Source organism: Oncorhynchus mykiss, chromosome 12, assembly GCF_057628025.1.
Source record: "Oncorhynchus mykiss isolate SJ-2025 chromosome 12, ASM5762802v1, whole genome shotgun sequence".
Classification (NCBI taxonomy): domain Eukaryota; kingdom Metazoa; phylum Chordata; class Actinopteri; order Salmoniformes; family Salmonidae; genus Oncorhynchus; species Oncorhynchus mykiss.
The window spans coordinates 48,243,194-48,819,909 of record NC_143033.1 but is presented as its reverse complement, the minus strand read 5'-3'; the positions used below and the strand labels follow the sequence as shown (position 1 = coordinate 48,819,909).

General features: G+C 42.1%; 9 protein-coding genes, 1 long non-coding RNA gene and 2 pseudogenes across 66 annotated transcripts; 7 read left to right on the top strand and 5 right to left on the bottom strand.

Moving 5' to 3' along the window:
- Positions 1 to 46,077: 46,077 nt before the first annotated feature.
- On the bottom strand, positions 46,078 to 51,902 carry LOC110537708 (ATP-sensitive inward rectifier potassium channel 1-like). 2 transcript variants are annotated; one of them, XM_021623975.3, is made up of 2 exons: positions 49,011 to 51,902; positions 46,078 to 48,240 (listed from the first exon to the last, which is right to left on the bottom strand). In XM_021623975.3, exons 1-2 carry the CDS (start codon positions 49,025 to 49,027, stop codon positions 47,094 to 47,096), a joined length of 1,164 nt encoding a protein of 387 aa, XP_021479650.2. In that variant the 5' UTR covers positions 49,028 to 51,902; the 3' UTR covers positions 46,078 to 47,093. The 2 variants fall into 2 exon arrangements, with proteins under 2 accessions (XP_021479650.2, XP_090047611.1); XM_090191485.1 differs by lacking the exon at positions 49,011 to 51,902 and adding an exon at positions 48,450 to 48,993.
- A 9,775-nt stretch (positions 51,903 to 61,677) lies between these two features.
- Positions 61,678 to 63,479, bottom strand: LOC149979201 (uncharacterized). The gene is made up of 2 exons (XM_090191383.1): positions 63,461 to 63,479; positions 61,678 to 63,086 (listed from the first exon to the last, which is right to left on the bottom strand). Exons 1-2 carry the CDS (start codon positions 63,477 to 63,479, stop codon positions 62,236 to 62,238), a joined length of 870 nt encoding a protein of 289 aa, XP_090047509.1. The 3' UTR covers positions 61,678 to 62,235.
- Positions 63,480 to 71,878: 8,399 nt separating this feature from the next.
- LOC110537707 (uncharacterized) lies at positions 71,879 to 84,670 on the bottom strand. 2 transcript variants are annotated; one of them, XR_016484802.1, is made up of 3 exons: positions 84,382 to 84,521; positions 73,297 to 79,417; positions 73,039 to 73,176 (listed from the first exon to the last, which is right to left on the bottom strand). XR_016484802.1 is itself a non-coding variant. In XM_021623974.3 (2 exons), exons 1-2 carry the CDS (start codon positions 84,572 to 84,574, stop codon positions 72,422 to 72,424), a joined length of 948 nt encoding a protein of 315 aa, XP_021479649.2. In that variant the 5' UTR covers positions 84,575 to 84,670; the 3' UTR covers positions 71,879 to 72,421. The 2 variants fall into 2 exon arrangements, 1 of the variants encoding a protein (XP_021479649.2); XM_021623974.3 differs by lacking the exon at positions 73,297 to 79,417 and having other exon boundaries at positions 71,879 to 73,176; positions 84,382 to 84,670.
- Positions 84,671 to 94,318: 9,648 nt separating this feature from the next.
- Positions 94,319 to 125,820, top strand: LOC110537706 (BRCA2-interacting transcriptional repressor EMSY). Of its 11 annotated transcripts, none has more exons than XM_021623970.3 (21): positions 94,319 to 95,759; positions 96,544 to 96,618; positions 97,921 to 98,014; positions 98,158 to 98,257; positions 98,394 to 98,468; positions 98,596 to 98,771; positions 98,984 to 99,139; positions 99,362 to 99,621; positions 100,036 to 100,279; positions 106,185 to 106,403; positions 106,595 to 106,744; positions 106,940 to 107,113; positions 110,815 to 110,951; positions 113,881 to 114,054; positions 114,580 to 114,784; positions 115,145 to 115,318; positions 121,748 to 121,906; positions 122,427 to 122,590; positions 122,865 to 123,443; positions 124,140 to 124,574; positions 124,701 to 125,820. In XM_021623970.3, exons 3-21 carry the CDS (start codon positions 97,945 to 97,947, stop codon positions 124,899 to 124,901), a joined length of 3,852 nt encoding a protein of 1,283 aa, XP_021479645.2. In that variant the 5' UTR covers positions 94,319 to 95,759; positions 96,544 to 96,618; positions 97,921 to 97,944; the 3' UTR covers positions 124,902 to 125,820. The 11 variants fall into 11 exon arrangements, with proteins under 11 accessions (XP_021479645.2, XP_021479644.2, XP_021479641.2 ...); XM_021623969.3 differs by having other exon boundaries at positions 97,918 to 98,014; XM_021623965.3 differs by having other exon boundaries at positions 95,504 to 95,759; positions 97,906 to 98,014.
- Positions 112,238 to 112,984, top strand: LOC149979200 (uncharacterized; annotated as a pseudogene).
- Positions 113,011 to 113,612, top strand: LOC149979199 (uncharacterized; annotated as a pseudogene).
- Positions 125,821 to 154,387: 28,567 nt separating the features above from the next.
- On the bottom strand, positions 154,388 to 167,896 carry LOC110537705 (transforming growth factor beta activator LRRC32). 3 transcript variants are annotated; one of them, XM_090192629.1, is made up of 3 exons: positions 166,689 to 166,724; positions 165,098 to 165,194; positions 154,388 to 159,815 (listed from the first exon to the last, which is right to left on the bottom strand). In XM_090192629.1, exons 2-3 carry the CDS (start codon positions 165,188 to 165,190, stop codon positions 157,893 to 157,895), a joined length of 2,016 nt encoding a protein of 671 aa, XP_090048755.1. In that variant the 5' UTR covers positions 165,191 to 165,194; positions 166,689 to 166,724; the 3' UTR covers positions 154,388 to 157,892. The 3 variants fall into 3 exon arrangements, with proteins under 3 accessions (XP_090048755.1, XP_021479635.1, XP_021479634.1); XM_021623960.3 differs by lacking the exon at positions 166,689 to 166,724 and adding an exon at positions 167,420 to 167,896 and having other exon boundaries at positions 155,231 to 159,815; XM_021623959.3 differs by having other exon boundaries at positions 155,231 to 159,815; positions 166,590 to 166,724.
- A 37,764-nt stretch (positions 167,897 to 205,660) lies between these two features.
- Positions 205,661 to 221,686, bottom strand: LOC110537704 (myelin protein zero-like protein 1). Of its 5 annotated transcripts, none has more exons than XM_036937669.2 (7): positions 221,222 to 221,643; positions 218,055 to 218,227; positions 216,759 to 216,972; positions 216,143 to 216,272; positions 215,017 to 215,137; positions 210,115 to 210,234; positions 205,661 to 207,325 (listed from the first exon to the last, which is right to left on the bottom strand). In XM_036937669.2, exons 1-6 carry the CDS (start codon positions 221,292 to 221,294, stop codon positions 210,154 to 210,156), a joined length of 792 nt encoding a protein of 263 aa, XP_036793564.1. In that variant the 5' UTR covers positions 221,295 to 221,643; the 3' UTR covers positions 205,661 to 207,325; positions 210,115 to 210,153. The 5 variants fall into 5 exon arrangements, with proteins under 5 accessions (XP_036793564.1, XP_036793565.1, XP_021479633.1 ...); XM_036937670.2 differs by having other exon boundaries at positions 215,029 to 215,137; XM_021623958.3 differs by lacking the exon at positions 210,115 to 210,234 and having other exon boundaries at positions 215,029 to 215,137; positions 221,222 to 221,686.
- A 24,710-nt stretch (positions 221,687 to 246,396) lies between these two features.
- On the top strand, positions 246,397 to 325,648 carry LOC110537702 (CAP-Gly domain-containing linker protein 2). Of its 11 annotated transcripts, none has more exons than XM_021623953.3 (18): positions 246,449 to 247,323; positions 253,071 to 253,290; positions 267,480 to 268,021; positions 280,422 to 280,546; positions 289,025 to 289,238; positions 300,591 to 300,788; positions 307,408 to 307,511; positions 308,990 to 309,050; positions 310,930 to 310,980; positions 311,780 to 312,145; positions 312,251 to 312,832; positions 313,145 to 313,202; positions 314,402 to 314,485; positions 319,098 to 319,254; positions 320,063 to 320,222; positions 320,776 to 320,967; positions 322,074 to 322,136; positions 322,483 to 325,648. In XM_021623953.3, the coding sequence occupies exons 2-18, from the start codon at positions 253,167 to 253,169 to the stop codon at positions 322,492 to 322,494; spliced, it is 3,093 nt and encodes a 1,030-aa protein (XP_021479628.2). In that variant the 5' UTR covers positions 246,449 to 247,323; positions 253,071 to 253,166; the 3' UTR covers positions 322,495 to 325,648. The 11 variants fall into 11 exon arrangements, with proteins under 11 accessions (XP_021479629.2, XP_090048747.1, XP_021479628.2 ...); XM_021623952.3 differs by lacking the exon at positions 310,930 to 310,980 and adding an exon at positions 309,628 to 309,723; XM_090192626.1 differs by lacking the exon at positions 322,483 to 325,648 and adding an exon at positions 309,628 to 309,732 and having other exon boundaries at positions 246,538 to 247,323; positions 322,074 to 322,157.
- A 486-nt stretch (positions 325,649 to 326,134) lies between these two features.
- Positions 326,135 to 374,491, top strand: LOC110537701 (general transcription factor II-I repeat domain-containing protein 1). Of its 28 annotated transcripts, none has more exons than XM_090192602.1 (27): positions 326,135 to 326,269; positions 337,982 to 338,114; positions 344,729 to 344,870; positions 346,993 to 347,169; positions 348,626 to 348,812; positions 348,960 to 349,282; positions 349,651 to 349,734; positions 351,082 to 351,165; positions 351,472 to 351,655; positions 352,512 to 352,537; positions 352,711 to 352,837; positions 353,152 to 353,195; positions 353,587 to 353,667; positions 359,000 to 359,119; positions 364,610 to 364,663; positions 365,024 to 365,101; positions 366,841 to 367,024; positions 367,553 to 367,614; positions 368,020 to 368,085; positions 368,320 to 368,587; positions 368,748 to 368,776; positions 371,951 to 371,998; positions 372,209 to 372,286; positions 372,477 to 372,669; positions 372,880 to 372,917; positions 373,030 to 373,139; positions 373,423 to 374,491. In XM_090192602.1, the coding sequence occupies exons 2-27, from the start codon at positions 337,989 to 337,991 to the stop codon at positions 373,489 to 373,491; spliced, it is 2,982 nt and encodes a 993-aa protein (XP_090048728.1). In that variant the 5' UTR covers positions 326,135 to 326,269; positions 337,982 to 337,988; the 3' UTR covers positions 373,492 to 374,491. The 28 variants fall into 28 exon arrangements, with proteins under 28 accessions (XP_090048728.1, XP_021479620.2, XP_090048742.1 ...); XM_021623945.3 differs by having other exon boundaries at positions 368,005 to 368,085; XM_021623942.3 differs by lacking the exon at positions 326,135 to 326,269 and adding an exon at positions 326,531 to 326,943.
- A 4,255-nt stretch (positions 374,492 to 378,746) lies between these two features.
- Positions 378,747 to 410,626, top strand: LOC110537700 (putative E3 ubiquitin-protein ligase DTX2). Of its 2 annotated transcripts, XM_036937662.2 has the most exons (9): positions 378,747 to 380,073; positions 381,447 to 382,032; positions 395,643 to 395,701; positions 398,768 to 398,917; positions 400,432 to 400,499; positions 401,183 to 401,341; positions 407,761 to 407,922; positions 407,995 to 408,084; positions 410,251 to 410,626. In XM_036937662.2, the coding sequence occupies exons 1-9, from the start codon at positions 379,761 to 379,763 to the stop codon at positions 410,515 to 410,517; spliced, it is 1,854 nt and encodes a 617-aa protein (XP_036793557.1). In that variant the 5' UTR covers positions 378,747 to 379,760; the 3' UTR covers positions 410,518 to 410,626. The 2 variants fall into 2 exon arrangements, with proteins under 2 accessions (XP_036793557.1, XP_021479615.2); XM_021623940.3 differs by lacking the exon at positions 398,768 to 398,917.
- A 9,144-nt stretch (positions 410,627 to 419,770) lies between these two features.
- LOC149979198 (uncharacterized) lies at positions 419,771 to 568,458 on the top strand. The gene is made up of 2 exons (XR_016485099.1): positions 419,771 to 419,990; positions 567,814 to 568,458. It is a non-coding gene; the product is annotated as an uncharacterized LOC149979198 (long non-coding RNA).
- The last annotated feature ends 8,258 nt before the right edge of the window (positions 568,459 to 576,716 follow it).

Here is a 576,716-nt window from a genome sequence, read left to right as displayed (position 1 = left end):
CTATTTATCCCCCCCAAAAGTCAATACTTTGTAGAGCCACTTTTTGCAGCAATTCCAGCTGCAAGTCTCTTGGGGTATGTCTCTATAAGCTTGGCACATCTAGCCACTGGGATTTTGCCCATTCTTCAAGGCAAAACTGCTCCAGCTACTTTAAGTTGAATGGGTTCCGCTGGTGTACAGCAATCTTTAAGTCATACCACAGATTCTCAATTGGATTGAGGTCTGGGCTTTGACTAGGCCATTCCAAGACATTTAAATGTTTCCCCTTAAACCACTCAAGTGCTGCTTTAGCAGTATGCTTAGGTCATTATCGTGCTGGAAGGTGAACCTCCGTCCCAGTCTCAAATCTCTGGAAGACTGAAACAGGTTTCCCTCAAGAATTTCCCTGTATTTAGTGCCATCCATCATTCCTTCAATTCTGACCAGTGTCCTCGTCCCTGCCGATGAAAAACATCTCCACAGCATGATGTTGCCGTCATGCTTCACTGTGGGGATGGTGTTCTCGGGGTGATGAGAGATGTTGGGTTTGCACCAGACATAGCGTTTTCTTTGATTTACAAAAATATACATTTTAGTCTCATCTGACCAGAGAACCTTCTTCCATATGTTTGGGGAGTCTCCCACATGCCTTTTGGCGAACACCAAATGTGTTTTCTTATTTTTTTTCATTAAGCAAGGGATTTTTTCTGGCCACTTTTCCATAAAGCCCAGCTCTGTGGAGTGTACAGTTTAAAATGGTCCTATGGACAGATACTCCAATCTCTGCTGTGGAGCTAGCTTTGCAGCTCCTTCAGGGTTACCTCTGGTCTCTTTGTTGCCTCTGATTAATGTCCTCCTTGCCTGGTCCATGAGTTTTGGCCGGTGGCCCTCTCTTGACAGGTTTGTTGTGGTGCCATATTCTTAAAAACGTTTCATGATGGATTTAATGGTGCTCCGTGGGATGTTCAAAGTTTCGGATATTTTGTTATAACACAACCCTGCTCTGTACTTCTACACAACTTTGTTCCTTAGCTGTTTGGAAAGCTCCTTGGTCTTCATGGTGTCGCTTCTTTGGTGGTGTTCCTTGCTAAATGGTGTTGCAGACTCTGGGGCCTTTCAGAACAGGTTTATATGTTGAGATCATGTGACAGATCATGTGACACTTAGATTGCACACAGGTGGACTTTGTTTAATCAACTAATTATGTGACTTCTGAGGGTAATTGGTTGCATCAGATCTGATTTAGGGGCTTCATAGCAATGTGTTTGAATACATATGCACGCAACACTTTTCAGTTTTGAATTTTTTTGAATTTTTTTAAACAAGATATATTTTTCATTTCACTTTACCAATTTGGACTATTTTGTGTATGTCCATTACATGAAATCCAAATGAAAATCCATTTAAATTACAGGTTGTAATGCGAAAAAAATAGGAAAAATGAAAAGGGTGGGGATGAATACTTTTGTAAGGCACTGTATCCATCTCTACCTTTTTTGTTGGTGTAGTGTTGGAGATGATGAATATGAAGTTTCCCTTTAAGGTTAGGGCTAAGGATTTGGTAAAGCTAAGGACCAGTTTTAGATTTTGGTTAGTCGTTTTACACATCAGGAGTGTTGTTATAGTCCTTCCCATTTCACGGGCTTAAATAAGTAATTAAAATATGTTGTGAATACTGCATTTTGTTCATAAAGTGTGTTTTGTGATTGTGCTACAAATCAGTGATGCCAAACTGATTTTAATTAACCAATATGTACCCGGACTAACTATTTAGCAGTCTAACATGCTGACTACACCGCCTGCGTTGTGTGCGCGAGCGTTGCAAAATACATTTACACATGTTATTCAATCATTGCGTGCGTAGCCTGACACTAAAATAGAACTTGGTTCTATTTGTGACTCTTGACGCGCTGCAAGTCCCGCCTCTCCCATCTCCTCATTGGTTTTAAGGATATACCCATGTGGGTGATTGAAAGATGAACTGAGGTCCACACTCCAGTCGAGTTGCTGGTGGTAATGCACCTTTAAGTTAGTTGCCAACTGCCATATAAAGTCCAAAGAAGAAGAAGCCTGAAGGAAGAGAGATTACTAGAAACAAACTCGGTTTACCCTTTTATCTGAGGATTAATTGTCGGAGTAGAGGACTCCGTAGAGGACATTTCAGGTAAAATAACAATCCAATGTTTATATCCCAGGACAAATTAGCTAGCAACAGCAAGCTAGCTAGCTAAATTGCCATAAATGTTTAATGCTTTTCAACCTGTCCCCACATGAATATAGTTGATTCAGAGTTTGTTTTGATATTTCAACCTGCGTTTCCTAATCGCGTCTGGTGTGGGTGGACAAAATCAACATGCGAGTGAGCGGTCTGGTCAGCACGTAATGGCTTGGGGGTAGAAGCTGTTCAGGGTCTTGTTGGTTCCAGACTTTGTGCATTGATACCGCTTGCCGTGTGGTAGCAGAGAGAAAAGTCTATGACTTGGGTGGCTGGAGACTGACCATTTTTGGGGCCTTCCTCTGACACTGCCTGGTATAGAGGTCCTGGATAGCAGGGAGCTCTGCCCTAGTGATGTACTGGGCTGTACGCACTACCCTCTGTTGTGCCTCACAGTTAGATGCCGAGCAGTTGCCATGCCAGGCGGTGATGCAACCTGTGAGGATGCTCTCGATGGTACAGCTGTATAACTTTTTGAGGATCTGGGGATCCATGCCAAATATCTTTTCAGTCTCCTGAGGGGGAAAAGGTTATGTCGTGCCCTCTTCACGGCTGTCTTGCTGTGTTTGGACCATGATAGTTTGTTGGTGATGTGGACACCAAGGAACTTTAAATTCTTGACCCGCTCCACTGCAGCCCCATTTATGTTAATGGTGGGGTCTTGTTCGGCCCGCCTTTTCCTGTAGTCCACGACCACGTGTATGGCGTTATGGGCAAACGTTTTGCTGATGTCAATGTTTTGAACAGAATGCCCCATGGTGGCGGTGAGGTAATGGAACGGGCAGTCCTAAACTATGGAAAAATAACACAATTGCATTTTCTCTATGGCGATATGAATGCACATACTGTAGATACCATGATGAGATCCTGGTGCCCATTGTCATTCCATTCACCCCCTTCATCACCACATGTTTCAGCATGATAATGCACTGCCCCTTGTCACAAGGATCTGTACACAATTCCTGGAAGCTGAAAATGTCCCAGTTCTTCCATGGCCTGCATACTCACCAGACATGTCACCCATTGAGCTTATTTTGGATGCTCTGGATCAACATGTACGACAGCGTGTTCCAGTTCCCGCCAATATTCAGCAGCTTCACACAGACATTGAAGAGGAGTAAGACAACATTCCACAGTCCACAATCAATAGCCTGATCAACTCTATGCGACGGAGATGTGTTGCATTGCACACCAGATACTGACTGGTTATCTGATTCACAACCCTAAAAATTTCTTACGGTACCTGTGACCAATAGATGCATATCTGTATTCCCAGTCATGTGAAATCCATAGATTAGGGCGTAATGAATTTATTTAAATTGACTGATTACCTTATATGAACTGTAACTCAGTAAAATATTTGAAATTACTGCATGTTGCATTTATATTTTGGTTCAGGATATATAGAATGTACTTTTTAGTAAAAAAATGTGAAATAAGCAACAAATATCATACTACTCATCCATACTGAAAAGGTGCCATCAAATGAATAATTGCGCTTGTTCCCCGCCATCCGTTCATTTTTGTAGACCGCGTCCCCTACTCTGATTATCAGTTGTTTTCAAACACACGTGGGTAAGAAAATACAATTCTCACTCTCAATAGCATGCAGCGAATTCTGTTAGATGAAAAGTTAAACTGAGTATGACATCTTGGCATTTAAAGCATACTACATTTCACATACTATAAAACGATCTATTTTCGTATACGCAAAAAGTATTATTTTTAGAACGCAAGTATGGGTATTCAGACACTATCGTCCGCAAAAAAAAACTTGGAATGGTGACATTTGTGTGATTGGATTTCTATCGCTCATTTGCAAGGCACATCAATTTTATCATGTGACCGTGTGGGACTGTGGGTCAATTAACCTTGTCAGAGTGGGCGCCCTGAATCTAGTTTGTGAGCTATGCAGGCTACTGCCTGGGAAGTTCTCTCACTCAGAAGTATGAGATGGGGGTGCTGAAGGAGGGAGTCGCCCAGGGAGACATACAAGCTAGAACCGCCACTGCATTGAGGAGTTGCAGCGATGAGATCTATTTTCTTAACTTCACAAACTTACATTTGAAGTGCTAGGCTCCTACTTACTGCGAGTTTAAAATTAAATCTCTGCTACAGAAGAGACAGGCTAGCGGTTGTTTCATCCGTGGCCTTTGTCAACTGAGACAGCTCGTGATAATGGAGAAATGCCAATCTCAATTAGCACCATGTCGTCTCAATTACATGCTCATTAAAAAAGCAGCCAGAACAGGAGCGAGAGCTGCCTTTTTTGATACGGTAAGAGAAAGGAGATAAGAACAGCAGACTGACATTTTTGTACTGAGGAGGAGGTATGACTCATCACAATCCTCCTCTTTCATGTTAGAATTTAATAATATAAAATTAGTTTGACAAGCAGGTTGGATATTAAACGATGATTGCAGGTTATCATAAGAAGATTGTAGGGGGTCATGATTGAGGAATACGGAAAGGAATGATTCAACTTCTGGTTTATTATTTTAGAGTTTAGTTGTCTAATTCTGTTGCTTGTTTGTTACCTCTGCGCAATGATATTCCCAGCAGTGAGACAATTTAAAAGTGTTCAGGAATGTCTTTACACTATTTATACAAAATTATGTGAACACCCCTTCAAATTAGTGGATTCGGCTATTTCAGCCACACCCGTTGCTGAATAGTTTATAAAATTGAGCACACAGCTCTGCAATCTCCATCAAAAAAACATTGGCAGTAGAACAGCCTTACTGAAGAGCACAGTGATTTTCAACATGGCACCCTCATAGGATGTCACTTTTCCAACAAGTCAGTTTGTCAAATTTCTGCCCTGCTAGAGCTGCCCCGGTCAACTGTTAGAGCTGTTATTGTGAAGTCTAGGAGAAACAACGGCTCAGCCGCAGTGGTAGGCCACACCTACTGAGCGGTGTGAAGCTCATTGCCATTGGACTCTAGAGCAGTGGAAATGCATTCTCTGTAGTGATGAATCATGCTTCACCATCTGGCAGGCCTACGACAAATCTGGGTTTGGCGGATGCCAGGAGAACGCTACCTGCTCGAATGCATAGTGACAACGGTTAAGTTTGGCGGAGGAGGAATAATGGTCTGGGGCTGTTTTTCATAGTTTGGGCTACGACCCCTTAGTTCCAATGAAGGGAAATCTTAACGCTACAGCATACAATGACATATCTAGAGGATTCTGTGCTTCCAACTTTGTGGCAACAGTTTCCTGTTTCAGCATAACAATTCCCCAGTGCACAAGGTGAGGTCCATACAGAAATGGTTTGTTGAGATCGGTGTGGAATAACTTGATTGGCCTGCACAGAGCTCAGACCCCAACCCAATTGAACACCTTTAGGATTGATGGGTTCTGACCTCAACCCTATCGAACACCTTTGGGATTATTGTTAATCATCAGGTATCCTATGGAAAGGAGAAGGGCCACAGTCTGGTTTCTACACCAGAAGTTAATGGTTATCTGTAGGAGGAATGTATATGGTGGGGTCAATTAAGGTTAGATATGAGCCAGGGGCTTGGAATGTTACTGAGTAAGGGAAAGGCAATCACGCAGTTGCAGTCACTGATAAGCTTGGAAGTCTGTGGATTAGTGAGGAATGGGGGCCGAAGTTAGATCAGGTCAGGTCACAGTAAGGGAAAAGGAACTGTTTATCACCCACATCACTTAACTTCCTGCCTAGCAATACAGATGTTTAGAGGGAAAGAGGAGATTTCACATAAATTGGTGTATATATACACTTGTGCTGGTGGGAACAATGTGAATAAACATGGTTTGAGCTTTAACTTCTTGGATATAGGGGGCGCTATTTAAATTTTTGGATGAAAAACGTTCCTGTTTTAAACAAGACATTTTGTCACGAAAAGATGCTCGACTATGCATATAATTGACAGCTTTGGAAAGAAAACACTCTGACATTTCCAAAACTGCAAAGATATTGTCTGTGAGTGCCACAGAACTGATGTTACAGAAAAAACCCAGATAAAAATATAATCAAGAAGTGCCGCATTTTTTGAAACCGCCTCATGGCAATGACTCCTTATATGGCTGTGGAGGAGCTAGGAGTCAGCTTACCTTTTCCACGTTTTCCCCAAGGTGTCTGCAGCATTGTGACGTATTTGTAGGCATATCATTGGAAGATTGACCATAAGAGACTACATCTACCAGGTGGTCGCTTGGTGTCCTCCGTCGCAATTATTGCGTAATCTCCAGCTGCAGTATTTTTCCTTTTGCCTCGGATGAGAAACCGACTGCAAGGAATGATTTTTAATCGAATAGAATTGTGAAAAACACCTTGAGGATTGATTCTAAACAACGTTTGCCATGTTTCTGTCGATATTATGGCGCTAATTTGGAAAAGGTTCGGCGTTGTAAGTGACTGCATTTTCGTTTTTTTTCCTAGCCAAACGTGATGAACAAAACGGAGCTATTTCTCTTACACAAATAATATTTTTGGAAAAAATGAACATTTGCTATCTAACTGAGAGTCTCGTCATTGAAAACATCCAAAGTTCTTCAAAGGTAAATTATTTTATTTGAATGCTTTTCTTGTTTTTGTGAAAATGTTGCCTGCTGAATGCTAGGCTTAATGCTATGCTAGGCTATCAATACTCTTACACAAATGCTTGTGTAGCTTTGGTTAAAGCATATTTTGAAAATCTGAGATGACAGTGTTGTTAACAAAAGGCTAAGCTTGTGTTTCAATATATTTATTTAATTTCATTTGCGATTTTCATGAATAGGAAACGTTGCGTTATGGTAATGAGCTTGAGGCTATGATTACGCTCCCGGATACGGGATTGCTCGACGCTAGAGGTTAATAATCATCTGAGTTTCTACTCGGTTAATTTAGAACCTAACAGAATGACTTGGAACACCGACTGCAAGCCAGGCCTAATCGCCCAACATCAGTGCCCGAGCTCGCTAATGTTATTGTGGCTGAATAGAAGCAAGTCCCCACCGAAACATTCCAACATCTAGTGGCAAGCCTTACCAGAAAAGTGGAGGATGTTATAGCAGCAAAGGGGGACTCCATATTAATGCCAATAATTTTGGAATGAGATGGTGACGAGCAGGTGTCCACATACTTTTAATGAAGAGGCAGTGAAGAGGCGTGAAGAGGTGACTCCGGGATTCTGGCCTAGAAGTCTCGAAGTCGCCTCTTCACTGTTGACGTTGAGACTGGTGTTTTGCGGGTACCATTTAATAAAGCTGCCAGTTGAGGACTTGTGAGGCGTCTGTTTCTCAAACTAGACACTCTAATGTTCTTGTTCTCTTGCAAAGTTGTGCACCGGGGCCTCTCACTCCTCTTTCTATTCTGGCTAGTGCCAGTTTGCGCTGTGAAGGGAGTAGTACACAGCGTTGTACCATAATTTGCCGTTTCCAGCTACAATAGTCATTTACAACATTAACAATGTCTACACTGCATTTCTGATCAATTTGATGTTATTTTAATGGAAACATTTTTTTGCTTTTCTTTCAAAAACAAGGACATGTATGTTACGTAGTCTGTCCACGAGAGATTAGAGTAATACTTTTAGCTAATGTAGCTATTCTGTGAGGATCGATGCTGGAGATGAGAAGCAGGTACAGGGAGTTAACATTTAATTAACAACGAGCGCCAGAGAGGAGCGCTCGAGCGCCAGAGAGGAAGAGCGGGAGCAGGAATGGCAGTATCCCCCCTCTAGGGGCAGCACCCGGCATCCCACCTGGGTGAGCCTGACGGGCCGGCTGAGGCATGGGCACTGCACAAGCTGACTGAGGCATAGAAGCCTGACAAGCTGGCATAGAAGCCCGGCAAGCAGAGCCATAGAAGCCTGGTTAGCCGGCTGAGGCGTGGTAGCCTGACAGTCCGGCTGAGGCGTGAAAGCCTGAAGGGCCAGCTGAAGCATTATGTGGGGTGGGTGCCTGCCTAGCCCACAGAGGCAAGAAGGCCTCTTGAGCCAGCTAAGGCGTGGAAGCCCAATGAGCAAGCTGAGGCACCCCCAGTTCCATCGGCGACAACACCGGGACCCGACGTCACCAACCAAAACAAAAATAAAAAACTCCCTGATGCTTCCTTTAGGGGTGTCAGCATTATGTGATGCTCGACACCGGAGACAAGAAACAGGAACAGAGAGTAACATTTAATAAACAACGGACATGAAAAAGAACAGAAACAGAGTCTGGACAGGGGAAAAATAACAACATCCATGCTGACAATGGGAACAAAGTGAGGAGCAGACAGATAGAGGGTTAATCAACAAAGTAATGGAGTCCAGGTGAGTCAAAAATTGTGCAGCTGCGCGTAATGATGGTGACAGGTCTGAAGGGCAGCCTGGTTTCCTCGAGAGCCAGAGAGGGAGAGCGGGAGCAGGCATGACATATTCTCAAATAAGTCCAGCCAGTATTGTCTTCATTTGAATCATCCACTGTCAATCAACATCACTGACTGGGCAACAGCCAATATTGTATGTGTATGGCATGCTGATGCTGACATTACTGCCACCTTGTGAAAAAGGCAAGCCTAATCAAAGTGCGAAGTCTGCACGTTGATGTACAACTGAACAAATTGAACAAAACTGTGCCCTGTGGTAGCAAAACATATCCAGAAAGCAACCTATAGTCTGCTAACTGTAAACCACACATTACATACATTTTTGGTCATTTAGTAGACACTCTAATCCAGAGTGATTTACCGTCATTGTATTCAAGTAAGGTAGATAAGCAAACCACATCTCAGTCATTGCAAGTGAAACCTTCCTCAGAAAATTAGCTATCAACCACACCAAGAACTCTGTATCAATGCTTCACCACACAGTCACATACAGTGCCTTGCGAAAGTATTCAACCCCCCGAAAACTTTGCGACCTATTGCCACATTTCAGGCTTCAAACATAAAGATATAAAACTGTATTATTTTGTGAAAAATCAACACCAAGTGGGACACAATCATGAAGTGGAACGACATTTATTGGATATTTCAAACTTTTTTAACAAATCAAAAACTGAAAAATTGGGCATGCAAAATTATTCAGCTCCTTTACTTTCAGTGCAGCAAACTCTCTCCAGAAGTTCAGTGAGGATCTCTGAATGATCCAATGTTGACCTAAATGACTAATGAGGATAAATACAATCCACCTGTGTGTAATCAAGTCTCTGTATAAATGCACCTGCACTGTGATAGTCTCAGAGGTCCGTTAAAAGCGCAGAGAGCATCATGAAGAACAAGGAACACACCAGGCAGGTCCGAGATACTGTTGTGAAGAAGTTTAAAGCCGGATTTGGATACAAAAAGATTTCCCAAGCTTTAAACATCCCAAGGAGCACTGTGCAAGCAATAATATTGAAATGGAAGGAGTATCAGACCACTGCAAATCTACCAAGACCTGGCCGTCCCTCTAAACTTTCAGCTCATACAAGGAGAAGACTGATCAGAGATGCAGCCAAGAGGCCCATGATCACTCTGGATGAACTGCAGAGATCTACAGCTGAGGTGGGAGACTCTGTCCATAGGACAACAATCAGACGTATATTGCACAAATCTGGCCTTTATGGAAGAGTGGCAAGAAGAAAGCCATTTCTTAAAGATATCCATAAAAAGTGTTGTTTAAAGTTTGCCACAAGCCACCTGGGAGACACACCAAACATGTGAAAGAAGGTGCTCTGGTCAGATGAAACCAAAATTGAACTTTTTGGCAACAATGCAAAACGTTATGTTTGGCGTAAAAGCAACACAGCTCATCACACTGAACACACCATCCCCACTGTCAAACATGGTGGTGGCAGCATCATGGTTTGGGCCTGCTTTTCTTCAGCAGGGACAGGGAAGATGGTTAAAATTGATGGGAAGATGGATGGAGCCAAATACAGGACCATTCTGGAAGAAAACCTGATGGAGTCTGCAAAAGACCTGAGACTGGGACGGAGATTTGTCTTCCAACAAGACAATGATCCAAAACATAAAGCAAAATCTACAATGGAATGGTTCAACAATAAACATATCCAGGTGTTAGAATGGCCAAGTCAAAGTCCAGACCTGAATCCAATCGAGAATCTGTGGAAAGAACTGAAAACTGCTGTTCACAAATGCTCTCCATCCAACCTCACTGAGCTCGAGCTGTTTTGCAAGGAGGAATGGGAAAAAATGTCAGTCTCTCGATGTGCAAAACTGATAGCTCAAGCGACTTACAGCTGTAATCGCAGCAAAAGGTGGCGCTACAAAGTATTAACTTAAGGGGGCTGAATAATTTTGCACGCCCAATTTTTCAGTTTTTGATTTGTTAAAAAAGTTTGATATATCCAATAAATGTCGTTCCACTTCATGATTGTGTCCCACTTGTTGTTGATTCTTCACACAAAAAAATACAGTTTTATATCTTTATGTTTGAAGCCTGAAATGTGGCAAAAGGTCGCAAAGTTCAAGGGGGCCGAATACTTTCGCAAGGCACTGTACCTGTATTTCAACTGCTACTTTGATGAGAGACAATATGTCAAGATGTCTTCTTTTCAGATGATTCCCCATTAAAAAAACAACATGTGTGGAGTTACAAAGAAAGGGCACACAGTTGAAGTTGGAAGTTTACATACACTAAGGTTGGAGTCATTAAATCTTGTTCTTCAACCACTCCACACATTTCTTGTTAACAAACTATAGTTTTGAAAAGTCGGTTAGGACATCTACTTTGTGCATGACATAAGTCATTTTTCCAACAATTGTTTCCTGACAGATTATTTCAGTTATAATTCACTGTATCACAATTCCAGTGGGTCAGAAGTTCACATACACTAAGTTGACTGCCTTTAAACAGCTTGAAAAATGCCAGAAAATTATGTGATGGTTTTAGGAGCTTCTGATGGGTCAATTGGAGGTGTACCTGTGGATGACAAGACCTACCTTCAAACTCAGTGCTTCTTTGCTTGACATCATGGGAAAATCAAAAGAAATCAGCAAAGACCTCAGAAAACAAATTTGTAGACCTCCAAAAATCTGGTTTATCCTTGGGAGCAATTTCTAAACACCTGAAGGTACCACGTTCAACTGTACAAGCAATAGTACGCAAGTATAAACACTATGGGACCACGCAGCCGTCATACCGCTCAGGAAGGAGAAGCGTTCTGTCTCCTAGAGATGAAAGTACTTTGTTGCAAAAAGTGCAAATCAATCCCAGAACAAAAGCAAAGGACCTTGTGAAGATATTGGAGGAAAAAGGTGCAAAAGTATCTATATCCACAGTAAAAAGAGTCCTATATCGTCATAACCTGAAAGGCCGCTCAGCAAGGTAGAAGCCACTGCTCCAAAGCCGCCATAAAAAAGCCAGACTACGGTTTTCAACTGCACATGGGGACAAAGATTCTACTTTTTGGAGAAATGTCATCTGGTCTGATGAAACAAAAATAGAACTGCTTGGCCATAATGACAATCGTTATGTTTGGAAGAAAAGGGGGAGGCTTGCATGCCAAAAAACACCATCCCAACCATGAAGCCCTGGGAGGGCAGCATCATGTTGTGGGGGTGAATCACTGCAGGAGGAACTGGTGCACTTCACAAAATAGATGGCATCATGAGACGGGGAAATTATGGATATATTGAAGCAACAACTAAAGACGTCAGTCAGAAAGTTAAAGCTTGGTCGCAAATGGGGCTTCCAAATGCACAATGACCCAAAGCATACTTCCAAAGTTGTGGCAAAATGGCTTAAGTAAGGACAACAAAGTCAAGGTGTTGGACTGGCCAATACAAAGAGCTGACCTCAATTCTATAGAAAATATGTTGGCAGAACTGAAAAAGTGTGTGCGAGCAAGGAGGACTACAAACCTGACTCAGTTACACCAGCTCTGTCAGGAGGAATGGGCCCGAATTCACCCAACTTATTGTGGGAAGCTTGTGGAAGGCTACCAAATACTAATTGAGTGTATGTAAACTTCTTACTCACTGGGAATGAGGCGGAGGTGTTGCTAACATTTACAATAGCAAATTTGAATTTACAAAAAAAAAGGACGTTTTCGTCTTTTGAGCATCTAGTCATGAAATCTATGCAGCCTACTCAATCACTTTTTATAGCTAATGTTTACAGGCCACCTGGGTCGTATACAGCGTTCCTCATTGAGTTCCCTGAATTCCCTTCGGACCTTGTTGTCATAGCAGATAATATTCCAATTTTTGGTGAATTTAATATTCACATGGAAAAGTCCACAGACACAACTTACCGTCCTGAGACAAGGCCGAGTATAGCCCACAAAGATCTCCGCTACGGCACAACCCAAGGGGGGGCGCCAACCCAGACAGGAAGATCACATCAGTGACTCAACCCACTCAAGTGACGCACCCCTCCTAGGGGAAGTATGAAAGAGCCCTAGTAAGCCAGTGACTCAGCCCCTGTAATAGGGTTAGAGGCAGAGAATCCCAGTGGAAAGAGGGGAACCGGCCAGGCAGAGACAGCAAGGGCGGTTCGTTGCTCCATTTGTGGGCTATACTCGGCCTTGTCTCAGGATGGTAAGTTGGTGGTTGAAGATATCCCTCTAGTGGTGTGGGGGCTGTGGTTTGGCAAGGTGGGTGGGGTTATATCCTTCCTGTTTTGCCCTGTCCGGGTGTATCATCGGATGGGGCCATAGTGTCTCCTGACCCCTCCTGTCTCAGCCTCCAGTATTTATGCTGCAGTAGTTTGTGTCGGGGGACAGGGTCAGTTTGTTATATCTGGAGTACTTCTCCTGTCCTATTCGGTGTCCTGTGTGAATTTAAGTGTGCTCTCTCTAATTCTCTCTTTCTCTCATTCTTTCTCTCTCTCGGAGGACCTGAGCCCTAGAACCATGCCTCAAGACTACCTGACATGATGACTCCTTGCTGTCCCCAGTCCACCTGGCCATGCTGCTGTTTTCAACTCTCTTGAGACAGCAGGAGTGGTAGAGATACTCTTAATGATCTATATAAATACATTTGATTTGATTTGATTTGACAAAATAAATAAAACCTGAAATAAATCACTCTCTACTATTATTCTGACATTTCACATTCTTAAAATAAAGTTGTGATCCTAACTGACCTAAGACAGGGAATTTTTACTAGGATTAAATGTCAGGAATTGTGCAAAACTGAGTTTAAATGTATTTGGCTAATGTGTACGTAAACTTCCGACAGCCTTCTAAACTTACTGGTAATTGAGGACATTTTTAGGAGTTTGGGGATTTTTATTTACATGTAAAACATATAGAATCATAAAAGAAGAATGTGTGAGATGTATTACATCTGCATAGGCTAGATTTGTTTTGCACATTGCACCACAGATGCCTCCAGCCAATTCCTCCACACCTCCTTTCTCACTAAATCTCTGATCTCGCCCTGCAGTTAGAATCCTGCTAATAAATGATAAGAGAACAGTGATTATGGGCCTAATGATAAAATGTAGTTTACTAAAGTTCAATCAGGAAGGCTGGTCTGAATGCTCATTTAACTTCATCATAACATAATTCACTCTGTTTACTATTACACAGGCATAGTGGGAATTAATATAAATATATAATCATCAACATAGCGTCTCGCTCTTCTCCTCTTCCTATTAGCCATGTGGGAAATGTCATTAATCTGTTTACCTTTAGCCTATTAATAAAATGGGCTTACTCTTGCAATTATCACTTTCCCACCTGTATCAATAGGTGTAAATCTTGGGATGTATTTAAACAACCACTTATCCATGTTCGCTCACTTGCTGTTTTTCAGCAAAAGTCTTCGACAACCATCCATCTCCCCAGCACCCCTAATTATAATAACCTTAAGGCCCGTCATTGGAACTCCTTTCGATGCCAGCTGCCCAGCAAAGGACTGCCTGTCATCAGCTTCTGGCTCTAAGGAGCATACCCCAAACTATTTAATAAAATTCCATATTGCATCCTGTCTCTGTTGTTCATTCAGTTAACCTCTCTGAGCACGGAACCCGGTAGCGGGCTGAAATTCCACAACATACGGTGATTGCTACATAAATAGTCACATTAAACATTCATGAAAAGCCTAGAATCATGCTAATCCAACTGCGTTGTCAGATTTAAAGAAGGATTTTCTGTGAAAGAATACGATAAGATTATCTGAGGATAGAGCCCCATAAAAAAAAATTCAACCAGCACAGGTGTAACATAATCACAAACTGCATTAAAATAAATTGTTTAACTTTGTCGATCTTCGTCTGTTTGCAATCCCAATGCTCATTGCTACACAATGAATGATCTTTTGTTTGATAAAATCAGTTTTTATAGCCTAACACGAAACATTTTGTGAACCGCTTGTGTTGTGAACTCCGTCTCATTCCATTTTTGACGACAAATTCGAGGGTAAATACCCACACAAAACGTGACTTTTCCAGTCATGTTTGGTTTCATTGCAATCAACTGGTTTGTTTGTAACACAACCAAACCTGATGGGCCATTTCGCGGGACGTATTGACTGAAAGAAACCGATTTGAAGACAACAAGTAACAAGTGTGCACCAATTATATGACCACTGTTGATTGACTGTATTTTAACCCAATGACCACTGATCGTCTTTAAATCTAGCTGGGTAGATAGCCAATGAGCTGAGGTAAACGGAAATATGCAATGGTTATGTGTTGGAAGACCAACCCATGTAGTATACTCCGACGTAACGAGAGTCATTCCCTATTGAAGTTTTATACCGGAAGGAGCTACGCAGATTACGCACAGCATTGTTTGGTAAACGCGCAGATTCAGCTGTTTATATATCAATCAGTATGGCGACTAAGTCAGGGAAAGCTAAATCGAAGTCTAGATATACAGGTGTATACACAATTTTAGAAGAAATTGATCGGAAAAGTGAGACAGAGATTGTTGTAGGACGATTCATTTAGCGATTCCCAAGTGGATGAATATTTTCTGAAAGGAGAGGGCATGTTTTGGATTGGTAAATTCTTCTCGTGCTAATCCCTTGTTTGAAATTAATAATATAAAATATTATTTGTGATTTTTTTAAATTTTAGAGGCAATATATTAAAATGTAATGAAGTGTGAGATGCTTGTTTCTGCCGCCCCACCCCAACCCACATGAAATAGACTATTTGAGGCTGTTGAGGGGAGGGCATGCCCACAACAATGGCCAAAGTGAAATCGAGACAGTAGATACAGCTGGTCTGTTGTAATATAATAAAGACAGTAGATCTAGCTGGTCTGTCATAATATAAAAGAGACAGTAGATCTTGCAGGTCTATAATAATATATTCAACCTTATGTTCCCTGTACTCTATATATCTGTTTATTATACCTGTTGATACTCACTTTACAGCAGAAAGAGACTGCTATGGCACTTGGCATCAGCAGCACAATATTGTGTAGAACTTTGGCAAAGTGGGTGGGGTTATATCCTTCCTGTTTGGCCCTGTCCGAGGGTCTCATCGGATGGGGCCACAGTGTCTCCTGACCGCTCCTGTCTCAGTCTCCAGTATTTATGCTGCAGTAGTTTATGTGTCGGGCTAGGGATAGGGTCAGTTTGTTATATCTGGAGTACTTCTTCTGTCTTATCCGGTGTCCTGTGTGAATTTAAGTATGCTCTCTCTAATTCTCTCTTTCTCTCTCTCGGAGGACCTGAGCCCTAGGACCATGCGTCAGGACTACCTGGCATGATGACTCCTTGCTGTCCCCAGTCCACCTGTCCTTGCTGCTGTTCCAGTTTCAACTGTTCTGCCTGCGGCTATGGGACCCTAAACTGTTCATATTTACTCTTGAGGTGCTGTCCTGTTGCATCGTCTACAACTACTGTGATTATTATTATTTGACCCTGCTGGTCATCTATGAACTTTTGAAAATCTCGGCCATGTTCTGTTATAATCTCCACCCGGCACAGCCAGAAGAGAACTGGCCACCCCTCATATCATGGTTCCTCTCTAGGTTTCTTCCTAGGTTTTGGCCTTTCTAGGGAGTTTTTCCTAGCCACCGTGCTTCTACACCTGCATTGCTTGCTGTTTGGGGTTTTAGGCTGGGTTTCTGTACAGCACTTTGAGATATTAGCTGATGTACGAAGGGCTATATAAATACATTTGATTTTATAGAGGACTGAGGGTCTTCCAAATATTGAAAGTGTGTAAATTAGTTACCCATGTTATTTTGTAAATGTATATATTTTTTTCTTCATATTTTTTTTCTCCATATTTTTTTCTCCATTTTTTGGGGGTGTGTGTTAGAATACCAGTTTGTCATTTTGTATATAGTTATTTGTTTGAAAATGTATACCTTCACCCATTTGGCCACTTGGGTACATTTGGGCTACTTGTGTGAGACACCTGGGTGACTTCATGATAAATGTCATGTAGCACACTCATTTTGGAAGTTATCATTCTGACTTTGCACAAGTACTGTTGCCCTCTTATGTTTTTAACTGAAATTGCCCCCATCATCCTATCTGAATGTTTGTTTTATCTTGTTCATTTTGATTATACAACAACAAAAATAAAAAACGTATATTTTTTTTCATTGTATTATCTGAACCAGATCTATTGTGTTATATTCTCCTCCATTCAATTCACATTTACACAAACCTCAGAGTGTTTTCTTTCAAATGGTACCAATAATATGCATATCCTTGGTTCTGTGCCTAAGCTACAGTCAGTTAGATTTGGTTATGTCTTCAGGCGGAAATTGAAAAAAGTAGGGGGGTAGTAGCTCTAAGAGGATCGCACACACACACAGCTGCATCTCACTGTGTGGTCTGTGGCAGTACCTCAAGTGTATGTCTGGGCCTGGGTCTGAACCTCTGTGTGTGTGTGTGTGTGTGTGTGTGTGTGTGTGTGTGTGTGTGTGTGTGTGTGTGTGTGTGTGTGTGTGTGTGTGTGTGTGTGTGTGGAGTACTCAGACTGTGTCTGGGAATTGAGAGTATGGCTCATTGCTGTCACAAAAACCAACCGTTCTTTCGTATTTTTTTGTAACAAGAATTTAAGCTTTCTGCCAATATCAGATATGTCTATGTCCTGGGAAATTTTCTTGTTACTTACAACCTCATGTTAATCGCATTAGCCTACGTTAGATCAACCGTCCCGTGGAAGGGACACCGATCCAGGTGTTAATGCATTTAAGCCAATCAGTTGTTTTTTGGCAAGTTAGGGGGGTAAACAGAAGATAGTCCTATTTGGTAAAAGACCAAGTCCATATTATGGCAAGAACAGCTCAAATAATTATATTGAAACGACAGTCCATCATTACTTTAACACAAGATTGTCAGTCAATATGGAACATTTCAAGACCTTTGAAAGTTTCTTCAAGTGCAGTCGCAAAAACCATCAAGCGATATGATGAAACTGGCTCGCATGAGGACCACCACAGGAATGGAAGACCCAGAGTTTCCTCTGCTGTAGAGGATAAGTTCATTAGAGTTACCAGCCTCAGAAATTGCAGCCCAAATAAATGCTTCACAGAGTTCAAGTAATAGACACATCTCAATATCAACTGTTCAGAGGAGACTGTATGAATCAGGCCTTCATGGTCAAATTGAGGCAAAGAAACCACTACTAAAGGACATCAATAAGAAGAAGAGACTTGCTTAGGCCAATAAACACGAGCAATGGACATTAGACCAGTGGAAATTTGTCCTTTGGTCTGGAGTCCAAATTGGAGATTTTTGGTTCTAACTGCCGTGTCTTTGTGAGACACGGTGTGGGTGAACGGATGATCTCTGCATGTGTATTTCCCACCGTAAAGCATGGAGGAGGAGGTGTTACGGTGTGAGTGTGCTTTGCTGGTGACACTGTCTGTGATTTATTTATATTTCAATGCACACTTAACCAGCATGGCTACCACAGCATTCTGCTAGATTTTGTGTCATTGGCCTTCACACTATACCCTATAATGTCAAAGTGGAATTGTGTTTTCAGAAATGTTTACAACTGAATTTACAATAAACCCCTTTGTTATGATAAGCCTAAATAAGTTCAGGAGAAAAAATGTGCTTAACAAGTCACTCAATACATTGCATGGACTGTGTACAATAATAGTATTTAACATTTTTGAAAGACTACCTCATCTCTTTACCCCACACATACAATTATCTGTAAGTTCCCTCAGTCGAGCAGTGAATTTCAAACAAAGATTCTACCACAAAGGTGAGGGAGGTTTTCTAATGCCTCGCAAAGAAAGGCAACTACTGTTAGATTGCCATTTTTTTAAACAGACATTGAATATCCTTTTGAGCATGGTGTTATTAATTACACTTTGGATGTTGTATCAATACACCCAGTCACTACAAAGATACAGGCATCCTTCCTAACTCAGTTGCCAGAGAGGAAGGAAACCACTCAAGGATTTCACCATGAGGCCAATTTAATGGCTGTGATAGAAAAAAAACCTTGGATCAACAACATTGTAGTTACTCCACAATACTAACCTAAATGACAGAGTGAAAATAAGGAAGCCTGTACAGAATAAATATATTCTGTACAGGCACTAAAGTAAAACTGCAAAGAAATTGACAAAGAAATGTACCTGTGTCCTGAACACAAAGCGCTGTGTTGGATTTGCCCCAAACATAACACAACACATCATTGAGTACCACTCTTAATACTTTCAAGCATGGTGGTGGCTGCATCATGTTATGGGTATGCTTGTCCTTGGCAAGGACTAAGGTGTTTTTTTAGGATAAAAAGAAACAGAATAGAGCTAAGCACAGGGAAAATCCTAGAGGAAAATCTTGTTCAGTCTGCTTTCCAACAGACACTGGGAGACAAATTCACCTTTCATCAGGACCAAAAACTAAAACAAGGCCAAGAATTCACTGGAATTGCTTACCAAGATGACATTGAATGTTGCTGAGTGGCCTAGTTACAGTTTTGACTTAAATCGGCTTGAAAATCTATGGCAATCAGGGCTGTCCATGACAACAACAAAAAACGGCTATGGGATGAGGTCCTCCACGTTGTTCAACGCCTTGACATTACCCAAGTGGCGTCACCTCCAACTAGCGGAGGATTCTCTAACACGAGTTGACCCAGCACCCTAGCTCATCCAGCAGTCCACCCAGGTCAGCGATGCCCTGTTGTCCCTCCCGGACAAATATGACGGGACTCTATCTAAATGCCGTGGTTTCCTACTCCACTGCTCCCTCTATTTCACCAATCAGATGGAAGCCCCCACCCCCAAGAGGTCCATGGTTATTTCCCTGCTGACGGATGGGCGTTGGAGTGGGCCACGGCTGTCTGGGAGAGAGGAGAGCTGGGTTCCACCGGAGGGCAGAGAGGGGGGTGAGCGCCTACTCCGATTACAGTAGGTAGGCCAGACCGCTGCAGAGTACGCCCTCACCTTCCGGATAGTGGCAGTGGTTCTATATCTGCATTGCTTGCTGTTTGGGGATTTAGGCTGGGTTTCTGTCCAGCACTTTGTGACATCAGATGATTTAAGAAGGGCTTTATAAATACATTTGATTGATTAATTGATTGATTGATTGATACATCAAGAAAGCCTTCCTCATAATTAGTGCATCCGTACACAAGATCATCCTCGGCCTCCCATGGCTCCAATGTCATGACACCCCCATCTAATGGCCGAGGATGACAATCACGGACTGGGCACCTGAATGCCGGAGGACCTGCTTTCCCTTCCCCTGTGGTTCCATGTCGGTTGAGATTCCTGTGGTTGCTCTTCAGGCTAACATCCCGGAGTTATACCAAGAACTGCGAGAGGTTTTCTCCAAGACCAGCATCACTTGTCTCCCTCCTCATCGTGCTCTGGGACATAGGTGTGAACATTCTCCATGGCCTCAAGAGGGAACCCGCGCCTGCTACCTGTCCTCCTGAGCGGACCTACGTTGCTACAGGGACAAGGGATCAGCTGTTGACCTGGGCGCACACAGCTGTCGTTGCTGGACATCCAGGTTTCACCCGCACTGTGAGTGAAGAGAAGGGGGAGAGAAAGAGAGAGGGTCAAATGATCTTGTTCCACCCCATTCCCAGTCTCCTATGGCAATATCAGGAAAACATACTTTTAACTTATTTGTCTCTTCCATCAGGTCTTGTCAATGCGAATTAGGAGCTGGATAAAGATTGAAGTGATGATCAAATCAAGTGTTGCGTTGTGTCAATTTAGACGTACCTGAGGGGGTCCTCCCTGGTTGTCTCAGTGGAAGGGACTTTCTCACTTTATCAGGATCCGTGAATTTGAATTCCCAGCTGTCTCCCATCCAGCTGATGAGTGACTGACAGGACGTGTCGTTGAGGAGTTCCAACAGAAACTGCCACAACTGGATAGGACCCTCTTCTGTTGAAGCACAACCAAGGACATATACTGTTTATTACTTGAATTTGTTGTGGTTTGTTTCTTTGGGATTCACTCCAGTTACCATAGTCACCTTTTGACTACCAGGTATTGTGTTGAATTTTTAGGTAACACACACACATACATACACACCTGTGTATCCCTCAAAAGCTACTGCTGATATGATCGACTTGGCTTTGGTCAGGTCCGTGCGCTGATGTAGTCTTTGAAGGTGCCCTTGACCTCTTGACCATGCAGCATGGCAGGGTAGTCCTCCAAGTCAAAGCTGTTGTAGGAGGGCACGCGCTGCAGGCTGCAGAAGGGGGAGTGGCTGCTCAGGACTGGGTTACAAGCTTCAAGCCTCTAGACACAAGCATCTAGGCTCTCTACACTCTCAAAGGATTCTTAGCCTCTAAGGCTTACCTGGAAGGAAAGTGTGGGATACCAGCCCCAATCCCCACATACACACACTGTACTTTATGTTTGTTAGCTAGCTAGCCAGCCAGTTTTAGTGGAATAATTCTCCCCGTCCCGCCAATGATACCAGGGATACCAGTGAGAACATTTTTTGAAACAAATTGAAGCGGCAGGCACTACCTGAACATAGAACCGTTTTTTTTTCTGCTGCAAAATATTTGTTACTGTGGGCCCTACTGAATACCAACCAGATATTTATAATGAGGATTATTAACTTGAATATGTTGATTTTAAACATCAAAGAATATCCCTCCACGCAATGTCCTTCATGTTACACTTGTTTGCTAAATCTGACTCGACCGGGTTAAAATGTCAAATACATTCAATGTCAATGATAATATTATAGATAGCACAGAAACATTCTCATGATGTCTTCTATAGCGTTTAAGGTGGAGTAAAATGTGACGTGGTGTTATGTGGCTGAGTTGGTAGAGCATGGCTCTTGCAACATCAAGGCTATGGGTTCAAATTCGATGCAGTCGAAGTCAGAAGTTTACATACACTTATTTTGGAGTCAACTTGTTTTTCAACCACTCCACAAATTTCTTGGTAAGAAACTATAGTTTTGGCATGTCAGTTAGGACATCTACTTTGACAATGACAAGTCATTTTTCCAACAAATGTTTAAAGAAAGATTATTTCACTTAAAATTCACTGTATCACAATTCCAGTGGGCCAGAAGTTTACATGCACTAAATTGACTGTGCCTTTAAACAGCTTGGAAAATTCCAGAAAATGATGTCATGGCTTTAGAAGCTTCTGTTAGGCTAATTTACATAATTTGAGTCAATTGGAGGTGTACCTGTGGATGTACTTCAAGGCCAACCTTCAAACTCATTGCCTCTTTGCTTGACATCATGGGAAAATCAAAAGAAATCAGCAAAGAACTCAGAAAACAAATTTGTAGACCTCCAAAATTCTGGTTTATCCTTGGGAGCAATTTCCAAACACCTGAAGGTACCACGTTCATCTGTACAAACAATAGTACGCAACCATAAACACCATGGGACCACACAACCGTCATACTGCTCAGGAAGGAGACGCGTCTCCTAGAGATGAATGTACTTTGGTGCGAAAAGTGCAAATCAATCCCAGAACAACAGCAAATGACCTTGTGAAGATGTTGGAGGAAACAAGAGTATCTATGTATCTATGTCCACAGAAAACAAGTATCTATGTCCACAGAAAACAAGTCCTATATCAACATAATCTGAAAGGCCGCTCAGCAAGGAAGAAGCCACTGGGTTGACTATGGTTTGCAACTGCAGATGGGGACAAATATCGTGCTTTTTGGAGAAATGTCCTCTGGTCTGATTAAACAAAAATAGAACTGTTTCGCCATAATGACCATTGTTATGTTTGGAGGAAAAGGGGGGTGGTTTGCAAGCCGAAAAACACCATCCCAACCGTGAAGCACGAGGTTGGCAGCATCATGTTGTGGGGGTTCTTTGCTGCAGGAGGGACTGGTGCACTTCACAAAATAGATGGCATCTTAAGATAGGAAAATTATGTAGGGTTTTTCTTAATTATTACATTTTCTACATTGTAGAATAATAGTGAAGACATCCAAACTATGAAATAACACATATGGAATCATGTAATAACCAAAAACATGTTAAACAAATTAATCAAAATAGCCCTTTGCCTTGATGCTACTTTGAAGAATCTCAAATATAAAATATATTTTGATTTGTTTAACACTTTTTTGGTTACTACATGATTCCATGTGTGTTATTTCATAGTTTTGATTTCTTCACTAATATTCCACAATGTCGAAAATTGTAAAAATAAAGAAGAACCCTTGAATGAGTCTGTGTGTTCAAACTTTTGACTGGTACTGTATATATATATATATATATATATATCATATTGTCTCTGTATCTCAATCATTGTAATGTGGTTAACCTTAAAAATAAAAATAAATAAAAAATATTAAAAGATCAAATTCAACCAGAGAGTGCCCTTAGATATGGGAAAAGGCCTCACTTGACCGTTGCAATTTAGTCATCCCCACGGTGAATGGCTAGGCCGCTACGTTGTGAAAGCACACACCATTGCAGAGACTTTGATATTACCGGCCGTAATTGATATGATGAAAATATTGCGTGAGGAGACAAAGGCACAGAAACTCACAATACCTTTGTCAGATAATACTGTTAAACAAATAATGTATGCTATTGCTAGCAATCAAGAGGAGCTCTGACTGAATGACTCAAAAACTCCCCAGCTTATGCTCTCCAAAATTGACGTTAGCTGTGAGGGCCAAGATACCTATGCATTTACTTCTGTTCGCTATACATGTCGGGGGATGCTATCACAAGGACATATTGTTCTTTCTCACGATTCCTGAGCATGAAACGGCACAGAGTATGTTCAGTGTGCTGTGTGGCTATATTGACGAAAAACTGATTCCCTAGGATCGAATTGTGGGCTCCATCTATGGTGGGATGGTGGGCAGGCCTCTGCACTCTAGTTAAAGAATGTGTCTCCCTCTGCTATGTGGATGTTTTGTATGAAACAACGAGATCTGGCAGAAAAAGAGCTGAGCACAGAACTCTGAGATATACTGCAGCAAGTAAATTCGAATGTAAACTACATTAAACCACATCCAATGCATGCAAGCCTGTTTGCAAAACAATGTGGACATATGGAATCAGAGCAGGACAATGTTTTATTTGATGGTTATCGAGGGGGAAAGATGTTGGTAAGACTTTTTGCACTGAGAGAGGAACTGTTGTCATTAACAATAGATGTAAAAAAAATAAAGACTTTTTGTGTAATGAAAGGAAAATGTGTCTCTTTGCCTATATACTGTAATAATTCAGGCCCTTTCCTTTGAGACTTGAAATTGTCACGCCCTGACCTTAGAGATCCTTTTATTCTCTATCTTTGTTTGGTCAGGGTGTGACTTGGGTGGGAAAGTCTATGCTTTCTGGTTCTTTGTTTTTTGGTATGATTCTAAATCAGGGACAGCTGTCTATCGTTGTCTCTGATTGGGAATCATACTTAGTCAGCCTTTTTTCCTTTTCTCATTTGTGGGTTGTTGTCTTTGTTAGTGGGCATGTATAGGTTTACAGAGCTTCACGTTCGTTTTGTTGTTTATTGTTTTGTTGGAGACATTTAAAATTAAAGAATGTACGCTTACCACGCTGCGTGAATCAATAAGGTAGAAACTGATCCGCTCCCTAAGACCCCTCCTGCGTTACCATGTCCAGCAGAATCGTGGCCTCCCTGACCAGCCCTGAACCTAACGGTCGGCTATCTAAGGAGTGCACGGGGAAAGGTGTGTCTATCTGCACCAACGGAATACCCAACTTACGGGCGAGTCCGTGATCCATAAAACTCCCAGCTGCGCCTGTCTCGACTAGCGCCTTATGCTGGAGAGAGGGAAAAAACGCAGGGAAAAAATCTAATAAAAACATGTGACCAACAGGGAGCTCTGGGTGAGTTTGGTGCCTACTCACCTGGGGTGGCCGAGAAGTGTTCTGCCTGCCATCTCGACTCCCAGACGGACTCCTCCAGCACCGGTCCGAAGTGTGTCCTCTCCGGCCGCAGTAGGTGCAGGAGGAGCCTCCTCCTCCGGTCCCCCTAGATGCAACTCCATCGGAGTTGGAGCGGGAGGGCTTGGAGGTGGAACTGACAGGACCCCCTCTGAACACCCGCGGGCAGCTAGCAGGTTGTCCAGTCGGATCGACATGTCTATAAGCTCGTCGAGGGAGAGTGTGGTGTCCCGACAAGCTAGCTCCCTGCGGACGTCCTCCCGGAGGCTACATCGGTAATGGTCCATCAGGGCCCTGTCATTCCACCCTGCACCAGCAGCCAAGGTCCGGAACTCCAAGGCGAAGTCCTGTGCGCTCCTCGTCTCCTGTCTGAGGTGGAACAGTCGCTCACCCGCCGCTCTGGCCCTCCGGAGGGTGGTCGAACACGGCCCGAAAACGGCGGGTGAACTCCGGGTAATGGTCCAGAGCTGAGTCTGGGCCGTTCCAGACAGCATTGGCCTATTCCAGGGCTCTACCCGTCAAACAGGAGACGAGAAGGCTCACACTCTCCTCACCCGAGGGAGTTGGACGAACGGTAGCCAGGTAGAGCTCAAGCTGGAGCAAAAAACCCTGGCACCCAGCCGCCGCTCCATCGTACTCCCTTGAGGGCGCAAGACGCAACGTGCCGGAACCAGACGATGACGTTGGAGGAGTGGGTTGCGTCGTCTGTGGGGGAGCTGGGGTGGATGTCGGGAGACCATTCCTCTCGCATCGCTCCCATCCTCAGGTCCATCGCCAAACCGATCCGATGGAGGACAGTTGTGTGATGGAGGACGCACTCCTCCATCGATGGAAGAGTAGTAGTCGCTGCTCCTGCTGCCTCCATTGCTGGTGTGGGCTTCTGTCACGGCTTCTATAAGTAGTGGGTGGAGGAGTCAGGCGCAGAGAGCAGGGTAGTTCAAAAGATGTGGATCTTTATTTTCCAAAAAACCAGAGACGGTCACGCCAGACACACAAGGGCACTTAAAGACCCAGTCCAAACAAACAGGACAAAACTGATCGGAAAAATGAATTCCACAACACCACAAAATAATCACACACCATAAACAGAAAAACAAGCCCGCACAAAAGCCGGCGGGCCTACTGGGTTTAAATAGCCCACAACCTAAACCTAAACATGAAACTAATGCAACTAATCAGACACAACTAAATGAAACAGAAAAGGGAGTGGCAGCTAGTAGGCCGGCGACGACGAGCGCCGAGCGCCGCCCGAACAGGAAGAGGCACAATCTTCGGAGGGATTTGTGACAGGTATGGTGGCTGCGTGGTTCCATGGTGTTTATACTTGCGTACTACTGTTTGTACAGATGAACGTGGTACCTTCAGGCATTTGGAAATTGCTCCCAAGGATGAACCATACTTGTGGAGGTCTACAATTTTTTCTGAGGTCTTGGCTGATTTTTGAAAATGATGTCAAGCAAAGAAGCACTGAGTTTGAAGGTAGGCCTTGAAATACATCCACAAGTACACCTCCAATTGACTCAAATGATGTCAATTAGAACCTTCTAAAGACATGACCTCATTTTCTGGAATTTCCCAAGCTGTTAAAAGGCACAGTCAACTTAGTGTATGTAAACTTCTGACCAACTGGAATTGTGATACATTGAATTATAAGTTAAATAATCTGTCTGTAAACAATTGTTGGAATTACTTGTGTCATGCACAAAGTAGATGTCCTAACCGACTTGCAGAAACTATAGTTTGTTAACAATAAATTGGTGGAGTGGTTGAAAAATTTGTTTTAATGACTCCAACCTAAGTGTATGTAAACTTCCGACTTCAACTGTATGTACATGTAAAGTGGCAAAGCAGACGGCACCATTTTCTTGTTTTTTAAATGTATGGATAGCCAGGGGCACATTTCAACACTCCGACATTACTTAAAAAATATGCATTTGTGTTTTGTGTCTCCGCCAGAGGCAGTAGGGATGACCACATGTTCTCTTGATAAGGGCATGAATTTGACAATTTTCCTGTCCTGCTAAGTATTCAAAATGTAACCAGTACTTTTAATTGTCAGAGAAAATGCATGGAGTAAAAAGTACAATATTTTCTTTAGGAATGTGGTGGAGTAATGTTAAGGGAATTTTTATCAACAATGACTAATTATGTATACATTTCAATCAGGACTGACTAATCAGAATACTATTATGTTACTGTATATGTACTAATCAGAATACTATTATGTTACTGTATATGTATGAATTTTCTTTTTAATCCTAGTACTGAATATAATGTGTGTAAATATAATCAAGAATTAGAACAATGACTGTCTGTTCCTTGGTAGAAATTAATGAACTATATCGCCAGACTGGGTAGAATGCTTATCTACACTGGCTAACCTTGGCTCTAGGCGAGGTGGGAAGGCTTGAGAACTATAGAGCCTTTCTACCAGTGTCAAGAAGAGACGAAACATTTAGAAAACGCTGACGTCATTTTCAGTTTATAACCTGTGGTAAAATGTGTAAGGAGCAGTACTCTCGTGAATAAAAGCTGCTGTTTGACTTTAAGACTGGGCTCTGTCCATTTCTATAAAATAAGGGTCATACAAATCCTTATGAATTGACAGTGTTTAATTTTAATTGGGTGTTAAAACATAGAGGAATTAAATTCCTACAACAAGTAAATGTAAAAGTTGTCAAAAATATAAATAGTAAAGTACAGATACCACAAAAGACAACTTAAGTAGTACTCTAAAGTATTTTTACTTTACACCACTGCATTTACATACGTATTGACTCTTTTCTCAGAACTTTGTTGGCGCACCTTCAGCAGCGATTACAGCCTCAAGTCTTCTTGGGTATGACACTACAAGCTTGGCACACCTGGGGAGTTTCTCCCATTGTTCTCTGCAGAAAGCTCTGTTAGGTTGGATGGGGAGCATCGCTGTCTCTCCAGAAATGGTATTTGTCAAATGCACTGAATACATGTGTAGACCGTGAAAGGCTTACTTACAAGGCTTATACCAACAATGCAGTTCAAGAAATAGAGTTAAGAAACGATTTGCTTAATTAACTAAAGTAAAAAATTAAATTAAAAGTAACACAATCAAATTAAAATAACGAGGCTATATACAGGGGTTACCGGTACCAAGTCAACATGCAGGTAGGGGTAAAGTGACTATGCATAGATAATGCCGTAGCAGAGAGAACAGTCTATGACTTGCGTGACAGGAGTCTTTGGAAATGTGGGCCTTCCTCTGACATCGCCTAGTATATAGTTCCTGGATGGCAGGAAGCTTGGCCCCAGTGATGTACTGGGATGTACGCAATACCCTTTGTAGCGCTGAGCAGTTGCCATACCAGGCGGTGATGCGATCTGGGGACCCAGATTGGGTTCAAGTCCGAGCTCAAGGACAAGGACATTCAGAAACTTGTCCCGAAGCTATTCCTGCGTTGTCTTCGCTGTGTGTTTAGGGTCGTTGACCTTTTGGAAGGTGGGCGGAAGCCCAGTCGGAGGTCATGAGAGCATTGGAGCAGGATCTTTTCATCAACGTTCTCTATATACTTTGCTCCGTTCGCCTTTCTCTTGATCCTGACTAGTCTCCCAGTCCCTGCCGCTGATGAACATCCCCACAGCATGATGTTGCCACCACCATGCTTCACTGTAGGGATGGTGCCAGGTTTCCTCCAGACGTGACGCTTGGTGTTCAGGCTAAAGAGTTCAATATTGGTTTCATCAGACCAGAGAATGATATTTCTCATGGTCTGAGTCCTTTAGGTGCCTTTTTGGCAAACTTCAAATGGGCTGTCGTGCCTTTTATTGAGGAGAGGCTTCCGTCTGGCCACTACCATAAAAGCCTGATTGGTGTAGGGCTTGGTGGTTCCAAACTTCTTCCATTTAAGAATGATTGAGACCACTTCTTGGGGACCTTTAATGTTGCAGAAATGTTTTGGTACCCTTCCCCAGATCTGTGCCTCGACACAATCCTGTCTCAAAGCTCTACGGACAATTCATTCAACCTCATGGCTTGGTTTTTGCTCTGACATGCCCTGTCAATTGACAGGTGTGTACCTTTCCAAATCAACTCCAATCAATTGAATTTACCACAGACTCCAATCAAGTTGAAGAAACATCCCAAGGATGATCAATGGAAACAGGATGCACCTGAGCTCAATTCTCATAGCATAGGTTCTGAATACTTATGTAAATAAGGTATATCTAATTTTTATTTTGAATACATTTGCAAAAAAATCTAAACCAGTTTTTGCTTTGTCATTATGGGGTTTTGTGTTTAAATTGATGATGAAAAAATGTAGTTAATACATTTTAGAATAAGGTATGTAACATAACAAAATGTGGAAAAAGTCAAAGGGTCTGAATACTTTCCGAATGCGCTGTAGCTCCTAATAATGACTTAAAACCTCAAACCAACTAAATTGTAGATATTCATATACAAATATTGAAAGCATTTAATGAGAGAACTAAAAGGTGTGCAACATTAAAATATTGTCTCAATTACATTGTGTAATTTGTTGACGGTTCCTAACTAGCTCCGGAGATACATAAAGTCAATGTCAGGTCGCACACCAGCCGTCTGAAGCTAACTGGGCAAATAATTTCACTAACTCTTCCCACCCGCTAACACACATGCGACACCCACATCAAACCACACCCCGGAACCAGGAAAGATGAGAGCAGCAGGCCAGTGGAGCACTTAGAGCAGCAGCAGCCAGGGAAAAATGGTAGGGAAGAGGATGATTTAGGTGACCCAGACACAGGCCCAAAACAAGTTACGTAAGCTAGTTCAGTATCCCCTTGACTGTTTTGGATTTCAAAACTAAAGACAAGACTCAGAGACAGAGTCAGACACAAGAGTAGATGATGGAGAGAGACACCAGACAAGACAGAGACGGAAACAGAAGAATAGGATATCAAATCAAATTGTCTTAGTCACATGTGCCGAATACAACATAAAAAATATAGATAAGAATAAGAAATAAAAGTAACAAATAATTAAAGATCAGCAATAAAATAGCAATAGCGAGACTATATACAGGGGGGTACTGGTACATAGTCAATGTGAAGGGGCACCGGTTAGTTGGGGTAGTATGTACATGTGGGTAGAGTTATTAAAGTGACTATGCATAGATGATAATAACAGAGAGTAGCAGCGGTGTAAAAGGAGGGCGATGCAAATATTCTGGGTAGCCATGATTAGGTGTTCAGGAGTCTTATGGATTGGGGGTAGAAGCTGTTTAGAAGCCTCTTGGACCTAGACTTGACGCTCCGGTACCGCTTGCCGTGTGGTAGCAGAGAAAACAGACTATGACGAGGGTGGCTGGTGTCTTTGACAAATTTTAGGGCCTTCCTCTGACACCGCCTGATAAAGAGGTCCTGGATGGCAGGAAGCTTGGCCCCAGTGATGAACAGAGCTGTTTGCACTACCCTCTGTAGTGCCTTGCAGTCGGAGGCCGAGCAGTTGCCATACCAGGCAGTGATGAAACCAGTCAGGATGCTCTCGTTGGTGCAACTGTTGAACCTTTTGAGGATCTGAGGACCCATGCCAAATCTTTTCAGTCTCCTAAGGGGGAATAGGTTATGTCGTGACCTCTTCACGACTGTCTTGGTATGCTTGGACCATGTTAGTATGTTGGTGATGTGGACACCAAGGATCTTGAAGCTCTTAACCTGCTCCACTGCAGCTCCGTCGATGAGAATGGGGGCGTGCTCGGTCCTCTTTTTCCTGTAGTCTACAATCTTCTCCTTTGTCTTGATCACATTGAGGGAGAGGTTGTTCTTCTGGCACCACATGGTCAGGTCTCTGACCTCCTCCCTATAGGCTCTCTCATTGTTGTCGGTGATCAAGCCTACCACTGTTGTGTCATCGGCAAACTTAATGATGGTGTTGGAGTTGTGCCTGGCCATGCAGTCATGAGTGAACAGGAAGTACAGGAGGGGGCTGAGCACGCACCCCTTAGAGACACCTGGGTTGAGGATCAGCGTGGCGGATGTGTTGTTACCTACCCTTACCATCTGGTGGCGGCCAGATGGTGTTGAACACTGAGCTGTAGTCAATGAAAAGCATTCTCACATAGGTGTTCCGTTTGTCCAGGTGAGAAAGGGCAGTGTGGAGTGAAATAGAGATTGCATCATCTGTGGATCTGTTGTGTCGGTATGCAAATTGGAATGGGTCTAGGCTTTCTGGGATAATGGTGTTGATGTGAGCAATGACCAGCCTTTTAAAGCACTTCATGACTACAGACATGAGTGCTACGGGTCGGTAGTCATTTAGGCAGGTTACTTTAGTGTTCTTGGGCACAGGCTCTATTATGGTCTGCTTTAAACATATTGGTATTACGGACTCGGACAGGGAGAGGTTGAAAATGTCAGTGAAGACACTTGCCAGTTGGTCAGCGCATGCACGCAGTACACGTCCTGGTAATCCATCTGGCCCTGCGGCCTTGTGAATGTTGACATGTTTAAAGGTCTTACTTACATTGGCTGCAGAGTTCGTGATCACACAGTCTTCCGGAACAGCTGGTGCTCTCATGCATGTTTCACTGTTATTTGCTTACTAGGGCGTATAGATGTAGTTTAGCTCGTCTGGTAAGCTCGTGTCACTGGGTAGCTCTTGGCTGTGCTTCCCTTTGTAGTCTGTAATGGTTGGCAAGCCCTGCCACATCCGACGAGCGTCAGAGACGGTGCAGTACAATTCGATCTTAGTCCCGTATTGACGCTTTGCCTGTTTGATGGTTAGTCGGAGGGCATAGCGGGATTTCTTATAAGCTTCCAGGTTAGAGTCCCGCTCCTTGAAAGAGGCAGCTCTAGCCTTTAGCTCAGTGCAGATGTTGCCTGTAATCCATGGCTGTTGGGTGTGGTATGTACATACGGTCAATGTGGGGGGGCGACTTCATCGATGCATTTATTGATGAAGCCAATGATTGATGTGGTGTACTCCTCAATGACATTGAAGGAATCCTGGAATATATTCCAGTCTGTGCTAGCAAAACAGTCCTGGCTTGGCATCTGCTTCATCTGAGCACTTTTTTATTGATCTAGTCACTGCTTTAATTTTTGCTTGTAAGCATGTATCAGGAGGATAGAATTATGGTCAGATTTGCCAAATGAAGGGCGAGGGAGAGGTTTGTATGCGTCTCTGTGTGTGGAGTAAAAGTAGTTCAGAGTTCTTTTTCCCTCTGGTTGCACATTTAACATGCTGATAGAAATTTGGGTAAACGGATTTAAGTTTCCTTGCATTAAAGTCTATTGCTACTAGGAGCGCCGCCTCTGGTTGAGCGTTTTCTTGTTTGCTTTTGGTGGAATACAGCTCATTCAATTCTGTCTTAGTGCCGGCCTCTGACTGTGATGGTATGTAAGCAGCTACGAAAAATACAGATAAAATCTTTCTAGGTAGATCATGTGGTCTACAGCTTATCATGAGATACTCTACCTCAGGCGAGCAATAGCTCGAGACTTCCTTAGATATCGTGCACCAGCTATTATTTACAAAAATACATAGCCTGCCTCCCCTTGTCTTACCAGAGGCAGCTGTTCTATCATGCCGGTAGAGCGCATAACCAGCCAGCTGTATGGTGATAGTGTCGTCGTTCAGCCACAACTCCGTGAAGCTTAAGATATTTCAGTTTTGATTGCACATTTGCTAGCAGAATGGAAGCAAGTTGGTGTTTATTCGATCGCCTACGAATTCTCAGATGGCAGCACACCCTTTGGCCCCTTTTTCTCCGCCTCCTCTTCACACAAATGAGGGGGATCTGGGCCTGTTCCCAAGAAAGCAGTATATATTTCGAGTCGGGCTCGTCAGACTCGTTAAAGGAAAAAAAGGATTCTGCCAGTCCGTTGTGAGTAATCGCAGTCCTGATGTCCAGAACTTATTTTTGGTCATACGAGATGGTAGCGGCAACATTATGTACAAAATAAGTTTAAAAAACTAGTTACAAAAAATGCAAATAAACTAACAAAAAAACACAATCGGTTGGGGACACCTAAAATGTCTGCCTTCTTCTCCGGTGCCATATGATGGAGAGAGACACCAGTAGAACAGAACAGGCCATAACAGAAGACGATAGACAAAGAAGATAGTAACAAACAAGAGCCTGAGACAGCAACAAGCAAGACACAGAGAAAGTGACAGAAGAGGGCAGATGGAGAGAGAACAGAGGTGGGTTGAGCACACAGTAGACTAACACTTCAAGCTCTATAGATTCTAATTTATTTATTTGCACATATTACAGGTGAAATACAGACAGTGAAAAAGTAAAACATGGTTTACAAATAATTTGCAGGTGATGTGAAAAAGCCAGTGAAATTGCTATTAAAACAATTGTTCACTTTGACACTTTTTACAACCGGCACAGGATGAGGGTAGACGAGAGACAGCAACATAGAATACTAAGATACAGCAACAGAAGAAGACAGACAAGAGACGGCATCAGACGACACAGAGAAAGCTATGGAGAGGAGGGGTGAGCACATAGTCTACTATCACTTAAAGCGCCGGGCCATGCAAAACGAACTCGCCCAATGTTGCAAATGATAGGGAATAAGCAATCACGATGAGGCATCGCCAGCTGTGAACTCTATAGTGCACTTCAGACAACCACAGTGAATGTGACTGTACATCAAATGTTGCAATGTTAAAACATTTGATATACTTTTTTCCTACACGATCACTTTGCTAACTCTTAATTATTGTCTACTATGTTGTTATGCATAACCTTTTCATTTTATCAACACACTCGTCACTCCCATTTTACAACTTAAATCGCTTTGGCACAGTAAGCATCCAGTCACTCATTGATAATGTGGCATTGCATACAATGTTGCATACAATGTTTTGAGGTCTATCATTTTCATCGAATACAATCAAAGTTAACATAAGCCCTAGAAATGTATAGACATGCTCAATTTAGGCATATTTTCTTAACAACGAGATGTTGCACTCCAAAGAGAACTTGAAATAACATGATAAATTAATAATCGAAAGAAAACCGTGTTTATTAGGCTTGTGGTTTTAAGTATTTACGCACATCATGTGAAATAGGCCTCGTGAAATCATTGTCAAAAGTGCAAGAGATACTGTTGCATGTAGGTCTAGATTATTTCTGGATTGATCATATAGAAATATCAAAACATTCTACTCCAAAGCCATTGTATGTGGCACAGGAAACACTGACTTGCTGCTTTTTTCTATTATTAAGACACTGGTCTGGTTCGGACAGTTCATGAGGTCTCCTAAATATCTATCGACTAGGTGGGACTCTTGTGACTAAAGAGGCGTCATGTATTGCTTGTATTTGAGTAGGAGTAAAATGTCTCTATTCTCAACATTTATGACCAATTTGCTGCTCTGAGACACTTTGTGGATACAGGTCCTGTCCTTGGACTGAATGGTGTTTAACAATGATATTTCCACAAGAGGGCAATGTTGACTGTTACATTTTTATCCTGAATGCCCTTGACTCTTATGCCAGGTAGTGGGATAGATAACATTTAAAAATTCAAACTATTCAATAAATGATTTATATTTATTTTGGCAGGTTTCTATGAGACCAGATTTATCAAAGTTAACTTCCTGTGAATCACTACTGTGTCTATAGAAAAAATATTGTCAAGCCAGGTGTGAGAGCCGTCACCGATCCAGAGAACTGGGTGATCTCGCTCTCCGAAGCCGATGTGAGAAGGGTCTTTTATCAGGTCAACACCCGCAAGGCCACAGGCCCAGACGGTATTCCAGGGTGCATTCTCAGAGCATGTGCAGAACAGGTGGCAGGCATATTCACGGCAATTTTCAACCTCTCCTTGTCCCAGTATGTAATCTCCATGTTTTAAGATGACCACAATCATTCCTGTTCCTAAGAACTAAGGCTTCATGCCGACAATGATTACCGCCCTGTAGGATTCACTTCTGTAATCATGAAGTGCTTTGAGAGGATGGTTATGGCACACATTGACTCCACAATCCCAGCCACCCTAGACCCACTCCAATTTGCATAGCACCCTAATAGAGCCATAGATGACGCAATCGCATTGCTCTCCACACTGCCCTCACCCAACAAGATAAGAGGAATACCTATGTGAGAATGCTGTTCATTGAGTACAGCTCAGTATTCAACACCATTATCCCCTCCAAGCTCGTCACTAAGCTTAGGACTCTGGGTCTGAACACCTCACTCTGCAACTGGATCCTGGACTTCCTGACGGGCCGACCGCAGGTGGTGAGGGTAGGCAACATCATCTCCACCACGCTGACACTTAACACAGGGGCCCCACAGGGGTGTGTGCTTAGTCCCATCTTTTACTCCCTGTTCACCCACGACTGTGTGGCCACGCACAACTCCAACACCATTATCAAGTTTGCTGACTGTGGTAGGCAGGATCACTGTCGACGCTGAGTCAGCCTACAGGGAGGAGGGCAGTGACCTATGTTATGACCTGGCTCATAGTTCATAACAACAAAGGGAGACATTTTGAGAAGTGTAACTTGGAAAAACTTGATGTCATAATGGGTACATGTTCATTGTCATAAAAAGCATGTTTTCCCACCTATAGTAAGTGCCTATTAAGTGCCAAATGAAGTAGTATGGTTAACGATTTCATCCTAAATCAGCCAAAAATCCCCTTGTGACAGGGGGAATGGAAGATTGTTGTATGCAACAGGGAGGATCAACTGAATGTGAGCTTAATGATAAAAAAAAATGTGTTTAATAAAACATCTCTAGCTTGTCTATCTATGGGTAATAGGGTTGTCATGCTTGACCCGCTCAGTTATCCACCACAAAACACCAGAAAAGAGTAGAACCAGCTCACCTGCTTTTACACTATGATTTGACGATACGATTTATAATGTTTCTTTAAAATGAAAAAATGAATAGTTTTACCATATTAGTAAAACAAGAGTTCAGTTCACATAACAGGGTTGACCTTAAAATGAGGGACAGATGTAAATGAATCACAAATCGCATGAAATAAATGATAATATTCAACAAAATAACTTGGGCTTTACAATGATGGCACATTTTTGGGGGAAATGTTGTGGTTAAGTGTGTTCAAATCTTTCTAGAAATAACAGACGGTGCATTACTACCGGAGGTTTATCCGGGGTTTTGGCCAAGTGGTGGCGCCTATTACCTCACTGCTGAAGGGGGGGCGTTTACGGTGGTCGGCCGAGGCAGATGGAGCTTTCAACCATTTGAAGGCGCAGTTTACTGATGCGCCCGTGTTGGTGCATCCGGACCCTTCGTTAGCACTTATAGTGGAGGTGGATGCGTCCGAGGCTGGGGTTGGAGCCGTGCTGTCTCAGAGCTTGGGCACGCCACCGAAGCTCCGTCCCTGCTCTTTCTTTTCTAAGAAGCTAGGTCCGGCGGAGCGGAACTATGATGTGGGGGACCGGGAGTTGCTAGCTATGGTAAAAGCCCTGAAGGTGTGGAGACACTGGCTTGAGGGGGCTAAGCACGCTTTCCTCATCTGGACTGACCACCGCAATCTGGAGTATATCCGGGCGGCAAGGACACTGAATCCGCGTCAGGCTAGGTGGGCCATGTTCTTTATCCAATTTAGATTTACGATCTCTTATAGACCAGGTTCCCGCAACACTAAGGCCGACGCGCTGTCCCGTCTCTATGACACTGAGGACCGGTCCATCGATCCTACTCCCATCCTTCCAGCTTCTAGGCTGGTGGCTCCGGTGGCATGGGAATGGACGCGGACATCGAGCGGGCGTTGAGGTTGGAACCTGCGCCTTCACAGTGTCCGACCGGTCTCAGGTACGTGCCGCTTGGTGTCCGTGATCAATTCTTACTGATCTTCCCCCATCTCAGGGGAACACTACCATTCTGGTCGTTGTGGATCGGTTCTCTAAGTCCTGCCGTCTCTTCCCATTGCCTCGTCTCCCTACGGCCCTACAGACTGCGGAGTCTATTTACCCATGTCTTCTGGCACTACCGGGTGTCGGAGGACATCGTATCTGATCGAGGTCCCCAGTTCACGTCCCCTGTTTGGAGGGCGTTTATGGAGCGCCTGGTGTCTCGGTCAGCCTGACCTCTGGTTATCACCCCGAGAGTAATGGGCAGGTGGAGAGTGTGAACCAGGAAGTGGGTAGGTTTCTGTGGTCGTATTGCCAGGACCGGCCAGTAGAATGGGTGAGGTACGTCCCATGGGCGGAGTTGGCCCAGAACTCACTCCGTCACTCCTCCACGAACATGTCGCCATTCCAATGTGTGCTGGGCTACCAGCCGGTCCTGGCTCTGTGGCATCAGAGTCAGACCGAAGCTCCTGCGGTGGAGGAGTGGGTACAGCGCTCTAGGGAGACCTGGCGGGCAGTCCAAGACACTCTCAAGCAGGCCGGTGGATGGCAGAAGAAGAGCGCTGACCGCCACCGCAGTGAGGCCCCTGTGTTCGCACCAGGGGACAGGGTCTGGCTCTCAACCCGAAACCTGCCACTCCGCCTGCCCTGCCGGAACTGGGGCCGCAGTGTGTGGGGCCATTTAAAGTCCTGAGGAGGATAAACGAGGTGTGTTATAGATTGCAACTTCCCTCTTACTATCGCATTAACCCCTCGTTTCATGTGTCTCTCCTCAGGCCGGTGGTAGCTGGTCCCCTACAAGAAGGAGAGGTGCCGGAGGTCCCTCCGCCCCCTCTGAGGGGCCTGCAGTACCTCGTGGACTGGGAGGGGTACGGTCCGGAGGAGAGGTGCTGGGTACCGATGGGGGACATTTTGGATCCTTCACTCTTGAATGACTTCCACCGCCTCCACCCGGATCGCCCTGCGCCTCGCCCTCCGGGTCGCCCTCGAGGCCGGGTCGGCGCACTGCGGGACCCGCGCGTCAGGGTGGGTTCTGTCACGAATCCCGCCGAAGATGGTGCCTCTTCCTGTTCGGGCGGCGCTCAGCGTTCGTCGTCACTGGCCTACTAGCTGCCACCGATCCCCTTTTCTGTTTAATTTAGTTGTGTCAGATTAGTTGCACCTGTATCGTGTTTATGTTTTGGTTGTGGGCTATTTAAACCCAGTAGGCCCGCCGGCTTTTGTGCGGGCTTGTTTTTCTGTTTATGGTGTGTGATTATTTTGTGGTATTCAGTTTTGTCCTGTTTGTTTGGACTGGGTCTTTACGCGCCCTTGTGTGTGTGGCGTGACCATCTCTGGTTTTTTTGGAAAATAAAGATCCACATCTTTTGAACTACCCTGCTGTTTGCGCCTGACTCCTCCATCCACTACTTATAGTAGCCGTGACAATACCGCTCAGGAAGGAGGCGCGATCTGTCTCCTAGAGATGAACGTATTTTGGTGCGAATAGTGCAAATCAATCCCAGAACAACAGCGAAGGACCTCCAGATATACAATGGAATGGTTCAAAAATAAACATATCCAGGTGTTAGAATGGCCAAGTCAAAGTCCAGACCTGAATCCAATCGAGAATCTGTGGAAAGAACTGAAAACTGCTGTTCACAAATGCTCTCCATCCAACCTCACTGAGCTCGGGCTGTTTTGCAAGGAGGAATGGGATAAAATGTCAGTCTCGATGTGCAAAACTGATAGAGACATACCCCAAGCGTCTTACAGCTGTAATCGCAGCAAAAGGTGGCGCTACAAAGTATTAACTTAAGGGGGCTGAATAATTTTGCACGCCCAATTTTTCAGTTTTTGATTTGTTAAAAAAGTTTGAAATATCCAATAAATGTCGATCCACTTTATGATTGTGTCCCACTTGTTGTTGATTCTTCACAAAAAAATACAGTTTTATATCTTTATGTTTGAAGCCTGAAATGTGGCAAAAGGTCGCAAAGTTCAAGGGGGCCGAATACTTTCGCAAGGCACTGTACATCACAAAATAATTGATGAGTGTGTTACAAAGACCAATTTCTTTGCTGTAAATATCATATTGAGGTGCTTATAAAGACAGCATGCCTACACGTACCTAGTAAATACAAATAAGTTGTCTGTAGAGTATAACTTCAGCTGTCTAACCAGAACTGGAATGCATTCTATTTGTCTATTTTGCCAAATCTAAGGACTTGGCTGTCTAAGCACACACTGACATGCACAGCCCTCTGAGTGAGGTTCTGTCTTCAAGTTTCGAGTGGGTGATGAAGTCCCTTCCATCTATGTAATGGTTTACAGGTTGTGGACAGGTGCAGTCAGGTTGCAGGAAGGGTGGAGTGAATGACACTTCATCCTGGATATGACAGAGTTTGCCTCATGGCTCCAGCAGGCAGTGTTCAATAACTACAGGCAGATGTGAGATGCAGTTGGCTGGCACTCTTATCATACCACTCTGTAGGTTACTGAAAAATGGAAAGCTTCCTCCAGGAGTCAGTAGCATACAGAGTAATATTGCCATTGCATGTAATTGCTGAACTTATTAGGAATAGTTGATGTGTGACATATATTGAAAGGGTGATATTACTAAACACTTGTAGTGTCTTATTAGTAATCACCTTTCGTCCCTTCTGAGGTGTTTACCAATGCCTGATTGCATTGCAGCATAGATCAGCGCCTATATTGGACCCAGCTCCAATACCACAGAGAAGGACTGTTACCATACAGCCATGGAAGCCAACAATAAATACATGGTTGAACAGCCAATCAGAGATCCTGATTTACAGCTAATCACAAGGGATACATGCCAGCAGAGTACTGACTGGCTGACACTACTCAATTGGGCCCATGAGTAGTCCATTGGCACAGTGGAAGGGGGCACCTCCTTACAACATACAAGACATACATCACAGATTACATTATCAATGGTGCTTAGGTGAATTCCAGGACATAAAGTAGTTTGACCGTTGAGCAGATCAAATGTGACCAAGCTGATTCAAGTGTCTTCCATTACTCTGAAGCAGGACTGGGGTCTGGCCTCAGCCTTCTGTAACAGCACCTGATATGGTAGTCAGTGGCATATACTCATGGATGCCAAGGGAAGCCAGGCTTCTCCAAAAATGTTATCAATAAAAAAAGATTCATGTATCTTTCGTCTCTCTGTGTTTCATAATTTTCCTTCAATTCGCAAGAGCCTGAACGTACACCACATGACCAAAAGTATGTGGATTGCTCCTCGAACATCTTATTCCAAAATCATGGGCATTAATATGGAGTTGGTCCCCCCATTGATGCTCTAACAGCCTTCAATCTTCTGGGAAGGCTTTCCACTAGATGTTGGAACATTGCTACAGGGACTTGCTTCCATTCAGCCACGAGAATTAGTGAGGTCGGGCACTGATGTTGGGCAATTAGGCCTGAGTTCCAATTCATCCCAAAGGTGTCCGATTGGGTTGAGGTCAGGCCAGTCAAGTTCTTCCACAACGATCTCGACAAACCATTTCTGTATGGACCTCGCTTTGTGCACGGGGGAATTGTCATGCTGAAACAGAAAAGGGCCTTCCACAAACTGTTTGCATAAAGATGGAAGTACAGAATTGTCTAGAATGTCATTGCATGCTATAGGGTTAAGATGTCCCTTCACTGGAACTAAGAGGCCCAGCCCGAACTATGAAACAGCCCCAGACTATTATTCCTCCTCCACCAAACTTTACAGTTGGCACTATTTATTCGGGCAGGTAGTGTTCTCCTGGCATCCGCCAAACCCAGATTCGGCTGTCAGACGGTGAAGCGTGATTCATCACTCCAGAGGACGCTCCAACGGCGGCAAGCTTTACACCACTCCAGCTGACGCTCGGCATGCGCATGCTGATCTTAGGCTTGTGTGCAGCTAATTGGTTATGGAAACCCATTTCATGAAGCTCCTGACGAACAGTTCTTGTACTGACATTGCTTCGAGAAGCACTTCAGAATTTGGTAGGGAGTGTTGCAATCAAGGACAGATGATTTTTACGTGCCATATGCTCCAGCACTCGGCCATCCCATATTGTGAGCTTGTGTGGCCTACCACTTTGCGGCTGAGATTTTGTTGCTTCTAGACGTTTCCAATTCACAATAACAGCACAAAGAGTTGACTGGACAGCTCTAGCAGTGCTGAAATGTTGTGAACTGAATTGTAGGCATTCTTTGTTTAAAGTCACTAAGCTCCACAGTAAGGCCATTCTACTGCCAATGTTTGTCTATGGAGATTGCATGGCTGTGTCCTCGATTTCATACACCTGTTAGCAACAGGTGTGGCTGAAATAGCCAAATCCACTCATTTGAATGGATGTCCACATACATTGTATATACAAAAGTATCTCACCGGAGAAAGCATCAGAGCAAGTGAAACAGCGCCCCTCTTTCTCAGGATGAGTAGACCATCTATCTGACGCTGTCTGGCCAAAAATAATATTACTTTGTTGCCGCCCAAAGATTTAATGCAACGGAAGCCAGCGAGCATTTGGCCTCCCTTGATAAACATAAATAAATAAAATAATAGAAAATCAGCTGATGGCTAGTTAGTTAACTTATATCATCCCTTTCCTAAATTAGCCATGGATGGAAATAGGGATTTGGACTGGTTTTACTTAATTCTCCGTACTGGCCAGTAATTATAATGGTGATTCTGATCCAACCATAAATACATACATTATGCCTCTGGCTTGAGAGGATGGAAGTTCAATATTTAGCTAGATATAGTAGGCTAATGTTAACTAGCTGGCTTGGAGCATTGTTGCCCATGAAAGGAAGTTAGGCTAGTGTGCAAGCATTTTAGCTAGGTAGCCTAGGACAATAAAAACTAAAAGCATGTACTGTGTGACAGAGTCATAGACCGTTTTGGCTATATGAAAGCGAGGAGGATGTCATTGGCGTTTCTCTACAAGTAGGGTGAGTCAATATGTTTTTTCTACTTGCACGCAAGCAGACAGACACGCACACACAAATCAGTACCATGGACAGCCACATCATATTTAGCTTACGTTGACTGGTTGTTTTTTGTATCTTTTAGTTTCTTAAGCTACTTTATTAAACTAAGCATATGTGATTTGACGACATTGAAATATTGACGTTGAAATGATTGGCATTCTATGTTGGAATAGTGGAATAGTGGAGTCAGAACCTTTTTTAAATCAATGGTTGTTTAGTAGTCAGAAAATGTCATTAACAATGCTGAAGGATATGTAACTGTTTGTTACATGCAAAATGCTTTGTGGACTTCACTGGGCAGATTTTGCTTTCCCCGGTTTTGTGATGAAACAAAGGCGTGGTTGAATTTATTCTGCCAATGTGTCTTCTTATTGTCTCGTCCTTAGGCCTATACAGTGGGGCAAAAAAGTATTTAGTCAGCCACCAATTGTGCAAGTTCCCCCACTTAAAAAGATGAGAGAGGCCTGTAATTTTCACCATAGGTACACTTCAACTATGACAGACAAAATGAGAAAAAAAAATCAGGAAAATCACATTGTAGGATTTTTAAATAAATGTATTTGCAAATTATGGTGGAAAATAAGTATTTGGTCAATAACAAAAGTTTATCTCAATACTTTGTTATATACCCTTTGTTGGCAATGACAGAGGTCAAACGTTTTCTGTAAGTCTTCACAAGGTTTTCACACACAGTTGCTGGTATTTTGGCTAGGCCACTCCAGGACCTTGAAATGCTTCTTACGAAGCCACTCCTTCATTGCCCGGGCGGTGTGTTTGGGATCATTGTCATGCTGAAAGACCCAGCCACGTTTCATCTTCAATGCCCTTGCTGATGGAAGTAGGTTTTCACTTGAAATCTCACTAAACATGGCCCCATTTATTCTTTCCTTTACACGGATCAGTCGTCCTGGTCACTTTGCAGAAAAACAGCCCCAAAGCATGATGTTTCCACCCCCATGCTTCACAGTAGGTATGGTGTTCTTTGGATGCAACTCAGCATTCTTTGTCCTCCAAACACGACGAGTTGAGTTTTTACCAAAAAGTTATATTTTGGTTTCATCTGACCATATGACATTCTCCCAATCTTCTTCTGGATCATCCAAATGCTCTCTAGCAAACTTCAGACGGGCCTGGACATGTACTGGCTTAAGCAGGGGGACACATCTGGCACTGCAGGATTTGAGTCCCTGGCGGCGTAGTGTGTTACTGATAGTAGGCTTTGTTACTTTGGTCCCAGCTCTCTGCAGGTCATTCACTAGGTCCCCCCGTGTGGTTCTGGGTGAGATCTTGCGTGGAGCCCCAGATCGAGGGAGATTATCAGTGGTCTTGTATGTCTTCCATTTCCTAATAATTGCTCCCACAGTTGATTTCTTCAAACCAAGCTGCTTACCTATTGCAGATTCAGTCTTCCCAGCCTGGTGCAGGTCTACAATTTTGTTTCTGGTGTCCTTTGACAGCTCTTTGGTCTTGGCCATAGTGGAGTTTAGAGTGTGACTGTTTGAGGTTGTGGACAGGTGTCTTTTATACTGATAACAAGTTCAAACAGGTGCCATTAATACAGGTAACGAGTGGAGGACAGAGGAGCCTCTTAAAGAAGAAGTTACAGGTCTGTGAGAGCCAGAAATCTTGCTTGTTTGTAGGTGACCAAATACTTATTTTCCACCATAATTTGCAAATAAATTAATTAAAAATCCTACAATGTGATTTTCTGGATTTCTTTTCTCATTTTGTCTGTCATAGTTGAATTGTACCTATGATGAAAATTACGGGCCTCTCTCATCTTTTTAAGTGGGAGAACTTGCACAATTGGTGGCTGACTAAATACTTTTTTGCCCCACTGTATATCACGGTGGCAAGGCATATGAACAAACACGTTATCGAGCCAGCAACGCAATTATCACAACACATAGGTTGTATGGCTTCTTTTTTTTTTTTACCTGGCTTGGCTTCCCCAGTGATTTTACCCACTCACCGCTACTGATGGTAGGGGGGTTCCCACAACACTGCTGATCAACAAATCCACCAGGTTTTGTAGCCTGTGAATTAAATTCAATTTCATAGCTCAATAAACACATAGTGAGAAAAATAACTTCCTCTAGTTTATAAGTGATTTATTTGCTAATAGAGGGACTGTAACTACAGAATACATTCAGGCCGGTGACGCTGACACCGTTACTATGCAACCAGTTGTGTACGTTGCTGAATGCTTGCTCATAACGTTTGGCTATTTGTTGCCAGAGCCATAGCTATATTTGTAGTAGACAAGTACCATCCTTCATTTATACACAAACTTTTATGAAAACAGGCATGTTGTTTTGGGTTAGCAGACGAAGCCCCTGATACTTGGAAATCCAGGTTAGTTATCACAGCTTTATCCGTGTTGAAATGAGTTGTCAAACATTTCAAACATGGTTACCTGCAAGGAAACACATGCCATCATCATTGCTTTGCACAAAAAGGGCTTCACAGGCAAGGATATTGCTGCCAGCAAGATTGCACTTAATCAACCATTTATCGGATCATCAAGAACTTCAAGGAGAGCGGTTCAATTGTTGTGAAGAAGGCTTCAGGGCGCCCAAGAAAGTCCAGCAAGCGCCAGGACCGTCTCCTAAAGTTGATTCAGCTGCGGGATCGGGGCACCACCAGTATAGAGCTTGCTCAGGAATGGCAGCAAGCAGGTGTGAGTGCATCTGCACGCACAGTGAGGCGGAGACTTTTGGAGGATGGCCTGGTGTCAAGAAGGGCAGCAAAGAAGCCACTTCTCTCCAGGAAAAACATCGGGGACAGACTGATATTCCGCAAAAGGTACAGGGATTGGACTGCTGAGGACTGGGGTAAAGTTATATTCTCTGAGGAATCGCCTTTCCGATTGTTTGGGGCACCCGGAAAAAAGCTTGTCCGGAGAAGACAAAGGTGAGCGCTACCATCAGTCCTTTGTCATGCCAACAGTAAAGCATCCTGAGACCGTTCATGTGTGGGGTTGCTTCTCAGCCAAGGGAGTGGGCTAACTCACAATTTTGCCTAAGAACACAGCCATGAATAAAGAATGGTATCAACACATCCTCCGAGAGCATCTTCTCCCAATCATCTAGGAACAGTTTGGTGATGAACAATGCCTTTTCCAGCATGATGGAGCACCTTGCCATAAGGCAAAAGTGATAACTAAGTGGCTCGGGGAACAAAACATTGATATTTTGGGTCCATGGCCAGGAAACTCCCCAGACCTTAATCCCATTGAGAACTTGTGGTCAATCCTCAAGAGGCAGGTGGACAAACAAAAACCCACAAATTCTGACAAACTCCAAGCATTGATTATGCAAGAATGGGCTGCCATCAGTCAGGATGTGGCCCAGAAGTTAATTGACAGCATGCCAGGGCAGATTGCAGAGATCTTTAAAAAGAAGGGTCAACACTGCAAATATTGACTCTTTGCTTCAACTTCATGTAATTGTCAATAAAAGCCTTTGACACTTATGAAATGCTTGTAATTCTACTTCAGTATTCCATAGTAACATCTGACAAAAATATCTAAAGACACTGAAGCAGCAAACCTTGTGAAAATAAATATTTGTGTCATCCTCAAAACTTTTGGCCACGACTGTAGTCTTTGTTAGAAGGTGGCGTTTAGTTGTTGGTCTGAGCTTTCCTGGGCACGCAAGTCGCCTGATATTTGGAGTAGAGAGAACATGTTGGCCTCATTAGAAAGCTAGGATTCATTACTATAAAACTCAAAATGTGTTTTGGGGGTCAATGTGACTGATTATGTTAGAGCTAGTCACAAATAAATAACCCATACCCAACCCAACAAAGTCGTGATGAACTCACTTACAAAACTCAATTTTGGACGAGACTGACTTTATGAACAAAATTATCTTCATTTTACACTATGTAGTACATTTTGACACTAGAATGAATGTTTCTGACTCATATCAACGCCACAAAGGCCACTTAAACACAGATAAATTGGTTCTAAGGGGCAGTTACCTTTTTAAATGGCACATGGTTGCATCTGTGTCTTTGTTTTAAGTCCAGTGCCTCAGGCTATTGTTACATTTGTATCATTTGAGGGGTGTGCATCAAGAGCAAAGTAATTTGTATCATTTTACTTTTTCTGTGAAAACCATTAGCACAGACAAGTCTGATTAGGCTAAGCCAGAGTCATTTATTTCTTAATATATGTCTCTGGTAGGGCTTACCTATGCCACAGCCTCTGTCATAGAAACAAACAGAGCATGGCTTTGTGTCTGCGGTTTCACTTTTAGAAAACGCTCGTCTGTAGCCCAATCATTCAAAACTAAAGACCTATTTTACCTGACCTACATGTATCTACTTTCTGGCTCAGACTCCCGGGACGCTCTTAATGGGTACACACAAATTAATCATCATAAGTAAGGAACTATCAAAACTATGAAAACATTTAAAATAATCCCTATTTAATCTATAAATAACGTGTCTCACAGAAAATACTTGATTAGCATTACTGATCAGATGGAGGTCATTACAACTAAATTAATTAATTTTAGGTGTGCCGAAGAATTTTCTATCCCATCATGGTGTGCCACGGTTTGGAAACCACTGTTTTAGTCCATTCCATTGGTCCTTAAGTGAAATCTACACTCAATCGGGGCCCTGTGCCATGCAAAACGAACTCGCCCATGGTCAATGAGCGTCATCACTATCTTTCCTTTGTGGTACATCAAACAATTATTATTACCAGCTGAGATAAATGTTGATGAGTTGATTTTACTCCTGGCTCAGAGTTTGTCTGGGCATTGTTTTAACATCATTTTAAAATCTACTCTGAGCTGTGTTTTTTTGTTGTCTTAAAACAGGATTCATAGGACCTTTTCTGAGATGCTTTGTGGGATACAGGCCCATGTAGCAGAAAGGATAATACTCAAGGCATTGTCAAAAAAACATTTATTTATTCTAACCAGGAAAGCTGCTTTCCCTGAGAACAAGTAACTCAATATTACAAAATAAGACATCTACACAATGTAGATTAGTCACATTAATATTCCCAGTCAGTGCAATTAGCAGCTATTCACAGTCTTCTAAAGGAATTAAGGCATACATGATGAATCTGTTATGGCACATAATATGTACTTTGTCATTCCAGTTAAGAAAAATACTATGTAATGACTCTAGGGAAGCAAGTTCTACCCTATTGTTATTCCCCCCATCCCTGACATATTTCATTAAAACAGGCTCAGGTCATAAGCTTCTCATGAATACCCCCTGTGCTTTACTCTCTCTCCGACTCTCTCCTTCAGGTCATGACCAAAGCCCTTTTTAATAGTTACTGTACCTAGTACAATAGTTACTGTTTGTATGTCACAAAGGTGCTTTGAGTGTAATGAGCTGTTCTTACCAAGAGTTTAGCTCCTACCAGAGCTTGAAAACACCAGTTCAACATTGACAAGAGCGAACCTCTCAACACATAGCAATGTCATTTTTCAGCTTTGCTGTAAAATGTATTTCCAGGGATCATTGATTTCTTCAGTCTTTTGTATTGTATGTCATTTTTTAAAACAACACATAAAGGCTGATATTTTGTCTTTTAAAGGCATAGACATAAATAATACTGAGTTGTTCAGTCTTAACTCAAGTGTAATACCCAATGCTCACATGAAGCAAAGTAAAGATTTGCACCACATCCAAGGTGTACATTATTCTTTGGCTCACTGGTTATTAGAACTGGGGCTACCTGCTCATTCTCTATGACTCACTATGAGCCCATGACCCCAATATGAGCTTTCTGTCATCCACATCGGACTATAGAGAGGACATGAATACTCTCATAAACAAGTGCTTAATCCACCTCTCTCTCGGCGAGCCACGTCCCACATCCTGGGGGCTGCTGTCTGTTAGTCTGTGGTTTACAGCGGAAAATTTCAATTTCACCCTCTTTCCTCTGGCTCACATTTCTGTGATATCCATTGTGTCTTGAATGTCAATCACCTCGAATCCGGGGTTGTCAATACCTAGCTTCCTGTGGTGGTTGTTTTGGTTATTGTTGTGATTGGTTTGGTCTGGATCACTCTGAAAGCATTGGACACAGTGTGGGGTCGTCACCGGCACGGTTCTGGAGAAGTTGGAGAAGTCCACATGGTACTTGCCTGTCTTGGTGCGGGAGATGATGGGCAGGAAGCTGTATCCCCATTGGACCTCCTGGGGGATGAAGGAGGTCCGTACCTGGCAGGCGGAGCTGGTGGACTCGGCCATCCCGTCCAGGAAGACCACCAGCTCAAAGTCCTGCTGCTGGAGGGTGTCCGCTGACATGTCGTAAAATGGACTGGCCTTGTCGATGATGTGGTACAATGTCAGCGGGCAGACAAAAAACAGGTTGTCCTTGCCAGCGTCCACTGCAAAGTCAATGCCTACCTGGTCGAGAATTATAGTCTCACCTTCCGGCGTGACAGTTGTCCTAAGCAGCTTGCCGTAGATTTGGCTCCCGATTAGCAAGGTCTTGCGGAGGTTGGCAACTCGGATAAGCAGGCACAGGCTGCCCTTCTTCAGGCAGATGACTGCTGTGCTACTGAAGGTCACTGTCTTTGCCCTCTTCTTGGGAAGGGAGATCTTGGCCAGGATCACTCCACACATGAAGCAGTTGACAAAGACCCCAATGAGGGATTGGACGACAATGAGGGCCACGGTGCCAGGGCAGTGCCCAGTGAGTGCCCGTCCACCATAACCAATTGTTGTCTGGGTCTCCAAGGAGTACAGGAAAGCCGTGGTGAGTCCATTGACATTGTCTATACAACGAACGTGGCTGTCTGTGCGGTTCTGTCCAATCAGATCACCATTGCTCTTGGCAATCCAGTACCACAGAAGGCTGAAGACGAACCAGCTGCCTGTGAAGGAGGCGACGAAGAGGAGGAGGACGAAACGCCAGCGGATCTCCACAACCGTCGTCCAGAAATCCCCCAGGTAGGCAAATTGGTTGTGGTACTCGATGTTGCCAAACTCAATGTTGCAGCGGCCATCTTTGGTCACCAGACGAGTCCGGCGGATTATGCGCTCCATCACGTGGTCGTGGATGTGCCTCTGGACGAACTGGAACATCCTGGAGCATTGGGAAAAAGTGTATAAGACCGGGATAAACCACAATGGAGAAACCACAACTAGCAAACACTAATTTAAGTTGGTTATAGAAAATGAACATCAATAAAATGAATATATATATATATATATATATATATATATATATATATATATATATATTATTATTATTATTATTATCTCAGTCGAAGTTTTGGGAACGAGTTTACTAACCTTCTTTTTGTTTCATAAAACACCTCGTCAGCAATAGATTTGAAAATGTATCTTTGGTATTCCACTCATTTATATTCCTAACAACACATATTACATTGGTCTTAGATATATTAGATAAAAACACAACATTTTGAGTGTCTCAGGAGATTAAATAATTTATTTCACAGTTACTCGCCCTACAAAGTGGTGAGGGTAGATTTGTGGTTCTAATTGTTCCACAAAACTAATCCCTGGCAGCAGTTCCACTGAAGGGAAACCAGACAATAGTAAGGACCTTGCACTTTAAAACTTGCTGGCCTACATGACTATGGCAACACAATTAAATGTTTAACATAGGTCACTCATCCTCTAATAAAACTCAATGAGGCAACACTATTCCTGCCATTAAAAGACCATAGCCTTTTTTCAGAATTAGAAAAGTGAAAACATTCACCCTCCTCTCCTATTCAGCAAACAAAAACGTCTCACTTTATGAAAAATCCCATAACAATACTTAAGAAATAGATCACTGTCACACTGTCGGTCTGTCTATCTGAACAGCAGAAAATAAATTTCACGTACCTGCTAAGTGAAACCATGGGCCAAACTGCAGAGACGGGATCGGTCTGGGACCTCACACTCCTCAGAGTGAGTTGCAATGTAGGCGTTGCAAAGGTTTTAATCCACAGGGAAATTTCCTAATCCCAGCCACATGCCACGGTGTACAGCCCTCATACAGACAGACAAGAGAGGCAAGTCGGAATGTTACGACAGTGCGTCACTATTTTAGCTCTTAGACCCAAGTCAACATCCCACCACACTCTCCTCCAGAGTCCCCAGTATAGCCACTCATCCCCAGTCAGGGTGTTGTGGTTGGCTGTGGCTCCCTCCCCCTGACCTGGTGGCTCATTGTACATGGTATCCACCACCACCACCACCACCACAAGTGAAGGCTCAACTCCAAAAATGTAGTATTCTGGATTCCATGGCCGCACAGTTTGCCAGAAGGCACACAATAACTATGGCAGACAGACGGTGCACCTATTGGAGAGGGGGCAATGCAACCAGTGCAGCACTCATGCTGTTGTTGTTTTCAACTCCACTGAGAACATTAGAGCTTTGCGTTGAGGCCCACACATTTTTTTTCCACTAGTCCCCAACCACCCCTCCTCCTCAAAACTTTAGCCCTCTTAGTATTTGCATCAGAATGAAGTATGCTGGAGTGGCAGGGAGCAGTGGGCGATATTCCAGTGGCAGAATGAGTTTGGAAAAAAAAACATTTCTCTCAACTGTGGAACACATAGTCGGATTGGCCATCTGGCAATTCTGGCAAATGCCAGAAAGGCCGGATCATCTTTTATTGGGGTGGGCTGGTCAAATCGTTTTAATAAATAAATAAGACAGATTTTTAGGATGTCTCATGGTCACCACAGATGCAAAAGAGCGACATAAGCGGATGCATCCAATGAAAAAAAACGGATTCATCAAATTGTATTAGTCACATGCGCCGAATATAACAGAATATAACAACTTACAGTGAAATGCTTACTTACGAGCCCCTAACCAACAATGCAGTTAAGAAAATATATAAAAATATGAATAAGAAAAATAAATACATTTTGAAGTAACAAGTAATTAAAGAGCAGCAGCAAAATAACAATAGCGAGACCATATACAGGGGGGTACCGATACAAAGTAAATGTGTGGGGGCACCGGTTAGTCGAGGTAATATGTACATGTAGGTAAAGTTATTAAAGTGAATATGCATAGATGATAACAACAGAGAGTAGCAGCGGTGTAAAATAGAGAGGGGGGGGGGGTGTAAATAGTCTGGGTAGCCATTTGATTAGATGTTCCACCTGGAATAGAGGTCCTGGATGGCAGGAAGCTTTGCCCCAGTGATGTACTGGGCCTGTACGCACTACCCTCTGTAGTGCCTTGCAGTCGGAGGCCGAGCAGTTGCCATACCAAGCAGTGATGCAACCAGTCAGGATGCTCTCGATGATGCAGCTGTAGAACCTTTTGAGGATCTGAGAACCCATGCCAAATCTTTTCAGTCACATGAGGGGCAATAGGTTTTGTCGTGCCCTCTTCACGACTGTCTTGGTATGCTTGGACCATGTTAGTTTGTTGGTGATATGGACCCCAAGAAACTTGGAGCTCTCAACCTGCTCCACTGCAGCCCCGTTGATGAGAATGGGGGCGTGCTCGGTCCTCTTTCCTGTAGTCCACAATCATCTCCTGTGTCTTGATCACGTTGAGGGAGAGGTTGTTGTCCTGGCACCACATGGCCAGGTCTCTGACCTCCTCCCCGTAGGCTGTCTTGTCGGTGATCAGACCTACTGTTGTGTCATCTGCAAACTTAATGATGGTGTTGAAGTCGTGCCTGGCCGTGCAGTCATGAGTGAACAGGGAGTACAGGAGGGGACTGAGCATGCACCCCTGAGGGGCCCCTGTGTTGAGGATCAGCATGGCGGATGTGTTGTTACCTACCCTTACCATCTAGGGACACCCAATCAGGAAGTCCAGGATCCAGTTGCAGGGGGAGGTGTTTAGTCCGAGGGTCCTTAGCTTATTGATGAGCTTTGAGGGCACGATGGTGTTGAACACTAAGCTGTAGTCAATGAATAGCATTCTCACATAGGTGTTCCGTTTGTCCAGGTGGGAAAGGGCAGTGTGGAGTGCAATAGAGATTGTATCATCTGTGGATCTGTTAGGGCAGTATGAAAATTGGAGTGGGTCTAAGGTTTCTGGGATAATGGTGTTGATGTGAGCCATGACCAGCCTTTCAAAGCACTTCATGGCTACAGACATGAGTGCTACGGGTCGGTAGTAATTTATGCAGGCTACCTTGGTGGTCTGCTTAAAACATTTTGGTATTACAGACTTGGACAGGGAGAGGTTGAAAATGTCAGTGAAGACACTTGTCATTTGGTGAGTGCATGTTCGCAGGACACGTCATGGTAATCCGTCTTGGCTTGCGGCCTTGTGAATGTTGACATGTCTTACTCACATTAGCAGCAGAGAGTGTGATCACACAGTCTTCCGGAACAGCTGGTGCTCTCATGCATGTTTCAGTGTTATTTTTGCTTACTAGGGCGTATAGATGTAGTTTAGCTCGTGTCACTGGGCAGCTCTCGGCTGTGCTTCCCTTTGTAGCCTGTAATGGTTTGCAAGCCCTGCCACATCCGACGAGGGTCGGAGATGGTGTAGTACGATTAGATCTTAGTCCTGTATTGATGCTTTGCCTGTTTGATGGTTCGTCGGAGGAAATAGTGGGATTTCTTATTAGCTTCCGGGTTAGAGTCCGGCTCCTTGAAAGCCGCAGCTCTAGCCTTTAGCTCAATGCGGATGTTGCCTGTAATCCATAGCTTCTGGTTGTGGTGTGTACGTACGGTCACTGTGGGGACGACGTCATCAATGCACTTATTGATTAAGCCAATGACTGAAGTGGTGTACTCCTCAATGCCATCGGAGGAATCCCGGAACATATTCCAGTCTGTGCTAGCAAAACAGTCCTGTAGCTTAGCATCTGCTTCATCTGACCACTTTTTTATTGATCTAGTCACTGGTGCTTCCTGCTTTACTTTTTGCTTGTAAGCGGGAATCAGGAGGATAGAATTATGGTCAGATTTGCCAAATGTAGGGTGAGGGAGAGTCTGTATGCGTCTCTGTGTGTGGAGTAAAGGTGGTCCAGAGTTTTTTCCCTCTGGTTGCACATTTAACATGCTGATAGAAATTTGGTGAGACCGATTTAAGTTTCCCTACATTAAAGTCCCTGGCCCCTAGGAGTGCCACCTCTGGTTGAGCGTTTTCCTGTTTGCTTATGGTGGAATTACAGCTCATTTAGTGTGATCTTAGGGCCAGCATCAGTCTGTGGTGGTATGTTAACAGCTACAAAAAATACAGATGAAAACTCTCTAGGTAGATAGTGTGGTCTACAGCTTATCATGAGATTCTCAACCTCAGGCAAGCAAAACCTCAAGACTTCCTTAGATATCGTGAAAAAGCTGTTATTTACAAAAATACAAAGTCCCCCACCCTTGTCTTAACAGACGCCGCTGTTTTATCCTGCCGATATAGCGTATAACCAGTCAGCTGTATGTTGATAATGTCATCGTTCAGCCATGACTCCGTGAAGCATAAGATATTACAGTTTTGAATGTCCCGTTGGTAGTTTAACCTTCGCGTAGGTCATCGATTTTATTTTCCAAAAATTGCACGTTTGCTGGGCAGAATGGAAGGCAGTGTGGGTTTATTCGATCTTCTACGAACTCTCAGAAGGCAGCCCGCAATCCGGCCCCTTTTTCTCCGCCTTCTCTTCACGCAAATGAGGGGGATCTGGGCCTGTTCCCGGGAAAGCAGTATGTCATTCACGTCGGGCTCGTCAGATTCGTTAACGTAAAAAAGGATTCTTCCAGTTCGTGGTAAGTAATCACAGTTCTGATTTCAATAAGTTATTTTTGGTCATAATAGACAGTAGCAGCAACATTATGTACATTATGCAGCAACATTATGTACAAAATAATTTTAAAAATAAATTACAAACAACGCAAAGAAACAATCTAAAAACACAATTGGACAGAATCACGTAAAACATCAGCTTGAAAGATTGTGGATTTTTTTATTATGCTAATTATATTTCTGCGACGGCGCGGACTTCAACCTTAATAGAAAAACAACAGCATTTGGTTTTCTGTGTTCACAACAATGCTTAAACCACATCAGAGGATGACTTTTGAGATCTGGGAAAAATGTAAGAGACTTGATTCTTGATTCTTGAGTGTCGTTGCCCTTTAATTCAGTGTGCATGCCCTACACTCATCACAGTTTGCAAATCAAATGCCCACTTGTAGTGCCACTGGACAGAAAAAAACAAGTAAGTTAACCTTTATTTATAGTAGTTAAGTGTTGCGTTAGATTACATAGCTAACTCAATCTTTATTTCAAATAATTTTGGTGACTTATAGAAATTGCTAGCTAGCACGCTCAGCAAAATAAAATCTATATAAATATACAGCCTTGTGTCATATACAGCCTCGTGTCATAGTCACATCATGATATTTGTAAATGAAAGAGGAATATAATAATATGAATCTAATGTAGTTTCCCCATCTCCCCGTTTAGAGTATTTCTGGGCAGCTGTCGTGGAAATTTCCTGTATTTACCAAATCATGAGAGCAAACCACGCATAATTTATCGTTCAGCTTTGTCTCCTAAACGATGTTCTTTTCTCAAACTCAGAACCATAAACCAATCCTCCATATCAAAAGGCATATATCAAATCCATCCTATCTTGACAAGATCACAGAGACACACTGACTGGCACACAGACATTGTGGAGCCAAGAGATACACGCTTGACCTCTCCCCTCTCTCCGGCCCAAATAACTTAGTCTTGACAGAGAACAGATACTGCAACCCGGCCACAGTATCATACAAACACATTCTGATGAGAAGTAACTTACAAACATGTGATGAATATAAAACATCTTACCTATGTTACCAACTAATTCTGATTATTCCCCAACACAGCACAAAAATGTCCTTATCCAGATGGTGTGACAAAGGCATTTCCTAACAGACCTGCTAACTTTCTTTGTTGTTACTTTTAGGGTTGGAACCAACATGCAGTACCTCCAGCAGGCAGAGAGGCAAGAACATTCGTCCGCCAGCTCAGGGAAAAATTACACTATTCACAGCCCTGTGTAATGTTCAATGTAATTACATTGCTGAACTTTTTGAAACTTAATGTATTTGTATTGTTGTGAAAATGTAAAAATCAAAGGAAATGTATGGTTTAAACATGTATTTAATGTTTATTCGTATTAGCTCTTAGTGATAATTCCAAGTGTTAATACATTTGTGTTTACATCATAATGACCAAAGATGTCTGACTTTATATGATATAAGGCATTTATGTATGTGTTTTGTCATTCATAAGGGGTCTGATTTTAAAGTAAGTACAGCATCATGCGATATAGTGTCTTTATGGATGTGTTATAAATGACCGAAGGTGTCTCACTTCAAACAAAGTATTACAGGAGATTATATAGGTTACTAACATCTGCTGATTTATTAAGGACAGGCCACAAAGTCCTAAATAGTGTGACGTGTTGGTGCACCAGATCTTCCATGCATTTGGGCGGAATTGTCTGGGAATGAGATTAGGTTTAATGTGACTAACATGACCTCACTTTAGTGTGTGTGCCATCCTTCATCACAACATGTCACCCTTTATAAAGCACATGTTTGTCATATTTAACATAAGTGGGTTATGTCACTTTTGACATTGGTGATTATGTCACACAGTTATGCCACATTTATGAACCCTTTATAAAGCATGACATACAGTTATAGATGCTTTGTAATATATTAATGTAGTGCTTATGAAGGCTTTATAAAGTGAACGTCATTTAAAGCTGGACTGAATGTGCCACTATAAACAATAACATGATAATTAAAACATTATAAATTACTCATAAAATGTAGTTAGGTAACACTAAATGGCTTCACTGAATTATCGGCTGATGTTGAAGAAATACAACAAAAAAAAAAGAGAATGGAAGTAATTGTAACTCAATTAGGACAACCAAATGATGAACTTGCCTTTTTTTACTAAGAGCTTGTGAAAACAAGTATGGTAATTATCAGTTGATGTACAAAAGTATATGGACACCGCTTCAAATTAGTGGCTTTGGCTATTTCAGCCACACCCTTTGCTGACAGGTGTATAAATCGAGCACACAGCCATGCAATCGCCAGAGTCAAACATTGGCAGTACTGAAGGGCTCAGTGACTTTCAACGTAGCATCGTCATAGGATGCCACCTTTCCAACAAGTCAGTTTGTCATATTTCTGCGCCGCTAGAGCTGCCTTTTTTTGTTGTCCTTGAATGCACTGAATTCAGAAGTCAGATATTTCCCAGCTCCGAATTCCCAGTTGTTTTTAACACGCATTACAAAAGATTATGCCAAAGTCTCCAGCCGTAAAATGACGTGGAATTGCATGAAATCCGTTTATAAAAGGCCAAAAAAAGTGCCTCTACTCAACTGCTCAATGCCACTACGCAAATGATATGATATGCATGCAATGCTTTATTATAAAGGTGTTTTGTTTTATCTCTTGCGTTCCGGTACCTCAGAACTCCCCAGGTCACCCCCCTCTCGTGCTCACTTTTTGTTCGGGCACATCCCGACTGACAAATTAAACACTGAGAGTATACCATTAAAAGTGAAAGAAGTGAGTGAGGGAAAATAGTTTTCACAGACTAGACAGTATTGAGTTTGTGGTTGAACTGTTAAGAAGAAGGTCAGGTGGAGATATTCAAATGGGTGTGACAGCATAGTACAGTTGGAAGTTTACATACACTTAGGTTGGAGTCATTAAAAAATAAAAATTAAACAACTCCACAAATGTATATGTTAACAAACTATAGTTTTGGCAAGTCAGTTAGGACATCTACTTTGAGCATGACACAAGTAATTTTTCCAACAATTGTTTACAGACAGATTATTTCACTTATAATTCACTGTAGAAATGTACATACACTAAGTTGACTGCGCCTTTAAACAGCTTGGGAAATTCCAGAAAATGATCTCATGGCTTTAGAAGCTTCTCATAGGCTATTTGACATAATTTGATACATTTGGAGGTGTACCTGTGGATGTAATTCAAGGCCTACCTTCCAAACCATTGCCTCAAGACCTCAAAAGAAAAATCAAAAGAAATCAGCCAAGACCTCAGAAAATAATTGTAGACCTCCACAAGTCTGGTCCATCCTTGGGAGCAATTTCCAAATGCCTGAAGGTACCACGTTCATCTGTACAAACAATAGTACGCAAGTATAAAAACCATGGGACCACGCAGCTGTCATACCGCTCAGGAAGGAGAACCATTCTGTCTCCTAGAAATGAATGTACTTTGGTGCAAAAAGTGCAAATCAATCCCAGAATAACAGCAAAGGACCTTGTGAAGATGCTGGAGGAAACAGGTACAAAAGTATCTATATCCACAGTAAAACAAGACCTATATCGACATAACTTGAAAGGACGCTCAGCAAGGAAGACACTGCTCCAAAACTGCCATAAAGAAGCCAGACTACGGTTTGCAACTGCACATGGGGAAAAATATTGTACTTTTTGGAGAAATGTCCTCTGGTCTGATGAAACAAAAATAGAACTGTTTGGCCATAATGACCATCCTTATGTTTGGAGAAAAAAGGGTGAGGCTTGCAAGCCAAAGACAACCATCCCAACCGTGAAGCATGTGGTGGCAGCATCATGTTGTGGGGATGCTTCGCTGCAGGAGGGACTGGTGCACTTCACAAAATAGATGGCATCATGAGACAGGATAATTATGTGGATATATTGAAGCAACATCTCAAGACATCAGTCAGGAAGTTAAAGCTTGGTCGCAAATGGGTCCTCCAAATGAACAATGACCCCAAGCATACTTCCAAAGTTGTGGCAAAATGACTTAAAGACAACAAAGTCAAGATATTGGAGTGGCCATCACAAAGCCGTGACCTCAATCCTATAGAAAATGTGTGGGCAGAACTGAAAAAACATGTGCGAGCAAGGAGGCCTTACAAACCTGACTCAGTTACACCAGCTCTGTCAGGAGGAATGGGCCAAAATTCTCCCACCTTATTATGGAAAGCTTGTGGAAGGCTACCCGAAACGTTTGACCCCAAGTTAAACAATTTAAAGGCAATGCCATCAAATACGTATTGAATGTATGTAAACTTCTGACCCACTGGGAATGTGATGAAAGAAATAAAAGCTGAAATAATTCATTCTCTCTAATATTATTCTGACATTTCACATTCTTAAAATAAAGTGGTGATCCTAACTGACCTAAGACAGGGATTTTTTACTGGGATTAAATGTCAAGAATTGTGAAAAAGTGTGAAAAACTGAGTTTAAATGTATTTGGCTAAGGTGTATGTAAACTTCTGACTTCAACTGTATGTGTTAACACCTGCTATGGATGTGTGAGACAGTGGATAGGCTCTTGGCCCCAGGAAGTGGTGTGGGGTGAAGTTGCCTGTAGATGCAGAAGCACAGATTTTTACCCTGTCAGCTTGGGGATTCAATCTAGCAACTTTTCGGTTACTGGCCCAACACTCTAACCACTAGGCTACCTGAGCTCAAACCTTACTGTTGGGATGTCATAAGAATGCCCCTGCCTCGTTTCCAATGGGAAAAATTCAGAGGAAAAGCTAATTGAAGTTTCCTCGCCTGTCTGTGTGTTATTTTAAAAAACAAGGGTAATTTTAAGATGTCAGGCCTGAAATTCCATTTAGCCAATTTCGCACAGTAAGTCACTACCCAAACCAGATCAAACCAGACGCATCTGGTTTCAAGGGGCCAAGATGCATCATGTGATCTTCTACTGCAATCTAGTGGACGAACTGGGAAATTGCATGAGCTCTGATTACATCAGTGAAAAGGTTATGACTTCAGCTTTCTCCTCATATGTATATCAATCCTGTAAATTGAAAAATTAAAGCCATGCACAAGTGTGTACATGTGACCGTGTGTGTACGTGCGTCCCTGCATGTTTGTGTGTGTCTAATCCTGGAACACCCCAAATGTTGTGAACTCCATCTACACAGTGGGTATACCAATGTAGGATTAATTTAAATCACCCGATTGTTGCAGGAAATATCCTGCACAGAAGTTAATACAAACATGTAGTGTATTTGAGGAATAAAGGCTTCTAAAGTACGTAATTTCCACTTTAACATTCAGACTTGATTTGCCCTAGCAACATTTTTTATCAACCCCCACAAAAATGTTCATTAATTATAATCCACACAATAATTCACATTTCCTGTGGCTGCATGGTTATTTTCCTGCTGTGAGAAAATGCTCAAATTAAGATCCTACATCAGTAGATAGACCTCCTATATAGCAAATGTGTAATCCTTTTCCCGGTCTGCAGCAGATACACCCACCTAGAATATGATTGCCAATACAGTGCCTTGCAAAAGTACTCACCACCATTGGAATTTTTCCTATTTTGTTGCATTATAACCTGTAATTTAAATCGATTTTTATTTGGATTTCATGTAATGGACATACAAAAAAAATAATAATAATAAAAACAGAAAAGTGGTGCGTGCATATGTATTCAACCCCTTTGCTATGAAGCCCCTAAATAAGATCTGGTGCCACCATTTACCTTCAGAAGTCATATAATTAGTTCAATAAAGTCCACCTGTGTGCAATCTAAGTGTCACATGATCTCAGTAGCAATACACCTGTTCTGAAAGGTCCCAGAGTCTGCAACACCACTAAGCAACACCAAGATTGGCAAATTTGCCACTGGCGCTATGTGCTCTTTACAGATGAAAGCAGGTTCACACTGAGCACGTGACAGACGTGACAATCTGGAGATGCCGTGGAGAAGGTTCTACTGCCTGCAGCATCCTCCAGCATGACCGGTTTGGCGGTGGGTCAGTCATGGTGTGGGGTGGCATTTCTTTGGGGGGCCGCACAGCCCTCCATGTGCTCGCCAGAGGTAGCCTGACTGCCATTAGGTACCGAGATGAGATCCTCAGACCCCTTGCGAGACCATATGCTGGTGCGGTTGGCCCTGGGTTCCTCCTAATGCAAGACAATACTAGACCTCATGTGGCTGGAGTGTGTCAGCAGTTCCTGCAAGAGGAAGGCATTGATGCTATGGACTTGCCCGCCCGTTCCCCAGACCTGAATTCAATTGAACACATCTGAGACATCATGTCTCACTCCATCCACCAACAAACTGTCCAGGAGTTGGCGGATGCTTTAGTCCAGGTCTGGGAGAAGATCACTCAGGAGACCATCCGCCACCTCATCAGGAACATGCCCAGGCGTTGTAGGGAGGTCATAAAGGCACGTGGAGGCCACACACACTACTGAGCCTCATTTTGACTTGTTTTAAGGACATTACATCAAAGTTGGATCAGCCTGTAGTGTGGTTTTCCACTTTCATTTTGAGTGTGACTCCAAATCCTGACCTCCATGGGTTGAAAAATTTGATTTCCATTGATCATTTTTGTGTGATTTTGTTGTCAGCACATTCAACTATGTAAAGAAAAAAGTATTTAATAATAATATTTCATTCATTCAGATCTTTATTTTTTTGAGCAGTGTATTTGCAGTCAGTATATTCAGCTGGTAGAACATTATGGCACGATTGAATATTGTTACAGATCTATCCAGAAAGATGCTTGTTTGGATCTGGTACTAACTGCATTATAGTTACACCCACTTATCAGAAATGTCTTCGTTCACTTTTCGTATCACAGATGTGCACTTTCCCAATTGCTGAAACTTAGAAGAAGACGATTGCTCAAGACCAGACAAATTAGCATTTGTTTTGCCATTCAAAAAGGACAGCTGTCATGGAAGAAGCTAACGCAAGATTAGGGCACAATGTAAATCAAATACAGATTGCAAATGCTGATGAGACCAATTGTCAATGTCAACCAACTGAGGCTCATGAACATTTGCTCCATATTGATGGGAAAAGTACACTGAATTGCACTAGACAACACTGCCTTATCTGTCAGAATTAAAAAGTGTTGGAATAAACATGAATGCAGGTATGAATGCATACAGTGCATTCGGAAAGTATTCACACCCCTTGACTTTTTCCACATTTTGTTACGTTACAGCTTTGATCTAAAAATTGATTAAATACAAATTTTTCCTCCTCAATCTACACACAATGCCCTATAATGACGCAGTGGTCTAAGACACTGCATCCCAGTGCAAGAGGCGTTACTGGCCGTGATTGGGAGTCCCGTAGGGCAGCGCACAATTTGGCCCAGCATCGTCCAGGTTTGGCCGGGGTAGGCCATCATTATAAATAGGAATTTGTTCTTAACTGACTTGCCTAGTTAAATAAAGGTTAAATAAAAAATGACAAAGTGAAAATATATATATATTTTTTTTAAGCAATTGTTAAAAATAAAAAAAACGAAATACCTTATTTACATAGGTATTCAGACCCTTGCTATGAGACACAAAATTGAGCTCAGATGCATCCTGTTTCCATTACTCATTCTTGAGATGTTTCTACAACTTAGGTACAAAGGTACAAACCTGTCAATTGCAGGTTTGCAAGCCTCCCCCTTTTCCTCCAAATATAACAATGGTCATTATGGCCAAACAGTTATAGTTTTGTTTCATCAGACCAGAAGACATTTCTCCAAAAAGTACAATATTTGTCCCCATGTGCAGTTGCAAACTGTAGTCAGGCTTTTTTATGGCGGTTTTGGAGCAGTGGCTTCTTCCTTGCTGAGCAGCCTTTCCAGTTATGCCGATATGGGACTTGTTTTACTGTGGATATAGATACTTCTGTACCCATTTCCTCCAGCATCTTCACAAGGTCCTTTGCTGTTGTTCTGGGATTGATTTGCACCTTTAGCAACCAAAGTACATTCATCTCTAGGAGACAGAACACGTCTCCTTCCTGAGCGATATGACAGCTGCGTGGTCCCATGGTGTTTATACTTGCCTACTATTGTTTGTGCAGATGAACATGGTACCTTCAGGCATTTGGAAATTGCTCCCAAGGATGGACCAGACTTGTGGAGGTCTTGGCTGAGTTCTTATGATTTTCCTGTGATGTCAAGCAAATAGGCACTTAGTTTGAAGTTAGGCCTTGAAATACATCCACAGGTACACCTCCAATTGACTCAAAATATGTCAATCAGCCTATCAAAAGCTTCAAAAGCCATGACATAATTTTCTGGAATTTTCCAAACTGTTTTAAGGCATAGTCATCTTAGTGTATGTAAACTTCTGACCCACTGGAATTGTGATACAGTGAATTATAAGTGAAATAATCTGTCTGTAAACAATTGTTGGAAAACTGACTTCTGTCATGCACAAAGTAGACGTCCTAACCGACTTGCCAAAACTATAGTTTGTTAACAAGAAATGTGTGGAGTGGTTGAAAAACAAGTTTTAATGACTCCAACCTAAGTAAGTGTATGTAAACCTCCGAAAGTATGACAATCCGGTTGGAGAAGGTATACAGCCAACAGTATCCTGCATAGTAAACTAGATTGATCAGTGTCAATAAAATGACACACTAATATTATATGATGACTTCATGGAATTTTATGATGATTCATGCAGGAAAGTTAGGGGTGATACCTCTAGTTTTGGACTAACTCTAACTGTTTTGGATCTTTGTTAGGATATAGATTGTCATTTGTTTAGAAATGTATGAATAAAACTCAAGACATTAAATATATTGTGTTATTTATTATGTGCATATTTGCTCAATTCAACATATCAAACATTTGAATTGTAATAAAGGAAATTCATCCAAATATACATTCTGAGTACAGATGTGAACAAAAATTGCCAAGAAGAACCATTAGACATAAGGTCCAGTCAATACCAAACAAATAAAATGTTGTTGGGGCGGCAGGTAGGTATTTACACTGCCAATATGAAAAGAGTAGGAGAGAGAGTACCACTAGCAGACACACACATCAGCAGAAGAGACTGCCTAGAGTGTAGCATGTTTGCCAGATAGCCAGTAGAGAGGATGGATAAGACACACCAATGTGAACACAGCACAGGGGGTAACCCAAATAACATTATCTCATGCAATAACGGTTAGAGCAACTCCGAGACAACTTCATAGAGGCAGTAAAATAACCTGTGTGTGTGTGTGTGTGTGTGTTTGTCCCAAAGTATTTTAGGCCATACACATTAGTCCCACAATAAATCCATTAATTCAGTTCAAACTATATCCCACATTCATAGCCACAGTGCAAACATTATGGCTTAGGCCTAGATTCAAATCAGACCATTATGAGCAAAACCACACGATCTGGTTTTGTTTTTATGTTGTTTTAACTGGAATGATGTGGTAAAGCCTTTTTTGCACAAAGAACATCTATATGGTCTTTCCCCTGTGTGATTCCTCATATGCACTCGCAGATGTCCAATATGACCGTAGCATTTCCCACATACAGTGCAGAAATAAGGTTTCTCTCCTGTATGGGTCCTCATATGCCTTTTCAAAGAAGATTCCCAATTGAACCATTTGCCACAAACATGACACCTGTATGGTTTCTCCCGGTTGGGAGAAACCATATGCACCTTCCTCATATGCCGCTTTAGATGTCCGATCTGACGATAGAATTTGTCGCAGTCATTACAGCGAAAAGGTTTCTCCCATGTATGGGTCTTTATATGCCTTTTATAATCCCAGTTACATTTGAAACATTTGCCACAAATATGACAAGTAAGTGTTTTATCTTTTACACTGTAGCAGTCTACATCAGGTTCTGTTTTCATCACTTCAGTTATGTTGGTGGGTGAATCCACAATTTGGATTTGGAAAAAATGTGAGGGCTGAGATGGTTCCTGATTTTCCACAGTGGTAGGAGTAAATATGAACTCTTTGGTATCAGACTTCAGCTCTTTAAGCTGCTCTCCCCTCTGACCTGTCCAGACATCCTCATGTTCCTCTTTAATCTGTTTGGTCTCTGGGTCCTCTTGCCCCAGACTGGGGCTCCGCTCCTGCCCACATTGCTGCTTAGGGGGACCCTCTTCAGAGACCAGGAGAGAAAGCTGCTGGTGGTCTGGAGAGAAGGATAGCAAATAAAAATAACTTTTATATATATTTTCAGAAGAATTGGGACCTTATGGCCTATGGGGTGGTTTTACTTTTAATTTTAATGAAACGTTCCATACTTTCCCATGGTAGAAGTGGTCAGAAAGTGGGCATAGTTTTTCTGAAGTTATCTATCGGGATTTCGTCTTTTGGATAGGATTAAATGCATAGAAATAGAGTGGCAAATCATTGACTTAAATGGGGACTTGTTCTTTTCATTCTATTTGTATGCATTTAATCGCATCTGAAAGGTGAAATCCTGTTAACTTGAAAAACTGGGCCCAGGAGATATTGGTGCTCAAAGTTCCCCAATTTTGCATACCTCAACCTAACATGAGACATCCATGTCTTCATCACTGATAAAATATAAACGGTTGAGTCTGATATCATTTGAAAGCTTACAAACAGGGTTGTCAAACATTTTTATGATTTCTTGAATGATTATTTTTAAATTTTTTATTAAAATTACTTTAACCTTTGAAGGCAATGATCTAAAAATGGGTAAACTCATTTTCATAAATGTTGTAGTTTGACCCTATTTCACATCATCAGAGGTGTTTTTGCTGTGCCTGTCATCGTTGAATACAGGTTGGGCGTCATTACAATCATAGAAATATAATAAATAGAATGGATCTATCCCTTTGACCACTGCAATTTAGCTGGTAGACCATTGAAATGTACATTGAATTGAAACTTTAACTTCCAATTATTCTACTACCAGAAAGATGCTCACCAGGCCTCCCAACATCTAATGTCAACTTTAATGGCAATGTATATTCTATCATCTATATTTCTATGATTTCCTATTGAAGGTTAACAGTTTAATTTATAACTATGGATATTCCCTCACATGTGCAGAGCTCAAACCATCTTTGTGGGACCATTTGAAAGTGAAAATGTATAATTGTAATTATTATTATTTTTTTCACCTTTATTTAACCAAGTAGGCCAGTTGAGAACAAGTTCTCATTTACAACTGCGACCTGGCCAAGATAAAGCAAAGCAGTGCGACAAAAACAATAACACAGTTACACATAAACAAACGTATAGTCAATAACACAATAGAAAGATCTATGTACAGTGTTTGCAAATGTAGAAGAAGGGAGGTAAAAGCAATAAATAGGCCATAGAGGCAAAATAATTACAATTTAGCATTAACACTGGAGTGATAGATGTGCAGATGATGATGTGCAAATAGAGATACTGGGGTGCAAAAGGGCAAGAGGATAAATAATATGGGGATGAGGTAGTTGGGTGAGCTATTTAAAGATTGGCTGTGTACAGTAAGCTGCTCTGACAGCTGATGCTTAAAGTTAGAGAGGGAGATTTAAGACTCCAGCTTCAGTGATTTTTGCAATTCTTTCCAGTCATTGGCAGCAGAGAACTGGAATGAAAGGCAGCCAAAGGAAGTGTTGGCTTTGGGGATGACCAGTGAAATATACCTGCTGGAGCGCGTGCTACGGGTGGGTGCTGCTATGGTGACCAGTGAGCTGAGATAAGGCGAGGCTTTACCTAGCAAAGACTTACAGATGACCTGGAGCCAGTGGGTTTGGCGACAAATATGTAGTGAGGGCCAGCCAACGAGCATACAGGTCGCAGTGCTGGGTAGTATATGGGGCTTTGATGACAAAACAGATGGCACTGTGATAGACTAAATCCAGTTTGCTGAGTAGAGCATTGGAGGCTATTTTGTAAATGACATCGGCGAAGTTGAGGATCGGTAGGATAGTCAGTTTTACGAGGGTGTTTGGTAGCATGAGTGAAGGAGGCGTTGTTGCGAAATAGGAAGCCGATTCTAGATTTAATTTTGGATTGGAGATGTTTAATGTGAGCCTGGAAGGAGAGTTTACAGTCTAATCAGACGCCTAGGTATTTGCATTTGTCCACATATTCTAAGTCAGAAGCGTCCAGAGTAGTGATGCTAGTCGGGTGGGCGGGTAACAATCGGTTGAAGAGCATGCATTTGGTTTTACTAGCATTTAAAAGCAGTTGGAGGCCACGGAAGGACTGTTGTATGGCATTGAAGCTCATTTGGAGGTTTGTTAACACAGTGTCCAAAGAAGGGCCAGATGTATACAGAATGGTGTCGTCTGTGTAGAGGTGGATCAGAGAATCACCAGCAGCAAGAGCAACATCATTGATATATACAGAGAAAGAGTTGGCCCGAGAATTGAACCCTGTGGCACCCCCAAAGAGACTGCCAGAGGACAACAGGCCCTCCGATTTGACACACTGAACTCTATCTGAGAAGTAGTTAGTGAACCAGGCGAGGCAGTCATTTGAGAAACCAAGGCTATCGAGTCTGCCAATAAGAGCCTTGTCCCGATCGATGAAGACGGCTGCACAGTACTGTCTTATCGATGGCGGTTATGATATCATTTAGGACCTTGAGCGTGGCTCAAGTGCAACCATGACCAGCTCGAAAACCAGATTAATAATCTGTAATAATTAGTAATCACATTTTAGTATATTTATCAGTCAAAACATGACACACAAACACCTCAAATAATGTAAAAAAAAGTTAGGGGCGTGGATCAGAAAACAAGTCACTATCTGGTGTAACCACCATTTCAAATCAAAGTTTATTTGTCACGTGCACCGAATACAACCTTACAGTGAAATGCTTACTTACAGGCTCTAACCAATAGTGCAAAAAAGGTATTAGGTGAACAATAGGTAGGTAAAGAAATAAAACAACAGTAAAGAGACAGGCTATATACAGCAGCGAGGCTATAAACGTAGTGAGGCTACATACAGACACCGGTTAATCAGGCTGATTGAGGTATTATGTACATGTAGATATGGTTAAAGTGACTATGCATTTATGATGAACAGAGAGTAGCGTAAAAGAGGGGTTGGCGGGTGGTGGGTGGGACACAATGCAGATAGCCTCATGCAGCACGACACCTCTCCTTCACATAGAGTTGATCAGGCTGTTGATGTTGTCCCACTCCTCTTCAATGCTTGTGCAAAGTTGAGAGATATTGGCAGGAACTGAAACGCGCTGTTGTACACATTACCCAGAGTACACCAAAAATGCTCAATGGGTGACATGTCTGGTGAGTATGCAGGCCATGCAAGAACTGGAACATTTCCAGCTTCCAGGAATTGTGTACAGATTCTTGCGACATGGGGCCATGCATTACTATGCTGAAACATGAGGAGATGGCGGTGGATGAATGGCATGACAATAGGCCTCACGATCTCTTCATGGTATCTCTGTGCATTCAAATTGCCATCGATAAATTGCAATTGTGTTCGTTTTCTGCAGCTTATGCCTGCCCATACAATAACCCCATTACCAATGGGGAACTCTGTTTACAACTTTGGACATTCCTGCAGTCAGCATGCCAATTGCACGCTCCTTCAAAACTTAAGACATCTGTGGCACTGTGTTGTATGACAAAACTGCCCGTTTTAGAGTGGCCTTTTATTGTCCCCAGCACAAGGTGCACCTATGTAATGATCATGCTGTTTAATCAGTTTCTTGATATACCATACCTGTCAGGTGGATGGCGTATCTTGGCAAAACAAAAATGCTCTCTGACAGGGATTTAAACAAATTTGTGCACAAATTCAAATCAAAATCAAATCAAATGTATTTATATAGCCCTTTGTACATCAGCTGATATCTCAAAGTGCTGTACAGAAACCCAGCCTAAAACCCCAAACAGCAAGCAATGCAGGTGTAGAGGCATGGTGGCTAGGAAAAAATCCCTAGAAAGGCCAAAACCTAGGAAGAAACCTAGAGAGGAACCAGGCTATGTGGGATGGCCAGTCCTCTTCTGGCTGTGCCGGGTAGAGATTATAACAGAACATGGCCAAGATGTTCAAATGTTCATAAATGACCAGCATGGTCAAATAATGATTAGGCAGAACAGTTGAAACTGGAGCAGCAGCACGGCCAGGTGGACTGGGGACAGCAAGAGTCATGTCAGGTAGTCCTGAGGCATGGTCCTAGGGCTCAGGTCCTCCGAGAGAAAGAAAGAAAGAGAGAAAGAGAGAATTAGAGAGAGCACACTTAAATTCACACAGGACACCGAATAGGACAGGAGAAGTACTCCAGATATAACAAACTGACCCTAGCCCCCCGACACAAACTACTGCAGCATAAATACTGGAGGCTGAGACAGGAGGGGTCAGGAGATACTGTGGCCCCATCCGAGGACACCCCTGGATAGGGCCAAACAGGAAGGATATAACCCCACCCACTTTGCCAAAGCACAGCCCCCACACCACTAGAGGGATATCTTCAACCACCAACTTACCATCCTGAGACAAGGCTGAGTATAGCCCACAAAGATCTCCGCCACGGCACAACCCAAGGGACACATGGAACATTTCTTGGATCTTTATTTCAGCTTATGAAACATGGGACCAACACTTTACATGTTGCGTTTATATTTGTGTTCAGTGTGCGTACAGTATGCATTTATTTTTGCTCGTCGAACATCTCATTCCAAAATCTTGTGCATTAATATGGAGTTGGTCTCGCCTTTTTTGGAAAGGTTTTCCACTTGATTTTGGAACATTGCTGCAGGGTCTTGCTTCCATTCAGCCACAAGCATCCGTGAGGTCGTGCACTGATGTTGGGCGATTAGGCCTGGCTCTCAGTCACCGTTCCAATTCATCCCAAAGGTGTTCGATCGGGTTGAGATCAGGGATCTGTGCAGGCCAGTCGAGTTCTTCCACACCGATCTTGACAAACCATTTCTGTATGGACCTTGCTTTGTGAAATGCTTTGTGCATTTCCCTTCACTGAAACTAAGGGGCCTAGCCCGAACCATGAAAACCCCAGACCATTATTCCTCCTCCACCAAACTTTACAGTTGGCACTATGCATTGGGGCCGGTAACGTTCTCCTGGCATCCACCAAATCCAGATTAGTCTGCCGGACTGCCAGATGGTGAAGTGTGATTTATCACTTCCACTGCTCCAGAGTCCAATGGTGGCGATCTTAGGCTTGTGTATGGCTGATCGGCCACGGAAACGCATTTCATGAAGTTCCTGACTAACAGTTATTGTGCTAACGCTGCTTCCAGAGGCAGTTTGGAAGTTGGTAGTAAGTGTTGCAACCAAGGTCAGAAGTCCCATTCTGTCTGTGAGCTTGTGTGGTCCACCACTTCACGTCTGAGCCGTTGTTGCTCCTAGACGTTTCCACTTCACAATAACAGCACTTACAGTTGACAGCTCTAGTAGGGCATAAATTTGACAAACTGACTTGTTGGAAAGGTGGCATCCTATTAAGGTACCACATTGAAAGTCATTGAGCTCTTTAGTAAGGGCATTCTACTGCCAATGTTTGTCTATGGAGATTGCATGGCTGTGTGCTTGATTTTATACACCTGTCAACAACGGGTGTTGTTGAAATAGCCAAATCCAATAATTTGAAGGGGTGTCCACATTCTTTTTATATATACACACTACCGTTGAAAAGTTTGGGGTCACGTAGAAAGGTCCTTGTTTTTGAATGATAAAATATTTTTTTGTCCATTAAAATAACATCAAATTGATAAGAAAGACATTGTTAATGTTGTAAATGACTCAAATGGCAGCTTCATTAAATAGTACCCACAAAACACCAGTCTCAACGTCAACAGCGAAGAGGCGACTCCGGGATGCTGATCTTTTAGGCAGAGTTCCTCTGTCCAGTGTCTGTGTTCTTTTGCCCATCTTAATCTTTTCTTTTTATTGGCCAGTCTGAGATATTGCTTTTTCTTTGCAACTCTGACTAGAAGGCCAGCATCCCGTAGTTGCTTCTTCACGGTTGCTGTTGAGACTGATGTTTGCGGGTACTATTTAATGAAGCTGTCAGTTGAGTCATTTACAACATTAACATTGTCTTTCTGATCAATTTGATGTTATTTTAAATGGACAAAAAAGTATTTTATCATTCAAAAACAAGGACCTTACTACGTGACCTCAAACTTTTCAACGGTAGTGTATATATAAAAAGTATGTGAACACCCCTTCAAATTAGTGGATTTGGCTATTTCAACAACACCCGTAGACAAAAATTGACAGTTGAGGACTCGTGAGGCGTCTGTCTGTTTCTCAAACTAGACACTAATGTACTTGTCCTCTTGCTCAGTTGTGCAACGAGGCCTCCCACTCTTTCTATTCTGGTTAGAGCCAGTTTGCTCTGTTCTGTGAAGGGAGTCGTACACAGCGTTGTAAGAGATCTTCAGCCTTTAATTTTTTTTTTTTTTTTAAACCAGGTAGGCCAGTTGAGAACAAGTTAAAAATATATATTAACTTGGATAAGCTAACACAACGCGCCATTGGAACACAAGAGTGATGGTTGCTGATAATGGACCTCTGTACGCCTATGTAGATATTCCATTTTAAAAAATCTGCTGGTTCCAGCTACAATAGTAATTTACAACATTAACAATGTCTACAGTATATATTTCTAATCAGTTTGATGTTATTTTAATTGACTTTTTTTTTTGCTTATCTTTCAAAAACATGGACATTTCGAAGAGACCACAAACTTTTGAACGGTAGTATATACAGTTGTACAGATTCAGAAGTTTACATACACTTAGGTTGGAGTCATTAAAACTTTTCAACCACTCCACAAATTTCTTGCTAACAAACTATAGTCTTGGCAAGTCGGTTAGGACAACTACTTTGTGCATGACAAGTAATTTTTGAAACAATTGTTTACAGACAGATTATTTCACTTGTATCACAATTCCAGTGGGTCAGAAGTTTACATACACTAAGTTGACTGTGCCTTTAAACAGCTTGGAAAACTCCAGAAAATGATGTCATGGCTTTAGAAGCTTCTGATTGGCTAATTGACATAATTTTAGTCAATTGGAGGTGTACCTGTGGATGTATTTCAAGGCCTACTTTCAAACTCAGTGCCTTTTGCTTGACATCATAGGAAAATCAAAAGAAATCAGCCAAGACCTCAGAAAATAATTGTAGACCTCCACAAGTCTGGTTCATCCTTGAGCAATTTCCAAATGCCTGGAGGTACCACGTTCATCTGTACAAAACAATAGTACACAAGTATAAACACCATGGGACCACGCAGCTGTCATACCGCTCAGGAAGGAGACGTGTTCTGTTTCCTAGAGATGAATGTACTTTGGTGCGAAAAGTGCAAATCAATCCCAGAACAACAGCAAAGGACCTTGTGAAGATGCTGGAGGAAACAGGTGCAAAAGTATCTATATCCACAGTAAAACAAGTCCTATATCGACATAACCTGAAAGGCCACTCAGCAAGGAAGAAGCCACTGCTCCAAAACCGCCATAAAAAAGCCAGACAACGGTTTGCAACTGCACATGGTTACAAAGATCGTACTGTTTGGAGAAATGTCCTCTGGTCTGATGAAACAAAAATAGAACTGTTTGGCCATAATGACCATCCTTATGTTTGGAGGAAAAAGGGGGAGGCTTGCAAGCCGAAGAAAACCATCCCAACCGTGAAGCACGGGGTAGCAGCATCATGTTGTGGGGGTGCTTTGCTGCAGGAGGGACTGGTGCACTTCACAAAATAGAGGGCATCATGAGGCAGGAAAATTATGTGGATATATTGAAGCAACATCTCAAGACATCAGTTAAAGTTAAAGCTTGGTCGAAAATGGGTCTTCCAAATGGACAATGACCCCAAGCACACTTTCAAAGTAGGGGCCAAATGGCTTAAGAACAACAAAGTCAAGGCATTGGAGTGGCCATCACAAAGCCCTGACCTCAATCCTATAGAAGATTTGTGAGCAGAACTGAAAAAGTGTGTGCGAGCAAGGAGGCCTACAATCCTGACTCCGTTACACCAGCTCTGTCAGGAGGAATGGGCCAAAATTCAACCAACTTATTGCGAGAAGCTTTTGGAACGCTACCTGAAACGTTTTAACCAAGTGAAACAATTTAAAGGCAATGCAACCAAATACTAATTGAGTGTATGTACATTTCTGGCCCACTGGGAATGTGATAAAAGAAATAAAAGCTGAAATAAATCCCTCTACTATTATTCTGAAATTTCACATTCTTCAAATAAAGTGGTGATCCTAACTGACCTAAGACAATTTTTACTAGGATTAAATGTCAGGAATTGTGAAAAACTGAGTTTAAATGTATTTGGCTAAGGTGTATGTAAACTTCTGACTTCAACTGTATGTATGTATGTAATATATATTTAAAAAAATACAATTTATTCAAAACTTTTTTAATAGATCATTAAATAGTTTGAAAACCCTGTTTGTAATCTTTCAAATTATATAAAACTCAAACGTTTATCTTTATAGTGTTAAAGACATGGATGTCTTAAGCCAACTTTGAATGGCAGGTAGCTTAGTGGTTAGAGCATTGGGCTAGTAACCGAAAGGTTGCAAGATCAAATCCCCGAGCTGACAAGGTAAAAATGTGCCGCTCTGCCCCTGAACAAGGCAGTTAACCCACTGTTCCTAGGCCGTCACTGGAAAATTAGAATTTGTTCTAAACTGACTTGCCTGGTAAATAAAAATAAATTGTTTTGGGATTCAGGTCCAAAAAATAATAATAATAATAATTCACTCTGACCATTGGCAAACATGTTTGAAAGGTTTTGTTCAAATCTACTGCAAAGGGGTGCAGCCATAACGTTTTTGAAGTCATATGGAACGACTCTTTGGTAATGCTAAGACAACTAAATATAGAGTAGATATTAAGTATTTGAGTAGGGAAACTAAAGACACAAACATTGTCTTGGTGAATTGACTACAGCCAAGGTATTTGTAGTAAGTAGAAGGTATTGTGAGATTAAACTAGTAAATGGAAAACAGACTGTAGGCATATACATAAGCAAAATAAAATGTTCTTTAAAATTAGATCCATTTAAAACACATCTTTATTAAAATATACATTTGTTTTTAACACAGTAATGTAATGTAATGCCGGTCATGTTTAAGAGCATCTGTAAAAACATCTGCCTCGCAACCTGCAGAGGATAATAGAGTTTGCAGAAACGCATTATCAATTTAGATGGGGAGGATCACATTCCCAGTCAATCCCCAGGTTCAAAATGTTAGATTCAATGGTCAATTTTAACACCATATTCTAGAATACAGCTGTACAACTTTTATTAATAAAAGTTTGAGACTGCTTACAAATCCTAAATATCTTTGCCAAAAACAACAAATGTGATAATGTAATTAAATAATTTGATGTTCTACAAGTCCATTAGTCAACTCCTACTGATCCAATTGACACGTTCATGTTTTCTCCCATGTTTCCTTCTCCTTTAATTTTCAAGATATCCGAATCCAAACTTTCTAAACCATTTTCTGAAGTCCTTGCACTGATGTGGATTTCACTTGTTTGAATTCGTTGCTGGAGCATTAGGACACAAAATACATTTTCTCCTTTGTGTAAATCACGTAATAAAAAAATGTTCCACTCCAGTTGAAGCATTAATTGATCCTGTGTGATTTCTCATATGCCGTAACAGGTTCCTCTTCTGCCTGAAGGATTTAACACATTCCTTGCACTGATACGGTCCCTCCCTAGTCTCATGACTGTTACCAGCATACAAACGAGATTTGCTTTTGGATGTCCCCGGGATTATATTACTCCCCTGCGTGTGAGTGATTTTATGTGATTTTAATTGGGATGCTGTGATGAAGTATTCTCCACACAAAAAGCATCTGTATGATCTCTCCCCTGTGTGCCCCCTCATATGCATGTTCAGATTTCCTATCTGACTATAGCATTTGCCACATTCACTGCAGCAATAAGGTTTTTCACCAGTATGAGCCCTCATATGCCTTTCCAGACCAGATTTACAGTCAAAACATTTACCACAAACATGACAAGAAGAGTTTTCACCAATGTGACATGGTTTCATCTTGATCTCATTAGTTGTACTGGTGGGTGAGACCACAATTTGCATTTGGAAAAGATGTGAGGTCTGATGTGGTTCCAAATTTTCCACAGAGGGAGTGAATATTAACTCCTTGGTATCAGACTCTAGCTCTTTAAGCTGTTCTCCCCCCTGACTAGTCCAGACTTCATGTTCCTCTTTAATCTGTGAGGGCTCTGGGTCCTCTTGCTTCAGACTGGGGCTCCACTCCTGCTCACAGTGCTGCTGCTCAGGAGAAACCTCATCTGGGAGATAGAGCTGATGTAGGTCTGGAGAAAAGGAAAGAATAATCTTTCAAAAACTATTAACTCCTTAACCATTGTCTTACATGGTTAGTTGGTACACTTATGTTCAATTTACACAGTGAACAAAACATTAAGAACACCTACCTAATATTGAGTTGCACCCCCTCCCCCCCTTTTGCCCTCAGAAGACTCAATTGGTTTGGGCATGGACTCTACAAGGTGTCGAAAGCGTTCCACAGGGATGTTGGCTCATGTTGACGCCAATGCGTCCCAGTTGTGTCAAGTTGGCTGGATGTCCTTTGGGCGGTGGACCATTCTTGGTACACACAGGAAACTGTTGAGCGTGAAAAACTCAGCAGTGTTACAGTTTGAAACAAACCGGTGCGCCTGGCACCTACTACCATACCCCGTTCAAAGGCACTTAAATATTTTGTCTTGCCCACTCACCCTCTGAATGGCACACATACACAATCCATGTCTCAATTGTCTCAAGGCATCTCTAACCAGTGTCCTCCACTTCATCTACACTGATTGATGTCACTTGTTAAATCCACTTCAATAAGGGATCATAGCTTTCACCTGGATTCACCTGGTCAGTCTACAGTGCATTTGGAAAGTATTCAGACACCTTGACTTTCATCACATTTTGTTACATTACAGACTTACTCTAAAATGGATAAACAAAACGTTTTCCCTCAATCCACACACAATACCCCATAATGACAAACGAAAACTGGTTTTGATTTTTCTGCCAATTTAAAAAATAAAAACTGAAATATCTTATTTACATAAGAATTCAGACCCTTTGCTCTGAGACTCGATTGGAGTCCACCTGTGGTAAAGTCAACTGATTGAACATAATTTGGACCTGTCTATTTATAGGTCCCACAGTTGTCAGTGCATGTTAGAGCAAAAACCAAAGACTTGAGGTTGACGGAAATGTCTGTAGAGCTCCGAGACAGGATTGTGTCAAGGGACAGATCATGGGGAGGGTACCAAAACATTTCTGCAGCATTGAAGGTCCCCAAGAACACAGTGGCTTCCATTTTTAAATTGATGAAGTTTGGAACCACTAAGACTTCCTAGAGCTGGCTGCCCGACCAAACTGAGCAATCATGGAAGGGCTTTGGTCATGCAGGTGACCAAGAACCCAATGGTCACTCAGAGCTCCTCTGTGGAGATGGGAAAAGCTTCCAGAAGGACAACCATCTGCAGCACTCCACCAATCAGGCCTTTATGGTAGAGTGGCCAGACGGAAGCCACTCCTCAGTAAAAGGCATGTGACCGCCCGCTGGAGTAGGCAAAAAGGCACCTAAAGTACTCAGACCATGAGAAACAAGATTCTCTGGTCTGATGAAACCAAGATAGAATGCTTTGGGCTGAATGACAAGCATCACATCTGGAGGAAACCTGGCAACATCCCGACGGTAAAGCATGGTGGTGGCAGCATCATGCTGTGGGGTTGTTTTTCAGCAGCAGGGACTGGGAGACTCGTCAGGATCGAGGGAAAGATGAACGGAGCAAAGTACAGAGATCTTCAAACTGGGGTGAAGGTTCACCTTCCAACAGGACAATGAACCTAAGCGCACAGCCAAGCCAAGACAACGCAGGAGTGGCTTCAGGACAATTCTCTATGTCCTTGAGTGTACCAGCCACAGCCCGACTTGAACCCGATCTAGCATCTCTGGAGAGACCTGAAAATAGCTGTGCAGCGACACTCTCCATCTAACCTGACAGAGCTTGAGAGCATCTGCAGAGAAGAATGGGAATAACTCACCAAATACAGGTGTGCCAAGCTTGTAGCATCATACCCAAAAATAATTGAGGCTGTAATTGCTGCCAAAGGTGCTTCAACAAAGTACTGAGTAAAGGCTCTGAATGCTAAAGTATTTAATCAAATTTCAAATAAGGCTGTAATGTAACAAAATGTGGAAAAAGTCAAGGGGTCTGAATACTTTCCGAATGCACTGTATGTCATGGAAAGAGCAGGTGGACTTAACGTTCTGTAAACTCAGTGTATATTGGATAAACGCTTGGCAGTGTAGTACTGTCGCTTATGTGAATTTGAGTTTGGAGCAGTCTAACCGGGTGCCTATTTATCAGATTCTCCCAAAGAATCTTAACGCCTCAGACGCCTGACCTGCTATCATGCTACACTAAAAAAGTCAAATTCCTATGATTTACGATGTTAAATAACACTAATATGTGAATGAACATTGTGAACTAATATGTTTCATTTTGTCGCTAGGAAGGAACGTGAAAATAGCTTAGAATATCTGTTGGGGATCAAGTCTACCTCAAAACCCACAAAATAGGCCATATGGTCTTTCTAAGGCAGGGCCACAGGCCAGCTGTCACCAGCCAAGATGGTAGCTGAAAGATGGCTAGCTAACATTACGGTCAGCATCCAAATGTTAAACAAACTAAACAAACTAAAAAAGTAGTGTCATTTTTTTATGTTCCCGGATGCAGGCACCCACAAGTTCTATTTTATAATTAGGTAGCTAGGTTGCCTAGAGTTAGCCAGACAGCTAAACTAGCCATGTCTCTTGATCAACCCGTCTAAATTACACCAATACAGTTGAAGTCGGAAGTTTACATACACCTTACCCAAAAACATTTTAAAATTCAGTTTCACAATTCCTGACATTTAATCCTAGTAAAAATTCCCTGTATTAGGTCAGTTATGATCACCACTTTATTAGAAGAATGTGTAATGTCAGAATAATTGTGGAGTGATTTATTTAAGCTTATATTTTTTTCTTCACATTCCCAGTGGTCAGAAGTTTACATACACGCAATTAGTATTTGGTAGCATTTCCTTTAAATTGTTTAAACTTGGGTCAAACGTTTCAGGTAGCCTTCCACAAGCTCCCCCCAATAAGTTGGGTGAATTTTGGCCCATTCCTCCTGACAGAGCTGGTGTAACTGAGTCAGGATTGTAGGCCTCCTTGCTCGCACACACACCTTTAAATTCTGCCCACAAAAATGTTCTATAGGATTGAGGTCAGGGCTTTGTGATGGCCAATCCAATACCTTGACTTATTTGTCCTTATGCCATTTTGCAACAACTTCGGAAGTATGCTTGGGGTCACTGTCCATTTGGAAGACCCATTTGTGACCAAGCTTTAACTTCCTGACTGATGTCTTGAGATGTTGCCACATCATTTTCCTGTCTCATGATGCCCTCTATTTTGGGAAGTGCACCAGTCCCTCCTGCAGCAAAGCATCCCCCACAACATGATGCTGTTCTTCACGGATGGGATGGTTTTCTTCGGCTTGCAAGCCTCCCCCTTTTCCTCCAAACATAACAATGGTCATTATGGCCAAACAGTTCTATTTTTGTTTAATCAGACCAGAGGACATTTTCCCAAAAAGTACAATCTTTGTCCCCATGTGCAGTTACAAACAGTAGTCTGGCATTTTTATGGGGAGTTTGGAGCAGTGGCTTCTTCCTTGCTGAGTGGCCTTTCAGGTTATGTCGATATAGGACTCATTTTACTGCGGATATAGATACTTTCGTACCGGTTTCCTCCAGCATCTTCACAAGGTTTTTTGGTGTTGTGCAAATCAATCCCATAACTTTTCGCAACAAAGTACATTAATCTCTAGGAGACAGAACATGTGTCCTTCCTGAGCGGTATGACGGCTGCGTGGTCCCATGGTGTTTATACTTGCGTACTATCGTTTGAACAGATGAACGTGGTACCTTCAGGCGCTTGGAAATTGCTCTCAAGGATGAACCAGACTTGGAGGTCTACAATTTTTTCTGAGGTCTTGACTGAATTCTTTTGATTTTCCCATGATGTCAAGCAAATAGGCACTGAGTTTGAAGGTAGGTCTACATCCAGGTACACCTCCAAATGACTAAAATGATGTCAATTAGCATATCAGAAGCTTCGAAAGCCATGATATCATTTTCTGGAATTTTCCAAGCTGTTTAAAGGCACAGTCAGTATGTAAACTTCTGACCCACTGGAATTGTGATACAGTGAATTATAAGTGAAATAATCTGTCTGTAAACAATTGTTGGAAAAATGACTTGTGTCATGTCATGCACAAAGTAGATGTCCTAACCGACTTGCCAAAAATATAGTTTGTTAACAAGAAATTTGTGGAGTGGATGAAAAACGAGTTTAATGCCTCCAACCTAAATGTATGTAAACTTCCGACTTGAACTGTTGCTACCTACTTATTATTATTTTCTGACAATTTGGAACACTGTAAACACCAAATAAATGATAAGCAATACCAGAGGCTGTCCTTACAAACAAAAAAGTGTTAAACCTTTATTACACCACAGCAAAGATTAAAAACAGCCAAATTTGTTTACCAGACATTGTGGTTGCTTGAGGCTTGGTGCTCACGGAATCAGTAGCCAATTAAACAAACACTCAAACAGGCAACACAAGCAGGATCTGTCTTATTTGTGTAGCTATATAAACAGTGCATTCGCTAAGAATTCAGACCCCTTGACTTTTACCACATTGTTCCATTACAGCATTATTCTAAAATTGAGTAAATAGCCCCCCCACAATCAATCTACACACAATACCCGATTATGACAAAGCAAAAACAGGTTTTTAGAAATGTTTGCAAATGACTAGTATCAATCAACTCAAGAGACAAACAAAACCATTTTGCAATGACAAAACATAGCTAGTCCAATAACTTTTCACATACTTCCTTTGGGAGACCCAGAATTACTGAGGCTTTGGCTAGTTGTTATGCAAAGACAAATAAACACTCCCATCCACAGAATTTATGCGTTGGCCCTACTTGTTTGTAGCGAGCCCTTCTCTGATGACAACTTCTGTAAACCACCAACAAGAAAAATTGGTAAAAACACACTAAGAAAACAGCTATACCAACCATTGAAGGATGTCGCTGGACCAGCAGAAATTTAGATGAGATATGCTATAAAGTTAGCTAGCAACTAAAGTAGCATCACTGACGAAAGGGGGAACACTGAATCTGTTTAGTTTGTCAGCTAAAAGTTTGCTTTATACCTAGCCAGCCTCACAAGTGTGTTTTTATATAAAGTAAACATCTAGCTATTTTCATGTTGTGCTTCGCTAATATTGTTATATCATTCTGCAAAACACAATTTGCCAACGTTAGATTACTTAGGCAGTTTTCACATATCCCCTGTAGGATTCAGATCCTGTAGCTTTTGTTTGATTGGCTAGGTCTACAAAGCATGAGTGAAACGCAATATCATACCCAGGTGAGTCACGTGGAACTTTTTGTCTGATGTAAACAAGCTAGCGATCTAGCTAGCCTACATGTAGAATGTGCGTCTCACATCACATCCTGAAACAGTTATGTATAGGTCTTGTGAAAGCACAACATTTTCTGTATAAAATGTCACCAATGCTCCCTGGAACAGAATTTCAAATGTGAAAACACCCCTAAATTGAACATGAGCTGGAGGTAGACACGAAGCCACTGTAATGAGTAATGCAATGGTTCTATTATTGGGTAGGCTAATGTGTAGAATACATAGTATGGGATCCTGGCTAGGGTGGATCCAGTTCTATTTATCCATGATATGCAGGCTCATGTCAGTGGCAGCACAGAAATTAGTGGGTTGCCCATGGCTGCTGAGATATCCAGCTTACCAAAATCAACAACTCACCTAGCAAAAGCCAAACCTGGAACAACTGCATCAGAATCTGTAGATATCACAGAACTGAGATTGCTGCTCTCCAGTCCACAGCAGGCAAACCCACGCACAACGCGTTCCACCTCAGGGATCTACCATGCGTTACACCCTTACCACCCGGGCAAGTGCAATGACAAATATTTTTTATATATAGTTAACAGAAATAATACTGCTTATCAAAACAGTTACCAACAATGCTTTCACTTATATGTATAAATTACTGATTTGGCATAGTCTTTTTTTTCTCACAAGAAACCTCAAGTGGGGATTTTTCAAGGCTATGTTACATGTATTGTAAGAACTATTTGATTTTCTACACATTTGCAGCGTAAAGTAGAATTGCAGAAGAAACTAAAAAATAATTACTGCAAAAAGGAGAATAGAAAGGGGAGGAAAAGGTAATGAGCCATCAGTGGAAGGTTGTTCAAAAGGATAATGAAAGCACTTATCTGCCTCCTTGAATCCAGTGTAGACACCGGTGGGTGAGGTGTACTTGTTGCGGATGGTGACAACACAACTGGGTAACACTCGTCTCTAACCACATCCAAGTCGTTCGCTTTTCAATTCCCATTCCAAGACCACTCTGTAAGTCTATATTGCCTAAAAACAATTTTAAACATCAGCTCGCTGTGCGGAAGCAGAATAACACTAGGTTGATCTACTGATAACCATATGGGTGACTCATGACATACAGTGCCTTGCGAAAGTATTCGGCCCCCTTGAACTTTGCGACCTTTTGCCACATTTCAGGCTTCAAACATAAAGATATAAAACTGTATTTTTTTGTGAAGAATCAACAACAAGTGGGACACAATCATGAAGTGGAACGACATTTATTGGATATTTCAAACTTTTTTAACAAATCAAAAACTGAAAAATTGGCCGTGCAAAATTATTCAGCCACCTTAAGTTAATACTTTGTAGCGCCACCTTTTGCTGCGATTACAGCTGTAAGTTGCTTGGGGTATGTCTCTATCAGTTTTGCACATCGACAGACTGAATTTTTTTCCCATTCCTCCTTGCAAAACAGCTCGAGCTCAGTGAGGTTGGATGGAGAGCATTTGTGAACAGCAGTTTTCAGTTCTTTCCACAGATTCTCGATTGGATTCAGGTCTGGACTTTGACTTGGCCTTTCTAACACCTGGATATGTTTATTTTTGAACCATTCTATTGTAGATTTTGCTTTATGTTTTGGATCATTGTCTTGTTGGAAGACAAATCTCCGTCCCAGTCTCAGGTCTTTTGCAGACTCCATCAGGTTTTCTTCCAGAATGGTCCTGTATTTGGCTCCATCCATCTTCCCATCAATTTTAACCATCTTCCTTGTCCCTGCTGAAGAAAAGCAGGCCCAAACCATGATGCTGCCACCACCATGTTTGACAGTGGGGATGGTGTGTTCAGCTGTGTTGCTTTTACGCCAAACATAACGTTTTGCATTGTTGCCAAAAAGTTCAATTTTGGTTTCATCTGACCAGAGCACCTTCTTCCACATGTTGTGTGTCTCCCAGGTGGCTTGTGGCAAACTTTAAACAACACTTTTTATGGTTATCTTTAAGAAATGGCTTTCTTCTTGCCACTCTTCCATAAAGGCCAGATTTGTGCAATATACGACTGATTGTTGTCCTATGGACAGAGTCTCCCACCTCAGCTGTAGATCTCTGCAGTTCATCCAGAGTGATCATGGGCCTCTTGGCTGCATCTATGATCAGTCTTCTCCTTGTATGAGCTGAAAGTTTAGAGGGACGGCCAGGTCTTGGTAGATTTGCAGTGGTCTGATACTCCTTCCTTTTCAATATTATCGCTTGCACAGTGCTCCTTGGGATGTTTAAAGCTTGGGAAATCTTTTTGTATCCAAATCCGGCTTTAAACTTCTTCACAACAGTATCTCGGACCTGCCTGGTGTGTTCCTTGTTCTTCATGATGCTCTCTGCGCTTTTAACGGACCTCTGAGACTATCACAGTGCAGGTGCATTTATACGGAGACTTGATTACACACAGGTGGATTGTATTTATCATCATTAGTCATTTAGGTCAACATTGGATCATTCAGAGATCCTCACTGAACTTATGGAGAGAGTTTGCTGCACTGAAAGTAAAGGGGCTGAATAATTTTGCACACCCAATTTTTCAGTTTTTGATTTGTTAAAAAAGTTTGAAATTACCAATAAATGTCATTCCACTTCATGATTGTGTCCCACTTGTTGTTGATTCTTCACAAAAAATACAGTTTTATATCTTTATGTTTGAAGCCTGAAATGTGGCAAAAGGTCGCAAAGTTCAAGGGGGCCGAATACTTTCGCAAGGCACTGTATAGCCTATAATACTGTAATGCTGTGAAGTCTATTCATCACATACAAACTACCTGTACTTACTTCATTGACAGCTGACCATTAGGTCCCTATGGCCAAGATCTCTTCTTCCAGTTCATTTTCAGTACACAGAAAAACATTTCTACAACTGCTCGGTTTATAAGGTTTGGAAAAGTGATTGTCAATGATTACACAGTATGGTGGGCTCACGGGACGTTTTCTCGTCGCCGGACAATTCTAGATTTTCCAAGGCTGGCATAAGCAGGTCCCAATCCGCACAGGAAAGACACTCGTCTTCAGTGGGCTTCACTTAGCATTGCAGGTACACCACCAGTTCCCAGATGGTGAGTTGAGCCTAAGCTGCTAGTTGAATATCTGCCTGAGCCTCTCTGCTCCGTCTCTCTCCCTCATCCTCGATCTGTTAAAGATCCTCGTCTGTGTAATCTGATTCAAATAAATAAGCCTTGCCTCCTTGTATTCATAGTCAGACAAGTTGGTAGCGTAGTAGTTTGAAATAAAAAAAATATTTGCTTGCTTGGTAGATTAGAAGCTCTGTAATTACAGTAGGGCTGGGCGATATATCAAATTAATTTGAATGTATGTTTTTCGTGTATTAATCTAAATATGTGTAACCCAATTTTTTTATTCGTTTTAAATTAGCGTTCCGTCTCCTCCTATGCTGTGTGCACTTTCCCACTTGCACAGACATCAAGACCCCCCCCCCCCTGCCACTCACAGCAAAGATGAAAGATCCACTGCTCTGACACGAAGCAGTTTAACTCACTATTGGCATTTGAGGTTTGATTCAACAGAATCAGTCAAATGGACACTGAAACACTTAAGAGACATTATTTTACTGTAATTGATGAGAACTTACCCTTTTTATGTCCCAACTCAGAAAATGTAGAACAAAGCAGACCCAACTAAAACGAGAATATCAATGAACATGTAGAAAATGTATGCTCAGTTTGTCAGAGTGGGAGGGTGAACGGAAAGGCTCTGGAGCAACGAACCACCCTTGCTGTCTCTGCCTGGCCGGTTCCCCTCTTTCCACTGGGATTCTCTGCCTCTAACCCTATTACAGGGGCTGAGTCACTGGCTTTACTGGGGCTCTCTCATGCCGTCCCTGGAGGAGGTGCGTCACCTGAGTGGGTTGAGTCACTGATGTGGTCATCCTGTCTGGGTTGGCGCCCCCCCCCCCTTAAGTTGTGCCGTGGCGGAGGTCTTTGTGGGCTATACTCAGCCTTGTCTCAGGATGGTAAGTTGGTGGTTGAAGATATCCCTCTAGTGGTGTGGGGGCTGTGCTTTGGCAAAGTGGGTGGGGTTATATCCTTCCTGTTTGGCCCTGTCCGGGGGTGTCCTCGGAGTGGGCCACAGTGTCTCCTGACCCCTCCTGTCTCAGCCTCCAGTATTTATGCTGCAGTAGTTTATGTGTCGGGGGGCTAGGGTCAGTTTGTTATATCTGGAGTACTTCTCCTGTCCTATTCGGTGTCCTGTGTGAATCTAAGTGTGCGTTCTCTAATTCTCTCCTTCTCTCTCTCGGAGGACCTGAGCCCTAGGACCATGCCCCAGGACTACCTGACATGATGACTCCTTGCTGTCCCCAGTCCACCTGGCTGTGCTGCTGCTCCAGTTTCAACTGTTCTGCCTTATTATTATTCGACCATGCTGGTCATTTATGAACATTTGAACATCTTGACCATGTTTTGTTATAATCTCCACCCGGCACAGCCAGAAGAGGACTGGCCACCCCACATAGCCTGGTTCCTCTCTAGGTTTCTTCCTAGGTTTTGGCCTTTCTAGGGAGTTTTTCCTAGCCACCGTGCTTCTTCACCTGCATTGCTTGCTGTTTGGGGTTTTAGGCTGGGTTTCTGTACAGCACTTTGAGATATCAGCTGATGTACGAAGGGCTATATAAAATAAATTTGATTGATTGATTGGTCATGCTCTGAATTGTGATACCGCAATAACTATTTTAGCCACAGACTTATGTGCAAGCTGTCTGTTTTATAAAATGTGCAATGATCATAAAAATATACATTTATATAAGGAATTGGCAAACTCGATCCCATTCTGAGAAATAAGCATGTTCTTATCCACATATAAACAAAGTGAACAGGCTGCTTTTCAAAGAGTTGGAGATGGACAGGAGGGTCTATTCATAACAGTTCAACTGTTTTACCTTGTTAGCAAGCAAATAGATCCAAGATGGCTAGACTTGATATGTAAAGATTAGCTGGCTATTCACTAGCACGTGGCCTTGTACTTGAGAGATTGTGTATGAGACCCAGTTTCTATAATGCCTGCTACACGAAGTCGGTTATTAGCAGTGAATGTGCATGGTTCTGGTAACATTTGTAACAAAAAAAGGGCATTTTCATAGACAGACTTGAAAGCCAGATTAGTGATTATTGTAAAAAAAGCAGGTTAAACTACTTTGATAAAATAATTAAATTATTAGTGGGTCTTATGGTTGTCAAATGCTTATATTTAGCCTAGGTATAATTCTCCATTCCCTGAATTAATTTGATTATTCCTGACTGTTTGAAATGCAGTGTATTGAACTTTATTTGAACAACAAAGCTTTTTGATATCATGAATCGGCCATAAATCTGAAAGAAATCAAGTTAAGTTTTAGTCCTTATTGCCCAGCCCTAGTTTACATTGGACACATTGAACCTGGCTAGTACGATTCTGATCAAACTTACACGCTGGAAAATATTGTTAGAGTTTAACAAAATGGATTATAACCTTGCAGCTCAAGTAAGGTATGACACAATTTCATGTGTACAACATGAAAGACCTGCAGAATGAGACTAATTAAGTACATTTCTTCAGTTTGAGACCTTCTATAACCGGGCTTTCCAAACCTGTTCCTGGAGTGCTAGCATCTTGTAGGTTCACTACAAACCTAATATAGTACACCTGATTCTAATAATTAGCTGGTTGATAAGCTGAACCGGGCTAATTACAACTGGAGGGTAAACTCTCCAGTTACAGGGTTGGAGACCCTTGTTCTACAACATTTGATTTACATAATATATACAGATTAGGGTCCTAAATAGTGAAATTCTCCTTTAAGGTGTTTGTAATAGAATAAACGTATTTAGCTTGAAAAACTCAGTGACGCCTTGCCCCCCATAGAAGAAGCTGTGGGCCGTGGCCTAAAACATAGATCCTATTAAATTACCGTTAGTATTCTAATTCAATGTTACACGTTTCAAATCGTGACTCTGCACAGTAGTTGCTACAAACCTGCTCGATGTAATTTTATCTCAGGATTGAAAACCAAATCCAGTAGCCGCCGTAAACGCTTGATCTCCTCCTTCGAACTGGAAATTTCGTTCTCGTATTCTGTTATGGTTTTTTCCACTTCCACATATATCTCCACAGCAGCCGCGGTTAGTCGCTTGGTAAGAAACACATTCAACAACTGTAGTTTGGACATTTTGCAGGAGGTAAAGTAAAAGTCGGACAGCCCGAAAAGACTAGCTAACGTTACTCAGCAAGATATGATGGAACCCAAATGTATCCACGTGACCTCAAAATGTGCCGCAAACATCGTCATGTGATCAAAATAGGAGGTGTGGTTGTCACTAGTTACCACAGCCACAATGTCAAAATTGGCTATGTAAAACATGAATGAAAAAAAAAATAATATATATATATATATATATATATATATTTGGTCTTAATTTAAGGCTGGACATAAGGTTAACAGTATGGTTAGGGTTAGGTTTAAAATATGATTTTATGAAGATAAATTCCAGAAAGCCAGGTTGAATGGCAGGGCCTGAGATATTTGATTATTAACCTTCAAGGTTCCCCATGAAAAGACAAAATCATTTGTGTTTGATAGTGACAACAATGGGGACACTTTTTCTGCTTATGGTGGTATTATATGGTACCATCAATTCAGTATGTATCTCCTTTCGTTATCTTTCATGCATTTACATTCACATCTAAGTGCTTTAACCCATGCAAGGCTGCCGGCCCAGAAGGCACCCCTAGCCGTGTCCTCTGAGCATGTGTAAATCAGCTTGCTGGAGTGTTTAGAGACATATTCAATCTCTCCCTATCCCAGTCTGTTGACCCACTCGCTTCAAGATGTTAACACGGGGCCCCAAAAGGGTGGTTGCTCAGCCCCTTCCTGTACTCCCTGTTCACCCATGACTGCGTGGCCACACACACATCTCCAACTCAATCATCAAGTTTGCAGACGACGCAACAGTAGTGAGCCTGATTACCAACAATGACGAGACCGCCTACAGGGAAGCAGTGAAGGCCATGGCGGAGTGGTGCCATCCATGAAACTAAATTTGATCAAATTATTGGCATGTAGACGCAGTTTGGACATTTTAACGGTAAACATGCAGAATTATCATTCACGACTGACTGTGATGATGGCCTATTTTGAAATGAGTTATGCTTAACTTGGAATTAAAAATAAAAACATTTATTGAGACTATGTGGGCATAGGCAGAAGTTGCAATTGGAGCATGCATTTTATTCATATTCTATAATAATATTCAATAGGCTACATCTATTGGTACAAACTTTGATTGAGAATTGATTACCTCTTTTTTTTTTAAATAGCGCTACTCCACTGCCCCTAAGACCCTCATGAACTTCTACAGATGCACTATTGAGAGCATCCTGCCGGGTAGGGCTGCACAAATAATTAGAAATCAGATCGAAAAAATAAAGAAGGGCACATCTTCAGTAGAATGGCAGTATTTAGGCAACAGGCTAACCAAATGCAAGTGTTGAGCAGAAAAGTGCCTGATTCAGGGGCGCAACTCCCCCCCCCCCCCCCCCCCCCCCCAATTGTGATACCAAAGCAGCAGAGGTGTGCTTTACGCCTCAGAACGGTCGGGTAGGGTGTTTGGTGGTTCAGCCAGCTGGGTTTAGAACCTGGTGGACACCACAGAGCATGCGGACAGGCTTAAGAAATCCTCAGTAATCTAAATCAGAGTACAATTTTCATCAGTACGAAACCAATTATTATGTTGATACTGAGAATTCTCCCCTTGGTCAGCATAGTGGAAATAACTATTTCCATCCCAGAAACTAAAATTAGCATATCTTATTGGACAAGTCCAGGTGGTAACTCCCGCTTTAAGTAAAATGTATTGCGTTGGTGCCTAATGAACATGACCCAGGACAAGCATCATGATTCCACTATTTATAAGGCAACGCCTATGGACTCTGTGTGCCATTAGCACCATACCTGCTACTATTCCAGAGTTTTATCATTATCATCGAAAATATACTTTGATAATGGATATAAGTCAAATAAATTAGGATCAGTTTCGTTCTTAGGATCAGAGTTCACCCTCTCCATTCACCAGGGCATGCTGAGAATAGTGTCAATGTCTTTAGTTCACACAATTTCTTTACCCATGTCACAATTAGTACATCAACAATAAAAAAATCAATCAATCCCTAATACATTAATTGCTTCACTCATAGTTATTAACATACTAAAAATCATTCAGTTTCCAAATCATAATCAAAAACCCAATTAATTATCCAACCAAAATTGAGAATGACATTCTTCAGTGATTCACATTGGTTCTCTCACTCAATGTTAAAAACCACAATTTAACACATCGACAATGATAGAACATACAATTATATTAACATACAGTACAGTATAAATATCCTATAATTCTAGTATTAACTTTCTTATCACGATTTTAGTTGAAGATCAGGGGCTGCAGGTAGCCTAGTGGTTAGAGCGTTGGGCCAGTAACCAAAAGTGTTGCTGGATCGAATCCCCGAAGGCAGTTAACCCACTGTTCCCCAGTAAGCCGTCATTGAAAGTAAGAATTTGTTCTTAACTGACTTGCCTAGTTTAAAAAAACAACATAATCTTAATGTATTCTTAATCTAAATTACTATACATTTAGCAGTGTATAGACATCAACAATCATACCCTAAAGTAAACAATTTTAGACAAGTATAAATCAATTATGGGCACAGTTGACCAAGTCCCCCTTCAGGCACTCAATCTTCTGGCGTCTCTTCACTGGTTCTTCTTCAGATAGCTTCATAGTTCAAAGTGGATGGCCCATGATAATGTCCCAATTTCAATGTCTCACCTAGGCCGCCACCACCTTTACCACCCATTATATCTTGACCATTTGCCAACTAGCATACCAGCAACATGAGAGAAGTTTGGAACAGATCTCTCTCCATGCTCACTCCACGTGGACGCCTTTGTCCTTCTTCAGCCGCTTAGAGGGCTTTTGAGGTTCACACCATTCTCAGCCGAATTATCATTGCCATGCATCAAGACGCCATCTGACGTCACCTTTCATGATAACCTCGAGAGAGGACAAATCAGAACAACAGTTTAGTTCAGTTCTTCTGATTCAGGAAATCCAGACAAGCATTGACCATATGACAAATGATTACTTTTAATAATTATTCTTAATACCAATTTCTAAACATATGTCAAAGAGAATAACAACACATTCTGTTAAAAAAAAAAAATCTAATTGGCTTATACTCCCCATGACACTGTCAACTTCATCGCAGAGCCACAGGATCAGGAAATTAGACCTCTAACCATCGGGAGAAATCCCAACAATCCAGTAGAAACAATCTGGGAGATTTGTTTCAAAACAGAACAAACAACACAACAATAAACTCCTTCATATATCACTCAATACACTCCTACATTAGTGTTGGGCCGGTAACAGAAAGGTTGCTGGATCGAATCCCCGAACTGACAAGGTACAAATCTGTCGATATGCCCCTGAGCAAGGCTGTTCCCACTGTTCCCCGGGCACCAAAGACTTGGATGTCGAATAAGGCAGCCCCCCGCACCTCTCTGATTCAGAGGTGTTGGGTTAAATGCCGAAGACACATTTCAGTTAAAGTCATTCAGTTGTACAACTGACAAGGTATCCCCTTTCCCTTTCCCTTACATATCACTTGAGGTGTGTAAACTTCAATCCAAAACCTCAGAGGACTGGTAATGCCCCCATTTTGACACGACTCACAATGTGAGTAATGTGTAAAAAAAGAAACACTACTACTGGTTAAAAAATAAAGCAAAACAATTTCAAATAACTAAATGGAATTACAATCACGACCCATAATAACTCCATAAAGAAAAAATTGTACACATACTTTCATAGGAAAATAGTCAAAAGCAACTCCCTCTCCTTTTTTCCATTGGTCCGAATCACAAATATGGCTATGAACTATAAACTTCATCATAATTATCAGTATTATCAGTACTCTGGTGTGCAAGGTACTTGGGCGACTGTTGGAGCATGACCTGTACGTAAAGGCTGAGAAATGCTTGTTCTTCAAACAGGCCGTCTCCTTCCTAGGATATCGCTCCACATCAGGTTTGGTGATGGAGTGTGACCGCATTGCAGTCGTTTACCCGGATCCCTCTTTGGCATTCATGGTGGAGGTGGACGCGGCCGAGGCTGGGATTGGAGCCGTGCTCTCACAGCGCTCGGGTAAGCCACCGAAGCTCCGCGCCTGTGCTTTCTTTTCGAGGAAGCTCAGCCCGGCGGAGCGAAACTATGACGTGGGGGATCGGAAGTTGTTGGCTGTCGTCAAAGCTCTGAAGGTGTGGAGAAATTGGCTTGAGGGGGTTCAACACCCTTTTCTCATCTGGACTGACCACCGTAATCTGGAGTACATCCGGGCGACGAGGAGACTGAACCCTCGCCAGGCTAGGTGGGCTATGTTTTTCACCCGATTTAGGTTTACTATATCATATAGACCAGGTTCCCAGAAAACCAAGGCATACGCACTGTCCAGACTGTAAGATACGGAGGAGCGGTCCATCGATCCCACTCCCATACTTCCGGCCTTTTGTCTGGTGGCACCGGTGGTGTGGGAGTTGGACGCAGACATCGAGCAGGAATCGTGTTTAGAGCCTACTCCACCACAGTGTCCAGCTGGACGGGTGTACGTTCCGCTTGAAGTTCGCGACAGGTTGATCTGGTGGGCTCACACATCACCCTCCTCTGGTCATCCGAGCATCGATAAGACGGTGCGATGTCTAGGTGGGAAGTACTGGTGGTCCACTTTAGCCAAGGACGTGAGGGTTTAAGTGTCCTCCTGCTCGGTGTGTGCTCAGTGCAAGGCTCCTAGGCACCTGCCCAGAGGGAAGTTACAATCCCTTCCCGTTCCACAGGGGCCTTGGTCACACCTGTTGGTGGACTTCCTGACCGATCTGCCACCATCACAGGGCAACACCACAATCCTTGTCGTTGTGGATCTGTTTTCTAAGTCATGTCGTCTCCTCCCTTTGCCCGGTCTCCATACGGCCGTGCAGACTGTGGAAGCCCTGTTTACACACGTCTTCTGGTACTACGGGGTGCCTGAGGACATCGTTTCTGTTCAGGGTCCCCAGTTCACGTCCAGGGTTTGGAAGGCGTTCATGGAATGTCTGGGGGTCTCGGTCAGCCTTACCTCGGGTTTTCACCCTGAGAGTAATGGGCAGGTGGAGAGAGTAAACCAGGATGTGGGTAGGTTTCTGCGGTCGTATTGCCAGGACTGGCCAGGGGAGTGGGCGAAGTTCCTCCCATGGGCAGAGATGGCCCAGAACTCACTCCGCCACTCCTCTACAAACCTATCACCCGTCCAGTGTGTGTTGGGGTATCAGCCGGTCCTGGTACCGTGGCATCAGAGCCAGACCAAGGCTCCTGTAGTGGACGAATAGGTGAGGCGCTCGAGGGAGACCTGGAAGGCCGCCCACGGGTACCTTAAACGTGCCGAAGTGCGGCAGAAGGCAAGCACTTACCGCAACCGCAGTGAGGCACCGGGGGACCAGGTCTGGCTCTCGACCCAAAACCCGCCCCTCCGCCTGCCCTGCCGGGAGCTGGGTCTGCGGTTTGTGGGTCCATTTAAAGTCCTGAGGAGAATAAACATGACTTCCATCGAAGGTGGTTCCTCTCCCTGTTCAGGCGGTGCTCGTCGGTCGGTGTCGCCGGCCTACTAGCCTTCACCGATCCATTTTTCCATTTGTTTTGTCTTGGGTTCTTTCACACCTGGTTTCATTTGCTTTAATTTCTGTGTGTATAATTACCCCTGTTGCCTGCTCAGGTTTGTGCGGGATTATTTGTGTCATGTTGCTCGTTGAGGTTGTGCCACAGTTATTTTCACGTATATACCAATTGTGTATAAGTTTAAGGAGCGTTGTTTTTCCTCCTTCCGTGAGTAACTGTGTTCTCTTTTGTCGTGGGTGTTTATTTGGTATTGTACTTGACCCTATTGTTGTGGACTTGCCTATTAAAAAACGCTACTTGGACATATCTGCTCTCCTGCGTTTGACTCCTTCACCTACCTCTAAATACAATATCGCAACACTCTTTTTGTTTTCTTGAGTAAGGTGTCTCCATAATGCAGGTATTTCATCCTAGCTCAGTGGTGGTGGTGGGGCAAGCCAGCAGACAATACGGAGCGTTGAACAGTGATTGGCTCAGTGTTCTGTCACTCATGGGGACACTACGTCACCACCAAGTCTTAACCATATGGTTACATTAGAAGTGCCCATCCAAGAAGGCTCAAGGTCATTTGCCACAGATAAAATGATGTCACATCACATTTTATATACAGTGGGGCAAAAAAGTATTTAGTCAGTCACCAATTGTGCAAGTTCTCCCACTTAAAAAGGTGAGAGAGGCCTGTAATTTTCATCATAGGTACACTGCAACTATGACAGACAAAATGAGGGGAAGAAATCCAGAAAATCACATTGTAGGATTTTGAATGAATTTATTTGCAAATTATGGTGGACTACAGGAAAAGGATGACCGAGCACTCCCCCGTTGTCATTGACGGGGTTGTAGTGGAGCAGGTTGAAAAAGTAAGGAACTTGTATGTCGGCCATGTATTAAAGAACATAAATGGTTAAAGAAAAGTGAGATAAATAAAAACATATACCAATTATTTTCAGAGTTCCCAGTTGTTTTGAAAGCACCATAAATCCAGAGAATGTCAGACTTTGATGAAAAAATTTGCCCACGAAGGACCGCCGTGCAACCTTTCTGGTGAAGTGAGTACAGCACAACAAGGTGAGTACAAAAATGTATTGTATGCTGCTGCATAAATTATGTAATATGCCAGGGAGATATGTATACTGTAGCTAAGAAAGTAATTCTAAGTGTACTGTATGTTGTGTAGTAAGATGTTAGTAGCCCATGTGCCTCACCCTAATAATTTGGTCTATTTGCCCCTCTTAATTTAGTCTACTGTTCGGACTTGGTGGTGTACATGCAGCCTATAACCTGTTATTAGAGAAATATAATCATTGAATATTGTAAGAACTTTCATTGTCTGCTTATATACCCCCTTTATTTATCCTACGGTTCTGACTTGGTGTACAGTGAGAACACTGTAAGAACCGCCGATGTTCTGAATTCTGTCGCTGTACATTTTCAAAAGTGCTAAACAAATAGTTATATTGACTACGTCCGTCCTAGCTCGCTCGTTAATGTCTTAATCAAAATTAGAAAACATTAGAAACCACATTTCTTTAAGCAAGTCAGCCATATCAGCTGTGTTTTTTTAAAAGCAGTAAATGAGGCTAAATGAACTGTTTTGCTGCCAGACATGGCTTCGGTTATAGTCAGGTGTAGCAGTGGTAAGATGTTGGGACTGCTGTTGGGACAGCTTTATGTAGGCCCTTACAATTTGTTGGGACAGCTTTATGTAGGCCCTTACAATTTGTGGGAAATTGTTGCATGTTGCTTTTATATTTTCATTCAGTATAATTTGCTAGCAGAGAGGGTTGCATGATGTAATCTCTTTCCGGGCTATGGAAGATGCACTCTCTTGAGACGTTTCTACTCCGAGGCTGTTCATTCACACTGGCATATGAGATATTGCGTCTGCTTAAACAAAAATACACACATTTAGTGTAGTGTGAGGTTAGCGCATCTGAACAGTAATAATTTGGACGGGGTTCTCAATAACTGCTATATTTTTTTTTTTTGCGCTCTCAAAAGCAACACAGGCCTAATAAGGTAGATATATAGATGCATGCTATTTTATGTCAATCATATTGCTGTTTGAAGCCTATAACTAACTTAAAGATAATCTTCTGAAAATGGTCTTATGGTTTGTGGTCTTATGCTACCATCTATTGGAAATATATTTAGCAATTTCAGTATATTTGACCTTTTTGTAAAGTCCCTAGAGTCGATGTCTTCGCCTGCGTGGAAATCAAATTAGCATAATTAAAAAAATACCTATGAAAATCTGTCAGTTTTTGATGGAGCTATCAGTTTTTAGCGTGGGGTTTGTCTCAATCCACTGCATCTACCGATGTTGCCCTTCTGCATCTGTAGTTAAAGGTGGCAGAGCTAGAGCAGTGTTTGTCAGACCATGAGACATAGCCGGTTTGGCCTACAGAAATCTCACGAACACAACACTAGTCTGAAGGTAGCCAGGCACCAGTTTAGAAAACAACATTATCTGTTTCAGTAGCTATAGTTAGCTAGCTAACAATATAGCTAGGTGTCATCATCTCAAACAACCCTACTTTTTATTTGATTAAGTCTCTGCTAGGTAAAGCCCCGCCTTATCTCAGCTTACTGGTCACCATAGCAGCACCCACCCGTAGCACGTGCTCCAGCAGGTATATCTCTCTGCTGCCAATGACTGGAAGGAACTGCAAAAATCTCTGAAGCTGGAGACTTTTACCTCCCTCACTAGCTTTAAGCACCAGCTGTCAGAGCAGCTCACAGATCACTGCACCTGTACATAGCTCATCTGTAAATAGCTCATCCAATCTACCTCATCCCCATACTGTATTTATTTATCTTGCTCCTTTGCACCACAGTATCTCTACTTGCACATTCATCTTCTGCACACCCTACCATTCCAGTGTTTAATTGCTATTTTGTAATTTCTTCGCCACCATGGCCTATTTATTGCCTTACCTTTCTTATCCTTCCTCATTTGCACATGCTGTTTTATAGATTTTTCTACTGTATTATTGATTGTATGTTTGTTTTTTCCATGTGTAACTCTGTGTTGTTGTATGTGTCAAACTGCTTTGCTTTATCTTGGCCAGGTCGCAGTTGCAAATGAGAACTTGTTCTTCATTAACCTACCTGGTTAAATAAAGGTGAAATAAATGGAGGTCGAACCCATCTATGTGAAGCTAGCCACAATAACGATTAGCTACAGTAGTGGACTTTACTGTTAGCCTTCAAAATAAAAGTATGTCATTGACAGTGATGCAAATGAATGCAAATAGTAGAATTCTGCCATAATTGAATAGATCACACTAGAAGTGGTTGGAATGTTATATAAAACCAACAAAAGACAATTAATTTGTTAATTTGATAAAACTTTGTTCAAATCACAATGGATGTATTAGACTTTAGAATTGCAGTGGGGGCATACTTATTTCACTGTACAGCCTTACTTATGGAGTGTGGATCAATGACGTGGGGTATCAGTCTACTCAGTGACACCCAGAGAACATTAGCATCGTACACTGTCGTGAATGCAAGGTCCGATCACTTCTGACACCAATGAAACAGCAGGGAGCAGGTCTCGAACCCTCGACCTTCTAGCCCGAAGACCAGCGCGCTATCGGCTGTGCTGCAAAAACATGCTCAAGCAGCAGTAAGTGATGCAGAAGTTTACAATTCGTGGAATAATGCCATATTTAGACTAGATAATGTTAAACAAGGCTGGAATTTGAAGCAATGAAATGGGGTATCAATCTACTTGGTGACACCCACAGAACAAAACTGTGAAGAGTTTACACAAATATTAGAGTTATAGCTCTTATCGTGGGACTGAGTGAAATCCCCCCCCCCCCCCCCCTCCTCATATGACATCCATATTGCACTGTACAGCTTTACCTAAGGATTGGGGATCAATGAAATGGGGTATCAGTCTACTCAATACCCAATATATTTTTTTCCCCAACGTCCTCCTCAAAATTATCAGACTCAAAAACATCCACGTGGTATTGTTTTCCCTCTGGAGTAGTGTTCAATACACATTGGTTGACAAATGTGGCTCAATTCATAGTTGTTTCAGTGTCCCACAATAAGAGCTGCTCAGTGTGTGTGCTTGGCCAGTGATCACGTTCCTATAAGACGTAGAGTCGCAAGCTAGCGCGAGGACACACTCTTTGAAAGGAGGGAGTAGTGTAACGACCCTGGGTTTATAAGCGCGGATATCAACTCTGCCGCTCGAGCATGCTTTTACGACACAGTGGATAGCGCGCTGGACTTCGGGCGAGGGTTGGAGACCTGCTCCCTTCCGTTTCATTTACAGTACTTTTATTTTGAAAGCAACCCGAAATTCCATTATTGTGCCTAATCCTTATTGTGGCTAGCGTCACAACACATAACCCGGTCCGGTCGAGCCTCATGAAGCTAACGCTGCTTATAACGTTAGCTTTGGGCAACAGGGTTTAGTAGCTGGCTAGCTATTTATTTTCAAGAACTGAAGTTGAATTTCAATAGGCGAACAAGTGGTTACCTAGATAATACTTACTCACACAAGGATTCCTAAATTATTGTTAAGAATAATGAAAATGACTGCAGTTTCTACTGGTCATTGTTTTCAGGCTGGTTGTTTTGTGCTAGCTAGGTACCAAGTTAAATCTAGCTACCCAACACAACATTCTATTAAACTGTGTTATTTGACGTGTATCTTTTTGACACCCAAAGACCCAAAACGGCATTCCATAAAAAGATACGTCAAATAACACTATTTGATATGTTACATAAGCTTTTAATTTTACTTGATTTATATTATTTGACACCCAAAGACCAAACGACGTTTCATAGGAAAGTCGGAGCTCTATGCCGAGTTCAAAGCAACTTCGAGCCTGGGAACTCTGTTTCCGACTTCAGTTGTTCAGGACAACTGGGAACTTGGACCAAAACGAGCTCGGAATTCCAAGCCGGGAATCGGTTTTTCCGATCATAAGATCATTGACGTCAATTTTTGACCTAGTTTCTTTCCCCGAGTTCCCAGTTGTCTTGAACCCATCAATTGGAATTCCGAGTTGGATGACCGTTTTCCCAGTCAGAGCTAGTTTTTTTTGTTTTGTTTCCAGTTGTTTGAACGCATTGAAGTCAGCGATTTCTCAATTCCAGTTGTTTTGAACGCGGCAATTATACCCGAAGATGGTGGTACGAAGAACGTCAACAGTGACGTAAATGGTCCTAAAACTAGGGGTAGAAAAATCGCCTATTTGGATTGATGTCTGTGCATAACTTTATGAGTTTATTTTAGAGGTGTTTAAATTATTATGTGTGTAATAAAAAATATTGGCGATGGCGATTCCTAACTGGATCCATATTTGTTCGAAACAATGGTGATAATATCCAAGTTATGTGTCAATCAAATCCAGGCTTATATTTAGACAGCATTACTTCAGGCCCAAGTGTTTTGGCGTCGTTCAATCATGGCGGAATGGAAGGTCTATTGAACTGAGGTGGATCCTCAGTAAAGAAAAACATGTATCTGCCATGTTTTGGCGGGTGCAACTGATTTTGGATTAATATGTAGCGAATCGCTTGATCCTGTAATTCAGGACTGTCATAACGACGTTGTACTTGTCTCAACACTGCATGGTAAATTGGAAGACGGGGAGTTCACACCAAGCTAGCTGAATAACTTCGGTAACGAATCTAGCTAGCTTACTTGCTAGATTTTTTTCTGAGGGATGCTTGGACAATTTTAAATCGTTCATAACAGCAGATATGCAAACACAGTTTAACAAGATATTATACGAATATATACTGAGTTACACCCTTTAAAAATCCTTTAACCTGTAACTTTTCGTTATTCTGCACTGATTGAAGTGAATTTAATAAGTGACATCAGTAAGGGATAATAGACTGACCAGGTGAAATCTGTCATGGAAAGAGCAGGTGTTCCTAATATTTTGTACACCGTGTATATTTGCTGTAATGTTTAAAGTTGGTAAATTATATATGGCACCCTTTGGCTTCGGACCGCAACTTGGATCTAGACTAGGTAGATAGCTACAGTCGTATCGGGATGTGTGAGTCTCCATATTGCAATTACAGCTTCGCTAGTGTAAAGTTTAGCAAGGAATGTTTCAACTAATCTATTCTTGGCGATATTTATTTCGTTGATTTGGCAGAAAGGTGTATTTTTATAAATTTTTGTCCAGTTGCATGTGGTTCTAAAAAAAAACAAATTCAGAAATATTTTAAATCCAAGTGAGGAATGCCTCATGCATGTGTGTCGGTCTTTGTTTTGGTTGCACTGTGACACGCTGTCACTTCTACGTGTGGCCGTGACTCATAGAAACTAATAATTTCGGCAAAGATGTTGAGAAATGCGAGATGTCTGGCAGCCAAAATGACGAGGGAACCCTTGTCAGTGCAAAAGGTGGATTTAATATCTTTCTATATTATTATTGTTTTATTTTTTTAGAGCCACCTGCAACTGGACACCTACATTTATGGTAACATTTTCTTCAGACTCGAGATACGACAAAAGCGTTGCCAAGTAAGTTTCAAGTTAATGTCACATGCACAAGTACAGTGAAATGCCTATCTTGCAAACTCAAAACCCAACAATTCAATAATCAATAACAATGCATTACTAGAAAAAAAGTATCTCCTTATTGCAGCCAAACAGCAGCCTATGTACAACCTTATATTTCTCACAGGCTTCTCCTTCAATAACAAACAATGGCTCCCTTGACAGAGGTCACTTTTAAAATGATACTTTTATCAAAAACTACAGATTTTAGCACCCAAAGTAAAGCTTGCAGTTACACAGGACAAACCATAGGTACAATGAAAGCATGAAATAATGGACATCGACTGGTAGACTCGATGTAGTCAGTGGTACACTCCACTGACACTCATCACAACTAAACTCTGTTGGAAGGAGTTTAGTTAACTAAGCTAAGAGATCCTGAACCCAATGTTCTGTCGATCCTATTTGTAGTCCGAATCTAGGCACCCGTAAGCTAGACCCATAGGCAAAGTTGAACCATAAATCTATGCACAAGGATGACATTTAACAATTTCCATTGAACATTTTACAAAACACATTTCCTTGCATGTTAACTTTGCAATCCTTGGATTTTGTTTGGCATACATTTTAAAGGGGGAAATCAGGAGCTCACCATCATTCTGTTTCTGTGTAATTGCCTCTAGGCTACTGAAAGAGCTAGCCAACTAGCTATGTCATTGATGTCTAGATGGTAACATTATAGCTAACCCTAATTTTTGGCTTATTTAAGCCTCTTACTGAAAGCATGGTCAGCAGGTTCCAACTCAGGGAATAAGCGTACTCATAACAGACCTTTAGGTTAGTTGGCTTGTTTCAATCTAGCTTCGGACAGCAACTAGGGTTTCATGTATGTTGATTTGTTTGCTTATTCTGCTAATACATACCCATAGTACATTACTAGGACCTTCATTATGTGCCCAATATCCTGTCAAGATGCTAGTTGCAGTCCGAAGCTAGTATCAATCCTGATTTGGAAGCCGCTGGCCCTGCTTGTTTATAGTAACATCCAGAATTGAAGAAACTCATTCATATTTCAAATTAAGGATTTGTATTGTATGGAAAATCTGGAACACATTTTTATTGTAACCCTGGACAAGCACACCTGATTCAACTTGTCAACTAATCGTCAAGCCCTGAATGAGATGGGTTTTTCCAGGGCTACAACAAAAATGTGTACCTTTTGGGATACTTGAGGACGAGGGTTGGGAAACACTGATCTAGAAGATGACATATGTGCCATGTCCTCTCCTCTTCTGCTCACTCTAAATGTAGTTGATGATTCAGCAGGTGAAACCGCATCTGACCGGCACCATGCCTGTGGTGTGGCCCACCCTCCTTGACCTGGGCAGGGATGAGTGTAAGAGAATTCTCCGTAAACTTGGTAAGACCCTTTCAACTTCTCCGGCCTCTCTGGCCTGCCTCATGCATTAAGTGACTTGTCACTTTCAAAGGACCCAAAATGTTACTGATGTTTCAGAGTGAAAGCAAAGTTGTTTTTAATGATAGCCTGTATTGCTTCAACAGAGCTGGAGGCGTACGCCGGCGTAATCAGTGCTTTGCGAGCCCAAGGCGACCTCACCAAGGACAAGAAGGACCTCCTCGGAGAACTCACTAAAGTCCTCAGGTAAACCCGCAAAGTCACTATTTTCTTTCCATTGCTAGAGGAACCTAGTAAATATGGGTCTCTTTGTAAAAACAAACTTTGCCTGTGACTTAATTGCTCATTCTTACTTAGCTAATTGTATGGTTGTCTCCCACAGCATTTCAACAGAGCGTCATCGTGCCGAGGTCCGTAGGGCCGTCAACGATGAGCGCCTTACCACCATTGCCTATCAGTAGGTCATCTTACCCCCCCCCCCAAGATGATCAATACTAAAACTACATACACATTATGACTTACTACCAAATACTAGTACACTCATCAGTCCATCAATTTACCATGACAATTCTCTTTTGTCACAGCATGTCGGGTCCCAACAGCTCCTCAGAGTGGTCAATCGAGGGACGTCGGCTGGTCCCCTTGATGCCCAGGCTGGTCCCCCAGACAGCGTTCACCGTGACTGCCAACTCAGTGGCCAGCGCCACAGCCAATCAGAATGCTTCTCTCTTGCTGCCTGCGGAAACAGGAAATAAAGAAGGTAAGATCACCGACAGCTCAAGGTGGAAATTGCCCTTATCCACAGGTTTAGGATCAGATTACTTTACTCCTAATCATAACTGGAGGGATATTGGAGATAAAGAAATATACCTGAAGGATCAACAGAAGGGGGAGGAAGACTATAAATGATCAATGACTTATCTCTCCTTATAGTGTATTTTTATATGAAGTATGGTTGTTTTTTGTTTGCAGTGGTTGTTTGCTACTCCTACACAACCACCACGTCCACCCCCACCAGTGCCACGGCGCCCAGCGGCAGTGCAACAGCCACGGTGAAATCGCCCCGTCCGGCCAGCCCTGCCTCCAACGTGGTGGTGCTGCCCAGCGGGAGCACTGTCTATGTGAAAAGTGAGTGTCAGAACAGAGATTCCATGTTTGTTTATTCCTTATAACTGTTTAAGAGCATTGCATTGGTTAAGGGTTCTCCAGTGTAACACTCCTTAAACATAACCTGCAAATCAGAACAATGCAGAACCTCAATGTATCAATACATTTTTTTGGTCTCAAATTCCATTTGTCTCTGTCTGTATGTTTAGTTTTTCTCTCCCTCTGTCAAACTCTCACTCCCAGGCGTTAGCTGCTCTGACGAGGACGAGAAGCCACGCAAGCGGAGGCGGACCAACTCCTCGAGCTCTTCCCCTGTGGTGCTGAAGGAGCTGGCCAAGGTTGCCCCTCCCTTGTCCAAGACCATCACCGTGCCAGTAAGCGGCAGCCCCAAGATGAGCAACATCATGCAGAGCATCGCCAACTCGCTGCCACCGCACATGTCCCCCGTCAAGATCACCTTCACCAAGCCCACCACCCAGACTACCAACACCACCACGCAGAAGGTGAGCAGGAGAGAACTGTCCGTAATTCGTAAGAAAGCTTCTTGTTCTATAATCAGAGTCAATATAGTGAGTTGTGAGACAAATACTATAGGAATGTTTGAATATGTTTTGTATGATCGTAATTATTGCATAATGTCTGCGAACTTGATGTGCAAGTGATTTTGTACATACACTGAACAAAAATATAAAGCAACAATTTTCAAAGATTTTACTACGTTACTGTTCATATAAGGAAATCGGTCAATTGAAATTAATTCATTAGGCCCTATGTATTTTAATTGACTGAGCCCCCCCCAGACAATCCCATTTTTTATTTCAGTCTACACTTTACATGATGCGTTACTATTTTTGTTCAGTATATGAACTTGATTGTACGTGGCTGTATAACTTACTGTATAATATATGATTTGTCAGGTAATCATTGTGACAACCTCTCCAAGCTCCAACTTCGTTCCCAACATCCTGTCCAAGTCTCATTCGCACAACTACGCGGCCGCCATGTCAAAGCTGGTTTCCACCTCCATGCTGACCTCGGCCAGCCAGAAACAGACGGTGTTCATCCCGGCCAGCTCAAGTCCCTCCTTGGCCCCCAACACGATCGCTGTGACCACCGTGGTCTCCTCCAGCCCGTCTGTGCTCATGTCGACCATAGCGCAGAGTAGGTTTGAGTATCCCGCAATATCAAATTTTACTAGTCACATACACATTTAGCAGATGTTATTGCGGGTGCAGAGAAATGCTTGTGCTCCAACAGTGCAGTAGTATCTGAGTGCCTTAGTATCTAAAAAAGATTCACAACAATACATCTAAAAGTAAAAGAATGGAATATATACAGTTGAAGTCGAAAGTTTACATACACTTAGGTTGGAGTCATTAAAACTCGTTTTTCAACCACTCTACAAATGTCTTGTTAACAAACTATAGTTTTGGCATGTCAGTTAGGACATCTACTTTGTGCATGACACAAGTCATTTTTCCAACAATTGTTTACAGACAGATTATTTCACTTATAATTCACTGTATCACAATTCCTGTGCGTCAGAAGTTTACATACACTAAGTTGACTGTGCCTTTAAACGGCTTGGGAAATTCCAGAAAATGATTTCATGGCTTTAGAAGCTTCTGATAGGCTAATTGACATCATTTTAGTCAATTGGAGGTGTACCTGTGGATGTATTTCAAGGCCTACCTTCACTCGGTGCCTCTTTGCTTGACATAATGGGAAAATCCAAACTAATCAGCCAAGACCTCAGAAAGAACATTTTAGACCACCACAAGTCCGGTTCATCCTTGGGAGCAATTTCCAAACACCTGAAGGTACCACGTTCATCTGTACAAACAATAGTATGCAAGTATAAACACCATGGGACCACACAGCCGTCATACCGCTCAGGAAGGAGACGTGTTCTGTCTCCTAGAGATGAACGTACTTTGGTGCGGAAAGTGCAAATCAATCCCAGAACAACATCAAAGGACCTTGTGAAGATGCTGGAGGAAACGGGTACAAAAGTATTTATATCCACAGTAAAACAAGTCCTATATCCACATAACCTGAAAGGCCGCTCAGCAAGGAAGAAGCCACTGCTCCAAACCCGCCATAAAAAGCCAGACTACGGTTTGTAACTGCACATGGGGACAAAGTCCGTACTTTTTGTAGAAATGTCCTCTGGTCTGATGAAACAAAAATAGAACTGTTTGGCCATATTGACCATGCTTATGTTTGGAGGAAAGAGGGGGAGGCTTGCAAGCTGAAGAACCTTATCCAAACTGAAGCATGGGGGTGGCAGCATCATGTTGTGGGGGTGCTTTGCTGCAGGAGGGACTTATGTACTTCACAAAATAGATGGCATCATGCGGTGGGAAAATTACGTGATTAAATTGAAGCAACATCTCAAGACATCAGACAGGAAGTTAAAGCTTGGTTGCAAATGGGTCTTCCAAATGGACAATGACCCCAAGCATACTTCCAAAGTTGTGGCAAAATGTCTTAAGGACAACAAAGTCAAGGTATTGGAGTGGCCATCACAAAGCCCTGACCTCAATCTTATAGAACATTTGTGGACAGAACTGAAAAAGCGTGTGCGAGCAAGGAGGCCTACAAAGCTGACTCAGTTACACCAGCTCTGTCAGGAGGAATGGGACAAATTTCAACTTATTGTGAGAAGCTTGTGGAATGCTTCCCGAAACGCTTGACCCAAGTTAAACAATTTAAAGGAAATGCTACCAAATACTAATTGAGTGTATGTAAACTTCTGACCAACTGGGAATGTGATGAAAGTAATAAAAGCTGAAAGAAATCACTCTCTACTATTATTCTGACATTTCACATTCTTAAAATAAAGTGGTGATCATAACTGACCTAAGACGGATTTTTTACTAGGATTTAATGTCAGGAGTTGTGAAACTGAGTTTAAATATATTTGGCTAATGTGTATGTAAACTTCCGACTTCATATATATATATATATATATATTAGATTGAGCAAAATACAGTAGAATGGAATACATTAAATATGAGGTGAGTAAACCAGTATGTAAACATTAACGTGGCCAGTAATTCAATTTATATTTTAATTTAACCTTTATTTAACAAGGCAAGTCAGTTAAGAACAAATTATTATTTACAAACCCTAACCCGGATGACGCTGGGCCAATTGTGCGCTGCTCTATGGGACTCCCAATCACGGCTGGTTGTGATACAGCCTGGAATCGAATCAGGGTCTGTAGTGACTCCTCTAGCAATAAGATGCAGTGCCTTCACCATTCGGCAGCAGCCTCTAAGATGCAGAGTTGCTTAACTGGGTGGAAGCTGGCGAGTGATGGCTATTTAACCATCTGATAGCCTTAAGATATAAGCTGTTTTTCAGTCTCTTGTCGCAGCTTTGATGTACCTGTACTGACCTCGCCTTCTGAATGATAGCGGGGTGAACAGGCCGTGGCTCAGGTGGTTGATGTCTTTGATATCGGATGCTGTAGGTTTCTTGGTGGGCAGGTGGTTTGTCCCCGGTGATGCGTTGGGCAGACCAAACCACCTTCTGGAAAGCTCTGCGTTGCATGCGGTGCAGTTGCCGTACCAGGCTACGCTCTCAGTTGTGCATCTGTAAAAGTTTGAGGGTTTTATGGGCCAAGCCAAATTTCTTCAGCCTCCTGAGGTTGAAGAGGCGCTGTTGATTTCAATACACAAATGGGACTTCTCAAACATATATATTGATTTAAAAAGAGCGGTCCTATAAACACACCTACCCACTAACACATTTTGTTTTTGTAAATGGCAAGTTAAATGGTCAAAGACTGTCCAAATATGTCTGGACCATTTCAGATCGTCAGTGATGTGTATGCCGAGGAACTTAAAAGGTTTCCACCTTCTCCACTGTGGTCCTTTCAACGTTTCTGCTGTTTCCTGAAGTCCACGATCAGCTCTTTTGTTGACGTTGAGTGAGAGGTTCTATTCCTGGCACCACTCTCCCAGGGCCCTCACCTCCTCCCTGTAGGCTGTCTCGTCATTGTTGGTAATCAGCCCTACTACTGTTGTGTCGTCTGCAAACTTGCTTGATGATTGAGTTGGAGGCCTGCGTGGCCATGCAGTCATGGGTGAACAGGAAGTACAGGAGGGGGCTGAGCACCCACCCTCGTGGGGCCCCAGTATTGAGGATCAGCGAAGTGGAGGTGTTGTTTCCTACCTTCACCACCTAGCGGTGGCATGTCAGGAAGTCCAGGATCCAGTTACACAGGGCAGGGTTCAGACCCAGGGCCCCTGGCTGATGAGCTTGGAGGGTACTATGGTGTTGAATGCTGAGCTGTAGTCAATGAACAGCATTCTTACATAGGTATTCCTCTTGTCCAGATGGGATAGGGCAGTGCGATGGTAATTGCATCGTCTGTGGCTTTATTGGGGCGGGAAGCAAATTGAGGTGGTTCTAGTGTCAGGTAAGGTAGATGTGATATGATCCTTAACTAGCCTCACAAAGCACTTCGTGATGACAGAAGTGAGTGCTACGGGGCGATATTCCAATAGATGTTAAATGTGTTCCTTCCAGCAGTGTACAACAGATGTCAGTTGAATTGAAGAGTTTTACTCAGGATGTATTAACAGCCTTCGCCAAATTAGGGAAAGCGTTTGTTGTTGTAGCTACCAAGACCGTTTTATATACAGTACCATTCAAGGGTTGGTCAAATAGCCCTTACACAGCCTCGAGGTGTGTTGGGTCATTGTCCTGATGAAGTACAAATTGTAGTCCCACTAAGCCCAAACCAGATGGGATGGCATATCGCTGCAGAATGCTGTGGTAGCCATGCTGGATAGGTGTGCCTTGTATTTTAAATAAATCACTGACAGTGTCACCAGCAAAGGACCATCACACCTCCCCTCCATGCTTCATGGTGGGAACCACACATGTGGAGATCATCCGTTCACCTACTCTGTATCTCACAAAGACACGGTGTTTGGAACCAAAAATCTCACATTTGGCCTTATCAGAGCAAAGGACAGATGTCTACCGGTATAATGTCCATTGCTCATGTTTCGTTTCCTGGACCAAGCCACTCTCTTCTTCTTGTTGGCGTCCTTTAGTAGTGGTTTATTTGCAGCAATTTGACCATGAAGGCCTGATTCACGCAGTCTCCTCTGAACAGTTGATGTTGAGATGTTTTTTACTTGATCTTTGAATCATTTATTTGGGCTGCAATTTCTGAGGCTGGTAAATCTAATGAACTTAGCCTCTGCATCAGACGTAACTCTGGGTCTTGCTTTCCTTTGGCGGTCCTCATGAGAGCCAGTTTCATCATAGCGCTTAATGGTTTTTGCGACTGCACTTGAAGAAACGTTCAAAGTTCTGAATTGACTGACCATGTCTTAAAGTAATGATGGATTGTCATTTCCTTTTGCATATTTGAGCTGTCCTTGCAATAATATGTTCTTGGTCTTTAACCTTGTGGTAATCTTCTGTATGCCACCCCAACCTTGTCACAAAACATCTGATATTCTCAAACACATTAAGAAGGAAAGAAATTCCACAAATTAACTTTTATCAAGGCACACCGGTTAATTGAAATGCTTTCAAGGTGACTACCTCATGAAGCTGATTGAGAGATTGCCAAGTGTGTGCAAAGCTGCTCAAGGCAAAGGGTGGCTACTTTGAAGAATCTCAAATATAAAATATATTTTGATTTTACACTTTTGGTTACTACATGATTCCATGTGTGTTATTTCATAGCTTGGATGTCTTTACTATTATTCTACAATGTAGAAAATAATTTAAAAAATAATGGAAAAACCCTGGAATGAGTTGGTGTCCAAACTTTGGACTGGTGCTCGTTGAACATCTAATTCCAAAATCATAGGCATTAATATGGAATTGGGCCCCCCTTTGCTGCCGTAACAGCCTCCACTCTTCTGGGAAGGCTTTTCACTAGATGTTGGAACGTTTCTGCAGGGTCTTGCTTCCATTCAGCCACAAGCATTAATGAGGTTGGGCAATTAGGCTTGGCTCGTGGTTATTGTTCCAATTCATCCGAAATGTTTTTGATGGGGTTGAGGTCAGGGCTCTGTGCAGGCCAATCAAGTTCTTCCACACTGATCTCAACAAACCATTTCTGTATGGACCTCGCTTTGTGCTCGGGGGCATTGTCATGCTAAAACAAGAGAGGGCCTTCCCCAAACTTGCCACAAAGTTGAAGCACAGAATTGTCTAGAATGTCATTGTGCGCTGTAGCGTTAAGATTTCCTTCCACTGGAACTAAGGGGCCTAGCCTGAACCATGGAAAAACAGCCCCAGACCATTATTCCTCTTCCACCAAACTGTACAGTTGGCACTAAGCATTAACGTAGGTGGTGTTCTCCTGGCATTAGCCAAACCCAAATTTGTCTGTCTGACTGCCAGACGGTGAAGCATAATTCATCACTTCAGAGATCACGTATCCACTGCTCCAGAGTCCAATGGCGGTGAGCTTTACGCCACTCCATCCGATGCTTTGCATTGCGCATGGTGATCTTATGCTTGTGTGCGGCTGCTCGGCCACTGAAACCCATTTCCTGAAGCTCCTGACGAACAGTTCTTGTGCTGACTTTGCTTCCAGAGGCAGTTTGGAACTCAGTAGTGAGTGTTGCAACCAAGGACAGGCGATTTTGACGTGCTTCAGCACTCAGCGGTCCTGTTCTGTGAGCTTGTGTGTCCTACTACTTTGCAGCTGAGCCGTTGTTACTTCTAGACATTTCCACATACTACACAATAACTACACTTACAGTTGACCGGGGCAGTTCTAGCACTGCAGAAATGTAACAAACTGAATTGTTGAAAAGGTGGCATCCTATGACTTTGCCACTTTGAAAGTTGCTGAGCTCTTCAGTAAAGGTATTCTACTGCCAATGTTTGTCTTTGGAGATTGCATGATTGTGCTCGATTTTATACACCTGTCAGCAACGGTGTGTGGCTGATATAGCTGATTCCACAAATTTGAGGAGATGTCCACATACTTTTGTATCCATCTATCTATTAAATACACATTTTAAACTGGAATTGTGCATCTCTGATTGGGACACTATTTCCTTTCCTCTCCCTGTACCAGGTGGCTCATCGGCAGGCGTGAAGGTGGCCTCTGCCAGGCTCCCCTCTCCTAAGACCATGGTGAGCTCTCCCACCCAGATTCTGTCCCAGTTCCCCAAGCAGCACCCGCAGTCCCCCAAGCAGCTGCAGCAGGGCTCCCCCATGGGGGCTGGCGCCATGGGCCAGGTCTCCAACACTCCCCCCAGCTCCAAGCCCATCATCCAGATCAAGCAGGAGTCAGGCGAGTACAGGGCGTAAATCCCAAACCCACTGGCGTTAGTACTCTACACTGAGTTTCCCATCGTCTTTCTAATGAGTGTGCAATGTTTCATTTTCTGGACCTTCTCGCCTGAACTTGAAGTGTACAGAAAATCTGGGGTGAGGACAAATATGTGACCTATGTAATTACTTACTTGTCTAATTGTCCTATAGGTGTAAAAATCATCACCCAGCAAATGCAGCCCAGTAAAATCCTGCCCAAGCCCTCCTCTGCAGGCATGCCCAGCAACAGCTCCTCCCCCATCATGGTCGTCAGTAGCAACGGGGCCATCATGACCACCAAGCTGGTGTCCCAGCCCACAGGTGTAATTTCTCATAGAAAACTCACTAAACAGACAGAACTCTCGTCCAAGCATGTATATAATACTCGATTAAGTTAATTGGTTAGGTGCTGTTCTGTGTGCTTTTATATTCTATCTATAGATATTGATGTGGTGAAAGAAGACTGTGCTAAGCAAGGCCCTACTTAAATTGAGGAAAAACTTTGTTTTTGTTCAGGCACCCAGGCCTCTTACTCAAGGCCCGCCATGAGCTCCACGATTGGAGCCAGGATGGCGACGTCGGCCAGTGGTGCCACCTATGTCAAGACCACCAGTGGCAGTATCATCACGGTGGTCCCGAAGACTCTAGCCACACTGGGCGGCAAGATCATCAGCAGCAACATTGTGTCTGGTGAGACTGGTATTATTATTTTTATACAGTTTAGGGGTGTGAAAGTTTAAGCATTTAAACATAATTGTCATCTTTAATTTAAAGACAAAATCCCAACTGAAAAACATATCAAATTCTATTCACAGTGCAGTTATCACAAAACTATCATAAAACGGGTCCCGATCAACATCATAGGAAAGAAAGTCAAATAAACAAATACTTAAAACTAGTTAGGGATAGGCGGGACGCAAATGTCTCAACTGGCCAATTGCCAGGGAAAATGCAGAGCGCCAGATTCCAATAAAATACTATAAAATTCAAACTTTCATTAAATCACACATGTAGATACTCAATTAAAGCTACACTCGTTGTGAATCCAGCCAACATGTCAGATTTTTAAAATGCTTTTCGGCGAAAGCATAAGAAGCTATTATCTGATAGCCTGCACCATCTGCACCAGCAGTAAACAAAGCAGTTAGCATATTTCAACCCTGTAGGCGCTACACAAACGCTGAAATAAAATATAAAACATGCATTACCTTTGACGAGCTTCTTTTGTTGGCACTCCAATATGTCCCATAAACATCACAATTGGTCCTTTTGTTTGATTAATTCCGTCCATATATATCCAAAATATCCATTTATAAAGTGCATTTGATCCAGAAAAAAACGACTTACAAAAAAAGCAAAGTCAATGCAGATTATTTTAGAAGTTGCCTATAAACTTTGCCAAAATATTTCAAAATACTTTTGTAACACAACTTTAGGTATTTTTAAACGTTAATAATCGATCAAATTGTAGACGGGGCAATCTGTGTTCAATACAGGAATGAAAACAAACCAGCGCCACTTTTCACGTCTTGCGCAACTCACAAAAGTGTACCCAGTTCCTAGTTGGCCTACTTCTTCATTGCACAAAGGAATAACCTCAACCAAATTCCAAAGACTGTGGAAGTGGTAGGAACTGAAAACAGGTTCCTAAGAAATATCCCTTGGCAATAACAAGTCAGGGAACAGAGAGAGGCCCCCAAAAAATATGAACAGTTAGTCCTCAGGGTTTTGCCTGCTACATTAAGTTCTGTTATACTCACAGACATGATTCAAACAGTTTTAGAAACTTTGGAGTGTTTTCTATCCAAATCTTATATTCTTGGCATGAGTAACAGGAAGTTGAAATTGGGCACGATTTTTATCCAAAAGTGAAAATTCTGCCCCTAGCCCCGAGGTTAAATTAACCCAACAAAGCTGTAACTTTAGGAGGATAATATATATTTTTTTCTACTTTATTAACCGGAGCTATAATGCACGAGGGAGAGAAGCAGCAGAGTTACTCACACCATGTGGTGAGTAACGAGGGGTGCCGGGAGGGGCAACTAAGCCGACTCGTGCTGGCAGACTAACTTATTGCTTGTTAGTTATCATCTCATCTGATTACATAGTGTCTGTCTTGACTGCATCAAACCGAGAGAATTTAGCTAGCTTGCACTAGCTAGGCTTATTTAGACAGTACCAGTCAAAAGTTTGGACACACCGACTCATTCCAGGGTTTTTATGGAATCATGTAGTAACCAAAAAATTGTTCAATCAAAATATATTTGAGGTTATTCAAAGTAGCCACCCTTTGCCTTGATGACAGCTTTGCACACTCTTGGCATTGTCTCAACCAGCTTCATGAGGTAATGTAATGCATTTCAATTAACCTGTCTAAGACTGAACCCCGTTTCGCTAGCGGAACCCCTCGCCAACAGCCAATGAAATTGCAGGGCGCCAAATATAAATCAACAGAAATCTCATAAATCAAATTTCTCAAACATACAAGAATTAGACACCATTTTAAAGATACAATTCTTGTTAATTAGTCTGATTTCAAAAATGCTTTACAGCGAAAGCTCCACAAACAATTATGTTAGGTCACCACCAACTCACAGAAAAACCCAGCCATTTTATCCAGCCAAAGAGAGGAGTCACAAAAAGCACAAATAGAGAGAAAATGAATCACAAAGCTTTGATCTTCATCAGATGACACTCATAGGACTTCATGTTACCCAATACATGTATGTTTTGTTCGGTAAAGTTCATATTTATATCCAAAAATCTTAATTTACATTGGCGTGTTACGTTCAGTAGTTCCAAAACATGCAGTGATATTGCAGAGAGCCACATGAATTCACAGAAATACTCATAATAAATGTTGATGAAAATACAACTATTATACATGGAATTTTATATACACTTCTCCTTAATGCAACCGCTGTGTCAGATTTTAAATAAACTTTACGGAAAAAGCATAATCTGAGAACGGCGCTCAGAGCCTAAACCAGCCAGAGAAATATCCGCCATGTTGGGTAGTCAACATTAGTCATAAATAGCATTATAAATATTCACTTACCTTTGATGATCTTCATCAGAATGCACTCCCATGAATCGCAGTTCTACAATAAATGCTTGTTTTGTTCGCTAATGTCCATTTATGTTCAAATAACTTATTTTGTTAGGGCGTTTGGTAAACAAATCCAAAAGCGTGTTCTGGTCCAGCCTGACAAAAAATTCAAAACGTTATATTATAGGTTGAACAAACTTGTCAAAAAAGTATAGTATCAATCTTTAGGATGTTTTTATCATAAATGTTCAATAATGTTCCAACCGGAGAATTCCATTGTCTGTAGAAAAGCAATGGAACGAGAGATACCTCGTGAAAGCGCGTGACTGAGAATGAGGCTGCAGGCAGACCCCTTAGTCAAACAGCTCTCATCCGGCCCCCCTTCACAGGAGCAGCCTGAAACTACGTTCTAAAGACGGTTGACATCTAGTGGAAGCCTTAGGAAGTGCAAAATAACCCATATCCCACTGTGTATTTGATAGGGGTGAGTTCAAAAACTACAAACCTCAGATTTCCCACTTCCTGTTTGGATTTTTTCTCAGGTATTTGCCTGCCATATGAGTTCTGTTATACTCAGACATCATTCAAACAGTTTTAGAAACTTCAGAGTGTTTTCTATCCAAAAATATACATATATTAGCATCTGGGACTGAGTAGGAGGCAGTTCACTCTGGACACGCTATTCATCCAAAAGTGAAAATGCTGCCCCCTATCCCAAAGAAGTTTTAACAGGTGTGCCTGTTAAAAGTTAATTTGTGGAATTTCTTTCCTTCTTATCTTAGAACTACCCATCCCGGATCCGGTATATTTGTTATCAGCAACCGCTGAATAGCATAGCGCAACAGTCAAAAAATATTACTAGAAAATATTCATATTCATGAAATCACAAGTGAAATATAGCGAAACACAGCTTAGCCTTTTGTTAATCACCCTGTCGTCTCAGATTTTGAAATTATGCGTTACAGCGAAAGCAATACAAACGTTTGTAAGTTTATCAATAGCCTAGCATAGCATTATGTACACTTAGCATCAGGAAGCTTGGTCACGAAAATCAGAAAAGCAATCAAATTAACCGTTTACCCTTGATCTTCGGATGTTTTCACTCACGAGACTCACAGTTAGACAGCAAATGTTCCTTTTGTTCCATAAAGATTATTTTTATACCCAAATCACTAAAAAATAATTTAAATTCTGATAATATTGATAAATTACCGGGTGTTTTGCAACCCTAAGTGTTACCAATTCTGACAGACAATTCTGCAACTGAATGTTCAAATTATAGTGACCTTAAAAAGTTGTGTTTTGGCAAACCTTTTAGATCTTCTTTGCCCCTCCATTGCAGGTACAACAACTAAGATCACCACCATTCCCATGACGTCCAAGCCCAATGTTATCGTGGTGCAGAAGACTACTGGCAAAGGAACGACCATCCAGGGTCTGCCTGGCAAGAATGTGGTCACCACATTATTGAACACAGGGGTCAGTTCAACATATTTTCTATTATTAATTAAGCCATTTTGTGATGTTACATTTTTATCTAGATTGTAATGATTTATTTCAGAATCTTTCAAATGTATTGACCCGACAACTTATTTTAGGTTTACAGGTAGTTCTAGTTTAGCCTTTCCGTCTGATCAGTCTATTGCTTTAAGCTTCATATTGTACGTGAAGGTTTTTCATTTTAGTCATTTAGCATACACTATTATTAATAGCGACTTAGATTAAGACCACCACATCACAGTTCAAGTAAATCAGTGCTATTAAGAAAAGACCAGTGAAAGTGTTGGTGCAAGAAAGGCAAATGACTGGTAGCGTCAAATGTCACCCTATTCCTGAAATAGTGCACTACTTTTGACCAAGGCCCATAGGGCTCTGGTCAAAAGTAGTCCACTATATAGGGAAAAGGGTGCCATTTGGTACGTATGCTAATTATGGCTGTCAAAGTTAATGCTAGCTTTAATGCATTACAATTTTAATGTCTTTCATTTTGTTGACGCCATTAACGCATTTTTCTTAGTTTGAACCCCTGAACCATCCTTATTTCAAATTCAAGCCCCGGCAGTCGATGCGCTAGTTTGACAACTAGTTTACTAGCTAGCTACTTGTTTGACTGAATGATGGATAATGCTAGTAAATGGAATATTCTATTTTAAAACCCTCCCAGATGGCTCTCTGGATAAAAAACAAATTAATTTGTATCTACTGCAAGGCTGAATTTGTTTAGCACCGAAGTACATTGAGTCTTTGTTATAATTTACAACCGAAACAGACGCCAGAAATACAAGTAACGTGACTAGTAGCAATGTAGGACATCTTCGGCAGGCTAAGCTAGAAGAGTATGCACGCAGGAGGCCTGTGGACAAGTCGACGAGCAGCACATAAGCAATAGCCAAGTGGATAGCTACAGCTTGCAGGCCAGTCGACATTGTGGAGGATGAAGGCTTGAGGGATATTATTCGGATCTCATCGAATGACTCAACATATGAGTTACTCTCGAGCCACAAGAATTCACAAGCTGTATGAAAGCGAGAGGGCTATGAAAGGAGTTGAAACATGCAGCGGCTACTGTTCTCACTTGAGACCAATGGACTTTTTATTTATTTTTATTCTACCTTTATTTAACTAGTCAGTCAAGAATACATTCTTATTTTCAATGGCAGCCTAGGAACAATGCCTTGTACAGGGGCAAAACAACATAATTTTACCATGTCAGCTCAGGGATTCGATCTTGCAACCTTTCGGTTACAAGTCCAACGCTCTAATCACTAGGCTACCTGCCACCTACTTTGGTGAGTAACCACAACTACCTTGGGGTTACTGCCCATCACATCAGTGAAAACTGGACGCTGCATTCACACCCTCTGGCCATAATGAAGACAGAAGAGGCACAATGCTGAAACGTACGCCAAGTATTTCATGGATGTGGGAATCAGTGGGAACATTGAAAACAAAGTTACCACACTTTGCACAGACAGTGCATGGAACATGATTGCAGCTGCGAGACATCTTCCTTTTGAACACCTGCCCTGCACCATGCACAGTCTCCAAAGGGCCATCAGTGTCCCTACAGAACAGCGGGTTTGACAATGCCCTAGCCAAATGCTGAATTATTTTTGGGCATTTCAAACACAACCCACCAAACGTTGCAGAACTAGGACAACAGCAAGTTGCAAATGAGCAAAAGGAGTCGTCACTTGCACAAGATGTCACAACAAGATGGAATTCCACTTTGCAAATGGTAAAGCGTGTCCACAGAAACCAACAACCACTGAGAGATGCTCTGGCCGAACAGAAAACGAACGTCACCATGCCAACCACAGCTGAACTGGACAAACTGCAGAAGCTGGATCCGCTACTGGAGCCCTGCCGGTTATCTTTATCTCACTGTTAGTGTTATAATAATATTTTGTGTGTGAGAGAGCTAGTGTGTAAATTGTGTATGCGAGAAAGTGAGTGGTGTGCCTGTATTAGTCTCACAATTGACTGAAGTGATTTTGAATGATTTTCCATTTCAGGCATTTGACTGAACTACATTTCCTGCTCAGTGGTGTTGCCTGCTTTGTGCCATCTCCTTCGGGTGATGGAGAGCTCTGATGATGGCTCTGCCTAAGTGGTAAGATTCATGCTGACATTCACAACAGACCTGGAGAAATGCAAGGAAAACACCAACCTCACATGGATGAAGATCACCACAGCACTCGACCCAAGGTTTAAGGACCTGAAGTGCCTTCCCAGCCTGACAGGGGTGAGGTGTGGGCTTTGGTCAGCAACTTGCTGGAGGAAGAGAGGCCTGCACAGCAACCTGATAAAGCAACAGAGTCAGAGCCTCCAAAGAATAAAGCTGCCATTTTCTTGAGTTCTTCTGAGCCTGATGAAGAGGAGTCAATTGAGAAATATATGGGGTGTTTCAAAGCAGAGCCCAGCATCAACATGGAGGAATGTCCACTACAGTGGTGGTCATAGTATGCAGGTGCACACACCAGGCTGGCCTGCATTGCACCCAGGTACCTGGCAATGCCTGCCACATCAGTGTCTTGCTGTTTTCACTCTCTGGACATATCGTACAAAAGAAGAGAGCAGCTTTATCATCATGTCAACAGGCTTGTTTGACTTTGTAACTGGCTCAGTCAAAATAAATAGGAGGACGTCCGAAATGTATAGTCACAGGTTTATGTTCTGTGGAATTCATGACGTTCTTGGACAGGTTTTTGCTCTTTGTGTCCATAGAGACAGGTTTTTTTCTTAGAGCCAACCCACAATGTTTTGTGTTCGTCCCTTACATACCTATAACTTTTTTTTTAATGGAAAAATCTTTATTTAGCACCAAATATGAGCAGAATTTAATCGCGATTCATTATTTTAATCGTTTGACAGCCCTAATCCTAAAATGAATTCTTCTGTGCCTTAGGGTGAGAAGACCCTACAGGGTGTTCCGGGGTCCAAGCCAGCCATCATCACAGCCTCCAGACCCATCACCAAGATGATTGTGACACAGCCCAAAGGCATGGGTTCTGGGGTGCAGCCTACCACCACCAAGATCATCCCCACCAAGATAGTGTACGGCCAGCAGGGCAAGACCCAGGTCAGTACCAGACCAGCGACGTCTCAGCCGGTGTAGGGGGAAGTTGCCCCTTGACGCTGGGTCTTGGGTCTGTTTTGTCTTTCCCCCGACTAATGGTTAGGACTGGGGGAGGGGAAACTGACCTTATATCTGTTTGTACCCAGGGGAAACTTCACCCTGTAGAGTTTCAGCCACCCAACAAGTAGTGTCAACAAGTGTGGAGTTTGCACTCAAAGCTCCTTTGTCTTGGATATATTTAAATATCTCTGTCTTGAATTACCAATACATCAAGTCAGTGGAGCTATAATTCAACAAATCATTGCTGTAGCTTTAAGATATTAAGTCCCAACTACTCTATATAGGCACATTAATTAACTGTATGATGTAAAAAAGGAACTCCAGCCAGGACACACGATGTTCTCATCTCTGCTTTAAATTACGGAAAAAGTACAATAAAAAAAAAACAATTTCCCTGGTGCCATTCTCTGAGACTATTCTACGTGTGTAATATTGAATGATGTTTATTAACCTTTTATGCCTCTCCAGGTGCTGATCAAGCCCAAGCCCATCTTCCAAACAGCGGTTGTGAGCGAGCAGACCAGGCAGCTGGTGAGCGAGAACCTGCAGCAAGCGTCCCGAGTGGCCGATGCTGGTCCTGCTTACGCACAGGAGAGGGCACTCAAGGATGAGTCGGGTGCCATCGCTGAGGGCAGGTCCCCGCCTGCCGAGGACTCCCACGGAAGCGGTCACGGTACGTTGCGTCACTCTACATCACAGAGCAAGAAATCCGTAATATAGTCTGCAGGCTAATTACGGGAACATAAGTCATGGTCAAGTTAACTGCTGTGTATAGCTCTTGCATTGTGGTCTCACACAGCGGTTACTACTTCAGCCGTAGTATGAATGTGTATCTATTCTCACTAGTATTCAGCTAAGTTCAATATTTCCCTTCACTTTCAAGTTTTAAATGGTAAAAGGTCCACTCACATAATATAATTGTTTCAGTTCTTTCCTTCTACTTGATTGCCATGTCCAAATCGTCTGGAATCTAAAGGGAATGAACCCAATTTGATATAAAACATGAATTGTAATGGTTGTCATATTCGATCAGACTCCCAGTCCGTAGTGCACATCATCTCCTCCAGGGGGCAGGATTGGGCTGAGCAGCACGAGGTGTCGGTGGAGTCCAGCCCAAACATCATCTACCAGGACGTGTCTACGGGTGACATGTCCCAGTCGGCCACCTCGACCATCAAGGCCCTGCTGGAACTGCAGCAGACCACAGGTGACTGACCGTCGTCATCATGGCAACTATCACGCCACTTACCAGGGTTGGGGTCAATTTCATTTAAATTCAGAAACTTAATTCATTGAATTGGAATTGGCCCTGCCTCTAACTCTTCTCTCTCTCATGTGAACATTACATTTTAGTCATTAAGCATACACTCTACAGGGCTCAAAATTATGTCTTGTCCGGGGCAAGTAAATAAAATAATTGAAGGAGATCCAGAATATAGATTTTTTTTTAAAGAATCACCCCAAAATCACTATCAAACAATTATTCCGATCAGAATTGGATCAGGTAGCGCACAGCAGGGGAGTGCATGTTTGACATTCTGAGTAAATTGCTTATATTCCTATTTGCTATAGCCTATTTTAATAAATACGTTATAATTAACACAAAGCAAAATAACAATTTAGACAGAGGTAAGAGTCTTACCAAAGCAGTGCAAAATATCCAGTCTGAGAATTGTTTGTTGAGACATTTTATTGGCTAAATTAAATTAGATCTGCATTTTTAATTTTAATTTTATGTGCTCCATATTTAGTTTAAGATGGGTTATAAGGGTTTGTTGTAAAATAAATAACATCAGTCTATTTCAGTTATTTGTAGGGTAGGCACAAACTTTAAGGTTTAAAATATTTCATTCTGTTGAGACATTTTCTTTGGCCAAATTAAGTTCCATCTGTCATGCTGTGTTTGCGCAATATTATAGCCTGTTCCTATATTCGTCATAAACAATGGATTAACTTACTTTTGATATTACCCTAATAAAGTTCAGAAACATTTTGTAAACGTTTGGTATGGCTATTAAGCTTTAGCTACTGCAAACCTGTGATATGAAGGCAGTGCGCACCAGCAATCCAATTGACTACCACACTTGAGGTGACGAAGAATGTTTCAGGCCTACCAGAGTTACTCCTATAATCGAACAATATAATACTTATCTTTATACAAAATATTCTGATTGAAAATGTACGAATTAACCTCCTGTAAGTTTATATATGTATCGCAGACACAGTAGCCGTCTAACATAAAGAAATGCATGTCGGTGTCATAGCATGCCGCTGGCATATCTCTATCTCACTGGGGATAGGCCTAACCTTATCTTCCTATTCTTTATTTCACCTTTATTTAACCAGGTAGGCTAGTTGAGAACAAGTTCTCATTTGCAACTGCGACCTGGCCAAGATAAAGCATAGCAGTGTGAACAGACAACACAGAGTTACCCATGGAGTAAACAATTAACAAGTCAATAACACAGTAGAAAAAAGGAGAGTCTATATACATTGTGTGCAAATGGCATGAGGAGGTAGGCGAATAATTTAAATTTTGCAGATTAACACTGGAGTGATAAATGATCAGATGGTCATGTACAGGTAGAGATATTGGTGTGCAAAAGAGCAGAAAATAAAATAAATAAAAACAGTATGGGGATGAGGTAGGTAAAAATGGGTGGGCTATTTACCGATAGACTATGTACAGCTGCAGCGATCGGTTAGCTGCTCAGATAGCAGATGTTTGAAGTTGGTGAGGGAGATAAGTCTCCAACTTCAGCGATTTTTGCAATTCGTTCCAGTCACAGGCAGCAGAGAACTGGAACGAAAGGCGGCCAAATGAGGTGTTGGCTTTAGGGATGATCATTGAGATACACCTGCTGGAGCGCGTGTTACGGGTGGGTGTTGCCATCGTGACCAGTGAACTGGGAAAGGCGGAGCTTTTTTGTGTGTGTGTGTGTGTGTTATTTATATATATATATATATATACATACATACATACATACATACATACACACACACACACACACACACACACACACACACACACACACACACACACACACACATAGCAAAAAAAAGAAACGTCCCTTTTTCAGGACCCTGTCTTTCAAATATATTTAGTAAAAATCCAAATAACTTCACAGATCTTCATTGTAAAGGGTTTTAACACTGTTTCCCATGCTTGTTCAATGAATCATAAACAATTAATGGACATGCACCTGTGGAACGGTCGTTAGTGTCTTAACAGCTTACAGACGGTAGGCAATTATTACAGTTACTTGGTAGAAAGGCCTCTTTAGTGTCCTAACTCTGAAAAACACCAAAAGAAAGATGCCCAGGGTCCCTGCTCATCTGTGTGAATGTGCCTTAGGCATGCTGCAAGGAGGCATGAGGACCGCAGATGTGGCCAGGGAAATAAATTGCAATGTCCGTACTGTGAGACGCCTAAGCGCTACAGGGAGACAGGACGGACAGCTGATCGTCCTCGCAGTGGCAGACCACGTGTAACAACACCTGCACAGGATTGGTACATCCGAACATCACACCTGCGGGACAGGTACAGGATGGCAACAACTGCCAGAGTTACACCAGGAACGCACAATCCCTCCATCAGTGTTCAGACTGTCCGCAATGGGCTGAGAGAGACTGGACGGAGGGCTTGTAGGCCTGTTGTAAAGGCAGGTCCTCAACAGACAACAACGTCAACTATGGGCACAAACCCACCATCGCTGGACCAGACGGGACTGGCAAAAAGTGCTCTTCACTGACGAGTCACGTTTTTTGTCTCACCAGGGGTGATGGTCGGATTCGCCTTTATCGTCGAAGGACTGAGTGTTACACCGAGGCCTGTACTCTGGAGCGGAATCGATTTGGAGGTGGAGGGTCCGTCATGGTCTGGGGCAGTGTGTCACAGCATCATTGGACTGAGCTTGTTGTCATTGCAGACAATCTCAACTCTGTGCATTACAGGGAAGACATCCTCCTCACTCATGTGGTACCCTTCCTGCAGGCTCATCCTGACATGACCCTCCAGCATGACAATGCCACCAGCCATACTGCTCGTTCTGTGTGTGATTTCCTGCAAGACAGGAATGTCCGTGTTCTGCCATGGCCAGCGAGAGCCCAGATCTCAATTCCATTTAGCACGTCTGGGACCTGTTGGATTTTTTAAATGTCACATTTATATTGTTATTCAGACCCTTTACTCAGTACTTGGTTGAAGCATCTTTGGCAGTGATTACAGCCTCAAGTCTTCTTGGGTATGACGCTACAAGCTTACCACACCTGTATTTTGGGAGTTTCTCCCATTCTTCTCTGCAGATCCTCTCAAGCTCTTTCGGGTTGGATGGGGAGTGTTTCTGCACAGCTATTTTCAGGTCTCTCCAAAGATGTTCGATCGGGTTCAAGTCCGGGATCTGGCTGGGCCACTCAGGGACATTCAGAGACTTGTCCCGAAACCATTCCTGCATTGTCTTGGCTGTGTGCTTAGGGTCATTGTCCTGTTGGAATGTGAGCCTTCACCCCAGTCTGAGGACCTGAGCACTCAGGAGCATGTTTTCATCAAGGATCTCTCTGTACTTTGCAATGTTTATCTGTGCCTTGATCCTGACTAGTGTTCCAGTCCCTGCTGCTGAAAAACATCCCCACAGCATGATGCTGCCACCACCATGCTTCACCGTAGGGATGGTGCCAGGTTTCCTCCAGACGTGACGCTTGGCATTCAGGCCAAAGTGTTCAATCTTGGTTTTATCAGATCAGAGAATCTTGTTTGTCATGGTGTTAGACTTTAGGTGCCTTTTGGCAAAATTCAAGCAGGCTGGCATGTGCCCTTTACTGAGGAGTGGCTTCTATCTGGTCATTCTACCATAAAAGTCTTATTTGTGGAGTGCTGCTGAGAAGGTTGTCCTGGAAGGTTCTCCCATCTCCACAGAGGAACTCTGGAGCTCTGTCAGAGTGAACATCGGGGTCACCTCCCTGACCTGACCAGGGCCCTTCTCCCCCGATTGCTCAGTTTTGGCCGGGCTCGAGGAAGAGTCTTGGTGGTTCCAAACTTCTTACATTGATGTAGGCTACTGTGTTCTTGGGGAACTTCAATGCTGCAGAAATGTTTTGGTACCCTTCCCCAGATCTGTGCCTTGACACAATCTTGTCTCTGAGCTCTACGGACAATTCCTTCTACCTCATGGCTTGGTTTTTGCTATGACATGCACTGTCAACTGTGGGACCTTTATATAGACAGGTGTGTGCCTTTCCAAATCATGTCCAATCAATTGAATTTACCACAGGTGGATTCCAATCAAGTTGTAGAAACATCTCAAGGATGATCAATGGAAACAGGATGCACCTGTGCTCAATTTCGAGTCTCATAGCAAAGGGTCTGAATACTTATATAAATAGGTTTTTTTTTTTGAGAGAGATTTTTTTATAAATATTTTATTAACAAATAAAATCAATCGATCAATATACATTTTGTAGCAGCAATTTGATGACTGGAAAGAGACATCTGTTGCAAAACACAAACGTTTTTAATGACATTCAGATTTTGTGAAGCCAAGCCTTTAATACTGGGTAAGCTTAAGTTAGGGACGGATGTGTTTTCTGTTTGTTGAGGTTGACAGAGTTAATGTATTGTGGTGTGAAACGCGAACCATTATATTTTTGGGCACAAAGTCTATATGTTTTTGTTAAGTGGTTGTGTGGTGCATTGGCACAGGAACTTGTTGGTGGAAAATGTGTTGCATATATAATTTTTTATTTTAAATATGAATATGAAAATTTAAATATGGCATCAAAATGTTTTCAGATCCACGTTTATAAACACAGGTTCGCTACAGTTATTGTTATTTGTGATCTTAAATATTTACCTTTTATTCATTTATATGAATATTTTTTAAGTTGGAGGGGGGTGCATTTCTTTTTATGAAACGAGTTGGAATTCGAATGCCATAGAATGTTTTGTGCTTGCCCAGCAATAACTCACCTGACTCAATTAACCACCTCAATCAATGAATGTGGATCTTTAGTTTATACACCATGATTAGTTTAATTAAGTGTGAGCTAATGTGGATCTAGCGTTCGTCTGCCAGTCGTTCATTGCGATGTGTTTTAGGGACCACCCGCTGTAGACGTATGACTGCCAATTTATTTAAAGCACTTCATGTAAAATTGATACACGCTCGGTTCGCAAATTACGTTCAGAGGTGCTAAGTACTCTCTGCCAGCAAACGCTATTGGTGTGTCTGAGCCCTAAAGCTGAATTGTAATACAAACGACTGTTAAATGGCTAACATCTACTCACACCTACACCGCTGCAAAAATGGTTGATTTAATCTATTACTACCACTATGCTGCTGTTTATTGATTGCCATTACCATTAGTATCTCTCTTTATCCTACTACTGATCACTATTACTCCTGTTTGCATGTATATATTACCATTAGTGTATTACCATAAGTATTTATATATTACTGCTACCAGTCACTTTCCAACCATGAAGGGCCGCCCATCACGCCTACACTGTCACTCTTGCACACACTCACACCAACACCCTTACACTTACATACACACACTCACTACCACGTACACACCCACCACTTATGCTTTCTCCATATTTATTATTATTATGTATCCTGCTAACAGTCACTTTCTCCTAATCCCTTCCTATACATACAAAAGTCACACCCCTTGACTTTTTCCACATGTTGTATTACAAAGTGGGATAAAAAAAATATATTTTTTACAACTGTCTACACAAAATACTCATATCAAAGTGGAAGAAGATTTTTAACATTTGTAATACATTGGTTCAAAATAAAACACTATCTTGGTTAGATAAGTATTCAACCCCCCTGAGTCAATACATGATGTAATCCTGCCAAAGGTGACTCCATCTGGGAGTCTTTCTGGGTAAGTCTTGTTGTGGAAATTCAACACAGGGACACCTGAAGTTCAATATTAAATGTATCATTCTTTATTATCAGAAATCTGGAGAGGTTCCAACCAACTTAATGCATCATAGTAGTACCCGTCTGTCAGGAGCTCCGCCGGGGCAGACCAGTTATTTCTCTTATATACTGCTGACACAGAAGTTATATTTGCATGATTTTAACTTATTCATAATATATTCATCATTAACGTTTGGTTCATGCATGTTACTGTCGCTGTCTCCTATCACAACGTATACAGTCTCCCCCTCATATCTCTTCCCAGCCCCTACAGGAACCAATGATTTGAATTGTACGTCTTGTCTCATTCAATCTCTTCAGACATCAACATTTCCCTCCTCTTATCACTTATGATAACCAAATTAACAAAATATAAATAATTATTACATAAACTATCAAAGGAGGTTCCATCAAAATATATTATATCAACACATAAAACATGTATTAGTTATACTATTTTGATATTGATTACTGCACTGTTGGATTAGAGTATGAGTAGAGTATTTAAGCATTTCACTGTACTTGTGCATGTGACAATTAAACTTCAACTTGGGACGAAAGTCCCAGCTCCAGACACATGAGTTTTCAGACTGCTCCGAACTCTAATTCACCTATAAGCGACAGTCCTTTGTCGCCCCACTTCCCTCCAATATAAATGGAGTCGGTTATGAGATGATTGTCACTATCTATCTCTGTTGCCCACACAGTGAAGGAGAAAGGTGAGGCCAAGCCCAGGCAGCAAACCATAGACCTGAGCCAGATGGCTGTTCCCCTTCAGATGGCCCAGGAGAAGAAGCAGCAGGCCCTAGGCTCCCCCGAGATGTCCACTGTAGAGACTGAACCACCCATTAAATATATCACTGCCGGTACGTGACCTGACCACTGAGTATTTCCCAAATGGCACCCTATTCCCTATACAGTAGTGCAATATATCGAGCAGGGCTGTTAAATTCCGGTCCTGGAGTGCCGAAACACTTCTGTTTTTTGTTTATACCTAGTAGTGAATTGCACTCACTAGGTGTCCCAGGTCTGAATTAGTCCCTTATTAGGAGAGGATGAAAACCAGAAGTGTTTCGGCTCTAAATGGATGTTGTTCACTGCCTTTTCATAATGTGTTGTTAAATACATTGAAGTATATCATACTTAGTCACCACTTAATAATGGTACTACACCATGGATGTAATATAATGCACTTTTCTGCTAATTTATTCTTCAGGGGTTTACACACAATTGTTGCCTCCGCCCTAACCCGGCTAAAATTAGCTAAGTGAAAAAACAACAGGCTGTTCAGTACTTCCTCATGCTCACTAAGGAATGGCTCAAAGTGATGCAGTTCACGTCGATTTAGTTTTGTTCCATGTGTATGACTGTCTTAACTTTGTGCAGGTAAAGCCAGCAGGGCCGGACCATCCTCTGGAGGCTTGGGGGACGTGGTCATGACCGCTAGCCAGCAGCAGGGGGCGCCCTCGCAAAACGCCAGTCACTCCCCCGTGGTGGTTAATTCCATCCCTACCTCCTCTACAGTCACCGTTACACGCATTGTCCAACTGGTGAGAGAAATACCTACCTAGAATGCATGACCTTGTCAGTCTTTGTATTCTTCTTCACCTATGTTTTTTTTTTATCAATTTTTTTTTTCTCCAAATTATATAGTTTATAGATAGTGGATGTAATACTCATTATCACTGTCAAATGATCCCACTGTTCACTGGGTAGGTGTTCCAGTGTATCAATCTATCCATCTACCAGTATTACATGTTCTGGTATGCATTATTTTCTTTGACTTGTGACACTAGTCTCAATGATAGTACATTGTTATTCCAGGCTTCAGCGGGCCAGCTGATCCACAGTAAGCAGGCGGAGGAAACTGGGATGGAGGAGGGCGAACTGGAGGGGGACACCCTGGACCCCCAGACGGGCCTGTTCTACCGCTCCATTCAACCCGCTGTAGCCCAGCCCCCCGCCCCCCAGCCCCCTGCCCCCCAGCCCCACACACACCCCCACCACCAAAGCCAGTCACACCTGGCGCCCCAGTTGGAGCAGGGCAGACACATACCCCACTCCACCCAAACCCCACCCCCACAGCTACACAGCAAGCCCCAGAATAGCCTGCCTTCCACCGCCACCGTGGCGAAGAAGCCACCCCAGCTCCAAGAGCAGTACCAGCCCAAGCCTCAGGCTCCAGGGCAGAGCCTGAAGGAGAGGCCCTCCTCTGCCTCAGGATCCCCCCAGCTGGCAAGCCTGGGCACCCCCACCAAGCCTCCCTCACTTACCCCCCAGCTCCCCAAGTTGCAGCAGGCGCCCACCTCCCACCACAGGCCCATCCACACACAGCTGTCCCAGCCACCGCCATTACAGGCCCACCACCCGGTGGGTGCGGACAAGACTCCTGCCACAAGCCAGGTGAGTACCCTCCCTCTTTGATGCACATCCAGAGTCATGTGTCCATTTGATTTATTTTGACATTTTATTTGTCCGGGACAGATCCGGTTGACACAGTGAATCATCAATAGTCAGATGCATTGTGCCATAATGCTTTAGAATAGAACTTCATTTAAACTTTATTTGCCCTCGAGATGAATTTTGTCCTGCGCATTTGCAATACACAGATGTACATAGTTCCCATTCCATACAGAAATAAGACGTGTTAATCCTGTGCTTATTCACAGCACCTGTCCCTTGATATGTCTTTAAGATAAAAAAGATAAGACGGAGCTCTGAGCACCGTGCCTCAATGCTCAATTCCCTTCCAATCACATCATCGTTATTTGTACAGCAGGGCAGGGAGCCTGACAAAACCTTCAAAGCCTTCCACTTATGACCACCTGAAAAGAAATTCCCATTGTTTTTCTTTCAAAAGGAGCACCTGGGTTTTAGTTTTCCCATGCCCTACTCTCGTTTCAACCATAGAAATGTAATTACTAGAATGGTAAAAAGCCCTTTCAGACCATGGCAATTTGACTAACACTCATGGGTACATTCAATATGGCTGCATGTCCACTCATTACAAAATGTTGACTTGAATGTCAATATCTGTTTTAGTCATTATATTTCTATGGTTCCAACCACATCTGTTTTTGCCTCTGTCTCCGAACACAGGCGCCAATCATCACCCAGGGCGCCAGCGTCACCAAGATCACCTTCGGCAGTAGCAGCAGCCACCAGTCCCCGCCCGTATCCAGCAGCGGTGAGGCCACTGCCAAGCTCGTCCCTGCCGAGCCAAGCAGCTCAAGCTCGTCCGGTGGCGAGAAGCCCTCTGTCTCGGACATCCTTAAGATCTCCATGATGGAGGCGGAGATCGACCCCAGCGCCGAGCCCGTGGTGGTGGACTCGTCCAGTGACTGCAGCCCCTACATAAAGGCCCTGGGCATGGGGGCAGGGGGAGGCTCAGGGGCGCTTGGGGGCTCAGGCCCGATCATAAGCAGCTCAGGGGTCTCCCTGCATCACTCGTCCCACTCCAAGCCCCTGCATGACCAGTTTAGCCGCGTCCAGGGCCTAGCAGCCAAGAGCAAAGAGAACATGGACGTCATTGAGGTAAATTGCTGTGAGCCATATGATAAACATTTCTGAAACATATATTTTTATAGAACACCACTCATCATCTCAGCTTTAAACATCTATCAACAATAAAAGCTAAACATGTGTTACTCCACTCCCCAGGTGATCCCTCAGTACTCCATCATGCCAGACTCCAGTCAGTCCAACGTGGTGGTGGAGCCCAGCGGCTTCCTGGAGATCACAGACTACACCAGCCAGCGGCTGGACGAGGAGAGCGCCATGGAGCAGGAGGTGGACAGCAGCAACGACGAGGCCACTGCTATCAGCCCCATGGAGGAGGGCTGCCCCGACCAGTCCCAGTGACACCAACACTTGTGACGGGAATGACGTTGTGGCTTTGGTGTGAAGGGGATGATCTTGGTGTGACAGGGAAGATTTGGAAATGGTCATGACTGTGTCATCGTGGTTACCTCCTGATGCAGCTGGAACTCTAAGGACTTAACAGCAAGCGGACACAAATGTGTGATAACTGTGTAAGGACTTCTGTTTTTTTATTTTTTATTTAATTGAGCAGCAACTTCATAAATATGCCTGGATGATTTCAGATAAGGCTTTGTGAAGAACTTAAAGACCTGGAAAGGGGAAAAAAATTAAAGAGTCAAAGGGAGACCTAAGTTAACCCTAGCTAAGCTGAACGGCTGCCTTGTGTACAGGTGAAGTTGGCCAGGAACTGCATCCAGGAAACACAGGACAATGTTTTTCGATAATTTCAAAGTGTACATTTTGTATTCACTGAATTGGCATTTTAGTAAAGCAATGCTGTGCTCAGGAGCTTAAAAAGTTGATGTGGCTCTTCTGGTCATTTTATTTAATATTTTATTTAACACTTTTATAGCAAGGCAATATTGAAAACTGGAAATAGGACCTAGCCTGAAACATGACCACATTTTAAGAACTTCATCTACTTAACTCAACAAAATAAGTAGAGGAGATAGGACTGACCTTGCTGTAATTATGCTGATTCATTGTGCTTGCATAGCGGTATTTGTTGAACACCATTTTTGATTTGCAAAGCCTTTTGTTGTTTTTTTAAGGTACATTTTAATACATGACATTATTGTACACATACAGTTTGTTTATAGTGGGCACGTGCATGCTAAATAACACACATGTAAGTGATAAAGTGCTTGTAGTTAGCCTTGAGGAATTAGCACTTTGTAGTTGATACTGTTGGTAAGGACATTGTTGGAAGAAAAAAATAAATTCACCCATGTTCCTTCAATGGTGTTTCTGTTTTGTGTTCTCTCATAGGTGTAACGTTTAGAATTTTAACTGCATAAACTTTTATACAAAAACGGAACTGTTTTTCTGTTCTGTCATTTACCTTAACTGCACACAATTTTGCGTTCCCTTGATGAATTTAGTTTTGTACATAACCCGGGGACCTGCAGTCCATATTAATGAAACAACCTGTCAACATGAGGAAATCACCCATGTTAAAGTGAAACATTTTCTTTTGGCTGAATTAAAAAATGTAAATGTCACTGTTTGCCGTAGTAGATGCTGCGTCATATCATAGGGGTAAAAATAAAGCATCAACTGAGAACTTTGTGGCAAGTGGTGGAGGCTAGATGTAAGCCATACAGTTTCTTGCCTAAGGTATGTGTACGTTTGGAAGTTTCGGTGGATACCAGCACCCTTATGATAGTGCCATAATAGTGTGGATTGTATAATGGCAAGCTATATAGGTTTTGTGAGTGTTTACACCACATAGTTGGGCAAAGTGCTATGTAATCAGCCATGTGGGTTAGAGGCTTGCCATTGTGCTAACTAGCCCACAGAGTGTACAACTGGTTCATAGGGTGATTTTGCGCTCTCTCACTGGGCTTCTGCAAATCTTCCCATGTAAGTCTGGGGACTTTCCATATCCGGATATCTCTGAAGCGTATTCCACAGGGAGTATACCCAAGGCAGGATGACGTAGGCCTACAACTAGCTCTCCCCTCATTGCCTTTGTTGAGGAGAGGTCAGCATTGTGTGCTAACAAATGACATCAGTAGTCAAAAGGTGGTTCTGGCTGAACATGTGACAAGTGCCTGTTTTGTAAATAAAAAATTAAATGATACCCCAAAATTCACATGAATCATAGCAGCATGCTAATCATGCCTCAAAGCCTTTGGAAAACTAAGTATGTAAGTACATGTAACTGATGTGAAATGGCTAGCTAGTTAGCGGGATGCGCGCTAATAGCGTTTCAATTGGTGACCTTCGATCCCAGGGAGGAGCGGAACGGAAGCTACACGGTTACATTGATGCTGTTGACCCGGATCACTGGTTGCTGCGGAAAAGGAAGAGATCAAAAGAGGGGTGAGTGTAACCGATGTGAAATGGCTAGCTGGTTAGCGGTGGTGCGCGCTAATAGCGTTTCAAGCGGTGACTTCACTCGCTCTGAGACCTTGAAGTAGTTGTTACCCTTGCTCTGCAAGGTCCGCGGCTTTCTTGGAGCGATGTGTAACAATATTTCATGGGAGGCAGCTGTAGATGTGCACAGAGGGTCCCTGGTTCAAATCCAGGTAGGGGCGAGGAGAGGGACAGAAGCTAAACTGTTACACATACTAATAAAACAAGGGTGTTTTGTAAGAATGGTGAACCACATACATAATCATTGTCTTTTTATTTAGGAATAAAATAAACTTTGGTGATTTTGAATCTGTCTTACAGAAAGAGCACAGTTCATCCAGGTTTAATTACAAAGTGGATATTTGTTAAATCTGTCATGATTGATGTGTTGTAACAGGCCCGCAATGTGGTTGCTAAAATACAATTTGGATATATTTGGCTGTTTTTTGCTGCATAACATTTAAAAGTAGTCCCTTTACAGGTTTAGAAGAAGTGACCGCTAAATGCTAACTCCCATTCGTATAAGTTGGTAGCATAGACAAATCGGTGGTCGTAATCAGTCATTTTGAACTGTAATGCAGTTGATTGGTGCCGATGTCATAAACATGTATTCGGGTTTACACCCATACAAGCATTATACTCCGATTTTTACATCAACAGTGTGAAATGCACATTTTAAACCATTTTGTTGAGGGATAATGAGGAGATTCGGGATCTTTCCACCACGCATTTCAAGTTAAACAGCAAGCTAGCTAGCAAGTTGATTGCTGTGGCTAGCCAAAAATGACTTGTTGTGAAAGTTGTATCATCTTATCCTTTTTTGAGGCTTTAAAAGTGTTCATTACACTATGATTTTGAACATTCAAAGCAACTGAGAAACATCCATGGCAGGAACCTTGGCTTGGCAGGCACCACCACCAATCAGCCTACACCACTGCGCACACACCTGTCATTACTATTAGCGTAGCCATGTCAGCAAATGACTGGTCTGAACACACACATCCGATTTGGTCATATGTAACTTGTTGTATGGACAGTCAGTATTCCAAAACAGATATGAAAAACCAAACTTAATTGATCATTAAGGCCTGCAGTGTGAACAAGGCTTAAGAGAGATAATGGAGGTCACACGGGAAGCCCCTTGTGGGATGTCATAGCAAAAGCTGATTGAACTATTTTTTTGGTCATAATGAATGTCATTTAGTATCCACTCTATCTGAACCCTGTTCCAATTTATTCCATTGAATACCATTTTTCCATTGAATACAAAGTTCATAAAAGAGGAACTGAGAGCACTTTCACTGCCATGCTTGTGGTTCAGGCTCCCAAACCTCTGTGTATTATAAGACTTTGCCACCACATATCGACTAGTGTGACCACAACTTTAACACAACCACTCAACTCCGCTCCCTACCTCAGCATTGGGGCAAGCAAGCATTCTTGGCAGCCTAAAGGTGTGTTTCAATATTTTACCTAACCGCGCTGACCTTAAACTGTACTGTACTGGCTCAGATATTTTCATTTCACTTTGTCCTTTCCAGTATGACTCCAGCAACTCCAGCGTAACCAGGCCAGCCCAACACAGTGTGGCTTGTTCGGTTTGGCTTAGCTCAGTAGTGTGCATTTATTTCACTCGCACATAGATCATTTTTCTTTAGTTTCAGATCATTTAGCTTTGGTTCACTACAAGATACAATGAGATCCAAAAGTATTTGGACAGTGACACATTATTATTATTATTACTTTTGGTTCTGTACTCCAGCACTTTGGATTTGAAATTATACCATGACTATGAGGTTAAAGTGCAGACTCCATATCGGGTGAACCGCTTTATTTTAGGGGACCAAAAGTATTGGGAAATTTCACCTGTGTGTACTAAAGTAGTCAAAAGTTTAGTATTTGTCCCATATTCCTAGCACGCAGTGATTACATCAAGCTTGTCCTTCTAAGACATCCACTGGCAGCTCTAGAACAAGAATTCACATAGTACAAAATCCACCAGCTGGGTATTCATTAGGGGAGTGAGTTCAGTTTATCCTGCTCTGGTTTGCTCCTCAATGGCCTCGTATACACATTCAGGTTGTACATCTGATGTACAATGCATTTGATACAATGGTTGTGATACAATAGTTTGTGTGCACAAACAAGTTTACACAAACATTGTCCTGTCTCTCCACAATGTTTGTGTCATTGCTTTTGTGCAGAAACACTCCATTGTATCACAACCATTGTGCCAAATGCATTGTACCTCAGTTGTATAACTTCAGTGTATATGGGTCATCTAGAATCTGGTTTGTGGTAAGACTTCTGGTTAACCTTATCCCAGGGCTTTAACACTTTCACTGTGGTGTCTGTGGAGGGAGATGACTGGGCATCTGGGGCTGTATGTATCAAGTGTCTCAGAGTTGAAATGCTGATTTAGGGTCAGATTTTCTTTTTAAATCACAACTAATAAGACCACATGGACAGGGTGGACCTGATCCTAGATCAGTACTCCTACTCTGAGATTCTTGATGTATACAGACCCGGATATGATATTCCACTCTGTATTCATCTGCTGTGGCTCTCTCCCTGGTAGATTCGGGAGTTTCACCGTTTTTGTACCCTCATATCGATGTTTGTCCAGGCTTAGAGGAGCATCTTTCTTTGGGTATCCTTGTATGCACTGACCTGGCCCGCTTTAGGTCTGCCTCACCCCTGCTTTGGAAGTGATATCCTGGGTTGAGGGTTGAGCATGTCCTCCTGGGGCTGAGATCCAGCCGGCAGCCCAGACATGGTTGGAAGAGGCCCTTAGGAAGTGTGGCTCTATTGAGGGGCAAGCTGACTTACCGTTCCCCCTCTTGCACCCCGCGGTCACTCCTCAAGCTGTGATGAATGTGCCAAGTCCCAGTGTGTGACACGGCTTTCCTCGCTTCGCTGACTCACCCGGGTGAAAGAGACACACTAAACCCTCATCTGGCCCTCTCTCTTTTTCTCTTTCTTTCTTTCTTTCTCTCCCACTCTCTCCTCCACTCCCTTTATTTGCATGGTATAACAGGGATAGGAATTATTTTAAATGGAAATGAATCCCAGACCTTGTGTGTGTGTGTGTGTGTCCATGCGTGTGTGTCCGTGTGTGTGTGATAAACCAAGGGCCTGCCTGTGTTCTATGTAGATTAAGATTTTGCTGGGGTCAGCAGATTCATTTATGTTCCCTCTTCGAAGGAATTTCCAGCTGTAACTCATAGCTTTGTAGTAGTTGTGTAAATATTATTTATTTGATTTAGTGTGTGTGTGTATTTGAATATTTGTGTATTTCTCTGAGCATGCTGCTAGGTGACAACTCCCATCTTCTCCGATATATCATTAAAAAAAGGAACACCATCAAGGTTCTTGTCAACATGTGAAGTGTATGCCAACATCTGTGACCGACATGTAATGGGCTGGTGAGGTAAACATATCCACAGGGCACTTTTTCTGTTATCACTTTACTGCTCCAATTGAAATATTATTGTTATAACACGTCCTGATTCATGGTGATTCCAAGTAAATGAGACACGTTGCCGTACAGAGCAACCAAAGCCATCAACACTTAAGATAAAGTTAAACGTGTTATACCTCATCAGCGTGGACAGCTAGTGTAGAGCCCATTTTATAACACAATCTATCAACAGCTAGCCATTATCAGACAGTGTGTCAATGCCTATAATGTTTAAAGGCCTCAAACCCACGTTGATCCAACATTGAGGCTATCTGTAGCAAACTCTTTTAGTCTACTTTCAGTAAGGAAACGTTGTGGAATTTCACAGTTAGAAATGTCATAAATTTCACAGTTAGAAATGTTATAAATAAGATGACATGATTCTTTATACTACATGTCAGAGAAGCATGTTTGTTCAATATAATATTTTTATAACTGAATAAGTTTTTCCCCGCTGAACACAGACTGCCCTGGATTGGTCAGAGAGAGAGCATGCTGTTTTACCGGAATGAGGCTGTGCTATACTGCACTCCCACAGTGAACAGAGAGGGGGAGGGAGAGAGAAGGAGGACAGGGAAATCAGGAGGATGGGGAGAGGAGGAGAGTAAGGGGTCAGTAGCAGGAGGGGAGAGGGAGAGGAGGAAGGGAGATAAAGTCAAGGAGAGGGAGGAGTTGGAGGGAAAGTAAGGGAAGGATGAGGAGAAGGAGGAGGAAAGGAAGATGGAGTGGAATGACCTCTGGAAAGCATTTGCGAGTCTGCCTGGGAAGGGAAACAGCAGAGGGCATAAATAACTCTGTCTAAAGGTCACCTTTGACCTCTTGGGTTCTCATGTTCCCTCCCAGAGACAGACTCAGCTCCTCACTGTCATATATTCTGAGGTTGTAAGAGGTCAGACAGTCAGCAGTGTTTGATAAATGTGAATGGCCATTTTCCATGTATTTTGTTTAGATTCTGCCATCATATCTCCATTGTCTCTTGTTTTACAGCGACATTGTGTGGTCATATCTTTATTTTGCCTTATGTCATAATTCAATAAAATGCCATAGCATGTCAGCGGGTCTTTGACAGAATTTAACCTTGAATTTTTGAGAAACAGATGATCTTGAATGATTTCCTACATCTCTGGTAGTGTGTGTTTGTGCTATTTACTATCTGTCTTATGTCAGAAGGATTATATTGTAGCAACTTCCTCAACTATCTCAAGTGTCCCATTATTGTTTTGAGGGGGAGGTGGGAGATCTCTGCCAAAGAGGTAGCAATTGTTAGCAAGTTAGTTAATTCAGCTTAGGTAGAATACCCTTTGTCTGCACCCCAAATGTCACCCTATTCCCTGTATAGTTTTTATTGTATTCATTATTGTTATTATTATTATTTAGTTTGTTTATTTGGATCCCCATTAGCTTTTGCAAAGGCAACATCTATTATTTATGCTGTCCACAAAAAAACCCACAAAACATGACAATTAACAAAACACTGATAAGGTTTTGTGTGTATGTCCTTGTCTATGGGCCCTGGTCAAAAGTCGTGCACTATGTAGGGAATAGGGTGCCATTGACTTTTAACAATAAGGAAGTCCCCTCATAGCATTTGCTGTCTTTCCCTATGTGAGAAATGCCATCAGGTTCCCCCCACACACTCAATAAAGGCCACAGACATAGGGTCGGTACATTCTACATAGACAGATAGTGGGTGTAACATTTACTTCTAGTGAATAGCATAGTGGAACAAAGTTAGGGACAGTACGAGTGAAAGAAAAGCTAAATGTCAATGGCACAGCGCTTCAGTGAACTATGACAGAGCAAAAAGTGTGTTCTATATCGACTGAGTGTTCAAAATATTTCCGTGTTGGTCTTTGTATGTCTCAAGACCGCTGTCAAAAACATTAAGGAGCCACTTCATGGTACAATATTTATTTGTTGCACATTTATTCAAGTATTTTCTTAAGAGCAAGTTGTTTTGTGTATGTTTCTTTCATCAGTCATTTACCAAACCATCCAGTTCCTAGTACTTTTCCACCCATTCAAGCAGTGCAGTCATGTGTGTAATTATTTGAGAGTACTGATTGGTCAGCTAATTTTGTCTTAATTGACTGGTGTTTTAGCAAAGTTTTTACCTCAGTCATTTTTTGCAGCTTTTTAAGCGTTACAGTAAGCAGTGGCGATTTTAGCATGTAAATCTTGGTGGGGCAAACTCCCCAAACATGTTTTAGATGCATGCCAGCAAAGCCACTACACAATATTAAACAATACATTAATTGCACTATAACGGTGCCCACAAACTGTTAGGGTCTATGTAACAGATGCTAATCGTACTCTCCTTGCTTTGTGTTCAAAGAAATCACCCCAGCCGGAGGTCCCAGTTGAGCATAATTTTTTATCTGTAGTTGAATAGGAAACAGCACCTTAGTTGTGCAGGTCTTAATGGTGTTGATGGCTGCCGATGGTAAAATCCCTTGCATCACATTTTCATACTGGGCATAAACAAAATACAATACAAAATATACCTTGTAAATACTTATAGTTAAATAGGAAACAGAACGTTAGTTGTACAGGGCTTAATGATGTTGATGGCTGTCAATGGTAAAATTAGCAGTGAGCTTATGTGACCATTACATCAGTGCATGCTAGCTAACACACTTATATACAACAATCATATACCGAAATTACATCCCAGGAAGCCCCTCAATCCCTAACAGGTACCATATACCCACACGTGTATGAATCAGGAATGTACAGCAAACTTGTACTGTACACATTGTAAAATATAAAAAGAATGCTTGATCATGAATGCTTGAACAAGAAATACAAATTTCTTTAGAGGCAAGTGGAAACATAACCAACCCTGTTACACCTACATAAATCTGTCCCAACAGCAGAGCTTTCTTTTCAGCACCATGGAGCGAATCCTTACCACTGCTATACCTGGCTATCAGCGAGTCTTGTCTCGCAGCGAAACAATTCATTCAGCCTAATTTTCGAGTTGGATGACCGTTCAAAGTGTATTTTCCCAGTCTGAACTTATTTTTTTTCCCAAGTTCCCAGTTGTCTTGAACTCACTGAAGTCTGAGAATTCCCAGTTCTGAGTTTCTAGTTGGTTTGAACACGGCATAAATCATGCTGGATTGACAGCGTGGCCAAAGTTGAATGTTTATCCATTTAAGCTTGGAAAAAGAGACCCTTAAACCCAGACTTGGACCACACACCCACTCCACTGAATAGCAGGCGTGAGATTGCTTTGCAACGCTTGCAGTTAGCCACTGATTCCTTCCAAATCACTCATTGTTGAATTTGCAATTTCCCGTTTGTTGTGTAATGTTTATGTCCAATGGCCAATGAGCACCGATACGTTTTATCTATAATTTCTCTTCATCATTTCTCTTCATATGACAAGGATTGAAAAGGATTTGCCAGTAGATTGTCGACTTGATTCATGATGATGACTGTTAGCTTGCTAGCTAAGATTTTGAAAGTATGATGTTGATATGATCAGTCTAATCAAAGCTAGGTAGATCTAACGTGATTTGATGTCCTTTTATTTGTGGCTTCATGACAGCACCCAAGGCGCTTGAATTTTTTGAGCTCTCCCCGTACATTTTGCAGTGACCTAGTGTCCCCCAAGAGTGACAGAACACTGAGCCAATCACGGCGCAACTAGAGAACATTACCAACCCCTAAGCTCCGTATTTTCCGTTAGCTGCCCCACCACCACAGAAAGCACTGAGGTTAGCTGAAACACCTGCATTTTGGAGCTGCCTTGCTAAGAAAGAGAAGAAGAGACCATGTTTGTATTAACTGAATTATTATTATTTTACATTTTGCTTGCACGTAGTATTGCCAAAATAACATGCAAAACAGACAACAAAAAAGGCTGTGGAAACCCTGAATGTATACGATAAGGGGTTAACCACGTGTCCTTGGTTTTGATATTGCATGCCTCTCCCTTATGTCCAAGGTCTGCTAGAGGGAGGATACAGTATGGGCCAACTGTTTGGTCTCTCTATCTGCTCCTCAACCTATCTGAGCTGCCTAACTAATCTACGAGCTGCTAGCAGGGTCCTTCAGCATGTCAGCCGCCAATTTGTAAACACTATCCAGCTTTCTAGCACCCTGCACTTCAGAGTGTTGTAAGTGTATCTAATTAGCACCCTTCCTCACTGTTTCATAAGTATGTGACAATTCTGCCCACAAACTATCTCTAAATTGCTAAATCTGGGTATTGTTGCTCTCGATGACATATCCACATCCATTTAGCCTTAAATCCAAATCCAGCGTGTGCATGCTGGATTTAGAATGCACAACTCCGCTGCGAGTGTCTGCTATGGCATCGTAGCGTATGAAATGAAAAAGCAAGTCTGTTTTTCACAGCGGAGCAATGCTGGTAAAATAAACTGATCAATTGCGTGGATCGTTTGTATAAACGGAGTTAGAGGAATTGTTATGATCTTCCCTATGTTAATTAAGTAGACTAAAGATGTTGTTTAAAATGTATTAGGCTGTAAACTATGGTTTATCAGTCAAATAGGCTACATATTCTAAAACCATTGCAACTCACCTGTATAACCTAGGCAGGCTACGGCTGGGAAACTAGAGGAACTCTGATTTCAAGAGAGAATACTGTCAGGTAAACGAACGAGACTAGCTAAATTCTTTATAAACTGCTCAGCTGTACTAGCTACAACTCTCACGTTCGTAAGCTAACAAAATAACTGTTTAGCGCAGGCAGGTACGCAGGCTCGCGTAGGACATATAAGTTGAGTCAAAACACACAATAATTTACCAGGGTTACATAGCGAACATAACAAATACACATGTTTATCATGACAATTAGGTTGGCATACTCTACACAGTGTATGTGAATTGACGCTCTCTACTCTCGCATGCAAATTTTGTCGCCGTTGACAGCGTCTCTCCATGTGATTTAAACTTTACAGACAAGTTAACTTTAGACAATCCCTATTTACACACTTAGGATCACGGACTGTTTTATCAGTGTGGCTTAAAGGTGCACACTAACCAGCTATGGCTGACTCAGAAGATATGTTTTAGCTAGCGCAAATGAAACCAGTCAAAAGGACCGGCAAACTTTCATAAAAGTTTTCAGAACAGGAAATGTATTGATCATCCTGGAGAGGAAACAAGGCACCTTATTCCTAACATAGTGCACTACTTTTGATCAGAGCCCTACAGGCCTTGTCAAAAGTAATGCAGTACATTGGTTTAATATTTGCTATGGGCCCAGGTCAAAAGTAGTGTACCAAATAGCTAATAAGCTGCCATTTGGGATGCAAACATAACAATTCTACCCTCCTTAGACTCTCATCTCCTTCAAGGGGCCCTCCTAGAGAACCGTGGAGCGGAGCTCTATAGACCAGGGATGGGCAACTTTGATTGGGGTGGGGGCCACAAAAAAAGGAACTCATCATGAGGGGTCGCAGTGGCTCGTGGTTCTGTGTCCTTACATCCATGGCCACTTGTAACGAAGTGCGCTGAGAGTCGGGAAGCAAGTTCAGAGAGTGAGTGTTTTAATAAGTAAACGTAACATAATACAAAACAAGAACAACCCGAACAACGCACAGACAAGGAACAGAAACAATGACACCTGGGGAAGGAACCAAAGGGAGTGACATATATTGGGCAGGTAATCAAGGAGGTGATGGAGTCCATGTGAGTGTCACTATGCGCTGATGCGCGTAACGATGGTGACAGGTGTGCGCCATAACGAACAGCCTGGTGACCTAGAGGCCGGAGAGGGAGCACACGTGACACAGCTAGACTAATTTACCAATCTAAGCTGACATGGGCTAATTAAGTGACTGCTGATGCACAACCAAATTTCTAAATTGCACCTTGTGTGTTCTATCAATCTAACTCGACAGTAAGTTGAGACCCCCCAAAAAGTTAAATATATATAAATACACACACACACACACACAGTACCCCCCGTGGTTATTTGGACAGTGAATCATTTATTCTTCTTTTGGCTCTACACTCCAAACAGTTGGATTTGAATTCAAACAATGACTATGGAGGTTAAAGTGTAGACGGTCAGCTTTAATTTGAGGGTATTTTCATCCATACTGGGTGTACATCACTTTTTGTACATAGAAAAAGTATTGGGAGAAATGCACTTATGTGTACTAAAGTAGAAAAGTTAAGTATTTGGTCCCATATTCATAGCACACAATTTATTGGATGGATTTGCTCTTTTTATTTGGTTTATTTTGTTCCTTATTGAAATTAATGGTAAATAATTTATTGTGTCATTTAGGAGTCACTTATTGTGAATAAGAATATGTGTTTCTAAACACCTCTACATTAATGTGGATGCTACCATGATTACGGATCATCCTGAATTAATCGTAATTAAGGATGAGTGACAAAGTAACAAGACGTACAAATATCATACCTCCAAGACATGCTAACCTCTCCCCATTACAATAACAGGGGAGGTTTGCATTTTTGGGGAGTTATGATACTTGTGCTTCTAACTTATTCATTATTTACCATTCATTTCTATTGGGCACAAAATAATCTGAAACACAACCAAAACAAACAGCAAATGCATCCAGCAAGTTTGATGTCATTGTGTGCTATGAATATGGGACCAAATACTTAACTTTTTACTACTCTGCTCTAATTTCTAAACAGTTCACCCGATATGGATTAAAATACCCTAAAATGAAAGTTGACAGTCTGTACTTCAGGCTCAGTCATTGTTTGATTTCAAACTTTTGAAGTATAGAGCCAACATAATTAAATTATTCACTGTCCCAATAAATAGGGAGAGCACTGTACATTTTTTTTTTGGGGGGGGGGGCTACAGAAGGGAGTTTAGACTGTAATAATGTTTTGTCTGGCTGGCATGACTGTGCAAAAAAGGATGTTGGGCTCTATTTGTTAAATGGTCTAGTAAATGTAATCAGCCAGCGCAACTATGTACTGTAGAGGTTCATGACCTCAAGAGCCAAAAGTGTAGTTTTCGCCTGTAACGCAAAGCAATCGTTAGCGTTGCTGTACTATGGATTACAAGATTCCTTTACACCAACGGCAGACAGTTGGTTACCTTCAGAAAAGCTATTATGCACTTCTTACATGCTGTCTGTCACCTACTAAGATCCCTGTTGCACATTTTTTGGAAAACTCCCTGTTTTTGTAACCATAATAGGTTACATTTTTCTATGGACCTACTTGTCTTCAGTCGGTTAGTTGTCCGCCCTATTTGGTATTAATTGCCCTTGCGAAATTGTTTTAAGGAGCAGGACAGCATATGTTCCCATTTACAGCTCTAAGTCATCGTAATACAGTAAAGGAGGTAGAGTACGAGTTCTGTCCGGAGGTCTGTTTTCAGCATAACATCTCTAATGAGGCCTTCAGTGAATGACAAGCAGTCAGTAACAGTCACAGCCAGTGATTGGAGAGTCCCACTTCCTTTCCTGTCTCTGACTAACACACCACATAACTAAGTCAGTTTGACATGCAGTATCCGTGCGCGACGTGCAGCCAATGCAGAGTGCAATGCCTCTGACCACTTTTGACGCATCCACATTCCAAGAACAAGGGAAAAATGTACTGAATGAGAAAGTTCAAGGATCCGCCCAAGACCTGGTAGAAAAGTGAATGGGTTTCTGTAGTGGGAGATGATGGCTGCGTCTCCAATGGCGCCCTATTCCCTATACAGATGTAGGTTCTTAATTTGATCACTCTTTTGTTGCTGATAATTTTCCTGCATAGCAGGAAATGCAAACTTGTAGTGTATTCAAGGTTTAAAAAGGCACCTAAAGCTTAATTTCAGACTTGATTTGCCCTAGTGAAAAATGTATCAACCCCTACAAAAAAATGTCCATGAATTATAATCTCCATAATAATTTACATTTCCTGTTACTGTAGGATTATTTACCTGCTGTAGCAAACTGGCTCAAATTAAGATCCTACATCTGTATAGTGCAATGAGAGAGAAAGTGTGTGTGTGAGTGTGCACTGTGGGCATATTAGTGTACTTACAAGTGCGTGACCGGGAGAAGGTTCTGAGTCCGTGACTGATGATGACTCGGTCCACTGCCCATCTGTTTCACGTCAGGAAAGCATGTGTACTTGTGCGTGTGTGCATAGCCTTGGCTGTGCCTGGCTCCTTGCTCTCCGGGCCCCCTGGCTCTGACTCCCTCCCTCATAAGGTTGGCAGACTGAGAGGAGACATATACACATTCATATTATTCATGCAGAGCAAACCTTTACGCGCTCCTTTACTCATGGCGTTATATCATAGAGCTCCCATACTCATCCCTTATCTCACCACTCCTCACCCCATCCCTTCTTTATCTCCAAGGAGCATGGGAGAGATCAAGGGTGACCTCATGTATGGTTTAACCCCTATCCGCACTCACTGAAACACGCTTTTACAATGAAGTGTTTCATTCTAAACTTAATCTGAAAATGTTTTACCCTAGTATCTTTAAGACTCTAGTTACTAGCAGACAGCTCTTGTGTGTCTCAGGTCCATATTCAAACATCGGGATGAGAGGGTGTGTCACGCCCTGACCTTAGTTATCTCTGTTTTCTTTATTATTTGCTTAGGTCAGGGTGTGACAAGGGTGGTTTGTGTCGTTTTTGTATTGTCTAGGGGTTTTTGTATGTTTATGGGTGTTTCTATAGTCCAGGTGTTTATATGTCTATGGTTGCCTAGATTGGTTCTCCAATCAGAGGCAGCTGTTTATCGTTGTCTCTGATTGGGGACCATATTTAGGTAGCCATATTCCTTGGATAGTTTGTAGGTTGTTATTCTATGTTTCGTTGCCTTTTCTGCACTAGCCATAGTGCTTCAAATCAAATCCAAATCAAATGTATTTATATAGCCCTTCGTACATCAGCTGATATCTCAAAGTGCTGTACAGAAACCCAGCCTAAAACCCCAAACGGTTTGTTTTGTTGTTTTGTTTAGTTCTGTCCAGTGTTCTCTCTTTAATTAAAGAGTTATGTTCGCTTACCACGCTGCGCCTTGGTCTCCTCATCGTTATGATGAACGTGACAGGGTGGAACACAAATAAGAAGACTCAGGATAATGGAATCAAACCATATGCCGCTTAGCTTTCCTTGATGAATCAGTTGTTTGCATGAAAAACAAAAAAACACCATTCCAAACATTTGGTTTGTTCTCTTTGAGGTGTGTCCAAGAACTTGCGCTTTATGAAAACCAGGTTGGATCTGTCTGTTTATTGTTTTGCATGGCATTTTATGGTCATTTACCAGAGTCTGGAAAGTAATGCCTGCTAAAGAATCTAAATATCCTGCCAAATCACATGTGCTAGGATTTCATTTAATAGTCACTATTTGGAAAAACATGACTAATCAACAATGGCCATAATCCACCAGTCTTTCTTAGAGGCTATACAGTACGTTTGCCTCTGTGGGTGGGTGTACCTAAGCCAAAAGGTGTCCCCTAAAATGGATAGAAATAATGTCTAGAAATGACCTCATTGGACAGAAAGGGGCACAACCTAAAACTAACGTTTCATTCATTGATTATTGTTATATCCTATGTCTATAAGTACCATTAAGGAAATATTCAATCCATTTGACGTGAACAATTTGTAACTGAACTTCCCTACAGCCTCTTTAAAGAGTTAACTCGGGTCGTTTCACCCTGTACAGGTTTTATAGATAAATAGGCTTTTTGGGATAATGCACCTCTAAATCTAAACAGATGCTAAGTTTGATCATAATTATAGTTTTAAACCCAGGCTGACTTCACTAGACAACTTCAGCTTCAGGGGGAAAAGCAGGAAAGGAGTGTCTACCTCTCTTTAACATGGGATCGTTGGATCTTCAAGAGTGAAATAAAACAATTTGGTGGTGTTTTATTCATAACTCAGGTCATTATTTGTATATATGAGTGGTTTGCTATTGTCCGTATGATCTTTGTATTTGTACTTCCCTTTTGTAAATAAAAATATCAACTTTGACGTGCTTTTGAAATTTCCTTGTGTCCCACGGAGACCAGGCCCCTTCTGGATAGTTTGTTAATGTGTTAACAAACTGTCCAGAGGGAGGTATATGCTTTGAAGCTCACCATTTGAAAGTAAATTGTATCATGAGACATGGTATGTTCAGCGGGCTGCTCACCCTTTGAGATAAGTATACTGTAGAGGCAGAGATGGACTGGCCATAGGGCAATTCTGGCAAATGGCCGATGGGTTTGTCGATATTCAGTGCAGAAATGTGATTATTTGGATAATATGGGGCCTCAAAAAATTTTAAATAAAGGGCTGGTGTGTTAGAATTGCCCAGGACAATTTTGGGTCCCAGTCCATCCCTGAATAAAAGGGTGGTGCAGTTTGACATGAACAATACTCTCTCCCCTGACTCAGTGGTGACTGATGTTCAGTGACTCAACACTACTTGAGTCACAGCCAAAGACGAAAGTGATTGAGGTCTGCTTCCAATTAAGAAACTGCAAGCATCTCCTGTACTCCGCTCTTATCTCGGGCCATGTCATAAACAAGTCAAAATACTGCAGGAGAAAAAAAATCAAGACAGGAAATCTGCGTCAAAGGAAATGATGCCTTTAGGGCGGGGTGGCATGGAGTTGCCAAAAACATCTGTCTGGTAAAGGAACAGAAGAAAAACAAGTTGCATGAGGGTTGTGTGCTTACATGTGAGAGAGAATGCGTGAATTTCATTTTGGAGCGTTTAAAGAGTTTTTGGTACTTACTTTTAAAGCTTACTTACTTTTATGTGGAGAATTGCGAGACATAGCCTTAGGTTATTTAACTCACTTTAACAAAAATAGATTTCAGTTAAATAGATAAGCATAGATGACATACAGTATTGTGCAGCTTTAGATTTTTATGTTTGTTAAAGCACTCTGGGAATTCCGAACCCGAGTTAAGTGCGTTTAAAAGGAGCATAATTTATACGTGTATTCTGCCCATGAACTTAAACCTGATAATAGTATGCTATTCACTCATTGGGGGTGGAGATCAAAGAAATTAAGGTGTGGCAGAGGTGTGTTTACAGATAAGCCGTATTCTGACCTTGACTTAATTCCGTCATAATTCCACCACCTCTGTGCGCGATGAAACAATGAATAAGATTAAGTAATCTGTCAGGGTTCCAAGTGGAACAACATCTACTTAATTTTTTCAGATAGAAATAACACCATTTGCCATGCCCTGTCATTTACAAATTGATATTGACAGTGATGTAGTGGTACAAAAATAGATGGGTAAACGCTTATCGCCGTTCATGGTGAGTAAAGTATATACAGTTGAAGTCGGAAGTTTACATACACCTTAGCCAAACACATTTAAACTCGGTTTTTCACAATTCCTGACATTTAATCCTAGTAAAAAATTCCCTGTCTTAGGTCAGTTAGGATCCACACTTTATTTTAAGAATGTGAAATGTCAGAATAATAGTAGGGAGAATTATTTATTTCAGCTATTATTTCTTTCATCACATTCCCAGTGGGTCAATAGTTTACATACACTCAATTAGTATTTGGTATCATTGCCTTTAAATTCTTTAACTTGAGTCAAATGTTTTGGGTAGCCTACCACAAGCTTCCCACAATAAGTTGGGTGAATTTTGACCCATTCCTCCTGATAGAGCTGGTTAAACTGAATCAGGCCTCCTTGCTCGCACACGCTTTTTCAGTTCTGCCCACAAAATTTCTATAGGATTGAGGTCAAGGTTTTGTGATGGCCACTCCAATTGGAGCAGTGGCTTCTTCCTTGCTGAGCGGCCTTTCGGGTTATGTTGATATTAGGACTCGTTTTACTGTGAATATAGATACTTTGTACCCGTTTCCTCCAGCATCTTCACAAGGTCCTTTGATGTTGTTCTGAGATTGATTTGCACTTTTTGCACCAAAGTACATTCATCTCTAGGAGACAGAACGCCTCCTTCCTCAGCGGTATGACGGCTGCGTGGTTCCCATGGTGTTTATACTTGCATACTATTGTTTGTACAGATGAACGTGGTACATTCAGGCATTTGGAAATTGCTCCCAAAGATGAACAATCTTTTTTTTCTGAGGTCTTGGCTGATTTCTTTTGATTTTCCCATGATGTCAAGCAAAGAGGCACTGAGTTTGAAGGTAGGCCTTGAAATACATCTACAGGTACACCTCCAATTGACTCAAATGATGTCAATTAGCCTATCAGAAGCTTCTAAAGCCATGACATCATTTTCTGGAATTTTCCAAGCTGTTTAAAGGCACAGTCAACTTAGTGTATGTAAACTTCTGACCCACTGGAATTATTAGTGAAATAATCTGTCTGTAAACAATTGTTGGGATTTTTACTTGTGTCATGCACAAAGTAGATGTCCTAACCGACTTGCCGAAACTATAGTTTGTTAACAATACATTTGTGGAGTGGTTGAAAAACGAGTTTAATGACTCCAACCTAAGTGTATGTAAACTTCCGACTTCAACTATATAGTGTACCTAAAAGCCTTCTAGATATGCATTTTTATAGGGTACTTTCCAAAGAACCGTTCTACTCGGTTTGAGAATGGCAGTGGTGAGTGTCTGGGAAGTCTGCAAGTGTTTGTGACATCCGCGTTGATATTAGCCATGAACAGAAGAACAAGATAAAATTCTGGTTTTCGGTCTGGAGTTTTAGTACGGGCTTTAGCATTGGACACCTGTCAAAACAGAAGGTCCTGAGGAATGTGTTAATCTGAAGGAGGCTATGAGAAAGGGTCCTCTATTGTCTGTCTGGGCTCAGCCCTGGGACGTCATATCATGGAAGAAAGATAAATCAGGCTGCCTTGGCAAGTAGTCTCCAGTTGATGCCATTTGTAAACTGGCTAACGCCACTCTGTTGTATGCGGCCTTACTGTAATGTAGTGGAGATGGGAGCACAGAAGTACTGGTTCATCTTTTCAATTTTTACAGGACACAGAACTATACCAGAGCTTCAGAAAGTGTCCACTGAAATGTTGGTTCAATGAAGTCCCCACTGGGCACAGATGTCAGTTCAATGTGTAGTTCTGGTTTACATCCATGTCATTGGATTTAGGTTCAAATTTGGGTGAAGAAAATACTAAATTCCTTTAAGTTGATGACTTTTTGCAAATCCAATCAGTTTTCCACATTGATTCAATGTCATCACATTGATTTTTTTGGTTGAAATGATGTGGAAACAACATTGATTCAACCAGTTTTTGTGAAGTGTGGCAGCAGGTAGCCTAGTGGTTAGAGCGTTGGGCCAGTAACCGTAAAGGTTGCTAGATCAAATCCCCCAGTTGACAAGGTACAAATCTGTCATTCTGCCCCTGAACAAGGCAGTTAACCCACTGTTCCTAGGCCATCTTAACTGACTTACCAAGTTAAATAAAAAGGGGGGATATTGTCTCTAGCCAAAGACTTGATCAGTGTCATTTTGATGGTTATAGAGAGCTTCATTGCGTGATGACTGACTGTATCTACTAAGTACATTGAACTTGCTTACACACACACATACAACTGTTAAAAATAGGTGATGTCCTCTAGGTAGTTTCAGTGCCTATTTACTGATAGAATTTACGCAATGGTTTCTTGTGAAGTGATACATTTAGTTTATGACAGTAATTCAACAATAGATCTCTGTAGTAAAAGCCTATCAAACGTAGCCCATTTCATTTTTCAAGCTGTTACATTATTTTGTAGTGGAAATGTTCAAAAGGTAAAATTCAAATGTATTTGAAGGGGGCCTTCCGAGTGGTACAGCGGTCTAAGCACTGCGTTGCTGTGCTTGAGGCGTCACTACAGACCCGGGTTCAATCCGAGGCTGTATCACAACTGGACATGATCGGGAGTCCCATAGGGCGCCACACAATTGGCCCAGCATCGTTTGGGTCATGGGAGGGCTTGGCCAGGGGGACTTTACTTGGCACATCGTGCTCTCCAGCGACTCCTTGTGGGGGGCTGGGTGCCTGCAGGCTGACCTTGGTCTTCAGTTGAACAGTGTTTCCTCTGACACATTGGTGCAGCTGGCTTCTGCCTAAAGTGGGCGGGTGTTAAGAAACGTGGTTTGGCGGGTCATGTTTCAGAGGACGCATGACTCAACCTTCACCTCCTTAGCCTGTTGGGGAGTTGAAGCGATGAGACAAGATTGAAATTGGAGGTAAAATACAAAAAATACATGTAATTATGTTGAAGGTGAATTTTTAAGCTGTGCTTTGAAAGTTATCCACAACCATGGTCTCAGAGCATTTCCAGTTAGGGGGAGTGATGAGCTCTACAGCAGAGTCTCACAACTCAATTGCTGGTTGAAAACTGTTTTCTGCCCCTCCCAAAATATAGAATTTGTAGATAATTGGCCCTCTTTTTGGGACTCACCCACAAGCAGGACCAAGCCTGGCCTGCTGAGGAGTGACGTACTCCATCCTAGCTGGAGGGGTGCTCTCATCTTATCTGTGAACATAGACAGGGCTCTAATTCCTATAGTTCCACAATGAGATCGGGTGCAGACCAGGCAGCAGGCTATTAGCCACCATGCCAGCTTAGTGGAGTCTGCCACTAGCACAGTCAGTGTAGTCCGCTCAGCTATCCCCATTGAGACTGTGTCTGTGCATCGATCTAGGTTGGGAAAAACTAAACATGGCGGTGTTCGCCTTAGCAATCTCACTAGACTAAAGACCTCAATTCCTGTCATTATTGAAAGAGATTGTGATATCTCGCATCTCAAAATAGGGTTACTTAATGTTAGATCCCTCACTTCCAAGGCAGTTATAGTCAATTAACTAATCACTGATCATAATCTCAATGTGATTGGCCCTTCCTGAAACATGGTTTAAGCCTGATGTATTTACTGTGGTAAATGAGGCCTCTCCTCCTGGTTACACTAGTGACCATATCCCTGCGCATCCCGCAAAGGCGGAGGTGTTGCTAACATTTACATTAGCAAATTTCGATTTACAAAAAGCTAAATGACTGCGTTTTCATCTTTTGAGCTTCTAGTCATGAAATCTATGCAGCATACTCAGTCCCTTTTTATAGCTACTGTTTACAGGCCTCCTGGGCCGTATACAGCGTTCCTTACTGAGTTCCCTGAATTCCTATTGGACCTTGTGGTCATGGCAGATAATATTCACATTTTTGGTGACTTTAATATTCACATGGAAAAGTCCACAGACCCACTGCAAAAGGCTTTCAGAGCCATCATCAACTCAGTGGGTTTTGTCCAACATGTCTCCGGACCTACTCACTGCCACGGTCATACTCTGGACTTAATTTTGTCCCGTGGAATAAATATTGTGGATCTTAATGTTTTTCCTTATAATCCTGGACTATCGGACCACCATTTTATTACGTTTGCAATCGCAACAAGCGATCTGCTCAGACCCCAACCAAGGATCATAAAAAGCCGTGCCATAAATTCACAGACAACCCAGAGATTCCTAGATGCCCTTCCAGACTCCCTCCACATACCCAAGGATGTCGGAGTACAACAATTGGTTAACCACCAAACTGAGAAACTACATTTTACTTTGCGTAATGCCCTAGATGCAGTCGCACCCCTAACAACAAAAAAACATTTGTCATAAGAAACTAGCTCCCTGGTATATAGAAAATACCAGAGCCCTGAAGCAAGCTCCAGAAAATTGGAACGGAAATGACTACACCAAACTGGAAGTCTTCCGACTGGCTTGGAAAGACAGTACCGAAGAGCCCTCGATGATGCTCAATCATCCAATTTTTCAACTTAATTGAGGAGAATAAGAACAATCCCAAATTCATTTTTGATATTGTCACAAAGCTAACTAAAAAGCAGCATTTCCCAAGAGAGGATGGCTTTCACTTCAGAAATGATAAATTCATGGTCAACTTCTTTGACCAAAAGATCATGATCATTAGAAAGCAAATTATGGACTCCTCTTTAAAGCTCAATTGTCCTGAGTCTGCACAACACTGCCAGGACATAGGATCAAGGGAGACACTCATGTTTAATGAAAATAGTCTTGGCCTCTAAACCTTCAAGCTGCATACTGGATCCTATTCCAACTAAACTACTAAAAGAGCTGCTTCCTGTGCTTGGCCCTTCTATGTTGAACATAATAAACCCTATCCACCGGATGTGTACCAAACTCGCTAAAAGTGGCAGTAATAAAGCCTCTCTTGAAAAAGCCAAACATTGACCCAGAAAATATAAAAAACTATCGGCCTATATCGAATCTCCCATTCTTCTCAAAAAAAATGAAAAAGCTGTTATGCAGCAACTCACTGCCTTCCTGAAGACAAACAATGTATATGAAACGCCTCAGTCTGGTTTTAGACCCCATCATAGCACTGAGACTGCACTCATGAAGGTTGTAAATTACCTTGTCTCTGTGGATGGTTTGTCCTCTGACAAATCAACTGTAAATGTCGGTGTTCCTCAAGGTTCCGTTTAGGCCCACTATTGTTTTCACTATATATTTTACCTCTTGGTATTGCCATTCGGAAACATAATGTTAACATTACTATACGGACAATACACAGCTGTCCATTTCGATGAAACCAAAATTGCCCTCACTGGAAGCCTGTGTTTCAGACATAAGGAAGTGGATGGCAGCAAATGTTTGCTTTTAAACTCAAACAAAACAGAGATGCTAGTTCTAGGTCCCAAGAAACAAAGAGATATTCTGTTGGATCTGACAATTAATCTTGATGGTTGTACAGTCATCTGAAATAAAGCTGTGAAGGATCTCATCGTTACTATGGACCCTGATCTCTCTTTTGACGAACATATCAATAATATTTAAAGGACAGTTTTTTCCCATCTTCGTAACATTGCAAAAATCAGAAACTTTCTGTCCAATAATGATGCAGAAAAATGTATCCATACTTTTGTCATTTCAAGATTAGAGTACTGCAATGCTCTACTTTCTGGCTACTCGGATAAAGCACTAAATAAACTTCAGTTAGTGCTATACACGGCTGCTAGAATCTTGACTAGAACCAACAAATGTGATCATATTACTCCACTGCTAGCCTCTCTACACTGGCTTCCTGTTAAAGGCTAGGGCTGATACCAAGGTTTTACTGCTAACCTACAAAGCATTACATGGGCTTGCTCCTACCTATCTCTCCAATTTGGTCCTACCGTACATACCTACACGTACGCTACAGTTACAAGATGCAAGCCTCCATACTGTCCCTAGAATTTCTAAGCAAACAGCTGGAGGCAGGGCTTTCTCCTACAGAGCTCAATTTTTATGGAATGGTCTGCCTATCCATGTGAGAGATGCGGACTCGGTCTCAACCTTTAGGTCTTTATTGAAGACTCATCTCTTCAGTAGGTCCTATGATTGAGTGTAGTCTGGCCCATGGGTGTGAAGGTGAACGGAAATGCACTGGAGTGACAAACCGCCCTTGCTGTCTCTGCCTGGCCGGCTCCCCTCTCTCCACTTGGATTCTCTGCCTATAACCCTATTACGGTGGCTGATTCACTGGCTTACTGGTGCTCTTCCATGCCGTCCCGAGCAGGGGTGCGTCACTGGAGTGGGTTGAGTGACTGACGTGATCTTCCTGGCCGGGTTCGTGCCGTGGGATAGATTTTTGTGGGCTCTACTTGGCATTGTCTCAGGGTAGTAGGTTGGTGGTTGAAGATATCCCTCTAGTGGTGTGGGGGCTGTGCTTTGGCAAAGTGGGTGGGGTTATATCCTGCCTGTTTGGCCCTGTCTGGGGGTATTGTCAGACAGGGCCATAGTGTATCCCGACCCCTCCTGTCTCAGCCTCCAGTATTTATGCTGCAATTGTGTCGGGGGGCTAGGGTCAGTCTGTTAAATCTGGAGTATTTTTTCCTGTCTCATCCGGTGTCCTGTGTGAATTTAAGTATACTCTCTCTAATTATATCTCTTTTTCTCTCTCTTTCTTTCTTTCTCTCTTTCTCTCTCCTCTCGGAGGACATGAGCACATGTCTCGGGACTACCTGGCCTGATGACTCCTTGCTATCCCCAGTCCACCTGGTCATGCTGCTATTCCCGTTTCAACTGTTCTGTATGCGGCTGTGGAACCCTGACCTGTTCACTGGACGTGCTACCTTGTCCCAGACCTGCTGTTTTGGACCCTCTCTCTACCGCAACTGCTGTCTCTAACTCTGAATGATCGGCTATGAAAAGTCAACTGACATTTAATCCTGAGGTGCTGACCTGTTGCACCCTCTAGAACCACTGTGATTATTAATATTTGACCCTGCTGGTCATCTATGAACCTTTGAAAATCTTGGCCATGTTCTGTTATAATCTCCACCTGGCACAGCCAGAAAAGGACTGGCCACCCCTCAGAGCCTGGTTCCTCTCTAGCTTTCTTCCTAAGTATTGGCCTTTCTAGGGAGTTTTTCCTAGCCACCGTGCTTCTACATCTGCATTGCTTGCTGTTTGGGGTTTTAGGCTGGGTTTCTGTACAGCACCTTGTGACATCGGCTGATGTAAAAAGGGCTTTATAAATTAATTTGATTGATTGATTATTCTGTATGTAAATTTGAGACACTCAATTTTGTATGATATGTTACGAATTACAATTCATATGATATGTTGAGGGTTAAGGTAAGGGTTAGGAGTTAGGTTAAAGGGTTAAATAACCTTCTATCTCATGTAACCATACCAAATGTATGATATCATACTAATTTCAGTGTCCTGAATTTACCACTGGGCGAAATTGTCAATATCAGGGTATATCTTTATCTATTTATTTATGGATATAGAGTAGGAGTAGACATGCTCCAGATACCAATGTCCTTAATTTCATATATGGAGCTAGGATATTCTCTGTTTTGATTCCAAAACATCCCGTGATTTTACAGAAAAACTCATAATAAACATTGATAAAATATACAACTGTTATTCACAGAATTAAAGATAGACTTCTCCTTAATTTAATGCAACCGCTGTGTCAGATTTCAAAAATACTTTACGGAAAAAGCATAATCTGAGTACGGCGCTCAGAGCCCAATCCAGCCAGAGAAATATCCGGCATTTTGGAGTCAAACAGAAGTTAGAAATAACACTATAAATATTCACTTACCTTTGATGATCTTCATCAGAAGGCACTCCCAGGAATCACAGTTCGACAATAAATGACTGATTTGTTCCATAAAGTCCATAATTTATGTCCAAATAGCCACTTGTTGTTAGCGTGTTCAGCCCAGTAATCCATCTTCATGAGGCGCGAGCACTTCGTCCAGACAAAAACTCGAAAAGTTCCATTACAGGTCGTAGAAACAAGTCAAACGATGTATGGAATCAATCTTTAGGATGTTTTTAACATAAAACATCAATAAGGTTCCAACTGGAGAATTCCTATGTCTGAAGAAAAGCACTGGAACGAGAGCTAACTCTGTCAGGAGCCCGTGTCACGAGCCTGAGACACTCTGCCAGACCACTGACTCAAACAAGTCTCATGAGCCCCTCCTTTATATTAGAATCCTCAAACCAGTTTCTAAAGATGGTTGATAAGTTTTAGAAACTTCAGAGTGTTTTCTATCCAATACTAATAATAATATGCATATATTAGCATCTGGGACAGAGTAGGAGGCAGTTCACTCTGGGCACGCTATTCATCCAAAAGTGAAAATGCTGCCCCCTATCCCAAAAAGGTTAACGTGTGAAAGTTAGATAATTAAAAAATATATTTTAGAATTTTGCACGCTGCCTTTTCAGTGGAATGTTGTCGAGGGGTTCCGCTAGCGGAACGTCTGCCCTAGAAAGATTAAATAAAGTCCACCTGTGTGAAAAGAGTGTCACATGATCTCTCACATGATCTCAGTGTATACACATGTTCTGAAAGGCCCCAGAGTCTGCAACACCACTAAGCAAGGGGCACCACCAAGCAAACGGCTCTATGAAGACCAAGGAGCTCTCCAAATAGGTCAGGAACAAAGTTGTGGAGAGGTACAGATCAGGATTTGATTATAACAAAATATCTGCAACTTTTAACATCCCACGGAGCATATTAAATCCATTATTACAAAATGGAAAGAATATGGCACCACCAACAATCCTGCCAAGGGAGGGCCGCCCACCAAAACTCAAAAGCCAGGCAAGGAGGGCATTAGTCAGGGGGGCAACAAAGAGACCAAAGATAACCCTGAAGGAGCTACAAAGCTCCACAGCGGAGATTGGAGTATCTGTCCATAGGACCACTTTAAGCCGTACACTCCACAGAGCTGGGCTTTATGAAGAGTGGCCAGAAAAAAAGCCATTGCTTCAAGAAAAACAAATATTAAACAGGTTTGGTGTTCGCCAAAAGGCATGTGGGAGACTCCCCAAACATATGGAAGAAGGTATTCTGGTGAGATGAGACTAAAATTTAGCTTTTTGATCATCATGGAAAATGCTGTCTGGCGCAAACCCAACATCTCTCATCACCCCGAGAACACCTAGGCAGCATCATGCTGTGGGGATGTTTTTCATCAGCAGAGACTGGGAAACTGGTCAGAGTTGAAGGAATGGTGGATGGCGTTAAATACAGGGAAATTCTTGAGGGAAACCTGTTTCAGTCTTCAAGAGATTTGACACTGGGACAGTGTTTCACCTTGCAGCAGGACAATGACCCTAAGCATAGTGTTAAAGCAACACCCGGGTGGTTTAAAAGGAAACATTCAAATGTCTTGGAATGGCCTAGTCAAAGCCCAGACCTCAATCCAATTGAGCATCTGTGGTATGACTTAAAGATTGCTGTACACCAGCAGAACCCATCCAGCTTGAAGGAGCTGGAGCAGTTTTGACTTGAAGAATGAGCAAAAATCCCAATGGCAAGATGTGCCAAGCTTATAGAGACATACCCCAAGAGACTTGCAGCTGTAATTGCTGCAAAAGGTGGCTCTATTAAGTATTGACTTTGTATTTGAATAGTTATGGACGCTCAAGTTATATTTTTGTCTTATTTCTTGTTAGTTTCACAATAAAACATACTTTGCATATTCAAAGTGGTAGGCATGTTGTGTAAATCAAATGATACAAACCCACCAAAAAAATCCAGGTTGTAAAGCAACAAAATAGGAAAAATGCCAAGGGAGGTGAATTCCTTCGCAAGGAATATGTACAGTATATGTCTAAAAGACACATATGGATTCAGAATTTGTCAGGATATTGTGCATTTCCTCAAAACATGAATTGGAGATGGTCTGTAAGCTCTAGAACAGGGTTTCCCAAACAATATCCTTGGGCCACAAGTGATTTTTTCTGGAGAGGATTTCAGAACGAGAAATGGGGTCAACTCGACTGGGGCATGAGAAAGGGCTGCTATCTGTGAGATAGGCATTGGATGTGGTGCTCACACTGCTCCCGAGCCTCTGCCTCACCTATGTATTTGAACTGGCAAACACAGAGTGGGCCAAAGTGGACCCCCTTTAAATCCAGAAAACAAAATGAGAGAAATGTTGAAGTCATGGAATTGCAAAACGTAAGACATTCTCTCTGCTTTATTACATCTCAACTAATATCAATTTGTGAGTTTTGAGTTTAGGAAAACAATGAGGCAGCTTACACCCTGACCTGCTCTGGACTTTTTATGTAACACAGGGCACTTTTCAAATGTCTCTCGCATTTTGAGTGCTCTACAAGAAATCTTTATCCTTTCAGGGTTTGGAATATTATTAAAAGATTAAAAAGGCATGTAGATGGAATGGCATCAAACACATGGAAACCATGTGTGAAACCACATGGAAACCATGTATTTAATGTGTTTGATACCATTCCATGAATTATGTTCCAGTCATTACTGTGAACCCATCTTCCCCAATAAGGTGTCACCAGCTGCCTGTGGTGTGGCTGATTGACAGCACTTTGTATTGGCGCCAGGAACATGGATAACGTCAGAGGATAGCAATCCAGTGCCACCACCAATTCCAGAGAGCAGTAAAAACCCTAGGATAAACCTCCAATTGCCATCAAGCAAAGACACTTAAGGGGTACATCTCAAAGTCTGTCCTGGATTCCTTGATTCTTCGACCTCCTCACAATGCAATGAAGGAGAAGATATGAGGTTATGAGAAGGAGATCAAATAATCATAGATTCAAGGAATTGAGGAAGGACTTTTAAGATTCACCCGAGGTCTTTCTGATGACGTGTTGTATTTGTATTTATTATGGATCTCCATTAGCTACTCTTCCTGGGGTCCAGCAAAATTAAGGCAGTTTATACCATTTTAAACATTACAATACATTCACAGATTTCACAACACACTGTGTGCCCTTAGGCCCCTACTCCACCACCACCACCACATATCTACAGTACTAAATCCATGTGAATGTATAGTGTGTATGTTATCGTGTGTGTGTGTGTGTGTGTGTGTGTGTGCCAATGTTTGTGTTGCTTCACAGTGCCCACTGTTCCATAAGGTGTTTTTTTTTATCTGTTTTTAAAAAAAAATCTAATTTCACTGCTTACGTCAGTTACTTGATTTGGAATAGAGTTCCATGTAGTCATGGCTCTATGTAATACTGTGTGCCTGGATTGTGAGATGCACGTACAGAGTGTTGATTGTCGGTTACTTAACATGGAGTTAACTCCCCAGCGTGGGACTGCTAGACACTTTGGGTGGATGGGAGACACAATTTTCAAACAAATTGAGTCTGGAGCAGTTGTTTGGATCTTCCTGCCAATCAGATTTTGGATTCTGAGGATGAGGATGTAGATTACGTCTGTTAGTTCATGTAAACAGTCTTAGTTTGGGGCTCCTGCGGCACTAAAGCCCACCTTTTATATAACCAAATCTCCATGTGTTGAGGTTTCAATGTCATCCCTCACATTGTTTAGGGGTTAGATGGGGAAAACCACAAAATCCTGGTATTTGCAGGGCGGATAAATGACATGACAGTTAGTTTAGCAGCAAAGACATAACATGTTTTATTGTGTTTAAGAAATGAGTTGTCTGCTTTGCAGAATAACATTATCCACCTACCTCTGTTATTGAAACAGTACACTACTGCAAGGAAGGCCAAAGAGTTGGAACTATTTTGAGACATTACATCTGACTTATGAGTAACATCTGAATCAAGGCGCTATTTATCTGTTATATACACACTCACCATTACTTATACATTTGGGGTGACTTGGCAGAAAGTGAAAGCTTTACTGTGGCTTAAATATTTTGATGACACGCCCTTACTAATATGTGAATCGTTTTGCTCATCGACTGTGGGGTCCCTCCTATCGCCATTCATGACACAGATGCACAGGCATTTCCCACCCAACATCAAATACTGCTCCCTCTGATAGGTTCATGGTACATGTACCAAATGCCTGCTCAGACAGTAAATTACCTAACTGCCTGTCCTGCTTATGGGGGATCTTTGAGTCACAGGTCCCAGGGGCCGAGGGAAGGAAGCACTCAGTCTGTGATGGTGAGCCTCCCCAGGCCTCACACACACACCCACACAAACAAACAAACAAACAAACAAAGAAATATGCTCGCACACACTCACGTTTGCACACATGAACATACGAACACACACACGCACACAAACACACATATGTTTCTATGTCACTAGTCTATAAAAGTGTCCCTTACTGCGCAATCAATAGGGGCCCTTTGGATTGGTTCCAGCGTGAATAATGACATAGAACACTCACCCTGCTTACTACTCTAGTAGTAATGGTCGCTCCAATAACTTATTTTGGTACTCCGGGACTTCCAGAGTTTGTGATCACCTAAACACACTACCAGACATAGAGCTGTCAAGCCCTTGTGCTCATGTTGAAAGAAAGGTCTAGTTTATTAAAGAAATTGTCAAACGGTTATCGGCGAGGTAATGGTACAGTACATGTAACCAAATAAATAAGAACCAAGTTTGGTTCTTTGTAACTTTCGTTGGCCCTCAGTTTGGAATTTACCTCAGCAATCTACAGGAGTTGGGTGAATTTATTTTTATTAAAAAGTGCAGGGCCTAAAGTGCAACATTCAACTCAGGCTTTGAAAGGATGCACAAAATAAGTGTGTGCTCCTTTAGGGTTTCAGGACGAAAGAGTATAATCTTACTAAGATGATCCCTGTGGGTGTCACATCCAATAACACAGGCCTTATTTCACAAATACCTCAATGGTACAATGGTTTATTTTAACACACACACACACACCCCTGGTTTCTGTGGGTAAGCATGGACACTTTTGACCATGACAGGATCCAAACACACTATTAGAAATGGAATCTTGCAGCACACCTTTTCACCATGCAGCGTTAACCACAGTGAGAGGTTAATAAGAACACAACAAAAGAAGGAAGCAACCCAAAACAACACAACAAACCGATAGGAGTTGGTCCATTTGGAAATGAATCAGCCAATAAGACGTCAGTTTATATTTATGTGTCCTGAGGTCTTTCCCATGAGCCTGCATCCTGTTTTGAGGGGTCAGAGGGGACTTGTGCTGCTGTATGACTGCCAGATCAGCAGATCTCAGCCCCTTAGGTTATACAAATAGAGATGATAGGCCACTGTTCTCAGTGGAGAATATAGTACACTGTGCTATCTGTGCTCAGGGAAACAAATCAGAGAAACTTTTACTGGCAACAGTGTCAGTTCTATTATTAAACGTATTCCCATAACCATGACAGGGTTTTTAAAAATGTATTTATACAGGTTTTTTCACATTGAGATAATATCTCTTTTCCAAGAGAGACTTGGTCCAATTGCATTAGAAGCCCCTGTCTCATCTGCTCAGGAAAATGAATTACCTGGATCATGTTCATTTAGGGCATTCTATGGGAAATTATTTACAACATTAAATAGAAAATACAAATGAGTGTTTCTTATTGGACAAAATCCAGGTAGTCCCTCCTCTCTTTTTTCGGTTGTTTTGTGCCCAATGAAAATGATTCTGGTTAGTTGCATAGCTCTTAAAGCTCATATAAAAAAATAAGACAATATATTCTGTTACATAGATAATTTACTCAAGAAAATACAAACAATATAAATATATATATTTTACAGTAGTTCATAATATATTCATTGTAATATCCTTCAAATGCTGTACATGTAAAACACAGTGAACAGATAAACACAGAAGCAAGAGTGCAACTTCAATTTAACATTGCATAAAACTGTACGTAACACTGTCACGAAATTGACATAACACCATCAAAACCATTCTCCATTTATGCTAATATTCTTTCTTTATTAGCTGTAACATGCACAGCCGTAGCTTTGACTTGCCTGCATGGCATCCAAACAGCCAACCTAACATTTTGATACACGTGTGACTTGTGATATTCATGATATTTTATTATCATTGTAGTGTCAATTTATGTCAAATGTTGGTCATTGACTGTAGTCAAAGGTGGATATCACTTCAAGCAGCAGGTGACTTATCTTGTCATCTCTATACATAAGTTTGACCTTTGTCGGTTTCACTTGAAGTTCAGTCATACGAGCGGGAAAAAAGCAGAACAAGAGTGTTACCCCAAATGCAGTGACTGTGACTCAGCATGTCACAGTGAGAAACAGGATGGAACTGCTCTTCTTCTAGTGTTATCTCTGAAATAAATATCTATTAATATACTTTCCACACCAGGGATTTCCCGTGGCTTGTTTTTCTTGTTTAAAATAGTCCCTAACATTACAAAATAAAGTAAGGAATCATATCCTACCTTCTATGACATTCAACTTAGAAATGCACTGTAATACAGACTTAATAGGAATGACAACTGTGTGAATTCAGTATGTATGTAACAATGTCCTATATAAAAGGCAGAAAGCTAAAACAAATGTAATTCGATGAACTCTCTACAGGTTGGTCAGTCCTTGTTGTCACTTTGTAACTGCATTGTTCTTGTCACAAGCTCTCCTCCTCATCATTCTCACTGACCTGCTGGGGCAAGTGTTGGGTAAGGACAATCCATGACTGGGGAATTTCTAGTGTTCATGATTGGTCTTGTGGGCTAGGCCTATGCAGATAATAAGGGCAAGATCTCTTTACGAGAACAAATGCAACATGGATAGCTTCCACATGGATAGCAAAGCAATCTATCTTCAAAAACAACATTGATTGTCTCAAATCCTTGCAATTACATGATTTTGATTGATATGAAGTTGATCATGGAGATGGTGGTGGAAAAAGCTGAATGCTACACAATTAAGGATTTCAGTCTGGCAGGGGTTCACTACAGCATTGATTAAGCTTTGCCAAATTCTCTGTGAAGAAAGTGTTTGGTTGGTGTTATCTTCTCTTACTCCGCTCTGTCATTCAACTGACATATTTTAGGGAGAAAACCTAAATAACTAAGGGCCAGATTAGAATGCATTAAAAAGGCTTCTTCTCTCCAGTGAAACAAAACAGGTCCTTGTTTCTGTTAAAGCCTCACTGATCCACTGTATCACTTAACTTATCAAACCGCTCATTTGCCTTCCCAGCCTCTCCATGTATGGTAGCAACCGGAGAGGATTTCGGGGGGGGAAATATATTTTATATCATGGGAAAACCACATTGCTGGAACCCAGCGTTGTAAAATTGCGCATAATTATTTAGTACAGGCTTTTTCGAGAGTGAGTTCATCAAAAACAGGAAAGGTATCTGCAGTGCCCTACAAGCTGTTAAAACAAGCAACTTTTTTTTTTTTTACTGCAGGTGTTCCGACAGTACTGCTTCCTCTGGAGTTATTGCTTCAATCCTGTTTTTGGTCTCCACTTACCACCCCATACCTACTGTATATCTACCAGTGAAAAATACAAACATTCTGTTATGAAAATAATATTCACTGTAACTATCCTACAGAGGGTGAAACAATTCACTTCTATACAGTACTTCCTATTTATGTCCCACAAATAGGAACTGTAAATTCTATAAAACACTAAGTGTATACTATTGTAGTGTCACAGTCATCTAAAGAACTGCAGCCATAACCTTCAAACCCTGTGGTTTCATAATGATGTGCTGATGTTGAAATTAGTTGGCTCTCCACTCTGCCATTACATGGCATTGGTGGGCATGTTTGCATTATGTGCTCCCTACGTAGTGTAATTTAGTGGCATCAAACACACATTCAAAAGCAGGTTACTAATTTGTTTAAATTACAAATACAATCAAATGAAAGTGCAAACTACAGCATTGATAAAGAGAGGCCTTGGTGTTTGGCCATAAATCTGGATCAGCAAATCTAATGCATATCAGCTGACCCTGTGCAGTCATAAAATATTTTGCCAAGTGGAAATGGCTAAATGTCTATAAACTGTATGTGCACATGATGATGCTAATTATATGAAAAGTGACCACATTCATACTCTTGGGTTTTCACTGTCTGTTATTCCCTAGAAGAAGAGAACAACATCTTCAATTTATGATACTTCTATAAACCACAAATCTGACCCAAAATGAGTCACAGTACTTCCTGGATGATAAAATGTAATAAAGTCATATTGTTGTGGTCATGGTTTTTGTGTATTTTTTTTCTTTTAACTTGAAGACTTGGCTGCCATGTTCCAGAGTTAAAATTAGGAAATAGTGCACACTTCACATTGAAAATTCTCTGCTTAGTAGTCCCTCTGAGAAGACACATTTCCAGCATCTCTTTCTCCGCAATCACAGGACACATTCTTCAGGCCCTGAAGCTACTGTTGAGGTTACGCCTCCTAAGGTGGCACACCTTGGAGAGCACCACCAGCACCACGATCAGCACCAAAGCCATCACCACAATGACGATGATGCTAGCGCTCTTACTGTCCAGCTTCTGACACTGTTCCTGCGTCACGCTCCTAATGTTCAACTCCACTATCTCTGAATTCTCCATGTAATGGCAGGTTACTGTGGCGATGTCCGGGACGACCACATTGGAGTGTTGGAGCATGTTGAGGAAGCGGGGGTTGCTACAGCAACTGAGGGGGTTCGAGCCCATGTAAAGGGTTTTGAGCGTCCGCTCCAGAACCACGACTGTGTCGTACTCCAGGGTGACTAGGTTGTTGTTCTGCAGGTTCAGGGACTCTATGGAGGGCTCCTTGTTCCACAAGGGGAGAGCGCTCAGCTTGTTGGTGGACAGGTCCACAAATTTGAGACTGCTTAGCAGGGAAAGGTCTGTGTTCAGTTCTGTGATGTGGTTCTCTCTCAATGACAGATGAGTTAGGAAGTTCTCCAGACCAGAGAAAGAATTCTCGTGAATATCCAAGCCTGGGTTTAGGGACAGGTCCAGCAACCTGAGCATGGTGCCATTGAAGGCATACGGTGGCAGAACTTCAAGACTGTTTCCAGAGAGGTTCAAGATGTGCAAGCTTGGTATGGATGCAAAGGAGACACAGCCTGATGGATCCTGGGAGTTGTGGTCTGTCTGTGGTGGTTTTCGCTGTGAGGGGCAGACTTTCAGGTAGTTCTGCTGGAGGTGAAGGCCTCTGATGCTGGGCAGTCTTTGGAACCGTCCAGAGTCTATGTTTCTGAGAACATTCCCTTGTAAGAATAGTTCCTGCAGTGACCTTAGGGTGTTCTCCCCAAACGAGAGTTTCTGTAGGGCATTGTAACTCAGGTCCAGGATCTTCAGAGAGTTCAGAGGGCTCTCCTGATCTACAGAAAAGGTCCTGATACAATTATTACTGATGTTGAGGTGCTCAAGGGACACCATGCTGCAGAAGAAAGACTGTGGTATGCTATTGATCTGGTTGTAGCTCATGTTGAGGTACATAAGCCTTGAGAGGTCCTGGTGTAGGCTGGTTCCACCTGACTGTGTGTGAGGCACAAACGTGTCTCTGAAGTGCTCCATCTCATCCGCTGTCCCCGTGGTGTTGATGCTCATCAGGCGGTTCCTGGACAAATCCAGGTATATGAGCTTGTTTTTTCTTGGGAGAACGGGGAAGTAGTGGATCTTGTTTTCCCTCAGGTCGAGGTAGAGGAGCTCGTACTCTAGGTCTGAGTCTGTGGTTTGGAAGCACTCCATGCTGTTCCTACTGAGGTTCAGCACCTTCAGTTGGGAAAGGTTAAAGTCAGTGATACAAGTGATGGAGTTAATGGACAAATCAAGCTCGGACAGATGGATCAGCGAGTCAAATGCTCCATCATCGATCTCTAAGATGACATTGTTGTGAAGGTCTATGTTTCTCAAGGCCAAAGATCCACAAAAGGTCTCCTTGCCCACTTTGGTGATACTATTGCCATTCAGAGAAAGGTTAATGAGTTCTGGGGCTTCACTGAGAAAGAAGTCGGTCATCCCTGTGTACAGGCCATTGCCTGAGAGGTCAAGCCTCTTCACGGCCGCAAGAGGCCCAATGCTGGTTTTCAAAACAGCAAAAACATCCAAGTAATTACTGGAGAGGTCCAGCACTTGCAGATTGGTCATGTCTTTGAACAGACCCGGCTGGATGAACTCGATCTTGTTGGAGTGGAGGTTCAGATGATGAACGGTGGTGTAGATTGATAGAACCTCTTGGGTAAGGTTTTGTAGAAGGTTCCGAGATAGATCCAGCTTTTGGATGCCATGAGGAAGCTTGGCCGGAACAGTCCTCAGGTTCAGATCGTTGCAGTACACATCATTCTGTACCTGTGGACAAAACAAGGAGAGATAACTACATGAGCTTTGAACTTCACGGCACCACTGCACACTCCCAAATGACCGCAAGTCACCTTGACACTTTTCACTCTCACAAACCAAATGGTTTGTGCACATGTAGAGAGTTGTTTTATGGGCCATTGTATCTGTGTTTTTTGGCAGTCAAGGGAGACTGTTAGGCTTGTTGTGGGGTTTTCACCTCATAAAACAAGCTCTTGTTACACCCCCTCTTCCACCCAGGGATTTTCAGAACGCCTGGTGGACAAAGAGTCTCTTTCCATTATTATTTCAAACATTCAACTATTAACTTATCAGTGTGGCTGGTAATTTAAACCATATGGCATAAGCCCTCTCTCTAAACACAGCCCATAAAACACACATACGTGCACACGCGCACACACACACACACACACACACACACACACACTCAACTCACATAAAACAAAGTGGATTTAGGTTCATGGCATACATTTGAAGGCAGTAGCAGGCCTTCCTTCATTTTTTTTGCTAAATGTTAAGCTTTTTGAATGTTTTCTTCTGACTTTTATGAACAAATGCTACCTTATACATTTCTGATTAATAACTTGACTCATATGCAATTGAAATAGCCTGCAGATCATAACAATATATGATTATATTGTTTATATACAATAAACCTATCATGGGTCATATATCATTATAAGATCTAAAGATGTTATAACAGAAAGAGAAAGAAAGTGAGGTACAGCACATCTGTAAAACCCCAACTTGATGTTTACATTTACTTATTATTCTATTTTAATCTCTTTGGTGCAATTTTCACAAGTATGTGGTACATTTTCACAACTCTTAGTACAAAACTCCAAACAGATAATCAAAAAGACAGTTGTTTCAAAACTTAATTGACTAAGTATAACACACAAAATCATACAGTCACTTATTCACCAAACTTAATCAGTGTTTCATCTAGAAATACTGTACATGTTTCACATTGCAATACATTTGAAGTCGGGAGTTTACATACACTTAGGTTGGAGTCTTTAAAACTTGTTTTTTAACCACTCCACAAATTTCTTGTTAACAACAGTTTTGGCAAGTCGGTTAGGACATCTACTGTGCATGACACAAGTCATTTTTCCAACAATTGTTTACAGACAGATTATTTCACTTATAATTCACTGTATCACAATTTCAGTGGGTCAGAAGTTTACATTCATTCAATTAGTATTTGGTAGCATTTCCTTTAAATTCTTTAACTTGTGTCTAATGTTCCGGGTAGCCTTCCACAAGCTTCCCACAATAAGTTGGGTGAATTTTGGCCCATTCCTCCTGACAGAGTTGGTGTAACTGAGTCAGGTTTGTAGGCCTCCTTGCTCGCACACGCTTTTCCAGTTCTGCCCACACATTTTCTATAGGATTGAGGTCAGGGCTTTGTGATGGCCACTCCAATGCCTTGACTTTGTTGTCCTTAAGCCATTGTGACACAACTTTGGAAGTATGCTTGGGGTCATTGTCCATTTGTGACCAAGCTTTAACTTCCTGACTGATGTCTTGAGATGTTGCTTCAATATATCCACATAATTATCCTGTCTCATGATGCCATCTATTTTGTGAAGTGCACCAGTCCCTCCTGCAGCAAAGCACCCCCACAACATGATGTTGCCACCCCCGTGCTTCACAGTTGGGATGGTATTCTTCGGCTTGCAAGTCTCCCCCTTTTTCCTCCAAACATAACGATGGTCATTATGGTCAACCAGTTCTATTTTTGTTTCATCAGACCAGAGGATATTTCTCCAAAAAGTACAGTCTTTGTCCCCATGTGCAGTTACAAACCGCAGTCTGGCTTTTTATTGGCGGTTTTGGAGAAGTGGCTTCTTCCTTGCTGAGTGGCCTTTCAGGTTATGTCGACATAGGACTCGTTTTACTGTGGATATAGATACTGTACCTGTCTCCTCCAGCATTTCCACAAGGTCCTTTGCTGTTGTTCTGGGATTGATTTGCACTTTTTGCACAGAAGTACATTCATCTCTAGGAGACAGAAAACGTCTCCTTCCTCAGCGGTATGACGGCTGCGTGGTCCTATGGTGTTTATACTTGCTTACTATTGTTTGTACAGATGAACGTGGTACCTTCAGGCATTTGGAAATTGCTCCCAAGGATGAACCAGACTTGTGGAGGTCTACAATTGTTTTCTGAGGTCTTGGCTGATTTCTTTTCATTTTCCCATGATGTCAAGTAAAGAGGTAATGAGTTTGAATGTAGGCCTTGAAATACATCCACAGGTGAACCGCCAATTGACTCAAATTATGCCAACTACCCTATCAGAAGCTTCTAAAGCCATGACATAATTTTCTGGAATTTTCCAAGCTGTTTAAAGGCACAGTCAACTTAGTGTTTGTAAACTTCTGACCTTCTGGAATTGTGACACAATTGTAAGTTAAATAATCTGACTGTACACAATTGTTGGAAAAATTACTTGTCTCGTGCACAAAGTAGATGTCCTAACCGACTTGTCAAAACTATAGTTTGTTAACAATACATTTGTGGAGTGGTTGAAAAACAAGTTTTAATGACTCCAACCTCAGTTTATGTAAACGTCCGACTTCAACTGTATGTGTGGTAAAGTAGTCAAAAGTTAAGTATTTGTTCCCATATTCATAGCACGCAATGACTACATCAAGCTTGTGACTCTACACATTTGTTGGACGCGTTTCCTCTTTGATTTGGTTGCATTTCAGATTATATTGTACCCAATAGAAATGTATGGTAAATAATGACCTGTCATTTTGGAGGCACTTTTATTGAAAATAAGAATAGAATATGTGTCACGCCCTGGCCTTAGTATTTTGTGTTTTCTTTATTATTTTGGTCAGACCAGGGTGTGACATGGGTGATTTATGTGTCTTGTCTTGTCTAGGGGTTTATTAGATTTATGGGGTTGTGTTTAGTAGAGTTGTCTAGGAAAGTCTATGGTTGCCTAGAGTGGTTCTCAATCAGAGGCAGGTGTTTATCGTTGTCTCTGATTGGGAACCATATTTAGGCAGCCATATTCTTTGGGTATTTCGTGGGTGATTGTCTCCTGTGTCAGTACCACATGGGACTGTTTTGGGTTTACACGGTTCTTGTTTTTGTAGTTTGTTCATGTATAGTTTTTCATATAAAAAAAACCAAGAACTTCAACCACGCTGCTATTTGGTCCGCCTCTCCATCCCAGGAAGAATCCCGTAACAATATGTTTCTCAACACTTCTACATGAAAGTGAATGCTACCATGATTATGGACAATCCTGAGTGAATCGTGAATGATGAGTGAGAAAGTTACAGATATCATACCCCCAAGACATGCTAACCTCTCACCATGACAATAACAGCATTTTTTTAGCGTTCTTTTGGGGAAGGTGGGTATTCACGATTCATTCAGGATTATCCGTAATCATGGTAGCATCCACATTCATAGAAACATATTGATATCTATTCTTATTCTATTCTTAAAAGTGACTGCAAAGTGACTTCACCCGACATGGATGACAATACCCTCCAATTAAAGCCCACATTCTGCACTTGAACCTCATAGTCATTGTTTGGATTTGAAATCAAACGTTTTACGTATACAGCCAAAAGAAGAAAAAATGCTTATCAGTCCCAATAATTATGAAGGGCACTATATGTATCTTACATGTTTTGCTATTGGATTAACTGGTTTTTAAAATAACAAAATTGAAAAGATATCATTATGATGTGCTTTGGTGATTACACTAATGTACTCATTATATTCACAGTACACATTGGTTGTACGGTGAAAGATGTCTACAAACAAAATGCATGCACAATGACAGCTTTTGTGTTAAAAGTGTCACCAGTTTGTAGTTTTGTTCTAAGAGTTTAGAAAATGCATCACATACTTGTGAAAATAGTACCAAAGCTATGAAATAAAACTTAGAGAATGCATAAACAATGAACACTGCCTCTAGTCCGTTCCATTCAAACTGGCACGCTATGATATCAGTTCTTGCCGTCTAAAGAGCCAATTTCCTGCCCAGCTCCAATTCATCCTGCCTGTTTATACAGTTTAGTCGTTAGTAGTCAGGAATGCAATACATTCCCAGAACTACAGCAATATGAATTTCGTATCAGATATTGTTTTCTTGTGTCTTCGCAGAGGGTGGAAAAATTAGAGAAGGAAAACACCAAAGGACTTTAATGTTCTATGGACTCAGGGCAGAAAGCTACTGTATGCCAGAGCCTCCTTTAGTTAAAGACTATCAAAGAAAATTGTGTAACATCAGGTCCAGATTGATAGTTCCTGAGAGAGGGAAAATTCCCTTATGGAAAGCAGCCCTGGGGCTTTCAGCTCCTTAATATAAGGAGCTGTGGAGGTAGAGCCGCTTCATCCAAATACGGAGCTAGACCGAGATTACACATTTGTCACGGCAACCATTTAGACAGAGGAAGTTAGTCAGCCAGTCTACCCAAGGAAGATGCCAAGAAGAGTCAGACTTTATGTCCAGCTATGTCTAAAAACTTACATTAATGTAGGTGCTTGGAGGATGAGAGTTGAACACACTGTCCGAAAGTGATTTGAGACATCACAAGCACAGTGCAGAGCTGTGAGGTAATGGAACATGTGCCTCCTCTATGGCTATAGTTTACTTTTTATCTTGCCTGGGCACATTTACTTATTCTTCTCCATCTCAAAATGAAACAGTTTAGGTGCGACTACATTTGGGTTATGTGGTCAAGCTGTATGTTCTGTTATCTGCTGTTCAGAACATGAGGAAACAGCATGGCTAGAATAACAACAAGGATCGGTTTCATATCACAAGACTTCAATAGAAACGTTCTCTGCCACTGGAGAATTCAAAAGTAACCAATATATTTTGGATATACAGTACATGAGAGATTTGTAAGAAAACTGCCAAAACTCTCAGATAATAACATCAAGGTACACACAAGCAGTATTGTAGTACTCAGATTTATCAATAAAACATACGATACTCTATCAAAACCGATAACAGAAACATCAGTTATCAGCAACTATCAACACTATTCCTCCCCTCTATGTAACTATAATCAGGGGTCCCACATTAAAATAAGTACCCCAATACATATTTATTGTATTGCACACACTAACACTTTGTGAAAAGTGCATTACAAATTAAATGTATTCATATTTTACATGGCAGTTACATAGTTTACACATTACGTAGTTTCAGCTGACATACTTATTTGTGGTTGACAGCTATGAAAACATTCAAAAAGTCTGCTACTGCGGCAACTCAGTTCAGGGTCACTTACCACTTGGCAGTGGGAGAGCTGGCGTGAGGGATGTAACAAGGATTCTGCCACATCACTGACGATAGCCAGGACCAGCCAGAGGTAGGCTGCCATGGTGCTGTGACACACAGAGAGAGGGGAGGAGAGAAGAGACAGAGCAGACATGAGTGCAGGAAACACAATGATGGGGTTATGACATGAACTGAGACCATCCACAGGAGGAATTCCTAACAGGGAAGTTGTTTCTCTGGACACGGTTGCCTTTGTTTGACTTGTCATTGTTAATTTATTCCACTTGTGACGTCAAATCGCTGGTACTCAAAATGCATGACTGATCTTAACTGAGAACGTCTTGGTTCGTTTTGGGAAGCCCGCACATACAAGGCTTTGCTTTGAATACTTTGCAGGAATATTAAATCCTGTGAGAGTTAAATTGTGATGATTTCTTAAATCATGAAAATGATTACGCTTGTTACCTCAATGTCTCTGGTGTCTGCTGACCACCAATTACATTTGCAAACTTTTTTTGTATTTATTAAGGATCCCCATTAGTTGCTGCCAAGGCAGCTACTCTTCCTGGGGTCCTGGGGTCCACCAACATTAAAGCAGTTAAACCTAATCAGTCACAATATGACCCTACATGAAAATATGGAATACTTTACAATATTTCAAGGAATGAGAGTAAAAGAGAGATTGGTTTGCTAAATAAGAGTAAGTGTAGTGGATAGGTAAAACATTTTAGCATGCCACTATATTTAGTTCTTGTTCCTCTCAGGCTTGTTTTTAGTCTTAAGTGACGCAAAAGGAATCTCCCACTGATCACTCAAGCCGAGATCTAAAAGGTTATTAATTATTATTGGAACAAAAGTAGTCTTTAACCAACAACAATGACTTGTTTTGGTTCTTACAGCTGAAGTGCTGACCTTTTTAAAATCGTAGATATTTACTGCCTCACCAGAAATAGTATAATGTGACTGCTAAAACTAATTCCAGAGATGAAAGTGTGATTCTCCCTCCGTGCCCTATTTGTCTTTTGTACAAAGCCTCAAAGGTCTCAGACTGTTTTTAGGTAGAATGAAAAAGTTGCAGAAATTCATAGAATTACCGCATAAAGCATGACTGTCATTGCATGACTTTTCTTTGACATGAGCACGATGCTATCCACATCACTCAGGTAACAGGGAAATACCCTTTGAATCCTCATTGAACAACGCTCGCCTCAGAGACTTCACAATAGCCCATTAGAACATAACTCACACATTCTCTCTCATATATTCATCTGTACACCAATCCACACATTTTCTAATTCTCTCCCTTACTCGTTTACATAGGACATGTCTTTACCTACTCCACAACCGCCACTGCTAAGTATCTCAGTCTCCTCTCCTCTGCCCTCTGTTGCACAGCTGAGGACCCTTCTACCCTTCTCCAAGGCATTCCTACCATTCACCCTAACAAGCAAGTAATAGAAACCACACACGTCAGCATATTATCGTTGTCCATAGGTGTTTACCTCTCTTCGAAATGGTTACTTTCCCCTGCAGTCTTCTGCTCATGCTGCTGCTCCTGTGGGTAATCTTACATCCTCACTGACACACACTCCCACACAAACACTCTCACACACACAGCCGGCTCTACCCTGCGCCTTTCAGTGCTGGTCCAGGGCTAACACATCCTGTGAGAATATCCGGCATCATTGTTGCTTTCCCCCTTCCCTTTTTTAGAGAAATACCTTATATGGGATTGGGAAGTCCATTCTCGCCGTAATTCCTCCAATATCATACTATTTTCTCTCTCTATTTCTTCCTTTCTCTCTCTTTCTCTCTCTCACAAACACCTTCTCGCTATCTCCATTTAGTCACTTCTCTCTTCCTTTCTCTCTCACGCTATCTTTCTCTTCTCTCTTTCTTCTCCTTCCTCTCTTCATCTATTGTTAATCAATCAGAACAACTGGGTCCTACTTCTTTGTGATTTGTCATTCCCACATGTTGGCAGTTGCTCATTTTGGAACAGCTGTATACATAGTGAGGTTATAAATTCCTTGTACCTTTCTGTAAACAATTAGGCATGCAAACACATAAACTTCTGAAAGCGCTCGGTTGAGAGGTTATTTATTATGTGGTCTCTGTGGCAAGCCAAGTTATCATACGCAAACCAGATTGTTATTCTATTCTTCGGAGAATGACAAACAAACATATTTACAAGATGTACAATTAGGTTACATGTCATGGACATATGGCTAACTTTCAAATACTGTTTAAGCCTCAACGGAAGATGTAAAAGACAGGCACATACAAAGGCATGCGTGCGCGAGTACACACACACACACATACACTGGCTCACCATTTCCATCCAAGGAGTCAATGTCTTCTGAGATGTTGTACCGTTCCAGAATTGAATGGCAGAAATATGTTCCTCTCTCCCCTAGTTCATCCGGAGGTATGCATGAGTCATTGAAGTGAGTGTCTGTCAGTGGCAGTGCGTTTGGCAGCATCCTCAGTCCAGTTATATTGAGCCAAATGGGGAATCCCATGACATGGTGTGCCTACCTACCCTAAGGGATAAAACTAGATTATCAAGTTTACACTCTTAGAGGGTTCAAAAAGGGTTCTTCGGCTGTCCCCATAGGAGAACCCTTTTTGGTTCCAGGTAAAAATCATTTTTGGTTCCAGGTAGAACCCTTTTGGGTTCCATGTAGAACCCTCTGTGGAAAGAGTTCTACATGGAACCAAAAAGGGTTCTTCAAAGGGTTCTCCTTTGGGGACAGCCAAAGAACCCTTTTAGGTTCTATATAGCTCCTTTTTTCTGAGAGTGTAGGATAGACACACTTTCGGTTTTGGTTTCATTTATCCAACCTTGTAAGCAAAATGACGTATTTCAGACATCCATGGGACAGTACTCACCAAGTGAGCAAAATTACGTATTTTAGATGTGTATGGACATCGGCGTTGGACAGTGCTCACTGGGAAATGTCTTCAGTGCATTATCAATAATAATGGTCTATCCATTTTTACCCAGTGTTGACAGGTTATGAAGTTTCTTCACTATCTGTAATTTACTTAAATCTGGCTCTGAATTAACTCCACTAAAAGTTGAAAGGGTCTCTCATCTCACATCTCTTGACGCACCTGTTTGTGTGGAAAACAGAACTTTTCAGGTTTTTGTTTTTTAAGTATCAAGTTATATGTGTCCCCCTAGTGCCAAAGAAAATGTATTGCACATGTGTGACCTCCACATAAATACTATAGAATGTTGAAAACCATTCTTCACTTTGAAAATTACTCCTGTGTAATCTGAAAATGTTAAGGCTTCTCAGTGGTCATTTAAATTTGATTTGTGACATTTTTAACTTATAAATCCCTCATGAATTTACTACAACTCTGACCCTGTCATATGAGGTCGGCCTACACAACAATGTTAGTTTCAAAATATGTTGAAAATATGTTTCAAAATCGCGCTGATGTCATGTGCTAACAGTTATTGCATCCATAGCTCCATACATTTCTAAAGTACCTGTTAGCTTAAAAAAAAAAGTTAAAGTGGTGGAGCAGAAAAATGAATGACAGATTATGGCTTTAATAAACAGCCAAACAACAGGCTAGGAAAGAATAGATTCAACCACACTACACAATACCCTCCATCATTTGCTCACCCTCTACAGTTAGGAGCTCCCCTACATTATACCCTATCTCAGTGGGCCCCCCTGGTGGCGAGGTCTCTCCTTCCTTTCCTATAGGGGAAACTTCACCCCGGAGCTTATGTTACAGAGCTTCATTACAGTACTGCATTGAACCATTTTGTGATGAATGTATCATATATATATATTTTTTATACATTGTTAATATGCAGCGATTACCTGGTGTGAAATGTCTGTGATTCAGACTCCTCAGACATAGAATATTTTGTATAATTATTATGCATTCTTTATACTGAAAATGCTGAATGCTTTGTTTTCATTGGGTGGGTGGAAATTTCACTTTAGGACCAATGGAATGGTCTAAAATGTGTAAACTCCTCACACCCAGGGCACAGGGCGATGCAAAACAAACACCCATTGAACATGCCCAAACTCAAGTGCATTAGATATTTGTCTGCAGATGTCAGTGTAGCTCTCTTACATAAGCCTAATAAATGCCTTTTTATATTGCACTTACAGTAGCATTATTGAACAAGGCATGTGTGTGCCATGATTGACAGTCATGACCTATTAATCATGAAACCACTGTTGGGAGACAAGGGGATATTATATCATCATGGTTATTGTACAATAATGTGCTTTTAGTTTAAAATAACACTTAACTATATTTTAAAACTATTTAAAAACTCTTTCCAACACAAACTGCCTCATCTGCCTTTCCATCATCTGAAGCTGACTAGAGACAATCAATATCCATCAAATCAATTAGTATTTTTTTTATAGCTTTCCATGCGCTTGAGATCATTTTTGTAATGTGAAGTGCTCTACAAGTTAAATATATAATAATTCATCTTATTTTGTACAGGGGCACAGGATCAGGGAAGAGGCACACACAAAAAAAAAACACTTCTGCAGAGCCTTACTAAGTTCTTAGAAGAATAGAATATCATAGAATAGAATACTTTATTGTACCTTAGGAAAATTAGCCTTGCAACAAAAAACAGGCATACTGTACCTCTGATGGTCCCTGCTTTGTGTATGAAATCCACTGGGTCTGGGTGATATGGGAAAGGGAGATACCTAGTCAATTGTACAACTGAATGCATTCAACTGATATGTGTGTTCCTCATTTAACCCAACCCCTCTGAATCAGAGGCGTTCAGGGAGAAGTGGTTGTTGGGGGTTATTAACTGCCTTGCTCACGGACAGAACAACATATTTTTGACTGCTAGGGGATTTGATTCAGCAACCTTTCAGTTACTGGCTCAACACTCCTACCTGCCAGGATATGAGGGTGGGGGAAAGGAAATCAAATTCTACGGTACTGGCAAAGCAACTAAATGATCTTCTTTGTGTTTGGGGGGGACTAAGCTAACATACCATGGAACATTTAGCTATTTGATTTTGAATTTTAGATCCCTTTAGGTATAAATACAATTATATTTTACAAATATTTGCTAAAATATATAATCCGGCCTTTACTATTGAATAACACATCCATAAATGGCAACCAAAAAAAGACAGTAAAAAAATGTAGGTGTCCTATGTCTAGGACATATGAGATAAGATATGAGATAAGAAAGCTCAAGAAATATATATATACAGTACCAGTCAAAAGTTTGGACACATCTACTCATTCAAGGGTTGTTCTTATTTTTTATATATTCTACATTGTAGAACAATAGTGAAGACATCAAAACTATTAAATAACACATATGGAATCATGTAGTAACCAAAAAGTGTTAAACAAATCCAAATATATTTTATATTTGAGATTATTCAAAGTAGCCACCCTTTGACTGGATGACAGCTTTGCACAGTCTTGGCATTCTCTCAACCGGCTTCATGAGGTAGTCACCAGGAATGCTTTTCAATTAACAGGTGTGCCTTGTTAAAGGTTAATTTGTGGAATTTCTTTCCTTCTTAATGCGTTTGAGCCAATCAGTTGTGTTGTGACAAGGTAGGGGTGGTATACAGAAGAAAGCCATATTTGATAAAAGAGCTAGTCCATATTATGTCAAGAACAGCTCAAATAACCAAAGAGAAATGACAGTCCATCATTACTTTAAGACATGAAGGTCAGTCAATCCGAAAAATGTCAATAACTTTTAAAGTTTCTTCCAGTGCAGTGGTAAAATCCATCAAGCGCTATGATGAAACTCGCTCTCATGAGGACCGCTACAGGAAAGGAAGACTCCGAGTTGGTACATCAGCATTGCCGACTACAGACGAATCCCGTGGGGCTTTTGGGGGTCGCAGACCAAAACGGAGAATAGCATCGTTTTCGTGAGAGTCATCTTTCCATGAGTGGTCATATTAGTTTGTAGGCCATTCAGATCGTTCGGACGCTACAGACGTTTTCGTGAATAAACTGATTTTCGGGATGTCTCATGGTCTGACAAACACCACTGTAACCCAGCCACCGCAGACGTGTAAAGCTGACGTACTGTACAGTAGGTGGATGCTTAAATTGACAGATTTTGATGGGGATTTTTTATTATGTTACTTAGATGGACGCACAGGTCAATTGCATTTTCTTCCTCAATGCAGTTCAATGCAGTTTGTTTTTAATTGCTTTTCACTGCATCTCTGCCCTAGATTTATTTACCCAGACAGACATTTCCAAAGCCTATAAGAAAGCCCAAGGCGATATAGTGGCAAGGAAATTCTCCCCTCAGGAATGCAGTGGCATTTTTCAAAGCTATTGAACATGTCCACATGCCTCAGTTCTGAAATCTGGGGTGGTGTGAATCAAGAGTCTCAGAGTAGGAGTGCTGATCTAGTATCAGCTGTCCATGCAATCTTATTCCTTGTGATCTAAATGGCAAAACTGATGTTAGATTAGCACTCCTACTCTGAAACGCTTGATAGCCTACATGTTGTCCCTGACCTGATTGTATTGTCTTGCAGGAGGTCAGTTGAACAGCTCGGACGTGTGGAGGTGCATGCCCCTGGTGGACCACGGTCCACGTCGCCTCCTTGGCCAAGGCCAGGTGAAGAAACAAGATGGCCGCTCTGCTTGGAAAGGTAAGCCTTCCTTTGTTCCAGTTGCCTACCATTGAGGATACAAAGCCCCATAATCATTGACATCCACGTGTGATTGAGTCCAAGTCAGAGTTGCGAGCGCTTAGGATTTCTCCCATAATGCTGACCTGTTCCCATATCTGGTTGTACTATTGTCTATACGGCAAAAATAGATCTGGTACCAGGCTACCATAATGCATATCAGGCTAAATCTTTGTAGCAGGCTGGTTTGCAATTTGACCATGTTAGACTGTGTAGAATAAGAATTGTACTAAGTTTGGCTGTGTGTCTATGTTTGTGGGTGTAGCTGTATGCAGTGAGAGGCTTCAACGGGATTGAGCGTCTCCCCAGTGTGTAGTGCTACAGCATCTACAACAACCAATGGTGGACTGTTGTCACTCTACTGCTGGCTGTGAGCTCAGCAGCTCTGGTGGGCTGCTCTGGCAAGCTCTGCGTCATTGGTGGGACTGTAAGCAATGACTGCAATACCAACAAGGTGAGCTAGGATCTGTAGTGTAGGGTGAAATTGCCCCCGTTGGGTCAGAGTCCCTACACTTGGGTCAGTTTAGCATTTCCCCCACAAATGGTTCAGTTTAGGATTAGGGAAGGGGAAGCTGATCTTAGATCTGTAACTAGGGGAAACTTCCCCCAAAACATAGTTCAAAGGCAAGGGGTTAGAAGTACAGTAGAGGTCAGACGACCCTTTTCAGAATTGAGTTGAGAAACCCGTGCTGGCCAGGTTACGCTTCCACCATAGTTGCTGGAACTGTGTGAAAAGATCTGCGCCAGCACAGTACAGTTTGGGTGGTATGGTAATGTGAAAAGGGTATTAGAGTCGGGGTAGACTATTACATTAAAACTATTTGATTTCCCTCACACATATCATGAAACCCCAGTTCAAGCTTAAGAACTTGTGAATATAGACAAGCATACCCCAACTCTAAATACGGATTCAAAAACGGAAGTTTTCAATGCAACAGAATAGCAAGATAGTTGACATAACATAATCTACCAGCACGTGTTGTTATTCTACTCTTTACCACACTGAGACAAAGGCTTATAAACTCAAACAATAGCTGGATTATGGAATAGCAAGTACTCCCTGTGTCGATCTATCAAATGTCAACCGAGGTTCTTCAATTGTGACATAGAAGAGACTGAGAGCCTTGTTTTGCTTTTGTGGATATTTTGGGAAAGTTTTGTGGAATTTCATGCAATGTTACCTTTTACAAAGAACGCCTTCAGAATCATGTTACCTACTCTCATGTTACATGTTGTCGACTTACACATTATCCATTTGAAGAAGTTCTCCAAACTGTAATCCTCCTTGGATTGTATAGGCTATAACCAAAAATATGCTATTCTTTTGTGCCTTCGAGCTTGCCTTAACACGATTCTTATAATGGATTCTGGAAACAAGGAGCATTCCAAACTGTAAACACTGTCATACTCTCTCATTAAGAACCCCATCATTCAGTATTTGCCTACAAAACTGACACACTGTTTGTGTCAAGTGGATCAGCTGTTGTCCTGCTGATGTGTACGCCACTCCTCTCACAATACTGTAGTTTTAGTCAAATGTAGAGTTGATCTTTTTCTTACAAGACCTTGATTGTACTGTCCATAGAGGTTCAGTGCTTTTGGGCCTTTTTCCCAGACACAGAATAGTCCTAGACCAAAAAGCCCTTTCAATGGAAATTCTTCATTGTCATTCATTTTAGTCCTAGACTAGGCTTAATCAGTGACCAGGAAACCGCCCCCAAAAGTAATGTATTATAAGAAAACCCTATAGGCCTACTAAACATCCTAATAATACATAATAAAGGGGACATTATCTACTTATATACACATGCAAAATTTGTGCCCATCTCTATACTTAAAGGAGAATATCACAGCTGCTCTATTTCAATGTACACTCACCGGACAGTTTATTAGCTACACCACCGGTTCACGAAAATGGATCACTCCTACAGACAGTGAGTCAGGTGGCAGTGGCTTGCTATATAAAGCAGGCAGACAGGCATCAAGCCATTCAGTTACTGTTTGGTTGAACATTAGAATGGGCAAAACAAGTGACCTAAGCAACTTTAAGCATAGTATGATCGTCGATTCCCGGCGCTCCAGGTCCAGTATCTATCCAGTAACGGCCACCTTCCTAGGCTTTTCAGGCATGACCGTGTCTAGGGTCTACAGAGAATGGTGTGACAACAACAAGCATCCAGTCAGCGGCAGTTCTGTGGGCGAAAGCAACTTGTTAATGATAGAGGTTGAAAAAGAATTGCAAGAATCGTGCAAGCTAACAGTCCGGCCACAAACAGACCAATAACGGTGTAGTGGTGTGCAGAATAGCATCTTGGAACGCACAACTCGTTGATCCTTGTCACGGATGGGCTATTGCAGCAGAAGACCACACCAGGTTACACTCCTATTAGTATGCGATCACCAATGCTGGACAATTGAGGAGTGGAAAAACATTGCCTGGTCCAACGAATCCCGGTTCCTGTTGCGTCATGCTGATGGCAGACTCAGGATTTGGCGTAAGTAGCCTGAGTCCATGGACCCATCCTGCCTGGTACAAGCTGTTGGTGGTGATGTACTGGTGTGGGGAATGTTTTCCTGGCACACGTTAGGTCCATTGATACCAAATGAGCAACACTTGTTTCCAACACCTTGTAGAATCCATGGCCTGAAGAGTTCAGTCTGTGCCCAAGACAGTACTAGATGTGTTTACCTTATAAACTGGCCTGTGAGTGTATCTGTCCTTATAATTGTAATTAACATATCATATGTGTCATAAAAAAATTTAATTTCCTCATTAAATGAAAATATGAGTGTTTCTGCATCTCACCAGCTACATGGCCTGGTTATAAGCACACCACAAAATCCAGAATTCATAATGATTTTAGGATGTGGAGGACCGCGCTGTGGAGGTGTGAGAAATATAAAAATGTCTGTCTTTGTAGCCAGCACTTTCAGCGAGAGGATTTCGAAATGGAACTGAAGTCTCAAATGTGGTTGCCATGTAGTCGAATGTTGAAAAGTGATGCTATTCTATCGATTTTCCACTTCACTTCAAAGAGGGAGCTATCTAATCAGCCAACATCCGCGCAGCAGAAGATAAGTCAACCTGAAGTAATGTAGCTACCTGGATAGCTAGCTAGCGAACTACATTTGTTTATCTAAACCAAAATCTAGCTAGCTGGCTTTCATTATATGCTGGCTAGACATTCCAAAGCACATCAATATAATTTGGCAGCTGATATCTGCCGATTTGATTTGTAACTTTGCATGCTAACGTTAGCTTCGTCAGGCTACGTTAGCTAACAGCTAGCTAGCTATCTAACTACCCCGGAGGCTAACATGACTATATTCTATTTAGAGTCCGATCCCATCAACATCTGCAGAGGCATCAACATTAAGCTCAGCACCAGGAACTAGCGTAAGTCACCTTCTAAAATCTACTCAATCTTTCCATGACTCCATGATGAGCAAATAAATACAGTGCCTTGCGAAAGTATTCGGCCCCCTTGAACTTTGCGACCTTTTGCCACATTTCAGGCTTCAAACATAAATATATAAAACTGTATTTTTTTGTGAAGAATCAACAACAAGTGGGACACAATCATGAAGTGGAACGACATTTATTGGATATTTCAAACTTTTTTAACAAATCAAAAACTGAAAAATTGGGCGTGCAAAATTATTCAGCCCCTTTACTTTCAGTGCAGTAAACTCTCTCCAGAAGTTCAGTGAGGATCTCTGAATGATCCAATGTTGACCTAAATGACTAATGATGATAAATACAATCCACCTGTGTGTAATCAAGTCTCCGTATAAATACACCTGCACTGTGATAGTCTCAGAGGTCCGTTAAAAGCGCAGAGAGCATCATGAAGAACAAGGAACACACCAGGCAGGTCCGAGATACTGTTGTGAAGAAGTTTAAAGCCGGATTTGGATACAAAAATATTTCCCAAGCTTTAAACATCCCAAGGAGCACTGTGCAAGCAATAATATTGAAATGGAAGGAGTATCAGACCACTGCAAATCTACCAAGACCTGGCCGTCCCTCTAAACTTTCAGCTCATACAAGGAGAAGACTGATCAGAGATGCAGCCAAGAGGCCCATGATCACTCTGGATGAACTGCAGAGATCTACAGCTGAAAATCTACAGCACAAATCTGGCCTTTATGGAAGAGTGGCAAGAAGAAAGCCATTTCTTAAAGATATCCATATAAAGTGTTGTTTAAAGTTTGCCACAAGCCACCTGGGAGACACACCAAACATGTGAAAGAAGGTGCTCTGGTCAGATGAAACCAAAATTGAACTTTTTGGCAACAATGCAAAACGTTATGTTTGGCGTAAAAGCAACACAGCTGAACACACCATCCCCACTGTCAAACATGGTGGTGGCAGCATCATGGTTTGGGCCTGCTTTTCTTCAGCAGGGACAGGGAAGATGGTTAAAATTGATGGGAAGATGGATGGAGCCAAATACAGGACCATTCTGGAAGAAAACCTGATGGAGTCTGCAAAAGACCTGAGACTGGGACGGAGATTTGTCTTCCAACAAGACAATGATCCAAAACATAAAGCAAAATCTACAATGGAATGGTTCAAAAATAAACATATCCAGGTGTTAGAATGGCCAAGTCAAAGTCCAGACCTGAATCCAATCGAGAATCTGTGGAAAGAACTGAAAACTGCTGTTCACAAATGCTCTCCATCCAACCTCACTGAGCTTGAGCTGTTTTGCATGGAGGAATGGGAAAAAATGTCAGTCTCTCGATGTGCAAAACTGATAGAGACATACCCCAAGCGACTTACAGCTGTAATCGCAGCAAAAGGTGGCGCTACAAAGTATTAACTTAAGGGGGCTGAATAATTTTGCACGCCCAATTTTTCAGTTTTTGATTTGTTAAAAAAGTTTGAAATATTCAATAAATGTCATTCCACTTCATGATTGTGTCCCACTTGTTGTTGATTCTTCACAAAAAAATAAAGTTTTATATCTTTATGTTTGAAGCCTGAAATGTGGCAAAAGGTCGCAAAGTTCAAGGGGGCCGAATACTTTCGCAAGGCACTGTATACTGGAGCTAGGAATAAGCATGGTCCATGTCTTGTTGCTGTAGTTGGTGTTTACAAGTACGCTACAGCTTCTACTGTAGTTTTCTCTGTATTATGGAGGCTTCGTTGATTGTTCATGCAAGGCTCGGAGAAAATTGGAGAAATGGAGGTATTAGTACGGAGGGGATGGTGGGGGTGACTGATGTGTGTCTGTTGGGGGTGGGTATTGTATGTGAACGTTAGTATGCATCATTTATTGACATGAGGGAGGTGGGTGGATATAGTACATTGTTTGAGTGTGTATTGGTGGGGGCAAAGTAGTAAAATGTTGGTTAAGACTAGTCATGCTGCTGCTGATGATTACTTTGACACCAGCTTTATTAGTACATAGTCTGTGATCCATTCCATGAAAGCTTTCAGCCTGGAATAAACTCAAGCTCAACATCATCTGACTTTGAAACAAGCCAGGACAGCCAAAGGTACGTTATTTATAAAAGCACAATACCCTCTGACTAAACTGTCTACAAGCCAAGTGCGCCTCAAACTTTTCCCACACTTGCAGTCAGTTCTTTGACATGGGGGAGAGGGGCTGTTAATATACTCTTCTAGCCTATTCACTCTATTGTTGGCATTGCTTGTCTACTCAATAGCACAACTGTAGGTGCTCATACACAATACATGACTAGACTGTCTACAAGTCAAGCCCTCCGTTTCACATCTTTGCTAACAGCCTGTCTCAATGCCCATTATTGACTCAAAGTGTAACAAAACACATACCAGTCTACTGTATGCTTTTTTGTTACACAGATGAACATGGGTTTATTGTATAGTTACACATCCTCATGATCAGTCTGCATGTCTTTCCAGGAGACAAATCTTCTGCAAGAGGTCGAAGCAGTGGGTGGTGAAGAAAGTGTGCGAGAAGCTTGCCTATCTGGCTGTGGAGTGCAGAAAGGACAATACAATTGTCTACAAGGAGCCAGAGTCACTGTCCCCAAATCCAACACAAGCTGTTGTTAACCTAAACCAGCTGCTATTACAAGAAGAGGTTCACCAGCTGAAGAACATTTTGGAACATTCAACCAAATTCAGTTAGACTGATGTTGTAATATGATATAGAATACCTAGCATGCTTACAACTGCATTGTGGTATAGATATTGTTAGCTGGTGTATACAATGGTGTTTTATATAATATATTTTTACAAGTGTACTGACAAGTGACAAAATTATTCCGTCTGCATCAGAAACCAACAGTGTTGACTTCAACTTTTTGATCAATTCATTATGATTGATGAATTGATATAATTTATGAAGGGGGCAATCTACTGTAGAGATAGCCTGAAGAGTTCTGTTATACTATCCAGGTCTATGCCCAAAAAGTTTGAGCTTCTACTTTTAAAAATCCATCACGCCAGAAATAAGTCCCTCAACGTTGCCGCTTGTTTGTAGACCCCCCTCAGCTCCCAGCTGCGCCCTGGACACCATATGTGAATTGATTGCCCTCCATCTATCGTCAGAGTTCGTACTGTTAGGTGACCTAAACTGGGATATGCTTAACACCCCGGCCATCCTACAATCTAAGTTAGATGCCCTCAATCTCACACACAAATATCAAGGAACCTACCAGGTACAACCCCAAATCCGTAAACATGGGTACCCAAGATATCATCTTGACCAACTTTCCCTCTAAATACACTGCTGTTTTCAACCAAGATCTCAGCAATCACTGCCTCATTGCCTGCGTCCGTTATGGGTCCGCGGTCAAACCACCACCCCCCATCACTGTCAAACTCGCCATAAAACACTTCTGCGAGCAGGCCTTTCTAATCGACCTGGCCCGGGTATCTTCGAAGGATATTGACCTCAACCCGTCAGTAGAGGATGCCTGGTTGTTGTTTAAAAGTGCCTTCCTCGCCATCTTAAATAAAAAATAAGAAAAGTGTAGAACTAAGAGCAGATATAGCCAAAGGTTCACTCCAGACATGACTTGACCAGCACAAAAACATCCTGTGGCCTACTGCACTAGCATCGAATAGTCCCCGCGATATACAACTTTTCAGGGAAGTCAGGAACCACAATACACAGTCAGTTAGGAAAGCCAAGGCTAGCTTTTTCAAACAGAAATGTGCATCCTACAGCACTTATTTCAAAAAGTTCTGGGACACTGTAAAGTCCATGGAGAATAAGAGCACCTCCTCTAAGCTGCCCACTGCACTGAGGCTAGGAAACACTGTCACCACCGATAAATCCACGATAATCAAGAATTTCAATAAGCAGTTCTCTACGGCTGGCCATGCTTTCCACCTGGCTACCCCAACCCCGGCCAACAGCTCTGCCTTCCCCGCAGCAACTGGCCCAAGCCCTCCAACCCCGCTTCTCCTTCACCCAAATCCAAACAGCTGACATTCTAATAGAGCTGTAAATTCTGGATCCCTACAAATCAGCTGGGCTAGACAATCTGGACCCTCTCTTCCTAAAATTATCCACCGCCATTGTTGCAACCCCTATTACTTGTCTGTTCAACCTCTCTTTCGTATCGTCTGAGATTCCTAGAGATTGGAAAGCGGCCGCAGTCATTCCCCTCTTCAAAGGGGGAGACACTAGACCCAAACTGTTACAGAACTATATCCTTCCTGCCCTGCCTTTCTAAAGTCTTCAAAAGCCAAGTGAACAAACAGATCACCGACCATTTCGAATCCCACCGTACCTTCTCCACTACATAATCCGGTTTCCGAGCTGGTCACGGTTGCATCTCAGCCACGCTCAAGGTCCTAAACGATACCATAACCGGCATCGAGAAAAGACAGTACTGTGCAGCAGTCTTCATCGACTTGGCCAAGGCTTTCGACTCTGTCAATCACCGTATTCTTATCGGCAGACTCAACAGCCTTGGTTTCTCAAATGACTGCCTCACCTGGTTCACTAACTACTTCTCAGATAGAGTTCAGTGTGTCAAATTGCAGGACCTGTTGTCCGGACCTCTGACAGTCTCTATGGGGGTGCCGCAGGGTTCAATTCTCGGGCCGACTCTTTTCTCTGTATACATCAATGATGTCGCTCTTGCTGCGGGTGATTCTTAGATCCACCTCTACGCAGATGACACCATTCTGTATACATCTGGCCCTTCTTTGGACACTGTGTTAACAAACCTCCAAACGAGCCTCAATGCCATACAACACTCCATCCGTGGCCTCCAACTGCTCTTAAATACTAGTAAAATGAAATGCATGCTCTTCAACCGATCGCTGCCATCACCCGCCCGCCCGACTAACATCACTACTCTGTTCTGAATATGTGGACAACTATAAATACTTAGGTGTCTGGCTAGACTTAAGCATCTCCAATCCAAAATTACATCTAGAATCGGCTTCCTATTTCGCAACAACGCCTCCTTCACTCTTGCTGCCAAACATACTCTCGTAAAACTGACTATCCTACCGATCCTTGACTTTGACGATGTCATTTACAAAATAGCCTCCAACACTCTACTCAGAAAATTGGATTCAGTCTATCACAGTGCCATCCGTTTTGTCACCAAAGCCCCATATACTACCCACCACTGCGACCTGTATGCTCTCGTTGGCTGGTCCTCGCTACATATTTGTCGCCAAACCCACTGGCTCCAGGTCCAAGTCTTTGCTAAAATATTTCTTTTTTTATGTTATTCATGAAATGTACACTGAACAATAATATAAACGCAACAAGAAACAATTTTAAAGATTTTACTGATTTACAGTTCATATAAGGAAATCAGTCAATTGAAATAAATTCATTAGGCCCTAATCTATGGATTTCACATGACTGGGAATACAGATATGCATCTGTTGGTCACAGATACCTTAAAAAAAAAGATATGGGCGTGGATCAGAAAACCAATGGTGTGACCACCATTTGCCTCATGCAGCTCGACACTTCTTCTTCGCATAGAGTTGATCAGGCTATTGATTGTGGCCTGTGGAATGTTGTCCCACTCCTCTTCAATGGCTTTGCGAAGTTGCTGGATATTGGCGGAAACTGAGACACGCTGTTGTACATGTCGATTCAGAGGGCATCCCAAACATACTCAATGGGTCACATGTCTGGTGAGTATGCAGGCCATGGAAGAACTTGCGATATGTTGCCGTGGATTATCATGCTGAAACGTGATGTAATGGCTGCGGATGAATGGCACGACAGGATCTCATCATGGTATCTCTGTGCATTCAGTTTGCCATCGATGAAATGCAATTGTGTTCATTGTTCGTAGTTTATGCCTGCCTTTACCATAACCCCACCGCCAACATGGGGCACTCAGCAAACCGCTCGCCCACACAATGACATACACTGTCTGCCATCTGCCCAGTACAGTTGAAACCGGGATTCATCCACGAAGAGTACACTTCTCTAGCGTGCCAGTGGCCATTGAAGGTGAGCATAAACCCACTGAAGTTGGTTACGATGCAGAACTGCTTTCAGGGCAAGACCCTGACGACGAGCTGGCAGATTAATTTTCTTGGAGACAGTTACTGACAGTTTGTGCAAAAAGTATTCGGTTGTGCAAATCCACAGTTTCATCAACTGTCCTGGGGGCTGGTCTCAGATGATCCCACAGGTGAAGAAACTGGATATGGAGGTCCTGGGGTGGCGTGTTTACACGTGGTCTGCAGTTGTGAGGCCAGTTAAATGTACTGCCAACATCTCTAAAACGATGTATGGTAGAGAAATTAACATTAAACATGCCAATTGCATGCTCCCTCAAAACCTGAGACATCTGTAGCATTATGTTATGTGACAACACTGCACATTTTAGAGTGGCTTTTTATTGTCCCCGGTGCAAGGTTCACCTATGTAATGATCATGCTGTTTAATCAGCTTCTTGATATGCCACACCTGTCAGGTGGATGGATTATCTTGGCAAATGAGAAATGCTCACTAACAAGGATGTAAACTAATTTGTGCACAACATTTGAGAGAAATAAGCTTTGTATGGTCATTTTCTGTGACCTTTTATTTCAGCTCATGAAACATGGGACCAATACTTTACTTGTTGCATTTATATTTTGTTCAGTGTATTTGTATAAACTAGCTTCAGTCTTACTGCTAAAATAATTATGCAGGGAGTTGGTGTATAATTTAATTTAACACAGCTGATTCAAATGATCAAAGTTTGATGATTAGTTGATTATTTGAATCAGCAGTGTAATGCAAGTAAAACAAATAAGACTAAATACAATCAAATGCTATTTAAAGTGCATTTAAACTTTGATTAGATGTAGTCCTATTTTTTAACTTACATTTTTGATTCAACAAATCAATTACTAATTTGTAGACAAACTGGATATTGAATTGTGTTTGGTTGTCTTCACAACCAAATATCAACATTTCACAGACATGTAACTTCTGCTTGGATAGTTCCAACTGTGCCACCATTTATCTTTTGTGCCAACGACTTAGTCTGGCTTTAATTCCAGTTCGTCTACAAATTAATAATGGATATGCTGGATTCACATCTCCATCTCAACCAAAAATGTAAGTTAAAGAATAGAACTAAACCAAATCAAACTTACGTTTAATTGAGATGGAGACGTGATTCCAACATATCAATTGTTAATTTGTATAAAAACTGGATTTAACACCCGACTAAGTCACTGACACAAAATATACATCTCCTTTCGCAATACAGTAAATAGCTTATTAACTTGTCGACAAGTTAACAAATTATAAGTTGGATTCACGTCTCCAACTAAAGCAAAAATAAAACTTAAAGAATAGGATTAAGCCAGAGTCTCAGCTGGCCTCCGGGGGTAGTCAGGCACACATTGTTTCTGAATATCAAACAAGTGTAAACCGTTCTAGATGGTCAAACCATTTTAAACATTATTATACCGGCCTCTAAAATCATTGACAGATGGCACCCATGACTTATGGCATCATTAACTGTCACAATAAATAAAAGAACATCTGTCAAATAATTTGCATACAGTGAGGCACCTGCAAATCTTGTCATAATGCATACATAGTGGACAGATAAGAGACATTTTAATACAATGTGTAGATGCATCAAACCTTGATCAGATAGTGACTGGATAGATAGATAGATCGTAGATCAGATCAAGAAACTCACATAAGGTATAAACGAGGCTATGGTAACATTATGGTGTATGGGGTGGATGCAACCACACATGATGACAAGCGCATAAAGCAGGTAGGTGTTCACTACAACACAATGAAGAAGAAAAAGAAACGCACACCTATTTAGGCGAGGTGCTGGCTAGCGGAGTAGAAAACCTGAAAATAAAAGAGAGCAGCACACTCTAGGAGCTCAGATCCAAAAATGTAATTACCAACGTTTTGACAGCCAAGCTGTCTTCATCAGGGTATAATCACAAACACTGCGGGATGACTCGTTTATGTAGTGTCAAAAGACACAGGTGTCTCTAATCATGGCCAAGAGTGGCCTAATATCATTGGTTAATTATCAAATATTAAAATGTCGTACAAAGAACAGCATACAAACAACAAATGGATAGCACACATAAATTAATTTGACTACACAAGCTTACAAACAATCACAATGGCAAAGTCACACTAATGGCTTCAGATCAAAGTCTACGTTGAGACCGAAGGGCGCAAGGGTATTTAAGTTACAGATCCAGGCAGCCTCTCGTTTTTACAATAAATTATCAAGGTCACCCCCTCTCCTAGGGAGAGTGACATGTTCCATGCCAATATAACGCAGAAACGAAATCGAGTGGCCTGCCTCCAAGAAGTGGGCCGCAACTGGGTAAGTAAAGTTTCTACACCTAATGGTGCAACAATGCTCTGGGATACGTACTTTTAATTCGTGCTTTGTTTTACCTACATACATTTTACCACAAGGACAAGTTATAAGATAAATAACTGCCTTAGTGGAGCATGTAATAACACCTTTGATTTGGGATCGATTTCCCTGTTTGTGGGTGTTTGAAGGATCTACATTTATAAGTGCCATTGCATTGAGCACAGCCATTACATTTGTAATTTCCATCCAGTAGGGGCGCAAATAGACGTTCAGGAATATCTTGGGGTGGTAAATCAGTGTACCAATTGGTCTCTTAGATTTCTGCCCCGCGAGAATACGACCAAGGGAAGGTACGAAAACACATTACCGAGACTATCATCGGATTTTAGGATGTGCCAATGTTTGTGAACAATTCCCTTAATTTGTTCAGAGCACTTTGATTAGCGGGTAGTTAGAACACAAGAATGCGTCTTTTTGCGGGACTGACCTTGAAAATAGTCATGTTTTGTTTTGAATTTTCTCAATGGCAATATTAATCTGATCATTCTTGTTGGCTCTCTCCTTGAATTTTCTTTGCGTCTCAGCCATATTTCTGTCGAAATCTGATTGTTTTTTGCAAATTCTTTTGATTCGACAGAATTGGCTGTAGGGCAAACTATTTTTCAAGGGAAGTGGGTGACAACTATCAGCCCTCAACAAATTGTTACGATCAGTAGGCTTCCTGTAAAGACCAGTGTATAGAACATTATCTTCACACAAGATCAGAAGATCAAGAAAACGGATTTGAAGTGTGTCAGATTGCATAGTAAATCTCAAATGATCAGAACAGGAGTTAAGAAAAGCATAGAATGCCTGGAGCTGTTTTGCATCACCCCTCCATAAAACAAAAATATCATCAATATACCGTTTCCAAATAATGATGTGAGGCAAGAAAACATTTTTGAGAGGATTGAAAATAGACTGTTTCTCCATGTAACCCACATACAAATTAGCATAGTTAGGAGGCATGGGGGATCCCATAGCAGTACCCTTCGTCTGAATAAAGAAATAATTTAGAAACATGAAATAGTTATGTGTGAGTACTATTTCAGCCAATGTCATAATGCATGCACTGGAAGGTAGTTCATTAGGGTCACGTTGCAGAAGAAAATGTTCCATAGCTTCAATACCGGCCTCGTGTGGAATATTTGTGTATAACGACTCAACATCAAAAGTAACTAACAACGTATTCTCAGGTAGAAGATCAAGAGATTCAATGATAGAGATCATACTGCTGGTGTCCTTTACAAAGGAGGGGAGCTGTTCTGCAAGTGGTCTAATAAAAAAAGTCAACAAAAGTAGATAGAGGGGCCATTACTGCATCAATGCCCGCTACAATAGGGCGCCCTGGAGGTTGTGTAACATTCTTGTGTAATTTCGGCAAAGTATAGAAAGTGGCAATTTTAGGGTGTTGAATTGCCAAAAAATCATGTTATGTTTTGGTTATCTGACCTGAACTTAAATACCCATCTAGGACAGTAAAGATAGTATTCTGAAATTGGGAAGTAGGGTCACTTCTGAGTTTCTTGTGAAAGGTGTTGTCAAGCAGCTGTCTATGTACATAAACACTCATGTACATAAACTGTCCTATCCATGAGTACAACCGACCCACCCTTATCAGCAGGATGAATAAGGACTAACGTATCGGATTGTAAATCAAGCAAAGCTTGTTTTTCATCCTTAGGTAAATTATGGAAAGATTTGGACCCCTGTTTGTTCTTAAGGAGATGTCCAACATAATTTTCCACAAGTCTGCAATATGTCTCGATAGAGTGATTGCGATTGGCTGGAGGTATAAAATAACTCTTGCTTCTAAAAGATGTCGGAGTATGTGCAGGAGAGCAACCTACTGGTTCAATAGAAGTGTCAGAATTAGGGGAGCTAAAGTATTCCCTTAAACGGATGTTTCTAAAAAACGTAAACATGTCTACCTTAACATCAAAATCATTGCACTGGGTTGTAGGCACAAAAGATAACCCTTTATTGAGCAAAGAGACATGGGCAGGGCTCAATATCTTGCCTGATAAATTAAAGACACTCAGTCCCGTGGGTTCTGGGACCTCTGATAGTCGTTTCTTCTCGGCATGCGCGTGCCTGCGGCCACCTCCTCCCTTCCGTCCGTCCAGTCTCTCGTTGAATAAAAAAACTACCACTGGAAGCCGATGAGGCACTGGTTGTAGAGCGTTGATCAGACAGGGGTGGATCGAAGTAAGCGGCATCCCTCCTGCATCTGTCATGGAGAGGGGGAGCAGGACCTCTTTTGTCAGGGTTTCTCCAGATGTAGACTTTACCATCGGCCTTGTCTTTTTTGTCTTGGTTGAATTTCTTGATTTTAAGTTCCTTTATTTCTGTAGACAACTTGTCCTGGAGCGTTTGGTTAGTTTTCATCAGTTCATTGAATATGCCATCATCATTAACAGCTGTTTGTAGAGCTGTGCGTTTGTCTTTAATCGTGTTATCCATTTCAATAAAATCCTTCTTCAACTGGTCAACGACAACACAACCTGACACTCAATGACAATAAATGCCATCAAGTTAGTGGGCCTTCATATGTCATAGGAATTGCACCTCTCCAATATCAATGCCATCCTAAATCTCCCAGTCTGCCCTGGAGTTGCCGTACATGTTGACTTGGTGACATTATGGTGTCTAGGGAGGATGCAACCACACATAATGACAAGCTCATAAGGCAGGAGTTCACCAATGTCAATCCCATCCTGAATCTCCCCGAACTGTCCTCAATAAGCACACTCCACCATCAGTCCACCCTCTGGCAATTAATAAAGACAGAGACATGATGGAATTGAACTGCCACATGTCAGGAGGCCATTCAACAGCCAAAATGCCTTCTGGAAAGTGCTGGTGTGCATTGTCCTCATATTTACCTATTTTGATACCACCTGTCTGGCCAGCCTATGTGACACATGAACTGGACTCGCATGCGAAAAATGAGCTCTCATGCTGTGGTGACTCTGAAATTGGTCTGGAAAACTGTTCAGTAATGCTAACATCCCAATAAGGACATAATGCCATCTATGGCAAACAAGAGACCCATTAGGATTGCCAAATGTAAAATATATACAGTATATATTTTTTTAAACATGCTGTATGTGATCGATTGACTTTGAGATAGTGGTCTTTGTGCACCATGTTTGATCAGTTCCACCACCTCTGCAACCCCTTTACTTTCCATCAAAGCCCAGGGATCATCATCAAATGTATATGTGTGTGGAGCTGTGTTGCATCCCTCATAAGCAACACTTCATAGCCGTAGTCTATGACCTACAATCTAAGTAACCTCTAGGTAACCTGAGGTCACCCTTACAGGTTCTGTCGCGCTCCTCATCCTCCTCAACCATAGCTCAGTTGGTAGAGGATGGCACTTGTAACTCCAGGGTAGAGGGTTTGATTCCTGGGACCACCCGACAATAAGTCGCTTTGGATAAAAGCGTCTGCTAAATGTCATATATTATTTATCTCCTGCTGGGCCTGCCCCAGACCGTAATCACAGCCAACTACCCACAGTAAATATCTGCCAAATAATCATCCTACCCGACTTCCAAAGGAATATAAAAGAATATGTAGGATGTGACATGCAGGACTATTTGCCAAATTCAACATAAAAAACTCCAACCACTGTCATGGTTCCTCCTGGCACCAGATCACCTACAGTGCCTTGCGAAAGTATTCGGCCCCCTTGAACTTTGCGACCTTTTGCCACATTTCAGGCTTCAAACATAAAGATATAAAACTGTATTTTTTTGTGAAGAATCAACAACAAGTGGGACACAATCATGAAGTGGAACGACATTTATTGGATATTTCAAACTTTTTTAACAAATCAAAATCTGAAAAATTGGGCGTGCAAAATTATTCAGCCCCTTTACTTTCAGTGCAGCAAACTCTCTCCAGAAGTTCAGTGAGGATCTCTGAATGATCCAATGTTGACCTAAATGACTAATGATGATAAATACAATCCACCTGTGTGTAATCAAGTCTCCGCACCTGCACTGTGATAGTCTCAGAGGTCCGTTAAAAGCGCAGAGAGCATCATGAAGAACAAGGAACACACCAGGCAGGTCCGAGATACTGTTGTGAAGAAGTTTAAAGCCGGATTTGGATACAAAAAGATTTCCCAAGCTTTAAACATCCCAAGGAGCACTGTGCAAGCGATAAGATTGAAGTGGAAGGAGTATCAGACCACTGCAAATCTACCAAGACCTGGCCATCCCTCTAAACTTTCAGCTCATACAAGGAGAAGACAGATCAGAGATGCAGCCAAGAGGCCCATGATCACTCTGGATGAACTGCAGAGATCTACAGCTGAGGTGGGAGACTCTGTCCATAGGACAACAATCAGTCGTATATTGCACAAATCTGGCCTTTATGGAAGAGTGGCAAGAAGAAAGCCATTTCTTAAAGATATCCATAAAAAGTGTTGTTTAAAGTTTGCCGCAAGCCACCTGGGAGACACACCAAACACGTGGAAGAAGGTGCTCTGGTCAGATGAAACCAAAATTGAACTTTTTGGTAACAATGCAAAACGTTATGTTTGGCGTAAAAGCAACACAGCTCATCACCCTGAATACACCATCCCCACTGTCAAACATGGTGGTGGCAGCATCATGGTTTGGGCCTGCTTTTCTTCAGCAGGGACAGGGAAGATGGTTAAAATTGATGGGAAGATGGATGGAGCCAAATACAGGACCATTCTGGAAGAACCTGATGGAGTCTGCAAAAGACCTGAGACTGGGACGGAGATTTGTCTTCCAACAAGACAATGATCCAAAACATAAAGCAAAATCTACAATGGAATGGTTCAAAAATGAACATATCCAGGTGTTAGAATGGCCAAGTCAAAGTCCAGCCGTGAATCCAATCGAGAATCTGTGGAAAGAACTGAAAATTGCTGTTCACAAATGCTCTCCATCCAACCTCACTGAGCTCGAGCTGTTTTGCATGGAGGAATGGGAAAAAATGTCAGTCTCTCGATGTGCAAAACTGATAGAGACATACCCCAAGCGACTTACAGCTGTAATCGCAGCAAAAGGTGGCGCTACAAAGTATTAACTTAAGGGGGCTGAATAGTTTTGCACGCCCAATTTTTCAGTTTTTGATTTGTTAAAGTTTGAAATATCCAATAAATGTCGTTCCACTTCATGATTGTGTCCCACTTATTGTTGATTCTTCACAAAAAAATACAGTTTTATATCTTTATGTTTGAAGCCTGAAATGTGGCAAAAGGTCGCAAAGTTCAAGGGGGCCGAATACTTTCGCAAGGCACTGTACATCATCTCTCTACTCTCGGGCAAGGCCCTGGCGTAGGCAATGGCGATGTGGGAACAGCAGCCACCATCTTGCAGATCTATAGTAGCCTTTACTGTCGAGCTGCGACGAGTCATCAACCGTCCAGTCGGTGGATGAGAAGTGGCCAGCCGACTGTTCTACCTCCGCCTAGGGGCCAGACCAGTGGCTGACTTCGCCTTTGAGTTCCACACCCTCGTCCCCGAGAGTGGGTGGAATACGGAGGCACTAATTACCACTTTCCACCAGGGTCTGTCTAACTCCATCAAATATGAACTGGCCGCTCTGGAAATGGGAGAGGACCACGAGTCCTTGATAATACTGGCAATCAGGATGGCCAACCGCATCAGAGACAGCAGCCTTTTTACACCACTCCAGCATTCCAGTTTCCTGATCACCCTAAGGCCACCGAGCCCAGCATCGAGGATCACATGCAAATGGGACGCACACGTCTGTGACAAGTGCATGTGCGATCGCTGCTGCCTCTATGGCGGAGGTCTCAGCCATCTCTGTGCTACCTGCCGATAGCTGTAGGGAAACGCCAGGGCTCGCCAGGACAGGGGGGAGACACTGACGAGCTGTGCAGTCACTGTCTGTTACTACCCGCAACACTCCACTGGGACAACCGTCAGCAGCAGATTCAAGCCTTTGTGAACTCCGGGGCCGCGGATAATTTAATTGATCAAGACTTCGCCAGAGAGTTACAGATCCCTTATGTGAAATGTCCCATCCCTCTACAGATTCAAGCCCTCGATGGAGATGGAATATCGGACCAAGCACACTCTACTGCAGGTTGGGGTGAGCCACTCTGAGACTCATAGTTTTCTGTTGATCACTGCTCCCGAGAACCCCCTTATCCTAGTGTACCCCTGCCTAGCGCTACATTACCCACTAATTTCCTGGTCCACGGGACACCTACTACACTGGGGTAAGAACTGCCAGACTAAATGTCTAAGACCCCCACCAAGAGCCTCGCCATGTCCTCCTGCATCCCTTGAAGACCAAGACTTTTCCTCTCGCTCTCCCAAATACTTCGACCCCGGGAGACCTTCAGTAATTGACAGGCCGCTACCCTTCCCCCTCATAATCCTTACGACTGTGCCATTGAACTAAGATAGTTAGACAAGCTGCTCTAACTTGATTGATAGCCTGAAATGGCTTCTTGGTAGGTAATTATGATGTGTCCCTGCATCGATTACAGAGGGCTGAACCAGATTATGAAGAATTATTAAGAATTGTTACCCCCTACCCCTGATGTCCTCCATATTGGAGTTGGTCCAAGGGGCCCAATTCTTCACCAAACTGATCCTCTGCAATGATTACAATCTGGTTAGATTCAGGGAGGGAGATGAGTGGAAGACTCTTTAACACTCCTAGTGGCCATTATGAGTATTTAGTCATGACCTTCGGATTATCGAACTCATCGGCATTCTTTCAAGCATTGGTCAATGACACCCTGAGGGATATGTTGAATCGGTTCGTCTTTTTTTTTTTTTTACCTCTACGACATCTTGATCTTCTCCAAGACCCTTCCGGAACACATACTGCACATCCGCCAAGTCCTGAGACACCTCCTGCAGAGTCAACTTTATGTCAAGATAGAGAAGTTTCCTTATCATTACCGCAGACATCCAGGTTTCCTTATCATTACCGCAGACATCCAAATGGACCCCGTAAAGATTGAGGAGGTCGCCATCTGACCCCGTCCCACCAACTCAAGCAGGTCCAGCGGTTCCTCGGGTTTGGCAATTTTTACAGGTGTTTCATACGCAACTTTGGTGTGGTGGCAGCGCCTCTCATAGTCCTAACCCACAATTCCCAGACCCATTTTTGATGGACCCCGAGCCTGAAAGGGCCCTCATGGAGCTCAAGGGACGTTTCACCTCTGGAACCATCCTTGTTCATCCTGATCCGACTCGTCCCTTTGTGGTGGAAGTGGACGCCTCGGACACTGGAGCAGGGGCGGTCCTTTGACAGCGGCGGTCCTTTCACGGTGGAAGAAGGAGGTTAAGAAACTGCACCCATGCAACTTTCTATCTAAACGGTTCTCGCCAGCAGAACTCCACTACGATGTAGGCAACCTGGAGCTCTTGGCAGTTAAGTGGGCTCTTGTGGGGTGAAGAAACTGGTTGGAGGGGGCACCTCATCCTTTCGTAATCTGGACAGACCATAAGAACTTGGACTCCATTCAAGAAGCCATGAGGTTGAACGCTCGCCAGGCTACTGTAAAATTGATTAAAAAATAAATAATTGTCAGCAACCTAAACACCCCATAATAATTACAATGCAGGGAAAAAAAGTTTTTTAGACATTTTTGCAAATGTATTAAAAATTACAAGGAGAAATACCTTATTTACATAATTATTCAGATTCTTTGCTCTGAGACTCGACATTGAGCTCAGGTGCATCCTGTTTTTATTGATCATCCTTCAGATGTTTCTACAACTTGATTGAAGTCCACCTGTGGTAAATTCAATTGGACATGATTTGGAAAGGCACACACCTGTCTATATATGGTCCTACAGTTGACAGTGCATGTCAAAGCTAAAACCACGCGATGAAGTCGAAGGAATTGTCCATAGAACTCTGAGACAGGACTGTGTATGGGCACAGATCTGGGGAAGGGTACCAAAACATTTCTGCAGGACTAAAGGTCCCCAAGAAACCATTGGCCTCCATCATTCTTAAATGGAAGAAGTTTGGAACCACCAAGACTCTTCCTAGAGCTGGCCGCCTGGCCAAACTGAGCAATCGGGGGAGGAGGGCCTTGGTCAGTGAGCTGACCAAGAACCCAATGGTCACTCTGACATAGAGTTCCTCTGTGGAGATGGGAGAAACTTTGAGGGACAACCTTCTCTGCAGAACTCCACCAATCAGGCCTTTATGAGTGGCCAGACAGAAGCCACTCATCAATAAAAGGCACATAACAGCCCGCTTGGAGTTTTCCAAAAAGCACCTAAAGACTCGCAGACCATGATAAACAAGATTATCTGGTCTGATGAAACCAAGGTTCAACTCTTTGGCCTGAATGCCAAGTGTCATGTCTGGAGGAAACCTGGCACCATCCCTACGGTGAAGCATGGTGGTGGCAGCATCATGCTGTGGCTGTGTTTCTCAGCAGCAGGGACTGGAAGACTAGTCAGGATCTAGGCAAAGATGAACGGAGCAAAGTACAGAGAGATCCTTGATGAAAACCTGCTCCTGAGCGCTCAGGACCTCAGACTGGGGCGAAGGGTCACCTTCCAACAGGACAATGACCCTAAGCACACAGCCAAGACAACGCAGGAGTGGCTTCGGGACAAGTCTCTGAATGTCCTTGAGTGGCCCAGCCAGAGCCCGTACTTGAACCTGATCTAATATTTCTGGACAGACCTGAAAATAGCTGTGCAGCAATCCTCCCCATCCAACCCAACAGAGTTTGAAAGGATCTGTCGAGAAGAATGGGAGAAACTCCCCAAATACAGGTGTGCCAAGCTTGTAGCGTTATACCCTAGAAGACTCGAGGCTGTAATTGCTGCCAAAGATGCTTCAACAAAGCACTGAGTAAAGGGTCTGAATATTATGTAAATGTTGTATTTATATATATTTTTTAATAAATTAGCAAAAATCTCCAAAAAACTGTTTTTGGTTTGTCATTATGGGGTATTGTGTCTGGATTGATGAAGGAAAAAACAATTTAATAATTTTTAGAAAAAGGTTTTAACCTAACAAAATGTGGGAAAAGTCAAGGGGTCTGATTACTTGATAAAGGCACTGTACATACATGTATAAGTGGCACACATTTGAGGGTTGGTGTCAGGTTAAAATAGTTTCTAATTTTCAGAACTCTTTGGTGGATTTGTTGATGTTCTTGTAAGAGCTTTTTGAGCAGGGCCTTCCTTTTTCCACATTTGTGGTTTATGTGGCAACCATCTCTGAAAGGCATGCGTCGGCTAATACCAGTGTCTAAGCTTATGGCACTGACCTGGCTTTGGTGCTGGACGATTTTGTTGAGCCACCATTTGAACCATTGAAGTCTGTGGACCTGAAGGTCCTTATCTACAAGACTGCCGTGCTCATGGCCTTGGCGTCGGCCAAGCGTGTTGGGGTTCTCTATCAGTACACTTTCCTGTTTGGAGTTTGCGCCTGGCAACTCGAAAGTGAGGTTACGTCCTAATGCATCTTTTTCTGTCAAGGTTATGCCTTACAGGTCCCTGGCTTTCGAGCAGTTCCCTTTCTCACATCCTCCATTTGCTTCCAGTGAACAACAGAGATTGCATGGCCTGTGTCCGGTGCGTACTTTACAGACATAAATGGATAGGACCAAGGGTATTTGCATTTGTGACCAGATTGTTGTCTAAAAACATTACAATACATTCACAACACATTGTGTGTGCCCTCAGACCACTACTCTACTACCACATATCTACAACACAAAATCCATGTGCACGTGTGTGTACAGTGTGTATGTTATCATGTGTATGCATGTGTCTCTTCACAGTCCCGCTGTTCCATAAGGTGCATTTTTATCTGTTTTTTAAATCTAATTTTACTGCTTGCATAATTTACTTGATGTGGAAAAGGAGTTCCAAGTAGTCATGGCTCTATGTACTACTGTGCGCCTCCCATAGTCTGTTCTGTTTAGGTTAGTGTGTAGTCAAGGCTTTGTCATTAAAATTATATTGTGTCTATTTTTCAGATCTGTCAACCTGCTTGTCAACCAAGCTGTTCCAGGCCTGGAGTGGCAAGCTGGAACTTTCAGGGGCTTGTAGACCTTAAGCAGTGTGATGTGGTCCAGGTAATTATCACACACACGTATACACACTCACTCAATCACTCACTCTGTTTTGTTGTATAATTATTTTAACATGAGAAAATTGTTCCTCTCTTTTAGATCTGACACTCCTATTAGCTCAACCTCTGCCTCTGCATCTCCTGCCACGGCAGGTGATACAGGTAATTATCACATGCATGTATACACATATGCACACTCTCCCTCACTTGGGGCTCTATTCAATCACATCCGCTTTAGCCGACATCCACATAGCGGTTGTTTTGGCGGTGTCTGAGGTGGAACTGTGTTAGAGCTGTCAAATTCACAAGTGGCTTGTGGCATTATACCTAAAGCGGACATTGTCATTGGCTGCATGGAGTCGCATTAACAGAAATCTCATGTAGCCCTGTTTACAATTTGACATGTAATCTACACCTCGATAGGCTGAAAGAAATCCTCATTATTTCGTTGAATGATTTTAAATTTGAGCGTCATTATTTCTATATAACCTACACTTTCTTGTTCTGAATTTGTAACATGAGTAGGACATGTGTAGGTTTGTGACAATGATCAAGAGCTGCTGCTTACCGATTTGACAGATCCAACGCAGTTACACTTCAGACACCACCAAAACATCAGCAATGCGGGTGTCGGCTATTGCCGGTTAATGCTTGTGTTTCTGATTGAATGATATTGTATAATATTGTAAAATACTATGGCTTCATTTGTACAATTTGAGGTTATTCTGTGTGCTTTCTTCTGAGTTGAAAAACATGCCTCCCTCTCTCACACACACACATTAGACCCAATGTAAATACATAGTTTATTTTATGTATGTTCCATTTTATTTGAGGATTGTGTACATTCAGACTTAAGGCAATAGTTTGGTTTATTGGCTTTTTCTGTGATTAAAATGAATTATCAAAAATAAGTTATATTTTTTTGTACCAAAGCCATTCCCTGGCTACCCATCCACATCGCTCAGTTTGTTCTCCACAATGAATGTATGTAGCGATTAACATTCAGGGTGAGTCATTAGGCGACCAAGGCCAAGGAATGGAGAGAGAGAGATGACCTGGATGGAGTTCCAGGCTCAGTTATTTATGAAGCAGAAAAGCATAGATGGGTGGCTAACAAAGAAAACATACACAAACACTCTCTCACACACACACACACATTAGTAGGTAAATATGTCAATATATTTTAAGTACTTGTTTATTTTATATGTATGCTCTATTTTATTTCAGGATTGGAGATATTTAGGCCTACAGATTGTGTTATCCATTTCCCACAACAGACATGTGCAGTTGTACTTACTCAAAGTTGGTGGAGAGGACATGGTTAGGAGATGGTGGCTGACAAGGAAAACAAGATGCACATACACACACACTCTCTCGCTCTCCCACACAAAGACACAATAAACATGACTCTCAGACACCTACATTAGACCCAATGTAAATAAAATACAAATATTTTAACTTTATTTAACCAGGTAGGCAAGTTGAGAACAAGTTCTCATTTACAATTGCGACCTGGCCAAGATAAAGCAAAGCAATTCGACACATACAACAACACAGAGTTACACATGGAGTAAAACAAACATACAGTGAATAATACAGTAGAAACATAAGTCTATATACGATGTGAGCAAATGAGGTGAGATGAGGGAGGTAAAGGCAAAAAAAAGGCCATGGTGGCCTTGGTAGATTTGTAGTGGAAGAATGTGCAAAGTAGAAATAATGGGGTGCAAAGGAGCAAAATAAATAACAGTAGGGGAAGAGGTAGTTGTTTGGGCTAAATTATACATGGGCTATGTATAGGTGCAGTAATCTGTGAGCTGCTCTGACAGCTGGTGCTTAAAGCTTGTGAGGGAGATAAGTGTTTCCAGTTTCAGAGATTTTTGTAGTTCGTTCCAGTCATTGGCAGCAGAGAACTAGAAGGAGAGACGGGTCCAAAGGAGGAATTGGTTTTGGGGGTGACCAGAGAGATATACCTGCTGGAGCACGTGCTACAGGTGAGTGCTGCTATGGTGACCAGCGAGCTGAGATAAGGGGGGACTTTACCTGGCAGTGTCTTGTAGATGACCTGGAGCCAGTGGGTTTGGCGACGAGTATGAAGCGAGGGCCAGCCAACGAGAGCGTACAGGTCGCAATGGTGGATAGTATATGGGGCTTTGGTGACAAAACGGATTGCACTGTGATAGACTGCATCCAATTTGTTGAGTAGGGTATTGGAGGCTATTTTGTAAATAACATCGTCAAAGTCGAGGATCGGTAGGATGGTCAGTTTTACGAGGGTATGTTTGGCAGCATGAGTGAAGGATGCTTTGTTGCGAAATAGGAAGCCAATTCTAGATTTAACTTTGGATTGGAGATGTTTGATGTGAGTCTGGAAGGAGAGTTTACAGTCTAACCAGACACCTAGGTATTTGTAGTTGTCCACATATTCTAAGTCAGAACCAGAGTAGTGATGCTGGATGGGCGGGCAGGTGCAGCGATCGGTTGAAGAGCACGCATTTAGTTTTAATTGTATTTAAGAGCAGTTGGAGGCCACGGAAGGAGAGTAGTATGGCATTGAAGCTCATCTGGAGGGTTGTTAACACAATGTCCAAAGAAGGGCCAGAAGCATAAAGAATGGTGTCATCTGCGTAGAGGTGGATCAGAGACTCACCAGCAGCAAGCGTGATATCATTGATGTATGCCGAGAAGAGAGTCGGCCCAAGAATTTAACCCTGTGGCACCCCCATAGAGACTGCCAGAGGCCCGGACAACAGGCCCTCAAATTTGACACACTGAACTCTATCTGAGAAGTAGTTGGTGAACCAGGCAAGGCAATAATTTGAGAAACCAAGGCTATCGAGTCTGCCGATGAGGATGTGGTGATTGTCAGAGTCAAAAGCCTTGGCCAGGTCAATGAATACGGCTGCACAGTATTGTTTCTTATCGATGGCGGTTAATATATCGTTTAGGACCTTGAGCGTGGCTGAGGTGCACCAATGACCAGCTCTGAAACCAGATTGCATAGCGGTGGGATTCGAAATGGTCGGTAATCTGTTTGTTGAAATGTCTTTCGAAGACCTTAGAAAAGGCAGGGTAGGATAGATATAGGTCTGTAGCAGTTTGGGTCAAGAGTGGCCCCCCCTTTGAAGAGGGGGATGACCGCAGCTGCTTTCCAATCTTTGGGAATCTCAGACGACACGAAAGAGAGGTTGAACATGGGTTCAATAGGGGTTGCAACAATTTCGGCAGATCATTTTAGAAAGAAAATTTTAGAAATTGTCCAGCCTGGCTGATTTGTAGCGGTCCAGATTTTGCAGCTCTTTCAGAACATCAGCTGACTAGATTTGGGAGAAGGAGAAATGGGGAAGGCTTGGGCGAGTTGCTGTGGGGGGTGCAGAGCTGTTGACCGGGGTAGGGGTAGCCAGGTGGAAAGCATGGCCAGCCGTAGAAAAATGCTTTTTGAAATTCTCAATTATAGTGGATTTATCGGTGGTGAAATTGTTTCCTATCCTCAGTGCAGTGGGCAGCTGGGAGGAGGTGCTCTTATTCTCCATGGACTTTACAGTGTCCCAGAACTTTTTTGAGTTTGTGTTGCAGGAAGCAACTTTCTGCTTGAAAAAGCTAGCCTTGGCTTTTCTAACTGCCTGTGTATATTGGTTTCTAACTTCCCTGAAAAAAGTTGCATATCACGGGGGCTGTTCGATGCTAATGCAGAACGCATAGGATGTTTTTGTGTTGGTTAAGGGCAGTCAGGTCTGGAGAGAACCAAGGGCTATTTCTGTTCCTGGTTCTACATTTCTTGAATGGGGCATGCTTATTTAAGATGGTGAGGAAGGCATTTAAAAAAAATAACCAGGCATCCTCTACCGATGGGATGAGATCAATATCCTTCCAGGATACCTGGGCCTGCTCGCTGAAGTGTTTCAGGGGGCGTTTGACAGTGATGAATGGCGGTCGCTTTACCGCAGACCCATTAGGGATGCAGGCAATGAGGCAGTGATCGCTGAGATCTTGGTTGAAAACAGCAGAGGTGTATTTAGAGGTAAAGTTGGTTAGGATGATATCTGTGAGGGTGCCCAGGTTTACGGCTTTGGGGTGGTACCTGGTAGGTTCATTGATAATTTGTGTGAGATTGAGGGCATCAAGCTTAGATTGGAGGATGGCTGGGGTGTTTCAGTTTAGGTCACCAAGCAGCATGAGCTCTGAAAATAGATGGGGGGCAATCAGTTCACATATGATGTCCAGAGCACAGCTGGGGGCAGAGGGTGGTCTATAGCAGGCGGCAATGTTGAGAGACTTGTTTTTAGAGAGTTGGATTTTTAAAAGTGGAAGTTCAAATTGTTTGGGTACAGTCCTGGATAGTAGGACAGAACTCTGCAGGCTATCTCTGCAGTAGATTGCAACACCGCCCCCTTTGGCCGTTCTATCTTGTCTGAAAATGTTGTAGTTAGGGATGGAGATTTCAGAGTTTTTGGTGGTGTTCCTAAGCCAGGATTCAGACACGGCTAAGACATCCGGGTTGGCAGAGTGTGCTAAAGCAGTGAATAAAACAAACTTAGGGAAGAGCCTTCTAATGTTAACATGCATGAAACCAAGGCTATTACGGTTACAGAAGTCATCAAAAGAGAGCGTCTGGGGAATAGGAGTGGAGCTAGGCACTGCAGGGCCTGGATTCACCTCTACATCACCAGAGGAATAGAGGAGGAGTAGGATAAGGGTACGGCTAAAAGCTATGAGAATTGGTTGTCTAGGACGTCCGGAACAGAGAGTAAAGGGAGGTTTCTGGGGGATATAAAATAGCTTCAAGGTATAATGTACAGACAAAGGTATTGTAGGATGTGAATACAGTGGAGGTAAACCTAGGCATTGAGTGATGAGAGAGATATTGTCTCTAGAAACATAATTGAAACCAGATAATGTCATCGCATGTGTGGGTGGTGGAACTGAAAGGTTGGATAAGGTATAATGAGCAGGGCTAGAGGCTCTACAGTGAAATAAGCCAATAAACACCAACCAGAACAGCAATGGACGAGGCATTTTGACATTAAGGAGACGCATGCTGAGTTGAGTGATCATAAGGGTCCAGTGAGTAGTAAGGTTGGTTGGGGTCACGGCGATTCAGACAGCTAGCCGGGCCATCAGTAGCAAGCTGGCAGAGGATGGAGGTCTGTTTTTAGCCACCTCATGCGTTTCCGTCAGTAGATTAGTGGGGTTCCGTGTGGTAGAGGGGACCAATGCAATTGGCAACATAGATATAGTTATAGTGACCCAAGAAAATTGTCAGATAGACCTATTCAGATAGCAGCCAATAAGACAGCTAACGATTAGCGGGCCGCAGATGGGCGTTCAGGTAATGTCGCGACGGAGGGGCCAGTTGAATAACTCCCTCGGGCAGACAACGTCGGTAGTCCAGTCGTGAAGGCCCGGTGGGGCTCCGCGTCGGCAGTAAAACGGGTCCGGATAGGTGATTGTAGCCCAGGAGTGGCTGATGGAACTCTTCAGCTGGCTAGCTCCGGAATAACTGATGTTTGATCCAGGACCAACATAAGCCAGTAGTCACTCGGATAGCAGTTAGCTAGCTGCAAGATCCAGGTGTAAATGTCCAGAGCTTGCGGTAGAAATCTGGGGATATGGAGAGAAAATAGGTCCTGCATGCTCTGGTCTGAGTCTTGTTGTACAAAACTGGCGACAGCTTTTCGAGCTTAAGGATAGCTGATGACCACCAACCGTGGTCAGCTGAATACTAATGTTAGCCAGTAAACTGGCTAGCTTCTGGCTTGCTTCTTTCTAGCTTCTATTGTGGATTTCAGATTTGAGGTGAATAATACTTTTTTTTTTAATTGGTGAGGCGGGTTGCAGGAGAGTGTTTAAGTTTTTTAGAAAGAAAAAATATAAAAAGATATGCGAAGAAAAGATGTAAATATATATATACACGGGACACGACAAAACGAGGACAAAGGACGTCAGATTGCTATGCCATCTTGGGAATCCAATTGTAATAACTTGTTTATTTTATGGATGCTCCGTTTTATTTTTGGAAAATATATGCAATAAAGTACATTCACAGTTAATGCAATGTCTTTAGTTCATTGGATCTCTCTCCGAATACAATGTATAGCCAAAAGGAAGTCGGCAGACCTGCAACCCTTGGAGTGTGTGTTTTGTCATCTGGAGCTGAGAAATAGAGAGATGGGGAGAGGGAGGGAGGGAGGAGTGCACTTAAAAGGTTTATCATTAATAACTGACACAATTGTATAATGAATAAACATTATTATAATAATAATAATAATAATAATACTGTTCAAAAGTTTGGGGTCACTTAGAAAAGCACTTTTTTTTGTCCATTACAATGACATCAATTTGAACAGAAATACAGTGTGGACATTGTAATGTTGTAAATTACTATTGTAGCTGGAAATGGCTGATATTTAATGGAATAGCTACATAGGCGTACAGAGGCCCATTATCAGCAACCATCACTCCTGTGTTCCAATTGCACATGGTGTTAGCTAATCCAAGTTTATAATTTTAAAAGGCTAACTGATCATTAGAAAACCCTTTTGCAATTATGTTAGCACAGCTGAAAAGTATTGTTCTGGTTAAAGAAGCAATAAAACTGTCCTTCTTTAGACTAGTTGAGTATCTGGAGCATCAGCATTTGTGGGTTTGTTTACGGGCTCATTTTGTATCTGGTCATTTTGAGCCTGTAATCAAACCCACATATGCTGAAAAAATATCAAGGTAAGACCCAAGTGCAGACTGTGAAGTAACAATGTTTAATGTAACCACAGGGGCAGGCAACCGACAGGTCAAGACAGTCATGGGTCGATAATCCAGAGTAGGAGTAAAGGTACAGGATGGCAGGCAGGCTCAGGCAGAGTTCAGTAATCCAGAAGTGGAGCAAAGGTACCGGATAGGAGGCAGGCTCCGGGACGGGCAGAGTGGTTGGGCGGGTACAGGGTCAGAGGCGAGGGTCAAAAACCAGGAGGACAATAAAGAAAGAGCTTGGGAAAAGGCAGGAGCTGAAAGGACAAACGCTGGTAAACTTGACAAACAATACAAACTGGCAACAGACAGACAGAAAATACAGGTAAAAATACACAGGGGAAGATGGGTGACACCTGGAGGGGGGTGGAGACAATACCAAGGACAGGTGAAACAGATGACAGATGTGACAGATGGATGCTTCTTCCTCTCTGTCACGGATTCCATGGTTGCCCTTATTTTGAAGATGTAATCCGGAGACAGATGTATTATATAACAGCCTTCTGTGTGTTCTCTTTTCAACTCCCTGTGCATATTTCCAATCAAATGGCAGAATTTTCTCCATCTCCTTAACTATCATACTCTAATTCCACTGGGCATTCCACGGATTTCAAAACTCAGTCCTCTAGAAAATGGAGAGCATCACTTTTGCAGTTTTACTACGTGATATCTTTAAAAAAATCTGCATTAGAAAGAATTACCGACACATACTGACCCAGCTTATGTTATAGACAGAAGCGTGCTACATGGCAGACCAATCCAAACTCATGTCCAGCCCATCCATTATCTCAGCCAAACATGGCAAGTGGGAAGGTTCCTGAATTTTTCAGTGGCTAAACCAACTAGGCTTGTAAGTGAACATATTTATTCATGTTTACAGATGGCGTACAAGTTTGTTATTTTGGCACATGAATGTTCACATGGTCCAGAAGTAATTTCTGCACCAAAAAAATAAATATAATCTAAATTATTATTTAGATAATTTAGATTATTTTTTACAATTTCACGTTCAAATGCCTTTTCTGTGAAGTAGTGACTCATGCCATACGAGTCACAAATATGGTAGTGAGAGGAAACCCAGTGGCCAGCAGTGGGAGAAGATGGAACAAGATTGATTTTGGCCCAACATTCTGATAATTTTGTCATTGATGAAGCCGTTGATCTCAATACAGTTTTCTGTTCTCAAAACTATAATATGTTACAAACAGTGTGGACTAAGTTTTCTAGACTTTACCCCGTTGAGTAGGAGTGTAAAGGCGAATTGAGTTATTGCACAGGCGCACTTCATAGAGTAGTCGATCCCTAGTGGAATATGCAAATGTATGATAAAACGCACCAATAGGATCTCACTAGCTCGTTGTTACGTTCCCCAGTTTCAGTGTTGTGGTTTTGTTTGTATTTGTGTGTTTCAGGATGGCTTCCTGAAATTCCCCCAGGCAGCTGATTGGTTGGCCCCATCGATGATTGGAGCTGACCCCACCATATCGTCAGAGGATACAGCTGTATCCTATTACAGTCTTCTTCTGAAGCTAGAAAAGCTAGTGTTCCTTTGTTAGGAGAGAACTGATTGATATGTCCTGTGTTGGTTGTTGCTGATAGAGAGCTGATGGTTATGTTCTGTGTTTGTTGCTCAGACAGAGAGCTGATTGGTATGTTGGTTGTTGCTGAGAGAGAGCTGATTAGTATGTCCTGTGTGGGTCAAAAAGACAGTGTTTTTGATTCTTGAAATTGTTTACTTACGTTTGGATTATTCTGTCATTTATTCCCAGGGGGGAAGAGACCTAGGGAGTGTGTAGGCAAGAGGCCTGCGGGCATGCATAACCCGTAGTACACACTAGGTAAGACCTGGGTGGACCACCCCTTGTATTTTGCTTAGCGCACCAGGTGGTGGTAAGTAGTGGGTAGGCAAGGTAGGAGAGGGGGCTTGGACATTTTACTTTCCTTGCTTTGGTTCCGTTCAGTCCCTTTTTCCCAAATTTACTGTGCGAAGGAAGAAATTCCCAGTAAACGGTAAATTCTCTGCCTTTTGTCATCCTTACATCCACTTACAATCCCATACCTCTTTCACTCTGTGGGGAACTGTTGTAGCAGGGTGTTGCATTCCCTCTCCAAGAAGCGAACGTAACACTTGTCCTTGGCTCTGTCCCGCTCCTTGCTTGTTCTGCCCACTATAACTCATTTGTTCCCATTTGAAACGACAGCCTGTAGTCTCTTTCACCCTAACAGGGTACTCTGGGAATTTGGCAATATAATCCCCACCACAGTTGCAACATTTTACCTTCAGACTCTTCAATTACATATTCCTTCTTTCTGCAAACACTTGATATGTGGCCAAACTTTTCACACTTCTTGCATTGGGTTTTGCACAAACACTCTTACAGTGTGTATCATATATCCCAGCTTTACACAAGGCGGTGTATATACTCTTCCTCAATCATACAAACTTTTCTCCCTTTTCCCCATACGGGTCAAGTGACAAGCATTACCTACTCCTGGAATTTCTTGCCTAAAATATTGTTTTTTTCAATGTCCAACAGGATGCCAGAGAACACCTTTTACCGGTGCCCTGCTCCAAAAATCAAAGCTGTCCACTTCCTGCATTGATAGTTTTGCGAGCCACAATGCATGCTCCTTTTGCTCTTGGGATACACACCATACCACTCCTGGTTACTTTGACTGCGTCCACTTTTCTCAACACCTTCCTCACCATCCCTGTGACTTCAAAAGCGTCTCCCAAATGAACATCCTTATCCAAACAACATACAAGCAACGAATCAGACTAATTTTCCACAAGAAATGTTAGCCCTTTTTGCTCCATTCTTGGACTTCACTCTTCTTGGACTTCATCTTTCTCACAAACTACTCGACTAGCTTTCATCTTCAAACAACACTTCTGCTTCCGCCATTGCAACTTCTCCCGATAAGATAGCCAACTTACCTCTATTTTTGTCAGCCACCTTTCACCTCTACGGTCACAAATCTGGTTAGAGAGCCGTGATTGGTCCAAAAACCTGACCAATTGTGTTTCAGTAGACTGCTACAGACTATGTTCATTGGCTAGAATTTCCCCATTATAAAATTATAGTAAGCAGTTGCGAGAGCTAAATGGATTTTGGATAGCAAACTGGAAAATTGGTGTGAGGGAGAAGGATAAATTTGTGCTCACGGCTCCCATCCTCTGCTTGCTCGACCACAGTTCTTCTCTCTTGACTCAAGTTTCTTCTCACAATTAAGTTTAATCTTGCTCGAGCCCAAATCGGAATTCACACCACAAAGAATATTTGTTTGTCAAATGGCAGTCAAGCATCAATCATCATGTCAGCGGAATAAGACCTTCGATATTTATCAGAAAAGGCAGCATCAAGCTCATCACACTGCACTTTTACCACCCTGTAAAGTTCATTATTTAATCTGTAGCCTAATAAACTGCATCCTACTGAGCACAGATGTCAATTCAACATTAGTTCTTCAATGTAATTTCATGTAAAAAAATATATTTTAGTCATTTTGCAGATTTTCTTGTCTAGAGCGACTTGATAGATTCCGATTATTGTCCCAACGCTCTTAACTTCTAGGCTACCTGCCGACCTAGATGACACGGAAACAACATGGATTCAGTCAGTGTGTGCCCAGTGGCACATAACTGTGGATAGAAAAGTGGTTAGTAACAGACATAATTGATATTCAAATGGGACAATCCGACAGGCCATAGAGAACAATGGAGAAATACTCTGGGGGGGAATATCGCATCACTAAAAGTGTCAGCATATTTCTGTCACGGCTGTCGGCTAGCTGAGCCAAAGAGTACACTCGCATACTCCCTTAAAATACCTTTGCTTGAAAAATGATTAAAATGCAGCATAGGGTATGGTTTGTCAATTTTGAGAAGCCATAGGCGGAATGAATCTAACTCAAGAAATCTGTCATTAATTTTAACGTTTTTCCCGAGATCTTAGTCGCGCAACTTTACATCCAATATGTTTGGTGCAGTGTTTCTCAATGAAAAAACATGCATGAAAATGAGTCGTCTCTTGTGGAATGACAACAAAGACTTTATTGAACATTGAAGAATCACAACTGTTGGCCAATTACTGACAAAGGGGCATAGACTTCGGCTCCGAACTTTGGAAAAGATTTGCGCCCAAACAGCCGATAAAACCCTCACAGAAGTCCGAAACGGCACAAAATGAAGTCATAATATATGCACAAACTCTTCTGAACTATTTTGGCTGGAAGCTTATGGACACTTTAAGCCTCGACACATTTCTACTTTCTTAAGAAGACATTCCTATCTACATACATTTCCATTTCACCATTTACAAATAATTCTAAGAAAACATAAGGTAACCTCCTGCTGAAGTTTTCTGTGGAACTGCCAAGTTAGTGAGATGGTACCTGGATTGTTTTCTCCCATATATCAGTCCCAAAATACCAGAACAGTAAACATAGATATCCAAAACCACTATTTGGTCTGATAGCAATGCCGTGGAGTGCAACAGTGCTGGCCTTCACTGGAATAGAACAGGCCTCTTCCATGGAAATGAGAACTGAGATGACAAATAATATCACCAGCCCTAAGAGCAGTAACACACAAATTCTTATCATACTCAAACATCAGTGGTAAGACATTTTGTCACATGTGATAACCATCAGAGCTTCTGGGTTGAGGACTCTGGTGGTTGACAAAATGTATTTCTGATTGCTGTTCCTCTGAACTCCAATTAGTGGCTGTGAGATTTAATTTTGGTAGTAATAGCTTAACAGTGAAAATGTGACAGTGCTGTCAACAGGCCTCTTCCATGCATAATCAGAACAGATGTTGATAGTAACGCTAATATAATTCTCCAGAACAGAAGGATGATGGCGACAAATAAGCAGGTTACGTACATATTTTAATCACTGTCCATATGGGCAATCAAGAAGCCATTTTTTTCCTACTGCCATTTAAAATCTCCAAGTGGAAGATCTTGTATCTTAATACTAGGATTTGTCAATTATGTTTAAAACACATGGTTATAATGTATGCAGTGGCCACACTTGTGACTTACCTGGCTGCTGGCATCTGACATGCAAAATGTGTTTGGGTAAGAGTAGGGTACAGTTTCCCCTAGACGCTAGGGAAAACTTCACCCCGCAGCAAAGTTTGGAATGACTTCAAATGCTTGGCTTGCAGAATTCCATCTGGTAAACAACCCAAAATACAATATTTGTAAACAATGACAAAGACAATTAAATCAGGAAATGGCTTTTATATAACATTTGAACATCAGATACAGAGGATTATGTTTTTCTATATGTATAAAAAAAACATACAATGAAGGAAGTAAATAAATTAGAAAAAAATTAAAGAGCGAGAGCAGGTGTTCAAGATGGTAGATGAAATACAAAAGGCACTAAATGTACTACATTCCAGTTAAGACATCGAACAGAAGAAGAAAAATAAAATCATATAGTGCTTGTGGTCTTTGATATGCGGGATATAGTGCAGGTTTTGCAACATACAATATTATATAAACAAGCACCAAATGACACACACTACATTGCTACTTAACAGCTAAAAGTACGACTTCACACTTAAGACACGTAACAGTGGAATGGGTTTTGTAAACTGTACTTATCCAAACTTTGACACCGTCATTTTTTGAGAATCTGAGCGTACTGTAAACAAAACGCTTTTTCATAATGCATAATCAAGGACAATACTACCTTAACTATTACCACACACACGCACTAATGCTGCAAAAGCACAAGATAAGCTACAGTATTTGATGTATTTTTTTGGAATGTAAATTGTCAATTACTTTTGCTATATTTTGCAGGACTAGTGGATAAGGCAGTTTTGGAATAAAGAAATGACGCTTCCTCTAGCATTCTTACGGTGATCAAAACCATTTTGTCAACAGCAAAAACATAGTTAAAAACACTAAAGACGGATTTTTAAGACTTGACAGTGGAGGGCTCAGCATCAAGACAGAGCATTTAATAAAAAATTTAAAAAGATACACAATACACTGGTTCAGTCTGCTTTCCAACAGACACTAGGAGTCAAATTCGCTTTTCAGTAGGACAATAACCTAAAACACAAGGCCAAATATACACTGGAGTTGCTTACCAAGACGACATTGAATATTCCTGATTGGCCTAGTTGCAGTTTGGACTTAAATGGGCTTGGAAATCTATGATAAAACTTAGAAATGGCTGTCTAGCAAAGATCAACAACCAACTTGACAGAAATTGAAGAATTTTTAAATAATACATGTGCAGATACTGTACAATTCAGGTGTGTAAAGCTCTTAGAGGCTTACCCAGAACGACTCACAGCTGTGATAACTGCCAAAGGTGATTCTAACATGTATTGACAGAGGGGTGTGAATACTTATGTGAATGTACTATTTCTGTATTTCATTTTCAATAAATTTGCTAACAAAAATTCACTTTTCACTGTCATGTGGTATTGTGGGTAGCTGGGTAAAACAAAAAAAAAACATATCCATTTAGAATTCAGGCTGTAACAGAATAAAATGTGGAGGACATCAAGGGGTATGAATACTTTCTGAAGGCAGTGTTTCTCTAATCTCTGTGTTGTATTATTGTATTGAAATCCTTGGTAGTGTAACTGTTTTACCACACACATGAACATGCAATGAATGCTTTCAGCAGACAAAAGGACAAATTAATTACAAAAAATAAATCTTTCAAAACAGCATAAATTCTAACCTTGTATTTAAACAACCCCCACCCACCCATCCCAAAGCAGCGAGCTATGGTGGCCTGTCCATTTTCGTCTCCAGTTCTCTTCAGTTTTTCCTTATGTCAGCGTAGACCACTGGCTCCATCTTGTGGAATGAGTTGGGGTTCTTGGTGCCTGTGTGATCCAACTGGGCGTATATCACCGGTCCCTGTTGTGATGAGCATATGGATGGGTGGGGAGATCAGGAAAAGGGGAGGGGGGAAGGCTGTGTTAGTAAAAATACATGTCAGACTGGTTCAGCTGTTAAGTTCAAATGGCCGACTGCAGATGGAAGCCTGTAACAACGGAAGATTGTAGCACAAAATAACCCCCCCCCCCCGGGACTACATCTGGGCTGCTCTTGTCATCTTAAAAGGTGAAATTTCTAACCCCCACTGAGGACTAACCTAAGAATCACACACACAAAAACAAAATCATAGGAAACATACAGTGCCTTCAGAAAATAACCATACCCCTTGACTTACAGTATTCAAAATGTTGTTGCGTTAGAGCCTGAATTCAAAATGCTCACCCATCTACACACAATACCCCATAATGGCAACGTGAAACCAATTACATAAGTATTCACACCCGAGTCAATACTTTGTAGAAGCACCTTTTGCAGCGATTACAGCTGTGAGTCTTCCTGGGTAAATCTAAGAGCTGTGGCTCCTGAGTGGTGCAGCGGTCTAAGGCACTGCATCAAGTGCTAAAGACGTCACTACAGACAACCTGGTTCGATTCCAGGCTGTATCACAACCGGCCATGATTGGAAGTCCCATAGGGCGGAGCACAATTGGCCCAGCGGTGTAGACCGTCATTGTAAATAAGAATTTGTTTTTAACTGACTTGCCTAGTTAAATAAAGGTTAAATGGAAAATAAAATATTTAAAAAAAGTTAAAAAAATTATTTTCTAAATTCTTCAAGCCCTGTCAAATTGGTTGTTGATCATTGCGAGACAACTATTTAAGTCTTGCCACATTCACCGTCTTCTTGGTAAGCAATTCCAGTGTATATTTCACCTTGTGTTTTAGGTTATTGTCCTGCTGAAAGTTGAATTTGTCTCCCAGTGTCTGGTGGAACCATGTTTTCCTCTAGGATTTTGCCTGTGGTTAGCTCCATTACATTTACTTTTTAGCCTAAAAAAAAATGATTAATGATTACAAGTGTCATGACTCCTGGTCAAGGATCCAAGGCCTCAGATTAGCTTGGCAAATGGCTGACAGATAGCCAGACCCCTCTCTCTTACAGGAGAGGAGGGCCCGTTTTATGACACCTCACACCAATCGTAAATTGTATGCAGCAGACGACTCCTTTTGGTCTCTGGTATCAAGATGGGAATGTCTTTGTTACAAAGACATTTTGCTACCCAAAAACTCTAACGACCAAAGAGTGAACTTTGAAACAATATTTCTAAGCTACGAATGTTAAGAATGGTCAGTGAGGATCTAAAGAATAATCATGTCATATTGCTTATTTATGATGCTATTAAAAACTATATAAACTAAAATACTGTAACTTGAAGAGTCAGGTTTACATCCTTTACATTGTGTAGGAAATATCAAGAACAATTAAACTATTTTTGTTAAGATAGGAATGTGATTTTAGTTTTCTAACGAGATCATAGTTAACTTCATTGGGATAGTGGGCAGCATTGGGAAGTTTGGATGAAAAGCATGCCCATAGTAAATTGCTTGTTACTCAGGCCCAGAAGCTAGGATATGCATATAATTGGTAGATTTGGATAGAAAAACTGTTAAAATAATGCCTGTGAGTATATCAGAACTCATATGGCAGGCAAAAACCTGAGAAAAATCCAACCAGGAAGTGGGAAATCTGAGGATTGTAGTTTAAGTGATTGCCTAGCCAATATCCTGTGTCTGTGGGGTCAGATTGCACTTCCTAATGCTTCCAGTAGATGTCAGTCTTTAGAAGTTGTTTCAGGCTTCTATTGTGAAAGGGGAGAGAATAAGAGCTGTTTCAACAAGTGGTCAAGCTGAAAGACATTAGTTTAGTCTTGCGCGAGGTTCGTTCCCTTTCTAATGAAAACAGTATTGTCCGGTTGAAACATTATTGAATATTTATGATAAAAGCATCCTAAAGATTGATTATATACATCGTTGGACATGTTTCTATGAACTTTAATGGAACTTTTTTTACTTTTTGTTTGTGCATTTGGATTAGTGGACTAAACGCACAAACAAAAAGGTGGTATTTGGACATAAAGATTAACTTTATCGAACAAAACAAACATTTATTGTATAACATGGAGACCTGGGAGTGCCATCAGATGAAGATCAAAGGTAAGTGATTCATTCAAAGGTAAGTGATTAACGCTATTTCTGACTTTTGTGACACCTCTCCTTGGTTGGAAAATGGCTGTATGGTTTTCTGTGGCTAGGCGCAGACCTAACATAATCGCATGGTGTGCTTTTGCCGTAAAGCCTTTTTGAAATCGGACACGGTGGCTGGATTAACAAGAAGTGTATCTTTAAAATGGTGTATAATATATGTTTGAGGAATTTTAATTATGAGATTTCTGTTATTTGAATTTGGCGCCATGCAATTTCACTGGCTGTTGGCGAGGTGGGACGCTCACGTCCCGAACGATCCCAGAGAGGTTAATGTGCAACGGACATGAAAACTAAGCCACGCCCCGAATGAGGTCAGAAGAGCGTGTCAGTGTGATGGAACCGCTCTTTTCGACCAGAGTGCTCAAAAGGACTCGCTAAGGATTAACGGACCAGCAGAAGTGAAGCATGAGCTAAATGTTGAAATGGTTGAAACTCTAAATCCAGAAAACGTGTAGCCAAGCTGAAAATGGTTAGAACTTTAAATCTCCACACGAGGTGAAGAAGATAAAGACCAAAACATTTGACAGCCTGAATCTGTGCATGTAAAAGTGGTCCTCGAACTTTGACTATCTACCCAAGGAAGAAAAGCATAAAGAAGCTCACCTCAGACAATCACTGGTGAATCATTGAAGCGACAGACAACTAAGGACATTGTGACCTCTGATGGACAATCAGAGCCTTACACCCACGGGAGAGCCCACATCCTTCCGACAGGGCTTGGTTCTGACCGAGATAGACGAAAGAAGGCATTCACCACATGAATACATTTGCTAATTTCTTACCAAGCAGGTGGTTGTTCGTGTGCAAGGCATATGATTCATGTCAGAAAAGTTATAGAAATGTATCCACGATAAATGTCCCTTTCTCTATCTCCCCCCACTCCCTCTGTGTAATAAGCAGTCATCTTGTCAGTCCACTACGGACTTTTGTATGTGTATTCTGTGTTATTATTGAATTAATTAGTAAGTAAATACATCTGTGCAGTACTGAATAATCACAAAAGGCTGGGGTTCTTGCGGATTCAAGAGGTCTGCGATGTTCAGAATGAGACTGATATGAGGTAATGATTAATAAGTGACTGATCAATAGTTATTTAATAACTGATTTATCTTCCGAATTAAACTCAAGATTATAACTCGTTAAAACAACTTCTTCCGTGGTGCCCTAGTCCTAATGAGTACATTTTTACACAAGTATTTTAAAATCGAGCAACAATTCAACAGAATTAGTTGATTCGATACATAAATCAGATTAATAGCAGTCACGTCACTACACAAGCATAACCAAAACATGATGCAGCCACCACTACACTTGAAAATATGTACAGTGGTACTCAATAATATTTATTTTGTATTTGCCTCAAACACATTGTATTCACATCAAAAAGTTAATTGCTTTGCCACATTTTTTACAGTATTACTTTAGTGCCTTGTTGCAAACAGGATGCATGTTTTGGAATATTTTTTAAATTCTGTACAGGCTTCGTTCTTTTCACTAACTCATTTAGGTTAGTATTGTGGAGTAACTATAATGTTGTTGATCCATTCTCAGTTATCCTATCACAGCCATTAAACTCTAACTGCTTTAATGTCACCATTGACCTCATGGTGAAATCCCTGACTTGGTTCCTTCCTCTCCTGCAACTGAGTTAGGAAGGACCCCTGTATCTTTGTAATGAATGGGTGTATTGATACACCATGCAAAATGTTATTAATAACTTCACCATGCTCAAGGGGAATTTCAATGTCTGCTTTTTTCCTTTGTACCCATCTACCAATAGGTGTCCTTCTTTGCGAAGCGTTTAAAAACCTCCCTGGTCTTTGTGGTTGAACGTGTGTTTGAAATTCACTGCTCGACTGATGGACCTTACAGACAATTGTATGTGTGGGGTACAGAGATGAGGTAGTCTTTCAAAAATGATGTTAAACACTATTATTGCACAAAGAGTGAGTCCATGCAACTTATTATTTGACTTGTTAAGCTAATTTTAACTCCTGAAGTTATTTAGGCTTGCCATAACAAAAGGGGTGAACATTTCAGCTTTATATAAAAATTGTCTACATTTCTGAAAACATAATTCCACTTCGAACTTATGGGGTATTGTGTGTAGGCCGGTGACAAAAAAAAATCTAAATTTAATCCATTTTAAATTCAGGCTGTAACAACTAAATGTGGACAAAGTCAAGGGGTGTGAATACTTTCTGAAGGCACTGTAGATGGTGAGGAAACAACACACAAACAACTGAAAAGTACAGTACAGTACACAGGAATGTAACCACCACAGATCTGCCCCGACACGTCTCTTAATGTAATAAGGGAGAGGCGCCTCATGACGTCCCTCACAAGATCAGCAAACGAAACCAGTCGACTGGCAAAGTTGACCGTAAACAAACGCCTCTCAGAGAGACACAAAGCATATAAGGTTATTTTTTCCCCAGGCATAATCCTTCAATATCAGTTTAAATCAGAGGACTCCTATGAACGTTCATAAGCAATGCATAACACCTTCATAGGCACTAAATGAACATCTATGCATGCTTATGTCAGCAACAGCAGCTTCGCAAAAGGATATGCCGTGACACTCCGGCCTGCTGTTGTTGACATAAGCATTTCGAGTTTAACCTAAATGAGAGGTCTCAGTACATTAACAAGTATTGTATATCTTGTTAATCACCAATCATAGTACTGGAAAGCTACAGGATGTGTGGGCTTTTGTTTCAGTCCAGCACCAAAACACCTCATCAATTCAATAATAATTGATGACTATTTGGATCAGGTGGGTTACTGCTGCGATAGAACAAAAGCCTGCTCCAGGCTCAGGGTTGGTGACCACTGAAGTCAGTCTGTAGTGAAGGGGTATTCACCTACAGTACTTAAAGGCTGCAATGTCTACAGGCCTCCATCTTAGACTTAAAGGGACATTACACTTCAAAATCAAAGCTTTCAAATGTTTTCAGACCTTAAAAGTAATCCAACTTCAAGATAAATCCAAATTAGGGCTGGGCAGTATACCATATTTTACTATATACACCGGTATTGATGCACGGACCGGTTTGGGTTTTTACTGTACCTTCTATAACGGTATTTGAATGTTTGGTTTGTTAAATGTGATAGACTGTGTGCAACGTCCATTTTTATAGTTTACACTGCTACTTAAGTCATCTCTCTCTGCTATATCTCCATGACACATTCCACGCAGTCTGCATGGGCTCAGTCTGCATGGTAAATGCAGCACAAGCAGCAATGTTGATGACAATGATGCTGTTTCCACTTTGCTTCTTAATATAAATCCACTTGCGTTCTATAATTATACTATACGTTTGTGTTTCTTACATCTGCAAAAAGGCTTGGTTTGTCTTTTCTTAGCAAGTTGGGCCTAAATCGTGTTAGCCGCTAATACTAAATCACTAGTTAGCTGGCAACCTAGCTAATAAATGTAGATTCAGAGTAAACATAACTAGCTATACAGCCCGATAGCACCAGTAATGGTGTAGAACCAGCATGTTGTTTGTGCAACAGTGTTTTCTAAATCAAAGAGGAATACGTAAATATGTTAGCTACATGAAGTAGCTAAGAGAAAACATTCAATGTTCACTCAAGTGTTTTGCTCTAAATCGGAAGTCAAATCGCAATTGCAATATTTGGTTAAAAATAAGGTCTAGATTGGTTGCCCGTATCGTGCAGCCCTACGTGGCATCATAAATCATCTCAAATGAGTGCAGGAAATGCAGAAATGTATTAATTGTTTTAAGTCGAACTGAACTGTATAAAACAATCAGACTGGAGAAAGACCCATTAAATTAACTTAGAATGTATGTGCTGCCACCCTAGGGTAACACACTACTCATAAAGCAAAACGTAGAACTTTTATACAGTCATACTGTCAACTTAAAAAGAAAATACTGTGATTATATTATATTTTGTCCATATCACTCTAGTCCACATCCAATGCCAATTGTTGTGTAAATCCATCTACGCGTCAACCCCAAATGAATGGGAAAGACAAGCAATGCAAAATGGTGCATATTTTTTCCATTGATTTTAGTTTGAGGCATATACAGTGGCAGGAAAACGTATGTGAACCCTATGGAATTACCTGGATTTCTGCATAAACTAAACAAGTTCTGATCTTCATCTAAGTCACAACAATAGACAAACATTGTGACCTAGATGAAGATCAGATCAAATGTTATGACCAATTTATGCAGAAATTTCCAAAGGGTTCACATACTTTTTCTTGCCACTGTAGCTGGATCTACACAACACATGGCCTGGGACATGGACTCATCTCGACATTAGACTACTTTCTGAGGTCTGAAAAACAAATGACAAATTACATTTGAGTGTATTAATACCTGTGATTGGTTAGGGAGTGTGTCCACCTGGGTTGTGTTCAGTAGATAGAATAGTCAACATTTTGTTACAATGTTCCTGTATTTAACACAACCCTGGTTTTCCAGGTCTGAAATCAAATGTATGAAAAACTAAAGAATAAGCAGACACAGAAGCCATCAAGGAGATCAGCTTGAAACCCTATGCTGTAGTAGTCAAATGTTGGCTTGTCAATGACGATAATAGAGTTGGCAAGAGCACAAATAGATCTGGGTGAGGGTAATGCTGTAGTGCAGATGAAATCCTGCGACTAGCGAGGTTTGGCTGCCAGACAACCTGCCCGCTCGACCCCATTCCCTCCTCCAGACGATCTCTGGAGACCTTCTCCCATTCCTCATCAACTCATCCTGGGCCACTGGCTGCATCCCCTCTGACTTCAAAATGGCCCGAGTCATTTTCATTCTCAAGAAACCAACACTCGACTCATTTGACGTCAAAAATTATAGTGTCACAGAGGCTCTCTGCACTGCCAAAGCCGACTCTCTCCTCTGTTCTCATCCTCCTAGGTCTATCTGCTGCCTTAGACCTTACCTAAAAACAAGAAGCGGTGCAGGTTCTAATCCAGGCACTTGTCATCTTCCATCTGGACTACTGAAATTTGCTGTTGGCTGGGCTCCACGCTAGTGCCATCAAACACCTGCCACTGCAGCGTTTTCAACCTTCTTAAGTACTCCAATGTCACCCCACTCCTCCGCACACTCCACTGGCTGCCAGTCAAAGCTTGCATCAACTACAAGACCATGGTGCTTGCCTACGGAGCAGCAAGAAGAACTGCCTCTCCCTACCTTCAGGCTATGCTCAAACCCTACACCCCAACCTGAGCACTCCGTACTGCAACCTCTGGTCTCTTGGCATTCCCACCCCTACGGGAGGCCAGCTCCTAGTCCAAGCTCTTACGAAACTTACTATGCCTGTAATATGTGGTTGTCCCACCTAACCATCTTAAGATGAATGCACTAACTGTAAATTGCTCTGGATAAGCGTGTCGGCTAAATTACAAAACATGTCAAATGTAGTGCATCTCAGCTCTAGTTAGTTAGTTAGAGGATCCCTCTCCACCCTGTAAGTGTCCCCTGGGTGACAGTGGGTGTGGATGGTTGGTTTGTCACTCACTGTAGCTCCTACCTGGACCGGGGTGGAGTGGCTGCTACACCTGGAGCCCTCCAAGCTGGACTCTGGTTTCTTCCCCCCCGGGCGTGTGGCGTGGGAGCTCACACTCTCCACTGACGTGCAGCTAGTTTTTGCGCCGGGTGAGGGGTTTGCAAACCAGAGGTTTGTTTTGTGCAGTTCGGGAAGCGTTGGCGCACAGAGAAATAGGCGACATGGACACATACAGACACAGACACACACAGGAGAAGACTTACGGGACAAAAATGCAAATAAGAAATGGGCAGATTCTGCATGGGTTATGTGGCACATTTTTAAATGACTGCTCCTAGTGGTTGGGAGGAGAGGTTTGCAGGAGTGACAGACATTGGGTAGAGACAATGTACTGGACGATTAACAAAGCATTTGTATGGGCACCAGGAGCAAATTCAAATAAAGATCGCCATTCATCCTATGGAAGACAATAACTGATCAACTAAGAAAAAGCATCAACTTAACAAAAAAAGTGACTTAAAAAACAATTAGTTTACATAATAGCCTATACTACAATCAATTGGTCAATAAGCAACCCCATATCCTCCATTTTGAATAATAGGATCAGTTTGTTCACTCTACTAGATCTCAGCGCACATCTAACCAGGGGATGTATTAAGCGTCTTAGAGTAGGATAAACTATGTACATTTGATTTAAAATACATCAAATATAATTTATACATTTAAAAAAATAAGTCTAGAAATTAATCTGAGGTGGCAGGTAGTCTAGCGATTAGAGCGTTGGTCCTGTAACCGAAAGGTCGCTGGATCGAACCCCTGAGCCGACAAGTTGAAAAATCTGTAGTTGTGCCCTTGAGCAAGCCACTTAACCCTAATTGCTCCTGTAAGCTAAATGACTAAAAGGTCATCTTGAAACTGTTAGCATTTAGTTTTTTGTGAGACTTGAACATATGCATGTCGTTCAGAAGGTATGTTAGAGGAAACATATCACAGTGAGACAGAAGAGGGAGGGATTAGTGGTTAGTAGTGGATGAGTGACATGTGAGTGGCAGACAACATGAACGTTAGATGACAAGCCAAGCTTAACGATGCGCTTTTGACTACTACCTTGATGGGAATACAAGGGAGAATGCCTTACCCTTCGTATTCATGGGTGGTTTGATGCCTCTTGATGATCAGGCAGGTAACCACAGAGATGAGGATAAGCCCGATGACGGCGCCACACACGGCGGCCACTACGACGGCCGTGTTGTCTTGAGGGAGAGACTCTGCAAAACAAGACAACGTAAGCATCATCATACAACATAACAATTACGTTACAAAGTCACAGCTGTGTAAATACTACTAGAACCCTACACATTTTTTAAATTTAACTCAGTAGGGAATCAATTAAATGTATTGAAGTCTATCATAATTCATTAACATAATGCATCAGTGAAAATGGAATTTGGGAGAAAAAAAAACTGATTTTGGAAAAACAAATAATAACAATTTTATAGGGCCCTATCCTACCAGTTCAATGTTTGAGACGTTAAAAATCAGTGTTAGTGTTAAAATTGTGAATCTCTTGTACGAGTGTTTCTCAGTCCCTGGTTAGTAAGATATGATTAATCGCTCAGTTGGTTTGTTAGGTGAAATGTATTTTCTGGCTGTTTTATTCCAAGTCCTCCTTCAACGTGAGAGACATCGGTCAGGTCCTATTTAAAAGTGAATTGAGTTTTGCTGTACTGTTGTGAATCTATTTGCAAGTTTACCTTTGATGACGACCTTGAGCTGTGTCTGAGCGGCGGTGCCAGATATGTCAGGCGGGTTAATCACGGCACATGAGTAGGTGCCATTGTCGTTGAACTGCGCCTCAATTAAATGGACTGAGGCATCTTTTTTGTTCAGGTCTCCCGCCCATTTCACCCTGTCTTTGAATTGAGCCACACTCCCTGGGTAGTGGTTTGCAGAAGTGTAATAGAAAATCTAAAAAACAAATTAAAAAAATATTGATTTTTTTTAATATAAAATAATGACTGAAGAGAAATAGATTGCGCAAGAATTGCACACAATGTTAGCGTCCCATATGACACCCTATTCCCTTTATAGTGCACTTCTTCTGAGTATGCACATGGGGCTCTGGTCAAAATTAATACACTAGGCTATATAGGGAATAGGTTGCCATTTGAGACATAGCCAATGACTAAGGACTCATAACAGGAAATGGGAAAGACAAGCAAACAGGTTTAACCGTTGGGATGCTTATGGCTTACCTACATGACTGGGCACTTTTGCCAAGAAACAGCTAAACTTCCCCTGATACTGTGTGTTATGTTTGTATCTGCTACTGTACCAAACTGATGGGCAATTTGTTTAGCATTTACATGACAGACAAATATCCTTAGTCATTTTGTTTAAAAGTTGAGTGGACAAATAGCCGTTTGCATTAGTGTTGGTGACTCCCTCTCCAACTGCACTCTGTTACGAGGCCGGATACAAGCACAGCATTATGGGCAAGATGAGCCAGCTAGCTAGATCTCTAGGGGAGGGAAATGAAAATAGGGGGACTAGTTACGCTTATTCCTGCCATTTCCATTCAAATCCCAGCATTGCAAATGTTAATTAACCTTCAGAAACTACTCTGTCAGGCTGAACACACTTTCCACATAAACAGGTCAAAGTTACTGCCTCACTCAATGAGTTGTGGGTCATGTTCATTTGGCCACGCAATATATTTTTTTGAAAGAGGAAACAAAAATCTATATACATATTGCCCTGAACCAGAGGAGGGAAGGAGCACTGAATTCAATGCTTAAGTTTGGAGAAACAAGAAAGGGAAGGACGCAGATGGTCAGGAAGAAGTGGCCTAGAACATAACACAACCCTCCTCTGGCTCCTTTCCTTTCATTGGACCAGTCACAAACACACACGCAAACTGCCTCACTCTTTTCTGTGGCAGTGGACCTAAATAATAGCAGGAAACATGTTGTGCTAGAACACCCATTGGTGGAAGATCTGAGAGGAAGCTCTTGGGAGTTTCATGGACCTCAGAATAAGAAAGGACTCACGGAAACAGCGCTTCCGGCATCAGATCCCGCTGGGGAAAACGACCAGATGACTGTGGCTGCACTGCTGATCACTTCCCTGGACTTGAAGGTACACTTGAGGATCCCCGTGGTGCCATTCTCAACCAGCACTTCCGCCGGGGCGTACAACTCTATAGCGAATGTTAGATTTATACCTGTTGATAAAGAACCAACATTCAATTTCTTGCTTAATGTATTCAACATTGAGAAGCTTGGAGGGATTGGGACTCTATAGGCACTTAAGCTTTGATGCTTTATAGCTGCTTGGCCTAAGTTTGCCTAATAAATCATACTGTTACCTTGGTTACCCCATGTATATTCAGTCTGAAAGTAGTCACAAGAGTCTCAAACCAGAATGTTGAATACAATTATGTTAAAATGTACTTCACCGGTTGTCCGTGCTGTTGGTCATTTTGACAGTAGTAAGTGAAGATAAAATGTCCACAAGTATTATTAACCTGCATTTTTGGGGTGCCGGTCTGTATATGGCTCTGTCGGCTTGTATTTTCAATCTCCTGAAGCATTGCACGCGATGCACAATATGTAAACAATAGCCAAACGTTGTCGACCGAAGAACATTTCCTCACATTCAGCTAGAAGTACCTGCATCTCACTGCAAATTCAAAGTCAGCGACGTTCGATCAGTGGTTTGGTTTCTCTCAGCCATTGTTAACATACTTTGCAAGTGTTTACGTTGTGTGCGAATTGCGCCAGTATTAAATACAAACCGACAGAACCATATACAGACCAGTATACTGAAAGTCGGGCTAATAACACTTCCCTGTGGAAATGTTTGTCTCAGATGACCTCCAACAAAGACAAAACCAGCAGACAACAGGTAAAATAAAATCAAATGAAGTTTATTAAACATTCTGACTTGTAATGGGACTGTTTGGAAATGTTGAGCCAACAATGTAAGAGACGAAAGTGTAAGTCTTCCACTCTCGGATTCTAAAAGGCACTAGGCATAAGTAATTTCCAGCTATCGGGTAAAGAGGATATAAAGACATTCGCTTCTGTGTTCTTACAACAATCTGTGTTAGTGTTGTTTTGATACCAGTATCGCGATACTAGGAAGTAAGGAAGCAAAGGAAACAAAACATGAAGTAAAACAGTCCTAATGTTTATAAAAAATAAAATAATAAAAATCTGCCTTGTCGTTACCCAGAGTCATATTTGTTTATTTTGCAAGCTATAGCACACAATATTTTACAAGAGTAGGTTTTAAAAGGACCATAGAGTTAAGTCTACTTCTGGGTTTTTGCCAAAGAAAATCTTGTATCGATATACCGCTATTGTGACAACACTAATCTGTGTTTACTAGTTTTTCATAGCTTAAGCCTATACAGCGAGTTGTTCAACAGATTTCTGTACATATTTGACATCTTCTCCAGTTAGAGAGAGCCAGGTCAGAGAGGAAGGCATGCAGTGACAAAAACATGCTGACAGTGCAGAATGCAATAATAAAACAGCTGGACACTTTCCCTGCAAGCCTTTGAATTTCAACCCAACAGACTGTGTGCAAGCAACACACATAGAAACCAAATCCATTGGAAGTGATATGATATGGTATCTCAAAAGTGCAGTAGACAACAAATGATGCACTAAAATAACCATGACATTTTCACTTTTACACCAAAAAAAAGCCAGATGTTTCACATGATGCATAAATCTGAAGCATCCAGTTGGAATTTCCACTACCCACCGAATATGGCGAGGAGAGGAAGCCAGTGGGCGAGTACGGAGCGAGATGGAATTGGGCCAACATTCTGCAGATTTTCTCATCGAAGAAAAGCCTGATCTCAATTAGGGACGGACAATACCAGTATTGCGATACTCATTAGTATCGTGTCAAGGAAACAATTTTCTGACAATTTTTTGGGCCTTCCTCTGACACCGCCTAGTATATGGATGTCAGGAAGCTTGGCCCCAGTGATGTACTGGGCTGTACGCACTACCCTCTGTAGCACCTTACAGTCAGATGCAGCGCAATTGCCACACCAGGCAGTGATGCAACCGGTCAGGATGCTCTCGATGGTGCAGCTGTAGAACTTTTTGAGGATCTGGGGACCCATGCCAAATCTTTTCAGTCTCCTGAGGGGGAAAGGTGTTGTCGTGCCTTCTTCACAACTGTCTTGGTGTGTTTGGACCATGATAGTTTGTTGGTGATGTGGACACCAAGGAAGTTGAAACTCTCAACCCGCTCCACTTCAGTGCTGTCGATGTTAATGGGGGCCTGTTCGGCCCTCCTTTTCCTATAGTCCACGATCAGCTCCTTGAGAGAGGGGTTGTTGTCCTGGCACCACACTGCCAGGTCTGACCTCCTCCCTATTGGCTGTCTCATCGTTGTCTGTGATCAGGCCTACCACTGTTGTGTTGTCAGCAAATGTAATGGTGTTGGAGTCGTGTTTGTTTACAAAAAGTTCAAGTGTGAAATGTAGTTATTGCACATGCACACATGCTCCCTGACAGAAATATGCTAATGCATGTAAGAATGCGCCAATAGGATCTCGCTAGTTCGTGCATGGCTTTGCCCACCTCCTTGCTTGTTCTGCCCACTATAATTATTTTTTTCCCCCATTGAAAAATAAACAAATGAACTATCATAGTTATGAATATCGTAGCTAAAAATGACATGAACTAAGTTAAATCTTTTTAACTTGCTGTAATTTGAATCCGTCATATTTAGCCAATTAGTTGGTAAATTCTTAGTTATCACGCCAAAACAATAGATTCAGAAATATTTAGAGGTCATTAAGTCAACAACATGTGTCAAGTGTCACACCAACGGGCACACTCGCGTATCTTGAGATATTCTTTGGTTTTGTGCCAACTAGTTACATTACCTAGCAAACAAGTTAAGCTAATCAGACCCCATAAATTAGGAATCTAACCAGCTGGCAAGTACTCTAGTTACGATCTGCATTACATGCCTTAATTAGAAATACGACTATCGTACCAAGTCACGCACTAACGTTACTAACTAAAGCCAACTAGTATCATCGTTTAGCTAGGTACAGTAGCCAGCTAACTAAAGCATATTATGTTAGCAATTATCTAGCATGCAAACTACTGTACTGGCTAGCTCACTAGCTAGCCATCAACTATTGCGATCATATTGTTATCAGCTTAGCTAGAGCAGTACTTACCGAAAATAAGACATAAGGTTATTCCACATAGTAAAACACAATTGCACGCTGGGTTTGTCCGTCTTAACTCCATAATTTAGAATGTATCAATATTGCCCTCCCTGTTTTTAGGTCTAACGTTAACCAGCGTCCAGCTGCTCATCCACTGCACCCTCTTCCTGTAAGCAATGTTCGTGGGGCGTTCAAGCCCTAAACAGCGCTTGACTGGCGGCACGGTCTCCCAGGCTGCGTGCCGCTCTCAAGACCAGAGCCAACCGATACAAGTATCAACGAGCAACAGAACCAGAAAGCTAACGCCTAATGATGTGTAAACCAAGGATTTCTGAAGCCTTTTGGGCTTTCACCAAATTGTGCTGAAAAATAGTTCATTACTCAAGAGTTTTTAACACAATGACCATTAGGGACCTCTGCTGGTCAGCAATGAAAAGCAGCGTTTGATGTTCATATAGAAGGTTATTCCCCAATATATCACATATCGTGGTTAGTCGTGGGTTTTAGCGCTATTGTCACTTACAGGTTCGCACCTTCCATCATGCTTCCCTGTTTTGCTGTAAATCCCTATGTTTTTTGCTGTCAAAAACGGTGAATCTATGGCATTATTTAGGATAGAAGCTTGGGATGAATACTCAGAGTGTTTTCTAATTATTTCAGGGGATTTTAATGAAACACCTGATGCATCTGCTGATCGTTTTCCACCTAGAACGAGTCGAAACCCTCAAAATAGTAACATTATCATTACACTACGCAAGGATCTCTGTTGAGGATGCCTGGAGTTATTTCAATCCGGATGCTAAGGGTTATACCTGGATCAACAAAACTATGTCACGTAAATCTAGAATAGATTTATTCCTAATTTCCCCCTTTTTTTTGTTACAATTTGTTATAGATGTAGATTATCAGTTGGCTCCCTTTTCTGATCATCACTTGATTTCCCTGAATTTACAAGCTACTAAAAAATCAAAAGGTACTCGAGGATATTGGAAATTAAACAACACACTTCTTAAAGATACTACTCTCATTGAAAACATCAAATCATTAGTTAAATATATTTTTGCAAGAAAAGACTTGGGTCAGGGAAGTAGATGGGAATTGTTCAAATATAAAGTCAGAGTGGTAGCCATTAAATGCGCCAAAGAACTGATGCAATTAAAGAAACTTAGAGAAAAGGAGATGATGAGCAAGCTTGACAGTTTTCTAAAGAAAGATCATTTATCTGAAGAAGAGGATTCTGTGTTCAAGTCTTTACAACTACAATTAGAACAGCTTTACACGGATCTGGCAAAGGGCGCCTTTGTAAGGTCAAGAGCAAAATGGATTGAAGAGGGGGAAAGAAACACTAGTTACTATTTTGCACTTGAAAATAAAAACTACAAAAGAAAATCTATAACTGCACTCAAAATTAACGATGTTTTATGCAAAGATCCCATTACAATATCATAATTTGTCAATTCCTTTTATGAAAACATTTACAGCTCTCAATTTCAGGAAGATGGTTGTGAAAGCTACATTTGCCACATTCAGAATTATGTCCCTGTAATTGAGGATGATTTCCACTCAGTTTGCGATTCACCTGTGTCAATTGAATAAATTAGAGAGGCTCTGAATTCAATGAAAAAAGGGAAATCACCTGGCCCTGATGGCCTGTCAGTTGAATTCTATAGACAGTTTTGGGAGTTACAAGAAGACCCGATTTTCAATATGTTTCAAGATTGCATTAAAAATGGGGAAATGGTCTCCACTATGAAATATGGCCTTATTTCATTGATTCCCGATAAAGACCCTTCTCTCATTGACAATTGGAGACCAATTACTTAATTAAATGTTAATTACAAATTGATTGTTCTGGTTTATGCCAAAATATTAAAGAAAGGAATAGATACCATTAGAAATGAGACTCAAACCGGATTTATGAAGGGTCGTCACATAAACTCTGACATTCGTTTAGTCTTGGACTATAGATTATTCAGATGCAATTGACTCAGATGCTGTTGTCCTATTTTTGGACTTTGGTAAAGCCTTTGACACAATTGAACATTCATTTCTCTTTAGGTCTCTTAAACTTTTTTGGGTTTGGTGAAATTTTATTAAAGTAATTTGCATGTTTTACAAAGATAAACAGTTCTGTGCTACTAAACCTTAATACTTCCAAAAGATTCAGTATCAACAGAAGTGTACGACAGGGATGCCCAATTTCGCCATTTTGATTCCTTTTGGTTGTGGAACTTCTATCTCCAGATATTCTGAATAATGCACCTTTGTATGGCCTAACCATTTTTAACAAAGAAATCAAAATCTCCCAACTGGCTGATGATACTACTCTTTTCTTAAGAGACAAAGACCAGGTCGCCCATGCCCTTAATGCTATAACTGCATTTTCTATTGCATCAGGATTAATGCTGAATGTTTCTAAATGTGAAATCTTATGTTTATTTGACTCTGATGATAAAGAAATAGAAAATATTCCTGTAAAGGACTGTGTTAAATATTTAGGAATTCATCTGTCAAAAAAAAACACAGACCACATTTGAATTTCTCTCCTAAAATTAAGATAACTAAAAATATTTTTAATAATTGGCTACTAAGATATCTTTCTATACTTGGGAGAGTACTTCTGTCCAAGGCAGAGGGACTGTCCCGTTTTGTGTATCCCTCATTATCATAATGTGTAACTCCAGCTACTTGTAAAGAGATTAATAAGACCTTTATTGACTTCATCTGGAAAAATAAGTCTCACAAACTAAAATAATCTGTCCTATCTAACAAAAGAGCTGAAGGCGGTCTAGAAGTGTTGGAATTTGTTGACATAAATAACACTTTCAAGATAAACTGGTTGAAAAAATGTTCGATCAATACTGATTCAATATGCTATTTCATTCCAAATAATGTGTTTAATAAATTGGGAGGTCTTCAATTTTACTGAAATGTAATTATATTCCTGAAAGATGACCTGCTAAATTGGCTAGGTTTCACCAACAAGCTTTAATGGCCTGGAAAATATGTTTCCTGCAAAATCATTCCTTCCTCCCTCGCCCTGCAAGTGTATACTCGTCAGTCGTCATGATACGTCATCAGAAGTGTCCATTTCATTTCAGGGCTGAGGGGATAGGGTATTGTCTTTTTAAGAGTTTGGATCAGTAGCGCTGTGAAAACCTAATCGGAGCATCAGAGCTCGAGGTATTGATCGTTCCATCACTACTCAAGCCTAGAGAGGGAAAAAGGTGATATAGCAAGCATCTTACAAAATTAAGGCAACTTTATGCTAAAATATCACTGATATTGTATAAGACTGATTTGTTGTAAATAACCAATCTTTATGTGTTTGTTAGCTACCCAGATAGCACACATACTGTACATCGCGCCGATGTCGGCCTGATGTATACATGATACATTATGTTGATGTAATGTTAGTATGGAGCATTTGCACATTGGCAAGACGTGCATTAGATCGCATTCGCCCTTCAGTTGCTGTTTGGACGATGATTTTCAAAGCTGTATGCTGTCTAGCCGCTCTGCAGAGGACATAAAAAATACTTTTGAGGTCGGATCCAACAGCAAATAATGTTTCACTATATGATTTGAATTACCCATACCCAGTGGCAACCCGTCATTCAAGGCAGGTGTTTTGAGCCCCACCTGTTTAGTTAACTGTTGCCTGCTTTGCATGTTATTTTGGCATTTTAATACGTCTCCCATATCAGGTTACAAACATTGGAAAAAAATAAATAGAATCTTTGAGTTAATAAAGCCGCATTCAAAAATTGACTATTTTTTGCTTTCTTGAGTAAGGCAGCTCCAACATGCAGGTGTTTCAGCCTAGCTCAGTGCTTTCTGTGGTGGTGGGGAAGCCAGCAGAAAATACAGTGTTGGGGTTGGTAATGTTCTCTAGTTGCGCCAGGATTGGCTCAGTGTTCTGTCACTCATGGGGACACGACGTCATCGCAAAATCAACAGGGAGAGTGCGAAAATTCAAGCCCAAGGGGTGCTGCCATAGATTTGCATTAGATGTGCCTGTCGAAGAAGGCTCAAGGACATTGGTCAAATCAAAGTTTATTTGTCACGTGCACTGAATACAACAGGTGTAGACCTTACAGTGAAATGCTTACAGTGAAAGGCTCTAACCAACAATGCAAAAAAGATATTCGGTGAACAATTAGGTAAGTAGAGAAATAAAAACAACAGTAAAACGACAGTAGCGAGGCTACATACAGGCACCGGTTAGTCGGGCTGATTGAGGTAGATATGGTTAAAGTGACTATGCATATATGATAAACAGAGAGTAGCAGTAGCGTAAAAGAGGGGTTGTCGGGTGGTGGGTGGTGGGTGGTGGGACACAATGCAGATAGCCCGGGTTAGCCAATGTGTGGGGGCACTGGTTGGTCGGGCCAATTGAGGTAGTATGTACATGAATGTATAGTTAAAGTGACTATGCATATTTGATAAACAGAGAGTAGCAGCAGCGTAAAAGAGGGATTGGAGGGGGCACACAATGCAAATAGCCTGGGTAGCCATTTCATTACCTGTTCAGGAGTCTTATGGCTTGGGGGTAAAAACTGTTGAGAAGCCTTATTGTCCTAGACTTGGCACTCCGGTACCACTTGCCATGCGGTAGTAGAGAGAAAAGTCTATGACTGGGGTGGCTGCGGTATTTTACCATTTTTAGGGCCTTCCTCTGACATTGCTTGGTGTAGAGGTCCTGGATGGCAGGCAGCTTAGACCCAGTGATGTACTGAGCCGTACACACCACCCTCTGTAGTGCCTTGCGGTCGGAGAACGAGCAATTGCCGTACCAGGCAGTGATGCAACCAGTCAGGATGCTCTCGATGTTGCAGCTGTAGAAACTTTTGAGGATCTGAGGACCCATGCCAAATCCTTTTAGTTTCCTGAAGGGGAATAGGCTTTGTCATGCCCTCTTCACGACTGTCTTGGTGTGTTTGGACCATTCTAGTTTGTGGGTGATGTGGACACCAAGCACCTTGAAACTCTCAGCCCCGTCGATGAGAATGGGGGCGTGCTCGGTCCTCCTTTTCCGGTAGTCCACAATCATCTCCTTAGTCTTGGTTACATTGAGGGATAGGCTGTTATTCTGGCACCACCCGGCCAGGTCTCTGACCTCCTTCCTATAGGCTGTCTCGTCGTTGTCGGTGATCAGGCCTACCATTTTTGTGTCGTCTGCAAACTTAATGATGGTGTTGGAGTCGTGTCTGGCCATGCAGTCGTGGGTGAACAGGGAGTACAGGAGGGGACTGAGCACGCACCCCTGGGGGGCTCCAGTTTTGAAGATCAGTGTGGCAGATGTGTTGCTACCTACCCTCACCACCTGGGGGCGGCCCGTCAGGAAGTCCAAGATCCGATTGCAGAGGGAGGTGTTTAGACCCAGGACCGTCAGCTTAGTGATGAGCTTTGAGGGTACAATGGTGTTGAACGCTGAGCTGTAGTCAATGAATAGCATTCTCACATAGGTGTTCCTTTTGTTCAGGTGGAAAAGGAAAGTGTGGAGTGCAATAGAGATTGCATCAACAGTGAATATGTTTGGGTGGTATGCAAAATTGAGTGGGTCTAGGGTTTCTGGGATAATGGTGTTGATGTGAGCCATTACCAGCCTTTCAAAGCACTTCATAGCTACGTATGTGAGTGCTACGGTCTGTAGTCATTTAGGCAGGTTGCCTTCGTGTTCTTGGGCACAGGGACTATGGTGGTCTGCTTGAAACATGTTGGTATTACAGACTCAATCAGGGACATGTTGAAAATGTCAGTGACGACACCTGCCAGTTGGTCAGCACATGCCCGGAGCACACATCCTGGTAATCCATCTGGCCCCTCAGCCTTGTGAATGTTGACCGTTTAAAGGTCTTACTCACGTCGGCTACGGAGAGCGTGATCACACAGTCATCCAGTACAGGTGATGCTCTCATGCATGCTTCAGTGTTGCTTGCCTCGAAGCGAGCATGGAAGTGATTTCGCTCATCTGGTAGGCTTGTGTCACTGGGCAGCTCGCGACTGTGCTTCCCTTTGTAGTCTGTAATAGTAATAAGGCGAGCTTCGGAGCCGGTGTTGTACGATTCGATCTTAGCCCTGTATTGACGCTTTGCCTGATGGATGGTTCGTCGGAGGGCATAGCAGGATTTCTTATAAGCTTCGGGGTTAGAGTCCCGCATCTTGAAAGCGTCAGCTCTACCCTTTAGCTCAGTGCGAATGTTGCCTGTAATCCATGGCTTTTGGTTGGGGTATGTTTGTACTAGAGTTCGACCGATTAATCGGAATGGCCGATTAATTAGGGCCAATTTCAAGTTTTCATAACAATCGGAAATCGGTATTTTTGGGCGCCGATTTCCAATTATTATTATTTATTTTTTTATATACCTTTATTTAACTAGGCAAGTCAGAACACATTCTTATTTTCAATGACGGCCTTGGGACGGTGGGTTAACTGCCTTGTTCAGGGGCAGAATGACAGAATGACAGATTTTCAGCTCAGGGATCCAATCTTGCAACCGTACAGTTAACTAGTCCAACACTCCATTGCACTCCACGAGGAGCCTGCCTGTTACGCGAATGCATTAGAAGCCAAGGTAGATTACTAGCTAGCATTAAACTTATCTTATAAAAAACAATCAATCATAATCACTAGTTATAACTACTAATCCAGTTTAGCAGGCAATATTAACCAGGTGAAATTGTGTCATTTCTCTAGCGTTCATTGCACGCAGAGTCAGGGTATATGCAACAGTTTGGGCTACCTGGCTCATTGCGAACTAATTTGCCAGAATTTTACATAATTATGACATAACATTGAAGGTTAGGCAATGTAACAAAAATATTTAGACTTAGGGATGCCACCCGTTAGGTAAAATACCGAACGGTTCCGTATTTCACTGAAATAATAAACGTTTTGTTTTTCGAAATGATAGTTTCCGGATTCGACCATATTAATGACCATTGGCTCGTATTTCTGTGTGTTATTATGTTATAATTAAGTCTCATTTGATAGAGCAGTCTGACTGAGCAGCAGCAGGCCCGTAATCATTCATTCAAACAGCACTTTTGTGCGTTTTGCCAGCAGCTCTTCGCAAGCACAGCGCTGTTTATGACTTCAAGCCTATCAGCCTAATGGCTGGTGTAACCAATGTGAAATAGCTAGCTAGTTAGCTTGGTGTGTGCTAATACCGTTTCAAAGGTCACTCGCTTTTAGATTTGGAGTAGTTATTCCCCTTGCTCTGCAAGGGCCGCGGCTTTTGTGGAGCGATGGGTAACGCTGCTTCGAGTGTGGCTGCTGTCGATGTGTTCCAGGTTCGAGCCCAGGTAGGGGCGAGGAGAGGGACGGAAGCTATACTGTTACACTGGCCTGCCTATATGAACATCCAATAGTCAAAGGTATATGAAATACAAATGGTATAGGGAGAAATAGTCCTATAAATACTATATTAACTACAACCTAAACCTCTTACCTTGGAATATGGAAGTCTCATGTTAAAACAAACCAACAACTTTCATATGTTATCATGTTCTGAGCAAGGACCTTAAACGTTAGCTTTTTTACATGTCACATATTTTACATGGCACACATTTTTACATGGCACATACATGGCACATATTGCATATTGGCACATATGACTTTCTTCTCCAACACTTCGTTTTTACATTATTTAAACCAAATTGAACATGTTTCATTATTTATTTGAGGCTAAATTGATTTTATTGATATATTATATTAAGTTAAAATAAGTGTTCATTCGGTATTGTTGTAAATGTCATTATTACAAAAACATTTTTTTTTTAATCGTCCGATTAATCGGTATCAGCTTTTTTGGTCCTCCAATAATCGGTATCTGTATCGGCATTGAAAAATCATAATCGGTCGACCTCTAGTACGTACAGTCACTGTGAGGATGACGTCCTCGATGCACTTATTGATAAAGCCAGTGACTGATGTGGTGTACTCCTCAATGCCATCGGAAGAATCCCGGAACATATTCCAGTCTGTGATAGCAAAACGGTAGTTTTGCGGTAGTTTTGCATCTGCTTCATCTGACCACTTTTTTATAGACCGAGTCACTGGAGCTTCCTGCTTTAATTTTTGCTTGTAAGCAGAAATCAGGAGAATAGAATTGTAGTCGGATTTACCAAATGGAGGGCGAGGGAGAGCTTTGTACGCGTCCATGTGTGTCCGCGTCTCTGGTCACAGATAAAATGACATCAAATCACGTTTTATCTATCGTAACTTTGATTGGACTGATCATGTCAACATCATCATATATCGACATAACCTGAAAGGCCGCTCAGCAAAGAAGAAGCCACTGCTCCAAAACCGCCATAAAAAAAGCCAGACTACGGTTGGCAACTGCACATGGGGACAAAGATCGTACTTTTTGGAGAAATGTCCTCTGGTCTGATGAAACAAAAATATAACTTTTTGGCCATAATGACCATGGTTATGTTTGGAGGAAAAAGGGGGAGGCTTGCAAGCCGAAGGACACCATCCCAACCGTGAAGCACGGGGGTGGCAGCATCATGTTCCAAATGGACAATGACCCCAAGCATACTTCCAAAGTTGTGGCAAAATGGCTAAAGGACAACAAAGTCAAGGTATTGGAGTGGCCATCACAAAGCCCTGACCTCAACCCTATAGAAAATTTGTGGGCAAAACTGAAAAAGCGTGTGCGAGCAAGGAGGCCTACACACCTGATTCAGTTACACCAGCTCTATCAGGGGGAATGGGCCAAAATTCACCCAACTTATTGTGGGAAGCTTGTGGAAGGCTACCCGAAACGTTTGACCCAAGTGAAACAATTTAAAGGCAATGCTAGCAAATACTAATTGAGTGTATGTTAACTTCTGACCCAATGGGAATGTGATGAAAGAAATAAAAGCTGAAATAAATAATTCTCTCTACTATTATTCTGACATATCACATTCTTAAAATAAAGTGGTGATCCTAACTGACCTACGACAGGGAATTTTTACTTGGATTAAATGTCAGGAATGATGGAAAAACTGAGTTTAAATGCATTTGGCTAAGGTGTGTGTAAACTTCCGACTTCAACTGTAGTAGTACGGTGAACATGATGTGGCTCGGGTGGCTGTGGTCCTTGATCATTTTCTTGTCCTGATGCGTTGGACCCTCTGGAGAGCCCAGCGGTTGCGGATGGTGCATCTGTAGAAGTTTGTGAGGGTCTTATGGGCAAATACACATTTCTTCAGCCTCCTGAGGTTGAAGAAGTACCACTGTCTGTGTGGATGGACCATTTCAGATTGTCAGTGATGTGCACGCCAAGGAACTTGAAGCTCTCCACCTGTGGCCCCATTGATGTGGATGGGGGCATGCTCTCTCTGCTGTCTCCTGAAATCTAGGATCAGCTCCTTTATTTTTTTGACGTTGAGGGATAGGTTATGATTATTTTCCTGGCACCACTCCTGTTAGGGCGCTCAACTCCTCCCTGTAGGTTGTCTCGTTGGCACTATGAGCTCGGACGGCACTATGGTGTTGAAGGCTGAGCTGTAGTCAATGAACAGCATTCTTACATAGGTATTCCTCTTGTCCAGATGGAATAGGGCAGTGTGATTGTTATTGCATCATCTGTCTATCTGTTGCGGCAGTATGCAAACTGTAGTGGGTCTAGGGTGTCAGGGAAGGTAGAGATGATATTATCCTTAACTAACCTGTCAAAGCACTTTGTGATGACAGAAGTAAGTGCTACAGGGCAATAGTCATTTAGTTCAGTTACCTTCGCTTTCTTGGGTACAGGAACAATGGTGGAAATCTTGAAACAACTGGGATAGGGAGAGATTCAATATGTCACACTCCAGTCAGCTGGTTTGCACATACTCTGAGGATGCGGACAGGGATGCCATGAGGGGTTAACATGCTTAAATGTCTGCATTGTGTTTTCCTCGAAGGGGCAGAGGTGTTTAGCCTGTCCGAGAGCAAGGTTTCGGTGTGCGCCATGTGGCTGGTTTTCCCTTTATAATCCGTGATTGCCTGGAGTCCCTGCCACATACGTCTAGTGTCTGAGCAGTTGAATTGCGATTCCACTTTTTCTGTACTGATGTTTTGCCTGTTTGCTTGCCTTACGGAGGGCATTGCTGTACTGTTTGTACTCATCCATGTTTGCAGCAGTGGCTCCTCAGAGGAGGAAGGGGAGGACCATCCTCCTCAGTGAAATAAATAGAAATAGTGAAACACTAAAAAAGTTATCCTTTTTAGATAAAACTATACTAAATATATTCATATGTCACCAAATAATTAATTAAAACACACTGTTTTGCAATGTAGGTCTATAGTAACTTCAACAGCACTCTCTGGGGTAGCACCATGGCGTAGCTGGAGGACAGCTAGCTAATGTCCTCCTCTGGGTATGTTGACTTCAATACAAAACCTTGGAGGCTCACAGACCTCACCCACTTCCATAGACCTACATGGTAATTATGACCACTTCCGGAGGATGACGTCCAACCAATCAAAGCTTTTGCAATATGTTGTCCATCCAATCATAGGATTAGGATCAGAGAATTAACCTAGTGTGTTGTATTGGGGTTGTGCCGCAGAGCATTATGGGGGGTGGTGGTTCTATGTGTTGAGAAGCTTGGTAAATTAGTGACATTATTGGATGGAGATTGAAAAGTGATAGTTTAGCATTTTGTTGATATTCAATTCAAATTAGTTTCTTCAAACTACAGGAGAAGGAGGTAGATAAATTGTTTTATTCATTTTAGAACTTAATTTTTGTGTCCAGTTAGTGCAATTTATTTCAATTTGCCTTGCTAACCTCAGTAGCAAGTAGCAGTAGCTCCAGTGTGCAGTTTTTACCGCCAATGCTACCTCAAATTTAGTTGACTTTTTGTTTAAGAACCCCTTTCATTCTCTGCGGTACATGGAAAAGGTGTGAATTAAAACCAAGGGTCAACCTCTGCCTGAGATCAGTTTCATGAAGAAGAATGAAAAGGTGTGGGCATTCAATACCAACTGGTATTGAAAGATTAGCTGGTTAACAGGGAGCCTTTCATCAAGCCGCCTGTATTGCTGGCCTTGCCTGCTTTTTGGAAAGTCTGAGCCTTGGTCGAAAGGTGGGTACAGTGACCTGAAGAACATTGATTGTTCAGCTAAACGGTAAAACAAAAGCAGGGAGCATATAATTGCCCACATCAAATTCAAGCATCTGGAAAAAAGCCGCATCGATCATGACGGCGGTCTGGGTATTAGTGATGGGTGGGTTCGCGAACAAGTTGGCTGTCACGATCGTTTGAAGCATACTCGGACCAACGTGAAGTGTGGTCTAGGTTCCACATCTTTATTTAGTGAAACACACAAATCAATAAAGAATAACAAAACGTGATGACAATGGAGTGCTAACGTACAACTATCCATAAAGAATATCCCCCAAAACACAGGTGGAGAAATGCTACTTAAATATGATCCCCAATTAGAGACAACGATAGCCAGTTGCCTCTAATTGGGAATCATACCAAACACCAACATAGAAAACAAAACTAGAACCCCACATAGAAAATATAAACTAGACGAACCCCCCAGTCACGCCCTGACCTACTCCACCATAGAAAATAAGGACTCTCTATGGTCAGGACGTGACATTGGCTCTAAGAGCCGGCTCTTGTAGGTGAACGTTGGGAGCTGGCTCGCATATCAGAAGAGTCAAATCTATTTCTAAAAATATCAAAAATTAAGATTGAATAATCAAAAGATTTAAATGAATAGAATTAACTAATTCAAAGAAGAAGAAAAAATAAATAATAATATAGGCCTAAATGCTCAGGCGTACACACAATCGTTCTAACTGTCTGCTCAGACTAACAGCCTCACCTGATGTTCCTGTCAATCAGACACGCAGTGTCAACCAATGAACCAAAGTTGCACAAGGGAGGGCCGAGCCAACTCACTCACAGTTACACACTTAGCAGCTGAGGAGAGAGAGGAAGGACAGCTGTGAAAACAACAGCTGGAAAATTTGTCGGAAGCACTGTAGCATTTGGATGCATTTTAATAATGTAGACAATCTTAGAGCACAGTGTAGAATTTGCAAAACAAAATCTCATATAAAGCCGCTTCTACGCACATCCTACACCGGCATATGCAAAATGTGCACCCAACTGTGAAGCTAGCTGTAGCGGAGCTTCGAGAAACTAGCGGGCCTGCTAGTGATCGTGGTGGAGCCAGCACCTCCACACGTGGAGATGTATGCACTCAGTCAAGTATGCCTACTCCACGACCCACAGCAACGCAGTCTTCTATGGACCAGTTTATGCCAAAGTCTATGTCTGTAGCAAAACAAGGCCAAATGTATATTGCATTGGCTAAAATGATTGCCACCAATTTCCAGCCATTTTCGATCGTGGAGTACAGAGGTTTTAGAAATTATAGCAATAGTCTATATCCAATGTACACAATTTCAAGCAGGAAAACCCTTTCAAAATCACTTATTCCTCAACTGTACGAGAGCACACAGGCTTCAGTGCGGGAAAGAGTCCAAAAAGCTACTGCAATTTGCCTTACCATTGATTGCTGGACATCAAGGGTAACCACATCTTACATGTCAGTTATATGTCACTTCATTGAAGATTTTTCGATGTCTAGCTGTCTTCTGGACTGCTTTGAGTTCAGCGATAGATACACCTCAGAGAACTTGGCAGAGGAACTGTTGAGAGTGGCCAGAGAATGGCAAGTAGATGGAAAAGTGGTCTGTTGTGTTAGCGACAATACAGCTAACAACCAAAGCCATGAAAATGTTAAAATGGACTCAATGTCCATGTCTTGCCCACACAATACACCTGATTGAAAGAGATGCTCTGAAGGTGATGAAGCCCACTGTGGACAAAGTGAAAGCAGCTGTGGAACACTTCCACAGGAGCTCAGTAGGTGCTGAAAAACTAAAGGCTACACAATGCCAGATGGGGATGCCTGAGCTGAGGCCTAAACAAGACTGCACTACAACATTTTATATGTTGAAGCGGTTTCTTGAGTCAAAGGATGCCATCATCTCTACCCTGGCCATTGTCAATGCACCTGTTGATGCTCTGACCCAAGAGGAATGGGAGGTGGTGGAGGAGGTGTGCAGGGTCCTGGAACCCTTTGAGCAGGTCACTGTGGAGATCATTGGAGAGAGGTACAGTAAGCAGTTATTACTACATCATTATGTATATGAGCAGTAGATGAGAATGTAGTATCAGTAGACAAAACATGAACCTGAACTAATAAGTTACTGTTCTCTCTTTTCAGCTATGTGACAGCCTCAAAAATGATACTCCTGTGTAAGGGTGTAAGGGTCTGCAGCAAATCCCAGCCAGCAGCCAGAGAGAAGCAAATGTAACCACAGGACATGTGACAGAGTTGATGGACACCCTATGTTCATCGATGGACAGAAAGTTCTACAGAATGTAATATAATCACCTGCTATCAGAAACCGCTTCACTTGACCCCAGGTTTAAGAAGTTAGCCTTCAGTGATGCCAGAGCGATTGATGAGGCTCTTCAAAGAATAACCTCAGCAGCAGGGAGGGACAGCCCCAGCAGTCAGCTGGCTCAGGTACCAGGGCAACAGGAAGAAGAGGGATCAGATGGAGGAGAAACACCAGCAGTAGTGCCAGTAGTGCCACAAACGTCTGCTGTTTGGATGCTGTTTGACTAGAGAGCAACTGAGGATGGAGCACGAAGGAATCCCTTAGCAGATGCCATAATGGAGGTCCAATCCTACTTGGAAGAGCCCCTCCTCCAAAGATCTGCAGATCCTCTGAGCAGATGGAAGAACAAGGCCTCGGTCTACCCACGGCTTACTAAAGTCATGACTCTGCATAGTGGGCACATCCGTTCCCTCTGAGATGGTCTTCTCGAAAACGGGACAAATAATTACTGAGAGAGGAAACCGCATCAGCCCCGCATCAGCCCCTCAAGTAAGTCAGCTTGCATTTCTGAATGCAAATCTCTCATAAAATAAAAATATGGTCAGCATTGCTGTGTGCTGCTGGTTATAACATGGCAATAAAGAAGAGAGAGAAAAGAGGGACCTGTTTAATGTTTTAAGTGGGATGCTGCAGTTTTGCACATTGTTATTTATTTTTCTTTGATATGGTGCAACATTCTATTATTTTGTTGTTCAGATAGTATTCGTTTTGAATTGTAACATTTATATGCACTTTGTTTATGTACATTACAAAGTTATCCATAATGTATTTAAAAATGCATTGGTTTGTTATGAAAAAGATTGCTATTTGCGTTTAAAGGTTAAGGTAGAGTATGATTTCATTGAATAATTTAATTCTAATTCTAATTGTTTTAACACCAATTATAGTCAAACTATCGCAAACTGTTTGACTTGAAAAAATACAAAACATTTTTTTTTTAAAGAGACGTTTTGGAGCCAAAAGAGTCGCTTCTTTTTGGTGAGCTGAGCCGAACGAGCCGGCTCACTGAAAAGAGCCAGAATGCCCATCACTACTATTCAAACTGCGTAACACAGTGAGAAAGTTACAGCCTGACCAACGTGACGCGAGCGTTGCAAAATACATTTTGAAATCTATGTTATTCAATTATTGCACCCACACTGCTCACGCGCGCCAACAAGCGTCTGTGTTGCCAAGGGCTAAAATATAATTTATATTTCTGACGCAGATCGCGCTGCAAGTCCTGCCTCTCCCATCTGCTCATTGGTTTATAGAAGCAGGTACCCACGAGCCATCTCCTCATTGGTTATACCCACGTCGGTGACTGAAAGACGAACGAGGTCAATGCACCTAATTTATGAAAGTTGCCAATCGCAATATAAAGTCAAGAGAAGAAAAAGCCTGGAAGGAAGAGAGATGACTAGAAACTATTTGGTTGACCGTATTATGTGTGGAATTATTGGAGGAGTAGAGGACCTTGTGCATTTCAGGTAAAATAACTCAATGTTTATATCCCAGGACAAATGAGCTAGCAACAGCAAGCTTGCTAAATAGGAGAAATTAGCTAGTAAGTGCAAGCTAACTAGCTAAATTGCCATACATGTTTAATGCTTTTTGACCTGTCCCCAAATTAATATAATATAATTGGAGTTTGTTTTGATATTTCAACCTGCGTGTTATGATCGTGTTTGTTTTGGGGGACAAAATAAATGTGTGCACGATGGCGCATGCATCTTTTGTCCAGGTGGGATAGGGCAGTATGCAGTGCAATGGCGATTGCATCGCTTGTGGATTTATTGAGGCGGTAAGCAAATTGAAGTGGGTCTAGGGTGTCAGGTAAGGTAGAGGTGATATGATCCTTAACTAGCCTCTCAAACCACTTAATGATGACAGAAGTGAGTGCTATGGGGCGATAGTCATTTAGTTCAGTTACCTTGCTTTCTTGGGTACAGGAACAATGGGTGACATCTTTAAGAAAGTGGGGACAGCAGACTGGGATAGGGAGAGATTGAATATGTACGTTAACACTCCAGCCAGCTGGTCTGCACATTCTATGAGGACGCGGCTAGGGATGCCGGCTCAGACGGCATCCTTGCGTGGGTTTACACGCTTAAATGTCTTACTCACGCCGGCCACGGAGAAGGAGACCGCACAGTCCTTGGGAGTGGGCCGCGTCAATGACCCAACACACCTCCAGGCTGTGTAAGGGCTATTTGACCAAGAAGGAGAGTGATGGAGTGCTTCATCAGATGACCTGGCCCCGAGAATCACCTGACCTCAAACAAATGAGATGGTTTGGAATGAGTTGGATCGCAGAGTGAAGCGAAAGCAGCCAACAAGTGCTCAGCATATGTGGGAAACTCCTTCAAGGTTGTTGGAAAATCATTCCAGGTGAAGCTGGTTGAGAAAATGCCAAGTGTGCAAAGCTGTCATTAAGGCAAACGGTGGCTACTGTGAAGCATCTAAAATATAAAATAGATTTAGATTAGTTTAACACTTTTTTTGGTTACTACATGATTCTATATGTGTTATTTCATAGTTTTGATGTCTTCACTATTATTCTACAATGTAGAAAATAGTAAAAATAAAGAAAAACCATGGAATGAGTTGGTGTCCAAACTTTTGACTGGTATTGTATATACAATGTATTCGGAAAGTATTCAGAGCCCTTTTCCCACATTTTGTTACGTTACAGCATTATTCTAAAATGGATAAATGCTTTTAAAAATCCTCATCAATCTACACACAATACTCCTAATGACGATGCGAAAACAGGTTTTTGGGAATGTTTGCAAAGTTATTACATGTAAAAAACTGAAATACCTTATTTATGTAAGTATTCAGACCCTTTGCTATGAGACTTGAAATTGATCTCAGTTGCATCCTGTTTCCATTGATCATACTTAAGATGTTTCTATAACTTGATTGAAGTCCACCTGTGGTAAATTAAATTGATTGGGCATGATTTGGAAAAGCACACACCTGTCTATATAAGGTCCCACAGTTGACAGTGCATGCCAGAGCAAAAACCAAGCCATGAGGTTGAAGAAATTGTCTATAGAGCTCCGAGACAGGATTGTGTCGATGCACAAATCTGGGGAAGGATACCAAAGAATGTTTGCAGCATTGAAGGTCCCCAAGAACACAGTGGCCTCAATCATTCTTAAATGGAAGAAGTTTGGAATTACCAAGATGTTTCCTAGAGCTGGCCACCTGACCAAACTGAGCAATTGAGGGGGAAGGGCCTTGGACAGGGAGGTGACCAGCTGACAGAGCTCCAGAGTTCCTTTGTGGAGATGGGAGAACCTTCCAGAAGAACAACCATCTCTGCAGCACTCCACCAATCAGGCCTTTATGGTAGAATGGCAAGAAGGAAGCCACTCCTCAGTAAAAAGGCACATGGCAGCCCACTTGGAGTTTGCCAAAAGGCACCTAAAGGGACCATCCCTACTGTGAAGCATGGTGGTGGCAGCATCATTCTGTTGGGATATTTGTCAGGGACTGAAATACTAGTCAGGTTTGAGGGAAAGTTGCACAGAGCAAAGTACAGAGCGATCCTTGATGAAAACCTGCTCCAGAGCGCTCAGAACCTCAGACTTGGGAGAATTTTCATTTTCCAACAGGACAGCGACCCTAAGCACACAGCCAAGACAACACATGAGTGGCTTCAGAACAAGTCTCTGAATGTCCTAGAGTGGCCCAGCCAGAGCCCGGACTTGAGCCCTGTAATCGCTGCCAAAGGTGATTCAACAAAGTACTGTTAAAGAGGCTGCGAATTTTTGCAGCTTTTTGTTAAAAATCGCACAACATTTCAACGTCCTGCTACTCATGCCAGGAATATAGTATATGCATAGTATGTGTAGTATGTAGTATGTGTGGATAGAAAACACTCTGAAGTTTATAAAACTGGTTAAATCATGTCTGTGACTATAACAGAACGCGTTTAGCAGGAAGAATCCCAAGGAAAACTGTTCACAAAAAAAAAATATATATATCCCTCCGCCAGTCTCTGTATTGTCTATGGCAAGGGACAATAGATAGGGCCCTACAGCTTCCACACGATGTCGCCAGTACTGTCAATTGATTTTAAACGCTTTGTCTTAATCCTGATTAATTCATTCTATATTATGTGGTTGATTTGTTGCATTATAATATGTGCCCCTTAGCAGATGCTTTTGTCCAAAGCAATTTACAGAACAGAGTGCATTTTGAGACGCAGCCCATATCTGTACTGTAAGGTCAGCCTCTTCACAAAGCAGATGACACCCACTTCCTTATGCGGGCCCTGGTCAAATGTAGTTCACTATATAGAGAATAGGGTGCCATTTCAGACACATACACTATCGGCACGGAATGGTGGTGGTGCATGCAGTTTGGGACTGCCCCAAAATGTGTACCACACACAGCTTAAGTTTAACATATTTATTCTTAATCAGAATCAGAAAACATTATTTTAGCCAGAAATTGTCTCTGGGTATTTTTCTCGGTATCACGCAGAAGTGATAAAAAAAATATTAATACGGAATACATCATGTTTATTTTGCAAGTGTTACATGTGGCGAACACACAATGCACACAAACTAATTTGATCACCCTGCTGTTGCAGGAAATTTCCACGTTAAAATGTCAGATTTCATTTGCACTAACAAAACAATTATCAACCACTGCAAAAATGCCAAAAATGCAAAAATGCCAATTAATTATAATTCTCACAATAATTCAAATTTCCTTTTGCTGCAGGATTATTTCCTGCTGTGAGAAACTGCTCATATTAAGATCATACACCACTGCTGCCTGTCAGTGGTAGCACTGATAAGTACAGGGTCTGTATTCATTGTGTTTCAGAGTCTTGATCTTGGTTCAGGTCTGACCTATTCATGCAATGTTATTCATTATGATCTAAAAGGCAGAACTGATCCTAAATCAGCACTCACACTGACACATTTTATGAATATGGGCCTAAATTAATTGTCTGATTTGTTCTCTACCATCTCTCTACCTGTAGAGTGTCAATGAGCTGAATCAGTGGCTCCTGGCCCTGAGGAAAACCTGCAGCCACAACAGACACTCCTTCCACCCAGGGGTTTACACAGGAGAATGATGGAGCTGCTGCCACCAGAAGGACAAAGCAGGTACTGCAGTTTGGCATGCCAATGCAATGCATTCAACTGAAATGTGTCTTCCACATTTAACCCAACCCCCCTGAATCAGAGAGGTGCGGGGGGCTGCCATAATCAACATCAACAGCGCTCAGGGAACAGTGGGTTAACAGCCTTGCTCAGGGGCAGAACGACAGATTTTTACCTTGTCAGCAAGGGGATTCGATCCAGCAACCTTTCATTTACTGGCCCAACGATCAAACCACTAGGCTACCTGCCACATAAGGTGCCAGCCCTCCTGGGCAGCTACTTGTTGTGCAGATTTTTGTACCAGCCCTACTCTTAACACCGACACCGATTTCAGCAAATCGAGCTCCCGGTAACCAGCTAATTACTTAAATCAGGTGTGTTGGAGTAGGGTTGGAACAAAATCATGCACACGTCTTAGTTCAGTTAGGATCACCACTTTTATTTTAAGAATGTGAAATGTCAGAATAATAGTAGAGAGAATTATTTATTTCAGCTTTTATTTCTTTCATCACATTCCCAGAGGGTCAGAAGTTTACATATACTAATTGAGTGTTTGGTAGCATTGCCTTTAAATTGTTTAACTTGGATCAAACATTTTGGGTAGCCTTCCACAAGCTTCCCACAATAAGTTGGGTGAATTTTGGCCCATTCCACCTGACAGAGCTGGGTCAGGTTTGTAACTAGGTCAGGTTTGTATGCCTCCTTGCTCGCATATGCTTTTTCAGTTCTGCCCACACATTTTCTATAGGATTGAGGCCAGGGCTTTGTGATGCCCACTCCAAAATCTTGACTTTGTTGTCCTTAAGCCATTTTGACACAACTTTGGAAGTATGCTTGCGGTCATTGTCCATTTGGAAGACCCATTTGAAACCAAGCTTTAACTTCCTGATTGATGTCTTGAGATGTTGCTTCAATATATCCACATAATTTTCCTGCCTCATGATGCCATCTATTTTGTGAAGTGCACCAGTCCTTCCTGCAGCAAAGCAAACCCACAACATGTTGCTGCCACCCCCATGCTTCACGGGATGGTGTTCTTTGGCTTGCAAGCCTCCCCCTTTTTCCTCCAAACATAACCATGGTCATTATGGCCAAAAAGTTATATTTTTGTTTCATCAGACCAGAGGACATTTCTCCAAAAAGTACGATCTTTGTCCCCATGTGCAGTTGCAACCCGTAGTCTGGCTTTTTTTATGGCGGTTTTGGAGCGGTGGATTCTTCCTTGCTGAGCGGCCTTTCAGGTTATGTCGATATAGGACTCGTTTTACTGTGGATATACAGTGGGGCAAAAAACTATTTAGTCAGCCACCAATTGTGCAAGTTCTCCCACTTAAAAAGATGCGAGAGGCCTGTAATTTTCATCATAGGTACACTTCAACTATAACAGACAAAATGATATTTTTTCCCCCAGAAAATCACATTGCAGGATTTTTTATGAATTTATTTGCTAATTATGGTGGAAAATAAGTATTTGTTCACCTACAAACAAGCAAGATTTCTGGCTCTCACAGACCTGTAACTTCTTCTTTAAGAGGCTCCTCCACTCGTTACCTGTATTAATGGCACCTGTTTGAACTTGTTATCAGTATAAAAGACGCCTGTCTACAACCTCAAACAGTCACACTCCAAACTCCACTATGGCCAAGACCAAAGAGCTGTCAAAGGACACCAGAAACAAAATTGTAGACCTGCACCAGGCTAGGAAGACTGAATCTGCAATAGGTAATCAGCTTGGTTTGAAGAAATCAACTGTGGGAGCAATTATTAGGAAATGGAAGACATACAAGACCACTGATAATCTCCCTCGATCTGGGGCTCCACGCAAGATCTCACCCCATTGGGTCAAAATGAAATCCAAGAACAACACGGGGGGACCTAGTGAATGACCTGCAGAGAGCTGGGACCAAAGTAACAAAGCCTACCATCAGAAACACTGATTTTGAGTGAAAACCCCCTTCCATCAGCAAGGGCATTGAAGACGTGGCTGGGTCTTTCAGCATGACAATGATCCCAACCACACCGCCCGGGCAACGAAGGATTTCAAGGTCCTGGAGTGGCCTAGCCAGTCTCCAGATCTCAACCCAATAGAACATCTTTGGAGGGAGTTGAAAGTCCGTGTTGCCCAGCAACAGCCCCAAAACATCACATCATCATAATAAACATCATCATAATACCTAAAAAAATAAATAATAATGCATTGTGCTCCTACATTTCTTTGTGTGCTCCTACATTTCTTTGTGTGCCCCTACATTTTTCAACTTAGGAGCACAAATTCTGAAGGTAGGGTCCTTAACTTTTAATGATATACAGTATATAATCAAGTTGCTGGTTATTATTTGTTTGAATGCATATGATTGTAATGAAAGACAACAGGCCAAATTCTGTGTTCTATACCAGTGGTTCCCAACCTTTTTTGGTTACTTTACCACCAACTGAATTTTGCTCTGCCCGGAGTACCCCTGAAGTACCCCTTTATATGCATTTTACCAGTAGGCCTATGGTCTCATGAGTCTTCTCAAGTACTCCCTGTTGATATACCTAGTACCCCTGGTTGGGAACCACTGTTCTATACTATCTGCCCTTCTATACTCTTCTACGTGCCTTCCTAGACATTAGAGGGCACGCATTTGTCATGGTAATGATTGCGGTTATGGTTGTGGGCCTGCAGCTATTACGTTCTAGCTTTTTAAGTGCACGTGCAAATACTCTGAGTGCATTGTCGTACATCATGTTCATCTGCAACATCTCCGGTGCTGCTTGTGGCTAAAGTGCGTTTGAAAGATATGTCTCTGTGTATCTCTTGTGCTGGTTGATCCCAGTCTGTAATCTGTTATCTGGCCTCCTTTCCCAGGTGAGAAGAAACTGGACGGGGTCCCAAGGTTGTTCAGTGTCCTGCAGGACTTCCACACTGCAGTGGAGCAGGGGAGGTCAAAGAATATAAACTTTCTCCTGGAGCTGCAAACGTAACAGAACGTCAACTCAACAGGCAGTTTTCAGGCCTAGGATGTCCCAAATGATACTCCCTCATCCCCTCTATAGTGCATACAAAGATATCCCAAAAATGCATACAAAGACAACCCAAACCCAGTCCCCCTCAGTCCCCACCTTTATCTTTGGAATGTTTTAGCATTCAGGTCCAAAAAGTAACTTTCTGAGCACTTCTACAATGGGCAAATATGAATGGAAGGGTTCGTTCAAATCAAAAGGTGTACTGTCAAAGTGATTAAATTCAAATGGATACTGTACCCTAGACTTTTTACATGCACTTGTGAATATGATGCTCTGGAACAGTATAAACAATTGTACAGACGAGGAAAAGAATGCATTTCAGAGGACAGATTGTCTGTATATGTATGCAAATACATTTTTCAAGTGTTAAACTTGAGAATGAATGGACCCCTGAAAGATTATTCTCAGAAATGTGAAGTGGAAGATATTGTCATCCCTTTATTAATGTTGCCATTCTGTGTAAATTCTAACCTTTTTATGCATTAGGTTTTTATTATATGTGTGCATATGTTCTTATAAATCTTATACATTTATATTGTACATTTTTATATGCTATTTTCTTTCTGTTTCACCACGTGAATGTAAAATGTTGGACCATTAACATAGTTCATTGTTATTAACCACTAGGTGGCTCAGTTGCATAAGTATGCTTGTGAAGTGCTATACAGCCATGCTATACAGTATGGTGTAAAGTGAAGTTGCACTTAGATGCTGATCTTGGGTCAGTTTAGCATTTTCCCCAATAATGGTCAAGGATTGGGGGAGGAGAAGCTGATCCTAGATCTGTACCTAGGCAAAGCTGTACCCTGGAGCTGTACAGTATACAGGGTTGGTGTACTTTCTATTGTATCTTTCCAGGAAGAACCAAATGGTTAACTTACTTCCATGTTGCATATCAACACATTTTGTGTAAAGCACCTGCAAGTACAGTTTGAAATTCCAGTTCTCTCTAATAATTTGAGAATTACCTAAATGCAATTCAAACCAGCTATACAGTCGACACCAATATGGTGCTGGCTTGTATAATGACTGTGTGGATATAGATAGGAAATACTTTATAAAGTTCTTTACACACAAAATGCATTCATTTCAGATTTAATCAAGTGCAATGTATATTAGATTATACAAATGGAAAATGTGTTGCTTTACATGTGACCAGAGTACATGCTTAATCAACCGTGTGCAAGGTCATTAAAAACAACTTTTATTGTATGAAAAAAAAAACTCTAAACATCTAGCCAACATTGATATAAAGACATTTGCTTATCAAAAGTTTGTCTACACTCTTAGTTCTATATAGTGCTTTCAGCATGCCTATTTTATTACTCAAATGTAAGTTGACTCACAGTATTACAGTTGACTTACAGTGACATATCAATATCTGTGTCACTCCTCGTTGAAGGACACAATGCAGTATCCCAAGTCAGACAATTGTTAGCGAAATATTACAGAAACATGCATTTAATAATGGTAATCAAGGCTCATGTAGTATCTGTTTGCATAGTTTGGCTTAAGTCCAGATCTTCAGCAATACAGAAAGAATGTATTTCCTGTTGTGGCTTCAACCTCTCATGGAAACAAGAAACATCCAAGCCCCTTTGCTCCCCCTCTCCTGACTCAATTTTAAGCAGAGGCGGCTCCAGAGAGGGCCTTGCCGGTTCTGACACACCCTCACTAGACCTAGCACCACCATGAAACAATTGATAAGAACATACATGTACACCATTGATGGCAAGCATCCCTACGCAACGACCAAGCTACCCCAGTGACAATTATTGACCACTGATTTTAAGACATAACATTCATTTTTGCCACAACCAACTATGAATAGGTTATCCACTTTCCACTTCTGTAAACCTGTGATCTGGATGTTACATTCATTTTGAATTGTTTATATCAATAATGCAGCTTTAGGAATGGGAAAATGTAATTATATTTTCTGTCCATAAGCTTTTTTTTATTAATCTGGTTATCAGCTATATATCAACTTTTTTACACTCAGTACAGGGACCTAAGTTAGTGAGACATTTTCATACCGCAAGAGTAATCTAATGTGGAATTATTTCAATGTTTACAATTATTTAGAAAAACCTTCAGATTTTTCATCATGCATGTATAGGGGGGTTTACACAATCTATGGTATGGATTTTAATATGGATTTAGCTCAATTTACCTAATCTACCCATTTGACCTGCTACATTCACAACTCATAATTTACCACCGCTAAGTCTATGTTAATTTGTTGACTAAACATTACTAACCATGAGACATAACGTCAACAAGATCTTTCGCCACCCATTGCATCACACCCTATTGGAAATTAGAATTTTTAAATAAGCATGTAATAGGCTAACCTCATCCTTGACACTCAGGGCCACAATATAGATTAGACACTGACAAATTGCCTCAATTTATCAATGTTGTGTCACGGCCGTTGAAAGAAGAGGACCAAGGTGCAGCATGGTGAGCGTACATATTCCTTTTATTATTATGCCGCCGACAAAAACAAACAATCCAAAAACCACCCGTGAAGCTAAAGGGTATAGTGCCAACAAACAAAGACAACTACCCACAAAGACAGGTGGGAAAAAGGGCTGCCTAAGTAGGGTTCCCAATCAGAGACAACGATAGACAGCTGTCCCTGATTGAGAACCATACCCGGCCAAAACAAAGAAATACAAAACATAGAAAAATTAACATAGAATGCCCACCCAAATCACACCCTGACCAAACCAAAATAGAGACATAAAAAGCTCTAAGGTCAGGGCGTGATAGAAGTGATGATTGTTGGGTATTGATGATGGACCAGTGCACATTTAACTTGATATTTTATTTAATCTTTATTTAACTAGGCAAGTCAGTTAAGAACAAACGCTTATTTACAATGGCGGCCTACCCCGGCCAAACCGGACGACGCTGGGCCAATTGTGCGCCGCCCTATGGGACTCCCAATCACGACCGGATATGATTCAGCCTGGATTCAAACCAGGGACTGTAGTGTCCCCTCTTGCACTGAGATGCAGTGCCTTATACCATGGCACCACTCGAGAGCCCACACTAATCACAATGGCACTAAATCACATTCCATTTATAGGTGTAACTGATTGAGAGTTGTTCAAATGTCTCTGCTTAATATACTTTTTCTTTTACCATAAATATTGCAAAATATAAAATAGGGCAAGGCTACTTATAGTTGTCATTTACAAATATCCAGTAGACTTTCTTTTCAATAAGTTTCCCTTATACAGGTCTGTGTATTTAGCCTGTATGGTATTATAACAGTAGGCAGTGTAATTACAATGTTATTATATTGTCAGTTCATTATCTCAATTGTATGTATATTTGGGAACCCTTAAGTGTGAGTTGCAAAAACAAGTATATTGTATTTATTGTAAATCGTATTAGGGACAGTGCTATAGCCTATTGCAAAGTGGGATCTAATTTAAGAAATGTTCAGGAAGGATAACAATTTCCCAGTGATTCAGCACCAGGTGCACAGAAATTCCTGTAAGCAAGTTGAACAGCTGGACCAAAGAATAATCAGGATAAATTATTATAGTCAATCCTACTTTCTCCTACACCTTAAATATCCAAAATAGGCAACTATTTATGAATGCCTTCCAAGCCGGCCACAACATTGCTGGCCTTCTTCTATTCACAACTCTCTCAGCAACAGCGTCCACTTCCTTAGCTCTTTGTTTGGTTGAGCCAGCGAAGGGGAAGGCTACAGAGGCGATAAAAGAGGCCGAAAATCCATTGCGCCCCCAAGCGAAACATTGAAAACCTCCTCACCTTCTGTGTTCAGTACGCCACATGTGCGACTTGCTGCGTACTGGTCAACGTTTTTAAGAGTCAATTTATGCTTGATCTGAAAATGTGTTCGGATGCGCCGTATGGATGGTGTGACGCACTCGCGGAGGCCAACTTGAGATCTGTTCCGCATCACGGTGTGCCTCTCAAATTGTGTAACAATGTGTAGGGCTCCGTATAGCTCCGTATTTACATGATTGGTGGACGGTAGGTGAGAGCGGGAGGTCCTGTATAAACACAAACTCACTTCCTTGACAACATCTCTGCGCTGCTGGGCGAAGCGCAAGAACCACGAATGCCATGACTTCTGTAGAGGCTATCACCGTACGGTAAACGCTGCACGACCAATGCAGACTATAGGTTGACCATACAGCGCCTTTAATAGTCGTGGACGGGGATCGAAGCTGCATGATTGAATGCGAGTTGCTGATGCTGCGTTGCACAACAAAACCGCAAACAAGAAGGGAGACCGAGGACTTGGCATATAGTTACGTTGTTGTTTCTGTTTGCTATGAGAAAACAATCTCATTTTGTTCCTGAAAGTCGCATTTTGAAATTAAACCGGCATCTCAGTCGCATGGAATAGCCAAATGCGGCTCGCATCCTATCACACTCTCCCTTTCAGCTCCAGCTCAGCATCCATATTTTTTGTGCATCCCTGTGTTGGTGTATAGGGAGTGGCAACCTTCTGATAAATCAACCGATCAGCGCACCCCTCTCCTCTAGGAAAAACAAATACGTTTATGCGTAAATTTTACATTTAAAGGTAAGCGTTTCTTTCATGCATATTTATCGGGATTTGTTGAGTTGAAGTAGAAATGCACACCACGCTGTAGTTGGTATAACAATAGGTCAATAGGTTGTATGTGATTGGATGCGCATTCTGTTTCCCTATCACAGAAATATCAATTCGCAATATAATTGTGTAAACAATGTATCCAACAAGTTTAGCAAAGACAATGTGTCACTCAATAGCCTAATGGTCCTTGATGCTTAGAACATCAAATTGTAATATTGTAGCCAAGCTTAGCCCTACTGCACTGTTATATATATATATATATATATATATATATATATATATATATATATATATATATATATATATATATATACAAAAGTATGTGGACACCCCTTCAAATGAGTGGATTCGGCTATTTCAGTCACACTCGTTGCTGTTAGGTATATAAAACTCGAGCACACAGCCATGCAATCTCCATATATAAACATTGGTAGTAGAATGGCCTTATTGAAGCGCTCAAATCAAATCAAATTTTATTGGTCACATACACATGGTTAGCAGATGTTAATGCGAGTGTTGCGAAATGCTTGTGCTTCCAGTTCCGACCGTGCAGTAATATCTAACAAGTAATCTAACAATTTCACAACAACTACCTTATACACACAAGTCTAAAGGAATGAATAAGAATATGTACATATAAATATATGGATGAGTGATGGCCTAACGGCATAGGCAAGAAGCAGTAGATGGTATAGAGTACAGTATATACATATGAGATGAGTAATGTAGGGTATGTAAACATTATATAAAGTTGCATTGTTTAAAGTGACTAGTGATACATTTATTACATCCAATTTTTTATTATTAAAGTGTCTATAGATTTGAGTCAGGATGTTGGCAGCAGCTACTCAATGTTAGTGATGGCTGTTTAACAGTCTGATGGCCTTGAGATAGAAGCTGGTTTTCAGTCTCTCGGTCCCAGCTTTGATGCACCTGTACTGACCTCGCCTTTTGGATGATAGTGGGGTGAACAGGCAGTGACTAGGGTGGTTATTGTCCTTGAAGAGGACAACAATGGAGCAGTTGCAGTACCAGGCGGTGATACAGCCCGACAGGATTCTTTCGATTGTGCATCTGTAAAAGTTTGTGAGTGTTTTTGGTGACAAGCCAAATGTCTTCAGCCTCATGAGGTTGAAGAGGCGCTGTTGTGCCTTCTCCACCACGCTGTCTGTGTGGGTGGACCATTTCAGTTTGTCCGTGATGTGTACGCCGAGGAACTTAAAACTTTCCACCTTCTCCACTACTGTCCCGTCAATGTGGATAGGGGGGTGCTCCCTCTGCTGTTTCCTGAAGTCCACAATCATCTCCTTTGTTTTGTTGACTTTGAGTGTGAGGTTATTTTCCTGACACCACACTCCGAGGGCCCTCACCTCCCCCATGTAGGCTGTCTCGTCGTTGTTGGTAATCAAGCCTACCACTGTAGTGTCGTCTGCAAACGTGATGATTGAGTAGGAGGTGTGCATGGCCACGCAGTCATGGGTGAACAGGGAGTACAGGAGAGGGCTGAGAACGCACCCTTGTGGGGCCCCAGTGTTGAGGATCAGCTGGGTGGAGATGTTGTTTTCTACCCTCACCACCTGGGGGCGTCCCGTCAAAGTCCAGGACCCAGTTGCACAGGGCGGGGTTGAGACCCAGGGTCTCGAGCTTAATGACGAGTTTGGAGGGTACTATGGTGTTAAATGCTGAGCTGTAATCGATGAACAGCATTCTTACATAGGTATACCTCTTGTCCAGATGGGTTAGGGCAGTGTGCAGTGTGATTGCGATTGCATCGTCTGTGGACTTACTGGGGGAGGTAAGCAAATTGGAGTGGGTCTAGGGTGTCGGGTAGGGTGGAGGTGATGTGATCCTTAACTAGTTTCTCAAAGCACTTCATGATGACGGAAGTGAGTGCTACGGGGCGATAGTCGTTTATCTCAGTTACCTTAGCTTTCTTGGGAACAGGAACAATGGTGGCTATCTTGAAGCATGTGGGAACAACAGACTGGGATAGGGATTGATTGAATATGTCCGTAAACACACCAGCCAGCTGGTCTGCGCATGCTCTGAGGTAGCGGCTAGGGATGCCGTCTGGGCCGGCAGCCTTGCGAGGGTTAACACGTTTAAATGTTTTACTCACGTTGGCTGCGGTGAAGGAGAGCCCGCAGGGTTTGGTAGCGGGCTGTGTCCGTGGCATGGTATTGACCTCAAAGCGAGCAAAGAAGATTTTTAGTTTGTCTGGGAGCAACACGTCGGTGTCCTTGACAGGGCTGGTTTTCTTTTTGTATTCCGTGATTGACTGTAGACCCTGCCACATACGTCTCATGTCTGAGCCGTTGAATTGCGACTCTACTTTGTCTCTATACTGACGCTTAGCTTGTTTGATTGCCATGCAGAGAGAATAGCTACACTGTTTGTATTCGGTCATGTTTCCGGTCACCTTGCCATGATTAAAAGCAGTGGTTTGCGCTTTCAGTTTTGCGCGAATGCTGCCATCAATCCACGGTTTCTGGTTGGGGAAGGTTTTAATAGTCACCTTGGGTACAACATCACCGATGCAATTGCTCACCGAATCAGGGTATACATCAATGTTGTTGTCTGATGCTATCTGGGAACATATCCCAGTCCACATGATCGAAGCAATCTTGAAGCATGGAGTCAAATTGGTCGGACCAGCATTGAACAGACCTGAGCACGGGCATTTCCTGTTTTAGTTTCTGTCTATATGCTGGGAGCAACAAAATGGAGTCATGGTCAGATTTGCCAAAAGGAGGGCGAGGGAGGGCTTTGTATGCGTTGCGGAAGTTAGAGTAGCAAGGATCCAGAATTTTTCCAGCCCGGGTCGCGCATTCGATATGCTGATGAAATTTAGGGAGCCTTGTTTTCAGATTAGCCTTGTTCAAATCACCAGCTACAATAAATGCAGCCTCGGGATATGTGGTTTCCAGTTTACATAGAGTCCAATGAAGATCTTTCAGGGCCGTCGAGGTGTCTGCTTGGGGGGGATATACACGCCTGTGATTATAATCGAAGAGAATTCTCTTGGTAGATAATGTGATCGGCATTTGTTTGTAAGGAATTCTAGGTCAGGTAAACAAAAGGACTTGAGTAACTGTATGTTGTTATGATCACACCACAACTCGTTAATCATAAGGCATACACCCCTGCCCTTCTTCTTACCAGAGAGATGGTTGTTTCTGTCGGCGCGATGCGTGAAGAAACCGGGTGGCTGTACCGACTCTGATAATGTATCCCGAGTGAGCATTGTTTCCGTGAAACAGAGAATGTTACAATCTCTGATGTCTCTCTGGAAGGCAACCCTTGCTCGAATTTCGTCTACCTTGTTGTCAAGACACTGGACATTGGTGAGTAGTATACTCTGGAGCGGTGAGGGATGTGCCCGTCTACGGAGCCTGAAAAGAAGACCACACGCCCCTTTTGTGGCGCTGTTATTTTGGGTCGTCTACTGGGATCCGATCCATTGTCCTGGATGGTGGTCCAAACAGGATCCGCTTTGGGAAAGTAATTTTCCTGGTTGTAATGTTGGTAAGTTGACGTTGCTCTTCTATCCAATAGTTCTTCCCGGCTGTATATAATAAGACTTAAGATTTCCTGGGGTAACAGTGTAAGAAATAATTCATAAAAAAACAAAATACTGCATAGTTTCCTAAGAACGCAAAGCGAGGTGACCATCTCTAGTCGCATTCAACGTGGCACCGTCATAGGATGCCACCTTTCCGACAAGTCAGTTCATCAAATTTCTGCTAGATCTTCCCCGGTCAACTGTGCTGTTATTGTGAAGTGGAAACGGTCAGCACAAAGTGGTAGGCCACACCAGCTCACAGAATGGAATGACAAGCGCTGAAGCATGTTGCGGGTAAAAATAGTCTATCCCCAGTTACAACACTCACTACCGAGTTCCAAACTGCCTCTGGAAGCAACGTCAGCACAAGAACTGTCCTTCGGGAGCTTCATGAAATTAGTTTATATGGCTGAGCAGCCGCACACAAGTCTAAGATCACCATGTGCAATGCCAAACTTTGGCTGCAGGCGGTGTAAAGCTCACCACCATTAGACTCTGGAGCAGTGGAAACGTGTTCTCAGGATCACACTTCACCATATGGTAATCACACTTCGCCATATGGCAGCCCGACGGACAAATCTGGTTTTGGCGGATGCCAGGAGCACGCTACCTGCCCGAATGCATAGTGCCAACTGTAAAGTTTGGTAGAGGAGGGAATAAAGGTCTGAGGCTGTTTTTCATGGTTCGGGCTAGGCCCCTTAGTTTCGGTAATGGGAAATCTTAATGCTACAGCATACAATGACATTCTAGATGATTCTGTGCTTCGAACTTTGTGGTAAAAGTTTGGGGAAGGCCCGTTCCTGTTTCAGCATGACAATGCCCCCATGCACAAAGCGAAGTCTATACAGAAATAGTTTGTCGAGATCATTGTGGAAGAATTTGACTGGCCTGCACAGAGCCCTGACCTCAACCCTATCAAACACCATTGTGATGAATTGGGACTGCGAGCCAGGCCTAATCGCCCAACGTCAGTGCCCGACCTCACTAATGCTCTTGTGACTTAATGGAAGCAAATCCCCGCAGCAATGTTCCAACATCTAGTGGATAGCTTTCTCAGAAGAGTGGAATCTGTTATAGCAGCAAAGGGGGACTAACTCCATATTAATGCCCATGATTTTGGAATGAGATGCTTGACGAGCATACTTTTGGTCATGTAGTGTACATAGGCTACAAAGTTGCTACTTTGTATTGTCAAGAATATAGCCCCCTAGCAGAGCTGTCATAAAACTGCCCCGAGGAAATATTCTGAAAGCATATACAGGACTATTGCATAACATAACCTACGAAATGATGTTGATACATGAGTCGACTGAATGGTGCTGATGATACTGTAAAAGCATCTTTGCATTTTGTCAGTCGTCTTATCTCGAAACCTGCATAAGTGCGACGTGGTGCTAGAACAGTGATGTAAGGCTGTCATGAGTTGCATATTATGGTTGGAGAGATGCTGTCTTGTAGGCCACTCATGCAATTGGGAATACAGCTGATCAGATCTCAGAGTGTGTGGGCAGGGCCTAGTGCAATGAAGTCCTCTCATAGACATGTGATGCTATGGCACTGGCATAAGGCCACCCTAACCCTAACAGAAGTCTAATAACTACTATTATAACCACAATTCTATAAATAGCCCTAGTATATTCATTTGGAATGAATGCACAACCAAAAACAAGACCAAATGTCTCTTTTTCTGTCAGTGAATATTCTTGAAATACACATTTTAGCATTGAGGCAAAACAGGAAGCTCTTTTTGTGAAAGTGAACACATCTAAGTCCCTGTGCATTAATTCACCAACAACACACTTGAAACTATACAGGCCCATTGGCCCATTGGCCAGAGTTCAGGAGAATCAACAACGATGATTAATAACCCAAATCAGAAATAGAGCCTATTGTTTTCTTATCTATAGTTAATTTTTTATCAAATTGAAAAGGAACCACTCAATTATTTAAATGTGTAGGCCTTTACAGTAGTACAGTATAGGCTATACTTGCTACACCTTGACATGGCTTAAGTTTTAAAATGGCTGGAGTTATTTTACCCAGCTAGCACAGAATGTTCCTGTAATGTTTCTATGAACCAAATTGTCCTTTACAGATGGATAATGCTAGCGTCGTCACTAATACACTTTGATGCTTCCACTCATCTCCACAGCTAAAATGGAGAGAGATTGCCACCATTCCGATTTCTAGTGCCTCAAACCGAAAGCCTTGATAGGGACTTTCTCATCCCTGCACATCTCCCCTGTACATGATGAACATGCTGAAGTCCAGTGGACTGAAGATCCCTGGCAGGGGCCCAAAGCACTCCCCTGGCCCCGTGGGACGAACCTCTGCTGGGGGATCTGCTTCCGGCACTGTGGGCCATAAAGACAGTAAGTCACTTCTTCACACTTCGAGACTCTCAGGAAGAGAGCAGATTTCCTATTGCTTAGTTATTTATTTTACTAGGCAAGTCAGTTAAGAACAAATTCTTATTTTCAATGTCATCCTAGGAACAGTGGGTTAACTGCCTGTTCAGGGGCAGAACAACAGATTTGTACCTTGTCAGCTCAGGGATTTGAACTTGCAACCTTTCAGTAACTAGTCCAACGCTCTAACCACTAGGCTACCCTGCCGCCCCAGTTAGCCTATCAATCATTGTGGCATTTCATCATTGGAAGTGACCAGCGATTCCTTGATTGTTGTAATTGATTGTTTGTTGTCAGGGCCCTGAGTTTTTCCTGGTCAGCTCATGTTGTCAGAAAAAAATCAGGGCACTAGGTACAGTATTATGCTTTAGGTCAGAGTTTAACATGTTTTTTTGGTTACTGTAGTCCCAATCACATTTTCCTTTGTCCGAAGTACCCCTTCATGTGCAACTGATCATTAGGCCTGTGTTCTTATGAGTCTTCTCAAGTACCCCTTGTGGATATGCCAGGTACCCTTAGGGGTATTGGCACCCCAGGTTGAGAATAACTGTTGTAGGTGACTTTGTTGTGATTCACGGAGATGACATCTTAGTACTAAACCATATTTGTCTACCACCATGACAAATCCGAAACCTCTCCATCTACCCAGGTGTTGACAGTGTGCAAAGCCAACAGAAATAGGACACTTACGTTATTCCCGGTTTTAGAGTTTTAGATTACATAACAAGCCCAGACCCTAGGCAGGATGATGTTTATTGTCGTGAGTCTTGTCCTGGGCAGAACTGAGCAATTTCCCCTTAAATAGGCCAGCTGTAAAGTCAAAATTGGCTATGTTGTAAAAATTAGCCGTTAAAAAAAAAGAAGCTTTTTAGTCTTATTTTAAGGTTAGGGTTAGCAGTGTGGTTAAGGTTAGGGTTAGGTTTACAGTTAGATTTTATGGACTTTGTGGCTGTGCGAGCTACTGACCACTCTGTAGAACTGCCTCCAGAACAAGGGTCATGACGAAAAACGCTAACCTGTGACCCTAATACCACAGATGCGTGTGTAACACTGGCGCAGCTTTCTGCAAAATTACAGCTAGACTCTGCCTCCGAGCTGCACTCGGCTGATATTAGCCTACAGGAGGCCAAACACTGTCTGGGGGAGTCTGGGCTGCTTCTGCTGTCTTGCTATTTGCATTAGCCTGTATGGGAGAGTTCAATCAGAGGCAGCCGTGGCATGGTTTAAGTTGACGGTGGAATGTTGTGAGCAAAGGAAAGGAAAGAGAAAAACACAGGAAGTACAGTCGTGGGTAAATGAGAATCATGCATAGCAGTAATGCCTTTGACAGTGCATATGTTTTTTATTTATTTTTTGTTCCTCCTTCAAAAGGACTATTTTGCAGTGCAGTGTAAGTAGTGTATGTTGTAAGTATAACTACCAATAGATGATGCATAATTACCTATCAATAAATAGTTATTTTAAGTGATGTAGGACTAACATAGTTTCAAATTACTAATAGTGTTATTTGAATTCCTTCTCAATTATCCAAATTCACAAAGTCGTGTGAATTATCTTCGTTATTGAATGTTGATAAAATGCCTCTCTCCATGCACAGTTTTGTAACACAATATGAATATATCTTGTAAGCAATATTAACAATGCTTTATTTATGTAAAAAGGAAGTATATTTAATCGGTAGAGGTAGGACTTAGTATATCGGCCTACTTCAAGGCCCTCTCAGTTACCAGAACAAACAAAACAATGCCACTGAATTATCTTATTTATTGAATGTCCCCATTTCTCAAGCCCCCTTACGGAGGAGGCCCCCTTACGCATGCATCCATAAGCCAACATTATAACATCTACAACCATGGCTCCACAGCAAAAAAAATCCAAACTTAGTCTCTATAATATTTTTCTAGATCAGGGTCATTTCAGGAACAGCTGGTAGTCATAGTAATTTGCCTAATCCTACTAACTGACTGTCATCCTTTCCCACATCAGTGTTCATCAACTGCCTGCCTGCAGTGCACACAGAGAATCAGGTTAGGGCTATTGTGTGAATAGCTGTTTGGTCATCAAATTTCCATTTGTGTACTAATAGCCCTGCTCTAATTTAATTTTTAGTTCAAGATCATTGCCATTTTTTCTGTTGTTGATTGGTGATATAATACATTACATACTCTCCCCTTTGAGGTCCAATTGATTTGATAATAAGTAGGCAGGCCTAGATAATGTCCTCTTGTTGTCCTGTCCCTATGTTCATCCTCCTTGGATTTCAATACCAAAAGGCTACTTTTTTCATTTAGAAATATATTGTGATTATATATAATGGTGCACCAACATACAGTTGAAGTCGGAAGTTCACATACACCTTAGCCAAATACATTTAAATTCAGTTTTTCACAATTCCTGACATTTAATCCTAGTAAAAATTCCCTGTCTTAAGTCAGTTAGGATCACTACTTTATTTTAAGAATGTGAAATGTCAGAATAATAGTAGAGTTAATTATTTATTTCAGCTTCCCACAATATGTTGGGTGAATTTTGGCCCATTCCTCATGACAGAGCTGGTGTAACTGAGTCAGGTTTGTAGGCCTCCTTGCTCACACATGCTTTTTCAGTTCTGCCCACACATTTTATATAGGATTGAGGTCAGGGCTTTGTGATGGCCACTCCAATACCTTGACTTTGCTGTCCTTAAGCCATTTTGCCACAACTTTGGAAGTATGCTTGCAGTCATTGTCCATTTGGAAGACCCATTTGCGACCAAGCTTTAACTTCTTGACTGATGTCTTGAGATGTTGCTTCAATATATCCACGTAATTTTCCTACCTCATGATGCCATCTATTTTGTGAAGTGCACCGGTCCCTCCTGCAGCAAAGCATCCCCCCCCCACAATATGACACTGCTACCCCCGTGCTTCATGGTTGGGATGGTGTTCTTTGGCTTGCAAGCCTCCCCCTTTTTCCTCCAAACATAACGATGGTGATTATGGCCAAACAGTTCTATTTTTGTTTCATCAGACCAGAGGACATTTCACCAAAAAGTACGGACTTTGTCCCCATGTGCAGTTGCAAACCATAGTCTGGCTTTTTTATGGAGGTTTTGGAGCGGTGGCTTCTTCCTTGCTGAGCGGCCTTTCAGGTTATGATGATATAGGACTAATTTTACTGTGGATAAAGATACTTTGTACCTGTTTCCTCCAGCATCTTCACAAGGTCCTTTTCTCTTCTGGAATTGATTTGCACTTTTCGCACCAAAGTACGTTAATCTCTAGGAGACAGAACAAATCTCCTTCCAGAGCAGTATGACAGCTGCGTGGTCCCATGGTGTTTATAATTGCGTACTATTGTTTGTACAGATGAACGTAATACCTTCAGGCATTTAGAAATTGCTCCCAAGGATAGACCAGACTTGTGGAGGTCTACAACCTTTTTCTGAGATCTTGGCTGATTTCTTTTGATTTTCCCACTGTTGTCAAGCAAAGAGGCACTGAGTTTGAAGGTAGGCCTTGAAATACATCCACAAGTACACCTCCAATTGACTCAAATGATGTCAATTAGCCGATCAGAAGCTTCTAAAGCCATGACATCATTTTCCGGAATTTTCCAAGCTGTTTATTAAAGGCACAGTCAACTTAGTGTATGTAAACTTCTGACCCACTGGAATTGTGATACAGTGAATTATAAGTGAAATAATCTGTCTGTAAACAATTTTTTGAAAAATGTCTTGTTTCATGCACAAAGTAGATGTCTTAAACGACTTGCCAAAACTATAGTTTGTTAACAAGAAATTTGTGGAGTGTTTGAAAAACAAGTTTTAATGACTCCAACCTCAGTGTACTGTATGTAAACTTCCGACTTCAACTGTATTAGGGACAACACATCTGGGTTGTGGTAAATTCAATTTAAATTCAGTCAATTCAGGAAGTAGACTGAAATTCAAATTCAAAAATGTTCTCAAAAGCTAGGTTTCCATCCAATTGGTGACAGCTTTTTTTAATTAATATTCTAAAATCTGCATAAAAACTATATGTGCATTTTCCCACCAGACATGTGTTTCCATCAAATTAACTTGTTGCAGATAAAAGGCTGTGTGTGATAACATAGTGAACATAAAAATAACTGTGGCGTTTTAAATTCCCACCTACATATAAAAAATACAAGTTAAATGGGTTTCCATCGCATGTTCAACTCTACTGGAGTTGGTTTTGTCAGCAACAAAAAAAGCATTACGTAGCGAAATTTGTGCCCACTCTGGTCTTGGCAAGTGCGGTCTAGCCAACAACTCGCAGATACAGTGCGGGTAGGCTACCTACATGATGAGATTATGGATAAGAGCGAGATTCTTTTTATTTGTCAAACGGCAGCCAAGCATCTATCATCATGTCACCAGAATAAGACCCTCAATATTTATTGGAAAACAGCATCAAGTTCATAACCTTGCACTTTCACCACCCTTTCAAGTTCATCATTACTTATTTTACTGCATGCTTTCCCGAGTCGTAGTGGGAGGACCACACAACATATCATTGTGCCACTCCAAGTTTACTTCAATATGATGGTTATACTATAAATATTTGCACATAAAGGCGTTTCCACCTCCATTTCTTGCATAATATATTTAACAGAAACAAAAAGATCCCTAATTGTCTAGTGTATTTTGTTTTGGTCGACATTTGGAAAGTTTACAGACAAATTTGCTCTTTCCAACATGCCTGTCGTGACATTTTACATCCAACGTGTACTTTACAGGATGGAATCTTGGTTATAGAGATGCATTTAGGAGAATTTCCTTGAAAATGAAATTGACTGAATTGAAATGAATTGAATGACCCAACCCTGCTAAAAATATTTTGTCAATCTCATAAAAGTTTACATGGTATTACCTCATAACTGCTCCCAATGGTTCTTATCTTTGGAGGTCATGTCCTTGTAACTGTCGAAACAAAGAATCATAACAGAGAGAAAAGTGTTTAGGTATCGCCCCTAAAAGCATAGTCCTAGTCTCTCCTTCTCTCACTGTCCTCAAAATCAGCCCCACAATCGTGAATGCTACACATTAGCTATAGTATTTTTATGAGGAATAAACATCAGTTTATTATTAGGGAAGCCAAAGAAATGTTCAACTTCACTTATTGGACTTAAGTCTCTCTGAAAGCTTTCAGTTCTCAGTCAGAGAGAGAGAAAGAGAGAGATGAAGAGAAAGAGGCAGAGAGAGAGAGGGGCAGAGAGAGATAGAGAGGGAAAGAGCAAGGGAAGAGAGAGTGAGTGTGAGGGAGGGAGGGAGAGGGAGGGGGTGTTGTGGTGGGGTGATTGTGTAGGGCTTGTTTGAATAGTTGGATTCAGATGGTGGTGGGAGGTGGCTAGGCACAATAGTGAAAGTGAGGCCTGTGTTCTTGCTCTTCCTCCTGCCCGCCTCATTTTCCCCTCGATCTTCCGTTGCCCCGGCAACCCAGCCACTTGGACTAGCACTGCGCCTGTCTTTTTTTTGGTGCATGCTTGTTTGTCTGGTGGGACTTGTAGAGGGAGAAGGGGGTGGGTAGGGTTCTTCTCTGTGTTGACCCAGTGATGTGGCACAGGGCCATGGTGTTGACAAAGCTCACACATGTGATACACACAACATGCACAAGCAGGAGCATGCTCACACACCCATACCCCCTGCTACTGCACATGATATTACATACAGCACCTGCTACTGCACACACTATATTACTTCACACATACACACATACACACCAACACAAACATACTGCATAGTACACACACATTACCTACGCAAGCACAACACACATGACCTCACAGGACATTGTCCTCATTGTCATGTGGCCGATGTGCAAAGCTTTGTTTGGTACATTTTTTTTATCTGTTTTGGAGGTATAATAACTTGAAATATGAAGGGTACAAGTGACTTTCATCATGTCATTATAAATCACTTTATTTGGGGTTAAAATGACATTTTAATGTACACTAGCAACTGGCAATCGTAAGCTATGCCCTTTTCTATAAGAGTCCCAAATATAGTGGAAGTTCAGATTTAATAGGCCTTTTCAAACACACATTAGTTATGGCCAGAAAGAGTAGCTGTTGGAAGCAGGGGCAGTGTCCCAAATGGCTCCAAATGACCAAAATAGTGCACTACTTTTGACCAGACCTTATGGGTCCTTGTCAGAAGTAGCACTGCACTACATAGGGAATAGGTTGCCATTTGGGACGTAGACAGAGTTTCTGTCATGTAATGTCATGTTGTGTCTTGTCTCTGTCCTTTCCCTTCACCCTGTCTCCCTCTGCTGGTCGTTGTTAGGTTACCTTTTCTCCCCCGCTTTCCCCCAGCTGTTCCTTGTCTCCTCTAACTACCCATTCACCCCGTTTCCCACCTGTTCCCTTTTTCCCTCTGATTAGGTCCCTATATCTCTCTCTGTTTCTGTTCCTGTCCTTGTCGGATTCTTGTTTGTTGTGTTTCATGCCTGAGCCAGACTATCGTCATGTTTGCTGTAACCTTGTCCTGTCCTGTCGGAATCTGCCGGTCTATCTGAGCCTACCTATGTTTGGTTATTAAAGAAGCTCTGTTTAAGTTAGTTCGCTTTTGGGTCCTCATTCACTCACCATAACAGAAGAATCCGACCAAGAATGGACCCAGCGACTTCGGATCCTCTCCACTCAGCCGTCGGGATCCAGGGAGCGATGCTAGGCAGACACGAGCAGGAAGTGTCTGCTGCTCGACAGGCCGTTGAGACCCTGGCCACCCAAGTCTCCAACCTCACAGAACAGGTTCACCATCTCCGCCTCGATCCACCGGCCACTTCCAGGGCTTTCGAATCTCCGGAGCCCAGAATCAATAACCCGCCGTGTTACTCTGGGGAGCCCACTGAATGCCGCTCGTTCCTCACCCAGTGTGATATTGTGTTTTCTCTCCAGCCCAACACTTACTCCAGGAGCACTGCTCGTGTCGCCTACGTCATATCTCTCCTTATTGGACGGGCTCGTGAGTGGGGCACGGCAATCTGGGAGGCAAGGGCTGAGTGTACTAACCAGTATCAAGACTTTAAGGAGGAGATGATACGGGTTTTTGATCGATCTGTTTTTGGGGAGGAGGCTTCCAGGGCCCTGTCTTCCCTATGTCAAGGCAATCGATCCATAACAGACTACTCTATTGAGTTTCGCACTCTTGCTGTCTCCAGTGGCTGGAACGAGCCGGCCTTGCTCGCTCGCCTTCTGGAGGGTTTCCGCGCAGAGGTAAAGGATGAGATTCTCTCCCGGGAGGTTCCTTCCAGCGTGGATTCCTTGATTGAACTCGCTATTCGCATTGAGCGACGGGTTGATCTTCGTCACCGAGCTCGTGGAAAGGAGCTCGCGCTCTCCGTCGCCTCCCTCTCCGCATCACTACCATCTTCCTCTGCCGGCTCGGGTGCTGAGCCCATGCAGCTGGGAGGTATCCGCATCTCGACTAAGGAGAGGGAACGGAGAATCACCAACCGCCTCTGTCTCTATTGCGGTTCCGCTGGTCATTTTGTCACTTCATGTCCAGTAAAAGGCCAGAGCTCGTCAGTAAGCGGAGGGCTACTGGTGAGCGCTACTACTCCTGTCTCTCCTTCAAGATCCTGCACTACCTTGTCGGTCCATCTACGCTGGACCGGTTCGTCAGCTTCCTGCAGTGCCTTAATAGACTCTGGGGCGGAGGGCTGTTTTATGGACGAGACCTGGGCTCGGGAACATGACATTCCTCTCAGACAGTTAAAGGAGCCCACGGCCTTGTTCGCCCTGGATGGTAGTCCTCTCCCCAGGATTCAGCGTGAGACGCTACCTTTAACCCTCACTGTTTCTGGTAATCATAGTGAAACCATTTCTTTTTTAATTTTTCGTTCACCTTTTACACCTGTTGTTTTGGGCCATCCCTGGCTAGTTTGTCATAATCCTTCCATTAATTGGTCTAGTAATTCTATCCTCTCCTGGAACGTCTCTTGTCATGTGAAATGTTTAATGTCTGCTATCCCTCCTGTTTCCTCTGTCTCTTCTTCACAGGAGGAGCCTGGTGATTTGACAGGGGTGCCGGAGGAATATCACGATCTGCGCACGGTGTTCAGTCGGTCCAGGGCCACCTCTCTTCCTCCACACCGGTCGTATGATTGTAGTATTGATCTCCTTCCGGGAACCACCCCCCCCCCGGGGTAGACTATACTCTCTGTCGGCTCCCGAACGTAAGGCTCTCGAAGATTATTTGTCTGTAGCTCTTGACGCCGGTACCATAGTCCCCTCCTCCTCTCCCGCCGGAGCGGGGGTTTTTTTTGTCAAGAAGAAGGACGGGTCTCTGCGCCCCTGCATAGATTATCGAGGGCTGAATGACATAACAGTGAAGAATCGTTATCCGCTTCCTCTTATGTCTTCAGCCTTCGAGATCCTGCAGGGAGCCAGGTTTTTCACTAAGTTGGACCTTCGTAACGCTTACCATCTCGTGCGCATCAGGGAGGGGGACGAGTGGAAGACGGCGTTTAACACTCCGTTAGGGCACTTTGAATACCGGGTTCTTCCTTTCGGCCTCGCTAACGCTCCAGCTGTCTTTCAGGCATTAGTCAATGATGTCCTGAGAGACATGCTGAACATCTTTGTTTTCGTTTACCTTGACGATATCCTGATTTTTTTCACCGTCACTCCAGATTCATGTTCAGCACGTTCGACGTGTCCTCCAGCGCCTTTTAGAGAATTGTCTTTTTGTGAAGGCTGAGAAGTGCACTTTTCATGCCTCCTCCGTCACATTTCTCGGTTCTGTTATTTCCGCTGAAGGCATTAAGATGGATCCCGCTAAGGTCCAAGCTGTCATTGATTGGCCCGTCCCTAAGTCACGCGTCGAGCTGCAGCGCTTTCTCGGCTTCGCGAACTTCTATCGTCGTTTCATCCGTAATTTCGGTCAGGTGGCAGCTCCTCTCACAGCCCTTACTTCTGTCAAGACGTGCTTTAAGTGGTCCGTTTCCGCCCAGGGAGCTTTTGATCTCCTCAAGAATCGTTTTACATCCGCTCCTATCCTTGTTACACCTGACGTCTCTAGACAGTTCGTTGTCGAGGTTGACGCGTCAGAGGTGGGCGTGGGAGCCATCCTTTCTCAGCGCTCCCTCTCTGACGACAAGGTCCACCCATGCGCATATTTTTCTCATCGCCTGTCGCCGTCGGAACGTAACTATGATGTGGGTAACCGCGAACTGCTCGCCATCCGGTTAGCCCTAGGCGAATGGCGACAGTGGTTGGAGGGGGCGACCGTTCCTTTTGTCGTTTGGACTGACCATAGGAACCTTGAGTACATCCGTTCTGCCAAACGACTTAATGCGCGTCAGGCGCGTTGGGCGCTGTTTTTCGCTCGTTTCGAGTTCGTGATTTCTTATCGTCCGGGCTCTAAGAACACCAAGCCTGATGCTTTGTCTCGTCTCTTCAGTTCTTCAGTAGCCTCCACTGACCCCGAGGGGATTCTCCCTGAGGGGCGTGTTGTCGGGTTGACTGTCTGGGGAATTGAGAGGCAGGTAAAACAAGCGCTCACTCACACTCCGTCGCCGCGCGCTTGTCCTAGGAACCTTCTTTTCGTTCCCGTTCCTACTCGTCTGGCCGTTCTTCAGTGGGCTCACTCTGCCAAGTTAGCCGGCCACCCTGGCGTTCGGGGTACGCTTGCTTCCATTCGCCAGCGTTTTTGGTGGCCCACCCGGGAGCATGACACGCGTCGTTTCGTGGCTGCTTGTTCGGTCTGCGCGCAGACTAAGTCCGGTAACTCTCCTCCTGCCGGCCGTCTCAGGCCGCTTCCTATTCCCTCTCGACCGTGGTCTCACATCGCCTTAGATTTTGTCACCGGACTGCCTTCGTCAGCGGGGAAGACTGTTATTCTTACGGTTGTCGATAGGTTCTCTAAGGCGGCTCATTTCATTCCCCTTGCTAAGCTTCCTTCTGCTAAAGAGACGGCACAAATCATCATCGAGAATGTTTTCAGAATTCATGGCCTTCCGTCAGACGTCGTTTCGGACAGAGGTCCGCAATTCACGTCTCAATTTTGGAGGGAGTTTTGCCATTTGATTGGGGCTTCCGTCAGTCTCTCTTCCGGCTTTCACCCCCAGTCTAACGGTCAAGCAGAACGGGCCAATCAGACTATTGGTCGCATCTTACGCAGTCTTTCTTTTCGTAACCCTGCGTCTTGGTCAGAACAGCTCCCCTGGGCAGAATACGCCCACAACTCGCTTCCTTCGTCTGCGACCGGGCTATCTCCTTTTCAGAGTAGCCTCGGGTACCAGCCTCCGCTGTTCTCATCTCAGTTCGCCGAGTCCAGCGTCCCCTCCGCTCAGGCTTTTGTCCAACGTTGCGAGCGCACCTGGAAGAGGGTCAGGTCTGCACTTTGCCGTTATAGGACGCAGACTGTGAGGGCTGCTAATAAGCGTAGAACTAAGAGTCCTAGATATTGTCGCGGTCAGAGAGTTTGGCTCTCCACTCAGAACCTTCCCCTTAAGACGGCTTCTCGCAAGTTGACCCCGCGGTTCATTGGTCCGTTCCGTATTTCTCGGGTCATTAATCCTGTCGCAGTTCGACTTCTTCTTCCGCGATACCTTCGTCGCGTCCACCCGGTCTTCCATGTCTCCTGCATCAAGCCCGTCCTTCGCGCCCCCGCTCGTCTTCCCCCCCCCCCCCCCATCCTTGTCGAGGGCGCACCCATCTACAGGGTCCGTAGAATTTTGGACATGCGTCCTCGGGGCCGTGGTCACCAGTACCTCGTAGATTGGGAGGGGTACGGTCCTGAGGAGAGGAGTTGGGTTCCCTCTCGGGACGTGCTGGACCGTGCGCTGATCGAGGATTTCCTCCGTTGCCGCCAGGTTTCCTCCTCGAGTGCGCCAGGAGGCGCTCGGTGAGTGGGGGGGTACTGTCATGTAATGTCATGTTGTGTCTTGTCTCTGTCCTTTCCCTTCACCCTGTCTCCCTCTGCTGGTCGTTGTTAGGTTACCTTTTCTCCCCCGCTTTCCCCCAGCTGTTCCTTGTCTCCTCTAACTACCCATTCACCCCGTTTCCCACCTGTTCCCTTTTTCCCTCTGATTAGGTCCCTATATCTCTCTCTGTTTCTGTTCCTGTCCTTGTCGGATTCTTGTTTGTTGTGTTTCATGCCTGAGCCAGACTATCGTCATGTTTGCTGTAACCTTGTCCTGTCCTGTCGGAATCTGCCGGTCTATCTGAGCCTACCTATGTTTGGTTATTAAAGAAGCTCTGTTTAAGTTAGTTCGCTTTTGGGTCCTCATTCACTCACCATAACAGTTTCATCCAGCATATTCTAGTCTTTGTCAAGAAAGACTAGAGTTTATCAGTGCTGCTTGAATCTCCACACAAGCTAGATACTGACGTTTTTCCTACTTAGGTACCTGCTGAAACACCCATTACACTTATGATTAACACCCATTACACTTAAAAGTGTGTATTTTGTGTTGGCATCAAAATACAGTTGCCTTAATGACATTGTTTGATTTTGTTTTGTTTAATGTACGACATTATTGTATTCTGTAACCCATCAAGATTGACGTTATAATCACTCTTCATTCATGCAATTACAGTGTATAGATTTCTAATGAATTAACCTAAAACACATTGTACAAAACAAAATGTATTCTAAGTGGTGAATGTTACATTCCTGCGGGGGAACATACAATACAGTGCCTTCAGAAAGTATTCACACCCCTTGACTTTTTCCACATTTTACAAAATACTCTAATGTCAAAGTGGAAGAAACATTGTAAAAAAAAAAATAAAAAAAAATGCTAATATATCTTGATGACATAAGTATTCAACCCCCTGAGTCAATACATGTTAGAATCACCTATGGCAACGATTACAGCTGTGAGTCTTTCTGTGTCAGTCTCTTAAGAGCTTTGCACACCTGGGTTGTACAATATTTGCACATTTTTATTTTTTAATTCTTAAAGATCTGTCAACTTGGTTGTTGATCATTGCTAGACAGCCATTTTCAAGTATTGCCATAGATTTTCAAGCCAATTTAAGTCCAAACTGTAACTAGGCCACTCAGAAACATTCAATGTTGTCTTTGTAAGCAACTTCAGTGTATATTTAGCATTGTGTTTTAGGTTATTGTCTTGCTGAAAGGTGAATTTGTCTCCCAGTGTCTGTTGGAAAGCAGATTGAACCAGGTTTTTCTCTAGGATTTGCTTGTGCTTGGCTTTATTCTGTTTTTTTTTTTTTTGTGATTTTTTTTTTTACTCCCTAGTCCTTGCCGATGACAAGCATACCCATAACATGATGCAGCCACCACCATGCTTGAAAATATGAAGTGGTACTCAGTGATGTGTTGTTTTGGATATGCCACTATCAAAACACTTTGTATTCAGGACATAAAGTGAATTTCTTTGCATAATGTTTTGCAGTTTTACTTTAGTGCCTTATTCCAAACAGGATGCATGTTTTGGAATATTTAGGTTAGTATTGTGAAGTAACTACAATGTTGGTCCATCCTCTGTTTTCTATCATAGTAACTGTTTTTTGAGCAGTGTCCTTCCTCTCCGGCAGCGGAGTTAGGAAGGACACCTGTATCTTTGTAGTGACTCCGTGTATTTATACACAATCCAAAGTGTAATTAATAACTTCACCATGCTCAAAGGGAATTTCAATGTCTGCTTTAAAATGTTTTACCCATGTACTAATAGATGCATTGGAAATCCTCCCTGGTCTTTGTGGTTGAATCTGTGTTTGAAATACACATCTCGACTGAGGGACCTTACAGCTAATCATATGTGTGGGGTACAGAGATGAGGTAGTCATTCAAAATCACGTTAAACATTATTATTGCACTATTATGTCCATGCAACTTATTATGTGACTTGTTAAGCACATTTTTACTCCTGAACCTATTTAGGCTTGCCATAACAAAGGGGTTGAATACTTATTTACTTAAAACATTTCAGATTTATTAATTGGTAAAAATGTATAAAAACATAAATTCCACTTTGACATTATGGGGTATTGTGTGTAGGCCAGTAACACAAAATTGAAATGTAATAACTTTAAATTCAGGCAATAACACAACAAAATGTGGAAAAAGTCAAGGGGTGTTAATACTTTCTGAAGGCACTGTACCTCCATAAATGCCATTGTAAGACCCCATTAAGTTTCAAAACTGAATTATCATGCTAAAACCCACATTCTTTTGTTCAATGTTGTACCCATTTTGCAACCAAGTCTATCGGCCTCACAACATATGGGAGCAATTGAGGCATAAAAACAGCCATTGGGCCCCCTCCCCCACTGTTTGGGTTTCAGAGAGACAGTCCTGGCACCAACCACACACACACACACACACACACACACACACACACACACACACACACACACACACACACACACACACACACACACACACACACACACACACACACGCACACACACACACACACACACACACACACACACACACACGCAGCTTAGCTTCCTTGCTACAGTTAACAGCTTGTGTCTCTCTCACCAGAATGGATAGTGCTCACCTAAACATCATGTGTGAAACAGCAAAGCACCGGTCAAGTCATCATTACATGAGAGATAATCTCACAGACACAGTTTTCATTAGGAAGTATAGTAATGGCTAACCTCGCATAAACGCCGTTTTGTGATGTGATATGACGAAATTGGATACATAGATGCTTGAGTGACTGGATTTTGAATGCATTGTTTTCTCTTTATTCAACGTGCCTGCCACCCACCCGCTCTTCATCCATTCAATATTTCATGACCCTAAACCCGTCAAACCCACGCATCACTATTATAGATCTTCTACATTTGTATTATGACTGAATTCCTTATTTCAGCAGTTTGTGTCCATGCATGAGAAAACTGGACTGTAACCTGCATACAACACAATATATTAATCCTATAGACAAGCGACATTGTTTAGTTGATTATTTTTCACATTATTTGTTTGTAGACCTGTATGTATCGCCTTTTCTCTCCCCTCTTCAGCACGTTTGTTCCTATGGCATGCACTGCTCTTCATCATTGTAATTAAAGCCATACTGGAGATCAAAGTCCATTTGAATGAATATAGGAATTATCTGATTGTAACCTATACTCTGTCTGCAATAGTAATGAATGTAAATAGGAATTCCATGATTGTAGCCTACATGATCTCATACTCTTTCTCTCTACCTCCATAGACTCCCCACACAAGCAGACCTCCCCACTCCCGAGCAGCAATGCCTCGGAGAAGTCGTGCTCCAAAACATCCGAGGTGGGGGACGATGTCTTGGGGGACTACGTAGTTGGCGAACGTGTCTGGGTCAACGGGGTCAAACCGGGCGTCATCGCCTACCTGGGCGAGACCCAGTTCGCCCCGGGACAGTGGGCTGGGGTGGTCCTCAACGACCTGTTGGGCAAAAATGACGGCTCTGTGGGCGGCGTGCGCTACTTTGAGTGCCAGCCACACCAGGGCATCTTCACGCGCCCCTCCAAGCTCACCAGGCAACCGGTGGGCGAAGGGAGCGAAGGCCACTCTGCTGATTCGCTAACGGCTCAGAACCTGACGCTCCATGGCGTCAACGGGGCTTCGCCTGCTGGTCAGCGCGTGGTTATGCCACTCAGGGAAGGCATGCTCAACAGTTCGGTGAAGACGGGTAACGAGTCAGGTTCCAACATGTCTGACAGCGGCTCGGTCAAGAAAGGCGGGGATAAGGACCTTCGAGTGGGAGACCGCGTGCTGGTGAGTCCATGTCCACACACACACACACACACACACACACACACACAGTGTTGGGTTACCAGTATGGTTCAGACATAGTTTCTAGGTCAAGTATACTGAACACAAATATAAACGGAACATGTACATGTTTGATCCCATGTTTGATGAACTGAAATAAAATATCCCAGAAATTTTCCATATGCAAAAATAGCTTATTTTTCTCAACTTTTGTGTCTGAGACCAGCCACCCGGACAGCTGATGAAACTGCGGGTTTGTACAACCGAAGAATTTCTGCACTAACTTTCAGAAACCGTCTCAGGGATGCTCATTTGCATCCTCATCGTCCTCACCAGGGTCTTGATCTGACTGTAGTTTGGCGTCGTAACCAACTTCAGTGGGAAAATGCTCAGCTTTGATGGCCACTGGCATGCTTGAGAAGTGTGCTCTTCACAGATGAATCCCGGTTTCAACTGTACCGGACAGATGGCGTTGTGTGGGAAAGCAATTTGCTAATGTTAACGTTGTGAACAGAGTACCCCATTGTGGAGGTGGGGATATGATATGGGCAGGCAAAAGCCACGGACAATGAACACAATTGCATTTTATCGATGGCAATTTGAATGCACAAAGATACAGTGACGAGATCCTGAGGCCCATTATTGACCCGTTCATCCGCCAAGCCATCACTTCATGTGTGACCGACCACCTTGATTCGGTGGTATGTAGCAAAAAAATTGTTTTTCTTTTTTTACATTGGATAAAAACAGAGACACAAAGCTACAACATGGTATATCATTCACTACATTTGAGAAATCATGGAAAGGTAATTCTGCTTTGAAAGTTGATAAACTTGTAACCTCACTTTTGAGAAAATGGACTTTGAATGTTTTGATACCTACTGGAGAGCTCTTCTTTGTCTACACCCATTCAGCATCGTTCACACCCTCTTAAGCTTGAGCCCCCACCCAAACTCTTACCATTTTACTCACCCTAGCAGAGATGGTTAGGCTGTTTTCATGTTATCTAGAGCGTTGGTGACTGCAACTGTGCTGCTGGCAACAATTTAATTATGCTTTTTTGCCAACGTTTACTGACATGGCCATATTCAACAGGTGTTGTGCATTCGTAAATTCAACAGTTATTCTACGCTCTGGTACTCTCAGACGAGAGTGCTCTGAAATCGGAGTAGATGGCCAGACGGAATTTACGAATGCACCCGAAATGGTTACTTGCATAGTGGAGTCTTTTGTTAAGACATGTAGCTAGTTAGCTAAACAATTAACCATAATCAAAACTTATGACGTTACTACCCTGCATGAATCTGTAGGTAGCTAACCAGCGTCTATCAACAGTTGTCATAGTGACATTCTATTCAAATTGATACTTGCATAGTGGAGTCTTTTGTTAAGACATGTAGCTAGCCAGCTAAACAATGAACCAGAATCACAACTCATGACATTACTACCCTGTATGAATCTGCAGATAGCTAACCAATATCTGAAAATGTAGCTAGCTAGACTATCTTACTGTATACATCATGGATGGACGCATCTCCTGTCGGATGCCATGGTTGCTCATAGTTTGAAGATGTAATCCGGAGACAGGTGTTTTCTACATCTCCTTAGCTATCCTACTTGAATTCCATTGATTTCATAACTCGTTTCTCCAGAAGGTGGAGAGCCACACTTATGCAGTTTTACTATGCAATACATTTTTCAAAAATAGGCATTAGACAGGATTACCTACACATACTTTCCAGCTCAAATACACAGAAGTGTACTATATGGCAGACTGATCCAAACTCATCTTTGGCATGTCCAGCCCACTCATTATCTCAGCCAATCATGGTTAGCGGGAAGGTTGCTCTCGTTTTTTCCATGACTAAACCAACTAGGCTCATAATTTAACAATTTTATGCGTATTCACAGATGGCATACAAGTTTGCTATTAAGGCACATGAAAGTTCACATGTTCGCGAAGGGATTTCTGCCAAAAAAACGCGTTTTGATTTTTTTTTAAAAAGTGTTACTTTCAAATGGCTCTCCTGTGAAGTAGTGACCCGCGACATATGCCTAGTTTCCTGAAACGGGTCACATGTTTCAGCAAGATAATGCACAGCACCATGTCGCAAGGATCTGGACACAATTCCCATTTCTTCCATGGCTTGCATACTCATCAGACATGTCACCCATTGAGCATGTTTGTGATGCTCTGGATCGACATGTACTACAGCTTGTTCCAGTTCCCACTGATATCCATGAGTGGGACAACATTCCACAGGCCACAATCAACAGCCTGATAATACGAAGGAGATGCGTCGCGCTGCATGAGGCAAATGGTGGTCACACTGGACACTGACTGGAGTCAAATGAAATCCATAGATTAGAGCCCAATGAAAAAAATTCAATTGACTAATTTCCTTATATGAACTGTAACTCAGTAAAATCTTTGAAATTGTTGCAAGTTGCGTTTACATTTTTGTTCACATTCTGCAACTTTCATACCCACATAGTATCAAGGCAAAACCACTCTTGAAAAAACAATGTGTAAATGTTTTTCACTGTGTGGAAAAATGATGTTGTTGACATGAAGAGCACGTTTGCTTTGACCCTCGCTCCACAAAAACAATGACAAAACATTATGATTTATGATTATGATTTACCTGTCACGCTCTGACCTTAGTTCCTTTGTTATGTCTTTGTTTTAGTATGGTCAGGGCGTGAGTTGGGTGGGTTGTCTATGTTCGTTTTTCTATAATTTGGGATTTCTGTGTTCGGCCTAGTATGGTTCTCAATCAGAGGCAGCTGTCAATTGTTGTCCCTGATTGAGAATCATACTTAGGTAGCCTGGTTTCACTTCTGAGTTGTGGGTGTTTGTCTTCCGTGTCAGTGTTTGTGACCACACGGGACTGTTTCGTTTATTCACGTTTATTGTTTTGTTCCAGTGTTCTGTTGTGTTTGTTTAAACATTATGGACACTTACCATGCTGCACATTGGTCCTCCGATCCTTCTCGCTTCTCCTCCTCAGAAGAGGAGGACGACGAGATCTGTTACATTACCTGTAAATCTGCTATCTTTTTTGATCATTCTGAAAGTCTGAGAAACCAGACCTGGACTGATTCCGTTTGCACTCCCACAAAAGGTCAAGGACTGCCATTTACACAACGTTCTTTCAACCAAACCACACTCTCTAAACAACAATTGGGTCACATTGCCTTTCATTTACCGTTGGGTTGCGCTAAATGGTCAGTTTTGTCAATCACATTGGATTACTATCAGGAGATCCCACCGCTGACATCATTTTACCTTGCTTCTCCACTCTGCTCTAACTCACAGCTATTCTGTGAGTGTGTTGGTCAATATGGATACTGGATAGGGAGTTGTGAAACTTGTTTCAAAATTGTCAGCCTCTCTTGCAATATTGATATTGTGTATTTTGGTGCCCTACTTTTGAATCTTGAAGCTTTGTGATAGGCTCTGACTTGTATTCCAATTTTGTACAAAATACACAATGGGATCGTTTTCTTGTTGCCTGCCATGTTATGATAACTTCACTGGAGGGCAGTTCTACAGCTGTAGATTAGGAAGGAGTTCTTTGATTAATTTAGTCTTGACAAGAGTTGTTTGACTTGTATGAAGTACATATTTCAGAACCATTTTGTGACTTTTAGGTTTGAAGGATTAACATGGTTGTAGAAGTTTTGCTCACTGTCACACTTTGACCTAGTTCACCTGTCCTTGTGATTGTCTCCAACCCCTCCAGGTGTTGCTTATTATCCCCGGTGTATACAGTGCCTTGCGAATGTATTCGGCCCCTTGAACTTTGCGACCTTTTGCCACATTTCAGGCTTCAAACATAAAGATATAAAACTGTATTTTTTTGTGAAGAATCAACAACAAGTGGGACACAATCATGAAGTGGAACGACATTTATTGGATATTTCAAACTTTTTTAACAAATCAAAATCTGAAAAATTGGGCGTGCAAAATTATTCAGCCCCTTTACTTTCAGTGCAGCAAACTCTCTCCAGAAGTTCAGTGAGGATCTCTGAATGATCCAATGTTGACCTAAATGACTAATGATGATAAATACAATCCACCTGTGTGTAATCAAGTCTCCGTATAAATGCACCTGCACTGTGATAGTCTCAGAGGTCCGTTAAAAGCGCAGAGAGCATCATGAAGAACAAGGAACACACCAGGCAGGTCCGAGATACTGTTGTGAAGAAGTTTAAAGCCGGATTTGGATACAAAAATATTTCCCAAGCTTTAAACATCCCAAGGAGCACTGTGCAAGCGATAATATTGAAATGGAAGGAGTATCAGACCACTGCAAATCTACCAAGACCTGGCCGTCCCTCTAAACTTTCAGCTCATACAAGGAGAAGACTGATCAGAGATGCAGCCAAGAGGCCCATGATCACTCTGGATGAACTGCAGAGATCTACAGCTGAGGTGGGAGACTCTGTCCATAGGACAACAATCAGTCGTATATTGCACAAATCTGGCCTTTATGGAAGAGTGGCAAGAAGAAAGCCATTTCTTAAAGATATCCATAAACAGTGTCGTTTAAAGTTTGCCACAAGCCACCTGGGAGACACACCAAACATGTGGAAGAAGGTGCTCTGGTCAGATGAAACCAAAATTGAACTTTTTGCCAACAATGCAAAACGTTATGTTTGACGTAAAAGCAACACAGCTGAACACACCATCCCCACTGTCAAACATGGTGGTGGCAGCATCATGGTTTGGGCCTGCTTTTCTTCAGCAGGGACAGGGAAGATGGTTAAAATTGCTGGGAAGATGGATGGAGCCAAATACAGGACCATTCTGGAAGAGAACCTGATGGAGTCTGCAAAAGACCTGAGACTGGGACGGAGATTTGTCTTCCAACAAGACAATGATCCAAAACATAAAGCAAAATCTACAATGGAATGGTTCAAAAATAAACATATCCAGGTGTTAGAATGTCAAAGTCCAGACCTGAATCCAATCGAGAATCTGTGGAAAGAACTGAAAACTGCTGTTCACCAATGCTCTCCATCCAACCTCACTGAGCTCGAGCTTTTTTTGCAAGGAGGAATGGGAAAAAATGTCAGTCTCTCGATGTGCAAAACTGATAGAGACATACCCCAAGCGACTTACAGCTGTAATCGCAGCAAAAGGTGGCGCTACAAAGTATTAACTTAAGGGGGCTGAATAATTTTGCACACCCAATTTTTCAGTTTTTGATTTGTTAAAAAAGTTTGAAATATCCAATAAATGTCTTTCCACTTGATGATTGTGTCCCACTTGTTGTTGATTCTTCACAAAAAAATACAGTTTTATATCTTTATGTTTGAAGCCTGAAATGTGGCAAAAGGTCACAAAGTTCAAGGGGGCCGAATACTTTCGCAAGGCAATGTATATCCCTGTGTTTCCCGTCTCTCTGTGCCAGTTCGTCTTGTTTGCCAAGTCAACCAGCGTTTTTCCTTGCTCCTATTTTTCCCATTTTCTGTTTGTTTCTAGTCCTCCTGGTTTTGACCCTTGCCTGTCCTGACTCCGAACTCGCCTGCCTGAACACTCTGTCTGTTCTGACTACCAGCCTGCCTATCCCCTTGTAATAAGTTTGGACTCAGATCTGGTTTCTAACTCCTGCCTGACTATAAGACTGCCTATCCCCTTGTAATATGTTTGGACTCAGATCTGGTTTCTAACTCCTGCCTGACTATAAGACTGCCTATCGTCTGGTACTGTTTGGACTCTGACCTGGCAATGATTAAAGAACGCAATGGCGTTAAGTAAATTGCGGCTGTCACAGCTTTTGAGAGTCATGATGGTTCTCAGTGATGACGACACGAAAAATTAACTATTGATTGAATTAACTATTGATGAACTCAGAAGTAATCAAATTTACTCTCACCATTTGATAATGTATTGCTAAATAAATAATGATTGAACACATAGCACTCGCGAACAGGTTGGCACAGCAAATACAGTTGAAGTCGGAAGTTTGCATACACTTAGGTTGGAGTCATTAAAACTCGTTTTTCAACCACTCCACACATTTCTTGTTAACAAGCTATAGTTTTGGCAAGTCGGTTAGGACATCTACTTTGTGCATGACACAAGTAATTGAAGGTACCACGTTCATCTGCACAAACAATAGTACGCAAGTATAAACACCATGGGAACATGCAGCCGTCATACCGCTCAGGAAGGAGACGCGTTCTGTCTCCTAGAGATGAATGTACTTTTGTGCGAAAGGTGCAAATCAATCCCAGAACAACAGCAAAGGACCTTGTGAAGGTGCTGGACGAAACAGGTACAAAAGTATCTATATCAACAGTAAAACGAGTCCTATATCGACATAACCTGAAAGGCCGCTCAGCAAGGAAGAAGCTACTGCTCCAAAACCGCCATAAAAAAGCCAGACTACGGTTTGCAACTGCACATGGAGACAAAGATTGTACATTTTGGAGAAATGTCCTCTGGTCTGATGAAACAAAAATATAACTGTTTGGCCATAATGACCATTGTTATGCTTGGAGGAAGAAAGGGGAGGCTTGCAAGCCAAGGAACACCATCCCAACTGTGAAGCACGGGGGTGGCAGCATCATGTTGTGGGAATGCTTTGCTACAGGAGGGACTGGTGCACTTCACAAAATAGATGGCATCATGAGGTAGGAAAATGATGTGGATATATTGAAGCAACATCTCAAAACATCAGTCAGGAAGTTAATAAAGCTTGGTCACAATTGGGTCTTCCAAATGGACAATGACCCCAAGCATACTTCCAAAGTTGAGGCAAAATGGCTTAAGGACAACAAAGTCAAGGTATTGGAGTGGCCATCACAAGCCCTAACCTCAATCCTTTAAAAAATGTGTGGGCAGAAATGAAAAAGCGTGTGCGAGCAAGGAGACCTACAAACCTGACTCAGTTACACCAGCTCTGTCAGGAGGAATGGGCCAAAATTCACCCATATTGTGGGAAGCTTGTGGAAGGCTACCCGACACATTTGACCCAAGTGAAACTATTTAAAGGCAGTGCTACCAAATACTAATTGAGTGTATGTAAACTTCTGACCCACTGGGAATGTGATAATAGAAATGAAAGCTGAAATAAATAATTCTCTCTACTATAATTCTGACATTTCACATTCTTAAAATAAAGTGGTGATCCTAACTGGCCTAAGGCAGGGATTTTTTTTACTAGGATTAAATGTCACGAATTGTGAAAAACTGAGTTTGAATGTATTTGGCTAAGGTGTATGTAAACTTCCGACTTCAACTGTATACTTCAGCAGGTGACAGATCAGAGTTTGGCGCGGTGGTTTTATTTTTATGATTCTGCACATCAGTCTTATGCAATGAATTATTTATTGATTCAGTGTGTGTTATTGATGACCACTGCTATTAGCACCATTCTCATGAAAAATGAGTTTAATATTAGCCATTATAGTATTAATACTAAAGCTCATTTAAACGAAAATCATAAATAATTTACATCATTTAGCAGACACTCTTATCCAGAACAACTTACTTATTGGTCTCCCGTGGGAATGAAACCCACAACCCTGGCGTTGAAAGCACCATGCTCTACCAATTGAGCCACACAGGACCATAATAATGAATGCTTCTTACAAGTATATATGGTTACGCTTGTTTTTAATCTGTGAGAAACACGCTACTCCTGGTGGAAAGAGGCTGTATGGTTCACAATGAGTTGCATAATGCATGCTTTACGTTACGTACAGCGTCAGAGGGGTCCGTTTTTTTCATATTTTCTCAAATACTATTGGTTTTTTTCCATGTCAATCAACGCTTGAATAGAAACGTAGCTAACACCCCGGATTTTGATGCTAACACAGTCGCTACAGTCCCATTAGTTTTCATTGCAGCCTCATTCGAATGCTGCGGTTACGCAGAATGTGTACGCAATACCGTTAGGTAGACTTTATTCTCAAAATACTTTATTCTCAAAATTGTATTTCGATTTTATTATGGAATTATTGCGACTATTCACCAAATTTAATTTGGACATTATTCTCAAAATTTAAACTCTCTCAAAGTATTTCAAGTTTTTTAAGTACTATCCGTGCAACAACAAAAAAATCCAAGCACCACCACGCATCACCGTTTATTTTTTATGCATCACCGTTTATTTATTTTATCTTCACTTGGCCTTAATACTCTTCTGTAATACAGTGTATATGTGCAAAATAACCCGTAAAGAACATTTAACCATCTCTATTAATTGTGTTTTATTGATGTATATTTCACTATCTGCATTGCACAATAACACAGTTGCTGGAAGTTATATATTTTTTGAATGCAAGGCAAACTAACGGACTCATAGGACTGGTCTTACACATCTTCAATATGATGTCTTAAGAGAGACTAGCCTATGGGTTACACTTCATATCACCTTACTGTATCTTATAGTGCATCTGTCTAACCTCCATTTCAAATCATAGACAAAGATATCACAGCCTAGTGCCCTGGTGTAGCTCTTTGTGTCTTGGCACTAAAACTGAGTTGCTTTGAGTCACATCTCAGGCCAACTTTCAGATAAACAGGAAGTTAGAGGGGCAGTAGCCAAGAGGAGTTTTACAGTATGTTGCTGACTCGCTGTCTCTGCACTGCTGGCAGGCACACTGGCTTTAATCTGTGAATCGTTATGCAGTCATCCATCCAACTGGCATCACAAGCAGCCCACAACTGTGTTTTGCCTCATGGCTTTCACACTACTCCATCACACTTCTCTCTTCCCAGCCCATGAAAATGGACAGGTCAGTGTCAGGTCAGTGAAATAGCAAGATCTCCTATTTTGTCAACCCAGGTCGATGTCTTCTCCTTATGTTTTGACAAGCTAGGTTGTGGTCTATTTCACACAGTATGTTTTCCTTGGTGTGAAAGCTGTTTTGGACATGGTGTGTCATTCTGTGCAGGTTTAAGGAAAGGGGAATACCTAGTTAGTTGTACAACTGAATGCATTCAGCCAAAATGTGTTTTACATATTTAACCCAACCCCTCTGAATCAGAGAGGTGTGGGGGGCTACCTTAATTGACATCCACATCATTGACACCAGGGGAACAGTGGATAAACTGCCTTGCTCAGTGGCAGAATGACAGATTTTTACCTTGTCAGCTCGGGGATTTGCTCTCGCAACCTTGCGGTTACTAGTCCAACGCTCTAACCACTAGGCTACCTTCTGTCCCTATAACTAAACAAAGTGAGTTAGGAAGAGAGGACTCAACATTCTTTGGGAGTGTTTTTGTTATCTCTATGTAGATTCACGGGTGATGAATGTCTGTCTGTTACGTCAAGCTGGAGCTTCTCTTCTCAGAGGAAGTGAGGATGTTACAGTGACAGTACTCATATTTCACGTACAAATGTGCACCATATGTGGATGAGAAGGAGTGGAAGTCGAGATATTTAGCCTTTTTTGACTCACATTGACATTGATGATGACTATCATTAATATGATTTATTCATAATTATTATTAATAATTATATAATAAATATTATATTATAATATTTATAATTATTTATATTTATTATAATAAATAAAGTTGATTATTTATTATAAACATGTATTAATCGATCAATTCAATCGATCAATTAATCGATCAGCCCTCAACATTCATTGTGCAGTTTTTATCCTCAAACATCAGCAGTAAGTTCTTAAAACACGTCATGACAAGACAACCTACAGCACAACTGATTTGTATGAATTTGATGAGTACAACATAATAATTCACTGGAAACTGCTCTGTGCTGACAATGCCATGCTATCCATAAGGGCAGTGTGCTGTAAGTAAGTTATGCTCTTTTCTCTTTCCATAAAGACAATTACTGTAGGTTCTTCTCTCGCCCACTCACAAAAGGCCTCTGTGTCCCGGGATCAGTCTGGAGAAGATGTGACTCAAAACAAGATGGCAGTAGTCATGAGTCAGAGGTTGGGAAGTGAACAAAGCACTATTCTCCACCAACTCATTTCAGTGAGACATTGTCCATCTCTACTACATTCACACACAACATTTTTTATGGTTGTGGATAACACTCTCTATGAATTCCCTCTACCTCATTGTAATGTTTTTTATAACGCTATGAGAATGGTGTGAGGGCATTATAACACTTTGCGTCATAAGGCATTATAGAGCCTTGTCATAATGCTCTATGGATATAGTTACAGATGTTAATGAGCAATTATTAGTGCCTATTTCATGGATTATAATGCATTATGCGTACCTCATAGGATTTTATAAATGTGCTTATAATCCATTATAAAGACAGTATTAATAGGAAGTTTTACCAAGTTGTGAAATGCAGTGTTTTTTTCCAGTAAATAAGCCTTGTGGAGCAATAACATCTCAGTCTTCGTTATTTGCATTTGTGTTGTCATCATACCATTTAGAAAACAATATCTTCTCACAGCCAGAGGTGGAATCAATATGGCTGTCTGTGAAAGAACAGGAGAGTCCTTTGGGGGATTGAAAAGAGAGTGAAAGCTATACCAGGTTTTGCCATCAGATGAATTTAGACTGAATTTCATTGTTCTGCTCCTTGCAGTGCTTTGAGTAAGAGATACACACTGGCATGGATGATATCATTGTTTGGCCTCTAGGATGATGACCATGATGACATAATATGTGTTCATCATGTTTATAAAAAAAATCCTTTATATTTCTTGTTTATGATATCGAATCGATTGTTGAGAATCTGTATTTATATTGGTTTATTTGTTTATTTTGGTTTAGTGAAGATCAAGAAAAGGTTATTTCACTCATTGGCGATTGGCCTGTTGTTTGTTAGGTTATTGTTTAGGGGTTGGGCGGATGACTTAAACATATTTTAATCAGTTGTTGATTAAAGATTCCCTGGCAATGAAAGTAATAAGTAACATAATACATTTGATTACTCTATTATTACTCTTAAATGAGTATTAAAAACATTCTGATTACATTTACTTCCATTTCTATCACTCTTTTAATTAAAAAACATGCCCCTAATATTCAATAGAAAAACAAAGAAACACAATATCAAGTAATCTAAAACTCTTTTAATCTAAAACTCTTCACATTTCTTGTTGCTGCAGGATTATTTTCCTGCTGTAACAAACTGGCTCAAATGAAGATCCTACATCTGTATGTGCTAACAGTGGGTTTACATTAAATACAAAAAAAGGGATGTATTGATGCGCACTTTTTTCCATTGTTACAGACAGAGGTAGTATCAGCTCTACCTGTGCTTTTCCAGTGGATGTACTTCTAGCCAACTCGGGCTACGTAAATACCGTTGCTTATATGTGAATTTGAGTTCGGAGCACGCCAGATGCATGTTGGATATGGTTGGGTCAGATTCTCCCGGAGAATCTGGTTCTCTCGTGACTTTGGCCTCCTTTGACACTAGCAAATCACATGCCAATCATCACGTGGGGCGTTCCAAAAGCATATTGTTGGGGCTGCTTGGCAATAGACAGCGCATCTCAGTATGAAGCGCTGTGCACAGTTAATTTATCTCAACTGTTGGTCATTTTTAGGTAAATTTCATTTAAATTGAAACATTTCAGGTAAATTCGCTGCAGCATAGGTAGCGTATAGCCTAGTGCATGCCATGATGATGCTTGGAAAGTTGTATGTCAATATACAGTATACCATCTGATTATCTTAGATTTTATATTAATATTTTAGGGGGTTTGGGAGAGGACACAATATTGTTGTTGTCGTGGCATTCCAAAACACTGAGAAATGATCTGTGTTTGCCTCGGTCCACTGTTTGTAGATGATTGAACTTTAGATGGAGTACGTTTCTTTATCATCAGTCTGTCTGATCGCATTAGCGTAACCGGCGGTGACCTTTTCAGACATAGAATATCAGCTGTTTCAGTCATGCACGATTACACATCAGCTCTGTCGCTCCGTTGTCAACTCCGAGTTGTCAACTCCGAGTTGTCAACTTCGACGTCTACCCATGCAACACCAAGATGCCTGTCTGATTTCACCCTTATGTGTCTACGTCATTTAGTGTCACTATGGGATACATGCATAACATCCCAATCCCACCTTCTAAAAAGGCAACACTCCATTGTCACTGAAAGTAGCCCAATGGTTATTGTTACCTTTTTTGGTATACAGTATATACTGTCGCGGTGAAGGCGCCGTGCAGGATTACGCCACACTACATACCTTATTTATAAACATGTAAGAACATCTTTGCACAGTTGGAAAAGGATGTCGCAAACAACATATATTTTTTTCAAGTATGCATATTTTGGGGGTATCTGAAATAACAAACAAACAAAAAGAAACAGAAAGACAACCTCATGTCTACCTCAGTTGCAGTTGTTCTATATTTTATCTTACTACGCAAGGTATTTTGGACATGATAATTCCCAAGATGTTGCAGTTGTTCATCATGCTCCTTTGTATTTTCAGGTGGGGGGCACTAAGACAGGAGTGGTGCGCTACGTGGGAGAGACTGACTTTGCCAAGGGTGAGTGGTGCGGCGTGGAGTTGGACGAGCCCCTGGGGAAGAATGACGGTGCAGTGGCTGGAACCAGGTATCTCTCTCTCTCTCTCTCTCTGTGTGTGTCTTTCTCTCTCCCCCTCTCCCCACTTGATCTAACTCCCTCTTTATTTAAATTTGTCTGTCTCTCACTGTCTCTTTCTCACTCTCCTACACACACACACTCGCATGCACGCACACAAAAACCCCACACAGATCTGTCTGGCAGATCTAGCTGTAGGCCTAGTAGTGGCTTAAACAAATCTATCATGTGTGGTTTAGTGTCAGACGAGACAGCATCATTCTCTTTTTAGCTGCAATCCCACTGTATGGTGAATATTTAGAGCTAGGCCTTCCCCTCTGTAACACAATATTCAACTGAATTATTTCCAAAATGGTGGAAACATAAATCACTGTGCAAACAGAATATGACTTCACTCTCCAGAATATGACTTCACTCTTCTACCTACAAAATGAATCCCTAAATCAAAAAATAAAAATTGAGATGGAAAGTAGCTGTGCTACCATATACTAGCGGCAACATGCTCTACTTTCCTCGACTTACATATTTGATGTTTGAAATATGCCTTAGAAAGCTTTATTTCAATCCACTTAACTAAAAGCATGTTTTCCGCCTCTCAAAGTGATTGATTTCTATTAAAATACCTTTTAATGTGAAGGAATGCTCGACAGCAACTAGTCATGACTTGCATCACATTTTACAGTACTATATTATTAATGACATAATACATACTAGAACATTGATATAACTTTTCCAACATGCCACTAAAATGAATGTAATGTAATGTTTCCCAATAGTCTTGAAAGGCCAGTCTTAGTCCTCATTGCCACCTTTCTCTCATAACCTCTGATTAGAAAGGACTTGATTCCACTTGACATGATGGAACCTAGTAGTGAGCACCAATATCGATAAAAAAGTAAAAATAAAATATCAATAACAAGGCTATATACAGAGTCAATGTGCGGGGGTTAGTCGAGGTAATTTGTACATGTAGGTAGGGGTAAAGTGACTATTCAGAGATAATAAACAGCGAGTAGCAGCAGTGTAAAAACAAAAGGTGAGGGGGTCAATGTAAATAGTCCGGGTGGCCATTTTATTAATTGTTCATCAGTCTTATGGGTTGTGGGTAGAAGCTGTTAAGGAGCCTTTTGGACCTAGACTTGGCACTCCGGTACCACTTGCAATGCTGTAGCAGAGAGAACAGGAAATTCACCATGTATTTACGTCGCCGAGACATAGCATGGGAATCTTTGTCTAAGAGGGCCTCGGTCGAAAATACTAAATGCGCTATGAAACGCTCTCCAGTCGCTCCTTTACAGACATTGGGATGCATAGGCATGATGTCCAATGTCAATTACTCATTAATTATCCCGTCCTTCGATGTATTAACTATGGCCCACTTCCTTGCAAGGTAGAAGCAAAACATTTATTAAAAGAGCTAATTTTACTCAAACATTTTTAAAGGGTATTAGTCATGACTTTAAATAATAATAAATAATTTGGTGGGTGCTTATATTTGTCCTATTTCACATATCTATTAATTGGAAATTAGCTTTTTTGCACATCTCAACTCTCCCTGAGACACCTTCGGAGAGTGTTCGGCTACTGGCCCAACACTGTAACCGCTCGGCTACCCGCCGCCCTGTGTTTTAGCATGTACAAAGTAACACAAACAAAACAGATGACATATCATACATTTAAAAAAACAACCTAAAACAATGAAATTGACTGAATATTCACATTTCAAAAAATGGGCAAGACAAAAGATTTAAGTGCCTTTGAACAGGGTATGGTAGTAGGTGCCAGGCGCACCAATTTGTGTCAAGAACTGCAATGCTGCTGGGTTTTTCACACTCAACAGTTTCCCATGTGTTTCAAGAATGGTCCACCACCCAAAGGACCTCCTGTCAACTTGACACAACTGTGGGAAGCATTGGAGTCAACATTTATTTGATTTAACTAGGCAAGTCAGTTAAGAACAAATTCTTATTTACAATGACGGCTTATGAACAGTGGGTTAACTGCCTTGTTCAGGGGCAGAATGACAGATTTGTACCTTGTCAGCTCAGGATTTGATCTAGCAACCTATCAGTTACTGGCCCAACACTCTAACCACTAAGCTACCTGCCACCCCAGCATCCCAGTGGAGTTCATGCCCCGATGAATTGAGGCTGTTCGGAGGGCAAAGGGGGGTTCCAACTCAATATTAGGAAGCTGTTCTTAATGTTTTGTACACTCAATGAAAAGCAAGAGCATCCTTCACTCGTCTCATTCATTAGTAGGGGTGACCGGTTTCAGGATTTTTGGAGTCGACTCCGACTCCTGTGGTTGGAGTTAAAAGAGTCAACTCTAGTCCTACTAGGAAGACACATTTTGCATTCTAGGGAGGACTGACATGAACATGATACTGCCCATTTGCTTATCAACTTATAAAAGGCCTATGTTGTTTGTATATAGAAGGTGATGTGTAGGAACTAGAATATTTTAGTGATATTTCTGCTGTGCGCAGCCTTGACAGATTCCATGGGATGATGCGGTGCACTCTACGCCGATAAACCTATTATTTGCTGTGTTATGAAATGATTATCCAAGCATTTGCTTTATTCCAAAGGACGATTTGCACAGGATTAATTTTTCCAAATGGAATTTTTTTATTTTTTATTAAATTGACTCTTATAACAGAAACCTGGGGTAGAAGGTTTTATTCTAGGCTTAAAGATATTTCAACGTCATGTCTAGACGATGACAGGCTACACTGACAACTCATGCTTGGCAGACAGATGTATCGGTGTGTCTCCATAATATTTAAATTGAGGAAGTGTGATCATAATCATTATTTTTGTGATCCATGGTAGACGTCCTTCCAAGTAAAAATATCCCCCATTATGATTATTTGAGCTGCAACATTTTTGGGGTCTAAAACTTACCTTTCTGGTAATAAAAAAAATTAAATAGCTAAGGTGTACTCACTTCTGAGGACACAAGCTCAAATTCATACAAATATTCAGAAAATATGAAAAATCATGTATGACTTTTTTCCTATTCAAAAAAGTGGGGCCATAGGGCATGACATGATTGAAATGCTTTCTAAATATGGTAACAACAGTTTATTAGCACAAGAAACTCTGAGGGCTCGGAATAGGCTACCCACTGGTCACAGATGTCATTTCAACATCTAGTTTTGATTTACATTTGGTTGAAACATCACCATGTCATTGAATTTAGGTTAAAAATTACAGGTGAGGACTTTTTTTGCAAATCCAATCCCTTTTCCAGGTTGATTCAATGTCATCATGTAGATTTTATTTGTTGAAATGACGTGGAAACAACGTTGATTCAACCAGTGTTTGCACAGTGGATAGTTGTTACAATGTTGCAAGTTCGCAATAGCAACAGCTTCGGGCCGGACACAGTTGATTGATTTGGCATAATGTTGCAATTCACGAGCGACACTTCAAGTCAAACAGAGAGAAGGGGAGGCAGACAGGCAGAGTAGAGAGATTAATGCATTTTTACTTAGTTGACAATGGAAGTTATAGGACTACTGCTCTATTGACCTATAGGCTATCTCTGAGTTCCATGCGCTCATTTATTTTGCCGCCAATGGCTCACGGTGTATCAATGTGTCCATATGGCAGAAGCTGGTGCTCTTGCCTTAGTTGAGTTCTTACTTTCAGATTTGTATCATTTTAATTTAAATTTGTATTATTAGAGATAAATGAGAAATGAAAATGTTATTATTGAAATTAAACTGCAGATCGGTAGAAATAGTATAATAAATTGTAAATTTCCCCAAACTTGAAACTCACTCGCCGCCTATGTCAGCTACCCAAGTTTATCAGGCATTGTGTTATCTTGGAATATTCCGTCCGGATTTTCTTCTTAGCCATGGTCAGCTCAGAAATTGACGAATAGGCTTACAAACTTGAACTCCCCAATTATCATGGCAATTTAGCCCACTAAGTGGAACTCGCGTACAGCAGTCGTGTGTAGTCTAATTTCATTCCATAGGCTATTTTCCATTTTATCTGTACTGTTTTTAGGATATGGTGTGTTTGATAAGACGTTAATTCATATTCACGTCGAATTTCACGTTGTATTTGATATGCGCCACCATTTGGGCTATTTGATTGGAAACACACATGATGTAAAAAGTGTCTGTTTCATGACATTGAAATACATTTGGTTGCCCTGTAGGCTACAAAAAAGGCCAAAGAGGCTATATACTTCTACGTAGAGGCTACATTATTTATGTTAGATGACCTTGACAGAGCGTAGCAGTGCACCTCTCCAACTGCACCATGGAGAGGCACGGTGGGCATGGACAAGATACATACACTATACATACAAAAGTATGTGGACACCCCTTCAAATTAGTGGATTTGGCTATTTCAGCCGTTGCTGACAGGGGTATTAAATTGAGCCGACCACCATGCAATCTCCATAGACAAACATTATTAGTAGAATAGCCTTACTGAAGAGCTCAGTGACTTTCAACATGGCACCGTCATAGGATAATACCTTTTCCAACAAGTCAGTTTGTCAAATTTTGGCCCTGCTAGAGCTTCCCTAGTCAACTGTAAGTGTTGTTATTGTGAAGTGGAAACATTTAGGAGCAACAACGGCGCAGCTGTGAAGTGGTAGGCCTAGGGTTGCAAAGGGTCAAAAACTTTCCGGTAAATTTCTGGACATTTTTTGGTTAAACTATCCCCAATTTAATGGAATTGCAACCCTCTGCTGTCACGGATCCACCCCGGTACTGCTGCTCATTCTGTTCACCAGTTCCAGAAGTCGACGTCACCGGCCTTCTTGGCTTCACTGAACTGGATTCATTATCATCAACCCCATCAACCCCAGACTTTTTTGATTACGCACACCTGGTTCCCATTCCCCCTGATTAATACAGCATGTTATATATGTGCTCTCTGTTCCCCATTGTCCTTGTCTGGTATTGTTCCCCATTGTCGGGTATTGTTCCCATATCCGTTGGTTGTGTGAGTACCATTGCGTTGTTTCAGCTTTTGTGCTGTGTGTTTTGTGCATTGTGTATTACGGGTCTCATCCCGTGTCGTTCTTCAAGGTTTACCCTCGCTCTTTTGTTTAGGTACATCCCAGTGTTTTGTATACATGTTTGTTTTGGGTGTATTAAAAAACGCTATTATGTATCCCCGTGTCTGTCTCCAAATCCTTTATACCAGTGTGACATCTGCATGTACAGTGCATTCTTCCATCAAATGTAAAGCTGATTCTCAAGATCTTACACACTAATGAGATGCTATTGAGCCCACATTACTACACTGTCTGAGCCAAGGACTACATGCTTTCTGGTAAGTTTTGATTACAATACTGGGTGGGGTGAATATATTTTGTGACCTACATTATTTTTTGTTAACAAGTAGCAGTAGCAAGTAGCAGCCTACAGCAACGTGTGTTTAAATCACTACTAACTTGTTAACCATTTCTGCTAGTTACTTTTTGCTACCATGTGGGTTTTAGCTTGCTTGAGCCTGCTAACTGAGGAGTGTTAATTCACTTGTTTCCATATGTTTCATTTTAAAACATTTATCTTAAAAAGGAGTTGTTTAATCTAACTGCTTAACTATTTATCTGTACATGGGATTTTTATTTATTTAAATGAACTCATTGTTTTCTAATATTTACAGGAAAATGCCACGGGCACTATCTGATGTGTGGAAACATTTCACTGCAGCTAATGCAGAAGGAAAAGCTGAGTACATTTGCAAATACTGTGCCAAATCATATGCGAAGAATGCAACAAAGATGCAGAACCATCTGGCCAAGTGCATAATGTTCCCTCAGTGCTCACAACAAGCAACCTCTGACAAAAGTCCCTTTACTTCTATTCGAGGTGAAAATGATGAATCAGACACCTTATTGATAGCAACAGCTCGTGGTCCTCCTTCTCATTCATCAGATAAATGCTGATGAATGTCTTGCTCTAGCTGTGTATGCAACTGGTTCACCTCTGATGCTCATAGGCAATGTGTATTGGAAGGGATCTGAATGTTCTTCGCCCAGCATACACCCCTCCAACCAGACATGCTTTATCTACTCATTTGCTGGATGCAGAGTTCAACAAAGTTCAAGTAAAGGTCAAGCAAATCATATAGAAAGCAGACTGTATTGCAATCATCTCTGATGGGTGGTTGCATGTTCGTGGGCAAAGAATAATTAACTACATAATATCCACCCCTCAACCAGTATTCTACAAGAGCACTGACACAAGGGTCAACAGACACACGGGTCTCTACATTGCAGATGAGCTGAAGGCAGTCATCAATGTCCTTGGACCACAGAAGGTATTTACACAGGTGACAGACAATGCTGCGAACATGAAGGCTGCTTGGTCTAAAGTGGAGGAGTCCTACCCTCACATCACACCCATTGGCTGTGCTGCTCTTGCATTGAATCGGCTACTCAAGGACATCATGTCACTGAAAACAATGGAAACACTTCTGCAAGAGAGCCAAGGAAATGGTTAGGTATGTGAAGGGCCATTAAGTTATAGCAGCAATCTACCTCACCAAGCAAAGTGAGAAGAATAAGAGCACCACATTGAAGCTTCCCAGGAACACCCCTGAGGTGGTGTTGTCATCATGCTTGACAGTCTCCTGGAGGGGAAGGAGTCTCTCCAAGAAATGGCCATATCACAGACTGCCGATATGGACAGCTCTATCAAGAGGATCCTCCTGGATGATGTATTTTGGGAGACCGTGGTAAGCAGCTTGAAACTCCTGAAACCTATAGCAGAAGCCATTGCACGGATTGAGGGAGACAATGCCAATCTGTCTGATGTTCAGACTCTGCTTGTAGATGTAAGAGGAGAAATCCATACTGCCCTGCCCACTTCACTGTTGCTCCAAGCGGAGGAAACTGCAGTTCTGAAATACATCAAAAAGCATGAAGACTTCTGCCTGAAGCTCATACACGCCGCAGCGTACATGTTGCACCCCAAGTATGCTGGCAAGCGTATCATGTCTGGTGCATCAACAAGGCCTAGGGTGTCATCACTACTGTGTCTCGCCTCCTTGGCCTTGATGAGGGCAATGTTCTTGGCAGTCTGGCGACGTACACTTCCAAGCAAGGGCTTTGGGATGGAGATGCAATATGGCAGTCATGCCAACATATCTCATCAGCCACCTGGTGGAAGGGACTTTGTGGATCTGAGGCTCTTTCCCCTGTTGCCTCCATCATCCTCCAAATCTCACAAACATCATCTGCCTCAGAGCGCGACTGGTCCTTGTTTGGAACACACACCAACGAATGCAACAGGCTGACCAATACAAGGGTTGAAAAATTGGAGGCCATCCGGGCAAATATAAGGCTTTTTGAGTCTGACAATGAGCCATCCTCAACAAGGTTGGAAAGTGACAGTGAAGATGAGGCCTCAGAGTCTGATGTTCAAGAGGTGGACATTGAGGAGGTCCAGGGAGAAGACATGGAAGCCTGAGAGGAAGACAACCACACCTTTAGTTTCTAGACTATTATTTTATGTGTTGAAAATGTTTTTGGGAGATGGATCATTCAATGTTTCCTTTTTTTTGTTCAGTGAAATCATCCCATGTGAAGTCAACTCATTTAATTAAAGTTCAATTCGTAACTAAATAGTGTTTTTTATTTCTATTGGAAGGATTTAATCATTTGCGATTATGTTTACTTATGATAAGGTAAATATATCCGGGGCGGCAGGTAGCCTAGTGGTTAGAGCGTTGGACTAGGAACTGCAAGATCGAGTCCCTGAGCTGACAAGGTAAAACTCTGTCGTTCTGCCTCTGAACAAGGCAGTTAACCCACTGTTCCTAGGTCGTCATTGAAAATAAGAATTCATTCTTAACTGACTTGCCTAGTTAAATAAAGGTAATAAAAATATATCCAATGGAAAAAACAATGAAATGGTATTAATTTGCATATAATTCTCACAAAGTTTCCACCTCTGAATATTCCCCAAAATGTACAACCCTAGGTAGGCCACACAAGCTCACAAAACAGGACCGTTGAGTGCTGAAGCGCATTGCGGGTAAAAATCGTCTGTCCTCGGTTGCAACACTCGCTACCGAGTTCCAAACTGCCTCTGGACGCAACGGAAGCCTAGCTTGTAGGCCTATGGTCCTAAATGAAAGGGAAACAGATTGCCATTTGTAGCCCAATAGATCACTGAAATCAGTCAAACCGAGCTCAATAACTCAATGCATGCACACAGTCCTATTGAATATGAATTCACCTATATTGTGTGTAGGCCTATACCATCTTGATGTACCCAGTTTATCAAGAGATTCACCATTCAAATAAATTCTTACCGTTATTTAGTTTGTTTAAAATCAAAGTCAAATTGATTGTATTGATACATGGCTGTCGCTGGGAATTTTTCTCATCAAAAAGTTAACAATTCATTATATTTATTTTTGGCATTAAATGTCAACCTCCTTGACCCCCACAAATCATCATTAGCCCTTAAAAACCCATATCGGTCATTCTCTACCTCTGACCCAGGTACTTCCAGTGTCCGCCCAGGTTTGGACTGTTTGCACCCATCCACAAGGTGATCCGTATCGGTTTCCCCTCCACCAGCCCGGCCAAGGCCAAGAAGAGCAAGCGCATGGCCATGGGGGTGTCATCCTTGGCCCACAGCCCCAGCAGCTCGTCCATCAGCTCTGTTAGCTCTGTGGCTTCCTCAGTGGGCGGGCGGCCCAGTCGAACTGGCCTGGTGAGAGATACACATGCATGCATAGACATAAACCAACCAATGTATTTTCATGACTATAACTGCCAGTCTAATGGGGTGGTATCATTCATGTAAAGTGCCTTCAGAAAGTAGTCATACCCCTTGACTTTATTGAGTTACAGTCTGAATTAAAAAATGATTAAATATTTTTTTTTTTATCTCACCCATCCTACACATAATACCCACAATGACAAAGTGAAAACATGTTTTTAGAACTTATTGCAAATGTTTTGAAAATGAAATACAGAAATATCTCATTTACATAAGTATTCACCCTTGAGTCAATACTTTGTAGAAGCACCTTTGGCAGTGATTACATCTGACTCTTTCCGGGTAAGTCTCTAAGAGCTTTCCATGCCTGGATTGTGCAACATTTGCCCATTATTTTTTCAATTCTTCAAGCTGTGTCTAATATCCAACGTTTTGACAGACAAGCTGTCTTCATCAGGGTATAATGAAGACAGCTTGTCTGTCGAAACGTTGGATATTAGGTTATTACATTATTGCATCTGAGCGCCTTGAGTGTGTGGCTCTCCTTTTCTTTTTCAATCATTGCTATACAACCAATTTCAGGTCTTGCCATAGATTTTCAAGTAGATTTAAGTCAAAACTAACTCAGCCACTCCAGAACATTCACTGTCTTCTTGGTAAGCGACTCCAGTGTATATTTGGCCTTGTGTTTTAGATTATTGTCATGCTGAAAGGTGAATTAATCTCTGTGTCTAGTGGAAAGCAGACTGAACCAGGTTTTCCTCTGATTTTGCCTGTATTTAGCTCCACTATGTTTATTTTTTATCCTGAAGAACTCCATAGTCCTTAACGATTACAAGCATACCCATAACATGATGCAGCCACCACTACGCTTGAAAATATGAAGAGTGGTATTCAGTAATGTGTTGTATTGGATTTGCTACAAACATAAAACTTTGTATTCAGGACAAAAAGTGAATTGCTCTGCCACATTTTTTGCAGTATTACTTTAGTTCCTTGTTGCAAACAGGATGCATGTTTTGGAATATTTTTACAGTTGAAGTCGGAAGTTTACATACACTTAGGTTGGAGTCATTAAAACTCGTTTTTCAACCACTCCACAAATTTCTTGTTAACAAACTATAGTTTTGGCAAGTCTGTTAGGACATCTACTTTGTGCATGACACAAGTAATTTTTCCAACAATTGTTTACAGACAGATTATTTCACTTATAATTCACTGTATCACAATTCCAGGGGGTCAGAAGTTTACATACACTAAATTGACTCTGCCTTTAAACAGCTTGGAAAATTCCAGAAAATTATGTCATGGCTTTAGAAGCTTCTGATAGGCTAATTGACATAATTTGAGTCAATTGGAGATGTACCTGTGGATGTAAAAATCTGTCTGTCAAAATGTTGGATATTAGGTTATTAAAATATTGCATCTGAGCTCCTAGAGTGTGCGGTTCTCCTTTTCTTTTTCAATCATTGCCTCTTTGCATGACATCATGGGAAAATCAAAAGAAATCAGCCAAGACCTCTGGTTCATCCTTGGGAGCAATTTCCAAACGCCTGAAAGTACCACGTTCGTCTGTACAAAAAATAGTATGCAAGTATAAACACCATGGGACCACGCAGCTGTCATACAGCTCAGGAAGGAGGTGGGTTCTGTCTCCTAGAGATGAACGTAGTTTGGTGTGAAAAGTGCAAATCAATTCCAGAACAACAGCAAAGGACCTTGTGAAGATGCTGGAGGAAACAGTTACAAAAGTATCTATATCCACAGTAAAACGAGTCCTATATCGACACAACCTGAAAGGCCGCTCAGCAAGGAAGAAGCCACTGCTCCAAAACCGCCATAAAAAAAGCCAGACTACAGTTTGCAACTGCACATGGGGACAAAGATCGTACTTTTTGGAGAAATGTCCTCTCGTCTGATGAAACAAAAATAGAACTGTTTGGCCATAATGACCATCGTTATGTTTGGAGGAAAAAGGGGGAGGCTTGCAAGCCGAAGAACACCATCCCAACCGTGAAGCACGAGGTGGCAGCATCATACTGTGGGGGTGCTTTGCTGCAGGAGGGACTGGTGCACTTTACAAAATAGATAGCATCATGAGGCAGGAAAATTATTTGGATATATTGAAGCAACTTCTCAAGACAACAGTCAGGAAGTTAAAGCTTGGTTGCAAATGGGTATTCCAAATGGACAATGACCCCAAGAATACTTCCACAGTTGTGGCAAATTGGCTTAAGGACATCAAAGTCAAGGTATTGGAGGGCCATCACAAGCCCTAACCTCAATCCTATAGAAAATGTGTTGGCAGAACTGAAAAAGCGTGTGCGAGCAAGGAGGCCTACAAACCTGACTCAGTTACACCAGCTCTGTCAGGAGGAATGGGCCAAAATTCACCCAACATATTGTGGGAAGCTTGTGGAAGGCTACCCGACACATTTGACCCAAGTGAAACAATTTAAAGGCAATGCTACCAAATACTAATTGAGTGTATGTAAACTTCTGACCCACTGGGAATGTGATGAAATAAATAAAAGCTGAAAAAAATTATTCTCTTTGCTATTATTCTTACATTTCACATTCTTAAAATAAAATGGTGATCCTAACTGACCTAAAACAGGGAATTTTTACTAGGATTAAATGTCGGGAATTGTGAAAAACTGAGTTTAATGTATTTGGCTAAGGTATATGTAAACTTCCGACATGAACTGTATATTGTACAGGTTTCTTCTTTTCACTCTCAATTAGGTTAGTATTGGGGAGTAAATGCAATGTTGTTGATCCAGCCTCAGTTTTCTCCTATTACAGCCACTGCTGGCTTGCCTCTGAAGCTAAGCAGGGTTGGTCCTGGTTGGTCCTTGGATGGGAGACCGGATGCTACTGGAAGTGGTGTTGGAGTGCCCGTAGGAGGCACTTTTTCCTCTGGTCTAAGAAAATATCCCAAATTCCCAGGGCAGTGATTGGGAACCTAGAGGGCTGTCTTTCGGATGAGACATTAAACATGTCCTGACTCTCTGTGGTCACTAAAGATCCCATGGCCCTTATCGTAAGAGTAGGGGCGTTAACCCTAATGTCCTGGCTAAATTCCCAATCTGGCCCTCATACCATCATGGCCACCTAATCATTCTCAGCTTTCAATTGGCTCATTCATCCCCTTCCTCTCCCCTGTAACTATGACCTAGGTCATTGCTGTAAATGAGAATGTGTTCTCAGTCAACTTACCTGGTGAATAAGGGTTAAATAAAGTTAAATTAAAAACTCTAACTATTTTATAGTCACCATTGGCCTCATTGTGAAATCCCTGAGTGGTTTTCGTCCTCTAAGGCAACTGAGTAAGGAAGGACGCCTGTATCTTTGTAGTGACTGGGTGTATTGATACACCATCCAAAGTGTAATTGATAACTTCACCATGCACAAACGGATATTCAATGTCTGCTTTTTTATTTTTACTACTTATAGGTTTCCTTCTTTGCGAGGCATTGTAAAACCTCCCTGGTCTTTGTGTTTGAATCGGTGTTTGAAATTGCTCGACTGAGGGACCTTACAGATAATTGTATGTGTTTGGTATAGAGGTGACTTTATCAATATATTCGCATGTATTTACCCCCCAAAAATGAAATGCTAATTAGCTGCTAGTGTGGCTATCATAAAGAACAACAAATGCCATGATGATCTGGACGAGACTGACGAATCCAGAGACAATGGTAAGAATCTCTGGATTAACTGTAATGTTAGCTAAATGTAATAATGATTCAATTTGCTACATTTCTTTAAAAGGACAATTCCGTGATCTATCTTGTGCAAGTTTAAAAATGTACACAATACCTGTTAGCAAAAGTGTCAGCTTTAGATGACGTGCAGGAGCTTGCAGGGATTTTTTGTTTTTCATGATGTCTATTTTGATGCTAATTAGCATTATTCGAATCTGAGAGTAAATTGAGCTGAATATATTGATTAAAGTCACGTTGTCCAAGAGAGATTTACATGGTTCTCAAAACGTCACACCAGGGTAAGCCTACACAAAACACAGCCCTTATTTTATGTTTTTTTTAATGTTTTCCCTATGGGAAAAATTAATGGTGGAAAAATGATTGAAGTAATTTCCCTGTTTAATCTCTAGGTTTTATGGGTATTATAAAACCTCCACTGTGAGGCTCTGTAGGAATTAATGGATTCTACAGTATTTCAATTAAAGGACAAAATTACATGTATTTAAGTATTGCTTTGTTGTATTGGAGGACAGTAACATTAGTACTTTCCAAAACGTACTCGGAAATGTTTTTATATATTCCATTTTTTATGTTTAGCTCACATAATATAATTAAAAATATGCATTATTAAGATGTCTGTAGTATAATAAATGTGTCAAAAACAAATGTAGACATTAAATGCATTTCTATGGCTTTCAAAATATTTTTTACAACGGTGGGTGAGTGGCAAGATGGAGGCGTGGTGGTTTCAAAACAGCGCCCTCTGTTAGTCATCTAGTGTAGATGTAAATAATTGAGCGGTATGCACACACAAAAACTTGTCCCAGGTGCTGGATCAGAGAGGACAACGTAAAACAAAAAGTAAATCTGTACACTGGTATAATGCTCCCAAAGCGTTTAATTGCATTATACACATTTTTGCAGACCTGACAGATACAAACAGACTGAAAGATGAGACTGCCAGAGAGCAAGAGATGGAGAGAGACAGAGGATGGGAGAGAGATTAAGAGAGGGCAGAGAGGGAGACAAAGAAGACATGCAATACAGTGCCTTGCAAAAGTATTCAACCCCCTTGGCATTTTTACTATTTTGTTGCATTACAACCTGTAATTTAAATATAATTTTATTTGGATTTCATGTAATAGACATGCACAAAATAGTCCAAATTGGTGAAGTGAATTGAAAAAAACAACCAAAAAACAGAAAAGTGGTGCTTGCATATGTATTCACCCCTTTGCTATTAAGCTCCTAAATTAGATCTGGTGCTACCAATTACCTTCAGAAGTCACATAATTAGTTAGATTGCACACAGGTGGACTTTATTTATCTGTCACATGATCTCTGTATGTATCACCTGTTCTGAAAGGCCGCATAGTCTGCAACACCACTAAGCACAGGGCACCACCAAGCAAGCGGCACCATGAAGAACAAGGAGCTTTCCAAACAGGTCAGGGACAAAGTTGTGGAGAAGTACAGATCAGGGTTGGGTTCTAAAAAAATATCAGAAACGTTGAACATCCCACGGAGCATCATTAAATCCATTATTAAAAAATGGAAAGAACATGGGACCACAACAAACCTGCCAAGAGAGGGCCGCTCACCAAAACTCATGGACCAGGCAAGGAGGGCATTAATCATAGAGGCAACAAAGAGACCAAAGATAACCCTGAAGGAGCTGCAAAGCTCCACAGTGGAGATTGAAGTATCTGTCCATAGGACCACTTTAAGCCGTACACTCCACAGAGCTGGGCTTTACGAAAGAGTGGCCAGAAAAAAGGCATTGCTTAAAGAAAAAAATAAGCAAACACGTTTGGTGTTCGCCAAAAGGCATGTGGGAGACTCCCCAAACATATGGAAGAAGGTACTCTGGTTAGATGAGACCAACATTTTGATTTTTGACCATCAAGGATGGTCAATGCTATGTCTGGCACAAACCCGACATCTCTCATCACCCCGGGAACAGCAGCCCCACAGTGAAGCATGGTGGTGGCAGCATGCTGTGGGGATGTTTTTCATCGGCAGGGACTGGGAAACTGGTCAGAATTGAAGGAATGATGGCGTTAAATACATGGAAATTCTTGAGGGAAACCTGTTTCAGTCTTCAGATGGCTTTACAAAGTACAGATTATTTTATTTTTTTGATAGTTATGCACGTTCAAGTTTTCTGTTTTTTTGTCTTATAGTAAGGCAACAAAAGAGGAAAAATGCCAAGGGGGGTGAATACTTTCGCAAGCCACTGTACATGAGACAGGACACACACTGTATTTGGCACAATATAAACATTTTAGAGACAAATAACACACAAACACAGTAGTGACACATTACATAGAGTAGTTACAACACGTTGGGGACACAATTACTGATTATCATAGCACATAAATATGCAATATTCTTTTAAAGCTAGTATTGATATATTATCAGTATTGATGGAAATGTCTGTCTGTGTATGTCACCCCTCCGCCTCTTATCAGGCAGTCAGGTGACATATTTGGAAGATGTAGCACATTAGGTCAATTAACCTCAGCCAGCATTAGGACACCCTAATTATCACATTCTGGCACATCAGGTGGCCATCTTGGTGCTGGTAGTAGGGCTAAAGTACAGACATACTGTGTATACCCAGAAAACATGACCCCATTGGTCCCATGTGGGTATTCAGTGGCCAAGGTGAGCACGGGCTAGCCCACACCAAGCCAAACACAGGCTAGCCTACACCAGCTCAACTCGGGCTAGCCCGACATGGGCCAGCCCACACCAAACCCAACACTGTCATGGTTACACCTGTCACGAGAGGGCTGCAGATACCGTCCTAGAGACATTAACATCACTCAGGTGTGTCCTATTTACTCGTTATGATTTCCATGTTAAAAGGGGTGTGTTTTCTGTTGTCCTTTGCAGAAGCTTGAATTGTATACCGTGTACGGTTGTTTACTGAGTGAGTTTTCGAGACTTAGTGTGTGTTGTTTTTCTAGTGTACTTTGATCCTAAAGTATTCATATTTACCCTTAACCGCTGATTCTGCATCTGGTCTCTTCTCTGCACCTGGGTCCAACCTCACTACGTCACAGCAAGCTTCTGCCTCAACATGGACCCAGCTGAGATCACCCAGATCCAGAATGCTATAACCCACCAAGGAGAACTACTGTTGCGGCAGCAAGAACAACTCTCCCAAATATAAGAAACCCTCTGGGCACTTACCAATTTTGTCCAACCATGGCCCAACCCCAACCCAGGAGGAGCCAATGCCCAATTCTCATCACCCAGTGCTACAGGCGTCGCCATAGTTCCTCCAGGGAAGCTGTACCGGGAACCCAAGATCCCAGCCCCCGATTAGTATGACGGCCACCTGGGAGGATGCAAGAGGTTCCTCACTCAGTGCGCTCTGGTGTTCGATCTACAGTCCTCCTCGTTCCACACCAATCGGGCCATGATAGCCTATATCATCTCTCTACTCTCAGGTAAGGCCCTGGCGTGGGCAATGGTGGTGTGAGAACAGCAGCCACCATCCTGCAGCTCCACATTAGCCTTCACTGCCAAGCTGCGACAAGTCTTCAACCACCCAGTCAGCAGACGAGAAGCGGCAAGCCGACTGTTCAACCTACGCCAAGGGGCCAGACCAGTGGCTGACTTCGCCATTGAGTTCCGCACTCTCGCCGCCGGGAGTGGGTGGAATACTGAGGCACTGACCACTTTCCACCAGGGTCTGTTTAAAACTCCATCAAGGATGAACTTGCCGCTTGGGAACTGGGAGAGGACCTCGAGTCCCTGATAAAGTTGGCCATCAGGATTTACAACCGCATCCGAGAACGTGAAAGACAGTGCCTTTGACACCACCACCGGTTTCCGGAGCACCCCAAGCCCCCCCGAGCCTAGAATTAAGGAGCTCAGGCAGCTGGGACGCACACGTCTGAGCCCGCAGGAATGTGACCGGCGCATGAGCAACGGCTGCTGCCTCTACTGCGGAGGTCTCGACCATCTCCGTTTTACATGCCCAGAGTTGATGGGAAACACCAAGCTTGCCAGGACAAGGGGAGACCCTGACGAGCTGTGCAGTTACATCCCAGGTATACAGTCACCCTCTGACACTACCCGCAACCCTCCATTGGAACAACCGTCAGCACCACATTCAAGCCTTCGTGGACTCTGGGGCTTCACCAGAGAATTGCAAATCCCCTGCGTGAAATGTCCCATTCCTCTGCAGGTTCAAGCCCTCGATGGACGCACCATCGGCTCCGGCCAGGTGGAATATCAGACCAAGCTCATTCTACTGCAGGTTGGGGTGAACCACTCAGACTTCTTTTGATCACTTCTCCCGAGAACCCCCTTATCCTAGGGTACCCCGGGCTAGTGCTACAACCCACTATTATCCTGGTCCACAGGACACCTACTAGACTGGGGTAAGATCTTCCAGACTAAATGCCTAAGACCCCCACCAAGAGCCTCGCCGTGTTCCCCGGCATCCACTGAAGACCAAGACTTTTCCGCTCTCCCTCCCGAGTACTTTGACCTCCGGGAGGCCTTCAGTAAGAGGCAATCCGCCACCCTCCCTCCTCATCGTCCATAGTACTGCGCCATAGAACTCCTAACCGGCTCCACCCCTCCCCAGGGCCGCCTGTACTCCCTCTTGACCCCTGAAGCAGCAGTCATGGATTATTACATCCGGGAGTCGCTGGAGGCAGGTTTCATTCACTCCTCTACATCCTCAGCTAGTGCAGGTTTCTTCTTTGTGGGAAAGAAGGATGGAGTTCTGCGTCCCTGCATCAATTACAGAGGGCTGAACAGGATTACAATTAAGAATCGTTGCCCCCTACCTCTGATGTCTGCTGTCTTGGAGTTTGCCCATTGGGCCCAATTCTTCCCCAAACTGGACCTCCGCAACGCTTACAATATGGTGAGAATCAGGGAGCGAGATTAATGGAAGACTGCTTGACCCCGTAAAGGTGAGGGCGGTCACAGACTGTCCCCCATCCCGCCTCACTTAAACAAGTCCAGTGGTTTTACGGACGTTTTGACGTTTTATATGCAACTTTGGTGCGGGGAAGCACCTCATGTCCCAGAACCATTCTTGCTGGACCTGCGAGGCTGACCGGGCATTTGGGAAGCTTACGGGATCTTTACTCTCCGGACCCATTCTTGTCCATCCGGATCCTACCCGTCACTTTGTGGTATGCCTCAGACACCGGAGCAGGGGCGGTCCTTTTACAGCGGAACGAGGGGGACAAGAACCTGCACCCATGTGCCTATCTCTCCAAGTGGTTCTCGCCAGCGGAACGCAACAACGATGTAGGCAACCGGGAGCTCTTGGCAGTTAAGTGTGCCCTTGAGGGGTGGAGACACTGGTTGGAGGGGCACCTCATCCTTTTGTGATCTGGACAGACCATAAGAACTTGGTCTCCATTCAAGAAGCCAAGAGGTTGAACGCTTGCCAGGCTAGGTGGGCTCTGTTCTTTAACAGGTTCAACTTCGCACTAGCCTATTGCCCGGGATAAAATAATTAGAAAGCAGACCCCCTGTCCCGCCAACACAATGTCTCTAATGAGGAGAGGGACTGTGAGCCCATCATCCCCAGCTCCCGCATTGTGGCCCCCATGATATGGAGTATTGATACCACGGTCCGACAAGCCCAGACCAGAGAACCTGACCCCGGCTGGGTCTCACTACAGACTTTATGTTCCGCGATCCCGGGTACTACAATGGGGACACTCCTCTGAAATTAACTGGGCATTCAAGGATTAATCGGACACTGGAGTTCCTGAGGCGGAGATTCTGTTGGCCCAACATGATTGAGGATGTGAGATCCTTCGTTACGGCCTGCTCCACCTGTGCCCAAAGCAATTCCTTGCTCCAACCTCTGCCCATCCTCAGCCAGTCCTGGTCGCACTTGTCCGTAGACTTTATCACAGAGTTACCCCCATCCCAAGGGCTTTACCACTATCCTGGTGGTTGTCGAACAGTTTTCCAAGGCTGCCCATTTCATCACCTTACCCAAGTTGCCCTCAGTGAAGGAGACCGCTGATCTCATGATTACCCATGTCTTTCAACTACACAGACTTTCCCAGGACATTGTCTCGGATCGTGGGCCCCAGTTCGTCGCACGGTATTGGAAAGCCTTCTGCTCCCTGTTGGGGGCGTCAATGAGTCTTTCCTCTGGGTTTCACCCAGAGTCTAATGGGATAACGGAGCGGGCCAACCAGGAGTTGGAGAAGTTCCTCTGCTGTTTCGTCTCCACCCAGGCCAGCAACTGGATCAAGTTCCTCGTCTGGGCAAATATGCTCAAAACACACTGCCGAACTCGTCCACTGGACCGTTCGAGTGTCAGTCCTGGTTTGCCGAACTGTTGTCCTTTGCAGAAGCTTAAATTGTTTACCATGTGTTCGTTTCCTGAGTGTGTTTTCGAGACTTAGTGTTTGTTGTTTTTCTAGTGTGCTGTGATCCTGCTGCTACCGTTTCTCAGTAAAGTATTTATGTTTATCCTTAACCACTGATTCCTTGTCTGGTCTCTTCTCTGCACCTGGGAACAACCTCACCACATCACAAACATAGGCCAGCCCACACCAAACCCGACATGGGCCGGTCCACACCAAGCCCGACACAGGCCAGACCACACCAAGCCCAGCACCTAGAGGCTGGGGCTCATTAGAATATTTGGGGGCGTAGTTTGCACACAGTTATTTTTGTGCAACCGTGACTGAGTGTCATTCCAGTTTAAGTGTTCTGTTGTGAGATACCCATTTGTTTTTTCTTGTACACTGATGACGTCTTTATAAAGACGTCATCTGCCACACCCATTGCTGACCGGTGTACTAAAATCGAGCACACAACCATGCAATCACCATAGACAAACATTCACAGTTGAATGGCCTTACTGAAGACCTCAGTGACTTTCAACGTGGAAGACATGAACCTTTCCAAGAAGTCAGTTTGTCAAATTTCTGCTCTGCTAGAGCTACCCCGATCAACTGTAAGTGCTGTTATTGTGAAGTGGAAACGCCTAGGAGCAACAACTGCTCAGCCACGAAGTGGTAGGCCACACAAGCTCACAGAGCGGGACCGCTGAGTACTAAAGAACAGAGCCCTGACCTTAACCCCATCGAACGCCTTTGGGATGAATTGGAACGCCGACTGCGAGCCAGGCCGAATCACCCAACATCAGTGCCCGACCTCCTTAATGCTCTTGTGGCTGAATGGAAGCAAGTCCCCGCAGCAATGTTCCAACATCTAGTGGAAAGCCTTCCCAGAAGAGTGGAGGCTATTATAGCAGCAAAGGGGGGACCAACTCCATATTAATGCCTATGATTTTGGAATGAGATGTTCGAAGAGCAGGTGTCAAGATACACTACATTACCAAAAGTATCTTTAGTTCGCTCCTAATGTTTTTTTTCTAATGCTCCCAGACAAATGTCCTCAATAATAATAATTCAAATATCATGAAAGCCCCTTATTTCATGCAGCATATAAATAATTTATGAAATCCCCTTCTTTTTCTTGCATTTTTAAATTGAGTGTGCATAAAAAAAATTGTAATGCTGCAAGACAAATTTCCTCATCTTATTTGTTTCTCTCACCTCCTTCCCCCCATTCCTCCCCCTGCCCAACCACCCTTCCCCCCTACAAAACCTCCCCTCCCCCTCCATAGCTCACAGAGACGTCGTCCCGCTATGCCCGCAAAATTTCAGGCACTACTGCGCTGCAGGAGGCACTGAAAGAGAAACAGCAGCACATCGAGCAGCTGCTGGCCGAGAGGGACCTGGAGCGGGCTGAGGTGGCAAAAGCCACCAGCCACATCTGTGAGGTGGAGAAGGAGCTCAGTGTCCTCAAGGCCCAGCACCTGCAGGTAGGCAGTAACCTGAGTGGCAGTTTTTGTCATTGTGCCATGAAATTGCAAGCCCTCTTTTTGAACTGCTTTGGTCAGTTTTATGCGATAATATTGTGATGATTTCACTGTTTTAGGCTGAAACAGTGAGGTGATTGGTCAAATTCACAATAATTGTTGATTTTGCAAAAAAATATTATATCGCAGAATCCTGGGGGGACTGGCTTACTAGACTCAAAGCGGGGCTAAACTGTAAATAAACCATCTCTAATGCGCTTTGGTTCACCTGGAGATGTGCATTGTTCATAAACAAATCAGTCAGCAAGCTATTTCTGACGAATCAGAATCTCATGCAAGCTGAGCCTCACATTCATAAAGCCATTCAAAGCTGAATGTTATCTCTCTTTTCTAGACAAGGTGCATGCTAGTTTTTGCATTGCCCAGTCCCCTTTTTGGGTGGAGATTTCATTTACGGAGCAATGGAATAATATGAAAAATCCGCCCATCCAGGGCACTGGTGATGCAAAACTAACGTGGCCAAGGAAAGCAAGTCCAGCGCTCTCAACCAATCAGTATTTATAGCGGAAACAGAGAGGGTCTTGGCCTTTGGCTAGCCATACCTACGTTTATGTCTCCAACCATGCTGTCAAAGGCACACAGCTAGGAAATAAGCTAGCATTTATTTCACTAGAAAGTTGCTAAATGCATGCCAGACAAAGCTTCTCTTGTGCGTTCTTCACGATTAAACAGTCACCGTGGGTGACTCTTTAAAGAGCGCCTCAACCAGAAAAAAAACTAGTGTTTAAATCATGTGGCAGTAAAGAGGAAAGGAGGCAACATCAAAATCCTACTACGGCAAAGGGAGGCTTACTGGATATCGTATCTAAAACATTGACCCCTAGTGGTCAGAATATTGACTGATCTCATGCCCTTCTAATGAACAAAAAAAATGTTTTGAACCATTTCTATTGAAGGTTTGACATGGGTGATTTTAAATCGCAGCATAAATGGCCATGGACAGTGTAGACAGCATACCAGCTGTTGATATACAAATCCCTGTGATGACGTCAAGCAACACTTTCAACATGTCATCCCAAGAAAATCATACGGTCCAGACAGCTTCAGCAGGAAGGCACTCTGGGCATGCACAAACCAGCTTGCACTACCGTTCCAGAAGCTGTTCTAGCTGTCACAGGAGAGCGGGACAATTCCAGACTTATGGAAAAAGTTGCTGATTGTCCCAGTACCTAAAAACACCAGGCCAAAAGAAAATAACGACTTACGCCCTGTAGCCCTGACATCTGTACCTATGAAAACAAAAAAACAGTATTTCTGGTGTCTCATCCCAACTAGATCCAAACCAATTTGAATACCGCGCCTCCAGGCGTGTTGATGATGAGTTACTGGACAAGCTGAACATCATATATGAACACTTAGAACAGGCAAACAGCCTAGTGAAAATTGTATTCATTGACTTCAGTGGTGGACAAGCTTTTCAATTTGTGTGTCAACTCTCTACTGATCAAGCGGATCAACAGTTTCCTTGTGTGAATTGTACCTAACAAGTGAATTTCAACTCTGCCATCCCCACATCTAGAACGGTGAATACGGGAGCATCACAAGGGTGGGTACTTTCACCGATCCTGTACGCACTGTGAACGAACGATGGCCAAGCCTCTGAGCCAGCCCACACATTCTTTAAATATGTAGATGACACCGCTCTTATGGGTTTTTCCACCCAAACCAAGGTTTTGACAGAGATTACTGTCAAATTCGTCCAGTGGTACGCAATTCGTCCAGTGGTGCGCAGATAACTTTCTTGAAATAAACGTTAAGAAAACAAGAGATTGAAATTGATTTTTAGAAGGAATGAAACTGCACTATCCCCTACGAAGTTCAATTGGGAATCCGTCGATAGAGTGATCACGTATAGATATCTGGGAATCGAAATAGATGAACTGAAATTCAATGACTGTATCCTTGCAAAGAGATAGAAACTGCCACATACAATGTTTTTTTTACACAAACTGAACCATTTTAATGTTGATTGCCATATCCTACAACTGTTTTATAAATCTGTCCTGCAGAGTGCGCTGTCCTTTGGTCTGACATGCGTCTTTGGAAACATACGAGCACAAGACCATGTCAAGCTTCAGCGCTTGATCAAGACGGTGGGAAGGATAATTGATATAGACCAATAATCAGCCACCAGTCTGTACACAAAACCTATTCACCAAAAACTTGAAAGCATTTTACAGAACAGTACCCATCCCCTTCACTCAAAACTCAGTCGCAGCAGCCGTAAAAGTGGAAAGAGACTTCTTTAAGACCACCAGTGGCGCTTTTATAGCTCAATCTAATTCGTGCTGATAAAAAAAAAATCCATAGCTCTAACGGACACATGCTCAAACCCGCACACTTTTGACAGACTTAAACATCTGCAAATTATCGAGATATCAAAGTGTCACCAACATAAACCTAAACAATAGGCCTATAGCAAATGTAGCATATGGCACACATTTTTCAAATGCAATTAGCACTTTTCGGTAGTGCTCAAAGCATGCAATTCCCGAGAGCAGCATTTATTTTTCATCTCGAAGCATTGAGCCCAATCAGTGCTCCATGACAACAAAATCATAAACAACAGTGTAGTAACAGAGTTGGCTAGTCCTTAGTTTTTGTGTTATGCTCATGTAAAACAATTTGGCTAATCTATATTTCCATATTTCCTAGTCACTTGAAGATCCAGGGGTATTAAATATATTGGAATGACCGACAATCTGACACTTGTTTTTTTAAATGTAAAGATATAGCCTAATCATATTATAATCTGTAGTAGAAAGGCATGGGTAAGAAGAAGCCTCCATAACCAATCCAAATAGAAACATCAATCATCCATTTATGGCCAGCTATGTAAACTCTAACATTGACTTATCCTGCAATATGTCGTTAAATTTGTTATATTCATTTTGGCTCTGCTAATGCTTCTTATTAAGCAAGTTGACATTTATTGAGATGAGTCTTGTCCTTGAGGCAGAACCGAGCGATTTCCGCTAGATGGGCCACCTGCAAAATTGGCTATATTGTAAAAATGTATGAAATAAGACACTTGCTTTTTGGTCTTAATTTAAAGTTAGGCCTTAGGGTTAGCAGTGTGGTTCGTTATGTTATGACTGTGGCTGTGCCAGCTAGTGGCCAATCTGCAGAGCAGCCTCCAAAACAATATTTGTGATGAAAAACACTAACCTGCGCCCCTTAAAGGGAAAGTCATCGAAAACTTTATTATCCCACCAGGGGGAAATGAATTTGCTTGTGTGCTTAAAAAGACAGTATATAAAAACAGAACAATACACAATCAAATTAATTTGAAAGTGTAATAGCCTACACATTTACAGTGAAAGTACAATATGCTGTACACTCACGTGACCAATAGACTATCCATTGTGTATATCAGTTGAAGTCGTAAGTGTACATACACTTAGGTTGGAGTCATTAAAACGAGTTTTTCAATTGTTCAATCACAATTGTAAATGAGAACTTGTTCTCAACTTGTCTACCTGGTTAAATAAAGGTGAAATAAAAGATAAAAAAATAAATGATGGTAATTAGCCATAAAAGCCGTTGGGCCGTGCAAGGACAGTGGTGACAGTGTGGCTACCTCCAAAATAGCACCACATTCCCTATATAGTGCACTTGAGTGTGAACATGTCGTGTGCAGTGAAAAGGGGCATTTGAATTGGCACCATATCCCCTATATAGTGCACTACATAGGGAATAGGTTGTCATTATACAGATGTAGGATCTTAAATTGATCACTCTTTTGTTGCTGAGAATGTTTTTGCACAGCAGGAAATGCAAACTTGTAGTGTATTCAAGATTTAAAAAGGCTTCTAAGGTTTGCAATTTCCACATCAAAATATATCAAGCCCTACAAAAAAATGCCATTAATTATAATCCACATAATAATTCACATTTCCTGTTGCTGAAGGACTATTTTCCTGCTGTAAATAACTGGCTCAAATTAAGATCCTACATCTGTAGTTGCATGCTGTCACGGTCACTGCAGACTACACACTCACACCAGCCAAATCAGCAGCACCCACTCTATGACTCAACCAGGGAAATGTCCTAATATGTCATCCCAATGAGTCTGCAGATGTTGATGAGTCACACTATGACAGGGCTCTTGACTGAATTAAGAGAAAAGCAACTGCATATCTGTCAGACAAATTAATCTGTTAGATATGGAAGTTGACAACATATAGGGCTGGTTTCCCAGCCAGTTTAAGCCTAATCCAAGACTAAAAAGCATTCTCAATGGTGATTATCCACTGAAATAATGTTATTGTAGTAGTGTGTGCTGTACATCATTGGAACTGACTGACACACACAAACACACACTTGCAGGAAAGCATATCTAATGTGCTCTGGTTCGCCCCGGGGTGAGTGATTTGAGTGATTCTCCATTGAAATAGTTGTTTTAGTCCAGGACTAAAATGTATCTGTGTCTGGGGTTGTTCCATGTCATATATATATATATATATATATATATATACATACCTTTATTTAACATTTCAGCAAGCCATGATACCAACCATCTCAGATTGTTCTGAAATCGTTTCTGTAGTTAAAAACAGATAAGATAAGTATTACGGAAACATTTTGTTGGAATATAATTTGATCTCTGAGAAATTAAGCTAATTGATTGCACCCAAATTGGCCATTTTAATTGATAGCATACAATAATTATTAATAATATAATATTCAATTATAGTACCTAACATCCAAAGTTTTTTTTAACGATGAGTAAGACAAATAAATGGACAAAAGCCAACCACAGACCCTCCACACCCCACACCAATCCCACCCCAACAACCAGTATATACAGTGCATTCGGAAAGTATTCAGACCCCTTCACTTTTTCCACATTTTGCTACGTTAACACCTTATAATAACATGTATTAAATAAAAAAAATCCTCATCAATCTACACACAATACCCCATAATGACAAAGTGAAAACAGGTTTTTATTATTTACAAAAGCATTCAGACCATTTGCTATGAGACTTGAAATTGAGCTCAGGTGAATCCTATTTCCATTGATCATCCTTGAGATATTTCTACAGCTTGTTTTGAGAACACCTGTGGTAATTTCAATTGATTGGACACAATTTGGAAAGGCACACACCTGTCTATACAAGGTCCCATAGTTGACAGTGCATGTCAGAGCAAAAACTAAGCCGTGATGTCAAAGGAATTGTCCTTAAGAGTACTGAGACAGGATTGTGTTGAGGCACAGATCTGGGGAGGGTTACCAAAACATTTCTGCAGCATTGAAAGTCTCCAAGAACACAGTGGCCTCCATCATTCCTAAATGGAAGAAGTTAAGAACCACCAAGACTCTTCCTAGAGCTGGCCACCCTGCCAAACTGAACAATCAGGAGAGAAGGGCCTTGGTCAGGGAGGTTATCAAGAACCTGATGGTCACTTTGACAGAGCTCCAGAGTTCCTCTGTGGAGATGGGAGCACCTTCCAGAAGGACAACCATCTCTGCAGCAATCCACCAATCGGGTCTTTATGGTAGTGGCCAGACGGAAGCCGCTCCTCAGTAAAAGGCACATGACAGCCCACTTGGAGTTTGCCAGAAGGCACCTAAAGGACTCTCAGACCATGAGAAACAAGATTCTCTGGTCTACGGTGAAGCATAGCGGTGGCAGCATCATGCTGTGGGGATGTTTTTCAGCGGCAGGGACTGGGAGACTAGTTACAATTGAGGCAAAGATGAACGGAGCAAAGTACAGAGAGATCCTTGATAAAAACCTGCTCCAGAGCGCTCAGGACTTCAGACAGGGGCGAAGGTTCACCTTCCAACAGGACAACGAACCTAAGCACACATGCAAGACAACACAGGAGTGACTTCGTGACAAGTCTCTGAATTTCCTTGAGTGGCCCAGCCAGAGCCTGGACTTGAACCCGATCGAACATCTCTGGAGAGATGTGAAAATACAAACTTTTTTCTCCTAATAGCAGGAACAGCACCATGTAGTGGTCAGAACCTGGTAACATTAGGATGTTGGATGGGACACACCAAATTCACTGAGAATACATAACATAGGATGAAGAAACAAAATTCAGCGCCACAGCTCCATACTACTTGTCAGACAGATTTTGAAAATGTGTAACTCATTGTTAGAAAAAGGTTTGGTCCTTCTATAAGAATCCTATAAATTAAAAGTGATGATTTGGGTGCAATCAATTAGCTTAATTCAGAGATCACATTATATTTCATCAAAATAATGTTGCAGGAATGCTAATCTTATATGTTCCTAACAACAGAAACGATTTCAGAACAATCTGAGATGGCGGCTGTCGAAAATCTTCTTTCTTGTGCTTTTTATTAAGGTGGAACGACCCTCTGGGAAACTGCCCCTTATTGTGTAATCTACACAAAGAAATACACTCAACTTGACAAATGAAAACATGATTCATCCATCAATGTTTCTTTTCATTGTACACTTCACTGTACATGTAAACCAGGCCTAAATTAGTATGGGTAAGTGTACTTACTGAGAACGTGTCAAAGCACTCAGTGATAGCATGGTATAGCTCATCCCTGATATGTTTTTTTCTCTGATTACAGTATGTCACAGAGACTGAAAGCAACCTCCAGCAAGTCAAAACTCTGTTGGCAAGCACTCAGAAGGACAAAGTAGAGCTGGCCAATCAGCTTGAAGAAGAGAAAAGGTACAGTGTCAGGGATTTCTATGGAATGATTCATTTGTGGCACAAAAATATATAAATACTAAATTGCTCAGAGCAATTGAATATATATATATATATATATATAGATAGTGAGCGGACCAAGTAATTGGGCGTCACTCTAAAGCGGGAAGGTGGAATAAACGAGTCAGGAGTATGTTTTCTTGATTGAACACAGTTCTCTATTGAGGGCATTTGGTCAACACAAACACTCCAACATAATCAATGAAAGTCTTCCAAGGAAAAACATACATCTTCTCCAGATGAAACAGGAACACAATAGGATTAGCTTTAAACTACAACAAAAGTCACAGGATTGTCACCGGCTTAGTGGTTCTTCCTGGATAGCTCTTCTCTCTCAGTGGCCACCTTCCAGAGATAGTTTTCCCCTCTCCTTTCTGCTGGTTCCATTCTCTCTCTTATAGGGGAAGGAGAGTATGTCATTAGTACCGTCAGCTGTGCTTAATTGCCTCTGGTTACCTTGTCTCCCATGCCTTGTTGGGCTACTATCCGTGAGCCCAGCCTGCCCTCTGGTGGTCCTTCCACAATATATACATATATATATATATATATATATATAAAGTATCCACTTTCATGACAACAGGATATTACTATTGTCATTTCGGCAATTGAAACCAATGCTAAAACCTCAAGTGCGAAAATCCCCTCTATTATTCCATTTATGGTAATCAGAAGAACATTGCTAGGGCATTGTCATTTTCATATGCCCTGCTTTTAAAATACAAATTTTATTAGCTAGCTGCATTAGCCATCTTTGGTAGAACTTTCAGCTGTGAATAGAATCTATTGTTCCAGTAAAAGAGATAATATGCGTCCCAATGGCACCCTATTCCCTATATAGTAATAATGTTTTCAATAGGGTAGCCATTTGGAACGGATCCATGGTTGTCGGTGCTGTGATCAGACCTGTGCCAAATACATATGTCAAACACTTTCACATACTTAAAGTGCGCTTCATTTAACCTGACCAGTTTTCAGGGTGGGAGTATTTAGCACTTTTGGGACTATTCCATTGCACAGGGCAAGCTCAGTCAAGTGTACCTCAAGTGATTTAATTGACATACTGTATGCAGTTCTTGAAATGGGACAATGCTTTCCTATACAGTGTACTGAGTCCGACTCCTCTAATTTTCTACTGCTGGAGTACTGGCACCTTTTATGATGAGTATGGTCACCCAAAATGAGTACCCACACCTATTTAATTCTACTTCATGCACTGTCCGTATGTATTTTGAACCAGGTGTGGTACTGTGTAGCTCAGTTGTTAAGAGCATGGCGCTAGATACGCCAAGGTCAGGGGTTCATTCCCCACAGGGCTCAAATATGCATGTCAAAAATGTATGCAGTCACTGTACTGTAAATTGTTTTAGAAACCATTTGTTGGGTCGTGATGCTCTTCTGTGGCACTTCCCTGACACCTTGTGGCCGACGTATTATTACAGGAAAGTGGAAGACCTTCAGTTCAGAGTGGAGGAAGAGTCAATCACCAAAGGAGACCTTGAGGTATTTATCTACCGTTTGGTAAAAAGCTTAGATCAACAATAGTTTGATAAACATGTTTTGAAGGTATGAGAATGTGTGTTTTATAAGATTACTTTAGCAAAAGTGATCGAATTTTGCTCTTTCTATAGTGTAATGTGAAAGTTATTGAGTAGTAGGCTGGTAGCGATCGACACTATGATGCTCAGTTAGGTTAGAGTGACCAAAAGCCTGTGCCAAACATATAGTGATTAAAACAAGAAGTGAGAAAGATAGACAGGGACGTTTCACATTTTCAATGTTTAGGGGCGGCAGGTAGCCAAGTGGTTAATTAATAGCCTTGGGCCAGTAACGGAAAAGTCACTGGTTTGAATCCCTGAGCTGACGAGGTGAAAAATCTGACTAATATGCCCTTAAGCAAGGCACTTAATCCTAATGACTCAAATGTAAATGTCTATCCTCTTCCAATCTATTGACAACTGTTACAGAAAATCCCATGTGATGTGTATTTTTCACACAGCCTCTTCAATCTTTACAGGTTTCTGTGTCTTGTCTTTTTTTCTACCTCTGGTCTCTCTCCGTTCTCTTTTCCTCTCTGTAGACTCAGACGAAATTGGAGCATGCCCGTTTTCGGCAGCTTGAGCAGAATCTGTTCCTCGAAAAGTCGAGAGCAGAAAAGCTTCAGAAAGAATTAGAGGTGAATTGGGTAACTGATAGCCCATCCTAGAGCCCCTGCCTGTATCCATTTTCCTTTGCGCTTCTCCCCTGTATCATTTGTTTTGGTTGCTGTGGGACTTGCAGCACAAATCCTTATCATTCCTGCCCTGCACCTGTCTCCAAACTCAGTCACTCATACAGAAAATCCTGTCAGTTACGTCATCAAACGGCATAGACTACAATCAGAATTGGATGCCATTGCCCTGATTTATTTACCAATGCCAGGAATGCTCTGTACAGATATTAGGTTTCATGTTGAGAGAAACAAATTTCAAGCCTGACGACTCACACTAAACTCTTCCGCTATTCTGTCGTTGCGAAATACTTTAGTCTGAGACTGCCATCATTGAAGTTGTTTGTGGTGACGTGGGGCATTGTACAAAACAAAGGAATTTCACCAATCAGAGTATCAAAGCCAATGACGGATTTTCAAACCGCCACTTTACCTACGTGTGTTCTGGCTCTGACCCAACCCATAGGTTTCTGGACCAATCAGAAATCCCCAAATGTGTTCGCATTCGGTGATGGGTCAGAGAGGTACTCAGATCCAGACTCATTGCGGATAAGAAACGAATGTCTGTGGACGTGGTATAGCGTTTGGCCGGAACAAGGAGTTTGAGTAGTCAGGCAAACAAATTGCACAAGTGTAACCTGAATTGATTATTTCATTAATGAATGAACAATTGGCCTCACATCCAATAGAAAACCTCTCTATCGCGTCTCAAATGACACCGTATTGCCTATATCATGCACTACTTCTGACAAGAGCCATATGTGCTCTATGGGGAATAGTGTGCCAGACACAGCCTCTATCTATTTCTCTCTTGGCTCTCAGCTCTATTTCTCTTGGCTCTCTTTCCTCGTTCCTTTTGTCGCCCACTCACAAAAATCTTTTTTGAGTTCGCAGGGTGCAATGCTGGAGCGATTGTCAGCTGTAGTCGGCGTCGTTTCCACTGTTGATGTCGTAACTTTGCGTTAGTTTATAAGGAGGTTAAATTGGTGGCATAATATTAGAATTAGCACCAATGCGAAACTTCCATTAAGTTCTGCTGAGGACCAAAATATTGCCTTATACAGTTATGTACAGATATATACTGTCACACAATCATTTTGTGGTGAAACACACTTAGCACATTTGGGTCATGAATGTTATATAGCGCTACAAATATACTGATTTTACCTACAGGGAAGACGCAGACTTGATGCAGCACCCTTGAGGTTGGGTAAGAGAACCAAGGTGAAACAAAATGGACTCGTCGTTTCGTTCAGCTATCTAAACTGTTTGATTCCCAGTTGTCTATTTTTGACGACGTTGATCTTGCGAAGTCAATCTTGCCTTTTTCTTGAACTTAATTATTATCTCAATGCTATTAGGGAACTTTTTGATAACTACTTTTCCTAGAAACCTATCAACTGTAGTGTTGATTTTGCCTCAATGGTCTGTATTAACATACTATGCACTCCGTGTCATTATGTCTGCTCTGCCAAACATGGAGTTCTGTCATTTTAATTGGATGTTTGAAAATGTCACATTTTAATTGCTATGTGTGGTCCTAGTGATTGCCTATCTATGTGTAGTGTTATGTCTGGGGGTTTCTGTGTGGGCTTTGTGCATCTGCCTGGCTTCTTTAGTGACAAAATAGCAAAGAATGGCTTGCTTTCTTCTGATTAGGTTGTAATGCACCTGCTGATTTTAAAAGCTCAACTTGTTTTTGATGCCTGCGAGCAAAGCATTTACTCAAACCAAGGGATTTCCACTGTAATGCTGAGCAGTCTGCTGGCCCAGCTTGTACGCTCATATGATTCTCAATAGGCCTCTTTTCCTGGGCCTGCATGCTGTAATCAAGTATTTTATTTGGACGCTTGGTGCTTGAAAGATGCCATCCTGTTTCAGGCAAGACGTCATCCCCGTTACAGGACTGACACTATCCGGTCATTCTGTTACGGGAACGATACTCCTGACAGTTTCAGTAATGACTCAAACCACATTAAGGCACTGACGGTCTCTCTCTCTCTCTCTCACTCTGCCTCCACAGCAAAGCACAGTTGAGGAGCAGAGCCGCGTCATACAGCTGGAGGATGAACTGGCTCTGCGTCGGGCCGAGATCGAGGAGCTCCAGGTCCGGCTCCGGGATGCGGCCAAGGACGGGGACTCCACCCAGGGGCCGGTGGCCCAGTCGGAAAACATTCTGCTCCGAGAGCAGCTCCTGACGGCAGGCCGGGAGCACCACAAGGAGAGCAGCCAGCTGAGGGAGAAGTACGAGGCTGCAGTGGCAACGGGCCAGGAGGAGACAGACAAACTGAAAGCCACGGTGGACAAACAGAGCCAGGAGATCATTGAGCTGAAGCAGAAAGTCCATCAGGCCTCTACAGAGAACATGGAGATGATGGACAACTGGAAGGTGAGAGGCACTATTCTCAGAACATAAAGGGAATTAAATTACTCATTTGGAGATGTAGGTCTCTCTCTCTCTCTCTCTCTCTAATCTTCTATCCCTCTCCTCAAGGTCAAGCTGGACACCCTGGTCAACGACCACCAGCGTTCCCTTGAGGACCTGAAGGCCTCGCTGTCCAGCGGCTCGGCCAAAGGCCAGGAGCAGGAGCCCCAGGAGCTGAGGACCACACTGGAGAGCCTGCGCATGGAGCACCAGCTGGAGCTGGAGAATCTCAAGGCCAGGCATGAGATCGAGGCAGCCATGCTGGCCAAGGAGCGTGACGGTCTGCGCTCACGCCTGCAGGATGCCAAGGGCCAGCTGGTCGAGAACAGCCAGAACTGGAATAGCCAGGCCCAGACGAAGGCCAGGAGTGACCAGCAGGCCCTGGAGCTGAGGGAGGTCTGGGAGAAGTTCCAGAAGGCCCAGCTGAGGGTGGGCGAGCTGGAGAGGCTGCAGGGCGAGCAGGACGGCGCCCGAGACAAGCTCCAGGAGCGCTTGGAGCTGGCTGAGAAGAAGATGGTGGACTACAAGGCCCTGCAGAAGGCCGAGGCCCAGAGTAGACAGGAGCTCTACAGCCTGGAGGAGAAACTGAGGGTGACTGAGAACCGGCTGCAGGCGGTGCAGGATGACCACCACATGCCACAGGATGCCAACGTGAGTCCTCCGGGGGGATAACTGTGTTAGCATTGGTTGTATATGCTATGCTGTGCTCCAGATGAGAGTCCTGTGACCCAACTATAAAATGCACTAAGGTTGCGTTTAGAGCGCTAAAGGGCGCTAATGTCCTTATTCATGTGATATAATACTAGCTTTCTAGAAACATTCTTTACACAAGTAAGTCAAATACTTCCACATGATATCCATGCTTTTCTAGTTCCTTGTGTGTTTCCATATCTTGTCCTTCAATAAACAAATAAAGCAATGAGTTGTCATGGATTTTAACTCTCAATTTTGTCTCCCTCTCAGGTTATAGAAAATAATGACATCTTGGAGGAAAAGATAAAGCTAAAACAGAATGTTGAAGGTATCGTAAATGTTAACCTGGCTAATTAAATTGTATTGTTACTGTAAACATATGTTTAGGAAAATGAGGATCGTTTTAAATACCCTTAATGTCCAACCGCTGTTATAGTAAAGCATTTCACATGTCAGACCTCTGCAGGCTTTTGATTGTACTTTGAGAACCTTGCATACCGTAAAACTTCAGTTATTGGAATCATCCGTTTTTATTCCCAGTAAGAAACTGCTAGCCCTTGGCTGCTAACAGCTGAGAACTGCTAGCTAATTGGCATGCACAAAACAGTCAACATTGGGTGTAAAGACAGAAATTGAGAAGGGTCTATCTGCAGACTGTGTTTACTAGATGCTGCACCCACTTACTTTATGCCACGCCAACTGCCATTGAGGCTGTTAGCTATCTAGCAGCCTCCCAAGTGGTGCAGAGGTCTAAGGCACTGCATCTCAGTGCTAGAGGCGTCACTACAGACCCTGGTTCGATTCCAGGCTGTATCACAACCGGCCGTGATTGGGAGTCCCATAGGGCAGAGCACAATTGGCCCAGCGTCGTTAGGGTTTGGCCGGGGTAGGCCGTCATTGTAAATAATAATTTGTTCTTAACTGACTTGCCTGATTAAATAAAAGTTTATAAAAAATAAATCTAGGACACCGGCACACAGTGTCCTTCGCCCCCCCCCTGCTAAACACTGCTTTCCCACAGTTATTTTAACTTTACAGCAAAGAGTTGGGTTGGCTACACTAGCTACGTACTTCCCTCGCCGTAAAGTTAACAGAACTGCTGCCGCAGAATTTAGTGGGTGCGGCATGTAGTAACCACAGTCTGCAGATAGACATTGCAGAAATCGTCCGATCGTCCTCGTGGTAAAAGTAAGAACTGACGAAAATGCACAGTCAAAGAGGAGAATAATTATTCTGTCAAGAGGCATACTAAAACAAAACAAACTTGACACAGTGTGTGAAGGATAACACATTAGTGAAGGAAATGAAGAAATTCATTAAAATCCTGGAAGTGAATGCTAGAATTAAACAAAATGTACTATGCAAATGAGCAAAAGCTGTATGCGTTAAGGAAATAGAAGCCTTTCTCTAATAAGCGCCTGTTGTGTTCATTGATTTAAGCAAATAAACGCCCAGGCTTTTAATTGAAGTTTTACGGTAGTTAGATTCCAAGGCTTTTGACCAACGGTGGTTTTACGTTTCTTTCAGAAACTATGGAGAATCTGACCAAAAGAGAAAGAGAGGTCTCTACTCTCACATCACATGTCGATGCCCTCAAATCACAGATAACTGGTAAATGATACTGCTACGACTACGATATGTTGCGTAAAAGGTGAAAAGAGACTCCGCACACTGATGAAGACCTCATGGGAGCATAGAATATAGTGTGTGGAGTATATCTCCACCTCTTATTGAACATTCTTTGATATCCAGAACCAATTCAAGTCAATAGATGTGTGTATGAATGTAATCTTTTTTTCTATTTATTGTATTTTGCACTCCATGAATGTCTTCACAAATACGACACATTCATTCTCTATCAACTTCATGCACAGTATTTGATTGCCTGAGAACATTTACTCTGTAAGGGCGTTCGTCTGTAGGAGGAAGAGAAGCGGACCAAAGCGCAGCGTGGTGGTTGTTCATATTTTAATAAATCACTACACATGAACAAACTAACGAAAACAAGAAATGTGAGAACGCAAAACAGTCCTATCCTGTGACGACAAACACAGTGACAGGAACAATCACCCCCAAACACACAGTGAAACCCAGGCTACCTAAGTATGATTCTCAATCAGAGACAACTAATGACACCTGCCTCTGATTGAGAACCATACTAGGCCGAAAACATAGAAATGCCCCAAAACATAGAAAAACAAACAGACTGCCCACCCAACTCACGCCCTGACCATACTAAATAAATACAAAACAACAGAAATAGAGGTCAGAACGTGACAGTACCCCCCCCCAAAGGTGCGGACTCCGGCCGCAAAACCTTGACCTATAGGGGAGGGTCTGGGTGGGCGTCTGTCCGCGGTGGCGGCTCTGGCGCGGGACGCGGACCCCACTTCACCATTGTCTTAGTCCGCCTTATTGTCCGCCTCCCTGGCTTACTCACCATGGCCACCCCTCTCAATGACCCCACTGGACAGAGGGGCTGCTCGGGACAGAGGGGCAGCTCGGGACAGAGGGGCGATAGCAGCTCGGGACAGAGGGGCGATAGCAGCTCGGGACAGAGGGGCGATGGCAGCTGCTCGGGACAGAGGGGCGATGGCAGCTGCTCGGGACAGAGGGGCAGCTGCTCGGGACAGAGGGGCAGCTGCTCGGGACAGAGGGGCAGCTGCTCGGGACAGAGGGGCAGCTGCTCGGGACAGAGGGGCAGCTGCTCGGGACAGAGGGACAGCTGCTCGGGACAGCTGCTCGGGACAGAGGGGCGGCAGCAGCTTGGGACAGAGGGGCGACAGCTGCTCTGGACAGAGGGGCAGCTGCTCGGGCGGCCCCTGGCTGACTGACGGCACTGGCGGCCCCTGGCTTACTGGCGGCCCCTGGCTTACTGGCGGCACTGGCGGCCCCTGGCTGACTGGCGGCACTGGCGGCCCCTGGCTGACTGGCGGCACTGGCGGCCCCTGGCTGACTGGCGGCACCTGGCTTACTGGCGGCACTGGCGGCCCCTGGCTGACTGGCGGCACTGGCGGCCCCTGGCTGACTGGCGGCACTGGCGGCCCCTGGCTGACTGGCGGCCCCTGGCTGACTGGCGGCACTGGCGGCCCCTGGCTGACGGGCGGCACTGGCGGCTCCTGGCAGACGGGCGGCACTGGCGGCTCCTGGCAGACGGGCGGCACTGGCGGCTCCTGGCAGACGGGCGGCACTGGCGGCTCCTGGCAGACGGGCGGCACTGGCGGCTCCGGGCAGACGGGCGGCGCTGGCGGCGCTGGGCAGACGGGCGGCGCTGGCGGCGCTGGGCAGACGGGCGGCGCTGGCGGCGCTGGGCAGACGGGCGGCGCTGGGCAGACGGGCGGCGCTGGGCAGACGGGCGGCGCTGGGCAGACGGGCGGCGCTGGGCAGACGGGCGGCGCTGGGCAGACGGGCGGCACTGGCGGCGCTGGGCAGACGGGCGGCACTGGCGGCGCTGGAGAGGAGGAAGGCTCTGGAACCGCCGGACTGACGGGCGGCACTGGCGGCGCTGGGCAGACGGGCGGCGTTGGCGGCGCTGGGCTGACGAGCGGCACTGGCGGCGCTGGAGAGGAGGAAGGCTCTGGAAGCGCTGGAGAGGAGAGAGCCCCTGCAAGGATGGGCCGGAGAGACAGCCTGGTACGGGGAGCTGCCACCGGAGGGCTGGTGCGTGGAGGTGGTGACGGATAGACCGGACCGTGAAGGCGTACTGGAGATCTTGAGAGCAGGGCTGGCACCAACCGCCCTGGCTGGATCTTCACCCTAGCCCGGCAGATGTGGGGAGCTGGGATGTAGCGCACCGGGCTAAGCACGCGTACTGGGGACACCGTGCGCACAACTGCATAACACGGTGCCTGACCAGCACCACGCCCGCCACAGTTAGCACTGCTAGGAGCACTGTAGTGCTGAGATGGCACAGGACGTGCAAGGCTAGGGAGATGCACAGGAGGCCTGGTGCGTGAGGCTGGCACAGTCTTCACCAGACCCCTCGCTCGTACCTCAGGATGCGTATGGAAAGCTGACCCCGGTGCCATTAAATCCCTGACACGCTCCGTCGGGCGAATGTCGTGCCTCATGCACCAAACCAGCAAGTCCCTCATATCACTCTCCTCCAATTTCCCCATTAACTCCTTCACAGTCTCTGCTTCGCTCACCTCCAACACCAGCTCTGGTTCTGAGCTCCTCCTTGGCTCCTCACGATAAACGGGGGGAGTTGGCTCAGGTCTGACTCCTGACTCTGCCACACTCCCCCTGTGCCCCCCCCCAAGAAATTTTTGGGGGTGACTCTCGGGCTTCCATCCGCTCTGCCGTGCTAGTTCCTCATAATGCCGCCTCTCTGCTTTTGCTGCCTCCAGCTCGGCCTTGGGGCGGCAATATTCTCCTGGCTCTGCCCATGGTCCTTTCCCGTCTAGAATCTCCTCCCAAGTCCATCTCTCCAAGTAGTGCAGCCTCTCCCACTGCTGCTTCTGCCGCTGCTGCTGTTGCTCCTGCTGCACCAGTCGCTTCTCCTGCTGCTGCTGTTGCTGCAGCCTCTGTTTACCACGCCGCTTGGTCCTTGGTGGGTGGGTGATTCTGTAAGGGCGTTCGTCTGTAGGAGGAAGAGAAGCGGACCAAAGCGCAGCGTGGTGGTTGTTCATATTTTAATAAATCACTACACATGAACAAACTAACGAAAACAAGAAATGTGAGAACGCAAAACAGTCCTATCCTGTGACGACAAACACAGTGACAGGAACAATCACCCCCAAACACACAGTGAAACCCAGGCTACCTAAGTATGATTCTCAATCAGAGACAACTAATGACACCTGCCTCTGATTGAGAACCATACTAGGCCGAAAACATAGAAATGCCCCAAAACATAGAAAAACAAACATAGACTGCCCACCCAACTCACGCCCTGACCATACTAAATAAATACAAAACAACAGAAATAGAGGTCAGAACGTAACATACTCTCAAATATATTGCATGAAAAAAAAGTAAAGTAATGAAATGATAAAACTAAATTCATTAATAATAAAACAATTGAATAATAAAATAAAACATTTCACTGACTGTCGACTGAATATACATATCCTTTTTTTTAACAAAAATATAAACGCAACATGTAAAGTGTTGGTCTTATGTTTCATGAGCTGAAATAAAAGATCTCAGAAATTTTCCATACGCACAAAAAATGTTTGCCAAGATAATCCATCCACCTGCCACATATGGCATATCAAGAAGCTGATTAAACAGCATGATCATTACACAGCTGCACCTTGTGCTGGGGACAGTAAAAGGCCACTCTAAAATGTGAAGTTTTGTCACACAACAAAGTGCCACAGTTTTGAGGGAATGTGCAATTGGCATGGTGACTGCAGGAATGTCCAACAAAGCTGTTGACAGAGAATTTAATGTTCTACCATAAGCCTCCTCCAACGTCATTTTAGAGAATTTGGCAGTATGTTCAATCGGCCTCACAACGACAGTATGGAGTTGTGTGGGAGAGCAGTTTGGTGATGTCAACGTTGTGAACAGAGTGCCCCATGGTGGCAGTGGGGTTATGGTATGGGCAGGCATAAGCTACGGACGACAAACACAATTGCATTTTATCGATAGCAATTTGAATGCACAGAGATGCAGTGATGAGATCCTGAGGCCAGTTGTCGTGCCATTCATCCACCGCCATCACCTCATGTTTCAGCATGATAATGCATAGCCCCATGTCGTAAGGATCTGTACACAATTTCTGGAAGCTGAAAATGTCCCCGTTTTTCCAAGGCCTGCATACTTACCGTGTACAACAGCGTGTTCCATTTCAGCCAATATGGAGCACAGCCATTGAAGAGGATTGGGACAACATTTCACAGGACACAATCAATAGCCTGATCAACTTTATGCAAAGGAGATGTGTAGCGCTGAATGTGGCAAACGGTGGTAACACCAGATACTGACTGGTTTTCTGATACACGCACCTACCTTTTTTTAAGATACCTGTGACCAGCAGATGCATATCTGTATTCCCAGTCATGTGAAATCCATAGTTTAGGGCCTAATACATTTATTTCAAATGACTGATTTCCTTATATGAACTGTAACTCAGTAAAATCTTTGAAATTGTTGCACTTTGCGTTTATATTTTTGTTCAGTGTATATATATTTAAAGTGCCGACATTGCAGTACTTGTTGGTCCAAACCAAACATTTAACTCTAAATCCTTCTCAAACTTCTTTTTGTCCACCAGCCTTGGAGGGCAAAGTTCGCTTGGGTGAGAAGAAGGGCGATGCCCTGGTCAAGGAGAAGATGCGCCTGGAGGCCGACCTTGAGTGCATGACCAAGAAGTCCCATGATGCATCGGGACAGCTGGTTGTCATTAGCCAGGAGCTACTGAAGAAGGAGAGGTCATTTAATGACGAGAGAAAGAGGGAACACTATTGATTTTACACCACAGCTCAGTATTTTCCCTTTGAAATATGGAATAAAACATGGCAGCCCACCCAAAGCTACAAGATATAGCTTACATTCATCTGAAGGAGATTAGATGTTTGCTAATGCACTTGTATGAAACTGTCCCCCGTCTTTACACATACAGTATTTTGTGCTAGAGTCATGCATTTTCAAAGACTGACAAAACAGTCGCAACTCGTCTTTGTGATATGCAGTCACTAGACGTATGCTAGACATCTGTTTTATGAGGATCAATCCACCTCAGTTAAGGTAATGGAGAAAATTAGCCTGATTAAAAGTAGGCCTAAAAGGCCTTTTCACCCCTCAAGTCATTGCATTGTCATAGCTGAGAAAGTGTCCCATTCCTCAGTCTAAGGCATTTAGGGAGATTACGCACAGCGCTTAGGCCTGGAAATATAAGCAAACATTTATTGAAAGGACAACAGCACAACATTATGTATCTCAGTGACTCTTAGGGCACCTAAGTTTGCAGTATTTGACTGTGTCAACTGCCTTTCATAGAGAAAAACAAATATGCCATGTATCATAGATAGTTTTGGGTCATTGATAGTGAAACAACCCTGAATCTAGCCTGGGTGCCAGTCTCTTTCTGCTCTCTTGCCAACTCTGGGGAATTGTCATGCAAATGACACAATTGGAGTTGGCAAGAGCACAATCAGGTCTAGGACCAGGCTACCCTGAATCAGGAAGGCAAGGGTAAATCTTAACGGTACTCTTTGTTGTATCGTCCCCTTGTGTCAGGAGTCTGAACGAGTTAAGGGTGTTACTGCTGGATTCCCCTCGCCACTCGCCCGGCCTGGACCGAGACCTGAGCCGAGAGGTGCACAAGGCTGAGTGGAGGGTGAAGGAGCAGAAACTCCAGGATGACATCAAGACCCTGAGAGACAAACTGCTCCTGCTGGTGAGAGGGGAGGGGCTGGGAGATGTCAATCACAGTGCTGGCTACTCATCCCATCGTGTGTCCATCAACTTAGGGTTGTATTCACTAGTAACCAAACGGGAGTAAACAGGCTGAAACGAGGAGGAATGCTTGTTTTCTTTGTTAAACGTTTTGCTATGGTGTGTACTAATCAATGTGACATAGTTTGTTGTGTTCCCACAAAGATGAACTCTGGTCTAGAAGTACAAAAGCTCAACGTGATTAAAATTATAAATGTTCCATGTTTCTTATTTAAAGTGGATACAGTATTTGGCTATTATTTCATTAATGTCTGTATCCTATATGATTTAAAATATGTTTGACTCTGTGTATTCATATCAAAGGCAGACCTAGCAATGACAGATGTAGCCCTCCACATTTGTCCAGCAATGGATTGAATAACTAAACAGGGTTGTGTTCATTAGGGCCAACAACTATAAAAGTCAAAGTAGTCTTCCTGTTAAAGTCTGTTTTCTTTATTTTAGTGCCTAATGAACACCCAGTTGATCCCTATGCTTTATGTGTGTGTTCTCAGGGCAGGGAGAGGGGCTCGTCCTCAGATCACAGGCGCTACTCTATGCTGGACCCGTCGACCCTGGACTCGGAGGTGACACTTCTGCGCCAGCGGCTCATGAGCACAGAGGAGGCTCTGAGGGGAGCCCTGGAGCACAACCAGGAAGTGGACCAGCTGGTGCAGGCCATGCGCACGCACCCAGACAAGAGCGAGGTAAACTAGAACAGGACCACCTCTAGCTAGCACTTGTTTTGCCTTTCTGGGACAGATTTTGCTTTATAGTGACTATTTTGAAGTAGGGTCTACTTGCAATGACTGTGATTGTTTTTCCCTATTAAACTTAGTTTTTATCCAGAGCGACTTACAGTCACCCTAATTTAATGTAATATAAGCTACAGTTGCAGGCACTAAAAGTTAGGCCGTGTCATGGTTTTGGCAGAACAATTCCCACAATGTGTGTGCAACTAAATGTGACACTCTATCATCTCCAAGTGGTGTAAAATACATATGAAAAATACATTAAAGTATTACTTAAGTCTGGGGTTTTTTTTCTCGGTATCTGTACTTTACTATTGACATTTTTGACAACTTTTACTCCACTATATTCTGAAAGAAAATAATGTACTTTTTACTCCATACATTTTCCCTAACACCCAAAAGTACTTGTTACATTTCGAATGCTTAGCAGGACAGGGAAATGGTCCAATTCAGAGCATCCCTGATCATCCTTACTGCCTCTGATCTCATGGGCTCACTAAACACAAATGCTTCGTTTGTAAATTATGTCTGAGGGTTGGAGTGTTCCCCTGGCTATATGTAAATTTAAAAAACAGGAACATCGTGTCATCTGGTTTGCTTAATATAAGTAATTAGAAATTATTCATATTTTTCCTTTTGATACTTAAGTACATTAAGCAATTACATTTACTTTAAACCCAAGTATTTTACTGGGTGACTTTCCTTTAACATGAGTTGTTTTCTATTAAGGTAACGTTACTTTTACTCAAGTATGATAATTGGGTACTTTTTCCACTACTGTCATCTCCTTGCGATAGTTTGTCACAGAAACCTTTACCCACAATGGTAACATGAGTTTGATTGGCAAATGTTTAAAAATACGTGTTTCTTGAACAGCAAACAGTGTATGTACCATGTAACAAAGTACTAACAACACTGCAATTACACTGTACTTGCCTTTGTAACAACCACATAAATACATGGTTTCAGTGTAATTTAATATAAAGTGGTACCGTTACAAAAGTCAGGATATATGAGTTTGAATAGTGTAAATGCACGCTTCTTTCATGATTCTCTTTCAGGTGCATGGTGGTGCAAATTCAGCCAATGGAATTCATCAACAGAATTCGTCCTTTACTCAAGATGTAGGTATTAATTCATCATAATAGCACATCAATCACACATGTTGTATGTCATATCAATTACATGTATCTTAACTCTATAGATCAGTTAGTTACTCACTGTCTAGAGATTTACTAAATGCCATTATTGCCATTCTCACAATGAGTTGCATAAATACAACATTGACAGCCGGTTTACCTAACACAGATAAAGACTATTTCTAGACTTAAAAGCATGCTCAATAGAGAATCTCCATTTAAAATGCTTTTTCTTCTAAAACAAGGCATAATCTGCCCTAAATTAACACTCTGACTGATATGTATTTGACACATTATTTGAGCTTCTTCAATTTGATGGCTTGCTCCCCAGGAACAACACTGATATAGGAGAAGAAGAGCTCATCTTGAATTGGGGAAATACAGAGGTACATTTTAAAAGAAGAAGTCAGTATGACTTGGGACTAGCACGCCACTGGACTCCAGACAACATTTCCTGTTTACAGTTACTACCAAAACAATGTCTCTCTATCTCAATATGTACATTCATCTGTTGCAAAAAAGAAAAACACCCATTAGCCAAACTTAAGACAGCTTGAAGATACTGTAAAATAGTTGACAGAGGTGAAGAATTATAGGTATGACTTTTGAAAACTGATACATACCCTGCCTACATACCCAAGGATGGTATTGGACATTTGGGCATGAGATAACCTTTTATCTTAGTTTATTAGAGATCGTGACCCTATGAGCCTTGAAGGATGAATTGGGACTCCAGAGAATGAAATGACTCTGGTGTCTGATTGAAAACAAAGATTAAGAATTTGGCCTCAATCCATCACTTTTTGTTTTATTTATTTGCCACACTTATTTTTTTTTAATCCTTCTTAGATTACTGTAGCTGATTTGACCAGTGACGTTCCATTTGCTTCATAGCGAACATGCTCGTAGTGAACATGTGAATGAAACGGGGATGCTGCTGGATTTAAGCTGATGTTGTATCTACATGTGAATATAGCTGCATTATCTGAAACCTGTGCATACTGTAATTGTGTATTTAGTCAACTGAACCAATGCAACTTGGTGCCGTGTGTGCACCAAATAGCTATCAGTTTAATGGTTTACTCATTTTAACTAAGTAATCCTTAATTCCACTGTGGCTTTACTGGATAGTGGGAAACCATACCACTTTGTAGTGTTTTCATACACGTGAGGGGAAAAAAATTAAAAAAGAAAGTCTTAACTTCCTATTGTTGATCATTTATCTAAAGAAAGTTCAACCTAGATCAATGCCTTGGGATCACTTTGTCCTTTGATTCGAGTAGGCCACTAAACGGCTGTTTGGAGCACAATGCAAACAATGGAACATTCAAAGGTTGTGTCCCAAATGGCACTCTATGACCAATATAGTGCACTACTTTTGACCAGAAAAGTAGTGAACTATATAGGGAATAGAGTGCCATTAGGGATGGAGGCCTACTGTAACTGCTTCCTCCATTCTGGATGATCCCTCCCTTCTGGATGTAAACAACTAATCACAATGTACAGAATTGATACGTTACGGTCTTCCAAATGTTATTATCTCCATTGAACAAGCCAACAGGGAGATTCTAAATGCAGTCCATTACTGTATTCTTGGGAGATTAGATGATATTCTGGCTGCGTCTCGAATGGCACCCTAATTTCCTACGTACAGTGAGCTCCAAAAGTATTGGGACAGTGACAAATGTTTTGTTGTTTTGGCTCTATACTCCAGCACTTTGGATTTGAAATGATACAATAACTATGAGATTAAAGTGAAGACTGTCAGCTTTAATTTGACGGTATTTTCTTTTCTTATCGGGTGAACCATTTAGAAATTACAGCACCTTTTGTACATAGTCCCCCCATTTTAAGGGACCATAGGTATTGGGACAAATTCACTTATGTGCATTAAAGTAGTAAAATGTTAAGTATTATCGCAGTGCTAGAGGCGTCACTACAGATCCGGGTTCGATCCCGGGCTGTATCGCAACCGGCCGTGATCGGGAGTCCCATAGGGTGACGCACAATTGGCCCAGTGTCGTCTGGGTTAGGGGAGGGTTTGGCTGGGGGAGCTTTACTTGGCTCATCGCGCTCTAGTAACTCCTTGTGGTGGACCGGGCACCTGCAGGCTGACCTCGGTTATCAATTGAACCTTGTTTCCTCCGACGCATTGGTGCGGCTGGCTTCCGGGTTAAGCGGGCGGGTGTTAAGATTCGTGGTTAGGCGGGCCATGTTTCGGAGGACCCCTGATTGGACCTTCGCCTTCCGAGCCCATTGGGGAGTTGCAGTGATGAGACAATGTCGAAATTGGGGAGAAAGGGGGGTAAAATACAACAACAACAAAAAATTGTAAGAATAATATTAATAATAAGTTCAGTATTTGGTCCCATATTCATAGCATGCAATGACTACATCAAGCTTGTGAATCTACAAATTTGTTAGATGCATTTGCTGTTTTATTGTTTCAGATTGTTTTGTGTCATTTTGGAGTCAATTTTATTGTAAATAAGAATAGAATATGTTTCTAAACACTTCTACATGAATATGGAATAGCTAATCCTGAATGAATTGTGAATAATGATGAGTGATAAAGTTAAACGTACAAATATCATACCCCCAAGACATGCTAACGTCTCACCATAACAATAACAGGGGAGGTTAGCATTTTTGGGGGGTATGATATTTATGCCTCTAACTTTTTCCCTCATCATTATTCATGAATCAATCAGGAGGATCCGTAATCATGGTAGCATCCAGATTAGTGTAGAAGTGTTTAGAAACATATTATATTCTTATTTACAATAAAAATGACAATACATTATCTACCATTAATTTCTATTGGGCACAAAATAATCTGAAACACAACTAAAACAAACAGCAAATGCATCCAACAAATGTGTAGAGTCACAAGCTTGATGTAGTGATTGCATGCTATGAATATGGGACCAAATACTAAACTTTTGACTACTTTAATACACATATCGGTCAATTTGTCCCAATTATTTTGGTCCCCTAAAAATCGGGGTTCTATGTACAAAAAGTGCTGTAATTTATAAAAGGTTCACCCGATATGGATGAAAATACCTTCAAATTAAAGCTGACAGTCTGCACTCAAACCCGTAGACATTGTATAAATTCAAATCCAAAGTGCTGGAGTACAGATCCAAAACAACAACAAAAAATGGTCACTGTCCCAATACTTTTGGAGCTCACTGTGTATTGTGCGCTACTTTTGGCCAGGGCTCTACCCCTGGTCTAAAGTAGTGCACCATTTTGAATGCAGACTCTGTCTTTGGGAGAACATTATTTTGATGTGACTAATGTGGAATGTAAGACTTGGGGATTGACATTTCATGGGCAAAGTGTAGGGCTGGCCTCTGGTCAGTGAAACTGAAGCTACAAATTGTCATTGGATATTGTATATGGCCTTTTTCAGATAGGAAACACTTCGTACCCTTAATGCTGTAATGATTTCTGAGATTGAGTCATTAAATGTTAACAATGTGGGCAAAGGATTATGGTGTTTTATTTCATGTGGACATATTTTCTGACGTGTTAAGCATTTATTAATGTCGTGTGCAGACTACGTACTGAGCAGCTGACCAATTACGTAAGGCTTTAGCTCTGGGTTAACTGAGATTAGGCCTTTATTGAACACCCATTTAAAATTTTCTCACTCACAAATAAATCCTGTTTGTAGTTTTCTTACCTGCTGGACATGGGCACACACACACACACACACACACACACACACACACACACACACACACACACACACACACACACACAGCTCCCACTGGTGACTAATGGTGTCACAATAAACATTTGGCTCAGTTGTGGAAGTGATGTATCCTTCATGGGAAATTTGCCATGATAGAGGTTGTGAAGCCCAAAAAAGTGCAGCAAGAAATGTTGTGAAGGTGTTCAGAAATGTACTTCTAGAAGTGGGACCAGACAGAGTACAATACTGTACTCAAACACTAGGGGCAAAGTAGGCTGCTATTCATGATTTATGCACTTGGCCAATGTCACCAAGGATATGAAGTGAGCTAGATCACATGCAAAGGGGCAGTTTGGGCACTGCTCAGGTGGCTGACCAAAATAGTTCACAATTCAACTCTTGATGATATACAGAGGTAAAGTATTATCATATTACATGTTGAAATTGTATATTTTAGGTGTTCCTTTTTCACTATAGTTGAGTCAATTCTAAAAAACATCTAAATTAATTGACCAAATAATACATTGTCCATTATATATAATCATCCTTTATAATACATTATATTAGTCCCAATTAGTTTTAAGACCAGTTTTTGTGCAGTCAAGTCTAAATGTTTAGTTATTTAGTTAAATGTTTAATGCGGAGTGTGATATTTGTTTGTTTGTTTTTACAACAGGTTTAACTCACGACCCTCTCCATGCGAGTTTCCCCCCATGGTTTCCCAGAGGTTCCTTAATCCTAGCTATATGTAAATTACAGCCAATAGATGCTGTTGTTGAGTTGGACCGGGATTAGTGGAGGCGAATGAGTTTCAATTTTACTGGATTAGCTACAGAACAAAGAAACGGGACACACTCCACTGTTCAAGAAAATAGAAAAAACGGGGGAAATAGAAAAATAATCTCGGTGATAACGTTTTGCTAACAAATTTTGTGCAGTAATGCTTCAGATTACAAGGTTTCGAAACCCCGATATTAATGCTAGATTTTAGATGGGAATTCTACCCAGCAATTTCGGTTGGATTAAACGGGGAATAACCATATTCCGGGATTGACAGTGTAAAACAATTTAAACGTTGATGTTGGTAAGGTATGCATCATGTTATTGTAACATTTATCAACATTCAAACATAAAACCGTGTCTTTTGTATACACGTGACTTTTTATGACTGTACAAATTGTGAAATTACAGATTAGAATTCTGGGGGAGGAGATGGGCCAGCTCGATTGAACCTTCTCGCTATTTCCATAGCTAGCTAGCTAGATGCGGACAATGGTATGGGCTAAACTGTATGTTGTTATGTTGCTAAATTGTGTATTTGATATGTGTACAGCCAACCGAGCAACATAATTTCGCAGAATGATGTACGACGAGTCTTGGTTGGGTGTTCGCACGGATGGTTTAGCTAACGTTAGCAAGAAAGAGAATTTAGCTAGCTAGCCAGCCAGCTATCCGGTCATTGTTTTGTTGCCTGTTATTAGCTAAAACGGGTGGCATAATACATTTTGTGTGTTGAGTATAAATTAAGACATTTTTCAAGAGCACGTCAACCATTGTACTTTAGTGAAAGCTTACTGGTTAGCTACCTAGCCAGTTTAGCTAGCTAATTAAATTAGACTCAAGCGTTTTGTTCAATCTTGTCAACGTGATCTAGCGAGCTAGCAGGCAGCCCACATAGACATTGGTTGAAAAACACTTTCACAACTGTCGTGCAGTTTTCTCTTCCCAATCTCATCCACTATTTTTTGCATTGATACTAACTACTCTTCTGTAGCTAACGTTAGGTAATTAGACTACATAGCTAGCTAGGTAGCTACAGTCAGGATTCAAAACTCCCCATTGTAGCTAACCTGGAGTAGGGCGTGTAGCTAGCTAGTGTACTATAGCCAGCAGATTCTGACCCAATTGATGTTATGATTGTTTAAACTGAGCTGCACTGGGGTCGACGGTATTAATTGTTAGATTAAGACAATGCGGAGCAGGCACGAGATATAGGTCGGAAAACGTACCTGCAGGGATGGGATGTGCCACTGTTATGCAAATTTGACCTATATCCAAACTGATACATTAATACGATTGAAATACTGCTATTTTACTGGAAAACTGCCCTTGTTCTAGGGCTAGATTGTAGAAGCCACCACTGCCATTCCAGCCAATCAGCTCCTTTGTTGTGGAATGGCACACAATGGCTGCTGTGGGTACTGCTAGCTAGCACCAGGATGAAAAGGCAGCTTTCCAGAAAAAATAGCAGTCCGTTCAATCTTCCGTGTGTAACAGTTAGGATAATGGGACAAATCGGAGCACAATGCAATTTCTAATCACTGGATTGAGGTATGTTTTCGACCCAGTGCAGCTCAGTGTAAACAAGTGTAACGGTAGGGTCTTAATCTGCTGACTAGCTAGTTTACTATCATGTCATGAACATATCACTGAAGTTCACCTCAAACAAGCTTCACATGCAGTTTATCCAATGCATGCATTACCTGAGACATGATGTAAAAGCAGCTAGTTACAGTAACCTATGCCATGCCACAATTTTCTAAATTATATTAATTTAGTAGACACTCTTATCATACCTCTAATTGCTCCTGTAAATCGCTATGTGCCTGGCAGAGGACTTGTGGTTACTGGCCCAAAGATCCCGCTAGGCTACCTCAGTAAATGTTACAAGTAGGGATGTGACAAATGGACAATTTTACTTTAAGGATAGGATAGGACACATAGGATATTTAGGAATTTTTGGATTGTAAATTTAAAAATGTCCATAATATATCTGCATCAATAGTGGAATGATAGTGTTTCACAGTCTTACTTACCCACCAGTGTTGTGATATTCATCTATTGATTTCTCCCGCTGGTCTGGCATCTCAAAATGGGGAAAACTGTTTTGAGTTTGTTGTTGTCTAGGGGAATCGGGTCAAGTGGCCAGTGTAGAAAGCACTCTGTCATTTCCTGGTTGCTAAAACTTCTACACGGTTTGCTCAATTGCCATTTGCGTGAGAACATTGCTGTGAAATGTCTTTTTGTTTTCAATAACAAACAATATAGTTTTTACAGCTGTTTGAAGCTGGTGGACCAAAACTGAAAGTAAAAGGCTCGAGTCTCTGCCAAATTGCGCGGGGATGAGGGAGATTTGTTTTGAATGCAGCCTAGTGGTGTTGTAATTCACCGATCTTCCATTTAATGTTGAAACTTTAAAAAAAAATCTGTTTTCCTTTTAAACAACAAGAAAATAAACATACAATTCCACATCAATTCACAATGCAGAATAATGGTTATATTACATATGTATTAGAGGTCGACCGATTAATCCGAATGGACGATTAATTATGGCCGATTTCAAGTTTTCGTAACAATCGGTAATCAGCATTTTTGGACACCGATTATGGGCGATTACATTGCAGTCCATGAGGAGACTGCGTGGCAGGCTGACTATCTGGTATACGAGTGCAACAAGGAGCCAAGGTAAGTTGCTAGCTAGCATTAAACTTATCTTATAAAACAACAATCAATCTTAACATAATCACTAGTTAACCACACATGGTTGATATTACTAGTTTATCTAGCTTGTCCTGCGTTGCATATAATCGATGCGGTGCCTGAATTTATCATTGAATCACAGCCTACTTCACCAAACGGGTGATTTAATTAACGCATTAAGCGCATTTGCGAAAAAAAAGTATTGTCGTTGCACCAATGTGTACCTAACCATAAACATCAATGCCTTTCTTAAAATCAATACACAAGTATATATTTGTAAACCTGTATATTTAGTTAATATTGCCTGCTAATATGAATTTCTTTTAACTAGGGAAATTGTCACTCCTCTTGCGTTCTGTGCAAGTAGAGTATGGGTATATGCAGCAGTTTGGGCCGCCTGGCTTGTTGTGAACTGTGTGAAGACTATTTCTTCCTAACAAAGACTAATTAATTTGCCAGATTTGTACATAATTATGACATAACATTGAAGGTTGTGCAATGTAACAGCAATATTTAGACTTAGGGATGCCACGCATTAGATAAAATATGGAACGGTTCCGTATCTCACTGAAAGAATAAACGTTTTGTTTTCAATATAATATTTTTCCGAATCGACCATATTAATGACCTAAGGCTCGTATTTCTGTGTGTTATTATATTATAATTAAGTCTATGATTTGATAGAGCAGTCTGACTGAGCAGTGGTAGGTAGCAGCAGGCTCGTAAGCATTCATTCAAACAGCACTTTCCTGCATTTTCCAGCAGCTCTTCGCTGTGCTTCAAGCATTGCACTGTTTATTACTTCAAGCCTATCATCTCCCGAGATTAGGCTGGCAATACTAAAGTACCTATTAGAACATGCAATAGTCAAAGGTATATGAAATACAAATGGTATAGAGAGAAATAGTCCTATAATAACTACAGCCTAAAACTTCTTACCCGGGAATATTGAAGACTCATGTTAAAAGGAACCACCAGCTTTCATATGTTCTGAGCAAGGAACTTAAACGTTAGCTTTTTTACTTGGCACATATTGCACTTTTACTTTCTTCTCCAACACTTTGTTTTTGCATTATTTAAACCAAATTGAACATGTTTCATTATTTATTTGAGACTAAATTGATTTTATTGATGTATTATATTAAGTTAAAATAAGTGTTCATTCAGTATGGTTGTAATTGTCATTATTACAAATATATCTAAAAATCAGCCGATTAATCGGTATCGGCTTTTTTGGTCCTCCAATTATCGGTATCGGCTTTTCTTGGTCCTCCAATTATCAGTATCTGCGTTGAAAAATCTATTTATATATATTATATATAATATATTTGACCTTCTCAGGAGATAGTTTCGAAGTGCCACTGAACGTGCATATTACTTTTATTTTTGTATTTTATTTTACCAGGTATGTTGACTCAAGCTGACCACACAGCTCACATGCGTGAGCGCTGCAAAATACATTTACACATACATGTTATTCAATCATTGCACCCACCCTGACCGCGCGCCTCACGAGCGTCTGCGTGGCCAAGCGCTAAAATAGAAATAGGTTCTATTTGTGACGCTCAACGCGCTGTATGTCCAGCCTCTCCCATCTCCTCATTGGTTTTTAAGAGCATATACCCACGTGCCATCTCCTCATTGGTGTTTAGGAGCATATACCCACGTGGGTGATTGAAAGATGAACTGACGTCCACACTCCAGTCGGTTGTAGTAATGCATCGTAAAGATGGTTGCCAACCGCCATATGAAGTCCAAATAAGTAAAAAAGAAGCCTGAGGAAGGAGGAGAGATGACGAGAAAGGAATTCAGTTTACCGTTTTATTTGTGGATTAATTGTCGGAATAGAGGACCTTGTGCATTTCTGGTAAAATAACAACCCAATGTTGATATCCCAGGACAAATTAGCCAGCAACAGCAAGCTAGCTAAATTGCCATAAATGTTATTAATGCTTTTCGACCTGTCCCCAAATTAATATAATTGTTTCGGAGTCTATGATATTTCAATCTGCGTGTCGGTTTCGTGTCTGGTGTGGGTGTACAAAATCAACATGCATGTGTGCGTCGGTTTGGTCAGCATGTAAGAAGCAACCTTACTAGTTACCACAGTCAGAAAGTCATATACCCAGCTTCTTTCTACAATTTCTCTTCTTAAAATGTGATTTTAAACCTAACATTAATCACACTGATAACCTTGTGCCTATCCTTTAAATGAAGATCAAAGAACACATTTGTACTTTTTATGCATTTTTACGATATAGCCAATGTTGACATTGTGGCTGTGGTAGCTAGTGGAAACCTTACTGAAGCACGTTATTCCTACTACTCTCAATTGGCCTCCCCTTACTCACAGGGAACTTCTTAGGATCCCTCTCTCTGGACCCATCTTCCTCTACTACTCTCTTCACTGCCTCTTCATATGACACCTGTACTACTTGGGGGTATATAGTGCTACCATTTTACTCACATATGTACCTACATATTTTAGCTGTGCAACCTGGATTTTTTAAATTTAGATGCCCCAAGTAATAATTCTAGCTTTATTACCTCAAATATTTGTCATTGTGCTCCTAAATTTCTTTGTGTGCGCTTACAGCTTTCAACTTAGGTGCGCGTGTGCTCCTTGTAAAAAAATAAAAAGAGTCCAGCATAGAACCCTGCTACTCTGACCCTGGCAACCTTGACCTGTCTTTCTCTTGCTGGACACTTTTGATCTCCAGCAATATGGGTACCCCTACAGTTAACATGCACAGCTTTCCCCACTAATACTACATATTCCTTTGTCTCATGCCCTCCTGCACACTTCTCACATCTAGGAATCTCCCTCCTACACACTGCTGCATCATGACCATAAGATGAACCTGTGAACTGTGAACCTCAGTTGTTCCGTGTATTTGAACTAATCCAGAACTAGCTGGATCTCCAAACTGTATTCCCCTGCTCAGACGTAGCAATCATCAACCAATGTGTGCAACGTCATCGACTGCAGGTGGGCACCAGACTACTATACCATATGATGTGGTAAGCTGATACGTAAAATACTTATCCAGGTGTTATAAGATCTGGCATGCGTCAGCAATGCCTGAGCAGAGGAATGACTCATGGCTATGCCTATCCCACAACGCAGGCATAATAGCCTAGCTGATGCACATCTATAGCCTCTGGGATCATGCCTGGCATGCCAAAGATCAACATAATTCATTAAAAGTCATTGATCAGCACTGAGCCTAACAATTTAGATACAGTTGTGGTCTTCAAAACGTCTCCGGGCCGCAATGGCTTGTTAAGGGGTATAAGCAAGTGTTGTGTATCAATGGCAGCGAGTGCCACAAGCCTCTTAGTGCAAAACCAGCTCAGAAAACCCTTATACCCCTTCTGAGTACATTGTAGCCTAATAACTCTGGCTAAATAATGCTTGGGCAATTATTCAACAAGTAAAGGATCAGCTTAGCCCTCTGTAGCCTGCAGAGGTTTACATGACATGAAGGAAATAACAGTGCCGGCTTCCCGGGGGGACTCAAATGGGTTAGGATGTCATTAGCTGGAGCATTTAAGCATGGCAGCTAGAGCAGCATTTTATCATTTTAAGATCAGGGCGTTACTCTCATACCAGGGAAGTGTTCTGAAGTGTAGCCATACTGTTGTGGTTCTTTTTTGTTTCTTAGGTAGAGGCTAGTTTATCTCACAATCAAGGCACAGGCAAAACATTTTAGGTACTGTAGTCTGGTGGTATCATAAATGTTTTAAGACTAAGCTATATTTGGGCTACAGTCTGAAATGATTTGCTGTAAGGCAAGAGAGGCTACAATTGCAAATAGTTGAGTTGTTTTTGTTTTGTCCTTGCCAAAGGTCAAAGATGGCAATGTTTTTTTTAGAATAGCCCTTTTGTATTCCTATATATATATATATATATATATATATATATGTGTACTATACTATAAATTACCAAAGCAACAAACCTAAAGCTTTTTCAGTCACATGCACCTACATTAATAATTGTGTTTGACATCAACAAGTGAAATTGGAACCGGAACCATATTGGTTCATTTGCATTTTTCCATCTCAACATCAGTGGCTGTGTCAATTTCCATGCTCTTTGTTTTGACATTTGTACTTGTGACATTGCATTTGAAGTAGCCTAACCACTGCCAGCCAGAAAACACTTAATTTGAGTTCACTGGTGGTGGCTTTCTCTCGAACAAAATGACGGTGCCCCCCTTCTCAATTTTTCGTGTGCCTCTGCCTTAAAGATGGGAGTGAAAGAGGCCATCTATTTCGGTGGTGTAATAGTTTAAGGGGCTTATGTTTGCTGTTGGTTCAGGGGTCAGCCCTATTCAGACAGGCATATTGGTGCAGTTGAGACTGTCTCTCTCTCTCTGCCCTCCCTCACTGTCTATGGTTTGGGGCTGCCCTGAGAGGCTAGGATAATGACTCCCAGTGTCTGGAGAGATTAAAGGCCGGAGCTGCATTGTTCAAATGCCTCGAGATTAGTTTCCAAGGAGCAGATTGCTGTTGCCATGAGAACGCAGTGCCTGGAATTAGGATTGGGGGGGATTCTTCTTTTTATATGCCCCACTCTTTCCATCCCACTTTTATTTACCCTTTCTTTCCTTGACTTTCTATGGACACTGATTATATTGTCCAGTTAACATGTTTGTGATGAATGTTAGGCCTACTCCCCTGCAAATAGACTAATTGACCCTTTTCTAAGCCCCACCCCCTTGGTTACTGTTGAGCAAGAGCAACGTGAAGTTCATAGGTGCACATCAAATTTGGTGTCAGATGACAGCTGAGTCTATTTATTTTAAGACATACACTGTATACACTTTTTTTCAAAAATTGTCCATCCTAAAAATGTGGAATAAGTAAAGGCTTTGATTTCTGTTCAAACAGATGGAAAGGTGGTCTTAGAAAACATCTAGCAGGGAAAGTCTTAAAATGTATTAAACATACATCAAACCACAATTATGTTAAAAACCCTGGCAACTAATATCAACATTTTATATTGTTTTTCAGAAATTATTTTCCTTCTGTAAGTTAAAAAAAAATATGTAGCCTAGTGTCTTGTCAATGTGTTACCAAAAATCTACATATCTTTAAGATATTTTATAGTTTCTCTCCTTCATGAGGGAGGATAATGAAAGTTCACAAAAGTAACAAGTAAAGGTAGACCTACCAATTAGTTTGTGTTTTTGTGATAACAATTTGTTTTTTGATTTATTAAGTCATTAAAACAAGTCATTCTGTTAACAAATTGGTAACATAAACCCTTAAAAATCTGTAACAGAATTACTGCAACTGAACTGGCTACCATGGGAATTTATAGTAGTCACAAACCAGTTGGGTCACCTGCTACTATCCCCCCTTCCACTAGCATACTGTTATGCTCAGCACAATGTTTTCTTTCTGTTTCTGTCCTGTGGTGGTCAAAACGAGTGTGAAAAATGTCTGGACAACCGCTCCCCCTCTCTCTCCCCCTGTCTCTCTTCTATCTCACTCTCTCCAGTTAATGTCAGCTCTCTCTGTCTTTTACTGACACCTACCCATGAGCCCCCTCTCTTTCCATACTGTAACCAGCCCTCTCACCCACAGAGCACCGACCGACATCAGACGATGAGAAGTAGTTGAAATTTGATCAGTCAAAATCTGAACCAATCATAAACGACTGTTTCACAAGTTTGGACAGCAGAGTAAAGAAAAGTATAGTACTGTACAGTAGAGTTTAGAACAGTACAGTAACTCTACTGTGCTGTACTCTACTGTGCTGTACTCTACTGTGCTGTACTGTGATGTTCAAACTTATGAAGCAGACGTCTATGATTGGTACAATTTTGTTCCGGACCAACCACATTTGGTCTTGTAATAGCCAGTGTGTAGAATAATACCCAAACATGCAAAGGAGGCTAGGAAATGTTTCTACCTTCTGTGTACCTATTTAGGATACATCACCATGAAGAGAATGATATTCATAATTATGCATTTCTGTATAGTGTTTCTGTATCAGAGACCCATGATGTCATTCTGTTACCATCATTCTGTTACTGGGTGTTAATCCACTTCAGTTACTGTATTACAATAAACAAAATAGAGGTGTCATATCATAGCTGACACTCCATTCTTTCTACAGACATCTTTAAATTTGGAGTAGATATTTAAGAGTTTTTGGAAAATGTGGTCACATAAACGGAGGGAGATTTTACCATCATTCTGTTATCAAACTATACATCTGCACAGTTTTTCGAGTAAATGTGTTTGTTACATTTTCAGTGGAAATTGTTAAAAGTAATCAGTGTGAATAGAATTGTATGGTTTGTTTAACTTTGCAATCAATGGTTTTTGTTTGACATTCTTTTTAAAGTAAAAAATCGGAATATCAGCGTCATTGGAACATTGCCCTATGACAACTCGGACAACATTTTTCTGGGAAGCCCAATTCCCCGTTCAAACTAGTGTAGAAAAACCCTCAGAATGATTTCAGACTGTTTTTATTACTCGGTGAAAATAAAACACAAACTAACCTTTGCTAATCAGGAGCCTCTCGGATATGTTGTGGTGGACTGTTATAACAATTGCTTTACTGGAACCTGGTAAAAACATTTTCTTTAGTGTGGCTAGCCACTGGATGACTGAATGCACTGTCAGCATGTAGCTACTAACCACTTTTGGAGCTAATGAATGCTCTCAAATTATATCCTGATGTCGACAGCAGATGAGGGTTAAATACATAATATAGCAAACTTATCTAGCTAACATACATTTGGTGAAAACAAGGTATAGATAACTGGCTAACTAGCATTAGCAGCATTTTCAATGGTGGCCAGTGCAGCTAGCTAACAGTTTGTAACAGTTGCCATCCAATGGAGCACTGATTGATTGGGTGGGATTTAGAAAAGGGTCAATTATGAGTTCTCTCCTACACGGCTGTCCATTTTCCAAATGACATTGAACATTTAGGGCTGTTATGGCCCTGGAATTTTGGGTGACTGTTATTTGTCAGCCAAATGACTGCGGTCATTGCTATAAAATATGCACTTTTTCTCTTTTCCACCGCTCCTGAATGCGGGGGGGCTCAACTGAAGACTTGTTTGCTACAACACCTTGCTTGTTTCCACAAAGAACGAGAAAGTTTAATCACATTGTTACCATGGAAACGGACTCAACCACAGGAATGCCTGTCTATCCCATCCATAGATATCCATTGAGTGTACAAAACATTAGGAACTTGTTAAATCCACTTCAATCAGTGTAGATGGAGGAGAGGAGATGGGTTAAAGAAGGATTTTTAAGCCTTGAGACAATTGAGACATGGATTGTGTATGTGTGCCATTCAGAGGGTGAATGTGCAAGACAAAATATTTAAGTGCCTTTGAACGGGGTATGGTAGTAGGTGCCAGGTGGACCGGTTTGAATGTGTCAAGAACTGCAGCGCTGTTGGGTTTTTCACGCTCAACAGTTTCGTATGGGTATTAAGAATGGTCCACCACCCAAGGACATCCAGCCAACTTGACACAACTGTGGGAAGCGTTGGAGTCAACATGGGCCAGCATCCCTGTGGAACGCTTTCGACACCTTGTGGAGTCCATGCCCCGACGAATTGAGGCTGTTCTGAGGGGGAAAAAGGGGTGCAACTCAATATTAGGAAGGTGTTCCAAATGTTTTGTACACTCAGTGTAGCATGACCATACTATTTTTAAGGTCCCTGTCTTCAGTCAGATGTTCGTTTCACATACACAAAAAAGCATAAAGCATTTATGATGATCTTCATCTATAATCGCCTGTTACACGATTATACAATTTCCGTGCCAGCCCTAAATTCGAAATTAGGCCTAATCAGGAGCAAATGGAATTTGGGTACATTTTTCTTTCAATTCCTAGACAATTCCAACCTCTACAGTTATTTGCTGAGCTACCTTCTAAGGAGAGCAAATGAAGGATGAAGAGATTCAAATGAATATTCAGAGCTATCTTTAATTGGCTGACAAAGGCTTATCGTAATTAGCTACTTTCGAATGTGTGTGACGGATTTGGGTATTAGCATATTACATGGAGGGTATTACTGCCACTTTTTTAAAAGCCTCTTAATGAGAATAAACTTCCCCCTCCACCCAAATGACCCCCATCCAACTGCCATGTTTTATCACTATTCAAAATGCAGCCAAACTCCGTTGTCAAATCAAATGGGCTTCTTGTTGTTTTATTGGTGCGATGAATGGCAGATCAACGTCGTGTGCATTTGGTTACTGCTCAATCATTTGTAGGCTTTAGCTACCTTAAATGGCAGGACATGACTTTGTCTACCTAGCATATGCCATATACTTAGACCATGTATACACAGCCTCCTTTTCTACAGACGTGGGTAAAACTGAATCATTGTTCAGTGTTTCACTCAGAACCGAGCTCTGGGGTGAAGTTTCCCCTATGTACAGATCTGGGATTACCAATCATAACATCAACCACTAGTGAGTAAAATTCTAAACTGACCCTAGATCAGTGTAGGAGCAACTTCATCCTACTCCCAGAAGTGACTGATGGGATGCAGACGAGATACCATCCACATTTATGTAATCTACACAGGCAGACACAAATGACTGTTTCGGTTCATCTTCTTGATAACTTCTTGAAAGCCCTCTATTTTGTGTCCCCTCAGAAGAGGAATGGCACAGATGAGGAAGTCTGGATGTGACGGGATAAGGACTAACTCCCGGACTGAGCTGCGGGTCCCACAGGTGTCGGCCAGACAGGAGATCCTCACCAGCCTAGTGTCTGCGCTGGACTCAGTGGTAGGACCACTAACACACACAGACATACACATACGTTATTAGTTTTGTCATGGAAAAAACATGAAAGATTGATTTGTCAGGCAGTGTTATTTCAATGACTCCTTACAAAATCAAATTTGGCAATTCCATGGGAGCTGAAAATATTTTAGGTATTTTGGATTGTTCTGGCAATTCTCACATTGGCAGGATGGATTTTTGAAATGCTTTTTACGTTTGTTTTGCAAACCATTAAAAAAATCATGATTAAAGTGGCCATTTTTGGCTATTTTTTTAGACCTATACATGCCTCCTTTAAGACCCTATGATCTGTGAACTATACAGACAACATCTTGGTGTCATTATACTCCTTATGGTGTTCTCTCAAATATATCTATTGATTCCAAATTAAAATGTCACATTAATTTATTCAACATTAAGAATATTAATATCTCAAAACTACCCATTTTAAGACTTTGTTTAGAACAATATACTCTACAATTACATCAAATTGCCAGAGTGGGCTCTGCTAATTCTGAAGATATGCTACATTTTATGAGCACCACCAACACAGTGAATGGGAAAATAGATTCAAAGGGAACTCCAGCTGCTGGTCACTTGCTGAATGTGCAATCCTAAAGGAGACTGATTGTGGTTAATTTTAATTTATATGTATAAAATGGGTCATATCATGAAAGGGTAACTCAACCCCAATTTCAGCCTTTGCCCAACCCCTTCATTTAAAAAAAATGCAGTCAGGGGAGAAGTTGTGGGTGGGGGAAATTGCTCATAAACATTAATTTTGGGTGTGGATAAACATAGTTGTACCTGATCCCAACACTTTCTCACTAAAGCGTACTTACCAGAAGTCTACTGGCACGCTCTGATAATAAAATGATGTGCAACGCGAGCAGTTACGGCTCTGTACAGTTAGCTCACCGTGGTAAGGTACCAACCAAGTTTCTGACATTACATTTTCATTTTAGCAGACACTCTTAACCAGAGCAACTTACAGGAGCAATTATGGTTAGGTGCCTTGCTCAAGGGCACATCGACAGATTTTTCATCTAGTCTGCTGGGGATTCAAACCAGAGACCTTTTAGGTTACTGGCCCACCGCTCTTACCGCTAGGCTAGCTGTCGCCCCATCGATTGCCACTTGCGGTGTAAGTTCGAATACCCCATGGGGCACAAAATACATCTTTTGAAATTTGTATTTTTGGTACTGTGTTGGGAAGAAAAGTGCAATCGTCACCTTAAATGAAGATTAGGTGCTCAATTCAATCCAGCCCGCATTGCTGGGGTGGCAGGATAGCCTAGTGGTTAGAGCTTTGGACTAGTAACCAAAAAGTTGCAAGTTCAAATCCCCCAGCTGACAAGGTACAAATCTGTCGTTCTGCCCCTGAACAGGCAGGCCGTCATTGAAAATAAGAATTTAAGAATTTGTTCTTAACTGACTTGCCTAGTTAAATAAATAAAACATATTTTAAAAGATTGCAATATTTATGCAGTAGCTATTTTTCCAATGGTCAAATGAACTTAGATTGGTTACTGTATAAAAACCTACAACTGCTGCCGATGTGACCCCTCTCACAGGTATAATTTGACTTTTTAGAAGTGTGTGGGCACTGTATGAATGTTGTAAATAAGGGAGTAGCATTCACAACCATTGAACTATGAGCTAACTCTTCGTGGACTGTGCCACCAATCAGTAATAGTGGTTGGTAAAAAAAATACAACAATTTAACATGACCACCATTGTCATCTATTTCATTGTTACGATGGATGTAGCTACGAATATAAACGTATAGTCCTCATAGCCTACATTTTTTTTCTTCGTAAAAGCACAGATGTTTATGAAACAGTAAGCAAAAACATTGAATTTGGTCATATGCGGAAATGTTCCTTACACTCCACTTACCAGGACCATTGCCAAATTGGGCGCGCTGTCACCTGCTTTTATAATAAGCCTTGAGGTGTTACCACCCAGAATAGTTTATTTCAAACCGAACCCCTCCCTTGAGATTACATAGAAGGACCTTCTCAAGGTGCCTCTCTACATCATGATTTCAATGGTATAGTTGAACCGCTAGTGGCAAAAGGAGCTAGATTTACTACTAAAATACCAAAAAATAGCACTTTTGTAACGAACTGTCAAAATGAAGAACAGAATTTGAATGTTTCACTAGAATGCCAAGAGTGTGCAAAGCTGTCACAAAGGCAAAAGGTGGCAACTTTGAAGAATCTCAAATATATTTGGACTTGTTTAACACTTTTTGGTTACTAAATGATTCCATATGTGTTAATTCATATCTTACCTATTCTACAATGTAGAAAATCGTTTAAAAAAAATATACAGTTGAAGTCGGAAGTTTACATACATTTCGATTGGAGTCATTAAAACTTGTTTTTCAACCACTCCACAAATTTCTTGTGAACAAGCTATAGTTTTGGCAAGTCAGATACATCAACTTTATGCATGACACAAGTCATTTTTCCAACAATTGTTTACAGACAGATTATTTCACCTATAATTCAATGCATCACAATTCCAGTGGGTCAGACGTTTACATACACTAAGTTGACTGTGCCTTTAAACAGCTTGGAAAATTCCAGAAAATGTCATGGCTTTAGAAGCTTCTGATAGGCTTATTGACATAATTTGTGTCTATTGGAGGTAAACTTGTGGATGTATTTCAAGGCCTACCTTACAAATCAGTGCCTCTTTGCTTGACATCATGGAAAAATCAAAATAAATCAGCCAAGACTTCAGAAAAAAATGGTAGACCTCCACAAGTCTGGTTCATCCTTGGGAGCAATTTCCAAACGCCTGAAGGTACCATGTTTATCTGTACAAACAATAGTACGCAAGTATAAACACCATTGGACCACGCAGCCGTCATACCGCTCAGGAAGGAGACGCGTTCTGTCTCCTTGAGATGAACGTACTTTGGTGCGAAAAGTGCAAATCAATCCCAGAACAACCGCAAAGGACCTTGTGAAGATGCTGGAGGAAATGGGAACAAAAGTATCGATATTCACAGTGAAACGAGTCCTATATCAACTTAAAAGGCCGCTCAACAAGGAAGACGCCACTGCTCCAAAACCTCCATTAAAAAAGCCAGACTAAGGCTTGCAACTGCACATGGGGACAAAGATCGTAATTTTTGGAGAAATGTCATTTGGTCTGATTAACCAAAAATTGAACTGTTTGGTCATAAAGACCATCGATATGTTTGGAGGTAAAAAGGGGGAGGCTGGCGAGCCGAAGAACACCATCCCAACCGTGAAGCACGGGAGTGGGAGTGGCAGCATCATATTCTGGGGGTGCTTTGCTGCAGGAAAGACTCATGCACTTCACAAAATAGAGGGCATCATGAGGCAGGAAAATGATGTGGATATATTGAAGCAACATCTCAAGACATCAGTCAGGAAGTTAAACTTTGGTCGCAAATGGGTCTTCCAAATGGACAATGACCCCAAGCATACTTCCAAAGCTGTGTCAAAATGGCTTAAGGACAGCAAAGTCAAGGTATTGGAGTGGCCATCACAAAGCCCTGACCTCAATCCTATAGAAAATGTGTGGACAGAACTGAAAAAGCATGCAAGGAGGCCTACAAACCTTATTCAGTTACACCAGCTCTGTCAGGAGTAATGGGCCAAAATTCACCCAACTTATTGTGGGAAGCTTGTGGAAGGCTACCCAAAACATTTGACCCAAGTGAAACAATTTAAAGGCAATGCTACCAAATAGTAATTGAGTGTATGTAATCTTCTGAACCAATGGGAATGTGATGAAATAAATAAAAGCTGAAATAAATCATTCTCCCTACTATTATTCTGACATTTCACATTCTTAAAATAAACTGGTGATCCTAACTGACCTAAGACAGAGAATTTTTACGAGGATTAAATGTCAGGAATTGTGAACAACTGAGTTTAAATGTATTTGGCTAAGGTGTATGTAAACTTCCGACTTCAACTGTATATATATATTGAAATTAGTAGGTGTGTCCAAACTTTTGACTTGTACTGTATATACACTGCTCAAAACAATAAAGGGAACACTAAAATAACACATCCTAGATCTGAATGAATGAAATATTCTTATTAAATACTTTTTTCTTTACATAGTTGAATGTGCTGACAACAAAATCACACAAAAATTATCAATGGAAATCAAATTTATCAACCCATGGAGGTCTGGATTTGGAGTCACACTCCAAATTAAAGTGGAAAACCACACTACAGGCTGATCCAACTTTGATGTAATGTCCTTTAAAACAAGTCAAAATGAGTCTCAGTAGTGTGTGTGGCCTCCACGTGCCTGTATGACCTCCCTACAACGCCTGGGCATGCTCCTGATGAGGTGGCGGATGGTCTCCTGAGGGATCTCCTCCCAGACCTGGACTAAAGCATCCGCCAACTCCTGGACAGTCTGTGGTGCAACGTTTGTGGATGGAGCGAGACATGATGTCCCAGATGTGCTCAATTGGATTCAGGTCTGGGGAATGGGCGGGCCAGTCCATAGCATCAATTCCTTCCTCTTGAAGGAACTGCTGACACACTCCAGCCACATGAGGTCTAGCATTGTCTTGCATTAGGAGGAACCCAGGGCTAACCGCACCAGCATATGGTCTCACAAGGGGTCTGAGGATCTCATCTCGGTACCTAATGGCAGTCAGGCTACCTCTGGCGAACACATGGAGGCCCCCCAAAGAAATGCCACCCCACACCATGACTGACCCACCGCCAAACCGGTCATGCTGGAGGATGTTGCAGCAGAACGTTCTCCACAGCGTCTCCAGACTCTGTCACATGTGCTCCGTGTGAACCTGCTTACATCTGTGAAGAGCTCAGGGCGTCGGTGGCGAATTTGCCAATATTGGTGTTCTCTGGCATATGCCAAATGTTGGGCTGTAAGCACAACCCCCACCTGTGGACGTCGGGCCCTCATACCACCCTCATGGAGTCTGTTTCTGACTGAGCAGACACATGCATATTTGTGGCTTGCTGGAGGTCATTTTGTAGGGCTCTGGCAGTGCTCCTCCTGCTCCTCCTTGCACAAAGGCGGAGGTAGCGGTCCTTTTGCTGGGTTGTGTCCCTCCTACGGCCTCCTCCACGTCTCCTCATGTACTGGCCTGTCTCCTGGTAGCGCCTCCATGCTCTGGACACTACGCTGACAGACACAGCAAACCTTCTTACCACAGCTCGCATTGATGTGCCATCCTGGATGAGCTGCACTACCTGAGCCACTTGTGTGGGTTGTAGACTCCGTCTCCTGCTACCACTTGAGTGAAAGCACCGCCAGCATTCAAAAGTGACCAAAACATCAGCCAGGAAGCATAGAAACTGAGAAGTGTTCTGTGATTACCACCTGCAGAACCACTCCTTTATTGGGGGTGTCTTGCTAATTGCCTATAATTTCCATGTGAAATTCGTCAATCAGTCTTGCTTCCTAAGTGGACAGTTCACAGAAGTGTGATTGACTTGGAGTTACATTGTGTTGTTTAAGTGTTCCCTTTATTTTTTTGAGCAGTGTATATTTAAAAACAAATTGGCGTCAGAAAACATTGTGAAGTGAACCACTGTGTAATATAGTTAAATCTGTGTACATGCAAATACAACCAAAAGTATTTATACAGCAAAAATGGCTAGGGATTGTAAGAAGTCGGAAGAAGAGTCAATGAATAGAACAATATTCTAAATGTTGATTAAGTGTACTTTGAGCCTCACAGTAACACTAGGAAATGTTTTTCTTTATTCACTCTGAAGCTGTGTTCGAATACTCATACTAACCATACTATTTGTGACGTAAATTGAGTATGTAGTATGCTTATTGGTCATAGTATGGATGTTAGTAGTATGCCAAAAGATGTACTACATTCGCCAAAATATGAAGTATACAAGGTGTGGACACTATTTCCATGCTCTTAGGGCCCATAATGTAATTATTCAGAAAATGGGTGTGGATTCACAACATTTTCAGATTTGAAGAAAATTGAGGAAAATATACTGCCGAAGTCCGACCAGAGCGGATTCAAATTCATTGCTTTAACTAATTATGACAACTGTTGAGCAATGTAATGACTTTTCAAATAAGTTACACGTTATGGTGGCTGACAATTTGTTAGCTACGCTAGCCTTACAAACTACATAGCATATCATTTCTGCAGTTGCTTGTATATACCGATATGTTAGCTAGCTAACTAACGTTAGTTGGCTACTAACACATCAAACTTGACAGTATATTAACTATATGCTATCTAACGACCCACCATTTATTGACTTGATTATTCACGTCATTCTTAGCTTAGTTAAGTGGTATAGTCGTTATGCGTTCTCAATGGACATTGTTATTGAAGTCGTAAGATGTCTAGCTAGTAATTTGTCCGCTATGTTAACAATCTAGCAAGAAGTTGCATAGCAACAGCATCTACTTCCGGTAGAAAGGCGAAGTGCTAGTACACTCAACTGAAATGATACTGTTCATTTACAGTATACTAAAATGAACTAATAGCATGTAGTATATACTCATTAAATATGTAGTATACAGTTTGTTAGTATGGGTTTTCGAACACAGCTTTAGTCTTGCTTGAGAAGGTGACCTATGACCTTGTCTTTTAACCTGTGTTCCAGTGTACAGCCATGTCAAAGCTCAATGCCGAAGTGGCTTGCGTCACAGTGCACGAGGACAGCGTGATCGCCGTGGGAACAGAAAAGGGAAGAGCTTTCCTCAACTCACGGAGGGAAATACAAACAGACTTCCACAAGTTTTGCAGTGAGTGCTTCGCTGTGTACTGGGCAAAAAAGCTGAATAGGGTATAATTTGCCCAAATCACATAACACGATATGGCTACATTTTTCACTTGGAGCACAATTGCTACAACATTTTCCTCACAGGTCAAGCTTTTGTCTTGGAGTTGAACTTAGTTAAAAAGGTTTTGTCTTATTTAAGTAATTCAATCTCTAGTTTTACATTTACATTTGAGTCATTTAGCATTTGCTCTTATCCGGAGTGTAGAACCATTTTTATTGTTTGTATCTCTGTAATGTGTCTCTATCCATGTAACTGTATACTGAATGTATCTATATACTTTAAAGAAAATGGGACCACAATGGAAATAAGTCCCTGACTTTATTGTGCAATCCCCGTCAAGTAAAAAAAAAAAAATGATGTACTGTTTAATTATGTAATTTTTTAAAACTAATAAATAAATCTATCAATCAATTCTAAAGCAATTGAGAACCAGAATAGCCCAACTTTGAGTGAAACTGGCAAGGGGAAAAGTGGAGATGTACAGTGAGGGGAAAAGTATTTGATCCCCTGCTGATTTTGTACATTTGCCGACTGACGAAGAAATGAGTCTATAATTTTAATGGTAGGTTTATTTGAACAGTGAGAGACAGAATAACAACAACAAAATTCAGAAAAACGCATGTCAAAAATGTTATAAATTGATTTGCATTTTAATGAGGGAAATACGTATTTGACCCCCTCTCAATCAGAAATATTTCTGGCTCCCAGGTGTCTTTTTATACAGGTAACGAGCTGAGATTAGGAGCACACTCTTAAAGGGAGTGCCCCTAATCTCAGTTTGTTACCTGTATAAAAAACACCTGTCCACAGACGCAATCAATCAGATTCCAAACTCTCCACCATGGCCAAGACCAAAGAGCTCTCCAAGGATGTCAGGGACAAGATTGTAGACCTATACAAGGCTGGAATGGGCTACAAGACCATCGCCAAGCAGCTTGGTGAGAAGGTGACAACAGTTGGTACGATTATTCGCAAATGGAAGAAACCCAAAAGAACTGTCAATCTCCCTCGGCCTGGGGCTCCGTGCAAGATCTCACCTCGTGGAGTTGCAATGATCATGAGATCAGTGAGGAATCAGCCCAGAACTACACGGGAGGATCTTGTCAATTATCTCAAGGCAGCTGGGACCATAGTCACCAAGAAAACAATTGGTAACACACTACGCCGTGAAGGACTGAAATCCTGCAGAGCGCGCAAGGTCCCCCTGCTCAAGAAAGCACAAATACATGCCCGTCTGAAGTTTGCCAATGAACATCTGAATGATTCAGAGAACAACTGGGTGAAAGTGTTGTGGTCAGATGAGACCAAAATGGAGCTCTTTGGCATCAACTCAACTCGCCGTGTTTGGAGGAAGAATGCTGCCTATGACCCGAAGAACAACATCCCCACCGTCAAACATGGAGGTGGAAACATTATGCTTTGTGGGTGTTTTTCTGCTAACGGGAAAGGACAACTTCACCGCATCAAAGGGGCGATGGACAGGGCCATGTACCGTCAAATCTTCGGTGAGAACCTCCTTCCCTCAGCCAGGGCATTGAAAATGGGTCATGGATGGGTATTCCAGCATGACAATGACCCAAAACTCATGGCCCAGGCAACAAAGGAGTGGCTCAAGAAGAAGCACATTAAGGTCCTGGAGTGGCCTAGCCAGTCTCCAGACCTTAATCCCATAGAAAATCTGTGGAGGGAGCTGAAGGTTCGAGTTGCCAAACATCAGCCTCGAAACCTTATTGACTTGAAGATCTGCAAAGAGGAGTGGGACAAAATCCCTCCTGAGATGTGTGCAAACCTGGTGGCCAACTACAAGAAACGTCTGACCTCTGTGATTGCCAACAAGGGTTTTGCCACCAAGTGCTAAGTCATGTTTTGCAGAGGGGTCAAATACTTATTTTTCTCATTAAAATGCAAATCAATTTATAACATTTTTGACGTGTTTTTCTGGCTCACTGTTCAAGTAAACCTACCATTACAATTATAGGCTGATCATTTCTTTGTCAGTGGGCAAACGTACAAAATCAGCAGGGGATCAAATACTTTTTTCCCTCACTGTATGCCTTTAGTTTCTCATGCTTGATTCTTTCAGGGGTGCACTGTCTGCAAGGGCTGACCACAGTGAATGCCCATGCCAAAGTCCAGGAGAGTGAATTCAGCAAGCTTGGTAAAGAGGGCGGGCACGGCAAACAAAGGGCGTCAACAGATGCCCACTCTAACATCTTTGTCTTGAGGAAAATGGTGGAGGAAGTCTTCAGTGTGCTTTACAGTAAGGGCTTCAACATACCTCACCAAACAAATATATAATTTTTTTAGGCCTGCGCTATCGAATTATTTATATTTTCTAATTTAACTTCCTAATTTCTACCTTCTCATAATTGAAATCAAATGTCAAACACATGATTGAATGTTAATATTCACAGTAATTTGACATGCAACGAAGTTTCAGATGAAACGTTCCTTTTCTAATCTCTACCTTCTCATAACTAAAATCATATTTCTGACACGTGATTGAATGTTTTTCTATTGTCAAATCAAACTTTATTTGTCTCGTGTACAGGATGCAACCGTTGTAAAACAGTCCAGCGAAATGCTTGCTTACAAGCTTTTTCTCAATAATGCAGCTTGTAAGTAAGCATTTCGCTGGACTGTTTTACACATGTTGATTTTTTTTAACATTTTATTTCATGTGATTAGTAATTCATTTACGTCTGTCCCTCATTTTAAGGTCAACCCTCTTATGTGAACTAAACTCATTTATTATTGTGGAACTATTCCTTTAAAAAAAAGAAAAAATCTAAAGAAACATTGAACATCTAATAGTCAAATCATCGTGTAAAAGCAGGTGGAGCTTGCATTCAATTGCCACTTCCTGTTGCACACAGCAAGCTTCCATTCCTCCTGCCACAAGGGGGTTTTATGGCTGATTTTAAGATGAAATCATCAACCTTGTTACTGTCAACCCTGTAACTTTCTTTGGCACATAATAGGAACTTAATATAGTATTTTTGAGATGGGGATAAAAAAAATATATATTTTTTTTACCCCTTTTTTCTCCCCAATTTCGTGGTATCCAATTGTTGTAGTAGCTACTATCTCGTCTCATCGCTACAACTCCCGTACGGGCTCGGGAGAGACGAAGGTTGAAAGTCATGCGTCCTCCGATACACAACCCAACCAAGCCGCACTGCTTCTTAACACAGCGCGCATCCAACCCGGAAGCCAGCCGCACCAATGTGTCGGAGGAAACACCGTGCACCTGGCAACCTTGGTTAGCGCGCACTGCGCCCGGCCCGCCACAGGAGTCGCTGGTGCGCGATGAGACAAGGACATCCCTACCGACCAATCCCTCCCTAACCCGGACGACGCTAGGCCAATTGTGCGTCGCCCCACGGACCCCCCGGTCGCGGCCGGTTACGAGAGATGGGGATAACTAATAGTTTTTATGATGTTGACATAATTTTTAAGTTAGGTGAAATCAAAAAAACATTTGACCAAGTTACACTTCTCAAAAGGCACCGAATTAGTGGAACAACCCAGTAATAATAACAATGGAAGCAGCAGTGTATATATTATAGGTGAACATGCGTGTGCATGTGTCAGTCATTTGACATGTCCTTTTCTAATTTTTAGCATCTCACAACAGAAAGCATGTTTCTGACAAGACATGGAATGTTGCCATTTACAGTCATTTGACATGCTGTATGTATGTGATGATTTTCCAGGTGAGGCTGTTGGGAAGAGCAATAGCCTAGTCCCTGTGCCTTATGAGTGGATCCTGAAGGACCCCAGCTCTGTGGTGGCCCACGGCCTGCCTGAGGGGATCGCCCTGAGGAAACCTGCTGAGTATAACACCAAGACCTTAATGAAGATCCTGGAGCAGAGCAACCGCATCTACTTCACTGTCAAAAGGTGATCTCACTCCATACAGTACTTCATGACGTACCTGCATAAATGGCAGAAGTAAGGCAGCATAATTAGGATTGATCCAGGGCTGGTCTTGTTATTGACACAGCTTTATCTTCTCCTGTTTCCTTCTTCTTCATCATCTGTTTATAGGGGAACAGAGGAGCCTTTGCGCGAGACTAAGTCCAGTGTCAGCAACCACAACTCCTTCTCGGGCACCACCAAGATCCTAGCCAAACACGGCCCATCCTCCAAGCCTGCCTCCACCGCCCAGGAATTGTCCACCGCATCAGTCTCGGCCAGCAACTCCATGCTCTCCAGCTTCCTGTATGGCATGCCTATGTCCTCCCTGCCGCACCCTGACGGCAAGCTGGACCTCAAGCCCACGTCCCTCCTCAACCTGGACAAAGACCGCCTGGGGGCCTGGGTGGCAGGGGCGGAGAAAGGGACGGCCGCCAAAGACAGTTCCGACAATGGTAAGATATATAACGTGACCCCACAGGAAGAAGCTGTTGCTGAGGTAGCAGATGATGGAGATCCAGGTTACTACTGACAAACCCTTCACCATTTTGAGTCACCGTTCATTTTCTGTCTCTGTAATTTAATTAATTTGGCAGGGTTACTATTCTCCCTGTCATTTTTGCTAGTGGTTATACTACTGGCTGTCATTTCACATAATTATTTGATCGAGAATCACTTTTGATTATGGACATTTTCATTTTTCAAAATTTGCTTGGCCTTGAAAGCATAATTTAATGGCTTTAAATAGGCTTTAAAATGTGCTTTTGATGCTACGCTTGTGAGTATGTGTATCAATGTTTAATTTCTGGCATTTTGCGGATAGTACTCCAAGGGGAGTTGGGCCAGAGTCCTCCAAGCATCCACGTCTCCAAGCGCCTCCTGTTTTCCCTCGTACATGAGAAGTCAGGTAGGCTTGAACTGGAACTGGACACAGACAGTAGGCCTGTAGGCCACATACTTTTCTCACCAACCCGTTTGTGCTGTCTCAGATATTTTCCATTCACATTGTTCATGGATGTAGCGTCTATGGTGGATGTGTAACAGGTACAGCTTAGCTCAGTTTGACTGCCCAGTAGTGTGAAACATATATTTTTTTAAAGGGGTCTTTGGGCATCTCACCCCACCCCCCTGCCAGACAATACATATACTCTACATCCGAGTATAGACAATCTCTCAAATGTGGTCTTAGAGAATGACTTGTCGGCTCACTTAATGGCTCTTTTTTTCATGTGAATCCCACATTGCAGTTTATTAAAAACCAATGGTTTTTCCCTCACGCTATAGACTTTTAATTTGTTAAACTTTGATTTCATATTATTTTTGACATTTTACACAGTGGTATGGCATTACCAAAATATATTGCAGATTAGAGTGAAGCAAAACAGTGCACTCACACAGAGTATCTGCACATGTGCACAGTTGTGCTTCATGCTGCTGGAACATGATAGCTTCCAGACCAAAACAGTGTGAAGTTTATGCTAGCGTGTCATACTTTAAGTTGTTGCGGAACTCTGATTTTGAATTATTTTCTCATTCAACTTTGTCAGAGTTTATTCTACATAGTAAATTATTGGGTGGGCCGTCTAAGGCCATACAGTATATTTTTAGAAATACATTTTGGGTTTGGTAAAACGCATTCAGTGTTCACTTTAAGGGATATTTTGGCACTTAGGTCCTTTATCTACTTTCCCAGAGCCACAAATTATATTCTAATTTAATTCCTTATACCTGTAAATCCCATTCCAATGTTTAGGTAAAATTTAATTCCAAATTCAATATTGTTCCACAAATTCAATTCCGTCAGGCTGATAATGTAATTGTTCAGACAGCCTAGCTAAACTGGAAATATAGGAATAGCAGTTACAATTATCTAAAACAAATCCTGTAGTCAGTTGTTGATACTAAGTGCATTATTTCCATTAACTGGGAAATATACAAATATTGAATTCCAATTCAATTCCAAAGATTTCATTTTTTACAATTCAAATAGAATCTCAATTCCATAACTTGAACATTTTTTAAATTCAAATTGATTTCCATGTAAATTTTCCACTTCATGATTGAATTCAATAATTGAATAGGAATTTCAAATTGATTTGGATTTGACCCCAACCTTAACCACCACCAAAGCCCCTTTTTGATTTAGAAAAAAAAACTCAGTGTACATGTGGAAAGTAGACATACAGATTGAATAACTTTTATTTTTCTTCACCTATTTTTTTATTTTTACGTTATTCTCTTTTGCGCTCAACAGAAAAATGGGATTCGTTCATTCGCGAGACAGAGGACATCAACACGCTGAGAGAATGTGTGCAGATCCTGTTCAACAGTCGCTATGGTGAGATGGTCAACCACTATTTCTCAGCATGGTTTCCTATTGTAGGGCATAAACAACAAACACTTTTAGGGTTTTAACAACTTTCCAGTTTCCCGGACCCAGATTAAGGTTAGTCCACGTCCAAAAAGTACTTTCAGTGGAGATTCTCTGTGAAAACGTTTTACTATAGAATGCTTGTGTTTAGTCAGTTTCCAGCTGTCATTACTGCATATAAATCTATCCATACGTTATACCCTTATTAAGACGCATTGTAGGGCCTCATGATTGAAATCCGTCAATGATTTCTGACAACCCCCTTATTTTCAGCGGAGGCCCTGGGCTTGGACCACATGGTTCCAGTGCCGTACCGGAAGATTGCCTGCGACCCAGAGGCTATGGAGATAATTGGCATCCCAGACAAAATCCCCTTCAAGAGGCCCTGTACCTACGGAGTACCCAAACTCAAACGCATCCTGGAGGAGCGCCACGGGGTCCGCTTTGTAGTGAAAAGGTAAACACTGATCTGAGATCAGTCTGGAAAAGTCTGTCATTTTTCTCTCTCATTCTTCCCTCCAAAAATCAGAGATTGCACTGTAGTGTGTAGTGCACCCATATAAGGGCTGCATAACACATCATTCCAGGGTTGTGTTCATTAGGCTCCAAAATATATATATTTTTACTGAAACAGGGAAGAACTACAACTAATGCAGTTGTCCAATAAGAAACATTCCCCAATGAAAACAATCATTTTTGAGGACCACTGTTTGAGCTACAAAAGAAGGCACAGCATCTCATCTATCTCTAATTTCCTATTTGGAAAACTGAATCAATGAAGGCAGAGGTGTCAAACCAGGCCATCTGTTGGTTAAATACCCTGCCCTCCTCTAATAGACAATGCCCCGCTGACTGGTAACCACCACCGCACACCACACAGCATGGTGCCTCCTGCTCTCTGGCATATACAGCCAAAGTCTTGCTGTCATTCAACCCATTTGATGAAATAAATGTAGATTGGGCAACAGGCTTAGTTTGAGTTAACACCGGTATCAGCGCATGGCCCATGCACAAGGCGCCATGGGCATGTCATTAATGTTAATACAATTAGAGCAGATTGAAGATCATATTTTTATCCAGGAGAGATACACTCCTGACTTTGTTTTTGATATTGGTTGTTTATTCAAGATGGCCCAGATATAGACCGTGTAGAGATGTCTGTTTAATCTTGTGACATGTCTGTTCAGTTCAGTTGTTGACATGTGCACTGTTGTTCACCAACAGTTTACTACAGGGTGCCCTCCTTACTTGACTGTTATCAATGATCAATAATCACATTTATAAACAATAACAACCCTCTGTTCTCATTCCAGAATGTTTGACGAAAGGATTTTCACAGGTAATACTGAGTATTTTTTTCATCTTTCATTGTTGATTTCTAAAGAAGCCCTTAGCATGCCTTTTAGCAATGGCATGTCCTTATTTTTCTTCTGATACGATGGATGTTTAGCTGTAATAGCTTGTAGTCCATCATGGCTGATCTGATTGATTCTGTTATGTTGTGTCACAAAGCTGCTGGTAAGGTGGCCAAGGAGGAGGGGAAGCATGACATAAACTCCACCTTTGAGGACGGTTTCCCTGACATCCTCCAGGTCCCGTCGGCTGCACTGGAGCTGGTCACCAATCCTCACAGCAGCAGGTCTGTACGCAAATTCTAGGACTTAGCCAGTAATGTAGAGGGTGTAGTGATGCAAGATGTTATTTGGAATCATCAGAAAAATCTGTTCCGCACCGGATTTAGCCAATCTGCATCCAGAGCTATAACAGACAATTAGATCAGAAGACAATACAAACAAACGTTTCAACCCGTTGTAATATATTGATAGAGCCATTCAGTGAATGCTACATGTCTATCACTTGGTAATGGAAGGCCATACCCTGACACACCATAATTTATCTATGCTAATGAATTTATGTTATAATTCGAAATTGTGCATTTGTTTTCCTTTTCAGATCTACAAGCTCTTGTGTGAGTCCATTGGCTGACTGCGAAGCAGGTTAGTGACAAGGCAACGCTATAGCATACTATAGTAATACTTTCATGCAAACCCAATAGGTGAACACAGGTTAGCACTCCTTTTTACAGTAGTCTAATACGTTTCATTTTGCATATCCACTCTTTAACTGTCCCTTGGGATTCGCAAATGAAAACTTAAGCCACCTGATACAGAACATACTTACTTAAAGCATTTGAAACACATCTATAAAAATCCAAAAATCCATTCTGGGAGAAAGATCTAGCTTTACCTCAGATGGAACCATATTCCCTATATAGTGCACTACTTTTGACCAGAGCCCCATGGTCCCAGGTCAAAGTAATGCACTATATAGTGTGCCATTTGGGAGGCAGCACTGCTATATGAACTGTTTTTACTGTTACTCTTTAAGGGCCTTCAGGAGATTGTATTCCCTTGAAAAAGATTAAAACGGAACCCCCAGATGGGGAAATCATCCAGGTGACTGTACCAGGTAAGTGGTGCGCCTCCGTCATTATAGTACCTTTTGAAATAGCTTTAGCTGTTAAACCAGATAGCATCTGGGGAGCAGCAAGTCAATATAGCGTAGAAATGCAGTACCAGTCAAAAGTTTGGACACACCTACTCATTCCAGATTATTTTTATTTTTACTATTTTCTACATTGTAGAATAATAGTAGAATAATAGTGAAGACATCAAAACTATGAAATGACACATGGAATCATGTAGTAACCAAAAAAGTGTTAAACAAATCAAAATATTTTTTATATTTGAGATTCTTCAAAGTATGACATCTTTGCACACTCTTGGCATTCTCTCAACAAGCTTCATGAGGTAGTCACCTGGAATGTTTCAATTCCAATTTTTTTTATTTCACTTTTATTTAACCAGGTAGGCTAGTTGAGAACAAGTTCTCATTTGCAACTGCGACCTGGACAAGATAAAGCAAAGCAGTGTGACACAGACAACAACACAGTTCCACATGGAGTAAACAATAAACAAGCCAATAACACAGTAAACAAATCAATGACACAGTAGGAAAAAAAGTATATATACAGTGTGTGCAAAAGGCATGAGGAGGTAGGCAATAAATACGCCATAGGAGCTAATAGATCTGGAAGAAAAGGCGGCCAAATGAGGTGTTGGCTTTGGGGATGATCAGTGAGAGATACAGTGCCTTGCGAAAGTATTCGGCCCCCTTGAACTTTGCGACCTTTTGCCACATTTCAGGCTTCAAACGTAAAGATATAAAACGTTATTTTTTTGTGAAGAATCAACAACAAGTGGGACACAATCATGAAGTGGAATGACATTTATTGGATATTTCAAACTTTTTTAACAAATCAAAAACTGAAAAATTGGGCGTGCAAAATTATTCAGCCCCCTTAAGTTAATACTTTGTAGCGCCACCTTTTGCTGCGATTACAGCTGTAAGTCGCTTGGGGTATGTCTCTATCAGTTTTGCACATCGAGAGACTAAAATGTTTTCCCATTCCTCCTTGCAAAACAGCTCGAGCTCAGTGAGGTTGGATGGAGAGCATTTGTGAACAGCAGTTTTCAGTTCTTTCCACAGATTCTCGATTGGATTCAGGTCTGGACTTTGACTTGGCCATTCTAACACCTGGATATGTTTATTTTTGAACCATTCCATTGTAGATTTTGCTTTATGTTTTGGATCATTGTCTTGTTGGAAGACAAATCTCCGTCCCAGTCTCAGTTCTTTTGCAGACTCCATCAGGTTTTCTTCCAGAATGGTCCTGTATTTGGCTCCATCCATCTTCCCATCAATTTTAACCATCTTCCCTGTCCCTGCTGAAGAAAAGCAGGCCCAAACCATGATGCTGCCACCACCATGTTTGACAGTGGGGATGGTGTGTTCAGGGTGATGAGCTGTGTTGCTTTTACGCCAAACATAACGTTTTGCATTGTTGCCAAAAAGTTCAATTTTGGTTTCATCTGACCAGAGCACCTTCTTCCACATGTTTGGTGTGTCTCCCAGGTGGCTTGTGGCAAACATTAAACAACACTTTTTATGGATATCTTTAAGAAATGGCTTTCTTCTTGCCACTCATCCATAAAGGCCAGATTTGAGCAATAAACGACTGATTGTTGTCCTATGGACAGAGTCTCCCACCTCAGCTGTAGATCTCTGCAGTTCATCCAGAGTGATCATGGGCCTCTTGGCTGCATCTCTGATCAGTCTTCTCCTTGTATGAGCTGAAAGTTTAGAGGGACGGCCAGGTCTTGGTATATTTGCAGTGGTCTGATACTCCTTCCATTTCAATATTATCGCTTGCACCGTGCTCCTTGGGATGTTTAAAGCTTGGGAAATCTTTTTGTATCCAAATCCAGCTTTAAACTTCTTCACAACAGTATCTCGGACCTGCCTGGTGTGTTCCTTGTTCTTCATGATGCTCTCTGCGCTTTTAACGGACCTCTGAGACTATCACAGTGCAGGTGCATTTATACGGACACTTGATTACACACAGGTGGATTGTATTTATCATCATTAGTCATTTAGGTCAACATTGGATCATTCAGAGATCCTCACTGAACTTCTGGAGAGAGTTTGCTGCACTGAAAGTAAAGGGGCTGAATAATTTTGCACGCCCAATTTTTCAGTTTTTGATTTGTTAAAAAAGTTTGAAATATCCAATATGTCGTTCCACTTCATGATTGTGTCCCACTTGTTGTTGATTCTTCACAAAAAAAATACAGTTTTATATCTTTATGTTTGAAGCCTGAAATGTGGCAAAAGGTTGCAAAGTTCAAGGGGGCCGAATACTTTCGCAAGGCACTGTACCTGCTGGACCGTGTGCTACGGATAGGTGTTGTTATCGTGACCAGTGAACTGAGATAAGGCAGAGCTTTACCTAGCATAGAATTATAGATGACCTGGAGCCAGTGGGTTTGGCGACGAATATGTAGCGAGGGCCAGCCGACTAGAGCATACAGGTCGCAGTGGTAGTTGGTATAAGGTGATTTGGTAACAAAACGGATGGCACTGTGAAAGACTGCATCCAGTTTGCTGAGTAGAGTGTTAGAAGGTATTTTGTAGATGACATCGCCAAAGTCGAGGATAGGTAGGATAGTCAGTTTTACTAGAGTAAGTTTGGCAGCGTGAGTGAAGGAGGCTTTGTTGCGAAATAGGAAGCCTAATTCTAGATTAGATTTTTGATTGGAGATGTTGAATATGAATCTGGAAGGAGAGTTTACAGTCTAGCCAGACACCTAGGTATTGCATTTCCATTAACAGGTGTGCCTTGTTGGAATTTATTTCCTTGAAGCGTTTGAGCCAAACAGTTGTCTTGTGACAAGGTAGGGGTGGTATACAGAAGATAGCCCTATTTGGTAAAAGTCCATGTTGGACAAGAACAGCTCAAATAAGCAAAGAGAAACGACAGTCCATCAATACTTTAAGACATGAAGGTCAGTCGATCTGGAAAATGTCACGAAATTTGAAAGTTTCTTCAAGTGCAGTTGTAAAAACCATCATTAAAGAATGGAAGACCCAGAGTTACCTCTGCTGCAGAGGATAAATTCATTAGAGTTACCAGCCTCAGAAATTGCAGCCCAAATAAATGCTTCAGAGTTCAAGTAACGGAAACATCTCAACATCAACTGTTCAGAAGAGACTGCGTGAATCAGGCCTTCATGGTCGAGTTGCTGCAAAGAAACCACTACTAAAGGACACCAATAAGAAGAAGAGACTAGTTTGGGCCAAGAAACACAAGCAATGGACATTAGACCGGTGGAAATCTGTCCTTTGGTCTGACGAGTCCAAATTTGAGATTTTTGGTTTCAACCGCTGTCTTTGTGAGACGCAGAGTAGATGAACGGATTATCTCCGCATGTGTGGTTCCCACCGTGAAGCATGGATGAGGATGTGTGGAGGTGCTTTGCTGGTGACACGGTCTGTGATTTATTTTGAATTCAAGGCACACTCAACCAGCATGGCTACCACAGCATTCTGCCATCCCACCTGGTGTGCGCTCATTTGTTTTTCAATGACCATCAGGCTGTGTAAGGGCTATTTGACCAAGAAGGAGAGTGATTGAGTGCTGCAGATAACCTGGCCACTACAATCACCTAACCTCAACACAATTGAGATGGTTTGGGATGAGTTTGACCGCAGAGTGAAGGAAAAACAGCCAACAAGTGCTCAGCATGTGGGAACTCCTTCATGACTGTTGGTAAAGCATTCCAGGTGAAGCTGGTTGAGAGAATGCCAAGAATGTGCAGAGCTGTCAAGGCAATGAGTGGCTGCTTTGAAGAATCTAAAATAAAACCTATATTTTGATTTGTTTAACACTTTTTTTGGTTACTACATGATTTCATGTGTTATTTCACAGTTTTGATGTCATCACTATTATTCTACAATGTAGAAAATAGTAAAAATAAAGAAAAACCCTTGAATGTAGTCTGTCCAAACTTTTGACTGGTACTGTATGTAAAAGGGAGTCTTGGAAAATGTTTTCTGTGTTTTAAGCGATCTGTCTTTTTCAGCCATCCTTTTTTTAAACAAATTCTTATTTACAATGACTGCCTAGGAACAGTTGGTTAGCTGCCTTGTTCAGGGGCATAACAACAGATTTTTACCTTGTCAGCTCGGGGATTCAATCTAGCAACCTTTTGGTTACTGGCCCAATGCTCTAACCACTAGGCTAACTGCCGCCCCATTTTTGAGGGGTGCAAAATCCATTTGTCACCGAAATATCGCTGGATTGCTATTCTTTCATACTATTGCTTTTGCCTGACGTTTTTTCCGTTACCGCTTTAACAATGTTGTGAAATTGGGAAAAGTTATATTTTAATGCAGTTGAAATGTTGACAAATTAGATGCGCTGAAATGAAAGCAACTTCCCGAAAACAAACATTCGGATTATAGTGATGTTATGTCTGATCTAGCTAGCAATGTAAAGTATGAATAGATAGGTGTAATCTAGAGCCAAGCGTGTTGATTTTTTTATCCAAGGGTATCCTGTTATTGACACACCTGTTGAATTATGCAAGAGAACGTGACAACAACAGTAATTCATGAGTTAGTCTAGACAGTGCAGGTAGGCCTAGACAGAACAAGTCTTTGGTGGTGGCAGCCCTGTTCCACCCCTTTGTTAATGTATTCTGTTAAATAAAGGTTACATATTTTATTTTTGAAATACAAATGTATTCATGTCTGCGAATACACTGTGTGTTTATGCAAAGGAGGCACATATAATTGTATTGGTTTTAACACAAAATATAAAAATAATGCCTGTTACCATTAGAAAATGTGCATATGAGTACATTCTAAGGAGAGAGAAAAAGTGACATTTGACAATAAATGTAATACCCGAGTTCCCATCCCTGAACTCCTCCAGTAAAAAATTGTATGCGCTATAATTTTGTGAATATCTGATGGATTTTAAAGATTTTTAGAGTTCGTAGAGTCTAAATCCATTACCCAGCTGTTGCATTTATTAGAATTTGTTTTTAAAACCTTTTACCAATTTTGATGACCTTTACTAGATTGAGGTGGAGTGTTAACCTGTTTGGGATAGGGGGCAGCATTTTCACTTTTGGATGTAATGCGTTCCCAGAGTAAACTGCCTCCTACTCAGTCCCAGATGCTAACATATGCATATACACGACAATGAAAGCAGTGGAGTTAGCAAGAGCATAAACAGATCTGGGACCGGGCTGGTACTGTCTCTCCTCTGTCACATGACTGTCCTGATATCCAGTACCCTAACACTGCTGTCTGTCCCTAAGTTACCCAGTACCCTAACACTGTGCCGCATGTCTTTATTAAGTACCCTAACCATGTGCCGTCTCTCCTCCCCCAGATGCCAGTGTTTCAGTGGAGGAGCCAAGTGAGCCTCGGCCTGACCCAGTTGCAGCAGCAGTGTTGGCAGTGGCCACCCCGGCACAGGCTGCTCCCTGCCGCCCTTTGGAGACCCACGCAGGTAACTGCAGCCTCGCCTTCCTTCTCCACCTCACGGCTGCACCAGGACAGCCCAGACCCGGCGCCAATGGGCCTACTACCGCCAACACGGTCTCTCCCTTTGTTAGGGAGCTAGATTACCAGCACACGTATGGAATCACTTTTCACAGATACTCCCTGCCTCCTTTCCCCCCCTCTCACACTTCCTACCCCACCCAGAGTCACTAGTACCCTCTTACACCCCACCTACTCTCTGCCAAACCTGTAACACACTAAGGAAGTAATACGCTGGCTGCTCTGGACACACACTGTCCATCAGTTTTTTATTTATTATTTTTTATTCCATTTTTTTATGGTATCGATTTAATTTGGCTATCATCTTTCGAAATCAGTCCTTTTTAAGAATGTTTTAATTTTAGAATCTGATGGATGGTGCGGAGATCTACTATCCATAAGCAATACCTCAGATTAAACACAGTTTTCACAGTAAAGCCTGTGTTCCCACAAAACATATTTAAAGAAAGATTGGTCAACAAATGACAACATTTTTGCAAACATCCAGATTAGAGGTCGACCGGTTATCATTTTTCAAAGCCGATACCGATTTATTGGAGGACCAAAAAAAAGCCGATACCGATTAATCGGCCGATTTTTAAAATAAAAATGTATTTGTAATTATGACAATTACAACAATACTGAATGAACACTTATTTTAACTTAATATAATACATCAATAAAATCAATTTAGCCTCAAATAAATAATGAAACACGTTGAATTTGGTTTAAATAATGCAAAAACAAAGTGTTGGAGAAGAAAGTAAAAGTGCAATATGTGCCATGTAAGAAAGCTAACGTTTAAGTTCCTTGCTCAGAACATGAGAACATATGAAAGCTGGTGGTTCCTTTTAACATGAGTCTTCAATATTCCCAGGTAAGAAGTTTTAGGTTGTAGTTATTATCAGAATTATAGGACTATTTCTCTATACGATTTGTATTTCATATACCTTTCACTATTTGATGTTCTTATAGGCACTTTTTAGTATTGCCAGTGTAACAGTATAGCTTCCGTCCCTCTCCTCGCTCCTACCTGGGCTCGAACCAGGAACACATCGACAACAGCCACCCTCGAAGCAGCATTACCCATCGCTCCACAAAAGCCGCGGCCCTTGCAGAGCAAGGGGAACAACTACTCCAAGTCTGAGCGTGTGACGTTTGAAATGCTATTAGCGTGCACCCCGCTAACTAGCGGATAGGCTTGAAGTCATAAACAGCGCAATGCTTGAAGCACAGAGAAGAGCTGCTGGCAAAACGCACAAAGGTGCTGTTTGAATGAATGCTTACGAGCCTGCTGGTGCCTACCATCGCTCAGTCAGACTGCTCTATCAAATCCTAGACTTAATTATAACATAATAACACACAGAAATACGAACCTTGGGTCATTTATATGGTCGAATCCGGAAACTATCATCTCGAAAACAAAACGTTTATTCTTTCAGTGAAATACGGTACCGTTCCGTATTTTATCTAACGGGTGGCATCCATCAGTCTAAATATTCCTGTTACATTGCACAACCTTCAATGTTATGTCATAATTACGTAAAATTCTGGCAAATTAGTTCGCAACGAGCCAGGCGGCCCAAACTGTTGCATATACCCTGACTCTGCGTGCAATGAACGCAAGAGAAGTGACACAATTTCACCTGGTTAATATTGCCTGCTAACCTGGATTTCTTTTAGCTAAATATGCAGGTTTAAAAATATATACTTCTCCGTATTGATTTTACGAAAGGCATTGATGTTTATGGTTCGGTACAGTCGTGCAACGATTGTGCTTTTTTTGCAAATGCGCTTTTGTTAAATTATCCCCCGTTTGGCAAAGTTGGCCTTCTTTGTTAGGAAGAAATAGTCTTCACACAGTTCGCAACGAGCCAGGCGGCCCAAACTGCTGCATATACCCTGACTCTGTTGCAAGAGAAGTGACACCATTTCCCTAGTTAAAAAATAAATTCATTTTAGCAGGCAATATTAACTAAATATGCAGGTTTAAAAATATATACCTGTGTATTGATTTTAAGAAAGGCCTTGATGGTTAGGTACACATTGGAGCAACGGCAGTCCTTTTTCGCGAATGCGCACCACATCGATTATATGCAACACAGGACACACTAGATAAACTAGTAATATCATCAACCATGTGTAGTTTTAACTAGTGATTATGATTGATTGTTTTTTATAAGATAATTTTAATGCTAGCTAGCAACTTACCTTGACTTCTTACTGCATTCGCGTAACAGGCAGGCTCCTCGTTGAGCAGGTGGTTAGAGCGTTGGACTAGTTAACTGTAAGAATGCAAGATTGAATCCCCGAGCTGACAAGGTAAAAATCTGTCGTTCTGCCCCTGAACAAGGCAGTTAACCCACCGTTCCTAGGTCGTCATTGAAAATTTGAATGTGTTCTTAACTTCTTGGCGCACCCTTCCCGTTAGCGGGATCATTTTCGTGAACATCCGCTGAATTGCAGAGCGCCAAATTCAAATTAAATTACTAAAAATGTTTCATTTTCGTGAAATCATAAGTCCAATATAGCAAAGCACAGCTTAGCTTGTTGTTAATCCACCTGGCGTGTCAGATTTCAAAAAAGCTTTACAGCAAAAGCTATCCAAGCGTTTGTTAGGGCATCTCTCTCATCAGTCAAAACATTACAAACAGCTAGCAGCAATGTAGATTGGTCACAAAAGTCAGAAAAGCAATAAAATGAATCACTTACCTTGGATGATCTTCGGATGTTTGCACTCACGAGACTCCCAGTTACACAAATGTTCCCTTTGTTCGATAAAGATGATTTTTTTATATCCAAAAACCTCCATTTGGTTGGCGCGTTTTTGTTCAGAAATCCACAGGCTCGTCCAGGTCATGACGGGCGGACGAAAATTCCAAATGGTATCCGTTAAGCTAGTAGAAACATGTCAAACGTTTTTTATAATCAATCCTCAGATTGTTTTTACAATAAATAATGGATAATATTTCAACCGGACCGTAGCTTTTTCAATAGGAGAGAGAGAGAAAATGTCTGCTCCAAGCTGTTGCGCATGCAAAACTCTGCTGGCACCCAGCCGATGTGATCGTTCTCGCTAATTTTCAGAATAAAAGGCTGAAACTATGTCTAAAGACTGTTCACACCATGTGGAAGCCATAGGGAAAGGAATCAGGTTGATATCCCTTTAAATGGAGTGAAGGCATGCAATGGAACAGGGAGGTTTCAAAATAAGAGGCAAGTCCTAGTTGGATTTTCCTCATGTTTTCACCTGCAATATCAGTTCTGTTATACTCACAGACAATATTTTGACAGTTTTGGAAACATTTGTGTTTTCTATCCTAATCTGACAATTATATGCTATTATATTCTAGTTTCATTTGGGTACGTTTTTCATCCAAACATCAAAATACTGCCCCCAACACTCAACAGGTTAACTGACTTGCCTAGTTAAATAAAGGTGTACAAAAACAACAAAAAATCGGCCAAATTGGTGTCCAATTAATACCGATTTCCGATTTGTTATGAAAACTTGAAATCGACCCTAATTAATCGGCCATTCCGATTAATCGGTCGACCTCTAATCCAGATCGGTTTCAGTTTCCTAATATAATAACTGCAATAGAAAACCTCTATTTATAAACAAATGTAATTTGAGAATTGACCAAAACTGGTTTATTTTGTCCAGTTTGTGAGTTTCACTGAAGATATGTTTTTAATTTGGACTCTGTCTCAGGTTTGACGGTACAGTTCATGCACCCTACACAAATTCTTGTCTCAACCCCGGCCAACAGCCCTGCAGCCCAACCCCCTACCCTAGTCACCCACGCCCTAGGCCTAAACATCCATCCCCAAGCCCTGATTTGTAGTCGAGTAGCACAAGGTAACTAAGGACACTTGAGTACACTACATTCTCTTTCTGAACCTCAATTCTAAGTTGTGCTATACTTGTGGAGCTATACTAGCCTGAGTGCCAGTCTGTTTGTGCTATCATGTCACTCGTTGTCATGTTTGGCTCATTATTTGAAAATTCATAGAGAAGAGGAAAGAAAAGTAATTGTACTCAAGTGTCCATGCTAACCTCTTGTCTAGATCCTTAGACATTTTGTTTGTTTTATTTGGTTGCTGTGATGTTATGTTCAAATTTTTTCTTTTCCAATGATGATCATGAAGGGAAAAAACATGGGTAAGTGCAGAAAAATATCATGCAATTTTTTTCAACATCATATTACCAGATTAACGAATTGTGTACAACAATATCTTTGCTTTATGATCAATGGTGAGACACAATGTCAGGTTTTTTTCTGAATCAAAATGTGGCATAGGTGGTGGGCGTGGCAGGGGTTGCGTTCAGCCTGTCTGCACGGTTGAATTTTAGAGGGAAATGTTTTTTTGCATTTTTAAGGCAATTTCCTGCAATTCTCCATGGAGTTGAGAGGACATGTTGCAGTTTTAAAGCTAATTTCCTGAAATTCTATGCATGTTGAGATGTCTGTTACTTGAATTCTGTGAAGCAATTATTTGGGCTGCAATTTCTGAGGCTGGTAACTCTAATGCGCTTATCCTCTGCAGCAGAGGTAACTCTGGGTCTTCCTTTCCAGTGGCGTTCCTCATGAGAGCCAGTTTCATCATAGCTCTTGATGGTTTTTACGACTGCACTCAAAGAAACTTTCAAAGTTCTTGACATTTTCCGGATTGACTGTTCTTCATGTCTTCAAGTAATGCTGGACTGTCGTTTCTCTTTGCTTTTTGAGCTGTTCTTGTCATAAAATGGACTTGGACTTTTCCCAAATATGGCTATCTTCTGTATACCACCCCTACCTTGTCACAACACAATGCGCTCAAACACATTAAGAAGGAAATAAATTCCACAAATGGACTTTTAACAAAGCACACCTGTTAATTGAAATGCATTCCAGGCGACTCCCTCATGATGCTGGTTGAGAGAATGCCAAAAGTGTGCAAAGCTGTCATTAAGGCAAATGGCGGCTACTTTGAAGAATCTCAAATATAAAATATATTTAGATTTGTTTAACTCTTTTTTTTTTTTTTTTTTTACTACATGATTCCATATTTGTTTTTTCATAGTTTTGATGTCTTCCTTTTTATTCTACAATGTAGAAAATAGTGTAGATTATAAGGATAAACCTTTGAATGAATAGGCGTGTCCAAACTTTTGACTGGTACTGTGTGTATGTATGTATAAAATATTTTTTAATGTCATAGTAAATATTTTTTAATGTCATAGTAAATATTTATGTGTTTTTAGCAAATGTAAGCAACATTTATGTTTCGGTTGACCGGTCAGTCTGTATTTCTGAGGTTTGTATCTTTGAGGTTCTACTGTTGTTTGAGCTTTGTCATTTTTAAACAGTATATCTTGGCTTGACAAACAGTAGCATGAGTTGTAAGTACCAATGTGAAACCTTTTTAACTAGACTTGCCAACCCTGCTCACCTCTTTGCCATCTTCCTTTCAGCTGAAGCACTTTCATCTAAACCAGCTTCTCAAGGCCTCAGAAGATCTTCTGAAGGTAAAAATAGGATGGACAACCTGTCTCTAAGATATTTCAGCTGTATGCACTGTATTCTTACATTGGACAAGCCTAACAAATCCATTCCAATGATTGATTGTTAAAGGTGTAATCAGGGATTTTTCACTTTTGCACTTTTAAATTGATTCTGGATTAATATAATGTATAAATGCCTCATGAGTTTAGTTCAACTGTTTTATCACTTCAGGCCATTGTTGATTCAGACTGCAGTTTTAATGCATTGGAATCTGTTGTAACTTTTACATGTATCACATTCTTCTTCACTAATCAGGTCGTTTTCTACAGCTCTGAATAAAACACTCGTGAACATTTTTCTTCATTTGCTTTTTTTCCGGAAAGGAAATCTAGCTGAGGACATAGGTGAAATTATCCTCCAGCTTCGGAGGCAAGTGGAAAGCCTATTCAGCACTAAGTATGGTAAGCTGCCTAATACACTTACCTGCACACTCAATGTTCAGACTCTGGCCAAGCGAGAGCAACTGACTCGAGCAATAAATCATAAATTATAGACTTCATCAACCATTTCTACACAGCCTCATAATTTTCTATCCTTGTTAAGATGCCACAGAGAAAGCAATGATTCTCCCCCCAATTTTTTTTTAACAATCCTGGGAATAATTCCAGTTGGTGCTGTATATGAACTAATATACATGGGTGTCTAACTTGAACAATTATTTGTTAGTTTACAATTGTACAATTTATGCTCTGTGCATGTAAAAACCACTGCCGGAAAGCCCCGAACACAAGATTGTAATTTCTGACTCACACAGTGGAGGGATATATTGCTGGTAGACTCCTCTACATGGTTATATGGCACGCACCAAGTGGCACTTCACTTTTTAGTATGAGTAGCATTCCAGTTTAGCTCGCACTCAGCAGGCCATATATAAAACTCCCCTAGAGCTACAGAACGGACTAATTACCGCAACGCGCAGCCCCCACATATTCCATATTCCGTTCCTAAAATCTGCCATCAGTACAGTGTAGGGAATATCTTCGAGTAGCCCATAGATAGATGGTAGAATAAAATTCTGCTGCAGGTGATGCATCAACCCGCGCGGATCCATAAGACGAGCCATCCACACACACAGTTTCAGCCCCAGCCATAGCACTCTATACAGTAACCATGACCTCCGTAGCGGCCAAACCTACTCTTTCCCATAGTACAAGCCTATCTATAGTAGGACAGTACCAGCAGTTGGCTACCAACAGCTGGCAGACATGTTTACATTTGGTTAGTTTTATCAGTGTTATTTAGACGGAAGATGTGAACTACATGTGGTAGCTATATAGCTAGTAAATGTTAGCATAGAGGTAGAAAGCCATCTCTTTCACTTCCATGCTCACTGAAGCCTGTGATAATGCTCAGTCTGCTGATGCTGCTGGCTGTTTGAGATGCTTTAGAAGTCACGTTGATGGTAGGGACATTATTCACTTTGAGAAGCAAGTTCTTGCTGATGCCCTCCTTCCATTGTTGATAGCTGTGGAAGTTCCCAGGGATTAAATATGACACGCAGATTGACCATAGACACCCAATTCGCCCGCCTCATTTTCACCAATGTATCCCACTTTGTGACGCTGATCGAGGGGCGTTATGGGACTGTTTCTGAAGTTAGAGCTGACTTGGAGAAAACCTCAAACCCAACTTTAGGAAAACATTACAATATTATAACTGATTTAAGAATTTGTAATATGGGTATGTTTTCTTTTGGTTCTCTAAGCTATTATTATATGTGTTTCTGGCATTAAGAAGTAGGTGCTACACTACCTTTAAAAATGTCTTCGATTTTTATTTTATTTTTACGTATACTGTTGAAAAGCGATATCCCAAGTGTAAACACAGTAAAGTACAAACACTAAAGGGTAAACAAATATGTTTTGAGTTAGTCTGATCGGAATCTGTGATGTCATCAGCCTCCCCCTTGCTTGAGGAACAATAGAGGGAAAATAGAGAACAAAAGAGGAAAAGTCCACCCTCCCACTTGTGCTATGTCATGACTTACCTGGACCACCTATTGAGATGTGCCTAAATCTGGTGTTTAATGAGGTGAAAAGGAGCCTGGAGTGCCACTTTAAATATTGAACAGCATAGGGCTTTTGCATAAAATGAATCACCCATATTCCGCTCCATTTCCCATCCCCCTTTCTTTCTGTAGCCGAGGCCCTTGGACTACCTGAGTCTGCAAAGGTGCCCTACTCCAAGTTTCAGATGTACCCAGAGGAGCTGTGTGTCACAGGGCTCCCAGAGGGCATGACTTTCCGTAGGCCCAACTGTTTCGGAGCGGCCAAGCTGCGAAAGATCCTGGCTGTTGGCAGCCAGATCCACTTTGTTATCAAAAGGTCAGAGGCCATACATTGTCACGGGGGCAGGGTGCATCCCAATAATATCTCCTTTCTCCAGAAGTTTGCAGTTGTTCACATCCCTTCATTGATTTGAAAGGAAATGACTGGTATATGGAAACCCTCTAGCCCTACACCAATCTAATTATTTTGTGGGGAGTAGTGAACAAGTGCACACTTCAATAGGATTATTGGAACGCAACTAAGGTCTTGGTCGCATTCCAGGCTGATTACATTGCAGATGTTGCATCATCGACTGCCCAGTCGGGCATCAGACTGCTATATCATATGATGTGGTTAACTGATGTGTGAAACACTTATCCAGGTGTTGTGAGATATAGAAGACACCTGCAATGTAGTCAGCCTGGAACACAATCCTTGTTTGTATATTATTATTATTGTTGTATGAAGAGGATATAGGTAAAACGTTGTATAAGTTGGTGCAGGAATTAAACACAAAAGCATTATTTGTGTGCAAGCTTCTCTTTATGAAGTTCTAACCATGTTTTGTTGTGGTATACTATCCAGGCCAGAACTGTTAACAGATCTTGTCAAGCTAGAACCGCCTCCACTCCCAGCCTGTGATTCAGGTGACTACATCTTCATCCTAAATGCCAGCTGATTTAATGATTGTATCACAGTTGATTTGAACAATTTTAACATTCAAAAACACAAAGTAAGTTTACAAACTAGATTAAACATCCCCACTGAATATAATGGCCAATATCTCAATAGTTTGAAATAAATTATAATTTTGGTTCAATGTCAATTCATTACTGAATTGATTGAGTGAAAAATGGGCCCATTTTTTTAAAGCAACTATTATTCTACACATGATCAGTTCAAAATGTTGAGCCCATAAATTAGAATTAACTCTGTAATTAATTAAAATGAGCTGGTAATTACACATTTAAGGCAGTGGTTTGGATCCATATTTCCAAATAGGTCTGGTGAACTGGTTGTATTCACTGCAAGTTTAGACTTTTTTTCCACAGACCTGGACTCCAAAGATGCTTTGTCAGAAGACGTAGGGGCTGCAATGCAGAGACCAAGCTTCCCAGGTGATGAGACGACCAAATACTTGATTCAATATCGGTACATTAATTTACCCTCCTATACTTTGAGTAATACATAGTGGATATCATTTGGAGCCTGGTTGGGATTGTTTTTTTCCTCTTGTTTGTTCACTTTTTCTCTAAAATGAGAAGCACTATTTATACGCTGCAAAGGTGTATATGAAATAAATTAAACAACTACTCCATTCATCTGATGTTGTCATATGGTTCTGTTGACAGATAGCTTAGAGGCTAAGCTGTCTAGGATCGACCTGGCCAACACCTTGAGAGAGCAGGTCCAGGACCTATTCAACCGGAAGTATGGGGAGGCACTTGGCATCAAATACCCCGTCCAAGTGCCTTACAAGAGGATCAAGAGCAACCCGGGCTCGGTGATCATCGAGGGCCTTCCCCCTGGCATCCCCTTCAGGAAACCCTGTACATTTGGCTCGCAGAACCTGGAGAGGATCCTGGCAGTTGCAGACAAGATCTGCTTCACCATCACCAGGTGGGTAGTTCTCCTTCACGTTTTCATGGGGTTGTGGAAATAAGACATATGGCAGGGATGTTCAGCTACTGGCCCTTGGGATAAACTATTGCTACTTTTCTTTTCTCCCTGGTAGTTGGTTGGTTGATGTTAAGATTCCATCTTTGTTTATCTCTTGCAGACCTTTCCAAGGACTCATCCCTAAACCAGGTAACTCTCCATATATTTTATGAAGCAGATTAGAGGTCGACCGATTAATCGGAATGGCCGATTTAATTGGGGCCGATTTCATGTTTTCATAACAATCGGAAATCGGTATTTTTGGGCGCCGATTTAAAAATAAATGTATTTATTATTAATATTATTTTTTTTTTTTAATAACCTTATTTAACTAGGCAAGTCAGTTAAGAACACATTCTTATTTTCAATGACGGCCTAGGAATAGTGGGTAAAACCGCTTTTTTTAGGGGCAGTAGGACAGATTTTCACCTTGTCAGCTCGGGGGATCCAATCTTGCAATCTTAGTTAACTCGTCCAACGCAATAACAACCTGCCTCTCTCTCGTTGCACTCCACAAGGAGACTGCCTGTTACGCGAATGCAGTAAGCCAAGGTAAGTTGCTAGCTAGCATTAAACTTATATTATAAAAAACAATCAATCATAATCACTAGTTAACTACACATGGTTGATGCTAGATAATATCTAGTAATATCGTGTCCTGTGTTGCATATAATCTGACTGAGCGGTGTTATGCAGAAGCAGGCGCGTAAACATTCATTCAAACAGCACTTTCGTGTGTTTTGCCAGCAGCTCTTCGTTGTGCGTCAAGCATTTAGCTGTTTATGACTTCAAGCCTATCAACTCCCGAGCTGAGGCAGGTGTAACCGAAGTGAAATAGCTAGCTAGTTAGCGCGCGCTAATAGCGTTTCAAATGTCACTCGCTCTGAGCCTTCTAGTAGTTGTTCCTCTTGCTCTGCATGGGTAACGCTGCTTCGATGGTGGCTGTTGTCGTTGTGTTGCTGGTTCGAGCCCAGGGAGGAGCGAGGAGAGGGACTGAAGCTATACTGTTACACTGGCAATACTAAAGTGCCTATAAGAACATCCAATTGTCAAAGGTTAATGAAATACAAATGGTATAGAGGGAAATACTCGTATGTTTTCATGTTCTGTGCAAGGAACTGAAACGTTAGCTTTCTTACATAGCACATATTGCACTTTTACTTTCTTCTCCAACACTTTGTTTTTGCATTATTTAAACCAAATTGAACGTTTCATTATTTACTTGAGGCTAAATTGATTTTATTGATGTATTATATTAAGTTAAAATAAGTGTTCATTCAGTATTGTTGTAATTGTCATTATTACAAATAAATAAATACAAATCGGACGATTAATCGGTATCGGCTTTTTTGGTCCTCCAGTAATCGGTATCGGCCTCGAAAAATCATAGTCGGTCGACCTCTAAAACAGACATTCAATTCATATTTCTGAATTTTCAAATCAAATTTTATTGGTCACCTACCTACACATGATTAGCAGATGTTAATGCGAGTGTAGCGAAATGCTTGTGCTTCTAGTTCTGACCATGCTGTAATATCAAACAAGTAATCTAACAATTTCACAACTACCTTTTACACAGGTGTAAAGGAATGAATAAGTACATATAAATAATATGTACATATAAATATATGGATGAGCAATGGCCGAACGGCATAGGCAAGATGCAGTAGATAGTTTAGAGTACAGTATATACATATGAGATGAGTAATGTAGGGTATGTTAACATTATATAAAGTTGATTGTGTAAAGTGACAAGTGATACATTTATTACATCCAATTTTTTATTATTAAAGTGGCTAGAGATTTGAGTCAGTATGTTGGCAGCAGCCACTCAATGTTAGTGATGGCTATTTAACAGTCTGATGGCCTTGAGATAGAAGCTGTTTTTCAGTCTCTCGGTCCCAGCTTTGATGCACCTGTACTGACCTCGCCTTCTGGATGATAGCGGGGTGAACAGGCAGTGGCTCGGTTGGTTGTTGTCCTTGATGATCTTTTTGGCCTTCTTGTGACATTGGGTGGTGTAGGTGTCCTGGAGGGCAGGTAGTTTGCCCCCGATGATGCGCTGTGCAGACCTCACTGCCCTCTGGAGAGCCTTACGGTTGTGGGTGGAGCAGTTGCCTTACCAGGCGGTGATACCGCCCGACAGGATGCTCTCAATTGTGCATCTGTAAAAGTTTGAGTGTTTTTGGTGACAAGCCACATTTCTTCAGCCTCCTGAGGTTGAAGAGGCACTGTTGCACCTTCTTCACTGCGCTGTCTGTGTGGGTGGTCCATTTCAGTTTGTCCTTGATGTGTACGCCGAGGAACCACTACTGTCCTGTCGATGTGGATAGGGGGCTGCTCCCTCTGCTGTTTCCTGAAGTCCATGATCATCTCCTTTGTTTTGTTTACGTTGAGTGTGAGGTTATTTTCATGACACCACACTCCGAGGGCCCTCACCTCCTTCCTGTAGACCGTCTCGTCGTTATTGGTAATCAAGCCTACCACTGTAGTGTCGTCTGCAAACTTGATGATTTGAGTTGGAGGCGTGCATGGCCACGCAGTCATGGGTGAACAGGGAGTACAGGAGAGGGCTGAGAATGCACCCTTGTGGGGCCCCAGTGTTGAGGATCAACGGGGTGGAGATTTTGTTTCCTACCCTCACCACCTGGGGGCGTCCCGTCAGAAAGTCGAGTACCCAGTTGCACCCAGGGTCTCGCGCTTAATGATGAGTTTGGAGGATAATATGGTGTTAAATGCTGAGCTGTAGTCGATGAACAGCATTCTTACATAGGTATTCCTCTTGTCCAGATGGGTGAGGGCAGTGTGATTGCGTCGTCTGTGGACCTATTGGGGCGGTAAGCACATTTCCTAACAAGTGCATGACTTGTTAAGAAATGTCCCGTGTCAACTGTGAACTAATAGATAGTGTAGTAGTTATAAACACTAAGTGTACAAAGCATTAGGGACACATTCCTAATATTGAGTTGCATCTCCTTTTGCTTCACACAGGAAACTGTTGTGTAGAAAACCCATCAGTGTTGCAGTTCTTGACACACTCAAACCGGTGTGCCTGGCACCTATTACCATACCCAATTCAAAGGCACTTAAATATTTTGTCTTGGCCATTCACCCTCTGAATGGCGCACATACACAATCCATGTCTCAATTGTCTCAAGGCTTAAAAATCCTTCTTCCTCTACACTGATTTGAAGTGTATTTAACAAGTGACATCAATAAGGGATTATAGCTTTCACCTGGTCAGTCTATGTCAGGGAAAGAGCATGCGCAAGAATGTTTTGTACACTCGGTTGTATAATGACATTACATTTGTCTCCCTCTTAGCACCTCGTCGGATCACTTTATTGAAGAAGGCCTACGCCTCAATAAGCGGTGAGCATTATAGTTGTGTTGCATATTCATTTTGATGCAGTAAGAACACTTCATTTGAAACTGTCATGAATGCATGCACTAAATATGAGCATTCAGATACCCAGAGCAAGCAAAAACAAAGTAAACAGTGCACTTATCAGAGTCAACTGCATACATATATTTATTTTATTTTCCCACCAATTCTGTTTGACTCTCCTCCTGAAATGACAGATGAGGAAGAGGTCAACTGTATCGGTGAGAAAGTGATACTTCGCGAGCAAGTGAAAGAACTCTTCAACCAGAAATATGGTCAGTGTATATCCTTCATTCATACTGTATGCTTTATCTATACAAGCCTTAGTGAAAAATATTATTCTAACTTACATTTAAGTTTAATATTCACTTAGTCTCTCATGATAACCATGCATGACTTAGTGAAAATTCAACCTAAGTTGAAGTTAAGATCTGCCCAAAACTGACTGAAAAGATTCTTGTTAAGGTGATGCTTTGGGCCTGGACCACTCTGTCCTGGTCCCATACAAGCTGATCCGTGCCAGTCCCGAGTCTGTGGAGGTTAGTGGCCTTCCGGACGATATTCGCTTCAGAAATCCCAACACTTATGACTTAGTCCGCCTGGAAAAGATTCTTCAAGCCCGAGATGAGATCAACATCAACATCAAAAGCCAGCTACAGTGAGTGTCTGGAATTGTGATGATAGCGTCAATCTGAAGTTTGTGGAAATATCCCAGATTATGGATACAAAGTCTAAAATGTGAAAGAAGGACATGAAAGAACTGTACACGTTGAAATTATAGTAGAGACTCACTCTTAGGCAATGCCAGGCTCACCTCTGGTCATTTACAGAAATTAAATTCATATTTAATGAATTTTCTTTTCTACAGGCCTTTTGCAGAAATATGCACCCAAACATGTAACACAGGTAAGGATTGTTCTATAGTAACCTATTTTTTTAAATAAAAAGCAATGCAGTCTATAACGACATGTGCTTTAGCAGTATGTTCAAAATGTCATTATTGTTTTTGTGTTTTAAGAAGGGAAAGAGGTTTCTACCAATCGACGCAAACGCAAAAGAGTCCTGGAGAGCAGCCGGGTGTCCTTACCCTCCGAGTCAGGGGTATCAACCAATCAGATTCCAGTGATGGTACGTGGTAATAACAAAGCTATTATATAACAGTTTGTTGTATTTACGTGATCATTCTCAATCATTATCAAAAATACATGACTGAAATACTCTGATTTGATACTTTGATGCAGATTACATTATATTTATAAATGTATATTATATTTGTAGGTATTAAAGGCATTTGTGAAAGGCACTAATGGTTGTGTAATTGGACAGGAATTTGCTTCTGCAACAGCATAACTAGTCTCCCTCATGCTCACTCTAATGATCCTTCTATTGCTTTGTCTCTTTCTGCTTGTAGCAATGGCCCATGTACATGGTGGACTACAGTGGATTGAATGTGCAAGTCCATGGGAAGGTGAAATACTAGTAGAGGAAAAATATGCTATGCTACAGGAAGAGAATAGACATGAGAGGACTTTATCAAAGCTGTACTTATAACCACATCTCCAAGTTTCAGCTTTGCGCGTGTGCTGTTGCTTAAATACTCTTCTGACTGAAAATATAGGTTTGGATGTGTGTTTTGGAATGGTGGCGATTGCCAATATTAGGTGGCTTGGGTGGAAAGGTGAGGAGGAACTATAGAATCTGTGCATAATTTGTTGCAGGATGCTTTCTTTTATTTTGTCTTCCCCCACAAGTCCTGATGGGCTTTCTTGATACACCTATTTCAAAGGTGCTTAAAAAAAAACGCTATTCAAAAACCGACTGGGGTTATGTTATGGCACTAAGCTTATGGAACTCACAATTACTGAAGTACTCACCCTTTTAGATCATTTTTAACAGATCCAACATGGAGACTTTCGTTACGGGGTGTAACTACGGCACAAACGTATTGGATCAATCTGGTTTTACAACATTCAGATATTTGTATGATTATTTATTTATTTATTTTGAAGATGAAAAAAACAAACATGTGCAGGGATGTAAATTACAATGTTCAGTAATCTAAGTACTGAATCAAATGTCTCTACAACGCTAACTACTACTGTATGTAACTCAAAAAGTATATCAATTGAAATATGTTTGCCTTCAGGTGTGCGTACCGGTATTCTCCGTGGTAGGAATAACCCAAGGTGATAGCACTATATCTAAGAACAATTTTCACATTTTGTATAACTACATGCCTTTTCTTTTATCACAGTACTTGTACATGGAGTTGAGATTTCTCAACTCGGCTTTTCTTATGTTTGTTCCACATCTGCGCTAAGTTGAAATGTCTCATTAAGTCAACATGAATGTAACGTGTGTAAAAGAAAGAATGGTCTGTGTTATCCTGTAACGATTGTCTCTGGATTCACCAGTATTTATATGCTGTACCTTAATGCCATTTAGGCCTTTGAAATAAAATGTGTTGCCTTGCACTTTCATTGGACTGCAGTGACTTTGTGTGTGATGAATGCAAGTAAAATATATATATATATATATAATTCTAAAGAAAGTTTAAACCTACTACTTTTGTATTCGTATTGTGTCATTGACTGTCATGGTATCATTAGAGAAATTAAAAGTATATGATGGAGCTTTGAAAGGACAATTGACAGCTAAGTGCTTTTAACTACCTAAGAAATAGAATGAATAGAAAGGACATGGAAGCTCTTGGGTGCAATTTCTATTCTCATAGTTTCTACAGATTGTAAATTAAAGATAAAATAATTATTATATTATTGATTGATTGACTATGACTTTTCAAATCACCCAGTATTGCTGTCTGCAGCGTTAGTTCTAGGCAAATGTTGCAAAATGTCTGACAGGTATTGTGGTGCTAATTTTGAAATGTTCTATCAACCAATGCTGGATTGCCATGGTAATGTAGAATGTTCATTCAAAAGATGCTGATGTGGGCTATGCAATGGAATATATATTTTTTGTAATGTCAGTTGAGTTGACTCAACAATTCACAGCACATATTGAAAGGTACACGTCCTGCTTTAACTCTAGGTTGAAGACAATGGCATCACAATAATGCAGAGGTTCTACCACTCCGAATCAACTATAGGACCAGCTCAAGCGGTGTAGCTACGCTGCCTAAGCAGAAGGCAAGCTGTCTGAAGCATATAAGGTTGGTGAAACAAGAAAACCATCTCGCCAGCTAGCTAACGTCTTGGTTGAAGATTACAAGTTTAAGACAACAGGGTTCTAATATTCCATAACTCCTTGCAATCAATGGCGTTAGTCCCATGAATTTGCTTCCGCATGGAATTATTGCGTTGTGTTAACCTTGTATTTTTTTTTTTTTTTTTACCTAGGTTTCACTTCTTGGCATGGGTACACTCAAAATGTCTGCCAGTCCATCCATTATACCATAGATGCACACAGCGAGGCATGCACCCGAGGAGGGTACAGCCATAGCGTACTCCCGTTACTCACATGTTAAATTGCCAACTTAACTCATAACCCGACAACGGCTATTCTTTTTTTTATCAACAAACTATCATCTAAAAACACATTCTAAACGTACGTTTTTTTTGCATTAAAACCCTTGAGTCTAAGCGGCTAGGGGAATTGATTTAAGATGGTCATAACAAGTACCATTTAGCTATTTAATTTAGAGTTTTAGGACACGTTAAGGTATCAAAAAAAAAAGTATTGAAACGCATTGAATACAGCTTAACGATAGTAAAAAAAAGGGTCCGTCATGGTCTGGAGCAGTGTGTCAGCATCATCGGACTGAGTTTGTTGTCATTGCAGGCAATCTCAATGCTGTGCGTTACAGGGAAGACATCCTCCCTCATGTGGTATCCTTCCTGCAGGCTCATCCTGACATGACCCTCCAGCATGACAATGCCACCAGCCATACTGCTCGTTTTGTGCGTGATTTCCTGCAAGACAGGAGGTGTTCTGCCATGGCCAGCGAAGAGCCCGTATCTCAATCAAATTGAGCACGTCTGGGACCTGTTGGATCGGCGGGTGAGGGCTAGGGCCATTCCCCCCAGAAATGTCTGGGAACTTGCCTTGGTGGAAGAGTGGGGTAACATCTCACAGCAAGAACTGGCAATTCTGGTGCAGTCCATGTGGAGATGCACTGCAGTACTTAATGCAGCTGGTGGCCACACTAGATACTGACTGTTACTTTTGATTTTGACCCCTCCTTTGTTCAGGGACTCATTATTCCATTTCTGTTAGTCACATGTCTATGGAACTTATTCAGTATATGTCTGTTGTTGAATCTTATGTTCATTCAAATATACACATGTTAAGTTTGCTGAATATAAACGCAGTTGACAGTGAGAGGGCGTTTCTTTTTTTGCTGAGTTTATAAAACATTTTATATAAACATTTTTTTTAAATGGATTTAACCGCTTATTTTTGGCACTAAACTATCTCCATATACAGTATACATTTGTTTTTTTAAAACTGTTATGGGGGACCTAAAGACAAGTCCTTGTGAGGCTTGTAGGCATCCTAGAGCAAAACAGAGACTTGTTCACCTTTCCAAAAAGGGGTCATATTAGTGTGTAGCCCAAACTGTTTGTACGCTACAGACATAAATTGGCAGACAAGTCCCAAGATGCTTGTGGGGTTCATAGAGAAAAACAGAGGACACCATACTGTTCGTGAGTCTCGCCTTTCCATAGAAGGATCATAATAGTTAGGCCAAACCGTTCGGACGCTACAGACGACTTTGTGAGAATATCTCTAGCTTAAACTGACAGATTTTGATGGGGAGTTTTGTATTATGTGAATTAGTTTTCCGCGGGGGCACGGAAATTGATTCTAGGACTATTTAACAGATCGAGCTGTCGGCATGGATCAGCCAAAGAGCCGATTCCAACTGACTTTCTTCAACTACACTGAACAATACTATAAAGACATGCAACAATTTCAAAGATTTTACTGAGTTATAGTTCATATAAGGAAATCAATGCATTGGCCCTAATTTATGGATTTCTCATGACTGGGAATACAGATATGCATCTGTTGGTCACATACCTTAAAAAAAAAAAGAGGTAGGGGTGGGGATCAGAAAACCTGTCAGTATCTGGTGTGACCACCATTTGCGTCATGTAGCGCGACATTTCTTTCACATAGAGTAGATCAGGCTATTGATTGTGGCCTGTGGAATGGAGTGCATCCCAAACATGTCTGGTGAGTATGCAGGCCATGGAATAACTGGAACATTTTCAGCTTCCAGGGGCTATGCATTATCATGCTGAAACATGAGGCGATAGTGGAGGATGAATATGGCACGACAAGGGGCCTCAAGATCTCATTGCGGTATCTCTGTGCATTCAAATTGCCATTAATAAAATGCAACTGTGTTTGTTGTCCGTAACTTATTCCTGCCTATACCATAGCTCCACTGCCACCATGGGACATTCAATCCATTAACTCGCCCACACAATTGCCATCTGCCTGGTACAGTTGAAACCTGGTATCATCTGTGAAGAGCCCACTTCTCCAGTGTGCCTGTGGCCATATATGGGTTCCTGAGTGGCACTGCAACTCAGTGCTAGAGGAATCACTACAGACACCCTGGTTCAAATCCAGGCTGTATCACAACCGGCTGTGATTGGGAGTCCCATAGGGAGGTGCGCAATTGTCCCAGCGTCGTCTGGGTTTGGCCAGCGTAGGCCCTCATTGTAAATAAGAATTTGTTCTTAACTGACTTGGCTAGTTAAATAAAGGTTACATTTAAAAATATATATATATATTTTTTTTAATTCGAAGGTGAGCATTTGCCCACTGAAGTTGGTTATGACGCCAAACTGCAGTCAGGTCAAGACCCTGGGGAGGGTTACGAGGAAGCAGATGAGCTCTCAGACTGTCCCGTAGGTGAAGAAGCCGGATGTGGAGGTCCTGGGCTGGCGTGTTTACATGTGGTCTGCGGTTGTGAGGGTAGTTGGATGTACTGCCAAATTCTCTAAAACAACTTTGGAGGCAGTTTATGGTAGAGAAATTAACATTTAATTCTCTGGTGAACATTCCTGTAGTCAGCATGCCAATTGCACACTCCCTCAAAACTTGAGACATCTGTAGAGTTGCCTTTTATTGTCCACGGCACCTGTGTAATGATCATGCCGACTAATCAGCTTCTTGATATGCCACACCTGTCAGGTGGATGATCTTGGCAAAGCAGAAACGCTCACTAACAGAGATGTTCAAATTTGTTCACAAAATGTGAGAGAAATAAGCTTTTTTGTGTATATGTAAAATTTCTGGGATCTTTTATTTCAGCTCATGAAACCAACACTTAACATGTTGTTTATTTTTGTTCAGTATAGATAACTAACCCTGCTTTTAAGATGCACGAAAAGCTGTTACATACTGATTTGTTTGAACAATAGTAGGAGAAAAGGCCACTAAATTAAATTATATCAACTGCCCAAGGACCAGATTAGGCTAAACTCATGGTTAGGCTATTATGCCACGATGATGATGTAAAACTGTGGGCTCCGGTTACTGGACACATTTATGTGTTCGAACAACTTCATCACTTGTTTGTATCGAGCTAGCTATGTGTATTGCGCAAAGCTTGCAGTAAGGACTAGTGAGCTGTATCGGTCAAAATAACAGCTATAATTTTCCTCTGCATTTGGATATTTATGCAAAACTGCAGATTCCACCAAGTAGGTGTAGTTTTCGCCATAGGCTACTTTGGGCCATTTGGTAGGGTGTCTCCCCAGCTTTTCGGCCTCTGGCAAGTTGAAAGGACATAATATATATAGGCAAGCCAACAACAATCAACTTTTCTAAATACCTCGACATTTCCAAGGCAAGCAAAAACATGGAAGTAGTTACACAACATATCTAAGACTAGCGAATTAGATCTAGATTAATTTATCTTGATAGCCAGCTAACAGGCGAAAAAGCTAGAAGTAAACAAACGGTGACATAAGTATAACGCGACGGCTTTATACCTTCAGCGTTAGAAGGTCGGGTAACAAATTAGTGTCTGAATAAGTATCATGCAAATAATTTGTGGCAGCTGAAAATGTTTATTGAAACGACAAAAAAAGTGTCAGTAGTTCATTTAGGATGACGCCCAAGTTAGGCTAATTAACTTAATGGGAGTACAATACAGTACCCTGAGTACTTCTCATACAGAAACAGTAATTGGGGGCGTGGTCATGTAAAGCTATGCCTCGCCGTGTGTATCTATTATTGGGTTTGAATGGGGAAGGCCTTCTATTCATTCTATTTCTGTGGTTCAGACAGATTGGTGGCTAGCCAGTTTGGGTTGGTATGTAATGTATGATTAGCATAGATACATACATTTCCGAATCGAAGGATTCATTGCTTCGCCAAAATGTTTTTTATACGTTTGCTTGAACGTTTACCGCCTGACCTGGAATCAGTCGTATTGTAAAAATGAGGCATTTTAAGAATCCAAGCTAGATGGCTAGCTAGCTTTCCATCTTGTAAACTCAATATGCTTTGCTAGCGTAACGTTAGCCAATTTGCTAGCTAACCGTTAGCGGACTAATCGTGTAAACGTTAGTTATTTTGGTTTGCTAGCTAACGTTACATTTTATTGATGGGATAACGTTAGCTGGCAAGGTGTCCTGTAGTTTGTCCATCTGACTTCCTAAACCTATCTAACGTTAGTTTACCAGCCTCCGCTTTATTCCCTTAACTATCGTTTCGTTTACTGGATTTGACGTAACATTAGCTGGCACTGGCTAGTAGCTGCAAGATATGGCCACTGCCTCTAGCTCCTGTGTGGGGAGAAATGTGTCTAGAAATGGACCCTCTGTCTCGACCCCGACCTCGGGAGCACCTGGACAATCACAGCCTATGGTCGTTGTATGGGAATGGCAGGATGATCTTGGCGTCTGGCTACCGTACAGCGGCCAGGTGAGCGGCTACATAGAACAATGTTTCTCTTCTCCGCGGGGACACAGGAGTGGGGGTCCTGGCTCCACCAGTATCTGGCTCGGACAATCAGATCCCAGTTTGTCGCCTTATCTTATAGACATACCAAGCTTGAAGCAGTTCCGCCAAGATACAGGTAAGGAAATTAAGCCACTGCACTATGTATGCTTTACATTACAACTCAACTGAAGCCTTCGAGCTTTAGTTTTAATGCCCTAACTAGCGCAGCGCTATATAGCTAGCTGTTGTTGTGATCATGTGTTAGCCACCATAAGGCAAACATAATCGCATTGCTAAACTTGATAACAGCTATAGCGAAGAGTCAGCTACTTGTCTATTTCCCAGCGATGGCAACACTTTCTTTGGCTAACTAGTTGGCTGGCTAACTGTAACTGCAATGTCACAGATTATATTAGCCAGGGATATACACTACGTGACCAAAACTATGTGTACACTTAAATTACTCATCGAACATCTAATTCCAAAATCAAGTGCATTAATATGCATTTGGTCCCCCTTAGCTGCTATAACAGCCTCCACTCCTCAAATACAACTTTATTGGTCACATACACATGGTTAGCAGATGTTATTGTGAGTGAAATGCTTGTGCTTCTGGGAAGGCTTTCCACTAGATGTTGGATCATTGCGGGGACTTGCTTCCTTTCTGCCACGAACATTCGTGAGGTCGGGCACTGATGTCAGAGTATCAATTCATCCCAAAGGTGTTCGATGGGGTTGAGGTCAGGGCTTCCACATTGATCTCAACAAACCATTTCTATATGGACCTTGCTTTGTGCACGGAGGTATTGTCATGCCGAAACAGGAAAGGGCCTTCCCCAAACTCTTGCCACAATGTTGGAAGCACAGAATCATTTACAATGTCATTGTATGTTGTAACATTAAGATTTCCCTTCACTGGAACTAAGGGGCCTAGCGCTTCTTAATCAAAGCATTTACAGTTGACCGGGGCAGCTCTAGTAGGGCTGAAATTTGACGAACTGAGTTGTTGGAAAGGTGGCGTCCTATGACGGTGCCACGTTGAAAGTCACTGAGCTCTTCAGTAAGGCCATTCTACTGCCAATGTTTGTCTATGGAGATTGCATGACTGTGTGCTCAGTTTTATACACCTGTCAGCAACAGGTGTGGCTAAAATAGCAGAGTCCACTAATTTGAAGGGGTGTCCACATACTTTTGTGTATACATATATATTGTATATAAAATGGACAATCCATTTTAATGCAGACTAGATCTAAACATTAATAATTGAAAATGACAAATTACCCAATGGCTCATGATCATTTTCTGGTTAAAAAAGTGGGGGTGCAGATGCTCAGGTGTTAATGGATGTTCAGTGTACTTAGTTAACATCATGAACCACACTACTACTAGACTAAGACTATAATTAATAAATAGTTTGGCATTCACTGATGTCTATTGCATAATCTTCTGTGCAAAGCACTTTTGCCTCATGAGTACATTATTCATTCTGTGTTGTTCTTTTCTCTCTAGGGAAAACGCGGTCTGTACGCCGTCAGTTGTTTGCCCAGTCCTCAGGCTTGGGTAGCGGAGTATATTGGGAGTGGGTGAATGACGAAGGAGGATGGACTCCATACGAGACTCGCACTTCTATCCTACTAGAACACAGCTACCAGGCACGGCAGGCCACGGCGGACATTGTCTCACACGGCTATAACTACATAGTGGACCTCACGGCGCTGGCCCAGGTCAACAAGGCCACGGGCTACCGGCGACAGGTACGACGGCAGGGTAACCTCCCCTACCCACTGGCATCTGGTGCATCCGTCATACACTCGACCCCGGCCTGCTCCTGCCAGCAGTGTCTGAGCCACAGCAGCACTGGCCCCATGTCCAGCCGCTCGCGCCATTCCTTCTCGTCGGGGCAGCTGAGCCGGCCTAGCCTCCAGGTCCCTAGCAGGGCGACTGGAGCTCACCCCACCTCAGTGTACTCACCCTACCCCAGGAGGCCTCTTTCTGTGGGGGGAATGGCGTGGGGAGGCCCCTGGCCACTGGCACCCTCCGCTAGTCAACTCCCTGGAGCTCAACTGGCCTTGTCCACCAGTGCCAATGGCTTAAGGTGGGTCCTCAGGTCCATCTTATGGCCTTTTCAACCGGCTTTGTTGACATTGTTTGAAAAGTAATTGTCAACTCATTTAGGAGCTTATCCATTTAGACTAATAATCTTTGAGTTGAGTAAGGCATAGCCTACTGATAGAGGGTCTGATTGACATTTAGGCAGAGTTTACACAGGCAGCCCAATTCTGATCTTTTTCCCAATTATTGGCAAATTATCAGATCTGATTGCTCAAAAGACCAATTAGTGGCAAAAGATCAGAATTGGACTGTCTCTAAACACCGCCTTAGACCCAATTGATGTTTTGAACCAATTTATTTTCATGATCTATAATTTCATCTTGAGCTGAGTGACATATTGTTATGATTTGGGGTTAAACTGCAGTATGTCATAGAGTGCTGAATCTGAAAGATTCACAAACACTGTGCGAAAACACCAGGATAAGCTGTTTTGTTGACCTCCACTAAAGAGGAAGTGGTGTTACGCAGGATAGGAAACAAGATTTGTGACCCAAAGCTCTGCTTGGTCAATACGCCGCTGATGTTTTTAAAGGGTTACATTACATCAACTGCTGCGTGTCACACACACTTCCTCCCATTGTTGTCACCATGTGGTCCCTGGTTGTAGTAGGCCTAGGCTATGTCACACCATGTGATGAACAAAGCACCCGGACGAAAGCTTTTGACGGTCATATAGCATTTTTGTTTTCAATAATACCTTAGTGGCACTATTTCTGAATGTTTTGAAGCAGCGCCTGCCAAATATTCTTAAAATAACTTGAGTGAAAAGTGGCAGTATTAAGCAATGTTGAACATAAACATTCACATTACTCCAGATCCTTATCAATTTGGAGAGAAAGCACACAAAGTACAGTGCATTCAGAAAGTATACAGACCCCTTTTTTCACAATTTATGTTACAGCCTTATTCTAAAAATATATATATTTTTTTTACATTTTTGCCCCAAAAAAACAAAACAGATACCTTATTTACATAAGTATTCAGACCCTTTGCTATGAGACTCGACATTGAACTCATCCTTGATGTTTCTACAATTTGATTGGAGTCCACCTAGGGCTGGGTGATATGGCAAATCAATTATCACGATATCTAAATATTTTTTTTCATTCGATAACGATAATTATCATGATATTAATCAAATAATGTTTAACAGGTACATATCTGCTTCAGACACAATAATGCCTTAACAAACTACTAGGCAGGTAGCCTAGTGGTTAGAGCGTTGGACCAGTAACCCTCGAATCCCCAAGGTAAAAATCTGTCATTCTACCCCTGAAGAAGGCAGTTAAACCACTGTTCCCTGATAGGCCATCATTGTAAATAAGAAGTTGTTCTTAACCGACTTGGCTAGTTAAATAAAGGTTCCATAAAATAAAAATTGTTCCTTTTTGACTGTGCTAATTGGTAGCATGTCCTTAGCAATGAAATGCATAATAGCATTTGTGATGTCTGTCTTTTTGATGTTTGCTTGTAGGGCATAAACTCTGTCAGTGTTAACTGCTTCAGGCAAACATTCCTAGATTGGCTGGGGCTTGAGGGGCATTCATCAATACTCAAACTTCCTGCATGTTCCAAAGAGTGATTTTGCTTCAGATGTTGAAAAAGGTTTGTCGTATTACCAGACTTCGTAGCCACCTGTCTACGGCACAATTTGCGCCGGACATTGCTCTGCTCTTTGTCGGACTTCAAAAATCCAAACCACTTCCAAATTACTGAAACAGTTTAACCCTTTTTATCAATAATTTCTTCGTTGGAAGCTGCTCCTTCTCCATGGCGATAACTGTTTTCGCCTACATCACTAATTTTTCGTGGTTAATAGTGGCTAATCCACCAAGTGGTATTGGAGGGCCAGTAGGAGGCACTCTTTCCTCTGGTCTAAACAATATCCCAATGCCCCAGGGCAGTGATTGGGGACACTGCCCTGTGTAGGGTGCCGTCTTTCGGATGGGACGTTAAACGGGCGAGCAACTCTCTGAGGTCATTAAAGATCCCATGGCACTTATCGTAAGAGTAGGGGTGTTAACCCCAGTGTCCTGGCTAAATTCCCAATCTGGCCCTCAAACCATCACAATCACCTAATAATCCCCAGTTTACAATTGGTTCATTCATCCCCCTCCTCTCCCCTGTAACTATTCCCCAGGTCGTTGCTGCAAATGAGAACGTGTTCTCAGTCAACTTACCTGGTAAAATAACGGATAAATAAACTTGAGGTGCTAACTGTTTTTTGGTGGGCGTATACCTCGCCATGTGCATATTGTCGCTTCTCCGCACATTCCTGCTGTGTCAGAGGTGAAATGGACTGCTGTACCTAATTATTCAATATCGACCCTATCGGAAATTAATCTAAACGTTTTTATATCGTTATTGAGGGAAGTAATTACCTCTAATTAATTATTGATTTATCGCCCAGCCCTAAGTCCACCTGTGGTAAATTCAATTGATTGGACATGATTTGGAACTGCACACACCTGTCTGTATAAGGTCCCACAATTGACAGTGCATGTCAGAGCAAAAACAAAGCCATGAGGTCGAAGGAATTGTTTGTTGGGCTCCGAGACAGGATTGTGTCGAGGCACAGATCTGGGGAAGGGTACCAAAAAATGTATGCAGCATAGTGGCCTCCATTCTTAAATGGAAAAAGTTTGGAACCACCAAGACGCTTCCTAGAGTTATCCGCTCGGACAAGCTGAGCAATGGGGAAAGAAGGGCCTTGGTCAGAGAGGTGACAAGAACCCAATGCTCTCTCTGACAGAGCTCCAGAGTTCCTTTTTGGAGATGGGCGGACCTTCTAGAAACACAACCATCTCTGCAGCACTCCACCAATCAGGCCTTTATGGTAGTGGCGAGACAGATGCCACTCCTCAGTAAAAGGCACATGACAGCCCACTTGGCGTTTGCCAAAGGCACCTAAAGACACTGACCATGAGAAACAAGATTCGATGGTCTGAAGAAACCAAGTTTGACCTCTTGCCTGAATGCCAAGCATCATGTCTGGAGGAAACCTGGAACCATCCCAAAGGTGATGTATGGTGGTGGCAGCAACATGCTGTGGGGAGGTTTTTCAGAAGCAGAGACTGGCAGACTAGTCAGGATCAAGGAAAAAAGATGAAAACCTGCTACAGAGTGCTCAGGACCTCAAACTGGGGCAACGATGTATGTACCTTCCAACAGGACGACGACCCTAAGCACACAGCCAAGACAACGTAGAAGTCGCTTTGGGACATATCTCTGAATGTCCTTGAGTGGCTCAGCCAGAAGCCGGACTTGAACCCGATCGAACATCTCTGGAGAGACCTGAAAATAGCTATGCAGCAACGCTCCCCATCCAACCTGACAGAGCTTGAGAGGATTTGCACAGAAGAATGGGAGAAATTCCCCAAATATAGGTGTGCCAAGCTTGTAGCGTCATACCCAAGAAGACTCGAGGCTGTAATCGCTGCCAAAGGTGCTTCTACAAAGTACTGAGTAAAGGGTCTGAATAGTTATGTAAATATGATATCAGTTTTTATTATTGATACATTTCTAAACTTATTTTTGCTTTGTCATCATGGGGTATTGTGTGTATATTGATGAGGGGGGTAAGAACAATTTAATCCATTTTAGAATAAGTCTGTAACGTAAAACAAAATGTGGAAAAGGTTCAAGGGGTCACAATACTTTCCAAAGGCACTGTATCTGACGCACTGGATTAGGGCTGGGAATTGCCAAGGACCTCACAATACGATATTATCGCATACATAGGCTTGTATTGCAATTCTCAGGGTTCTATATGCATTGCTATTTGATGCTCCAAATATTGCTCACTTTATATCTGCTGCAGAGAGGTGAGAACGAGTTTTGATCAGTCAGGAAAATGAAAGTGCTGAAAACATGTTAGCTCACTATTTAATAAGATGCCGAACAAAAGTTATAGGATGAAAAATAGTGGCTTTTTGGAGCAGGTACAGATGACTACTGGTAGCTAATGCTACCTACAGTATTAAAACTATATACACTGCTCAAAAAAATAAATGGAACACTAAAATAACACATCCTAGATCTGAATGAATGAAATATTCTTATTTAATACTTTTTTCTTTACATAGTTGAATGTGCTGACAACAAAATCACACAAACATTATCAATGGGAATCAAATTTATCAACCCATGGAGGTCTGGATTTGGAGTCACACTCAACATTAAAGTGGAAAACCACACTACAGGCTGATACAACTGTGATGTAATGTCCTTAAAACAAGCCAAAATGAGGCTCAGTAGTGTGTGTGGCCTCCACGTGCCTGTATGACCTCCCGACAACGCCTGGGCATGCTCCTGATGAGGTGGCGCATGGTCTCCTGAGGGATCTCATCCCAGACCTGGACTAAAGCATCCGCCAACTCCTGGACAGTCTGTGGCGTTGGTGGATGGAGCGAGACATGATGTCCCAGATGTGCTCAATTGGATTCAGGTCTGGGGAACGGGCGGGCCAGTCCATTGCATCAATGCCTTCCTCTTGCAGGAACTGCTGACACACTTCAGCCACATGAGGTCTAGCATTGTCTTGCATTAGGAGGAACCCAGGGCCAACCGCACCAGCATATGGTCTCACAAGGGGTCTGAGGATCTCATCTCTGTACCCAATGGCAGTCAGGCTACCTCTGGCAAGCACATGGAGGGCTGTGCGGCCCCCCAGAGAAATGCCACCCCACACCATGACTGACCCACCACCAAACCGGTCATGCTGGAGGATGTTGCAGGCAGCAGAACGTTCTCCACGGCGTCTCCAGACTGTCACGTCTGTCACGTGCTCAGTGTGAACCTGCTTTCATCTGTGAAGAGCACAGGGCGCCAGCGACGAATTTGCCAATCTTGGTGTTCTCTGGCAAATGCCAAACGTCCTGCACGGTGTTGGGCTGTAAGCACAACCCCCACCTGTGGCTGTCGGGCCCTCATACCACCCTCATGGAGTCTGTTTCTGACTTTTTGAGCAGACACATGCACATTTGTGGCCTGCTGGAGGTCATTTTGCAGGGCTCTGACAGTGCTCCTTCTGCTCCTCCTTGCACAAAGGCAGAGGTAGCGGTCCAGCTGCTGGGTTGTTGCCCTCCTACGGCCTCCTCCACGTCTCCTGATGTATTGGCCTGTCTCCTGGTAGCGCCTCCATGCTCTGGAGACTACGCTGACAGACACAGCAAACCTTCTTGCCACAGCTCGCATTGATGTGCCATCCTGGATGAGCTGCACTACCTGAGCCACTTGTGTGGGTTGTAGACTCCATCTCATGCTACCACTAGAGTGAAAGCACCGCCAGCATTCAAAAGTGACCAAAACATCAGCCAGGAAGCATAGGAACTGAGAAGTGGTCTGTGGTCACCACCTGCAGAACCACTCCTTTATTGGGGGTGTCTTACTAATTGCCTATAATTTCCACCTGCTGTCTATTCCATTTGCACAACAGCATGTGAAATTTGTCAATCAGTGTTGATTCCTAAGTGGACAGTTTGATTTCACAGAAGTGTGATTGACTTGGAGTTACATTGTGTTGTTTAAGTGTTCCCTTTTATTTTTTTGAGCAGTCTATATTACAGTTGAAGTCGGAAGTTTACATACACCTTAGGCAAATACATTTAAACTCTGTTTTTCACAATTCCTGACATTTAATCCTAATAAAAATGTCTTCGGTCAGTTAGCATCACCACTTTATTTTAAGAATGTGATTTTCAGATTTTATTTCTTTCATCACACTCTGTGGGTCAGACCTTGACATACACTCAATTCGTTTTTGGTAGCATTGCCTTTAAATTGTTTAACTTGGGTCAAGTGTTTTGGGTAGCCTTCCATAAGCTTCCCACAATAAGTTGGGTGAATTTTATCCCATTCCTCCTGACAGAGCTGGTGTAACTGAATCAGATTTGTAGGCCCCCTTGCACACTTTCAGTTCTGCTCAAACATTTTCTATAGGACTGAGGTTAGGGCTTTGTGATGACCACTCCAATACCTTGACTTTGTTGTCCTTAAGCCATTTTGCTACCACTTTGGAAGTATGCTTGGGGTCATTGTCCATTTGGAAGACCCATGTGTGACCAAGCTTTAACTTCCTGACTGATGTCTTGAGATGTTGCTTCAATATAGCCACATAATTTTTCTACCTCATGATGCCATCTATTTTGTGAAGTGCACCTCCTGCAGTAAAGCACCCCCACATCATGATGATGTCACCCCTGTGCTTCACGGTTGGGATGGTGTTCTTCGGCTTGCAAGCATCCCCCTTTTTCCTCCAAACATAACGATGGTCATTATGGCCAAACAGTTTGATTTTTGTTTCATCAGACCAGAGGACATTTCTCCAAAAAGTACAATCTTTGTCCCCATGCGCAGTTACAAACCGTAGTCTGGCTTTTTTTATGCTGAGCGGCCTTTCAGGTTATGTCGATATAGGACATGTTTTACTGTGGATATAGATACTTTTGTACCTGTTTCCTCCAGCATCTTCACAAGGTTCTTTGCTGTTGTTCTGGGATTGATTTGCACTTTTTGCACTGAAGTACGTTCATCTCTAGGAGACAGGTGTCTCCTTCCTCAGAGGTATGACGGCTGTGTGGTCCCATGGTGTTTATTCTTGCGTACTATTGTTTGTACAGATGAACGTGGTACCTTTAGGCATTTGTAAATTGCTCCCAAGGATGAATCAGACTTGTGGAGGTCTACAATTTTGTTTCTAACGTCTTGACTGATTTAGTTTGATTTTTCCCATGATGTCAAGCAAAGAAGCACCGGGTTTGAAGGTAGGCCTTGAAATACATCCACAGGTACACCTCCAATTGACTCAAAATATGTCAATTAGCCTATCAGAAGCGTCTAAAGCCATGACATAATTTTCTGGAATTTTCCAAGATGTTTAAAGGCACAGTCAACTTAGTGTATGTAAACTTCTGACCCACTAGAATTGTGATAGTGAAATAATCTGTCTGTAAACAATTGTTGGAAAAATGACTTGTCATGCACAAAGTAGATGTCCTAACCGACTTGCCAAAACTATAGTTTGTTATCAAGAAATGTGTGGAGTGGTTGAAAAATAGTTTTCATGACACCAACCTTAGTGTATGTAAACGTATTACTTCAGTACCACACACGTTTCTTTATTTTTACTATTGTCTACTTTGTAGAATAAGAGAGCAGAAATCAAAACTATGAAATAACATATGGAAACATGTAGGATGCAAAAAAAGTGTTAAAACAAATCAATATATTTCTAACCTTTAAAAGAGCCTCCCTTTGCCTTGATGACAGCTTTGCACACTCTTGGCATTCTCCCAACATTCTTGAAGGAGTTCCCATATATGTTGTGCTCCTTAGTGGCGCAGCGGTCTCTGGCAATGCCCTGCAGTGCTAGAGGCCTCACCACATACAGCCCGGGATCGAACCAAGGTATCACATCCGGCCGTGATCGAGAGTCCCATTGGCCAAGCGTCGTCCGGGTTAGAGGAGGGTTTGGCTGGGCTATTCCGTCATTGTAAAATAAGAATTTTTCATAACTGACTTGCCAAGTTAAATCAATTTAAAATATATGTTGCACATTTGTTGGCTGCTTTTCCTTCACTTCGCGGTCCAACTCCTCTCAAACCATCTCTATTGGCTTGAGATCGGTTGGTTATGGAGTCCAGGTCTTATGCGGCACTCCATCACTCTCCTTGGAGTCACTCCATCACTCTCCTTGGAGTCACTCCATCACTCTCCTTACACAGCCTGGTAGGTGTGTTGGGCCATTTTCATGTTGAAAAACAAGTAATACACATACTAAGCACAAACCAGATGGGATGGTGTATCGCTACAGAATGCTGTGGTAGCCATGCTGGTTACAGTGCCTTGCGAAAGTATTCGGCCCCCTTGAACTTTGCGACCTTTTGCCACATTTCAGGCTTCAAACATAAAGATATAAAACTGTATTTTTTTGTGAAGAATCAACAACAAGTGGGACACAATCATGAAGTGGAACGACATTTATTGGATATTTCAAACTTTTTTAACAAATCAAAAATGGAAAAATTGGGCGTGCAAAATTATTCAGCCCCTTTAATTTCAGTGCAGCAAACTCTCTCCAGAAGTTCAGTGAGGATCTCTGAATGATCCAATGTTGACCTAAATGACTAATGATGATGATATACAATCCACCTGTGTGTAATCAAGTCTCCGTATAAATGCACCTGCACTGTGATAGTCTCAGAGGTCCGTTAAAAGCGCAGAGAGCATCATGAAGAACAAGGAACACACCAGGCAGGTCCGAGATACTGTTGTGAAGAAGTTTAAAGCCGGATTTGGATACAAAAAGATTTCCCAAGCTTTAAACATCCCAAGGAGCACTGTGCAAGCAATAATATTGAAATGGAAGGAGTATCAGACCACTGCAAATCTACCAAGACCTGGCCGTCCCTCTAAACTTTCAGCTCATACAAGGAGAAGACTATCACAGTGCAGGTGCATTTATACGGAGACTTGATTACACACAGGTGGATTGTATTTATCATCATTAGTCATTTAGGTCAACATTGGATCATTCAGAGATCCTCACTGAACTTCTGGAGAGAGTTTGCTGCACTGAAAGTAAAGGGGCTGAATAATTTTGCACGCCCAATATTTCAGTTTTTGATATGTTAAAAAAGTTTGAAATATCCAATAAATGTCGTTCCACTTCATGATTGTGTCCCACTTGTTGTTGATTCTTCACAAAAAAATACAGTTTTATATCTTTGTTTGAAGCCTGAAATGTGGCAAAAGGTTGCAAAGTTCACTAACTGTCACCAGCAAAGCACCATTACACCACCACCTCCATGCTTCACGGTGGGAACCACACATGCGGAGAGCATCCGTTTACGTATTCTGCGTCTTACAAAGACATGGTGGTTGGAACTAATAATGTCACATTTAGACTTGTCAGACCAAGGACCGATTTAGCCTAGTCTGCTGACCATTGCTTGTGTTTCTTGGCCCAAGCAAGTCTCTTCTTATTATTGGTGTCCTTTAGTAGTGGTTTCTTTGCAGCAATCGACCATGAAGGCCTGATTCACGCCGTCTCCTCTGAACAGTTGATGTTGAGATGTCTGTTACTTGAACTCTGAAGCATTTATTTGGGCTGCAATTTCTGAGGCTGGTAACTCTCTAATGAACGTATCCTCTGCAGCAGAGGTAACTCAGGGTCTTCCTTTCCTGTGCTGTTCCTCATGAGAGCCAGTTTCATCATAGCGCTTGATGGTTTTTGCAACTGCACTTGCAGAAACTTTCAAAGTTCTTCACATTTTCCGGATTGACTGACCTACATGTCTTCAAGTAATGATGGACTGTCGTTTCGCTTTGCTTATTTGAGCTGTTCTTGCCATAATATGGACTTGGTATTTTACCAAATAGGACTGTCTTTTGTATACCACCCCTACCTTGTCACAACATAATTGTTTGGCTCAAACGCATTAAGAATGACTATTTTATTTACATAGGCAAGTCAGTTAAGAACAAATTCTTATTTACAGTGACGGCCTAGGAACAGTGGGTTAACTGCCTTGTTCAAGGGCAGAACGACAGATTCTTTACCTTGTCAGCTCGAGGATTCGATCTAGCAACCTTTCGGTTACTGGCCCAACGCTCTAACCACTATGCTAAATAAATTCCACAAATTAACTTTTAACAAGGCACATGTGTTAAATTAAATGCTTTCCAGGTGAGTACCTCACAAAGCTGGTTGAGAGTGCCTAGAGTGTGCAAATCTGTTATCAAGGCAAATGGTGGCTACTTTGAAGAATCTAAAATATACACTTTTTTTGGTTACTACATGATTCCATATGTGTTATTTTATAGTTTCATGTCTACACTATTATTCTACAATGTAGAAAAAGAAGTAAATCCTGAATGAGTGTGTCCAAACTTACTGGCTTACTGGAGAGACGCTATCCGAAGCGGTGCAGCCAACAGGTTTCTCCACGCATCGCGCAGACAGGAAAAAACATCTTTCTGGTAAAAAGAGGGGCGGGGGCGTATGCCTTATGACTAACGTGACATGGTGTGATGAAAGAAACATACAGGAACTCAAATCCTTCTGTTCACCTGATTTAGAATTCCTCACAATCAAATGTAGACCGCATTATCTACCAAGAGAATTCTCTTCGATTATAATCACAGCCGTATATATCCCCCCCCAAGCAGACACATCGTTGGCTCTGAATGAACTTTATTTGACTCTTTGCAAACTGGAAACCATTTATCCGGAGGCTGCATTCATTGTAGCTGGGGATTTTAACAAGGCTAATCTGAAAACAGGACTCCCCAAATTTTATCAGCATATCGATTGCGCAACCAGGGGTGGAAAGACCTTGGATCATTGTTACTCTAACTTCCGCGACGCATATAAGGCCCTGCCCCGCCCCCCTTTCGGAAAAGCTGACCATGACTCCATTTTGTTGATCCCTGCCTACAGACAGAAACTAAAACAAGAGGCTCCCACACTGAGGTCTGTCCAACGCTGGTCCGACCAAGCTGACTCCACACTCCAAGACTGCTTCCATCACGTGGACTGGGACATGTTTCGTATTGCGTCAGACAACAACATTGACGAATACGCTGATTCGGTGTTCGAGTTCATTAGAACGTGCGTTGAAGATGTCGTTCCCATAGCAACGATTAAAACATTCCCTAACCAGAAACCGTGGATTGATGGCAGCATTCGTGTGAAACTGAAAGCGCGAACCACTGCTTTTAATCAGGGCAAGGTGTCTGGTAACATGACCGAATACAAACAGTGCAGCTATTCCCTCCGCAAGGCTATCAAACAAGCTAAGCGTCAGTACAGAGACAAAGTAGAATCTCAATTCAACGGCTCAGACACAAGAGGCATGTGGCAGGGTCTACAGTCAATCACGGACTACAGGAAGAAATCCAGCCCAGTCACGGACCAGGATGTCCTGCTCCCAGGCAGACTAAATAACTTTTTTGCCCGCTTTGAGGACAATACAGTGCCACTGACACGGCCTGCAACGAAAACTTGCGGTCTCTCCTTCACTGCAGCCGAGGTGAGTAAGACATTTAAACGTGTTAACCCTCGCAAGGCTGCAGGCCCAGACGGCATCCCCAGCCGCGCCCTCAGAGCATGCGCAGACCAGCTGGCCGGTGTGTTTACGGACATATTCAATCAATCCCTATACCAGTCTGCTGTTCCCACATGCTTCAAGAGGGCCACCATTGTTCCTGTTCCCAAGAAAGCTAAGGTAACTGAGCTAAACGACTACCGCCCCGTAGCACTCACTTCCGTCATCATGAAGTGCTTTGAGAGACTAGTCCAGGACCATATCACCTCCACCCTACCTGACACCCTAGACCCACTCCAATTTGCTTACCGCCCAAATAGGTCCACAGACGATGCAATCTCAACCACACTGCACACTGCCCTAACCCATCTGGACAAGAGGAATACCTATGTGAGAATGCTGTTCATTGACTACAGTTCGGCATTCAACACCATAGTACCCTCCAAGCTCGTCATCAAGCTCGAGACCCTGGGTCTCGACCCCGCCCTGTGCAACTGGGTACTGGACTTCCTGACGGGCCGCCCCCAGGTGGTGAGGGTAGGCAACAACATCTCCTCCCCGCTGATCCTCAACACTGGGGCCCCACAAGGGTGCGTTCTGAGCCCTCTCCTGTACTCCCTGTTCACCCACGACTGCGTGGCCACGCACGCCTCCAACTCAATCATCAAGTTTGCGGACGACACAACAGTGGTAGGCTTGATTACCAACAACGACGAGACGGCCTACAGGGAGGAGGTGAGGGCCCTCGGAGTGTGGTGTCAGGAAAATAACCTCACACTCAACGTCAACAAAACTAAGGAGATGATTGTGGACTTCAGGAAACAGCAGAGGGAACACCCCCCTATCCACATCGATGGAACAGTAGTGGAGAGGGTAGCAAGTTTTAAGTTCCTCGGCATACACATCACAGACAAACTGAATTGGTCCACTCACACAGACAGCATTGTGAAGAAGGCGCAGCAGCGCCTCTTCAACCTCAGGAGGCTGAAGAAATTCGGCTTGTCACCAAAAGCACTCACAAACTTCTACAGATGCACAATCGAGAGCATCCTGGCGGGCTGTATCACCGCCTGGTACGGCAACTGCTCCGCCCTCAACCGTAAGGCTCTCCAGAGGGTAGTGAGGTCTGCACAACGCATCACCGGGGGCAAACTACCTGCCCTCCAGGACACATACACCACCCGATGTCACAGGAAGGCCATAAAGATCATCAAGGACATCAACCACCCGAGCCACTGCCTGTTCACCCCGCTATCATCCAGAAGGCGAGGTCAGTACAGGTGCATCAAAGCTGGGACCGAGAGACTGAAAAACAGCTTCTATCTCAAGGCTATCAGACTGTTAAACAGCCACCACTAACATTGAGTGGCTGCTGCCAACACACTGACACTGACTCAACTCCAGCCACTTTAATAATGGGAATTGATGGGAAATGATGTAAATATATCACTAGCCACTTTAACCAATGCTACCTTATATAATGTTACTCACCCTACATTATTCATCTCATAGGCATACGTATATACTGTACTCTATATCATCGACTGTATCCTTATGTAATACATGTATCACTAGCCACTTTAACTATGCCACTTTGTTTACATACTCATCTCATATGTATATACTGTACTCGATACAATCTACTGTATCTGCCTATGCTGCTCTGTACCATCACTCATTCATATATCCTTATGTACATATTCTTTATCCCCTCACACTGTGTACAAGACAGTAGTTTTGGAATTGTTAGTTAGATTACTTGTTGCTTATTACTGCATTGTCGGAACTAGAAGCACAAGCATTTCGCTACACTCGCATTAACATCTGCTAACCATGTGTATGTGACAAATAAAATTTGATTTGATTTGATTACTGTATACATATATACACACTATAGGTATCCGTTCACTAGATATGCGTAACTGTGGTAGGCTTTCTCTGCATGTGTTCTGGAATACTTGCAGCAGGACTTCTCTGCTTTTGCTCTGCTCTCTCTTGGGCACCACTGAACACAGGCCTCAGTGGAACGACATGAAAGTGTTGGAAACCAGGAGGAAATACTGCACAGTGCACCGTAGTACCCCTGGCCTTTGTCTGACGTGGAGCAGGAAAGCCGGATTTTTGGGGGTCCATTGTTCTCCTCCTCATGGGGACAGGTTCAACTCTGAACACTGGCAGGCATGTTTTAGCAAGGCCACGCTAGCTTCCCATCCATCATTAATCAGAGGAAGGACATTTATCTTCTGTGGATTTCCTAGCTTTTTAATTTAGAATGTCGAAAGTTGAGAAATTCAAATCGTAACCTTTTAGTATTGTTATTGATATAATTGTTAACCTGCAGTGACAGGCCGCAGAACTATTCAATATAGATGATATCGTGGATGGATTCTGCAGTGTCTAGAGCTCTTTTTTGTTGTTGTTGTTGAGAAACCACATCAGTTCTTCATTTGATTGCTCATGCAATGGTGTGTACGGATTCGTATGTGTGCCTTTTGGCCTTCACCATGCTCCGTTAATGTCCGTTTTCCTGTTTCTTCTGCCACAGTATCCCCACCATCCCTGTGCAACTGAATGGATCCACCAGTGTGAGCTCAGCCCTGGCAGGTAAAGAGGTCCCAAGTAATTCATCCAATTTTCACGTCCCCAATGGTGGTACTACCTGTATTCTTACAGTCCCCATCCATGTGAATTCTAGCGGTTTCGGTAAAGCATTGTTTTTCTTGTTGACGATGGCAGAACCTTCTGCTCCATGAGGTTACGTCTCAGTGTGAAAGTAAGAGGGTGAAAAAGTGTTGCGTTTTCACACTCATAAGTTTTAAAATCAATGTTCGTTGACATACTTTGTTTCAGCCAAATGTGTAGCCTATGGCAAGCTAATGACTTAACAAAGATGGCTGTTACACCAGAAATAGGCTACACATTTGACAGCACTGTCCAGCAATTGTGTGCTTTAGTAAGCTTATCTGATAGACCTGACAGATTTTAGAGGCACAGCTTTTGTTGACCAGTCATTAAAGCAGTGATACAGAGAACTCCTTTGTGATTTCATGGCAATAGCCTGTCACTGTCTATGGTGTGAAAGCATTGTGTCTCTCTAGACAACTAGTCTAGCACCTCCAGTTTATCGCTGTGCACAATCTCCACAGACCAGGCCCTGTTGTGCACCAACCAGGCTTGGTTCTTGTCAGTTGCCCAGCCCATGATGTAATTTATTTTCCAGGGTAGTCTCAGGGGGTTGTGGTCTTAATGAAAAGGAATAGTTAAAGCAATAGTTCACTTTTTTCTTTCTCGTTACATTTTCCGTTACACTTAGGATGTTGTCGTTTTATCCAAAACGTTTATTTTATTTGTTATATGGTTATTTCGCAATGTCCAAAATGTCCTAGCTAGCAGTTCATCTTTTTACGCAAAAAAAAATCTCATTCCTGTTGAGCCAGCAGATAGGCCACCAGAGAGACAGACTGAGCATATATACAGTGGGGCAAAAAAGTATTTAGTCAGCCACCAAATTGTGCATGTTCTCCCACTTAAAGATGAGGGGCCTGTAATTTTCATCATAGGTACACTTCTACTATGACAGACAAAATGAGAAAGAAAATCACATTGTAGGATTTTTAATTAATTTATTTGCAAATTATGGTGGAAAATAAGTATTTGGTCACCTACAAACAAGCAAAATTTCTGGCTCTCATAGACCTGTAACTTCTTCTTTAAGAGGCTCCTCTGTCCTCCACTTGTTACTTGTATTAATGGCACCTGTTTGAACTTGTTATCAGTATAAAAGACACCTGTCCACAACCTGAAACAGTCACACTCCAAACTCCACTATGGCCAAGAACAAAGAGCTGTCAAAGCACACCAGAAACAAAATTGTAGACCTGCACCAGGCTGGGAAGACTGAATCTGCAATAGGTAAGCAGCTTGGTTTGAAGAAATCAACTGTGGGAGAAATTATTAGGAAATGGAAGACATACAAGACCACTGATAATCTCCCTCGATCTGGGGCTCCACGCAAGATCTCACCCCGTGGGGTCAAAATGATCACAAGAACGGTGAGCAAAAATCCCAGAACCACACAGGGGGACCTAGTGAATGACCTGCAGAGAGCTGGGACCAAAGTAACAAAGCCAGTAACCAGTACCATCAGTAACACACTACGCCGCCAGGGACTCAAATCCTGCAGTGCCAGATGTGTCCCCCTGCTTAAGCCAGTACATGTCCAGGCCCGTCTGAAGTTTGCTAGAGAGCATTTGGATGATCCAGAAGAAGATTGGGAGAATGTCATATGGTCAGATGAAACCAAAATATAACTTTTTGGTAAAAACTCAACTCGTCGTGTTTGGAGGACAAAGAATGCTGAGTTGCATCCAAAGAACACCATACCTACTGTGAAGCATGAGGGTGGAAACATCATGCTTTGGGGCTGTTTTTCTGCAAAGGGACCAGGACGACTGATCCGTGTAAAGGAAAGAATGAATGGTGCCATGTATCGTGAGATTTTGAGTGAAAACCTCCTTCCATCAGCAAGGGCATTGAAGATGAAACGAGGCTGGGTCTTTCAGCATGACAATGATCCCAAACACACCGCCCGGGCAACGAAGGAGTGGCTTCTTAAGAAGCATTTCAAGGCCCTGGAGTGGCCTAGCCAGTCTCCAGATCTCAACCCCATTGAAAGTCCGTGTTGCCCAGCAACAGCCCCAAAACATCACTGCTCTAGAGGAGATCTGCATGGAGGAATGGGCCAAAATACCAGCAACAGTGTGAAAACCTTGTGAAGACTTACAGAAAATGTTTGACCTTTGTCATTGCCAACAAAGGGTATATAACAAAGTATTGAGAAACTTTTGTTATTGACCAAATACTTATTTTCCACCATAATTTGCAAATTCATAAAAAATCCTACAATGTGATTTTCTGGATTTTGTCTCTCATTTTGTCTGTCATAGTTGAAGTGTACCTATGATGAAAATTACAGGCCTCTCTCATATTTTTAAGTGGGAGAACTTGCACAATTGGTGGCTGACTAAATACTTTTTTGCCCCACTGTATATGCATGTGTGACCAACAGCAATTCAGCTTATTTTGCATGTGAACACTTTTGGTCCAGTTGGACTTTAGCTAAAATGTTTTGTAGAGTGCATTTTTGAAGATTTTCTTTGTTACATTTTGTAAATATTTGTTTGTGTCCTCTTTAAAACTTACCCTTAATGAAATAACAGTTTTTTTCCCACATAGTTGGTTCAGGGATTCGACTCGGCAACCATTCAGTTACTGTTTCAACTCTTATAACCACTAGGCTAAATGCTGTCCAGAATCGAGGCAGAACCTTACAATATGGCTTTAAAAAGGAAATCGGTGCATTTATCACATCAGCCCACATTTATTACTGCTGAATGTTAGTCAAACACATTTTCTTTACTGTACAAACAATGAATCCAAATGACTTCTTATTCCTGAATCCAATGTTCTCTATTTTGACCAAGCAGAATTGGTCTGGAAGCTTCCCAAACTTCCCAATACACGCCCTCTTTTCCCACCAGTCAGTCACTGCTTTATCCACCATGTCGCATCCCTTTGGTCCTGATCCCCTTCCAACCCCCCCGTCCCCCACCCCCGTCCCCCACCCCCTCTGCATGTCTCCACCGGTCCTCCCCTGGCCACCCACTCCAGGCATGGCCTCCATTTTGATGTCAGCAGTGGGACTCGGCGTACGCTTCATGAGTGCTCCCTCCTCCGCTCCTCCTCCCCCCAGCAGCAGCAGGCCCGCGGGCTCCAAAAGTCGCAGCTCGGTTAGGAGGGAAAAGAGGCAGCACAGGACAGGTAGCTACGCCACCCACCCCCCTCCTACCCCCCCCCCCCCCCCCCCATTATGGGCCTGCATCCAGCTCTGTGCCTTGTCACATCCAATGCTTTCCATTGTGTTGTCATCTAGAGTTATCCCAAACAAGTTGTAATACATGTTCAAATATGAAAAAAATTTATTCCTTGTGTTTTTGTGGTGGGAAACTAATATGCCTGCCTGGTGAAACAACATTGGCGATATCCGAGCTAGGAATTCCTATTCTCACTCAGTTTTAGGATCTCAATAGTCACTACACAAGACTTACAATCAATGGGAGTGATGGGGGCAACTGAAATCAACTCATTGATTTGGTTTGACTTGCCTTAAAGGTGATTTGGCCCAAAATATATCATGGTTGCCCCTATCACTCCCATAGATCTTTCACTAGAGGTGGCTAAAGTTAGCTCAAGTTAGTAGTGGCTTTTAAAATAAACCTGAACCATGGATTACATTTCCCCTGGCTGATATACTACTATCAGTGTAAGGAACCATTTATCATTAAGTTGTGTGTGTGTATTTTAGATTATATGTACACATTTCAAAATGAAAATGAAAAGGCATCTCAGGCAGTGTGTTTTGATTGTTACCTGCAGGCTAGTATAGCGTCCTTTTATCTTACATGTGCTCACTCTTTTATTTCATTCCATCGCCTACTTGTCTCTGTACTAATCATTTGCCCTCACGTGACTCTCTCATTCATATCCACGAATCAGTGTTGTGATGTTGCTTGGCGGTCAACACCGTATTCATTAGCTAACAAACATTGGTGTGTTTCCTTCAGAACTAATCGTGTTCCTGCTTTTTGGATCCAGCTTATCTTCATATAATGCCTTTTTATTTACGAAGGTGTTCTATAAAGATGGCGAACTGACATTCACAAATCTAACTCTGAGGAAGCACCTGAAATTGGCACCATATTCCCTACATAGTGCACTACTTTTGACCAATGTAGGGAATAGGGTGGCATTTGTGACGCATACCCTGACTGACGAAGGAAGAGCAAGAGGGTGCGTTTGGCACATTAGTAGATTAGTGTCAACATCTTACCCTCTTCTCTCATTCAGCCATAACTGTCAAACATTAATACTGTGTGCCTCAAACTCATGTTACATTTTCGAGCAGTGCTCTTGCATGGTACAGATTTGCCAACTAAGCCTGCCTAAAGTCTGAGCTGCAGCGAAGTGTGTAGGCTACTTCTGCAGAATGAGTTGGACATTTTTGCTTTAGGCTTTCAGAAGGCAGAAATATAAAATACAGTGAAAGTGACGTGTCAATTAAAATGTTTTTGGATTTAACTATAGGCTATAAAATCTAGGCTTATATCTGTGAACATAATTTGTTCGCAAACTGCAAAACAACTAGGCAACCACTGAAAGCCATGGATTAAAAAAACAAATGTCTATACAATTTCTGTCATGATAATACCACCTGTGTCCTGTGTATGTGGTTGGCTTCTCCCCAACTCTGTTCATTGTGTCCACTATCCTCTCAGTCCCGGCCCAGAAACCAGAGGATGTCATTCACCGCTACATGGAGGAAGTGGCCTCTGCTCAAGACGAGGTACGCATGTCAATGTCAATCTCCCTCCTCCCTCGCATCTTATTTATTTATTTATTTATTTGTTTTTTTTGTATAGGGTGAAGTTGCCCCTAGGCGCTGATCTTGGGTCAGTTTAGCATTTTCCCCCCTAATGGTTAAGGTTAGGATTGGGGGAAGGGAATCTTATCCTAGATCTGTACCTAGGGGGAAATTCTCCCTGGGGCCGTCTTTTTACGCAGCACTCACTGAAGTAGTGCTCTTGCAGGAGAATCAGTCGTGTGTTTCCTCGTTCTGGTACACAGGAACTCATTGTAAAGATGCAATTAATTACACCTGCTTTAGTTTGCATGTAGTCTCTCAGACTTAAACTATATTTGTAAAAAATTATACATTCATGTGAAGGTGATGTGATTTTTTTTTATATACAAAGCAACTAATTGTATTTGTATTGAAGAAAGAAATGTTATTTTGCAAAGAATTTGCAGTATGCAGGTTGAAAGCAATATGATTTCTCTAAAATGAACACAGGCTTGGCCTATTTCTAAAGCAGTATGAGCAAACCAACTGCTGTTTTGTATACAATACCCATCTGTATCCCCAAGTTATCCCAACCACAATTGATAGACTTGCAATATAATATCATAGAGATCCTGTAATACTTGTTCTCATGTAATTTTATGATAACATTCTCCCTGTGGTTTCAGGACTGCATCATCTGTATGGACCGGCTGTCTTGTCCGTCGGATTATGACGTGGCGTCTGAGGGAGCCCAGTCCATCCAGCCTGGCGCCGTGGGCAAGTTCAAGTGTGGACACACCCTCCACATGCTCTGCATGCTGGCCATGTACAACAATGGTACCAAGGTGGGTGCCACAGAGATCCTAAATGTAATTCAGTTGGTTGCCTGGAAGACACGACCCCACATATTGTCCTACATAGAGGCATTAACATATTATAAGCCTTATAAGGCACTATAATGGCTTGTACATGCTTATAACAAGTAATGAAGCATTGTACTTGCAGGCTAAAAGTTAAGTGTCACCCACAACGTGTCATATTACAGTGCCTTCAGAAAGTATTCACACCCCTTGACTTTTTCCACATTTTGTTGTTACAGCCTGGATTGAAAATTGATTAAATTTAGATTTTTTTGGGGGGGGTCACTGGCCTACACACAATACCCAATAATATCATAGCGGAATTCTATTTTTTTTTATTAAATAAAAATGAAAAGCTAATACGTTTTGAGAAGGGCTGTGGCGGTCATGAGATTTTGTTGGCCGGTGATTGTCAAGCATATAACTGCCGGTCTCACGGTAATTGTCTGTTATTAAACACATGTAGCATCTCCTGGCTTCCGCTGATGTAGACCATAGGAACATCTACATTTTAAAAAGTCTAATAAATCCATGTAATATGGCCTACACCATCACAGTAAATCCATGATGTATTTTAGACAGGTCTAAAGAAACATGATATGAAGATGTTATCTATTTCAAAAGTATAGAATAGCATACTCTGAGTCCATATGTTAGGCCCTGATCAGGCTATGCCATATGGCTGTGGGCTACGCTGTGGGTTACACTAGTTAATTTAGCCTACAAGATTTGCTTAGAATGCCGTGCCATTATTTTATAGTTTTGAAGAATACAATTGAAAATGGCTGAATAAAATAAAGGATATTTTCTCAAAGATTTGAGTGGGCACATGTGGCTATTCTGTGTTGATCGGTTAACAAAGAAGCAGGTATATTTGTAACTTTTGTTGTGATACAAATGTTGGGCTATATGTTTTGATTTTGGATACATTCTGCGGCTCCATGATGCGACTCCAATGATTTGAGAAAAAGTCACATGAAAGGCACGAGATCTGCTTTGTTTTTTTGCGCAGGCTGTACATTATCAGTCTCTCATTCACAATTTGACAAGCACTTGACAATGCCTCAAATCTTCCGGCTAACCCCCCTTTTTGTGGCCGTAATGCCCCCTAAAAAAATCCATGCCTTTTGCGGCCGTTGTGCCCTTGGGCTAAATATAATAGTTATAATTCCCTTCTCCTAACTGCGTGTCGAAGCACCTCACTCACATGGCTCTCCGTCACATGATTGGGTCTTTCTCTTTCGACACATTGGGGACGCAACTGTGTGCGTCCTTATCCAATTCCAAAGTGCATATTGAAGATATTGGAAGAACTGTCCACATTTACTTTGTCAGCCAACGAGATGAGTAGGCCTAACAAACAGCAAAAGCACTAGCCTGTTAATCTACTATCCCGGACAGTACAAAAGTTGACTCATGTCTCTACACCTGTTGTAAAGCGTATTAATGTGCTTCATTTTAAGAAGTGAATTGGCCACTTTTTAGTTGTGATACAAACATATAGGCCTATGGGCTAGGCTACATGAGGTGTGTGACTGATTTTAAAGTTGCGGGAAAAAAGAAGCATTCTCTATTTCTTGCATCATTCACAAGTGATAGGCTAATATTGTCAGCCAGCGTACTATTCTTAATTTAATCTTTACATACACTAAATAATCTGTGTGAAATTTGATTTAGAATGAACCATTATCATGCACCTGTCTTGAAACGGGCAGCTGACAAAAATACATGTCCTACTTTCGCTAGCCTGTAGAAAGCTGATGAGATCCTCCAAATGTTTAAGAGGCCATCAATCTGTTTTCTCACACAGTTGCATAGCCTATAAAAATGTTGCACAACATGGGCTCTCATGAAGGGTTTGATTACGTTTGCATTGATGTCAGTGATTAGAGGGACAATGTAGTGTTGAATACCAGGCAGTTAGCAAGTTAGGTAGACTACTAATGAGCACCATCAGCAGCATCGGAGCTTAATTACTGTGACTAAACGGTCACATGGAATTTGACTGCCGGTGTGGAGGTAATATGGTCATCATAACAGCCATAGTTTTGAGTTTAAGTATTCAACCCCTTTATAAGTTAAGGAGTAAAAATTTGCTTAACTCACATAAGTTGCATGGACTCACTCAGTGTGCAATAATAGTATTTAACATGATTCCCTCACCTCTGTATTCCACACATGAAATTCTGTAAGGTCACTCAGTTGAGCAGTGAATTTCAAACACAGATTCGACCACAAAGACCAGGGAGGTTTTGCAAAGCAGGGCACCTATTGGTAAAAATAAAATAAAGCAGACATTGAATATCCCTTTGAGAATGGTGAAATTATTTATGACACTTTGTAGTGACTGGGTGTATTGATACACCATCCTAAGATACAGGTGTACTTCCTAACTCAGTTGCCGAAGAGGAAGAAAACCGCTCAGAGATTTCACCCTGAGGCCAATGGTGACTTTAAAACAGTTAGAGTTGAATGGCTGTGATAGGAGAAAACAACTGAGGATGGATCAACAACATTGTAGTTACTCCACAATACTAACCTAAATGACAGAGTGAGAAGGAAGCCTGTACAGAATATATATATATATATATATATATAATGCATTCCTGTTTGCAACAAGGCAGTAAAGTAAAGCAAAAAAATTGTCAAAGCGATTAACCTTTTGTCCTGAATACAAAGTTTTATGTTTGGGGCAAATCCAATGCAACACATTGAGTACCACTCCATATACAGTACCAGTCAAACGTTTGGACACACCTACTCATTCAAGGGTTTTTCTTTATTTAAACTATTTTCTACATTGTAGAATAATAGTGAAATATGAAATATTTATATGAAATAACACATGTAGTAACCAAAAAAGTGTGTTTTAGATTCTTCAAAGTAGCTACCCTTTGTCTTGATGACAGCTTTGCACACTCTTGGCATTCTCTCAACCAGCTTCACCTGGAATGCTTTTCCAACAGTCATGAAGGAGTTCTCACATATTATAAGCACTTGTTGGCTGCTTTTCCTTCACACTGTGGTTCAACTCATCCCACATCACCTCAATTGGGTTGAGGTTGGGTGATTGTAGAGGCCAGGTCAACTGATGCAGTACTATCTTTCTCCTTCTTGGTTAAATAGCCTGTAGTGCTATTTATTAGAGAGGGGTAAAGATTTTGTTTGATAGAGGAGAGAGCAAGAGATCTTAGCTGTGGTCTTCAGGCTTGCCGTTGTCCCGTCTGACCGTCCAATGGTTTGTTGGTTTGTATGTCAAAGCTTCGCAACAATGTTGCTACTAATCCATGCGATCCATAACAGGTGCGGTTCCAAACGATCACGACCTAGAGCGGTCACACCGATGATTGAGTTAAATACTTTATAAACTACACACGCTGAATATAAACAAGGACATCTGCAGCATAGCATTCACAACCAACTGTCTCGCCAACCAAGAGCCCCTCCCCAGAGAACTGAAAGAGCTGTCTGTCTTTTATTTCCCCCTTCCTTACTGCTGATGCGCTCTTAAAGTGGCAGTGCACGGTGAAGGCTCCGTGCAGGATTTCGCCACAAGCCCTTACATAGCCTGGAGGTGTGTTTTGTGTCATTGTCCTGTTGAAACACATTTTTTTTTTTGTATATTAGGCAAAGTCAGTTAGGAACAAATTGTTATTTATAATGTCGGCCTACCGGGGAACAGTGGGTTAACTGCCTTGTTCAGGGGTAGAACTACAGATTTTTACTTTGTCAGCTCGGGGATTCGATCCAGCAAACCCCTGAGCTGACAAGGTACAAACCCACTGTTCCTAGGCCGTCATTGAAAATAAGAATTTGTTCTTAACTGACTTGCCTAGTTAAATAAAGGTAAATCTCAAATATAAAATATATTGTGATGTTTTTTGTTTTTTTACTACATGATTCCATAGTGTTGATGTCTTCACAATTATTCTACAATGTAGAAAATAGTAAAATTATAGAAAAACCCAGGAATATGTCAACTTTTGACTGGTACTGTATGTAAATGACATATTTCTGTTTGTTTCACTTTGTCATTATGGGTTATTGTGTGAGAAATATAATCAATTTTGAATTCAGGCACAATGTCAAGGTGCCTTCAAAAAGTACACTGTACTCAGACCTCTTGACTCTTTCCATGTTTTGTTACAGATTTTACTCATACTCTTTATTCTAACCCCCTTCTTTCATCGCTGCAAGTCCCCAACAGGCTCGGGAAAGGCGACGGTAGTCTTTTTTTTTTTTAACCTTTTTATTGAACTAGTCAGTTAGTTAAGAACAAATTCTTATTTTCAATGACAGCCTAGGAACAGTAGGTTAACTGCCTTTTCAGCTCAGGGATTTGAACTTGCAACCTTTCGGTTACTAGCCCAACACTCTAACCACTAGACTACCCTGCCACACCCCAAAGCATGCTCCTTAACACCCGCACCTATGTGTCGGCAGAGACACTTTCCAACTGTAGTAACACCTCTACCACTGCGATGCAGTGCCTTAGACCACAGCGCCACCCTGAAGGCAAATTACAGCCTTACTCTAAAAATCGATTCAAAAAATATTTCTCATCAATCTACACACAATATGACAAAGCGAAAATGTTTGCAAATTTATGAAAAAATAAAAAAGATACCTTATTTACATAAGTATTCAGACCCTTTGCTTTGAGATTCAAAATTGAGCTCCGGTGCATCCTGTTTCCGTTGATCATTTTTAGATGTTTATACAACTTAATCGGAGTCCACCTGTGGTAAATTCAATTGATTGGACATGATTTGGAAAGGCAAACACCTGTCTGTATAAGGTCCCACAGTTGACAGTGCATGTCAGAGCAAAGAACCAAGCCATGAGGTTGGAGAAATTGCCCGTAGAGCTCCTGAGACAGGATTGTTTTGAGGCACAGATCTGGGGAAGTTACTTAATCATTTCTGCAGTGTTGAAGGTCCCCAAGAACACAGTAGCCTCCATCATTCTTAAATGGAAGACATTTGGAACAACCAAGACTTCCTAGAGTATTCAGACCCTTTAACCTTTACTTTGTTGTAGCAACTTTGGTAGCGATTACAGCCTCAAGTCTTCTTGGGTATGATGCTACAAGCTTGGCACACTTGTATTTGGAGAGTTTCTCCCATTTCTTCTCCCGAGTCTCTCAAGCTGTCAGGTTTGATGGGGAGTGTTCGCTGCACAGCTATTTTCAGGTCTCTCCAGATTAGTTTGATCGGTTTTAAGTCTGCGCTCTGGCTGGGCCACTCAAGGACATTCAGAGACTTGTCCCGAAGCTACTTCTGCGTTGTCTTGGCTGTGTGCTTAGGGTCGTTGTCCTTTGCCCCAGTTTGAGGTCCTGAGCGCTCTGGAGCAGGTTTTCATCAAGGATCTCTTTCCCCTGATCCTGACTAGTATCCCAGTCCCTGCCACTGAAAAACAACCCACAGCATGATGCTGCCACCCATGCTTCACCGTAGGGTTGGTGCCAGGTTTCCTCCAGACGTGACGCTTGGCATTCAGGCCAAAGAGTTCAATATTGGTTTCATCAGACCAGAGAATCTTGTTTCTCGTGGTCTGAGAGTCTTTAGGTGCCTTTGGGCAAACTTCCAGCAGGCTGTCATGTGCCTTTTTACTGAGGAGTGGCTTCCGTCTTGCCACTCTACCATAAATGCCTGATTGGTGGAGTACTGTAGAGATGGTTGTTCTTCTGGAAGGTTCTCCCATCTCCACAGAGGAACTCTGAAGATCTGTCAGAGTGACCGTTAGGCTCTCGTTCACCTCCCTGGCCAAGGCCCTTTTCCCCCCAATTGCTCAGTTTGGCAAGGCGGCCAGCTCTTGGAAGAGTCTTGGTGGTTCCAGACTTCTTTCATTTAATACTGGAGACCACTGTGTTCTTGGACCTTCAATGCCACAATTTTTTTTGCCTCGACACAATCCTGTTTCGGAGGTCTACAGACAATTCCTTCGACCTCATCGCTTGGTTTTTGCTCAGACATGCACTGACAACTGTGGGACCTTTTATATAGAAAGGTGTGTGTGCCTTTCCAAATCATGTCCAATCAATTGAATTTTCCACAGATGGACTCCCATCAAGTTGTAGAAGCATATCAAGGATGATCAATTTTGTCTCATAGCAAAAGGTCAGAATTCTTATGCAAATAAGGTATTTCTATTTTTTATTTTTAGTAAATTTGATACAATTTCTAAAAACCTGTTTTCGCTTTGTCGTTGTGGAGTATTGTGTGTAGATTGAGGAAACACATTTTAATCAATTTTAGAATAAGGCTGGAACAAAATGTGGAAAAAGTCGAGGGGTCTGAATATTTTCCGAATGCACTGTACATGTGCCTTTTGGTATTTTGTAAAGAAAGTCTGCCTCCGTTGGGTGTCTTCTAAGGTGGTTGACTGCCTGTTCTCTGTTCCAGGATGGCAGCCTCCAGTGCCCCTCATGCAAGACAATCTATGGGGAGAAGACTGGGACCCAGCCCAAGGGGAAGATGGAGATCTATAGTATCTCCCAGTCCCTCCCTGGCCACCCTGACTGTGGAACTATCCAGATAATTTACAGCATCACCCATGGGATACAGGTACACACACAAGACACACACAAGACACACACATGAGACACACTCACTCACTCACTTCCTCACTCTCTCCAGGGTCCAGAGCACCCTAATCCCGGGCAGTCGTACACCTCTAGAGGCTTCCCTCGCTTCTGCTTCCTCCCAGACAACAAAAAGGGCAGAAAGGTAAGCAGCTATCTTACAACGAACCAACACACTGCAAACAGTTGACAACACCCTGGACGTGCTCGTAAGGGCACGCAACAGAAAGTTAGCAGTTCTCATTGGACAAGTCCACGTAGTTCCTCCCTGTTTTAGTCTGTTTTTTTTCCAGTTAACTCCCTAATGAACACAACCTTTTGACTCTGTTCTGCTCATGTAACCGGTGCTGTACTGCACCGCCGTAGCTCCGCTGTGTGTGTGTGTGATCCTTTTGTAGCTCCGTTGGTAGAAGACGTGGACTTCAGTGATCAGGCTGTTTTCAGTGTAATGAGTTTCTTCTGCTTTCATAAGAAAATATAAAAACATTTGTAGAGCACATATGTTCTGCCAATCATTTCCTCTCTCTACAACAGACACATAACAAAGGACGTTGATCCGTCAAGGAGCTAGCCATCATTCACACATACAACACACTAGCTAGCTAACAACCACATGTTGAATTCGAAATGTTATTATCATCTTAAAAAGTAATACTTACAATACCATCCCTTTATGAGTAAACACTAAATGTACACCATTATTTATGAACAAAACAGTGTGTCTTGTGCTTATTACATGTAACATTTCTGATTTCTGAAGATACCTCTATGCGTCCAAATTATTTGAGCAGGCAGGGCAAACCGTAAGTACGTGCTCCCCTATTTCCCAGGATTCAGGCAAGCATAATAACTCAATATGCTATATGAATATACGAACCTGGTGAAATTCACAAAATATTTGAACAATTGTTACACTCACACATTTCTTGTATGTGCAAAAACCAGTCTAGGAAGTCTGACAGCAGTTTCAAGGGGGAAAATAAAAAATATTTAATTTTCAGGTGTACCATTCAAAATAGTGAAACCTCTCACTTGAATATCTTGTTCCAATTCCTCATTACTATTTTAATTTGATTTGCCATTCATTGCGACCAACTCCGCTACTCTGTTGGCTATATTTAATAAATGCTTATTTTACTGTACAGTGTGAGGTAATTGTTTTATTGATAATTCATCCAAATGTTCTTGCCAAAGAAATCCATTTCTATATCTGATTTCCTGTCGATGTGAAATCAAATGGGCATACCTCTTCCATAACCTAGAGACAATGCAGACCACCTTAAAAGGGACATTCAGTATTTTATAACTTAATGTTAGAAGGTTCCTCACCCTGAAACTAGTCTATGGGCCAGGAGAAACTTTAAAGGCGGCTGAACTGACAGATTTTGTCTCGGTTTTCCTAATTTAAGAACACAAGATTTGGGTCTTGGAGGTGTGTGTGTGGTTCACACGTGGGAAGCGTTTGTACATTAACTATGGCAAAACAGTACCACAGTCACTTACTCGTCTGAATAACTTCAAAACATTCTAACCTGCTCTGCTAGGGGGAGTAAAATGGTTAGTGAGGTGTGAAAGTCACTGTAAATTAGCTCATACTCTTTTAGTTCTATGTTCACTATTTATTTTGTATATAATATACAGTATTTACATTGTTTAAATTCCTCTCTGTATTGTCTCTGTATTACATTTCTATATGTCTTGCTAGCAGCACCATTTTACCAAGTCAGATTCTAGGTATGTGTACATTTACTTGTACAGTACATAGCACTTTTGCTAGCCAGTGTGCGACCGTGGCAGTTAGGTCGCTGTTGGGGATTATCCAATTACACAATGTATGTGGGACAGTATTTTCTAGTTCTCTCATTAAATGTCAAAAAGTGTACATTCAAAGTATTTGTTTATTTTTTAATTATCCAGAAATTAATGTAAAATGTTATTAATCTAAACTCCTCATATTTCAGACCACACGGTAAGGTTTCAAATGACACCAATACTGTCTTTAGCATCTACAGACTCATCGTTGTAGTGTCTTTACAGAAGGCCTGGGTAAGGCCAAAATGTCATTTTTTTTTTTTAATTTCAATCAATTATTTCTCAATAATAATTTTCGCTAGACTTCAATGGTATGCCAAACATCCTTACCCCAAAGGACATTTCAATGCATTTAATTTCAGGAATATCATAGATTTGGGCCAATCTCGTATGGAGTTGCTCACAACAAACTTCCAGTAACTTTGGCCACCGCTAGCTAAAAGTCCATGACAGTGATGGGGACATTTCATCTCTAATTTCATCTCTAATTTCATGTCAGGTGCTGGAGCTGCTGAAGGTGGCATGGACACGGCGCCTCATTTTTACGGTGGGAACGTCCAGCACCACGGGCGAGCCCGATACGGTGGTGTGGAACGAGATCCACCACAAGACTGAGATGATGTCCAACATGTCGGGTCATGGCTACCCGGACCCCAACTACCTGGACAACGTGCTGTCCGAGCTGGCCTCCCAGGGGGTGACCGATGACTGCCTCCTCAGACAGGAGGACCCCAGCCAGGGAGGAGCGTCAAACTCTAGACTGTGAACTGGTTATGGCTAGGGAGCATCCGACTGTGAAACTGACCGTGAATCACTTTCCTCGTAATGTCGCAACTTCAACATAGAGAACATAAGGGATAAACCAAGTATTCACATTCCCACCTGGAAGTGTTTTTATTAGGTATTCAATGCAAAGCGTATGTCTGAGTGCAGTGTGCCGAATACTACACATACTGATAATGTGGGGTTTGACTTGGACTTTATTAGCTGCAGTAGTGCTCCATTAGCTCTTGGTTTAGTCACCTAGGCTGTGTCTCAAACGGCACCCTGTATACATCCCTATATTTGTAGTGCTATATATATTTATATATGTACACACACACAGTGGGCAAAAAAGTATTTAGTCAGCCACCAATTGTGCAAGTTCTCCCACTTAAAAAGATGAGGAGACTGTAATTTTAATCATAGGTACACTTCAACTATGACAGACAAAAGGAGAAGAAAAAAATCCAGAAAATCACATTAGGATTTTTAATGAATTTATTTGCAAATTATGGTGGAAAATAAGTATTTGGTCAATAACAAAAGTTTATCTCAATACTTTGTTATATACCCTTTGTTGGCAATGGCAGAGGTCAAACATATTTTCTGTAAGTCGTCACAAGGTTTTCACACACAGTGTTGCTGGTATTTTGGCCCATTCCTCCATGCAGATCTCCTCTAGAGCAGTGACGTTTTGGGGCTGTTGCTGGGCAACACGGACTTTCAACTCCCTCCATTGATGTTCTATGGGGTTGAGATCTGGAGACTGGCTAGGCCACTCCAGGACCTTGAAATGCTTCTAACGAAGCCACTCCTTCATTGCCCGGGCGGTGTGTTTGGGATCGTTGTCACGCTGAAAGACCCAGCCACGTTTCATCTTCAATGCCATTGCTGATGGAAGGAGGTTTTCACTCAAAATCTCACGATACATGGCCCCATTCATTCTTTCCTTTACACGGATCAGTCGTCCTGGTCCCTTTGCAGAAAAACCACCCCAAAGCATGATGTTTCCACCCCCATGCTTCACAGTAGGTATGGTGTTCTTTGGATGCAACTCAGCATTCTTTGTCCTCCAAACACGACGAGTTGAGTTTACCAAAAAGTTATATTTTGGTTTCATCTGACCATATGACATTCTCCCAATCGTCTTCTGGATCATCCAAATGCTCTCTGGCAAACTTCAGACGGGCCTGGACATGTACTGGCTTAAGTAGGGGGACACGCCTGGCACTGCAGGATTTGAGTCCCTGGCGGCGTAGTGTGTTACTGATGTTAGGTTTTGTTACTTTGGTCCCAGCTCTCTGCAGGTCATTCACTAGGTCCCCCTGTGTAGTCCCCCCTTGTGATCATTTTGACCCCACGGGGTGAGATCTTGCGTGGAGCCCCAGATTGAGGGAGATTATCAGTGGTCTTGTATGTCTTCCATTTCCTAATAATTGCTCCCACAGTTGATTTTCTTCAAACCAAGCTGCTTACCTATTGCAGGTTCAGTCTTCCCAGCCTGGTGCAGGTCTACAATTTTGTTTCTGGTGTCCTTTGACAGCTCTTTGGTCTTGGCCATAGTGGAGTTTGGAGTGTGACTGTTTCAGGTTGTGGAAAGGTGTCTTTTATACTGATAACAAGTTCAAAGAGGTGCCATTTATACAGGTAACAAGTGGAGGACAGAGGAGCCTCTTAAAGAAGAAGTTACAGGTCTGTGAGAGCCAGAAATCTTGCTTGTTTGTAGGTGACCAAATACTTATTTTCCACAACAATTTGCAAATTAATTAATAAAAAATCCTACAATGTGATTTTCTGGATTTTTTCTAATTTTGTCTGTCATAGTTGGTGTACCTATGATAAATTACAGGCCTCATCTTTTTAAGTGGGAGAACTTGCACAATTGGTGGCTGACTAAATACCTTTTTGCCCCACTGTATGTGTGTGTATAAGTATGTGTGTGTATAGCACTACAAAAGTCCTTTTGTCAAAGGGTGCTCCACTATATATATATATATATATATATATATATATATATATATATATATATATATATATATATATATATATATATATATATATATATATATATATATATATATATATATATATATATATATATATATATAGCTCAAAAAAATAAAGGGAACACTAAAATAACACATCCTAGATCTGAATGAATGAAATATTCTTATTAAATACTTTTTTCTTTACATATTTGAATGTGCTGACAACAAAATCACACAAAAATTATCAATGGAAATCAAATGTATCAACCCATGGAGGTCTGGATTTGGAGTCACACTCAAAATTAAAGTAGAAAACCATAGCATCAGTGCCTTCCTCTTGCAGGAACTGCTGACACACTCCAGCCACATGAGGTCTAGTAGCATTGTCTTGCATTAGGAGGAACCCAGGGCCAACCGCACCAGCATATGGTCTCACAAGGGGTCTGAGGATCTCATCTCGGTACCTAATGGCAGTCAAGCTACCTCTGGCGAACACATGGAGGACTGGGCGGCCCCCCCAAAGAAATGCCACCCCACACCATGACTGACCCACCGCCAAACCGGTCATGCTGGAGGATGTTGCAGGCAGCAGAACGTTCTCCACGGCGTCTCCAGACTCTGTCACGTCTATCGCATGTGCTCTGTGTCAACCTGCTTTCATCTGTGAAGAGCACAGGGCGCCAGTGGCGAATTTGCCAATCTTGGTGTTCTCTGGCAAATGCCAAACGTCCTGCACGGTGTTGGGCTGTAAGCACAACCCCCACCTGTGGACGTCGGGCCCTCATACCACCCTCATGGAGTCTGTTTCTGACCGTTTGAGCAGACACATGCACATATGGGGCCTGCTGGAGGTCATTTTGCAGGGCTCTGGCAGTGCTCCTCCTGCTCCTTCTTGCACAAAGGCAGAGGTAGCGGTCCTGCTGCTGGGTTGTTGCCCTCCTACGGCCTCCTCCACATCTCCTGATGTACTGGCCTGTCTCCTGGTAGCGCCTCCATGCTCTGGACACTACGCTGACAGACACAGCAAACCTTGCCACAGCTCGCATTGATGTGTCATCCTGGATGAGCTGCACTACCTGAGCCACTTGTGTGGGTTGTAGACTCCATCTCATGCTACCACTAGAGTGAAAGCACCGCTAGCATTCAAAAGTGACCAAAACATCAGCCAGGAAGCATAGGAACTGAGAGGTCTGTGGTCACCACCTGCAGAACCACTCCTTTATTGGGGGTGTCTTGCTAATTGCCTATAATTTCCACTTGTTGTCTATTCCATTTGCACAACAGCATGTGAAATTGATTGTCAATCAGTGTTGCTTCCTAAGTGGACAGTTTGATTTCACAGAAGTGTGATTGACTTGGAGTTGCATTGTGTTGTTTAAGTGTTCCCTTTATTTTTTTGAGCAGTGCGTATATATAGCGGCGCGCTCTTATCTTTTGACCAAAGGACTTTTTTTTTTTTTTTTGGAACAGCCTGATGTGTCGCACCCCTTTTGACATGCTCCATGGAATGTGCCAGCTCTCGTGGGGAATATAGAACATCAGTAGCACTTTTAGTTTTGACAGTGCATTTAATTAACACGTATGTTAATTACCAGGTTATCTGTGGTTGATAGTTAAAACATTTTTTAAAGTAAATGATGCAATTATTTTTTTTGTTTCTGTTGAGCAATGTACTTACTCACCAAATACACAGGCATATAACGAAAACAAAATGGTAGCAAAGTGAGTACTTTGTTTGTGTAATAATGGAAGATTTTTGGCTCCAATAAAGGAACAGATTTGCCAGTAAATGCCAGTTAATTTAGAAGCATAACCCGGAAGAGAAACTTCTCACTTTGCCTTTTGTTTCAGTTGCATTTTTTATTTATTCTTAATGCATTGTAATTGAAAAGTGGAATCCTTAGTTGCTACATCCATGTTTTACTTAAATTAATATTATGTACCCATCGATTCTTGAATAATATAACTTATAAATGCCTCGTGCTTAGTTCAATTGTCATACACCAACAGAACCCAAAATAGAACCGTGTTACTCCAATGTTTAAACAATGTACATTTAAACAAACTCTGTATAGCCTCAACATGGTTAAAACTATACATTTTAATATAAATGGATGGTCAGTCCTTGTATCTATGAATTTGAGAGTGGTTATGTTTCTCCAGGCCCATACCTCAGCTTTTTACCAAAGCACAGACGGGGTGATTGCTTTGTTTCAATTAAGGATTTTATCTTTAACCATTTAAAATGGGGAAACAGATTTGTAATGCAAACAAAGCTGGGCCCATGTTCATAAAGCATCTCACAGAAGCAGTGCTGATTTAGGATCAGGTCCTCCCTGCCTATGTAACCTTATTCATTATGATCAGTACTAGGGTCTTACTCTGAGACGCTTTATGAATACGGGCCCTGATGCTTTGCTACACCCACTTACAGTGCATTCTAGGCAGTCATTGAAAATAAGAATTTGTTCTTGACTGACTTGCCTGGTTAAATAAAGGTCCAATTAAAAAATACAATTCGGAAATTATTCAGACCCCTTGACCTTTTCCACATTTTATGTTACAGCCTTATTAATTTTTTTTCCCCCTCATCAATCTACACACAATACCCCATAATGACAAAGCATAAACAGGTTTTATACATTTTTGCAAATGCATAAAAAATAACTGAAATATCACATTTACATAAGTATTCACACCCTTTACTCAGTACTTTGTTTGAAGCACCTTTGGCAGCGATTTATAGCCTCGAGTCTTCTTGGGTATGATGCTACAAGCTTGGCACACCTGTATTTGGGGAGTTTCTCCCATTCTTTTCTGTAGATTCTATCAAGATTTGTCAGAGTGACCATCGGGTTCTTGGTCACCTCCCTGACCAAGGCCCTTCTCCCTCTTAAGAATGATGGAGGCCATTGTGTTCTTGGGGACCTTAATGCTGCAGAGATGTCTTGGTACCCTTCCCCAGATCTGTGCCTCGACACAATCCTGTCTGAGCGCTCCAAACAATTCCTTTGACCTCATGGCTTGGTTTTTGTCTGACATGCACTGTCAACTGTGGGACCTTTATATAGACAGGTGTGTGGCTTTCCAAATCATGTCCAATCTATTGAATTTACCACAGGTGGATTCCAAGTTGTAGAAACATCTCAAGGATGATCAATGGAAACCGGATGCACCTGAGCTCAATTTCAAGTCTCATAGAAAAGGGTCTGAATACTTATGTAAATAAGGTATTTAAAAAATGTTTAAAAAAAATGTTACGTAGAAATGTGCAAAAATGTAAATCTGTTTTCATGGGGTATTGTGTGTAGATTGAAGAAAGTGTTATTTAATCTGTCATGGAAAATACCACCAAGGACACCTGAAGTCATTCTTAAATGAATCATTCTTTATTAACAGAAAGCTGGAGGTCACAGTCAAACTTGGATGCATAAAGTACCAGTCTGAAGTGAGCTCTCCCGAGGCAGTTACGTTAGTTCTCTCATATTCCGCTTACACAGACAAGTTATATTTGCATGATTTAGCTTATTCATAATTAATTTATCATTAATGCTTGGTTCATGTATGTGACCGACCAGTAGCTCACAAGGCTTCTTTCCAAGCGGAGACATCCCTTTCGGTTCTCAAAACAATCTTCTTGGCGTACTGCCAAATTGCAGATACCGATAGTGAGGATTCCCCCGAGGCACAGTCAAATGAGTCACTTGTATGAAACTAGTCAAATTGGTTATTAGAAAAGCACAAACCATAAAATGTTTCTTCACATAAAATGTTTCACTTTTGTGACAATCGTTAAATTTCAAGGTAAGCATAGCTTCTATCAAAAGGTTCTATACTTGTATTAAAGTAAGAAATCAACACAACCAGATTCTTCAGCATTTCAAACCCTTTGTTTTGCGTTTAACAATCTTTTTTTGTTGTTGAATTTTTACCCCCTTTTTCTCCCCAATTTCATGGTATCCAATCCAATCCACTATCATGTCTCATCGCTACAACTCCCGTACGGGCTCGGGAGAGACGAAGGTTGAAAGTAATGAGTCCTCCGATACACAACCAAGCCGCACTGCTTCTTAACACAGCACGCATCCAACTCGGAAACCAGCCAATGTGTCGGCAACCTTGGTTAGCGTGCACTGTGCCCGGCCCGCCACAGGAGTCGCTGGTGCGCGATGAGACAAGGATATCCCTACCGGCCAAACCCTCCCTAACCCGGGCGACGCAATTGTGCGTCGCCCCACGGACCTCCCGGTCGCGGCCGGTTACGACAGAGCCTGGGCATGAACCCAGAGTTTCTGGTGGCACAGCTGGCGCTGCAGTACAGCGCCCTTAACCACTGTGCCACCCGGGAGGCCCCACGTTATACAATCTTAAGTAGTATGGTAATACTATCATCATAATAAAGGTTATACTTCTATTAACGGGAGTGAATTCCTCAAAAATACACACACACATCGTGTTAATTAGGCAAACTAAGTAAAAAACACATCCTTTAGCCCATTTGGCAATTTGTTATCCCCAATTTCCAAACAGGGATTCCATCCAAGTTGCGAGTGTCCACTCTGCTTGTGGGGAATTATTCTTAGCGACAGTGGCAATGTATTTGGTGAGATCAGTCATATTAGAAGTGGGACAAAAGTACAACATTCATCGCCAATGTTTGCACGAGTGCCCCCTTGACCTGCAGAGCCAATTTAAGTAATTATTTTATCATTGCCATATTTCTCTGTGTCTAGAGATCTCCCGAATTTGGTCTAGGGCACATGCAACTCCATACCCAGGTAAAAACACCAAAGAACCTGGAGAGAAAAGGCAGTTGATGGCTTTGACTGGATGCTGTGTACAGGTTGCTGGCTCGGACTCCGGTCTCACGATAGAAGTGGTGAAGGACAGGGCCATAGTGAATGCCATTGTCGCCATTACTTCAGCTGGTTAGAGGGGTTGAGGCACACACTTCTCGGTCTAATTATCTTCCATGCATCTAGATACCATCTGTGGTCACCTTCGCCGTAACATCGAGAGAGGACAGACCAGAACAACAGTTTAGTCTAGGGCATTTCTGATTCAGGAAATCCAGCTCTTTACTGTATGACAAATTAGTACTACTACCAATATTCTTAACACAGTTGAAACCATTTTTTCAAATTGGCTTATACTCCCCTATCATATTGACAATCTCACCCCAGACTTACAGGTTCAGGGCATTAGAGAGCTAATCACTAGGGAGAAATCCCGACCATCCTGTAGACCCATTCTGGTGAGATTTTTATTGAAGCAAGACAAAAACAAAACAACAACAGTAAAATGGACTACAGACACAATTACAACGCTTTATAACTCCATTTTAAAATAGTTGCATCCCATAAGGTAACAGTAAAATAGACTAGAGACCGGGTTCCCTCATTCAGGGGCAGCTTTCTTTTGCTCTCTCGTGCTCCGAATCACACACAGTAGTGTTGATAAATTATAAACTACTTCCTAATTATCAGTGTTTACATATTACATTTAAATGTCACCCAATGTCTCTAGCCTTTCTAGTGTGGGTGATCAGGCCTCACCAGAAAGTCAGAACAGAGGTCAGACATTTTTCCACCCCATTAAGTGAGTTTTTCTTTCCCTGTACCTCAGACTCATTATTTAAAGACATTTCAAACATTCCAAACATTTAACATTTTGTGTACCAGGTTTACATTGGATTTTTCAGTACATTTCTTATCAAGAGAATTTACATGTGTGCAAATAAAATTCAGACGATGGATACTTCAGAAAATGTCATTTGTGTGCCCTTTTAAGGTGCAACCTTTCTAACCTGTGACAAACCCACTGAAACCAAAATAAGAAGACCCCACACAATAAATCAAACACAGTATTAACCTCTAGCGTCGAGCAATCCCGTTTCCGGGAGCATAATCATAGCCTCAAGCTCATTACCATAACGCAATGTTTCCTATTCATGAAAATCGCAAATGAAATGAAATAAATATATTGAAACACAAGCTTAGCCTTTTGTTAACAACACTGTCATCTCAGATTTTCAAAATATGCTTTAACCAAAGCTACACAAGCATTTGTGTAAGAGTATTGATAGCCTAGCATAGCATTAAGCCTAGCATTCAGCAGGCAACATTTTCACAAAAACAAGAAAAGCATTCAAATAAAATAATTTACCTTTGAAGAACTTCGGATGTTTTCAATGACGAGACTCTGTTAGATAGCAAATGTTCATTTTTTCCAAAAAGATTATTTGTGTAAGAGAAATAGCTCCGTTTTGTTCATCACGTTTGGCTAAGAAAAAAAAATGAAAATGCAGTCACTTACAACGCCAAACTTTTTTCCAAATTAGCTCCATAATATCAACTTAACCTCTTGAACCTATAGGGGCGCTGTGTCATTATTGGATAAAAAGACGTGCCCGTTTTAAGCGCAATATTTTGTCACGAAAAGATGCTCGACTATGCATGGAATTGACAGCCTTGGAAAGACACAACTCTGACGTCTCCAAAACTGCAAAGATATTATCTGTGCGTGCCCCAGAACTAATGCAACAGGCGAAACCAAGATGATGTTTCATACAGTAAAATGCCCCGGATTCTGAAGGCGCTGTGTTCCAATGTCTCCTTATATGGCTGTGAATGCGCCAGGAATGAGCCTGCGCTTTCTGTATATTCCCGAGGTGTCTGCAGCATTGTGACGTGTTTGTAGGCATATCATTGGAAGATGGACCGTAAGAGACTACATTTACCCGGTGTCCCGCCCGGTGTCCTGTGTGCGTAATCAGTAAGTCCATGCGCGTTCCATTTCTTCAGAATTGAAAGTAAACTGCCACGATGGATTTTATCGTCGATAGATATGTGAAAAACACCTTGAGGATTGATTCTAAACATCGTTTGCCATGTTTCTGTCGATATTATGGAGTTAATTTGGAAAAAAGTTCGCGTTTTAATGACTTTTTTTTTTTTTTCCTTACCCAAACGTGATGAACAAAACGGAGTGATTAGTCGACACAAATAATATTTTTTGTAAAAACGGAACATTTGCTATCGAACAGAGTCTCCTCATTGAAAACATCTGAAGTTCTTCAAAGGTAAATTATTTTATTTGAATGCTTTTATGGTTTTTTGTGGAAAATGTTGCATGCTGAATGCTAGGCTTAATGCAATGCTAGGCTATCAATACTCTTACACAAATGCTTGTTTAGCTATGGTTCAAAAGCATATTTTGAAAATCTGAGATGACAGTGTTAACAAAAGGCTAAGCTTGAGAGCAAATAGATTAATTTCATTTCATTAGCCATTTTCATGAATAGTTAACGTTGTGTTATGCTAATGAGCTTGCTGATAGATTTACACAATCCTGGATACAGGGTTTTTTTCGTAGCTAAACGTGACGCAGAAAACGGAGCGATTTGTCCTAAACAAATAATCTTTCAGGAAAAACTGAACATTTGCTATCTGAGAGTCTCCTCATTGAAAACATCTGAAGTTCTTCAAAGGTAAATTATTTTATTTGAATGCGTTTTCTGTTTTTTTGTGTAAATGTTGCCAGCTGAATGCTAATGCTAAATGCTATGCTAAATGCTACGTTAGCCATCAATACTGTTACACAAATGCTTGTTTTGCAATGGTTGAGAAGCATATTTTGAAAATCTGAGATGACAGTGTTGTTAACAAAAGACTAAGCTTGAGAGCTAGCATATTTATTTCATTTCATTTGCGATTTTCATGAATAGTTAACGTTGCGTTATGGTAATGAGCTTGAGTCTGTATTCACGATCCCGGATCCGGATCAGAAAGGTTAACTTCATTGGGATAGGGGGCAGTATTTTCACGTCTGGATGAAAAGCTTGCCCAAAGTAAACTGCCTGTTTCTCAGGCCCAGAAGCTAGGATATGCATATAATTGGTAGATTTAGATAGAGAACACTCAAGTTTCTGAAACTGTTAAAATTATGTCTGTGAGTATAACAGAACTTATTTGGCAGGCGAAAGCCCAAGGACAAACCATCCAGGATTTTTTTGTTGTTGAGGTCACTGTTTTCAATTGGTTTTCTATGGGAAACTACAATGCTCAAAAAAATAAAGGGAACACTTAAACAACACAATGTAACTCCAAGTCAATCACACTTTTGTGAAATCAAACTGTCCACTTAGGAAGCAACACTGATTGACAATAAATTTCACATGCTGTTGTGCAAATGGAATAGACAACAGGTGGAAATTATAGGCAATCAGCAAGACACCCCCAATAAAGGAGTGGTTCTGAAGGTGGTGACCACAGACCACTTCTCAGTTCCTATGCTTCCTGGCTGATGTTTTGGTCACTTTTGAATGCTGGCGGTGCTTTCACTCTAGTGGTTGCATGAGACGGAGTCTACAACCCACACAAGTGGCTCAGGTAGTGCAGCTCATCCAAGATGGCACATCAATGCGAGCTGTGGCAAGAAGGTTTGCTGTGTCTGTCAGCGTAGTGTCCAGAGCATGGAGGCGCTACCAGGAGACAGGCCAGTACATAAGGAGACGTGGAGGAGGCCGTAGGAGGGCAACAACCCAGCAGCAGGACCGCTACCTCTGCCTTTGTGCAAGGAGGAGCAGGAGGAGCACTGCCAGAGCCCTGCAAAATGACCTCCAGCAGGCCACAAATGTGCATGTGTCTGCTCAAACGGTCAGAAACAGACTCCATGAGGGTGGTATGAGGGCCCAACGTCTACAGGTGGGGGTTGTGCTTACAGCCCAACACCGTGCAGGACGTTTGGCATTTGCCAGAGCACACCAAGATTAGCAAATTCGCCACTGGCGCCCTGTGCTCTTCACAGATGAAAGAAGGTTCACACTGAGCACATGTGACAGACGTGACAGTCTGGAGACTTATTTCTGACTTTTTTATTTCTGACTTTTGTGTCGCACCTGCCTGGTTGAAATATGTTTTTCATGTGTTGGTATGCAGGGCGCTGTCCTCAGATAATCGCATGGTTTGCTTTCGCCGTAAAGCCTTTTTGAAATCTGACACGGCGGCTGGATTAACAACAAGTTTAGATGTATTTTGATGTATTGCACTTGTGATTTTATGAAAGTTAAATATTTATAGTAATTGAATTTGAATTTGGCGCTCTGCAATTTCACCGGATGTTGAAATTCCCGCTAGCGTCCCACTGATCCTTAAGAAGTTAACTTCTTATGGCTAGGGATTCCGCAAGCGGCACCCCTCGACAACATTCCGCCGAAAAGGCAGAGCGCGAAATTCAATTATTTTTTTGTTGAAATATGTAACTTTCACAAGTGCAATACACCAAATGACATATTAACTTCTTGTTAATATAACCATCGTGTCCGATTTCAAAAAGGCTTTACAGCAAAAGCACAACATATGATTATGTTAGGTCAGAGCCAAGTCACAAAAACACACACAGCCATTTTTCCAGCCAAAGAGAGGAGTCACAAAAAGCAGAAATATAGATAAAATGTATCACTAACCTTTGATCTCCATCAGATGACTCTCATAGGACATCATGTTACACAATACATGTATGTTTTGTTTGATAAAGTACATATTTATATCCAAAAATCTCAGTTTACATTGGTGTGTTACGTTCAGTAATGTTTTGCTTCCAAAACATCCGGTGATTTTACAGAGAGCCACATCAATTTCTAGAAATACTCATAATAAACATTGATAAAAGATACAAGTGTTATTCACAGAATTAAAGAGACTTCTCCTTAATGCAACCGCTGTGTCAGATTTCAAAAACACAAAAACACTACGGAAAAAGCACACCATGCAATAATCTGAGTACGGCGCTCAGAGACCAAACCAGCCAAAGAAATATTCACCATGTTGTGGAGTCAACATTAGTCAGAAATAGCATTATAAATATTCACTTACTTTTGATGATCTTCATCAGAATGCACTCCCAGTTTGATTTGTTCGATAAAGTTCATCATTTATGTCCAAATTCCTCATTTTCCTGAGGCGCAAGTACTAGGTCCAGACAATGTCCAAAAGTTCCGTTACAGTCCGTAGAAACATGCCAAACGATGTATAGAATCAATAAATCTTCAATAACGTTCCAACCGGAGAATTCATTTGTCTGTAGAAAAGCAAAGGAACGCGAGGTAACTCTCACATGAACGAGCATCACGAGCTTGTGGCACTCTGCCAGACCACTGACTCAAAGAGCCCTTATGAGCCCCTCCTTTACAGTAGAAGCCTCAAACAAGTTTCTTAACACCATTGGCATCTAGTGGAAGCCTTAGGAAGTGCAATTTGACCCCATAGACACTGTGTATTCAATAGGCCATGCGTTGAAAAACTACAAACCTCAGAATTCCCACTTCCTGGTTGGATTTTTCTCAGGTTTTCGCCTGCCATATGAGTTTGGTTATACTCAGACATCATTCAAACAGTTTTAGAAACTTCAGTGTTTTCTATCCAATACTAATAATATGCATATATTAGCAAAGTTTGACTGAGTAGCAGGCAGTTTACTCTGGTCACGCTTTTCATCCAAATGTGAAAATGCTGCCCCCTATCCCAAACAGGTTAAGGATAAACATAATACTTTACTGAGAAACGGTAGTCACAGGATCAAACTGAATGGCCAATTCCGTTTGCCCATTCAACTGTGGGTGAGACTCATCGACGTCCCCAACAGGGAGCAGAAGGCTTCCCAATACCATGCAACGAACTGGGGCCCACGATCCGAGACAATGTCCTGGGGAAGTCTGTGTAGTCGAAAGACATGGTTAATCATGAGATCAGCTGTCACCTTCGCTGAGGGCAACTTGGGTAAGGCAATGAAATGGGCTGCCTTGGAAAACAGCTCGATGACCACCAGGATTGTGGTAAGCCCGTGGGATGGGGTTAACCCTGTGATAAAGTCTACAGACCGGTAGGACCAGGGCCGGCTAGAGATGGGCAGAAGGTGGAGCAACCTAGCCGGTCGCTGACATGAGGACTTGCTTTGGGCACAGGTGGAGTATGCTGTAACGAAGGATTTCACTTCCTCAATCATGTTGGGCCACCAGAATCTCCGCCTCGGGAACTCCAGTGTCCGATGAACCCTTGGATGCCCAGTTAATTTAGAGGAGTGTCCCCATTGTAGTACTCGGGAACAGGCTGATCGCGGAACATAGTCTGTTAGTGGGACCCCTGTCAGGGTCAGGTTCTTGGGTCTGGTCTTGTCGGACCATGGTCTCAATACTCCATATCACTGGGGCCACAATGCAGGAGCTGGGGATGATGGGCTCAGAGTCCCTCTCCTCATTAGAGACATCGTGTTGGCGGGACAGGGCGACTGCTTTCTGATTATCTGATTTATCCCAGGCGATAGGCTAGTGTGAAGTTGAACCTGTTAAATAACAGAGCCCACCTAGCCTGGCAAGCATTCAACCTCTTGGCTTCTTGGATGAAGACCAAGTTCTTATTTTCTGTCCAAATCACGAAAGAATGAGGTGCCCCCTCCAAACAGTGTCTCCACCCCTCAAGGACCCACTTAACTGCCAAGAGCTCCCGGTTGCCTACATCGTAGTTGTGTTCCGCTGGCGAGAACCGCTTGGAGAGAAAGGCACATGGGTGCAGTTTCTTGTCCTTCTCGTTCCGCCGTGAAAGGACCGCCCCTGCTCCGGTGTCCGAGGCGTCCACCTCTACGGTTGGGACGGGTAGGATCAGGATGGATGAAGATGGGTCCGGAGGTGTAACGTCCCTTGAGCTCCCCGAATGCCCTGTCAGCCTAGGGGGTCCAGCAAAAATGGCTCTGGGACTTGCGTGTTAGGGCTTTGAGAGGCGCTGCCACCGCACCAAAATTGCATACAAAAAGTGGGGCAAAGTGGGGCAAACCCTAGGAACCACTGGACTTGTTTGAGTGAGGCGGAACAGGGCCAGTCGGTGACCACCCTCACCTTTTACGTGGTCCATTGGGTGCCGGCGGTAGAGATAATGTGGCCCAGAAAAGAAACTTGGGGTGCACCACACGGTAAACAATGCAAGCTTCTGAAAAGAACAACAGACAAAATACCTTTTTTAACAGGGAAATCATAACGAGTAAATAGGACACATCTGAGTGTTGTCAATGTCTCTAAGACAGTCTCTGCCTCCCTCTGGTGACAGGTGGAACCATGACACCTAATGACTCTCAGACCATTTGAAACCAAGATTGAACTCTTTGGCCTGAATGCCAAGCGTCACATCTGGAGGAAAACTGGCACCATCCCCTACGGTGAAGCAAGGTGACGGCAGCCTCCATGGTGGTGGCAGTGTAGATGTTTTTCAGCAGCAGGAACTGGGAGACTAGTCAGGATCGAGGGAAAGATGAACGGAGCAAAGTACAGAGAGATCCTTGATGAAAACCTACTCGAGCACTCAGGACCTTAGACTTGGGCGAAGGTTCACCTTTCAACAGGATAATGGCCCTAAGCACACAGCCAAGACAACTCAAAAGTGGCTTCGGGACACGTCTGAATGTCCCAGCCAGAGCCCGATCGAACATCTCTGGAGAGACCTGAAAATAGCTGTGCAGCGACACTCCCCATCCAACTTGACAGAGCTTGAGAAGATATTTTATTTTAGAAGGTAAGTTGACTGAGAACACATTCTCATTTACAGCAACAACCTGGGGAGTAGTTACCAGGAAGAGAAGGGAATGAACAAGCCAATTGTAAGCTGGTGATGATTAGGTGACTATGATGGTATGTGGGCCAGACATCAGGGTTAGCCAGGACATCAGGGTTAACACCCCTACTCTTACAATAAGTGCCATGGGATCTTTAGTGACCACAGAGAGTCAGGACACCTGTTTAACGTACCATCCGAAAGACAGCACCATGTCCCCAATCACTGCCAAGGGCATTGGGATATATATATTTTTAACAGAGGAAAGTGTGCCTCCTACCTGCCCTCCAACACCACTTCCAGCAGCATCTGGTCTCCCATCGCCAATTGCTGTCAAAGGTGCTTCAACAAAGTACTGAGTACAGGGTCTGAATACTTATGTAAATGTGAGATTATTCGTTTTTTATTTTTAATACATTTGTAAAAATGTACTGTAGCTGGTTATTCTCTTGTATTTACACAGACCGTACGTGTGGATGGCATTGGAAGAAGGTCTATATGACAACCTATCTTGTTTCAGGATGTTTATTTCAGACAATTTATAACACTATAATTACTGTATACCTCCTTTACAGATCACACATAGGTGTTCATACTGGGGCCATATAACAAACTGACGAACCAACGGAAAAACACTGACAACATTGAAAATTTGAACATTCCGCTGTCAATCATGTAGGGATCAAAGTAGGCGGGACATACTGCTTCTGTGGTACAACAATATCATTATTTAGGTCACCATCAATTGAATTTCAATTAACTGCTTCAGCTGAATGACTCAAGATTCAGGATAGAGGTCATCAACTAGATTTAGCCGTGGGGCGATTTTTTTTTTTCTTGAGAGGATGGTCGGGGGGGCGGAACATAATTACAAATAATTTGTAGACTGCAAATTGACTGCAAGAAGCCCAAAAATATGCAATGTTGGTCTCACACATAATTTCAAAACATTTGTATACGATCACGTGTCTCTATTATGTGTGGAAATAGTTCGGTAAAGATTTCTGAAATTAAAATCACTTAGAGCTGATTTCCTGGTGTTTTTACAGTCTTCTATTTTATTTATTTTTCTCTGAAAACTTAAAGGGACAAATAAAACCTCCCGCGGGCCAAATTCAGCCAGCTACAGTCCTAGGCACTAGTTTGTACCTGTTTCCTCCAGCATCTTCACATGATCCTTTGCTGTTGTTCTGGAATTGATTTGCACTTTTGACACCAAAGTACGTTCATCTCTAGGAGACAGAATGTGTCTCCTTCCTGAGTGGTATGATGGTGTTTATACTTGCATACTATTGTTTGTACAGATGAACGTGGTACCTCCAGGCGTTTGGAAATTGCTCTCACCAGACTTGTGGAGGTCTACAATTTTTTTTCTGAGGTCTTGGCTGATTTCGTTTGATTTTCCCATGATGTCAAGTTTGCAACTAAATTCATTAAAAATCCTACAATGTGATTTTCTGGATTTGTTTTCTCATTTTGTCTGTCAAAGTTGAAGTGTACCTATGATGAAAATTACAGGCCTCTCATCTTTTTAAGTGGGAGAATTTGCACAATTGGTGGCTGACTAAATACTTTTTTTGCCCCACTGTATGTTAAATACTCATGCACTTTCTCATTGAAAGAGAGGGGAGGGTTCAGAAAACAAAGAGGCAAAAGCCTGAGGCTACAGTCCATTAACAAAAGACCAGCCATGCCACCACACTCACCTGCAGTATATTCCTCTCCTCATCCCCACCTACTTACACACATGCAATTCAAGGAAGATCTAAGTCTGTATTCACAAAGTGTCTCAGGGTAGCATTGCTGATCTAGGATCATTGATCAGGTCCCTCTATGTAGTCAGCAGATGCAGCTGCTGTTTCAGCACGGAGTGCCGGGCCCAATTATAGGAAAAGTCACATGTAATAAGTAATTGTGGAGATGACACAATTTTCTTAATTTTGAATTGTCTTTTGATGACATTTTATTATAGGAGATATCATTCTGATTGGCTCTTCGCCACAGTGCACAAAATGTTTCCAAAAATGTATTTTTCATGCCCTCGCCTATGTACATCTAAAACTCATCAGTATTGGCAACCAAAGAAATGTGTGATTTCATGGATAGAAACAAAGATTTTTTGGAATTCTTATCAAACTTTTTAAAAAAGGCCTATTTAATTAAAGTGACCTAATTTTTTTTTACTTCATATTCATCATCCCCAGCACCACCCCAACATCAATATGTGAAAATGGTGTGTTTCTATGTTTTGTATTAAAAAAGATAAAGATAATTGTTTCCATTGACATCATCAACTAATTAGTAGGCAATTAGTTGGCAGTGCCTACTTGTAATTGGTTAAATTCCCACGAGGCACACTGAGGATGTCATTGGAAACACTTATCTTCCTCTGTCTTTTAGAAACAGGCCATTTTCACTTATGTTGATGTTGGGGTGGTGCTGCAGATGATGAATATAAAATATTTTGAAATGTCCCTTTAAAAGTTCAATTGCATGTAGTAACTTGTAAAGTCCTCTGGGTGGCAGTAGAGATCAGTAATTAACCCTGGAGTCCATATGAGACCTTCATGTGGAACCTTGAAATGACAGGTGACAAGTGTATTCAAACAAACACGTAGCATTAAAAATAGAGGCAGTCAGACTTGTATCAGAATTGTTACTTTTATTTATTTTTTTACAGCCAAGGCCCATACCCACAAAGCATCTCAGAGTAGGATTGATATCTATACCTTTTAGGCCATAATTAATACAATTATATGGATTGATCCAACATAATCATTCCTACTCTAAAGCATTTTATGGATACTTGCCCAGTTCCATACAGTTTAAGTCTCTATTTTAAGTATGGGACCCACAAGGGTATAAAAAGTTTGGACATGGCACAACAGATCTAGGTTTGGGGCCCTCAGCCTTGGCTTTGACTAACATAATGGTATAGAACACACTGATCTCCCTCTCTCTCCCTCTTTTATTTGTCTTTCTCACTTGCTCTCTTTTCTGAAGGATCAATATATTGGAAGTAGAATGCACGGAAGGTCCTGGCCAACCCCCAGGACCTTCCGGGGCGGCAGGGTAGCCTAGTGGTTAGAGCATTGGACTAGTAACCGAAAGGTTGTCTGTGAGTATAACAGAACTCATATGGCAGGCGAAAACTTGAGAAAAATCGAACCAGGAAGTAAGACATCTTATTTATGGTGTTATTTCCAGCTTCTGTTGACTCCAAAATGGCGGATATTCCTCTGGCTGTTTTGGGCTCTGAGCGCCGTTCTCAGATTATGCTTTTTCCGTAAAGTTTTTTTGAAATCTTACACAGTGGTTGCATTATTAAGGAGAAGTCTATCTTCAATTCTGTGAATAACAGTTGTATCTTTTATCAATGTTTATTATGAGTATTTCTGCAAAATCACCAGACGTTTTGGAATCAAAACATTACTGCACGTAGCGCGCCAATGTAACTGAGATTTTTGGATATAAATATGCACATTATCGAACAAAACATACATGTATTGTATAACATGATGTGTTATGAGTGTAATCTGATGAAGATCATCAAAGGTTAGTGATTCATTTGATCTATATTTCTGCTTTTTGCGACTCCTACCTTTGGCTGGAAAAATGGCTGTTTTTTTTACTTGGCTATGACCTAACATAATCATAATGTAAAGTATTTTTGAAATCGGACACGTTGGGTAGATTAACAAGATGTTTATCTTTCATTTGCTGTATTGGACTTGTTAATGTGTCAAAGTTACATATTTTCAAAAAATATTTTTGAATTTCGCTAGCGGAACGCCTGCCCTAGAAAGGTTAACCCAGTGTTTAACCTGGTCCTTGAGTTCCCCCAGCAGTACACGTTTTTGCTATAGTACCGGACAAACGCTGTGGGGGAATTTTTAAAATTAGCATTACTTTAAATGACAGGTATGTACAATCCTGTTACTCTGGTTGTGTAAATTGCTGTTTTCACCTAAACTCTGTACCTAATCCACCACGGCTGTGCACATCTCGTGTTCTTACTCCCACCCTCTATACTCTGAAACTTGCATGTTCGGAACGAGGTATCTTTGTTCCGAACAAAGTTTCTTCTTATCCTCTATTCTAAGAACAAACTGTTTTTAGTATACGCAGAAGAACACAGAGGACAGAGGATATTTGACCACCTCATCCAGTAGATATCGGTTGGTTCGACACATTGAGACAGTTGTGGTGGATTAAGGAAATTAAACAAGGTTGGGCTATATAAGGCAAGCCCCAACTCAGAATCATTGAGCTCTCACTCTATTCACTCGTGTGTGTGGTGTGACCTGCTCCCCTATTAATATGTTTTGAATAAAGAATACAACCTGATTGTTAATGGTTCATCTCTCTTCTCATTATTGATTAGAATTTCCACGACAGTATTTGGCGACGAGGATGGGATGTGCAACTTCACTTGCTGACCACTCCTGAAGACCTGGGTAAACTGTGCACAGGGGATTCCAAATTGGAATTTCATGGAAGCCACACTCCTGAAGGAGCAGCCTGAAACCCACCTAAGGATCTGAAGGGAAGCAGGGTGGGTGGATACCACATCCTGAACATAGAAACATTGAGAGAGGTGAGCTTGGATATTTTCAATAGGTTGAAGCTCCTGTTGAGGGTACGCCTCAACAGCACGACTCTCCGAGAAAGAGAGGCAACAGCTGGGGTGACTAGGAGGACTGGGCTAGGTTGATTGGGTGTTTGTAAGTGAGTTAATCCTTAGACATACATATATTAACTGCACAGTTGTGGGCTAAACCAAAAGTCCAGGGCCGTGTCTGGTTTGATCACAGCAGGACTGGTGAGGTTGTGTAAGAACAAAAGTCCAGGGTGCAAGTAAACTTCTCGCGAGAGTTTCTTTGCCTGGTGATTTCAATTTATAACGTGAATTTGTTTTATAGTGTTCTTAGAGGGCAAACCAAGTCTGCCGTTTTAAAGTGGAAATTACAAACTTTAGAATAATTTTAAACCTGAAATGCACTACAAGTGTGCAGGAAAGTTCCTGTAACATCAGGGGATTAAATTAAGATCCTATACCAGAGAAGTAGGCCAATTGTCAAAGCAATAGTCATGTTTACAACTGAAAAGTATAGCCTAACTCTGTCTTTCAGTGAGCAGTAAAGGTTGTTGATGAAGTATACCCATACCAATAAAAAGGCTTATTTTAATTGGCTGATGTAACTACATGAAGTTCATGATGATCATCCAGAACTCACAGATAGACAGACAGACACACACACACACACACACACACACACACACACACTGACTTTAACTTAATTGGATATTGTTGTATGTGTAATCAATAGCTAAGTTAAGAAAAGTGGCAGACAGGTAACCATTTACAGTAACTACATTAACTCATTTACTCTGTCAGTAAACACCATCAGCCATCAGAAGATCTAGCTAAATTAGCTACAGAAAGTAATGGAGAAATCTAACGGGCAGCTTCATCTTGTAGCAGGTTGAGGGACTAACTTATTTACACTAGCTACTACTAGCTAGCATGACTACAGCCATTAAGCATATAGGGTGGGCTAGCCAGCCTGCTAGCTAGCTCACCAGCTAGTGCAATCAAACTTGGTTCAGTTGTTAAGTTTGTTCTATTGGCATGCTAACTTCATAATAAGTTCTGCATCTTAGCTCACATGAATATTTTTATCTTCCAGTTTATCTCACAGTCTAATCCTTTCTTTTTAAAATGCCAACAGGCTTTAAACACACCCCCTAAGCCCATGAATATTGTATTAGGGGGCATGTAATTCCAGGTATGGAAAATAAAAATACAAATGTATTTTTTTTCTGTTATTCCATTTCAAATTTGGACACTAGAAATTAGAAAACATTAGATTTCCATTTTTCCATTCGACTCTGAGATCAAAGTAACAAAACGTACACGAACCTTGTATGGGAAATGGGGTGGTTTGGGATTCACTAACAATTTTTGCAAGAGGGAGGGTATCTGGTTTCATTGGTCCTCATCTCGAGACACTTCATTCATGATAAATGGAGTTAGCAGTGAGTTAGCCTGCCCTAGAGCAGGTTAGTTCTGAAGTATTCGTTGCCATAGAAATTTACCTGGCTAAAAGATGAGCCACTTTATTGGTACTGGTTAAACTCAGAGTTAACTCCTCAAACCAGGTACATAGTCTAGTCCTCTGATCCGCTTGCTATTTCCATGTTCAATGAATACATTCAGACAGGTTATGGAACAGTTAAACAGACATAGAACTCCTAGACATGGTGAGTTGACTTATTCGTAGGAAGACTAGTTTGTTTAGTAAGGACACACAAAACCTACCACAGTAGTTATTTTATGGCTGGTTATGACACCTACATAAGACTGTCAAAACCTAGCACACAAGGCAAAACATATTGCATTATACTATAGCCTACTTGTTTATGTTATATAAGATTTTCATAAATGTACCATATTAAATTATCATTGTAATTGCTCACACATTGATGTCAGGCATGCACCACTCCAGTGCTACGTTTCTGATGAATGTAGGAGCAGGACAAGACACCCTCTTTTTGACTGATGACTGACATAAGGGCATGTACGTGAAATGCCTACAATATCTGTCTTATATGATTATGATGCTCATAATGCTTCTTGACGGTGTCATAAAGTGCATTTTCTTAGTCCACGTGGTATATTTTCCAGAAGTTGTTTAAAATATGATAGAACAAAAATTACTGTAAAGAATTCATTACAACAACAACAAAGGACTTAAGAAACTTTAAGATGAAAGGAAACTTCTTGGCAGGGAAAAAACATTTGAACAAATGTGGGGTTTGACACTCTTATGTACTGTAGGTGTCATAACCAGCCATAAAATAACATAATAAATGTTACAACAGGTGTAAATCTATGGGTCATGACAGTGTTATGACCATATTATGACAAGCTGTTATGACAAATTATATGGTTATGACCGTGTCATAACAGGTTTAATGACGCTGGGTGTCAAGTAAAGTGTTATCGAATCCTTTCTCTCGATGAAATGAAACACTGTAGTATGTGATGTGGTGCTACTTCTCCTGTAGGGGGCAGCAGTGTATCATCAAATTTAGAAACCAGCAATGAGACACGTTCACTCTCCCTTACATCAAAGATGCCACATGCTGCTCAGATATTCATGGGTACCTTTCCATGTTGTTGCCACTACACCCGTATGAAATATAGATCAGTCAGTTGTTGAATATTATCAGAATATCTTCCCTTTTGGTTGAGTCATCCTGTCAAGTCTTGAATATTTCTTCTGAGAATCTGTAAGTGGTTTTTCTCACTTCAAATTAATCTTGTTTCTATTGTTTTTTCAGTCTTTTTTTAGTTGACTCCATTCTTGTTTGTTATGCTAATTAATTATGCTCCCTCCTTGATGCCACCCTATCATCATAGCCCCAAACTCTCTAGATAAACATTAATACTAATCAGTTTTATTTTTAAATTGCACCTACTCTACTAACATAACTCTCAACAGTAAGTTGAGACCTGACTTAGTTTTTAAAAATATATCTACATTTTCTTAGGGGAAATGTATGGATGAGTAACTGACGGCCCGCTTGCCCCCCTTTTGTAGGCATGCAGGCTGCCAGTTGCACATCCCTGCAGTAGGGGGTGGAAGCTATAGTGAGCTTTGATTGGTCAATAGTGCTGCAATGTCATGGAGTATTTGCATAAAGTTCAGCTTTCCACAACTTTGGTTCCGCTCCGTTCACTCCCTCACCCATGCTCGCATCGTCCAATGGTCGCCCATCCACCCACTTCACTTCCATCCTTTGAAAATGAATCGGGCTCCGTTATTTCATCGCCCCCCCTCAACGTGTTACGTGGAAATGCACTGTAAGCGATTCAAGTCGTTGCCTTCGCTGAGGGAAGGACACTCCATTACAACTGCACTGACCCAAGTCTGGACAAATTACTATCTACTTCACTGGCTAGGTTGAGGTTTTTCCATGGGTGAACGACCTCATTGCTGAATGGATAGATAAAGTTATATTTGAAAGACAATTGTTCCTATTTGAAAGACTGTTGCAGTAAATATTGGACAACATCATCAGCAATCTCTCATGGTTGAGGATGATCTCTTTTTCACAGGTTTTGCTTGTAGTGGGTCCTGTTGTGGCTGAGCAGACCGATCCTGCAGCCACAGACACGTCCACAGACAATGCAGGTCAGGTTGGAGGGAAGGGAGTGTCGGTTTTGTTGGTGGGTTGAGGGTCCTTTCATTTCTGCCTTTTTTTCATTGGCCAGAGTGATGCGGGTGAGCATTAAAATGTGAGGGGGAACAATTGTGTGGGGTATCTGTAATAAATTGAGTGTCTTAACAATCAAGCAGTCCCTTAACCTCAATGAAATAGAGTACATTTAGTTTGTCTCATAATATTTTACACACAAGTTAATGGATTAAGTCAAAGTTTTTTTTTTTTTTTTTTTTGCAATAACATCTGAGACTTTCATCTTGAAAAATAAAAGCTTTTCAAGCATCAACTTCTAATCTATTGGTTGCTCTTTGAAATATTTACATTTGATCAGTATAGACCAGTAATGCTGTACATGCACCATTTTACATTCATAATTATAAAGCCTCTCTGATCAAGCTTCATAGAGTCTTATTAAGTATGCCATTACTTCTGATGTTAAAAGCATATTAGAAGTGAGATCAAAACTCGTGCCTCTCCCTCGGCAAGGCTTTACATTGCTTAAATAGTCTGACTCTCCAACTCCTACAGTACAGAGAAAGAGAGATGCCGCAGCCCATAAGACAGGATCTACCCAGCTCCCGCATTCCCATTTCAATTTCCAGGGGATGAGAACCTCGCTGACTATCTTTATTAGGAAACATCTATGCTGTTTGTTGTCTGTAATTAAAATGAAGCTTAGGGATGATGATAACTTCGCTTGGACCTGAGGCACATATCTTCCTTAGATGGGATCTCAGCGCTGACTCAAGAGGATTTTCCCTCCCCTGTCCTCTGTCTCTCTATATTTCCTCTTTAAAAAATATATTTTAATAGATATGAAAGAAGAATGGTTTGCTTTTCTCCCATTTCATACAGTATAAGAGTAAATGACTGATGTAAATATAATAAAGAAACTTCATATGACAAAAACGCATGTCAGAGGATTAATTGGGTTTTCCATTCAATGGGGATTTATAGAAATGTTTGTATAATCATTGTATAATGTACAATAATGTCCATATTAATGCAATAGCATAAATATTTACTGCATTACAACACTGATGTCTTAAAGCTAAAGACTAGCATTCGAAAAACAACAAATCAGCTGCCCTACCACTTATTTAGGCATACAGCTGAGAGATGGGCTAATTAAATGTAACTCCTCTCAACTTTCAAAGACAGTACTCTAGATGCAAGGACTGACAGTCCACAACCTCCACATGATAGTTGTAACCATGTTATGAAGCTATACATTGCTTGTTTAAATGACATTGTTTAAAAGCAATGGCGAAACACAAGCTTATATTTTGGGTTCTGATGAGGTAAGACTGTTGTACAAAGCAGTTGTACTATCATGAGGTCACAGGAGGTTGGTGTCACCTTAATTGGGAAGACGGGCTCGTGGTAATGGCTGGAGCAGAATAGGTGGAATGGTATCGAACACATGGTTTGATGCCATTCCATTTGCTTCGTTCCAGCCATTATTATGAGCCGTTCTCCCCTCATCAACCTCCACTACATAAGTGATATTCTTCAAGACTCAATGGCTATATGTCATTCATTTAAAAGTCCCAAAATGGATGTACTATATTTATTTAAACTTTATTTTACTAGGCAAGTAAGTTAAGAACAAATTCTTATTTACAATGACCGCCTACCCCGGCCAAACCCGGGCGACGCTGGGCCAATTGTGCGCCGCCCTACTAATCCCAGACTGTAGCGTCAATGCCAGTACCATCCATTCCAAGTAGTTGGGCTAAGGCAGACAGGAGTCTGCACTGTATACAAAGTCAGTGACAGCTCTGGCATAGACATCCTAGCTGGAGGCCACAAAAGCACACACTAATGTCTCTTCTCTCTCCATATTTTATGAAACCAATCATTTGGAGCTTCTGCTTCTCTTTTTATGTATTAAATTTTCCCGTCTAAACAGAGAAAACATGTAAATGCAACATGTAAAGTGTTGGTCCCATGTTTCATGAGCTGAAATAAAATATCCCAGAAATGTTCCATAAGCACAAAAAGCTTATTTCTCTCAAATTCTGTGCACAAATTGGTTTACATCCCTGTTAGGGGGCATTTCTCCTTTGCCAAGCTAATTCATCCATCTGACAGGTGTGGCATATCAAGAAGCTGATTAAACAGCATGATCATTACACAGGTGCACCTTGTGTACCGTTAGGTCACACAACACAATGCCACAGATGTCTGAAGTTTTGAGGGAGCATGCAATTGGCATGCTGACTGCAGGAATGTCCACCAGAGCTGTTGCCAGGGAATTGAATATGGCAGTACGTCCAACCGTTCTCACAACTGCAGACCTCATGTAACCACACCTCCACATCCAGCTTCTTCATCTGCAGGATCGTCTGAGACCAGCCACCCAGACAGCTGATGAAACCGTGAATAAAATCTACACAAACTGTCAGAAACATTGTGAGTGAAGCTCATCTGCTTGCTCATCGTCCTCACCAAGGTCTTGATATGAATGCAGTTTGGCATACTAACCGAATTCAGTGGGCAAAGGCTCACCTTTGATGGCCACTAGCATGCTGGAGAAGATGGCATTGTGTTGGTGAGCGGTTTGCTGAAGTCAACATTGTGAACAGATGGTATGTGGTATGGGCAGGCATAAGTTATGGACCATGAACACAATTGCATTTTATCAATGGCAATTTGAATGCACATAGATACCGTGACGAGATAATGAGGCCCATTGTAGTGCCATTAATCCCCCACCATCACCTCATGTTTCAGCATGATACCGCACAGCCCAATGTCGCAAGGATCTGTAAACAATTCCTGGAGGCTGAAATTGTCCCAGTTCTTCCATGGCCTGCATACTCACCAGACATGTCACCCATGTTTGGGATGTTCTGGATCGACATGTACGACAGCGTGTTCCAGTTCCCGCCAATATTCAGCAACTTTGCACAGCCATTGAAGAGGAGTGGGACAACATTCCACAGGCCACAATCAACAGCCTGATCAACTCTATGAAAAAGGAGATGTGTCGCACTGCATGAGGCAAATGGTGGTCACATCAGATACTGACTGGTTTTCTGATCCACGGCCCTACTTTTTTTTAAAGCTATCTGACCAAAAGATGCACATCTGTATTCCCAGTCATATGAAATCCATAGATTAGGGCCTCATGAATTTATTTAAATTGACTGAATTGTAGCTCAGTAAAATCTTAGAAATTATTGTTTTGTTTATATTTTTCTCAAGAATCGATGACTACCATCGATGAGTCAAGGTAAAAAGCTTAGAAGGCAACTCCCATAACCATATTAAGACCGCCATTGATAAATAGTCTAAGCATTCCGTTGTAATATTTTTATGTTAAGTCAACGAATCTAAAGACCTTCCCGCATGAGTAAGTGTTTCTTTCTGGCTGGGCCACTTTGCATTATCCACCACAGTGTCATGTTTCATTTCTATAAGTGTTGACTCACTACTCAACAAAATGGGCAAGCAGTGTTCACAACTCTCTCAGGCTACAGTAGGTGCAACAGCCTGTCTCAAACACAAAATGGAATCAATTTGCCTCTCATTGCCGCCACTATCAGCTCATTACTACAGCCAGATGCGTCGGGTCTCGGCTACTCCTTTGAGTGCGGCTGAGAAGAATTCATTACATTTGCACAGTAGAAAAAGTGACGTGTACGCCTTAGGTGAAAGCCTTGTGTATTGTTTACCTGTCTTTCCATAATATGTCTCACATTTCCCGAGATACTACATTTTGGTGCCTTATTTACACATATAAAATGGGTAGTTTGGATCCTGGATGCTGTTTTTTTTGATAGGCGTTAGTTATTCACGATAATCCACGGGTAATGCCTGCAGAGCCTACCTGACCTGGGTTCAAATACAGTATCAAATAATTAACCTGGGCTTGATTGAGCTATTGTGGAGAAATGGACCAAAACAGTAGCCGTAAAAGTGCAAACCTCACCCTTTTTTTCATATGCTTCATAAACAGTGAAATTCTTACCTAACAATGCAGTGAGAAAAAATATAAAATGAATTATAACACAAGGAATAAATACACATTGAGTAATGTTATCTTTGCTATATACATGGGGTACTAGTACCAAGTCAATGTGCATGGGTAAGAGGTAATTGAGGTAAATATGTACATATACATTACCTTTGGAAAGTATTCATGTCCCAAGATGGCGTAGCAGCAGGACGTGTTGTCGTGTCGTGTCCCTTGTATATATTGTTTGTTTTCGTTTTTTTTTCTTCGCATATCTTTTAAAACATTTAGCTGAACCTCAACTTCTTCTAAATACTCTCCTGCAACCCGCCTCACCCAACGTAGCTATTTTTCCTAAAGTATTTATATTTACTTCGGATCTGGAACCCCTCAACTGAAGCTAGCCAACTAACTACCAGCTATTCAGTCAGCAAAACATTGCTAGCGGTCTTCAGCTAACCGGTCATCAGCTAACCTTTAGCTCGGAAAGCTCTCGCCAGTTCGAACAACGCAACTCTAACCAGAGCAAAACGGACCTATTTTTTTTTCTTTTTATTTATCATCCCCGGATTCCCACCGCAAACGGAACATTTTGTGCTCCTGGACTACAATATCCGGACCCACGACCGGTCCATCGATGTCACCGCATGAAGAGGGATAAACAGACTCACCCCATCGCGACGTCCCCCAAAGGCTAACTCTCTAGCCCTTGCTATCTCCTTGCTTGCAAATTCGGCCTGCTAACTGCTAGCTTGTTTAGCCCGGTCTGCTAACTGCTACCGTGTTTTAGCACCTACTAACTGTTAGCTTGTTAGCACAGGCCTGCTAACCGTCTGAATCGCCGCGTCCCAAACACTCACTGAACCCATATTTACTTTCTATCCCTTTTCGATTTTTAATTTGTTTATACCTTCCGGTAACCTGCCTCACCCAATGTGATACGGAACCGCTATTATTTTTAATTTTTAGAACACACTCAAGAACCTCCAGAAGCTAACCAGCTAACTGGCTACAAGCTATTTAGTCATTGTTAGTTTTCTAACCTGGATAACACTCGCCAGTCCAGCTTCCCTGCCCCATCCACCGCTGCCCCTTGGACACTGATCACTTGGCTACATAGCTGATGCATGCTGGACTGTCCATTAATCACGGTAATCCATTCTGCTTGTTTATGTTTTATCTGTCGGCCCCAGCCGCACTCAGGCTCTGTGTGTAGTTAATCCGAGCCCCCCTCTGCCTAGTCAATCGCCATTCTACCTGCTGTTGTTGTGCTAGCTGATTAGCTGTTGTTGTCTCTCCTACTGTTTTAGCTAGCTCTCCCAATTCAACACCTGTGATTACTGTATGCCTCGCTGTATGTCTCTCTCAAATGTCAATATGCCTTGTATACTGTTGTGCAGGTTAGTTATCATTGTTTTAGTTTACAATGGAGCCCCTAGTTCCACTCTTTATACCCCTGATACCTCCTTTGTCCCACCCCCCACACATGCGGTGACCTCACCCATTACAACCAGCATGTCCAGAGATACAACCTCTCTCATCATCACCCAGTGCCTGGGCTTACCTCCGCTGTACCCGCACCCCACCATACCCCTGTTTGCGCATTATGCCCTGAATATATTCTACCATGCCCAGAAACCTGCTCCTCTTATTCTCTGTCCCCAACGCCCTAGGCGACCAGTTTTGATAGCCTTCAGCCGCACCCTCATACTACTCCTTCTCTGTTCCGCGGGTGATGTGGAGGTAAAACCCAGGCCCTGCATGTCCCCAGGCACCCTCATTTGTTGACTTCTGTGATCGAGAAAGCCTTGGTTTCATGCATGTCAACATCAGAAGCCTCCTCCCTAAGTTTGTCTTACTCACTGCTCTAGCACACTCTGCTAACCCTGATGTCCTTGCCGTGTCTGAATCCTGGCTCAGGAAGGCCACCAAAAATTCTGAGATTTCCATACCCAACTATAACATCTTCCGTCAAGATAGAACTGCCAAAGGGGGAGGAGTTGCAGTCTACTGCAGAGATAGCCTGCAAAGTAATGTCATACTTTCCAGGTCCATACCCAAACAGTTCGAACTGCTAATTTTGAAAATTACTCTCTCCAGAAATAAGTCTCTCACTGTTGCCGCCTGCTACCGACCCCCCTCAGCTCCCAGCTGTGCCCTGGACACCTTTTGTGAATTGATCGCCCCCCATCTAGCTTCAGAGTTTGTTCTGTTAGGTGACCTAAACTGGGATATGCTTAACACCCCGGCAGTCCTACAATCTAAGCTAGATGCCCTCAATCTCACTCAAATCATCAAGGAACCCACCAGGTACAACCCTAACTCTGTAAACAAGGGCACCCTCATAGACGTCATCCTGACCAACTGGCCCTCCAAATACACCTCCGCTGTCTTCAACCAGGATCTCAGCGATCACTGCCTCATTGCCTGTATCCGCTACGGAGCCGCAGTCAAACGACCACCCCTCATCACTGTCAAACGCTCCCTAAAACACTTCTGTGAGCAGGCCTTTCTAATCGACCTGGCCCGGTATCCTGGAAGGACATTGACCTCATCCCGTCAGTTGAGGATGCCTGGTCTTTCTTTAAAAGTAACTTCCTCACCATTTTAGATAAGCATGCTCCGTTTAAAAAATGCAGAACTAAGAACAGATATAGCCCCTGGTTCACTCCAGACCTGACTGCCCTCGACCAGCACAAAAACATCCTGTGGCGGACTGCAATAACATTGAATAGTCCCCGCGATATGCAACTGTTCAGGGAAGTCAGGAATCAATACACACAGTCAGTCAGGAAAGGTAAAGCCAACTTCTTCAGGCAGAAGTTTGCATCCTGTAGCTCCAACTCCAAAAAGTTCTGGGACACTGTGAAGTCCATGGAGAACAAGAGCACCTCCTCCCAGCTGCCCACTGCACTGAGGCTAGGTAACACGGTCACCACCGATAAATCCATGATTATCGAAAACTTCAACAAGCATTTCTCAACGGCTGGCCATGCCTTCCGCCTGGCTACTCCAACCTCGGCCAACAGCCCCCCCCCCCCCCCCGCAGCTACTCGCCCAAGCCTCTCCAGGTTCTCCTTTACCCAAATCCAGATAGCAGATGTTCTGAAAGAGCTGCAAAACCTGGACCCGTACAAATCAGCTGGGCTTGACAATCTGGACCCTTTATTCCTGAAACTATCCGCCGCCATTGTCGCAACCCCTATTACCAGCCTGTTCAACCTCTCTTTCATATCGTCTGAGATCCCCAAGGATTGGAAAGCTGCCGCAGTCATCCCCCTCTTCAAAGGCGGCGACACCCTGGACCCAAACTGCCACAGACCTATATCCATCCTGCCCTGCCTATCTAAGGTCTTCGAAAGCCAAGTCAACAAACAGGTCACTGACCATCTCGAATCCCACCGTACCTTCTCCGCTGTGCAATCTGGTTTCCGAGCCGGTCACGGGTGTACCTCAGCCACGCTCAAGGTACTAAACGATATCATAACCGCCATCGATAAAAGACAGTACTGTGCAGCCGTCTTCATAGACCTTGCCAAGGCTTTCGACTCTGTCAATCACCGTATTCTTATCGGCAGACTCAGTAGCCTCGGTTTCTCGGATGACTGCCTTGCCTGGTTCACCAATTACTTTGCAGACAGAGTTCAGTGTGTCAAATCGGAGGGCATGCTGTCCGGTCCTCTGGCAGTCTCTATGGGGGTGCCACAGGGTTCAATTCTCGGGCCGACTCTTTTCTCTGTATATATCAATGATGTTTCTCATGCTGCGGGCGATTCCCTGATCCACCTCTACGCAGACGACACCATTCTATATACTTCCGGCCCGTCCTTGGACACTGTGCTATCTAACCTCCAAACGAGCTTCAATGCCATACAGCACTCCTTCCGTGGCCTCCAACTGCTCTTAAACGCTAGTAAAACCAAATGCATGCTTTTCAACCGTTCGCTGCCTGCACCCGCACGCCTGACCAGCATCACCACCCTGGATGGTTCCGACCTTGAATATGTGGACATCTATAAGTACCTAGGTGTCTGGCTAGACTCTAAACTCTCCTTCCAGACCCATATCAAACATCTCCAATCGAAAATCAAATCAAGAGTCGGCTTTCTATTCCGCAACAAAGCCTCCTTCACTCACGCCGCCAAACTTACCCTAGTAAAACTGACTATCCTACCGATCCTCGACTTCGGCGATGTCATCTACAAAATTGCTTCCAACACTCTACTCAGCAAACTGGATGCAGTTTATCACAGTGCCATCCGTTTTGTCACTAAAGCACCTTATACCACCCACCACGGCGACTTGTATGCTCTAGTCGGCTGGCCCTCGCTACATATTCGTCGCCAGACCCACTGGCTCCAGGTCATCTACAAGTCCATGCTAGGTAAAGCTCCGCCTTATCTCAGTTCACTGGTTACGATGGCAACACCCATCCGTAGCACGCGCTCCAGCAGGTGTATCTCACTGATCATCCCTAAAGCCAACACCTCATTTGGCCGCCTTTCGTTCCAGTTCTCTGCTGCCTGTGACTGGAACGAATTGCAAAAATCGCTGAAGTTGGAGACTTTTATCTCCCTCACCAACTTCAAACATCTGCTATCTGAGCAGCTAACCGATCGCTGCAGCTGTACATAGTCTATTGGTAAATAGCCCACCCATTTTTCACCTACCTCATCCCCATACTGTTTTTATTTATTTATTTTTCTGCTCTTTTGCACACCAATATCTCTACCTGTACATAACCATCTGATCATTTATCACTCCAGTGTTAATCTGCATAATTGTAATTATTCGCCTACCTTCTCATGCCTTTTGCACACAATGTATATAGACTCCCCTTTTTTCTACTGTGTTATTGACTTGTTAATTGTTTACTCCATGTGTAACTCTGTGTTGTCTGTTCACACTGCTATGCCTTATCTTGGCCAGGTCGCAGTTGCAAATGAGAACTTGTTCTCAACTAGCCTACCTGGTTAAATAAAGGTGAAAAAAAAAAAAAAAAAAAAAAAAAAAAAAAAATTCAGACCCCTTGACTTTTTCCACATTTTGTTACATTACAGCCTTATTCTAAAATGTATTAAATAGTTTTTTTCCTCATCAATTCACACACAATTCCCCATAATGACAAAGCAAAAACAGGTTTATAGATATTTTTGCTAATTTATGAATAATAAAAAAAAATGAAATATTACATTTACATAAGTATTCAGACCCTTTACTCAGTACTTTGTTGAAGCAGCTTAGGCAGCGATTACAGCCTTGAGTCTTCTTGGGTATGACGCTGCAAATTTGGCACACCTGAATTTAGGGAGTTTCTCCCATTCTTCTCTGCAGATCCTCTTAAGCTCAGTCAGGTTGGATGGGGAGCATTGCTGCACAGCTATTTTCAGGTCTTTTCAGAGATGTTTTATCAGGTTCAAGTCTGGGCCACTCAAGGAAATTCAGCCATTCCTGTGTTGTCTTGGCTGTGTGCTTAGGGTCGTTGTCCTGTTGGAAGGTGAACCATCTGAGGTCCTGAGTGCTCTGGAGCAGGTTTTCATCATGGACAAGTCTTCCAGTCCCTGCCGCTGAAAAACATCCCCATAGCATGATGCTGCCACCACCATGCTTCACTGTAGAGATGGTGCCAGGTTTCCTCCAGGCGTGAAGCTTGGCATTCAGGCCAAAGAGTTCAATCTTGGTTTCATCAGACCAGAGAATCTTGTTTCTCATGGTCTGAGAGAATATAGGTGCTTTTTGCAAACTCCAAGCAGGCTGTCATGTGCCTTAACTGGGAAGTGGCTTCTATCTGGCAACTTTACCATAAAGACCTGATTGGTGGTGTGCTGCAAAGATAGTTGTCCTTCTGGAAGGTTCTTCCATCTCCACAGAATAACTCTAGAGCTCTGTCAGTGACCATTGGGTTCTTGGTCACATCCCTGACCAAGGCCCTTCTCCCCTGATTGCTCAGTTTGACCGGGCGGCAAGCTCCAGGAAGGGTCTTGGTGGTTCCAAACTTCTTCCATTTAAGAATGAGGGAGGCAACTTCAATGCTGCAGAAGTGTTTTGGTACCCTTCCCCAGATCTGTGCCTCGACACAATCCTGTCTCGGAACTCTACAGTCAATTCCTTTGACCTCATAGCTTAGATTTTGCTCTAACATACACTGTCAACTGTGGGACCTTATATAGACAGGTGTGTGTGTGCTTTTCCAAATCATGTCCAATCAATTGAATTTACCACAGGTGGACTCCAATCAAGTTGTAGAAACATCTGAAGAATGATCAACGTAAACAGGATGCACCTGAGCTCAATTTCGAGTCTCATAGCAAAGGATCTGAATACTGATATAAAAAAGGTATTTCGTTTTTTTATTTTTTATAATTGTGCAAAAACATTCTAAAAACCTGATTTTGCTTTGTCATTTTGGGGTATTGTGTGTAGATGGCTGAGGAAATGTTTTTATTTAATCCATTTTAGAATAAGGCAGTAACCTAACAAAATGTGAAAAAGTCAAGGGGTCTGAATACTTTCCGAAGGCACTGTAGATAGGGGTAAAGTGACTAGGCAACAGGATAGATAATAAACAGTAGCAGCAGCATATGCGATGAGTCAAAAGAGTGAGTGCAAAAAAGACCTGGTAGCTATTTGGATAACTATTTAGCAGTCTTATGGCTTAGTGTTAGAAGCTGTTCAGGGTCTTGTTGATTCCAGACTTGGTACATCGGTACCACTTGCCGTGCGGTAGCAGAGAGAACAGCCTATGACTTGGGTGTCTTGAGTCAACACATCCAAGGTTACTGTAAACAGAAAAGTTGCAAATCTGATGTTGAAGAGAGATATCATTAAACATATTTTACTAATGTAAATCCACCCTTAGTATTTGGACACCAGTGAGCCATTACAGACCATTATGTCAAAGAGCCCAAGACCGTTTGACTGGCTAGTAGGTGGGGATCGTAGAGAAAGCCTGGCTCTAAAGCAGTATAAACCTTTGGCCCTCATTATACTTAATTTCCCAGGAGCAGAAGCTTAAACTTAACCAGGCTATTAGCAAGCACAGGCTCTATGAAGCAGCTCCACTACAGGCATACTAACGAGGTGTAATTTCAAATGTTCAGTGAAGTACATCACAAATGTTATGTATGACATAGACATATGCAAAGAAGTAGGACATTTTTATGATTTTATCCATGTCATTAACTTGAACATTTTGGGCCAGTTTCCCAGATCCATCAATTTGATTTTGGTATAACAAGAATGCTCAATGGAGAACCTACAGGAAACTGGTGTCACACCCTGATCTGTTTCACCTGTCTTTGTGCTTGTCTCCACCCCTCTTCAGGTGTCACCAATCTTTCCCCATTATCCACAGTGTACTTATAGCTGTGTTCTCTGTTTGTCTGTTGCCAGTTGGTTTTGTTCGTCAAGCCTACCAGCGTTTTCCTCCTTGCACCTGTCTTTTTCTAGTTCCTGTTATCTAGTTTTCCCGGTTTTTATAATTTCTGCCTGCCCAGACCCTGAGCCTGCCTGCCGTTCTGTAGCTTCTCACACCACCCTGGATTATTGACCTCTACCTGCCCTGACCCCGAGACTGCCTGCCCTTCTGTACCTTGTGGACTGATCTGGATTACTGACCTTTGCCTGCCCTTTACCTGTCATTTTGCCTGTCCACTGTTCTAGTAATACACTTTTGTTACTTCAACACTGTCTGCATCTGGGTCTTCTCCTGAAAAGTGATAGTATGAACTAGCCCCTTCGCTTCCGCTGCACGGACCCTATAACTGCGGGATTGACATTCTCCCAGGCACCACTCCACCCCGTGGACGACTGCACTTTCTGTCATGTCCGGAGACCAAGACTATGGAGACCTACATTGAGGACTCCCTAGCTGCAGTGTTCATTCGTCCTTCTGCCGCCTGTGCATTGACTTCCGGGGCCTCAACGTCATCACAGTGAAGAACCGCTACCCACTAGTGGGGGCTGTCCTGTCCCAGCGTTCTGCCCTGGACCTCAAGTTACATCCCTGCACCTTCTTCTCCCATCGCCTCAATGCCACGGAGAGGAACTACAATGTTGGGAATCGTGAGATTCTTGCGTTGGAGGAGCGGAGGCACTGGCTGGAGGGGGCGGAACATCCGTTCATTGTGTGGACAGACCACAAGAACCTGGAATATCTCCGAACCACCAATAATCTCAATTTCAGGCAAGCTAGGTGGGCCCTGCTTTTCACCTGGTTCAACTTTGTTGCTGCATGCAAGATCTGTGTGCAGAACAAGACTCCCCGGCAAGCTCCGGCTGGTCTCCTTCAAACTCTACCTGTTCCTCACCGTCCCATGTCTCACATATCCATGGACTTTGTCACTTGTCTCCCCCCATCTGATGGCAACACCGCCATCCTGACTGTAGTGGACTGGTTTTCCAAAGCTGCCCACTTCATTCCTCTCCCAAAGCTACCCTCTGCCAAAGAGATGCCCAGCTCATGGTGCAGCATGTCTCCCGGATCCATGGACTCCTATTGGACATAGTCTCCTACCAGGGTCCTCAGTTCTCGCCCCAGTTCTGGAAGGCTTTCTACACACTCATAGGGTCGTCGGCCAGCCTGTCCTCCGGTCGGGTTCCACCCCCAGTCCAACGGCCAGTTGGAGTGAGCCAACCAAGACCTGGAGATGACTCTACGCTGCCTGGTCTCTGCCAACCCCACCACCTGGAGCCAGCAACTAGTGTGGGTCGAATATACCCGCCTCACCCTTCCTTTCTCTAACACGGTTCTCTCATCCTTTGAGTGTTCCCTGGGTTATCAGCCCCCACTCTTCCCGGAGAAAGAGGAAGAGGTCGGCGCAACCTCGGCCCGGTTGTTTGTCTGCTGCTGTCGTCGTACCTGGAACCCGGGTCCCCGGTATTGTCTCAGGCACAGGGTATGGCTTTCCATCCGAGATCTGCCCATCTGGGTGGAGTCCCTCAAACTTTCCCCTCGGTTTACTTAGCCCTTCTACTGTTCGTCTTCTGTTGCCCGTACCCTGTCTCATAGCCATTTTTCTCCTGTTTCCACATTAGAATATCTAGCTGGTGGTTGTAAAATTAGATTTGATTGCCTCAGAAGACATACATTAAAAACAAGATTAAAACCCTCATCAAACATGATGGAGTAACTGACATCAGACTAGGACTGCATCAAAACATAGTGGTTAAAAATCTCATTGCTGATGGCAGAAATTCCCGTCTGCAGTTTGCAAAATTATGGTTCCTCAGTCATAGGTTACATCCCAAATGGCACCCTATTCCCTATGAAGTGAACTACTTTTGACCAGGGCCTAAAGGGTAGTAGTGAACTACATAGGGAATAGTGTGCAATTTGGAATGCAGGCATAGTGTGCTTAAAAAGTCTCATTGCTAATGGCAGAAATTCCCATCTGAGGCTTTCAGCATTATGTAATGAAAATCTCTTGCAAAAAAGTGCAAAGCTATGTATGTAAATACAGAAAATATGCAAATACGGGAGGCTTTAGGGTTTCTGCCCATTTAAAAATAGACATGGTGCATCAGTGAGTCAAACTTAAGTCAAATCGACTGCCATCCATAGACTATGGACTGTCTTCCCTGAAAGTACAATTTAATGTTGTTGTTGGCAATTACAAAAGGTTTGTTGGATCAATACATCTCGGGAACAATGAACAATGTGTGAAGATCAGAGTCTTTACAAGGTCTAGCTAGCTGTATTCCTTTGACTGAGATGTTTAATCATGCTTGATTAGTAAGTGCTATAAAAATCAGAACCAGCAAGTAAGTATGAATTTTAAAGGTAGTTTAAATTCTTTCAAAATAATGCTTTATTTTGATAATCGTGGTTAGGCGTTACCACAAAAATTGCTTCTTTGCAAAAAACTATTCCTAAAGCAAGAATTTTGCTTGGACTGTCTGGGAGTGGTCTGAGTGAGGGGCCTTATTGGCCTTATGGGAGGGATATGTAACCTGAAAACTAGCTGTTATTGGCAGAGAGGTTTGAAATTCTCTTTATTGGTCAATTAACTTACATCGCCTGCCTCCATCCCACCAAAACAGTCCGACATTTCAGGCTTTTCAAACAGCTTTACACTAAAAGCGCAATATCATGATTTCCAAAATGTCACAGTTTTATTTTAACCTCATAGTGTGGACATATACATAACACACAGGAAAATTACATGTTTGATTGCACTGGGCATTTAACCCCACTGACTCAAGAGCTATGACATTAACTAAAGAATTAAAACTGGTAAAATGTCCTTGAAAAAAAAGGCTGCATTAGTTATCATGTACAATAAGGAATGGGATAGGGGTACAGAAAAGGCATAGTGGTTTGGTCACTACTGGGCTTGGGTCAATTACCCTCTTGATAGAATTCTGTATTGATATCTGCCCAACTCTGAATAACCCTGCCTGTTCAGTCACTTAACCCTGTGTATATTTTACCTCTTGCTCATAGTAGCAAAGATAATAACCTACAGCGCCTTCAGAAAGTATTCATACCCCTTGAAATATTCCACATTTTGTTGTGTTACAGCCTGAATTCAAAATGGATTAAATAGATTGTTTCTCTCACCCATATACAGTGCATTCAGAAAGGATTCAGACCCCTTGACTTTTTCCACATTATTTTACGTTACAACCTTAATCTAAAATGGATTAAACACATTTTTTTCTCATCAATCTTCACACAATGCCCCACAATAACAAAACAAAAAACGTAATATTTACACAAGTATTCAGTACTTTGTTGAAGCACCTTCGGCAGCGATTACAGCCTCGAGTCTTCTTGGGTATGACGCTACAAGCTTGGCACACTTGTATTTGGGGAGTTTCTCCCATTCTTCTCTGCAGATTTTCTCAAGCTCTGTCAGGTTGGATGGGGAGCGTCGTTGCACAGCTATTTTTTAGGTCTCTCCAGAGATGTTTGATCTGGTTCAATTCCGGGCTCTGGCTGGGCCACTCAAGGACATTCAGAGACATATCCTGAAGCCACTTCTGTATTGTCTTAGCTGTGTGCTTAGGGACGTTGTCCTGTTAGAAGGTGAACCTTCGCCTGAGGTCCTGAGCGCTCTAGAGCAGGTTTTCATCAAGGATCTCTCTGTACTTTGCTCCGTTCATCTTTCAATCGAACCTGACTAGTCTCCCAGTCCCTGCCAATGAAAAACATACCCACAGCATGATGCTGCCACCACCATGCTTCACCGTAGGGATGGTGGCAGGTTTCCTCCAGATGTGAAGTTTAATTTTCAAGCCAAAGAATTCAATCTTGGTTTCATCAGACCAGATAATCTTGTTTTTCATGGTCTGAGAGTCCTTTAAGTTGGTTTTGACAAACTCCAAGCTGGCTGTCATGTGCCTTTTACTGAGGACTGGCTTCTGTCTGTCAACAAAATGCCTGATTGGTGGTATGCTGCAAAGATGGTTGTCCTTCTGGAAGGTTCTCCTATCTCCACAGAGGAACTCTAGAGCTCTGTCAGAGTGACCATCGGGTTCTTGGTCACCTCCCTGACTAAGGCTCTTCTACCCTGATTGCTCAGTTTGGCCGGGCGGACAGCTCTAGGATTAGTCTTCGTGGTCCTAAACCTCTTCCATTTAAGAATGATGGAGGCCATTGTGTTCTTGGGGACTTTAAAGCCTGCAGACATTTTTTGGTACCCTTCCCCAGATCTGTACTTCAACACAATCCTGTTTCGGAGCTCTATGGACAATTCCTTCGATCTCATGGCTTGGTTTTTGCTTTGACATGCATTGTCAACTGTGGGACCTTATATAGACAATCCTGTCTCGGAGCTCTACGGATGATCAATGAAAACAGGATAGAAATGAGCTCAATTTCGAGTCTCATAGCAAAGGGTGTGAATACTTATGTAAAGAAGGTATTTCTGTTTTTAATTTTTAATACATTTTCAAACATTTCTAAAAATCTGTTTTTGCTTTGTCATTGTGTGTAGATTGATGAGGAAAAAAGATCAATGTAATCCATTTTAGAATAAGGCTGTGCATCAAGGGGTCTGAATACTTTCGAATGCACTGACACACAATACCCCATAATGACAGTGAAAACCTGTTTTTTGAATTTTTTGCTAATTTATTGAAAATTAAATACAGAAATATCTAATTTACAAAAGTATTCACACTCCTGAGTCAATACATGTTAGAATCACCTTTGGCAGCGATTACAAGTGTAAGTCTTTCTGGGTAAGTCTCTAAGAGTTTTTCACATTATTCTTAAAAAAATTATTCAAGCTCTGTCAATTTGGTTGTTGATTATTGTTAGACAGCCATTTTCAAGTATTTCTATATATTTTGAAGCCAATTTTAAGTCAAAACTGTAACTAGGCCACTCAGGAACATTCAATGTTGTCTTGGTAAGCAATTCCAGTGTAGATTTGGCCTAATGTTTTAGGTTATTGTCCTTCTGAAAGGTGTATTGATCTTCCAGTGTCTGGTGAAAAGCAGACTGAAATAGTTTTTCCTCTACTAAACTGGAATTGTTTTAATATCATACCATGGCTCATTTAGCTATTTGATTTGGAATTTTAGGACCCCTTAGATATAAAGAAATATATACATATATATATATATATATATATTACATTTGGCCTTTACTACTATAACCCATAGAAACTCATTTAATAACTCATGAATAACTGATGAATGGCAAAACAAATAAATCATAAGAAATAACATTTTGAAGTGTGTGTCCAATATCTGGGAGATATGAGAAAGCTCAAGAATTTTTTTTTGTTTTTTGGACACATTTAACCCCTTCTTTTGTTGGCACACAACTACATACTTCCATAAATGTGTATTTGTTACCTTCAGATGAGTCCCGTGACATGTTTGGGGGTCATAGAGCAAAACGTAGAACACCATCGTGTTCATGAGAGTCTCATTGTAAATTCAGACTGTAACACAACAAAATGTGTAAAAAGTCAAGGGTTGTGACTACTTTCTGAAAGCACTGCAAGTGGCTCTGTACTACTATAGCTAGGTAATCTCTCTCTGAGATGTGTGCCTGACATTTTTAGCCCCAGTTGTCTAACATCCACAAATAGAACGATACAACCATACAAAGCAACATTTTAGAAAACCTGAAATACAGGAAAAATCTCCGTATTGCACACTTTATTTCTCCTGCTCGGATGTGGCCATGACCTTTCCTGTAGATGCCGTCTTGCTTCTCTCTCCACACAGCAAAGGAAAGAGACATATTCAGACTAATAGTCAGTGCTGCTTCCAAGAGACAGCAAATCAACAGTGGACACTGAGGCAGGACCGTTGCATCTCCAGGCAAAGCGACTGTGAGTCTCTCTGGCTCGACCACACACAGGGTCACAGCGGGACAGAGCCAATATGGCTGACAAGCTTCAACCGAGGACCCGAAAATATACTGCTCCTTGGGGGCACGCTTGGCTTTTTTTTTTTTTTACCATGCAAAGACAAGATTCTTCCTCCAATTCCATTAGAGGAAGGAAAATAGTATTAATAAAAGATCAGTCAATCAAACATGCCGCGCTATTGGGCATTCCCACATGCCTATTGAGTTGACATATTAGAGCGCTGCTGTGTGAATTTGCGTTTTTTCCTATGTTATAGAGTGGGTTGCTGAGTGTATTGTGTGATTTATTCCACATATTCCAGCAGTGGCAAAAATCCAATCATGCCTGGTGAGGAAGAACTCTGAATCTCCTCCTTTCCCATCAGCCTCCTTTATTTACCCGTGTTTTACTCACCGGCAGAACGCTATTTGTGTTTGAGCGGTTCATTAATGGCATACCTGCGGTGACAAACGAGTTACCCAAAATGTTTACCCATTTGGTTGTTAGGAGGGTATTGATTTTAGAACCTCATCTCTCCGTCCCGGGACACACAGCGATGAATCAGTGGCGAGCAATATAGTTCGCCCATTTATCATCACAAATCAAACACCTCGGTTGCATGTTCATTAACCGAATGGCATGCAAATACATAGCTTTCCCACACATAATGCTGATTACTTGGATTCGCAAGGATATTCATGGATTTTTGTGCTTCATTTCCATCTATTGAAAATGTACTTTGCTCTCTCCCTACACATCACTATCACCTTTAACTTTAAAAGAATAGTACATTCATCGCAGTGAAAATAAGAAATCAGAGTGGTGCAAAATGAACTCCTATGGACAAACTGACTTCTCTCTCTTATTAAACTGAACAAAAATATAAATGCAAAATGTAAAGTGTTGGTCCCATGTTTCATGAGCTGAAATAAAATATCCCAGACATTTTCCATACGCACAAAAAGCTTATTTCTTTCAAATATTGTGCACAAATTTGTTTATATCCCTGTTTGTGAGCATTTCTCCTTTGCCAAGATAATCCATTCACCTGACAGGTGTGACATATCAAGAAGCTGATTAAACAGCATGATCATTACAGAGGTGCACCATGTGCTGGGGACAACAAAAGGCCACTCTAAAAGGTGCAGTTGTCACACAACACAACGCCACAGATGTCTGAGGGATCCTGCCATTGGCATGCTTTCTGTATAAATGTCCACCATAGCTGTTGCCAGAGAATTTAATGTTCATTTCTTCAATGTTGTTTTAGAGAATTTGGCAGTACATCCAACCGGTCTCACAACCGCAGATCACATGTATGGCGTTGTGTGGGCGAGCTGTTTGCTGATGTCAATGTTGTAAACAGAATGCTGATGGTGGCGGTAGGTTTATGGTATGGGCAGGCATAAGTTACGGACAACGAACACAATTGCATTTTTTCGATGGCAATTTGAAAGCACAGAGATACCATGACGAGATCCTGAGGTCCATTGTAGTGCCATTCATCCGCCGGCATCACCTCATGTTTCAGCATTGTAATGCACAACCCCACGTGACAAGGATCTGTACTCAATTCCTGGATGCTGAAAATGTCCCTATGTGCCCTGCTCAAAAGTAGTGCACTAAATAGGGAACAGGGTGCCATTTGAAAAGCAACCATGCTGAAAGTTTTTTTAGTAAGCTGGGCTAAAAGGCAATACTGAATTCAATCTCTCTCCAACACATAATTATGATTCCCATTTAGACCTGAAGCAACCTCCTGTGCACCCTCTCTCCAAACAATTATGTAGACTCAAGCCCAATAAAGAAGAAGTAAACTCATTTCACAAAACCATTAAGCATTTTCAATCTGGCTACACTCTATTTAATTATCCAAACTCAGAGAATTAGGTGAGCAATGTCTCCGCCAACTCCAATGTCTCCACATAGATAAACTAATGTCACCATGGTTACAGAGACCAGAGCGCTTCAACAGGCACTCAATATTTTCCTTATAGAGAAGTTCACTATCCTCCCTAACAACTGCTAGGCCTACAGTGCATTTGGAAAATTTGCAAACCCCTCAGCTTTTTCCACATTTTGTGACATTACAGCCTTATTTAAAATGGATGAAATAGTTTTTTCCCCCCTCTTCAATCTACACACAATACTCCATAATGACAAAGACATTTTCGATTTTTTTGCAAAAAAAAGTATTCAGACCCTTTACTCAGTACTTTGTTAAAGCACCTTTGGCAGTGATTACAGTCTCGAGTCTTCTTGGGTATGACACTACATGCTTGGCACACATGTATTTGGGGAGCTCGGCATTCAACACCATAGTACCCTCCAAGCTCGTCATCAAGCTCGAGACCCTGTGCAACTGGGTACTGGACTTCCTGACGGGCCGCCCCCAGGTGGTGAGGGTAGGCAACAACATCTCCACCCCGCTGATCCTCAACACTGGGGCCCCACAAGGGTGCGTTCTGAGCCCTCTCCTGTACTCCCTGTTCACCCACAACTGCGTGGCCACGCACGCCTCCAACTCAATCATCAAGTTTGCGGACGACACAACAGTGGTAGGCTTGATTACCAACAACGACGAGACAGCCTACAGGGAGGAGGTGAGGGCCCTCGGAGTGTGGTGTCAGGAAAATAACCTCACACTCAACGTCAACACTGTGGACTGTGGACTTCAGGAAACAGCAGAGGGAACACCCCCCTATCCACATCGATGGAACAGTAGTGGAGAGGGTAGCAAGTTTTAAGTTCCTCGGCATACACATCACAGACAAACTGAATTGGTCGACTCACACAGACAGCATCGTGAAGAAGGCGCAGCAGCGCCTCTTCAACCTCAGGAGGCTGAAGAAATTCGGTTTGTCACCAAAAGCACTCACAAACTTCTACAGATGCACAATCGAGAGCATCCTGGCGGGCTGTATCACCGCCTGGTACGGCAACTGCTCCGCCCACAACCGTAAGGCTCTCCAGAGGGTAGTGAGGTCTGCACAACGCATCACCGGGGGCAAACTACCTGCCCTCCAGGACACCTACACCACCCGATGTTACAGGAAGGCCATAAAGATCATCAAGGACATCAACCACCCGAGCCACTGCCTGTTCACCCCGCTATCATCCAGAAGGCGAGGTCAGTACAGGTGCATCAAAGCTGGGACCGAGAGACTGAAAAACAGCTTCTATCTCAAGGCCATCAGACTGTTAAACAGCCACCACTAACATTGAGTGGCTGCAGCCAACACACTGACACTGACACTGACTAAACCCCAGCCACTTTAATAATGGGAATTGATGGGAAATGATGTAAATATATCACTAGCCACTTTAAACAATGCTACCTTATATAATGTTACTTACCCTACATTATTCATCTCATATGCATACGTATATACTGTACTCTATATCATCGACTGCATCCTTATGTAATACATGTATCACTAGCCACTTTAACTATGCCACTTTGTTTACATACTCACCTCATGTATATACTGTACTCGATACCATCTACTGTATCCTGCCTATGCTGCTCTGTACCATCACTCATTCATATATCCTTATGTGCATATTCTTTATCCCCTTACACTGTGTATAAGACAGTAGTTTTGGAATTGTTAGTTAGATTACTTGTTGGTTATTACTGCATTGTCAGAACTAGAAGCACAAGCATTTTGCTACACTCGCATTAACATCTGCTAACCATGTGTATGTGACAAATAAAATTTGATTTGATTTGAAGATTCTCTCAAGCTCTGTCAGGTTGGATGGGGAGCATCGCTGCACAGCTATTTTCAGGTCTTTCCAGAGATGTTTGATCAGGTTCAAGTCCAGGCTTTGGCTGGGTCACTCAAAGACATTCAGAGACTTGTCCCGAAGCCACTTCTGCATAGTCTTAGCTGTGTGTTTAGGGTCGTTGTCCTATTGGAAGGAGAAACTTTGCCCAGTCTGAGGTCCTGAGCGCTCTGGAGCAGGTTTTCATCAAGGACCTCTCTGTACTTTGCTCTGTTCATCTTTCCCTCGATCCTGACTAGTCTCCCAGTCCCTGCTGCTGAAAAACATCCCCACAGCATAATGCTGCCACCACCATGCTTCACCGTAGTGATGGTGTCAGGTTTCCTCCAGATGTGGTGTTTGGCATTCAGGCCAAAGCGTCCACTATTGGTTTCATCAGACCAGAGAATCTGACAGTCTTTCGGTGCCTTTTGGCAAACTCCAAGCAGGCTGCCATATGCCTTTTACTGAGGAACGACTTCCGTGTGACCACTCTACCATAAAGGCCTGATTGGTAGAGTGCTGCAGAGATGGTTGTCCTTCTGGAAGATCTCCACAGAGGAACACTGTAGCTCTGTCAGAGTGACCATCGGGTTGCTGACCAAGGCTCTTCTCCCCTGATTGCTCAGTTTGGCCGGCCAGACAGCTCTAGGAAGAGTCTTGGTGATTCCAAACTTCTTCCATTTAAGAATGATGGAGGCCACTGTGTTCTTCGGAACGCTCAATGCTGCAGAAATGTTAAGGTACCCTTCCCTAGATCTGTACCTCGACACAATCCTGTCTCGGTGCTCTACGGACAATTCCTTCGACCTTAAGGCTTGGTTTTTGCTCTGACATGCACTGTCAATTGTGGGACCTTATACAGACAGGTGTGTCCCTTTCCAAATCATGTAGAATCAATTGAATTTACCACAGGTGGACTCCAATCAAGTTGTAGAAACATCTGAAGGATGATCAATGGAAACAGGATGCACCTGAGCTTTTTAAACTTTTTATAAATTTGCAAACATTTCAAAAAAACTGTTTTTGCTTTGTCATTATGGGGTATTTTTGTACAGATTGATGAGGGGAAAAAAATATTTAATCAATTTTAGAATAAGTCTGTAACGTAATAAAATGTACATATTATGTGCATCCCATGTGGCTTTAGCCATTTCAGATTTTAATGTTCTGCAGAGTCAAGTATATTTCACTTGGAGATGCAGTACTTGTCAGTCTGGCACGTACAATGTAATGTTGGGTAATCTTAATATCCTGTCATGACAGGCATTATCTTGAGTCAGATTTGGTCTACAGTATGTACACACTAGGATAGCTCTGTAGAAATTTCAAGGGCAAGACAATCTCCCCTGTCTGACAAGTGCCATTATTCTTCGAACGTGATTGGAGCTGATTGCATTGCATATGACCTGTAATATTAGATACGGTCAATTGCGACTCCTTCAGTCTTTTCTCCTCAGTCTTTGCTTTCTAGATTGATGTCTTTGAGTCTTAGCCCACAGATACATTAAGTCCCTCGTTTGAGTTTATTCGTATCTGTGTCTGATGCAAAATCATTCTCTCTACTATTATTCTGACATTTCACATTCTTAAAATAAAGTGGGGATCCTAACTGACCTAAAACAGGGAATTTCAACTAGGATTAAATGTCAGGAATTGTGAAAAACTGAGTTTAAATGTATTTGGCTAAGGAATATGTAAACTTCCGACTTCAATTGTATACTGCAAAAAGGTTTCACAAACAATTGATAACAAAAATGCCCTGTTTTAGGTCAGTTAGGATCACCACTAAAGCCATGACATAATTTTCTGGAATTTTCCAAGCTGTTTAAAGGCACAGTCAACTTAGTGTATGTAAACATCTGACCCACTGGAATTGTGATACAGTGAATTATAAGTGAAATAATTGTCACGACTTCCACCGAAGTCAGTCCCTCTCCTTGTTCAGGGGGCATTCGGCGGTCGATGTCACCGGCTTTCTTGCCACCGATGATCCACTTTTCATTTTCCATTTGTTCTGTCTTTGTCTTATCACACCTGGCTTCACTCACCAATAACTTGTTTATTATTTAACCCTTTGTTCCCCATGTTGTGTTTGTGAGTGATTGTTATTTGTTACGTGGTTGATTGTCAGGCGTTGCACTTTTGTTTTAGACCATGTTTTGGCACTTGTATGTGTTATGTGCTGTCGTTTGGTAACCGGTATTAAAGTGCACCTGTTTATTATACTCCGCTCTCCTGCACTTGACTTCGCCTCCCATATACACGCATTACAATAATATGTCTGTAAACAATTGTTGGAAGATTTACTTGTGTCATGCACAAAGTAGATGTCCTAACTGATTAACAATAACTATCGTTTGTTAACAAGAAATTTGTGGAAAAACGAGTATTAATGACTCCAACCTAAGTGTATGTAAACTTCCGACTTCAACTGTACATACAAATACCTCCTTTTTTAGGATATACCTTTATTATTCCCCGCAAACCCTACCACCCCTCCCCCAATTGGAGTAAACTAATAAACAATAACACTTATGCTTCTACCTTCAGTTTGAACATATTATACACATTTTACAGACACAATCTCTTCTACAATAGTTATATTTTGTCTGTTTTTATTCCTTCCTCTATTTCTGATGTCCATCTAGTTTGATTTATTTTTGTAACTGTGCTATTTCACAACATTTCTGAACCTATATACATTTTACAGACCACGTATGTTTTACATTGGTTATCTTGTTATAAGTCCCACCCTTCAGCTCCGTTCAACCCCTCCCATCTATCTCTTAACACCATCCATTTTGGATTTCTATTTGCTATGTATTTTTCAACTGTGCAGTGATGCTTCACAAAAGTACTGAATAATTTCTATTCTCATAGTTTCTACAGATTGTAAATTAAAGATAAAATAATTATTATATTATTGATTGATTGACTATGACTTTTCAAATCACCCAGTATTGCTGTCTGCAGCGTTAGTTCTAGGCAAATGTTGCAAATCTTCAGCCATTCCTGGATCTGTGACCAAAAACGAGCTACATTTAGACAGTACCATATGGACAGTCCTCACAGCAAACTTTGCAGAGCTGGGAAGATTGTATCCCCCATATATATAACATTCTATTGGTTGCAAGAATTTAGCATAATAATATAAATTGAAAAATTAGAAGTTTTGAATGGGTACATCGAAATTCTCTTCCCAACTATTTTGCAATTAAATGGCACAGCTGTTAATTTTTTGGTCTTTAAAGGAAATTGGTATATGTTTTTATTTATCACAATTTTCTTTAACCATTTATGACAATAAATGCAGGGCCAACAGACAAGTTCCTTACTTTTTCCCCCTTCTACTTGCCTCTAACATTTTTTTTTGTGGTAATGCTGCAATTAGTTGGTTGTAATTTTGGGTAGAGCAGACATTTCTATATGTCTGTGTTGCATTTGTGACATAACTCCACCAGTCCGATGTATGATATAATTTACAAAAATTATACCTTTATTAAAAGTTTTATCGAAAATAATGTTTTTTTTAATCAATTAGTATATTTGAATGTAACCACAATATTTGTTTTATTATCTATTCTGTCTTTTCAGGTGGATTTAACTGAAATTGCAACCAACTTTCTAACGCTTGTTTAAAAAATAACAATATTTTCGAGATTATTTAGTTTTCAAACAACCAAAAGTGAGCAGTTGTAATCTGAATAAAGGGAAAAAGGCCATTCTTGAACATGGGGTGAGACATTCCTACCTATTTACTAGAGAACCAGGTCTAATGCTTTAATATTTAATCATTTATGCCCCATTTATGCCCTTTTAATTTTGTCTGGCTTACCATTCCAAATAAAATTGAATTATTCTTGTTCATATAATCTAAAAAGCAGGTCACTAGATGTAGGCAAAACCATAAGCAAATAGGTAAACTGTGATATGACTAAAGAGTTCATCAGAGTGATTTTTCCACAAATAGACAGGTATTTTCCTTTCCATGGTAGCAAGATCTTATCTATTTTTGTTACATTTCTATAAAAATGTATTGGAGTGAGATACTTTCTTTCTTTCGGGATTTGTATATCGAGTGTGTCCACATCCCCATCAGACCATTTTATTGGCAAACTACACGGTAATGTAAAAGTTGCATTTTTTAGTGATTCAATATGTATTATAGTACACTTTGGTTTTAATCCAGAGAGGTTAGCGAAAGTATCTAGATCCTCCATGAGGGTTTGGAGGGATTCTAATTGTGGTTTTAAAAAACATGAATCATCAGCATACAATGACACCTTTGTTTTTAAGACACACATTTGTAATCCCTTAATATTATTGTTGGATCTAATTTTAACAGCTAACAATTCGATTGCAATAATAAATAGATATGCCGATAGTGGACAACCTTGTTTTACTCCTCTTGACAGTTTAAAACTTTCTGAGATGTAGCCATTATTTACTATTTTACACCTAGGGTTACTATACATAACTTTAACCCATTTTATAAGACATTTTCCAAAATTGAAATATTCAAGGCATTTATATATAAACTCCAGTCGTACTTTATCAAAAGCCTTTTCAAAATCAGCTATGAAAACCAGGCCTGCTGTCCCTGATATTTCATAGTATTCTATTGTTTCCAGTACTTACTTGTCTTATATTATCTCCAATGTTTCGTCCATGTAAAAAACTTGTCTGATTAGGATGAATAATATCTGACAATACCTTTTTAATTCTATGCACCAAGCATTTTGCTATAATGTTTGCATCACAACACTATGGTGTAAGAGGCCTCCAATTTTTTTAATGGATTGGAACTTTATATATACCACTTGGATCCTGTTTCAGTCAATTTTTTTTATGGACTGGATCTTTATATTTCCCACTTGTATCCTGTTTCAGAAATAATGAAATTAGACCTTGTTGAGTGTCCGATAATCTACCATTAACATAGGAGTGGTTAAAACATGCTAATAATGGTCCTCTAAGTATACCAAAAAAAGTTTGGTATACTTTCACTGGTATGCAATCCAGCCCTGTAGTTTTCCCAGCCTTAAAGGCTTTAATTGCATCAAGAATGTCCCCCTCTGTAATTTGGCCTTCACATGGCTCTTTCTGTACAGATGTTAATTTTTATTAATATGAAAAAAATCCATACAATTATCTTCGGTTAGTGGAGATGGAGGAGACTGAAACGAACATGTGCATATTTCCCCATATTCCATCCAGTTTGCTTTATTTTTTATAATATATTACACTGGATCTTTCTTGAAGAAGTTCCTCCATTTCTTCCTATAACTTTCTTCCTTCTTCCTCTAACTTATTCTGTGCAATCTAACTGTACTGTTAGTCTTTCAATTTATTTTGTTAATATAAACTATTTTGATCTTAATTGGTTTTGTTTTATAGATGAGTACAGAATTGCATGGCCTCAAGGAATATTAAAAGTATCCCATACAATAAGGGGATCTGCTGTACCTATGTTATGTCTGAAAAAGTCAGTGAAAAATGATTCTGTCCTAGTTATAAACAAGTGTCATGCTCTGACCATAGAGAGCCTTTTATTCTCTATGTTGGTTAGGTCAGGGTGTGATTAGGGTGGGTTATCTAGGTTGTTGCATGTCTATGTTGGCCTGGTATGGTTCCCAATCAGAGGCAGCTGTTTATCGTTGTCTCTGATTGGGGATCATATTTAGGCAGCCATTTCTCCACTGTGTTTTGTGGGATCTTGTTTGGAGTTAGTGCATGTTGCACCGCTTATGTTACGGTTCGTTGTTTGTTTCTTTTTTAAATTTAATTTTCATGAAATCACAAGTGCAATATAGCAAAACACAGCTTAGCTTGTTGTTAATCCACCTGGCGTATCAGATTGCAATACATATTTTCGGCGAAAGCATAACAAGCGTTTATGTAAGAACATCTCTCTCAGTAGACAAAATATTACTAACACGAGCAGCCAAGTAGATTGGTCACGAAAGTCAGAAAAGCAATAGATTTAATCGCTTACCTTTGATGATCTTCGGATGTTTGCACTCACGAGACTCCCAGTTACACAATAAATGTTCCTTTTGTTCCATAAAGATAATTTTTATATCCAAAATACCTCCATTTGTTTGGCGCGTTATGTTCAGAAATCCACAGGCTCCAGCGGTCACGACATCGCAGACAAAAATTCCAAATAGTATCTGTAATGTCCACAGAAACATGTCAAACGTTTTTTATAATCAATCCTAAGGTTTATAAAAAATATATAATCGATAATATATCAACCGGGACTGTCGCTTTTTCAATAGGAGAGGGAGAGACAATCGCTGCCCCACTCTGTTGCGCAAGCAAAACTCTGCGAACACCCAGCTATCCACTGACGCAATGTTATCTTTCTCGCTAATTTTTCAAAATAAAAGCCTGAAACTATGTCTAAAGACTGTTGACACCTTATTTTGTCTACTGAGAGAGATGTTCTTACATAAATATAAATGTTATGCTTTCGCCGAGGAAAAGGAATCTGGTTGATATCCCTTTAAAAGGAGGCGAGAAAAAGCGAGAATCCTGCCCCCTACACTCATGAAGTTAACGATTACAATTGTCATGACATTGCCCTCTTTGGGTACAGCAAGCCCCATCCCCCTCTCTCTGTTTCCCACACTCAGGCTGCTGCGACCTCAGGTCGTAAATTCCTGGAGGAGATTATCTCCTCATGGCCACAGTATAGAGACAGTGAGTTTTCATAGAGAGAACAAAGGAATTTCTTCCACCTCACAGAACTTGAGGTCTGAACAACATTTATGTTCTGGAGAAGGTATGAAAGATCGGTGAAGAATCCAGCTACGAACTGGTCCATTTGGTACAATTTTGTGAAACTCATGGGAGACAATACGGCCACATTACCATAACGCTGTTTATATAATAGCCTCAGATATGAGGCTTATGTCCAATTGTTGTACAGGATGAATGAGGAAAAATAAAACTATTCCTGAAATTATAGGATGCTATGTATTGATGTAATGTGAGAGAATTGTATTTCTGTGTAAAGTTTCTGTCATGTACTGTCATGTTGTGTCTTGTCTCTGTCCTTTCCCTTCACCCTGTCTCCCTCTGCTGGTCGTTGTTAGGTTACCTTTTCTCCCCCTCTTTCCCCCAGCTGTGCCTTGTCTCCTCCTAACCACCTCGTCACCCCTTTTCCCACCTGTTCCCTTTTTCCCTCTGATTAGGTCCCTATATCTCTCTCTGTTTCTGCTCCTGTCCTTGTCGGATTCTTGTTTGTTGTGTTTCATGCCTGAACCAGACTGTCGTCATGTTTGCTGTAACCTTGTCTTGTCCTGTCGGAATCTGCCGGTCCGTCTGAGCCTACCTACGTTTGGTAATTAAAGATGCTCTGTTTAAGTTAATTCGCTTTTGGGTCCTCATTCACGCACCGTAACAGAAGAATCCGACCAAGAATGGACCCAGCGACTTCGGATCCTCTCCACTCAGCCGTCGAGATCCAGGGAGCGATGCTAGGCAGACACGAGCAGGAATTGTCTGCTGCTCGACATGCCGTTGAGACCCTGGCCACCCAAGTCTCCAACCTCACAGAACAGGTTCACCATCTCCGCCTCGATCCACCGGCCACTTCCAGGGCTTTCGAATCTCCGGAGCCCAGAATCAATAACCCGCCGTGTTACTCTGGGGAGCCCACTGAATGCCGTTCGTTCCTCACCCAGTGTGATATTGTGTTTTCTCTCCAGCCCAACACTTACGCCAGGAGCACTGCTCGTGTCGCCTACGTCATATCTCTCCTTACTGGACGGGCTCGTGAGTGGGGCACGGCAATCTGGGAGGCAAGGGCTGAGTGTACTAACCAGTATCAGGACTTTAAGGAGGAGATGATACGGGTTTTTGATCGATCTGTTTTTGGGGAGGAGGCTTCCAGGGCCCTGGCTTCCCTATGTCAAGGCAATCGATCCATAACAGACTACTCTATTGAGTTTCGCACTCTTGCTGCCTCCAGTGGCTGGAACGAGCCGGCTTTGCTTGCTCGTCTTCTGGAGGGTCTCCGCGCAGAGGTAAAGGATGAGATTCTCTCCCGGGAGGTTCCTTCCAGCGTGGATTCCTTGATTGAACTCGCTATTCGCATTGAGCGACGGGTTGATCTTCGTCACCGAGCTCGTGGAAAGGAGCTCGCGTTCTCCGTTGCCCCCCTCTCCGCATCACTACCATCTTCCTCTGCCGGCTCGGGAGCTGAGCCTATGCAGCTGGGAGGTATCCGCATCTCGACTAAGGAGAGGGAACGGAGAATCACCAACCGCCTCTGTCTCTATTGCGGTTCTGCTGGTCATTTTGTCACTTCATGTCCAGTAAAAGCCAGAGCTCATCAGTAAGCGGAGGGCTACTGGTGAGCGCTACTACTCCTGTCTCTCCTTCAAGATCCTGCACTACCTTGTCGGTCCATCTACGCTGGACCGGTTCGTCAGCTTCCTGCAGTGCCTTAATAGACTCTGGGGCGGAGGGCTGTTTTATGGACGAGACCTGGGCTCGGGAACATGACATTCCTCTCAGACGGTTAAGGGAGTCCACGGCCTTGTTCGCCCTGGATGGTAGTCCTCTCCCCAGGATTCAGCGTGAGACGCTACCTTTAACCCTCACTGTTTCTGGTAATCATAGCGAAACCATTTCTTTTTTGATTTTTCGTTCACCTTTTACACCTGTTGTTTTGGGCCATCCCTGGCTAGTTTGTCATAATCCTTCCATTAATTGGTCTAGTAATTCTATCCTCTCCTGGAACGTCTCTTGTCATGTGAAATGTTTAATGTCTGCTATCCCTCCTGTTTCCTCTGTCTCTTCTTCACAGGAGGAGCCTGGTGATTTGACAGGGGTGCCGGAGGAATATCACGATCTGCGCACGGTGTTCAGTCGGTCCAGGGCCACCTCTCTTCCTCCACACCGGTCGTATGATTGTAGTATTGATCTCCTTCCGGGAACCACTCCCCCCCGGGGTAGACTATACTCTCTGTCGGCTCCCGAACGTAAGGCTCTCGAGGATTATTTGTCTGTAGCTCTTGACGCCGGTACCATAGTCCCCTCCTCCTCTCCCGCCGGAGCGGGGTTTTTTTTTGTCAAGAAGAAGGACGGGTCTCTGCGCCCCTGCATAGATTATCGAGGGCTGAATGACATAACAGTTAAGAATCGTTATCCGCTTCCTCTTATGTCCTCAGCCTTCGAGATACTGCAGGGAGCCAGGTTTTTCACTAAGTTGGACCTTCGTAACGCTTACCATCTCGTGCGCATCAGGGAGGGGGACGAGTGGAAGACGGCGTTTAACACTCCGTTAGGGCACTTTGAATACCGGGTTCTTCCTTTCGGCCTCGCTAACGCTCCAGCTGTCTTTCAGGCATTAGTCAATGATGTCCTGAGAGACATGCTGAACATCTTTGTTTTCGTTTACCTTGACGATATCCTGATTTTTTCACCGTCACTCCAGATTCATCTTCAGCACGTTCGACGTGTCCTCCAGCGCCTTTTAGAGAATTGTCTTTTTGTGAAGGCTGAGAAGTGCACTTTTCATGCCTCCTCCGTCACATTTCTCGGTTCTGTTATTTCCGCTGAAGGCATTAAGATGGATCCCGCTAAGGTCCAAGCAGTCATTGATTGGCCCGCCCCTAAGTCACGCGTCGAGCTGCAGCGCTTTCTCGGCTTCGCGAACTTCTATCGTCGTTTCATCCGTAATTTCGGTCAGGTGGCAGCTCCTCTCACAGCCCTTACTTCTGTCAAGACGTGCTTTAAGTGGTCCGTTTCCGCCCAGGGAGCTTTTGATCTCCTCAAGAATCGTTTTACATCCGCTCCTATCCTTGTTACACCTGACGTCTCTAGACAGTTCGTTGTCGAGGTTGACGCGTCAGAGGTGGGCGTGGGAGCCATTCTTTCTCAGCGCTCCCTCTCTGACGACAAGGTCCACCCATGCGCGTATTTTTCTCATCGCCTGTCGCCGTCGGAACGTAACTATGATGTGGGAAACCGCGAACTGCTCGCCATCCGGTTAGCCCTAGGCGAATGGCGACAGTGGTTGGAGGGGGCGACCGTTCCTTTTGTCGTTTGGACTGACCATAGGAACCTTGAGTACATCCGTTCTGCCAAACGACTTAATGCGCGTCAGGCGCGTTGGGCGCTGTTTTTCGCTCGTTTCGAGTTCGTGATTTCTTATCGTCCGGGCTCTAAGAACACCAAGCCTGATGCTTTATCTCGTCTCTTCAGTTCTTCAGTAGCCTCCACTGACCCCGAGGGGATTCTCCCTGAGGGGCGTGTTGTCGGGTTGACTGTCTGGGGAATTGAGAGGCAGGTAAAGCAAGCGCTCACTCACACTCCGTCGCCGCGCGCTTGTCCTAGGAACCTTCTTTTCGTTCCCGTTCCTACTCGTCTGGCCGTTCTTCAGTGGGCTCACTCTGCCAAGTTAGCCGGCCACCCTGGCGTTCGGGGTACGCTTGCTTCCATTCGCCAGCGTTTTTGGTGGCCCACCCGGGAGCATGACACGCGTCGTTTCGTGGCTGCTTGTTCGGTCTGCGCGCAGACTAAGTCCGGTAACTCCCCTCCTGCCGGCCGTCTCAGGCCGCTTCCCATTCCCTCTCGACCGTGGTCTCACATCGCCTTAGATTTTGTCACCGGACTGCCTTCGTCAGCGGGGAAGACTGTTATTCTTACGGTTGTCGATAGGTTCTCTAAGGCGGCTCATTTCATTCCCCTTGCTAAGCTTCCTTCTGCTAAAGAGACGGCACAAATCATCATCGAGAATGTTTTCAGAATTCATGGCCTTCCGTCAGACGTCGTTTCGGACAGAGGTCCGCAATTCACGTCTCAATTTTGGAGGGAGTTTTGCCGTTTGATTGGGGCTTCCGTCAGTCTCTCTTCCGGCTTTCACCCCCAGTCTAACGGTCAAGCAGAACGGGCCAATCAGACTATTGGTCGCATCTTACGCAGTCTTTCTTTTCGCAACCCTGCGTCTTGGTCAGAGCAGCTCCCCTGGGCAGAATACGCCCACAACTCGCTTCCTTCGTCTGCGACCGGGCTATCTCCTTTTCAGAGTAGCCTCGGGTACCAGCCTCCGCTGTTCTCATCTCAGTTCGCCGAGTCCAGCGTCCCCTCTGCTCAGGCTTTTGTCCAACGTTGCGAGCGCACCTGGAAGAGGGTCAGGTCTGCACTTTGCCGTTATAGGACGCAGACTGTGAGGGCTGCTAATAAGCGTAGAACTAAGAGTCCTAGATATTGTCGCGGTCAGAGAGTTTGGCTCTCCACTCAGAACCTTCCCCTTAAGACGGCTTCTCGCAAGTTGACCCCGCGGTTCATTGGTCCGTTCCGCATTTCTCGGGTCATTAATCCTGTCGCAGTTCGACTTCTTCTCCCGCGATACCTTCGTCGCGTCCACCCGGTCTTCCATGTCTCCTGTATTAAGCCCGTTCTTCGCGCCCCCGCTCGTCTCCCCCCCCCCCCCCCCCATCCTTGTCGAGGGCGCACCCATCTACAGGGTCCGCAGGATTTTGGACATGCGTCCTCGGGGCCGTGGTCACCAGTACCTCGTTGATTGGGAGGGGTACGGTCCTGAGGAGAGGAGTTGGGTTCCCTCTCGGGACGTGCTGGACCGTGCGCTGATCGAGGATTTCCTCCGTTGCCGCCAGGTTTCCTCCTCGAGTGCGCCAGGAGGCGCTCGGTGAGTGGGGGGGTACTGTCATGTACTGTCATGTTGTGTCTTGTCTCTGTCCTTTCCCTTCACCCTGTCTCCCTCTGCTGGTCGTTGTTAGGTTACCTTTTCTCCCCCTCTTTCCCCCAGCTGTGCCTTGTCTCCTCCTAACCACCTCGTCACCCCTTTTCCCACCTGTTCCCTTTTTCCCTCTGATTAGGTCCCTATATCTCTCTCTGTTTCTGCTCCTGTCCTTGTCGGATTCTTGTTTGTTGTGTTTCATGCCTGAACCAGACTGTCGTCATGTTTGCTGTAACCTTGTCTTGTCCTGTCGGAATCTGCCGGTCCGTCTGAGCCTACCTACGTTTGGTAATTAAAGATGCTCTGTTTAAGTTAATTCGCTTTTGGGTCCTCATTCACGCACCGTAACAGTTTCACTTAAGTCACTGGCACGCCCCCATGAACACAGCCAGGATTTGGCGCCATGAGACAGCCTTTTTCTGCTCTTCCGAATAAAACCCCCACCTTGAGAATTTCTCAACAGACCATGTTTCTCTCAATTACGAGAGGACAAAGGTTGCAGACCAGCTTACCTCGATAACGAGAGAGCCAAGGTTTGAGACCAGACTGCTGAATCTTTTAACCATCCCACGTATTTAAACTCTTAGACTATCGATACCGACAGAATAAGAACAAGTCTTTGATATTAATTACTAGTCTGCAGCTAGGAATTCGGTATCATTGAACGGGAGACCGACAACCGCCGAAACATCTATTCTATAACGACATGAATGAATGTCACTGAACTATCCATTCTAACCACGACAGAGAGCGAGAGGATAGCGGACAGACTCTCCAACAGAAATAAACTTTTCAACAGAGATCCCAACGACACACTGAGCGTAAATATATATATTGATTGCAATTGTTCCCGAATGAGTGAGCGTTCATGTGCAAAGGATTAGCATTTCAATTGTTATAATTATCAGCTGTGTGTTGTCTTATCTCAGTCGACGCCCACTTCCCTTTTTGTACACTAAGCCGCGATGCCGGTTTAGCCCACTAGGGCACATCCGCTATCATTTCCTTGTAACTATCTACTGTTTGTTTATGCGTTTATGTGAATTACTTAGTTAGTAAATAAATGATTTAAGACAATTGATGTATGGATGACTCATAGTGAAGACGGGGTTCGTGCAGATAACCAACAATTTACGACATTTGGAATGAGACTAATGTGAGGTAAAATAAAGAATAAGTCATTAATCAGAAGACTAATTGATCAGATATTAAAATATCTGAAAAGTTATATTAGGAAAATTATAACTTTGTAATCTGAATATTTTCCTTGGTGCCCCGACTTCCTAATTAATTACAGTTACGTGATTAAGTAGTTTAATCACGTAATCATAATTAGATAATTTTTGATAAAGTTGAATCTTCAGTTTAATGATGCCAAAGACACGACACAAGCATGATGCAGCCACCGCTATGCTTGAACACATGGAGAGTGGTACTCAGTAACGTATTGTATTGGATTTGCCCTAAAAATAACACTTTGTATTCAGGACAAAAAGTTCATTGGTGTACAACATTTTTGGTAGTTTTACTTTACTGAAATGTTGCAAACAGGATGCATGTTTGGAATATATTTACTCTTTGCAAGTTTCCTTCTTTTCACTCTGGTAGTTTAGTATTGTGGAGTACAAGTAACTACAATGTTGTTGATCTATCCTCAGTTTTCTCCTATCACAGCCATTGAACTCTGTAACTGTTTTAAAGTCGCCATTGGCCTCATGGTGAAATCCATGAGTGGTTTCCTTCCTCTCTGGCCAACTGAGTTAGGAAGGATGCCTGTATCTTTGTAGTGACTGAATCTATTGATTCACCATCAAAAGTGTATCAATATTGAGGAGTATTTCTGTCTATAATAAAGCCCTTTTCTGGGGAAAAACTCATTCTGATTGGCTGGGCCTGGCTCCCCAGTGGGTATGCCCTCCGAGACCCACCCATGGCTGCACCCCTGCCTAGTCATGTGAAATCCATAGATTAGGGCCTAATGAATTTATTTCAATTGATTGATTTCCATATATGAACTGTACCTCAGTAAAATCTTACAAATTGTTGCATGTTGCATTTATATTTTTGTTCAGTATATTTCAAACGACTTATGACAGCTTATGATGTCATACTATGTTATATAGACATTATAAAGGCTTTATGAATGCATGCATAAGAACACCTACAATAAAGTTTTACTGAAAAATCTAAGTTTTCAGACATTTTCACTCATCCTACAGGGAAACTGCACTGGTAGAATAGCATGTGTTTATTTTCATATATTCTCAAAGGCTTCCGTTTTTAAAATAGGGAGCTCTTCTTCCTCCTGTATTTGCATAGCCTCAACGTACATGCATCATGGCATGAAATGTGATTTGCATTGCCCCCATGGAGCATGTATTTCATGTCACCTATGCAGATGTGTTTGAAGAAAATATATAAAACTTAAAGTATTTAAAATTAGACATACAGTGGGGTCCAGAATTATTGGATCCCTTGATAAAGATAAACAAAATAAATTCTACAAATACTGAGCTATACTGTATGCTCCAAAAAATACAAATTAATATTATTTTACACTAATACACTTGGTCAGAGAAAGATGATGTTTAACATGTCATAAAAAATACTGTATTTCCTGTTTTCAATACTCCAACACCTTCTATTTGCAAGGTTAATGACACTGAGCCCTTTTCAAAAATATTTTATGAGATTCGAGAACACATTGGAAGGGATCTTAGACCATTCCTCCAAACAAAATTCAAGTCCGGAGACTGAGATGGCCATTGCAAAAATGTTGTGGTCAATTAACCATTTCTTTGTGGATTTTTATGTTTGCTTGGGGTTATAGTCTTGCCGGAAGATTCACTTGTGGCCAAGTTTCAGTCTCCTGGCAGAGGCATCCAGGTTTTTGGCTAAAATGTCCTGGTACTTGGTAAAGTTTATGATGCCGTTGACCTTAACAAGGGCTCCAGAACCAGTGGAAGCAAAATAGCCCCATAACATAAAATATCCACCACCATATTTTACAGTAGGGATGAGGTATTTTCTGTATATGCATTGTTCTTTTGAAGGCCAAACCCACCATTGTTGACCATATGACACAAAGAAATTGGTATTTGGCTCCACACACCAGCAGTGGGTTTGGCCCTCAAAAGAACAATGCATATAGTGTGAATGTAAAAACCTTCATTAACATAAGCATTATAATTCATTAGCATTTCTGAGCATTTATAAGGGTTTATTCAAGAAAGTTATTGTCAAGTGTAAGAGGTCAGATGCACAAACTACTCACACATAGAAGCCCAAATGAAGTGAGTTCTTTGGGAGTTTGTAACTTCACCAGCTTTAAAATGGAGCATACCAAACCAGGGAAGCTTTCCAATGAGCCAATGTGCACCACAAACAACTAAAGTCACTGAATCTCTGGTGACTGGCGCCACATCTGTCCCTGTCTGAACACATTACGTTGTGACAGCCGAGTTTCATCTCATCCGAGCCTAGTCGTGCCTCACTCTGACAGCTCCAAGACCTTGACACAGATCCTCTCGTCACATCCTGTCTTGAGGCCCCGGCTCCTTCAGCACAGTTTCAAGTCAATCTACTTCTTGAGAGGGTCAAAGAGGCCATATCTCCATCAAAGTGTTCTCTCTCTCCCTCTGTATTCCCTCTCTCTTATCTTCTCCGACAATCTGTGTTTATGCAGCCTTCTCAGAAATGTATGTCCAACACAGACTTTAGCTCTCTCTTTTGCTCTCTCTCTCTCTCTCTCTGAGAAGGCTAGGTAACATAGAGTTAACCCATTACCCCCAGCACGCCACTCAAATCCCTCTGTCCTTGGAACTCCATCTCCCCTATGAGCAGCTAATAAGGCACAACAATGGGTTAGCAAAGAGGGGGTTCACATACTGTAAATTAGACCTAGATCAGCTTTAGCCCGACACACACGAGCGATGCTACAGAAAGGAGAGCAAGGTCTGTAATTCATATGTGTTTTGGAAAGAGGAGAAAGTTTGAATAGCTGTTGGATTGGATTTCAAACATCTCTGCAAACAGATTAGGTCTGGGAGCCCAGACAATTGGTCTCCCTCCAAATATAAGAGCATTGATCTCATTTTCACAGATATTTACCTCAGTGATGTTGGAATGAATTACATTACAGGGCTGTGACCTGAGGTGACAGCCATTTAGATATGTTTGCAATTGCTCATCTCATTTGCCCCTCTTCCCCAGACAAAGATGAAAATCTACTTAGCCTGCTTGAATGGGTGTAGTTAGATAAATGGAGGTTATTTTTTACATAATTCTGACATCTATTTGGATGTTTGAGAAATTAATGTTAAAGGGGAAATCTGCGTTTCGAAAAACAACAAAACGGCTGCCCCGCCACTTATTTTGATAACAGCTGAGACCAAATATGGTGTACCAATCACAGACTGTAGCTTTAAGGGTTCTGGACTGGTTTGAGTTAGAATGATAGAAAAACAATGTTATACATGTCATGTCTGTCTATTCTTCTAAGGACATGGACCAATTTAATCGTCAAATTGGAATGAGTTTGTGAGGGATCACCCTTAGGTTACATTTCAGTCGGTCACTCGGTATAGGATACCTGGATATAATACATTTTTCAAACTTTTCAAGGACACAAAGGCTACAAGATTTGGCTCTGACTTAAATGTATGTTAGTGGGGGAGAGAGTACTTGTCCCTCTAGATCAGGTATTCCCAAACTGAGGTACGCAATGCTGTCGGGGGTACGCCAAATAAAAATGTGATAAACATTGAAAAAAATAAAAAATAAAATCTTCACAATTTCAAACAGTCCATTTATATTTTCTAACGGGGCAATACATTTGGTGAGGTTTTTTCTCGCCTGAGTAGCCTCATTTCACTGTCAAAAATAAAATTAAACCAGCGAGTGTTCAGCGAAATAACAACACAGTGTCAAATACAGGTAGCCAAGTCAAATAATTAACATCCAATCACATTAACTGTTACTCTCTCGCGGGAATTCTACTAACGGTCCATATGTAACCAAACGTAGCTGCTGCTCATTCCGTTTGCTCGAAAATTGATAAATGGTAAAAAAAAGTAAGGCCCACATCCATAGAGACACATACCAGATCTACTGGTAGTACTGCTACTACCAGCAGTACTACACCTGCACCGGTCGACGACTCAAGTTGTTCTGCTTCCACGAGCACATCGAATGCTAGCATCAGTAATTCTACATATGTTGTTAGCCCAGCTAGCATGGACACTGACAGTTATGAATCTGATGCGTAAAGTATTTAGTCAGCCACCAATTGTGCAAGTTCTCCCACTTAAAAAGATGAGAGAGGCCTGTAATTTTCATCATAGGTACACTTCAACTATGACAGACAAAATGAGAAAAAAAATCCAGAAAATCACATTGTAGTATTTTTAATGAATTTATTTGCAAATTATGGAAAATTATTGGAAAATAAGTATTTGGTCAATAACAAAAGTTTATCTCAATACTTTGTTATATACCCTTTGTTGGCAATAACACAGGTCAAATGTTTTCTGTAAGTCTTCACAAGGTTTTCACACACTGTTGCTGGTATTTTGGCCCATTTCTCCATGAAGATCTCCTCTATGGGGATGTTCTATGGGGTTGAGATCTGGAGATTGGCTAGGCCACTCCAGGACCTTGAAATGCTTCTTACGAAGCCACTCCTTCGTTGCCCGGGCAGTGAGTTTGGGATCATTGTCATGCTGAAAGACCCAGCCACGTTTCATCTTCAATGCCCTTGCTGATGGAAGGAGGTTTTCACTCAAAATCTCACGCTCCGTTTACACGGATCAGTCGTCCTGGTCCCTTTGCAGAAAAACAGCCCCAAAGCATGATGTTTCCACCCCCGTGCTTCACAGTAGGTATGGTGTCCTTTGGATGCAATTCAGCATTCTTTGTCCTCCAAACACGACGAGTTGAGTTTTTACCAAAAAGTTATATTTTGGTTTCATCTGACCATATGACATTCTCCCAATCTTCTTCTGGATCATCCAAATGCTCTCTAGCAAACTTCAGACTGGCCTGGACATGTACTGGCTTAAGCAGGGGGACACGTCTGGCACTGCAGGATTTGAGTCCCTGGTGGTGTAGTGTGTTACTGATGTTAGGCTTTGTTACTTTGCTCCCAGCTCTCTGCGGGTCATTCACTAGGTCCCCCTGTGTGGTTCTGTGATTTTTGCTCACCGTTCTTATGATCATTTTGACCCCACGGGGTGAGATTTTGCGTGGAGCCCCAGATCGAGGGAGATTATCAGTGGTCTTGTATGTCTTCCATTTCCTAATAATTGCTCCCACAGTTGATTTCTTCAAACCAAGCTGCTTACCTATTGCAGATTCAGTCTTCCCAGCCTGGTGCAGGTCTACAATTTTGTGTCTTGTGTCCTTTGACAGCTCTTTGGTCTTGGCCATAGTGGAGTTTGGAGTGTGACTGTTTGAGGGTGTGGACAGGTGTCTTTTATACTGATAACAATTTCAAACTGGTGCCATTAATACAAGTAACAAGTGGAGGACAGAGGAGCCTCTTAAAGAAGAAGTTACAGGTCTGTGAGAGCCAGAAATCTTGCTTGTTTGTAGGTGACCAAATACTTATTTTCCACCATAATTTGCAAATAAATTCATAAAAAATCCTACAATGTGATTTTCTGGATTTTTTTTCTAATTTTGTCTGTCATAGTTGAAGTGTACCTATGATGAAGATTACAGGCCTCTCTCATCTTTTTAAGTGGGAGAACTTGCACAATTGGTGGCTGACTAAATACTTTTTTGCGCCATTGTATGTGCAAAAGTACTATCTCACAACTCGATGAAACTTTCACTCTGCGCAGACATTTAGAAACAAAACATGCCAATTTGAAAAATAAGCCACAGGAGTTTTTTTTGCAAGAATTAAGATTACTTTTGAATAGTAAGACATGTATAAAAGCAACAGATACCATTAATAAGAAGGGGCTAGATGAGTCTTATATGGTGAGCTACCAAGTGGCTAGGACAGGCAAGCCCCATACTATTGTAGAGGACTTAATTGTTCCTGCTGCCGTGGATATGGCTGGAACAATGCTTGGCAAAAAGGCCAAAAACACTATACAGACAATGCCTTCATCAAACAACACTGTTTCACGACGCATCTGTGACATGGCAGGAGATGTTTTGACACAGTTACTGCTTCGAATACATGCCAGTGAATTCTATGCGTTACAGCTGGATAAGTCAACAGGCGGGGGGCCTGGCACAGCTCCTGGTATATGTCCGTTACGTTTGTGCGGGTCAATTAAGGAAGACCTCTTCTTCTGCAAACCACTGGAAACCAGGACCACAGGAGAGGATATTTTTAAAGTACAGGACAGCTTGATGACATCAAATGGACTTTGGTGGTCAAGATGTGTTGATATCTGTACTGATGGCGCAAAAGCCATGACAGGGAGACATAGTGGAGTGGTAATGCTTGTGCAAGCAGTTGCTCCCGACGACACTTGGGTACACTGCAGCATCCACCGAGAGGCTCTTGCTGCGAAGGGAATGCCTGACAGCTTGAAAGACGTTTTGGACACTACAGTGAAAATGGTTAACTTTGTTAAAAACTCTTCTTAGGGATAGCCCCCTTTTTTAAAAATGTTCGCCTAAAATGACATACCCAAATCTAACTGCCTGTAGCTCAGGCCCTGAAGCAAGGATATGCATATTCTTTCTACCTTTTGAAAGGAAACACTTTGACGTTTGTGGAAATGTAAATTGAATGTAGGAGAATATAACACAATAGATCTGGTAGGAGAAAATCCAAATTAAAAAACAACATCTTTGAAATGCAAGTGTGAAGTCACCCAGGGACATTTGGGCAAATCGTGAAAATACAAAATCAATCGTGCATGCTATATGGACCTTTTTAGGATATGAAAAATGATTTGATCTAACAAAACAACACTTCATTTTATCTCTGGGACCGTTTCGATGATAAATCAGATGCAAGATTTCAGAATGTAAGTACACAATTCACCTTCAGAGGTGAATTTATCAAACCTATCGCGGTGAAAAAAGTGTTTTGTTGTTAGGAGCTCTCCTCAATAGCATGGCATTTCTTCTCAGTAATAGCTACTGTAAATTAGACAGTGCAGTTATATTAACAAGAATTTAAGCTTTCAGCCGATATAAGACACTTACAGTATATGCACCGACATTTGTTGTTTCGCTAAAATCTGCGATCTTGACACACATCGCTGCATGATTTACAACTGTCCCATTGACGGGACGCCTATCCCCAAGAAGATTTATTAAAGCAAAGCCTCTGAACTCTCATGTCATTTCTGCACTATGCACTGATATGGGCAGTGACCATGTAACGCGTTTACAGTATACAGAAGTGCACTGGTTATCAAGGGGCAAAGTATTGACACATTTTTTTGAATTGAGAGACGAGCTTAAATTTTCTTTACTGACCATCATTTTCACTTGTCTGACCACTTGCATGATGACGGGTTTCTCTCTCTGTCTGCATGAACAAGGACAACACACAGGTCTTTCCATCATTGTATGATTTTTTGTGTGGAATTGAACTCAAGCTCATGGACAATGTCAAATGTGATATAGCGAAGCACCTGAGAGAGTTGGGTGCGCAATTACGCAGGTACTTTCCCAAAACAGATGATGCAAACAACTGGATTTGTTATCCCTTTCATGCCCTGCGTCCAGTCCACTTACCGATATCTGAACAAGAGAGCCTCATCGAAATTACAACAAGCGGTTCTGCGAAAATTTAATTTAATCAGAAGCCACTGCCAGATTTTTGGATTGGGCTGCGCTCAGCGTATCCTGCCTTGGCAAATCGCGCTGTTAAGACACTGATGCCCTTTGCAACCACGTACCTATGTGAGAGTGGATTCTCGGCCCTTTCTATCATGAAAACTAAATACAGGCACAGACTGTGTGTGGAAAATAATTTAAGACTGAGACTCTCTCCAATACAACCCAACATTGCAGAGTTGTGTGCATCCTTTCAAGCACACCCTTCTCATTAACCTGTGGTGTGTTATTCACTATTTTTGTTGAACAAATAAGGTTTTATATGTTAGATGTTTGAATAAAGAGCAAAATTATTGATTATCATTATATTAGTATTTGTGCCCTGGTTCTATATGAAATCTTTGTCACTTCCCACGAGCCGGGTTGTGACAAAAACTCACACTTATTCTTATGTTTAATAAATGTATTGTATAGTGTGTGTGTGGCAGGCTTACAATGATGACAAAAACATTTGAGAGTGAGCTGACCATGGTGCTAGAAGGGGGTACGCAGCTGGAGGTTGAATGTTTGAAGGGGTACGGGACTATAAAACGTTTGGGAACCACTGCTCTAGATGTTGCGGGTTTTGGGTCTTGCTTTCGGTTTTTGTGTTTCCTAAAAGCTAGCTACTTTCTGCTCTGCTTGTGCAGCTCATGCTTCCTTGTTTGGGTAGGATTTGTGTTTGCTGAAAACCCAATGCTTTCTGCTCTGCTTTTGTAGCCAATGCATCTTTGCTTGAGTAGGATGGCCAGTGGTAAGAGTAGTTCAAAAAAGGCTAACCAGCTGAGTTTGAACCTCTGACTGCACATTAGGGCATGTGGTTTCACAATGAAAATTAAGTGCTGTCCTGTTTGCTGTCCTGTTTGCCTGGGGTGGAAACAGGATCAGGAGGCCTTGGCTCGATCTCACTTTCTGTGGAAGATTGGGGCTACTGGCGAAGGGTCTTCCGTTGAGGCGACCTTGGAAATGGGGTTGTCTGAGGCCGGGAGAGAGCAGCAGCGATGGTAAGAGTTGATGGGGGTGAGGTTCATTACGGTTTCTCTGGAGGTGTTCAGAGTCTGGATTCCGAGGATGATATACTATTCCTGTTTGGCTCTGGAGGGTTTTCAGAGTGTGACTCAGATGACATCAGGGCAGCCTGAAGCCCCAGCTTTGGATTCGGCAGTAGGAGTGAATGATTGGTGGTTAATACGCCTTTGATGGAGCTGTGTCGTAGGGCTGTAGATCACCTGGATTGGCCATTTTCTCCCCCGCAGCGGAGTTCCTCCAGGTTTGGGGGAAGGTATTTACATCCTGTATCTGCAGTGATGAAGCATTGCTTACCCCTGTTTAAAGCTTTAGTTGAGCTAAAGGCCTTCCTGTGATTCCTCTCATTCAGCCAGGCTGGTCCTACTAGGTTATGGTGAGTTCATGAATGTGCAGGGTATGGAGGAGGTGTGGCTCGTTGGCACACTGCCGATGGATGGAAAGCTGGCGAGTTATTTAGCTCCTGAGGTTAACAAGGGGGCTAATCCTAGCACGGTGCTTCCACATAAACAGTGCCGGTTCTCGGGGGATCAGCTGGACAAAGTGTACAAGGCTGAGCGAGTGGCGTCCAGTCGTTGAAGGTGATAACAATGTATCATATCAGCAGGAGCTGAATAAGACCATGGAGGCATAAAAGCTGGTTTTAGAGCTTCTCAACAAAATACGTGCTATGGATGATTTTGTGCTGTGTCTGTCAAGCTGTACTATCCTGGCTGTTTGCTGTGGCAACAGTGCTTCCAAGTGGCTCGGTTGATGGGGGCAAGTTACTGGTTGGCAAAGTCCTGGAGCCCGGTCTGGGCCGGGTATCAGAACGGCGGTACATCAACATGCAGGGGACACACAGTCTCTCTCTCTCCTAAAGCTGGCCTGTTATCTGCTTTATATGTAACCATGTGCATTTCCTGTCACTCAGCGTGACATCGGATCTCTCAACGTGTGTGTGCGATCTACTTCCAGGAGGCGTCCTATGCACCCCTCGGTGGTTGCTCAGATAAGGGACCGGTTTGGCAGGGCTGACAAGGATATTTACGCATTGTGAGAAAAGGTGCATTGCCATCTTTGCTTTTTTTTCTCTTTTCTTTTTAACTTTTTTACCGCCTTTTTTCGCCCCAATTTCATAGTATCCAATTGTTTTTAGTAGTTACTATCTTGTCTCATCGCTACAACTCCCGTACGGGCTCGGGAGAGATGAAGGTCGAGAGTCATGCGTCCTCTGAAACACAACCCAACCAAGCCGCACTGCTTCTTAACACAGCGTGCACCCAACCCAGGAAGCCAGCCGCACCAATGTGTCGGAGGAAACACCGTGCCCCTAGCGACCTGGTCAGTGTTTACTGTTCCCGGCCCGCCACAGGAGTCGCTAGTGCGCGATGAGACAAGGATATCCCTACCGGCCAAACCCTCCCTAACCAGGACGACGCTAGGCCAATTGTGCGTCGCCCCATGGACCTCCCGGTCGCGGCCGGCTGCGATAGAGCCTGGGCTCAACCCAGAGTCTGTGGTGCTGCGATGCAGGGAGGCCATCATCTGTCCTTTTCAATGAGGGATCTGGGCGCTTCTTTGGGAACGGATGGTTTGGAGTATCAGTGGCTTTGAACCCTGCTCTATGCGTTTCTTCCTGTGGACCTTATTCAGACCACCATGGAGAGGGTCCGTCAGGATGGTCTGTTGTTGATTCTGGTAACGTCCCGTTGGCCCAGACAACCCCGGTTCCCGGAGATCATGCGCTTGTTGGGTGGGGACCTGTGGAGGGTACCGTATCTTCCGTATTAATTGTTCCAGCCGCATGGATCTGTGGGTTTGGCGCTGAAAGGTTGAATTTGACGGCTACAGGTTTCCCTTTGAACATGATTACGACTCAGTTGGCGCGTGCATATATTCAAACCCCTTGACTCTTTCCACATTTTGTTACATTTAAGCCTTATTCTGGATTTTAAAAATAACAATCATCAGCAATCTACACACAATACCCAATAATGACCATGTGAAAACAGGTTTTTAGACATTTTTGCAAATGTATTAAAAATAACAAACATAAATACCTTATTTACAGAATTTTTCAGATCCTTTGCTATGAGACTTGAAATTGAGCTCAGGTCCATCCTGTTTTTATTGATCATTCTTGAGCTGTTTCAACAACTTGATTGGAATCCACAAGTGGTAAATTCATTTAATTAGACATTATTTGGAAAGGCCTGTCTATATACAGTGCCTTGCGAAAGTATTCGGCCCCCTTGAACTTTGCGACCTTTTGCCACATTTCAGGCTTCAAACATAAAGATATAAAACTGTATTTTTTTGTGAAGAATCAACAACAAGTGGGACACAATCATGAAGTGGAATGACATTTATTGGATATTTCAAACTTTTTTAACAAATCAAAAGCTGAAAAATTGGGCGTGCAAAATTATTCAGCCCCCTTAAGTTAATACTTTGTAACGCCACCTTTTGCTGCGATTACAGCTGTAAGTCGCTTGGGGTATGTCTCTATCAGTTTTGCACATCGAGAGACTGACATTTTTTCCCATTCCTCCTTGCAAAACAGCTCGAGCTCAGTGAGGTTGGATGGAGAGCATTTGTGAACAGCAATTTTCAGTTCTTTCCACAGATTCTCGATTGGATTCAGGTCTGGACTTTGACTTGGCCATTCTAACACCTGGATATGTTCATTTTTGAACCATTCCATTGTAGATTTTGCTTTATGTTTTGGATCGTTGTCTTGTTGGAAGACAAATCTCCGTCCCAGTCTCAGGTCTTTTGCAGACTCCATCAGGTTTTCTTCCAGAATGGTCCTGTATTTGGCTCCATCCATCTTCCCATCAATTTGAACCATCTTCCCTGTCCCTGCTGAAGAAAAGCAAACCATCATGGTTTGGGCCTGCTTTTCTTCAGCAGGGACAGGGAAGATGGTTCAAATTGATGGGAAGATGGATGGAGCCAAATACAGGACCATTTTAGTTGCACTGTAGTTGACAGTGCATGTCACAGTTGACAGTGCATGTCAGAGCAAAAACCAAGCAATGAGGTCGAAGGAATTATCCGTAGAGCTCCAATACAGGAATGTGTCGGGCACAGATCTGGGGAAGGGTACCAAAAAAATGTCTTCGGCATTGAAGGTCCCCAAGAACACATTGGCTTCCATCATTCTTAAATATAATACGTTTGGAACCACCAAGACTCTTTTTAGAGCTGGTCACCTGGCCAAACTTAGCAATCAAGGGAGATGAGCCTTGGTCAGGGAGGTGACCAAGAACCCGATGATCACTCTGACAGAGCTCTAGAGTTCCTCTTTGGAGATGGGAGAACCTTCCAGACGGACAGCCATCTCTGCAGCACACCACCAATCGGCAAATATGAACATTGCAAAGTACAGAGAGACACTTGATGAAACCCTGCTCCAGAGCACCCAGGACAGCACCCTCAGACTGGGGCGAAGGTTCACTTTCCAACAGGACAAGACTGTAAGCACACAGCCAAGACAATGCATAAGTGGCTTTGAAACAAGTCTCTGAATGTCCTTGAGTGGCCCAGCCAGAGCCCAGACCTGAACCCGATCAAACATTCCTGGAGAGATGTGAAAATAGTTTGCAGCAATGCTCCCCATCCAACCTGATAGAGCTTGAGAGGATCTGCAGAGAGGAATGGGAGAAAGTCCCCAAATACAGGTGTACCAAGCTTGTAGCATCCTAGCAAAGAAGACTCAAGGCTGTGAATGCTGCCAAATGTGCATCAACAAAGCATTGATTAAAGGTTCTGAATACTTATGTAATTGTGATATTTATATTTTTTATTAATTAGCAAAAATGTCCAAAAAACTGTTTTGGGTTCGTCATTATGGGATATTGTTTCTAGATTGATGAGGAACCAAAAACAATTTAATCAATTTTAGAATAAGGCTGTAACCTAACAAAATGTATGACAAGTCAAGGGGTCTGAATACTTTCCGAAGGCACTGTACATACATGTATAAATGGAGCACGTTTGAGGGTTGGTGTCAGGTTAAAGGAGTTTCTCTTTTTCATAACTCTTTGGTGGATTTGTTGATGTTCTTGCAAGAGCTTTTTGAGCAGGGCCTTCCTTTTTCCACATGAAGGTTTATGTGACAGCCATCTCTGAAAGTCATGCGTCGGCTCAGACCAGTGTCTAAGCTTATGGCACTGACCTGGGACCTGGCTTTGGTCCTGGACGCTCTGTGTGAGCCGCCGTTTGAATCATTGGAGTCTGTGGACCTGAAGATCCTTTCTTGCAAGACTGAACTGCTCATGGCCTTGACGTCGGCCAAGCGTGTTGTGGAATCCTACATGCTATCAGTACACCTTCCTGTTTAGAGTTTGAGCCTGGCGACTCTAAAGTGATGTTACATCCTATTACAACTTTTGCTCTCAAGGTTATGCCTATTTAAAAATATATTTATTTAACTATATCGCTGGTCGCTGACTTTCGGGCCGTTCCCTTTCTCACATCCTCCATTTGCTTCCAGTGAACAACAGAGATTGCATGGTCTGTGTCCGGTATGTACTTTACACGCACATACGGTGGCTTGGGGTATGGCGTTTTCTAAGCAGCGTCTTTCTCAGTGGATAGTGGAGGATCTCCCTGGCATATGACAGCAAAGGACTAGGGTTGCCTAGCGGTGTGCGTGTTCAACCATTAGGGTTGTAGCGGCTACTTGAGCTTTGTTCAGGAGCATGATGATTGGTGAAATATGTACTACAGCGAGTTGGGGTTCCCCACATTCCTTTGTTAGGTTTTATCGCTTGGATGTAACTGCTCCCAGTGTGGCTCTCAGTGTTCTTAGGGCTGGGTCCTGGAGCGGGTGTTAGGTAGAGCACGAGTTGCGCATTTATCCGGGATATCACAGTTCTTCTGTGGGATTGAGTCTTTGGCTGCCTTGGTGTCCGTCAGTGTGCAGATTGCGCATTCATCTGGGTTACCACAGTTTCCCTGTCGGTTTGAGCCTGTGGCTGCTGTGGTTAGTTTATGAGGTGACACGTGAATGCGCATTATCAAGTCACAGCAGGTGCCCTGTTGTTTTGGACTTACATTTTCTTGTGCAAGTTCTGACATTTCAGATTACTCAGGTCTCGGTCTGAGCATTTTTGGAACAGTTAGGGACTTGGGCCAATGTCAGGTGGTTGATGTTAGGCAGCATTTTGTACAGGTTACCACAGTTTCCCTGTGGGTTTGAGCCTTGGGTTTCCTTGGGGCGAGGCAGCGTATGAATCAAATCAAATCAAACTTTATTTGTCACATGCGCCGAATACAACAAGTGTAGACTTTACCGTGAAATGCTTACTTACAAGCCCTTAACCAACAGTGCAGTTCAAGAAGAGGTAAGAAAATATTTCCCAAGTTGACTCAAATAAAAAGTAACACAGGTACAGGCACAGGTACCGAGTAAGTGGTACTGGCTAGTTGAGGTAATCTGTACATGTAGTTGGGGGCGAAGTGACTATGCATAGATGACAAACAAACAGCGAGTAGCAGTAGTGTACAAAATGGAGGGGGGTGGGGGGTCAATGTAAATTGTCCAGAGCGAATTTATGAATTGTTCAGCAGTCAGCAACTCCCCTGAACAGGCAGTTAACCCACTGTTCCTAGGCCATCATTGAAAATAAAAATTATGGCTTGGGGGTTGAAGCTGTTGAGGAGCCTGTTGGTCCCAGACTTTGGGCTCCGGCACCGCTTGCCGTACGGTAGCAGATAAAACAGTCTATATCTTGGGTAACTGGAGTTTCTGACAATTTTATGAGCTTTCCTCTGACACCGCCTATTAAGCTCAGCAAAAATAGAAACAGCCCTTTTTCAGGACCCTGTCTTTCAAAGATAATTCATAAAAATCCAAATAACTTCACAGATCTTCATTGTAAAGGGTTTAAACACTGTTGAATGAACATGCACCTGTGGAACGGTCGTTAAGACACTAACAGCTTACAGACGGTAGGCAATTAAGGTCACAGTTATGAAAACCTAGGACACTAAAGAGGCCTTTCTACTGACTCACATCAAACACAAAAAAAAAAGATGCCCAGGGTCCCTGCTCATCCGTGTGAACGTGCCTTAGGCATGCTGCAAAGAGGCATGAGGACTGCAGATGTGGCCAGGGCAATAAATTGCCATGAACACACTGTGAAACTCCTAAGACAGCGCTACAGGGAGACAGGATGGACAGCTGATCATCCTCACAGTGGCAGACTGTGGCAGACTCAGACTGTTCGCAATAGGCTGAGAGAGGCTGGACTGAGGGCTTGTAGGCCTGTTGTAAGATAGGTACTCAACAGACATTACTGGCAACAACGTCGCCTATGGGCACAAACCCACCATCGCTGGACCAGACAGGACTGGCAAAAAGTGCTCTTCACTGACGAGTCGCGGTCTTGTCTCACCAGGGGTGATGGTCAGATTCGCGGAGGAGGAATGAGAGTAACACAGAGGCATGTACTCTGGAGTGGGATCAATTTGGAGGTGGAGGGTCCGTCATGGTCTGGGGCAGTGTGTCACAGCATCATCGGACTGAGCTTGTTGTCATTGCAGGCAATGTCAACACTGTGTTACAGGGAAGACATCCTCCTCCCTCCTGTGGTACCCTTCCTGCAGGCTCATCCTGACATGACCCTCCAGCATGACAACGCCACCAGCCATACTGCTCGTTCTGTACGTGATTTCCTGCAAGACAGGAATGTCAGTGTTCTTCCATGGCCAGTGAAGAGCCCGTACCTTATTGAGCATGTCTGGGACCTGTTGGATCGGAGGGTGAGGGCTATGGCAATTCCCACCAGAAATGTCCGGTGCATGTGCCTTGGTGGAAGAGTGGGGTAACATCTTACAGCAAGAACTGGCAAATCTGGTGCGGTCTATGAGGAGGAGATGCACTGCAGTACTTAATGCAGCTGGTGGCCACACCAGATACTGACTATTACTTTACTGACTGTTACTGACTCTTACCCTCTTTGTTCAGGGACACATTATTCCACTTCTGTTAGTCACATGTCTGTGGAACTTGTTCAGTTTTTGTCTCAGTTGTCGAATCTTGTTATGTTCATACAAATATTTACACATGTTAAGTTTGCTGAAAATAAACGCAGTTGACAGTGAGAGGACGTTTCTTTTTTGGTGAGTTTATATAGGTCCTGGTTGGCAGGAAGCTTGTCCCCAGTAATGTACTGGGCCGTTCGCAGTACCCTATGTATGGCCTTACGGTCAGATACTGAGCAGTTGCCATACAAGGCAGTGATGCAACCAGTGGTGCAGCTGTAGAACCTTTTGAGGATCTGCGGACCCATGCCAAATCTTTTCAGTCTACTGTGGGGGAAAAGGTTTTGTCGTGCCCTCTTCAAAACTGTCTTGGTATGTTTGGACCATGATAGTTCGTTGGTGATGTGGACACCAAGGAACTTGAAACTCTCGACCCGCTCCACTACAGCCCCGTCAATGTTAATGGGAGCTTGTTCGGCCTGCCTTTTCCTGTAGTCCACGATCAGCTCTTTTGTCTTGCTCACATGTGAGGGAGAGGTCAGTTCTCTGACCTCCTCCCTATAAACCAAACATGACTCCAACACCATCATTAAGTTTTCCAACGACAAAACAGTGGTAGGCCTGATCACTGACAATAATGACACCAACAATGAATCATCATTGTCGGTGATCAGGCTAAAACACTGTTTTGTAATCAGAAAACTTAATGATGGTGTTGGAGTCATGTTTGGCCACACAGTCGTGGTTGAACAGGGAATACAGCAGGGGATTAAGTACACAGCCTGAGGGGCCCTAGTGTTAAGGATCAGCGTGCAGATGTGTTGTTGCCTACTCTTACCACCTGGGGACGGCCCGTCAGGACGTCCAGTATCCAGTTGCAGAGGGAGGTGTTTAGTCCAAGAGTCTTTAACTTAGTGATGAGCTTAGTGGGCACTATGGTGTTGAATACTGAGCTGTAGTCGATGAACAGCATTCCTTTTGTCCAGGTGAGAAAGGGCAGTGTGGAGTGCGATTGAGATTGCATCATCTGTGGATCTGTTGGGGCGGTATACGAATTGGAGTGGGTCTAGGGTGTCCGGGAGGATGCTGTTGATGTGAGCCATGACCAGCCTTTCAAAGCAACTCATGGCTACTGACGTGAGTGCCTCGGGCGGTAATCATTTCAGCAGGTTACCTTCACTTCCTTGGGCACAGGGACTATGATGGACTGCTTGAGACATGTAGGTATTACAGACTCGGTCAGGGAGAGGTTCACTGACAATTGACAGTTGGTCCGCGCATGCTTAAGTACACATCCTGGTAATCCATCAGGCCCAGCAGCTTTGTGAATGTTGACCTGTTTAATGGTTAGTTCACATCGGCTACCGAGAGCGTTTTCACACAGTCATCCATAACAGCTGGTGCTCTCATGCGTGCTTCAGTGTTGCTTGCCTCGAAGCGAGTGTAAAAGGCATTTAGCTCGTCTGGTAGGCTCTCGTCACTAGGCAGCTCACGTCTGGGTTTCCCATTGTAGTCCATAATAGTTTTCAAGCCCTGCCACATCCGACGAGCATCAGAGCCGGTGTAGTAGGATTCAATCTTAATCCTGTATTGATGCTTTGCTTGTTTGATTGTTCATCTGAAGGCATAGCAGGATTACTTATAAGCGTCCGGATTAGTCTCCCGCTCCTTGAAAACGGCAGCTCTATCCTGTAGAGCTGGAGTTACCTGTAATCCATGGTTTCTGGTAGGGATATGTATGTACAGTCACTGTGGAGACGACGTCATCAATGCACTTTTTTGGTGGTGGAGGTGGTGTACTCCTCAATGCCGTTGGATGAATCCCCGAACATGTTCCAGTCTGCTAGCAAATCAGTCCTGTCCACTTCCGTATTGAGCGAGTCACTGGTACTTCCTGCTTTAGTTTTTGCTTGTAAGCAGGAATCAGGAGGATAGAATTATTGTCAGATTTCGTGGGGGAGAGCTTTGTATGCATCTCTGTGTGTGGAGTAAAGGTGGTCTATGATTTTTTTCCCCCTTGTTGCACATTTAGTAAAAAATAAAATCCTTAAACTGATTTAAGTTAGCCTGCATTAAAGTCCCCGGCCACTAGGATCACCTCTTCTGGGTGGGCATTTTCTTCTTTGCTTATGTTCTCAGAGTTGGTTGAGAGCGGTCTTAGTGCCAGCTTCGTTCTGTGGTGGGAAATGTTTAATTTTTTATATTTTTATTTAACCAGGTAGGCAAGTTGAGAACAAGTTCTCATTTACAATTGCGACCTGGCCAAGATAAAGCAAAGCAGTTCGACACATACAACAACACAGAGTTACACATGGAGTAAAACAAACACATACAATGTGAGCAATGTGAGCAAAATAGGTGAGATGAGGTAATGGCAAAAAAAAGGCCACGGAGGTGAGGTAAATACAATATAGAAAGTAACACACTGGAATGTTTAATAAGTGTTTCCAGTTTCAGTTATTTTTGTAGTTCGTTCCAATCATTGGCAGCAGAGAACTGGAAGAAGAGGCGGCCAAAGGAGGAATTGGCTTTGGGGGTGACCAGGGAGATATACCTGCTGGAGCGCGTGCTACAGGTGGGTGCTTTTATGGTGACCATAAGATAAGGGGGGACTTTACCTAGCAGGGTCTTGTAGATGACCTGGAGCAAGTGGGTTTGGCGACGAGTATGAAGCAAGAGCCAGCCAACAAGAGTATACAGGTTGCAGTGGTGGGTAGTATATGGAGCTTTGGTGACAAAACGGATGACACTGTGATAGACTGCATCCAAGTTATTGAGTAGGGTATTGGAGGCCATTTTTTAAATGACATCACCGAATTTGAGGATCGGTAGGATGGTCAGTTTTACGAGGGTATGTTTGGCAGCATGAGTAAAGGATGCTTTGTTGTGAAATAGGAAGGCAATTCTAGATTTAACTTTGGATTGGAGATGTTTGATGTGTGTCTGGAAGGAGAGTTTACAGTCTAACCAGACACCTAGGTATTTGTAGTTGTCCACATATTCTAAGTCAGAACCAGAGTAGTGATGCTGGACGGGCGGGCAGGTGCAGCGATCGGTTGAAGAGCACGCATTTAGTTTTAATTGTATTTAAGAGCAGTTGGAGGCCACGGAAGGAGAGTAGTATGGCATTGAAGCTCGTCTGGAGGGTTGTTAACACAATGTACAAATAAGGGCCAGAAGTATACAGAATGGTGTCGTCTGCGTAGAGGTGGATCAGAGACTCACCAGCAGCAAGAGCGACATCATTGATGTATACAGAGAAGAGAGTCGGCCCGGGAATTGAACCCTGTGGCACCCCCATAGAGACTGCCAGAGGCCCGGACAACAGGCCCTCCGATTTGACACACTGAACTCTATCAGAGAAGTAGTTGGTGAACCAGGCGAGGCAATCATTTGAGAACCCAAGACTATTGAGTCTGCCGATGAGGATGTGATGCTTGACAGAGTCGAAAGCCTTGGCCAGGTCAATGAATACGGCTGCACAGTATTGTTTCTTATCGATGGCGGTTAAGATATTATTTAGGACCGTGAGCGTGGCGGAGGTGCACCCATGACCAGCTCTGAAACCAGATTGCATAGCGGAGAAGGTGCGGTGGGATTCGAAATGGTCGGTAATCTGTTTATTGCCTTGGCTTTCAAAGACCTTAGAAAGGCAGGGTAGGATATATATAGGTTTGTAGCAGTTTGGGTCAAGAGTGTCCCCCCCTTTGAAGAGGGGGATGACCGCAGCTGTTTTCCAATCTTTGGGAATCTCAGATGACCCTGAAAGAGAGGTTGAACAGGCTAGTAATAGGGGTTGCAACAATTTTGGTGGATAATGTTTTAGAAAGAAATGGTCCAGATTGTCTATCCCGGCTGATTTGTATGAGTCCAGAAATTGCAGCTCTTTCAGAACATCAGCTGACTTGATTTGGGAGAAGGAGAAATGGGGAAGGCTTGGGCGAGTTGCTGTGGGGGTGCAGTGCTGTTGACTGGGGTAGGGGTAGCCAGGTGGAAAGCATGGCCAGCCATAGAAAAATGCTTATTGAAATTCTCAATTATTGTGGATTTATCGGTCGTGACAGAGTTTCCTATCCTCAGTGCAGTGGGCAGCTGGGATGAGGTGCTCTTACTCTCCATCCCTAAATAGATGGCTACAAATAATACAGATGGGAACTCTCTTGGTAGATAGTGTGGTCTACAGCTTATCATAAGGTACTCTAACTCAGGCGAGTAATGCCTCGAGACTTCTTTAATATTAGACATTGCACACCAGCTGTTATTGACAAATAGACACACACCCCCACCCCTCGTCTTACCAGAGGTAGCGTCTCTGTTCTGCTGGTGCATGGGAATTCCCGCTAGCTCAATATTGTCCGTATCTTCGTTCAGCCACGTCTTGGTGAAACATAAGATGTTACAGTTTGTAATGTCCCGTTGGTAAGATAATCTTAACAGTAGGTCATCAATTTTATTTTCCAATGATTGCACGTTAGCAAGAAGAACGGATGGCAGTGGGAGATTACTTCCTTGCCTCCGGATTCTCAGAAGGCTGCCCGACCTGCGGCCCCTTTTCCTGCGTCTTTTCTTCACACAAAAGGCGTGGTAATCGCTTTTCTGATGTTCAGAAGTTATTTTTGGTCCTAAGAGACGGTAGCAGCAACATTATGTACACAATAAGTTAAAAAAACAAGCTACACAAACTCAAAAAAAAGTGTACATTATCAGGGTTACCACAGTTTTGTGTGGGTTTGAGCCCTGGGATTCCTTGGAAGTGCACAATTTCACAGTTCCCAGGTTACTGCAGGTTTCCTGTGGGCTTGACTCTGGTTGATGCTATGCAGCGTGCGTGTGTGCGCTTCACCAAGTCACAACTGGTTTTCTGTTGTTTTTTACTTGCGGTTCCTTGTACGAGTTCTGACATTTTAGGCTTGCAAGGTAAGTTTTGTTCTTGGAACCGTGGGGTCTATGGACTTGGGCTGCAGAGGCAGGCTGTCAGTGCACATAGCCATGATGCTGCAGGTTCTGGTTCCCTATATGAGGCTCTGACAGTTCAGGCTTCTTAGGGAAAAAAGTGGCTTCTGTAATTCCTTTTTGGAACCGCTGGAACCTGTGTGTGCTTGGGCTTCCATTGGCCTCCAAGTTAGGTACCATCTGAGCTAGCTTGGGGTGTGATTGTGTGTCCCCCTAGTATGTTATACCGACTGAAAGGGAATGTACAGTTATGAATATAACACATTTTCCTGAAGCATGGAATCAGGTTTAACATATTTTGTCTCCACACCATCAGTCGATTTACGCTTGCTGAAGAGTGGTACTGAATTGAGGAAATAGATGCGAGGCCCAGTATTATAGCCAGGAAGGCGGGGCTTCAGAGATGGGACTCAGCATCCATTGGCCCGTTGGGAGTGATTTCAGTTATCTTCAGGTGAATATGATTGGTTGTTGACTCCAAATAGTATGTTATACCTCATTCCCTCAAACAGGGCATAGTAGTTATATTCATAACTGTAGGTTACATCTCTATATTCAATTAATTAATATTATAACTTTATTATGACTAATTATTCCACAGGCATAATTCTCCTTTATACCCTCCTCGTCTGCTGTTTTCACTGGGTTTGATATGTTGTCTATGAAATTGTGTTTGGCTAAACCGACGGTTGGCTCTCTCCCTTTATTGATTACTGTCTAGCCTGGCTTAAAATCATTTTTTATTGGACAGACATGGGGGACTATGAATCAGTGTCAGCCGTGTCAGGGAAAACTCAGAAGCTGCCAGCTTTTGTTCTAAGTAGCTTGTATATTTCAACTGTATAGCCTAGTAGCTGTAGTTGGAATTGTGTATTTTAGAAAGTTGGTCTCTCTCCGCTGTCTTTCCCTCCTGTATTTGACCAAGCTACTCTTTCCAAGATGCCATGAAAGTATGCACATTCCTTCAATATTCACAAGTATTCTGGATGCCAAAATTGTGTTTGTTTTTCTAATCAGTGTGTGCCCCCTATCATCTATTGTTCAACACTTTCTCAAGGCCCCTCAGCTACAGAATAAACCCATACTGCTTCTTCTGCTACTGGGTCATCACACACAGTTGACAAGTGCTAGCTGTTCATAATAAGAGGCCAAATGCAATCTACCCTCACTCACCCGCTAAATCACAGAGCATCATCGGACTGAGCAGTGTTGGATTTTGCATAATTGTGGGAACCCGAACCCATTGTGGGGGAAGGGGTGTTACCCTTTGACCAGGGCTAAGCAGACTGGTTAGACTCTCTAAAACAGCTGCTCCGGTCATAGGCCAGACTAAGCCATTAATGCATCTAGCTGTGTGCAGTGAATGAAATTAACTTATTAATCCTTGCTTTTAATATTTCGTATTTATTAGGATCCACATTAGAGCAGCTATCTGAAGTCCAAACAGGAATAAAACGATACATCATAATAAAACAATAGCCTACATCATAAATAAAACAATCATACAAGACATTTAGCATTATACACATTTACATTTCTCCATTATTACATATTATATGCAATATAAAATATACAATACTACAATATAAAAATATGTGTGTGTTAGTGTGTGTGTGTTTCTTCATAGTCTGTTGTTCTGTGAGGTCATGTTTTATCTGTTTTTTTTTATCTGATTTTTCTGTCAGCTTGAGTTTTGGAAGAGAGTTCCATGTACACTCTTAAAAGGGGGTTCCAAAAGTGTTCTTTGGCTGTCGCCTTAGAATAACCCTTTTTGGTTCCAGTTAGAACCATTTTGGATAGAACCCAAAATGGTTCTTCTTGGAACCAAAAGGGTTCGTCAAAGTGTTCTCCTATGGGGACAGCTGAATTACCTTTTTAGGTCCGAGATAGCCACTTTTTTCCTAAGAGTGCAGTCCTGACTCTATACAGTACAGTACTGTGCATTTCCTAGCTTCTATTCTTGACTTGTGAAGAGACCCCTGGTGGCATATCTTGTTGTGTACTTAGTGGTGTTTGAGCTGTGTGTTAGCTGTTTGTTTGAACAAACAGTTCTGTGCTTTCAACACATCAATACCTCTCACCAAGACAAGTAGTGATGCAGTCACTCTCTCTACAGTGCATTAGGAAGGCATTTAGACCTTTTTAGTTTTTCCACATTTTGTTATGTTACAGCCTTATTCTAAAATGGCAACAAAACAAAAAAATCTCCTCATAAATCTACATAAAACACAATACCCCACAATGACAAAGCAAAAACAGATTTTTAGAAATATTTGCAAATATATATATAAAAAAAAACTGAAATCATATTTACATAAGTATTCAGACCCTTTAATCAGTACCTTGTTGAAGCACCTTTGGCAGTGATTACAGCCTCGAGTCTTCTTTGGTATGACACTACAAGCTTGGCACACCTGTATTTGGGGAGTTTCTCCCATTCTTCTCTGTAGATCCTATCAACTCTGTCAGGTTGGATGGGGAGCATCTCTACACAGCTATTTTCAGGTCTCTCCAGAGATGTTAGATCGGGTTCAAGTCTGGGCTCTGGCTGGGCCACTCAAGGACATTCAAAGACTTGTCCCGAAGCCACTCCTGTGTTGTCTTGGCTTTGTGCTTAAGGTCGTTGTCCTGTTGGAAGGTGAACCTTTGCCTGAGTCTGAGGTCTTGAGTGCTCTGGAGCAGGTTATCATCAAGAATCTCTCTGTACTTTGCGCCGTTCATCTTTCCCTTAATCCTGACTAGTCTCCCAGTCCCTGCCGCTGAAAAACATCCCCACAACATGATGCTGCTACCACCATGCTTCACCATAGGGATGGTGCCAGGTAGGTCATGTGCCTTTTACTGAGGAGTGGCTTCCGTCTGGCCACTCTATCATAAAGACCTGATTGAGGGATTGCTGCAGAGATGGTTGTCCTTCTGGAAGTTTATCCCATCTCCACAGAGGAACTCTGGAGCTCTGTCAGAGTGACCCTTGGGTTCTTGGTCACCTTCCTGACCAAGGCCCTTCTCCCCCCGATTGTTCAGTTTGGCCGAGCGGCCAGCTCTAGGAAGAGTCTTGGTGGTTCCAAACTTCTTCCATTTAAGAATGATGGAGGCCACTGTGTTCTTGGGGACCTTCAATGCTTCAACCTTCAATGCTGCAGGCATTTTTTTTTACCTGACCCAGATCTGTGCCTTGATACAATCCTGTCTCGGGGCTCTACGGACAATTCCTTCAACCCCATGTCTTAGTTTTTGCTCTGACATGAACTGTCAGCTGTGGGACCTTATATAGGCAGGTGTGTGCCTTTCCAAATCATCCAATCAATATCATTTTCCACAGGTGGACTCCAATCAAGTTGTAGAAACAGCTCAAGGATGATCAATGGAAACAGGATTAAACTGATAGCAAAGGGTTTGAATGCTTATGCTTAAGTTGGCTGCTGCCAACATACTGACTCAACTCCAGCCACTTTAACAATGTAAAAATTGATGAAAAAATGTATCTTTAGCCACTTTAAACAATGCCACTTCATATAATGTTTACATACCCTACATTACTCATCTCATATGTATATACTGTACTCGTTACCATCTACTGCATCTTGCCTATGCCGTTGTGTACCATCACTCATTCATATATTTTATGTACATATTCTTCATTCCTTTACACTTGTGTGTATAAGGTAGTTGTTGTGAAATTGTCAGGTTAGATTACTCGTTGGTTATTACTGCATTGTCGGAACTAGAAGCACAATCATTTCGCTACACTCGCATTAACATCTGCTAACCATGTGTATGTGACAAATAAAATTTGATTTGATTTATGGAAATATGTTATTTACATTTTTATATGTAATAAATTTACAAAAATGTCTGAACCTATTTTCACTTTGTCATTGTGGGGTATTGTGTTTAGATTGATGGGGAAATGTTTTTATTTATCAATTTCATAATATGGCTGTAACGTAACAAAATGTGTCAAAATTCAAGGGGTCTGAATACTTTCTGAATGCACTGTACAGCTTGACAGGGGCTAATGAGACACTTCCTTGTGGACGGAATCTTTAACTTTTAAGAACTGGCATTTTCAGTTATACATTTTCAACCCATGCAGTGGTGCCTTGACCTACTGTTTATTTTGGACACAAGTTTTGGACATGGTTTTGTATCATGCATTTATCAAAGCACTGCCATGTTCAGAACAGCTTTTTGTAATTGAGAGAACTTGGCTTCTCCACCCTTAATTCAGAAGTGTGTTACTTGTTCACTCCCCCTTTTACTAGAAGACTTTGATTGTTGCCAGCATGGCTGAAGGATCTTTTCACCATATTACACCATTTTATGCATTTTCAACCAATTCCAAGTCGTCCCATAAACCCTACGCCCTATGCACTTGTAGAGATCTGAGAGGATTTGATTGTTATAAGTACTATGGTGTAACTTCCACCTAGGGAGGCAAGGTAGAGCTATTACCAGATTGATTACACCTGAAAATCATCTCAGATCTCCTCAAGCGCATATGGTTTAGGGGATGATTTGGCGTTAAGACACAGTGTGCCTGTGTGTAAATGCGTGTGTTTGAGATTGTGAAATGCTGACTTTGGGGCAGTTTTGGAAAGGTTTTCATGTGTTAAATGTTGCACTGGTTTTGTATCATGTTTTTCTCAAAGCACATGTTCAGAACAGATTTTTTATAATTAAGAGAGCTCAGCTTCTCCATCCTTAACTCAGAAGTGTGCACTTGTTCACCCCCCCTGTTGCTAAAAGCATTTGATTGTTGTACCATTTTGTGCATTTTCAACCCATGAGTGTGTCTGTGTATGCCTGTATGTGAGAGATTGTGAAATGAATTTGCCTTCAAAATGCAACTTTTTGACATAATTTATTCATTTTGGAGCTATTTTATTCAGTTGTGTTTGATAAACATTTTGATAATCATTTTGAAATATTATTTCTAAATTCAAAACTGTTTGAATAACAAGTCAATTAAGTAAATCTGTAATAATAATTTCATGAAAAATAACCTGTTTCCATTAGGTGTAACTATTTTCCAAAATTGAATTAAGATGATCAAAATACTTTTTTTTGTGTAGGGGGCTGGCCCACATGAAGGAAATGTAGAAAGAAAATGGCGCAGCACAGAAAAGAGTTGCTTTCAAACTAGGGATTTCATGGCTAATCAAACAGTAATTCTGCTCATTGATTATGCATGTATGATTGACACATCCAGCCAAAAGCGGGAGGTTTAAAAAATACTCTCTTAGTTGCCAAAGTACCGGAGCATGTCTTTAATTTTAGTGCAATAAAAAAATATATATTTTTAAACATATATATTTTTTAAACCTACTCCATTTCATAGGACCTCATACAAATGGCAGAATAAAAATGTGACCCCATTTGGTACGACCCCATTTGAAGCCCCAAATGTGACCCCATTTGGTGCATTTGGTGTAGATTTCAACACTTAAGGAGTTGATGAAAACTAAAGCAAATATTCAGCGCTATCTATTTTCACTTGCATTGTTCTTTAGTGGAGAAGAATGACTTGTGCGTGAGTGAGATCTTGTAAGCAAAAATATGTCACTCTGCATCCCAAATGGCACCTTACTCCCTATAGGCCCCCATACGGCACTGGTCAGAAGTAGTGCACTGTATAGGGAATAGGTTGCAATTTGAGACTGAGACACTAGCTACTAGAAACAACGCTTCTGGAATCGACTGGGTAAAGATGTTGTGGTGAATTAGAGAAGCTGCCAGTGCTGGTGACAGTTAAGTGGCTGGAAAAAGCTGTCAGAGCGATGGGGCTTTCATGACACATCAGTAAGGTTGTGCACCATGTTATATAGAAAAGTCCCCATTGTTTGTTCTTTGGACCCAAGGGCTGATCTGTGTGCGTGCATACAGGCGTTCCGTTCGTGCCTATGTGTATTTGTCTGCCCGCTTTTATGTGTGCTCATCTGTGTGGGTGCATGTGTACGTGTGTGTACACATGTGTGTGTGATTATGCTGTCGATAGTGTAATCTTCTGCATTAGGGAGCTCAGAGAATGAATAATTTATCAATATGCCAGCACATCCATATCCAATGTGTTGCAGCACGTGTGCTTAGCTATGCTGATTAGGTGACATGGGCATTTATTGCATCACCACCAAAGCAGTGAAGTGCTTCACATTAGCATATGTCTCAGAGGCATGTATTGGATGATGTAAAATAATTAATTATTTACCTTCATGTGAGGCAGAGTTAAATGGATTCAATTATGTGAGCGCAGACTCCGAGCAGAGTGTTTAGAGGCATGGGTGAAAAATAAATCATTATGACGAGTTAAACGCAGCCACAACGTCTCGTGTTGTCCCCGCCAGGTTAAATCACAGAATGGACAATGTCATTTTCATGTGTGCATTACACACTGAACAAAATTATGAATTAAAAATCTAAAGTATTGGTCCCATGTTTTATGCCAGACATTTTCCATACGCACAAAAAGCTAACAGTGTGTTAGCAGACCACTTAAAATGTGAAGTTTTGACACAATGCCAAGTATGTCTCAAGTTTTGAGGGTGCATGTAATTGGCATGCTGACTGCTGACTGCTGACTGCATTCTGATTGGCTGGGCCTGGTTCCCCATTGGGTGGGCCTATGCCCTCTCAAACCCACCTATGGATGCACCCCTGCCCAGTCATGTGAAATCCATAGATTAGGGTCTGATGAAATAATGTTAAATTTACTGATTTCCTTATACGTATGAACTGTAACTCAGTAAAATCTTTGAAATATATATTTTTTTGTATAAAAATGTCTATTGGACAGTATGAGCTGCATTTAGTTGGTCAGATAATGCATAACTGACATCAATGTCTTATCATGACTGGCAACTAACACAATTTGTAAGGACAGACACGGGGAGACGAGAATCAAGTACAGGGAGTGAACATTTAATAAACAATGGACATGGAAAAGAACACAGACAGCGTCTGGAAAGGGGAAACAAAACAACATTCATGCTAATACGGGGAACAACCTGAGGAACAGACAGATATAGAGGAGGCAATCAACAAAGTGAAGGAGTCCCAGTACCCCCACCTCTAGGAGCGCCATCCGGCGTCCCACCTGGGCGAGCCTGATGGGCCTGCCAAGGCGTGGGAGCCGGATGAGACGGATGAGCCGGCTGAGGCATGGAAGTACGATGAGCCGGCCAAGGCGTGGGGGCCCGACGAGCCGGCTGAGGTGTGGGAGCCCGAAGAGCCGGTTGAGGTGTGGGAGCCCAACGAGCCGGCTGAGGCGTGGAAGCATGACAAACCGGCTGAGGCATGACGTGGGCAAGGAAACCTGACGTGGGCAAGGAAACCTCTCGAGCCAGCTAAGGTGTGGAAGCCCGATGAGCCAGCTGAGGCACCGCTGGTTCCTTTGGCAGCGGCCCCTGGACCCAACGTCACCAACCAAAACAAAAAAATAAATGAAACTCCCTGAGGCTTCCAATATTGGTGTCAGCGTTCTATAAGGACAGACGAGAAGCAAGTACAGGGAGTGAACATTTAATAAACAACGGACATTAAACAGACATGGACAGCGCTGTCCAAAACAACATTGATGCTGACAAAGGGAACAACATGAGGAACAGACAGATATAGAGGGGGCAATCAACAAAGTGAAGGAGTCCAGGTGAGTCCAATGAAGCGCTGATGCGCGTAATTATGGTGACAGGTGTGCGTAATGAAGTGCAGCCTGGTGCCCTCGAGTGCCAGAGGGGGAGCAGGAGCAGGCGTGACACAATGAATAGTGTATTTTGGTTACCGGAAATACTGGCATTTATCCTTGTTAGTTACCTTGAGTTGCATGGTCCATTCTGATGGGAAGGTTATATTTTTGTTAGTGTGCTTTATTGGTTTGCGGTCATTGGACTAAAAAGCATTCTCAATAAAGCTTTTCCATTGAAGGTGCTTTGTAATCCAGGAATAGGCTTAACCTTTTATAACTAGGGGGCAGTATTTTCATTTTTGGATAAAAAACGTTCCCGTTTTAAACAGGATATTTTGTCACGACAAGATGCTCGACTATGCATATAATTAACAGCTTTGGATAGAAAACACTCTGACGTTTCCAAAACTGCAAAGATATTGTCTGTGAGTGCAACAGAACTGATGTTACAGGCGAAACCAAGATAAAAATCCAATCAGGAAGTGCCACATTTTTTGAAACCGCCTCATGCCAATGGCTCCTTATATGGCTGTGAATGAGCTATGAATGAGCTTACGTTTTCTACGTATTCCCCAAGGAGTCTACAGCATTGTGACGTCTTTTTACGCATTTATGTTGAAGAATATCCGTAAGGGACCACATTTAGCAAGTGGTCACATGATGGCTCCGGCAGAAAATCTTACGTAAAGTACACAAGTAGCTATTTTTCCAATCGCTTCTTATGAGAAACCAATTGTCCCGACGGATATTTTATCGAATAGATATGTGGAAAACACCTTGAGGATTGATTCTAAACAACGTTTGCCATGTTTCTGTCGATATTATGGAGCTAATTTGGAAAAAAGTTTGGCGTTGTAGTGACTGCATTTTCCGATTTCTCAGCCAAACGTGAAGAACAAACGGAGCTATTTCGCCTACAAAAATAATATTTTTGGAAAAAAGGAACATTTGCTATCTAACTGGGAGTCTCCTGAGCGAAAACATCCGAAGTTCTTCAAAGGTAAATGATTTAATTTGATTGCTTTTCTTATTTTCGTGAAAATGTTGCCTGATGCTTGCAGAGCCTAGCCATAGCATTATGCCATGATAAACTTACACAAATGCATGTCTAGCGTTGGCTGTAAAGCATATTTTAAAAATCTGAGTTGACAGTGTGATTAACAAAAGGCTAAGCTGTGTCTCAATATATTTAATTTGTGATTTTCATGAATAGGAACATTTTCTAGGAAGATTTATGTCCGCTGCGTTATGCTAATTAGTTTGAGACTACGTTACGCGGGATGGGTAGTATCAAGAATTAACCTGAATTGGAAACCTGACCGTAGACATGGAACTGTTGTCCGAAATAAATTAAGTGAGCGCAGACACCAAGCAAATAATTACAGGCAAGGATGATTTAAACAATTGTTTATGACAGACCAGTGGTGGTCGTGCCGTTTAAATGGGGTGGATTTTTTATTTATTTAGGAGAATGCCGTTATTTCTATATTACTGCATATTGGATGACTATCATTCATATTCCATTCACCTAGTACAATGAAACTGCGATAGGTTTAGGCTACTACGTGATACTCAAAATTTCCCTATACACATCATGAGGTTGCTGCTACCTAGCCTATGAATGTATGTTTACAACGTAGGTGCACACATATTGCAAATGGCTTGAGGGTACATGGCTTGGGGGTACATGGCTTGGGAGTAGAAGCTGTTAACTTTGGGATCGGTGTCCCGCTTGCGCTCCGCCTCGACAACATCCGGTGAAATTGCAGAGCGCCTAATACAAAATACATAATGGTAATATTAAACATACATAAAAATACAAGTGTCATACATCATTCTTTAGTCAAGAATCTTGGAAATCGAGCCGCTTTGTCCGATTTACAATAGGCTTTACGGCGAAAGCATAGCATTTGATTGTATGAGGAAAGCGCCCCGCATACACACCACATAAAAATACTTTTCAAACCAGCAGAGGTGTCACAAAAATTACAAATAGCGATAAAATAAATCACTTACCTTTGACGATCTTCCTCTGTTTGCAATCCCAAGCGTCCCAGCTACACAACAAGTGATTGTTTTGTTCGATAAAGTCCTTTATATCTCAAAAAGGTCAGTTTAGTTGGCACGTTTTATTCAGTAATCCACCGGTTCCACTCGTTCAACATGCAGACAGAGGAATCCCAAAAGTTACTGGTGAACTTCGTCCAAACAAGTCAAACAATGTTTCTAATCAATCCTCAGGTACCCTAATATGTAAATTAACTATAAAATTTAAGACATAATGTAGTATGTTCAATACCGGACATAAATAACATAAATAACATAAATAACCAGAGTCCTAATGAGGGACACCTTGAAAAACAACCTGTTCATTTTTCAAAAATCAAGCCTGAATCCCTTTCTAAAGACTGTTGACATCCAGTGGAAGCTATAGGTACTGCAATCTGGGCAGTTTTTGGTTGGAAATTCAATAGGCCACATAGGAATGGCCTGGGAGCTCAAAAAACACATTTTCCGGATGGATTTTCCTCAGGTTTTTGCCTGCCATATCAGTTCTGTTATACTCACAGACATTACTTTAACAGTTTTAGAAACCTATGAGTGTTTCCTATCCAATGCTACCAATTATATGCATATCCTATCCCGCCAAGTCTTTTCAGTCTCCTGAGGGGGAAAAGGTCGTTGTTATGCCCTCTTCACTGTCTAAAATGGTCTAAAATGGTACCAGAAGAAATGGCAGCAGGTTTACGTGAGTCTAACCAATTGTGCTATTATGTGGATTTTTTTTTGCGTTATTTGTAACTTAATTTGTAAATAATGTTTCTGACACCATATCTTACGGCAAAAAAATGCTTCTGGATATTAGGACAGCGATCACTCACCTCGGATTAGATGAAGCACAGGATATACTGCATACACCCGACAAGGCCGACATCCCCGTTATTGGCAAGAGAAAAAGACGCAGGTACAGAGGACACAGAGCAGGGTGCCTCGTAAGAATCCGGAGAAGACAAGTGGGAAAGCTGCCGTTACTGTCAATATTACTAGCCAATGTACAGTCATTGGACAATAAATTAGACGAGGTATGATCACGAATATTCTATCAACGCGACTGTAACATCTTATGTTTCACGGAATCGAGGCTGAATGATGACATGGATATTCAACTTTTTTCATTTTTCAAGATGGCGTAGCAGTCAGATGTCTTTTTTGTTTGTCTTGTTCCGTCCCGTGTATATATAGTTTTTCTTCGTATATATTTCGTATGCACTTCGTATACATTCTTGTTGACAGACTCGACAGCCTTGGTTTCTCAAATGATTGCCTCGCCTGGTTTGCCAACTACTTCTCTGATAGAGTTCAGTGTGTCAAATTGGAAGGCCTGTTGTCCGGACCTCTGACAGTCTCTGTGGGTGTGCCACAGGGTTCAATTCTCGGGCCGACTCTCTTTTCTGTATACATCAATGATGTTACTCTTGCTGCTGGTGATTCTCTGATCCACCTCTATGCAGATGACACCATTCTGTATACTTCTGGCCCCTCTTTGGACACTGTGTTAACTAACCTCCAGATGAGCTTCAATGCCATACAACTCTCCTTCCATGGCCTCCAACTGCTCTTAAACGCAAGTAAAACTAATTGCATGCTATTCAATCGATCACGGCCCGCACCTGCTCGCCCGTCCAGCATCACTACTCTGGAAAGCTCTGACTTAGAATACGTGGACAACTACAAATACCTGGGTGTCTGGTTAGACTGTAAACTCTCCTTCCAGACTCACATTAATCATCTCCAATCCAAAATGAAATCTAGAATAGGCTTCCTATATTGCAACATAGCATCCTTCACTCATGCTGCCAAACATACCCACGTAAAACTGACCATCCTACCGATCCTTGACTTTGGCTATGTCATTTACAAAATAGCCCCCAACACTCTACTCAGCAAACTGGATGTAGTCTATGACAGTGTCATCCGTTTGGTCACCAAAGCCCCATATGCTACCAACCACTGTGACCTGTATGCTCTCATTGGCTGTCCCGCACTACATATCCGTCGCCAAACCCACTGGCTCCAGGTCATCTATAAGTCTTTGCTAGGTAAAGCCCCGCCTTATCTCAGCTCACTGGTCACCATAGCAACACCCACCCGTAGCACATGCTCCAGCAGGTATATTGCACTGGTCATCCCCAAAGCCAACACTTTCTTTGGTCGCCTCTCCTTCCAGTTCTCTGCTGCCAATGACTGGAACAAATAGCAAAAATCACTGAAGCTGGAGTCTTATTTCTCCCTCTTTAACTTTAAGCATCAGCTGTCAGAGCAGCTTACAGATCACTGTACCTGTACACAGCCAATCTGGAAATGGCACACCCAACTACCTCATCCCCATATTATTACTTACCCTTTTGCTCTTTTTACCCCAGTATCTCCACTTCACATCATCTGCACATCTATCACTCCAGTATTAATGCTAAATTCTAATTATTTTGCCTATTTACGCCTTACCTCCCTACTCTTCTACATTTGGACACAATGTACATAGATTTTTCTATTTTTTTTTCTGTTGTGTTATTGACTGTATGTTTGTTTATGTTTAACTCTGTGTTGTTTTTGTCGTACTGGTTTGCTTTATCTATGCCAGGTCGCAGTTGTAAATGAGAACTTGTTCTCAACTGGCCTACCTGGTAAAATAAAGATGAAATAAATAAAATAGCAGGATATAAGCTGCACCAGCTAGATAGAACAGCATACTCCAGTAAGACTGTGCAAATTTGTAAACAGCTAGTGTACGAAATCTAAGGAAGTCTCTAGATTTTGTTCGCCTGAAGTAGAGCATCTTATGATTAACTGTAGACCACACTATTTGCCAAGACAGTTTTCATCTATACTTTTCGTGGCCGTTTATTTTCCACCACAGACGGACGCTGGCACTAAGACAGCACTCAGTCAGCTGTGTAAGGGAATAAGCAAACAGGAAACCGTTCACCCAGAGGCAGCACTCCCAGTGGCCGGGGACTTTAATGCATGGAAATTTAAATCAGTTTCACCTAATTTCAATCAACATGTTAAATGAGCAACCAGATTCCAGATCACCTGTACTCCACACACAGAGATGAGTACAAAGCTCTCCCTCGCCCTCCTTTTGGTAAATCTGACCACAATTCCATCCTCCTGATTCCTGCTTTCAAGCTAAAAATTAAAGCAGGAAGCACCAGTGACTCTGTCTCTAAATAATTTGTCAAATGAAGCAGATGTTAAACTATAGGACTGTTTTGCTATCACAGACTGGAACATGTTCCGGGATTTTTCCATTTGCATTGAGGAGTACACCACATAAGTCACTGGCTTTATCAATAAGTGCATCGAGAACATTGTCCCCACAGTGACTGTGCGTACATACCCCAACCAGAAGTCATGGATTACAGGCAACATTCGCACTGAGCTAAATGATAGAGCTGCCAATTTCAAGGTGCGGGACTCTAACCCGGAAGCTTATAAGAAATCCTGCTATTCCCTCTGACAAACCATCAAACAGGCAAAGCGCCAATACAGGGCTAAGATTGAATCGTACTACACCGGCTCAGACGCTCGCCTTATGTGGCAGGACTTGCAAGCTATTACAGACTACAAAGGGAAGCACAGCCGCGAGCTGCCCAGTGACACAAGCCTACCAGACGAGCTAAATCACGTCTATGCTCACTTTGAGGCAAGCAACACTGAGGCATGCATGAGAGCATCAGCTGTTCCGGATGACTGTGTGATCACACTCTCCGTAGCCGACGTGAGTAAGACCTTTTAACAGATCAACATTCACAAGGCTGCGGGCCAGATGGATTTCCAGGACGTGTGCTCCGGGCATGTGCTGACCAACTGGCAGGTGTTTTCACTGACATTTTCAACATGTCCCTGATTGAGTCTGTAATACCAACATGTTTCAAGCAGACCACCATAGTCCCTGTGCCCAAGAATGCTCAGGCAACCTGCCTAAATGACTACAGACCCATAGCACTCACGCCTGTAGCCATGAAGTGCTTTGAAAGGCTGGTAATGGCTCACATCAACACCATTATCCCAGAAACCATAGACCCACTCCAATTTGCATACCGCCCAAACAGATCCACAGATGATGCAATCTCTATTGCACTCCACACTGCCCTTTCCCACCTGGACAAAAGGAACACCTATGTGAGAATACTATTAATTGACTACAGTTCAGTTTTCAACACCATACTACCCTCAAATCTCATCACTAAGCTAAGGATCCTGGGACTAAACACCTCCCTCTGCAAATGGATCCTGGACTTCCTAACAGGCTGCCCCAGGTGGTGAAGGTAGGTAACAACACATCTGCCACGCTGATCCTCAACACAGTCTGCCACGCTGATCCTTATCCCAGTCTGCTGTTCCCACATGCTTCAAGAGGGCCATTGTTCCTGTTTCCAAGAAAGCTAAGGTAACTGAGCTAAACGACTACGACGTAGCACTCACTTCCGTCATCATGAAGTGCTTTGAGAGACTAGTCAAGGACCATATCACCTCCACCCTACCTGACACCCTAGACCCACTCCAATTTGCTTACCGCCCAAATAGGTCCACAGACGATGCAACCTCAAACACACTGCACACTGCCCTAACCCATCTGGACAAGAGGAATACCTATGTGAGAATGCTGTTCATCGACTACAGCTCAGCATTTAACACCATAGTACCCTCCAAACTCGTCATCAAGCTCGAGACCCTGGGTCTCGACCCCGCCCTGTGCAACTGGGTACTGGACTTCCTGATGGGCCGCCCCCAGGCTGTGAGGGTAGGTAACAACATCACCACCCCGCTGATCCTCAACACTGTGGCCCCACAAGGGTGTGTTCTGAGCCCTCTCCTGTACTCCCTGTTCACCCACGACTGCGTGGCCATGCACGCCTCCAACTCAATCATCAAGTTTGCGGACGACACTACAGTGGTAGGCTTGATTACCAACAACGACGAGACGGCCTACAGGGAGGAGGTGAGTGCCCTCGGAGTGTGGTGTCAGGAAAATAACCTAACACTCAACGTCAACAAAACTAAGGAGATGATTGTGGACTTCAGGAAACAGCAGAGGGAGCACCCCCCTATCCACATAGATGGGACAGTAGTGGAGAGGGTGGTAAGTTTTAAGTTCCTCGGCATACACATCACATACAAACTGAATTGGTCCACCCACACAGACAGCATCGTGAAGAAGGCGCAGCAGCGCCTCTTCAACCTCAGGAGGCTGAAGAAATTTGGCTTGTCACCAAAAACACTCACAAACTTCTACAGATGCACAATCGAGAGCATCCTGGCGGGCTGTATCACCGCCTGGTACGGCAACTGCTCCGCCCACAACCGTAAGGCTCTCCAGAGGGTAGTGAGGTCTGCACAACGCATCACCGGGGGCAAACTACCTGCCCTCCAGGACACCTACACCACCCGATGTCACAGGAAGGCCATAAAGATCATCAAGGACAACAACCACCCGAGCCACTGCCTGTTCACCCCGCTATCATCCAGAAGGCGAGGTCAGTACAGGTGCATCAAAGCTGGGACCGAGAGACTGAAAAACAGCTTCTATCTCAAGGCCATCAGACTGTTAAACAGCCACCACTAACATTGAGTGGCTGCTGCCAACACACTGACTCAACTCCAGCCACTGTAATAATGGGAATTGATGGAAATTGATGTAAAATATATCACTAGCCACTTTAAACAAGTCTACTTAATATAATGTTTACATACCCTACATTATTCATCTCATATGTATATGTATATATAATGTATATATATTTGATTTTGATTTTATTTTATTTGATGTATATACTGTACTCTATCATCTACTGCATCTTTATGTAATACATGTATCACTAGCCACTTTAAACTATGCCACTTTGTTTACATACACTACATCATCGCATATGTATATACTGTACTCGATACCATCTACTGCATCTTGCCTATGCCGTTCTGCACCATCACTCATTCATATATCTTATCGTATAAGGTAGTAGTTTTGGAATTGTTAGGTTAGATTACTCGTTGGTTATTACTGCATTGTCGGAACTAGAGGCACAAGCGTTTCGCTACTCTCGCATTAACATCTGATAACCATGTGTATGTGACAAATAAATTTGATTTAATTTGATTTTTGCTTAGTCCCTTCCTGTACTTCCTGTTCACCCACGACTGCATGAACTGGCACGACTCCAACACCATCATTAAGTTTGCAGATGACACAACAGTGGTCGGCCTGATCACCGACAATGAGGAGGTCAGAGATCTGGCCGAGTGGTGCCAGAATAACAACCTATCCGTCAACAACCTATCCTACCTATCCCTCAAAACTAAGGAGATGATTGTGGACTACAGGAAAAGGAGGACTAAGCACACATTCTCATCAACAGGACTGTAGTGGAGCAGGTTGAGAGCTTCAAGTTCCTTGGTGTCCACATCACCAACAAACTATAATGGCCCAAACACACCAAGACAGCCTTAAAAACGTATTATGGCTGCAGGGGCAGTATTGAGTGGATGAAAGGTGCCCAGAGGTGCCCAGAGTAAAACAGCCTGCTCCTCAGTCTCAGTTGCTCATATATGCATATTATTATTAGTACTGGATAGAAAACACTCTGAAGTTTCTAAAACTGTTTGAATGATGTCTGTGAGTATAACAGAACTCATATGGCAGGCAAAAACCTGAGAAGAAATCCAAACAGGAAGTGAGAAATCTGAGGTTGGTATATTTTCTACCCAGGCCCTATTGAATTCCCATTGGGATATGAATGAAGTTGCACTTCCTAGGGCTTCCACTAGATGTCAACCGTCTTTAGAAACTTGAATGAGGCTTCTACTGTGTTGTGGGAGTTGTTGTTGTTGTTCAAAGAGCCATTTCCTGGTCACGCGCATTCCACATGATATCGACTTGCATAACGTTGCTCCTCTAGACACAAAGGAATTCTCCAGTTGGAACTTTATTGAAGATTTATGATAAAAACATCCTAAATATTGATTCTATACTTAGTTTGAAATGTTTCTTCGACCTGTAATATAACTTTTTGAAGTTTTGTACAAAGTAATGCACGAGCGTTTGGATATGTGTACCTAACGCTAACAAAAGTAGCTACTTGGACATAAATAACGGACATTATCGAACAAATCAAGCATTTATTGTGGAACTGCGATTCCTGGGAGTGAATTCTTATGAAGATCATCAAAGGTAAGGGAATATTTATAATGTGTTTCTGGTTTCTGTTGACTCCAACATGGCGGCTAATTTGATTATTTTTTCCGTCTCAGATTATTGCTTTTTCCGTACATTTAAAAAAAAATCTGACACAGCGGTTGCATTAAGGAGAGGTATATCTATAATTCCACGTGTATAATTTGTATTATCATCTACATTTATGATGAGTATTTCTGTTAAATCGATGTGGCTATGCAAAATCAATGGATGTTTTTGGAACTAGTGAACGTAACGCGCCAATGTAAACTCAGATTTTTAAAATATGAACTTTCTCAAACAAAACATACATGTATTGTGCAACATGAAGTCCTATGAGTGTCATCTGATGAAGATCATCAAAGGTTAGTGATTCATTTTTCTGCATTTTATTTTATTTTTCTGTGACTTGGCGGTGACCTAACAATTGTTTGTGGTGCTTTCACTGTAAAGCCTATTTGAAATCGGACACTGTGGTGGGATTAACAACAAGATTACCTTTAAAACGGTATAAGATACATGTATGTTTGTATCATCCGGTTAACGGGATTGCAGCCCTAAGAAGTTTTAAAGACGGCACGACAAAGCCTATTCCCCCTCAGGAAACTAAAAAGATTTCGCATGGGTCCTCAGATCCTCAAAAGGTTCTACAGGTGCTACGGCAACTGTTCGGCCTCCGACCGCATGGCACTACAGAGGGTAGTGCGTACTGTCCAGTACATCACTGGGGCTAAGCTGCCTGCCATCCAGAACCTCTACACCAGGCGGTGTCAGAGGAAGGCCCTAACAATTGTCAAAGACCCCACCCACCCCAGTCATAGACTGGTCTCTCTACTACCACATGGCAAGCGGTACCTGATCGCCAAGTCTAGGACCAAAAGGCTTCTCAACAGCTTTTACACCCAAGCCATAAGATTCCTGGACAGGTAATCAAATGGCTACCCAGACTATTTGCAATGTGACCCCCCAACCCCTCTTTACACTGCTGCTACTCTCTGTTTACCATATATGCATAGTCACTTTAATTGTACATTCATGTACATTCTACCTCAATTACCCCAACTAACCGGAGCCCGCACACATTGGCTAACCGGACTATCTGCATTGTGTCCCATGATTGTGTCCCATGGACCATGATAGTTTGTTGGCGATGTGGACACCAAGTAATTGAGTAATTGTTGTCCTGGCACCGCACTGACATGTTGAGGGTCAGTGTGGCAGATGTGTTGTTGCCTACACTTACCACCTGGGGGCAGCCTGTCAGGAAGTCCAGGATCCAGTTGTAGAGGGAGGTGTTTCGTCCCAAGGTCCTTAGCTTAGGAATGAGCTTTGTGGACACTATGGTGTTGAACGCTGAGCTGTAGTCAATGAACAGTATTCTCACATATGTGTTCCTTTTGTCCAGGTGGGAAAGGGCTGTGTGGAGTCCGATTGAGATTGCACCATCTGTGGATCTGTTGGGGCAGTATGCAAATTGTAGAAGGTCTAGGGTTTCCGGGATGTTGCTGATGTGAGCTATGACCTGCCTTTCAAGGCACTTCATGGCTACTGACGTGAGTGGAAATAATGGAAATAGTCAGAATTAAAGTCAGAATTAGTAAGTTATGCCTTTCTTTGCTGTTGCGTTGGACACAATCCAACAAGTCTGGTCATTTAGTTGAATGAAAATGATTATTGAGCAACAAACAGTTAATTTAGATACTTTTGTTTCATCATTAATAATTATTATCTTAAAAGGTGATGAAATGTCCTGTAATTGAAATCATAAACTCGGATGCAAACAATGGTGACAGGACATTTTTCAGTTGTAAAAAACCCCAAATCAAGCATGCTGCAAAACTATTTGACTTCATGGCTCCAAGATCATGCGCTTTTGCATTCTCATTTGCACTCCATCACACTCTGGACTATCAATACTGAGGCAGAGTCTGACTGCAGAGGCACACACACATGCTTTCTGATAATCCCCCTCCATTCCTCATGCAGAGTCTGATGAAGATTGGTGTCAGTCGAGGGAAAGAGTGATCAATTCTGTCAGCGTTCAACAGCAACTGACTAGGTATCCCCTTCCCTTTCCCCTCCAAGCTCGTCACCAAGCTTAGGACTCCCAGAGGGTGAGGGTAAGCAACATCAACTCTTCCACACTGACCCTCAACACATGGGCCTCACAGGGGTGTGTGCTTAGTCCCCTCCTATACTCCCTGTTCAATCACGACTGCATGGCCACGCATGACTCCCAACACCATCATCAAGTTTGCTGATGACACGATGGTGGTAAGCCTGATCACCGGCGACGATGAGACAGCCTACAGGGAGGAGGTCAGTGACATGGCAGTGTGTTCCGAAACAACAACCTCTCCCTCAACGTCAGAAAGTCCACACACACTCACACAGCCGTGAAGAAGGCATGACAGCATCTGTTCCCACTTAGGATGTTGAAATTGTTTGGCATGGGCCCTCAAATCCACAAAAAGTTCTACAGCTGTACTATTGAGAGAATCTTGACTGGCTGCATCACTGTTTGATATGGTAATAGTACTGCCCTCGATCGCATGGCACTACAGAGGGTGGAGTGGACAGCCCAGTATATCCCTGGGGCTGTGCTCCTTGCCATCCAGGACCTCTATATCAGGCAGTGTGAAAGGAAGCCATAAGATTGCTAAATAGCTATCTAAATAGCTAACAAAATGGCTACAATCTGAGTTGAACCTTGTATTTTATTTTTGCTTTGTCTCTGCACGCTCACAGAGCCCTACACTCACGCACGCTGACACTTCAACACATATACAAACACTCACTTCATAATTTGCTCACACATAATATGCACATACACTACCATTTAAAAGTTTGGGGTCACTTAGAAATGTCCTTGTTTTTGAAAGAAAAGCACATTTTTTGTCCATTAAAATAACATAAAATTGATCAGAAATACAGTGTAGACATTGTTAATGTTGTAAATGACTATTGTAGCTGTAAATCTGTAAAGATTTTTAATAGAATACCTACATAGGTGTACAGAGGCCCATTATCAACACCCATCACTCCTGTGTTCCAATGGCACGTTGTGTTAGCTAATCCAAGTTTATTATTTTAAAAGGCTAATTTATGATTAGAGAACCCCTTTGCAATTGTTAGCACAGGGCCTGGCCGTGCAGTCATGAGTGAACAGGGAGTGCAGGAGGGTACTGAGCACACACCCCTGAGGGTCCCCCGTGTTGAGGATCAGCATGGCGGATGTGTTCTTACCGTCAGGAAGTCCAGAATCCACTTGGAGAGGGAGGTGTTTAGTCCCACGGTCTTTAGCTTAGTGAGGAGCTTTGAGGGCACTATGGTGTTAAACACTGAACTGTAGTCAATGAATAACATTCTCACATAGGTGTTCCTTTTGTCCAGCTGTGAAAGGGAAGTGTGGAGTGCAATAGAGACTGCATCATCTGTGGATCTGTTGGGGCGTTATGCAAATTGGAGTGGGTCTAGTGTTTCTGGGGTAATGGTGTTGATATGAGCCATTACCAGCCTTTCAAAGCCCTTCATGGCTACAGACGTGAGTGCTATGGGTTGGTAGTCATTTTGGCAGGTTACCTTAGTGGTCTTGGGCACAGGGGATATAGTGGTCTGCTTGAAACATGTTGGACTCTGACAGGAAGTGGTTGAACATGTCAGTGAAGACACTTGCCAGTTGGTCAGCGCCTGTTCGGAGTACACGTCCTAGTTATCCATCTGGCCCGCGGCCTTGTGAATGTTGACCTGCTTAAAGGTCTTACTTACATCTGCTGCGGAGGGCGTGATCACACAGTTGTCGGGAACAAATGTTGCTCTCATGCATGTTTCAGTGTTACTTGCCCCGAAGCGAGCATAGAAGTAATTTAGCTTGTCTGGTAGGCTTGTGTCACTTGACAACTCTCGGCTGTGCTTCCCTTTGTAGTCTGTAATAGTTTGCAAGCCCTACCACATCCGATGAGCGTCAGAGCCGGTGTAGTATGATTCGATCTTAGTCCTGTATTGGCGCTTTGCCTGTTTGATGTTGCCTGTAATCTATGGCTTCTGGTTGGGGTATGTACGTACAGTCAATGTGGGGACCACGTCATTGATGCACTTATTGATGAAGCCAGTGATTGATGTGGTGTACTCTTTAATGCCATCGGAAAATTATCCCGAACATATTCCAGTCTGTGCCAGCAAAAACAGTCCTGTAGCTTAGCAACTGCTTCATCTGACCACTTTTTTATTGACCAAGTCACTGGTGTTTCCTGCCTTAATTTTAGCTTGAAAGCAGGAATCAGGAGGATAGAATTATGGTCAGATTTGCCAAATGGAGGGTGAGGGAGAGCTTTGTACGTGTCTCTCTGTGTGGAGTAAAGGTGGTCTATAGTTTTTTTCCCCTCTGGTTGCACATTTCACATGGTAATAGAAATGAGGTAAAACTGATTTAAGTTTCCCTGTATTAAAGTCCGTGTCTGGATGAGCATTTGTCTGTTTGTTTATGGAGGTATACAGCTCATTGAGTGCGGTCTTAGTGCCAGATTTGGTATGTGGTGGTATGTAGACAGCTACGAAAAATACAGATGAAAACTCTGTAGGTAGATAGTGTGGCCTACAGATTATGTTTCGTAGGTGCCTACATACCACCACTGACCGATGCTCCCAAGTGGCACAGCGGTCTAAGGCACTGCATCTCAGTGCAAGAGGTGTCACTACAGTCCCTGGTTTGAATTTTAACTTTTTTTTAATTTCACCTTTATTTAACCAGGTAGGCTAGTTGAGAACAAGTTCTCATTTACAACTGCAACCTGGCCAAGATAAAGCAATGCAGTGCGACAAACAACAACACAGAGTTACACATGGAATAAACAAGACATAGAGTCAATAATACAATAGAAAAAGTCTATATTAAGTGTGTGCAAATGAGGTAGAATAAGGGAGGTAAGGCAAAAAATAGGCCATATTTGTGAAATAATTACAATATAGCTATTAAACACTGGCATGATAGATGCACAGAAGATCAATGTGCAAGTAGAGATACTGGGGTGGCTGGATGCCCATTCTAGCCCTGCAAATGCGAGGAGCTGGAATAGAGTGCACCGGGGTATGAATGCGAACTGGAGACACCGTGCGCATAACTGCATAACACGGTTTCTGACATGTCACACGTTCCCCACGGTAAGCACAAGGAGTTGGCTCAGGTCTCCAACCTGACTCTGCCAAACTCCCCGTGTGCCTCAGCCAAAAACTTTTTATGGGGGTGCCTCTTGTGCTTGTCTCGTTGGTACAAATCCTCGTAATATCGCCGTTCCGCTTTCTCTATCTCCTCCTTAGGACGGCGATACTCCCCAGCCTGCGTCCAGGGTTCTGCTCCATCCAGAATTTCCTCCCAGGTCCATTCCTCCTGAACATGCTGCTTGGTCCATTTTTGGTGGGATCTTCTGTCACGTTCGTCATACGAATGAGACCAAGGCGCAGTGTGGTATGCGTACATTCTAATTTATTAATGAATCCTCTTAAAGCTAGGGGGCAGAATTTTCACTTTTGGAAAAATAGCGTGCCCAATTTCAACTTCCTGGTACTCATGCCAGGAATATAAGATATGCATATTATTCATAGATTTGGATAGAAAACACTCTGAAGTTTCTGAAACTGTTTGAATCATGTCTGTGAGTATAACAAAACTTATGTAGCAGGCAAAACCCCGAGGACTAACTGTTCAGATTCCCCCCCCCTCTCTGTTCCCTATATTGTCTTTGCCATTGGATATTTAATAGGAACCTATGTTCAGTTCCTACTGCTTGCACTGGATGTCACCATTCTTTGGAATATGGTTGAAGTTATTCCTTTGTGCTATGAAGAAGTAGGCCAACTCGGAACTGGGGACACTTTTGTGAGTTGCGCAAGACGTGAAAAGCAATGCTGGTTTCTATTCTTTCCTGTATTGAATACAGATTGCCCCATTTACACTTTGATCGATTATTAACGTTTAAAAATACCTAACGTTGTATTACAAAAGTAGTTTGAAATATTTTGGCAAAGTTTATAGGCAACTTTTGAAATATTTTGTAGTGACGTTGCGTTTTTGTAAGCTGTTTTTTTCTGGATCAAACGCGCTTTATAAATGGAAATTTTTGATATATATGGACGGAATTAATCGAACAAAAGGACCAATTGTGATGTTTATGGGACATATTGGAGTGCCAACAAAAGAAGCTCGTCAAAGGTAATGCATATTTTATATTTTATTTCAGCGTTTTGTGTAGCGCCTGCTATGCTAGCTCCATTGTTTACTGCTGGTGCAGATGGTGCAGGCTATCAGATAATAGCTTCTTATGCTTTCGCCGAAAAGCATTTTTAAAATCTGACATGTTGGCTGGATTCACAACGAGTGTAGCTTTAATTGAGCATCTTACATGTGTGATTTAATGAAAGTTTAAATTTTACAGCATTTTATTTGAATCTGGCGCTCTGCATTTCCCCCAGCAATTTGCCAGTTGAGACGCTAGCGTCTCCCCTATCCATAAGAGGAATGAACAAACGAACAAAACAATAAAACTAACCGTGAAGCTAATATGAATAGTGCAGACAGGCAACTAAACATAGAACAAGATCCCACCAAACACAAAGGGGAAATGGCTGCCTAAATATGGTCCCCAATCAGAGACAATGATAAACAGCTGTCTCTGATTGAGAACCATATCAGGCCAACATAGAAATACAAAACCCCTTAGACCTACAACAACCGTAGACATACAAAACCCCTAGACAATTGAAAAACTAGCGTACCCACCCTAGTCACACCCTGACCTAACCAAAATATAAAGAAAACAGAGATAAGATCAGGGCATGACAGAGCATGTGTGATTTAATGAAAGTTTAAATTTTACAGCATTTTATTTGAATCTGGCGCTCTGCATTTCCCCCAGCAATTTGCCAGTTGAGACGCTAGCGTCTCCCCTATCCATAAGAGGAATGAACAAACGAACAAAACAATAAAACTAACCGTGAAGCTAATATGAATAGTGCAGACAGGCAACTAAACATAGAACAAGATCCCACCAAACACAAAGGGGAAATGGCTGCCTAAATATGGTCCCCAATCAGAGACAATGATAAACAGCTGTCTCTGATTGAGAACCATATCAGGCCAACATAGAAATACAAAACCCCTTAGACCTACAACAACCGTAGACATACAAAACCCCTAGACAATTGAAAAACTAGCGTACCCACCCTAGTCACACCCTGACCTAACCAAAATATAAAGAAAACAGAGATAAGATCAGGGCATGACAGAGAGACAGAACAAAAGAGAGAATTAGAGAGAGCATACTTAAATTCACACAGGACACCGGATAAGACAGAAGAAATACTCCAGATATAACAGACTGACCCTAGCCCCCCGACACACAAACTACTGCAGCATAAATACTGGAGGCTGAGACAGGAGGGGTCAGGAGACACTGTGGCCCCATCCGATGATACCCCCGGACAGGGCCAAACAGGTAGGATATAACCCCACCCACTTTGCCAAAGCACAGAGGGATATCCCCCCACTAGAGGGATATCTTCAACCACCAACTTAACATCCTGAGACAAGCCCGAGTATAGCCCACAAAGATCTCCGCCACGGTACAACCCAAGGGGGGGGCGCCAACCCAGACAGAAAGATCACGTCAGTGATTCAACCCACTCAAGTGACGCACCCATCCTAGAGACGGCATGGAAGAGCACAAGTAAGCCAGTGACAGCCCCTGTAATAGGGTTAGAGGCAGAGAATTCCAGTGTAGAGAGGGGAACCGGCCAGGCAGAGACAGCAAGGGAGGTTCGTTGCTCCAGAGCCTTTCCGTTAACATATGACCCACTGAAGCGATGAGTCTTCAGTAAAGACTTAAAGGTTGAGAGCGAGTCTTTTGGACAGAAAGTTTCTGATTTTTGCAATGTTACGTAGATGGAAAAAGCTGTCCTTGAAACAGTCTTGATATGTTCGTCAAAAGATAGATCAGGGTCCAGAGTAACGCCTAGGTACTTCACAGTTTAATTTTAGACTACTGTACAACCATTAAGATGAATTGTCAGATTCAACAGAATATCTCGTTGTTTCTTGGGACCTAGAACAAGCATCTCTGTTTTGTCTGAGTTTAAAAGTAGAATGTTTGCAGCCATCCACTTTCTTGTGTCTGAAACACAGGCTTCCAGCAAGGGCAATTTTGGGGCTTCACCATGTTTCATTGAAATGTACAGCTGTGAGTCATCCGCATAGCGGTGAAAGTTAGCATTATGTTTTTGAATGACATGCCCAAGAGGTAAAATATATAGTGAAAACAATAGTGGTCCTAAAACGGAACCTTGAGGAACACCGAAATGTATAGTTGATTTGTCAGAGGACAAACTATTCACAGAGACAAACTGATATCTTTCCGACAGATAAGATCTAAACCAGGCCAGAACTTGTCACTGTAGACCAATTTGGGTTTCCTAACTCTCCAAAAGAATGTGGTGATCAATGGTATCTAAAGCAGCACTAAGGTCTAGGAGCACGAGGACAGATGCAAAGCCTCGGTATGATGCCATTAAAAGGTAATTTACCACCTTCACAAGTGCAGTCTCAGTGCTATGATGGGGTCTAAAACCAGACTGAAGCATTTCGTATACATTGTTTGTCTTCAGGAAGGCAGTGAGTTGCTGCGCAACAGCCTTTTCTAAAACATTTTGAGAGGAATGGGAGATTCGATATAGGCTGATCGTTTTTTATATTTTCTGGGTCAAGGTTTGGCTTTTTCAAGAGAGGCTTTATTACTACCACTTTTAGTAAGTTTGGTACACATACGGTGGATAGAGAGCCGTTTATTATGTTCAACATAGGAGGGCCAAGCACAGGAAGCAGCTCTTTCAGTAGTTTAGTTGGAATAGGGTCCAGTATGCAGCTTGAAGGTTTAGAGGCCATGATTATTTTCATCATTGTGTCAAGAGATATAATACTAAAACACTTGAGTGTCTCCCTTGATCCTTGGTTCTGGCATTGTGCAGACTCAGGACAACTGAGCTTTGGAGGAATACACAGATTTAAAGAGGAGTCCGTAATTTGCTTTCTAATGATCTTGATCTTTTCCTCAAAGAAGTGTGTGAATTTATCACTGCTGAAGTGAAAGCCATCCTCTCTTGGGGAATGCTGCTTTTTAGTTAGCTTTGCGACAGTATAAAAAATAAATTTCAGATTGTTCTTATTTTCCTCAATTAATTTGGAAAAATAGGATGATCGAGCAGCAGTGAGGGCTCTTCGATACTGCACGGAACTGTCTTTCCAAGCTAGTCGGAAGACTTCCAGTTTGGGGTGCCGTCATTTGCATTCCAATTTTCTGGAAGCTTTCTTCAGAGCTTGGATATTTTCTGTATACCAGGGAGCTAGTTTCTTATGACAAAAGTTTTTAGTTTTTAAGGGTGCAACTGCATCTAGGGTATTGCGCAAGTTTAAATTGAGTTCCTCAGTTCGGTGGTTAACTGATTTTTGTCCTCTGATGTCCTTGGGTAGACAGAGGGAGTCTGGAAGGGCATCAAGGAATCTTTGGGTTGTCTGAGAATTTATAGCACAACTTTTGATGCTCCTTGGTTGGGGTCTGAGCAGATTATTTGTTGCGATTGCAAACGTAATAAAATGGTGGTCCGATAGTCCAGGATTATGAGGAAAAACATTAAGATCCACAACATTTATTCCATGGGACAAACTAGGTCCAGAGTATGACTGTGGCAGTGAGTAGGTCCGGAGACATGTTGGACAAAACCCACTTAGTCGATGATGGCTCCGAATGCCTTTTGGAGTGGGTCTGTGGACTTTTCCATGTGAATATTAAAGTCACCAAAAATTTGAATATTATCTGCTATGACTACATGGTCCGATAAGAATTCAGGGAACTCAGTGAGGAACGCTGTATATGGCCCAGGAGGCCTGTAAACAGTAGCTCTAAAAAGTGATTGAGTATGCTGCATAGATTTCATCACTAGAAGCTCAAAAGACGAAAATATCAGTTTTTTTTTGTAAATTGAAATTTGCTATCGTAAATGTTAACAACACCTCCGCCTTTGCGGGATGCGCGGGGGATATGGTCACTAGTGTAACCAGGAGGTGAGGCCTCATTCAACACAGTAAATTCATCAGGCTTAAGCCATGTTTTAGTCAGGCCAATCACATCAAGATTATGATCAGTGATTAGTTCATTGACTATAATTGCCTTGGAAGTGAGGGATCTAACATTAAGTAGCCCTATTTTGAGATGTGAGGTATCACGATCTCTTTCAATAATGGCAGGAATGGAGGAGGTCTTTATTCTAGTGAGATTGCTAAGGCAAACAACGCCATGTTTAGTTTTGCCTAACCTAGGTTGAGGCACAGACATGGTCTCAATGGGGATAGCTGAGCTGACTACACTGACTGTGCTATTGGCAGACTCCACTAAGCTGGCAGGCTGGCTAACAGCCTGCTTCCTGGCCTGCACCCTATTTCATTGTGGAGCTAGGGGAGTTAGAGCCCTGTCTATGTTCGTAGATAAGATGAGAGCACTCCTCCAGCTAGGATGTCACTCCTCAACAGGCCAGGCTTGGTCCTGTTTGTGGGTGAGTCCCAGAAAGAGGGCCAATTATCTACAAATTCTATCTTTTGGGAGGGGCAGAAAACAGTTTTCAACCAGCGATTGAGTTGTGAGACTCTGCTGTAGAGCTCATCACTCCCCCTAACTGGGAGGGGGCCAGAGACAATTACTAGATGCCAACACATCTTTCTAGCTGATTTACACGCTGAAGCTATGTTGCGCTTGGTGACCTCTGACTGTTTCATCCTAACATCGTTGGTGCCAACGTGAATAACAATATCCCTATACTCTCTACACTCGCTAGTTTTAGCTTTAGCCAGCGCCATCTTCAGATTAGCCTTAACTTCGGTAGCCCTGCCCCCTGGTAAACAGTGTATGATCGCTGGATGGTTCATATTAAGTCTAGTAATGTGGGTAATGGAGTCGCCAATGACTAGGGTTTTCAATTTATCCAAGCTAATGGTGGGAGGCTTCGGCATCTCAGACCCGGTAACGGGAGGAGTAGAGACCAGAGAAAGCTCGGCCTCTGACTCCGACTCGCTGCTTAATGGGGAGAACCGGTTGAAAGTTTCTGCCGCTGAATGAGTGACACCGGTTGAGCATTCCTACAGCATTTCCCTCCAGAAGCCATGAGAAAGTTGTCCGGTTGCGGGGACTTTGCGAGGGGATTTATACTACTATCTGTACTTACTGGTAGGACAGACGCTGTTTCATCCTTTCCTACACTGAAATTACCCTTGCCTAACGATTGCGTCTGAAGCTGGGCTTGCAGCACAGCTATCCTCGCCGTAAGGCGATCATTCTCCTGTATATTATGAGTACAGCGACTGCAATTATCTGGATCATGTTAATGTTACTACTTAGCTTCGGCTGTTGGAGGTCCTGACGAACCATGTCCAGATAAATTGTCGGGAGTGAAAGATTTGAATGAAAAAAAGTTGAGTGAGAAAAAAACAAAAATATAAACAGTAATTAAAAAGTAAAAACCGTAAAGTTGTCTGGAGTAAAACACTCCTCCGACTCATTGTAGAAAAATTCTTAGACCAATTCAAGGTGAGTAATCGCTGTTCTGATGTCCAGAAGCTCTTTTCGGTCATAAGAGACCGTAGCAGCAACATTATGTACATAATAAGTTACAAACAAATATTAACTTCTCTGTATTCATTGATTCCACAATTCCACAAACACAGAGAATAGTTAGTATCTCTAGGAAGATTTGAGGAAAATGTACCTGAAATATGTACAGTAACAACAACTGCAACTGCGCTGACAGAGAAACCAAGCACTTTTACAAATAAAAATGCAGCATATAACCCTGGTAGAAAAGTCCTAATGACAATATGCAGGACCATAAACTGGAGGGGAACACTGTAACACACTTGCATAAACCACAAACTTGTCATAAATAACTTGGTCAGTTCAATAATAGTGTATTGATAGCAAAAACAAAGCAGAATAATAAAATAATAATTCATCAACTGACCCAACAGTCCAGAAAGCAAATCCTAAAATATAAATACCATAGTCCTACCAGAACCGCTTGTTGAGTCTTTGAATGGAAATCCAAGTTCAATTCTAGCACTACTGCCACCAGATGGCACTATTATTCCTCATGTCGATTTAATGGGGTGCCGGCCTAAAAAACCTGGGAAAATATGAGCATGGTCTTAATAAACAAATTCTCCACCACCATGCTAGAGTGGCTAATGCTACTTCCGGATGTTGCACACCGCGTTCAGCCAATCAGGTTGTAGCAGTCTGTTGTTTCTCCCTGGCTGAACGTGGTGCTCAACATCCGGAAGTAGCATTAGCCACTCTTCCATGGTCAGTTGGCATGAAAATAGAACTCTTTGGCCATGCACACTAGTGATGGCTGTAAGTAAGGCTGCCCAATTTAGATATTTTTTCCGCTAATTAGTCTTTTGACCAATCACATCAAATCTTTTCACATCAGCCTAAGAGGCTGTGTGTTGTTACTTAATACAGGGCTTTATAAAGAGACTGATTTGCTTAAATGCGGAGGGTAACAAAATTGCATGATAGAGGATTGTTGCTAATGAGTCCAAATTGCTCTGCTTGAATGAATAGGCTAAAGGGAACACAGTGTAGAGTCACTCCGAAACTCACTTCAGATAGACAATGAAAGATATTTTTCAATTTGGGAGGGTGTTTGGGTGGGAGCCTCCACCTTTTTTTCATCTGATGCCAAAGGATCCAGTCTTCTTGGCATTTTCTCTCCGCTTTCCATATTTCCAACCACCTGTATCATAATGCTCAGATGATGGCTCATACAGTCGTAATTGGAACTTCCAATAGCACTTCCTCAAACTTCAGGGGGCACCAGGGCAGCCAAGAATGCAACACCTCTGCTAGGAATGAAATCACCAATGCACCATCAATGCCTATTAGCGGTAATTTTATTTGATTTTATTTGTGTTTATTTATTTGTGTTTTATTTGTGTTGACATTATGTCCTTACTCTTGCAAAAAAATGCTACAAACTGTTTGAATTGCCAAATCTGATACTCAGGTTGCCAACCGATTCAGCAGATTTCTCATAGTTTAGGTTCGGTTTAAGAGACTCAAATTCAAGTTATATTTATGGGTATAACTTTTAGTAGTGATTAAAGCATTGATATAGTATTATTGACCAAGTAATGGTGTTTAGCACTTTCCAATTTTATTATGCTACCTTATTGCTTCACAAAGAAAACCAAAGACCTACACACAGGTGAGAATGCAAGCAGATTTTAATAATCCTTTTCAGATTAAAATTACAGGATAAGACTTCACTTTTTTGTTTTATATTGTGAAAGCATGGATGATTTTAATATGTTCAGAGTACTGTTTAACTGTCTTTTTCTTTAAACTAACCAATCTCTTCAGAAACTTAAAAGAGTGAAAATAGTAGCCAGCATACACAGCAGTCTCCAAGCAGCACCACTTAAAGAGAACATTCTCGCCTTTAATCCAACTCAAACAAATGACTAGATATACAGTTCAGACACAATCTATACTGAACTAAAATATAAACGCAACATGTAAGGTGTTCGTCCCATGTTTCATGAGCTGAAATGAAAGATCCCAGAAATGTTCAATATGCACAAAAAGCGTGTTTCTCTCAAATTTTGTGCGTAAATGTGTTTACATCCCTGTCAGTCAGCATTTCTCCTTTGCCAAAATATTCCATCCACCTGACAGGTGTGGCATATCAAGACGCTGATTAAACAGCATGATCATTACACAGGTGCCCCTTATGGCCACTTTAAAATGTTCAGTTTTGTCACGCAACACAATGCCATAAATGGAGCGTTTTGACGGAGTGTACAAATTGCATGCTGATTGCAGGAATGTCCACCAGAGCTGTTGCCAGATAATTTGATGTTAATTTCTCTACCATAAGCTGCCTCCAACTACGTTTTAGAGAATTTGGCAGTATGTCCAATCAGCCTCACAACCGCAGACCACATGTAACTATGCCAGCCCAGGATCTCTACATCCGGCTTCTTCACCTGCATTATTGTCTGAGACCAGCAAACCGGACAGCTGAGGAAATTGAGGAGTATTTCTGTCTGTAATAAAGCCCTTTTGTGGGGGAAAGCTCATTCTGATTGGCTGGGCCTGGGTCCCCAGTCAGTGGGTCTTGCTCCCAAGTGGGTGGGCCTATACCCTCCCAGGCCCACCAATGGCTGTGCCCCTTCTCATGTAAAAATACATAGATTAGGCCTAATTTATTTGTTTAAATGTATTGATTTCCTTATATAAACTCTAACTTTTTGTTCAGTATACATCAACAGCCACTGAGCAAACTAATACCCAGTAAATTCACAGCAATGATGTCTGGAAATAACTGTCCCCGTTGAGCTCAGCATAGGAGCTATAATAATACTAAATTTACCATCATGGTTATTAATTTGGAAACCATTAGTAACCAAATAAGACCCTTCAAGTTGATTCAAACAATGCCATTGTCTTCTAACAAGTATTTGTCACATTGGCTGACAGGTTCGCGACATCATTACACATCATTAAACACACTGCTGATTACCTCTGCCCATCACCTCGTTTGCATATTAATGACATGTCTAATTATTCCGATTGCTCGCTATAAACCTTCCCTCCTGTCTTCTCCAATTCTCATTTGCCTCGTCACCATGCGTTAATTAGAAGCGTATGGCCTGGTGGCAGTAGTCCGTGAGTATTGGCAGGACATGAAAGCAATCTTGTTGATGGAATCATGGGAAGATGAGGGGGACATTGGCGGACCCCGACTCAAAAACCGCCACAGACCTATTTATGGAAAATGCATATCTTAGCCAATTATGCACTGCGACAAGTTGAATTAACTTGTTGATAACTGTCTGTTCCGTCAGCGAGGTCCTGAGATAAAGGTATCTTGTGATGGAACAGGTACTTAGTCACTTGTGGCAACATTAAACTTTTAATCTAACTTCTTGTGAGATTGGAGATTGGAAATTCAATATATTGTGATGGAAGTAGGAAGCTGGCAACATGAATATCCAAGAACATCTACTTCGGTCTGAACGTTTGCCTGTCAGTTTGAAATGGGGAACATTTCATAAAACAAGGCATGTAACTGTGTAGAACCTTGTATGATGCCGTGCATGCAGAGGTGCACATATTTCCATGCGAGTGGCTCTTGACTGATGTTGTTTGACTCCAAATGATGGGTACTACCATCCTGCTGTTGAGTAGTGGGGGGAAGCCAAGCTTTCACTTCTTCCGTGCTACTGCTCAATGTTTTTCTTCGCTGTGTGCAGTCTGGCATCTGCTCTATTAAAAGTGCACATCTCAGGGATTGCTTCCATCACTCAACCTTGTCTAGAGCTGATCTGAATACGGCTATCTCACCAGAAGTGATACGGAAGTGATACTGAAGTGATACTGCAAAAAAGTATGGATAATTTTCAAGTTTCAGAACAGCCTTTCATATTGAAATCATGAAACACACCCTAACATTTTATTAGTCCCTTTTGGGGCTGAGTATCTAGACAATGATGTGTGAAAGAAAGCTTAAACCTCTCAATGTATTGTTGGATCATTGCAAAAAGCACAAAAGAGTTGTATTATACTGTATGTAGGTACTGTGTAATATTGTATACCTTCAATGTATTTGTCTATGGTCACGCTCAGAAACCCTTAAAGCAAATCCCCAAAATATACAGGGAAAAAATTGTTGTATGAGGCAGTAAGTATTATGCAAGGTCTTTCCGACACAAAAGGCAGAGAGGCGGATAATATATGGCCCCTCTCCATTGAAATAACATGATTCACAGCCTAAATGAATTTATTTTGCTGCGGGGTCCTGATCAAAGTGCATTTTTTTTTTGGCGGGGGTAATGCTCCTTAGTGAAAATTAATCTCTATAAACTTCAGCTCAAGTTTGTTTAGCTCTTTTAGGAACGTCATATTTCGTCTGGCAGTATACAGTGGGGCAAAAAAGTATTTAGTCAACCACCAATTGTGCAAGTTCTCCCACTTAAAAAGATGATAGAGGCCTGTCATTTTCATCATAGGTACACTTCAACTATGACAGACAAAATGAGAAAAAAAATCCAGATAATCACATTGTAGGATTTTTTATGAATTTATTTGCAAATTATGGTGGAAAATAAGTAAGTCAATAACAAAAGTTTATCTCAATACTTTGTTATATAACTTTTGTTGGCAATGACAGGGGTCAAACGTTTTCTGTAAGTCTTCACAAGGTTTTCACACACTGTTGCTGGTATTTTGGCCCATTCCTCCATGCAGATCTCCTCTAGAGCAGTGATGTTTTGGCGCTGTTGCTGGGCAACACAGACTTTCAACTCCCTCCAAAGATTTTCTATGGGGTTGAGATCTGGAGACTGGCTAGGCCACTCCAGGACCTTGAAATGCTTCTTACGAATCCACTCCTTCGTTGCCCGGGCGGTGTGTTTGGGATCATTGTCATGCTGAAAGACCCAGCCACGTTTCATCTTCAATGCCCTTGCTGATGGAAGGAGGTTTTCACTCAAAATCTCACGATACATGGCTCCATTCATTCTTTCCTTTACACGGATCAGTCGTCCTGGTCCCTTTGCAGAAAAAAATGATGTTTCCACCCCCATGCTTCACAGTAGGTATGGTGTTCTTTGGATGCAACTCAGCATTCTTTGTCCTCCAAACACGACGAGTTGAGTTTTTACCAAAAAGTTATATTTTGGTTTCATCTGACCATATGACATTCTCCCAATCTTCTTATAGATCAAACAAATGCTCTCTAGCAATCTTCAGACGGGCCTGGACATGTACTGGCTTAAGCAGGGGTACACGTCTGGCACTGCAGGATTTGAGTCCCTGGCGGCGTAGTGTGTTACTGACGGTAGGCTTTGTTACTTTGGTCCCAGCTCTCTGCAGGTCATTCACTAGGTCCCCCCGTGTGGTTCTGTGATTTTTACTCACCGTTCTTGTGATCATTTTGACCCCACGGGGTGAGATCTTGCGTGGAGCCCCAGATCGAGGGAGATTATCAGTGGTCTTGTATGTCTTCAATTTCCTAATAATTGCTCCCACAGTTGATTTCTTCAAACCAAGCTGCTTATCTATTGCAGATTCAGTCTGCCCAGCCTGGTGCAGGTCTACAATTTTGTTTCTTGTGTCCTTTGACAGCTCTTTGGTCTTGGCCATAGTGGAGTTTGGAGTGTGACTGTTTGAGGTTATGGACAGGTGTCTTTTATACTGATAACAAGTTCAAACAGGTGCCATTAATACAGGTAATGAGTGGAGGACAGAGGAGCCTCTTAAAGAAGAAGTTACAGGTCTGTGAGAGCCAGAAATATTGCTTGTTTGTAGATGACCAAATACTTATTTTTCCACCATAATTTGCAAATAAATTCATTAAAAATCCTACAATGTGATTTTTGGGATTTTTTTCTCTCTCATTTTGTCTGTCATAGTTGAAGTGTACCTATGATGACAATTACAGCCCTCATCTTTTTAAGTGGGAGAACTTGCACAATTGATGGCTGACTAAATACTTTTTTTGCCCCACTGTATACATAACAGGCTCCTAGCAGTTATCATTGATTAAGCTGATACAAATAGTGTAACACCTCCCCAATCTCCACAGGCGCATAAAAGGAGGAAAGATTTTGGTTAGTCTACCTGGGAGAGGAATATTTTCTTTTGATGTGCTCAGAGCTTTGAAATTTGTGTTTTTCATCACTGTCTGTGAGCAAGTTGCTTCTTATAGGGCAGTAATTGATGTACCGTAGCTTGCGAAAGTATTCACTCCCCCTTGGCATTTTTCCTCTTTTGTTGCATTATAATCTGGCATTAAATGTGATTATCAATGTGTGACAACAGACAATAAGACAAAAAAGGAAATTTGAGCATGCATAACTATCCCCCCCCCCCCCCCCCCCCCCAAAGTCAAAACACCTTTTGCAGCAATTACAGCTGCAAGTCTCTTGGGGTATGTCTCTATAAGCTTGGCACATCTAGCCACTGAGATTTTTGCTCATTTTACAAGGCAAAACTACTCCAGCTCAAAATGGCAAAACTACTCCAGCTCCTTCAAGCTGGATGGGTTCCGCTGGTGTACAGCAATCTTTAAGTCATACCACAGATTCTCAATTGGATTGAGGTCTGGGCTTTGACTAGGCCATTCCAAGACATTTAAATGTTTCCACTTAAACCACTCAAGTGTTGCTTTAGCAGTATGCTTAGGGTCATTGAACTGCTGGAAGGTGAACCTCCATCCCAGTCTCAAATCTCTGGAAGACTGAAACAGGTTTCCCTCAAGAATTTCCCTGTATTTAGCTTCATCCATCATTCCTTCAATTCTGACCAGTTTCCCAGTCCCTGCTGATGAAAAACACCCCCACAGCATGATGCTGCCACCACCATGCTTCACTGTGGGGGTGGTATTCTCTGGGTTATGAGAGATGTTGGGTTTGCGCCAGACATAGTTTTTTCCTTGATGGCCAAAAAGCTTAATTTTAATCTCATCTGACCCGAGTACCTGCTTTCATATGTTTGGGGAATCTCTCACATGCCTTTTGGCATGCTTATTGTTTTTCTTCTGGCCACTCTTCCGTGAAGCCCAGCTCTGTGGAGTGTACGGTTTAAAGTGGTACTATGGACAGATACTCCAATCTCCACTGTGGAGCTTTGCAGCTCCTTCAGGGTTATCTTTGGTCTCTTTGTTGCCTCTCTGAGTAATGCCAACCTTGCCTGGTCCGTGAGTTTTGGTCGGTGGCCCTCTCTTGGCAGGTTTGTTGTGGTGCCATATTCTTTCTATTTTGAAGAATGGATTTAATGGTGCTCCGTGGGATGTTCAAAGTTTCAGATATTTTTTATAACCCAACTCTGATCTGTACTTCTCCACAACTTTGTCCTTGACCCGTTTGGAGAGCTCCTTGGTCTTCATGGTGCTGCTTGCTTGGTGGTGCCCCTTGCTTAATGGTGTTGCAGACTCTGGGGCCTTTCAGAACAGATCATGTGACACTTAGATTGCACACAGGTGGACTTTATTTGACTAATTATGTGACTTCTGAAGGTAAATGGTTGCACCAGATCTTCTTTAGGGGCATCATAGCAAAGGGGGTGAATACATATGCACGCACAATTTTTCCTTTAAAATAATTTTTTGTTGAAACAAGTGATATTTTTAATTTCACTTCACCAATTTGGACTATTTTGTGTATGTTCATTACATGAAATCCAAATAAAAATCAATTTAAATTACAGGTTGTAATGCAACAAAATAGGAAAACGCCAAGGGGGTGAATATTTTTGCAAGGCGCTGTGGCTAATGACACTCGACAAAAAAATATATATATGTAATGTGTCCACCCACTCTACCCAGAGTGGGTGAAAATGCCACGCTAGCCCAGGACCTCCACATCTGGCTTCTTCACCTGCGGGATCATCTGAAACCAGCCTTCGGGGAAGCTGATGAAACTGAGGAGTATTTCTGTTTGTAAGAAAGCCCTTTTGTGGGAAAAAAAAACAAATTCTGATTGGCTGGGCCTGGCTCCTCAGTGGGTGGGCCTATGCCCGCCTAGACCCACCCACGGCTGCACCCCTGCCCAGTCATGTGAAATCCAATGATTAGGGCCTAATGAATTTAGATACATTTACTGATTTCCTTATATGAACTGTAACTCAGTCAAATCGTAGAAATGTTTGCATGTCGCGTTTATATTTTTGTTCAGTATTAAACATGAAAATACTACTTGTCATGTCAATGTCCATATCCATCTTACCTCTATGTTGTTTTATGTCCTGCAGATTTGAGAAGAGATGACGAATTCAATGGGAAAGTGGTAGCCAGTATCCCAGAATCCAGCCTAGCTGACGCAATGCAATTTTCAAGATTTTTTTACCAATTTTTTTTCTTTGGCCTCTATTGATTTAGTCACCCTAATTCTGGCCATCCTATGAGGGCAAAAACTCCAATAACTTTTGAACGGATTATGATAGAGACATGAGGTTTGGAACATTTCCACTGAGCCCAGGTGCTTTTTGGCAAACTTTAGGCATATTCTTGGATGAAATGGGTCCCGTAATAGTCTGGCAAAAACCAAACACTGCATTCCACAGAAAGAACCTCATACCATTGGTCAAGCATGGTGGTGGTAGTGTGATGTTTGGGGGTGCTTAGCTGCCTCAGGACATGGACGACTTGCCTTAATAGAAGGAACCATAAATTCTGCTCTTCATCAGACAATTCTACAGGAGAATGTCAGGGCATCCGTCTGTGAGCTGAAGCTGAACATCCATCAAGACAATGATTAAAAACACAATCAAGTCTATATGAAAATGGTTAAAAAGCAACAAATTTGAAGTTTCGGAATTGCCTAGTCAAAGTCCAGACCTAATCCCAATTGAGACGCTGTGGCAGGACTTGAAACGAGCAGTTCATGCTTGAAAACCCACATTTGTCGCTGAGTTTTATTATTTTATTCAAAAACATGCATGTCACAATTATTGGCTCCCCTGCGTTTAATACTTTGTGCACCCTCCCTTTGCCGAGATAAAAGCTCTGAGTCGTCTCCTATATTATTTGCTGAGGTGTGAGAACACATAGGATGGGATTTGAGACCATTCCTCCATACAGGAACTCTCCAGGTTCTTCAGAGTCCTTGGTCCTCTCTTGTGGGGTTTAGATAAGGGGACTGGGATGGCCATTGCATACACTTGATTCTATGGTCAGTGAACCATTTTTGTGTTCATTTGGAGGTATGCTTTGGATTGTTGTCCTGCTGGAAGATCCAACGATGACCAGGTTTTAGCCTCTTGGCAGAGGAAGACAGGTTTTGGTCTAAAATCTCATGGTTCTTGATGGAGTCCATGATGCCATGTATACTAACAAGGTTTCCAGGGCCTTTGGAAGTAAAACAGCCCCACAACATCACCATACTTCACAGTGGGGATTAGGTTATTTTCTGCATGAGCATGGCTCTTTTTACACCAAACCCAACTCTGGTGTTTATTGCCAAAAATTGCCAAAAAGACCATAGAACCTGGTTCCAATCAAAGTTCCAATGACATTTAGCAAACTCCAGGTGCTTATGTTTGTGGTTTGGTGAGAGCAGAGGCTTTCTTCTGTCAACCCTTCCAAATAACTTGTTGGCATGGAGGTGGCGTCTAGTTGTAGTTTTGGAGACTTGGTGACCCCAAGATGTAACCAACTTCTTGAATTCTCCAACTGTTATCCTTGGAGATTCTTTTGCCACTTGGACCATCCTTCTCACTGCGCATGAGGCCAAAATACGCTTTTGTACTCTTCCAGACAGGTTCATCTTAAAACTGACTTAATTCAAATAAAATACTTAATACAAATAAAAATGATTGCCCTAATATTGGAGATCGATATTTTTAGGCATGTAGCTATCTTTTTAAAGCCATTTCCTGATATGTGAGGGTCAACAACCTTTTGTCTCATTTCAATTGAGTGTTCGCTGGCCTATCCCATGTTGATGGATGACTAAGGGAATTTAGCCTGTGTGTCACCTAAAATTGACACCCCATTGAAACAGGAAGTTGTGAATGACCACTAAAGAGTTACCAAAGACTAGGATGAACTTTAAAAATAAAATCTTAATCAGAATATACATCAATTAGATTTTGTTCATAAGAAATTCTAGGGGTGCCAATAATTAATTGTGACAAGGATATTTGAATAAAAGAATCTAATCAAACTCAAATCAAATTTTATTTCTCACATGCTCCGAATACAACAGGTGACAGACTTACTTACAAGCCCTTAACAAACAATGCAGTTTTTAAGAAAATAACTTTACAAAAGTAAGCGATAAGAACAACAAATAATTAAAGAGCAGCAGTAAATAACAATAGCGGGGCTATATACAGGGATTACCGGTACAGTCAGTGTTCGGGGGCACCGGTGTCGAGGTAATATGTACATGTACAGTTGAAGTTGGAAGTTTACATACACGTTAGCCAAATACATTTCAACTCAGGTTTCACAACTCCTGACGCAGATGTCTCATCTAGACACCTGGAAATGCAAATGCGCTACGCTAAATGCTAAATGTACTCGTTAAAACTCAAACGTTCATTAAAACACACATGCAGGGTATTGAATTAAAGCTACACTCGTTGTGAATCTAGCCAACAAGTCAGATTTTTAAAATGCTTTTCGGCGAAAGCATGAGAAGCTATTATCTGATAGCATGCAACACCCCAAAGTACCTGAAGGGGACGTAAACAAAAGAATTAGCGTAGCCGGCGCTACACAAAACGTAGAAATAAAATATAAAACATTCATTACCTTTGATGATATTCTTTGTTGGCACTCCTATATGTTCCATAAACATCACAATTGGGTCTTTTTCCCGATTAAATCCGTCCATGTATGCCCAAAATATCCATTTGTATAGCCTGTCTGGTTCAGGAAAAAAGCTCCCTTCCAACACGCAACGTCATTTTTAAAAATTATATAAGTTGCCTATATTCTTTGACAAAACACTTCAACCTACTTTTGTAACCCAACTTTAGGTATTTGTAAACATTAATAAGCGATCAAATTGATCACTGGGCGATCTGTATTCAATAGCAGCTACTCAAGAAAACGTTGTCCTGTGTCTCTCTTCCAAAATCGATTGCTGTATGCTGGACGAAATGAAGGATCTATTTGTCATTACACAAAGGATTTTTGTCAATGAAAATGACGTTTTTGGCGACATCGTGTGGAAGTTGTAGGAACTGCAAGCTCCCGGCTATATATTTTTGCTTGCAATAAACAATTCAGAGATTGGCGGATTAATACTTTTCTGTGGTTTTTGTGACCAGGTTTTTCTTGGGATTTCGCTTGCTGTTCACGTTCTGTTATAGTCACAGGCATTATTTAACCAGTTTTAGAAACTTCAGAGTGTTTTCTATCCACACATACTAATCATATGCATATACTATATTCCTGGCATGAGTAGCAGGACGCTGAAATGTTGCACGATTTTTAACAGAATGTTCGAAAAAGTAGGGGGTAGACTGAAGAGGTTTTTTAATCATAGTAAAAATTCCCTGTCTTAGGTCAGTTAGGATCACCACTTTATTTTAAGAATGTGAAATGTCAGAATAATAGTAGAGTGAACGATTTATTTCAGTTTTTATTTTTTTCATCAGAAGTTTACATACACTAAATTAGTATTCAGTAGCATTGCCTTTAAATTGTTTAACTTGGATCAAACGTTTCGGGTAGCCTTCCACAAGCTTCCCATGATAAGTTGGCTGAATTTTGTCCCATTCCTCCTGACAGAGCTGGTGTAACTGAGTCAGGTTTGTAGGCCTCCTTGCTCTCACACACTTTTTCAGTTCTATCCACAAATTCTCTGTAGGATTGAGGTCAGAGCCACTCCAATGATAATGGCCACTCCAATACCTTGACTTTGTTGTCCTTGAGCCATTTTGCCACAACTTTGGTAGTCTGCTTGGGGTCATTGTCAATTTGGAAGACCCATTTGCGACCAAGCTTTAACTTCCTGACTGGAATGTCTTGAGATGTTACTTCAATATAGCCACATAACGTTCCTCCCTCATGCCATCTATTTTGTGAAGTGCACCAGTCCCTCTCGCAGCAAAGCACCCCCACAATATGATACTGCCACCCTCATGCTTCACGGTTGGGATGGTGTTCTTCGGCTTGCAAGCTTCCCCCTTTTTCCTCCAAACATAACGATGGTCATTATGGCCAAACAGTTATATTTTTGTTTCATCAGACCAGAGGACATTTCTCCAAAAATTACGATTTTGGCCCCATGTGCAATTGCAAACCGTAGTCTGGCTTTTTTATGGCGATTTTGGAGCAGTGGTTTCTTCCCTGCTGAGCGGCCTTTCAGGTTATGTTGATATAGGACTCATTTTACTGTGGATATAGATACTTTTGTCCCTGTTTCCTACAGCATCTTCACAAGGTCCTTTGCTGTTTGTCTGGGATTGATTTGCACTTTTCGCACCAAACTACGTTCATCTCTAGTTGACAGAACATGCCTCCTTCCTGATTGGTATGATGGCTGTGTGGACCCATGGTGTTTATACTTGCATACTATTGTTTGTACAGATGAACGTGGTACCTTCAGGCATTTGGAAATTGCTCCCAAGGATGAACCAGACTTGTGGAGGTCTACTATTTTTTTCTGAGGTCTGGGCTGATTTATTTAGATTTTCTAATGATGTCAAGCAAAGAGGCACTGAGTTTGAAGGTAGGCCTTGAAAATAATCAGTCTGTAAATAATTGTTGGAAAAATTACTTGTGTCATGCGCAAAGTAGATGTCCTAACCGACTTGCCAATACTATAGTTTGTTCACAAGAAATTTGTGGAGTGGTTGAAAAACAAGTTTTAATGACTCCAACCTAAGTGTATGTAATCTTCCGACTTCAACTGTAGATAGAGTTATTAAAGTGACTATGCATAGATAATAACAGAGAGCAACAGCAGCGTAGAGAAGGGGGAGGGGGGTACATTTGATTAGCTGTAGGAGTCTTATTGCTTGGGGGTAGAAGCTGCTTAGAAGCCTCCTGGACCTAGACTTGGTGCTTTGGTACCGCTTGCCTTGTGGTAGCAGAGAGAACGGGTCTATGACTAGGGTGGCCGGAGGCTTTGGCAATTTTTAGGGCCTTCCTCTGACACTGCCTGGTAAAGAGGTCCTGGATGGCAGGAAGCTTGGCCATGTTGATGTATTGCGCCGTACGCACTACACTCTGTAGTGCCTTGCGGTCGGAGGCCGAGCAGTTGCCATACCAGGCAGTGATGCAACCAGTCAGGATGCTCTCGATGGTGCAGCTGTAAAACCTTTTTAGGATCTGAGGACCCATGCCAAATCATTTCAGTCTCCTGAGGGGGAATAGGTTTTGTTGTGCCCTCTTCACGACTGTCTTGGTTTGTTTGGACCATGTTAGTTTGTTGTTGATGTGGACGCCAAGGATCTTGAAGCTCTCAACCTGCTCCACTACAGCCCCTTCAATGAGAATGGGCCGTGCTCGGTCCTCCCTTTCCTGTAGTCCACAAACATCTCCTTTGTCTTGATCACGTTGCGGGAGAGGTTGTTGTCCTTCCACAACAAGGTCAGGTCTCTGACCTCCTCCCTATAGGCTGTCTCATCATTGTCTGTGAACAGGCCTACCACTGTTGTGTCATCAGCAAACTTAATGATGGTGTTGTAGTCATGCCTGGCCGTGCAGTAATGAGTGAACAGGGAGTACAGGAGGGGACTGAGCACGCACCCCTGAGGGGCCCCCGTGTTGAGGATCAGCGTTGCTGATAATTTCTTGATTGTTTATTTTTTACTCAATTCATATGATATTATGAGTAAGATCAAGCTGATAAACAACAATGTAATTTTTCCATTTAAAAAAAAATATTTACCTAGGGTGCCAATAATTCAGGATGGTACTGTATGACCCCTCTATGGAAAAACTCTTCTGAAGGTAGCCCAGTACCAGTTAAAAACATTTATGGAAGTAGTGGGTAAAAAAATAATGGTAATCCTGATCTAGATATTATTTTATATATTTAATAACCAGGTAAATCATTGAGAACACATCCTCTATAATGATATGTTTTATACCTAATCCTTTAATGTTTACACCTGTGTACATAGTGTGTACAAGGATAGTACTGGGGTGTGTAAGTGTAGTGCCAGCAACGATGTACTGTAGGAGAAGAGAGTTGCACTACAACACTACTGTCCTGGTCAATTGTGAGTCTCCCTGAATGAGATCGTATTATAAAGGTGAAATGTATGAAGCCTGCCTCTCCTGAATCAAAGTACATGAATTTACCTTTTTTTTGTGATGACAAATTCATCAGCCTATGACCAAGTCCCATGGACCCAGCTATACTGGAGTGGAAGCATTATTAATGGCAGAGGTAAAGCGAAGCACTGTTTGGCATTGGTCTAGACAGAACAGAGGTATTTTCATAAAAATTGTGTCTCAAATGGCACCCTATTCCTTATGTAGTCCACCACTTTTGACCATGGCTCTGGTCAAAAGTAGTGCACTATATGGAATAGGGTGCCATTTGTGACGCAGATGGCTGTAGCCGTGAATACAACTCTTCAATCTCAATGTGTTCAGCGGCACAAGATTATGTTTGCTCTCTGGTGATTACATCTAGATTAATGAATAGCACCATAGGGGTTGCAGTTGATTACTCTGGCAAACGTCGTTGTGAGGAGGGCAAACATTTGAGAGGTCTTTGAACACGCAAAATGTATTGTAGAATATTGCTCTACGTGTATTGTCATTTCAGTTGTGTTTACAGTTCCGGTAGTTTGTTATTTTGTTCACTCTCTTTCTTTATAGTCAATCTCTAGGCAGCTCTTCTAAATCAAATGTATGTCGCATGTCACTACTACACAGGAGAGGCATTTTATTTAAAAAATATATACATTTTTTTAAATAATTAAATGTAATTTAAAAAAAATTGGGGGCAGAAATGCCTTCTGGAACATGTGGACTTTCATGTGCCTTAATAACAAACTTGTATGCCATCTGTAAATACAAATACAATCGTTAAATTACGAGCCTAGTTGGTTTAGCCAAAGAAAAAGGAAGGAACCTTCCCGCTAGCCATGATTGGCTGAGATAATGGATGCTCTGGACATGTCGAGAAATTAGTTTCTGATGAGGCAGGTCCTATTTCAAAGACCTTCCATGATACCCAAACACAGTGGTCAGACCCAGCGATGGAGAACCACACCTACTCCAAAGGACCTATCATTCATCACATGTGGCATGACAACTGCACCAGTCCCTTAGAGGTCACTGTCTGTTGCAGATGTTACATTGAAAGATGATGCAGACTGTCTGCTGTACACAGGAATTCCATTACTAGAATTCAACACTCTTGTGTCTTGCTTTCAAGCTTTTGCCCCCACATCATCAACAATGTCGGTTGTAGACCAAATTCTGTTGACACTAACGAAACTTAGACAGAACTTTGTTAAAGCTGATTTAGCAAGACGCTTGAAAGGGTCACCTGATCAGGTCAGTAAAACATTGACATTCTGGATAGATGTCATTGCTGAGCACACCAAGGATCTCATTCCATGGCTGCCTCGTGAGACGATAAAGGTTACTGTGCCACAGGTTTTTCTGGATCATTTTTCAAACAGAACTTGTTTGAAAAATTATTATGTTATTGATCGCAAAGGAAGTGTTTTGCAGAAGGCTAAAAATCTGGACTCAAGAACTGAATCTTACAGTCACTACTATGCCAGTAATACTGTGAAATATCTAGTTGCAACTGCTTCACCAGGAATGGTTTTGTTTATTTCAGAGTCTTATGCTGGGAGATGAAGTTCATTACACAGAACTCGAACAATTGCGTGCTGGAGATGAGGTGATTGGGGACCGTGGCTTCACAATTTGGGACTTGCTAGAGGAACGGAATGTACACTTGGTCTTACCAGCATTTACACACAAGCAATGCCAGTTGACAAATGAGCAGGTCACTCGCACATGACACATTGCTAATGTCCGTATTCATGTGGAACGAGCAATACACGATTCTCTCACAAACTGTGCCTATTAGTTTGATCCCTAAAATTGACAACATACTTATGTGTGCAACTCTTGTAAATCTGAGGAGAGTTTATTTCTAGCAAATAGACAGAATATCTAACACAATCAACATGACTAACAACATGCACTGACCGTTTATGTATTCCAAAAATGTACATCACTTTATTCCTATTAATGAACTGCAAAACATTGACAGCATTTGTAACATTATTTTATTCCAACTGTTGGCTGTATTTGTTTTAAATCATTGTTTTGTCAGCTCACACAACTGCCCGTACCAACTTGCCTATTTTAACTGGTTCTTTCCTATGACAAATTGACATTGTCTGTCACACCCTGACCTTAGAGATCCTTTTTATGTCTCTATTTGGTTAGGTCAGGGTGTGATTTGGGGTGTGTATTCTATGTTCTATTATTTGTATTTCTATGTTTGGCCGGGTAGTGTTCTCAATCGGGGACAGCTGTCTATTGTTGTCTCTGATTGAGAACCATACTTAGGTAGCCCTTTTTCCCCACCTGTCTTTGTGGGAAGTTGTCTTTGTTTGTTGGCACTATAGCGTTTAGCTTCACGGTTGTTTTTGGATTGTTTAATGTTTTTGTGGGCGTCATATAAGTAAATGGTTATGTATGCTCACCACGCTGCACCTTGGTCCTCTTCTTTTAACGGCCGTGACAGAACTTCCCACCAAATACGGACCAAGCAGCGTGGTAAGGAGGAGCAGTGTGTTCAGGATTCATGGACTTGTGAGGAAATCCTGGACAGGAAAGGACCCTGGAGGCCGGCTGGGCAATTTCGCCGTCCGAAAGAGGAACTGGAAGCAGCTAAAGCTGAGCGGCGGCGATATGAGGAGGCTAACCATCGAAGCAGGCACGAGAAACAGCCCCAAAAAAATTGTTTGGGAGGGCACAAGGGGAGGGTGGCAGAGTCAGGATTCAGACCTGAGCCAACTCCCTGTGCTTACTGTGGCGAGCATGTGACTGGTCAGGCACCGTGCTATGGGGTGATGCACACGGTGTCTCGAGTGAGCATTCACAGGCCGGTTTGCTCTGTGCCAGCGTCCCGCATTTGCCAGGTGGAAGTGGGCATCCAGCCAGAAAGTATTGTGCCAGCTCTGCGCTCGAGACCGCCAGTGCGCCTCCACGGCCCAGTGTATCCGGTGCCTCTGCCAAGGACAAAGCGTCCTGTATGTCTCCCCAGCCTGGTGAGTCCTGTGCCTGCGCCTAGAACTAAGCCTCCTGTACGTCTCCCCAGCCTGGTGAGTCCAGTGCGCCTCCACGGCCCAGTGTATCCGGTGCCTCTGCCAAGGACAAAGCCTCCTGTATGTCTCCCCAGCCTGGAGTCCTGTGCCTGCGCCTAGAACTAAGCCTCCTGTACGTCTCCCCAGCCTGGTGAGTCCTGTGCCTGCGCCTAGAACTAAGCCTCCTGTATGTCTCCCCAGCCTGGTGAGTCCTGTGCCTGCTCACAGAGTCAGGCCTCCTGTGTGTCTCTCCATTCCAGTGATGATCCATGGCACGAAGCCTCCAGCGAGGATCCATGGCACGACGCCTCCAGCGAGGATCCATGGCACGACGCCTCCAGCGAGGATCCATGGCACGACGCCTCCAGCGAGGATCCATGGCACGACGCCTCCAGCGAGGATCCATGGCACGACGCCTCCAGCGAGGAGTCATGGCACGACGCCTCCAGCGAGGAGTCATGGCACGACGCCTCCAGCGAGGAGTCATGGCACGACGCCTCCAGCGACGGTCTCCAGTCCGGGGCCCCCAGCGACGTCCTCCAGTCCGGGGCCCGCAACGAAGGTCCCCGCACCAGAGTTGCCACCAAAGTGGGGTGAGCCAGTGGTGGAGCGGGGTCTGAGCCGCCACCGCGGATAGATGCTCACCCAGACCCTCCCCTATAGGTTCAGATTTTGCGGCCAGAGTGTACGCTCACCATGCTGCACCTTGATCCTCTTCTTTCAACGGCCGTGACATTGTCCAATGAAAAATAAACTGGTGAGAGATCATTACACTGTTTGTGTAGGTATATCGCTTAATAAATGGATTATCTAATATATTAGTATCTTATGTATTATTTAATATATTTATTAAAACAGTACTTCAGGAAGTAAGTGCATGCTCAAACAAATTGCATTGTGTATGCCCAGCATATTCAATCTACTGCTCACTCCCATTCACTTAAAGAGCTCCAGGTACTTTGGGCAGAGATCTATCTTTTCAGCAAAATCATCAGTCAACCTAGGTAGCATGTGTAAAAAGTAGACCTTCTGCAGCTGTTGCACATGTGCATCTGTGTAGTCTTTATCAAATGGAATGTCCACTTCTATGTGCTTGCTTGGTGTCCAGATGACCAGTTTGCAGCTCTGTGGGCCCAGGCACATCATGGTCACTTGTCTGAAAGAAGGATTAAGAAAGCACATTGCCACAAAATTCTGATTAGATTGAGTTTACAATACAATGTTAAATACTTGTAATACAGCTAATCTATTTTCTTAAACATTTTTACCCACCTGAAGGTAGTATCCATCTTTTCCATCAGGATGAATTAGGTACTCCATCATCCAAGCTTTTGATGTCACGATTTGGCCAATCAGAAATTCTGTCAGATGTGGAACTCTTGATGGGGCACTTGATCTCAAGGAGCTATGTTGCGTCAAGGATCCCATCTGAGCTGGCTCCCAACCAAGGATGGTCAGGGTGCACCACCAGGCCTCTGTTCTCCGCAACATTTCCTCTGCTCTCCAGGAGTGTGATGACATTGACCTCATTTTCTTAGGATAATAAACCATTATTACTCCCATCAGGGGATCTGACCAGAAATTATCGCACTCCTGTGACTCCCTCCCATCCACCCAGCATATTCCACAGCCACTCTGTCATTCTACAGAGAACCATTAACTTCTGACATAAAAAACAGTCTTTCATTCCTTTATATAGAATGCTTCTGATCTATCATGTCTTTAGTATATCAATGTTCAAAGTTTACCTCGAATTCAACACTTCGAACAAGAAATAACGCCCATGATTCGCGCAAACATCATGGGATACAGGAAACTCTTGGATACAATATTTTGTCAGTCATTGGAAGTTAAAGCGTACTTTTCGCTTGCTTGTGAACATTAGCTTGCTGGCCCGCTAGCTAAAGTTATGATCTGTGTAGTCATATTATTTGTATCTGTCACGTTCTGACCATCGTTCTTGTGTGTTTTCCTTGTTTTAGTGTTGGTCAGGATGTGAGCTGGGTGGGCATTCTATGTTGTGTGTCTGGTTTGTCTATTTCTATGTTTGGCCTGATATGGTTCTCAATCAGAGGCAGGTGTTAGTCATTGTCTCTGATTGGGAACCATATTTAGGTAACCTGTTTTGTGTTGGGTTTTGTGGGTGATTGTCTCCTGTGTCAGAGTTTGTACCACATGGGACTGTTTCGGGTTTTCATGTTTCTTGTTTTGTAGTCTATTTCATGTATAGTTTCGTTATTAAAAGAACCATGAATTATAACCACGCTGCATCAGAGGAAGAAGAGAACCGTTACAGTATCTCAGAAATCCATTTGCATCGCTAGTTATAGCCTAATGTTAGCTAGATAAGCTAACATTGAACCTATTTGATTAGCTTTAGCTATCTGCAGATTCATACTCCAGCATTTCATGCATAGTGGCTAACTATGACAATCCATTTGTACTATAGCTATGGGTTGGGATTATGGTTCATTGTTTAGCTAGCTAGCTACATATCTAAACAAAATACTTCACTTTGCAAGAGAATGATTACATGATCCATCAAGTTAGCCAGGTGTGTCTGGGGGTGATTACGGCAATCTATTGTATTTTATGAACATGTGTACACATCCAGACAACAGTGACACTTAGATGTGGCTGGACTGTGGTTATAGCATTTCTATCACATCAATTTAGACAAGTGTCTGGGTAAGCATAATCTAATATTTATGAAATAAAAATACAATATTTTTATCGGGACACATTCAAAGTCAAATTAGGATTTAGGCCAAGGACTATATAGTGTATTTTTACCTGGAGTTTTCCCTTATGTTAGGCTACTACTTTCATTACTTTTAGTCTTGGTTGTTTACTACGCTACCTCTGTTTAGCACATGGACTCAAATGTGAATTCTTAAAGAGATGGGTGGGGCTAAGGCTTAAGAGGGTGTGAACAATGCTGAATAGGTGTAGACAAAGAAGAGCTCTCCAGTAGGTGTACCAAAATATTCAAGAGTGGGGTTATAACTTTATCAACTTTCAAAGCAGAATTACTTTCCCATTGTTCATCAACTGCAGTGTATGATATATAATTTTGTAGCTCTGAGTCTCTACTTTTATCCAATTTAAAATCACAATGTAATTAACATGTTGCTACATAAGACAGAAACAAGGCAGTGGGTCACAAATGTACAATTTGTCTTGCTGGATGTGGTAAACAATAAAAGGTAAATTGGTTGCTATGCTTATGCATTGCGCCTCTTGAATTCAGATTATTTACATATACACAAAGATTACTCTTGACACCTGCACATATGTTGAGCCCACAAGGCAGTCCAGTGGTATTTACAAATGCTCTCCTGAAGTCTTTGGAATCTGCCAGATGGCAACATTAAAATAACAAACCTCTTATCCATATAATTACCTGTAAACTACTGGCTTGAACTGTGTGTGTGTGTGTGTACATGATCGTTCAGATCTAATTTCAAATCCCTTCATTCAGACTTTATGTCATATTGCAGATCAGTTAACAGATCAGAGCCTGGTAGGTAACATTGTTACAGAGCATTAAATTCCACTGTCACGGCAAATCTACTTATTCAGAACAATGACGGGGCGCACCAGTCCCTTAGCTAGCAGTGTTTACTGAGGGTTCCATTACCTGAGGAGCGAGATTAAGTGATGGATGCACTCAATGAGGAGAGGCAGTAACATTTTAAGAAGAGCTTAGAAATCCAGGAGAAGCTCTCAGGGAGAGGCCTTGCTCAGGGGAGACTGACCTCTGAAAGAGAGTGGCTGCCAGCTCTGACTGCTGCAGCTCACTACTTTGCCAAGAAGCAAAGTTCTACTTCTAAAAGCCCACGACACATTTAATGCTTAGCAACTTAAAGTGTGTAGACCTCAGAGTATTCTCTTTCCATCCATCCATCTCCCTCTCCCTTTCTTTTCCTCCCTCATTAACTCACTCCTCAGTTTTATGGCTAATAGCTTTATTAAAATTATAATTCTGAGGACATGGATAGTCAGTCCTTGCATCCATACCTCTGTCCATGAATTTGAGAGTGGTTGCATTTCTCCAGCCCCATCCCACAGCTTTTTACCGAAAAGGGGGCGGGGAGCAGCTTTGATATTGTTTCAACTGCTGATTACCACTTTAACTGAAATAAGTTGTAGCATTTGGTTCTGTAAGCTTCTGCTAGTTCTTGGCTGACTAATAGCTCACTGGGCACAGACGTCAGTTCAACTTCTAGTTCTGATTTACATTTGATTGAGTTGTCAACTAATGTGAATTCAAAGTGAAATCGACAAAAAAGTTTAATTATAATCTCAACCAATAATCTAATTTAAAGAATATCACCAAATCTAATCAAATCAGACTTTAAATTCACTTTAAATAAAGTTTGATTTGATTTAGTCCTATTCTTTAACTTTGATTCTTGGTTGAGATGGAGACGTGAATCCAACATATAAATTATTCATTTGTAGACTAACTGAAATTTGTTTACAACCAAACACAATTCAATACCACTTTTGCGATACAGTAAATAGCCTATTAACTTGTCGACAAGTTAACAAATTATATGTTGGATTCACGTTCCAACGAAACCAAAAATAAAAATTAAAGAATAGGATTAGGTCAGTGGCTCAGATGAAACTATCCAAGTATTATGTATCATTAAAATGTTGATATTTAGTTGCATTGTCAAACAAACACAATTAAATAATAGTTTTGTAATACAGTAAATAGCCTAAAGTTAACTAATGTAACTGTATTTATTCAACCTTAAAATGAGTAACACATCCATGGCCATATTGAGGTTAGCCTACTGTAACTATAAATGTCTTCTTATGTAATCATACAAAGTGTACATGTTCAAGACCGCATGCAAAGATTGCAGGTCTGTGATCTTCACAATTGCTGTAATAATCTGCACAGAATCATGAACAACATTGATCACTTGCACTAAGTACTTTTAATTTGGTTGTACTTTTAGATGGTTGAAAGCATAGTGATAACACATTGGGAATTCAACTTCTGGCTGTCTTTTTGAGTGAGTGAATAAAGTTTGAAATCTCATTGATCAACGTCTCAACCAAATATTACCCACATTTCCACGTTGAAATGAAGTGGTGTGCCCAGTGGGATTTTTTAAATGGAGAAAGTTTATATTGTGAAGTGATGAGACTTGCATCTTGTGTGTGAGCTTTTACTTCTCAAAAACAAGTGATAATTGGTAATGGTTATATAGGGTTACATTTTAAGAGTTCAATGACAACTTTGGTAATATTATAAACCTGAAAATATGCAGGTCACCGTTTTTTTGTTCTGGAGGCAGTTCTGCAGAGTGGTCACTAGCTGGCACAGCCACAAAGTAACATATCTCATTTTAAACCTAACACTAACCGTAAACCCTAAACTTCTCCACACTACTAACCCTAATGCCTAACCCTAACCTGCCAATTTTGACATTGCAGCTGGCCTATCTCAGGGGTAAGGGAAGACCCCCATGAATTGGACAAAAATGAATGCAACTTATTGCCATTGAGCAAACCATATACACAATTGCAAATACCACTCAAATGGACAGCAGTTTATCCAAACCATATGGCAAGAGGAACATGGCAAATACCAAGTGTTATATAAATCCTCTTCAGTCTACCCCCTACTTTTTCAAACATTCTGTTAAAAATCGCGCAACATTTCAGCGTCCTGCTACTCATGCCAGGAATATAGTATATGCATATGATTAGTATGTGTGGATAGAAAACACTCTGAAGTTTCTAAAACTGGTTAAATCACGGCTGTGACTATAACAGAGCGTGTGTTTCATCGAAAAGCGCAAGAAAAACTGGTCACTGAAAGCTGAAAATAATATCCATGCACCACTTGCATGTATTATTTAAAGGACAACAAATTAAATATGGCCACGGATGCAACTCCTACAGCTTCCACACGATGTCGCCAAAAACGTCATTTTCATTGACAAAAATCATTTGAGACATGACCAATAGATCCTTCATTCCATCCAGCCTACAACAATCGATTTTGGAAGAGAGAAAAATGGACATTGTTTTCTTGAGTAGCTGCTATTGAATACAGATCACCCAGTGATCAATTTGATCGCTTATTAACGTTTACAAATACCTAAAGTTGGGTTACAAAAGTAGGTTGAAGTGTTTTGTCAAAGAATATAGGCAACTTATATAATTTTAAAAAATGACGTTGCGTGTTGGAAGAGAGCTTTTTTCCTGAACCAGACAGGCTATACAAATGGATATTTTGGGCATACGTGGATGGATTTAATCGGGAAAAAGACCCAATTGTGATGTTTATGGAACATATAGGAGTGCCAACAAAGAATATCATCAAAGGTAATGAATGTTTTATATTTTATTTCTGCGTTTTTGTGTAGCGCCGGCTACGCTAATTCTTTTGTTTACGTCCCCTTCAGGTATATTGGGGTGTTGCATGGTATCAGATAATAGCTTCTCATGCTTTCGCCGAAAAGCATTTTAAAAATCTGACTTGTTGGCTAGATTCACAACGAGTGTAGCTTTAATTCAATACCCTGCATGTGTATTTTAATGAACGTTTGAGTTTTAACGAGTACGTTTAGCATTTAGCGTAGCGCATTTGCATTTCCAGGTGCCTACTTGAGACGTCTGCGTCTCAAGTAGGATCAAGAGGATTTATACACCAAAAAATCCCAAAGATGGCGAGTGCGCTCCACCATAGATTTTGATATGGCAAATGGTCACAAAGTCAAGACCCAGGGGTCAAATTTAGAAAACCTCAAATAAAGTGCTTTTTGGGTCGTTTTTTGAATTTTTTTCCATTTTGTTTAGTCAATTATACATATGCAATAACCGTATGAAGATAATTTTGTCTTATTTTATTGAGGTTGTCTATAAGGCCTATGTTTTGTCCATTTGCAATATATGATCATAGGAAGTTGGCTTCCGAACCCAAAAGTCAGTTAACCATGGCCAAATGGCATAAGAAATGTCCAAATGCCACACATAAGTATTGAAAGTACCAAATCAGGATGTTATGTCCATTTGCCATATATGATCATAGGAAGTTGGCTTCAGAACCCAAAAGTCAGTGAACCATGTCCAAATGGCATAAGAAATGTCCAAATGGTATTTATACTGACCAAATGATATATTTCACTATGTTAAGCCTTGAATCTACCTAGAAGATCTATTTGTCATGTTTGATCATAGAAACTCATAGGAAGTAAGAATGTGGTGCAATGAGAGAGAAGTGGGACTCGTTGAAAAACGTCCAAACTTATCAGGGGTGGACACGGGTGGGGGGTGCTCCCTACCCAGCCATGGACCCCTTGCACCTCCCTAAAGGCATTAAAAACCATTTAAAAAATGTGCTCCTGGTAACCCGTTCAGATTACCAGGTGCACAGCTCTCCATTTACAATGTCTTACAATGGGCATATACCATCACAAATTGGATATGCTCTAATATACTACAGAAATGCCTCGGGATGGAAGGGCAGTGATAGTGGTTCCTCTCCATCACTCGTTGGTGTTGATTTCAGCCTGTCAATTAATTCCACACGGTTAAGGTTAGACTTGCACAGATCGGAAGAACCGTAGGAATGTTTGTGTGGTTGAATTGTGCTTCTAACCTCAACGGTTCTGCCGCTGTTACCCAAAAGCACCTCATTTTTAGGTCAGGCTTAATTTGGGCCTACTTTTTTGCACGGTCGCTGCGATCAGACCGAGCGAGCTATGGTCAAGTGGGGCATCTAGTTGTACTCGGTACAGCCTAAAGACTATGGTGATGCCATTTCTGTCCCTTTCTGTGATGATTTAAGCCTCCCAATTTGGGGATTTCAGCCCTATTTAATGGTAAAGTTCACATTTCCCCTTTAGGATATGAAGAGGACCATTCAATCTTTTCATATTGATATCTGTAGAGGTACAGGTGACCCTGAACACGTGGCAAAAGGAATTTTGAAAATGGCCTGCACAGTAAACCCATGTTATCCTTAAGGAGAAACTCGGATGTGTCAGACTACATGAACCGTTGCACGCAGCTATTACCGTTTTTGACCTTTAATCCCAGAAAATGGGCCTTAACTCAAAAAGCGTTGAGGCCTCGACGCCTTTTTGTTTCTGGGCTCAAAGGCCATTTGGCCAAACCTGTGCTCACGAGTTCCGTCTTCAAAGTCCTTTCCATTTAGGAGAAATGGCCATGTCCGTTTGATGTTTTTTCCATTTGCAATAAGCAGCCAGTATATGGTGGAATTTTCCGGAACAGCGGAAAGATGACCAAAAATGTAAAATTTTATAGAATGGTAAATAAATGCCTGAGAGACTTCATTTGATGACTTCCCGGAAGATCCGGCCCTGGGGCATGACCTGATTCCGTCAGCCTATTTTAATAACACTCACGACTTCTAGTAAGGGACCGTACATTTGCAATATGGAGATCCTTATCAACCATACGGGTAATGCCATCGGCGTCCCTTATGTAAGAAATTGATCAGTTCTGCCTCCAGGAAAAGACTCATGATAATAAACATTAACCTGCTTAAATATAGTTTCAGGTTGGCTAGAGAATTACAGAAGGGCTGTTCCTTTGAACCTCAGGCAGTAGGCTCAAGCAACCCGGTTTCTCTCCCCAGTCAGAGGTAGCCTGCCTGTATCCTGCCTGTCTCCCAGACTCTGACCATAAAAAAAAAAAAAAAATAGGCTACTACACCAGAAGCATGATTTGGCCACAGAGGATGGATTGTTTTAAATGGCACTGTCTACAGTCGCTAGGGCCCACAATATTGGTAGACAGAACAAATACCAAATAGTTGATTGTTGAATTGCGACTGTCAGTGTAAAGTAGAGGCCCACCCAGGCATATGTACATTTACATTTTAGCCATTATAGGTCAGTGCCAATTGAAAGCTTGGTTTCTGACTATAATTTCCTCCTCCAGGTTTGATGGACGTCATATCATGTTTTTGTCTCGCTATTATAGGGAGACACAATTATATAGATAATGGCCCATTATATGGATCAGTTGACGTTGTTTTTATTGACCTGTTTGTCAGTGTCAGCAGAGTCGCTTGTAATTTCTGTCATATTAAAAAAGATTCTGCTAATTGACATAATGATTTGATCGTGTAGAATAGATTTGTAGTTTTAATCACATTTACAAGCTTGTAACTTAATATATGCGAGCAATAGTTGCATCTGTACACCTGCGGATATCAATTTCACACGTTTAAACTTTTGGCAGTGCTTTAGCAACCTACAGTGACAAAAAGATGTGTACATATGCAAACAGCAATTTGAAAGCAAGGAGAGAGAAAGAAAGCAGGAGCTCTGGCAGGTGGGACCTGTTTCTTCCAACCAATCAGATTAGGTTTTCATAGACTAGTATACAGACTACCTGTCAATCAGGACATGCGTTTCCACTGAGACTGATTGAGCAATGTCCCCCAATGCCCAGCTGTTACCTGTCATGGCGGGTAAGTTGAAATGTGTTTATTTTAATGCTAGGTAGCAAGCTTTTTTCTTCTTTGTAACACATTGGAAGCTATTGTCCAACTCATTATTAAGAGTTTGTAACTAACGTTGTAGTCAGATACCGAAATCTATTCGCAAGGTAAAGTTATTTTGCAAGCTGTTTTTAAGCTAGCTATCTAGCATGATTGTATATGGAGTCATAGCTAGCTAGCCAGCATAATAATTAGGAAATTAATCATTCACCTGCTAAAACGTAGCAACTGACATAAATTCATGTAAAATCCTATCTAAACCATTTTCAATTGACCGTCCCCAATCTCCAGGTGACAATCCACTCCCAGTCAGACAGGCTCCGTCCAGGCCTCAGTCAGGACCACAATACCCTGAGAGACATGAACATATAATATAGGACATATAATAATTCTGTATGCTGGAATGCATCATGCAACACAGTGAGCATCGCTCAGCTGCACCATTACATGCCAGGAGGGTGCAAGAACTGGCTGCAGAGGACCTGATGGCCAACAGGATTGTGTCCCTCCTCACCTGGGTCCTCAATTAATACTTACAAAAGTAAGTCTGTACTGCCTTGTCTCTGATTGATATATAGGGCCTTGTGTTTTGGTTAATCATGTCACGTGACATGGAGTTCAACCTTTATTTAAAGGTATACTCAACGAAGTAACATTGCATTAGCAGCACCAGATATTGTGATGAGCGAGATCAAAGACTTTGCTGTCGCACAGTCACACACAGTATCTGCGCATGAGCACGAGTTCACGTCACGCAGTTACAATGTGGAAGATAAGGGACCTAAACAGCTGAGAAGTTTAGCCTCGCGCTTCAAAGCTCTTAGTAGTTGCGGAAATTGACCCACTCAGATATTTAATTTCTGCAATTGCTGAGCGATTAACTGACGTCAGTTAAATTATTTGAATACCATTTAGTTAGTACTTTTTTATGTGAGCTCGATGTGCAGTTTCTGTCGAGATGAAGCCTGAACAGTGTGATGTTGTAGTTTCCAACAGGCTAATAGTCAACATAGTTTAGTGCAGAAAACGTAATCCATTACGCTCCCACTTAAACTTTTCTGAGCAGACATGAGAATGCCTGATTGAGAGGGAAAGAAAGCAGTTTCTTTGCCAGCCTGAAAATACATGATCTAATTGATTGATAGTTGATATTCAGCAGTCATAAAAGTATGCCTTATTTACTTTGAATAACTACTAAAATAGACAGCATAGGCAGCAGCTCTATAGAGATGAGATGATGACTTGGAATTGAATAATAAAGTCATCAAATAAAACACGTATTTTATTAAAGTAAAGTAATGTGAATAAATGAAACTACCATCAGGGGACTTTTATTAAAACTTTATTTTATTAAAACTTTCTGCATCTAGGTCATATCGCTGCCTACCTTTTAACCTTTTATCAAACTGTCCCCCTTTCCTTTTATGTCAGGTTGTCCAGCATCATCCTCATACAATTGATTTCATTTTTGGTTTAATTTTCATTTTTGGAAAATAAAATAAAGGTTAAAATCTATAGTGTAGGTCGTGTGACATGATTAACCAAAAGACAGGGCCCTATACTGTACATTAGTCACAGAGCGGGCAGTACAGACTTACTTTTGTAAGGTCCCAGGTGAGGAGGGACATTATCTTGTTGTCTGTCAGGTCATGTAGCATCAGTAATATTTGGGCACCAGTCCAAATTGTGTTATTACTTGACTGAATAGTTAAAATAAAACTGTATTCATCACATGCTTCGTAAACAACATATATACTAATGGTGAAATGCTTACTTAAGGGCCCTTCCCAACAATGCAGAGAGAAATAAGAGAGAAATTATTAAAAAGTAAAACCTGTAATAATAAATACACAATGAGTAACGATAACTTTTACAGGAGGAACTAGTACTGATTCGATGTGCAGGAGTACAAGGTGATTGAGGTAGATATGTACATCTAACTAGGACTATAAACAGTAGCAGCAGCATATGTGAGGAGTCAAAAATGTTTGTGCAAAAAGGGTCAATACAGATAGTCCGGGTAGCTATTTGGTTAACTATAACAGTCTTATGTAGTTTAGACCAATATATGTGTATTTCTGATAAAGAATTCCCTGGGGGAAAAAACACTTACAGCAGCGAGTTTCCTGAAAAGAAAGTTCTCCCTCTTTCCTCTTGTTTGCATTTTAAAGGTGACCTTTTGATGCACTCAACCACCAATCTGATATGGCCTTGTTGGTCATCTCCTAAACACATCACATGAATACAATATACAACACATCACTGTCATACAGTAGAAACTGGCAGCCATCTTTGGCCAGGTTGTTCAGCGTCCTCTCTATGGTAGCACCATCCTGAAAGGGCCTCTGTAGATTTAGAATACTTCCTTTTTAGACTGTTGATAGATTCCCTATGAGTTGATGTGTGGTTATACATTACCCACATTTGGTGAGAATTTATGACTGAACATATTCCTATTTAAAGTGAAATACCTGTGGGACTCAGTTGAAGTATGATATACTGGACATATTTGTCACACCCTGATCTATTTCACCTGTCTTTGTGCTTGTCTCCACCCCCCTCCAGGTGTCGCCAATCTTCCCCATTATCCCCAGGGTTTTTATACCTGTGTTCTGTTTGTCTGTTGCCAGTTCATTTTGTTTTGTGAAACCTACCAGTGTTTTTCCAATTGCTCCTGTCTGTTCTAGTTCCTGTTTTCTAGTGTTTCTGGGTTTTGACCATTCTCCCTGCCCTGACCCTGAGCCTGCCTGCCATTCTGTACCTTGCTACACCACACTGGATTATTGACCCCTGCCTGCTCTGACCTTGAGACAACCTGCCGTTCTGGATGCTTTGCACCCTATCTGGTTTACTGATCTTTGCCTGCCCTTGACCTGTCGTTTTGCCTGCCCCTGTACTAGTAATAAACTTTTGTTACTTACCTGAAACTTGTTAATATTGCTGAGGGAGCTGCCGGTCTTTCAAGTGGTCTTCCTTTTATGCAATCACCTCTTCTCTGTACCTAAACATCCAATATTTGTAGATTCTAGGTACAGTACTTTCAATTTTCTGAGATACTTTTACTAACCTCAGTGTAAAGTCATGACCAAAAACTTAACACATTTATTAAGACAACATTGTTAAGCCTCTTACTTGATAAGGAATGATTTCATCTGTTTTAAACAGAACTTCAGGACTTGCTCTTTGAATGTCTCGTCTATCTGGGCACCCACAAACATCAGATGTGAGGAGAGAGGAAAAAATAGATGTTAGATTATCTCTCCTGACAATGTTAACAATGGATGTATAGTACAAACTAGAGCCCTTGCTGTGGTACTTATTCAGACAAGAATGAATTATCAGGTCTGGTCAAATACACATGTACAGTAAAGTACCCAGGGATGGAAATTAAGCTAGCCCAAAGCTAGTACTTTTGAGCACCGATTTTGGACCCTGTTTAGTACAAATTGTGGTCTACTAGCCCAGCTGGCCAGTCCCCAAATCCTCAAGTTCCATCACTGAAAGTTACCTTGTAGCATCTCTAGACCACTTAGTTTGCCCCAGTTGTTGGTTAAAGAAATTCAGGCTGATGCGACAAACAGGGATACTGTAAATCTATATGATACCTGGAAGACTATAGCTGGGACAGTGGTCTGATGGCATCCATCTTAATCAGCCTCTGGATCCATCTGTCTTGTCTACACAGCCTTGTGCGGCCATTATGGGATGTTGGAGTGTGGAAGGGTGAGAGACTGTAAGGTGGTCAACTCACCCTGGTTTGTCTCTAATAACAATAATATCTATGGGTGACCCATCATCTTCACACTGGAACACATAATCTCAGTCAGATATATATTTATATATTTTTTGCATATACATACACGTATAAATACACACACTGCTCAGAAAAATAAAGGGAACACTAAAATAACACTGAATGAATTAAATATTTTTAATTTGATTAAATACTCTTTTCTTTACAGAGTTGAATGTGCTGACAACAAAATCACACAAAAATGATCAATGGAAATGAAATGTATCAACCCATTGAGGTCTTGATTTGGAGTCACACTCAAAATTAAAGTGGAAAACCACAGTACAGGCTGATCCAACTTTGATGTAATGTCCTTAAAACAAGTCAAAATGAGGCTCAGTAGTGTGTGTGGCCTCCACGTGCCTGTATGATCTCCATACAACGCCTGGGCATGCTCCTGATGAGGTGGCGGATGGTCTCCTGAGGGATCTCCTCCCAGACCTGGACTAAAGCATCCGCCAACTCCTGGACAATCTGTGGTGCAACGTGGCGTTGATGGATGGAGCGAGACATGATGTCCCAGATGTGCTCAATTGGATTCAGGTCTGGGGAACGGGCGGGCCAATCCATAGCATGAATGCCTTCCTCTTGCAGGAACTGCTGACACACTCCAGCCACATGAGGTCTAGCATTGTCTTGCATTAGGAGGAACCCAGGGCCAACCACACCAGCATATGGTCTCACAGGGGGTCTGAGGTCCTCATCTTGGTACCTAATGGCAGTCAGGCTACCTCTGGCGAGCACATGGAGGGCTGTGCGGCCCCCCAAAGAAATGCCACCCCACACCATGACTGACCCACCGCCAAACCTGTCATGCTGGAGGATGTTGCAGGCAGCAGAACGTTCTCCACAGCGTTTTCCCAGACTTAAAGGCTTTATTTGCATCAAGAAGTTCCTCCTCTGTAATTTCACCTTCACATGACTCATTCTGTATGGCTGTTAATTTTACATTATTAAAATAAAATGAAAAATCCATACAATTAGCTCCGGTTAGAGGAGATGGAGGAGACTGAAATTAAAACATATGCTTAAAGTACTTTGCTTCCTCTTTCAAAATATAATTTTGTGAATCATGGGTGACTCAGTCATTTGTAAGAAGTTTCAGTAAATTATTTTTGGTAGCATTTCTTTGTTGAAGATTAAAACATAATGTTGTGTATTTTCCCCCATATTCCATCCTATTTGCTTTAATATTATAATATATTAAACTTGATCTTTGTTGAATAAGTTACTCCATTTCTTTTTGTTTTTCCTCTAACTTATTCTGAGCCTCTGTGGTACAGTTTTTATTGCTATCTATCTGTTCTGTTAGACCTTCTATTTCCTTTGTTAGTATGGACTCCTTTGACCTAAATTGCTTTTGTTTTAGAGATGAGTACTGAATTGCATGGCCTCTAAAGGCACATTTAAAGGGGGGATTTGCTCGACCTCTTATGTCGGGAAAATGTATTTATAAATTCCTCTGTCCTAGTTAAAAACAAGTGACAAGCCAATAGGCTTTGATTACATTTCCAATATCCTCACCCACGTGGAAATTCAGTTAGAGTAATGTATATGTCAGTTATCCGATGGTCTGATCACATTCTATCCCCTATCAACACTTTTTAAACTTTTGGTGCCAACAAGAATGACATAAGAAAGAAGTCAAGACAACTATCTTGATTGAGCCTCGGCCATGTAGATCTCACTAGGTCAGGATATTTAAGCCTCCATATATTCACTAGTTCCAATATATCCATGTGACATTCCTTACAACCATCCAGGCTGTATCACAACCGGCCGTGATTGGGAGTCCCATAGGAAGGCGCACAATTGTCGCAACATCATCAGGGTTTGGCCGTTGTAGGCCGTAAACAAGAATTTGTTCTTAACCTCACTAGGGTGCTAGCGTCCCACCTGGCCAACATCCAGTGAAATTGCAGAGCGCCAAATTCAAAAACAGAAATACTCATTATAATAATTCATAAAACATACAAGTGTTATACATCGGTTTAAAGATGAACTTCATGTTAATCCAGCCACGGTGTCAGATTTCAAAAAGGCTTTACGGAAAAAGCATACCATGCGATTATCTGAGAACTGCTTCCAGCAGACAAATCATGGGTGCAGGCCAGGCAGCAGGCTGTTAGCCAGCCTGCCAGTGTAGTCTGCTACTAGCACAGTCTGTGTAGTCAGCTCAGCTATCCCCATTGAGACCGTGTCTGTGCCTCTACTTATTTTGGGCAAAACTAAACATGGCAGTGTTCGCCTTAGCAATCTCACTAGGATAAAGACCTCCTCCATTCTTGTCATTATTGAAAGAGATTGTGATACCTCACATCTTAAAATAGGGCTATTTAATGTTAGATCCCTTACTTAAAAGGCAATTATAGTCAATGAACTAATCACTGATCATAAGCTTGATGTGATTGGCCTGACTGAAACATGGCTTAAGCCTGATGAATTTACATGTTAAATGAGGCCTCACCTCCTGGCTACACTAGTGACCATATCCCCCGGGCATCCTGCAAAGGCGGAGGTGTTGCTAACATTTACAACAGCAAATTTCAATTTACAAAAAAAAATGACGTTTTCGTCTTTTGAGCTTTTAGTCATGAAATCTATGCAGCCTATTCAATCACTTTTTATAGCTACTGTTTACAGGCCTCCTGGGCCATATACAGCGTTCCTCATTGAGTTCCCTGAATTCCTATCGGACCTTGTAGTCATAGCAGATAATATTCCAATTTTTGGTGACTTTAATATTCACATGGAAAAGTCCACAGACCCACTCCAAAAGGCTTTCGGAGCCATCATCGACTCAGTGGGTTTTGTCCAACATGTCTCTGGACCTACTCACTGTCACAGTCATATTCTGGACCTAGTTTTGTCCCATGGAATAAATGTTGTGGATCTTTATGTTTTTCCTCATAATCCTGGACTATCGGACCACCCTTTTATTACGTTTGCAATTGCAACAAATAATCTGCTCAGACCCCAACGAAGGAACATCAAAAGTTGTGCTATAAATTCACAGACAACACAAAGATTCCTTGATGTCCTTCCAGACTCCCTCTGTCTACCCAAGGACGTCGGAGGACAAAAATCAGTTAACCACCTAACTGAGGAACTCAATTTAACCTGGCGCAATACCCTAGATGCAGTTGACAGTACCGTGCAGTATCGAAGAGCCCTTACTGCTGGTCGATCATCCTATTTTTCCAACTTAATTGAGGAAAATAAGAACAATCCGAAATTCCTTTTTGATACTGTCGCAAAGCTAACTAAAAAGCAGCATTCCCCAAGAGAGGATGGCTTTCACTTCAGCAGTAATAAATTCATGAACTTCTTAGAGGAAAAGATTGTGATTATTAGAAAGCAAATTACGGACTCCTCTTTAAATCTGCGTATTCCTTCAAAGCTCAGTTGTCCTGAGTCTGCACAACTCTGCCTGGACCTAGGATCAAGGGAGGCACTCAAGTGTTTTAGTACTATATCTCTTGACACAATGATGAAAATAATCATGGCCTCTAAACATGCAAGCTGCATACTGGACCCTATTCCAACTATACTACTGAAAGAGCTGCTTCCTGTGCTTGGCCATCCTATGTTGAACATAATAAACTTCTCTCTATCCACCGGATGTGTACCAAACTCACTAAAAGTAGCAGTAATAAAGCCTCTTTTGAAAAAGCCAAACCTTGACCCAGAAAATATAAAAAACGATCAGACTATATCAAATCTTCCATTCCTCAAAATCTTTAGAAAAGGCTGTTGCGCAGCAACTCACTGCCATCTTAAAGACAAACAATGTATAAGAAATGCTTCAGTCTGGTTTTCGACCCCATCATAGCACTGAGACTGCACTTGTGAAGGTGGTAAATTACATTTTATTAATGGCATCACACAGAGGCTTTGCATCTGTCCTCGTTACTCTATTTAGTCTAACTTACTGATATTGAATAATCTGTTTTTATTTTGAGGTGATTTACACCATCTTGCATCACTCTAACCCTGGAAACCTCAACCTGCCTCTCTCACACCGGAGATCCCCAGCCCCAAGGGCACCCCTACAATTAACACATACCACTACTTTCCCTAATGATACACATTTCTTTGTCTCATGCCCTTCTGCACACTTCTCACACCTAGGAAATTCCCTCCTACACACTGCTGCCACAAGCCCATAAGCTTGACACCTGTAACAATGTAATGTACTTGGCACAAAAGCTCATACGGGATAATTTATATATCCTAACATCCTGATCACCTTATCAAAATCAAAACTCAAAAGAACAGACAACGACTCATCTGTTTCACCACTCATGCCACCCTGTCTGCATAGCACCAAATCACAAGCATCACAAACACCGGGAATCTTTCCCATCAGTTGGTCAACTTTCACATTTACCGCTACCCCAGTAATCACTCCTTTCAATGGCTCCCTTTTCTTGAGCGCAAAACAATTCACATCTCTTGCCCCCATTCGCCTGCTCCCTCTGACCAGCAGAAACACAAACAAATATCACAAGACGAATTTTGATTACCCTCACTGTTTTCACCCACCCTGAAACTACAAATGGATCAGCCAAAAACCTAACTTCTACTGTCAGAGACTCGTCTTTATCCTGACACTCGGTGCAAGCCTTGGGCTCTGAGAACTTCACCACACCTACCACTTCAATTTCTCCTCCAGTCTTCAGCTCACTCTGCACTCTGCTTACACTTCCTACCATTCTTGTTTAATTAACAAACCATCTCCCTTTTGCCGCCATTTGTAACCAACTCAAGCTCACCCTCTTCCTCCCTCTCTCTTAGCCCTCCTCTGCCTCTCTTTATCCCTCCTCCTTACTCCAAGTATATGTCTCCTTATGATAATACTGCACTTCCCCTGACATACATATTGTTCTTGCCTTCTCAAGGGACACCATTTAACCGGCTGTCACAAGCTCCGTGCAATCAGCACGAACCCCTCAGGTTGTAGTGCTCAACAGTGCATCCCATTTATAAAGCAGCTGCTTCATCTTAATGTTCTTCTTTATCAATAGCTACTGTGATGCTTTTCCGTTTCGAACAAGTGCACTCTTCCAACCACCAGCCCATGTGAGCTGCCACCAACCAGTTTATGCTGGTCTATGAAAACCTAATCTGATTGGTTAGAAGAAACAGGTCCCACCTCCCAGAGTTCCTGCTCTCACTCTCTTTCTCATTTCTTGCAAATTGCTGTTTGCATATCTACAAATATTTTTTTTTGTAGCCAAATGTCTGAGTCTGTGAAATTAACACATGCAGGTGCACAGCTGCAGTAGAATTGCATGAAGTATGTTTAGAAAAGTCAAAAATGTTCCTGTGCAAAACAAGGAATAGAAACATATCTGATATAGCCTAGGCCTACTCTACTCCACTGTTTCACATCTTTTTTGCTAACTGTGATTGAGTTATATTATCAGCCGAAATTATGACTATCCAATCTACTTGTAATGTTAGGAATAGTAGGCTCTTACATACGTCTGCAAATGAGATGATGCATGAAATGCTTTATTATAAAGGTGCATTTTAATGGTGAAAATGTAATTCCGCAAAATTGAAATTCATGCGACATACACTGCTCAAAAAAATAAAGGGAACACTTAAACAACACAATGTAACTCCAAGTCAATCACACTTCTGTGAAATCAAACTGTCCACTTAAGAAGCAACACTGATTGACAATACATTTCACATGCTGTTGTGCAAATGGAATAGACAACAGGTGGAAATTATAGGAAATTAGCAAGACACCCCCAATAAAGGAGTAGTTCTGCAGGTGGTGACCACAGATCACTTCTCAGTTCCTATGCTTCCTGGCTGATGTTTTGGTCACTTTTGAATGCTGGCGGTGCTTTCACTCTAGTGGTAGCATGAGACGGAGTCTACAACCCACACAAGTGGCTCAGGTAGTGCAGCTCATCCAGGATGGCACATCAATGTGAGCTGCGTCAAGAAGGTTTGCTGTGTCTGTCAGCGTAGTGTCCAGAGCATGTAGGCGCCATCAGGAGACGTGGAGGAGGCCGTAGGAAGACAACAACCCAGCAGCAGGACCGTTACCTCTGCCTTTGTGCAGGAGGAGGAGCAGGAGGAGCACTGCCAGAGCCCTGCAAAATGACCTCCAGCAGGCCACAAATGTGCATGTGTCTGCTCAAACGGTCAGAAACAGACTACATGTTGGTGTTGAGCTTACAGCCCAACACCGTGCAGGACGTTTGGCATATGCCAGAGAACACCAAGATTGGCAAATTTGCCACTGGCGCCCTGTGCTCTTCACAGATGAAAGCAGGTTCACACTGAGCACAGATGTGACAGTCTAGAAACGCCGTGGAGAACGTTCTGCTGCCTGCAACATCCTCCAGCATGACCGGTTTGGCAGTGGGTCAGTCATGGTGTGGGGTGGCATTTATTTGGGGGGCCACACAGCCCTCCATGTGCTCGCCAGAGGTAGCCTGACTGCCATTAGGTACTGAGATGAGAGCCTCAGACCACCTGTGAGACCATATGCTGGTGCGGTTGGCCCTGGGTTCCTCCTAATGCAAGACAATGCTAGACCTCATGTGGCTGGAGTGTGTCAGCAGTTCCTGCAAGAGGAAGGCATTGATGCTATGGACTGGCCCGCCCGTTCCCCAGACCTGAATCCAATTGAGCACATCTGGGACATCATGTCTCGCTCCATCCACCAACGCCACGTTGCACCACAGATTGTCCAGGAGTTAGCGGATGCTTTAGTCCAGGTCTGGGAGGAGATCCCTCAGGAGACCGTCCGCCACCTCATCAGGAGAATGCCCAGGCGTTGTAGGGAGGTCGTACAGGTACATGTGGCCACACACACTACTGAGCCTCATTTTGACTTGTTTTAAGGACATTACATCAAAGATGGATCAGCCTGTAGTGTGGTTTTCCACTTTAATTTTGAGTGTGACTCCAAATCCAGACCTCCATCAATTTGAATTCCATTGCTCATTTTTGTGTGATTTTGTTGTCAGCACATTCAACTATTTAACGTAAAAAGTATTTAATAAGAATATTTCATTCATTCAGATCTAGGATGTGTTATTTTAGTGTTCCCTTTATTTTTTTGAGCAGTATCTTCAATATAAATTGGCCCACCTTATTAATTGATATATTGATAGGGATGCATTTGACATTGCACATTGGTAAGATTGTATGTTTTTTTTCTTTAACTTCTTAAGTCTACCCCCTCCTTTTTCGAACATTCTGTTAAAAAAAAAAAAATTCTTCTTGATTTCAATTGGGAAGGGAAAAACCATGTACTGGAATTTGTTTGTACTGTTTCTTGATAAGTAAAAGGTTAATTTATCAACTCAATTTGAATAATTCTGTCATTCTTATACCATATTTTTGTGTAATAATAGTAGCAGTTCATTCAATTGGGGGAGGCGAGGGAGGATAGGATGTTTCCCCATGATGAAAGGGGGTATGACTAAAAAGGTTTGAAGCACTGATCTAGCTAAGGATTAGCACAAATACAACCCCATGCTTCCGCCTATTTATTTATAGCCACTATACTGCATCAGTTGGGCTACAGGTGATAATGCCTATTTCTGAATAACACACCAGCCTCATTTCTCAAGGCGCAAATTATATTTTAAATGGAGTAGAAAAGTCACCAGAATGGACATTCCCACAGTTGTTCTACAAAACAAATTTCCTGCAGGGCATGCCATGCATGGTGAACGGTGCACAAACAGAATAATGGATTCTGACATTTAAATTTAGTTAAACCTCTAGTGACTCCCCATCCCGCATGTGGGAACGTAATCATCGACTGGCACTAATTAGCATAACGCAACGGACATAAATATTCCTAGAAAATATTCACATTCATGAAAATCACAAATTAATTATATTGAGACACAGCTTAGCCTTAATCACCCTGTCATCTCAGATTTTCAAAATATGCTTTACAGCCAAAGCTAGACAAGCATTTGTGTAAGTTTATCGATAGCCTAGCATAGCATTTTGTCCAGCTAGCAGCAGGTAACTTGGTCACGGAAATCAGAAAAGCAATCAAATTAAATTGTTTACCTTTGATGAGCTTCAGATGTTTTCACTCACGAGACTCCCAGTTAGATAGCAAATGTTCCTTTTTTCGCAAAATATTACTTTTGTAGGCGAAATAGCTCCGTTTGTTCTTCACGTTTGGCTGAGAAATCGCCCGGAAATTGCAGTCACGAAAACGCCGAAAAATATTCAAAATTAGCTCCATAATATCGACAGAAACATGGCAAACGTTGTTTATAATCAATCCTCAAGGTGTTTTTCAAATATCTATTTGATAATATATCCGTCGGGACAATTCGTTTTTCAGTAGGACGGATTGGAATAATGGCTACCTCTGTATTTTACGCGAGAGTCACTATGGGAGTCATCAGGTGACCACTTGCGCAATTCACTGCTCAATAGGGACGCAATGGAACGCAGCACTTTCAAAACACGAGGCACTTCCGGATTGGATTTTTCTCAGGCTTTCGCCTGCAACATCGGTTCTGTTATACTCACAGACAATATTTTTACAGTTTTGGAAACTTCAGAGTGTTTTCTATCCTAAGCTGTCAATTATGTGCATATTCTAGCATCTTGTCCTGACAAAATATCCCATTTACTACAGGGATGTTATTTTTCCAAAAATGAAAATACTGGCCCCTAATCACAACAGGTTTTAAAGAGATTCTCTGTACTAAAGTAAACAAAAACAGTTTTTAAAAAAACACTTAAAAAAATATAACAATAACGAGGCTATAAGTAGAGGTCGACTGAGTATGATTTTTCAACGCAGATACCGATACCAATTATTGGAGGAACAAAAAGGCCGATACCGATGAATCGGCCGATTTTTTAAAAATGTATTTATTTTTAATAATGACAATTACAACAATACTGAATGAACACTTATTTTAACTTAATATAATACATTAATAAAAATCAATTTAGCCTCAAATAAATAATGAAACATGTTCAATTTGGTTTAAATAATGCAAAAACAAAGTATTGGAGAAGTAAAAATGCAATATGTGCCATGTAAAAAAGCTAACGTTTGAGTTCCTTGCTCAGAACATGAGAACATATGAAAGTTGGTGGTTCCTTTTAACATGATACTTCAATATTCCAAGGTACGAGGTTTTAGGTTGTAGTTAATATAGTATTTATAGGACTATTTCTCTCTATACCATTTGTATTTCATGTACCTTTGACCTTTGGATGTTCTTATAGGCACTATAGTATTGCCAGTGTAACAGTATAGCTTCCGTCCCTCTCCTCGTCCCTACCTGGGCTCGAACTAGGAACATATCGACAACAGCCACACTCGAAGCAGCGTTACCCATCGCTCCACAAAAGCCGCGGCCCTTGCAGAGCAAGGGGAATAACTACTCCAAGTCTCAGAGCGAGTGACGTTTGAAATGCTATTCGCGCACACCCAGCTAACTAGCTAGCCATTTCACATCAGTTACACCAGCCATTATTAAGCTGATAGGCTTGAAGTCATAAACAGCGCTGTGCTTGCGAAGAGCTGCTGGCAAAACGCATGAAAGCACACAGAAATGCGAGCCTTTGGTCATTAATATGGTCGAATCCGGAAACTATCATTTAGAAAACAAAACTTTTATTTTTTCAGTGAAATACGGAACCGTTCGGTATTTTATCTAATGGGTGGCATCCCTAAGTCTAAATATTCTTGTTACATTGCACAACCTTCAATGTTGTGTCATAATTACATCAAATTCTGGCAAATTAGTTCGCAATGAGCCAGGCTGCCCAAACTGTTGCATATACCCTGACTCTGTGTGCAATGAACGCACGAGAAATGACACAATTTCACCTGGTTAATATTGCCTACTAACCTGGATTTCTTTTCGCTAAATATGCAGGTTTAAAAATATATACTTCTGTGTATTGATTTTAAGAAAGGCATTGGTGTTTATGGTTAGGTACGATTGTGCTTTTTTTGCAAATGCGCTTTTGTTAAATCATCCCCCAGCGTTGCATCGATTATATGCAATGCAGGACATGCTAGATAAACGAGTAATATCATCAACCATAACTAGTGATTATGATTGATTGATTGTTTTTTTACAAGATAAGTTTAATGCTAGCTAGCAACTTACTTTGGCTTCTACTGCATTCACGTAACAGGCAGGCTCCTCGTGGAGTGCAATGAAAGGCAGGTGGTTAGAGCATTGGACTTGTTAACTGTAAGGTTGCAAGATTGGATCCACCGAGCTGACAAGGTGAAAATCTATCATTCTGCCCCTGAACAAGGCAGTTAACCCACCGTTCCTAGGCCGTCATTGAAAATAAGAATTGTGTTCTTTAACTGGCTTGCCTAGTTAAATAAAGGTATAAAAACAATACAAAAAAATAATTTAAAAAAATCAGCGCCCCAAAATACCGATTTCCGATTGTTTTGAAAACTTGAAATCGGCCCTAATTAATCGGCCATTCCGATTAATCGGTCGACCTCTAAGTAGGCGGTACCTGGACCGAGTCAATGTACGGGGGGTACAGGTCGAGGTAATATATAACTCAAATACATAACTTGAAACATGTAGTTGTGCCACATATGGCCTTTGTATTCCAAGGACCAGGAGTGATACAGGAGTAATGAACCTAATGTTACACAAATACTACGTGTACAAAAAGGCTTACACTTACTCCTTTGTTTCTCCAAGATTGTGTCCCTATGATTTAGATACACCTAAGAAATAAGCCCAGCTCGCAGCCTCATAATAAGTGGCATAATAAGAACCTGCAATGGATACAAGCACAAGGTAAATTTTACGTTGTTTTGGTGGCCAGGCCATCAGTGCAACGCCTTGTTATCATGATATAATGAGCATTTAACATACCTTTTAGAGTATCACTCTTTTCAATGTTTGAATGAACAGCTTAGAGAAAATGTATTACAATATTTAACCTCCATGACATCTCCCTCATTAAGAATGAGAGCACAGACACATTGTGCGGGGAGGTAAATCTGTTTGTGTAAAATAGAATGCAAAATGATTATATATGTGTAGTTCAATGTTACATCTCAAATTAACAATCCCCAGAAGAATGTATTTAATTAGCTAATTATCTTTGCAAAAATGTGTCTTACTAGGTGTGTATGTATGATGCATCAGGTTTTGGACCGGGTTAGATAGCTAGCTAGTTAGTTCGTTAGTTAGTTAGTTAGCTAGTATGTTAGTTTATCACTAAAGATGGTGGTGTGCAAAACCATTAAATATACAGCTATGCATTGTATTGGCAACAACAGTACATCTCATGAACTATTGAACTATTCATGGTGCTAATTGAAACAAAGGGATTATAGAAATGGCCTGTGTATTAAATGTAACAAAAACCCATGAACAGATACCAAACAACAACATAGCTGAGCTAAAAGTAGCTAGCTGGTAGCGTGAAATAGTAGGCTAGCTCTGAGCTAGCTAACAATAGCGGTTAGCAATTAGCATTCGACCGTTAGATACACATTTGATAAAATGTTGACTTCTAAAATACATTTCATTAGCATGGTTCAGATGTGCACATGTAAATAAACTTAATGTATGCCATCTTTTGTAAAAACATTTTAAAAACATTTAAGAGCCAAAACCTTTAAAACTGAAAAAATATATATATTTGACGCCATCTTGTTACATTCAAAGTTAGCTAGCTCATATGAATGAGAAAAACTCAATAGTTTTCATTTGGTCAAAACACTTAAATTATATATCAAAACTACTAGAAAAATCATCAGAGTTTAGATAAACATGTTATCTCTAGATTTAGAAAACTAGACCATACTTATAAATGTTACAAACCTGAAAACAGGATAAATTAGGAGACACGAAGAGTGTGCTTCTTTTCACTGGGATTCTTTTCCAACACATGAAGTAGAGGCACGTGCTAGCAGCAGTTGATTGTTTACGTGACGTGCACAGCCTGGACATTTACAGAAACATGTGAATGCATAATTGGGAATTTACTATCCCAGAAATTCCTGTATCACGCAAGTGTTCTGGGATGCGTCGCAGTGTACAGAAATCCACACACTCTCATGGGAAATTCCTACCCACAACCGTGCTCCTCAAATCTAATTTTACACAGAAACTTTGCTTTTCATGTAGTGATTCAACAAATTGTCTAACTTTAATCAGTTATTTCTCAATAATAATTTTGGAAACAGACTTAAAAGGTATGCAACACATCCTCCCCCCAAAATACCTTTCTATGGATTTTATTTCAGGATGATCAGAAATGTATATTATTACCTTTATTTAACTAAGCAAGTAAGTTAAGAACAAATTCTTATTTTCAATGACAGCCTAGGAACAGTGGGTTAACTACCTTGTTCAGGGAAGAACATCAGATTTTTACCTGATCAGCTCAGGGATTCGATCTTGCAACCTTTGGTTACTAGTCCAACGCTCTAACCACTAAGCTACCTGCCGCCTGTATTTGTGTGGAATTGCACATTAGTTAGTGGATCAGGGTCCTCTTACCCCTGGAGAAGTAGATTCCATCAGTAAAACCAGACGATTGCCCTCTTTTTGTGAATACATTAGCTAATTTTACCCTCTTTCTTAAGATTCTAGTAATTATGTGTGCAATTAAAGGCAACCCTGCTGCAGTATAGGGAGTCTAGGGAGTCACATGGGGAATATAAGAGAGTTGATGCTTACACCGCTGCTATTTAGACAGGTACATTTTTTGGGCACCCTTGATAAATATTAGCAAAAAATACTATAAAATAAATAATGCAAATATTGAGCTGTATTGCATGCTCCAATTTTTTTTACAATTATATTATTTTATGCCAACACAATTGCTCAGAAAAATGTATTTTGTTTATCAAGTAATCTAAATAAATACAAATCTAAAACAATTATTGCCCCCCTGTTTCCCGTTCTCCAGTACCCTCCCCTTTCCCCTTTCAAAAATAACGACACTGAGTCTTTTCTAAAATGTTGTATAAGAATGGAGAACCCATTGGAAGGGATCTTAGACTATTCCTCTATACAGAATCTTTCCAGATCCTTGATATCCTTCATCTGCACTTATAGACTGCCCTCTTCAATTCAAACCACAGGTCCAGAGACTGAGATGGCCATTGCAAAATATTGATTTTGTTGTCAATTAACCATTTTGGGGGATTTTTATGTTTGCTTGGTGTTATTGTCTTGCTGGAAGATCCACTTGCGGCAAAGTGTCAGCCTCCTGGCAGAGGCAACCAGATTTCTGGCTAAAATGAAAACAGAAGTGCCAATAATTTTGAGAATGCTGTTTATCAACTACAGCTCAGCCCAGGTAGTGAGGGTAGGCATCACCACCTCCGCCACACTGATCCTCAACACGGGGCCCCCTGGGGTGTGTACTCAGCCCCCTCCTGTACACCCTGTTCACCCATGACTGCGTGGCCACGCATGCCTCCAACTCAATCATCCAGTTTGCTGATGACACGACAGTGGTAGGCCTGATAACCAACAATGATGTGACATCCTATGGGAAGAGGTTAGAAGCTTCAAGTTCCTCGGTGTGCCCATCACTGACCTGAAATGGTCTCACCACACCAACAAATCAAATCAAATCAAAGTGTATTTGTCACGTACGCTGAATACAACAGGTGTAGTAGACATTACAGTGAAATGCTTATTTACAGGCTCTAACCAATGCTGCAAGAAAAAAAAGAGAAAAAAGTTGTGTGTGTGTGTAGGTAAGTAAAGAAATAAAACAACAGTAAAAATACATTTGAAAAAAGAGTAGCAAGGCTATATACCTATTAGTCAGGCCTATTAAGGTAGTATGTACATGTAGGTATCGTTATAGTGACTGTGCATATATGATGAACAGAGAATAGCAGAAGCGTAAAAAGAGGGGTTGGCGGGTGGTGGGACACAATGCAGATAGCCCGGTTAGCCAATGTGCGGGAGCACTGGTTGGTCGGGACAATTTAGGTAGTATGTACATGAATGTATAGTTAAAGTGACTATGCATATAAGATAAACAGAGAGTAGCAGCAGTGTAAAAGATGGGTTGGGGGGTGGCACACAATGCAAAGAGTCCGGGTAACCATTTGGTTACCTGTTCAGGAGTCTTATGGCTAGGGGGAAAAAACTGTTGAGAAGCCTTTTTGTCTTAGACTTGGCACTCCGGTACCCCTTGCCATGCGGTAGTAGAGAGAACAGTCTATGACTGGGGTGGCTGGGGTCTTTGAGAATTTTTAGGGCCTTCTTCTGAGACCGCCTGGTGTAGAGGTCCTGGATGGCAGGCAGCTTTGCACCAGTGATGTACTGGGCCGTACGCACTACCCTCTGAAGTGCCTTGCGATCGGAGGCCGAGCAATTGCCGTACCAGGCAGTGATGCAACTGGTCAGGATGCTCTCGATGTTGCAGCTGTAGAACCTTTTGAGGACCTCAGGACCAATGCCAAATCTTTTTAGTTTCCTGAGGGGGAATAGGCTTTGTCGTGCCCTCTTCACGTCTGTCTTGGTGTGTTTGGACCAATCTAGTTTGTTGTTGATGTGGACACCAAGGAATTTGAAGCTCTCAACCATGCTGAAAAAGGCGCATCAGCGCCTGTACAACCTCGGGCAGATGAAGAAATTCAACATGGCCCATAATTTGGCATGGCCACACACACAGCCAACACTGCTGTCCCATGTTAAAGACATTAAAGGTCCCCACAGTCATCCTATTTATCATGTAAAAATAGACTTTGAATGACCAAAACACCCCTCCCAATTTTACTTCTACACTATTAAAAGGTTCGGAATTGAAGAAACTTTTCTCTCATCTCTAACAATCAGGAAGCACGACTGAACATGCTGTGTGTCAGGGAGCTTATATTAACGAGCTCTCCCTGACTGACACCTCTTTGAAATGTCTTTGTGGTCGTTGCCAGGTAACAAGGTTGAAAATGGGCCATTTGTCATTGATGACAAAGTAAACAATGGACCACGTCATTCCAAGTCTAAATAGTATACCTCAAACCATTTTCTCTGCAAAATGTTCTTATGGTCAAGACATCATGGACTGTTGGATATCAGACAAACAGCAGCAATACACAATCACATTTTTATTGTTTAGTAACTAATTACAGAATACAGTCAATTAAAACACTTTTTCACAATAATGAATGAAGCCTGAGTCACCTTAGGAGCTTAGACATAAGGGAATGTATATTAAAACAGCATACAATAAGTGTGCTGGAATGTTCAGAATTGTATGTATCGATCAGACATTTATTTGATCATTTACAAAAAGCAAGCCGAAATATTGATCAATATGAATACTTACAAGAAATAAAGATGAGAAATAATGGTGAGACAATATTAGAGCCATAAGCCTAATATAGGCACCCGGCCGCCCTACAGTGTGCAGGACCCATTGATTCGTACAATTTGTAACACTCATTTCCCGCCCAAATGCTTGAAGAAAACAATACAAAGTAACAAAATGTGATATTATATCACGTAAAGGTGAATAACTTTAGGAAATGCAACCAACTACAAAGACTGATGGGGAGGGGAGAGGGAGAGGAGGGGGACCCATATATCCTGCTTCAATCAAGCAGGTCACCCACTTGGCTTCAGTCATCCCCACGATTGAAGTGTGAGACAAATCCAGCTATGGCCTCCTTGTCAGGCCTCTCACAATGGGCAGGCAGGGGTCCTGGGATGGACAGCTCGCACAGCTTCCCCACATATGGCGCTGGATCAAGGGTGACCTCTTTGAAGACAAGATCCAGGAGACTGTCTACGTAGCCCGTAATATTTTTGAAAAGGCAAATGTTTGTTTAGTGGGTGGTAAATTTGATTTCCTTTTATTTACTGCTCTGAGCTATGATGCTATCAGTTCGTTGATGTTGTGATCTTCTCATTCTGCAATGTGTTTTCTGACATTTTTGAAGTACTCAATTTGAAATATTTGGTTGTGCACTTTTTTTCTCTCCAATGTTTGTATTTGAAAATGTTTGAAATGCTCAATTGATGCAGATTTTAAATGAATAACTTTGACTTACAAGCAGTGGTTCCCAACCAGGGGTAAGGGACCCCTGGGGATACTTAGCCTATCCACAGGGGGTACTTGAGAAGACTCATGAGACCATAGACTTACTGGTAAAATGCACATGAGGGGGTACTCCGGACAGAGTAAAATTCAGTCGGTGGTATAGTAACCCGAAAAAGGTTGGGAACCACTGATTTACAGTATGCTGTGTCTGTCTTCATATGCTTCACAGCATATCTATACATTTTTGCCTTTGGGAAAGCTGATTTCGTATCACAACATTCCTGCAGTGGTGGTTGCCTGGGAAGCTGAACACAGAGTGAATTTACTAAAATGTCTATCATTACTGCTTGATGATAGTGGAAAGACAAAAGGAGATGGAAAGTGAAATAACAATACCCCCCATGATTAGCCCCACTAACCAAAGCTACAACAACTGTAAGACAACAACCCACACAATGGAATAGCAAAATATGATTTTCAGGGGTAAATTACAAATACTATGCACACCACAACTTCTATTGTGGACAACATTCCTTTGTGACAGCAATGTGCTGGCAGTTCTCAGTGTAACGGCTTTCCTCCTGGGAAGGAGAGGCGGACCAAAATGCAGGGTGGTTATAGTTCATGTTTTTTAATAGGTAAACTCAACATGAACATAATACAAAACAATAAATGTGGCAAAACCGAAACAGCCCTATCTGGTGCAACAAACACAAAGACAGGAAACAACCACCCACAAAACCCCACACAAAACAGGCTACCTAAATATGGTTCCCATTCAGAGACAAATGACTAAAACCTGCCTCTGATTGAGAACCATATCAGGCCCAAACACATAAACAGACAAACTAGACATCCAACATAGAATGCCCACTCAGATCACACCCTGACCAAACAAAACATAGAAACATACAAAGCAAACTATGGTCAGGGTGTGACACTCAGACTCAATGTACAGTGGGGCAGAAAAGTATTTAGTCAGCCACCAATTGTCCAAGTTCTCCCACTTAAAAAGATGAGAGAGGCCTGTAATTTCCATCATAGGTACACTTCAACTATGACAGACAAAATTAGAAAAAAAATCTGGAAAATCACAATGTAGGATTTTTAATGAATTTATTTGCAAATTGTTGTCGATACACTTATTATTGAAGCCAGTGACTGATGTGGTATACTCCTCAATGTCATCGGATGAATCCTGGAACATATTCCAGTATGTGCTAGTGAAACAGTCCTGTATCTTAACATAAGCTTCATCGAACCACTTCCGTATTGAGCACTGTTAATTCCTGTTTGAGTTTTTGCTTGTAAGCAGGAATCAGTATTATACATTTATGGTCAGATTTGCCAAATGGAGGGGGAGGGCGAGTGTCGTACGTGTCTCTGTGTGTAGAGTTTTTCCTCTTCGTCGACATGCTGGTGGAAATTAGGTCAAACACATTTCCGTTTTCCAGCATTAAAGTCCACGGCCACTAGGAGAAAGCCCCTGTTTTTCGAGATGACAGTGTAATTTCGCTATCTGTGGCCGATGTGAGCAAAACAATTAAACAGGTTAGCAATTATAAGATGGAATACCAGGGCGTGTTCTTAAAGCATGTGCAGACCAGCTGGCAAGTGTCTTTACAGACATTTTCAATCTATCCATGTCCCAGTCTGTAATCCCAACATGTTTCAAGCTGACCACCATTGTCTCCGTTCTCAAGAGTGCCAGGTAAACTGTCTAAATGATCATCGCCCTGTAGCACTCACATCTGTAATTATGAAATGCTTTGAAAGGATGGGGCCGGCCCGTCAGGAAGTCCAGGATCCAGTTGCAGAGCGAGGGATCTTAGCTTGGTCCAAGGGTCCGTAGCTTGGTGATGAGCTTGGTGGGGACTATGGTGTTGAGCACTAAGCTGTAGTCACCATAACTAAGGATCTAAAATGGTCCACACACACCCTCACAGTCTTGAAGATGGAATGGCAGCACCCATTCCCCCTCAGGAGGCTGAAAAGATTTGGCATGGGCCCTCGGATCCTCAAAAAGTTCTACACCTGCACCATCGAGAGCATCTTGGGTGGCTGCATCACCGCTTGGTATCATTTTTGTTTATAATTATTTATATATTATTATTATTTTTTAAATATAAATGTATAAACAGTGCCTTGCGAAAGTACTCGGCCCCCTTGAACTTTGCGACCTTTTGCCACATTTCAGGCTTCAAACATAAAGATATAAAACTGTATTTTTTTGTGAAGAATCAACAACAAGTGGGACACAATCATGAAGTGGAACGACATTTATTGGATATTTCAAACTTTTTTAACAAATCAAAAACTGAAAAATTGGGCGTGCAAAATTATTCAGCCCCCTTAAGTTAATACTTTGTAGCGCCACCTTTTGCTGCGATTACAGCTGTAAGTCGCTTGGGGTATGTCTCTATCAGTTTTGCACATCGAGAGACTGACATTTTTTCCCATTCCTCCTTGCAAAACAGCTCGAGCTCAGTGAGGTTGGATGGAGAGCATTTGTGAACAGCAGTTTTCAGTTCTTTCCACAGATTCTCGATTGGATTCAGGTCTGGACTTTGTGTTATGGTGAGTGAATGAGGACCCAAAAGCGAACTAACTTAAACAGAGCTTCTTTAATAACCAAACATAGGTAGGCTCAGATAGACCGGCAGATTCCGACAGGACAGGACAAGGTTACAGCAAACATGACGATAGTCTGGCTCAGGCATGAAACACAACAAACAAGAATCCGACAAGGACAGGAACAGAAACAGAGAGAGATATAGGGACCTAATCAGAGGGAAAAAGGGAACAGGTGGGAAACGGGGTGAATGGGTAGTTAGAGGAGACAAGGAACAGCTGGGGGAAAGCGGGGGAGAAAAGGTAACCTAACAACGACCAGCAGAGGGAGACAGGGTGAAGGGAAAGGACAGAGACAAGACACAACATGACAGTACATGACACTTTGACTTGGCCATTCTAACACCTGGATATGTTTATTTTTGAACCATTCCATTGTAGATTTTGCTTTATGTTTTGGATCATTGTCTTGTTGGAAGACAAATCTCCGTCCCAGTCTCAGGTCTTTTGCAGACTCCATCAGGTTTTCTTCCAGAATGGTCGTGTATTTGGCCCCATCCATCTTCCCATCAATTTTAACCATCTTCCCTGTCCCAGCTGAAGAAAAGCAGGCCCAAACCATGATGCTGCCACAACCATGTTTGACAGTTGGGATGGTGTGTTCAGCTGTGTTGCTTTTACGCCAAACATAACGTTTTGCATTGTTGCCAAAAAGTTAAATTTTGGTTTCATCTGACCAGAGCACCTTCTTCCACATGTTTGGTGTGTCTCCCAGGTGGCTTGTGGCAAACTTTAAACGGCACTTTTTATGGATATCTTTCAGAAATGGCTTTCTTCTTTCCACTCTTCCATAAAGGCCAGATTTGTGCAATATACGACTGATTGTTGTCTTATGGACAGAGTCTCCCACCTCAGCTGTAGATCTCTGCAGTTCATCCAGAGTGATCATGGGCCTCTTGGCTGCATCTCTGATCAGTCTTCTCCTTGTATGAGCTGAAAGTTTAGAGGGACGGCCAGGTCTTGGTAGATTTGCAGTGGTCTGATACTCCTTCCATTTCAATATTATCACTTGCACAGTGCTCCTTGGGATGTTTAAAGCTTGGGAAATCTTTTTGTATCCAAATCCGGCTTTAAACTTCTTCACAACAGTATCTCGGACCTGCCTGGTGTGTTCCTTGTTCTTCATGATGCTCTCTGCGCTTTTAACGGACCTCTGAGACTATCACAGTGCAGGTGCATTTATACGGAGACTTGATTACACACAGGTGGATTGTATTTATCATCATTAGTCATTTAGGTCAACATTGGATCATTCAGAGATCCTCACTGAACTTCTGGAGAGAGTTTGCTGCACTGAAAGTAAAGGGGCTGAATAATTTTACACGCCCAATTTTTCAGTTTTTGATTTGTTAAAAAAGTTTGAAATATCCAATAAATGTCGTTCCACTTCATGATTGTGTCCCACTTGTTGTTGATTCTTCACAAAAAAATACAGTTTTATATCTTTATGTTTGAAGCCTGAAATGTGGCAAAAGGTCGCAAAGTTCAAGGGGGCCGAATACTTTCGCAAGGCACTGTATATATATACTTTTTAAATCAAAATACTTTTTCTGGCAGAAATGCCTTCTCAAACATGTGAACTATCATGTGCCTTCTTAACACACTTGTATGCCATTTGTAAATACAAATAAAATTGTTAAATTACGAACCTAGTTGGTTTAGCCACATAAAAGGACACCAACCTTCCTGCGTGACTGGTTGATAATGAGTGTGCTGGACATGCCGAGAGATGCGTTTGGATTGGTCTGCCATATGGCACGCTTCTGTCTATTTGAGCTGGTCATTATGACTAGATATTCCTGTTTAATGCGGCTTTTATTTATTTTTCATAGTGTATTAAAACTGCATAAGTGTTGCTCTCCATTTTCTGGAGGACCGAGTTTTAAAATCAGTGGAATTCGATTAAGGAAATGGAGAAAACACCTGTCTCCGGATTACATCTTCAAATTAAGGGCAGCCATGGCACCCGACAGGAGACGTGTACTAGCTAGCACCATTTTCATATATTACACGTTTCTAATTTTGACAGATAGAGCCATTTGCATGGATAGCTATAGCCTAATTGTCCGGGGGTGTCCTCGGAGTGGGCCACAGTGTCTCCTGACCCCTCCTGTCTCAGCCTCCAGTATTTATGCTGCAGTAGTTTATGTGTCGGGGGGCTAGGGTCAGTTTGTTATATCTGGAGTACTTCTCCTGTCCTATTCGGTGTCCTGTGTGAATCTAAGTGTGCGTTCTCTAATTCTCTCCTTCTCTCTTTCTCTCTCTCGGAGGACCTGAGCCCTAGGACCATGCCCCAGGACTACCTGACATGATGACTCCTTGCTGTCCCCAGTCCACCTGGCTGTGCTGCTGCTCCAGTTTCAACTGTTCTGCCTTATTATTATTTGACCATGCTGATCATTTATGAACATTTGAACATCTTGGCCATGTTCTGTTATAATCTCCACCCGGCACAGCCAGAAGAGGACTGGCCATCCCACATATGCTCTCTCTAATTCTCTCTTTCTTTCTCTCTCTCGGAGGACCTGAGCCCTAGGACCATGCCCCAGGAATACCTGACATGATGACTCCTTGCTGTCCCCAGTCCACCTGACTGTGCTGCTGCTCCAGTTTCAACTATTCTGCCTTATTATTATTCGACCATGCTGGTCATTTATGAACATTTGAACATCTTGACCATGTTTTGTTATAATCTCCACCCGGCACAGCCAGAAGAGGACTGGCCACCCCACATAGCCTGGTTCCTCTCTAGGTTTCTTCCTAGGTTTTGGCCTTTCTAGGGAGTTTTTCCTAGCCACCGTGCTTCTTCACCTGCATTGCTTGCTGTTTGGGGTTTTAGGCTGGGTTTCTGTACAGCACTTTGAGATATCAGCTGATGTACGAAGGGCTATATAAAATAAATTTGATTGATTGATTAATTATAGCTAGCTAACATTTAATCTTCCATATCCAAGATGGCATAACAGTCAGACGTCCTTTGTCCTCGTCTTGTCGTGTCCCGTGTATATATATATTTATATCTTTCTTCGCATATATTTTATATATTTTCATTTCCAAAAACTAAACTTCAAAACACTCTCTTGCGTCCCGCCTCACCAATTAAAAAAAATAAGTATTATTTACCTCAAATCTGAAATCCACAATAGAAGCTAGCCAGAAGCTAACCAGAAGCTAACCAGGAGCTAACCAGAAGCTAGCCAGAAGTTAGCCAGTTTACTGGCTAATGTTAGTATTCAGCTAACCACGGTTGATGGTCATCAGCTATCCTTTAGCTCGAAAAGCTATCGCCAGTTTTGTACAACGTGACTCAGACCAGAATATACCGGACCTATTTTTCTCTCCATATCCCCAGTTTTCAACCGAAAGCTCTGAACATTTACACCTGGATTTCGCAGCTAGCTAGCTGCTATTCATATGACTATTGGCTTACGTCAACCACTCCTGGGCTACAATCATCCGGACCCGTTTTACTGCTGATGTGGAGCCCCACAGGGCCTTCACGACTGTACTACCGATGTTATCTGCACGAGGGAGTTATCCAACTGGCTCCTCCGTCGCGACGTTACCTGAACAGCCATCTGCGGCCCGCTAATCGTTAGCTGTCTTATCGGCTGCTATCTTAACATTTTCTGTCAATTTTTCTTGGGCCACTATAACTATATCTATTTTGCCAATTGGATTGATCCCCTCTACCATACAGAACCCCACTAATCTACTAACGGAAACGCACAATGTGGCTAAAAACAGAACACCGTCCTATGCTAGCTTTCTACCGATGGCCCGACTAAGTGTCTGAATTGCAGTTACCCCAACCAACCTCACTACTAACTGGACCCCTAATGTCAATATGCCTTGTCCATTGCTGTTCTGGTTAGTATTTATTGGCTTATTTCACTGTAGAGCCTCTAGCCCTGCTCATTATACCTTATCCTCTTGCTCCTACTTGAGACGCAGACGTCTCATCTAGACACCTGGAAATGCAAATGCGCTACGCTAAATGCTAAATGTGCTCGTTAAAACTCAAACGTTCATTAAAACACACATGCAGGGTATTGAATTAAAGCTACACTCGTTGTGAATCTAGCCAACAAGTCAGATTTTTAAAATGCTTTTTTGGCGAAAGCATGAGAAGCTATTATCTGATAGCATGCAACACCCCAATATACCTGAAGGGGACGTAAACAAAATAATTAGCGTAGCCGGCGCTACACAAAATGCAGAAATAAAATATAAAACATTCATTACCTTTGATGATATTCTTTGTTGGCACTCCTATATGTTCCATAAACATCACAATTGGGTCTTTTTCCCGATTAAATCCGTCCATGTATGCCCAAAATATCCATTTGTATATTAATAAGCGATCAAATTGATCACTGGGCGATCTGTATTCAATAGCAGCTACTCAAGAAAACGATGTCCTTTTTCTCTCTTCCAAAATCGATTCCTGTATGCTGGACGGAATGAAGGATCTATTTGTCATTACACAAAGGATTTTTGTCAATGAAAATGACGTTTTTGGCTACATCGTGTGGAAGTTGTAGGAACTGCAAGCTCCCTGCTATATATTTTTGCTTGCAATAAACAACTCTGACTGGCGGATTAATACTTTTCTGTGGTTTTTGTGACCAGGTTTTTCTTGGAATTTCGCTTGCTGTTCACGTTCTGTTATAGTCACAGACGTTATTTAACCAGTTGTAGAAATTTCAGAGTGTTTTCTATCCACACATACTAATCATATGCATATACTATATTCCTGGCATGAGTAGCAGGACGATGAAATGTTGCGCGATTTTTAACAGAATGTTCGAAAAAGTGGGGGGTAGACTGAAGAGGTCAACCTTTCAGTTCCACCACCCACACATGCGATGACATCACCAGGTTTCAATGATGTTTCTAGAGTACGGCAGAAATTTGCTTCCTGCAACACAAACTCAAAAAAGTTCTGGGACACTGTAAAGTCCATGGAGAATAAGAACACTTCCTCCCAGCTGCCCACTGCACTGAGGATAGGAAACACTGTCACCACCGATAAATCCACTATAATTGATCATTTCAAAAAGCATTTTTCTACGGCTGGCCATGCTTTCCACCTGGCTACCCCTACCCCGGTCAACAGCACTGCACCCCCCACAGAAACTCACCCAAGCCTTCCCCATTTCTCCTTCTCCCAAATCCAGTCAGCTGATATTCTGAAAGAGCTGCAAAATCTGGAGCTCTACAAATGAGCCGGGCTAGACAATCTGGACCCTTTCTTCCTAAAATTATCTGCCGAAATTGTTGCAACCCCTATTACTAGCCTGTTCAACCTCTCTTTCGTGTAGTCTGAGATTCCCAAAGATTGGAAAGCAGCTGCAGTCATCCCCCTCTTCAAAGGGGGGGCCACTCTTGACCCAAACTGCTACAGACCTATATCTATCCTGCCATGCCTTTCTAAGGTCTTCGAAAGCCAAGTCAACAAACAGATTACCGACCATTTCGAATCCCACCATACCTTGCTCCACGCTCAAGGTCCTAAACGATATCTTAACCGCCATCGATAAGAAACAATACTGTGCAGCCGTATTCATTGACCTGGCCAAGGCTTTTGACTCTGTCAATCACCATATCCTCATCGGCAGACTCGATAGCCTTGGTTTCTCAAATGATTGCCTCGCCTGGTTCACCAACTATTTCTCTGATAGAGTTCAATGTGTCAAATCTGAGGGCCTGTTGTCCGGGCCTCTGGCAGTTTCTATGGGGGTACCAAAGGGTTAAATTCTTGGACCGACTCTTTTCTCTGTATATATCAATGATGTTGCTCTTGCTGCTGGTGAGTCTCTGATCCACCTCTACGCAGATGACACCATTCTGTATGCTTCTGGCCCTTCTTTGGACTCTGTGTGAACAACCCTCCAGACGAGCTTCAATGCCATACAACTCTCCTTCTGTGGCCTCCAATTGCTCTTAATACAAGTAAAACTAAATGCCGATCGCTGCCTGCACCTGCCGACAGTCCAACATCACTACTCTGGACGGTTCTGACTTAGAATTTGTGGACAACTACAAATACCTAGGTGTCTGGTTAGACTGTAAACTCTCCTTCCAGACTCACATCAAACATCTCCAATCCAAAGTTAAATCTAGAATTGGCTTCCTATTTCACAACAAAGCCTCCTTCACTCATGCTGCCAAACATACCCTTGTAAAACTGACCATCCTACTGATCCTCGACTTCGGCAATGTCATTTACAAAATAGCCTCCAATACCCTACTCAATAAATTGGATGCAGTCTATCACAGTGCCATCCGTTTTGTCACCAAGGCCCCATATACTACCCACCACTGCGACCTGTACGCTCTCGTTGGCTGGCCCTCGCTTCATACTCGTCGCCAAACCCACTGGCTCCAGGTCATCTACAAGACCCTGCTAGGTGAAGTCCCCCCTTATCTCACCTCGCTGGTCACCATAGCAGCACCCACCTGTAGCACGCGCTCCAGCAGGTTTATCTCTCTGGTCACCCCCAAAACCATTTCTTACTTTGGCCGCCTCTCCTTCCAGTTCTCTGCTGCCAATGACTGGGACGAACTGCAGAAATCTCTGAAACTGGAAACACTTATCCCCCTCACTAGCTTTAAGCACCAGCTGTCAGAGCAGCTCACAGATTACTGCACCTGTACATAGCCCATCTATAATTTAGCCCAAACAACTACCTCTCCCCCTACTGTATTTATTTATTTTGCTCCTTTGCACCCCATTATTTCTATCTCTACTTTGCACATTCTTCCATTGCAAATCTACCATTCCAGTGCTTTTTTATTAATTTTTTTTAACTTGCTGTATTGTATTTATTTCGCCACCATGGCCTTTTTTGCCTTTACCTCCCTTATCGCACCTCATTTGCTCACATTGTATATAGACTTATTTTCTACTGTATTATCGACTGTGTGTTTGTTTTACTCCATGTGTAACTCTGTGTTGTTGTACCTGTCGAACTGCTTTGCTTTATCTTGGCCAGGTCGCAATTGTAAACGAGAACTTGTTCTCAACTTGCCTACCTGGTTAAATAAAGGTGAAATAAAAAATAAAAAATCTACAGTACTCTGATTTCAGAGCCTTCTCGTCTGAGTGTGCCAGAGCGCACAATAACTGAAAAATTTAAGAACACTCGACACCCGTTGAATATGGCCGGTGTCAGTCAAGGTTGGCAAAAAAGTGTAAATTGTTGCCAGCAGCACAGTTGCATTCACCAATGCTCTGGATAACATGAAAACAGCCTATCCAGCTGTGCTAATTTGTATCTGGAAGTCGCTAGCAAGCTAGTCAACGTTAGCTAATTAGCTTGGGTGCTTGATTTCTGTAGTTAGGACAGAACGCTCTGATCAACCCGTAAAGAGATGGGTGGGGCCAGAGTTTAAGAGGGTTTGAATGATGCTGAATGGGTGTAGACAAAGAAGCGCTCTCAATTAGGTACCAAAACATTCAAGGCCATTTTCTCTAAAGTGGGCTTACAACTTTCAAAGCAGAATTACTTTCCCATTGTTCCTCAAATGCAGTGTATGATATACTATTTTGTAGCTCTGTGTCTCTGCTTTTATCCAATGTAAAAAACACAATTTTAAATATTGTTGCATAAGACTGAATATCTACAGCTGTACATAACATTCTTAGTATATCTTGTGTAAATTCATTCTGGTGTACATACATATAGATTGCATTTGGATTACTGTTACAGCGCTATTTGGGTTGTTAATTAGATTTGTTCCGTTTCTTGATTTATAGAATTCTTGATTTATTTTGTACTTCTTTTATTAGTTATGTACCAGATCAACATCTTATGGCATTGTCAGGAGTTAGTGACATAAGCATTTCACTGCACCTGCTAGAACATCTGCTATACTGTATATGCAACCAATAAACATACACACACACACACACACACACACACACACACACACACACACACACACACACACACACACACACACACACACACACACACACACACACACACACACACACACACGTGTACACTCCTCATTTGCTGCCGCTACTCTGTTTTCTTTTTTACTCTTATTATTATCATCTATCCTGATGTCTAGTCGCTTTAGCTTGCCTTCATGTACATATCTACCTCAAATACCTTGTACCGCTGCACATTGCTCTGGTACTGATACTTCCTGTATTTAGCTACAATCTTGTGTATTTTATTTTATTCATTGTGTTACAATTTTATTTGTATTATTACTTTTAAACTCTGCATCGTCTACACCAGTTGTATTTGGTGCATGTGACAGATACAATTTTATTTTGTTTTAGTTTTGACCCCTATCTTTCAGAGATTTTAATTCATATCTATATATTTTTTAAATGGAGCTTATGATATAGCTCAGTATTTTGTATTATTTATTTAATACAGTATTTTTTGCTCATCTTTATCAAGGGTGCTAATAATGTTGGACCTGACTGTAGATTGAGGGATCTAAAGACACAAAAGACCTAAAAATGATGAACTAGAAGACTAAGTGAAGACAATACATACTGTACAGGAACTGGCCTGCTACACTTAACACGTAACATTTTCTGAATGTGAGACACTCCTATTCATTTCAATGAAACCTGAAGGTAAGCAGCTCAGCGCGTCCAGTGTAGCAGGTAAAACGCCTACTGTTTGCCTGAGTGTACAGTAGCTCCTACAGTGATCTCCAAAAGTATTGTGACAGTGACACATGTTTTGTTGTTTTGGCTCTGTACTCCAGCATACAATTACTATGAGGTTAAAGTGCAACCTGTCAGCTTCAATTGAAGGGCATTTACATCTATATCGGATTAACCGTTTCATAATTACAGCACTTCTTGTACATGGTCCCCCATTTTTAGGGGACCAAAAGTATTGGGACAAATTCACTTATGTGTATTAAAGCAGTAAAAAAGTTAGTATTTGGACACTTTTATTGTAAATAAGAATATAATATGTTTCTAAACACTTCTACATTCATGTGGATTTTACCATGATTACGAATAGTCCAGAATGAATCGTGAAAAAATTATGATTGAGAAAGTTACAGACACACAAATAAATGATGCCAAAATGACACAATATATTTTTTACCAATCATTTCTATTGGGCAAAAAATTATCTGAAACACAACCAAAACATCCAACAAGTTTGTAGAGTCACAATCTTGATGTAATCATTACATGCTATGAATATGGGACCAAATACTTAACTATTTACTACTTTAATACTTTAAAGTGAATTCGTCCCAATACCTTTGGACAACTAAAATGGGGGGGGGGGGTCTATGTACAAAAGTGTGGTAGTTTCTTAACAGTTTACCTGATATGGATGAAAATACTCTCATATTAAAGCTGACAGTCTACTCTTTAACCTTATTGTCATATCTGCTAGGTAAAGTTCCCCCTTATCTCAGCTCACTGGTCACCATAGCATCTCCCACCTGTAGCACACGCTCCAGCAGGTATATCTCTCTAGTCACCCCCAAAACCAATTCTTTCTTTGGCCGCCTCTCTTTCCAGTTCTCTGCTGCCAATGACTGGAACGAACTACAAAAATCTCTGAAACTGGAAACACTTATCTCCCTCACTAGCTTTAAGCACCAACTGTCAGAGCAGCTCACAGATTACTGCACCTGTACATAGCCCACCTATAATTTAGCCCTATCAACTACCTCTTCCCAACTGTATTTAATGTATTTATTTATTTTGCTCCTTTGCACCCCATTATTTTTATTTCTACTTTGCACATTCTTACATTGCAAAACTACCATTCCAGTGTTTTACTTGCTATATTGTATTTACCTTGCCACCAAGGCCTTTTTTGCCTTTACCTCCCTTCTCACCTCATTTGCTCACATTGTATATAGACTTGTTTATACTTTATTATTGACTGTATGTTTGTTTTACTCCATGTGTAACTCTGTGTTGTTGTATCTGTCGAACTGCTTTGCTTTATCTTGGCCAGGTCGCAATTGTAAATGAGAACTTGTTCTCAACTTGCCTACCTGGTTAAATAAAGGTAAAATAAAATAAATAAATAAAAAATATCACTTGACACGACTTCCCCCGAAGTCGGTCCCTCTCCTTGTTCGGGTGACGTTTGGTGGTCGACGTCACCAGCTTTCTAGCCACCGCCGATCCACTTTTCATTTTCCATTTGTTCTGTCTTTGTCTTATCACACCTGGCTTCACTCAACCAATTACTTGTTTATTATTTAACCCTCTGTTCCCCATGTTGTTTTCGTTAGTGATTGTTAATTGTATTCGGTCCATGTTTGTGGGCTATCATTGTTGTCCTGTATATTTGTATTTTCTTGAGTAAAGTACATTAATTACTCATATCTGCTGTCCTGCGCCTGACTCCCTACACCAGCTACACATAGGTCCTCTACATCATTTAAAATCTAAAGTGCTGGAGTAGAGAGTCAAAACATCAAAAAATGTGTCACTGTCCCAATACTTTTGTAGCTCACTGTAAGGAAATCTTAGCTCCCATACACTTTCCCTTTAGTTAGTTCACTCGTCGTAGTACCAAATCTTAGTACTATCACTATAGGATGTGCACAAGGGCTAGGCTGCATCCCGAAACACAAACATTCATAGTGTGATTGATTTATAAATCTCATAAAAACTATAATGAAAGTCACATAACCCAATTCTGTCTGATTTAAAAAACAACAAATGTGAGCCATCTCCACTGAAACTCCCTTTCCTTTGAGTGTTCCACGGCAAAAACAAGTCAATATGCGTCCAAAGTGACAAACCTCACTCCAGTTCCTTCGCCCTCTCTCCCCTCCCCAGTCTCTGTGTGAGTTACTTGGCTTTCAGCAGCCAAAGTGAGAGTTAATGATTCATGGAAATGAGAGCAGACAGGGTTCAGGGGGGTGTTAGCCAGCCACTGATCAAGAATGACAGTGTGCTTCAGCATCCATTGGCTTCAACCCCCCCCCCCCCCCCCCCCCTTTTCACCTTGTACATGAGCGAATTGTAGCAAATTACACCCTATTCCCTGCATAGGGCACTACTTTTGACCAGGGCCCTGGTCAAAGGTAGTGCACTATACATTCTTAGAAAAAAAGGTTTCATGAGGGTTCTTCAGCTGTCCCCATAGGAGAACACATTTTGGTTCCAGGTAGAATCCTTTTTGGTTCCTGGTAGAACTTTTTTGTGTTC

What these genes read in the sequence shown, in the direction of transcription:
- LOC110537704 (XM_021623956.3), bottom strand. Translation starts at nt 221,294, where the DNA reads ATGGAGTTAAGACGGACAAACCCAGCGTGCAATTGTGTTTTACTATGT. An exon ending in AACCTTATGTCTTATTTTCG is followed by an intron (nt 218,228 to 221,221) that starts GTAAGTACTGCT and finishes CTTTATCAACAG; the next exon opens with GTATAAATCTAACATTCGCT. An exon ending in ACCACCCATGAATACGAAGG is followed by an intron (nt 215,138 to 216,142) that starts GTAAGGCATTCT and finishes CGCAAAAACTAG; the next exon opens with CTGCACGTCAGTGGAGAGTG.
- LOC110537705 (XM_021623960.3), bottom strand. Translation starts at nt 165,190, where the DNA reads ATGGCAGCCTACCTCTGGCTGGTCCTGGCTATCGTCAGTGATGTGGCA. An exon ending in AGCTCTCCCACTGCCAAGTG is followed by an intron (nt 159,816 to 165,097) that starts GTAAGTGACCCT and finishes TTTTGTCCACAG; the next exon opens with GTACAGAATGATGTGTACTG.
- LOC110537702 (XM_090192626.1), top strand. Translation starts at nt 253,167, where the DNA reads ATGATGAACATGCTGAAGTCCAGTGGACTGAAGATCCCTGGCAGGGGC. An exon ending in GCTAAAACAGAATGTTGAAG is followed by an intron (nt 313,203 to 314,401) that starts GTATCGTAAATG and finishes CGTTTCTTTCAG; the next exon opens with AAACTATGGAGAATCTGACC. An exon ending in CGCACCCAGACAAGAGCGAG is followed by an intron (nt 320,968 to 322,073) that starts GTAAACTAGAAC and finishes ATTCTCTTTCAG; the next exon opens with GTGCATGGTGGTGCAAATTC.
- LOC110537701 (XM_021623946.3), top strand. Translation starts at nt 329,240, where the DNA reads ATGGGCGATTACATTGCAGTCCATGAGGAGACTGCGTGGCAGGCTGAC. An exon ending in GTCCGCTTTGTAGTGAAAAG is followed by an intron (nt 351,656 to 352,511) that starts GTAAACACTGAT and finishes TTCTCATTCCAG; the next exon opens with AATGTTTGACGAAAGGATTT. An exon ending in CCTATTCAGCACTAAGTATG is followed by an intron (nt 365,102 to 366,840) that starts GTAAGCTGCCTA and finishes TTCTTTCTGTAG; the next exon opens with CCGAGGCCCTTGGACTACCT.
- LOC110537706 (XM_021623961.3), top strand. An exon ending in TACGACAAAAGCGTTGCCAA is followed by an intron (nt 96,619 to 97,905) that starts GTAAGTTTCAAG and finishes CTCTAAATGTAG; the next exon opens with TTGATGATTCAGCAGGTGAA. An exon ending in CATGTCGACCATAGCGCAGA is followed by an intron (nt 100,280 to 106,184) that starts GTAGGTTTGAGT and finishes TCCCTGTACCAG; the next exon opens with GTGGCTCATCGGCAGGCGTG.
- LOC110537700 (XM_036937662.2), top strand. Translation starts at nt 379,761, where the DNA reads ATGGCCACTGCCTCTAGCTCCTGTGTGGGGAGAAATGTGTCTAGAAAT. An exon ending in TGTACAACAATGGTACCAAG is followed by an intron (nt 401,342 to 407,760) that starts GTGGGTGCCACA and finishes TCTCTGTTCCAG; the next exon opens with GATGGCAGCCTCCAGTGCCC. An exon ending in GCATCACCCATGGGATACAG is followed by an intron (nt 407,923 to 407,994) that starts GTACACACACAA and finishes CACTCTCTCCAG; the next exon opens with GGTCCAGAGCACCCTAATCC.
- LOC110537707 (XM_021623974.3), bottom strand. Translation starts at nt 84,574, where the DNA reads ATGTCCAAACTACAGTTGTTGAATGTGTTTCTTACCAAGCGACTAACC. An exon ending in GATAAAATTACATCGAGCAG is followed by an intron (nt 73,177 to 84,381) that starts GTTTGTAGCAAC and finishes CCTTTTCTCCAG; the next exon opens with ACCTACATCAGCTCTATCTC.